Source organism: Melospiza georgiana, chromosome 23 (genome assembly GCF_028018845.1).
Source record: "Melospiza georgiana isolate bMelGeo1 chromosome 23, bMelGeo1.pri, whole genome shotgun sequence".
NCBI lineage: Eukaryota > Metazoa > Chordata > Aves > Passeriformes > Passerellidae > Melospiza > Melospiza georgiana.
In genome coordinates, this window is record NC_080452.1 from 7,151,503 (window position 1) to 7,645,362 (window position 493,860).

General features: G+C 51.1%; 14 protein-coding genes and 1 non-coding gene across 38 annotated transcripts in view; 10 read left to right on the forward strand and 5 right to left on the reverse strand.

Annotated features, from left to right (window-relative positions):
• The window catches only part of SLC45A3 (solute carrier family 45 member 3), a 39,504-nt gene extending 8,941 nt beyond the window's left edge, over positions 1 to 30,563 (forward strand). For 2 of the 3 annotated variants that reach the window (XM_058039780.1, XM_058039781.1), the window contains 5 exons: positions 12,936 to 13,222; positions 18,320 to 18,696; positions 20,212 to 21,054; positions 25,644 to 25,909; positions 29,699 to 30,563. In XM_058039780.1, the coding sequence (XP_057895763.1) occupies positions 18,549 to 18,696; positions 20,212 to 21,054; positions 25,644 to 25,909; positions 29,699 to 30,178 (1,737 nt within the window). In that variant the 5' untranslated portion in view covers positions 12,936 to 13,222; positions 18,320 to 18,548 and the 3' untranslated portion in view covers positions 30,179 to 30,563. Of the gene's footprint in view, positions 1 to 12,935; positions 13,223 to 18,319; positions 18,697 to 19,224; positions 19,244 to 20,211; positions 21,055 to 25,643; positions 25,910 to 29,698 lie in introns of those variants that run through there. The other variant, XM_058039782.1, reaches the window with a different exon arrangement.
• An 844-nt stretch (positions 30,564 to 31,407) lies between these two features.
• On the forward strand, positions 31,408 to 34,386 carry LOC131092833 (uncharacterized). 5 transcript variants are annotated; one of them, XM_058039759.1, is made up of 6 exons: positions 31,408 to 31,850; positions 32,060 to 32,108; positions 32,159 to 32,194; positions 32,398 to 33,463; positions 33,588 to 33,620; positions 33,706 to 34,386. In XM_058039759.1, exons 1-4 carry the CDS (start codon positions 31,699 to 31,701, stop codon positions 33,130 to 33,132), a joined length of 972 nt encoding a protein of 323 aa, XP_057895742.1. In that variant the 5' UTR covers positions 31,408 to 31,698; the 3' UTR covers positions 33,133 to 33,463; positions 33,588 to 33,620; positions 33,706 to 34,386. The 5 variants fall into 5 exon arrangements, with proteins under 5 accessions (XP_057895742.1, XP_057895738.1, XP_057895737.1 ...); XM_058039755.1 differs by having other exon boundaries at positions 32,398 to 33,620; positions 33,664 to 34,386; XM_058039754.1 differs by having other exon boundaries at positions 32,398 to 33,620.
• A 13,562-nt stretch (positions 34,387 to 47,948) lies between these two features.
• ELK4 (ETS transcription factor ELK4) lies at positions 47,949 to 72,354 on the forward strand. 4 transcript variants are annotated; one of them, XM_058039740.1, is made up of 9 exons: positions 47,949 to 47,960; positions 61,236 to 61,451; positions 63,762 to 64,691; positions 67,378 to 67,494; positions 69,922 to 70,912; positions 70,956 to 70,976; positions 71,041 to 71,482; positions 71,652 to 71,738; positions 71,801 to 71,859. In XM_058039740.1, the coding sequence occupies exons 2-5, from the start codon at positions 61,245 to 61,247 to the stop codon at positions 70,018 to 70,020; spliced, it is 1,353 nt and encodes a 450-aa protein (XP_057895723.1). In that variant the 5' UTR covers positions 47,949 to 47,960; positions 61,236 to 61,244; the 3' UTR covers positions 70,021 to 70,912; positions 70,956 to 70,976; positions 71,041 to 71,482; positions 71,652 to 71,738; positions 71,801 to 71,859. The 4 variants fall into 4 exon arrangements, with proteins under 4 accessions (XP_057895723.1, XP_057895722.1, XP_057895721.1 ...); XM_058039739.1 differs by having other exon boundaries at positions 69,922 to 71,061; positions 71,634 to 71,738; XM_058039738.1 differs by lacking the exons at positions 71,652 to 71,738; positions 71,801 to 71,859 and having other exon boundaries at positions 69,922 to 71,180; positions 71,329 to 71,397.
• A 13,932-nt stretch (positions 72,355 to 86,286) lies between these two features.
• Positions 86,287 to 111,633, reverse strand: MFSD4A (major facilitator superfamily domain containing 4A). Of its 2 annotated transcripts, none has more exons than XM_058039606.1 (10): positions 111,325 to 111,633; positions 103,848 to 104,046; positions 102,621 to 102,860; positions 95,557 to 95,725; positions 93,410 to 93,525; positions 92,905 to 93,078; positions 90,167 to 90,314; positions 88,404 to 88,474; positions 88,126 to 88,246; positions 86,287 to 86,782 (listed from the first exon to the last, which is right to left on the reverse strand). In XM_058039606.1, exons 1-10 carry the CDS (start codon positions 111,552 to 111,554, stop codon positions 86,718 to 86,720), a joined length of 1,533 nt encoding a protein of 510 aa, XP_057895589.1. In that variant the 5' UTR covers positions 111,555 to 111,633; the 3' UTR covers positions 86,287 to 86,717. The 2 variants fall into 2 exon arrangements, with proteins under 2 accessions (XP_057895589.1, XP_057895588.1); XM_058039605.1 differs by having other exon boundaries at positions 93,410 to 93,528; positions 111,325 to 111,616.
• Positions 111,634 to 124,427: 12,794 nt separating this feature from the next.
• On the reverse strand, positions 124,428 to 166,252 carry CDK18 (cyclin dependent kinase 18). Its single transcript, XM_058039611.1, has 16 exons — positions 165,851 to 166,252; positions 144,377 to 144,531; positions 137,348 to 137,496; positions 136,030 to 136,155; positions 134,200 to 134,256; positions 132,571 to 132,685; positions 132,393 to 132,487; positions 132,255 to 132,317; positions 130,525 to 130,648; positions 130,331 to 130,451; positions 129,217 to 129,314; positions 127,876 to 127,981; positions 127,664 to 127,706; positions 126,999 to 127,089; positions 126,286 to 126,363; positions 124,428 to 124,685 (listed from the first exon to the last, which is right to left on the reverse strand). The coding sequence occupies exons 2-16, from the start codon at positions 144,498 to 144,500 to the stop codon at positions 124,651 to 124,653; spliced, it is 1,425 nt and encodes a 474-aa protein (XP_057895594.1). The 5' UTR covers positions 144,501 to 144,531; positions 165,851 to 166,252; the 3' UTR covers positions 124,428 to 124,650.
• A 15,242-nt stretch (positions 166,253 to 181,494) lies between these two features.
• Positions 181,495 to 212,076, forward strand: BLACAT1 (BLACAT1 overlapping LEMD1 locus). Its single transcript, XM_058039610.1, has 2 exons — positions 181,495 to 181,574; positions 211,875 to 212,076. The coding sequence occupies exon 2, from the start codon at positions 211,901 to 211,903 to the stop codon at positions 212,000 to 212,002; it is 102 nt and encodes a 33-aa protein (XP_057895593.1). The 5' UTR covers positions 181,495 to 181,574; positions 211,875 to 211,900; the 3' UTR covers positions 212,003 to 212,076.
• A 4,843-nt stretch (positions 212,077 to 216,919) lies between these two features.
• Positions 216,920 to 216,991, forward strand: TRNAW-CCA (transfer RNA tryptophan (anticodon CCA)). Its single transcript has one exon. It is a non-coding gene; the product is annotated as a tRNA-Trp (tRNA).
• Positions 216,992 to 222,190: 5,199 nt separating this feature from the next.
• KLHDC8A (kelch domain containing 8A) lies at positions 222,191 to 232,489 on the forward strand. 3 transcript variants are annotated; one of them, XM_058039607.1, is made up of 8 exons: positions 222,191 to 222,458; positions 226,363 to 226,429; positions 227,173 to 227,530; positions 229,040 to 229,070; positions 229,772 to 229,936; positions 230,903 to 231,118; positions 231,985 to 232,086; positions 232,286 to 232,489. In XM_058039607.1, exons 3-8 carry the CDS (start codon positions 227,186 to 227,188, stop codon positions 232,477 to 232,479), a joined length of 1,053 nt encoding a protein of 350 aa, XP_057895590.1. In that variant the 5' UTR covers positions 222,191 to 222,458; positions 226,363 to 226,429; positions 227,173 to 227,185; the 3' UTR covers positions 232,480 to 232,489. The 3 variants fall into 3 exon arrangements, with proteins under 3 accessions (XP_057895590.1, XP_057895592.1, XP_057895591.1); XM_058039609.1 differs by lacking the exon at positions 229,040 to 229,070 and having other exon boundaries at positions 227,173 to 227,561; XM_058039608.1 differs by lacking the exons at positions 222,191 to 222,458; positions 226,363 to 226,429 and adding an exon at positions 226,462 to 226,507.
• Positions 232,490 to 241,865: 9,376 nt separating this feature from the next.
• On the forward strand, positions 241,866 to 261,350 carry NUAK2 (NUAK family kinase 2). Its single transcript, XM_058039603.1, has 7 exons — positions 241,866 to 242,104; positions 250,574 to 250,694; positions 253,910 to 254,061; positions 256,870 to 256,935; positions 258,453 to 258,572; positions 259,205 to 259,337; positions 260,192 to 261,350. The coding sequence occupies exons 1-7, from the start codon at positions 241,898 to 241,900 to the stop codon at positions 261,205 to 261,207; spliced, it is 1,815 nt and encodes a 604-aa protein (XP_057895586.1). The 5' UTR covers positions 241,866 to 241,897; the 3' UTR covers positions 261,208 to 261,350.
• Positions 261,351 to 274,584: 13,234 nt separating this feature from the next.
• Positions 274,585 to 309,572, reverse strand: TMCC2 (transmembrane and coiled-coil domain family 2). Its single transcript, XM_058039924.1, has 5 exons — positions 309,390 to 309,572; positions 295,480 to 296,019; positions 277,779 to 278,716; positions 277,217 to 277,352; positions 274,585 to 275,308 (listed from the first exon to the last, which is right to left on the reverse strand). Exons 1-5 carry the CDS (start codon positions 309,555 to 309,557, stop codon positions 274,997 to 274,999), a joined length of 2,094 nt encoding a protein of 697 aa, XP_057895907.1. The 5' UTR covers positions 309,558 to 309,572; the 3' UTR covers positions 274,585 to 274,996.
• Positions 309,573 to 310,431: 859 nt separating this feature from the next.
• DSTYK (dual serine/threonine and tyrosine protein kinase) lies at positions 310,432 to 335,880 on the forward strand. The gene is made up of 13 exons (XM_058039851.1): positions 310,432 to 310,753; positions 317,890 to 318,836; positions 319,626 to 320,343; positions 322,721 to 322,995; positions 324,537 to 324,620; positions 326,243 to 326,419; positions 327,993 to 328,122; positions 329,800 to 329,956; positions 330,942 to 331,074; positions 332,083 to 332,196; positions 333,235 to 333,349; positions 334,160 to 334,294; positions 335,584 to 335,880. The coding sequence occupies exons 1-13, from the start codon at positions 310,522 to 310,524 to the stop codon at positions 335,769 to 335,771; spliced, it is 3,405 nt and encodes a 1,134-aa protein (XP_057895834.1). The 5' UTR covers positions 310,432 to 310,521; the 3' UTR covers positions 335,772 to 335,880.
• A 4,523-nt stretch (positions 335,881 to 340,403) lies between these two features.
• Positions 340,404 to 362,915, forward strand: RBBP5 (RB binding protein 5, histone lysine methyltransferase complex subunit). 2 transcript variants are annotated; one of them, XM_058039701.1, is made up of 14 exons: positions 340,404 to 340,456; positions 341,047 to 341,072; positions 342,580 to 342,752; positions 344,099 to 344,239; positions 346,952 to 347,114; positions 348,513 to 348,622; positions 350,239 to 350,358; positions 351,722 to 351,875; positions 351,984 to 352,055; positions 353,452 to 353,569; positions 354,331 to 354,400; positions 355,244 to 355,473; positions 356,902 to 357,096; positions 360,872 to 362,915. In XM_058039701.1, the coding sequence occupies exons 1-14, from the start codon at positions 340,438 to 340,440 to the stop codon at positions 360,898 to 360,900; spliced, it is 1,620 nt and encodes a 539-aa protein (XP_057895684.1). In that variant the 5' UTR covers positions 340,404 to 340,437; the 3' UTR covers positions 360,901 to 362,915. The 2 variants fall into 2 exon arrangements, with proteins under 2 accessions (XP_057895684.1, XP_057895685.1); XM_058039702.1 differs by having other exon boundaries at positions 360,875 to 362,915.
• Positions 362,916 to 364,616: 1,701 nt separating this feature from the next.
• On the forward strand, positions 364,617 to 366,161 carry TMEM81 (transmembrane protein 81). Its single transcript, XM_058039901.1, has 2 exons — positions 364,617 to 364,740; positions 365,437 to 366,161. The coding sequence occupies exons 1-2, from the start codon at positions 364,677 to 364,679 to the stop codon at positions 366,150 to 366,152; spliced, it is 780 nt and encodes a 259-aa protein (XP_057895884.1). The 5' UTR covers positions 364,617 to 364,676; the 3' UTR covers positions 366,153 to 366,161.
• An 842-nt stretch (positions 366,162 to 367,003) lies between these two features.
• CNTN2 (contactin 2) lies at positions 367,004 to 399,843 on the reverse strand. The gene is made up of 23 exons (XM_058039642.1): positions 399,752 to 399,843; positions 388,682 to 388,785; positions 382,718 to 382,862; positions 381,838 to 382,013; positions 381,474 to 381,569; positions 381,051 to 381,260; positions 380,348 to 380,447; positions 379,934 to 380,109; positions 378,269 to 378,405; positions 377,668 to 377,797; positions 376,648 to 376,798; positions 376,262 to 376,389; positions 375,775 to 375,950; positions 374,748 to 374,868; positions 374,256 to 374,414; positions 373,996 to 374,145; positions 373,429 to 373,499; positions 372,399 to 372,633; positions 371,569 to 371,684; positions 371,052 to 371,238; positions 370,768 to 370,880; positions 370,514 to 370,682; positions 367,004 to 369,891 (listed from the first exon to the last, which is right to left on the reverse strand). Exons 2-23 carry the CDS (start codon positions 388,734 to 388,736, stop codon positions 369,782 to 369,784), a joined length of 3,111 nt encoding a protein of 1,036 aa, XP_057895625.1. The 5' UTR covers positions 388,737 to 388,785; positions 399,752 to 399,843; the 3' UTR covers positions 367,004 to 369,781.
• A 9,097-nt stretch (positions 399,844 to 408,940) lies between these two features.
• Positions 408,941 to 466,351, reverse strand: NFASC (neurofascin). Of its 11 annotated transcripts, XM_058039940.1 has the most exons (31): positions 466,173 to 466,351; positions 465,509 to 465,526; positions 464,577 to 464,682; positions 464,176 to 464,372; positions 463,244 to 463,366; positions 462,258 to 462,428; positions 458,072 to 458,122; positions 453,738 to 453,849; positions 452,917 to 453,101; positions 452,227 to 452,358; positions 451,627 to 451,770; positions 450,688 to 450,799; positions 450,432 to 450,598; positions 449,427 to 449,574; positions 448,704 to 448,828; positions 447,841 to 447,876; positions 446,873 to 446,974; positions 446,004 to 446,201; positions 444,930 to 445,000; positions 443,733 to 443,955; positions 442,103 to 442,218; positions 440,814 to 441,018; positions 438,541 to 438,663; positions 437,607 to 437,780; positions 433,963 to 433,977; positions 425,522 to 425,761; positions 422,770 to 422,886; positions 421,264 to 421,419; positions 415,547 to 415,678; positions 414,927 to 414,996; positions 408,941 to 409,269 (listed from the first exon to the last, which is right to left on the reverse strand). In XM_058039940.1, exons 1-31 carry the CDS (start codon positions 466,264 to 466,266, stop codon positions 409,068 to 409,070), a joined length of 4,065 nt encoding a protein of 1,354 aa, XP_057895923.1. In that variant the 5' UTR covers positions 466,267 to 466,351; the 3' UTR covers positions 408,941 to 409,067. The 11 variants fall into 11 exon arrangements, with proteins under 11 accessions (XP_057895923.1, XP_057895921.1, XP_057895924.1 ...); XM_058039938.1 differs by lacking the exon at positions 465,509 to 465,526 and having other exon boundaries at positions 408,941 to 409,299; XM_058039941.1 differs by lacking the exon at positions 458,072 to 458,122 and having other exon boundaries at positions 408,941 to 409,299.
• Positions 466,352 to 493,860: the final 27,509 nt, after the last annotated feature.

Sequence of the window (493,860 nt, forward strand, 5' to 3'; positions counted from 1 at the left end):
AGCTGGTTTTTGGGTGGGTTTTGAAGTGGGTGTGAACAAACCCCTCCACTTTACCTGGACCTTGTGAGTAATTTTGTGCTTTTGCATCCCAGTTCCCTGCTCTTAATTTAGGATTAATGAGCAGAGCTGGCTCTCAGGTGGGATTTGAAGTGGGTGTGAACAAACCCCTCCAATTTAACTGGACCTGGTGAGTGATTTTTGTGCCTTTTCATCCCAATTCCATGTTCTTAATTTAGGATTAATGAGCAGAGCTGGCTCTCAGGTGGGATTTGAAGTGGGAGTGGGTCTGACCAAACCCGCTTCAAATCCCAAACTTTAGCTGGACCTGGTGAGTGATTTTTATCCCTGATGATGATTTTGTGCCTTTGCATCCCAATTCCCTGCTCTTAATTGAGGATTAATGAGCAGATCTGGCTCTTGGGTGGCATTTGAGGTGGGTCTGACCAAACCCCTCCACTTTAGCTGGACCTGGTGAGTGATTTTATCCCTGATGGTGATTTTGTGCCTTTTCTGGGCAGTGTTTGGCTGGATCTGCCCCTGTTCCAGGGTGCTTTCCTGTTCCTTCCCCTCTCCCGGGGCTGTGGGATCACCTCAGTGTGGGCAGTTGATACCCAGAGTGGTTTTTGGGGCTGGGCTGGCACAGGGTGTCCTGTTAGAGCTCTCCCCGTGATCTCTGCCTACCTCACTCTGGGTTCTGGCCCAATTCCCGAGCTCTGCCTTGGAGCTGTGCTCAGACAATGCAGGATTGTTGTGGCCACGGGGTGAGCGCTTCCCTGGGCTCAGCAGGGCCCATAAACCCCGAGCTGGAGCACAGAGGGACAGGGAGGGGACAGGGACAGCGGGCTGGGGTGCCAGGTACCAGCAAAGGGCACAGGGAGGGCTTTGTGTGGCCACTGCTGCTGCTGGGCTCCAGAGGTGCCTTTGGGAATGTGGGTGACAAATGATTCCTGTTGGGAATGTTGGTGACAGACGGTTCCTGTGCCTTTGAGAATGTTGGTGACAAACAATTCCCGTGCATTTGGGAGTATTAGTGACAAATTATTGCTGTTGGGAATGTGGGTGACAAACGATTCCTGTGCCTTTGGTAATGTGGATGACAAACCATTCGTGTTGGGAATATTGGTGACAAATTTTTCCTGTGTGTTTGGGAGTGTTGGTGACAAACCATTCCTGTGTGTTTGGGAATGTTAGTGACAAACTGTTCCTGTTGGGAATTTTGGTGATAAACAATTCCTGTACATTTGGGAATGCTGGTGACAAACAATTCCTGTGTGTGTGTTGGTGACAAACGGTTCCTGAGTGTTTGGGAATGTTGGTGACAAGCAATTCCTCTTGGGAATGTTAGTGAGTGACAAACCATTCCTGTACATTTGGGAATGTTGGTGGCAAACAATTCCTGTACGTTTTGGAGTGTTGGTGACAAACGATTCCTGTTGGGAATGTTGGTGACAAACGGTTCCTGTACGTTTTGGAGTGTTGGACACAAACAATTCCTGTTGGGAACATTGGTGACAAACGATCCATGCACCAGGGGTGGCAGGAGCAGCTGGAACAAAAGGCTGTTGTGTCCTGGCCAAGGACGAGTGAGCAGCTAATGGGCCTGGAGGGGTGGCTTTGGATGGGACTGAGCTGGGCATGGAGGGGTGGCTTTGGGTGGCACTGACTGAGCTGGGCATGGAGGGTGGCTTTGATGGGACTAACAGAGCTGGGCATGGAGGGTGGCTTTGATGGGACTGACTGAGCTGGGCATGGAGGGTGGCTTTGATGGGACTGACTGAGCTGGGCCTGCAGGGTGGCTTTGATGGGACTGACTGAGCTGGGCATGGAGGGTGGCTCTGATGGGACTGACTGAGCTGGGCATGGAGGGTGGCTTTGATGGGACTGACTGAGCTGGGCCTGCAGGGTGGCTTTGATGGCACTGACTGAGCTGGGCATGGAGGGGTGGCTTTGATGGGACTGACTGAGCTGGGCATGGAGGGGTGGCTTTGGGTGGCACTGACTGAGCTGGGCCTGCAGGGTGGCTTTGGTGGGACTGACTGAGCTGGGCATGGAGGGGTGGCTTTGATGGGACTGACTGAGCTGGGCATGGAGGGGTGGCTTTGATGGGACTGAGCTGGGCATGGAGGGGTGGCTTTGATGGGACTGACTGAGCTGGGCATGGAGGGGTGGCTTTGATGGGACTGACTGAGCTGGGCATGGAGGGGTGGCTTTGATGGGACTGACTGAGCTGGGCCTGCAGGGTGGCTTTGGGTGGGGACTGGCTGAGCCGGGTCCAGGACAGAGCTGGGGATGCTCTCAGTGTGCAAATCCCAAGCGGAGCACAGGAATGCCACGGGGGATGGCTGCAGGGAGGGAAGGAAGGACAGACGGACACTTCCCAGCTATTCAGTCTATTCCTAGCCCATGGAGATTTTTTCAGGGGAAATTCCTGCAGCCTCAGTGCTGAGATGCCTCCCCACAGGCTGAGGATGAGCTGTTGGACAGGTGATCCCACAGGGATCATCTTTTATCTGTGATTCTCCAAGCAGGCTGGGCTGTGCTGCCCCCAGAGCCTCCCGTCCATCCCAGGCTGAGAGCAGAGGATGAGCGTTGGGTTAAACCCTTTCCTGACCCAGAGATGGGGTAGCTAAGAGGTGTTTTAAAAAGTTTTATTCCATTTTCAGTCTCGAGAGAAGGATGAGACAATAATATATATATTATAATATATATTTTATATATATATAATATAACATAATATATATAATAATATAACATAACATATAATAATAATATAATATAACATAACATACATCTCATCTAATATACATCTCATCTAATATACATCTCATCTAATATACATAATATAATATAGTTAATATAACGGAATTAATATAATTAATATAACAAAATAGATAATATTTAATAAAATAGATAAAATATAATATAATATAGAAAAGTAATAGATAGTGAAATATATTATAATATAAAATAGAAAATATAATAGATCATATCATACAATAGAATTAATTTAATGTAATATAGTTAATGTAATAAAGTATATAATATAATATAGAAAATATAATAGATAATAAAATGTACTACAATATAAAATAGAAAATTTAATATACTATAAATCTAATTATATTATACCTAATTATATTATATATATAGTATGGTATAATTCACATCATCACAATCAGAAATTAACTATTCTCTAACCACAAAACCCCACAAACATTTCTTGTCCTGCTGACTTCAGCCACACCATGCTGTAGGTGCCATTCCCTGACGTTTGCACACAGATCCACCCTGTGTGGGCCTTGTGTCACACCCCGAGGAGTGTCCCCCAGACCCATTTCCCACAGAGGAGTGTCCCCAAACCCATTTCCCACAGAGGAGTGTCCCCAAACCCATTTCCCACAGAGCAGTGTCCCCAAACCCGTTTCCCACAGAGGAGTGTCCCCAAACCCATTTCCCACAGAGGAGTGTCCCCAGACCCGTTTCCCACCAAGGAGTGTCCCCAGACCCATTTCCCACAGAGGAGTGTCCCCCAAACCCATTTCCCACAGAGGAGTGTCCCCAGATCCATTTCCCACAGAGGAGTGTCCCCAGATCCATTTCCCACAGAGGACTGTCCCCAAACCCATTTCCCACCAAGGAGTGTCCCCCAAACCCATTTCCCACAGAGGAGTGTCCCCAAACCCATGTCCCACAGAGGAGTGTCCCCAAACCCATGTCCCACAGAGGAGTGTCCCCAAACCCATTTCCCACAGAGGAGTGTCCCCAAACCCATTTCCCACAGAGGAGTGTCCCCAAACCCATGTCCCACAGAGCAGTGTCCCCAAACCCATTTCCCGCAGAGGAGTGTCCCCAAACCCATGGAGTGTCCCCAAACCCGTTTCCAGAGCTGGGCCTTTGGGCTGTCCCTGTGGTGGCACAGCCGGCGCGGCCCAGGCAGGTGCTGGGTGCCAGCCCAGGTGCCCTGGCTGCGTGCCCAGGGTGCTCTGCAGGAATATCAGAGATCTCTGGGCCTCATTTGTGCCTCCCTGAACTTTACCCCGGCAAACAATGGCAAGAGGCAGCCTGGTATGGAGGGAGAATCCTGTTCCTGGCATGGAGGGAAAAATCCTGTTCCTGGCATGGAGGGAAAAATCCTGTTCCTGGTATGGAGGGGAAAATCCTGTTCCTGGCATGGAGGGGAAAATCCTGTTCCTGGCATGGAGGGGAAAATCCTGTTCCTGCTCAGTGCTCGCTGCACAAGCTGCCATTCCTGTTTTTAACAGCAAACACGGAGGAATTTCAGCTCTCAGAGCTCCTGTCCCCCTCGTGCCCTGTGCCACAGAACCCCTCTGCAAAATCCAGGCAGCTTTGAACTTGAACCCCATGCCTAATTAGTAAAAAAAAAAAAGCTAATAATTAATTTAGGGCTGATGTTCTTTCCAGGGCTTAAAATAGAAGTGAGGTTCCTGTTTGGGTGGGGAGTGAGGGGGTGGTAAAAATGCCTCACTCCATCCACCTCCTGGAGAAATGGCAGATTTGAGCTTTGTTTTGTTTTGTTTTATTTAAATTGGAAATTTTCCCTTCCAGATATCCCTCACTGCTCTGTTTGTTTTGGTGAATGTTAAACCCCTGCACGCTGTGAGTCCGTAGCTCATTAAACTGATAGTGAGAAGGGGGGGAAAGCCAAAAAGCTTCTTAAGTTCTCCATCAGGGCCTTCCAGTGAAACTTATCTGCCTCAGGAAATAAAAATCTGATTGCTCCTTATCTTTGCAATTATCAGGCAACAAAATAAAACGGTGGAATCTGCCGTTTTCAGGCTCAGGCCTGGTGGCTGCTCTGTCACGATAAGGAAAAGTTTCCCATGATCTGAGGCCCCTCATTAACCCCCAGGGGCTGATGATGTGCTGCAGGCAGAACCAGGCACGTGAAATTGGGGTTTTTTTTTACAGCTTTGAGATGTGGATTTTGCCCTTAAAACCCCCCAGAAAATTCCCATTATTTTCTGCACACCTTCCCCTCTGGTGTGACAGAAAATCCCTTGGAACACTGGAATAAAAACTCCATGGGCAGAGCGGTGACTGTGAGGGTGAAAATGAGTGGGGGGACAAGGAAATCTCACAGCAACTCCCAATTTAAAATATTTGGAGAGTTTTTCTTCTTTCCTTTTGCCCATTCCCATCCCAGGGGCACCAGGGGTCTGTGAGTGCTGGGGCTCAGCTCTCCCAGCTGTCCTGAAACTGCTTTGTTTTTAGTTTTGGAATGTGGATTTTGCCCTTAAAACACCCCGGAAAATTCCCATTCTTGCCTGCACACCTTCCCCTGTGATGTGACAGAAAATCCCTTGGAACACTGGAATAAAAACTCCATGGGCAGAGGGGTGACTGGGAGGGTGAAAATGAGTGGGGGGACAAGGAGATCTCACAGAAATTCCCAATTTAAAGTATTTAGGGAGTTTTGCTTCTTTGCTTTTGTCCCTTCCCGTGCCAGGGGGCTGTGAGTGCTGGGGCTCAGCCCTCCCAGCCGTCCTGGGGCTGTTCCTCGCCCTGCAAAGGCTCCTTTGTCTGCTTCAAAGCCATGACCTCATTTCACAGCCAGAAAACAGAGAGGGAGAAACCCCCACAACCTGCCAGGGGAGGTCAGAGGGCTGGCACAAATAACTGGGACTGTGGGGCACAGAATTGCCTTGGGGAGACGGCCTGGGCAGCCTGGAGGCCCTGCGTGTGCTCAGTGCCTCCTGTGAGCAGGAGCACGAGGTCAGGCTCCCAAAATTTGCAGCCAGAGGGGTTCTGGAAGATGTGTGGAGTTTGGGTTGTTCCCTTTTTCTCCTGAGGAAAAGATCCTGGCAAAAGCAGGGATGGGATGGAGAGAGTTCAGGTGCAGGGATGTTGGAGTTCAGTTTTTGGTGCTGGAAATGTGTGCCTGAAGGATGTGTGGAGTTTGGGTTGTTCTTTATCCTGAGGAACAGGCTCCTTTTCAGAGCAGGGATGTTGGAGTTCAATTTTGGGTGCTGGTGACTCCTGGAAATGTGTGCCTGAAGGATGTGTGGAGTTTGGGTTGTTCTTTATCCTGAGGAACAGGCTCCTTTTCAAAGCAGGGATGTTGGAGTTCAATTTTGGATGCTGGTGTCTCTTGGAAATGTGTGCCTGAAGGATGTGTGGAGTCTGGGCGGTTCCCTTTTTTCTCCTGAGTAAAAAGCTCCTGGTAAAAACAGGGATGGGATGGAGAAAGTTCAGGTGCAGGGATGTTGGAGTTCAGTTTTTGGTGCTGTTTGCTCCTGGAAATGCGTGCTTGGAGAATGTAGAGTTTGGGTTGTTCCCTTTTTTTTTCTTGCTCCTGGCAAAAGCAGGGATGGGATGGAGAGAGCTCAGGTGCAGGGATGTTGGAGTTCAGTTTTTGGTGCTGGTGTCTCCTGGAAATGGTGCCTGGAGGATGTCTGGGGTTTGGGTTGTTCCCTTTTTTTTTTTTTTTTTCTTGAGGAAAAAGCTCCTGGCAAAAGCAGGGATGGGATGGAGAGTGCTCAGGTGCAGGGATGCTGGAGTTCAGTTTTTGGTGCTGGAAATGGTGCCTGGAGGATGTGTGGAGTTTGGGTTGTTCCCTTTTTCCTCCTGAGGAAAAAGCTCCTGGTAAAAACAGGGATGGTTGGAGTTCAATTTTAGGTGCTGTTTGCTCCTGGAAATGAATGCCTGGAGAATGTAGAGTTTGGGTTGTTCCCTTTTTTTTTCTTGCTCCTGGCAAAAGCAGGGATGGGATGGAGAGAGCTCAGGTGCAGGGATGTTGGAGTTCAGTTTTTGGTGCTGGTGGCTCCTGGAAATGGTGCCTGAAGGATATCTGGAGTTTGGGTTGTTCCCTTTTTCCTCCTGAGGAAAAAGCTCCTGGTAAAAACAGGGATGGTTGGAGTTCAATTTTAGGTGCTGTTTGCTCCTGGAAATGCGTGCCTGGAGAATGTAGAGTTTGGGTTGTTCCCTTTTTTTTTTTTTTTCTTGAGGAAAAAGCTCCTGGCAAAAGCAGGGATGGGATGGAGAGAGCTCAGGTGCAGGGATGTTGGAGCTCAGTTTTTGGTGCTGGTGTCTCCTGGAAATGGTGCCTGGAGGATGTGTGGAGTTTGGGTTGTTCTTTATCCTGAGGAACAGGCTCCTTTTCAAAGCAGGGATGTTGGAGTTCAATTTTGGATGATGGTGGCTCCTGGATATGTCTGCCTGAAGGATGTGGAATTTGGATTGTTCCCTTTTTTACCTGAGGAAAAAGCTCCTGGCCAAAGCCAGATCGGATGGCTGGAGCTCAATTTTGGGTGCTGGTGGCTCCTGCTGGGGTGAAATTTATCTGACCCCTGTTGGGCACAGTTTGGGGTCAGGGCCACCCCTCATCCCTCCTGGAGCTCCCCCATTTGCTCCTGAGCTGCTCCACAGCCCAGGGTTGGATTTGCTGCCTCGTGTGCAGCCTTGGCTTTGCTCGGACGCCAGAATTGTCCTTCCCACCCCAAAGCCACTCTGGCTGGCCCTGTGACTGTCATTTTCCAGATGAAGCCAGGAGTGATGGGGCAGAGCTGCCCGCAGAGGGGTCAGCTGTCCCCTCACGCAGCATTTCTGCTGCAGCTGCAAACCAGCAGTTCCAGTTTCACTTCCCATTTTCCCAGCCGTGTGAGCAGACGGGAGGGCTCACAAGAGCAGAGCTCTGAGGGCTGCTGGCTGCTCCCTGTGCAGATGGGGAAATGCTTCTGTCTCACTCAGCACCAGTGGTTTTTGGGCTCGGGGGTTTTGTGTGGGGGTGCTCAGTGCTGAGCTGGCCCCCGGCGCCACGTGGGTGCTCTGGGTGCCTCCAGCTCTGCTCTGCTCTGCTCTTGGCCCAGCTCCAGCTTGGTGGGGTAAGAAGCACTTGGTGACCCCTGTTTGTGATCCAGTTTGTTGGGGTAGGCACTTGGTGACCCCTGTTTGTGATTCCCGTTTGTGATCCCAACTCCAGTTTGTTGGGATAAGCACTTGGTGATCCCAGTTTGTGATCCCCGTTTGTGATCCCAACCCCAGTTTGTTGGGATAAGCACTTGGTGATCCCAGTTTGTGATTTAAGTTTGTGATTCCCAGCTCCAGTTTGTTGGGGTGATCCTAGTTTGTGATCCCAGCTCCTGTTTGTTTGGGTTATCCCTGTTTGTGATTCCAGTTCCAGTTTGTTGGGGTTATCCTTGTTTGTGGTCCCAGTTTGTGATTCCCAGCTCCAGTTTGTTGGGGTAAGAAGGACTTGGTGATCCCAGTTTGTGATCTCTGTCTGTGATCCCAGCCCCAGTTTGTTGGGATAAGCACTTGGTAATCCCAGTTTGTGATCCCAGCCTCAGTTTGTTGGGGTGATCCCAGCCCCAGTTGGGGTGATCCCAGTTTGTGATCCCAGCCCCAGTTGGGGTGATCCCAGTTTGTAATCCCAGTTTCTGATCCCAGTTTGTGATCCCAGCCCCAGTTGGGGTGATCCCAGTTTGTGATCCCAGTTTGTAATCCCAGTTTGTGATCCCAGCCCCAGTTGGGGTGATCCCAGTTTGTAATCCCAGTTTCTGATCCCAGTTTGTGATCCCAGCCCCAGTTGGGGTGATCCCAGTTTGTGATCCCAGTTTGTGATCCCAGTTTGTGATCACAGCCCCAGTTTGCTGAGGGCTCACCTCTGCTGAGGCTGCATCCCTGGGGCCATCAGGGCTCACCAAACCCATCCCAGCACCCCAAATTCCCTCTCAGTGGTAACTGGGGTCCCCTGCCAGCCTCGCAGGGCTGGATCTGCTGCAGATGGCTGGGGGGACAAGGAGATCTCAGAGCAGCTCCCAGTTTAGAATATTTAGATGAAAAATTGAATATTTAGCTGCAGGCTCTGGGAAATGGGGGGTCTGGAGCCCCAAATTCCCTCTCAGTGGTGACTGGGGTGCCCAGCCAGCCTCAGGGTGCAGATGGGTGGGGTGGGGGGACAAGGATACCTCAGAGCAGCCCAGTTTAGAATATTTAGATGAAAAATTGAATGTTTAGCTGCAGGTTCTGGGAGTTTAAAATATTGAGATGAAAAGTTGAATATTCAGCTGCAGGCTCTGGGGAAGGAGGGATCTGAAACCCCAAATTCCCTCTCAGTGGGTGCCCAGCCATTATTGCAGGGCTGGATTTGCTGCAGATGAGTGGAGGGACAAGGAGATCTCAGAGCAGCTCCCAGTTTAGAATATTTAGATGAAAAATTGAATATTTAGCTGCAGACTCTGGGGAATGGGGGGTCTGGAGCCCCAAATTCCCTCTCAGTGGTGACTGGGGTGCCCAGCCAGCCTCAGGGTGCAGATGGGTGGGATGGGGGGACAAGGATACCTCAGAGCAGCCCAGTTTAGAATATTTAGATGAAAAATTGAATATTTAGCTGCAGGCTCTGGGGAAGGGGGGTCTGAGGCACCTGTTGGGGTTGCAGCCCTGGGGAGGCCGCTGCCCTTTTTAAGTGTCCATCTCTTTCTCCTTGCTCCCCTTCACAACCAGCCCATTGTGCTGGGGGCTCCAGCAGCTGGGTGGAGTGTTTCAGGCTCAAGTGTAATTTCAGTGCTTTTAAAAGCTTTTTTGGAGGGCTTTTTTCTTCTTCTTCTTTTTTTTTTTTTTTTTTTTTTTTCTTTCCCCTGAAGAGGACAGCAACGCCAACAAGGGATAATTTGATGGATTACTCTGCAGGGCTGAGGGGCTCTCCTTAATCCCCTTTGTGGGGCTGCTGGAGGAGACGCAGAGCAGAAGCCCCCCAGCCCCAGGCAGAGAAAAGGCAGCTCAGCAGGGTGGGTTTTACACTCTGACACATAAATACAGGCCCTGGTCATGTGGTGCTGGATATAATCTGTGCCCGTCCCCGCTCTGAGGAGAAGGGGGCACCTGGAGGGGGCTGATTTTTTTCCCCCCTTTCCAGTTTAATTTGCATTTTGATTCTTCTTCTTGAAAAAAAAAAAAAAAATAATAAGCAGAGAAGAAAGGCCCTGGGGGGAGAGGTTGATTTGGATCAAGTGCCAGGGGTGATGGGCACAGTCTTTGAGCAGCAGAAATGAGTGAAAAGCAGAAGCAGAGATCATCTCATTTCCCCTCCTGCTCCGGAACGGGGGCTCCCCTCATGAATAAAAGCAAGAGCTTGGGTCGTGCAGCAGCAAAACAAAGCTGGGGCTCTGCTGTGCAGCCAGCCAGGCTTGTCTGAGGGCTGGAAATGCTGCAGCAGCCCTGACACAGCTCAGGGGAGCATGACCACCAGGGCTGAGCCTCTCAGGGCTGAAATGCTGCTGATTTTGGGGGAGTTGAGGAGTTTGGAAGGTTTTTTTTTTATGAAGTTTCGTGAGGAGATGCCAGTTCCTGAGTGGGTACAATGCTGCCAGACCCTGCTGGGCACCAGCACAGATCCCAGCCCAGGCTGGGGATCCCTGTGCAGCTGAGCTGGGCTGTGCTGGGGCTTTTCACCCCTGCACCCTGACCCGAACTCAGCTCTGGGCAGCTCCTGAGGAGGTGAGGGTGAGGATGAGTGAGGGTCAGGTGAGGCTGAGGGTCATCCCAGCAGCTCTGGCCCCTGCTGGCTGCAGGACTTGGGGTGCCCCGCTCCAGTTGTTCCCAGCTCCCGCTGTTCCCAGTTGTTCCCATCTCCAGTTGTGCCCACTCCACCTGTGCCCACCTCCATTGTTCCCATTCCAGCTGTTCCCAGCTCCTGCAGTGCCCATCTCCATTTTTCCCATCTCCAGCTGTGCCCAGTGCCACCTGTGCCCATCTCCATTGTGCCCATCTCCAGCTGTGCCCATCTCCTGCCCCTGCCCCTGGCATGGATGCCCCGGGCAGCCCGAGGAGCAAGGAGCTGCTGGCCCTGGCACAGCCCGGCCCTGGGCTCGTGTCTGTGCCCAGAGAGCTCCAGCAGTGCCAGCCTGGCCTCTGCTGAGCCAGTGACCCCCTCGGGCACAGGGGGCTCTGTTTGGAATGGGAGAAGGAGGAGGAGGAGGAGGAGGAGGAGGCTTGGCTGTAGCTGGTCACTCTGTGCTGGGAGGAAGGCTCCTGTCAGGAGCAGCTCCGGTGCCCCAGGAGGGTGCAGGCTGTGGGACAGAGGCTCTGGGATGGTGTTGGGACATCCCTGGAGTGTGAGGTGTGAGGGTGAAGGGCAGGACAGAGCTCCCTCCACCGTGCCAGCGTTGCCCATGGGCTGTGCGCTCCCAAATGGAGAGATGCCCTCGGCTGTGTCTGTGCCAGGGATCCCCTGTGCCCGAAAGGATTCAGGATTTTAGCCCTGGAAGCAGCAGGATCCCCTTGCAGGGGGGTGGAATGCAGAGAGAACCATGCCCCAAATCCAGGGTGTCCCTGGGGAAGCTGGAGCTGCCACCAGGAGTGGCCCCAAAGGGTCACAGATGACCCCCATGGCCTGAGGGATCCTGGCTGCTGGGCCCTGCCCTGGGGATGAGGAGGGAATCCCAAACCCTGCTCTGGAGGGGATTTCCAGGCTGCTGCTGCTCTTTCCCCAAAAATGGAGCCCCAGGGTTCAAAGGAAGCGCGGGGTTAATTCCCAGAGCCCGGATCCATCCCCTCCCCGAGCTGTGAATGGGGTCAAGGAGATTTGGGAGGGGAGGAGGGGTCAGGAGAGGTCAGGTGAGTGCTCCATTCCATGCCAGGAGCCTGCCAGAGCTATTCTCCATGGTGCATTTCCCATTCAGCAGCAATGAATGGACACTGATAGCTGTGAAAGGCCCTGGCTGCTCCTGAGAGCTCTGTGCCACCCTTTCTTCCAAAAGGACTTCAGGGAATTCACAAAGAGCCCCTCAGAAGGTTGGAAATGGAATGTTGGGGTTGTGAACGGGAGATGTTTGCCTGTCCCTGTCTGTGGGTGCCAAAGCTGGGCAGGGAGGGTGAGGAGTGAATCACCTGGGCTGGAGCAGCCCCACCTCAGCCCAAGGATTCCCTTTCCTAAGGGAATAAAGCAGGGCAGAAATAATTAATAATTGTCTTGGTTTGGAAAGCCAGGAATCTGCTAAGGAAGGCAGGAGCCTCCCCTGAAATGGAAAATGTAAACCCTCCCCACCCCTCCGAATTGCTGTAAATTTTAAATTAAGGGGCTCTGAGGCAAAAATATGGGAGCAGGAATGACAGTTCTTTATTAGGGAAGAAAATAAAAGGATAAAATAAACAATGCAGTAAACAAAACCAACACTGCCAGAGTCAGAACCCAGCCTGACACCCTGTGGGTCAGGGTGCTGGCAGCAGTCCCATTGGAATTGTGGCTCAGCCCTCCTGCAGTGTCAGGGCTGGTTCTGCTGGAGCAGGGATCCTGGAGAAAGGTGCAGTCTCTGCCTCTGAAGATCCAGGGGAAGAAGAGGCAGCTGCTGTTCCTCTGGGCAATCCAGTGGAGAAGCTGTGCTGGTGTTCCAGAATCTCCAGATTGTATCCGGGTAGGAATGTGTGAAATCTCCAGATTATATCTGGGTAGGAATGTTTGAAATCTCCAGATTGTATCCAGGTAGGAATGTTTGAAATCTCCAGATTGTATCCAGGTAGGAATGTTTGAGATCTCCAGATTGTATCCGGGTAGGAATGTTTGAAATCCCCAGATTATATCCGGGTAGGAATGTTTGAAATCTCCAGATTGTTTCTGGGTAGGAATGTTTGAAATCTCCAGATTGTATCCAGGTAGGAATGTTTGAAATCTCCAGATTATATCCAGGTAGGAATGCTTGGCTCCTCCCTCTGGGCTCACATCTCCCAATGGGATGCTGCAGTTCTTATCAGCCATGCAGGGACATCCAATAGCTGTTATCAGCAGATGTCCTCTCCTGAGGGAGGAGTGATTGTGGTCACTTAGAGAGAGATAAGGCAAACTGCCCACCTGACACAGGTAATCTGCCATCCAGATGGTAATGGAAAACATCTTGCATTGCAGTCTTCAACAATAATAAAATTATCAAATGGTTTGGGGGTTGGGAGGGATCTTAAATCTCATTTTGTTCCACGTGCAGGGACACTTCCCACTATCCCTGGCTGCTGCAAGCTGGGCTTGGACACCTCCAGGGATGGAGCAGCCACATTTTCTCTGGGAAAGCTGCTCCAGTGCCTCAGCATCCTCACCCTGAACCAAACTCTCTGTGTCTGGTCCCTGCTGTGTGTTGAGCTGCACCACCACTGCAAATCAAAGCCTCCAGAGCCACATTCACCATCATCTCCTGGTCTTTCTGCACCAGTAGCAGAGGTTATGGAGTAGCAGGACATGGATCCTTCCAGGAATAAATGAGTTTTTCTCTGCCAGGTAGGTACACCCACATTTTATTAATTTCATTTTCAAAATAACCAGCCCTCCCTCTTCATTCTGAGCTCTGCTGAGATGGGATTTCCTCTAAGACCCTGAGTTGGGAAGATTTAGGAGATTGTGAGGAGGAAGGGTTCCTTTGTGTGTGTCCGTCAATGCCCAGCAAATCTTCCTTTTCCAGGTGTTTGGGGTTGGTTTTTTTTCCTAAAATCTGCCCTGGCTTCACCCTCTCCTTTGTCCAGCCAAGCTTTTCTCCTGCCCTGGACCCACCCATTACCTGGCTGCCAGGTGAGGCAGCCTCTGGGAGCTGATCTGCTGATCTCTGCAGGGAAAACTGGGTTTGGAAGCTTTAAAAGCAAACCAGAGAGCCGTGGCTTTGGAGGTTTTGGGGTTTTTAAAAGAAAACTGGGGTTTGGAGATGATTTGGGTTTTTAGAAGAAGGGCATGGGTTTGAGACGGTTTGGGTTTTTCAAAAGACGGCCGTGGGTTTGGAGATTTTTGGGTTCTTTAGAAGAAGGCCATGGGTTTGAGATGGTTTGGATTTTTTAGTAGAGTGCCATGGCTTTGGAGGTGGTTTGGGTTTTTTGAAAGAGACTTGCAGGTCTGGAGATGGTTTGGTTTTTTTAAAGAAAGCCATGGCTTTGGAGATGTTTGGGTTTTTTTTAGAGGAAAGCCATGGCTTTGGAGATGTTTGGGGTTTTTTCAGAAGAAAGCCATGGCTTTGGAGATGTTTGGGGTTTTTTCAGAAGAAAGCCATGGCTTTGAGATGTCTGGCTGTCCCAGGGGAGGGAAGAGCAGCAGCAGCTGATTCTGTCCATGGCACGCCAGCTCTGGGAGCAGCTGTGCCACAGCCCCACATGTGGCTCCCTTCTGCTCCCAAGTGCAGCAAACCTCAAAAAAATCCCTTTTTGGGAACTGCTCAAGGTGTTCCTCGAGGAGGAAAGGACAAACCCTGCTCCTGCTGTGGGGATTTGGGGGAAATGGGGCTGGAGGGTGAGAGGTGCCACTGTCACCTGTACCATGTGTCCCCATGGGGCTGGGGAAGGTCCCCAAATCCCCTCTGGGATGGGCAGAACGTCCTAAATCTCTGCTGAAACACCAGCAGATCAGCAAGGGAGGGTGATAAATGTGAATTTCAGGTGGTTTTTTTAATGGCAAAGTTCAGGTGTGAGCCCAGAGCTGGGGTTTGCTCAGGGCAGCACCCGTGAGGGTTGGCAGCAGTGTTTGCTCAGCCTCAGCGAGGGGCTGGGGCACAGGAGTGGCACGGTGACAATGACACTGCTGTTATCAGCACAGGGGGAGGGCCCTGGAGCCAAACAAACCTGTGCTGGTTCCACCTCTGCTGCCCTGCAAACGCTGCAGCAGCTTCTGCTGGGCTGCAGGGAGCACCTGCGGGTGAGTCCTGGCTCCCAAATCTCCTTTTCCCAACTCCTGTCCTCCTAAATCAGCCCCCTGCAGGTGAGTCCTGGCTCCCTGAGCCTCCCAAACTTCCCTGAGCCTCCCAAATCTCCTTTTCCCAATTCCTGTCCTCCCAAATCAGCCACCTGCAGGTGAGTCCTCCCTCCCTGAGCCTCCCAAACCTTCATTTTCCAACTCCTGTCCTCCCAAATCAGCCACCTGCAGGTGAGTCCCGGCTTCCTGAGCCTCCCAAATCTCCCAAATTTCCTTTTCCCAACTCCTGTCTTCCCAAATCAGCCCCCTGCAGGTGAGTCCTGCCTCCCTGAGCCTCCCAAATTTCCCAAATTTCCTTTTCCCAACTTCTTTCCTCCCAAATCAGCCACCTGCAGGTGAGTCCTGGCTCCCTGAGCCTTTCCAACCTTCCTGAGCCTCCCAAACCTTCATTTTCCAACCCCTGTCCTCCCAAATCAGCTCCCTGCAGGTGAGTCCTGGCTCCCTGAGCCTCCCAAATCTTCTTTTCCCAACTTCTTTCCTCCTAAATCAGCCACCTGCAGGTGAGTCCTGGCTCCCAAATCTCCTTTTCCCAACTCCTGTCCTCCCAAATCAGCCACCTGCAGGTGAGTCCTGCCTCCCTGAGCCTCCCAAATCTCCTTTTTCCAGCTCCTGTCTTCCCAAATCAGCTCCCTGCAGGTGAGTCCTGGCTCCCTGAGCCTCCTAGACCTCCCGAATCTCCTTTTCCCAACTTCTTTCCTCCCAAATCAGCCCCCCGCAGGTGAGTCCTGGCTCCCAAATCTCCTTTTCCCAATCCCTTGTCCTCCCAGATCTGCAGCTCAGGTGATTTCCCCGCCCAGCACATTTCCCTGTCTGTGTTCTGTGGAAAATTTAAGAAGTTAAAAGAGGAATGAGTGGAGTTGGGGTGAAGTTCATCACGTGCTGCAGTTTTACCTGCAGTTGGGATTTCTCATCCGTGGCTGATCATGGTTTTTCCTTCAGGGATTTGTTTTCTCCTGGGAGGGTGTGGAGGGGGAGGAGAGCTCTGTTCCTACCTGCAGGTAAGAATTCCAGCTCTGCTCCACACTGGGATTCCCAGGCAGGTGGATGGATCCCTGCTGCCTCCCCAGAGCTCTGCACGGCATAAAAGGGGAAAAAAAAAACAACTTTTAATCTGTGTGAGGCATCTCTCACTCGATGTTTGGGGTTTCTTTGGGGATAATTCCCCCTCTCTGAGCTCTCCAGACCCCAGAGCACAAACATCACACCCCCCTTTAGGTCTGAGTGCCTCAGTTAATTTTTCCTTGTGACTCTGGGAGCTGAAATTCCTCATCCTGGGGCTGGGCTCCAGCTGGGCACCCCCTGGCACATCCTGTGTGGAGCCACATCCGAGCAAGGTGGGCTGGAGGGATGCTCAGGCTGCCTTTGAAGCTGCCTCTGGTGATCAAAGCAAACCATTCCCCCTCTGTTTTCCCCTCTCTTTTTGCTGCTTGACCTCAGGCAAGGCGTTCAAATGTTGAAAGGAGGGATCTCTGTGACAGTTGAGGGGATTGAACGTCCCCAAAGGGGAATAATTGGTATTTATTGAGTGGCACTGAGCTCAGAATTGGCATTTCTCCACAGAGAGAAAGTGATGGAGTGATGGCTGAGCCTCACCCTCACCCTGCCAGCCTCCCCCAGCAACAAGGAGGGAGAGAAAAGCGACAAAACTCTGCCTGCTGTGCCTGCCTGCACACACCTGTGTGGTTTTGGGGAGCACTGATCTCACCTCCTCGAGGTGTTTTTAGTAAATTTTGCTGTTCTGGGTGCTGGGGGAGCTTGGGGGGTTTCTGTGATTTGGGACTGAGAGGCTCAGCCCCTGTCCTGTCCCCGTGCCGTGGCCTCTCCCCTCTGGGGAGAAGGGAGCAGTTACAGGGCAAATAAATGACTCAGTGTAATGAGTAAGGTAATTGCCATTTGCTGTTAGATGAGGCTAAAGTGGGTCAGGTTTGTTTGTGAAACTCCACGGAGGCGCTGCCTGTTCTCTGCACCCCGTCCTGGGGCTGGAGATGGGGTTCGGGTGAAATCACCTCCCCCAGAGCCTGGGAGCAGCACTGGGGTGTCCTGGTCACCAGAAAGGGATGAAATTGGGTGAAATTTCTTTCCCCAGAGCCTGGGAGCAGCATGAGGATGTCCTGGTCACCATTCTGAGATGGGGTTTGGGTGAAATCACCTCTCTCAGAGCCTGGGAGCAGCACAGAGGTGTCCTGGTCACCATTCTGAGATGGGGTTCGGGTGAAATCACCTCCCCTCAATGCCAGGAACCTGCAATGGGGTGTCCTGGTCACCAGAAAGGGATGGAATTGGGTGAAATCACCTCCCCCAGAGACTGGGAGCAGCACAGAGGTGTCCTGGTCACCATTCTGAGATGGGGTTTGGGTGAAATCACCTCCCCCAGAGCCTGGGAGCAGCACAGGGGTGTCCTGATCACCAGGCGGGGATGGAATTGGGTGAAATTTCTTTCCCCAGAGCCTGGAACCTGCACAGGGGTGTCCTGGTCACCAGGGCTGTGGGTTTTGGTGACATTTCTTCCCCCAGAGCCTGGGAGCAGCACAGAGGTGTCCTGGATGGGATTTGGGTGAAATTGCTTCCCCCAGAGCCTGGGAGCAGCACTGGGGTGTCCTGGTCACCAGGCAGGGCTGTGGTGGCCTCTGGGGATGACCCTGTGTGGCTGCAGGCACTCCCCTGATCTTGGAGGGTTAGAGTTAGGTTTAGGGTTAGTTTGAGTGATTTCCCTGTGAGAGGAGACCCCAAACCCTCTGTGTCTCTGCCATCTGCATGAGGTGCTCATACAAGACAGAGAAGTTAATCCTCCAGGGCAGGATTGGGTTTTCCCAGACCCTGTCTCACCTGTCACAAACCCTTGGGGACAAACCTGCCCGGGATGGAGCTTTCATCCTTCCACCTCTCCTGGACCTTCCCCAGCCTGTTGGGATGAGGACTGTCCCTTTCAGCAGTGACACATCGTGGTTTTACCCCACAAACACTTGGAGATAAACCTGAGATGGAGCTTTCCATCCTCCAGGGATGGAGTTTTCATCACCTACCCCTCTCCTGGACCCTCCCCAACCTGTTGGGATGGGCACTGTCCCTTTCTGTGGTGACACATCCCTGTGGCGCTTGGTTTTACCCCACAAACCTTTGGAGATAAACCTGGGATGGAGCTTTCCATCCTCCAGGGATGGAGCTTTCATCCTTCCACCTCTCTTGGACCTTCTCCAGCCTGCTAGGAGGGGAACTGTCCCTTTCAGCGGTGACACATTGTGGTTTTACCCCACAAACCCTTGGAGATAAACCTGCCAGGGATGGAGTTTTCATCCTTCCACCTCTCCTGGGCCCTCCCAGGCCTGTTGGGATGGGCCCTGTCCCTTTCAGTGGTGACACATTGCAGTTTTACCCCACAAACCCTTAGAAATAAACCTGTTAGGGATGGAGTTTTCATCCTTCCACCTCTCCTGGGCCCTCCCAGGCCTGTTGGGATGGGCACTGTCCCTTTGGTGGTGACACATCCCCACAAACCCTTGGAGATAAACCAGGGATGGAGCTTTCATCCTCTCCCTTGCCCCTCTCCACCCTGTTGGGATGGGGACTGTCCCTTTCGGCGGTGACACACCCCTGTGGCTCCTGACTTTAACCCATTCCCTGCTGTGTTTAACTCTCTCCCCACAGCCCCCAGCCCATGAGCAGGAGGAGCAGCCTGCAGTGGATCCCTGCCTGGGCTCCCCACAAGAAGAGGAAGAGGCACAGACGGTTCCTTGGCCGTTGATAAAATGGGAAGCAGCGTCTCGCCAGCAGCCCGGCACGGGAAGCTCCGATCCTCGCCTGGGGGGCATCCCTGGGGGCTCTGCAGCTGGCAGGACACAGCCCTGTGCCACTGAGGGGTCGGGCTGGGGACAGCATGTCCTGGCAGAGCCGCAGCACCCAGCTGCTGCTGGTCAACTCGCTGACCTTCGGGCTGGAGGTGTGCCTGGCCGCTGGCATCACCTGTGTGCCACCGCTGCTGCTGGAGGTGGGCGTGGAGGAGAAGTTCATGACCATGGTGTTGGGTAGGCAGCTCTTGTCACCTCTCTGAGGGAGATTTTGTCACCTGTGTGATTGAGGGGTGGTTTGGGTATGGAGGAGAAGTTCATGACCATGGTGTTGGGTAGGCAGCTCTTGTCACCTCTCTGGTGGAGATTTTGTCATCTCTCTGAGTGTGGGATGGTTTGGGCATGGAGGAGAAGTTCATGACCATGGTGTTGGGTAGGCAGCTCTTGTCACCTCTCTGAGGGAGGGGTGGTTTGGGTATGGAGGAGAAGTTCATGATCATGGTTTTTGGGAGGCAGGCAGCTCTTGTCACCTCTCTGGTGGAGATTTTGTCACCTCTGTGATTGAGGGATGGTTTGGGCATGGAGGAGAAGTTCATGACCATGGTTTTGAGTAGGCAGCTTTCGTCACCTCTCTGAGTGTGGGATGGTTTGGGCATGGAGGAAAAGTTCATGATCATGGTTTTGGGGAGGCAGGCAGTTTTTGTCACCTCTCTGAGGGAGATTTTGTCATCTCTCTGAGTGTGGGATGGTTTGGGCATGGAGAAGTTCATGACCATGGTGTTGGGTAGGCAGCTCTTGTCACCTCTCTGATGGAGATTTTGTCATCTCTCTGAGGGAGAGATGGTTTGGGCATGGAGAAGTTCATGACCATAGTGTTGGGCAGGCAGCTTTTGTCACCTCTCTGAGGGAGATTTTGTCACCTCCCTGAGGGAGATTTTGTCACCTCTCTGAGGGAGGGATAGTTTGGGCATGGAGGAGAAGTTCATGACCATGGTTTTGGTGGGGTAGGCAGCTTTTGTCACCTCTCTGAGGGAGATTTTGTTGCCTCTCTGATGGTTTGGGGGTTAAGGGCTGGTGGCGAGGAAAGGATGTTTTGAGGTTTGGGACAGAGGGAAGTGTAGCCATGATATTTTCTGAAAAATCCTTTCCTTAGATTTTTTCAGAAAATATCAAAAAATCCTTTCCTTAGGATTTTTCCTCCTGACAAGCTGAGAGGCCTCAGGAACAAAATGTAAACAATAATTATCTGCTGCTGTGAAGTGCAACAGGTAGATCTGTAATTGGCATCATGCAGTTGTGTCTAATTAATGGCCAATCACAGATCTGTGCTTGATCTCATGCAGTTGTTTCTAATTAATGGCCAATGCAGTTGTTTCTAATTAATGACCAATCCCAGATGCACCTGTTGCATTCCACAGCAGCAGATAACCATTGTTTGCATTTTGTTCCTGAGGCCTCTCAGCTTCTTGGGAGGAAAAATCCCAAGGAAAAGATTTTTCAGAAAATATCATGGCTACAGGGAAGGATGTTTCTGGTTTTTTTTTGTTGAACCTTGCAGTCTGGAGGGTGGGGATGAGTGAGGGCAGGGAGAGAGGGGCTGTGACCAACTGCAAGGGTGGGGAGGGTGACCGTGGGGGTGAGTGATGGCGGGCAGAGGGGCTGTGACCCAACCTCCCAAACTGAGCAAACACCCCTTTTAGGAGTGCCCACAGAGCAGCCGTGTCCCTGTAACACCCCGTGTCTCTCTCCCAGGGATAGGCCCCGTGCTCGGGCTGGTTTTCGTGCCTCTCATCGGCTCGGCCAGCGACCACTGGCGCAGCAGCTACGGCCGCAGGAGGCCTTTCATCTGGGCGCTGTGCCTGGGCGTGCTGCTCAGCCTTTTTGTCATCCCCCATGCCAGCAGCCTGGCCGGCCTGTGCGCCCTCAACCCGCGGCCCCTGGAGATCGCCTTCCTCATCGTGGGCATCGGCCTGCTGGATTTCTGTGGCCAGGTGTGCTTCACCCCTCTGGAGGCCCTGCTCTCGGACCTCTTCCAGGAGCCGGACAACTGCCGCCAGGCCTTCTCCATGTACGCCTTCATGGTCAGCCTGGGGGGCTGTATCGGCTACCTGCTGCCCGCCATCGACTGGGCCTTCCTGGCGCCCTACCTGGGCAGCCAGCAGAGCTGCCTCTTCGCCCTGCTGGCCCTCATCTTCCTCGCCTGTGTGCTGGCCACGCTGTTTGTGACAGAGGAGGCCGCGCAGGGGGATCTCCTAGACACGCCAGCACTCAAGGACGTGTCCCCGAAGCCACCAAAGGCACCAAAGGCGTCCCTGTGGTGCTGCTGCTGCTGGCGGGCGGCGCGGGGGCCGTGCCTGCTGCAGGGCAGGCGGGTGCTGCAGGCCGGGAGGAAGCTGTGCCTGCTGCTGCCGCGGCTGCACGGCCTCTACTGCCGCATCCCCAGGGTCATCCGGCGGCTCTTCGTGGCCGAGCTGTGCAGCTGGATGGCCCTGATGACCTTCATGCTGTTCTACACGGATTTTGTGGGCGAGGGGCTGTACCACGGCGTGCCCAGGGCCAAGCCGGGCACGGAGGCCAGGCGGCACTACGATGAAGGTGAGGAGTGTGGGGGTGTCACGGACCTGAACGAGACCAGACTTTCTCTGGAGAAAGAGGTTCTTTACTAGGGAAGATAAAATAATGCAGCAAACTAAACCAATGTTGCAGACACATTTTATGAAAAATGCTTTCCTTGGGATTTTTCCTCCTGAGAAACTGAGAGGCCTCAGGAACAAAATGCAAACAATGGTTATCTGCTGCTGTGGGATGCAACAGGTGCATCTGGGATTGGATCATGGGGTTGTTTCTAATTAATGGCCAATCACAGTCAGCTGGCTGGGACAGAGAGCTGAGCCACAAACCTTTGTTATCATTCCTTCCTATTCTATTCTTAGCCAGCCTTCTGATGAGAACCTTTCTTCTATTCTTTTAGTGTAGTTTTCATGTAATATTTGGGGTTCTCCCCAAAAAGCAAGTTTCCAAAAAGAAGAACCCTGGCCTGTGGTGGTGCTCACAGGGGTTCTTGGATGAGGGAAGAGACGAGGATCTGACTCCATGTTTCAGAAAGCTGATTTATTATTTTATGATACATATATGATGTATATATATTATTCTATTCTTATTAAGAAACCCATTGTTTTTATAGACACAGCAGGATATAATTTATCCTCCAATCCAAACCCCATCACCATTGGCTAATTCAGAAACCACCCTTTGATAAACAAATCTCCATAGCACATTTTACCTGTTCACAATAACAGGTGCAGCAAGAGAAGATAAGAATTGTTTCTTGTTATTTTCCTGGTCTCACAGCCCTCCCCAGGACAATGCTTGGCAAAGTTGTGCCTCTCTCTGTGGCCAGAGAGCTGCTGCCACATTGCCTGGGGTAAAAACGTTTCCTGGGAGCTGGGGATGGGCTCAGCTCTGGTGGTAATTAAAAAGAAAAACAAAAAAGAAACAAAAAGCTGCAGGTAGGTCAGGAAAGAACATTTTCCCATGGCTCCCAGAGCGTGGCACGAGGTTGGGAAACACCTCCTGGTTCTTCCAGTGCGGATCTGGCAGGGCAGCCCTGGCCTGGGGCTGGCAGGATGGAGCTGGCTCTGTCTGCAGGCTCTGCTGGGGAGCTCCTGGCACTGCCCTCTGTGCTGAGAAACTTAACTCCATGTTTCAGAAGGCTGATTCATTATTTTATTATATATATATATATATATATATATATGAAAAGAAAATGATCTATTAAAACTAAAGAATATGTAATATATATTTTTAGTATATATATTATATATATACACTAAAATATACATATTTATATTTTTAAAAATATATTTTTATATCTTTTTAATATATATTAATATATATTAATATATATTTAAATTAGTATAAATATATATTATATATCTATATATGTATATATTTTTATATATTTATATATATACATATATAAATATAAGTATATCTATGTATCTATAATATGTATCTATATTTATATCTATACATATAAATATATATTATATATCTATATATGTATATATTTTATATATTTATATATATTCATATATAAATATATAAGTATATCTATAATATCTATAGATATTATAGATATAATATTTATCTATATTTATATATATAAATATATAATATGTATCTATATTTATATACATATAAATCTATATATTTATATATAGATTTAATAGATGTATTTAAATATATAAATATTTATTTAAATTAATAAAAGTATATATATTTTTAGTATATATATATATATATATATATACTAAAAGAATAGAAGAAAGGATTTCATCAGAAGGATTGAAAGGAAAGGAATGGAATGATAATAAAATCTTGTGACTGACTAAAGAGTCTGAGACAGCTGACTGTGATTGGCCATTAATTAGAAACAACCAATCCCAGATGCACCTGTTGCATCCCACAGCAGCAGTTAATTCTTGTTCCCATTTCGTTCCTGAGGCCTCCCAGCTTCTCAGGGGAACAATCCTAGCAAAAGGGATTTTTCAGAAAATATCATGGCTGCAGCTCTCCCCTCCCTTCCCAGCGAGGGGTGAGGGTGCTCCCACCCTTGGCGAGCAGGGTGTTTTAATTCTTTAATGTCTTTAATAAATTCAGGGGTGCTCTGTAGCGCTGGGGTGGATTTGCTGCTCCTTCCCTCCGCTCTGCTGGGAGTTTCCCACCTCCAGCTGCTTTTGGGAGCCCTTTCCCAGCTCTCAGTGCCTTGGAGCTGCTCACAATCCTGCAGCTGCCACATCCCAGGCTGGGACCCTCACCTGCCCACAGGTGTCACCTGCTGTCCCATTTTCCTGCCACAGCCTTCAATCCCTTCCTAACCACCCTTTTGGTCTCCTTAATCCAAATATTTCCTTTTGGAGGCGCCTTCCCGCAGTTGTGCGCCGGAGGGCCCTGCAGCACAGTGCCCCTTTGTGCTGGGTGTCTGTTTAACTTCCAGCTTAATTATTATTTAACACTCGCGCTGCTCAGGTGCCAGCAGGTCGGCCCTCCGTTGTGCTGCCTGTCATAGGAACACGTGCTGGGTAACGCTCCCTGCTCCAAAGGGTTAATGGCTTTAATTCCCTGAAATCTGAGCGATCTTTGCCGAGGGTTAAGGTCCGGGATCGCCCCCGGATGCAGCAGTTTGGGGCACGCTCTGTACTTTACCTTGGCACGGTTCCTCCTTTCCTTTGTTCCGCTGCTGCCTCTGGCATCAGATAACAGCGGATCCTGGGTCAGGCGGAGGTGGCAGCACCTGGGGGCAGAGCGGGCAGACAGGGGGTGCCAAAGGCAGGGGTGGCATTTGGGGATCCCAGGTGTGAAAAACGCCAATCGCTTGTTTTAAAATTTTAAAATTTAAAAATTTTAGTAGTGATAAAGTGGTTATAAAAATAGTAACACAATTAGAGTAATAATAATTTGGACAATTTGGATTAGGACAATACGAGACAATAGAGACAGAGAGATATGGACAGTCTGGGGACGTTTTCAGGGCAGCACGAGCCCCAAAAAGGCCCCATGTTAACAGAGGATTAACCCTTAAAAGCAACAGCCTGTGGCATATTCATACACCTCATCCATGATGCATAAATTCCATTCAAACACAGGATTCTGTCTGGGCAGTGTCAGCTTCTTCCTCTGAATCCTGACGGCACCTTGAGGCGGGAAGAAGTTCATTTCTCCTGATAATGGAGCAGTAAATTGTCTTTCTCTGAAAGATTCAGGTGTCCTGTGGCTGCTATCTCAGTGCCAGTCCTTTCTTTAAAAAAGTATCCTACATAGCACCGTTTTTATTTTAACAATTTTTATAACCTAAAACTATATTTACCACACTACTTAAGAGAATTAACACAGCATCACTTTCTAACACAACACATACAACATTCATTTGGATATTTGCGAAAAGCCAATCATAAAGTACATGCATTTTTCACACCAGGGGTGCTCAGGAGGGAGGGAGGGGGCTCTGGGGGTGGCTGCTGCAGTCCTGGAATTTTCTGGGTGATGCTGCTGTGCTGCAATTCTGGAATTTTCTGGGTGATGCTGCTCTGCCCCCTGAGCCAGCCCAGCCTGCCTGGGCTCTCTGGGCCTTGGGAGTTTGGGGCTGAGGCAGAGGGAAGGATGTTTTTTGGGGGTTTGGGACAGAGGGAATGATGCTTTTGGAGTTTGGGACTGACAGGGAAGGATGTTTTTGGGGTTTGGGACAGAGGGAATGATGCTTTTGGAGTTTGGGACTGACAGGGAAGGATGTTTTTGGGGTTTGGGACAGAGGGAATGATGCTTTTGGAGTTTGGGACTGACAGGGAAGCATGTTTTTGTGTTTGGGACTGACAGAGAGGGAGGGATGTTTTCGGGGTAAGATCTGACAGAGGGAGGGATGTTTTGAGGTTTGGGACTGACAGGGAGGGAGGGATGTTTTTGGGGTTAAGGACTGATGCAGAAGAAAAAATGTTTTGAGGTTTGGGACTGAAGGAAGGATGTTTCTGGAGTTTGAGACTCACAGGGAAGGATGGTTTTGGGGTTTGGGACTGATGGAGGGGAAAAGAAGTTTTTGGAGTTTGGGACCAAGGGAAGGATGTTTCGGGGGTTAAGGACTGCTGGAGAATGAAGGATGTTTTGAGGTTTGGGACCAAGGGAACGATGTTTCTGGGGTTTGGGACTGACAGAGAGGGAGGGATGTTTTTGGGGTTAAGGACTGATAGAATATTTTGGGATTTGGGATCAAGAGAAGGATTTTTTTGGGGCCAAGAGAAGGATGTTTTGGGGGTTTGGGACAGAGGGAAGGATGTTTTTGGGGTCTGGGACAGAGGGAATGATGTTTTGGGGTCTGGGATAGAGGGAATGATGTTTTTGGGGGTTTGGGACAGAGAGAAGGATGTTTTGGGGTTGGGACAGAGGGAAGGATGGTTTTGGGGTCTGGGATAGAGGGAAGGATGTTTTTGGGCTTTGGGACAGAGAGAAGGATGTTTTTGGGGGTTTGGGACAGAGGGAAGGATGTTTTTGGGGTTTAGGACCAAGAGAAGGATGTTTATTGGGGTTTGGGATTGAGAGAAGGATGTTTTTGGGGTTTGGGGCCGAGGGCAGCATCCCTGGCTGTGTGAATCGGGGGCAGCCAGGGCAGTTTCTGTCCCCTCTCCCCTCAGGTGTGCGGATGGGCAGCCTGGGGCTCTTCCTGCAGTGCATCACCTCCATCTTCTTCTCGACAATCATGGACAGGCTGGTGAAGCGCTTCGGCACGCGCGCCGTGTACCTGGCCAGCGTGGTGTTCTTCCCCGGGGCAGCCTGTGTCATGTGCCTGTCCCACAGTGTCACCGTGGTCACCATCTCCGCTGCCCTGACCGGCTTCACCTTCTCTGCCCTCCAGATCCTGCCCTACACGCTGGCATCCCTCTACCACCACGACAAACAGGTGGGGATTGCTCCGGGGCAGCCTGGCCCTGCAGGTTTTCAGGTTTTTTTCTTGTGTTTTAGGGGAATTGGTCTGGTTTAGTTATCCCTGTGTAGATTCTGCAGCTCTGCCAGCCTGAGGGGCTACAAAACGCAAAGACTTTCAGCCCTCACAGCTTTCCAGTTTCCATCCATAACACCAGGATCAGTAAAATGAAAACCCAGGCTCTTCCCTCAGCTCCATGGAAGAGAAACCTTGTGAGACTTGTGACACACAACTGTGTCTCCTTGTGGAGAAGTCCTAGAGGTTCCAGCCTGAGGGGCTACAAAACCCAAGGATTTTCAGCTCTCACAGCTTTCCAGTTTTCATCCACAGCACCAGGATGAGTAAAATGGAAACCCAGGCTCTTCCCTAAGCTCTAAGCAAAAGAAACCTTGTGAAACTTGTGACACACAGGCCTGTCCCACAGATGTTATCCTTGTGGAGAAGTCCTAGGAGGTTCCAGCCTGAGGGGCTACAAAACTCAGACATTTTCAGCCCTCACAGCTTTTTAGTTTTCATCCACAGCACCAGGATCAGTATGGTGCTGATAATGGAAAACCAAAAATGGAAACCCAAGCTCTTCCTATTCCCTCAGCTCCAAGAAAAAGAAACCTTGTGAGACTTGTGACACACAACTGTGTCTCCTTGTGGAGAAGTCCTAGAGGTTCCAGCCTGAGGGGCTACAAAACCCAGACATTTTCAGCCCTCAGTTTTTTAGTTCTCATCCACAGCACCAGGATGAGTAAAATGGAAACCCAGGCTCTTCCCTCAGCTCCAAGGAAAAGAAACCTTGTGAGACTTGTGACACACAACTGTGTCTCCTTGTGGAGAAGTCCTAGAGGCTCCAGCCTGAGGGACTACAAAACCCAAAGATTTTCAGCTCTCACAGCTTTCCAGTTTCCATCCATAACACCAGGATCAGGAAAATGGAAACCCAAGCTCTTCCCTAAGCTCCAAGGAAGAGAAACCTTGTGAAACTTGTGACACACAGCCCTGTCCCACAGATGTTATCCTTGTGGAGAAGTCCTAGGAGGTTCCTGAGCTGCACGCTGGATTAATGGGAGTTCCTCTTGTGCTGCAAATGCAGAATTAATTTGTGGTTTGAGAGCAGCTCTTTCATCCCGGGGGCAGTGGTTGGCTGTGCTGTGGAAGGAGGAGTGGGAGTTGTTACCACAGGCATCCAGATGTTGCCATTGAGCAAACCCGTCCCAGCTGGCACCAGGGTGGGAATGCTCAGCTTGGCAGGAGCTGCAGCCTGGCTGGGATGTTTTTATCAATGGCATGAAACCCAAACTGCACGGGCTGGGAGGGGAAGGCCACATTGCCCAAGGCAGGCAGGGCACAGCTGGCTCTGCTCCCTGCTGCCCTTGGTGTGAACAGATTCTCTGTGGGAACACTCAGAGACCTCACAGCTTGAGCAGGGCGAGCAGAAAAAGGGTGAGAACGAAAAGATTTTGGTTCTCTCTGCCCCCTTTTTTTTTTTTCCTGGCTGGAGTTGAGGAGGGTCTGGGCAGGCAGATGGAGCAGCTTGGTTGAGGTTTGGGGCAGAGCTGAGAAAAGAGCCCTTCCCTGAGTTCCCAGGGCTGCTGGGTCCCAGCTGGTGGCACTTTGAACCATCCCAGATGAGAATGGGCTGCTCGTGATGGACTCTGGGTCTGGGTTCCCAGTCACCCACCCCACAAACCCCAAACATTCCTGTTTTATTCCTGGTTTTTTCCTGGTTTTTTCCTGTTTTTTTCCTGTTTTATTCCTGTTTGCACTGCCCTGGGTGTCTGATATCCCCCAGCAGGGCCTGGTGTGAGCGTGCTCACAGGGGTCCCAGGATGAGGGAAGAGATGAGGATCTGACTCCATGTTTCACAAGGCTGATTTATTATTTTATGATATATATTACATTAAAACTATACTAAAAGAATAGAAGCAAGGTTTCATCAGAAGGCTGGCTAAGAATAGAAAGAATTATACTAAAGGTTTGTGGCTTGGATCTCTGTCCCAGCCAGCTGACTGTGATTGGCCATTAATTAGAAACAACCCCATGAGACCAATCCCAGATGCACCTGTTGCATTCCACAGCAGCAGATAACCATTGTTTGCCTTTTGTTCCTGAGGCCTCTCAACTTCTCAGGAGGAAAAATCCTAAAGAAAAGGATTTTTTATAAAAGATGTCTGTGACAGCCTGGCCCTTCACTCCTGCCCTGCCCCAGCTGATCTCAGTACAAACCCCCAAACCATCCTGTGGCAGCCAGTGAGGAGGTGACAAAAGCACAGAGTGTCCCCAGGCTGGCTGCTGAGCCCCAGGGGCTGAGCACAGGCAGGCCTGCGAGTCAGGGCTGCTCTGGGTGCTGTGCCAGGGGGGCAGAGCCAGCCTGGGGCACTCAGAGCCCTTCTCACGTGGGCCAGGCTCAGGCTGGCACTGCCCTGAGCACACACACAGCTCTGGGTTTGCTGCCCTGCACAAAAACAGGGCCCCCTTGGAGTGCCAGATCCTTCCTCGCTCACCTCTGAGAGTCCAGCTCTTCCTCACTCACCTCTGAGAGTCCAGCTCTTCCTCACTCACATCCCACAGTCTCAACTCCTTCCTCACTCGCCTCTGAGTTCCAAATCCTCCCTCACTCACCTCTTGAGTCCCAAATCCTCCCTCACTCACCTCTGAGAGTCCAGCTCTTCCTCACTCACACCCCACAGTCTCAACTCCTCCCTCACTCACCTCTGAGTCCCAAATCCTCCCTCACTCGCCTCTCAGAGTCCAAACTCCTTCCTCAGTCACCTCTGAGTCCCAACTCCTTCTTCACTGACCTCAACTCCTTCCTCACTGACCTCTCAGAGTCCCGGGTCCGTCCTCATCACTTCCCAGAGTCCCAGCTCCTTCTTCACTGACTTCTCAGTCTCCCAATTCCTTCCTCACTCACCTCTGAGTCCCAAATCCTTCCTCACTCACCTTCCACACTCCCAGCTCCTTCCTCACTCATCTCTCAGACTCCAACTCCTTCCTCACTCACCTCTGAGAGTCCAGCCCTTCCTCACTGACCTCACACTTCCAGCTTCTTCTTCATCAGTTTCCAGAGTCCCAGCTCTTCCTCACTGACCTCCCAGAGTCCAAACTGCTTCCTCACTCATCTCTAAGACTTAAGCTCCTTCCTCACTCACCTCCCAGACTCTCAGCTCCTTCCTCACTGATATCTGAGTCCCAAATCCTTCCTCATCACTTTCCAGAGTCCCAGCTCCCTCCTTAGTCACCTCCGAGAGTCCAAACTCCTTCCTAACTGACCTCAGAGTCCCAAATCCTTCCCCACTTATCTCTCAGAGTCCCAGCCTCTTCCTCACTCATCCCTGAGTCCCAAATCCTTCCTCACTGACCTCTCAGAGTCCCAAGTCTCAACTCCCTTTTCACGCATCTTCCAGACGCCCAGCTCCTTCCTCACTCAGCTTTGAGTCCAAATTCCTTCTTCACTCAGCTTTGAGTCCCAGCTCTTCCTCACTCACCTCCCAGAGTCCAACTCCTTCCTCACTGACTCCTGAGTCCCAAATTCTTCCTCACTCACATCCTAGAGTCCAAACTCCTTCCTTATTCACCTCCCAGACACTCAGCTCTTCCTCACTCACCTCTGAGTCCCAAGTCCTTCCTCACTCACCTCCCAGAGTCCAACTCCTTCCCCACTGACCTCTGAGTCCCAAATCCTTCATAATTCACCCCCCAAAGTCCCAAATCCTTCCTCGTTCACCTCCCACACTCCCAGCTCCCTCCTCACTCGCTCCCTGTTCCCCACAGGTTTTTCTCCATAAATACAAGAGGAAAGAGGAGGAAGACTCCGCTCTGCTGGACAAGAAACCCTCCTTCTCCAAGGGGCTGCTCCCCAGCCAGAAGCTGTCCTACCAGAACGGCCATGCTGGGATCCTCTTCTCCTCTTCCTCCCCCTCCTCCTCCTCCTCCTCCTCGCCAGCCTCCCCTCAGGCCGGGCCCAGCTCTGCGCTGTGCGTCAGCTCCTCCTGCGACGTCTCCCTGCGGATCATGGTGGGCGAGCCGGAGCCGGGGGCTCCCGGCCGGGGGATCTGCCTGGACCTGGCCATCCTGGACAGCGCCTTCCTGCTGTCCCAGGTGGTGCCCTCGCTCTTCATGGGCTCCATCGTGCAGCTCACCCAGTCTGTCACGGCCTACATGGTGTCGGCCGCCGCCCTCGGCCTGGTCGCCATCTACTTCGCTACCAAAGTTGTCTTTGACAAGGGTGACATGGCCAGGCACTCTGTGTGACACAAACAGCTCTGTGTGTGTGTGTGTGTGTGTGTGTGTCTGTGTGTGTGTCACAGGGTGACAGGACACTGGGTGTGCCCACAGGGCCACTCGTGTGGCACTGGCTGTCCCCGGCTGGCGCTGCCAGCTCTGGGGTTAATCTCAGGTGTAAATAAGAGGCTCTGGGCCGTTGTGCTCAGGGCCTGAAGGGCTTTCCAGAGGTGCCTTCAGCAGAGGGAGGCACGGCACAGCAGCACCAAAGGGTCCTGCAGGGGGGAAAGGGAATTGGGGTTTCCCTCTGGTGATAACGGGTCGTGTTCCTGAGCAGGAGCAGCACTGGGAAGGGATCAACCACTGGCTTTTCGTTTTCTTTCTCTTTTCTTTCTCTTTCTTTTCTTTTCCTTTCCTTTTCCTTTTCCTTTCCTTTCCTTTCCTTTCCTTTCCTTTCCTTTCCTTTCCTTTCCTTTCCTTTCCTTTCCTTTCCTTTCCTTTCCTTTCCTTTCCTTTCCTTTCCTTTCCTTTCCTTTCCTTTCCTTTCCTTTCCTTTCCTTTCCTTTCCTTTTCCTTCCCTTCCCTTCCCTTCCCTTCCCTTCCCTTCCTTCCCTTCCCTTCCCTTCCCTTCCCTTCCCTTCCCTTCCCTTCCCTTCCCTTCCCTTCCCTTCCCTTCCCTTCCCTTCCCTTCCCCTTCCCTTCCCTTCCCTTCCCTTCCCTTCCCTTCCCTTCCCTTCCCTTCCCTCCTTCCCTTCCCTTCCCTTCCTTTTCCTTTCCCCTCTCCTCCTTTTTTGTAGTTTTACCCCATTTTTTGAGCAGTGGGGCACTGGGGGAGATTTCCTGGGGGACAAAAGCAGTGTGGAGGCTGAGGTTTGCCAGAGGGGGTGCCCAGGTGCACCCCCACATTCCTGCCCTCCCACCTCCATCCAGGAGAAAAGTCCCCGTGCCTTGTTCCTGGGAAAAACAAGGATCATCCCATTAGGACCAGTTCCAAAAGGTGACTTAACCTTTACCTATGTACCGGCTTGCGTCAGACAGAGAGAACTTTTTATTTTTTGGTTTTTTTAATGATTGTTTTTACCTTTCCTCACACACTTCTCAGTCTCTCCTCACCTCAGTGCCTGCGTTTGCTCTCTCCCCTCATGGATCCAGGCTCTTGTGCCTCTTCCACGTGTGGCCCCTAAAAGGAGCTGCCACACTCCAGGGGAATCAGCCCCAGAGGGGTCCCCAGGCCCCAGAGGGGTTCCCAGCCCCCAGAGGGGTTCCCAGCCCCCAGAGGGGTCCCCAGCCCCAGAGGGGTCCCCAGCCCCCAGAGGGGTCCCCAGCCCTGGGCCAGTGAGGCAGAGCACGAGGAGCTCTCCTGGGGGAGCTCTCCTGATGAGTTAAACTCACACCTGGAGCTGCTCACTGCCCGTGCCTCCTTGGGCTTTATGAAATGTCTTTTATTGCCAGTCAGGAGTCCCTGATCTCACAGGGGCAGAGCAAAGCTCGGTCAGAGTGGGGCAAAGCTCCTCTGCCGCCCTGACCAGGGCCCAAAGGGCCCTCCAGGGATGTCCAGGCTCTTCTGGCTCCCATCCCTCCAGGGATGTCCAGGCTGTTTTCCTGTCCCATCCCTTCAGGGATGCCCAGGTTGTGTTCCTGACCCATCTCCAGGTTCTTTCCTGTCCCATCTCCCCAAGGATGCCCAGGTTGTGTTCCTGAGGTTCTTTTCCTGTCCCATCCCTCCAGGGCTCCCCAGCTTGTTCTCCTGAGGTTCTTCTCCTGTCCCATCTCTCCAGGGATGCCCAGGTTTTTCTCCTGAGATTCTTTTCCTGTCCCATCTCCTCAAGGATGCCCAGGTTTTTCTCCTGAGGTTTTTTCCTGTCCCATCCCTCCAGGGCTGTCGAGCTTTTTCTCCTTACCCATCTCCAGGTTCTTTCCTGTCCCATCTCCCCAAGGATGCCCAGCTTGTTCTCCTGAGGTTCTTCTCCTGTCCCATCTTTCCAGGGATGCCCAGCTTGTTCTCCTGAGGTTCTTTTCCTGTCCCATCCCTCCAGGGATGTCCAGGTTGTTTTCCTGAGGCTGTTTTCCTGACTCATCTCTCCAGGCCTGTCCAGGTTGTTCTCCCGACCCATCTCCAGGTTCTTTTCCTGACCCATCTCTCCAGGGATGTCCAGCTTGTTCTGGCTCTCATCCTTCCAGGAATGCCCAGGCTGTTCTCCTGAGGCTGTCCAGCTTGTTCTGGTTCCCGTCTCTCCAGGCCTGTCCAGGTTGTTCTCCTGACCCATCTCCACGTTCTTTTCCTGTCCCATCTCCCCAGGGATGCCCAGGTTTTTCTCCTGAGGTTCTTTCCTGTCCCATCTCCCCAAGGATGCCCAGGTTTTTCTCCTGAGGTTCTTCTCCTCTCCCATCTCCCCAGGGATGCCCAGGTTTTTCTCCTGAGGTTTTTTCCTCTCCCATCTCCCCAGGGCTGCCCAGGCTGTTCTGGCTCCCCTCCCCAAGTCCCTCCCCTCTGTCAGCAGACCCCGAGTCCCCCTGCTCAGAGCCATTCCCTGTCCCCACATTTGTCCCATCTGCTGCTGGCAGCTTCCAGGAGGAGCTGGCCCACATCAGGAACGATGCCAAGGCAGGAGGAAAGGCTGGATTGCTGCTGGGAGCACACAGACTCCAGCCCTGCCTGCCCTAAACGAGCTGTTGGGGATTATTTTTCATTTTGTGGAGGTGTGTGGGCAGCCAGAGGCACTGGAGGGTGCAGTGTTGCTATTTTGGCCGAGTTTTGTCAGCCTGTTCCTCCCCTGCTGTCTGAGCCGCGCCCTCAAAGCTTTGGGATCGTCCCTTTCCCGTCAGGGGTCAGCGTTTCTGGTTTTATTTTTAATTTTTTGTCTCAAATTAAAGGCTGCCAGCCTCCCTTTCCCACAGGGCTGGCTCGCAGCTGTTCTGGGGACAGATTTGGCTCTGCCTGCACCACTTCAGAAACATTTGGGGGTCTGGGCTTCCCACCCTGAGCTCTGCAGGCTGCAGCAGGAAGGATTTGGGACAAAAATCCTGTTTTGAGCTGGGGTGCCCTGGAATAAATTCCCCCCCTGCCCCAAGGCTGAAAACCCCTTTGTTTGGAATATTTTCCCTTTATTTGGAATATTTATTATATTCCCTTTATTTGGAATATTTCTCATGTAAATGTGAGGAAGTTTCCCTGCACAGAGGCTGCCCTGATGCTCAAATGCTTTTGATAATTTAAAGTGCCTAAAGTGCTTCCACACTGAGCTTCAGGTGGTGAGAAAGGGCTCAAATTCTTCATTTCAGGTGGTGAGAAAGGGCTCAAATTCTTCATTTCAGGTGATGAAGTTTGATAGAAAAGGCCTCAAATTCCTCATTTCAGGTGAAGGGGTTTGGTGGGAAGGGGCTCAAATTCTCCATTTCGGGTGGTTTGGTAACAAAGGGCTCAAATTCTTCATTTCAGGTGATGGGAAAGGGCTCAAATTCTTCATTTCAGGTGATGAAGTTTGATAGAAAAGGCCTCAAATTCCTCATTTGAGGTGAAGGGGTTTGGGGGAAAGGGCTCAAATTCTCCATTTCAGGTGAAGGGGCTCAAATTCCTCATTTCAGGTGGTTTGGTGGAAAGGGGCTCCAATTCTTCATTTCAGGTGAAGGGGTTTAGTAGCAAAGGCCTCAAATGCCTCATTTCAAACCCCCAGTTGATAAAGCAGAGATAAAGAGAGGGGCAGAGCCAGGGCTGATAATGGGAGATCAGGGTGAGGGAGCAGGAAGACGAGGAAATCTTCACAAAATTGGCTTTTTTGGCTTCTTCTAAGGAACTTTCTGTGTCAGGATCACATATTACACCAGCAATGGATGTTTTGGTCTGGGTAAGAGCATCCCTTACTTCTGTTACTGATATTCCCTGTGTGACCACAGAATTTCTCCAGGATTTGCTCCTGTTTGGCCGCAGATTTGGGTGTGAGCTGCTCAGAGCTGTGAGCAGGAGCTTTTCTCTTCCTCACAGGTGAATTTGGAAGGTGGAGGAGGGATAAATTGTGTAAATTCCCTAAGGTAGGGAAGGATTGGGGGGATGGATGGATGGATGGATGCTGGTTTTCCTTTTTGAGGTCACATCCTGCCCGTGAGACGTCCGTGGTTTATTTATTTGGTAGAGTGAATATTTTGTATACGGGCGCGAGAGGAAGGCTTTTATGGCTTTTATTATAAAATTTTTATGGAAAAAGAGGGGGGAAAATAAAAATGTGTGGAAAAAGGGAAAATGCGTGAGCTGGCCACAGGAGGGCGCCGCCAGCACGCGGGGAAGGAGTGGGCGTGGCCAGGGAATGACGGACAGCGCGTGGGCGTGGCCGAGGAATGACTGACAGTGCGTGGGCGTGGCCGAGGAATGACTGACAGCGCGTGGGCGTGGCCGAGGAATGACTGACCGTGCATGGGAGTGGCCAATGAATGACTGACCGCGCATGGGCGTGGCTAATGAATGACTGACAGCGTGTGGGCGTGGTCAATGAATGACGTGTATGTATGGGCGTGGCCAATAAATGATTGGCGGTGTGGGGGCGTGGTCAGAGAATGACGGACAGGGTTGGGGCACGGCCGATTATTGAGGGGTGGAATTAGGGGCGTGGCCAATGGATGATGGATGTGGTTGGGGCGTGGCCAATGGATGATGGATGTGGTTGGGGGTGTGGCCAGTGAATGAGGGGAGGGGTTTAGAGCTTGGGCTCGGCCGAGGAGCGTGGCCTGGATGTCACTTTTGGGATGGGGATAGGCGGGAGCAAGGCCAGGGGGCGGGGCCAATGAATGGGTGGGGCGGGGCTTTAAATGGGAAGGAGTGATGGGGCGGGATTAGGGCGTGGCCGGGGACAAAGGGGCGGGATGAGGGTGGGGGAGATGATGGGTGGGGACATGGGCGTGACCACAAGGCAGGGGCGGGGTTAATGTTTTATGGCTCCACCTAGATTTAAAATCCCCACTTCGGACTCTGGATCTCCCTTGTTTCAAAACCCCACACCTGGATCCACTTGGGTTCAAAGCCTCCCGCACACCTGGATCCACCTGGATTTAAAATCTCCACTTTGGATCCGCGTGGATCCAAAACCCCCCGCACACACCTGGATCCCCCCGGATTTCAGCGGCACCCTCTCTCCCTGCCGGGTCTCTCCTGCTTCTCCCGGAGCTCCCTGGATCGCTGCCGGTGTCACCGAGCAGCGCGGGGAGCCAGCGGCGGGGGTGGCGGGATCGCCTCCGGGAGCTGCTCCAGCGGGGACCGGGTCGGGCCATCCCGGTGCCCATCCCGTGCCCCTCCTGGTGCCCATCCCGGGCTCTCCCGGTGCCCATCCCGTGCCCCTCCCGAACCCTCCCTGCTCCTCCCGGTGCCCATCCCGGTCCCATCTCCCGTGCCAATGGCATCGGCGGGCGGGGCGGTCCGGGAGCCGCGGGCGGCGGAGCGGGGTGAGGGGCGCGGGGGAGCCGCTGCCAGCGTTGCCAGAGCCAGGACAGTGTGAGCGGGCTCGGTGTGCCCGGCTCCGGCTGCCCCGGGCTCGGCGTGCCCGGCTCCGGCAGCCCCGGGCTCGGCGTGCCCGGCTCCGGCTGCACCGGGCTCGGTGTGCCCGCCGGGGCTGCGGTGGAGCCGGAGCCTCGCTCGTCCTTGGGATCCCTTTGCACCGAGGGATCGGCACCGGCTGAGACCGCGGGGTTTGTCCCAAAGGCTCGGCGAGCCCCGGTTCTGCCCGGTCCCGGCGGTTCCCGGTGTTTGTTGGCGTTTCCAGCTCCGCTGCTCGGTGCCTGACCTTGGGCCGGTGCCGCTCTCCGTGTGCCCGGGCTGCTCGTGTGCTCAACCCGGGGCTCGGGAAAACTGCGGGGACACAAACGCAAAGGGAGATTGGGGAATGGAGCTGCAAGGACACAGCCGGGGTTCGTTCCCTTGCGGTGGCTTTGGGGTGGGTTTGCCAAGTGGATTGACACGGCAGTGACACCTGTGCCAGGTGCCTGTTGGCACGGAATGTGCCACCTTGTCCCACAGCGCTGCTCTGCCAGCTGGGGCAACCTTGGAGGGATGGGTCAGGAGAAGAACCCCAGGAAAACAGCCTGGGCATCCCTGGAGGGATGGGACAGGAAAAGAACCTGGAAACGGGTCAGGAAAACAGCCTGGGCATTCCTGGAGGGATGGGACAGGAAAAGAACCTGGAAACGGGTCAGGAAAACAGCCTGGACAGCCCTGGGACAGGAGAACAGCCTGGGCATTCCTGGAGGGATGGGACAGGAGAACAGCCTGGGCATCCCTGGAGGGATGGGTCAGGAAAAGAACCTGGAGACGGGTCAGGAAAAGAGCCCCAGATGGGACAGGAGACCCAGGAGCAGAGCACTCCAAGAACCCGCCCAGGGCTGCCCCGCTCACAGTCCCAAGGCAGCAGCTCAAGCTCTGCTCCCTCCTGCCCTCTGGCCGCGCTTTATTCCGCTGCCAGCTCAGCACAGGGCTGTGCTCCCTGAGGAGTTCGGAGCTGAATTCAGCTGTCCTGGAGGGATGGAGATCCCCAAACCGCTCTGGAAAATCAGGTTTAGGGACACTCTGGAAGAGGCCAACAGGAGCCTTGGGTGGCCAGAGGGGGGAGGATTTCTCTGCAAAGAGAGGAGATGGAGAAGAAAATATAAAAGATCCTAAAACTGGAGTGGGGCTGCCTGGAAGAGGTTGCTCAGAGCGCAGGTTTGGGCTGTGATGGAAATGTGAAGCCTGAAGGCTGAGATTGGCCTGAGCAGCTCCTTGCCTCCGTGTGACAGTGACAGTCCCTGCTCGCTGTGACCTGGTGCAGAGCTGGGAGTGCCCCTGCTCCTCGTTCCTGGCAGCTTTGGCACCACTCAGGGGTACTTTCCTACAGAGAAGAGCATTTATGTGGCACCCAGAGCGCTCCAGAATTCCCTCTCACAGCTCTCAGGACCCTGAGGAGCTCTGATAACAAGGACTGGCCCGACTGGTTTGCAGCTCCGCAGAAATCTCATGGAAAAAGTTCTTGAGGGGTTTGGACAAAGGTTTGTTTCCATTTCTGCGTTAAATACGAGCAGATCCCTGTGCCCTGGGTGGTTTGGTGCTGCAGAGCAGGACAGGGACAGGCAGTGGATGCTCTGGGGGTGCTTGGGCATCTCCCACCCAGCCCCTGAGCCCCACAGGGCCTGGGCGGTCTGTGACAGTCACCAGGGACCCCCTGAGTGCACACAGCTCCCACCTGGACACCTGAGCTCTGTCCCAGCTGTTTGAAAACGGGGGGTTTGTGTCGGAAAGGAAAGGAAAGGGAAAAGGAAAATATTCAGTGCAGTCGATACACCAAGGGCACCATGAGGAGGAGTCCGGGCACACCTCCCGTGCGGCTTTAACGAGTAATCCTGACTCCGTGTGGAGCCAGAATCAAAGGATTCCCTTTGTTTGGGCCCAGCTTTGCTGCAGCCGGGCTGGGGCTCTCTCTGCGCCGTGCCCGGGGCTGGCAGAGCTGCCTGGGCACAGCTGAGGCGTGTCTGGGCACCGTGAGCATCCCCAGCAGCTCCGCGCTACCCGTGCAGGTGGGCAGCTCCAACCCGGCCGGGCTGTGTCGGGGCGTGCTCCTGCCCACACCTGCAGCCTCTCAATTAACAGATCCCAATTAACTCCTGGCTCATCGGGAGCCGTGCCCAGCGCGGAGCTGCCCCGCGGCGTGGGTGGCACGGGGAGGATTGAAGGTTCCTTTGTGTGTTTGCACCTCCAGAAACTCCCCAGAGAAGTTTGTTCCTGGGGGGACTCGGCCTCTCTGCTGCAGGAACTCGGTCAGGCCGTGTTTTTCCAGCAGCAGACTCTTCAAAAACAAAGGCCCTGCCAGGTTCTGCTCTTTCCTTTCCTTTCCTTTCCTTTCCTTTCCTTTCCTTTCCTTTCCTTTCCTTTCCTTTCCTTTCCTTTCCTTTCCTTTCCTTTCCTTTCCTTTCCTTTCCTTTCCTTTCCTTTCCTTTCCTTTCCTTTCCTTTCCTTTCCTTTCCTTTCCTTTCCTTTCCTTTCCTTTCCTTTCCTTTTCCTTTTCCTTTTCCTTTTCCTTTTTCTTTTCCTTCTTTGTTGAAAGGTCGAGGTTTGCGTGTTTGTTTTCTCCTTTGGAAATGTTGGGGAAAATTAATCCACAAACATCAGAGGTTTATGTCCAAAAAGGAGACAGAGGAGTTCTTTGGCTTTATTTGAATAAAGGGAGAGGCCATGGGGCATTCCCCGGGGATCTCCCGAATTTTTGGAGGATGCAGCCTCCTTTTTATCCCAATTTCCCACATCTCCCTTCTCCTCTTTCCCCATTTCTGAGGTACCTGAGAGGTTCAGACTTCCTAAAACACCCGATACCAAAGATTCCCATCTAATGCACAACCCTCCCTTTTAATTCTTACAGAATTTAGGGGTTATTCCCCATTTCTGAGGTACAGACTTCCCAAAACATCTCATACCAGAGACTTCTCTCTAATGTATAATATATAATAAAGAGAAATAAAATACATAACAATAAATAAAAATATATATAAATTATATATATATAATTTTGTATATATATTCATATATATAAAAATATATATATATAAATTTATATATATAATTTATATATTTATATATAAAAATATATATAAATTATATATAAATATAGAATGTATAATAAATAAAATAAAGCCATTAAAATAAATATAAATAAGTAAATGAGGAATTTAAAAAATTTAAAAATGTTAATACAGTACTACAAATTAATACAGCACAACTTTCCAACATAACACACACAGTATTCCTTTTAATATTTGTCACCTGTCACCTGGTGTGTGTTCCATTGTCATCTGTCACCTGGTGTGTGTTCCGTTGTCACCTGGTGTGTGTTCCATTGTCACCTGTCACAGGGTTTGTGTTCCATTGTCACCTGTTACATGGTTTGTGTTCCACTGTCACCCGGTGTGTGTTCCATTGTCACCTGGTTTGTGTTCCATTGTCACCTGTTACAGGGTTTGTGTTCCATTGTCACCTGGTGTGTGTTCCATTGTCACCTGTCACAGCTGCGCAGGGATCTGCTGCTCACTGGGCAGGTTGTTTTATCTATTCCACAACCAATCCTCCCTCCAGGAGATATCTGCTGTTAATGAGCCATTAATTATTAATTATCTGCTGTTAATGAGCCAGCGAGTGTCCCTGCATGGCTGATCCAATCCCAGCACCCCATGGGCAGATGCTCCGCCCAGGGGAGGAGCCAAGCATTCCTACCTGGATCCAATCTGAGCTTTGGGGCACCCCAGCAGCCTCTGCCCCCTGCACTGCCAGAGGAGCAGCTTTCTGCTGCCCTGCATGGCCAGAGGGAGCCCAGGCCCATCTGCAGCAGCCCTGGAGCTGCAGAGGAAAACTCCCCCCTTGTGCAGGATCCCTGCTGCAGCAGAGCCACAGCTGGCACTGCAGGAGGGCTGAGCCCCCGTGGGTGGGGCTGGGGCACCGCCCTGGCACACAGGGGGCAGGGCATGGTCTGACTATGGCAGGGGTTTGTTTTTAATATATAATTTATTTTCAATATAATATATTTCATAAAATCAGCCTTCTGAACATGGAGTCAAGATCCTCATCTCTTCCCTGTGAGCACCACCGCAGATGGGGGGCTGAGCTGTGGGGGCTGCAGCAGATACAGCAGACATTGGCACTTTCCAGCGTGGTTGTTTTGTCCTTAAATCTCCTTTAAATCTCCTTTTTTTTTTGTGCCGCTGTTTCCCACCTGGCTGGCCCCGGCCACTGTGGGCGCTTGACAAGGTGAGAGGGACAGCAGACGGATCCTGTGGAGCCCCAAAGCCACCAGGAGAACAGCAAGCAGCGCTTCTCCACCCCAGAGGGACATTTCCAAGGGGACACACGGACGTGTGAGCAGCTGGGAGCTCCTGCCAGGGCAGCAGAGCAGCTCCGGGCTGCTGACGCCCTCCTCCTGTTTGCCTTGGGGTTCATGAAAGTCCAGCTCCGGCTGCGGTGCCAACTCCCCGAGCTTGTGCCAACACCCGCCAGGGAAGGCGGCGCTTGCACAAACACAGCTCAGCGGCAGGGCCCGGTGCCCTCTGTGCCAGCCCGTCTCAGGCTGGTTTCCCGTGCCTGCAGGGCTGGGCTCATGCCCTCCCGCCGATGCCCCGATGCCCTGGCAGGGCACAGCGCCACGCGCTGCCCTTGAGCTGCTCTGGGGAGGGAGTTGGGCTGTGCCCAAGGCACAGCGGGGAAATCAGCTCAGCTCTTCTCAATGGCCTGTGAGGGCAGGGTGGCACAGCGGAGGCTGGACAGGCTGGGAGAGCCAAAGTTGGACAGGTTGGGACCTCAGAGGTTGGAGAGGTGTGACCGGGTGTGCCAGCTGTGCCAGGTGTGACCAGCTGTGCCAGGAGGAGCGCAGCCCAGCTGGGAGTGATGCTGCAGGAGCAGCAGCTGGTTCTGCCCGAGCCTCTTTTGGGCTGCCTGTTCCAGAGGCTTTGCCTGGCTCAGTTCTCTCTGTGCCCCCTTTGCCGTGGGGCTCTGTGCCCAGCCCATGTGCCAACCTGACTCAGTTCTCTACGTGTCTCCTTTGTTGCAGGGCTCTGTGCCCAGCCTGGCTCAGCTCTCCATGCCCCCTTTGCCATGGAGCTCTGTGCCCAGCCTGGCTCAGTTCTCCGTGCCCCCTTTGCTGCAGGGCTCTGTGCCCAGTCCCTGTGCCCCCTTTGCCATGGAGCTCTGTGCCCAGCCTGGCTCAGCTCTCCATGCCCCCCTTTGCCACAGGGCTCTGTGCCCAGTCCCCGTGCCAGCCTGACTCACGCCCGTCTCGTGCTTTTATCTGCCCCCTTTGCTGCCCTGCCTGGCTCCAGACGCTCTCCCCGCTCCTCCCGGGCCTGCCCTGTCCTGCCTCCCTCGCTGCCCCCGCGGGCACTGCGGGGCTGGCACAGCTCCCGGGCTCTGGGGTGAGGTTTGGGTTCATCCTCAACCCAGGGCCCTTCTCTGCTGTGTTTGCAGGGGTGCCAGGGGCAGGCAGGAGGGGAATGGGAGGAGGGGAAATGGGAACAGTGGGAATGGGAAGAATGGGAATGGGAGGAGGGGAATGGCAGGAGTGAGGATGGGAATGAGTGGGGATGGAAGGACCAGGAATTGGAAGGTGTTGGAATGGCAGGAGCAGGACTGGAATGGCAGGAGCAGGATGGGAATGGCAGGAGCAGGATTGGAATGGCAGGAGCAGGATGGGAATGGCAGGAGCAGGATTGGAATGGCAGGAGGAGAATGGCAGGATCAGGATTGGAATGGCAGGAGCAGGATTGGAATGGCAGGAGCAGGATGGCAGGAAGGGAACGGCAGAATCGGGAATGGGAAGAGTGGGAATGGCAGGAAGGGGGAATGGGAAGAGTGGGAATAGGAGGAGAGCAATGGCAGGAGAGGGGGTGGGAAGCAGTGGGGGTGGAAGGACCAGGAATGGGAAGGAGTTGGGATGGCAGGATCAGGATTGGGAAGAGTGGGAATGGCAGGGCCAGGAATGGGAGGAGCAGGAATGGGAAGGAGCAGGAATGGGAAGGAGCAGGAATGGGAAGGAGTTGGAATGGGATGGCAGGAGTGGGAATGGGAGAAGTGGGAATAGCAGGAGGGGAATGGGAAGGAGTGGGAATGGCAGGAGCAGGAGTGGAATGGCAGGATTTAGGATGGCAGGATTTGGGATGACAGGATTTGGAATGGCAGGAAGGGATGGCAGGAGTTGGGGTGGCAGGAGTTGGGATGGCAGGAGGGGAACAGCAGGAGCAGGAGTGGCAGGAAGGGAATGGCAGGAGGGAATGGCAGAAGTGGGATGGCCGGAGCAGGAATGGCAGGAGTTGGGGTGGCAGGAGGGGATGGCAGGAGTTGGGATGGCAGGAGTTGAGGTGGCAGGAGCAGGGATAGCAGGAGGGGATGGCAGGAGTTGGGGTGGCAGGAGGGATGGCAGGATTTGGGGGATGGCAGGAGGGGATGGCAGGATTTGGGGTGGCAGGAGGGGATGGCAGGATTTGGGGTGGCAGGATTTGGGGTGGCAGGAGGGGATGGCAGGAGTTTGGATGGCAGGAGCAGGGATGGCAGGAGCAGGGATGCAGGAGCGGCTGCCGGGGCTGCCGGGTTGCCGAGCGGAGCTTTTGAAGAAGCGCACGAGGCAGCCGGAGCTGCAGCCGGAGCTGCAGCCGGAGCTGCAGCCGGAGCGGGGCAGGACGTGGGAGAGCACACAGAGGAGCTCGGGCGCTGTTGCTAAATTTGCAGCTGGGGCTGAGGGGAAGGCAGGAGCAGCAGAGCCCTCCCTGCAGCACGAGTGACAGCAGTGACATCCCCGGGCTGCCCACGTGCAGCTCGTGCTGCCTGCTCATCCTGCACTGCAAATCCTGCTTTAAACCCCTCTGGAAATACAGCCCTAAGGAGGATCACAGCATTAGGGAGTTCTTTATTTCTTTTTTAATCTTTTTTTTTCCTAATTAAGCCAGACCTGGATTTTTATTAATGATTAAACCTCCCTTGCAGGTTTCATTTTTATTGGCGGAAAATGCAGTTTTGGAGGAATTTCTGTTGCTCACAGTGTGAATTTCACTTGAGACGGGGAGAAAATCAGAGTTTTTGAAAATTTGAGTTTTCCTAGAGGAGCAGGGAAGGGCCTTTGTGGGAATAGGACCTGAAAAACAGACAGGGACAATTGAGAGGGTCAGTCAGAGAGGGACAACTGAGAGCTCCTCAGTTTGTCTCCAGCTGGGCCAGCTCCTGGCGCTGGGTGACAAAAGGTGGAAATCTTCTGTTAATGGGCCATTAATTATTAATTATCTGATGTTAATGAGAGAGCGAGCGTCCCTGCAGGGCTGATCCAATCCCAGCATCCCATGGGGAGATGCCCCTGTTGCCCGATTGATAAATGACACAAAACTCGGATAAGTTTTGTGGGTGCTTTATTAAGGGCCCGGGGAACTGGGGGACTCACGTCCCAAAGTCCGAGCCCCCAAATTCACGTATGGGTGCTTCCCTCTTATACATGCGATTCACAACAAAGTCTCCAAGAAACAGTTTCCCATTCCCCTTGCCTGGTCACAGACCCCTTGTGATACATTCCTTGGTTCACAAACAAGATCATTAATCCTCTGCTTATCTTATTCTAAGAGCATTGTATGCTGCCTCCAGACAGGTTAGCATTCTTACTTTCCTGCACTAGTTTAATTATTTATTAAATCCCTAAGACTACCTGCTAGGTTACACACAAAACCCAACACACACTTTCAATGGCTACAAAACTGCTTTTTAACAAACCAGTTCACACACAACTCACTATAATTAAATATTTTGCTAAATTTCATTTCTTTTCCAACACCCCGCCCAGGGGAGGAGCCAAGCATTCCTGCCTGGGTACAATCTGAGCTTTGGGGCACCCCAGCAGCCTTTGCCCCCTGCATTGCCAGAGGAGCAGCTTTCTGCTGCCCTGCATGGCCAGAGGAGCCCAGGCCCATCTGCAGCAGCCCTGGAGCTGCAGAGGAAAACTCCCCCCTTGTGCAGGATCCCTGCTGCAGCAGAGCCACAGCTGGCACTGCAGGAGGGCTGAGCCCCCTGGGATGGGGCTGGGACACCGCCCTGGCACACAGGGGGCAGGGACTGCTTGGACCCTTCCAACGCTTTGGTTTGTACCATTGCATTTGTATTTTTTGTTTTCCTGGTAAAGAACTATTATTCTTATTCCCATATCTTTGCTAAGAGCCCCTTAATTTCAAAATTATAACAAATAGGAGGGAGGGATTTTACGTTTTCCGTTTTAGGGGAGCCTCCTGCCTCCCTGAGCAGAACCTGTTTGTCCAAACCAAGACATCCACAAATCACCTTCCAGCTCAGGATGATAAAGAATTTTTATTCCTATTCCCATATCTTTGCCTGAGAGCCCCTACATTTCAAAATTACAATAATTAGGAGGAAGGGGTTTTACATTTCCTATTTCAGGGGAGTCTCCTGCCTTCCTTAGCAAAATCCATCTGTCCAAACCAAGACATCCACAATTCACCTTCTAGCTCAGAATAATAAAGAACTGCTATTCCTATTCCTGTATCTTTGCCTTAGAGCCCCTTAATTTCAAAATGATAACAAATATGAGGGAGGGGGTTCACATTTTCCATTTTGGGGAGGCTCCTGCCTCCCTGAGCAGAACCTGTCTGCTCAAACCAAGACATCCACAAATCATCTTCCAGCTCAGGATAATAAAGAATTGTTATTCCTGGTCCCATATCTTCGCCTGAGAGCCCCCCTTAATTTCAAAATTATGACAAGTATGAGGAGGGGATTTATATTTCCCATTTCAAGGAGGCTCCTGCCCTCCTGAGCAGAACCTGTCTGCTCAAACCAAGACATCCACAAATCCCCTTCCAGCTCAGAATAATAAAGAACTGCTATTCCTATTTCTGTATCTTTGCCTGAGAATCCCTTAATTTCAAAATGATAACAAATATGAGGAGGGGGTTTACATTTCCCATTTCAAGGAGCAGAACCTGTTTGTCCAAACCAAGACATCCACAAATCACCTTCCAGCTCAGAATAATAAAGAATTGTTATTCCTTTTCCCATATCTTTGCCTGAGAGCCCCTAAATTTCAAAATTACAATAATTAGGAGGAAGGGGTTTTACATTTCCTATTTCAGAACTCCCCCTGAGCAGAATCTGTCTGTGCAAACCAAGGCACAGCTCCGCGTGCTGGAGCAGGGCCCTGGCGGGCTGGGATCAGCTGCTGCAGAACGTTCTGGCTTCTCCCTGTGCTCCCCATCCCCTCCTGGCCCCCTCTCCAGCCAAGAGCCGTGCACGGAGGGTTGGGATGAGTTTTGGAATTCTCTGTTTTCCCCTGCCTGGGCTGTCCTGGGTTTTCCCAGAACTGGGGGCTCTGTATCCCGTCACGACTCTGTCCCTGCCTCGGAAATTGCAAAATCCATTTTCCGAGTGCTGCCACCTGACATTAACATTCACCAGAAATCCCCAATTAAATATGTTTGTTTATTTTCCCTTTTCTGCTGCCTCTTCCCCGTTAAAATGGGAGCTGTTTACACGGGAGCCGCTTTCCTAAAATCTCTCTCCTCATGAGCTTTTTGTCTTTTTTTTCTTCCTGCCTCGTTCCCTGCTTGATTTTTATTCCATCCCTTTTGTCTGTCCTATATTTTTCCCTTGGCTGCTGCTGTCTAAGATAGGAACAAGCCCACGTTGAATTGCAAACACCCGGCAGTGGGAGCAGAACAAAATGGGAGTTGCACGAAGTAGGAAATTTCTTATCCCCCTAAAATTAAAAAAAGCTTGATTGTCACTGCAGCCGCCCCCGTGATGCAGCTTTAGGAGCAGCTTGGGGTTGGTTTTTGGGCGCTGCCCCTCTCCCTGTGCTGCTTTTTGGGGCATTCAGCTCCTGCATTTTTTTTTTCCCAAATGCCAAAATTTTGGGGGGCTGCTGGTGGGGAAGGGGAACAAACCCAGGGGAGGATGTGGAGTGGGGGAGATTTTTCCCAAAGGAGATTTTTCCATCCCCGCGGGAGCTCCTGGAGGAACCAGCTGGATTTGAGAGCGAGCTGAGCACAGCCAGGTGCTGGAGCTGTCCCAAAAAAAATGGGATTGAGCTGGAGATGCTGGCAAAGCTCCCACCTGTGACTCCACAGGAAGAGCCTGGGAGGGTTTTTTGCTTCATTTCCCTCTTTGTTCTGGGGGAAAAGGGACTCCAGGGTAAAAAGGGGTGGCAGAAATGAGGGGTGGGCACAGGGAAAAGCCAGGAATGTTCCTGGCCCGGGCATTCCCCAGGGAAAAGCAGCTCTGATAATGTGGAAATACTGCTTGATGCTTTCCACAGGGAAAAAAGAAAAGGGAAAATGTCCAGGCTTACACTTCAGAGGGGTTTAATTATTTTGAAAGCTGAGGAAGCTGATTCTGGAGGAATTTTTGTTTCTTTTCCTCCTTTCTTTCTCCTCCCTGCCTGGTCGCTTTCAGGTTTGTTTTTTACTTTATTTTTGGTTATTTTTGGGCTATTTTTGGGCTAATTTTGGAGGGTTTTTTTTTGTTTGTGTTTTTGTTTTGTTTTGATTTGATTTTGATTTTTTTTTTGAAAGTGGAGCTGGGAAAACCATAAAAAACTTTTAACTCTGCTGCATTTTAAAACAAAATGAACTTCTGTAAATGAATAACTCATGGTCAGGCTGGCTGAAAACTTCCTCTCTCCCTGTGACATTGTGCTCTGGGGGGAAACCCCTGTCCTTTGTCGAATCCTAAATTCTCTGGCTCTCCTTGTTGTTATGTCCTTTCTGCTTTTTTTTTGTGCAGAAAATTGTGATAAAGGAGAGGGCCTTGGGAAGGCTGAGCTGGAACAGGGACTGGACAGAGGAAAAGGAAAAAACAGGGATTTATTATGAGGCCTCAGTGGATCCACCTTGGGCAGCACAACCCAAAATGGTCACAAGATGATCTCAAATGGTCCCAAAATGGACCCAGGATGAACCCAAATGGTCCCAAAATGGACCCAGGATGAACCCAAATGGTCACAAAATGGACCCAATGTGAACCCAAAAGGTCACAAAATGAACCCAAGATGGACCCAAATGGTCACAAGATGAACCCAAATGGTCACAAAATGGGCATGTGGTCATGGGGTCTCTCACTTTTTAAAGTTCTGCTCCATTTGCATATTGGAGTTAATTGTCTAATTACATCTCCAGCCCATATAATCTCATCCTTGTTTTTATCTCTTCATTCCTCGATGTTTGTGCTCTTGGGCCTGAGATTTGGATCATTTGTCCTTGGTCCCCAGCTAGAGCAGGAATTGTTTTGTCTCCCCACTCTACGAATAGAGCTCACACCATGTATTTCCTAGTAAAACAGAGGTTTATTTTTAAATTTTGAGCCATTTTGACGCGCTGTGCCCCGTCCTCCCTCAACACCCCGTGTGAGGGGCGAGAAGGGCCCGAGGGCTCTGCCCGGAGCGCTCTGAGGGCAGGCGGGAGCCGGGGACGTGACGGGGCCGCTTCGGGGCCCTTCGGGACCATTCGGGGTCACTCGGGAACGGTTCGGAACCATTCGGGAACGCTTCGGGGCGACTCGGGGCCCGTTCGGAACCGGTTCGGGGCCACTCGGGAAGGGTTCGGAACCATTCGGGAACGGTTCGGAACCGGTTCGGGGCCACTCGGGAAGGGTTCGGAACCATTCGGGAACGGTTCGGAACCGGTTCGGGGCCACTCGGGTTCGGTCCGGGGCTGGTCTAGGGCTGGTTCAGAGCCACTCGGGGTCGGTTCGGGACCATTCGGGATCGGTTCGGAGCCATTAAGGGCCTGTTCGGGGCCCATTCGGAGCCATTTCGGGGCCATTCGGGGCTGGTTCCGGAGCCCTTCGGAGCCGGTTCGGGGCCCCTTCGGAGCCGTTCGGCGCCCGCTCGGGGCCCGTTCGGACCCAGTCTGGGGCCATTCGAGGCCATTCGGGCCCGGTTCGACGCCGGTTCGGGGCCGGGCCCGGGCACATGGCCCGGCCCGGGCACCGGGACCGCGCGTCCCGCCCGCGCCCTAAGCCCCGCCCCTAACCCCGCCCCTCGCCCTCAATGCGCCCTCCTATTGGCCCGCGTCCTCTCGCTTACGCGCTCCGATTGGCCGACCCCCGCGAGCTCCGCGGGCCCGTGGGCGGAAGCGGCGCTACGGCGGCCGCGGAGGGTCCGTCCCGCGCGCGCGCCCCCGGCCGTGTGGAAGGCGGCCGCCCCGCGCTGCCCGCCCGGCTCCGCCCGCCCGCCCGGGATGCGGCCCCGGCGGCCGCGCCGGGCATGAGGGACGGCGGGGGGGCCGCGCCCAGCACCGGCACCCGACGGCACCCGGGCACCGGCGGGGCTCCTCCTCGGTGAGCGGGGGCGGAGGGCTCGGGGGGAGCGGCGGGCCGGGCTGCGGGGTGCGGGCGGTGCCGCCGGCGCTGCCCCTCGGGACCCGCTCCGGGCACGGAACCGGGCTGGGGAGAGCCGGGGCTGGGCTGCGATCCGGGCTGGAGCGGCTTCGATCCGTTCTGGGGGGGCTTGGTGGGATCCGGGAGGGTTTTGGGTGCAGGAATCGATTTTTTGGGTCCAGGGGTTGTTTGGAGTCGGAGTTTGGTTGGTGGCATCCGGGAGATTTTGGGATCCAGAGGTTGGGTGCTGGGACCCGGGAGGTTTTGGGATCCAGGAGATTTTTGGGTCCAGGAATTGTTTTTTTGGCTCGAGGACTTGTTTGAAGTCTGAGGTTGGTTGGTGGGATCCTGGAGATGTTGGGATCCAGAGGCTGGCGTGTGGAATGCAGGAAATTTTTGGGTCCAGGAATCGATTTTTTGGGTCCAGGGGTTGTTTGGAGTCAGAGTTTGGTTGGTGGCATCCGGGAGATTTTGGGATCCAGAGGTTGGGTGCTGGGACCCGGGAGGTTTTGGGATCCAGGAGATTTTTTGGGTCCAGGAATTGGTTTCTTGGATCTGGAGGTTGTTTTGAGTCTGAGGTTGGGTGGTGGTATTCTGGAGATTTTTGGGCCCAGGAATCGTTTTATTCGCTCCAGGGGTTGTTTGGAGTCAGAGTTCAGTTGCTGGGATCCAGGAGATTTTGGGATCCAGAGGTTGGTTTGTGGGATCCTGGAGATTTTTGGCTGCAGGAATTGTTGTTTTGGGGTCCAGATGTTGTTTGGAGTCAGAGTTTGGTGGGTAGGATCCTGGAGATTTTGAGATCCTGGAGATTTTTGGGTCCAGGGGTCCTTTGGAGTTGGAGGTTGGTTGGTGGAATCCTATAGATTTTGGGATCCACAGGTTGGTTGGTGGCAATCAGGAGATTTTTGGGCCCAGGAATTGGTTTTTTGGGTCCAGGCAGTGTTTGGAGTCTGAGATTGGGTGGTGGGATGCAGGAGGTTTTGGGATCCAGGAGATTTTTGGGTCCAGGAATTGGTTTCTCGGCTCGAGGACTTGTTTGAAGTCCGAGGTTGGTTGGTGGGATCCTGGAGATGTTGGGATCCAGAGGCTGGCGTGTGGAATGCAGGAGATTTTTGGGCGCAGGAATCGATTTTTTGGGTCCAGGGGTTGTTTGGAGTCAGAGTTCGGTTGGGGGGATGCAAGAGATGTTGAGAACCAGGAGAGTTTTGGCTGCAGGAGTTGTTTGGATCCAGGGACAGCTCAGTGAAATCCTTGGGTTTGTTTGGGTCCAGGGATTCCTTGGTGAGATCCAGGAGATTTTTGGGTCCAGAAATTGGTTTTTGGGATCCTAGGGTTCCTTGGTGGGGTGCAGGACATTTTTGGGTGCAGGACATTTTTGGGTGCAGGACATTTTTGGCTACAGGACATTTTTGGCTACAGGACATTTTTGGCTACAGGACATTTTTGGGTGCAGGACATTTTTGGGTGCTGATTTTTGGGTGCAGATTTTTGGGGTACAGGGCATTTCTGGGTGCAGATTTTTGTGTGCAGGACATTTTTGGGTGCAGATTTTTGGGTGCAGATTTTGGGTACAGATCATTTTTGGGTGTAGGACATTTTTGGGTGCAGATTTTTGGATGCAGGACAGTTTTGGGTACAGGACATTTTGGGGTACAGGAGATTTTTGGGTACAGGACATTTCTGGGTGCAGATTTTTGGGTACAGGACATTTTGGGGTGCAGATTTTTGGGGTACAGGACATTTTTGGATGCAGATTTTGGGTACAGGACATTTTTGGGTGCAGATTTTTGGGTACAGGACATTTTTGGGTGCAGATTTTTGGGTACAGGACATTTCTGGGTGCAGATTTTTGGGTACAGGACATTTTGGGGTGCAGATTTTTGGGTGCAGGACATTTTTGGGTGCAGATTTTAGGGTGCAGGACATTTTTGGGTGCAGCCTTTACAAGCCGATCCCAGCCATTGTTTGGATCCAAGCTTTGCTTATTTGCCTCCAACAGCTGCTGGGTTTTTTATTTTAATTCCTCACCACTATTTTATTTTTTTTCTTTTTTTTTTTTTTTTCACTCCCCTGTCTGAACTGGGTGGATTCCTGCCCACATCAATAGGGGAGGCAGAGGAGAAATTATGCAAATCCTGCAAATCCTGCTTTGGATTTGCTGTTCTCTCATCATCCTCACACCTCCCATACCTGAGTTCCACCTCCCTCCTTCCCTCTCCATCCCCAAAAATTCCCCAGCAGGGCTGGAAAACCTCCAGAGCTCTGCTGGATTTATATTTTAAAATATTTTTTTTTGAAATTTCTATTTTGTCTGGATTTTTATATTTTTTATATTTCGAATTTGAATTTTTGAGGAGCAGCTCCCGAGCAAGGCTGGGTTTGCTTCGGAGGCTCCACTCTAAGGGAATTTAAAATTCTGCTAAAAAAATTCAAAAATTAAAATTCAAATTTAAAATTCTGCATATTTAGTTTGAATTTATTGTTTAATTACTTTATTTTATACATTGAAGAGGCTTTTTCCTGGCATTTCACCTGTTTTGGACAGTAGGTTTGTGGATTTTTGGACATTAGGTTTGTGGATTTTTTAGGATTTTTTTGGACAGTAGTTTTATGGATTTTTGGGTTTTTTGAACAATAGGTTTGTGGATTCTTGGACAGTAGGTTTGAATGTTTTAGGATTTTTTTGGACAGTAGGTTTGTGGATTTTTTGGGGTTTTTTGTACAGTAGGTTTGTGGATTTTTGGACAGTAGGTTTGTGGATTTTTTTAGAATTTTTTTGGACAGTAGTTTTATGGATTTTTTGGTTTTTTTGGACAGTAGGTTTGTGGATTTTTGGGTTTTTTTGACAGTAGGTTTTTGGATTTTTTGGGGTTTTTTTGGACAGTAAGTTTGTGGATTTTTGGACAGTAGGTTTTTGGATGTTTTGGGTTTTTTGGACAGCAGGTTTGTGGATTCTTGGACAGCAGGTTTGTGGATTCTTGAACAGCAGGTTTATTGATTTTTGGGGATTTTTTTTGACAGCAAAAATTTTCTTTCTAAAATTTCCCCCCCCCCCAAAAAAAATCTCTCTCTGAAATGAATTCAAATCGCTAAAATCCAATCACCCCTCAGGTGAGTGCCGGCCCTGGGGGCTGGCAGAGCGTTCAGGGAAGGTTTTTGTGAACATTTGGGATTTCTCTCCCCGTGTGCCTGACACGGGGATTTCGCCCGGGCTGTTTATTTTTATTTTTAGGGTCTCTGTGCCTGTTTGCAGGCAATAGTTGTTCCATCCCCATGACAACAGGGCTGAGTGTACCACAAACATTGTTCCAGGGGAGCTTCTCCAGCTTCACTCGCTTTTCCTTTCCACCCTCCAGCAGGAATTTAAAATTAGGATTTTTTTTCGGGGATGAGAGGGATGATTTTCCATCCAGCAGAAGGATTGTGCCTGTGCAAGGCAATTTAATTTAATTAATTTAATTTAATTTAATCTGCTGTTGTAAACACTGGGCCCAGATGAGGAGGAAGTGAGTGTAATCTCCTCAGGAGCTTCCAGGAAATCTGAGGTTTTTTTTTTATGGGGAGCAAACCCATCAAAGGATTTTTGCTTTTGAAGTTTCCCATCCCCTCTCCATGTCCTAAACCTTCCCTGGTTTATATCCTGAACCGTCCCTTGTCTTGTATCCTAAAAAATAAAGGAGTTAGGGAAGGAATGATGCTGATCCAAGTGTGGAAAATCAGGGGAATTAATAATTCCATTGTCAGGGATGGAGGAGCAGAGGGGTTGTGGCAGCTGCAGGAATGACACAAAAATGGCTTTAAAATCCCATTTTCCTCCCGTTTTCCATTAATTTATTATCAAATTATCGTTATAATTTGGAATAAAAGGGGGTCTTTTGTGTCAGGGGTAAAATACCCCCAGAAATCTTCTGGGCATGGAAATCCTGATTGTTGTCATTGTTGCCCTTCATGGTTTGTTCCTGATTTATGTATTTATATGATTTAAAATCTCCTTTTCCCCCTCTTTTCCATTCATTTATTATCAAATTATCATTATAATTTGAAATAAAACGGGGCCAGGATTAAAATACCCCAAGAAATTTGCTTGGTTTGTCTGCTGCCACCTTGAGTCCCATGGAAATCCTGATGTCATTGTTGCCCTTCATGGTTTGTTCCTGATTTATTTATTTATATGATTTAAAATCTCCTTTTCCCCCTCTTTTCCATTCATTTATTATCAAATTATCATTATAATTTGAAATAAATTGAAATAAATTGAAATAAAAGGGAGCCCTTTTTGTGTCAGGATTAAGATACCCCCAGAAATCTGCTGGGCATGGAAATCCTGATGTCAGTGTTGTCCTTCATGGTTTGTTCCTGATTTATTTATTTATATGATTTAAAATTCCCTTTTCCCACTGTTTCCCATTAATTTATTATCAAATTATCATTATAATTTGAAATAAAAGGGGGCCAGGATTAAAATACCCCAAGAAATTTGCTTGGTTTATCTGCTGCCACCTTGAGTCCCATGGAAATCCTGATGTCAATGTTGCCCTTCATGGTTTGTTCCTGATTTATTTATTTATATGATTTAAAATCTCTTTTTTCCCCTGTTTTCCATTAATTTTTTATAAAATTATCATTATATTTTGAAATAATTTGAAATAAAAGGGGCCCTTTTGTGTCAGGATTAAAATACTTCCAGAAATCTGCTGGGCATGGAAATCCTGATTGATGTCATTGTTGCCCTTCATGATTTGTTCCTGATTTATTTATTTATATTATTTAAAATCTCCTTTTCCCCCCTGTTTTCCATTCATTTATTATAAAATTATCATTATAATTTGAAATAATTTGAAATAAATGGGGCCCTTTTGTGTCAGGATTAAAATACCCCCAGAAATCTGCTTGGTTTATCTGCTGCCACCCTGAGCCCCATGGAAATCCTGATATAATTTTGTTCCTGATCTTGGTCAATCCAAAAAAAGCCAAAAAACACTGAGGAAAAACTAGAAAATACAAAAAAAAAAAAAAAAAAAATTGATTTCTCAGGATTTAAAAGCTGAAACAGTTGGTTCCTACCCCTCAGATTTTTGCTGAAACACCTAAATTTCATCTCAAACAGCTCAAATTTTCAGCCAGGGAGCCAAAATTTATTTTGCAACATTTGTTTTGAGTTTAAGAAGAAAAAAAATAAAAAATAAAAGAGAGGTTTGGAGTGGGATTAAGCAATAAAAACTCTTATCATGAGGACATCCTTCAGCATTTCCTTCCGGGGAACTTCCTGCCTTGGCTGCTCCCTCACAAAAATCTGATTTTCCTGCCTGGATTGAGAACAGCAACAAAGAGAAAACGAGAATTTATTAAACTCTGAGGTGTTTTTTCTGTATTTTTCATTGATTTTTGTCATTTATTTGAGATGATTTGGTTGGTTTACCACCAAAAAGCTGCCAGGAGTTGGGATTTTTTAAGAGTGTTTGGAATTCTGCGTTTTGAACTTGAATTCGTTGTTTAATTATTTTATTTTACACATTTAAGTGGCTTTTACCTGGCATTTCACCTGTGTGTGTTCTGGAAAAGGATTTAATTTCTTCCTGTGCTTCCCACCATATCAGAAAATGGAGTTTTGGGCAGTAAATTTGTGAATTTTGGGGTTTTTTTCTTCAGGAAATGGAGTTTTGAACAGTAAATTTGTGGATTTTTGGGTTATTTTTCATGAGGGAATGGAGTTTTGGACAGTAAATTTGTGGATTTTTGGGTTTTTTTCATCAGGGAATGGAGTTTTGGACAGTAGATTTGTGGATTTTTGGTTTTTTTTTCATGAGGGAATGGAGTTTTAGGGAGTGGATTTTGGGTTTTTTTTTCATGAGGGAATGGAGTTTTGGACAGTAAATTTGTGGATTTTTGTCTTTTTTCATGAGGGAATGGAGTTTCGGGCAGTAAATTTGTGGATTTTTGGTTTTTTTTTTTGACATTAAGCTGTTTCTAAAATGAATTAAAATTGATAAAACCCTAAAATACCAATTCAGGTGAGTCACAGTACCGAGAGCTGGAAATCTTTTAGGAAAAGTTTATTAGGAGTGGAATATTATTGATAAAATATTTGAATTTTTGAATATTTGAATTGAATGAAATATTTGTCGCTTGGGTTTATTTTGATACCCATTTTAACTGGACACTTCAGCCATGTCAGGGATCTGACAACCATTTATTTATTCATCAATTTCATCAATAATAATTCATTTATTCAACAAATAACTATTCATTTATTTAATTAAACAAACAGAGGCGAAAATCCTGCTCAGGTTTTGAGGTTTTTAGTGTGGATTTGGGTCTGTGACCTCCAAATTTCTCCTTGCCCAGCTCTGTTTGTTTTCCTGGGCAGGCACCAAGGCCTTGTGTGCACAGCAAATGTTGCGCAACAGAGCAGGAATTGTCGGCTGCTCACACCCCAAAGTGCCCAAAAATCCCTGGGAATGCCTTTGGGAAGGGGCAATCACTGCCAGGTCTGCTCTCCTGCAATTTCCTGATTTTTTTCTGATTTTTTTTTTTTTTTCTGATTTTTTTCTAATTTTTTCTTAATTTTTTCTTAATTTTTTCTTATTTTTTCTGATATTTTTCTGATTTTTCTTAATTTTTTCTGATTTTTTTCTGATTTTTTCCTTATTTTTTTCTTAATTTTTTCTTAATTTTTTTCTGATTTTTTGTGATTTTTTGTGATTTTTTTGTGATTTTTCCTGATTTTTCCTGATTTTTTCTCCCTGATTTTTTTTCGTGATTTTTCCCTGATTTTTTCCCCCTGGAATTTTCTGATTTTTTCCCTAGAATTTCCTGATTTTTTTCCTGATTTTTTTCCTGATTTTTCCCCTGATTTTTTTTCCTGATTTTTTTCCCTTTTTTTTTCCTGATTTTTTCCCCTGATTTTTTTTTCCCTGAATTTTTTCCTGATTTTTTTTTCCTGGTTTTTAATCCAGACGCAGAGACAAAAGGGCCCCCTTTTATTTCAAGTTATGATTATTGGAGATTTATTTCAAATTATTGGAAAGGACCCCCTTTTATTCCAAATTCTAAAGATTATTGGATATTATTTGGTGTTGAGTCACAGGAAATCTGCCAGAGAACCTTGAAGGCAGGGTTAGGCCAGGCCTAAACCTTAACCCTGACTTTTCTCCTTTATCAGCGCGCACAGAGGGAATATTTTGATTTTTTTTTTACGCCACATTTCGGGCAGATCCAACCCTATAATCCCACGGAGGGGATTACAAATCCCAAATGTTGGATTTTCGGGATAAACTCGTGCAGAGCTGAGCGGCGGCAGGGGAGGAGCTCGGGGTTTTCGGGAGCTCTGTGCCAAAGCGCGGCAGCTCCAGGGTCACCCGTGGGCGTGGAGAAGATCTCAGGACAATAATAGAGCTCATTTTAGCTCTGTTTTAGCTCTGTTTTAGCTCTATTTTAGCTCCTCGTTACAAAGCAGAGCTGCCCTCTGCCTCCAGCAACTATTTTTTTTCCGGCTGCTCGCACGGTGCAGGAAGGGGAAGGCTCTCAGCTTCATTCCCTTCTGGCTTTTCCTTTATTTTACCTCCTTTAGGAGGGGAAAAAAACCTTCACAAAAGGACGGTGTGGAGTGGGGTGTTGGTAATTATTGGTGTGCTCATCCTGGAGGAAAAGGAGTTTTGGGAGGGGTTTTGTGCTGTGAGGGGATTTGAAAAGTTGAAGTGTTGTTTACAAAGTAAACTGAGAGAACATTTCACCCTCAGCCATGAGGGGCAGGGGGTCAGCTTGGAATTAACAGCAAGGTGGAACTTCAAGGAAAGCAGAACAGCAGTTCAATTCTGGGATGAAAACTGCATGGATTTTTAGCAGGAGACGTGGATAAAAGCAAAAAAAAAAAAAAAAAGCCTTGGGTCAGCTTGAATTTAACAGCAAGGCAAGGTGGAACTTCCTCAAGAGAAACAGCCCCATAAAATAACAGCAGTTCAATTGTGGGATGAAACTGTGTGGAGTTTCAGTAGGAGGGATGGAAAAAAGATTTTAAAAAAGCCTTGGGTAAGCTTGGAATTAACAGCAAGGTGGAAGGGAAGCAGCCCCATGAAATAACTAACACCAGTTCAATTCTGGGGTGAAACTGTGTGGATTTTTAGCAAGATGGGTGGGGAAAAATTAAAAAAAAAAACAAGCCTTTGCCACTGTGCAATCCTGTTGCTAATGTGATTTCCACGTTGCATCAATTTTTGCTGCAGTGCTGCTGGAGATGAACTGAGCGTGGGAATTCTCACTGAGCTCGGTGTGCCTGCTCCCTCTCAGCTCATCCCAGAGCTGTGACAGCTCTGCTGGGTGACAGAGCCCAACCCAGCTCATCCCAGTGTTCTGCTGGGTGACAGAACCAACCCAGCACATCCCAGTGTTCTGCTGGGTGACAGAACCCAACCCAGCTCATCCCAGAGCCCTGCTGGGTGACAGAACCCGACCCAGCTCATCCCAGAGCCCTGCTGGGTGACAGAACCAACCCAGCTCATCCCAGAGCCCTGCTGGGTGACAGAGCCCAGCCCAGCTCATCCCAGTGCCCTGCTGGGTGACAGAGCCCAACCCAGCTCATCCCAGTGCTGTGACAGCTCTGCTGGGTGACAGAACCAACCCAGCTCATCCCAGAGCTCTGCTGGGTGACAGACCCAACCCAGCTCATCCCAGAGCCCTGCTGGGTGACAGAACCCAAACCAGTACATCCCAGTGCTCTGCTGGGTGACAGAACCCAAACCAGTACATCCCAGTGCTCTGCTGGGTGACAGAGCCCAACCCTCGTGCTCTCCTCTCCACCGCGTGTGGCTGCACCATCCCCCAGGATAACACAGCCCCAGCGTTCCCAGTTTGGGATAAATTGGGGTAAATGGCAGCACCAAGCGGTTCTGGAAGGGTTTTGAGGTGTTTTCCTGCTCCCTAAATCCTGTATGGATTTTTAGGGTATTTTCCTGTTTCCTAAATCCTCTATGGATTTTCCTGGTCCCTAAATCCTGTATGGATTTTTTGAGGTGTTTTCCTGGTCCATAAATCCTGTATGGATTTTTAAGGTGTTTTCCTAAATCCTGTATGGATTTTTAAGGTGTTTTCCTGGTCCCTAAATCTTGTATGGATTTTTTTGAGGTGTTTTCCTGCTCCCTAAATCCTGTATAGATTTTTTAGGGTATTTTTGGATTTTTTAAGGTGTTTTCCTGCTCCCTAAATCCCGAATGGATTTTTTGAGGTGTTTTCCTGGTCCATAAATCCTGTATAGATTTTTTCAGGTGTTTTCCTGGTCCATAAATCCTGTATGGATCTTTTTAAGGTGTTTTCCTAAATCCTGTATGGATTTTTAAGGTGTTTTCCTGGTCCCTAAATCCTGTATGGATTTTGTGAGATGTTTTCCTGGTCCCTAAATCCTGTATGGATTTTTAAGGTGTTTTCCTAAATCCTGTATGGATTTTTTAGGGTGTTTTCGGATTTTTTGAGGTGTTTTCCTGCTCCCTAATTCCTGTATGGATTTTTAAGGTGTTTTCCTGCTCCCTAAATCCTATATGGATTTTTTAGGGTGTTTTCCTGCTCCCTAAATCCTGTATGGCTTTTCCAGGCTCCTAAATCCCGTATGGATTTTTTGAGGTGTTTTCCTGCTCCCGAAATCCCGTATGGATCAGCTGGCACAGCGCAGAGAGCTGTGGGAAGAGTGTCAAGCGCAGCCTCCAGTTTCTTCGAGTGCTCCGTAATTAATTAGGGCAAGCAGGGAGTTGTGCAGTAATTAACAGGGAAAGCACCTCGGGGCTGTGGGTGGCCTTCCCTCGGAGATTGTTGCTTGTAATTGCAGCAATTTCCCTGCCTGCATCGATGTCACATCACCGGCGTGTGCCACGAGGCAGGGATTCTGCACAAGGGCTGCAGTGCCCGAAAGGTGCCCAGAAAGGTGCCCAGAAAGGTGCCATGCCGTGGGGCACCTGGTTTTCCCCAGAGCTGTGTGTGAGCTGTCAGCTCTGATCCTGTCCCAGCGCTGCCCGAGCGCTCTGCACACCGTTCCCTGCCTTATTTAGGGCTGGCTGAGCGTGCTGGGCACTAATGGGATTGGAATAAAAGGATTTGGGATGAGCTGCCAGGGCAGGCCGGGTACCAGGGGCAGCACCCAGCACCAGCCTGGCTCTGCTGCCGTGGCTTTGGAGATTGGGATCGGGGTTTGAGTATCTTGGGATTAATGTTTGAGTATCAAACTCACCCAGATGGATCCCCTGGACCCCCTTTCCTAGGGGAAAAAATATAATGTATATCCAATATTATATATATCCAGTGTTACTCACTATGCCATGAATGGTAAAAAAAATAGGGGAAAATATAGTGTATATCTAATATATGTATATTATGTATATATATGTGTATATGTATATATATACATATATATACACACACAATATATATATGTATATTATGTGTATCCAGTGTTACTCACTATGCCAGAAATGGTAAAAAAAATAGGGGAAAATAGAGTGTATATCTAATATATTATATGTGTATTATGTATATATATGTGTGTATATATATATATACAGAGTATATATACAGTTTATATATATACATGCATATATATATGTATATACATGTGTGTGTATATATATATATACAATATATATATATATACAATATATATATGTATATTGTGTATATCCAGGGTTATTCACTATCCCAGAAATGGTAAAGAAATAGGGAAAAATATAGTGAATATCTAATATATTATATGTATATTATGTATATATATGCGTTTATATATATATATATACAGTATATATATATATATATATGTATATACATGTGTGTATATATATATATATATACACAATATATATATATACAATATATATATGTATATTGTGTATATCCAGGGTTATTCACTATGCAATAAATGGTAAAAAAATAGGGAAAAATATAGTGTATATCTAATATATTATCTGTATATTATGTATATATATGTATATATATATACACACAGTATATATATGTATATATATGTATATACATGTGTGTATATATATACAGTATATATATATATATATATATATATATATATACACAATATATTATGTATATTATGTATATCCAGTGTTACTATTCCAGAAATAGTAAAAAAATAGGGAAAAATATAGTGCATATCTAATATATTATCTGTATATTATGTATATATATGTATATATATATATATATACAGTATATATACAGTATATATATATATGTATATGTATATACATGTGTGTATATATATATACAGTATATATATATATACACACACAATATATATATGTATATTATGTATATCCAGTGTTACTATCCCAGAAATGGTAAAAAAAATAGGGAAAAATATAGTGTATATCTAACATATTATATGTATAATATGTATATATATACAATATATATATGTATATTATGTGTATCCAGTGTTATTCACTATGCCTGAAATGGTAAAAAAATAGGGAAACATATAGTGTATATCTAATATATTATATGTATATTATGTGTGTGTGTATATATATATATATATATATATATATATATATATACCCAGTATATATACAGCATATATATATATGTATATACATGTGTATATATGTGTATATACAGTATATATATACACAATATATTAGGTATATTATGTATATCCAGTGTTAGTATCCCAGAAATGGTTAAAAAATAGGGAAAAATATGGTGTATATCTAATATATTGTCTGTATATTATGTATATATATATGTATATACACACTGTGTATATATATATATATATATATATATATATATATATATATATATATATACACACACAATATATATATGTGTATATTATGTATATCCAGTGTTATTCACTATGCCTGAAAACTGAGGGGAATTGAGTTGTTTTGGCTCTGGTTCCTGCTTGTGCTGTGGGAGCAGGAGGGAAAATCAACAACTTTAGAGCAGGAATGAACTGGTATCCTAGAAAGTCTCAGCCTAAATCATTGATATCAGTCCTGGAAAATCCCAGCCTAAATCATTGATATCAGTCCTGGAAAATCCCAGCCTAAATCATTGATATCAGTCCTAGAAAGTCTCAGTCTAAATCATTGATATCAGTCCTAGAAAGTCTCAGCCTAAATCATGGACTGGGTAATACATGGCAGGGATGGAGAGTCGAGCAAAGGCCGCGTTTGGAATAATTTTAATTTAGTTTTGTGTTTACTCTCATTAAAAAAACCAGGGTTGATACGTGGAAAAGAAAGATTTGAAGGGAGATTGGGGTGATTGAGAGGCTGGAATGGAAACTGAGGGGAAATTGAGTTGTTTTGGCTCTGGCATGTTCCTGGAGCTGTGCAGTTCCTGCTTGTGCTGTGGGAGCAGGAGGGAAAATCAACAACTTTAGAGCAGGAATGAACTAGTATCCTTGAAAATCCCAGCCTAAATCATTGATATCAGTCCTAGAAAGTCTCAGCCTAAATCATTGATATCAGTCCAATAAAATCCCAGCCTAAATCATTGATATCAGTCCTAGAAAGTCTCAGCCTAAATCATTGATATCAGTCCTGGAAAATCCCAACCTAAATCATGGACTGGGTAAGACATGGCAGGGATGGAGAGTCGAGCAAAGGCCGCGTTTGGAATAATTTTAATTTAGTTTTGTGTTTATTCTCATTAAAAAAAAAAAACGAAAAAAACAAGAAAAGAAAGATTTGAAGGGAGATTGGGCTGATTGAGAGGCTGGAATGGGAACTGAGGGGGAGCTGAGTTGTTTTGGCTCTGGCATGTTCCTGGAGCTGTGCAGCTCCTGGTTCTGAGGTGGGAGCAGCAGAAGGAGGAGCTGAGGGGGTGCTTTGATCCCTACCTGGCTGTACCTGAGCTCTTTCTCACCAAGCACCACAGGCCAGAGTGGGTGAACATGGAACAACTTGGAAACATTTTTTTTATTTTTTTTTTTTGGGGGGGGTAGTGACTCACTGCAACTTACCCAAAGTGACCTGATTTAGTTAAATGAGGCTAAATATAACCCATGTGAAAAGTACTGACATGTGGGAGGAGACGCCAGAGTTGGCACTCAGCCCCTCACTTCTGCAGGGAACATCTTTCACGACTGGTGACTAATAATTTTTTACTCTTGCTGCCTTTGGAAATAACAATCCCTGCTCCATTTTTTTTTTTTTTAAATTATTTTTCCTTTACCCCCTTGTAGGGGAGAGAAATGAGGGAAATGCCGCGGGCTTAACCTTGCTTTGTGAATTGCAGCTCTCTGCTATGGACAGTGCCATCACCCTGTGGCAGTTCCTCCTCCAGCTGCTGCAAGAGCCCCAGAACAAGAACATCATCTGCTGGACCTCCACCGACGGGGAATTCAAGCTGCTGCAGGCAGAGGAGGTGGCCAGGCTCTGGGGGATCCGCAAGAACAAGCCCAGCATGAACTATGATAAACTCAGCCGGGCGCTGCGCTACTACTACGTGAAGGTAGGCTGGAAATCCTGCTCCAATCCTTATCCTCTGAGCTAAGGAGCTTTGTTCCCTCCTCCTCCTCCTCCTCCTCCTCCTCCTCCTCCTCCTCCTCCTCCTCCTTGCTGTGCTGGGTTGAAGGAAGTTGAGCTGCTTTGTTTAAAGGTGCTTGGTTGGTTTTTAATTTCGTTTATCGCCGCGCTGTTTCCTCCTCTCCGGTTTATGTTGGGAGGTTCTGGTGGCTTTGCTCATCCAAATTTGCCTTTGGATCCTCATCCCCCTTCCACAAATACACACCCAGCAAGGGTTAAAATCCCAGTAAAGCACAGGAAGAATTTTAAGGGTTAAAATCCAGCTAAAGCACAGGGAGTTTTAAGGGTTAAAATGCAGGTAAAGCTCAGGGAGAGTTTTAAGGGTTAAAATCCAGCTAAAGCACAGGGAGATTTACACACACCCAGCAAGGGTTAAAATGCAGGTAAAGCACAATGGAGACTTTTAAGGGTTAAAATCTGGGTAAAGCACAGGGAGAGTTTTAAGGGTAAAATGCAGGTAAAGCACAATGGAGACTTTTAAGGGTTAAAATGCAGGTAAAGCACAGGGAGAGTTTTAAGGGTTAAAATCCAGCTAAAGCACAGGGAGAGTTTTGCTGCTTTGTGTTGGGAGGTTCTGGTGGCTTTGCTCATCCAAGTTTGCCTTTGGATGCTCATCCCCCTTCTAAAAATACACACCCAGCAAGGGTTAAAATGCAGGTAAAGCACAGGAAGAGTTTTAAGGGTTAAAATGCAGGTAAAGCATGGGGAGAGTTTTACGGGTTAAAATGCAGGTGAAGCACAGGGAGATTTACACACACCCAGCAAGGGTTAAAATGCAGGTAAAGCTCAGGGAGAGTTTTAAGGGTTAAAATGCAGGTAAAGCACAATGGAGACTTTTAAGGGTTAAAATGCAGGTAAAGCACAGGGAGAGTTTTGCTGCTTTGTTTTGGGAGGTTCTGGTGGCTTTGCTCATCCAAGTTTGCCTTTGGATCCTCATCCCCCTTCTAAAAAAAAACACCCAGCAAGGGTTAAAATGCAGGTAAAGCACAGGGAGAGTTTTAAGGGTTAAAATCTGGGTAAAGCACAGGGAGACTTTTAAGGGTTAAAATGCAGGTGAAGCACAGGGAGAGTTTTTATTTCACAGGAAGAAGTTTGAAGCTGCATTAATTTAACAGAGAATCTATAGGAGATACTGAATTAATATTTCACCTGGTTTAATTCCCACTGTATCTTACCCAGAATGATGAGTGTTCTGCTTGAAAAATATTTGTGGAAATTCTGTTTGGTGTAGTCAGAAATGGTAAAAAAATAGGGAAAAATATAGTTTATATAATAGAGTGTATATAGGGAGACGATGATGATGGAGAGCCTGAACATTGCACCACTTCCAGATCTTTTTGCAGCTTTCTCTTTACATTTATTCCCTTCAAAACAAACATTTTCCATCCCTAAATATTTTTATTTTCTCTGTGTATTTCACCTTCACTCTGCCCACTGTTTTCAGCCCAGCAGAGTAAGAAGCTTTTGTTTATCCAACATCCTGGAGTTTCTCACCTCTGTTTCCCTTTATCCCGTGTGTGAGTGGAGCAGACAAAAATAACCCCCAGTTTCTGAGGAGCCCGGAGCAGGTGGGAGGAGGGAGCTGGTGCTCATCGCTGGGTGCCACAAATCTGCTTTTGGCACTGAGAGATCTCAGCAGCAATCAGGGAGTGATAAATAAGGATAATTCCCAGTGCAGAGTGTGTGTGGCATTTCGCTGAGGAGCAAAACAAGTTTGACAGATGCTGTTCTGTGGTATTGAAATAACTGATTAGCCTGCGTTCTGCTGACGAGTTCAGCTGCTTATTTTCCTTTATTATCATCTTATTAAGAATAAAGGTGGTTTGGTTTGAAGTGCAAGCTCTCAGTTCTGCAGTCCTGGAGAAAACCTTTAGCAAGTTCTGTTAAATTACCCATAGTGCACCCAGCTAAGTGATCCTTGCTGGGAGTAAAGAGCATTTTTTTTTATATTAATCAGAATTTCTTGGCATTTTTTTAAGCTGTTTTTAGTATGTTTAATGTCAGGTTAAGCTCACCTGTTGCAGTGTTTTGTCTGCCAGCTCCGAGAACAGAACTGGAACACTCAGGGTGTTTTTAAAACAGGAAAAGAAGAAACATTCTCTTTTTTTTTATTTTTTTTTCCTTTTGGCTGAAAGATTACAGACTTTAATTCCTCTGCCTATTTTAGGCAGCGTTTGCAGGAAGAAAATCAATCCGGAGAAAGATCTAAATATACTTTTGTCTTCTTCCCCACCAGAACATCATCAAGAAGGTGAACGGGAAGAAGTTTGTGTACAAATTCGTGTCCTACCCCGAGATCCTCAACATGGACCCGCTTGTGGTGGGCAGGATGGAGGGGGACCCCGAGGTGCCCGGCTTTGGGGAGGTCCCCAGCGCCCCCAAGGAGGCCGAGAGCTGCGGCAAGGAGAAATCGCAGCCGTGCGCCAAGTCCTCGAGCCGCAACGACTACATCCACTCAGGCCTCTACTCCTCCTTCACCCTCAACTCCCTCAACTCCTCCGGCGTGAAGCTCTTCAGGTCCATCAAGATTGAGAACCCGGCCGAGAAGCTGGCGGAGAAGAAACCTCAGGACGCCGCCCCTTCTGTCATCAAGTTTGTCACCGTGCCCTCCAAGAAGCCGCCCTCCGCCCCGCTGGTGTCGGCCGCCTCGGCCGTGGCCGTCACCTCCGCGGCCTCCGCCGCCCCCGGCGCGGCCTCCTCGCTGCCCCTGGGCTCCGAGGAGACTCTGCACACGCTGGAGACTCTGGTGCTGCCCAAGCTGAGCGTCCCCGAGGCCCCTCCGGCGCCTTTGCCGAGCCTGAGCGCCAGCTACGCCCCCACGCCCCCCGTCGCCTCGGTTTCCCCCGCGCTCCAGGCGCCCTCCACGCCGCCCTCGCCGCCGCTGAGCTCCAACCCCGAGCTGGACATTGACACGGACATCGAGTCCGTGGCCTCCCAGCAGCTGGAGCAGGCCCAGAGCCTGCAGCAGCCGTCCCCAGAGCCCAAGGAGCAGCAGGATTCAGCTGGGCTGGAGAAGGAGTTCGCCAATCACCTCTCCAGAGCCAAAAAACCCAAAGGGCTGGAGCTGGCCCCCACCCTGGTCATCACCGGCAGCGACCCCAGCCCGCTGGGCATCCTCAGCCCTTCCCTCCCAACCGCTTCTCTGACTCCAGCACTTTTCTCTCAGGTGATCAGATCTCCCTCAATTCCCTTCCTGGTTTCTTTCATTTCTTATTTTTTTTGTTTAAACTAACAATAGTGATGATGTTGTGCTTGAAAACAGCAAGTGGGAAATGAAGAGTGCGAGTGGGAAATGAAGAGTGTGAGTGGGGAATGAGCAGTGCAAGTGGGAAATGAATTGAAGAGTGCAAGTGGGAAATGAAGAGTGCAAGTGGGAAATGAATTGAAGAGTGCAAGTGGGAAATGAAATGAGTAGTGGAAGTGGGAAATGAGCAGTGCAAGTGGGAAATGAAGAGTGCAAGTGGGAAATGAAATGAAGAGTGTGAGTCGGAAATGAGCAGTGCGAGTGGGAAATGAGCAGTGCGAGTGGGAAATGAGTAGTGCAAGTGGGAAATGAAGAGTGCAAGTGGGAAATGAAGAGTGTGAGTGGGAAATGAATTGAACAGTGCAAGTGGGAATTGAGTAGTGCAAGTGGGAAATGAGTAGTGCAAGTGGGGAATGAATTGAATAGTGCAAGTGGGAAATGAAGAGTAAAAGTGGGAAATGAAGAGTAAAAGTGGGAAATGAAATGAATAGTGCAAGAGGGAATTGAAGAGTGCGAGTGGGAAATGAGTAGTGGAAGTGGGAAATGAGTAGTGCAAGTGGGAAATGAAGAGTGCAAGTGGGAAATGAAGAATGCGAGTGGGAAATTAATTGAAGAGTGCAAGTGGAAAATGAAGAGTGCAAGTGGGAAATGAGGAGTGCAAGTGGGAAATGAAATGAAGAGTGCAAGTGGAAAATGAAGAGTGCAAGTGGGAAATGAGCAGTGCAAGTGGGAAATGAGCAGTGCAAGTGGGAAATTAATTGAATAGTGCAAGTGGGAATTGAGCAGTGCAAGTGGGAAATGAAGAGTGCGAGTGGGAAACGAAGAGTGCAAGTGGGCAATGAAATGAAGAGTGCAAGTGGGAAATGAAATGAGTAGTGCAAGTGGGAAATGAAGAGTAAAAGTGGGAAATGAAATGAGTAGTGCAAGTGGGAAATGAGCAGTGCAAGTGGGAAATGAAGAGTGTGAGTGGGAAATGAAATGAATATAGTGCAAGAGGGAATTGAAGAGTGCAAGTGGGAAATGAAATGAGTAGTGCAAGTGGGAAATGAGCAGTGCAATGGGAAATGAAATGAAGAGTGCAAGTGGGAAATGAGCAGTGCAAGTGGGAAATGAGCAGTGCAAGTGGGAAATGAGTCGTTCATTGTATGCAGAGCTTTGAAAGTCAGGGTGTCACTCCCTGCTTGGTTTTTTTTTATTTAATCAAGCAGAAATTTGGTGTTAATTCACCCCAAAGTGTGCTCAGGTGCTGGGCGTGAGGGGACAAAACCCAAATGAGCTCCAGAAGGATGGGGAAGGCTGGAATTCCATAGAGGAAGTTTGGAATTCCATAGGGAAGGGCTGGAATTCCATGGGGAAAGTGTGGAATTCTGTGGGAGAGGCTGGAAATCTAGGGGGAAGGCTGGAATTCCATGGGGAAAGCTGGAATTCCAGGGGAAGGGCTGAAATTCCACAGGAAGGGCTGGAAAAGCTGGAATTTCATGGGGAGGGGCTGGAATTCTACAGGAGAAGCTGCAATTCCTTGGGAAAAGCTGGATTTCCATGGGGAACGCTGGAATTCTTTGGGAAAAACTGGAATTTCCCTGCTGGGATTCCAGGCTGGAATTCCACAGGAAGGACTGGATTTCTTCCCCTGCTGGAATTCCATGGCGAAAGGCTGGAATTTCCATGCTGGAATTCTGTGGGGAAAGGCTGGAATTTCCATGCTGGAATTCCATGGGGAAAGGCTGGAATTTCCATGCTGGAATTCCAGGGGAAAGACTGGAATTCTGTGGGAAAGGCTGGAATTTCCCTGCTGGGATTCCAGGCTGGAATTCCACAGGAAGTACTGGATTTCTTCCCCTGCTGGAATTCCAGGGGAAAGGCTGGAGTTTCCAGGCTGTAATTCTGTGGGAAAGGCTGGAATTTCCATGCTGGAATTCCATGGGGAAAGGCTGGAATTCTGTGGGGAAAGGCTGGAATTTCCCTGATGGAATTCTGTGGGGAAAGGCTGTAATTTCCATGCTGTAATTCTGTGGGGAAAGGCTGGAATTTCCATGCTGGAATTCTGTGGGGAAAGGCTGGAATTCTGTGGGGAAAGGCTGGAATTTCCCTGATGGAATTCTGTGGGGAAAGGCTGGAATTTCCATGCTGGAATTCCATGAGAAAGGCTGGAATTTCCATGCTGTGATTCCATGGGGAAAGGCTAGAGTTCCGTGTGGAAAGGCCGGAATTCCCTGTGGAAAGGCCGGAATTCCGTGTGGAAAGGCCGGAATTCCGTGTGGAAAGGCCGGAATTCCCTGTGGAAAGGCCGGAATTCCATGAGGAAAGGCCGGAATTCCATGAGGAAAGGCCGGAATTCCCTGTGGAAAGGCCGGAGTTCCCTGTGGAAAGGCCGGAATTCCATGAGGAAAGGCTGGAATTCCATGAGGAAAGGCCGGAGTTCCCTGTGGAAAGGCCGGGATTCCGTGTGGAAAGGCCGGGATTCCGTGTGGAAAGGCCGGAATTCCCTGTGGAAAGGCCGGAATTCTGTGTGGAAAGGCCGGGATTCCGTGGGGAAAGGCCGGGATTCTGTGGGGAAAGGCCGGGATTCCATGGGGAAGCCTCTGACCGCGCTCTCCTCCGCCTGCAGACCCCCATCCTGCTGACCCCCAGCCCGCTGCTCTCCAGCATCCACTTCTGGAGCACCCTGAGCCCCGTGGCGCCGCTGAGCCCCGCACGCCTGCAGGGCGCCAACACCCTCTTCCAGGTGAGACCCTGCCCGGGGAATGCCATTGTCCAGGGGTTCCCCTTTTCCCAGGGACTCCCCTTTTCCAGGGAATCCCATTCCCAGAGATTCCCATTCCCCAGGGAATGCCATTGTCCAGGGGTTCCCCTTTTCCCAGGGGATTCCCCTTTTCCCAGGGGTTCCCGTTCTCCCAGGGGTTCCCCTTTTCAGGGAACTCCCATTTTCCCGGGATTCCCATTCCCAGGAATTCCCATTTCCCAGGGATTCTCAGAGATTCCCATTTCCCAGGGGTTCCCATTGTCCAGGGATTCCATTTTTCCCAGAGATTCCCATTTCCCAGACATTCCCATTTCCCAGACATTCCCATTGTCCAGGGGTTCCCCTTTTCCCAGGGATTCCTGTTCCCAGGGATTCCCATTTTCATGGAGTCCCATTCCCAGAGATTCCCATTCCCAGGGATTCCCAGTCCCAGCTCAGTCCCCGTTCTCTCAGGGGTTCCCCTTTTCAGGGAACTCCCATTTTCCCGGGATTCCTATTCCCAGGAATTCCCATTGTCCAGGGATTCCATTTTTCCCAGAGATTCCCATTTCCCAGGGGTTCCCATTTCCCAGGGGTTCCCATTGTCCAGGGATTCCATTTTTTTCCCAGGGAATGCCATTTTTCCCAGGGACTCCCCTTTTCCAGGGATTCCCATTCCCCAGGGAATGCCATTGTCCAGGGGTTCCCCTTTCCCAGGGGTTCCCCTTTTCCCAGGGATTCCTATTCCCAGGGATTCCCTTCTGCAGGGATTCCCCATTTCTCCAGGGATTCCCCTTTTCCAGGTAGTCCCATTTTTCCCAAGGATTCCCATTTTTCCAAGGATCCCCATTTTCCAAGGATTCCCATTATTTCCAGGGATTCCCATTTTTCCAAGGATTCCCATTATTTCCAGGGATTCCCATTTTTCCAAGGATTCCCATTATTTCCAGGGATTCCCATTATTTTCAGGGATTCCCATTATTTCCAGGGATTCCCATTTTTTCAAGGATTCCCATTTTCCAAGGATTCCCATTTTTCCAGGGATTCCCATTTTTCCAGGGATTCCCATTATTTCCAGGGATTCCCATTTTTCCAAGGATCCCCATTTTCCAGGGATTCCCATTTCTCCAGGGAGTCACATTTTCCAGAGATTCCCATTCCCATTTCCCAGGAATTCCCATTTTTTCCAGGGATTCCCATTTAGAGAGAGATTATTTTCCTTTTTGTAAGTCTGTTCTTCCTGTAAAAATTTCCTCCCTGTAACTTTTTTTTTTTGGTTGAGATTTTCTTGAATTTTCAAAATTTGCCAGGGATTAGAAATTTTAGAAAATTCTCCAGGGATTCCCCTTTTTTCCAGGGATTCCCTTTTTTCCAGGGATTCCCATTCCCAGGGACTCCCATTTAGAGAGAGATTATTTCTCTTTTTTAGATCTGGTCTTCCTGTAAAAATTCCCCTCTTGTAACTTTTTTTTGCTTGAGATTTTCATGAATTTTAGAAATTTTCCACTCTATTGATTGCTCCAATCATCCCTGCTGAAAAATATTAATTAACCTCACAACTAAAAACATGAATTAATCTCACAACTAAAAACATTCATCTCACAACTTAAAATATTAATTAATCTCACAACTAAAAATATTAATCTCACAACTAAAAATATTAATTAATCTCACAACAATGAGGAGAAAAAGTGTGTGTTTGATCTCAGTTTTTGATGGTTTTTATGGAAGAAATAATAAAATTCACCCCTGTGAGGGTGGGGAAATTGCCCAGGGAGGCCGTGGCTGCTCCTGGATCCCTGGAAGTGTCCAAGGCCTGGAGATTTTTTATTAAATAGGAAAAAATTCTCTATATTTAAGAGAAAAAATCCTCCTTTAGTTGTAATTCTGGTGTTTTTCCCTCACACTTCCACTCTGCCACTGGAATTACCACTCTGGCACTGGAATTGCATTTGCTGCCTGAATTTGCTGTGGTAAAAGGTAGAATTTAACCAATTTAATTAATTTTTTATTTAATTTCATTGAAATGAAAGAATTTAATGGAATTTTCTGGGTTGGGATCTGTCATCTCCACGGAGATGAAGGCAGTTCCTCATCTCTACCACAAGGATATAAAATAAACAATTTTATTGGAATGACAATTGATATTTCAGCTTGGAAGCAGCTGATAATTAACTGAGGGGTGATTTAAACCCTTGTTTTCCTCAGAACTTGGATTAAAATCACATTTTAATGAGGATATGGGGTCATTTTGACACTGCTTGGCATTAAAATTAAATTAAAAATGAGAAGAGCATCCTTGGAATCTGGGATGGTTTGCTTTGTTTTGTTGTTATATTTGGGTTTGGTTTTTTTTTTTTTTGTGCACAGATATGGAAGAAACATTGAATTAAAAATATTTTTTTTGATGATTCTTGTTTTATTTTTCAGTTTCCATCCGTGCTGAACAGTCATGGCCCATTTACCCTGTCTGGGCTGGATGGACCCTCCACCCCCGGCCCCTTTTCCCCAGACCTGCAGAAGACATAGCACAAGGAATTCATCCATCCCTGCACAAGGACACAGCAAGGCAAGCACGGGACATTATTTCTTTTTTTTTTTTTAAAAACAAGCAGTTTGTAATTCCACTGAGATTCTCAACACTTGGAGTTGGAGTTGTTGCCATTCCCGAATCCAAAAAAAAAAAAGACAAAAAAAAAAGCCTTTTTTGTGCAAAAATTCCCCATTTTTTTGGAAGAACCCAGGTTGGGAATGTATATGCAAACGCCTTAATAGGAGCTGCAGCTCCAATTTTTTTTCTCCTCCTCCTCACTTTGGAAAAATTTTTTTCCCTGCATCCAAAAGGGATTTTTGGGTGGTGTTGCAGCGACTGAGCCTGCACAAACAGCACCGGAGGAGGTTTGTCTCTGTGACTTTTGGAAAAAAAAACAAACAAAAAAACAAACAAAAAACAAACAAAAAACAAACCAAACCCTCTGTTCTTCAGCAAGGAGAACCCTGAATCCTGATGGAAGCTGGAATTCCAGGAAAAGTTTGGGAATATTGGAGTTTGTGCTGCCAGCTCTGCCCTGAGGGCGCCACAACTTTTGTGCAGCAACAAAAGCACCAGAACTTCTCTGCTGCCTTTGTCTTTATTTGTATTTTATTTTTATTTTTTTTTTCTTCTTCAAGGATTTATTCCAGATTTACATCCAGGACAATTCTGTGGAGAGAAGATTTGGGGCTGGATTTTGGGTATTTCCCTTCCCACGAGGGGTGGGATGAGCTCCTTTCGCTTCTCACAGACTTTCAGTGCTGGAGTCCAAACATTTCTTGTGCCACAGCCTGGGAGCTCCATGCTGGATCAGCAGGATGGGAGGATTTTATCTGCAATTTTGGGGTTTTCTTGCAGTTCTGGGAGGTTTTCCTGCAGTTTTGGGAGGTTTTTCTTGGAATTTTGGGAGGTTTTCCTGCAGATTTGGGAGTTTTCCCTGCAGTTTTGGGAGGTTTTCCTGCAGTTCTGGGAGGTTTTTCTGCAATTTTGGGAGGTTTTTCTTGGAATTTTGGGAGGTTTTCCTGCAGTTTTGGGAGGTTTTTCTTGGAATTTTGGGGGGTTTTTCTTGCAATTTTGGGAGGTTTTCCTGCAGTTTTGGGAGGTTTTTCTTGCAATTTTGGGGGGTTTTCCTGCAGTTTTGGGAGGGTTTTCCTGAGTTTTGGGAGATTTCCCTGCAGTTTTGGGAGGGTTTTCCTGAGTTTTGGGAGGTTTTCCTGCAATTTTGGGAGGATTTCCTGCAGTTCTGGGAGGTTTTCCTGCAGTTTGGGAGGTTTTTCTTGCAATTTTGGGAGGTTTTCCTGCAGTTTTGAGGGGTTTTCCTGCAGTTCTGGGGGGTTTTCCTGCAGTTCTGGGAGGTTTTTCTTGCAATTTTGGGGGGTTTTCCTGAAGTTTTGGGGTTTTCCTGCAGTTTTGGGAGGTTTTTCTTGCAATTTTGGGGGGTTTTCCTGAAGTTTTGGGGTTTTCCTGCAGTTTTGGGAGGTTTTTCTTGCAGTTCTGGGAGGTTTTTCTTGCAATTTTGGGAGGTTTTCCTGTAGTTCTGGGAGGGTTTTCCTGAGTTTTGGGAGGTTTTCCTGCAGTTCTGGGAGGATTTTCCCTGCAATTTTGGGAGGTTTTTCCTGAGTTTTAGGGCTTTTCCTGCAGTTTTGGGAGGATTTCCTGCAATTTTGGGAGGTTTTTCTTGGAATTTTGGGGGGTTTTCCTGCAGTTCTGGGAGGTTTTACTGCAGTTCTGGGAGGTTTTCCTGCAGTTTTAGGGGTTTTCCTGCAATTTTGGGAGGTTTTTCTTGCAATTTTGGGAGGTTTTCCTGCAATTTGGGAGATTTTCCTGCAGTTTTGGGAGGTTTTTCCTGCAGTTTTGAGGGATTTCTCTTGGGTTTTGGGGGACTTTCCTTGGTTTTGGGGGCATTTTCCCTGGATTTAAGGGGAGGTTGCTGTCTGACTGCAATTCCAGAGCCCAGCATTAGTGTTGCTCTTCTTCCCCCACAGCTCTGGAAAATTTTCCTGCTTTTCCCCACATGGAAAACTCTTTTTCCCAGTTTTGCAGTGGAACTGTTGATTTTGGGGTTGTTTTTTAGGCCCAAACCAGGCCGAGGGTTTAACCTCCTGGTAAATCAGTTTTTGCCTCCTTGCTGTGCTGGATTCCTGATTTTCCAGAGCCAGTGGGGGTGAGATGGAATTTGCAGGTGGATTTTCCTCCACCTCAGGAGGCCTTTTAAGAAAACTGAGGGGCGAAAAATGAGAATTTTTCCTCTCTCATCCCCTCAGTGTGGATTTTCGGGCTGTGGGTTTGTGTCTTTCCACATCAAGAGGTTTTTCCCCATAAAAATCCCCAGAAAATGGATGGAAACTTCTCTTCCTTCATCATCCTCAGAGCAGAGGGAGATTTTATTTTCCCCGTGCAGCACCAGGAGCTGGCAGAGTTTGCTGTAAATAACTGCACCTATTCCACGGAAAACTCAAAACTTTCCCAGAGTTTTCTTTTTTTTCTGCCACTTTTGCAGGCTTGGAATTCCCTTTAAAAGCCACAACACCCAGGATTTTTTGATGTTTCCCTTTCTATATCCTGACATTGAAAAACACCAAAAAAAAAACCCAAAAATCCCCACTTTTGTGTATTCCTGATGTGACAGGTGGGTGGAACATTTTTTTTATTTTTTGGGGCATTGTTCACCTGCCCAGGGGGAAAAGTGGGAGGAAAAAAAAAAGATAAAAAAATTCAATTTTCAGGTGGAGAAGCAGGGAGTGAGCTCAAGGAGGCAAAAAATGCTTCACATTTTGACATCAGCACCTGCAGGAGGAAATTCCTGCACCAGCAGCTTTTAAAATGTGCAATATTGAACCTTTTTTATTTTCATTTTATTTTTAATTTTTTTTTTTTTTGGAACGTGGGAGCGAAGCTGGGGCTGATCACAGAGATCTGGAATTATTATTTTTGTTTTTAATTTTGCTTTGCGTGTTCGGAGCCCGCTCTGGGAAATTTCTGGAGCTGTTTGTAAATAAATTGCAGCACTTTGCTTGGTTCAGGTTGGTTCGATGCCTACCAAATAATAACTTGGACTTTTTTGACATTTTGCAGGCTGGGATTTGAATTGAAAATTCATCAGTGAGCACTAAAAAAAATTTGCAATTTAATTGCTTCCCTTTCCCCCTTTATTCCCTTTGTGGAGAAAAGCCAATTTAGCTGTTGTAAAATTAATTGTGCACTTAATTGTTTTTTTATAGCTTTGGACAGAGGGTTAAGCCCCCCAAATAAATAATAATAATAATATTTGTGGGCTTCTCTCCAAGAAAGTTCCACAGAAATCCAGATTTTCCCTGTGGAAATGAAGCTTGGATGGGAAAAATTTCCACCAGGTAAAGCGGGAAAAATAAACAAGTGAGGCAGGAAAAATAAAATTGAGGGAGGAAAAATAAAAATGAGGGAGGAAAAATAAAATTGAGGCAGGAAAAATAAAAATGAGGCAGGAAAAATAAACAAATGAGGGAGGAAAAATAAACAAATGAGGGAGTAAAAATAGAAAAGGGAGGAAAAATAAAAGTGAGGGAGGAAAAATAAAAATAAGGGAGGAAAAATAAAAATGAGGGAGGAAAAATAAAAATGAGGCAGGAAAAATAAAAATGAGGGAGGAAAAATAAAAATGAGGGAGGAAAAATAAACAAATGAGGGAGGAAAAATAAAACAGGCAGGAAAAATAAAAATGAGGGAGGAAAAATAAAAATGAGGGAGGAAAAATAAAAATGAGGGAGGAAAAATAAAAATGAGGGAGGAAAAATAAAAATGAGGCAGGAAAAATAAAAATGAGGGAGGAAAAATAAAAATGAGGGAGGAAAAATAAAAATGAGGCAGGAAAAATAAAAATGAGGCAGAAAAATAAAAATGAGGCAAGAAAAATAAAAATGAGGGAGGAAAAATAAAATTGAGGCAGGAAAAATAAAAATGAGGGAGGAAAAATAAAAATGAGGGAGGAAAAATAAACAAATGAGGCAGGAAAATAAAAATGAGGGAGGAAAAATAAAAATAAGGGAGGAAAAATAAAAATGAGGGAGGAAAAATAAAAGTGAGGGAGGAAAAATAAAAATGAGGCAGGAAAAATAAAAATGAGGGAGGAAAAATAAAAATGAGGGAGGAAAAATAAAAATGAGGCAGAAAAATAAAAATGAGGGAGGAAAAATAAAAATGAGGCAGAAAAATAAAAATGAGGCAGGAAAAATAAAAATGAGGCAGGAAAAATAAAAATGAGGCAGAAAAATAAAAATGAGGCAGAAAAATAAAAATGAGGGAGGAAAAATAAAAATGAGGCAGGAAAAATAAAAATGAGGCAGAAAAATAAAAATGAGGCAGGAAAAATAAACAAATGAGGGAGGAAAAATAAACAAATGAGGAAGTAAAAATAGAAAAGGGAGGAAAAATAAAAGTGAGGGAGGAAAAATAAAAATAAGGGAGGAACAATAAACAAATGAGGCAGGAAAATAAAAATGAGGGAGGAAAAATAAAAATGAGGGAGGAAAAATAAAAATGAGGGAGGAAAAATAAAATTGAGGCAGGAAAAATAAAAAAGTGAGGCAGGAAAAATAAAAATGAGGGAGGAAAAATAAAAATGAGGGAGGAAAAATAAAAATGAGGGAGGAAAAATCAAAATGAATGTGGACAGGATGGTGGAAAAGGGAGAGGAGCAGCTTTTTTTGTGCAGCTCCTCACCAATTTCTTTTTCATTTTTGGGATTTTTAGAGTAGGTTCTGCTTTAGTTCTGTACCGTGGTGATTTAAAAAAAATAGCAAAAAAACCAAAAAAAATTCTAAAAATGCAGCGTTACAGAAAGAATTTATTCTTAGGGTCCTGTTGCTGGAGTGGCTTTGGTTTTGGGGGATGTTTGGGGATTTTTTGTATCAGTTTGTGGCTTGGGTTGTGTGGAAATTCAAAAGGATTTTGGTGGAATGGAAGAGTTGGGTTGGAGATAAAGGAGAGCCCAGAATTTTGGAGGTGGGAATAAACCCCAAATGTTGGTCACACATGGAACACAAAAATTAAAAAAAAAAAAAATAATAGGATTTAGGGAAATCTGGAAGCTGAACTCGTGTTTTCCTTCTGGAAATTTCTTTGGTTTTTTTTGGTTTTTTTTTTTTTTTTCCATTTGGAGTGGAAAATTCCTTTATTTTTCACTTCCAGCATCCCCAGGCTTCAGAATCCATGGAATCTTTGGAATAAAATGTGTCAGATTCTGGCAGATTTGGCAGATTCAGTTCCAGATTTTGGCACATTTAGGCTCAGGTTTGCAATAGGTCAGGAAGGGAAAAAATGCCTGGGGTTGGAAAATTCCTTTATTTTCACAATTCCTTTTTTTCTTTACTTGGAGCATCCCAAGTTTTCATTATCCATGGAATCTTTGGGATAAAATTTGCCTGATTTTGGCAGATTCAGTTCCAGATTTTGGCACATTCAAGCTTTGTTTGCAATAGGTCAGGAAGGGATAAAACCCCTGGGCTTGGACAATATTTTATTTTTTTACTTGGAACATCCCAAATCTTCAGAATCCATGGAATCTTTATGATAAATTCCCTGGAATTGGACATTTCTATTATTTTCACTTGGAACATCCCCAGGTTTCATCATCCATGGAATCTTTGGAGTAAAATCTGCCAGGTTTTGGCACATTTGGCACATTCAGGGCCAGATTTTTGGCAGTGAATTTTTGGCACATTCAAGCTTGGTTTGCAATAGGTCAGGAAGGGATAAAACCCCTGGGGTTGGAAAATTCCTTTATTTTCACAACATCCCAAGGCCTCAGAATCCATGGAATCTTTGGGATAAAATATGTCAGATTTTGGCACATTTGGCAGATTCAGCTCTGGTTTGCAATAGGTCAGGAAGGGATAAAACCCTTGGGGCTGGAAAATTCCTTTTTTTCCACAATTCCTTTTTTTCTTTACTTGGAGCATCCCAAGTTTTCATTATCCATGGAATCTTTGGGATAAAATGTCCCAGATTTTGGCACATTCAGTTCCAGATTTTGGCACATTGAAGCTCAGATTTGCAATAGGTCAGGAAGGGATAAAACCCTTGGGGTTGGAAAATTCCTTTATTTTCACTTAGAACATCACCAGTTTTCATCATCCATGGAATCTTTGGGGTAAAATCTGCCTGATTTTGGCAGATTCAGTTCCAGATTTTGGTACATTTAGGCTCAGGTTTGCAATAGGTCAGGAAGGGATAAAATCCCTGGGGTTGGACAATATTTTATTTTTTTACTTGGAACATCCCAAATCTTCAGAATCCGTGGAATCTTTGAGGTAAATTCCCTGGAATTGGACATTTCTATTATTTTCACTTGGAACATCTCAAGGTTTCATTATCCATGGAATCTTTGGGATAAAATGTCCAAGATTTTGGCACATTTGGAAGATCCAGTTCCAGATTTTGGCAGATTCCAGCTCTGGTTTGCAATAGGTCAAGAAGGGATAAAACCCTTGGGGTTGGAAAATTCCTTTATTTTCACAACATCCCAAGGCCTCAGAATCCATGGAATCTTTGGGACAAAATGTCCCAGATTTTGGCAGATTCAGTTCCAGATTTTGGCACCTTCAAGCTCAGATTTGCAATAGGTCAGGAAGGGATAAAACCCTGGGGTTGGAAAATTCCTTTATTTCCACAATTCCTTTTTTTCTTTACTTGGAGCATCCCAAGGTTTCATTGTCCATGGAATCTTTGGGATAAAATGTGTCAGATTTTGGCAGATTCAGTTCCAGATTTTGGCACATTCAAGCTTTGTTTGCAATAGGTCAGGAAGGGATAAAACCCCTGGGGTTGGACAATATTTTATTTTTTCACTTGGAACATCCCAAGGCTTCAGAATCCGTGGAATCTTTGGGGTAAATTCCCTGGAATTGGAGGTTTCATCATCCATGGAATCTTTGGGATAAATTCTGCCAGATTTGGGCACATTTGGCACATTCAGTTCCAGATTTTGGCACATTCAAGCTCAGGTTTGCAATAGGTCAGGAACCCAGAAAATCCCTGGAATTGGACAATTCCTTATTTTCACTTTGAGCATCCCAAGGTTTCATTATCCATGGAATCTTTGGAATAAAATCTGCCTGATTTTGGCAGATTCAGTTCCAGATTTTGGCACATTCAGGCTCTTGTTTGCAATAGGTCAGGAAGGGATAAAACCCCTGGGGTTGGAAAATTCTCTTTATTTTCACAGCATCCCCAGGTTTCATTATCCATGGAATCTTTGGGGTAAATTCCCTGGAATTGGACATTTCTATTATTTTCACTTGGAACATCTCAAGGTTTCAGAATCCATGGAATCTTTGGAATAAAATTTGCCAGATTTTGGCACATTTGGCAGATTCAGTTCCAGATTTTGGCACGTTCAAGCTCTGGTTTGCAATAGGTCAGGAAGGGATAAAATCCCTTGGGGTTGGATAATTCTTTGTTGTTACTTGGAGCATCCCAAGGCATCAAAATCCATGGAATCTTTGGGATAAAATGTCCCAGATTTTGGCAGATTTAGTGCCAGATTTTGGCACGTTCAAGCTCTGGTTTGCAATAGGTCAGGAACCCAGAAAATCCCTGGAATTGGACAATTCCTTATTTTTTTTTTTTTTCACTTACAGCATCCCAAGGCCTCAGAATCCATGGAATCTTTGGGATAAAGTGTGTCAGATTCTGGCACATTCAGTTCCAGATTTTGGCACCTTCAAGCTCAGGTTTGCAATAGGTCAGGAAGGGATAAATTCCCTGGAATTGGACAATATTTCTATTATTTTCACTTAGAACATCCCCATGTTTCATTATCCATGGAATCTTTGGGATAAAGTGTGTCAGATTCTGGCACATTCAGTTCCAGATTTTGGCACCTTCAGGCTCAGGTTTGCAATAGGTCAGGAAGGGATAAAACCCCTGGGGTTGGAAAATTCTCTTTATTTTCACAGCATCCCCAAGGCTTCAGAATCCGTGGAATCTTTGGGGTAAATTCCCTGGAATTGGACATTTCTATTATTTTCACTTGGAACATCTCCAGGTTTCATTATCCATGGAATCTTTGGAGTAAAATCTGCCAGGTTTTGTTGGCACATTTGGCACATTCAGGGCCAGATTTTTGGCAGTGAATTTTTGGCACCTTCAAGCTTTGTTTGCAATAGGTCAGGAAGGGATAAAACCCTTGGGGTTGGAAAATTCCTTTATTTTCAAACATCCCAAGGCCTCAGAATATATGGAATCTTTGGGATAAAATGTGTCAGATTTTGGCACATTTGGCATATTCAGGGCCAGATTTTGGCACATTCCATCCATATAAATATCCCAAAATTCCATATAAATATCCCAAAATTCCATATAAATATCCCAAAATTCCATATAAATATCCCAAAATTCCCTACAAATATCCCAAATTCCATATAAATATAAATACTACAAATATCCCCATCCTCCCTCTGAGCAGATTCTGCAGTGGCCACTTTGAAATATTTTGCGAATTTTTTATTTTTTGGGGCTTTTTTCTTCACTTTTAGCCCTCAGATCACTCCTGCACTCGTGATTTGCCAAAGGTTTCTTTCTGACATCGTTGGTTACCACATTTCCTGCAAAAAAAATGTAAAAAAAATCTATTTTTGAGTAGTTTTGTGTGCATGGAACAAAAGTTTGGGCAGGAGATTTTCATCTCAGGCAGGGTGGAACAGGAGAATTTGGAATTTCAGCCCATTTCAGCAGGAATAACTGGAATAATTTGTGTTTATTTTGATTTTTTTAATTCCTTTCTGGGTGATTTTTTCTGTGTTTTAGGAAGGCTCTGAGGCTGCAGTGTTGCTGTGTCCAACCCCAGCTCCTTTTGTGGCTTTATTTTTGTTTTATTTTTAATTTTTATTTTTTCCCTAGCATGTCCTAACCCCTCCAAGCTTTAACTCTGCTTCCTGGAACTGTGTTGAATTTATTTTATTTTTATTTTATTTTTAATTGTTGTTATTGTGCTGTTGTTCAGTTGCACAGAATTCTTTTTGGTTTCATTCTCTGTGAACAGGGTTGGGATTGATTCTTTGTAGCTTTGAGAAAATAATCCTAAAATTCCCTTTTTACCAAAAACGACCCTAAAATTCCCTTTTCCAAAAATAATCCCAAAATTCCCTTTTTTCCAAAAATGACCCTAAAATTCCCTTTTCTCCAAAAAAAAAATCCTAAAATTCCCTTTTCCACAACTGACACTAAAATTCCCTTTTCCAAAAATGATCCTAAAATTCCAAAAATGATCCCAAAATTCCCTTTTCCAAAAATGATCCCAAAATTCCCTTTTCCAAAAATGATCCTAAAAATGATCCCAAAATTCCCTTTTTTCCAAAAATGATCCCAAAATTGCCTTTTCCAAAAATGATCCTAAAAATGATCCTAAAATTCCCTTTTCCACAAATGATCCTAAAATTTTCCAAAAATGACCCTAAAATTCCCTTTTCCAAAAATGATCCTAAAATTGCCTTTTGCAAAAATGACCCTAAAATTTTCTAAAAATGATCCTAAAATTCCCTTTTCAAAAAAAAAATCCTAAATTTTTCCAAAAATGATCCCAAAATTCCCTTTTTTCCAAAAATGATTCTAAAATTCCAAAAATGACCCTAAAATTCCCTTTTTTTCCAAAAATGACCCTAAAATTTTCCAAAAATGACCCTAAAATTCCCTTTTTTTCCAAAAATTACCCTAAAATTCCCTTCCAAAAACGATCCTAAAATTCCCTTTTCCACAAATGACCCTAAAATTTTCCAAAAATGATCCTGAAATTCCCTTTTCTCCCAAAAATAACCCAAAATTCCCTTTTCCCCCCTGTTTTTTACAGTGTTGCAGTGTTCCCAGGTGGCCTTAACGTCCGTCACGGCGCTTTGTGATGGCTGCAGTAGCACATTCATTGATTCATTGATTGATTCATTGATTCATTGATTTATTGATTCATTGATTCATTCATTTATTGCTTCTTCCCCTCTGCTTTCAGGGCTGAGAAGTCGATTTTTGGAATAAAAATAAAAATAAAAAAGGGGGAAAAAATAAATAAATTTCCAGGGAAAATGTCCCCTAGAGGAGATCAGGGCAGCTGGAATTCATCAGCAGCGATTGTGGGAGGCCAAAATCCTGGGGAGCAGCGCAGATCCAGCAGCAGGGCCGGGCAGGATTTTGTGTTTTGGAGGGATTTCAATCCATTTAAATCAATTTAAATCAATTTAAATCAATTTAAATCAAATTTTTATCCACCTCAGCAGCTCTATCCAGCTGTGTGTGTTGTCCTGTCCATTCCTGCAGGGCACATCTGGATTGGGAAGGTGATTTTGGAGCTGCTGCAGCTTCCGTGGGCTGGGCTGGGCAGGTTTTTTTGTGTCTTGGAAGGATTTAAATCAATTTAAATAAATTTAAATCAGTTTAAATCAATTTAAATAAATTTAAATCAAATTTTTGGCACTCCAGCCCCCCCATCCAGCTGTGTCCATTGTCCTGCCCATCCCTGCAGGGCACATCTGGATTGGGAAGGTGATTTTGGAGCTGCTGCAGCTTCTGTGGGCTGGGCAGTATTGGTGTCTTGGAACGATTTAAATCAATTTAAATCAATTTAAATCCATTTAAATCAAATTTTTGGCACTCCAGCCCCCCCATCCAGCTGTGTGCGCTGTCCTGCCCATCCCTGCCGTGCACATCTGGCCAGCTGTGCTGGTTTTGGGGTGAATTCTCAGGCTGAGCCGGGTTCTTGGCAGGTTCTTGGCAGCAGATCCCTCCCTCTGGAACCCTGGGCTGCATTTTGATTTTTCCCCTGCTGGGATTTTCAGAACAATCAATGGGGGGAAATTCAGCAGAAAAAAATAAAAAAAAAAGGGGGGAACATTTCCAGTGGCTCTTTCCAGAACAGAGTTGCATTTTTTTTCTTTTTTCTTTTCTCTATATAAATATATATAAATATAAATATATATATATATATATATATATTACGAATTTCAAGAGGCAAAGTTTTGTTGTAGTGAGTGGCTGAAACTTCCTACACTGGAGAATTTTCTGGAAAAGTCACCCCTTGTTTTCCAGCTAGGTGACCCTAGAATTGCTTCTCAGTCTTTTTTTATTTTATTTTATTTTTTTTTTAATTTTTAAATATTTTATTAGAGTATCTTAATGCCATTGTGTTTAAAAAAAAATAATTAAAAAAAATAAGCTGGTATGTAATGCAAGTACATAAATAGCCAAAGTTTTCAGTAATTGTTCAGTGTTATTAAATTTTGCTTTTGTTTAACCTTCTGAGATAACATTTAGGAAGACCTTCGGAGTGTAAAAAAAATCATCCTGAAAATTCAAATTGTGAGCAAACTGGATTTAGGGCAGGGATGGAGTTGTTGGAGCACATTTCAGGTTTGAATCAAAAATCAGGAGGAAAAGCTTTGAAACCTTGACGTTTAAAGCTTTTAAATTTCAAATTTCCTTTGCACTGTCCTGACACTTCAGAGTGACAAACGCTGCTTTGGCAGTTCTGGGAATTGTTGTTCAAAATTCATGAAGGTCTTTCCTGAGAAATCAGGTGACTTTTTTCTATTGCTTCGATTTTTGTGCAAAAAAAAAATAAAAAAAAAAAAATTCAATGTATTGCAATCTTTTTTTAAAAAAAAATAAAATATGGGGTGGGAATAGTTAAAGAAAACTATTTTATGTAAGAACTGACAGAGGGATTTTGCTTTGTATAATGCGAGCTGGCTTTAAAAAAAGCATTGTAGCAAAATATTCCAGTCAATCATATGTTAATAGTTATGTGCAACCAGACATGCAAAACAATTGTATTTTTTTAAATAAATATTTTTAACAAAGTTTCTGCTCGTCTGACTGGTTTGTTTCTTTATTTTCAGTAGAGAAAATAGAAATGTCAGTGTGCTAAGGAGGGAGCTCATCAGACCTTGAGGTAAATTGGATTTTAGTGTTGCTGAATCAGCTGCTGTTCTGGTGAAAATTCCCTAAATTAGGATTTTTTTTTCCTCTAAGAAGCCAAAATGGAGATTGAAATTCCCAAACTCAAGAAATGATGGAGTTGTTGGAGCACATTTCAGGTTTGAATCAAAAATCAGGAGGAAAAGCTTTGAAATCTTGACATTTTAAATTTAAATTTCCTTTGCACTGTCCTGACACTTCAGAGTGACAAACGCTGCCTTGGCAGTTCTGGGAATTGTTGTTCAAAATTCATGAAGGTCTTTCCTGAGAAATCAGGTGACTTTTTTCTATTGCTTCGATTTTTGTGCAAAAAAAAAAAATTAAAAAATAAAAATCAATGTATTGCAATCTTTTTTTTAAAAAAATAAAATATGGGGTGGGAATAGTTAAAGAAAACTATTTTATGTAAGAACTGACAGAGGGATTTTGCTTTGTATAAATGCGAGCTGGCTTTACAAAAAGCATTGTAGCAAAATATTCCAGTCAATCATATGTTAATAGTTATGTGCAACCAGACATGCAAAACAATTGTATTTTTTTAAATAAATATTTTTAACAAAGTTTCTGCTCGTCTGATTGGTTTGTTTCTTTATTTTCAGTAGAGAAAACAGAAATGTCAGTGTGCTAAGGAGGGAGCTCATCAGACCTTGAGGTAAATTGGATTTTAGTGTTGCTAAATCAGCTGCTGTTCTGGTGAAAATTCCCTTAAATTAGGATTTTTTTTATTCCTCTAAGTAGCCAAAATGGAGATTGAAATTCCCAAACTCAAGAAATGTGATGGTGAATTTTAACTGAGAAGAAATTGAGCTGTTCTACCAAACAGAACTCATTTTAATTTTCATTTTACCAAACAGAATTTTAATTCTTGGAATTACCAAACCCAAGAACTGTGATGGTGAATTTTAATTGAGAATAAATTGAGCTGTATTTTACCAAACAGAACTCATTTAAATTTTTAATTTTACCAAACAGAACTTAATTCTTGGAATTACCAAACCCAAGAACTGTGATGGTGAATTTTAATTGAGAATAAATTGAGCTGTATTTTACCAAACAGAACTCATTTAAATTTTTAATTTTACCAAACAGAACTTAATTCTTGGAATTACCAAACCCAAGAACTCTGATGGTGGATTTTTAATTGAGAAGAAATTGAGCTCTGTTCAGAACTCATTTTAATTTTAATTTCACCCAACAGAATTTTAATTATTCAAATTCCCAAGCCCAAGAATTGTGATGGTGGATTTTTAATTAAGAAGAAATTGAGCTGTTCTATCAAACAGAACTAATTTTAATTTTACCAAACAGAACTCAATTTTAATTTTACCAAACAGAATTTTAATTATTCAAATTCCCAAGCCCAAGAATTGTGATGGTGAATTTTTAATTAAGAAGAAATTGAGCTGTTCTACCAATCAGAACTCATTTTAATTTTAATTTTACCAAGCAGAACTTAATTCTAATTCTTGGAATTCCCAAGCCCAACAACTGTGATGGTGAATTTTAATTGAGAAGAAATTGAATTCTGTTTTACCAAACAGAACTCATCTTAATTTTACCAAACAGAATTTAATTTTAATTTTTGGAATTAATCAAACTCAGGAACTGTGATGGTGGATTTTAATTGAGAAGAAATTGAGCTGTGTTTTACCAAACAGAACTCATTTTAATTTTAATTTAATAAACAGAACTTAATTTTAATTCTTGGAATTCCCAAGCCCAAGAACTGTGATGGTGAATTTAAATTGAAAAGAAATTGAGCTCTCTTTAACCAAAAAGAACTCTTAATTTTAATTTTAATTTTAATTTTACCAAACAGAACTTAATTCTTGGAATTATCAAACTCAGGAACTGCGATGGTGGATTTTAATTGAGAATAAATTGAACTGTGTTTTGCCAAAGAGAACTCATTTTAATTTTAATTTTAATTTTACCAAACAGAACTTAATTTTAATTCTTGGAATTACCAAACCCAAGAAGTGTGATGGTGAATTTTAATTAAGAAGAAATTGAATTCTGTTTTACCAAACTCATTTTAATTTTACCAAGCAGAACTTAATTTTAATTCTTGGAATTCCCAAGCCCAAGGAGTGTGATGTTGAATTTTAATTAAGAAGAAATTGAATTCTGTTTTACCAAACTCATTTTAATTTTAATTTTACCAAGCAGAACTTAATTTTAATTCTTGGAATTACCAAACCCAAGAAGTGTGATGGTGAATTTTAATTAAGAAGAAATTGAATTCTGTTTTACCAAACTCATTTTAATTTTACCAAGCAGAACTTAATTTTAATTCTTGGAATTCCCAAGCCCAAGGAGTGTGATGTTGAATTTTAATTAAGAAGAAATTGAATTCTGTTTTACCAAACTCATTTTAATTTTAATTTTACCAAGCAGAACTTAATTTTAATTCTTGCAATTTCCAAGCCCAAGAACTCTGATGGTGGATTTTAACTGGGAAGAAATTGAATTCTGTTTTACCAAACTCATTTTCATTTTAATTTTACCAAGCAGAACTTAATTTTAATTCTTGGAATTCCCAAGCCCAAGGAGTGTGATGTTGAATTTTAATTGAGAAGAAATTGAATTCTGTTTCCCCAACCCTGCCAGGCCAGAATGAGGGATGATCTCAGTCAGAGCTGCCAGCCCTGCTGTGCCACAAACTGAGGAATTTCTTCCCAAATTTTGGTGCTCATTTCCTCCCTCATGCTGGGAGGGGCTCGAGGAAGGACAGACTGAGGGTTTGATTTTGCTGTAAATGTGTTTTTGGGGTTTTTTTTTGTTTTTTTTGTGGTGTTTTTTTTTGGTCTGTGGTTGTTTTTTCATTCCGGGTGATTCATTCTGCGAGGAGGAGCAGTGGCATCGTGTGGAGCTGCAGAGGAATTGCAGCCTGGAATCAAATCCCAGAAGGGTTTGGGGGTGGCAGCGTCTCAAAAACCTCCAAATTGCAGCCCAGGGTGCCCCAGCCTGGAATTCCTGGCCTGGAATTGGGTTTGGTTCCATTACGGGATCACGGAATAAATGGGATTGGAGGCAGGAGGTGTCCCTGAAGGGCAGGGATGAGCTGAACCCAGAATTCCAAACTCACCTTGAGGGAGGAAAATGGCAATTCAGCAACTCCAGGCTCTGCTCTGCAGGAGTTTGGGGAGATGTTTAATGGCAGGAATTGCTGCTGCTGCTGGGAAAAATGGGGATTTTTTGACAATCTGTGGCTGCCCCAACCCTGGAAGTGCCCAAGGCCAGGCTGGAGAAACCTGGGACAGAGGAGATGTCCGTGGCCACGGAATGAGAAGATTTTTAGGATCCCAAACCCTTCTGGGATTTGATTCCAACCCTCGCAGAAATTCCAGTTCTATTCCAGCCCCTGATCAGATCCCATGCAGCCTCTATGGGATTTAAGGCATTGTGGGATTTAAGGAATTACAGGATTTAATGTCCCTCCCAAACCAAACCATCCCACAACTCTTCAAATGCCAAAACCAATTCATTTTTTTTTATTTTTTTAACCCTGTTAAATTTTAAATGTACGACTTTAAAACCTGAGAACTGGAGGCGTTGGGAGCGAGTCCAGCCAGCGAGCAATTAGCAATCAATCAATCAATCAATCACCTTTAATTAAACACTGCTTTATATACACACGTACATATGTACATCACATACAGCAGTTCAAGCAAGGAGTTGCAGCCACAGCCACTCCCTGGCACAGGAGGAGTTTTGACATTCCCAAAAAATTCCAGTCCTTTCCTGGTGGCTGGGACAGGCCATGCTGGGGCTGTGGGAGTACCTTACACAAGGCACCTGGAGGAGGAGGAGGAGATTGCACAGGTGAAGCAGCTGGAGCCCAGCTCCCCAAAAAAAAAATAAAAATAAAATAAAAATTCAAAAGAAATCCCTTCTCTCGTGGAGCTTGGCTTGGAAGTTGGAAAAAAACCCCAATATTAAAATAAGACACTGCAGCTGGAGCAGCTCGAGGAGTGACTTAAAGCAAAAGGAACCAGCACAGCTCGTTGTTGACTTAAAAAAAAACCAAAGAAACCCCTCCCAAAAAACAACAAAAATGAAAAAAGCAAATGATTACTTAAAATCATTGAAGAGGCCTGAGCATGCTGAGTAAGACACTGTTTAGAGTGTGGAATATACAGGAATTAAGTGTGCAAATAGAGACAGGCCCTGCTGCCTGTGTGTGCACCTGGGGGCTCTGCCACTGTGGGATTTCCCCCCTTTGCAAGGATCAAGGGAGGTGACACAGAATTTATCACAAAAATGAATAAAACCCAGGATTGTGCTGCAAATTCGAGGGGGTTCCTGTGCACCACAGGCCAGAAATAAAATCTTTTCAAGATTCAGTCTTGGACAAGGAGCAGAGAGCAGCTTTTCCTTTTCACCCTGTGTTCTGAGCAGGTAAAAAAAGTTGATTTGCAGGAGAAAAAAAGTTGATTTACAGGAAAAAAAAACTTCATTTGCAGGAGAAAAAAACCTTCATTTGCAGGAGAACAAAAAACTTCATTTGCAGGAGGAACTGCTGTGCAAATGTCCCTGCTTTTAGTCCCAGGATCAGGCTGGCAGGATTTTTGGCACAACCCCCGTGCTCAGCTCGACATTTTGGGCTTGATTTCTTCGATTCTGCCTTACCCCACCTACTGTGCTTTTGATTGCAGAGAACTTGCATGATTCAGTTCATTAAATGTGAAATCACCCTCGGGATTAATGTTTAATTGGGGCTGGGTTTATTGCTTGCGCCGGGCCGGGCCCTCCCTCAGCGCTGGTACTGCCCCGTGTCCTCAGGCACTGCTGCTTTCTCCGGGGAGGCCTCGTCCAGCTCTGCCAAAGATTAAATCGGTATTTCACCTCAATGGATGCTTTGATTGGGATTAAAGGGGATGGGTGTGAGGTTTTTCCCCTCAGGAATGTTGTTATTTTATCACCCCACCGTGTCCAGGCCTTCCCTGGGCACCTCGAGGGATGGGCGCTCCAAACCCCCCTGGGCAGCCCCTTCCAGCCCTTTCCATGAGGAAATTCCTGCTCATGTCCAACCTGAGCCTCCCCAGCCCAGCCTGAGGCCGTTCCCTCTCCTCCTGTCCTGTTCCCTGGGATAAGATCCCAAATCCCCCCCGGCTGTGCCCTCCTGGCAGGAGTTGTGCAGAGCCAGAAATTCCCCCTGAGCCTCCTTTGCTCCAGGCTGAGCCCCTGCCCAGCTCCCTCAGGACTCTGCAAACCCTTCCCCAGCTCCCTCAGGACTCTACAAACCCTTCCCAGCTCCCTCAGGACTCTCCAAACCTTCCCCAGCTCCCTCCGGACTCTACAAACCCTCCCCAGCTCCCTCAGGGCTCTCCAAACCTTCCCCAGCCCCCTCAGGATTCTCCAAACCCTGCCCAGCTCCCTCAGGGCTCTCCAAACCCTGCCCAGATTTCTCCAAACCCTTCCCCAGCCCCCTCAGCTCCTCCAGACCCTTCCCAGCTCCTTCAGGATTCTCCAAACCCCTTCCAGGTTTCTCCAAACCTTCCCCAGCTCCCTCAGGACTCTCCAAACCCTTCCCTGGTTCCCTCAGGATTCTCCAAACCCTTCCCTGGTTCCCTCAGGATTCTCCAAACCCTTTCCAGGATTCTCCAAAAACCCTTTCCCAGCTCCCTCACGATTTCTCCATTCCCTTTCCCAGCTCCCTCAGGATTCTCCAGCTCCTTCCCCATCTCCATTCCTTTCCCAGCCCTCGAGCTGTGACCCCAGCAGTGCCCAGCACAGCCCAAGCCACACCTGGCCGTGTTTTTTTGCCAGTCCCACTCTGCTCCTTTCGTATAAAAACAACCAGCAGCTCCAGACTGAGGTGATAACCCAAAAATCCTTTATCTGTGAGGCTTTTCCCAGAGCCTGACAGCTGCCCTTGGATGGCAGCCCTGCTTATTCCCTGGATTCCAGCCAGGGAACAGCCCAGGGAAGCTGGTGCTGCCTGTGATCCCTGCTTTTTTCCCCTTGCTTCTCCAGCAGAAAAGAAAGCAAACCCTGAGCTGTGCCTGCCAAGGCTTTGTGGGCAAGACAAAGCAGGAAAAGGAGAGAGGAAGCAGCAGGAAAATAAACATTTCCTTGCATTTTGCTGGGATCTCTGGAGTGAGGCTCGTGCTGCTCCTGCTCCCGTCCCAAAGCTGGGCTCAGGGCTGGGGTTCCCTTACCTGGGCAGGGCTTGGGGTACATCCTGTGGAAAAACACCAGCAGGGCGTAGAAGGTGAAGGCCAAGCATCCAAAGATCATCCCACAGACCAGGAAACTGTAGCTGCCCCGATCGTGGATAATCTGCAGTGGGATGGGAAATTAAAAAAGGGATCAGGCATCACTCAGATCCCTCGTGGATCACCAGGGAGGGCTTTGCTGGCTCAGCTGGAGCAGAACTGAGGGTTTGACTCGTAAATTCCAAATTGATTTTGGGTTTTGCCAGCTCCTGGCTACTCACCGAGCCCACCAGCAGCTGCAGCACCATCTCTCCAATGCCAGCTCCAGTCACCAGCACGGTGGTGGCACAGCCTGTGAGGAAGCAGAGGTGGTGGCAGCAGAGTGGCACAGCCAGCAGGGCCACCCTGTGCTCCCTGAAAGCTTCCCTGTGGATCTCACCACACAAAAATCAAAACACTCAACGTGCATTCCCACTTAATGCTGAAAATTCCCCAGCAGACCTGCAGCAGTGCAGAGAGGTGAAAGTTGAGGTAAAAAAAAATTCAATCTCCTGTCACCTGTCTGTGCTGGCAGAGCTGGTGGTGGGAAGTTTTTGTGTTTCTGTCTCACTGTCCTCGAGACAGAGGCTGCCAGGGAGCTCCTGGGGGAGCTGGCCAGGCTCTGTGTAGCCATGATATTTTCTGAAAAATCCCTTTTTGCCAGGATTTTATCTCCTGAGAAGCTGAGAGGCCTCAGGAACAAGATGCAAACAATGGTTATCTGCTGCTGTGGAATGCAAGAGGTGCATCTGGGATTGGATCATGGGGCTGTTTTTAATTAATGGCCAATCACAGTCAGCTGGCTTGGACTCTCTGAGAGTCACAAGCCTTTGTTATCATTCTTTTTCTCTTCCTATCCTTTTCCCTTTCCCTTTCCCTTTCCTTTCCTTTCCTTTCCTTTCCTTTCCTTTCCTTTCCTTTCCTTTCCTTTCCTTTCCTTTCCTTTCCTTTCCTTTCCTTTCCTTTCCTTTCCTTTCCTTTCCTTTCCTTTCCTTTCCTTTCCTTTCCTTTCCTTTCCTTTCCTTTCCTTTCCTTGAAATTTCCTTGAAATTTCCTTTCCTTGAAATTTCCTTTCCTTGAAATTTCCTTTCCTTTCCTTGAAATTTCCTTTCCTTTCCTTGAAATTTCCTTTCCTTTCATTGAAATTTCCTTTCCTTTCCTTTCCTTGAAATTTCCTTTCCTTGAAATTTCCTTTCCTTGAAATTTCCTTTCCTTGAAATTTCCTTTCCTTGAAATTTCCTTGAAATTTCCTTGAAATTTCCTTGAAATTTCCTTTCCTTGAAATTTCCTTTCCTTTCCTTGAAATTTCCTTTCCTTTCCTTTCATTTTCCTTTTCCTTTCCTTTTCCTTCCCTTCCCTTCCCTCCTTTCTTCTATTCTTTTAGTACAGTTTTAATATATCATTTTCTTTCAATATAATATATATATAACAAAATAATAAATCAGCCTTCTGAAACATGGAGTCAAGATTCTCATCCCTTCCCTCATCCTGTGACCCCTTTGAACACCACCACAGCTCTGGGCTTTCCAGCTTGGGTAATTTGGTGATGTTTCCAGAACCAGATCAGTAATCTGGTGATGTTTTGGTGATGTTTTCAGAACCAGCTCAGTAATCTGGTGATGTTTCCAGAACCAGCTCAGTAATCTGGTGATGTTCTCAGAACCAGCTCAGTAATCTGGTGATGTTTCCAGAACCAGCTCAATAATTTGGTGATGTTTTGGTGATGTTTTTAGAACAAGCTCAGGTAATCTGGTGATGTTTCCAGAACCATCTCCCTCCCCAGCAGCGTTCCTGCCCCTCCCTGAGCTCCTCAAACCAGGAATTGAAGCCGGATCCCTGCCTGGGGTCATTATTCATCAGCAAAACAGAGAGCTGGACATTTCCCTTCAACAAATCTGCCTCCAAACGCAAACCTGAACTTCCAGGCCTGCTGAGGGAGGAGAGAAAGAGCTGAGAAAAGGGGAGATGGGGTGTAAAAAATGCACCAGGGGAAATGGCAGCTGACCTTGGTACTGCAGGATGTCCTCGGTGTAGGCCAGCATGCTGGGGAAGGCGCTGCTGAGGAACAGCCCCAGCGAGGCCGTGCCCACGAACAGGAAAACCACGCTGGAGGAGAAGATCAGGAGCAGCAGGAAGGTGATGAGCACCCCGACCTGTGGGGCAGCACCCGCAAAAATCGGTCAGAAAAATGCTGAGCGCGACAGGGTCTAGGGTTTGGGCTTAAGAGGGAATATTCTGGAAGAGAAAATATGTTTATTCTCAAGGGGAAATAGTCTGGGGGAGGAAATATGTTTATTTTTAAGGGAGAATATTCTGGAAGAGAAAATATATTTATTCTCAAGGGGAAATAGTCTGGAAGAGAAAATATATGTTTATTTTTAAGGGGAAATAGTCTGGAAGAGAAAATTTGTTTCTTTTTAAGGGGAAATATTCTGGAGGAGAAAATATGTTTATTCTCAAGGGGAAATAGTCTGAAAGAGAAAATATATGTTTATTTTTAAGGGGAAATATTCTGGAAGAGGAAATATGTTTGTTTTTAAGGGGAAATAGTCTGGAGGAGAAAATATATGTTTATTTTTAAGGGGAAATAGTCTGGAAGAGAAAATATATGTTTATTTTTAAGGGGAAATAGTCTGGAAGAGGAAATATGTTTGTTTTTAAGGGGAAATATTCTGGAGGAGAAAATATATTTATTTTTAAGGGGAAATAGTCTGGAAGAGGAAATATGCTGGGAAAAAGAAAAAAAAAATCAGTGCTTGAGAAACTGGATGGCCAAAGAAAATCCATCTGGCTTTGAATTTGCTAATTTTCATTACATAACTTGGCAATTAAGTCTTAATTTCATTACACAGAAATTTAAGGCTTTGTCTGAAACATATACTTTTAAATGCAATAATACCTTCCAGAGTATTTACGTGTCTTAATGACCAATAATTCTTTATTCTGCTGAGTAAGACTGAAGTCACTCTCAGTAATTACAGAATTAACTCTCAATAACTGCTCAGCAAGCAGCCACAGCAATAAAGCCAAAAAGCCAACGGCATTTAAATGAAATTTCCCTCACTTCTGGCTTGTAGGGGAAATAACCAGGGCAGAGTCAGCAGAGGGAGCTCTGATATTTTCCAGCTCAGCAAAATTTGGATGCTGGAGAAGCCAAATTCGAGCTGGAATTTGTTCTGATGCTGCTGCAATGGCTCCAGGATCCTTCAGCAGCTCCCAGCACTGCACAGGGTCAGGGGCAGCCAGGGGGATTCTCACTCAGAACACCCCAAAATCTTCTCCCCACCCTGTTAGATGGGCATTATAACTCACTGTGATGTGCTTTATTATCAAAATACAGCCTCCAAAATCACTTCTGGTTCACATAAATTGGAATTTACCTGCCTGCTCGTGCTTTTTCTCTCTGTAAGGGGATTGGGATCATCCCCTTTCTGTTTTCTGCCATGTCCTCACACAGATCCTTCCTCACCCATCCCACAGGGATTCCTGCCCCTTTCCCAAGGTGTTTTATTGACTCCAGCAATGGGCATTATAACTCACTGTAATGTGTTTTATTATCAAAATACAGCCTCCAAAATCACTTCTGGTTCACATAAATTGGAATTTAACTGCCTGCTCGTGCTTTTTGTTGCTGTAAGGGGATTGGGATCACCCTCTCCCTGTTTTCTGCCGTGTCCTCACCCATCCCACAGGGATTCCTGCCCCTTTCCAAAAGGTGTTTTATTGACTCCAGCAATGGGTATTATAACTCACTGAATTGTGCTTTATTATCAAAATACAGCCACCAAAATCACTTCTGGTTCACATAAATTGGAATTTAACTGCAGGCTTGTGCTTTTTGTCGCTGTAAGGGGATTGGAATCATCCCCTTTGTGTTTTCTGCCATGTCCTCACACAGATCCTTCCTCACCCATCCCACAGGGATTCCTGCCCCTTTCCCAAGGTGTTTTATTGACTCCAGCAATGGGCATTATAACTCACTGTAATGTGTTTTATTATCAAAATACAGCCTCCAAAATCACTTCTGGTTCACATAAATTGGAATTTAACTGCCTGCTCGTGCTTTTTGTTGCTGTAAGGGGATTGGGATCACCCTCTCCCTGTTTTCTGCCGTGTCCTCACCCATCCCACAGGGATTCCTGCCCCTTTCCAAAAGGTGTTTTATTGACTCCAGCAATGGGTATTATAACTCACTGAATTGTGCTTTATTATCAAAATACAGCCACCAAAATCACTTCTGGTTCACATAAATTGGAATTTAACTGCAGGCTTGTGCTTTTTGTCGCTGTAAGGGGATTGGAATCATCCCCTTTGTGTTTTCTGCCATTTCCTCACACAGATCCTTCCTCACCCATCCCACAGGGATTCCTGCCCCTTTCCCAAGGTGTTTTATTGATTTTATCAAGCTCTGCCAGCTGCTGCAGCCTCAGCAGAGAATTCACTTGCCTTCCCTTGGCCATGGCAAGGAATTCAGGAGTTCATTCACCCCAGGAATTCATTTCCCTGCGCATGAAGGAGTCGCTGTGTAAAGTCAATAAAACGGGCAAATTTTTTTAGTGCCAGCTCTCCCAGCTGAGGAGCAGGCTCAGGAAAGCTGGGCAATCAAAGCTGGGCAATGAAATTTGAAATTGTGGCTGCCCGGAGGGCACCTTGCCCACCCTACCTGTGCGAACCCCCCCAGGCGTGAGAGGAGCTGCAGCCCCAAGCCCATCGCAGCAATTAACCAACTAACCCCATCCTTACCACGTTGATGAAGACCATGGTGGCTGGCTTCATCCTGTAGGACACGGGGATGGAGATGAGCCTGCCCAGGGTGATGAAGCCCCAGAAGAGGCTGGGCAGGTACCCGGCCACCTTGTGCACCACGGCCAGAGGCTCCTCCACGGCGTAGCTGTACACGAATCCCGAGTACTCTCCCTGCAGGAAGATCCTCTCTGTCACATCCCCGTGGGCACTTCAGGCTCCTCTGGCCCTCAGAGCATGGTGGAAGGCTTTGCAGATCCACCAGCAGCAGGGTGTGGGGTTTAGTCTGTCCCAAAAGGGCAAAGCTCCAAGGAAAACCCAGAGATCCTCCCTCTCCAAGGGGCTGCCCTGCCCTCTTGGAGCTCCACACATCACATTTAGAGCTCAGGGTTGCTTATCCTTGGAAATTCCCATTCCTGTCTAACCCCTCTCACCATTGAGGAGCCCCTGAGGGGTTTCACAGGGGTTTGGGAGGAAAAAAAATCCAGAAATTTGGGCAACTCACCACGATCCCATCAGTCATGAAGAGAACCAGAGCGCCGGTGATGTGCACGGCGAAGTAGGTGAAGGAAACCCCTCGGAAGTTCTTGCTCTGGCAGCAGCTGAACAAATCCTCGTGACCTGCTGGAGAACAAAGCAAAGCAAACCTGAGCAGAACGTGCCCCCGGGGCTGGGTGGGGTTTGCTCTGTGGGACAGCTGCAGGACAGAGCCGAGCAGGACCCTGAACGTCAGGCACTGCTGAGCTCGGGGGGCTCCAGCTCAGCTTCACCTTCCTCTGAGCCTCCAGAGGGAAATGGGAGTGGGTGTGGGGTCTGCCCACAGCCGGGGATCCTGGTACAGCAGGGGGACCTGCTGCCCACACCCCAAGATCCTGGCTCTCTACACTGCAAAATCCTGGCTCTCCATGCCCTGGGATCCCAGCTCTCCATCCACCAAAATCCTGGGCTCTCCACACCCCCCAAAATCCTGGGCTCTCCATATCCCAAAATCCTGGCTCTCTACACTGCAAAATCCTGGCTCTCCATGCCCTGGGATCCCAGCTCTCCATCCACAAAATCCTGGGCTCTCCGCACCCCCCAAAATCCAGGGCTCTCCATACCCCAAAATCTTGGCTCTCCACACCCCAAAATCCTGGCTCTTCTCACGCCAAAATCCAGGGCTCTCCATATGCCAAAATCCTGGGTCTCCATACCCCCAAAATCCTGGGTTCTCCATGCCCTGGGATCCCAGCTCTCCATCCACCAAAATCCTGGCTCTTCTCACCCCAAAATCCAGGGCTCTCCATACCCCAAAATCCTGGCTCTTCTCACCCCAAAATCCTGACTCTCCATTCCCCAAAACCCTGGGTCTCCTCACCCCAAAATCCTGGCTCTTCTCACCCTAAAATCCTGGGCTCTCCATACCCCAAAATCCTGGCCCTCCATATGCCAAAATCCCGGCTCTCCATACCCTGTGATCCCAGCTCTCCACACCCCAAAATCCTGGGCTCTTCTCATCCCAAAATCCTGGCTCTCCACACCCCAAAATCCTGGCTTTTCTCACCCTAAAATCCTGGCTCTCCATACCCCAGAATCCTGGGTTCTCCACACTCCAAAATCCTGGGTTCTCCACACCTCAGAATCCTGGCTCTTCTCACCCCAAAATCCTAGTTCTCCACACCCCGAAACCCTGGGCTCTCCACACCCCAAATCCTGATTCTCCATACCCCAAAATCCTGGCTCTTATCACCCCAAAATCCTGGCTCTCCACACCCCCCAAAATCCTGGCTCTCCACACCCTGGGATCCCAGCTCTCCACACACCAAAATCCTGGCTCTCCACATACCAAAATCCTGGCTCTCCATACCCCAAAATCCCAGCTCTCCATACCCCAAAATCCTGGTTTCTCCACACCCTCAAATCCTGGACTCTCCACACCTCAAAATCCCACACCTCCTCACCCTGAGGAATTCCCTGAAATCCCCTTTCATTGCCCGGGGCCAAAGCCATCTCTCCAGGAACAACACAGAACACTTCCCAAAGCCCTGAACCGTATTTACTTCTGAGATATTCACTGTTTACCCAAAGGATCGACTGTGACACGTCCCTGCTGGCCAGGAAAGAACAATGTCCCCATTGTCCCCAAGGCAGGGTGCAGCCATGAGGTCAAGAGCAAACTATTGCTGGATTTCACTTTTCCCCTCAAACAAGGGAGGGGAAATTGGTTGTTTCTTATTCCTTTCCTATAAAAAATCAGTGTCTGCAGCACAATGAACTGAAATAATCAGTGGGAAATGTGACCCTTTAAACTGAATAATCAGTAAGAAATGTGACCCTTTAAAGGGAATAATCTGAAGAAATGTGACCCAAAAGCAGGAGGGAATTTAGGGGCACAACTGCCACGTGTCCCTAAAAGGGTTGAGGGGCTTTAGGGTGGCTCAGAGAAACATGGAATGGAGAAACACAGCCTGGAGGCCTCTCTGGGATTGGGACATCAACTCTATTCAAGATTTCATCTGATTTGAGGGCAATTTGGGCACCAAATGCTTTGTTTGGGTATTCCTGGATGAGACCCCTGCGCACACTTTGCAGCAGACGGCAGCGCCGGGTTTCCCATTACACCCAGCCACTCAAACCTGGCTTTTTCTCCCCAAAATCCACGAGAGAGCTCACCTGCAGCTGTGTGGGCTCTCTGGGCAGCGGCGGAGAGCTCGTCCTTGTCCCCAGGCCGTGTCTCCAGGGCCAGCTCGTCAGCCGACAGCAGCGGGTGGCTGCTGCCGTTGAAGCAGGGCACCATGCGCTCCTTGTAGAGCAGGAAGAACACAGCGATGGGCACTGGCAGCTGGGGAGGGGACAGAGGAGGGGTGAGCACCTGAACGTCCCAAAATCACCCCAAAATCACCACAAAACCACTCCCCAAAATCACCCCAAAACCACAGCACAGTTCCTCCAGTAACAGCGATGGGCACTGGCAGCTGGCGAGGGGACAGAGGGGGGTGAGCACCTGAACACCCCAAAATCACCCCCAAAATCACCACAAAACCACCCCAAACCACCCCAAAATCACCCCCAAAATCACCACAAAACCACAGCCCAGCTTCCCCAGCAGCAGCGATGGGCACTGGCAGCTGGGATGAGGACAGAGGAGGAATGAGCACCTGAACACCCCAAAACCATCCCCAAAATCACCCCAAAACCACAGCACAGTTCCTCCAGCAGCAGTGATGGGCACTGGCAGCTGGGCAGGGGACAGAGGGGGGGTGAGCACCTGAACACCCCAAAATCACCCCAAAATTACCCCAAAATCACCCCAAAACCACAGCCCATCTCCCCCAGTAGCACCGATGGGCACTGGCAGCTGGGGAGAGGATAGAGGAGGGGTGAGCACCTGAACACCCCAAAATCACCACAAAATCACCCACAAAACCACCCCAAAACCACAGCCCAGCTCCCCCAGCAGCAGAGGTTTGAGGTGCTGGGCTCAGATTCCGCAGGGGAGGTGCCTGGAGGGAATTTCAGAGCAAGGAGAGGTGGGGATGGGAGATGCTGAGGCTGGAGAGGGGAAAAGAGGGAGAAAACTGGGAGAAAAACCTCCTGATCCACTGGGGCAGCCCCAGGCAGCCCCAGGCTCCAGCATTCACCTGGAAATGGGCACAGGGACCCCGGACAAAGCTCCCAAAGTGCCAGCCCTACAAACCCCAAACATTCTGGGGTCTCAAAGTGACAAACCCCAAACATTCTGGGGTTCCAAAGCGCCAGACCTACAAACCCCAAACCTTCTGGGGTCCCAAAGTGCCAAACCCCAAATGTTCTGGGCTCCCAAAGTGCCAGCCCTACAAACCCCAAACGTTCTGGGCTCCCAAAGTGCCAAACCCCAAATGTTCTGGGCTCCCAAATTGCCAGCCCTACAAACCCCAAACGTTCTGGGCTCCCAAAGTGCCAGCCCTACAAACCCCAAACATTCTGAGGTCCCAAAGTTCCAGCCCTACAAACCCCAAACATTCTGGGGTCCCAAAGTGACAAACCCCAAACATTCTGGGGTCCCAAAGTGCCAAACCTCAAACATTCTGGGGTCCCAAAGTGACAAACCCCAAACATTCTGGGGTCCCAAAGTGCCAAACCTCAAACATTCTGGGGTCCCAAAGTGACAAACCCCAAACATTCTGGGGTCTCAAAGTGCCAAACCTCAAATGTTCTGGGGTCCCAAAGTTCCAGCCCTACAAACCCCAAATGTTCTGGGGTCCCGAAGTGCCAGCCCTACAAACCCCAAACATTCTGGGGTCCCAAATTGCCAGCCCTACAAACCCCAAATATTCTGGGCTCCCAAAGTGCCAGCCCTACAAACCCCAAACATTCTGGGGTCCCAAATTGCCAGCCCTACAAACCCCAAATATTCTGGGCTCCCAAAGTGCCAGCCCTACAAACCCCAAACGTTCTGGGGTCCAGCCCTGTGCTGCTGCTGCCCCACAAGTGGAACCCCGGAGCTGCGGGGGCAGAGCAGCTGGAATTCTGCCCGAGGGAAGCGGGAGCTGCTCCCATCCCCATCCCCATGCCCAGCCATTAGCAGGGGTTGCTCAGCACCTCCCGAGAGAGGAGCCCGCGGTTCCCAGGCCAACAGGGACAGCCCAGGGCCCTGCAGGGCACAGCCTGAGCGCCGCAGGGAGGGTCCAGCCCCAGCTCTGGGGTCCTCTGTGCATCCAGGGACGCTCCAGCATTGTGGTCCCACCACAATCCCCACAGTGCCACCCCACACCCACGGGGCAGCAGCGATCCCAAGGGACGAGCCCATCCCAGCCCACACCCAGGACTCCCTGGTGCCTCCAATTCCACAGGGAATGGCTTTTTTTTTTTTTTTTTCATTTTCTTTTTTCCCTTTTCTATTTTTTTTGTTTTTTTTGAGGGGAGCAAGCGAAGCTCTCCCGTCTCCTCCCAGCACAGCCCAGCGCTGTTTACACTGCAACCAACCGGGGGAGAAAGCCAGGAAATCCTAAGTGACAGCTCATTGCCTTGTTTTCTACATGTCTGGGAGCAAGTGTGAGCTCCAGCTCCAAATTTCCTGCCTTTTGTTGGCTCGTGGCATGATTTAAATGTATGGAGAATTCCCCCCCACCCTGCCTCCCACCCCGCCCCTCCAGCCTGAATTCATTTATGAGGCCTGCATTGTTCTGGGAACAATGGGAATAGGAACAGTGAGTTCGGTCCCATGGAAGAAAAACGCATTTGCTTGATGGTTCTGATCCTTCCGGAGGTCAGCACCAGATTTCATTCTTCTGAATTGCAGATTTAGCAAAAAATATTCCCTCCCCTCAGAGGGCCTGGCTGTGCAGATAAGGGCCCTGGGCACTCCCAGCCTCCAGGACAAGGTCCCAGTCTGGGATTCCCCAGTTCCCACTGGTTTTACTCCTGTCCTCCAGTCTGGGATTCCCCAATTCCCAGTCTCACTCTGGGTTTATCCATTGCCCCCAGTTTGGGATTTCCCAGTCCCATTCTGGGTGTATCCATTGCCCCCCAGTTTGGGATTCCCCAGTTCCCAGTCCCATTCTGGGTGTATCCATTGCCCCCCAGTTTGGGATTCCCCATTTCCCACTGGGGTTGTATCCCTGTCCCCCAGTTTGGGATTCCTCAATTCCCAGTCCCACTCTGGGTTTATCCATTGCCCCCAGTTTGGGATTTCCCAGTCCCATTCTGGGTGTATCCATTGCCCCCAGTCTGGGATTCTCCAATTCCCAGTCCCACTCTGGGTGTATCCCAGTCCCCCAGTTTGGGATTCCCCAATTCCCAGTCCCATTTTCAGTGTATCCATTGCCCCCAGTTTGGGATTCCCCAATTCCCAGTCCCACTCTGGGTGTATCCCAGTCCCCAGTTTGGGATTCCCCATTTCCCAGTCCCACTCTGGGTGTATCCCAGTCCCCAGTTTGGGATTCCCCATTTCCCACTCCCACTGTGGGTTTTTTCCCTGCTCTCCTGGACAACCAGATTTTGGTGCCATTTTCTCCCAGAATTCCTTCCCAGGATATTTTTTTGCTGCTTTTTGTTTTTTTTTTTTTTGGCAGGAATATTTTCTTTTCCCAAGGGAAAAAGGGACGCTAGAGCATTCCCCACCAGGAGCCAAGGGCTAAGCAGAATTCCCAATTCCCTGCACCCAAAACCTCCCAAATTCCCAGAGCTGCTCTCTCCCTCACCAGAACCCCCAATTCCCAGCACCCAACACTCCCCAAATCCCCAGAGCTGTTCCCTCCTCACCTGGCCAAGCAGAGCCCCCAATTCCCATATTCCCAGCATCCAACACATCCCAAATTCCCAGAGCTGCTCCCTCCCTCACCTGGCAGATTTATCCATCCCCCAAAACCCCACAAGCTGCTGCATTGCCCAGCTCAGCGTGGGGATATTCCAGCTCCCTCCCTCACCTGGCCAAGCAGAATTCCCAATTCCCAGCCCCCAAAACCTCCCAAATTCCCTGAGCTGCTCTCTCCCTCACCAGAACCCCAAATTCCCAGAGCTGCTCTCTCCCTCACCAGAACCCCAAATTCCCTGAGCTGCTCTCTCCCTCACCAGAACCCCAAATTCCCAGAGCTGCTCCCTCCTCACCTGGCCAAGCAGAATTCCCAATTCCCATATTCCCAACATCCAACACATCCCAAATTCCCAGAGCTGCTCCCTCCCTCACCCGGCAGCTTTTATCCATCCCCAAAATCCCCACGAGCTGCTGCATCACCCAGCTCAGCGTGGGGACGTTCCAGCTCCCTCCTGCTGCTATTTCTGGCTGTTTCCCCCCAGGAATCCGGGATCCTTCCCTGCCATTGTGTCCCAGGCTCCTGCAGAGCACAATGGAGAGTCCCACACTTCCCCTGGGACAGCACCTTCCTGACCAGCACCTCCCTCTCCACGGACATTTCCCCGATTTCCAGCCCCTTCCAACGCGCTGGGCGATGAAATTTCCGTTCTGTGGGAGAGCTGAACTCTAAAATATGGGGGGTTTTGTTCCAAAATCTGGATGAAAAGGCACAAATTTTTTCTCGTTGAGTGAAAGATTTTGGCTGGGAGTGCTCCAAGCGCTTTGTTTTGATTATGCTGAGCTGCTTCATTTTCCCAAAGCAAACCCATTTTGCTTCAAAAACATCGGCACAGCTCCGCTGTCAGCTCGGCACTGAGCGCTCGTGCCAGAGTCAGATTGAGACATTTCCACTCTAAACAAAAGCAAGAGCTCGAAATGAATCATTTCAGCTCGTGCCTTGTCAGAATCCACACAAAAACCGGGCTGGAAATGTGGGATTTGGCCATTTTATAACCGGGCTGCTGCTCCTGGTTTCCATTTCTGTTGTTAACTCTTTTCACCCTCGTCCCTGGAGGTTTAAAAACCCCTTCCCATCATCTTCCTCTGCTGTTTCCACCTTGAAAAGGGTCAGGACTTTGGAGCTGAGCTGCTCCCAGCATCTCCAGCAGGTTGGGGGGGATGAATGGAATGGAATGGAATGGAATAGAATAATGAAAAATAAAAAATAAAAAATAAAATATAAAATATATTACAATATAACTCAGCATCTCCAGCAGGTTGGGGGAGATGAATGGAATGGAATGGAATAGAATAATAAAAAATAAAATATAATAAAATATAACCCAGCATCTCCAGCAGGTTGGGGGGGGATGAATGGAATAGAATAATAAAAAATAAAAAATAAAATATAATAAAATATAACCCAGCATCTCCAGCAGGTTGGGGGGGATGAATGGAATGGAATGGAATGGAATGGAATGGAATGGAATAGAATAGAATAGAATAGAATAGAATAATAAAAATAAAAAATAAAAAATAAAATATAATAAAATATAATAAAATATAACCCAGCATCTCCAGCAGGTTGGGGGGAATGAATGGAATGGAATGGAATAGAATAATATAAAATAAAAATTAAAAATTAAAAAATAAAAAATAAAATATAATAAAATATAACCCAGCATCTCCAGCAGGTTGGGGTGGTTAAAATAAAATAAAACACAATACAATAAATTAAGTAAAATAAATTAAAAGAAATTAAAATAAAATAAAATAAAATATAAAATAACCCAGCATCTCCAGCAGGTTGGGGTGGTTAAAATAAAATAAAATAAAACACAATAAATAACATAAAATAAAATAAATGAAAATAAATAAAATAAAAATAAATAAAAATAAATAAATAAAAATAAAATGCTGTAGAATGCAACAGGTGCATCTGTGATTGGTCTCATGGGGTTGTTTTTAATTAATGGCCAATCAAAGTGTGGCTGTCTCGGACTCTCTGGAGAAAAAATCTGAACAAAAGGATTTTTCATAAAATATGTCTGTGACAGGGTACTCCTGGGGGGATCCCAGCTGGATATTCTGGGATGATCCCACTGGATACTCCAGGGATGATCCCAGCTGGATATTCCTGAGATGATCCCACTGGATACTCCAGGGATGATCCCAGCTGGATCCCCCCAAACACCAGAAACCCCACAAATCCCTGGAGCAGGGATGATCCCATGGGATACTCCAAGGACGATCCCAGCTGGATACCCCAGGGATGATCCCATTGGATACCCCAGGGATGATCCCATTGAATATTCCCAGGATGATCCCATTGGATACCCCAGGGTGATCCCATTGGATACCCCAGGGTGATCCCATTGAATATTCCCAGGACAATCCCATTGAATACCCCAGGATGATCCCATTGAATATTCCCAGGGTGATCCCATTGGATACCCCAGGGATGATCCCATTGGATACCCCAGGGATGATCCCATTGAATATTCCCAGGGATGATCCCATTGGATACTCCCAGGATGATCCCATTGGATATTCCCAGGACGATCCCATTGGATACTCCCAGGATGATCCCAGCTGGATATTCCTGAGATGATCCCACTGGATACTCCAGGGATGATCCCAGCTGGATCCCCCCAAACACCAGAAACCCCACAAATCCCTGGAGCAGGGATGATCCCATGGGATACTCCAAGGACGATCCCAGCTGGATACCCCAGGGATGATCCCATTGGATACCCCAGGGATGATCCCATTGAATATTCCCAGGATGATCCCATTGGATACCCCAGGGTGATCCCATTGGATACCCCAGGGTGATCCCATTGGATACTCCCAGGATGATCCCACTGAATATTCCCAGGATGATCCCATTGAATATTCCCAGGGTGATCCCATTGGATACCCCAGGGATGATCCCATTGGATACTCCCAGGATGATCCCATTGGATACCCCAGGGATGATCCCATTGAATATTCCCAGGATGATCCCATTGGATACCCCAGGGTGATCCCATTGGATACCCCAGGGATGATCCCATTGGATACTCCCAGGATGATCCCATTGGATACCCCAGGGTGATCCCATTGAATATTCCCAGGATGATCCCATTGGATACCCCAGGATGATCCCATTGAATATTCCCAGGATGATCCCATTGAATATTCCCAGGATGATCCCATTGGGTACTCCCAGGATGATCCCATTGGATACCCCAGGGATGATCCCATTGAATATTCCCAGGACGATCCCATTGGATACTCCCAGGACGATCCCATTGGGCACTCCCAGGATGATCCCATTGGATACCCCAGGATGATCCCATTGGATATTCCCAGGATGATCCCATTGAATATTCCCAGGATGATCCCATTGGATACTCCCAGGATGATCCCATTGGGCACTCCCAGGACGACCCCAGCTGGATCCCGCGGCCGCAGCACTCACGTTGATGAGGGCCATGATCCAGAAGGCGTAGGACACGCGTGTCACCACCATGCCCTTCATGGGCAGGGCGTAGTGGGACAGGTTGCCGGGGTGGTGCGGCAGCAGCGACTTGCGGATGTGCGGCAGGTTGCTGGAGGCGTTGGCCGTGCCGTTGGCCAGGATGCAGTTGGTGTCCGACAGGAAGGGGTCGGCGATCAGGGGGCTCAGCAGGGCCCCGAAACCCACGAAGAAGTGCAGGGCCTGCAGGAGGGGTGACGCGCTGGAGCAGGAGGGTGGCAGAGCCCCCAGCTCCTCCTCCTCCTCCTCAGAATCGCAGAATTAATTCAGTGATCGAGTCCAAAGTGTGAGCTGACGCCACAGTGTCACCAGACCTGAGTGGCACCTTCCACAGATGCCTCCAGGGATGGTGATGCCACCCTCCCGATGCCCAACCACCCATTCTGGGAGGAAATTCCTCCCAAACTCCATCCTCAACGTGCCCAGGGAGGTGAGGACCCCACAATGCCACAGGCAGGTTTTCCAGGGATGGTGATGCCAAACCTCCCCTTCTGGGGAGAATTTTCTCCTAAACTCCATCCTAAACCTGCCCAGGGTGGTGGGGGCACCACAGTGCCACAGCCAGGCTTTCCAAGAATGGTGATGCCAACCTCCCAATGCCCAAGGATCCTTTCTGGGAAAAAGTTCTTCCTCAAGTCCATCCCAAACCTGCCCAGGGCAGTGAGGACCCCACAGTGCCACAGCCAGGCTTTCCAGGAATGGTGATGCCACCTTCCCAATGCCCAAGGATCCTTCCTGGGAAAAAGTTCTTCCTCAAGTCCATCCCAAACCTGCCCAGGGTGGTGGGGGTACCACAGTGCCACAGCCAGGCTTTCCAGGAATGGTGATGCCACCTTCCCAATGCCCAAGGATCCTTTCTGGGAAGAAATTCCTCCTAAACTGCACTCTAAACCTTCCTAGGGTAGTGGAGGCACCCCAGTCCACAGCCAGGCTTTCCTCAAACACCTCCAGGAATGGTGATGCCACCTTCCCAATGCCCAAGGACCCTTTCCGGGGAGAAATTTCTCCTAAACTCCATCCTGGCCCCACAATGCCACAGTCAGGCTTTCCTCAGACACCTCCATGGATGGTGCCTCCACCCTCCCAATGCCCACGGACCCTTTCTGGGGAGAATTTCCAACTAAAGTCCATCCTAGAGCAGCCCAGGGGGGTTGGGGACGCCGCTCTCACCTGCAGGAAGATGGCAGAGTCCTTCTGGTAGATCTTGACCAGCTGCATGTTGGAGATGGTGTCGATGCAGCCCATGGCCAGCCCGGCCACGGCCATGACCACGGCCAGCACCACCACGTTGTGGCACAGGGGGATGATGGCAAACACCAGCGAGATGGCCAGGGACGAGGCAAACAGGGCCAGCAGGGACTGGGCCAGCCTGGGGAAGGGAGAGAGGCAGGACAGAATCAGGGCCACCAGCAGAGCAGCAGTCACAGGTGGGAAATGGATTTATGGAAAATTGCACGGTGTGGTTGAAGCTGATAAAGTGCTTTGTAATTAGGAGATTCCTTCGGATTGTGACGGTGTGAATTGTAACACCTGTATTGTCTCACCCTTCACGTGAGACTAAAAATTGAATAAAAAAAATAAAACACCTCTCAAAAACTCCATTTCTGGGTAAGAAAAAGATATAATCCAACAGCCACGCTGCCCCCATCTCATTGATCTCAGCTCCTGCAGCCCCAGATTTCCTGGTGAGAGGAGGGAGATGCTCCACACCACAGCCCAGTGTCACCCACCCCTGGGCACTGCCACCTCCTCCTGCAGGGGATTGAAATATGGATCTCCTCTCGAGCTCTTGGAGATTTATTTCACACCCAAGATAGCTCAGCTACCTCAGAAGGCATAAAATCAGCAGGATGGCTTCTGTGGGAGCGTTGGAAACAAGAACGTTTTAATAAAAGGCAAAATAACAAAACTCTTTATAGAGAAAAACCCAGCCAGGTGCAAGAGGGATGGGATCTGTCCCCTCCAAAGGATGACATCTGTCCTCTTCCAGAGCCGGGATCTGTCCCCTCCCAGGGTTGGGGTCTGTCCCTTCTGAGGGCTGGGATCTGTCCCCTCCAAAGCATGGGGTCTGTCTCCTCCCAGGGCCAGGATCTGTCCCCACTCAGGGATGGGATCTGTCCCCTTTGAGGGACCAGATCTGTCCCCTCCCAGCTCTGGCAGTGAGCAGTGCCCAGGCTGGCACCGTGTGGCCCTGGGGCTGCCAAGAGGGAAGGCAGGAAGGAAGGAGGGAAGGAAGGAGGGAAGCAGGAGCAGAGTGAAGCACTGGGATGAGCAGAGATGGAGCTGGAGCAGCACAGCAGACAGAGTGGCACTGGCAGGTCCCTGTCACAGCCAGGGTGGTGGCAGTTGGTAATTATCAGTTATCAGTAACGGGGGGATGTGGGTCTGAGCAGTGCCCAGCAAGGAAACCCCCCAATCCCTGCTCCACAGCCCCAAACAGGCTGGAGAAGGCTCTGAGGAGGAGGAGGAGGAGGAGGGGGAGACCCAGCTGCCAGCCAGACCCTCCTGCCCTGCCAGGACAGCCTGGCCATGGCCATGTCACTGTCCCTGGGCCATATCGCAGATCTGGACCTGTCCCTGGCCTTGTCACTGTCCCTGGGCCATGTCACTTGTCCCTGGCCATATCACAGCCCTGGTTCTGTCATTGTCCATGTCACTTGTCCCTGGGCCATGTCACAGATCTGGGCCTGCCCCTGGCCATGTCATTGTCCCAGGCCCTGTCACTGTTCCTGGCCGTATCACAGATCTGGGCCTGTCCCTGGCCATGTCATTGTCCCAGGCCCTGTCACTGTTCCTGGCCGTATCACAGATCTGGGCCCCATCACTGTCCCTGGCCATGTCACTTCTCTCTGGCCTTGTCACTGTCCCTGGGCCATATCACAGATCTGGGCCTGTCCCTGGCCCTGTCACTGTCCCAGGCCCTGTCACTGTCCCTGGGCCGTATCACAGATCTGGGCCTGTCCCTGGCCATGTCACTGTCCCAGGCCCTGTCACTGTCCCTGGGCCATATCACAGATCTGGGCCTGTCCCTGGCCCTGTCACTGTTCCTGGCCCTGCCACTGTCCCTGGGCCATATCACAGATCTGGGCCTGTCCCTGGCCCTGTCACTGTTCCTGGCCGTATCACAGATCTGGGCCCCATCACTGTCCCTGGCCATGTCACTTCTCTCTGGCCTTGTCACTGTCCCTGGCCCTGTCAGAGCCCTCCTCCATCTGCAGCCCCACAGTGACCGGGCCCTCCATGTCCTGCTGGTGCCAAGGGCACCTCCTGCCCCTCTGGCAGTGCCACGGCCTCCCTGTGCCCAGCCCAGGGCAGGAGCAGCCAGTGTTTTCCAATCTGTGACTACTGATGGTCCTCTGACAGCAGAGCCGTGGGATTTCTGGGGGAGGGAAGGAGGGAGGGAGGGAGGGAGCTGGGAGATGTGCACAGTCACGGCAGGAAAAGCGCCTGGCAAATGAGACAGGAGCAGCTCCGAGGCTGCTCCCTCCAGAGCTGGGGAACCCGAGCCTGGGAGCAATGGGAAAACCTCCCAGAGAATCCTCAAAACTGCAAAATATTTGGGGTTTTTTGTGGAGATTTGGACTATCCTACATTTCATGGGCTGTCTGATGGGAGGGAGTGTGATGCAGAGTCACACACTCCCTGAAAAGCACAAAGAAAACTCTGCAGGACCCCCCTGCCTGGCTGGGGAGCAGCTTCATCACCAGTGAAACACTGATTGGGGGGGTTTAATGTCCTTAATGAGCATTAAAAATGTCACCTTGGGTCAAAACTCCTGCCCCCAGCCATGGGTTGATGACGCAATGGTGCCCCTGCAAATGCCACCAGCCCAGGGTGGGGGCACGAGGGGGGACCAAGGGATTGCTGCTGCCAGTGCCAGGCCCCAGGTGGGGTTGGGAGACTCAGCTCAGCCCTCAGGGATGATTTCCTGACACACAAAACCCTTGGGGGGCACCCAAAATGAGGCACCCCGTGAACTCAGCCTGTCCTGATGATGCCAAACCTTTCCAAAGGGCTGGAAAAGCAGCCCTGGTGTCACAGCCTGGTCTCTGTGTCCCCAGCACAGGGCAGGCTCCCCTCCAGCAGGGTCTGAAATGTCCCAAATTTCATTTCAGAGCACCCAGAGCACCTCCTGCCTCCATCCCAAACCCACAGGAGAGGTGTTTGGGCTGATCCCTGTAGGATCAGGATGGGAAATTCTCCTCCAGCAGGGTTGCAATGTCCCAAATTTCATTTCAGAGCACCCAGAGCATTTCTTGCCTCCATCCCAAACCCACAGGAGAGGTTTGGGCTGATCTCTGTAGGATCAGGATGGGAAATTCTCCTCCAGCAGGGTTGCAACATCCCAAATTTCATTTCAGAGCACCCAGAGCATTTCTTGCCTCCATCCCAAACCCACAGCTGCCCAGGAGAGGTTTTGGGCTGATCCCTGTAGGATCAGGATGGGAAATTCTCTACCACAAGGTGCAAAATGAGCCCTGCAATGTCCCAAATTTCATTTCAGAGCACCCAGAGCACGCCCTGCCTCCATCCCAAACCCACAGCTGCTCGTGAGGGGTCTGAACTGAACCCTCTGGGATCAGGGTGGGAAATTCTCCTCCAGCAGGGCTGCAATGTCCCAAATTCCATTCCAGAGCACCCAGAGCACGCCCTGGCTCCATCCCAAACCCGGGAGAGGTTTGGACCGATCCCTGTAGGATCAGGACGGGCAATCCCAGAGCCAATCCTGCACCCCCAGCCAGCAAATCCCTCCCACAGGGACTGAGGAGCCCCCACCTCGGTGTTCCCATTGGATCTCTCCAGCTCCCAGCACTGTTTTATTTTTTTTCCCCACCTCAGGGGAGCGTTTTCCAAATCCCTGAGATCAAGAGCAAAAATGATAATCGGGCCAGCTCAGACTTGCAAAAGGGATCATTAGAAAGCCAAAGGCCCGAGGGGACGAGGTGAGGATGTGGAGGAGGAGGAGGTGAGGATGAGGAGGAGGAGGTGAGGATGATCTCACTGCAGCTCCCCTTGGCTCCTGCAGCCAGCAGAGCCACCCTCGGGGGGTTTGTGTCCCCAAAGGGCTCATCCTGTGCTGCTCTCCGAGCCACAAAAGGCGGCAGCGACAGTGAAGGGTCCTGAGAGCTCCGGGAGATGGGAATCTGACGGAGCAGGGGCTGTGAAAGGACAGGAAAAGGGTCCCATCCCCTCAGGCCTGCAGGAATGGGGTGGGTCAGGCTGAGAGGAGCTGCCCAGGGCTCCAGCACAGCCCCAGTTTGCCCAGTGCCCTCCTGGTCTGTGCCCACAGCGCTGGGATCAGCACAGGGCTGCCCCAAAAAAGCAAATTTTCAACAGGACACAAAACGCTGTTTCTGAGCAAATTTTTAACAGGACACAAAAATGTTGATTTTTTGAATTTCAAAAAAAATCCCAGCACCAATCTGGGGCACCCTGGTGCTTCTGTCAGCAGCGTGTGCAGGGCTTCAACCTCACAATTCAAACCTGAAATGCAGCAAAATGGGGAAGGAAGATGAAGGAAAATGCACAGAACTCCCCTCTGGAGCTGGCAGGGCCAGGGTGGGAATTTCCCCAAAATTTCAGCTCCCCCTGTGTGTCTGAGGCCAGGCTGCTCCTCCCAGCTCTCCCATCCCATTTCCATCCCTGGAGCTGTTCCTGCCTCCCCATCAGGGGCTCTTGGGATCTTTCCCAGCTGATTCCAGGCATGAAGAGTCCTTGGGGTGTTCAGGGCTCCTCTTGGGGCTCTCTGTGCTCCTGCAGGAGGCTCGGGCCCCACCCCCAGGGATGCAAACCCTGGGAAAACCTGCATTTCCTGGGGCAGAGCTCCTCACACCTCCCCTGGGAAAATCTGCATTTCCTGGGGCAGAGCCCCTCACACCTCCCAGCAAACCCCAGGGAGCTCAAACCCCGTTTCTTGGGGGGCTGCTGCCTCTGCACCCCCAAAAAGGGACCAGCAGCCATCCCAGGACTGCAGGACAGAGCAGCAGCATCGATCCCCCATCCCCTGGCAGTGCAAACTTTGCATTTCCGTGGAATTGTGGAGCTGGGTTGTGCTGAAGGGACAGAGCAGCCCTGAAATCCCTGTCCCTGAGCTCCAGGAGCAGCTCCCAGCAGCTTCTCTGGGCACAGGAGAGCCCGGGTTCAGGTGCCACCACCCATTGCTGTCCCCCAGGGGTCACCCAGAGCGATTTAACCCAAAGGAAGCTGTCACACACATCTTTCCGTGGAAAAGCCTTCCCTTGGGGCTTTTCCTCCTGAGAAGCTGAGAGGCCTCAGGAACAAAATGCAAACAATGGTTATCTGCTGCTGTGGGATGCAACAGGTTCATCTGGGATTGGCCTCGTGGGGTTGTTTCTGATTAATGGCCAATCACAGTCAGCTGGGTCGGACTCTCTGTCCAAGACACAAACCTTTGTTGTCATTTTTTACTATTCTATTCTTAGCCAGCCTTCTGACGAAACCTTTTCTTCTATTCTTTGAGTATAGTTTCAATGTAATATATATCATAAAATAATAAATCAGCCTTCTGAAACACGGAGTCAGATCCTCGTCCCTTCCCTCATCCTGGGACCCCTGTGAACACCAGCACAGGAAACAGCAAATTCTGCATCAGGAACCACCCTCAGCTCCCAGCCAGGCTCCAGGGATGCTCCACAGCAGGTTTCCATCTCCCAGCTGGAAAAATGACCTGCCCAGTGCTCCTCCCTGGCAGCCCTGAGGGCACCATAATTTGATTTATAAAGCCCTGGCAGGCCGGCTCGGCCCATCCATCCCTGCAGAAGGGATTGTACCGGAGCTCCTGGAGCCTGAACAATTTTTATTCCCACACATTTGGAGGCTGCGAGGCTCTGCGTGACCTCCCCACAACACTCACAAGCTCCAAATATCCCAAACATTCCCTCCTGCCTGCCTGGCAGCGCTGGCACTCCCCAGTGGGGACTCCACAAATCCCAAACACACCCTGCTTCCCAACCAGCACCGAACACACTTTTTTTTTCCCCCCCTCCAAAACGCAGCTCGAACTTCGTGAATCCCCAATCACGAAAGCCCCGATGGGTTCTGCGGGGCTTTGGGAAGGAGCTGGCAGCGGGAATTCTGCATTTCCCTCCGAACATATGCGAGGCGGCCCCGGGGGCTGGCAGAGGCTCCGCTGCTGAGCCAGCGCTGCCGGAGCTGTGGCGGAGCCGCAGCAAAGTCCCCACGTGCTGTCCCCAGTGCCCCGATTGTCCCCTCCACGCTGGTGGCACAGGGACGGCTCCGCTGGCAGCCGCTCCGGCACCCAGGACTCCCCTCAGTCCGCACAGATCCCACACCCAGCGGGTTTGAAGGAGGTTTTCCCCAGGATTCCTGGGGGATTCTCCCCGTGGAGGTGCGCGGATCTCACACACACACACACAGGTTACATCACGGCCCCGGCATCTGTGACAACGTAAATAATCAGCTGATGCCCGAGCTGTCACCCAGCCCCAGATCAAACGCCTCCCCGGCAATCCTCAGCCCTGAGACAGCCCGGGTGATTTATCTGCGACACATCCCGGGCACGGGGCTGGCTCTGGGTCCCTTTCGGGGCTCCCCCCCTCTCCATCGGGACACCACGAGGACCACTCGCGTCCCTCCACGTGTTCTCCCAAACTCCGGCCAAACGCGGCGCTGCCTCCATTTCCGACGCCGAGGTTATTAAAGCACGCTTGCCAAAAATATTCTTGGTTGGGCGATAAACAGCCAAGGTTAAGGAGAGGAAAAAAAAAAAAAAATCCAGAAAACAACAAAATAAATAATTGCTGGCGGGAAGTTCTGGCTGGAACTCCACGCTGGGGCTGCTCCGGGGATGGAACCGCACCGGGAGCCGAGCGGGGCTGCCGGGGGAGGGAATCCCTCAACGAGGGGGCCCCGAGGGCTGCGGAGCCTCCGCGGCGCCCCCCGAGCCCGCTTCCACTCGGGAGTGGCTTTTTCCCAGGCAGCATCCACGGCTCGGCTCAGCCCCCAAACCTGGCTCAATTCCCTAAACCCGGATCAGCCCCCAAACCCGGCTCAGCCCCCAAACCTGGCTCAGCCCCCAAACCCGGCTCAATCCCCCAAACCCGGATCAGCCCCCAAACCTGGCTCAGCCCTCCAAGCGCGGTTCAGCTCCCCAAGCTCGTTTTACTCTCCCAAACCCGGCTCAATCCCCCAAATCTGGATCAGCTCCCCAAACTCGGATCAGCTCCCCAAACCCGGCTCAATCCCCCAAACCCAGCTCAGCTCCCCAAACCCGGATCAGCTCCCCAAACCCGGCTCAATCCCCCAAATCTGGATCAGCTCCCCAAACTCGGATCAGCTCCCCAAACCCGGCTCAATCCCCACAAACCCAGCTCAGCTCCTCAAGCCTTGCTCAGCCCCCAAGCTCGTCTCATCCCTCCAAGCCCGGCTCAACCCCCCAAACTCGTCTCAATCCCCTAAATCCAGCTCATCCCCCAAGCCCGGCTCAGCCCTTCAAGCCCTGCTCAGCCCCCAAGCTCGTCTCAACGCCCCAAACCCGGCTCAATCCCCCCCAAAGCCGGCTCAGTCCCCCAAGCCCGGCCGGCGCTGCCCACCGCGCCCCGGGCTAAGGGCGGGGGTTCCGCGGGGAGCCCCCCAGGGAGCAGCGCGGAGTTCTCCAGGCTCTTACGTCCTCTTGAAGACCCCTCCGAGGCAGCTGCCGAGCAGGAGGCAGAACTGCTGCGAGAAGAACACCCAGGTGATCTGCGAGAGCGAGCTCTGGGTCTGGCAGCGCAGGTCCAGCAGCGTGGGCCCCAGGAAGGCGATGCAGAGGCCGAAGCTGAAGAAGACGCTCCAGTAGGTGAGGGTGGGCTGCAGGTTCCTCCGGAACCGCGCCGACACCCGCTCGTCCCACCACATCCTGCGCTGCGGCGCTGGCGGCGGCGCGGGGCGGCCCCGCTGCTGGAGCTCCGAGCTCCGAGCTCCGGGCTCCGGCTCCGGCCCCGCTGCCGCCGCCCCGCTCCCCGCTCCTCCTTCCCTTGCGGGATGTGGCTGCTCCCGATCCCGCCGCGCCGGGCGCTGGCTCCGCCTCCGGGGCCGGGCGGAGCGGGGCCTCCCTCCCTCCCCATCCTCATCCTCATCCTCATCCCCGCCGCCCCCGGAGCCGCCCCGCCGGACTCCGCGCATCCCTGGGGCGCTGGAAGCAGCGCTTTGCTTCCCTCCCCCTCCTCCTCCTCCTCATCATCATCACCATCCTCATCCTCCTCCTCCCAAAATGGGGCGACCCCTCTGCTCGCCCCCACCCCAGCGTTAAAGCACAGCCACACCGGCTACACCCGCTGGAACAGAGCACAACGGAGCAGGAAATCCCGAAATCCAAAAATCCCGAAATCAAAAAATCCCGAAATTCCGAAATCCAAAAATCCCGAAATCCAAAAATCCCCCCCCCTTTTTTATTTTTTCTGACGAGGTGCCACGGTGCCAGACGAACGCAATTAAAGTTGCCCCATCGCTGGCTAAAGCAGCACAAGGCGCCTTGGGGGCCGGGGGAGGGCGCGGGTTTTGAAGCCGGAGCGGTTTGGATGCTTACGCAAAAGGTTCTTCTCTAGAGGATGGGTTTATAAATATTTCACCTACTTTAGCTGGGGAAGGCTGGCAATTTTTAGAACGCTCTTTCCAGGCAGAGCAGCGCCGCCGGAGCGGGGCCGCGGCGGAGCGCTGGCTGCAGGTGGCCGGGCGCGCTCGGGGACTCGCCCATCCTGTGACCCTGCGCCTCTGGAATGTCGCTCCGGGGCCGCAGGTGCTCATTCCCACCTGGCCACGGCTTAATCTTTAGCCAACCCCAAATTACACGCCAGCCCTTGTTCTTCCGCTGCCCGCAGAGCGCGGGGAGCCGCAACCACCGGGGCACAAAGGGATTGCGGCAGCGAGGGACGGTGACAACCGCGCCCCAACCCCCCCAAAACGCCCCAGACTCGAGGTTCCTGCGGCTGCCGGGCGCCTGAGGCCATTGAACAATCAAAGAGCGCCCCGAGGGCCGGCAGCGGTGTCCTTGTGCTGCGTGACCGATGGGGACAGCCAGGGCCGGGCAGGAATGAGGCTCAGGGACGGGGCATGACTCAACAGGGCACGGCGGAAATGGGGTTTTATCGTTGGGGCATCCGACACCAGCCCGGATGGGGACGCTGAGCCGCAGCCTGGGGCTCTCCCTGCCGGGCAAAAACTCGGTTCGAGGCCGCGCTGCTGCAGCAGCCTCTGCTTCCCTTCCCCTGGCAGAAGGGAAAAAGAGTTGGGATAAAAAAGTCTTTCTACCGAAAGGGTTGGGGTAACACAGCCAAAGGTTTGAGATAAGAAAGGGTTGGGATAAAAAAGCCTTTCTACCAAAAGGGTTGGGGTAACAAAGCCAAAGGTTTGAGGTAACAAAGGGTTGGGATAAAAAAAGCCTTTCTACCAAAAGGGTTGGGATAACAAAAGCTTTCCACCAAAAGAATTGGGATAACAAAGCCTTTCCACCAAAAGGGAAAAGGGGGTAACAAAATCTTTCCACCAAAAAGATTGGGATAACAAAATCTTTCCACCAAAAGGGAAAAGGGGGTAACAAAATCTTTCCACCAAAAGGATTGGGATAACAAAATCTTTCCACCAGAAGGGTTTGGATAACAAAGGGTTGGGATAAAAAAGCCTTTCCACCAAAAGGGTTGGGGTAACAGAGCCTTTTCACCCAAAGGATTGGGATACAAAACCTTTCCACCAAAAGTATTGGGATAACAAAGCCAAAGGGTTGGGATAACAAAGCCTTCCCACCCAAAGTATTGGGATGACAAAGCCTTTCCACCATAAGGAAAAAGAGGGTAACAAAATCTTTCCACCAAAAGGATGGGGATAACAAAATCTTTCCACCAGAAGAATTGGGATAACAAAGCCTTTCCACCTAAAGGGTTTGGATAATGAAGCCTTGCCACCAAAATGATTGGGATTACAAAATTTTCCATCAAGATTTTCCATCAGAAACTGCTGGGGAAGGCAGCCAGGAGCACCGGAGCACCCACCTGGGTGTGCTCCTGAGTCGCCTGCTCCAGGTGACCCTGGCTGGGGGATCTCCAGAGGTCTTTTCCAACCTGAACAATTCCAGGATTCTGCAATCCCCCGGCTCCCTTTCCCCATCCACCTCCCTGCCCCGATGGAGGAGCTGATCCTCGTCTCCCCCACTCCAGGGGCTCTGCCCCAGAGGAACGACTGACAAAGCTTCCCCTGGGCCACACTCCCGATCTTTATCTGGAGATAAGGGCGATCCAGGGACACCTGAGCTCGCTGCTCACGGCATCAGCTCCCCAGGGCTTGAATTCCTACCCTGGAACGGCCCAGCCGTGCCCTCCCCAGCTCTGCAGCTTCTCTGTGCCACCCCAGACACAAGGGTGGCATCCAGAGGTGACAAATACAAATGTCACACCAGTGACCTGGGTGATCCTGGAAATGTCAGAGTGCCAATCCTGGGAACATCAGTTCCATCTCCCAGAAATAACACAGTGCCAGCTTCTGGGAATGCCAGAGTGCCAGCTCCTGGGAATATCCCAGTGCCATCTCCCTGGAATATCAGAGTGCCAGCTCCTGGGAATATCAAGTGCCATCTCCCAGGAATTACAGAGTGCCATTCCTGGGAATACCACAGTGCCAGCTCCTGGGAATATCAGAGTGCCAGGTCTCAGGAATATCAGAGTGCCATCTCCCAGGAATATCAGTGCCAGCTCCCAGGAATATCAGAGTGCCAGCTCCCAGGAATATTAAGGTGCAATTTCCCAGGAATATCAGTGCCAGCTCCTGGGAATATCAGTGCCAGCTCCTGGGAATATCACAGTGCCACCTCCCAGGAATATCAGAGTGCCAATCGTGGGAATATCAGAGTGCCATCTCCCAGGAATACCAGAGTGCCACTCCTGGAAATATCAGTGCCAGCTCCTGGGAATATCAGTTCCAGCTCCTGGGAAAACCAGAGTGCCATGTCCCAGGAATATCACAATACCCTCTCCCAGGAATATCCCAGTGCCATCTCCCAGGAATACCAGACTGCCAATCCTGGGAATATCACAGTGCCACCTCCCAGGAATATCTCAGTGCCATCTCAGTGCCATCTCGCAGGAACGCCAGGCCCTTCCTTCCACCAGGGCTGCCACAACCCCTGCAGGATCTGCTTGCAAATAAGCCCCGAGGCGTGGGTGGGTTTAGTCAGCACAAGAACACCCAGATCCCTGCTGGCTCCACAGAAATGCGGCTCCCCCTCCCCGCAGGGAGCTCATCAAAATGCGAGCCGCGGGAGATGCGGGCCCCGAATTAGCTCCACGAGGAGGCACTTCCAGGCTGCTTTCCAAACTGGGATCGCTGTTGGGCTTGCGCTGAACTGAAACCCCCCCAGCTCTGCACTCGCTGCGGGGTGAAGCCGTGAATGGAGGGAGGGCAGGGCTGCAGCCGCGCGGGGCTCCAGAGGGTCCGGGCGGCCTTTGGGAAACGCCTTCCTTTGCTTTCGCATATTCCTGGCACAGAAAGGATTTTTTTTAGGCATATAAATTATTTTTTTTCAACCAGAGGAGCTATTTTTTACAGCGCTGGGTCCTGCTTGAAGGGACTGCAGAGCTCCAGCCCTGATTTGTGGTGCTGTTGGAATCACCTCTCTCAGCCCAGGCTCGGCACAGTGGGGAAATCCAGCCCTAAAAATAAATTTTCTAAGGGTTTCCTTGGGGTGGAACCACCTGAGGCCCCACAGGAGCTGGAGCTCCTCCAAGGCCTTCCCCAGTGTTTGGGTTGGCAGCTTGGCCACGGCCTTGGAGTCAGAGGTTGGGGAAGTTCTCCCTGTCCCCATTTAGGGCAAACTGGGGCTGAGAGACCCCTGAAACCCCCAGAGTTACCCCAGCAGCCACGTGTGATGGGCCCAGGAGCTCCTGTGCATTTGGAGATGGGACCAAACAAAAATCCCAGTGTCGCAGGCATCTTTTATGGAAAAGCCTTCCCTTGGGGCTTTTCCTCCTGAGAAGCTGAGAGGCCTCAGGAACAAAATGCAAACAATGGTTATCTGCTGCTGTGGAATGCAACAGGTGCATCTGGGATTGGATCATGTGGTTGTTTCTAATTAATGGCCAATCACAGTCAGCTGGCTCTGGCTCTCTGTCCGAGCCACAAGCTTTTGTTATCATTCCTTATTTTTCTATTCTTAGCCAGCCTTCTGATGAAATCCTTTCTTCTATTCTTTTAGTATAGTTTTAATATACTATATATCATAAATATATAAATATTTATATGTAATAAATATATATATCATAAAATAATAAATCAGCCTTCTGAAACACGGAGTCAGATCCTCGTCTCTTCCCTCATCCTGGACCCCTGTGAACACGGTCACAGGGGACAGTGGTGGCAGTGGCTCCAGGGATGTCCTGTACTATATACTCTACTGTATATATGATATTTTCTAAAAAATCCTTTCCCTTAGGATTTTTTCTTCCGAGAGGCCTCAGGAACAAAATGTAAACATTGATTATCTGCTGCTGTGGGATGCAACAGGTGCATCTGGGATTGGTTGTTCCTAATTAATGGCCAATCACAGTCAGCTGGGTCGGACTCTCTGTCCAAGACACAAACCTTTGTTGTCATTTTTTACTATTCTATTCTTAGCCAGCCTTCTGATGAGATCCTTTCTTCTATTCTTTTAGTATAGTTTTAATGTAATATATATCATAGAATAATAAATCAGCCTTCTGAAACACAGGAGTCAGATCCTCGTCTGTTCCCTCATCCTCGGACCCCTGTGAGCACGGTCACGCCCCAGCGCCGCCTGAGCTGATAAGAAAATAACTCTGAAGCACTGAAGCAGCTGGAGGAACTCCTGAGGACGCAGAGCCGCACCTGCGAGGGGCTGGCTGCAGGAAGGATGCTCGGCACAGCAGAGACAGGGCACGGAGTGTTTGTTCACCTCGCGCTTTTCGGGGTCAGAGCTCCCGGCCGGGCTGGTTTGGGGAGCTCCCGTTCTAGGTCAAAGCTGTGGCAGAGCTCGTCACACCCGTCTGCAGGAGGAAGCGCTGCCTCCTCATCCCCTCCCTCCCACCCAGCTGGGATTGCTCCCACACCCTGTGCCCTGCAGCTGCCGCCCCGGTGCTTCCTCACCCCCGCCCCAAACCCGTGCCAGGGAGGGCAGCTGGGAGGGGCACGTTTATTTTTTTATTTATTTTATTTATTATTTTTAAAGTTTTTCTAAGCCTTCTGATGTTTACATTCCTGTAACGAGATTTCTCATGCGCTCTCTGTAAATAACTGATTGCTTGGCGTTCTTTTGTGGAGGAGGAGAAATTTGATGGGCTGTTGGTTTGTCCAGTGTCGTTGGAGAGGTGGCACTGCCACCCCCCAATCCAGGATCACTTTATTTGAAAATAATGATGTAAATCCATCCTAAATGTTGGAGTCAGAAATTAAACCTCTTTTCTTTTTTACCGTGGAGATTCCAGTGTCCACGCGGATTTATTTCATGTCCTAAAGCAACGAGAGCCCACAGATCCCCTAAAAAGATCTCCCAAAGACCCCAGAGACGATCCCCCAAAAACCCCACAAACGATCCCCCAAAAACTCCACAGAGCCCCCAAAGACCCCACAGATGATGTCCCCAAAGATGCCACAGATGATGCCCCCAAAGACCCCACAGAACCCTTAAAGACCCCAAAGATGATCCCCCAAAGACCCCACAGATAATCTCACAAAGACCCAACAGAGCCCCCAAAGAATCCACAGATCCCTCAAAGACCCCACAGAACCCTTAAAGACCCCACAGATGATCCTGCAAAGACTCCACAGATCCCTCAAAGATCCCACAAATCCCCCCAAAGACCCCACAGATCCTCTAAAAGACCCCACAGATGATCTCCCAAAAACCCCACAAACGATCCCCCAAAAACTTCACAGAGCCCCCAAAGATGCCACAGATGATGCCCCTGAAGACCCCACAGGTCCCTCAAAGACCCCACAGATCCCTTAAAGACCCCACAGATGATCCCCAAAGACCTCACAGATAATCTCACAACGACCCAACAGAGCCCCCAAAGACCCCACAGATGATCTCCCAAAAACCCCACAGATCCCTCAAAGATCCCACAAATCCCCCAAAGACCCCACAGATCCTCTAAAAGACCCCACAGAGCTCCCAAAGATCCACAGATAATCCCACAAAGACCCCACAGATCCCTCAGAGATCCCACAAATCCCCCCAAAGACCCCACAGAGCCCTCAAAGACCCCACAGATCCTCTAAAAGACCCCGCAGATCCCCCAAAGCCCCCCCAGCTGGACCCCCAGAGCCCAGCCCGGCTCTCCCCACCTCCCTGCAGCGCTGAGGGCTCTCTCCAGGAACAACGGGAACATCCCAAAGGACATTCCAGAGCTGGGTATCCCAAACCCCGGGGGATTTTAGCAGCTGGATTTGTGGGAAAAGGGGAAATTTTTTTTTCCTGAATAATTTGTCCCAGGTTCCTTGCTCGAGACTGGGCAGGGCCTGGCAGCCTTGGCTGTGTTTGCCCACGGGGTTGTGCCAATGTTGACTCAGGGCTCCTGCAAAGGACACCAGGGACGATTTCCCTGCCCGGCTCCCTTTGTGTGGCGTTCACATTTCTGTGAAAATCCCTTTGCACAGGGTTTGTCTCCTGGGAAGCTGAGAAACCTCAGAGAAAAATGAAAACAAGAATTACCTGATTTGCTTCTGCTGTGTTTGGCTGCTTTGGAGTGTGTTTGGAGATTGTTTACCCACGGGTGATTGTTTAATTAGTTTTATGTTAATTATTTTGGCTCTTTGGCCAATCAGTGTCAAGCTCTGTCAGACTCCGGAAAGAGTAATGAGTTTACATTATTATATTTTCATTATTTCATTATTATTTTTTCATTATTGCATTATTATATTTTCATTATTTCATTCTTATGTTTTCATTTTTGCATTATTATCTTTTCATGATTTCATTATTATGTTTTAGCCTTCTGTAAGTATCTTTTCTGTATTCTTTAGTATAGTTTTAGTATAGCATATAATATAATGTAATCTAACGTAATGCAATGTACTATAATAAATATAATAAATATAATATAATAAATATACTACAATTAATACGATATATGATATGATATTATGATATGATATAATATAATAAATGTAATGTAATGTAATGTAATGTAATGTAATATAATATAATGTAATATAATATAATATAATATAATATAATTAATATAATGTAATATAATGTAATGTAATATAATGTAATGTAATATAATATAATATAATATAATATAATATAATATAATATAATATAATATAATATAATATAATATAATATAATATAATATAATATAATATAATATAATATAATATAATATAATATAATATAATACAATATAATATAATATAATATAATGTAATATAATGTAATGTAATATAATGTAATGTAATATAATATAATAAAATATAATATAACCTTCTGAGATCATGGAGTCAGATCCATCATTCCTGCTATGAGGATCCCTGTAAATAAAATTTATTTTTTTGCTCAAAATTCCAGCAGGAAAAGGGGCTGGAGCTGCAGGAAAAGCTGATTTCCCTGGCACTTCCCACCTTCCTTCAACCCTAAAAAACCCCAGATCCTTGTCCTATCAAAATTTAAAAAAAGAGGAAAAATCCCATACAAAAGATATCCCATAAAAACCCATCCCATCTTCCATAAATCTTACTTTGGAGAATTCACAATCCAACAGATCAGATGGGAAAACCCAACTAAAACATTGGAAAAACTTGGGAAAATGCTCTTTAATTCCTTTTTTTTTTCTTTCTGTGTAAGGAGAGAAAAAAGAAGCACAAAATAATCTGGGAAAAAAAAATAGAAACCTTATAAATTAAAAAAAGAGAAATATATAAATATAAATAAATAAAAATATGATATATGATATATGATATATGATATATGATATATAATATATAATATATAATATATAATATATAATATATAATATATAATATATAATATATAATATATAATATATAATATATAATATATAATATATAATATATAACATATAATATATAATATATAATACATAATATATAAATAGAAAAAAGAAAATGAGAATCTTTTTCATCTGAAAAATTAAAAATTGAAATGTTTTTCTATTCTGTTTTTCTGAAATAGAAAATTTGAAATATTCTTATAAAATATAGTCCAGACACTGACAGATGGATAAAATCCTTTATTATTATTATTGTTATTTATTTTTTTGTACCTTTCCATTTATTCCAGAAAAACTTTCTCTCTCTCTATATATATATATATATAAAAAAATCATTACTTCTTTCGGAATAAATCCTTAAAATCATTTATTTTAAAACAAGTCTTTTGTTTGTACAGCACTAGTTAAATACATTTATTCTCAGTTTTCTGCCAAAAAATCACCCCAGAGAAATTCACAGCTTGGGATCCACCCCGGCCCCTTCCATCGATTTTTCCTGCTGGAGGATGAGCTGAGGATGGAGGGAGGCAATGAGGAAATGTGGAATTTTTATTATTTATGCTCAGACATGGCTCCGAAATCTGATTTTGGAGGGACATCCAAAATCCAAATCCAATTTTGAGTGTCCAGATGTGCAGCACAGCTGCAGAAAAACCCAAACAAAACCCATTGGAAAACCTTGAGAAAACGCTCCTTAATTCCACTTTTTTCCATCTTTTGCGTAAAGAAAAAAGGGGAAAAATGCATTTATTTTGTCCTGAATCTCCCAAACCCAAAGGAATTTTGTTGTTTGGATTTTCCACATGGAAGCGCTGGGCCAGGAAAGGAGGATCCGTGTGGGAATGCACAGCTCTGCCTCCAAGAGTTGTTTTTTTTGTTGTTTTTGTCCCAAACCCTGATTTAATTCTATTCCTTCACCCATTCCCACCAGCTGGCCAGACAAAAGAATACCAGGAATCCAAATTTCCTGAGGGCACAGCCAAAAATCTTTTTTTCTGGTAATAAAAAAAGGGAAAAAATTCCAAGAAAACCCAGCGCAAGACAAAGCGACGACTTCCTTTTGCCTGCCCCTGCTCCTGGATGTGGTGGATGGCAGAATCCGTGAAATGAGGGAGGAAAAAATGCTGGAAAACCACAGAAATTCCCAACATTTTCATGAAAATTCCAAAAAACCTGGGAAATCCTGCCCAGGGATGGGGTTTTTTAATGGAATTTTATGCCAGGGTTGGAAAAAAAGGGATTTAATTGCAGGATTAAATCTCCTCCTAAACCCAGCCTCAAAGGGCTGGAATTTTATGCCAGGGTTGGAAAAAAAGGGATTTCATTCCAGGATTAAATCTCCCCCTAAACCCAGCCTCAAAGGGCTGGAATTTTATGCCAAAGGTGGAAAAAAGTGATTTAATTCCAGGATTTAATCTCCTCCTAAACCCAGCCTAAAAGGGCTGGAATTTTATGCCAGGTTTGGAAAAAAGGGATTTAATTGCAGGATTAAATTTCCCCCTAAACCCAGCCTAAAAGGGCTGGAATTTTATGCCAGGGTTGGAAAATAAGGGATTTAATTCCAAGATTTAATCCCTGCTCTGTTTTTTTTTTCCAGCTGTGGAGATCAGAGAGTGGCACCAAATATTTACACTCCAAATGGGAATCAGATATCCATGGGATAAACGGGATTATCTGGAATTGGGAGCTGATCGGCAAAAAGGGGGATTGGAAGCCTCTGGAATTCTCTGGAATTCTGTAAACTTGGGGGGTTCTGGGCATTGATTCCAGAGGGGCAAAAAATCCTCCAAAAAAATCTCACAAGAATTCCTTGGAAAAGCTGGGATTCTAAAGAAAGGAAAAACAAAGAGTTTAGGAGGGAAGAAATTCCCATTTTCCCCAGGTTTTGGGGAGTTGCCAAATATTGGGAATTCTCTCACAAGGTGGAAACCTTAACCCAAACCCAAATTTGAGGGAATTAAAGGGAGAAAGGGAAAGCCTGTGCAAGGATAAACAGGATCCAGCAGGGTTTTCCTAATCCTGGGAATGTTGTCCTGCTTCCATGGGGTTCTCCCAGCAGTTTGCCTTGATCTTCAGCATTTCAAAATTTCAGGAATTTTTGGATCTGGATTTGAATTTCTCCCCCTGGGGATGTGGGGTGGCTCAGTGCCCCTTGGAAATTCATTCCCAATCCCAGAGTTTGAAAATCTTGGGAAAACGCCCTTTAGTTCCATATTTTTTTCATCTTTTTTTGTAAGGAAGAAGGAAAAAAAAATAGCATTATTTTGTCCCGAATCTCCAAAACCCAAAGGAATTTTGCTGTTTGAGTGGTGGGAATGGGAAAAGCGAGCAGGAAAACGGAGCAGAGACGGGGCAGGGAGGCCCAGGGAGGGTTCCTGCCCTGCTCCAGGCTCTGGGAACTGCAGAATTCCTCAGGCAGGCACTGAAGGAGCCGAGTCCTTGTCCAGGTCCTGGCAGGAACACTGGGAAGGGGCAGCTCTGGTGCCAAGGAGGGAAATTCCTTTGTGGGAGGGAAGGTGGCACTGGGAGAGCTGCAGGAAAACAGGGGAACCAGGAAAAAATGGAACCGGAAAAAGAAGGAACCAGGAGAGACCAGGGGGGAAAAAAGGGAATCAGGAAAAGAGGGAATCAAGAAGGATCAGGAAAGAAGGGAGCCAGGAGAGATCAGGAAAAGAAGGAGTCAGGAGGGACCAGGAAAAAGGGAACCAGAAAAAAAAAGGGAATTGAGAGGGACCAGGAAAAGAGGGAACCAGAAAAAGAGGAAATCAGGAGGGACCAGGAAAAGAGGAAACCAAGAGAGGTCAGGAAAAAGGGGAATCAGGAGGGACAGGAAAAAAGGGAACTAGGAGGGACAAGAAAAACAGGGAATCAGGAAAGACCAGGAAAAGAGGGAATCAGGAGGGACCAGGAAAAGAAGGAACCAAGAGAGACCTGGAAAAAATGGAACCAGGAAGAACCCAGGAGAAGAGGAAACCAGGAAAAGGAAGAACCAGGAGAGAGCAGGAAAAAAGGAAATCGGGAGACATCAGGAAAAAAGGGAGCCAGGAAAAGAAGGAACCAGAAAAAGAGAGAATCGGGAGGGACCAGGAAAATGGAATCAGGAGGGACCAGGAAGAGAAAGAACCAGAAGGGACCAGAAGGAAAAAAGGGAACCAGGAAAAGAGGGAATGAGAAAAAGAGGGAACCAGGGAACCAAGAGAGGCCAGGAAAAGAAGGAATCAGGAGAGACCAGGAAAACAGGGAATCAGGAAGGATCAGGAAAAAAGGGAATCAAGCAAGAGAGATCAGGAAAAAATGGAACCAGGAAAAGAGGGAACCAGGAAAAGAAGGAATCAGGAGGGACCAGGAAAAAATGGAACCAGGAGGGACCAGGAAAAAGGAATCAAGCAAGAGAGATCAGGAAAAAAAAGGAACCATGAAAAGAGGGAACCAGGAAAAAATGGAATCAGGAGGGACCAGGAAAAAATGGAACCAGGAGAACCCAGAAAAAGAGGGAGCCAGGAAAAGAAGGAATCAGGAAAAGAGGGCACCAGGAGGGACCGGGAAGCCGCGGCCCCAAAGGCGTCACTGGGGTCTGGGGCTGTCCCTGCCCCTCCCCGTGCCCTGGAATCAATTAGGGAACAATCGGGGAGGGAACAGAGCAGGGCTGGGCAAAGCTCAGACAACGCCGAGGCTGCAGGCTGGGCTGGGCTGGCACCGGGGGCTCCGGGCACTGCCAGCCCCGGGGAAGCTCCAGGATAATTTCCCTTCCCATGGAGCTTTTCCCAAGGATTGCTGCAGGAATCGCTCCCTGCTCCAGCAGGGAACAGCCCCGCCGAGAGCTGGGGCAAGGGGCCAGTGCCAGTCCTGGGTGCCAGTCCCAATGCCAGGTGCCAGTCCTGGTCCCAGGTGCCAGTCTCAGGTGCCAGTCCTGGTGCTCCCAGTTTGGGAGCAGGAACATCCCAGTTTGGCAACAAGCACTGGGAGAGGCTGAGGGGGGGTTGGGCAGCAGGGACATCCCAGTTTGAGAGCAGAGTTATCCCAGTTTGGGAACAAGGATATCCCAGTTTGGGAACAAGGATATCCCAGTTTGAGAGCAGGAAGATCCCAGTTTGGGAACAAGGATATCCCAGTTTGGGAACAAGGATATCCCAGTTTGAGATCAGAGTTATCCCAGCTTGGGAACAGGAAGATCCCAGTTTGGGAACAAGGATATCCCAGTTTGGGCACAGGAACATCCCAGTTTGGGAACAAGGATATCCCAGTTTGAGAGCAGAGTTATCCCAGTTTGGGAACAAGGATATCCCAGTTTGGGCACAGGAATATCCCAGTTTGGGAGCAGGGACATCCCAGTCTGGGAGCAGGGACAAATTCCACAAATCCCCTCTCTGAGCCCCTCAAACCCCATAAATCCCCACTTTGAGCCCCCCAAACCTCACAAATCCCCACCTTGAGCCTGAAAACCCCACAAATCCTCACCCTGAGTACCCAAACCCCACAAATCCCAACCCTGAACCCCTAAACCCCTCAAACCCCCACTCTGAGCCTCCTAATCCCAACTCTGACCCCCCAAACCTCACAAATCCGCACTCTGAGCCCCCCCAAATGCCAAAAATCCCCATCCTGAGCCTCCAAATCTCGCAAATCCTCATTCTGAGTCCCCAAACCCCACAAATCCCCACTCTGAGCTCCCAAATCCTTCCCCAGAGCCCCCAAATCCCCACTTTGAGCCCCTCAAATCGCCACTCTGACCCCCCCAAACCCCACAAATCCCCACCCCAAACCCCTCCCAGGTCATGGCAGGCGTTGGCATCTCCTCCCTGGGGCTCCTCTCAGTGGGGACACCCCCAAACAAAAGGGGGGGGACAATGCCCCAGGTCCGTGCAGGGAGGTTTGGGAGCTGCAAACGAGGATTTGGGAGCTGCTCCTGGGGGTTTTGGGGTCCTGCTGGAGCCCAGGGCAGGGTGGGAGCCGCTCCTTTCCCGGCGTTTCCGTCTCCACGGCAGCCAAATCCCCGTTCAGAAGATGCTCTGCCTCCTGTTCTTGCCGCGGGCTGGGGAGGGGACACGGACAGGGGGGGTCAGGTGTGCCCCAGGTGTGCCCAGGTGTGCCCAGGTGTGCCCCAGGTGCTCCCAGTGCCAGGCCAGGCCGTGCCCAGCAGTCCTAATGTGGTCTCCCCGAAAAAATCAGGGGGTGCAGGGCAGCTTGTCTGAGCGAAGGCGCGTTTCCAGTAACTTCTGCCTGAGGCAAACCCCACAAATCCCCACCCTGAGCCCCCCAAACCCCACAAATCTGCACCCTGAGCCCCCCAAACCCCACAAATCCTCACCCTGAGCCCCCAAACCCCCAAAATCCTCACCCTGAGCCCCCAAACCCCACAAATCCCCACTCCAAACCCCCAGACTCCCACCCTGAGCCCCCCAAACCCCACAAATTCCCACCCTGAGCCCCCAAATCCCACAAATCCCCACTCAAAACCCTCAAACTCCCACCCTGAGCCTCCAAACCCCACAAATCCCCACCCTGAGCCTCCAAACCCCACAAATCCCCACCCTGAGCCCTCAAACCCCACAAATCCCCACCCTGAGCCCCCAAATCCTCACCCTGAGCCCCCCTAAACCCCATTCTGAGCACCCAAACCCCACAAATTCCCACCCTGAGCCCCCAAATCCCACAAATCCCCACTCAAAACCCCCAAAATCCCACCCTGAGCCCCCCAAACCCCACAAATCCTCACCCTGAGCCTCCAAACCCCACAAATTCCCACCCTGAGCCCCTCCAAACCCCCAAAATCCCCACCCTGAGCCCTCAAACCCCCCAAATTCCCATTCTGAGCCCCCAAATCCACATCCTGAGCTCCCCAAACCTCCCAAATCCCCACCCTGAGGCCCCCAAACCCCACAAATCCTCGCTCCGGGGAGGGCATTCCCAGCCTGGGCATTGCCAGATGTGCCCCAGAATGCCCAGATGTGCCAGCCAAGATGCCCAGGGGTGATTTTTGGGCAGGGATACAGAGAGGGGATCAGGGGGTGCTGGGGAGGGGATTCTGAGCCCGGGCATTGCCAGCTGTGCGTGCCCAGATGTGGCACCAGGGGTGGTTGGTGGATGGGTGAGGTGACAAGGAGCAGGGCTGGGAACAGCACCGGGCGGAGGTGCCAGCCTTGCCCATCCCATGCCCATCCCCTGCCCATGCCATGCCCATCCCCTGCCCATCCCATGCCCATCCCCTGCCCAGCCATACCCATCCCATGCCCTGCCCATCCCCTGCCCATGTCCTGCCCATCCCATGCCCAGCCATACCCATCCCATCCCCTGCCCATGCCCTGCCCATGCTATGCCCATGCCCTGCCCATCCCCTGCCCATCCCCTGCCCATCCCCTGCCCATGCCATGCCCATGCCCTGCCCATCCCATGCCCATCCCATGCCCATCCCCTGCCCATCCCCTGCCCATGCCATGCCCATGCCCTGCCCATCCCCATGCCCATCCCATGCCCATCCCCTGCCCATCCCCTGCCCATGCCATGCCCATGCCCTGCCCATCCCATGCCCTGCCCATGCCATGCCCATCCCCATGCCCATCCCATGCCCATCCCTTGCCCATCCCCATGCCCATCCCATGCCCATCCCCTGCCCATCCCCTGCCCAGCCGTACCCGAGTGCTGGAAGGCCGAGCCGCGGTGCCCGGGGTCCTTCTGCAGCTGGATCTCCTTCAGGGAGAAGATGGAGGCGGCTGGGCAGGGAGGGCACAGACACAGGGTCAGGGCTGGCACAGTGGGCACGGCCACGGGCAGCTGCTGGCACCGCCCAGCCCGTCCCGTCCCACACAAATTGTTTTTATTTTTATTTTTATTTTTATTTATTTTTATTTTTAATTATATTTTATTTTTATTTTTATTTATTTTTATTTTTATTGTTGCAGTAGAAGTAGCATTTATGGTTACTATTATTATTATGTTATTATTACAAAGACAACATTATTATTATTATTATTATTATTATTATTATTATTATTATTATTATTATTATTATTATTATTATTATCATCATCATCATTATCATTATTCCTACTACTACTTTTTTTTTTTTTTCCTATTTTTCCCCATTTTTGGGGTGACTCACTGTCAGGCAGGAGGTGCCTGCAGCCTGTTTTACCCTTTTTCCCCATTTTTACCAATTTTTCCCCATTTTTCCCCATTTTTGGGGCACTCACTGTCAGGCAGGAGGTGCCTGCAGCCTGTTTTACCCCATTTTTACCCATTTTTACCCATTTTTCCCCATTTTTGGGGCACTCACTGTCAGGCAGGAGGTGCCTGCAGCCTGTTTTACCCCATTTTTCCCCATTTTTCCCCATTTTGGGGCACTCACTGTCAGGCAGGAGGTGCACGCGCTCCCCCAGGCTCCTGAAGTAGGGGTGCTGCAGGGCGGCCTCGGCTGAGATCCGGCCCTTGGCTCTGTACTGCACAAGGCCCCAAGAAAAAAAACCAGAAATGCTCAGTTATGGCACACATCTGGGCACCTCTCTACATCCACACCACACATCTGGGCACCCCTGGACCTTTATACCATCGATCTGGGCACCTCTCTACATTTACACCACACATCTGGGCACCTGTTTACATTCACCTCACACATCTGGGCACCCCTGCACATTTCCACCGCACATTTCCTCTCCACATTTATACACCTTTCTACATTTATATCACACATCTGGGCTCCCCTGCCCACCCCAGCAGTGCCACCCGCCCGCCCCGTGGCAGTGCCCTGCTCCAGGTGCCCCTTCCCTTCCCTTCCCTTCCCTTCCCTTCCCTTCCCTTCCCTTCCCTTCCCTTCCCTTCCCTTCCCTTCCCTTCCCATTTCCCCATTCCCTTTTCCCCATTCCCATTTCCCCATTTCCCCATTTCCCATTCCCATTTCCCCATTCCCATTTCCCCATTTCCCATTTCCCCATTTCCCCATTCCCCTTTCCCCTTTTTTCCCCTTTCCCCTTTTTTCCCCTTTTTTCCCCTTTTTTCCCCTTTCCCAGCACCCACCAGCAGCAGATTTGTCAGCAGGTCGACGCCTTCCGAGTCCAGCCTGGGAGAGAGAGGGGAAACAAAACCAAAACTGCCCCAGGGCTGCACCCAGGAGGCTGCAAGGACCACGGGGAGGAGGCACGAGTGGCACTGCAGCCTCGAAAGCAGCCCGGGCTGCCCCTTGCACCCCTCGAACCCCCCCAGTTTTCTCTGTCCTGCCCCTGGGGTACCTTGGGGCGTGGTTGATCAGGGGCTGGGCTCGGTGCTGGCTGAAGTTGTAAGCCTTGAACTCCTCGTTGGACGTTATCCCAGGCCAGGTGTCCTCTGTGGGGGTTCCTGTGGGGGACAGGGGGCCTCCATGGGCTCTGGGCGGGATGGAAGCTCCAGGAGTGTGGGGCTGTCCCCGGAGAGGGCACTGATGTGCCCAGGGGGTGGCAGTGCCAGCAGGGAGCCGCTCATCCTCACACCTGTGCCAGCCTGGAGGGGCTGCAGGCAGCTGCTGTCCGTGCCAGCTGACCCCTGCCCACTCCAGCTCACCCCAGCCATGTGTGCCCATCCCTGCCCGTTTCATCCCACCCCTTTTCATTCCTGGCCACCCCATCCCATCCTCCTTCATTCCTGCAACGCCAGTCTATCCCATCCCACCCCATCCCAGTCCATCCCTCCCCTTTTCCCTCCTTCCTACCACATCCCACTTCATCCCTGCTCATTCCTCTGCACCCCATCCTGTCCCTGTTCCCTTCTTCCCACCCCATCCCTGTTCATTCCTGTCTATCCCATCCCATTATCCCATCCTATTATCCCATTCTATCCCATCCCATCCCATCCCATCCCAGTTCATTCCTTCCCTTTTGCTTCCTTCCTACCCCATCCCATCCCATCCCATCCCATCCCATCCCATCCCATCCCATCCCATCCCATCCCATCCCATTCCAGTTCATTCCTGTCCACCTCATCCCTGTTCCCTCCTTCCCATGGATCCCATCCCATTATCCCATCATCCCACCCCGCCCTACCCCGTTCTGCTCCCGCTCCCGGTGCGGTTCCCGTTCCCATCCCTGTTCCCGTTCCCATCTCCATCCCCATCCCCATTCCTGTTCCCGTTCCCGCTCCTGTTTCCATTCCCGTTCCGCTCCTATTCCCGCTCCTGCTCCCGGTGTGGTTCCTGCTCCCATTTCCATTCCCATTCCCGTTCCCAGTGCGGTTCCTGCTCCCGTTCCCGTTCCCATTCCCGTTCCCGGGCAGGCAGTGCCCCCGCGCGGGGAGCGGGCTCAGCGCACGGCCCTCCCGTTCCCGTTGCGGTTCCCGTTGCGGTTCCCGCTCCCGTTCCCGTTCCCGGGCCGGCAGTATCCCCGCGCGGGGAGCGGGCTCGGCGCTCGCTCCCGTTCCCGTTCCCAGTGCGGTTCCTGCTCCCGTTCCCATTCCCGTTCCCATTCCCGTTCCCGTTCCCATTCCCGTTCCCGGTGCGGTTCCCGTTCCCGTTCACGTTCCCATTCCCGGTGCGGTTCCCATTCCCGTTCCCGTTCCCGGGCCGGCAGTGCCCCCGCGCGGGGAGCGGGCTCGGCGCTCACCCAGCAGGCGGAAGATGAGGTGCAGCTCCTCCTTCACCGTGGAGCCCGGGAACATCGGCCGGCCCGTCACCATCTCGTAGTGGATGCAGCCGACACCCCTGCAGGGCAGGGGACAGCCGGGGTCACGGGGGACAGCCGGGGGTCACGGGGGACAAACCCCGGGGTCACGGGGGACAAACCCCGGGGTCACGGGGGACAAACCCCGGAGTCACGGGGGACAAACCCCGGGGTCACGGGGGACAAAGCCCGCGGGTGGAGCGGGATCGGCTCCGGGAGGAGGAACCGCTCCCAGCGGGGTGGGGATGGCATCGAGCCGACCTCGAATACCAGGGGATGGGGAAACTGCGATGGGGACAGGGAAATCTGCACTGGGAGAACCTGGGGACATGGGGACAGGGAAAACTGCACTGAGGATAGGGAAAACTGCACTGGGAGAACCTGGGGACATGGGGACAGGGAAAACTGAGGACAGGGAAAACTGCACTGGGAGAGTCCCAAAGACATGGAAACTTCTGGAGAGTTATGGGGACATGGGGACAGGGAAATCTGCACTGGGAGAGCTTGGGGACATGGGGACAGGGAAAACTGCACTGGGAGAGTCTGGGGTCATGGGGACATGGAAAACTGCTCTGGGGACAGGGAAATCTGCACTGGGAGAGCTCCGGGGACAGGGAAAATTGCTCTGGAAGAGCCCCAAACCCTCTGGTGTAAAAAGCCTCAGGGGACAGGGGAAACAGATTTTTGGAAAAGCCCCCAAAGCTCTGGTGTCAACAGAACCAGGGGACAGGGAAATCTGCACTGGGAGAGCCCTGGGGACATGGGGACAGGGAAATCTGCAATGGGACAGGGAAACTGTTCTGGGAGAGCCCTTGGGGCAGGGAAAATCTGCTCGGGGAGAGCCCCAAAGCCTCTGGTGTAAAAAGCCTCAGGGAACAGGTAAAACAGCTCTGGGAGAGCCCTGGGGACAGTGAGAACATCCCTGGGAGAGCCCTGGGGACGGTGAAAACATCCCTGGGAGAGCCCCCCACGCCTGTTGTACCCAGCACGGTGAGGATGAGGATGGAAAGGCCAGACCCCTCCTGGCGAGGCGCGGGGCAGCTCGGCCGGTGCTCACCACATGTCGATGGGCGTGGAGTACTCGGTGGAGCCCAGCAGGACATCGGGGGGCCGGTACCACAGCGTCACCACCTCGTTGGAGTAGGTTTTTGTGGGGACAGACTTGGCCCTGGCTAACCCTGAGGGCGGCGGGGACACACATCAAGGAGCTGCTCCCCCTTTTTTATCCCAGTCCTACCAAAATTCACCTACCAAAATCAGCCAGCTTGAGCTCGCCGCGCTCGTTGATGAGCAGGTTCTGGGGTTTGAGGTCTCGGTGCAGGATTTTCCTGCCGTGGCAATAAGCCAGGCCGCGGAGCAGCTGGAACATGAAGATCTGCGGGGAGGAGGAGAAATGTCACAGAGGTATTTTCTAAAAAAATCCTTTCATTAGGATTCTTCTCCTGAGAGGCCTCAGCAATGAAATGTGAACAATGGTTATCTGCCGCTGTGGAATGCAACAGGTGCATCTTTGATTGGTGTCGTGTGATTATTTTTTAATTAATGGCCAATCACAGTCAGCTGTGTTGGGACTCTGAGCAGTCACAAGATTTTATTGTCATTCCTTCCTTTTCCAGCCTTCTGATGTCTCCTTTCTCTTTTCTTTAGTATAGTTTTAATATGTCACTTTCATAATATAATATAATATAATATAATATAATATAATATAATATAATATAATATAATATAATATAATATAATATAATATAATATAATATAATATAATATAATATAATATAATATAATATAATATAATATAATATAATATAATGCAATATAATATAATATAATATAATGCAATATAATATAATATAATGCAATATAATATAATGCAATGTAATGTAATATAATGTAATGTAATATAATGTAATATAATATAATATAATATAATGTAATGTAATATAATGTAATGTAATGTAATATAATATAATATCTATCATAAAATAAGAAATCAGCCTTCTGAAACATGGAGTCAAGATTCTCATCTCTTCCCTCGTCCTGGGGACCCACAAACACCACCACAGAGGAGGAGGAGGAGGAGGAGGAGGAGGAAGGTGCATTTAGGACTAAAACTCAACCTGCCTTGAGGAATTTGGATGTTGTGGGCAGGAAAGACCCCTCAGAACTGAGTTCTGGGAAAGGGTCACGGGATGGGATGAGTAAAATGTGAATATGCAGCGATTTCATTCAGGGTGGAAACGCTGGGGGAGCCTCAGGAAAAGGGCAAAAGGAGCAAGAACTGAAGGGATCTCCAGCCTCAGAAAGGGGAAAAGGAGCAAAGACTCAAGGGTGAGGGGGTCTTCAGGCTCAGAAAAGGCAAAGGGAGCGAGAACTGGAGGGTGGAGTGATCTCCAGGCTCAGAAAGGGGAAAAGGAGCAAAGACTCAAGGGTGAGGGGATCTCCAGGCTCAGAAAGGGGAAAAGGGAGCAAGAACTGAAGGGTGAGGGGTTCTTCAGCCTCAAAATGGGCAAAGGGAGCAAGGAGTGAAGGGATATCCAGCCTCAGAAAGGGGAAATGGAGCAAGAACTGGAGGGTGAGGGCATCTCCAGCCTCAGGGCAAAGGGAGCAGAAACTGGAGGGCAAGAGGATCTCCAGCCCCAGAAAGGGGAAAAGGAGCAGGAACTGAGGGGATCTCCAGCCTCAGAAAGGGCAAAGGGAGCAGGAAATTAGGGGTGAAGGGATCTCCAGCCTCAGAAAGGGGAAAAGGAGCAGGAACTGAAGGGATCTCCAGCCTCAGAAAGGGCAAAGGGAGCAGGAAATTAGGGGTGAAGGGATCTCCAGCCCCAGAAAGGGGAAAAGGAGCAGGAACTGAGGGGATCTCCAGCCCCAGAAAGGGCAAAGGGAGCAGGAAATTAAGGGTGAAGGGATCTCCAGCCTCTCCCAGCCCCAAACCCCCCCAGTGGGGACGAGGAGCAGGGCAGGGGGCCCCGCACGCCCCTCACCTTCACGTTGTGCACGCTCATCAGGTTCCCGCAGTTCTCCAGGTACTGCTTGAGGTCGTTGTCCTGCAGGGGGAGGGACGCGTCAGTCTGTCCTTCCCTCGCCCCCCCCCCAGCCCCCAGAGGAGCCCCCAGACCCACCAGGTACTCGAAGACGAGGGTGAGGCAGCGCTCGGTGTGGATGATGTCGTGCAGGGTGACGATGTTGGCGTGCTTGAGGTTCTTGAGCAGCGACACTGCGGGGATGGCGGGGCTGAGCGGGGGCACAGCCACCCCAAATCCCCCCTGGGAACCCAAGGAAAGCCCTCGCCGGCCTCACCTTCCCGGATGGCCGTGCAGGGAGCGCCCTCCTCGTGCTCCAGGCGGATTTCCTTCAGCGCCACCAGGTTCTCTGTCAGCTTGCTGCGGCCCTTGAACACCGTGGCGTAGGTGCCCTGGGGACAATGGGGACACGGCGCAGACAGCTTGTCGTGAAAAATCCTTTCCTTAGGATTCTTCTCTTCCTGAGAAGCTGAGAGGCCTCAGGAACAATGTGTAAACGTTAATTATGTGCTGCTGTGGGATGCAACAGGTGCATCTGGGATTGGCCTCATAAAATCGTTTCTAATTAATGGCAAATCACAGCCCTGCTAGCTCAGACTCTCTGTCCAAGACACAAACCTTTGTTATCATTCCTTTCTATTCTTAGCCAGCCTTCTGATGAAACCTTTCCTTCTATTCTTTTAGTATAGTTTTAATGTAATATATATCATAAAATAATAAATCAGCCTTCTGAAACACGGAGTCAGATCCTCGTCTCTTCCCTCATCCTGAGACCCCTGTGCTCACAGGGACATTTCCCAGTGTGAGGAACGCTGGGTTTGTCTTTACAAACAAGGATTAATTCAATTTTGCAAAACCCCTCCTCTGCTCCCTGCCCATTCCCCTCCATCTGTTTTTACAGCAACAATCAGGAAGCGTCCCCTGTATGAAAATAACATGTATTCATTCAACTGGACCAAATATTTCTGAACTTCCTCGTTTGCCAAGCAAATTTTAATCAAGGAAAGCAAAGGATATTTAAGGTCTGGCTGAATGGAGGCTGAGAACCTGCTGGAAATGACATTTTGGGTGAATTTGTGCTGGTTGCCACAGGTGGAACAAAAACAAAGCTGGGTAAAAGGTGCGGCCTGCAAACCAGCAGCTCTGAGAGCAGTGGGTCAAACTCTTTGTCATATTTGATGTAAAATCAGAGGTGAATCCACAACCTGGGCACTTCCAGCGTGAGAGGAATGACAGATTTGTCTTTCCAAACAAGCTGTGGGTAGATAAAACTAGCACTGAGAGATAAACAATGGGAAGGGTTCCACTGCTTGATGAATGGTAAAAGGTATTTGATTTTACAAATAAAGTTTAGCTTTGCTGATAAATGAAATTGGATATTGAAAGGTGAAAGAAACAATGGGGAAGAAAAAACCCTAAATTACATGAGAATTAAAAATGAAAAAGGAGGGTTATAGGGGAATTAGAAGGTTAGGGAATATAGAGGATTAGAGGGGAATCTTTGGTATCAGGTGTTTTGGGAAGTCTGAACCTCTCAAATACCTCAGAAATGGGGAAAGAGGGAGGGAAATGTGGGAAATTGGGATAAAAGGAGGCTGCATCCTCCAAAAATTTGGGAGATCCCAGGGAAATGCCCCATGGCCTCTCCCTTTATTAGAATAAAGTCAAAGGACTCCTCTGTCTCCCTTTTGGACATAAATCTCTGATGTTTGTGGATTAATTTTCCTAACACCAGCGTGGCACAGCACCGGCATGCCCAAAACATTTGGAGGAAAGACCATTCGGGGTGGCAGCACCAGGTCTGAGCTCCACAAGAAAAACCTGCTCTGGAAATTTCTGGACATTGAAGATTTTTTGCCCTTTGAATTTCATTGAACTCCTTCCAGGGGCGTCACAGATTACTCACCTCTCCCAGTTTGTCCAGTTTAATGTAGGTTTCCAGCTTCCCAAAGCCAATATCTGACTGTGAGAGAGAAAGGAAAACATCACTGGGGAGGAGGGAACCTCATCCAGGGATGGCTTCACCTCCAGAAGGGTTTCCAGGGACACTGGGCAGTGACAATTTTTGGGATTTTTACTCCATTTGCTGCCCAAATGGGAAGGATTCCACTGATTGGTGCACGGAAAAAGACATTTGATTTTACAAATAAACTTTAGGTTTGCTGATAAATGAAATTAGACATTGAAAGACGAAAGAAACAAATTGGGATTTTTTTCTCCATCTGCTGCCCAAACCCTCCGTGTATCCTGGGAAATGCCTTGTCCTGAGCAGGGGAGAGAAGGTGCTGGAACAACCCCCAGAGCCGCATTCCTTATTCATGAGGGGCTCATGAATATTAATGACACATCGCCACGGCTTTGTTTTATTGCTCAGACAGCACAGGCAGGTGAATTCCAGCTCTCCATCCCTCCTCTTCCTCCTGAAGGGGCACCTCGTGTCCCAAAATGCCTCCTGAGGCCTGGCTGTGGTACGTGGGCACCTCTGGGCACCCCTGGTGTCTGCACAGGGAGATTTTTGTTCCTGGTTTGCTGTGCACAGAGTTTTTGTTCCTATTTCTGCTGCTGCAGCAGCAAAGGAAGGGAAATGCCAGCACTGGAGCCAAGGCTGATTCATTATTTATCCCCGTTTGCATTTGGGCTGAGCGGCAGGAGGGTTTGCCTCTCCTGCTCTGGGAGGGAGCCGGGCTGAGAGGGCAGCCAGGGGTGCACAGGGGAGGGAGGAAGGGAGGGGGGAATGGCCCAGCAGGGGCAGGTGGGGAAGGGAGAATCGTGGAATTAGTGAGGCTGGAAAATCCCTGCGGGATCACCGAGTCCAGGCTGTGCCCGATCCCCACCCTGAGCACTCAGTGCCACCTCCAGGGATGGGCATTCCAAACCCCCCTGGGCAGCCCCTTCCAGCCCTTTCCATGAGGAAATTCCTGCTCATGTCCAACCTGAGCCTCCCCAGCCCAGCCTGAGGCCGTTCCCTCTCCTCCTGTCCCTATTCCCTGGGATAAGATCCCAAATCCCCCCCAGCTGTGCCCTCCTGGCAGGAGTTGTGCAGAGCCAGAAATTCCCCCCGAGCCTCCTTTGCTCCAGGCTGAGCCCCTGCCCAGCTCCCTCAGGATTTCTCCAAACCCTTCCCAGCTCCCTCAGGACTCTCCAAACCCTGCCCAGATTTCTCCAAACCCTTCCCCAGCCCCCTCAGGTTTCTCCAAACCCTTTCCAGCTCCTCCAAACCTTTCCCCAGCTCCCTCAACTCCTCCAAATCCTCCCTCAGGACTCTCCAAACCGTTCCCTGGTTCCCTCAGGACTCTCCAAACCCTTCCCAGGTTTCTCCAAACCCTTCCCAGCTCCCTCAGGATTCTCCAAACCTTTCCCAGCTCCCTCAGTATTTCTCCAAACCCTTCCCAGCTCCTCCAAACCTTTCCCCAGCTCCCTCAACTCCTCCAAATCCTCCCTCAGGACTCTCCAAACCCTTCCCTGGTTTCTCCAAACCCTTCCCAGCTCCCTCAGGACTCTCCAAACCCTTCCCAGCTCCCTCAGGACTCTCCATTCCCTTCCCCAGCTCCCTCAGGACTCTCCAAACCCTTCCCAGATTTCTCCAAGCCCTTCCCCAGCTCTCTCAGCTCCTCCCGGTGCTGCCGGCGCAGTGCAGGAAGGGCCGGGACTGGGCAGGGACGTGAGGGGACCTCGGTGACAGCCAGGGGAGCTGGCACGGCAGGACAGGGGGACGCCTCTGCTCGGGGTCACTCACGAGGGAGGCGCGGCGGGACATCCTGCTCAGGGGCTTGGGCAGCTCCAGGCTCTCCATCTGCAGCTTCTGCAGGAACTCGGGCGGCAGCCGGATGTCCATGGGCAGCGAGAGGCGCCTGCTGACGTCCTGCGGGAGGGGACAGGGAGGTGACACGAGGAACCCCGAGGGGAAGGGCTCTGCCGTTGATGTGGCGGCGTCACCGTCACATTTTCTGGAAAATCCTCTCAGCCCAGGATTCTTCTCCTGGGAAGCTGAGAAGGCTCAGAGAAAAAGGAAAACAAGAATTATCTGATTTGCTTCTGCTGTGTTTGGCTGCTTTGGAATGTGGTTGGAGATTGTTTACCCACGGGTGATTGTTTGATTGGTTTCATGTGAATTGGTTTTAATTAATGGCCAATCAAAGCCAGCTGTGTTGGACTCTGGTCAGTCATGGGTTTTTATTATTTGTTTTTTTTCTGGACTTCTGAAGTATCATTTGTCTATAGTTCAGTACAGTTCTAGTATAGAATTTCTTATAATTTCATAGAATTTCTTATAATTTCATAGAATAGAATAGAATAGAATAGAATAGAATAGAATAGAATAGAACAGAATAGAATAGAATTAATGTAATATAATGTGATGTAAATATAATATAATATAATATAATATAATATAATATAATATAATATAATATAATATAATATAATATAATATAATATAATATAATATAATATAATATAACATAACATAACATAACATAACATAACATAATATATAATGTCTATATTATAAATATCATAACGTTATAAATAATATATATTATAAATATAATAAAATAATAAATTAGCCCTCGAAGAACATGGAGTCACATTCATGATTCCTTCCTGCCACGGGGAACCCCAAAAATCCCACATGGCAGCGCCACTCAAGGGAAGGGGGTGGTGGCACACGGTGGCAGTCACAGCAGAGGATGCCAGGGCTGGTGTGTGACACTGCCACACCCCAGAGGGCACCCAGCCCACGGGGAGGTGACACCCAGCTGTCCCCAGGTCCCCATGTCCCCAGCACTGACCCAGCTGTCCCCTTGTCCCCAACACTCACCCAGCTGTCCCCCTGTCCCCCTGTCCCCATGTCCCCATGTCCCCAGCACTCACCCCCCTGTCCCCCTGTCCCCCTGTCCCCCTGTCCCCAGCACTCACCCCCCCTGTCCCCCTGTCCCCCTGTCCCCCTGTCCCCAAGCACTCACTCAGCTGTCCCCCTGTCCCCCTGTCCCCAGCACTGACCCAGCTGTCCCCCTGTCCCCCTGTCCCCCTGTCCCTCTGTCCCCAGCACTTGCCTCCGTGGAGCAGCGGCGCTGGCCGTGGTTGCGGTAGCGCACGGCGCCCACCGGGGACCGGCCCTGTCCCTCGGCTGGGGACACGGGGCTGCCATCAGCTGCCACCTCCCTGCCCAGCTGTGCCAGCTGCAGGTGACCCTGGGCCAGGTCTGGGGACGAGAGGAAAGCAGAGTGTGAAAAACGCATCTATTTTTTTTTTGGAAATATTCAAATGAATATTATATGTGTTGTGTTAGAAAGTGATGCTGCATTAATTCTCTTCAGTAGTGTGTTAAATATAGCTTTAGGTTATAAAAAATGTTAAAATAGAAAGGATGCTATGCAGGAGACTTTTTTAAAAGAAAGGACTGGCACTGAGATAGCAGCCACAGCACACCTGAATCTTTCAGAGAAAGAGAATTTACTGCTCCATTATCAGGAGAAATGAACTTCTTCCCACCTCGAAGGCGCTGTCAGGATTCAGAGGAAGAAGCTGACAATGCCCAGACAGAATCCTGTGTTTGAGTGGAATTTGTGCATCATGTGTGAGGTGTATGAATATGCCACAGGCTGTTGCTTTTAAGGGTTAATCCTTGGTTAACGTGGGGCCTTTTTTGGGCTCGCGCTGCCCAGACAAAGGCACCCAGACATCCATAACTCTTTGTATTTATTGTCTCATATTGTCCTAATTCAATTGGTCCAAATTGTTACTACTCTAATTGTATTACTATTTTTATAACCATTTTATTGCTATTAAACTTTTAAAATTTAAAAAAAACAAGTGAGTGGCGTTTTTCACAAGAGCGAGCTGCTGGAGGGGTGGCAGGAGCACCAGGGAGCGAGGGCGGGACAGGGATGCTCTGGGGAATCTCTCCTTCCCTCCCTGTGGCCAGAGGGAATTCTGAGTTTTGCTCCGGATTCCTTGGGCATCGCCACCCTCAGCATTCCCAGGGCATACCACAGGGGTGTGACAGAAATCCCAAATCCACCCCAGTGCTCTGCCACCCTCAGCATTCCCAGAGCACACCCTGCCTGCCACCAAGGGTGTGACAGAAATCCCAAATGTAAATCACTAAAAAGTGCTCTGCCCCTTTTAGCACCCCTTGCTTTGGGCCTTCCTTTTTATTAGAATAAATGCTGAAATCGCTTTTAATAAACAAATAAATAAGTGTTGAAATCACTTTTAATGAATAAAATAAATAAATGAATGCCGAAATAACCTTTATTACCCCTTACTTTGGGCCTTTCTTTTTTGAGAAATATGATATGATATGATATGATATGATATGATATAGTATGATATAGTATGATACATATGATACGATACAATATAATACAATACAATATAATATAATATAATATAATATAATATAATATAATATAATATAATATAATATAATATAATAATGTATCAGCCTTCAACATGGAGTCAAGATTCTCATCCCTTCCCTCCTCCTGGCATCCCTGTGAACACCCCCACAGGGATTTTTCCTCCCCAGAGCAGTGAAATTTCCCTGGGGGTGCCCCAGGCTGAGCCCTGTCCCTGTCCCTGTCCCTGTCCCTGTCCCTGTCCATGCCCTGTCCCTGTCCCTGTCCCTGTCCCTGTCCCTGTCCCTGTCCCTGCCCTGTCCCTGTCCCTGTGTCTGTCCATGCCCTGTCCCTGTCCCTGCCCTGTCCCTGTCCCTGTGTCTGTCCATGCCCTGTCCCTGTCCCTGTCCCTGTCCCTGTCCCTGTCCCTGTCCCTGCCCTGTCCTGTCCCTGCCCTGTCCCTGCCCTGTCCCTGTCCCTGTGTCTGTCCATGCCCTGCCCTGTCCCTGTCCCTGTCCCTGTCCCTGTCCCTGTCCCTGTCCCTGTGTCTGTCCATGCCCTGCCCTGTCCCTGTCCCTGTCCCTCTCCCTGCCCTGTCCATGCCCTGTCTCTGTCCCTGTCCCTGTGTCTGTCCATGCCCTGCCCTGTCCCTGTCCCTGTCCCTGCCCTGTCCATGCCCTGTCCCTGTGTCTGTCCATGCCCTGCCCTGTCCCTGTCCTTGTCCCTGTCCCGTCCCTGCCCTGTCCCTGTGTCTGTCCCTGTCCCTGTCCATGCCCTGCCCTGCCCCTGTCCCCGGGCTCAGGGACAATCCCGGCTGCTGCGGAGATGGATGATCTCATGGCTGCAGAGGGAGGGAGGCAGGGCTGCATTTTCAGGGCTGCTGAGCAGGGCCGGGCCCTGGCTGCGGTTTGCTGCGCTGACGGATGAGAGCTGGCAGGGCAGTGACCTGGCAAGGGCCGTGGGTTGGTGCCATGGGCACAGGGAGGGCAGCGCTGGGTGCCCAGCCCACGCCTCCCCCGGTGCTTCAGAGGGGCTGGAACGGTGCCAGGGCTGTGTAAAACCCCTCCCGGGCTCCCTGCCCATTCCCCTCCATCTGCTTTCACAGCAACAACCAGGAAACGTCCCCCGAGTTAACCACAGGTATGAGAATAATGTGGATTCATTCAACTGGACCGAATCTTTCTGAACTTCCTCGTTTGCCAAGCAAATTTTAATCGAGGAAAGCAAAGGATATTTAAGGTCTGGCTGTATGGAGGCTGAGAACCCGCTGGAAATGACATTTTGGGTGAATTTGTGCTGGTTGCCACAGGTGGAACAAAAACAAAGCTGGGTAAAAGGTGCAGCCTGCAAACCAGCAGCTCTGAGAGCAGTGGGTCAAACTCTTTGTCATATTTGATGTAAAATCAGAGGTGAATCCACAACCTGGACACTTCCAGTGTGAGAGGAATGACAGATTTGTCTTTCCAAACAAGCCGTGGGCTTGCAGGACCTTAGTGTGAAAAACTGTGGGCTTGCAGGACCTTGGTGTGAAGCTGTGGGCTTGCAGGACCTTGGTGTGAAGCTGTGGGCTTGCAGGACCTTGCAGGCAGCTTAGGGTGAAGTTGTGGGCTTGCAGGACCTTGCAGGGAGCTCAGGGTGAAGCTGTGGGCTTGCAGGACCTTGGTGTGAAGCTGTGGGCTTGTAGGACCTTGGTGTGAAGCTGTGGGCTTGTAGGACCTTGGTGTGAAGCTGTGGGCTTGTAGGACCCTGCAGGGAGCTCAGGGTGAAGCTGTGGGCTTGCAGGAACTTAGTGTGAAACTATGGGCTTGCAGGACCTTGGTGTGAAGCTGTGGGCTTGCAGGACCTTGCAGGGAGCTCAGGGTGAAGCTGTGGGCTTGCAGGACCCTGCAGGACCTTGCAGGACCTGGCAGGGTGCAGCTGTGGGCGAGCAGAATTCCCTGGCAGGGAAGGAACGAGGCTGCTGCCGTATCAAAGGAAGGGGAGCAGACACGGGCAGCCCTTTTTATAAATCCATTTATACATTTCAACTCCTCCTCTGCCCAAACAAGCTTTGATCTCGCAAGGAAAGGGGCCAGGACCCTCCTCTGCCTGCCTGCCTTGGAACTCTGAATTCCTTTGCTGAGTGTGAATCAGAACTTTGAATTTTTTTTCTGAGTGTGAATTTGAACTTTGAATTTCTTTGCCTCCTCTCCAGGCTTGGTTTCTTCACCCTCCTTCCTCCCCCTCATCATCATTTCCTCAGGGCCTGGTGCTCCCGAGGTCAGAGCTGGCTCTGGTTTGTCCCTTTCCAGCCCAAACACTGAATTTTGGGGGTGTTTGGGGGGTGCTGCTGGACGCCCCCAGCTCTTATCAAACCCACCCAGCCCTGATCCCTCTGTAAAACCCGACTCAGGTTGCACCAAGGTGACATTGCCGGTGACAGGATGTGTCCAGGCTGGAAAGCTGTTTGATTTTCCAGCCTGGAAAAAGAAAAACAAAACCCAAACCTGTTTTTCCTCCTTTTATCAGCATCTGTGAGGGTGAGGTGGTGAGAACGAGGGGATGGGGAGCTGGGGATTTCTCAGCAGATGGGGTGGCTTTGTCCCCTGCCTGTCCCCTCACAGGAGCCAGAGCAGCCTGGGGTGCTGGGAGAGGAACGGGATAAGTTTTGGGGTCCCTTCCAAGCCAAATCTTCCCTGATTTTGTGATTCTGGCACTCACAGCCACCAGGGTTTGGGATTTGCAGCCAGGGATTTCTGAGGCTGGGGGGGAAAGAGGGAAAACCAAACTCCAGGCAATTCCCCGAGGAAAGGAGAGCCCAGGTGTCGGTCCCTGCTGGGATCTGCCCCTGTCCCTGCAGCCAGGAGCACCCGAGCTGGCCCTGGCTGTCACCAGGGTGGGCTCTGGATGATGGGGACACAGGGACAGCCCCAGGGGCTGCCAGGAAGGGAAAAGCTGCAGCCCCGAGCGAGCTCCAGCCCCCTGGGCAGCCAGGCTGGCACGGCCGGGCCCTTCCAGGCACTGACACCAGGGCCCAGCCCCTTCAGAGAGGGCAAACAGAGCCTGAAAGGGAGCTGGGGGCACGGGGAGGGCCGGGCTGTGGCACAGCTGGCAGGAGGCAGCGTGGGGTGGCTGGGATTTACCTGGTGCCAGCCCAGCCTGGCTCTGCCCAGCTCTGCCAGGCTCTGCCAGGCTCTGCCAGGCTCTGCCCAGCTCCCTGAGCCCAGCCTGGCTCTGCCCAGCTCCCCAAGCTCTGCCCAGCTCTGCCAGGCTCTGCCCAAGCTCTGCCAGGCTCTGCCCGGCTCCCTGAGCCCAGTCTGGCTCTGCCCAGCTCCCCAAGCTCTGCCCAGCTCCCCGAGCCCAGCCTGGCTCTGCCAAGCTCCTCAAGCTCTGCCCAGCTCGCCAGGCTCTGCCCAGCTCCCCAAGCTCTGCCTGGCTCCCCAAGCCCTGCCTGACTCTGCCCAAGCTCTGCCCAAGCCCAGCCCAGCTCTGCTTAGCTCTGCCAGGCTCTGCCCAGCTCTCTGAGCCCAGCCCAGCTCTACCCAGCTCCCCAGGACCAGCCTGGCACCCCAGGCTCTGCCCAGCTCCTCAGGCTCTGCCCAGTTCTCTGAGAAATTCCTGTCAGGGAAGGAGCTGAGGGCTGAGGACAAGCACAATCCCATAAATCCTGTAAATCCCCAATTTGGGACCCTGTATCCATACGGGACAGGGCAAAGCCCAGCCCAGCTCTGCCCAGCTCTGCCCGGCTCTGCCCAGCTCTGCCCAAGCCCTGCCCAGCTCTGCCCGAGCCCTGCCCAGCTCTGCCCGAGCACGGCTGCCCAGGCTGGGCTGCTCCCAGCGCCCGCAGCATCCCCAGCCTGCCCTGAGCCTGCCCCAGCCTGCACCTGTGCCCAGGCTGGGATTTAACCCCTCATCTCCCTGAGCTGTGCCCCAGCAGGCCCTGGGGGCTGTGTTGGCACAGAGGATGTGCCAGGTTTGGATTTAACCCCTCATCTCCCTGAGATTTACCTCAGCCCGTTCTGGGGGCTGTGTTGGCACAGGGGATGTGCCTGGTTTGGATTTAACCCCTCATCTCCCTGGGCCCTGCCCCAGCCCGTTCTGGGGGCTGTGTTGGCACAGAGGATGTGCCAGGTTTGGATTTAACCCCTCATCTCCCTGTGCCCTGCCCCAGCCTACCCTGGGGGCTGTGTTGGCACAAGGGATGTGCCTGGTTTGGATTTAACCCCTCATCTCCCTGAGATTTACCTCAGCCCGTTCTGGGGGCTGTGTTGGCACAGGGGCTTTGCCCAGGTTTGGATTTAACCCCTCATCTCCCTGGGCCCTGCCCCAGCCCATTCTGGGGGCTGTGTTGGCACAGGGGCTGTGCCCAGGTTTGGATTTAACCCCTCATCTCCCTGCATGCTCAAAACCAACGCACGGGGTGTAGCAAAGGCTGCTCCGGCGAGCCCCCAGGACAGCACAGCCCCTTTGGCTTTGGGAACATCAGCTGAATCCCCCACAGGGGTCACCCCCCTCTCCTGGGGAGATCCCGCACGTTCCCACCCCCCACCTTAACCACAGCTCCCCATTTTGTGCAAACTCCTTTCCTGTCGCAGACATTTCTCCACAGAAATCCTTTCTTTCGGATTTCTGTGTTTTCGGGAGGCCAGAGGCCTCCAAAGACAAGGTAAACAATTATTACCAGCTGCATGGGCTTCAATTTTCTTTGCATTGTTTCTTGCATTTTTTTCTTATATTGTAGCATTGTTTCAGTGATTTATTAGTATCCTATATTTTATAGGTGAAGAAATTTCCTGTTCATTCCACATCAGCATTTTTCTTTTATTTTATACAATTTAGAAAGGTGAGATGTCGCAGACATTTCTCCACAGAAATCCTTTCTTTCGGATTTCTGCGTCCTCGGGAGGCCAGAGGCCTCCGAAGACAAGGTAAACAATTGTTATCAGCTGCTGGGGATAATTAATAAATAAATAATAATGCATAATAATTAATATATATATAATATTATATATTATATATTATATATAATATATTATATATAATATATTATATATTATATAATATAATATTATACATTATATATTATATAATATAATATATAATATATTATATATAATATATAAAATATATATAATATATATAATATATATTATATATATGATATATGATATATGATATTATATATTATATATTATATATATTATATTATATTATATTATATATTATATATTATATATTATATATTATATATTATATATTATATATTATATATTATATATTATATATTATATATTATATATTATATATATAATTAATAATAATGCAATAATTAAGTAATAAATAATAATGCAACAGGAGCACCTATTTTGATTGGTGATTGGTTCATGTTTTATGTTTATAATTAAGGGCCAATCACCAGTGCAAGCCAGGGGACTGAGTCCTTGGCCACAACTTTGTTGTGGGATTCTTTTCTATCTATTCTTAGCCTAGCCTAGCTGCTCTGCAAACCTCTCTCTATATCCTATTAGTATAGTATTAATGTATTATATATAATATCTTAATAAATCAAGCCTTCTGATTCAAGAAACAAGATTCACTGCAGGAATACTTTCATACTTTCCCTCCCATCCGCCTTTCCTGGTGAAGGATAAATCTCCGCGCAGCTTTAATTCTGAGGTGTTGCTCACACAGAACGAGGGGCAGGCGCTCCCACAAACCCCGAGGGTGCCTGGGGAGGCTCTCACCCAGCCCAGGGCTCCTCACCTTCGTTCCTCTGGTTGTTGAGCTGGTTGAACTGCTCCGTGAACTCCGTCAGGGACTCCTCGATGGTCTCCGTGCGCGGCACCGACAGCGAAAATCTCCTCTTGAAGTTTTTCATCTTGTTCATCTTCCCTCGAGCGGCCAGGGACGGCAGAGCCCTGCAGGGAAAGGGGACAGCAGGTTCAGGGGGATGGACAGCACCAGGATGGGCCCCCAGCGCCAAGGCTGCTGCTCTTTGGGGTTGGCAGCATCCTGACCCCAATTTTCACCCCACAGCTGCTGCTCTTTGGGGCTGGCAATGTCCTGATGCAAGTTTCTACCCCACAGCTGCTCCTTTTTGGGGTTCGCAGCATTCTGATCCAAATTTCCACCCCACAACTGCTGCTTTTTGGGGTTGGCAGAATCCTGACCTGAATTTTCACCCCACAACTGCTGCTCTTTGGGGTTGGCAGCATCCTGACCCCAATTTCTACCCCACAGCTGCTACTTCTTGGGGTTGGCGATGTCCTGACCCCAATTCCCACCCCATAGTTGATGTTCTTTGGGGTTGGCAGCATCCTGATCTGAATTTCTACCCCACAACTCCTGCTTTTTGGGGTTGGTTCCATCCCAGCTCCATCCCAGCTCTATCCCAGCTCCATCCCAGCTCCATCCCAGCTCTATCCCAGCTGGATCCCAGCTCTATCCCAGCTCCATCCCAGCTGGATCCCAGCTCTATCCCAGCTCTATCCCAGCTCTATCCCAGCTCCATCCCAGCTGGATCCCAGCTCCATCCCAGCTCTATCCCAGCTCTATCCCAGCTCTATCCCAGCTCTATCCCAGCTGGATCCCAGCTCCATCCCAGCTGGATCCCAGCTGGATCCCAGCTCCATCCCAGCTGGATCCCAGCTCCATCCCAGCTCTATCCCAGCTCTATCCCAGCTCCATCCCAGCTCCATCCCAGCTCTATCCCAGCTCCATCCCAGCTCCATCCCAGCTCCATCCCAGCTCTATCCCAGCTCCATCCCAGCTCCATCCCAGCTCCATCCCAGCTCCATCCCAGCTCCATCCCAGCTCTATCCCAGCTCCATCTCAGCTCCATCTCATCTCCATCCCAGCTCTATCCCAGCTCCATCCCAGCTCTATCCCAGCTCCATCCCAGCTCCATCCCAGCTCTATCCCAGCTCTATCCCAGCTCTATCCCAGCTCCATCCCAGCTCTATCCCAGCTCTATCCCAGCTCTATCCCAGCTCCATCCCAGCTGGATCTCAGCTCCATCCCAGCTGGATCTCAGCTCCATCCCAGCTCCAGTGCCTCCTCCCACCGGGTGTCAGAATCGCCTTAACCGCAGATGGGATTAAGGCAATAAAACCCTTAAAGGAAGAAAATCCTTGGGGCACGGAGCCGGCCCGAGCGTGGCTTTGCCTTTCCTGCTCTGGCTCTTGCCAGGATCCCGCTGGAAGTGCTGCCCGTGCCCGTGCGGGGTTTGGGCTCCAGCCCCGCTGCAATTCCTCCTGCCCAGCACGGATCCAGCACTCCATGGATGTACAGACACGAAATCCCAGAATCCCAAACTGGTTTGGGTTGGAGGGACTTTGGGGATCATCTCACGCCATTCCCTGTCCCAGGTTGCTCCAGACCTTGTCCAACCCGGCCTTGGACACTGCCAGGGATGGCACATCAGTGTACCACCCCCATTCCAGCCTCAGGTTTGGGTCTGTCCCTCTCCTCTTCCCAACCCCAGCAGTGTGGGGATGCTCCTCCTGCATCCCTCACCCTCTGGACATCCCCACCAGGGGATTTTCCATGAACAGCCCTGGATTCTAACACTGCTTTCAGCCTCCAACTCAACCTGAAGAGCTCAATCACCCCTTGGTGAAACAGACCCCAAAACTTCTCAAGGATGATTTTCCCAACAAGGAACGTCTCTTTCCTGCACATCCCATGTCCAGAGCAGCTCAGCCCCTTCCTTCTGAATGTCTCCACTCCTGCTCTTCCCTGGTTGTCCCCAGAGCCTCCTCAGGTTTATCAGCACCACCTTGGGTTCTTAACGCTGCTCTCGGTCCCCAACCCAATCTGAAGAGCTCAATCACCCCTTGGTACCAAACAGACCCCAAAAACTTCTCAGGGATGATTTTTTTCCCCACAAGGAGCAGCTCAGCCCCTTTCCCCTGGGTGTCCCCACTCCAGCTCTCCCCTGGACATCCCCAGAGCCTCCTCAGGTTTATCAGCACCACCCTGGGCTCTAACACTGCTCTCAACCCTTGGTACCAGACCCCAAAACTTCTCAGGGATGATTTTCCCAACAAGGAACGTCTCTTTCCTGCACATCCCATGTCTGGAGCAGCTCGGCCCCTTCCTCCTGGGTGTCTCCTCTTCCTCCTGGGTGTCCCCACTCCTGCTCTCCCCTGGTTGTCCCCAGACCCCCCCAGCCCCCTCCCAGCCTTATCAGCACGGCCCCGGAGTGATCGCATCGTTCCAGCCTGATCTCACACCGCATCCGCGTCGCCAGGACAACAACGGCACCGCCCAGCCCGCATGTGAAAGCTTTAAAGGATGATCCCTCGGCGATGCAAACACTCGGCTGGGCGCCTGCCGGGCTCTGCGGTGAGGCACGGCACCCTGCAGCGGGTGAATGCCCTGAAAATGCCGGGAATTCGCTGAAAATGCCGGGAATTCGCTGAAAATGCCGGCGATTCCCTGCCTCCCTCGCTGAGCATGAAGGCTCGGCCGTGCCTGGATTCGGGGGATTTGCCGGGGGTGGGAAGGGAGGCGGGAGGGTTGGAGACACCCCCATTCCAGTTTCGGGGTTTCAGCCATTGGGATGTTTTCCCAGCGCTGCTGGAACGTGCTCGGACACAGTGAGGATGCTCTGGGTTCCAAAGGAGGTTCAGGAGATCCAGAAGTGAATCCAGCTCCTGGTCCTGCACTGGGGACAAAATCCCAGCCTGGCAGGGGCTGGAATGGGATAATCGGGACATCAAGCAGGGGTTTGGGATCTTGGGAAGGCGCTTGCCAAAGCAATTCCTGCTTTGATCACTCCCCACCAAGCAGATCCATAACCTCCTTTGATGCTTTGGTCAGGATCAAATCTGGGCCAGAAACAGGAAAAACACTCAGGGGAAAGAGGATCTCCTTTGATCCTTTGGTCAGGATCGAATCTGGGCAAGGAAAGATGCAGGGAACAGGAAAAACACTCGGGTGAATGATGAAGATGAGGAGAAGTGGTGTCTGCATCCATAACCTCCTTTGATCTTTTGGTCAGGACCAAATCTGGGCCAGGAACAGGAAAAACACTCAGGTGAAAGAGGATCTCCTTTGGTCAGGATCAAATCTGGGTTGGGAAAGATGCAGGGAACAGGAAAAATGTTCGGATAAAGGAGGAAAATGAGGAGAAGTGGTGTCTCCACCTATAACCTCATTTGATCTTTTGGTCAGGACCAAATCTGGGCCAGGAAAGATGCAAGGAACAGGAAAAACACTCGGGTGAATGATGAAGATGAGGAGAAGTGGTGTCTCCATCCATAAACTCTTTTGATCTTTGGTCAGGACCAAATCTGGGTGAGGAAAGATGCAGGGAACAGGAAAAATGTTCGGGTAAAGGAGGAAAATGAGAAGTGGTGTCTCCATCCATAAACTCCTTCGATCCTTTGGTCAGGATCAAACTTGGGCCAGGAGGAACAGGAAAAACATCCAGGTGAATGAGGATCTCCTTTGATCCTTTGGTCAGGATCAAATCTGGGCCAGGAAAGATGCAGGGAACAGGAAAAACACTCAGGTGAAAGATGAAGATGAGGAGAAGTGGTGTCTCCATCCATAACCTTCTTTGATCTTTGGTCAGGATCAAATCTGGGCCAGGAACAGGAAAAACACTCAGGTGAAAGAGGATCTCCTTTGATCCTTTGGTCAGGATCAAATCTGGGTTGGGAAAGATGCAGGGAACAGGAAAAATGTTCGGGTAAAGGAGGAAAATGAGGAGAAGTGGTGTCTCCACCCATAACCTCATTTGATCTTTTGGTCAGGACCAAATCTGGGTGAGGAAAGATGCAGGGAACAGGAAAAACACTCAGGTAAATGATGAAGATGAGGAGAAGTGGTGTCTCCACCCATAACCTCCTTCGATCCTTTGGTCAGGATCAAACCTGGGCCAGGAGGAACAGGAAAAACACTCAGGTAAATGATGAAGATGAGAAGTGGTGTCTCCATCCATAAACTCTTTTGATCTTTGGTCAGGACCAAATCTGGGCCAGGAAAGATGCAGGGAACAGGAAAAACACTCAGGTGAATGAGGATCTCCTTTGATCCTTTGGTCAGGACCAAAACTGGGTGAGGAAAGATGCAAGGAACAGGTAAAACACTCGAGTGAATGATGAAGATGAGAAGAAGTGCTGTATTCATCCTCTTTCCCCTCCCCAAAAAGCTGCGGATGGTTTACAGGGAATCAGCTCCTCCCTGCCACAAAACTGCTCCACGAATTCCTGCAGGAATGCCAGCAGCTCTAAATATAAACCTGGGAGAGGAGAGGAGCTGAGAGAGGGGTAAAAATAGCCCCGGGCTGGCTGCAGCCTCTCCTGCCACGCCCGAGCCTCTCCCTGCTCTGGTCTCGAACCCTCGGGTTCATTTTTCCAGCTACACCTGGAGCTGCTTGGAGTTCACGTTAAAGATGGGATTTATGGGATCCCAAAGCTGGGATTTATGGGATTGTGCTTGTCCTCAGTCCTCAGCTCCTTCCCTGACAGGAATTCTCCTTCCCTGACAGGAATTCGCCCTGTCTCATACGGATACAGGATCCCAAATTGGGGATTTATGGGATTGTCCTTGTCCTCAGCGCTTGGCTCCTCATCAAGAGGAATTCTCCTTTCCTGACAGGAATTCACCCTGTCCCATATGGATACAGGATCCCAAAGTTGGGATTTATGGGACCCAAAAGCTGGGATTTATGGGATTGTGAGCTGCGATTTATGGGATTTACGGGATTGTCCTTGTTCTCAGCCCTTGGCTCCTTCCCTGACAGGAATTCTCCTTCCCCAACAGTAATTTTGCCCTATCCCATACAGATACAGGATCCCAAAACTGGGATTTATGGGATTGTGAGTTGGGATTTATGGGATTGTGCTTGTCCTCAGCCCTCAGCTCCTTCCCCAACAGGAATTCGTCCTGTCTCATATGGATACAGGATCCCAAAACTGGGATTTATGGGATTATGAGCTGGGATTTATGGGATTGTGAACTGGGATTTATGGGATTGTGCTTGTCCTCAGCCCTTGGCTCCTTCCCTGACAGGAATTCACCCTGTCCCATATGGGATCCATACAGGATCCCAAAGCTGGGATTTGCTGCAAGGAAAGCACCCACAGCCTTGGTGCCAGATGGAATTTAGGGTCGGGCCAGGCAATGTGGGGTTCCAGGGGGAATTTAGGGTCCAGCCAGGCAATGTGGGGTTCCAGGGGGAATTTAGGGTCCAGCCAGGCAATGTGGGGTGCCCCACAACCCCCCAAGGGGTTCCAGGAGCTTCACCCACCCTCCAGCCACATTCCTTGTGGGATAAAAAAAAACCCTTTTCACAGCTGCTCTCCCCAGCATGGATTTCAAGGGAAGAACCCCTAACAACCGCCTCTCGTTTTGTTTAATTTTGTTTTAATTTTGTTTAATTTTATTGGGGTTTTTCCCCCCTCCTCAGTGTGCTAAAGCATTTATTGACTTTCCGAGGGAAAGTGACACTTGTTAAGCACAGCCATGACATCGCTTTGGGTTTTACAGCCTGGCAGGATCCCTGGATGCTGCCGGGGATGCAGAGCGAGCCGGATAATTAACAGCAGGCAGCAACATGACACGAGGGGAAGGAGCAGCTTCACACAGCAACGAGGAATTTAGGCATAAAAAATGAAATCACCCTGCCTGGAAGCCGACCAAAAACCAGGATTAAAGCCAGCAGGGCGAGTGATCTGCGTTTACTGGAACTGGGGTGGAGGGTAAATACCCGGCTGGAACACTTCAAAGGGCCCCAAAGGTGAATCCCAGCAGGAAAACTCCTCACGAGGAGTTAAAGATCCTTTAAATGCAGCTGCTGCCCTCAAGGCTGTGTTCGGAAATCACCTCTGAGCTGTTCTGCATGGGAATGGATTTCTCCTGAGTGAGAAATGACAAATTCCCTGAATTTACAGGTTCCCTGCTCTGGAATTCCTGAGCCAGGTATTTTAGGCATCACCGGGGTGTGGAGCTGTCCCCTCCCTCCTCCAGCAAAGCTTGGCAGCACTAATTATTGCCTCTCAAAAATTATCAGTTTTCTGTATTTTTCCTTACCACTTTACCAGATTTCTGCCCCCATTTCCCAGCTGAAAGAGAGGGAGGCTCGGAGGGAAAAGTTGCTTGTTTTAAACCGGTTTTTTTTGTTTATTTATTTATTTTTTAATCCCCGGAGAGATTACCAGTGGTGTTTACAAGGCAAACTGAAAAGCCCTATTCAGCACTCCTGGCTATGAGGCGGCATCGATTCACTCCTGCAAGGCTCAGAGAAATGGGGAATTCTGCTCCTCCTCGTGGAGCTTTTATTGGCTCAGCAAACACGGCAATCCTGCAACGCCGTGTGTGGCTGCAGGGCCCAACCGACCCTGCTGGAATCCACAGAATTCACAGAATCATTGGGTTGGGAGAGACCTTGAAGATCAATGAGTCCAACCCAGCCCCAACACCTCAACCCTGGCGCCCAGTGCCACATCCAGGCTTTGTTAAACACCCCCAGGGATGGGGACTGCACCACTTCCTCAGTCCCTGGGAATTCCCAAAATTCACAGAATTCCCTGAATTCACAGAATTCCCTGAATTCACAGACTCACCGGGTTGGAAAAGACCTTGAAGATCAATGAGTCCAACCCAGCCCCTGGCACCCAGTGCCACATCCAGGCTTTGTTAAACACCCCCAGGGATGGGGACTGCACCACCTCCCCAGTCCCTGGAATCCCCAAAATTCACAGAATTCCCTGAATTCACAGACTCACTGGGTTGGGAGAGATCTTCAAGATGATTTAATACAACCCAGTCCCAAGACCTCAACTCACCCCTGGCACCCAGTGCCACATCCAGGCTTTGTTAAACACACCCAGGGATGGGGACTCCACCACCTCGCCAGTCCCTGGGAATCCCCAAAATTCACAGAATTCCCTGAATTCACAGAATCACAGAATCACTGGGTTGGGAGAGATCTTCAAGATGATTTAATACAACCCAGCCCCAAGACCTCAACTCACCCCTGGCACCCAGTGCCACATCCAGGCTTTGTTAAACACACCCAGGGATGGGGACTGCACCACTTCCTCAGTCCCTGGGAATCCCCAAAATTCACAGAATTCCCTGAATTCCCTGAATTCACAGACTCACTGGGTTGGAAGAGACCTTGAAGATCAATGAGTCCAACCCAGCCCCAACACCTCAACCCTGGCGCCCAGTGCCACATCCAGGCTTTGTTAAATGCCCCCAGGGATGGGGACTGCACCACCTCTGCAGTCCCTGGAATTCCCAAAATTCACATAATTCCCTGAATACACAGACTCACTGGGTTGGGAGAGACCTTCAAGGTGATTTAATACAACCCAGTCCCAAGACCTCAACTCACCCCTGGCGCCCAGTGCCACATCCAGGCTTTGTTAAACACCCCCAGGGATGGGGACTCCACCACCTCCCTGGGCAGAACATTCCAGAACTTCGTCACCCTTTCTGTAAAAAACTTTTTCCTGCTATCCAACCTGCAGCATTCACATTCTTTGAAATAATCCCTTTCCCCGGGGATTTTTCTCCTGGGAAGATGAGAAGCCTCAGGGAAAAAAGGAAAACAATTCTTATCTCGTTTGCTTGGGCTCCCTTGGAATGCCACAGGGATAAATGAGGAATGATGGCAAGGCATCCTCCCCCCTCCCTGTCAGCTGGTTTGAATTCCCTCGGGAGGTGAGACCTTGGGGAATGTGAGACCCTGGGCTCACAGCGTTCCTATCCCCACCCTGCAGAATTCCAACTGGGAATTGTTGAATTCCTGTTGGGAATTGTTAAATTCCAGTTGTTAAATTGTTGGGAATTCCTTGTTAAGAGACAAAGCCACGTTCTGAGAGGCAGAAGAACACAGGGATAGCCTGGGAAAGGTGGACCCATGGAAAACTTCCTGCCAGGTCATTATGGACTCATGGAAGCACAGAATGGAGTGGGTTGGGAGAGATCTTAGAGCTCACGCCATTGCCATGAGCTGGGATCTCAGAGCATCAGCAGGGAGCTTGAGACTCGTCCCATTCCCACCAGCAGGGATCTTAGAGCTGATCCTATTCACGTGAGAAGGGATCTTAGAGCTCATCCCATTCCCATCAGCAGGGATCTTGAGACTCATCCCATTTTCCATGGGCAGGGGTCTTGAGGCTCATCCCATTTCCATACACAGGGGTCTTGAGGTTCATCCCATTTCCATGAGAAGGGACCTCACAGCTCATCCCATTCCCATAAACAGGGATCTTAGAGCTCATCCCATTTTCACAAGCAGGGATCTTAGAGCTCATCCCATCTCCATGACCAGGGATCTTAGAGCTCATCTCATTTCCAAGAGCAGGGATCTTGAGGCTCATCCCATTCCCATGAACAGGGATCTTAGAGCCCATCTCATTCCCACAGGCAGGGATCTTAGAGCCCATCCCACTTCTATCAGCAGGAGTCTTGGGGCTCATCCCATCTCCATGAGCAGGGACCTTAGAGATCATCCCATTCCCTCAGCAGGGAATCTTGGAGCCCATCCCATTCCCATAAACAGGGATCTTAGAGCTCATCCCATTCCCATAAACAGGGATCTTAGGGCTCATCCCAATTCCATCAGCAGGGACCTTAGAGTTCATCCCATTCCCATGGGAAGGGGTCTTGAGACTCATGCCATTCCCATAAACAGGGATCTTGGAGCTCATCCCATTCCTACAAACAGGGATCTTGAGGCTCATCCCATTTCCATGAGCAGGGACCTTAGAGTTCATCCCATTCCCATGGGAAGGGGTCTTGAGGCTCATCCCAATTCCATCATCAGGGGTCTTGAGACTCATCCCATTTCCACAAGCAGGGACCTTAGAGCTCATCCCATTCCTACAAACAGGGATCTTGAGGCTCATCCCATGTCCATGAGCAGGGACCTTAGAGCTCATCCCATTTCCACAAGCAGGGACCTTAGAGCCCATCCCATTTCCACAAGCAGGGATCTTGAGACTCATCCCATTCCCATAAACAGGGATCTTAGAGCCCATCCCCTTCCCACGAGCAGGGACATCTCCAGGTTGCTCCAAGCTGCCCTTGGCCACTCCCAGGGCTGGGATTCCAACCTGTGCTGGCTGCAGGGATGGGAGGCAAGGGCAGCCTCCCATCCAAGGCTGGATGCACATTCCCACCCGGGTTTGGAGCCGAAAACGAGCCCAGTAACGGGAGCACACAAAGGACCTTTTGTTCTGGGCTATTTTGCCTTTCTCTGTGCCCTCAGCTCTCCCTCGGCTCCTGGTGAGCTCAGGGCGGCTCTGAGCGAGGCATCCCAGTGCCAGGCATTATTCCAGCAGCTCAGAACACTGGGCACTTATTCCCTAACCTGGGACAAGTGGCCAGAGCTCAGCTGCAGCAACAATGGGGCCACTGCTGGCCAGTTGGGCCACCCCAGCGCTGGGGCAGCTCAGGGCTGGCATTGTCCCCACCCTGCTGGGGTCGTGCCAGCGCTTCCCTGGTACGTGCAGCATCCCCAGGGTGGGGGCAGCCTGGATTCTGAGGGTTCTGAGTGTTCTGAGGATTCTGAGGATTCTGAGGGTTCTGAGCATTCTGAGGATTCTGAGGGTTCTGAGGATTCTGAGGATTCTGAGGGTTCTGAGGGTTCTGAGGGTTCCGAGGGTTCTGAGGATCCTGAGCATTCTGAGGATTCTGAGGGTTCTGAGGATTCTGAGGATCCTGAGGATTCTGAGCATTCTGAGGATCCTGAGGATCCTAAGCATCCCTGCACTCAGGATCAGCAGGTGCCCTGCACTGCTCGTTCACTCCAGAAAGGCTGGAAGTGGGAACTGTCAGGAAGAACTGAGCAGGAATTTCTCCCTTTTAAACAATTCTGAGGATTCTGAGGATCCCTGCGCTGCTGGTTTGCTCCAGAAAGGCTGGAAGTGGGAAATGTCAGGAAAAACTGAGCAGGAATTTCTCCCTTTTACACAATTTTGAGGATTCTGAGGATTCCTGCACTCAGGGAGTCACAGCCGCTGGGTCAGCAGGTGCCCTGCACTGCTGGAAGTGGGAAAGGTTTTTCACTCTCTACTGAACAGGAATTTTCCTCCCATGCCCCAAGGCCTCTTCCTGGTCCAGGAGAATGAGGCTGAAATGAAGTTTGGGTGCAAAACGAGGATATTTGGGAAAGGAATCCCTTGAGCTGCAGGGTGGGTTTGACCCGGGGGGTGACACAGCTCGGCAGGGACAGCTGAGCACAGGAATCCCAGCCCGGCTCCCCTTTCCAAAAAGATATTTAAAGCACCAGGAATGACATCCTGGACACCCGATAGCCCCGTGGAATTTGAGAAATGCAGCCACCTCTGGCACACGGGAAAGGAGGGGCACAAAGAGCAGCACAGAAACAGGATCCTTGGGAGAAACCTTTCCAGAGGGATCCTGGCCTCAAAGGCTCCGGACAGGATTAAAATTTCCCAGGAAAAAAAAAAAAAAAACAAAAAAACAAAACAAAACCACAAAACAGTTGGAATCTAAACAAACCCCAGGTTTCTGTGGAGGAGCAGCAGCACCAAGAGCACTCAGAGCAATGAAGAGCTCAGCTCTTTGCCATGGGTTTTTGAGGGGACTGGAAATGTTTTGTCTTGACAAAAGGACTTGGAAAAAAACCCTGAAATCTCTGCCTGTTTTGCTCCACAGCCTGGAGACACCTGGATTTCCACACCCTAAGGAAGAGCTGGAGAGCCTTCAGTGGGATTAGTGCTCCATCCTCTCCCAGAAGGATCCCACTGCTCCCGAACCAGCCCCAAACCTGGGGCAGATCTTCCTGCAGAGCAAGAATGGAATGAGAGGAGAAGGTGCTGCTGAAAATAAACTGAAATCGCTGCCTGTTTTCTTCCACAGCCTGGAGACACCTGGATTTCCACATCCTAAGGAAGAGCTGGAAATCCTTCAGTGGGATTAATGTTCCATCCTCTCCCAGCAGATCCCAGCTCCTCAGAGCTGCCACTGCTCCTGAACCAGCCCCAAACCTGGGACAGATTTGATGGAATGGGATGGAGTGAAAGGGGAAAGCGCTGCTGAAAAAACCTGAAATCTCTGCCTGCTTTGCTCCACAGCCTGGAGACACCTGGATTTCCACGACCCAAGGAAGACCTGGAGATCCTTCAGTGGGATTAAAGCTCCCTCCTCTCCCTGAAGGATCCCAGCTCCTCGGAGCTCCTGAACCATCCCAAAACCACCCTGGGACAGATTTTCCTGCAGAGCAGGGATGGAATAAGAGGGGAAGTTGCTCCTGCCTTCCTGTCCCTGCTCCAGTCGCTCCCAGTCCCAGCCATGGCCGGGGCTTCCCCCAGGACAAAGCTCTGGAGCAGCAGTGCCACAGTTTGGCATTAAAGGCACAAAAACCCTCTGGGCTGGAGGGTTGGAAATCTGATTTATTTAAAGCCCTGTGAGGATCACGTGGCTGGGAGGGAGGGAGGGAGCAAACCCTGACTGCACTAAGCTGGGATTAAACCTTAAACCAGCCCTGCACCCATCCTTGGAGGGCCCTGTGGGTATGGGGGAATAGCCAATATTTCCCCATGGGATGGGGAGGAAAAGCAGCCACAGGGAGGGGAGTGAGGAGGAGCCAATATTTGAGGGATCAGAGGGTTTCCAAGCACAGCAGGAGCTGTGATCAGTATTATTTTTATTTAAATAAATATAGAAATATGATTATTTTTGGATCCCTCTCGCCTAGAAAGGGAAATCCTGCAAAACCTTTCATCCTGACCCTTCCTGATGATCTCAGAGCCCCAGATGGGTGAGATGTGGGATCTGTGGGGTCTGTGGGATCTGTGAGATCCTCCTGGCCTGGCTCTGCTTCCCAGCTGAGGGAAGGGATCATCCCAGTCCTTGCTTTTCCCCTAAAAAATTAAACTTTTCCATGAAAAACCTTCAGGGAGAGTTATGGAAAAGTTTAAATTTTTAGGGGATAATTCAGATAATTTTAATAAGGAGCTAACATAAAATCCAGTTTTATGTTTGCTCCTTATTAAAATTATCTCCAACTTCACTTCCAAGTTAAGAAAAAGGCAACAGAACAGAGAAATCCCACGTGCAATAAACAGATTATTCCTGCCTCAGTGCAAGCCCTGATCCCTTTTCTGGGGAGGAAACATTTCAGGCCTGTCTGGGAACCCGGGTGAGCACGGAGTGTTTGGATAAACCTTGCTCCTTGTTAAACTGTAAATGCCATCTGTGCCACCCAGCCAAGGCCAGCCCCATGTCCTCAAAGCTGTGGTGTCACTTGTAGACAAAACAAATACGTTGGTGGGGCTGAAAAGCATGAATTTTCCTTTCAATATTAATATATCTTAATAAAATCAATTAAAAACGTTTTAATATTAAATAATTTTAATATTATTCAATAATATATTTAATATAATTTATTTAATAATAATTTAATGTTTTATTTTTAAGATTTTTTCACTTCAATCTCAGTTTCTCTCTGCTATAAAAGCCTTGCTGGGGGAGGGAGCCCCAGTGTCCTTGACAAGCCAGGCTGGTTCCTGCACAAGCCTTGGAGAGATAACAGAGCCCAGAGCGAGATAACAGAGGGAAAGAGAGGGATCTCCCCCAGGAAAAGTCATGGCCGGGCCCCCAGGCCTTGGACACTGCAGCCTGGCTGCATAAAAGAGGATCAGAAGAGGAAAATAATGGAAATAAATTCAAATATTGTGCTTTCCTCCCTACTCCAAACCAAAACATGGAGAAATTTCCGTGTGGTTTTCACAGGGAAATAACAAAAATAAAATCAAATATGGTGCTTTTCCCCCCACTTCAAGTCAAAACATAGAGGAATTTCCATGTGGTTTTCACAGCAGTGAGGAAAATCCACACTAAAAAAAAGGATGACACCAAGCAGGGCCTTGGGCACTGTCAGGGAGAGGCCTTGGACACTGCAGCCTTCTGTGTATTAAAGAGGAATCAGAAGCAGAAAATAATGAAAAAAAATTCAAATATTGTGCTTTTCTCCTCACTCCAAATGAAAACATGGAGGAATTTCTGTGTGGTTTTCACAGGAGTGAGGAAAATCCACACTAAAAAAAAAGGATGACACTGAGCAGGGCATTGGGCAGTGTCAGGGAGAGGCCTTGAACACTGCAGCCTTCTGTGCATAAAACAGGCATCAGAAACGTAAAAATAATGAAAATAAATTCATATATTGTGCTTTTCCTCTGCCTCCAAATGAAAACATGGAGGAATTTATTTTTGTTTTTCACAGGAGTGAGGAAAATCCACGCTAAAAAAAGAGATGACAACGAGCAGGGCCTTGGGCACTGTCAGGGAGAGAGGCCTTGGCAACTGCAGCCACCAGAAGCAGAAAATAAATTCGAATATTGTGCTTTTCTCCTCACTCCAAATCAAAACATAGAAGAGTTTGCATGTGGTTTTCACAGGAGTGGAAGAAAATCCACACTAAAAAAGGGATGACACCAAGCAGGGAGAGAGACCTTGGACATTACAGCCTGCTGTGCATAAAAGAGGCATCAGAAGCAGAAAATAATGAAAATAAATTAATATATTGTGCTTTTCCTCTGCCTCTAAATAAAAACATGGAGGAATTTCTGTGTGGTTTTCACAGGAGTGGAGGAAAATCCACACTAAAAAGGGATGACACTGAGCAGGGCCTTGGGCACTGTCAGGGAGAGAGGCCTTGGCAACTGCAGCCACCAGAAGCAGAAAATAATGAAAATAAATTCAAATATTGTGCTTTCCCCCTCACTCCAAATCAAAACAGAGGAATTTCCATGTGATTTTCACAGGAGTGGAAGAAAATCCACATTAAAAAAGGGATGACACTGGGCAGGGCTGTTCCAAGTGCATCCAATCCTCCTCTCCTGCCTCCCAGCTGATAAGGAAACGCTGGAGATAAGGCAGGATTAGAAACCTGAGGTTTCAATAGAGGAGGGATTTTGGCCCAGGCCCTCTCAGCAGGGCCTCCCAGTGCTCCCAGTTGTGATTTGGTTCAGCACTGGTGTGGCTGCCTGTGCCTGCTGCAGGCTGGGCCTGCCATGCTATGATAGCGCAATTAGTGGCACAATTAATCGTTAATCAGGGGGGATTGGGAGGGATTAAGTTCTTAAACAGCACACGTGCTGCTAATGGTGATTTATAAAAATGCTCCTTCCCCCTCGGATGCTCTGCTGTGTTTGCCTGGAATTAAAATGCCCCAATTGAGCCTTTTCTGGGCACTTTTCTGAGGAAATGGCTCTGCCCATCCCTGTGTGGGGGATCCAGAAGATCCCAGCCAGGCTCTGCAGGGACAGGGCACCCACGGGAGTGAGGGGACAGCATGGGACAGTGACAGCACAGAGATGGGATAACAATGGGACAGTGATGGAGCAGTGATGGGACAGAGATGGGAGAGCATGGGACAGTGACAGGACAGTGAGGGGACAGTGATGGGACAATGATGGAGCAGTGATGGGATAACAATGGGACAGTGATGGGACAGAGATGGGATAACAATGATGGGGAAGTGATGGGACAGTGAGGGGACAGTGAGGGACACCATGGGACAATATGGGATAGAGATGGGGCAATGATGGGATAACAACAGGATAATGATGGGAGAGTGATGGGACAGCAATGGGGCAATGATGGGACAGAGACGGGAAATTATGGGACAGAGATGGGATAAGGATGGGACGGGGATGAGAAAGAGATGGGACAGCAATGAAACAGTGATGGGACAAAGATGGGACAGAGATGGGATAACAATGGAATAATAATAAGACAGAGATGGGATAAGGATGGGACAGCAATGGGAGAATGATGGGACAGTGGTGGGACAGCAATGGGACAGAGATGGGACAATGATGGGACAATGATGGGACAACTCCTGCTGCTCCTGCTGTCCCCAGGGCCTCTGGGAGCCACTGCTGAGCAGAGGATGTGGCAGGCAGGGTGTGGGCTGGTGTTGGGCTGATTTGTTCAGTTCCGTTTGTCACAGAAACTCTCTTTGCATTTTAATTTGGATCAGACACAAACCAAACCCGCCAGTTCTGCCTCCTCCTCCTCAGAGTCTCCAGGCACACCAAGATCATTTCCTTCGTTCTGTTGTTTATGGATCTACTGGATCAGGGCAGGATCCTCAGTTCCTGACATCTCCTGAAGATCCCTCTGCATCTACATTTCGTCCAGCACAGCCTTGGCCATAAACCACCAACCTAAAAGGTTTTCCACCCAATAATTCCAGTCATAGATGGCATTAATCCAAGCTCCAGGTGATGTTCCATGCTGGAATGCAGGAAAAAAAAACCCCCAAAGTGCTGAATTTATATTTCTGTGCGTGTTCCCAAGTGCAGATTCGAGGCTCCTGCTCACAAACCTTGTCAGATTTAGCAACTAAAAAAAGCCAAGGCTCTGAGAGTGGGAAGTGCTGGGAGCAACAGGAGAGAGAGGGAAAAGCTGGGGGGTGTTTTGAGGATAAATCCCCCCAGGATCAGGAATCCCAACCTCGGAGTGACCAGCACATTAATGCTGCCTGAATAATTAAATAGAAAAATAAACCATTAAAATCAAAATGGAGAAAGAGCAGAAATAAAAGGAACGCTGGGAATGTTTTCCCGCTTCCCAAAAAAGGCACATTTTGATTTCTTTGGGGGTTTTGGTGTTTATGGTCGGCTTCAGCAGCCTCTCCTTTTAAATGGAGCGATTCAAGGCAAAATCAGCACAAAAAAAACTGCTCAAAGCCAGTGCCCAGCCCCACTCCAGCTGGGAAAATTTGGGTTGTTTTAAAGGAAATGGCTGAGGATTTCAGGGATTGGGGAAAAAAGAGAGGGAGAGGGTTCATGGAGAGGGTTCAATAATAAAAACACTGAAAAGGTGCCCAAAAGATGAATTAAATTGATAAACCCCAGAGCACAGCGAGCCAGGAGCTGTTTGATTCAGACCAAGACATCCTGAGGAGATTTTCAGGTCTCAGGTTTGAGATCCAGAGCTGCCAGTGATGGGATTTTCCCAACCCCGGGAATAAAATCTGTGCCTCAGTTTCCCAGCTGATAAATGAAGATGACAAGGGCGGTGCAAGGGTGGAAGGTTTGGGTGTCACCAATAAAATAAATAAGGGAAAAACATCAAAAAGTTAAAAACTAACAAAATAATGAACAGAAAATGCCATTAATTGGGTTGTCCTCGTTAGCAGCATCCTTCCTAGTGCCCACAGGAGCTCTCCCTTCCCAGGCACTCAGGAAGGGGCAGTGATTCCAACCCCACTCTCTGCATTTTCCCCTCTCTCAGGTGACCCAGGTGTCGCAGCAGAGGTGACAGGGACCGAGCTCTGACAGCTCTGGATTGGGAATTCACCCCTCAATTTATGATTTTTGTTGTGGCAGTGCCTGCAGGCCCCAGGGATGGAGGGGTCACGGTGACAAACAAGGAATTGTCCCCTGCTTTGAACCCACACAGGGAGGGGAAAGGGAAGCAAACCCAGCTGAGATCCCTGAAATGTCCCATCTGAGCTGCTCCTGGACCCCAAAAAGCAGCAATCCCTGCAAACAGCAGCTCAAACACCCCCCTCTGAACACCTCCCAAGTTATTGCTGCCCCCAGCACCCCGGGGGTGGCAGCGATGGCAGAAAATGGGAACAAAAGCCACAACCAAAGGTGGAATTGCTGGTGCTGGCAGTGGGATTGAGTGCCTGGAGCATCCTCCTGCTCCCTGAGCTGCATCCCTGCATGTCCTGCCTCCACCTGGAGCATCCTCCTGCTCCCTGAGCTGCATCCCTACATGTCCTGCCTCCACCTGGAGCATCCTCCTGCTCCCTGAGCTGCCTTTTGTAGGTCCTGCCTAGACCTGGAGCATCCTCCCTTATCCTGAGCTGCATTCCTGCATGTCCTGCCTCCACCTGGAGCATCCTCCTGTTTCCTGAGCTGCATTCCTGCAGTTCTGCCTGGCCCTGGAGCATCCTCCTGCTCCCTGAGCTGCATCCCCACAGTCCTGCCTCCACCTGGAGCATCCTCCTGCTCCCTGAGCTGCATGCCTGCAGTCCTGCCTGGCCCTGGAGCATCCTCCTGCTCCCTGAGCTGCATTTTGTAGGTCCTGCCTAGACCTGGAGCATCCTCCTGCTCCCTGAGCTGCATCCCTGCATGTCCTGCCTCCACCTGGAGCATCCTCCTGCTTCCTGAGCTGCATGCCTGCAGTCCTGCCTGGCCCTGGAGCATCCTCCTGCTCCCTGAGCTGCATCCCTGCATGTCCTGCCTCCACCTGGAGCATCCTCCTGCTCCCTGAGCTGCATCCCCACACCCCTGGAGCTGCACTCTGCACCCAGAGCTCCTGCTCAGGTGTGGGAAGGAACGCCCAGATTCCCAGCAGGGATCAGGAATTGATGTGGGCAACTCCCAGTGGGGAACGAGGCTGGGAAAATCCTGCGCTGGCTCAGAGCTCATCCCTAAAAGAGCAGGGAGAGGCAGGAGGAAAGGGAAAGCTCTGAGGCTGGGGCTGGAAGGAGCTGTGTGCAGGGAGGGAGGTGAAGGACGAGCAGACAGATGAGAGGTGGCAGCAGTGGCAGCAGCACAGATGAACCCCAGCCCTCTGCCAGGGCTTCCCGTGCTGCTGCCTGCCTCCAAAGCCATCCCCCAGCAGTTTCCAGTTTCCCTTCCAGCCAGAGGAGAGATGGGAGCCAGAGATTGGGAGGCACTGAGCAAACAAGCAGCAGATGAGCAGCACTGGCTGCGGGCAGAACGCTGCTGCCTTGGAAAGGAGGCCGGGCTGGGAGATTGGGAGAGGGCAAAAGATGCTGGGGCTGATTACAGAGCACTCTGCAGAGTTAATTGTTCACCAGATTGGGATCTGGGCCACCTCCATCAACAGGCTGCTTCCTGCCGTCGGCTTTCCTGGACAAACAGAGGAGCCGGTGGATTCAGAGGGGAGCAAAGCCAGCAGGGCAAAGCTCTGCCTGCACAGGGTTCACTCCTGAACCCCACCAGAGCACTCTCATCGCTGCCCTGCCTGCACAAACCCAGCCCGGCTGAGCTCAGCCTTTGGGGTGTCAGCACATGGATTACACACGGCAGAACTCGCTCCAGCCTCGGGATCTGCTCTGAGCTCAGCCAAGCTCCCCTGTCCTGCTGCCTGCAGGAGCTGCCTCCATTTCCCTGAGGATGCAAGGAGAATCTGGGAGGCTCCTCCTGAGCCTAAGCCCTTTTGGAAACTCTTACTCCTCTTGGACATGACTGCAAACAAACAGATCCCAGCTCTTCTGGAGATTCTCAGCCCTCCTGGCCCAAACCTCAGCTCTGTGGAAGCCAGAGGAATGTCCCAGGGTTTACAGGCATTGACCAAACATTCATTTCTCCCCAAAAGGCCAGACCAAGGGGATGATGGTCTCAGTGAAAACTGCAACGTGGATATTTTAATTCACATGGTGAGCGGACATCCAGGGTTCTGCCTGGCCAGGTGGTGGGACAGGGAGAGCTGAAGGATTCTCATGGATTTGGGAGATCAAAACTCAGCTGAGCTCCCTGGAGCATCCTGAGCCATTTTGCCTCTGTGTTTTACCCTCTGTAAAATGCAGCTGCTCTCATCCAGTGCCAGCAAGGGAAGGCAAAAACTGTCCCCTGCAGCACCCTCTGCACCCCAGCCTGTCCCCAGGGCACAAGGGACACCCTCTGCACCCCAGCCTGTCCCCAGGGCACAATTAAAATTTTTCTTTAAAATTTTTCCTCCTGAGAAGCTGAGAGGCCTCAGGAACAAAATGTAAACAATGATTATCTGCTGCTGTGGAATGCAACAGGTGGATCTTTGATTGGTCCGTGCTGGTTGTTTCTAATTAAAGGCCAATCACAGCCCAGCTGTCTCGGACAGAGTCCGAGCTACAAACCTTTGTTATCATTCTTTGCTATTCTATTCTTAGCCAGCCTTCTAATGTAATCCTTTATTCTATTCTTTTAGTATAGTTTTAATATAATATATATCATAAATATATAAATATTTATATATCATAAATATATATTTATATACCATAAATATATAAGTATTTATATATCATAAATATATATATCATAAAATAATAAATCAAGCCTTCTGAAACATGGAGTCAGATCCTCGTCTCTTCCCTCAGCCTGAGACCCCTGTGAACAGCGTCACAGCTGTCCCCTGCAGCACCCCCTGCACCCCAGCCCGTCCCCAGGGGACAAGGGACACTGGCAAGGAATGCACACCAGAGGCAGCAGCTCAAGATTTAAAGCAGCTCGTTTGGAAGGCAATAAAAAGCAGCCAGCTGCACTTGAGCCACCTGTAGCCAGCAATGTGTGACACCATCCCTCCCCTCTGTCACCCTGTCACCAGCACGGCCTCTCTGAAGGGCCCATTCAGGGCCCCACAAAGAGCTGCCTCAGTGAAAGGCAGATGGAGATGAGGATCCAGCGCTTCCCATCCCTGCCAGCATCCCAGGGCTCTGCAGAGCTCGGGGAGCAAAGCCCTGGGAACAAAGCCAGGTCAGGAGCTGCCAGATGGGGGGACTCGGACGTGGGGACACGGCGGTGACGTGGCCAAGGCCAGGCAGAATCCCTGGCAAGGCCATGGACACAGGGAGATCTCCAGAGCCCTGATTAGCTGTAATTTTTTCTCTCTTTCTCTCCATCCCAGCAGGATGAGAGAGGAGGAACTCCCAGGATTTCTGGCGAGGTTGTTCCACTACTCATTTATGAGCTGCTCCCATTTGGACGTGGTGCTGATATTTTCCAGCGTGAGTGAGAAAGCCTGGGAACCTGGGAACAAATCTGTGAGCCCTGCCTGGAGCACGGACACCAAAACTTGCTCGGAAATATTCTGGTGTCAGAGAAAGCCTGAAAATCAGCACACTCTGAGCTGGGTGCCTCTCACACTGAGGAAATTCCATGGATGGGGTGAGCTGGGTGCTCTCCTGTTCCTGCCTCTTCCTTCTGGGACTCTTGGACGTCCCCTCCCACCTTTTCCTAGCGAGGAGAGGATTCTCCACATCACAAATGCACTGAGATCTGTGTGTGTGCCCGCTGACGCCGTGTCCATGACCCAGGGGCCAGATTCCTGGAGGGAATCTCGTCAGGACCATGGGAACTGCTTTTCCCAACCTCTCCCCCGTCCTGTCACAGCCTGGTGAGGCTGGAGAGCAGGACTCTGCTTGCACTGACCACATCTCAGCCCCACGTGCTGGCACATCCCAGATCCACGCCCCAAACCTGCCCCACACCACCGAGGAGAAGGGAATTAATTAAAATTAATCCCAGCTCCTCGCAGGGCCCTGTTTGACGGCTCTTGTCCTTTCACAAACCTCCAACTTTCTGCCTGATGCTTGTTCAAAGCTTTTCCCCCTTCAGGCACCATCTCCGAGCCCGGCACACATCACATCTTGATGCACAGCACAAAACCCAGCGCCAGCAGCCCCAGGCCTGACCCTGATTCTCTCAGAGCTGATGCCACCATTGTGCCAACACGCTCAGCCCAGGTTGTTTTCACCGAGACACGAGGCTGTTAAAGCTCTTCATGCTGCCCTGGCACAGAGGGCAGCTCTCAAGGGGCTGTCTGGGGACATAGAGGGGGGCACATGATGGGACACAGCCCCGGGAACTGTCACAGCAACAGGAGAGGTGCAGCTGATGGTGACAGCCGCCCAAAACTGCAGCGCCAGGGGAATGCCGAGGGCTCCCTTCCCCCGGACTGACCCTGGGGGTCACTTCCACACTCAAAGGGTCCCCCCAGACCCCTCACGGCGCCCATCACAATCCATAACCTGGAACAGATTTAGGGCCGAACACGCGCAGGAATTCCCTCACCGGAGAGCACCAGGGTACAAATCCGAGCTGAGCCCTCCCTCTCCCTCTCCGTGCCTCCAACTCCAGCTCTCCCCTCCCCTCGGGACTTGGGACTCCTCTCCCAGGCCCACAGGCAGCGGTGGCCCCCGGAGGAGCAGCGTCCCCGGAGGGGCTGAGGGGCGAGCAGGGTCCCCGGAGGGGCTGGGGGGACGAGCAGGGTCCCCGGAGGGGCTGAGGGGCGAGCAGGGTCCCCACAGGGGCGAGCAAGGTCCCCGAAGGGGCTGGGGGGGCGGACAGGACCCCCAGAGGGTCTGGAGGGACTGGCATGGCTCCCGGAGGGGCTGAGGGGCGAGCAGGGTCCCTGGAGGGGCTGGAGAAGCGAGCAGGGCTCCCGGAGGATCTGGGGGGCCGAGCAGGGCTCCCGGAGGATCTGGGGGCCGAGCAGGGCTCTCGGAGGGGCTCGGGGGCGATCAGGGTCCCCGGCCCGCGGCGGGGTGATCGCGGCACTCACCGGGCGCCGAGCCGGTCGCTCTCCCTCCCTCCTGCCGTGTCCCTTCCTCCTTCCTGCGGGGCAGAGCAGGGGCGGTGCTGCGGGAGCCGCGGGGCCGCTCCGGGAACGGGGCCGGGCTGCGAGAGGAGCGGGGCCGGCAGCGGAGAGCGGCTGGAGCGGCACCGGCACCGGAGCGGGGCGGATGCCGGAGGCGGTACCGGAGCAGGAGAGGCTTGGAGCGGTCCGGGAGAGCTGGAGAGGTGCCGGTGCCGGAGCAGGAAAAGGGTTGGAGCGGTCCCGGTGCCGATGGAATGGGAGCGGTGCCGGGGGAACGGGAGCGGTGCCGGTGCTGGTACCGGGGGAATTGGAGCGGTGCCGGTGCCGGTATCGAGCAGGGAGAGTGGGAACGGTGCCGGTGCCGGTGCCGGAGCCGGAGCAGGAAAAGGGTTGGAGGGTCCCGGTGCCGGTGGAGGGGGAATTGGGAGCGGTGCCGGTAGCGGGGCCCGGGCAGTCGGAGCGCAGCCGGTGCCGGTACCGGGGTAGTCGGAGCAGTGCCGGTGCCGGTGCCAGGGGAATCGGAGCGGTGCCGGTGCCGGTAGCGGAGCCCGGGCAGTCGGAGAGGTGCCGGTACCGGGGAATTGGAGCGGTGCCGGTGGCGGTAGCGGAGCCCGGGCAGTCGGAGAGGTGCCGGTACCGGGGAATTGGAGCGGTGCCGGTGGCGGTAGCGGAGCCCGGGCAGTCGGAGAGGTGCCGGTACCGGGGAATTGGAGCGGTGCCGGTAGCGGAGCCCGGGCAGTCGGAGAGGTGCCGGTACCGGGGAATTGGAGCGGTGCCGGTGCCGGTAGCGGAGCCCGGGCAGTCGGAGAGGTGCCGGTACCGGGGAATTGGAGCGGTGCCGGTGCCGGTAGCGGAGCCCGGGCAGTCGGGGCGCGGTGCGGGAGCGCTGCCGGCGCTCGGTTCCGTGCGGCGCTGGCTCCTCCCCGCCGCAGCCCCGGGAGCAGGAGCCCGCTCGGCCCCGCCGGCCCGGGCAGGAGCCGCGCTCGGAGAGCACAAACACACAAACAGCGATCCCCGCCTCGCTCTCCGGTCCAGCTCCCTCCTGCGGCTCCTCCCGACACACCGGCACCGGCACCGTGCGCGTTTCAGCCTCTCCGGGTTGTGGATTTAGCGGCGGCTCCCCCACCCATTCCAGCTCCTTGTTGTCGTATATTTAGTCAAACATTCTGGGTTGACCAAAAATAGAGCAGCCGTGGAAATAAATCAGGCTGACTGGAGGTGCCAACATTGTCTGCCTGAGAGTAATTAATTTCTTATATCCTCGGCTATATTAATCCTCGCCTTGCCTGCACACGCCGCCCTGTCTGTCAGCAGAGTTGTTGTGATCAGTGCCGAAATCTGGGGGATGTGCAGGAGTGGGGAAGGGCAGGGGGAAACTGAGGCAGGGAAGCACAAAATCCATCTCCACAGAGTGTGGGGAGGGGGAACGCAGAGGGCACAGCAGGGCTGGTGGGGAGGATGGAAGGGGATGCAAATTCTGTGGGGGGAAATCCAACATTTAGGGTCTTCTTTCCAGACGTGGATATTCCACAAAAAAAAAAAATAAATAAATAAAAGGAAAAAAGAAAATGGTCCAGGAGACACAAATTCGGGCTTCCTCAGTTCTGCTGCTGCCAGAACTCCTTTTCCCCGTGTTCTTTCCGAATGTGGGAGTCTCGCTGGACTTGCTGACTCTCAATTCCTATCTCAGAAGCACCAGGCTGGCTGGAGACACCTCGGGGAGTGGGACAGTGCTTCCCAGATGGCGCAGCAGGAGCATCAAATCCGAGCCCCCGCGGAGGGAAGGGATGTTCTAGAAGGATCCATCTCCTCTGGTCACCTCAGCCTGTCCCAGGGCAGCACCCCTGAGGCACTCGAGGGGTGAGGCCTTCAGCAGCAGCTCTTCAGTGGGAGCAGGAGCTGAACCAGCCCCTCGAGGAGCGTGTGGGGGGCTCAGAACTGAGGCCCAGTGGCCCAGCAGGGACGTGGTGGCTTTGCAGCAGGGGTGCGATGCCATCCTGGGTGACACAGGGCGAGCAGCTCGTCTGTCACCTGTGTCTGATGGGCATTGGCATCCTGGGCTCTGCAGGGCTCGGGGAGGAGCAGCAAAGTGGGGACAGGGGGGGTGTGGGTGCAGGGTGTGATGCAGGGTGTGACATCCAGGATTATGTGTGACATGCAGGGTTGTGTGTGACACCCAGGGTTATGTGTGACATGCAGGGCTGTGTGTGACATCCAGGGCTGTGTGTGACATCCAGGTTGTGTGTGACATCCAGGATTATGTGTGACAACCAGGGCTGTGTGTGACACCCAGGGCTGTGTGTGACATGCAGGGCTCTGTGTGACACCCAGGGCTGTGTGTGACATTCAGGGCTGTGTGTGACACCCAGGGTTGTGTGTGACACCCAGGGTTATGTGTGACACCCAGGGCTCTGTGTGACACCCAGGGCTGTGTGTGACACCCAGGGTTATGTGTGACACCCAGGGTTATGTGTGACACCCAGGGCTCTGTGTGACATCCAGGACTGTGTGTAACACCCAGGGTTGTGTGTGACACCCAGGGTTGTGTGTGACATCCAGGCTGTGTGTGACACCCAGGGTTATGTGTGACATGCAGGGCTGTGTGTGACAACCAGGATTATGTGTGACATGCAGGATTGTGTGTGACACCCAGGGCTGTGTGTGACACGCAGGGCTGTGTGTGACATGCAGGGCTACATGTGACACCCGGGGTTATGTGTGACAACCAGGGTTGTGTGTGACATGCAGGGCTGTGTGTGACGTGCAGGGCTGTGTGTGACATCCATGGTTGTGTGTGACATCCAGGCTGTGTGTGACACCCAGGGCTGTGTGTGACAACCAGGGCTCTGTGTGACACCTAGGGCTGTGTGTGACACCCAGGGCTGTGTGTGACACCCAGGGCTGTGTGTGACACCCAGGGTTGTGTGTGACACCCAGGGCTACGTGTGACACCCAGGGCTGTGTGTGACACCCAGGGTTGTGTGTGACACCCAGGGCTCTGTGTGACACCCAGGGCTCTGTGTGACACCCAGTGTTATGTGTGACATGCAGGGCTGTGTGTGACATGCACAGTTATGGTGTGACACCCGGGGTTATGTGTGACACCCAGGGTTGTGTGTGACACCCAGGGTTATGTGTGACACCCAGGGCTCTGTGTGACACCCAGACTGGCTCCTGTGGCCGCTGCCCTCCTGTCACCCCTGGTCAATGAGTACCCGGTCATGTGTGTGCTCACTCATTGCCCTGTGAGTGCCCACCCCGCTCCCCTCCTCCTGCACAAATGCACTTTGGGGAGGTTTTCCCCACATCCCAGTCTCTGCCATGGCTCTGACTTCCACATTCACCATTTTCCTCCGTTTAGAGGGGAGGTGTCACCCTGGGGGAGATGTCTCAGGCACTTGTGGGTCATTCCCAGTCACTGCTGCCACCCCTCCCATGCCACAATTCCGGTGCCTTAAATCCAGTTTGAAACTGAAAGGAAAAGAGATTCTCAGGAAGGGAGATTGCCAGGAAAAAAGATTGCCAGGGAAAGAGATTCAGAGGAAAAGAGATTCACAGGAAAAGAGATTCCCAGGAAAAGAGATTCAGAGGAAAAGAGATTCTCAGGAAAGGAGATTGCCAGGAAAAGAGATTCTCAGGAAAAGAGATTCTCAGGAAAAGAGATTCCCAGGGAAAGTGATTCTCAGGAAAAGAGATTCTCAGGAAAAGAGATTCAGAGGAAAAGAGATTCTCAGGGAAAGAGATTCCCAGGAAAAGAGATTCAGAGGAAAAGAGATTCTCAGGAAAGGAGATTCCCAGGGAAAGAGATTCTCAGGAAAAGAGAGTCCCAGGAAAAGAGATTCTCAGGAAAAGAGAGTCCCAGGAAAAGAGATTTGCAGGAAAAGAGATTCCCAGGGAAAGAGATTCAGAGGAAAAGAGATTCCCAGGGAAAGAGATTCTCAGGAGAAGAGATTCTCAGGAGAAGAGATTCTCAGGAAAGACTCCAGCAAATGAAGCTGAAGGCCCCAGACTGGAAGTGCAGAGCGAGCCCCGTGCAAAGGGCAGGAATGTGACACAATGAGGGGACAGAGCCACGGGCTCGGTGCTTGTGCCACAGCAGCTGCCCGGTGGTGCAGAACATTCCTCACAAACACAAACTGCAGCCCTGGGCATGCAGAACATCCTCACAAACACAAACTCCAGCCCTGGGCATGCCGGGGATTGCTGGGAGAGCCCCAGAGGAGGATGAGCAGAGGGAGAGCGCCCGGCTGGGATTGCGGCGGGGAGGAGAGGAGGGATCGGGGCGGGATGGGTGCGGTGGTCCCAGCACGGCTGTGGGGGATCACGGGGCTGCTGGTAGGAAAATTAATCCACAAACACCACAGGTTTATGGCCAAAAAGGAGACGGAAGAGTCCTTTTGCTTTATCCCAATAAAGGGAGAGGCCATGGGGCATTCCCCTGGGATCTCACATTTGTGGAGGATGCAGCCTCCTTTGTATCCCACATTTCTCTTCTCTCTTTCCCCATTTCTGAGGTACTTGACAGGTACAGATTTCCCAAAATGCCTGATCCCAAAGATTTCCCTCAAATGTATAACCCTGCCTTTTAGTTTTTAATTTTTTTTTGAATTTAGGGTTTTTTCCCCATTTCTGAGGTACTTGAGAGGTTCAGACTTCCCAAAACACCTGATACCAAAGATTCCCCTCTAATGTACAACTCTCCCTTTTAATTTTTGATTCTTACAGAATTTTGGGGTTTTTCTTCCCCATCGTTTCTTTCATCTCTCAATATCTAATTTCTGTTTATCAGCAAACCTAAAAATCTATTTGTAAAATCAAATCTCTTTTCCCATTCATCAACCAGTGGAATCCTTCCCATTGTTTCTTTTATCTCCCAGAGCTGGTTTTATCTACCAGCTTGTTTGGAAAGACAAATCTGCCTTTCCTCTCACTGCGAATGGGGCTGGGGCCACTCCACCAGTAAGATCCCAAAGCAAAATGTCCCTTTACACTTCTGTGTGCTCTGAGGAGGGTTTTTTGGGAGTTTTTTTTTTTTTTTCTAGAATTACTCTGCTTTCTGTCATTGTTTTTTTTTTTTTTGTGTGTTTTCGTTTGTTTGTTTTTGTTGTTGCTTTGTTTTGGCTTTTTGTTTGGTTGGTTTTTTGTGGGGTTTTTTTTGTTTGTTTTTTTGGGTTTTTTTGGGTTTTTTTGTGATCCCAGATCCTCAGTGAGACATGAAGGAAATCAAGGATGAAGATGGGCTGGTTGTAGTCAGGAGTGTTCCTAAAAAATGGGTCTGGCTGAGAAACTCCAACCCTTTGTGTCATGGCGGTGATCACCTCAGCTTGTGCTGGAGGAGACTTCAAATCCTTCTCTTCCTCCTCCTCCCTCTTCCTCCTCCTCCTCTTCCTCCTCCTCCTCCTCCTCCCAGTGTATTCCACACCAGGAATGGTCACAGCTCCCAGTCTGTCCACTGGGTCTCAGCCCACATTAAAATTCAATTTTAACATAAATTGAATTTTTTTAGGGATACTCCTGCTGTGTTTCCTCACCCTGGGTATCACAACAGAGGGAGCAGTCATGCCGAGCATCCTTTGGTGCAAGAACACTGAATTTTTGGTGTAAGCACAGCCAGTTCAGGAACCAGCCAAGAAAGATCCAAGCTCCAAAGCGAGCCGTACCCAGCAGGCACCGCTGTGTCCCTGGGGACAGCTCCAGAGCTTCGATCTGCAGCCCAGAAGAGCCCTGGCCATGACCAGCAAATGCAGAAAGTCGATTAAAGCTGACAGCTCAGGCTGAGGCCGTGGAGAAACAGCAGCAGGAATGGGCCTGGCTCCTGCAGGAAGCACAGGGCAGTTCTGGGGGGGAAATGTTTGATAAAAATGGGAGCAAGCTCCTGGTATTTCAGCATTTACTACAACAAAAAGGAAGGCCCAAAACAAGGGGTACTAAAAGTGATTTCAGCATTTATTTATTTATTTTGTTTATTAAAAGTGATTTCAACATTTATTGATTTATTTTATTTATTAAAAGTGATTTCAGCATTTATTACAATAAAAAGGAAGACCCAAAGCAAGGGGTACAAAAGGTGATTTCAGCATTTATGATAAAAAAGAGAAAGGCCCAAAGCAAGGGGTACTAAAAGTGATTTCAGCATTTATTACAATAAAAGAAAGGCCTAAAGCAAGGGTACTAAAGGATTTCAGCATTCATTTATTTATTTTATTTATTAAAAGTGATTTCAGCATTTATTACAATAAAAAGAAAGGCCCAAAGAAAGGGGGCCTGAGGATGCTGCAGCAGCGATGTCCCCGATGTCCCAGGGAAGGGCACAGCTCCCCTGGCTCAGATCTCCCTTTTTATCCTGTTTGTGCCCCTCTGGATTGGTTTCTGTTGGGATCCTTCATTTGCACGAAGGTTTCAGCCCTTGATTGGCCATTACAGCTCTGTCCAGGCTGGCTCCTTTCACTGAGGGGATGCTGCACTTTGCTGAGGTGTAATTTCTTATAGCCACACTTATAACCCCTTTTATAATACAATAACTGAGCTAACAGAACTCAATAACAATTATCAACTATTTTACAACAGTTTCTAACTTATTTTTAACAATCCCACGACAGTGACAGTGACATTTTCATTGACATGAAGGTTTCAGGCCTTGACTGGCCCTTACAGCTCAGTCCAGGCTGGCTCCTTTCGATGTGGGGGTGCTGCACTTTGCTGAGGTGTAATTTCTTATAGCCACACTTATAACCCCTTTTATAATACAATAACTGAGCTAACAGAACTCAATAACAATTATCAACTATTTTACAACAGTTTCTAACCTATTTTTAACAATCCCACGACAGTGACAGTGACATTTTCATTTACACGAAGGTTTCAGGCCTTGACTGGCCCTTACAGCTCAGTCCAGGCCGGCTCCTTTAGATGAGGGGGTGCTGCACTTTGCTGAGGAGTAATTTCTTATAGCCACCCTTTAAACCCCTTTTACAATATAATAACCAAACTAACAGCACACGTTTAACAATCTATTAACTATTTTACAGCAGTTTCTAAGCTATTTTTACCAACATTCCCCTGTTTTCGTGCTGCAGGGCTCTCACTGAGCCCTCAGCAGCTCCGTTTTGCCCAGAGCTGGGCTCACATGGCCTCGCATGTGTGCAGCTCCCGAGGAGAGCTCCAGGGCTCTGCAGGGAACATTTCACAGTCACTGCATCCCTTCCCCACTGCCCTGCCACTCCACAGCAGCGTGGGCAGCGAGTCATGGAAAGAAAAATGTGTTCAGTGCTTCCTCCTCCTCCTCCTGCTGCTGCTGCCCTGGCCTGGCTGCTCCCCCAGGCACATGCAGGCATGTGGAAATCATTGCCTGGAGAGCAGGGCTGTGTTTCAGCAGGGCTGGGCTGAAAGCTGGCTGCTAAATCGAGGAGAGCTGGGAAATGGGGCCATGCTCCAGTGCCCAGGCTGCCTCAGCAGGAGCTGCTCGCTGGAGAGGGAAAATGAGCCCAGGGTCACAGCCCAGCCCAGGCTCAGGTGTCCCTGAGCACACTCTGATTTAACAACAACACCTCTGGTGGGTTCACAGACTCAGGAAAATGTCCTTCATAAAATGGTTTGGGTTGGGAACAACCTTAAAGATCATCTCATCTAAAATTCCACCGCAGGTCGTGCCAAGCCCTGCCCAGCCTGGCCTTGGACACTGCCAGGGATGGGGCAGCTGTGAGGAATGAAATCCTGGAGATGAGAGCTCTTTTTCAGAGCAGTAATTGGTAGTTGATGTTAACGAAGTTGATAAGGCCTTAATTTGAAGTGTTGGTCTGTTGTTAAACATTGAATGTTAGAGTTCTAGGACTTGCCTTTAGTTGCTGCTGTTAAATGTTACTATTTTACCCTGGTGGGTTCACAGGCTTGGGAAATGTCAATCATAAAATGGTTTGGGTTGGGAAGAACCTTAAAGATCATCTCATCTAAAATTCCACCTCTCACTATCCCAGGCTATGCCAAGCCCTGCCCAGCCTGGCCTTGGACACTGCCAGGACCTCTCTACTCTCCCAGGGAAGGATTTTTCCCATTTATCCAACCTAAACTTCTCCTTTTTCAGTCTGAACCCATTCCCCCCTGTGCTGTCACTCCCAGAAGGGGCAGGGCAGAAGGAATATTGTCATTCCTGTTTTAAAAGTGGATTAATTGAGGAACAGGAGAAATGGGGATGTTTGGACATCCCTGTGCCTGTCCCAGAGCTGAGGGAGCTCCTCAGGTTCTCCCTGAAATCTCCAAGCCCAGATCACTGCAGGCTGTTCCTGTCACATGCTGGAATTAGGACAGGCACAGGGAAGCCACAGTTTCTCTGGGAATTCACTCCCAGCCAGGATTTCCTTCCTGATATCCCATCTAAATCTACACTCTTCCAGCTCAAAACCATTCCCTGTGTTCTGGTCATTCCAGCCAGGAATTCCTTCCCATTATCCAACTGAAATCTTCCCTTTTCCAGCCTAAAACCATTCCCTGTGTCCTGTCCCTTCATCCCTTGTCCCCAGTCCCTCTCCAGCTCTCCTGGAGCTCTCTGTGAGCCTCAAATCACCCTGAAACCACTGGAAATCACTGAATTGACATTCTCAGGGCTCTGGGGCACAAAATCCTGTCCCACTGCTGACCATGGCAACCACGAGGCCGCCTGCAAACCGCTGAATCCAGCAGCATCTCCTCTGAATTTTGCCCATGGAGCATCACCATAACAACAGCTCCACCAATCCACACCACAGATCCTGGCCCTTAGCAACCAGGAGCTGCCAAATTGCAAAACAAAGTACCAAAAAACATAAAAATAAAAAGCTGCACCAAGTCTTTCTTGCACGGTCCTGCTCTGGGTGAGCAGAGCTGCAGTGGGCAAAGCCAGTAAAATGCCCAGAGCACCACAGATCCCAAAAGTTTTGCCCCAGAAGTGCCAAAGCCTCCCTTGTGGTGCCATTGGAGGGTTTGGCTGCTGTTTTTGGTGTTTTACTTTGTGATTTCCCTCCCACAGAGGGAAAGCTCAGACCCTGAGCTGAATTTTTGTCCTTCCTGCATGGTCCTGCTGTGGGTGTGCAGAGCTGCAGTGGGTGAAGCCAGGAAAATGCACAGATCCCAAAATTCTGCCCCAAGAGGTGCCAAAGCCTCTCTTGTGGTGCCACTGGAGGGTTTGGCTGCTGTTTTTGGTGTTTCCCCTCCCACAGAGGGAAAGCTCAGCACACAGAACCTGAGCTGCCACCCCTGAGGGCTCTGATTGCCACCAGCCCTGGCACCTTGCTCCAGATTGCAAGGCAAGATCTATCCTGTTACCATCTGGATGGTAGATTACCTTTGTCAGGTGGGCAGTTTGCCTTATCTCTCTCTGAGTGACCACAATCACTCCTCCCTCGGGAAGGGACATCTGCTGATAACAGCTATTGAATGTCCCTGCATGGCTGATAAGAACTGCAGCATCCCATTGGGAGATGTGAGCCCAGAGGGAGGAGCCAAGCATTCCTACCTGGATACAATCTGGAGATTTCAAACATTCCTAACTGGATACAATCTGGAGATTTCAAATATTCCTACCCGGATACAATCTGGGGATTTCAAACATTCCTCCCTGGATACAATCTGGAGATTTCAAACATTCCTACCCAGATATAATCTGGGGATTTCACACATTCCTACCCGGATATAATCTGGAGATTCTGGAACACCAGCACAGCTTCTCCACTGGATTGCCCAGAGGAACAGCAGCTGCCTCTTCTTCCCCTGGATCTTCAGAGGCAGAGACTGCACCTTTCTCCAGGATCCCTGCTCCAGCAGAACCAGCCCTGACACTGCAGGAGGGCTGAGCCACAATTCCAATGGGACTGCTGCCAGCACCCTGACCCACAGGGTGTCAGGCTGGGTTCTGACTCTGCCAGTGTTGGTTTTGTTTACTGCATTGTTTATTTTATCCTTTTATTTTCTTCCCTATTAAAGAACTGTTATTTCCTGCTCCCATATTTTTGCCTGAGAGCTCCTTAATTTAAAATTACAGCAATTCAGAGGGGTGGGGGGGGTTTACATTCTCCATTTAAGGGGAAACTCCTGCCTTCCTTAGCACACACCTGTCTTTCCAAACCAAGACAACTGCACTGTTTATTTTATCCTTTTATTTTTTCTTCCCTATTAAAGAACTGTTATTCCTGCTCCCATATTCTTGCATGAGAGCCCCTTAATTTAAAATTTATTGCAATTTGGAGGGATGTGGAGGGTTCACATTCTCCATTTCATGGGAGCCTCTGCCTTCCTTAGCACACACCTGTCTTTCCAAACCAAGACAACTGCACTGTTTATTTTATCCTTTTCTTTTTTCTTCCCTATTAAAGAACTGTTATTTCCTGCTCCCATATTTCTTCCTGACAGCCCCTTAATTTAAAATGTACAGCAATTCAGAGGGAGGAGGTTTGCATTTCCCATTTCAGGGGAGGCTCCTGCCTTCCTCAGCAGACTCCTGGCTTTCCAAACCAAGACATCTACATTGTTTATTTTATCCTTTTATTTTCTTCCCTATTAAAGGACTGTTATTCCTGCTCCCATATTTTTGCCTTAGAACTTAAGGCAAAACTCTTAAAGCAAAGTTCTAAATAAAGAACTCTTTAATTTAAAATATATAGCAATTTAGAGGGGTGTGGAGGGTTTACGTTCTCCATTTAGGGGAGGCTCCTGCCTTCCTTAGCAGCCACCTGTCTGTTCAAACCAAGACACACCTGCAGGAGCTGCTGTGCCTGGGTGTTTCCAGCAGCTGTTTCCCAGGGGTTAAACCACCCCAGCAGTTTCACAAGAACCACAGTTTGCTCCTGTGGGTGAACCTTGTCCCCTACCACCCTGCTCAAAGCACGGGGAGGAGATAAGCTGGGTTTTTTTTCAGGGAACCATCCATCTCTCCATGAATCACTGCCAAACTTCCCCTTCCCAGGCAGGTCACGGGGTGAGCTGGAGCTGAACGCTCCAGGGAAGGGCTGGGGGAGCACACCCAGGGCTCTGAGCAGCTCCCAACAGGCAGCAAGGCCAAAGTCCTGCAGGGAAATATGTCTGAGCAAACCCAGCAGATCTTTCTCCCTGCTAGGACACAGCAGCAAAGGGCCTGGTGCTTTCCTGCTGCCACAAACTGGGAGTCCCTGCTTGGACTGGGCCCAGCAACAGCCAGGGGTTGGGAGCAGAGTTGCAAGATTTAATTTCCCTTCCCAAAGGAAATAACACTCCAAAGGTGGATGGAGCAGGAGGAGCTGTGGCAGGGGCTGGCACAGCACAGCAGGAACAGCTTGGGTGGCACCAGGAAGGGACTCCCTGGCACAGCCTCGGGATGCTCAGCCAGAATTTGCAGTTTGACTCACAGCCTGCTCAGCTATTTTCAGCCCAAACCAGGAATCCAGCCCAGCTCTGGCTTCCCAAAACATTGGTGCAGGCATAAACTTCAACAGGGATGATGGATGGGAGAATGTTTCCAAAATAAAGAGCAAGGATGGGCTGGAGCAGCAGCAGGGCTGGATGTGGGAATGGAGGAGCAGTGAGGAGAAATCCCTGAGGGCAGGGATGGCAGGGATGAGTTTGGGAAAGGCTCTGGGATGAGTGGGAGCAGGGTGGGCACTGTGCCACCCTCACTCCCGTGCCAGCCCAGCTGTGGTGTCTGCAATGTTCGGGATTTTAGGAGGCAGGAGGACACGGGGACACAGGGACAGAAGGAAACAGGGGCATGGGACAGAGGAACACAGGACGCAGGGACACAGGAATACAAGGACACAGGGACACAGGAGTGTGGGACACAGGACATGGGATATGGGACATGGAACACAGGGACATGAAACACAGGACATGGGGACATGAGACACAGGACATGGGGACATGGGGACAGAAGGACACAGAGACACAGGGACAGGGGGACACAGGGACATGGGACACAGGGACAGGGACACAGGGACATGGGGGCATAGGGACATGGGACACATGGACATAGAGACATGGAGACACAGGGACATGGGACATGGGACATAGGACATGAGACACAGGGACATCGGACAGAGGGACACAGGGACACATGGACATGAGGACATGGGGACACAGGGACACAGGGACATGGGACACTGGACATGGGACACAGGACACAGAGACACAAGGACACAGGAAATGGGACACAGGGACATAAGGACAGGACATGGGACAGAAGAACACAGGACACAGGGACACAGGACACGAGACACAGGGACACAGGACATGTTTCCCTGGATGCCGGGCAGTTCCCATCACAGAGAGCTGCAGCTGGAGAAGGAGCTTTCCCCCCGTGTCCCTCCTTGATCCCTCCCCAGCTCCTCTCCCCACCCACGGCCACCCCTGTCCCCAGCCTTGTCCCCAGCCCCGCGGAGACGGCGGCAGCTTTGGGAAAATGCTTCCACCTCGCGGCCCTGTGCAGAAACGCCGGCCTGGGAGAGCCCGGGGGCTCCGGGAAAAGTTCTGTCCCAAGGAAGGGGCTTGGCTGGGCACGAGCAAGACTCCGCTTTATTTTGTCACATAAACCAATGGCATTTACAGCAGTTTTTGCTACTGTTAGAAACCAAAACCCATGAAGACAGCAAACTCATTTGCCAGGCTCCTTTTTTTTCTGCAGAAACTCGGGATTTTCCTTCTGATGATGCCAGGGGGAGGAGCAGAGCGCCCTGAGGGTGCTGCAGTGGGGGACCCGAGCTGGGCTCACCCCAAATGCTCCCCGAGGAGCAGCTGCTCCCCACAAGCCACCCGAGGGGTGCTCCGTGAGGATCCCGCACTGAGGTGACATCGGAATTCTGCCGGGGGACGCCACCAGGCTGCTGTGAAGGGAATTCCCGAGAGGAATCGGGAATTAGCGCCGGAGGATGAGCAGCCCTGCAGCTCGGTTTGTGTTGTTGGGAACGGCGGTGCCTTGGAACTGTCAGAGGGATGCACTAATTTAAAAACTGTTTTAAAATACTGGATGTGGCACTGGGTGCCAGGGTTTAGCTGAGGTGTTGGGGCTGGGTTGGATGCGATAATTTTTAAAGTCTCTTCCAGCCTGGTCATTCTGTGAATTCTGTGTTCCCTACCCAGCATTATTTGAGCTTGGATGTGTTTAAAACAGGCTGGATGTGGCACTGGGTGCCAGGGTTGAGTTGAGGTGTCAGGGCTGGGTTGTATTCGATGATCTTGAAGGTCTCTTCCAACCTGGTCATTCTGCAAATTCTGTAATTTCCCATGGAATAAAGGACCTCAAATTTCACAGGAAAAGCGGGTTTGGCTGCAGTGGAAGCTTTCCCAGTGAAACTCCACTCGTGTTTGCAGGGAGCCCGGGAGAGAAAACCGGGATTCTGCCATGGCTGCTGCTTGAATCATTCCACGTGGCAAATCCTGACAGGTAACAGGGCTTGAAAAGAGGCACAGCCAGGCTCCTCTTCGTGCCACAACGCTGAGAGAGGAGGCTTTAAAGACAACCAGGACTCAGCTCCCTCTCCCGGGCCGGGGCTCAGGCGGAGCGCTCCCCGTTAATGAGCAGGAAATGGGGAGCGGAGGGATGGGAAGCGCCTTGTCCAGCCCATACGGACACTTGGCACGGCACGACCCGCCCGGGGTTAATCAGAGGCCTGAGAGGAACCTGCCAGCCTCCACAAGAGCCGAGGAAATTAAAACTCAGGCACCATATGCCGTGCGTCCCCGGGAGGGAGCGGAGCGTCGGGAGCGGCGCCCGCAACTGCCCCGGGCAGGTGCGAGCTGCGGGCGGGCCAGACCCGGGATAAAGGGAGAGATTCCTGTCAGTTATCCTCCCGGGATAAAGGGAGAGATTCCTGTCAGTTATCTCCCGGGATAAAGGGAGAGATTCCTGTCAGTTATCCCAGTTGGATAAAGGGAGAGGTTCCTGTCAGTTATCCCAGCTGGATAAAGGGAGAGATTCCTGTCAGTTATCCTCCCGGGATAAAGGGAGAGATTCCTGTCAGTTATCCCAGTTGGATAAAGGGAGAGATTCCTGTCAGTTATCCCAGTTGGATAAAGGGAGAGATTCCTGTCAGTTATCCCATTTGGATAAAGGGAGAGATTCCTGTCAGTTATCTCCCGGGATAAAGGGAGAGATTCCTGTCAATTATCTCCTGGGATAAAGGGAGAGATTCCTGTCAGTTATCCCAGTTGGATAAAGGGAGAGATTCCTGTCAGTTATCTCCCGGGATAAAGGGAGAGATTCCTGTCAGTTATCCCAGTTGGATAAAGGGAGAGATTCCTGTCAGTTATCCCAGTTGGATAAAGGGAGAGATTCCTGTCAGTTATCGCCCAGGATAAAGGGAGAGATTCCTGTCAGTTATCGCCCAGGATAAAGGGAGAGATTCCTGTCAGTTATCGCCCGGGATAAAGGGGGAGATTCCTGTCAGTTATCCCAGTTGGATAAAGGGAGAGATTCCTGTCAGTTATCCCAGTTGGATAAAGGGAGAGATTCCTGTCAGTTATCCCCCGGGATAAAGGGAGAGATTCCTGTCAGTTATCCCCCGGGATAAAGGGAGAGATTCCTGTCAGTTATCTCCCGGGATAAAGGGGGAGATTCCTGTCAGTTATCCCAGTTGGATAAAGGGAGAGATTCCTGTCAGTTATCCCAGTTGGATAAAGGGAGAGATTCCTGTCAGTTATCCCCCGGGATAAAGGGAGAGATTCCTGTCAGTTATCCCCCGGGATAAAGGGAGAGATTCCTGTCAGTTATCTCCCGGGATAAAGGGAGAGATTCCTGTCAGTTATCCTCCCGGGATAAAGGGAGAGATTCCTGTCAGTTATCCCAGTTGGATAAAGGGAGAGATTCCTGTCAGTTATCCCAGTTGGATAAAGGGAGAGATTCCTGTCAGTTTTCCTCCCGGGATAAAGGGAGAGATTCCTGTCAGTTATCCTCCTGGGATAAAGGGAGAGATTCCTGTCAGTTATCCCAGTTGGATAAAGGGAGAGATTCCTGTCAGTTATCTCCTGGGATAAAGGGAGAGATTCCTGTCAGTTATCTCCCGGGATAAAGGGAGAACTTTTCATGAGTTATCCCAGTGGGAGAAAGGGACAGCTTGCCAGGAGTTATCCCAGCAGGATAAAGGGAGTCCTTCCCCAGAGTTCAGCCCCTCGGGATAACAGGCTTCTTTTCCCTGGGGTTCATCCTCCCGGGATAACGCCCCTCCTTCCCAAGGCTGTCCCCCTCAATAATGCCCCTCTTTCCCGGGATTTACCCGCCTCAATCCCGAGCCTCTTTCTCCCGGGTTAACCTCCTCAACTCTGCCCTCCTTCTCCTGCGTTAACCCTCTCAACCCTGCCCTCTTTCTGCCGGGTTAACCCTCTCAACCCTGCCCTCTTTCTCCCGGGTTAACCCTTCAACCCCACTCCTCCTTCTCCCGGGTTAACCCCTCAACGCCACTCCTCCGTCTCCCGGGTGAATCCCCGTGCCGTGCCGTGCCGTGCCGAGGGGAAGGATGACACACGTCCAGCCCAGCCCAGCTGAGCAGAGCAGCCGGGCCAGGCAGAGCCAATGGCTGCTGTTCATGCTCAGCGAGCGCGTCCATCTCCCCGCACACCCTCGAGTGCTCGAGTTGCGGCTTTGAACTCCCTCGCTGAGCCGAGCCGAGCCGAGCCGAGCCGAGCAGAGATGCTGCTCAGCGGGAACAGAAGGCACAGCCTGCTGACAGGTAGCCAGCACGGACCCTGAGCCAACCAGGTACGTGCCTTCCGAGCCAGGGAGCCGACAGCAATCGCATTCGGGATGCAAACTTTAATTTTCCAGCAGGGGGAATGTGGAAATCTGGCTCGCTCGGAATGATTCCTCCCCTCCCCTCCTTCCTCAGCGCCGCCACCTCCCCTCCCCCTGTGCGTGCTCTCCCCTCTGGGTCCCTCCCAGCGCCCACACTTGGCTGCAGTCCCTCCATCTCTTCGCTTTTGGGGGGTTTGGTGCTCCCTGAGAGTGGTAAAATCGGGAGAGAGGAGAGCAGCAGGACAGGGTGGTCCCCGCGGGCTGGGTGGGCTCTGGAGCCAGGCACGGCCAGGGTGGCTCATTCCGGGGATCCTGGAATGGTAAATCCACTCTTGGGGAGCCAGATGTGGCCAGATGTGCTCATTCCGGGGATCCCGGTTGGTAAATCCGTCCCTGGGGACAAGCACGGCCAGCTTGGCACATTCCAGGGATCCTGGCTGGTAAATCCATCCCTCGAGAGCCAGGCACAGCCAGGTTGGTCCATTCCAGGGTTCCTGGTTGGTAAATCCATCCCTGGGGATCAGGGTGGCTCATTCCAGGGTAAATCCATCCCTGGGATCCCTGCTGAGCTCACAGGACGATCCAGGGGCTCTCCCAGCCTGGAGCCTCTGCCCTGTCTGGCCCTGGGACTTTTGTTGTCCCGGGAAGAAGAGAGGAGCTGGCCGTGCTTCCTTTAGGCTTGGGTTTGCTCTGGGTGGGCACGGGGCAGGGGCTGTGCCAGGGCTGCCCTGGGTGTCCCCATTTCCCATTTCCAGCCTCGGAGCTGGTTCCTGTGGCTGGGGAATGTTGGCCAACAAACCCTCCCCGGAGCTGGTGCCGTCAGGTGGCGCCTGGAGATGGAACCGGCAGCGGGAGCTGGGAGAGGGAGAACTTGGTGTGAGCAGCACATGGCACTGGGGCGGGGACAGGGACACCCTGAGCTCCTGTCACACAGGGAATGGGGACAGGAACACCCTGAGCTCCTGTCACACAGGGAATGGGGACACCCAGAGATGCTGTGACACAGAGAATGGGGACAGGGGACACCCAGAGATGCTGTGACACAGAGAATGGGGACAGGGGACACCCAGAGATGCTATGACATAGGGAATAGGGACAGGGACACCCTGAGACCCTGTTACAAAGGGAATGGGGACAGGGGACACTCAGAGCCTCTGAGTGACACAGGGAGATGTGGCACCCTGAGACCCGGTGACACAGGGATCAGGGAGATGGGACACCCAGAGCCCCTGTGACACAGATAACAGGGATAGGAGACAGTCAGAGCCCCTGTGGCACAGGGAGCTGCGGCATCCAGAGTCCCTGTGATGCAGAGAATGGGGACAGGGGACACCTGGAGACCCTGTGACACAGGGGACAAGGATAGGGGAACACTCAGAGCCCCTGTGACACAGAGAATGGGGACACCCAGAACCCCTGTGACATAAGGGATGGGGGCAGGGGACACCCTGAGACCCTGTGACACAGGGGACAGGGAATGGGGACACCCAGAGGTCCTGTCACACAGAGAACAGGGACAGGGGACACTCAGAATCCCTGTCACACAGGGAATGGGGACAGGAACACCCAGAGATCCTGTGACACAGGGAATGGGGACACCCAGACATCCTGTGACACAGATAACAGGGACAGGGGACACTCAGAGATCCTGCCACACAGGGAGATGTGGCATCCACAGCTTCTGTGACACAGGGAATGGAGAGATGGGACACCCAGAGCCCCTGTGACACAGGGAATGGGGACAGGGACACCCAGACATCCTGTCACACAGGGAGATGTGGCACCCTGAGACCCGTGATACAGAGAACAGAGACACCCAGAGCCCCTGTGACACAGGGAATGGGGACAGGGAGGGACACCCAGAGATCCTGTGACACAGAGAATGGGGACAGGGACACCCAGAGCCCCTGGTCACCCCATCTCAGCCATCCGAAGGTGACACAGAGAGGCTTGGGTGGCACTGGCAGGGACGTGTGGCACTGGCAGAGTGTGGAGATGGCAGGAGACGCGTGGGAAGCGTGACCACAAAATGGGGTCACAACCACCACTGCTCGCGGGGTCTGTCACTTTTATCAGCCCTGCTCCGTTTGCACATTGGGGTTAATTTGTGCAATTCCAGCTTGAGGTTATCAAGTCCCATCCTCCTTTTTGTTTTCCTCTCTCCAGCCCACGCTGTTTGTGCTCCTGGCCTGAGATTTGGATCATTTTTCCTTGGTCCCCAGCTGGAGCAGGAATTGTTTTGTCTCTGTGATCAGAGCTCACCGTCCCCTGGTACGAAACCCAGACCCACACACTCAAATTCTGAAAAATCAGAAAACCCAAACCCCGAGGCACCACTGGCGTGCCCAGAGCCCATCCCAGGGGTGCCAGAGCCGGGATTTGCAGCAGCAGCAGCCCCGGCTCAGGGGAGCACGTCCCCTGTTAATCAGCATTTAATTAAAGGACATGCTGACATTTGGAAATCAGAAACAAGTCTCCTGTGTGGGCTGCCTCTCTCTGCCGCTGCCTCTTCTCTGAATCACTCCCTGACATTTTGCCAGATTAGGATGTGACTCCCTCTCCCCCTCCCTCCCTCTCTCTCTCTCTCTCTTTTTCTGCTTCCTTATAAAAATAAATTGAAAAGGAGACGCTGAGGCCCCAGGGAGCCGCCGGAGGGGTCGGGGGGGATCTCCCGCGATTCCGGGGCTGCCACACATCCCACAGAGCCCCGATGTGGGGCAGCTTCTCTGTGGGGCGCAGACGTGGGGTGACAGGGGGTGCAACCCCTTCTGCCCCTCCGAGAGCACCCGGACACCCTGTGACACAGGGAACGGGGACAGGGGACACCCAGGAGGTGTCACCCCAGGCTGGGGACAGGAGGGCAGAGCCCTGGCTGGACTCACAGAGGGGGACACGGACTCCCGACCCCACGGCAGGTGGGGTTCCCGCTTTTCCTTCACCTCTCGACTCATCGGGCGCCCACGGGCAGCCCCCTCGTGTCCCCCCGTGCCCTCTCCGTGTCCCCCCCGTGTGTCTCCCTGTGTTCCTGAATGTCGCCCCCGTGTCCCTGGGTGTCCCCCCCCCATGTTCCTGGGTGTCCCCCACATGTCCCTCCATGTCCCTCCTGTGTGTCTCAATGTCCCCCCCGTGTCCCTGGGTAAATCCATTCCCCCCCGTGTGTTCCCCCCGTGTCCCCTCCGTGTCCCCCACGTGTCTCTCCGTGTCTCCCATGTTCCTGTGTGTGTCCCCGTGTCCTCTCCGTGTCCCCCCATGTGTCCCCCCATGCTCCTGGGTGTGTCCCCTGTGTCCCCTCCGTGTCTGCTCCATGTCTCCCATGTTCCTGGGTGACCCCCGTGTCCCTGTGTGTCCCCCCATGTCCCCTCCATGTCCCTGGGTGTGTCCCCCTCATGTCCCTAGGTGTCCCTGGGTGTCTCCTCTGTGTCCCCCCGTGTTCCTGAGTGTCCCCTCCATGTCCCTGGGTGTCTCTGGGTGTCCCCGCCATGTCCCTGGGTGTATCCCGTGTCCCCCATGTCCCTCCCGTGTCCCTGGGTGTCCCCTTCATGTCCTTAGGTGTCCCTGGGTATCTCTCCTGTGTCCCTGGGTGTCCCTGCTGTGTCCCCTCCGTGTCTGCTCCATGTCCCCCACATGTCCCCCCATGCTCCTGTGTGTCACCCCCGTGTCCTCTCTTTGTCCTCCTGGTGTGTCCCTGGGTGTCCCTGAGTGTGTCCCCGGTGTTCCCTCTGTGTTCCCTCTGTGTCCCTTGTTGTGTCTCCCATGCTCCTGTGTGTCCTCCCGTGTCCCCTCCGTGTCCCTGGGTGTCCCTGGGTGTGTCCCCCTCCCGCCTCCCACGTTCCTGTGTGTGCCCCCCATGTCACCCCCATGTCCCCCCCGTGTTCCTGAGTGTCCCCCGTGTGTCCCCCTTGTCCCCCGCCCCGTTCCCCCTTTCTCCCCGGTGCCGCTGAGCGGGGCCGGGCACCGCGGGCCCGGGGGTCCCTTCCCCGTCCATCCCGGGTCCGGGGGTCCCCAACTCATCCCCGCTCCCATCCCCGCCACCCGCCCCTTCTGCCGCGCTGAAACGGGGCCAGCGAGGCTGCTCAGCCCATCCCCGGGCTGGGAAATGCCAACAGCGGCGACTCCGGGGCAGCGGGGATTGGGGGGAGCCCTCTGCGCTCCATTCCCCTCGGCTGCGCATTTCAAACCTTCTCTCGAGCAGAAATGAGTCCCATTCATCAGGAGCAGCCCCGCGGGATCGAATCCCAGCGGTGGCAGCGGGAGGATGCGGGGCCGGAGCCGCTGCCGGGGCAAAGTGGAGCCCGGAGCTGCCCGAAATTCATCTGGCCCTGATAAAAATGCCCGGAGATCCCCGTGATAAACGGGGGAGAGCGCCCGGAGCGTCCCGTCAGGCTGGAGATGCCCTGGGGTGACAGGGACAGGACAGGCAGGGATTTTGTGCTTGAAACTGATCCTTCCTTCCTTCCTTCCTTCCTTCCTTCCTTCCTTCCTTCCTTCCTTCCTTCCTTCCTTCCTTCCTTCCTTCCTTCCTTCCTTCCTTCCTTCCTTCCTTCCTTCCTTCCTTCCTTCCTTCCTTCCTTCCTTCCTTCCTTCCTTCCTTCCTTCCTTCCTTCCTTCCTTCCTTCCTTCCTTCCTTCCTTCCTTCCTTCCTTCCTTCCTTCCTTCCTTCCTTCCTTCCTTCCTTCCTTCCTTCCTTCCTTCCTTCCTTCCTTCCTTCCTTCCTTCCTTCCTTCCTTCCTTCCTTCCTTCCTTCCTTCCTTCCTCCCTCCCTCCCTCCCTCCCTCCCTCCCTCCCTCCCTCCCTCCCTCCTTTTTTCTTTTCCACTTTTCCCTTCTTTTTTTACCTTCTCCTTCCCCTTTCCCCCCTTTTGCCCCCTTTTTTCCTTTCCTTTCCTTTCCTTTCCTTTCCTTTCCTTTCCTTTCCTTTCCTTTCCTTTCCTTTCCTTTCCTTTCCTTTCCTTTCCTTTCCTTTCCTTTCCTTTCCTTTCCTTTCCTTTCCTTTCCTTTCCTTTTCCTTTCCTTTCCTTTCCTTTCCTTTCCTTTCCTTTCCTTTCCTTTCCTTTCCTTTCCTTTCCTCCCTCTTTTCCCTTTTTTCCCCTTTTCCCTTTCCTTTCCCTTTCCCATTTTTCTATTTCTTCTGCACATTTTATAGCAAAGGGAAACCCCTGGGAGGATCTGGATGAGAAAAAACCCTGAATTCCTTTAAACCCCCAAAATATGTGGCAATAATTTTGCCTCCCTGTGTGCCCCCACCCCATGGTGCCCACCTTGGCTGTCCCTGGCACGTCCCGGTGCCCACCCTGTGCCTGCAGCTCCTGCTGGGAGCTGTGGGCAGCCAGGCCAGGGCAATATGGATTGGTTTCACAGCAGAACCTGACAGAGCCCGTTCTGGCCGTGTAATGAAGACTGATGATCCCATCCTCTCGCCCTGGCGCTGTGGGCAAAAAGGGAAATTATTCTCAGCATCCTGCAGGGAGACTCCACAGCCATCCAGGCCTTGGCTTGTCTCATTCCCGCTGGTTTTTCCCTTCCTCCCATCCTTATCCTCATCCTCATCCTCCCAGAGCTCCCTTCTCCCATCCCAGCACACGGATCTGGTGCAGAGCCACACCATAGAGGTGAAGATTTCACCACCAGGATGAGCTGGGGGAGGATTTGTTGTGGATTTTCCATCTCCCACTCCAGAGTCAGCCATAGAAATGAGTTGAAATGGGGTCAGGGTTGAAAAGAAAAATAAGCAACCTCGATTTTTATTTTTACTTTTAATTTTTTTATTTCTCTCATGGCTTTTAGCCTTCAGGGTTGTTTTGGTGTTTTCAGGATTTTCTCAGCAAAAACGCTGAAGTGTTCTTAGGTCAGGGCTGAGAATCGTCCAGGATCACAAAGCTGGGGGGGAAAAGAGGAAGAAAGGGGAAAAGAGGGGAAAAAGGGGAAAAAGAGGGAAAAAAAGGGGAAAAAAGGGGAAAAAGGGGGGAAAATGGGGGAAAAGAGGGAAAAAAGGGGGAAAAAGGGGGAAAAGGGGGGGAAAAGGGGGAAAAAGGGGGGAAAAGGGGGGAAAAGGGGGGAAAAGGGGTAAAAGGGGGGAAAAGGGGAGAAAAAGGAGGGAAAAAAGAGGGAAAAAAGAGGGAAAAAAGAGGGAAAAAAGAGCGAAAATGAGGGAAATATGAGGGAAAAAGAGGGGGAAAAGAGGGGAAACCCAACTGCTGGAATGCACCAGGTGTGAAATGTGCGGGATTTCAAAGCAACCATCCCTTCCACACCTCCAGGGATCTGAGGGCTCTCACTGCTCCATCAGACCCCAATGTCCTCAACATTCCAGGGCTCCTCTGCATTCCAGGGATCTTCCAGCCGAGTTCCATGCTGGGAAATTCATTATAAACACCCAGCAAATTTATTTTAAAATCGTGTTTTGACACCTGGAACCTCCTTTGATTGCTTTGGGGTGGGATCTCTGCTGTTCCCACCAATATCCCGAGTTCCATCCAGCCAATTTCTTGGAAGGAGACAAATTTTTGTGGAACAGAGGGGGAAATCCTGCATTAAAAAGGTAAATTTCCTGAGCCCACTCATATTCCAACTCCTTTTCTCAGCTCAGGGAATGAATTTCATCCGTAATCCAACACCACCGAGGAAATCACAGCGCTCCAGAATCCTGAATTCAACCCTCCAAAAATAAAACACCTCAGCCGCCTGCCTGGACACAAAACCAGGGATTTTGTGCTTGAAACCCTCCCTTCCTTCCTTCCTTCCTTCCTTCCTTCCTTCCTTCCTTCCTTCCTTCCTTCCTTCCTTCCTTCCTTCCTTCCTTCCTTCCTTCCTTCCTTCCTTCCTTCCTTCCTTCCTTCCTTCCTTCCTTCCTTCCTTCCTTCCTTCCTTCCTTCCTTCCTTCCTTCCTTCCTTCCTTCCTTCCTTCCTTCCTTCCTTCCTTCCTTCCTTCCTTCCTTCCTTTCTCTCCTTTTTGCTTTTCCCTTCCCTCTTTTCCTTTTTTTCCCTTCCCTCTTTTCCTTTTTTTCCCTTCCCTCTTTTCCTTTTTTTCCCTTTTCCCCTTTTTTTACCTTCTCCTTCTCCTTCCCTTTTCCCCCTTTTTATCCCCTTTCCTCCCCTTTTCCCTCCTTTCTCTTTTCCTTTCCCTTTCCCATTTTTCTATTTCTTCTTCCTTTATAGCAAAGGGAAACCCGTGGGATGAGCTGGATGACAAAACCCCAGAATTCCTTTAAACCCCCAAAACGTGCAGCAATAATTTTGCTTCCCTGTATGCCCCCAGCCTCTGGGTGGGCTGGGGGATATTTTGGAGATTTTTGGCTTTTGATATTTTGATATTTTTGATATTGTGGCGGGGTGAAGCGCTTTGGGAGGAATTCCCGAGGTGCCAGGAGCGCATCCCGGTGTCCCACAGCCGCCTTTTCCGAGTTCTGCTGGAAACATCTGGCAAAAGTTGGGCACCAGGAGCTCGGGGAAGGCCGGGCTGGCAGCGCCTGGGAGATCCACGCCGGCAGCGTCGTGCCCGGCTGGCGCAAAGCTCCCTCACAGAGGCGAAGGCGATGGAAGCAAATCTTACATGACACGTTTATTTTTGTCGTCTGTTTATTAGCTCAGAGCAAAAGTCCTGCCGCGCTGCATTGTGGGGGATTGTGCAAATGAGGGGCGTCAAGACAATTAAAATAATAAAATGAAGTAAAGTAAAATAAAATAAAATAAAGTAAAATAAAGTAAAATAAAATAAAGTAAAATAAAGTAAAATAAAATAAAAAATATAATAAAATATAATAAAATAAAATAAAGTAAAATAAAGTAAAATATCATAAAATAAAATAAAAAATATAATAAAATATAATAAAATAAAATAAAGTAAAATGAAGTAAAATAAAATAAAGTAAAATAAAATAAAGTAAAATAAAATAAAGTAAAATAAAATAAAGTAAAATATCATAAAATAAAATAAAGTAAAATATCATAAAATAAAATAAAAAATATAATAAAATATAATAAAATAAAATAAAGTAAAATGAAGTAAAATAAAATAAAGTAAAATGAAGTAAAATAAAATAAAGTAAAATAAAATAAAGTAAAATATCATAAAATAAAATAAAGTAAAATAAAATAAAAAATATAATAAAATATAATAAAGTAAAATAAAGTAAAATAAAGTAAAGTAAAATATAATAAAATAAAATAAAGTAAAATAAAATAAAAAATATAATAAAATATAATAAAATAAAATAAAGTAAAATAAAGTAAAGTAAAATAAAATAAAGTAAAATATCATAAAATAAAATAAAAAATATAATAAAATATAATATAATAAAATAAAATAAAGTAAAATAAAGTAAAATAAAATAAAATAAAATAAAATAAAATAAAATAAAATAAAATAAAATAAAATAAAATAAAATAAAATAAAATAAAATAAAATAAAATAAAAGTGAGCACAATGTCAGAGCGGAGCAGATGCTGGAGAGGGCTCAGCACACTCCTGGACCAGCCATCCCATGCCCGGATCCAACATTATCCCCCATCCCAACCCTCCTGGCTCCTTGGACAACCCCAGCAGCTCATTAGGCCCGGCAGTTAATGAGCTGCCCGGCTCACCGGGGGAATCCATCAATTATCCCACCTTTATTTAAGGGGAGGATGCTCAGGCTGGGCCCTTCTCCATCCTCACCGCACCCCTGCAGCCAAATTGAACAGCTAAATTTGGGATTTTTGGAGTTCTTTAGAGGGCAGAGAGCGTCCTTGCCCACCCGCAGGCATCTCCCGTGCGCCCGGGGCAGAGCAGCCCCGCTCTGCTGGCACTGCCAGGGCTGAGGTGGTGCCACAGGAGGAGGATCTGCCTCCCGAGCCCTTAAATCCCCCCTGAACCCCCCGTTATTCCGCTGCCAGCCGGGATTTGGGAGCGCTGAGGTGCAGGGATAGCAACGAGCCTGGAAAATGAGAGAAAAAACCCCCAAAAAAGTCCCAAATCCGACTTTGCTTTGCTTTGCCAAGCCCCGCAGGGCTCGGGATGGGTTTGGGATTTAATCCTGGCTGAGGTGACCCAGGGACAGCTCCTGGAAGTGGGAAAACGCCGTTTTCCCCCCCAAAAAAAAACCCCAGGGGAATCCGCTTCCACTCTCACCCCGCTAATTACACTCATTAGGGCAGCACTGAACTCCCAGCCCGAACCAGCCCGGTTATTTTTAATTTTTTAATTTTTTTTAATTCCCTCCCTGCTCAAAGCGCGCACCGGGGGGAGCTCGGGTGGGCTTTTTTTTTTTATTATTTTTTAATTTTCCCTTGGGAAAAAAAAAAAAAGGGAATTTTTCTCCTCCCAGGTCACAGAGAGGCTCTTTTGTGTCTGGGGCCGGAGACAAAGCAGGAAGGGGGAAAGGGAGAAAAACGAGATGGGAAAGCCGGGGAAAGGAGGGGAAAGGAGGGAAGAGGAGGGAAAAGGAGGAATCGGTGCCCAGGATGGGGGGCAGTGCCCCGGGCACCGCATCCACCGCGCGGGGAATGGGAAATTGCCGGGGATGCGCGGCTCGGGAGGCGAGAGATGCAGAGCCAGGAGATAATTTATGCGCCAGCAAAGCTCGGGGCTGGCAGGAGGGAGGGATGGAGGGATGGAGGATGGAGAGGCCTCTCCCCATCGCCCCTTCGCCCGCCCCCTCCCGCCCCGCAATCCCCGCGTACAATCAGCGGGGCACCGCGCTCGGCAGCACCGCCGCTCCTCGGGCTTTTGTTCCTTCGCTCCTTCTCCGCCTCGGCCGAGCCCTCCCCGGTGCCTCCCGTGAGCTCTCCCGGCCGGCGCCTCCCGAAGTTGCTTCGCAGGATTATTTCTTCCTCCCTCCCTCCCCAAAAAAAAAAAAAAAAAAAAAAAGAAAAAGAATCGCTGGAGTCCCGCGGGACGAGAAAGGAAGGGAAAAGAAAAGGAAAAAAAAAAAAAAAAAAAAGAGGAGGAAAGGAAAAAAAAAACCCCAAAAGTAAGACGGCTTTTTAATTTTTTTTTATTTTTTTTTTGGGGGGTGTTTTTCTCTGGTTTTCTTTGTTTCCTGCGGGAGTTGGGTGCGTGGGGGGCACCCGGGGGACGCTCGGCCCGTTCCGGCATCCCCCCCGTTCCCCACCTGGGCAGCATCCCCAGCCCTGAGCATCCCGAGCTGAAAATGTGGGTTTAATATAATATCAATATATGGAATATGCGGGTTTAGTTCTCGTGGAGGTGTTGTGGTTGTGGCATGCTGTGGGGGGGGGAAAAAAAGCAAACCCATAATGAAACTGGCTTTGTTTTGGGTGAAAATAATCCCGAACTGGCCAAAATGAATTTCTGCGAGGTTTATTCGCGCTGTATTCCCTTTATTTATGTTGACAGAGAATTCCATGCAACACATGTTAACGTAGTTAGCAGTTAATTACACGTGAGCTCGTTAACTCTTGCCTTGCGGGGCTGGAATGGGAAATGAAGTTTTTTTCATCACCGGGGCAGTGCGTGTGAGACCCTCGGGCATTGTTTGGGTGGGAATGAACCCCGCGGGAGGTGCGGTTCTGTTTCCGAAGGGCTCCGGGCAGGTTTGGAGCCGCTGGATGCTGGAAAGGTGCGGGGGGAATCGGCGGAGCCGGAACCGCATCCAGCCGCTCCTTCCTCCGCGCGAACTTACGGCTGCGAGCCGCGAGAGGAGGATGAGGCAGGGGAGAGGAAGGCTCTGCGAGCCCCTCTCCGATGAGGTAATCCCAAAGAAAGATAAGGGGAGCGGTGCGTGTGCCGACCTGAGCGGTGATGTCAGCGGGGAAAAGCGGATGAAGGGCTGCGAGAGGGGAGATGCCGCGGGCTCGGCGTCACCTGGAGCCGCCGTTCGCTCAGGTGTTGTGGGGGTGCCCAGGGGCTCTGGGGGCTCCCAGGTGTGTGGGGGTGCCCGGGGGGCTCTCAGGTGTGTGGGGGCTCCTGAGGGGTTTGGGGGCTCTCAGGTGTGTGGGGGTGCCCAGGGGGCTCTCAGGTGTGTGTGGGGGGCTCTGAGGGGGTCTGGGGGCTCTCAGGTGTGTGGGGGTGCCCAGGGGCTCTGGGGGCTCCCAGGTGTGTGGGGGTGCCCAGGGGCTTTGGGAGCTCTCAGGTGTGTGTGGGGGCTCCTGAGGGCTTTGGGGGCTCTCAGGTGTGTAGGGGTGCCCAGGGGGCTCTCAGGTGTGTGGGGGCGCCCAGGGGGTCTGGGGGCTCTCAGGTGTGTGGGGGTGCCCAGGGGGTCTGGGGGCTCTCAGGTGGTCTGCGCTGCTCAGGAAAATGAGGGGTTTTATTTCCCTGCCAGAAGGGAAAATTTGCTTTGAGAAAAAGGGAGGGTGAGCCCAGAGCTAGTCCCTTTTCAGATGAGAGGGCAGGGAGTGCTTGGAGTGGCTCAAAAAATGTCCCCTCCCGGTGTCTGTGTGTGCCCAGGGAGGGTGGCAGAGCTGCAGCAGGGCTGGGCTGGCTCCAGACAGGGAGAGCAGCTCGGGGACACGTTTGGGACGTGTTTGGGACAGGTCCGGGTGTCCCCCGCAGGTGTGGCTGTCCCTCAGGAGGGGACAGTGGCACTCAGGGCCCTGCTCAGGGTGGGAGAGCTCAGGGATAGGTTTGGGACAGGTGTGGGTGTCCCCCACAGGTGTGGCTGTCACTTGGGAGGGGACGGTGGCACTCAGGGTGAGGGGAGCAGGGCAGGGACATGTTTGGGACAGGTTTGGGACTGGTTTGAGTGTCCCTCAGGAGGGGACAGTGGCACTCAGGGCCCTGCTCAGGTGAGGGGACAGGTTTAGGACAGCTCTGGGTGTCCCTCGGGAGGGGACACTGGCACTCAGGGTGAGGGGAGCAGCTCAGGACACGTTTGGGACTGGTTTGATTGTCCCTTGGGAGGGGACAGTGGCACTCAGGGCCCTGCCCAGGCAGGGACAGCTCGGGGTGGCAAAGGGACACTGGGTGCAGGTGAGTCCCTGCTGGGGATGAGAGGGGCCAGGCCGTGCCAGGCTGTGCCAGGGAGCAGCGGGATGGGAGCAGGCCCTGGGGACATCTCTTTTCCTTGCCAAGTTTGTGCCCAGGGTGGTGTCCCTGGAGCCGCCCAGATGGGTTTGAGCCCACAGAAGGCTCCTCCCAGGGGGGCTGGAGTGGGCCCTGTGGGGCTGATGGTTTCACTTTTCCTTCACTTTTACCCCAGGGGGCTCAGCCTCACCTGTCCCTGCTCATTCCTGCTCGTGGCTTCACTCTGCCTTCACTTTTACCCTTGGACAAACCCCCAGGAGCTCAGCCTCACCTGGCCCTGCTGATCCCTGCTCATGGTTTTACCCCGGCTTCATTTTTACCCCTGGACAAACCCCCCAAGGGCTCCATCCTCACCTGTCCCTGCTGATTCCTGCGCGTGGTTTAATCCTTCCTTCAATTTACCCCTGGACAGAGCCCCAGAGGGCTCCATCCTCACCTGTCCCTGCTGATTCCTGCTCTCTGGTCCCTCCTGGCCGCTGAACCCTCAGCCCATCTCCCCCAGCCCTGAGCTCTGGGGGCAGCAGGGATCTCCTCAGCAGGGTCCAGCCCCTGCACTGCCCAGGGCGGCTCAGCTGCAGCTCCACACCCCTGCCAGGGCCAGACCATGCACCCCTGATCCCCGATGGAGCCAGAACATCAATCCCCCATCCCTGAGTGATCCAGGCCATCGGCCCTTCATCCCTGCCAGGGCCAGACCATTGAACCTGATCCAGATCCAGACCCAGACCATCAATCCCCTCTATCCCTGCCTGATCCAGACCAGAGTCTGACCCAGATCCAGACCCAGACCATCAATTCCCCCATCCCTGCCTGATCCAGACCATTGAGTTTGATCCAGATCCAGACCCAGACCATCAATCCCCTCTATCCCTGCCCGATCCAGACCACTGAGTCTGACCCGGATCCAGGCCCAGATCATCAATTCCCCATCCCTGCCCCATCCAGACCATTGAACCTGATCCAGACCCAGATCAGCAATTCCCCATCCCTGCCTGATCCAGACCATTGAACCTGACCCAGATCCAAACCCAGATCAGCAATTCCCCATCCCTGCCTGATCCAGACCATCGAACCTGATCCAGATCCAGACCATCAATCCCCATCCCTGCCCCATCCAGATCATCAATCCCTCCTCCCTGAGTGATCCAGACCCTTGAACTGACCCAGATCCAGATCCAGACCATCAATCCTCCATCCCTGAGTGATCCAGACCATCAGTCCTCCATCCCTGAGTGATCCCCACCACTGAGCCCTCATCCCTGCCCCATCCAGACCATTGACCTCCCCATGCCCTGCTGGTCCAGACCACTGAGCCTGATCCAGATCCATACCCAGACCATCAATCCCCCATCCCTGCCCGATCCAGACCATCAATCCCCCATCCCTGCCCCATCCAGACCATCAATCCCCCATCCAGATCATTGAGTTTGATCCAGTCCAGACCCAGACCATCAATCCTCCATCCTTGCTGATCCAGACAATTGAACTGATCCAGATCCAGAGCGACACCATCAATCCCTCATCCCTGCCTGATTCAGACCATTGAACCTAATCCAGACCATCAATCTCCCATTGCTGCCCCATCCAGACCATCAATCCTCCATCCCTTGCTGATCCAGCTTGAGATGCTCCCCAAAATCTGAGGGTTAAAGTTTAAAAAATGCACCAGGGTTTGAGCTGCTCCCCAAAATCTGAGGGTTAAAGTTTAAAAAACCCATCAGGAATTGGGGCCTGATGGAGCCAGTTTGGGGCTGGGGAGGGGGAGCTGCAGCTGATCCCCAAAACCTGAGGCTGCTCCCACCTCCTTGGGATGCACCTGGTGAGGATCCCAGCGGGGAATGAGGTGTTCCAGGCTTTGCTCTGGAGCGTCCATCCATCTGCCTGTCCATCTGTCCATCCCTCCTGTCCACCCCCAGCTCTTGGAGGGTTTTTTATTTGTGTCCAGGTCTCACTTGGATTTGTCAAACTTCTGTGTCCATCCCATGCCTGGGAGCTGGGAAATGCAGGAGTGAGCCTCGGGAATGGTGCTGGGATCTGTGGAGGATCCTCCCGAGCTCTGATTTTGGGTTGGTTTGATTTGGGCACCCCAGGGGCCTCCCAGCTCCAGTGGGAATTCCCTCTGGGTGCCACAGGAGCTGCAAATCCAGCAGAGAGGCAGCAGGGACTGAGAGCTGAGAGCTCCAAATGCATCCTGGCCCAAACTCTGGCTTGAGCTGCTCCCCCAAAATCTGAAGGTTAAACTTTAAAATTTTGGGGCATTTTTGGGAAGCTGAGATGGATTCTGTGCAGGTGACATCTGTGAATGAGCCTCAGGAACGGTGCTGGGGTCTGTGGAGGATCCTCCTGAGCTCTGATTTTGGGTGTTTTTGATTTGGGCCCTGCCATGTGGGCACCCCAGGGGCCTCCCTGTACCCAGGGATTGCTGCAAAATCCACCAGAGAGGATTTGAGGAGGAGCTGAGAGCTCCAAAGGCACTTTTGGGAAGCTGGGATGGATTCTGTGCAGGTGACAGCTGCCAATGAGCCTCAGGAATGGTGCTGGGCTCTCCTGAGCTCAGATTTTGGGTGGTTTGATTTGAGCACTGCTGTGTGGGCACCCCAGAGGCCTCCCTGCTCCAGAGGAGATTCCCAGAGGAGCACCCTGGGCTTGCTGCAAATCCACCAGAGAGGATTCGAGGAGGAGCTGAGAGCTCCAAAGGCACTTTTGGGAAGTTGAGATGGATTCTGTGCAGGTGACAACTGTGAATGAGCCTCGGGAACGGTGCTGGGATCTGTGGAAGATCCTCCTGAGCTGATTTTGGGTTGTTTCATCAGGGATGGGAGGTCAGTGGTGGGGATCACTCAGGGATGGAGGATTGATGGTCTGGATGGGGCAGGGATGGGAGATTGATGGTCTGGATCTGGATCATTCATTCCCACTGGAGTCCCTCTGGGTGCCACAGGAGCACCCAGGGGTTGCTGCAAATCCACCAGAGAGGATTCGAGGAGGAGCTGAGAGCTCCAAAGGCACTTTTGGGAAGCTGGGATGGATTCTGTGGAGGTGAACGAGCCTCGGGAACGGGGTTGGCATCTCTGGAGGATCCTGCTGCGCTCTGGTTTTGGGTTGGTTTGATTTGGGCACTGCCACGTGGGCACCAAGAGGCCTCTCTGCTCCAGAGGGAATTCCCACTGAGAGCTCCAAAGGCACTTTTGGGAAGTTGAGATGGCTTCTGCACAAGCTCTCAGAGCATCCCAAACATCCCCCGGGACTGGAAAAACCAGGATAAGCCCCCAGTGCCCCCGAGGAGCGAGGCAGGGAGTGCTGAAGGCAGCAAAGCCCTTTCCAAACACCGATCCGAGCTCTGAGAGTCTCCAAAGTGCGTTTGGTGCCTCCCCCTGGGGTTTCCAGGAGCAATCCCACCGGGAATGTGCCGCCAGGCTTTGTGCTGCTCAAACCTTGGCATTTTTTGGGGCAGCCAGGCCGATTTGAGGGCTGTGGGGGTTTTGTGAGAGCCCCCAGCGCCATCCCCACCTCCCCACGCTGCCCAAACCTCCCCCAGAGCAGCGCCTGGCACCGAGGAGCAGCACGGGGGAGGCTCTGAGCGTATCCAAGCTCCAGCAGGTTTGGGCACCCTGTCAAATGTTCTCATTGTCCGACCCTTGTCCGGGCGCCAGGAAAACCCTTTGGGAAATTCCCCCTCCGCCCGGCGCTCCGGCTGTAATTGCAGCAGAGGAATGCGGGGCTGGGAGCGCGGCCACTCCCCATCCCCGAGCGTGGGTCCCACAAAGTTTGGGGTCTGCGGGGATCCGGGGACGTGTCCGTGATGGGACTGGGGGGGATCTTCGGGGATTGGGGTGATGTGTAGGGACAGGGGCTGAACTGAATGGACTGGGTCTGTTCCATAGGGTTTGGGGGTGACCTGTAGGGTTTGGGGGTGATCCATAGGGATTGGGGGGTGTTCCACAGGGATTGGGGGGTGTTCCACAGGGATTGGCGGGGTTCTGTAGGGTTTGGGGGTGATTCATAGGGATTGGGGGTGATCTGTGGGATTGGGGATGTTCCATAGGGATTGGGGTGATGTGTAGGGACAGGGGCTGAACTGAGTGTACTGGGTCTGTTCCATAGGGTTTGGGGCTGATCTGTAGGGTTTGGGGGTGATCTGTAGGGATTGGGTCTGACCCATAGGGATTGGGGGTGATGTTTAGGGTTTGGGGCTGTTCCATAGGGATTGGGGGGGGGATCTGTAGGGTTTGGGGGTGATTCATAGGGATTGGGGGTGATCTGTGGGATTGGGGATGTTCCATAGGGATTGGGGATGATCTGTAGGGATTGGGGCTGTTCCATAGGGTTTGGGGCTGATTTGTAGGGATTGGGGGTGATCCAAAGGGATTGGGGCTGTTCCATATGAATTTGGGCTGTTCTGTAGGGTTTCGGGCTGTTCTGTAAGGGCTTGGGGCTGTTCCATAGGAATTGGGTGTGATCTGTAGGATTTGGGGTTGTTCTGTAGGGTTTGGCGGGGATCTGTAGGGTTTGGGGCTGATTTGTAGGGTTTGGGGGTGATCCATAGGGCTTGGGGCTGTTCTGTGGGGCTTGGGGCTGTTCTACAGGGTCTGGGGGTGATCTGTAGGGTTTGAGGTTGTTCTATAGGGCTTGGGGCTGTTCCATAGGGTTTGGGGGTGATCCATAGGGCTTGGGGCCGTTCTGTGGGGCTTGGGGCCCTTCCATAGGATTTCCCATAGGATTTCCCATAGGTTTTGGGGGGCGCAGCGGGGTGAGCTCGGGGTGCCGCTGTCCGTGGGCCGTTCCGGGGGTTCGTGGCTCGCCGGCAGCCGTGCCCCAGCAGCAGCACATGAGTAATCTCCGCCGCACCGGGGGGAGGCACATCAAAGGCTCCGGGGGAGATACAAGAGGGTTTCTGCTTCACAGACCGGAGCGGCTGCACTTCAATAGCGCCTTTGTTAGCGGGCCTGGCATGGAGAAATACCTGACCCCGCTCCCTCCCTCCTTCCCTCCCTCCTCTCCCTGCCCCTCGCAGCACACCCAGCCCCGGTGGCAGCCGCGGAAGGGTCCCCAAAAGGCTCAGAGCAGCGGGGCGAGCCCCCTGAGCACCACCCTGCCTCGGGGGATCGGGGAGGAGAGGATGGAGCGGGCGGCGGCAGCGCCGTGCCAGCCCCGTGCCCGCTGGCGCCGCGCCCTCGCCGTGCCACGCTGCCAAAGGTGAGCTCAGCGCGCCCGGCTGGCGGCTCCGGGCACCCCTGGGCTCCCCGTGGCACGGACAGAGCGTGGTGGCACCGGGATGGACACGTGTCCTGGCGCTGCCGTGCTGGGGGACAGGTCCGTGCCACCAGGGGCAGGTGGCCCTGCCAGGTGCCACCTCCGAGAGCCAACGAGGAGAAAGCGACGGATTTGTCACTGTCTGTGATGGGATTGGGGGTGATCTGTAGGGATTGGGGCTGTTCCATATGAATTTGGGCTGTTCCATATGAATTTGGGCTGTTCTGTAGGGCTTGGGGCTGTTCCATATGAATTTGGGCTGTTCTGTAGGGCTTGGGGCTGTTCCATAGGAATTGGGTGTGATCTGTAGGATTTGGGGTTGTTCTGTAGGGTTTGGCGGGGATCTGTAGGGTTTGGCGGGGATCTGTAGGGTTTGGGGCTGTTCTATAGGGATTGGGGCTGACCCATAGGAACTGGGGCTGATCCATAGGGATTGGAGTTGTTCTCTTGGGTTTGGGGCTCTTCCATAGGGACAGGGGCTGTTCTGTAGGAATTGGAGTTGTTCCAAAGGGTTTGGGGTGATCTGTAGGGTTTAAGGGGGACCTGTAGGGTTTGGGGCTGTTCCATAAGAATTGGGGGTGATCTGTCGGGTTTGGGGTTTATCTGTAGGGTTTGGGGTTGATCCATAGGGATTGAGGATGATCTGTAGGCATTGGGGGGGATCTGTAGGAATTGGAGTTGTTCCATAGGGTTTGGGGTGATCTGTAGGGTTTAGGGGGGATCCGTAGGGTTTGGGGCTGATCCATAGGATAATCCACAGCGATTGGGGGCTGATCTGTAGCATCTGGGGCTGTTCCTTAGGGTTTGGGGCTGTTCTGTAGGGTTTGAGGCTGATCCATAGGGATTGGGGACGTTCCATAGGATTTGGGGCTGATCCATAGGGACTGGGGCTGATCCATAGCGTTTGGGGCTGTTCTGTAGGGTTTGGGGCTGATCCATAGGGACTGGGACTATTCCAGAGGATTTGAGGCTGTTCCATAGTGTTTGGGGCTGTTCTGCAGGGTTTGGGGCTGTTCTGCAGGGTTTGGGGCTGTTCTGTAGCGTTTGGGGCTGTTCCTTGGGGTTTGGGGCTGTTCTGCAGGGTCTGGGGCTGTTCCACAGGGAGTGCCCTGCCCACGCAGGGCAGGGATCCATCTGGGGGTCCTGCTGTGCCCCCCACACCGGGGCAGTTCCCCAGAGATCTCCCCAGCACTGCACCTGCTCCCAGGGATGGGATTTTGGGGTGCTCTGGAGCATCCCCGTTTTTTGGGGTACCAGAGAAGGGGGGATGACCCCATCCTGGGGAGGGGCTGGAGGGTCCCGTGGCCGTGTCGCAGGTGGGACACCCTGTGACCCTTCCCCCTCGCCATTCAGGGGAGATAAAAGAGGGAAAACCTTGGGAAAAGGCCAGCTCAGAGCTGCCCCGGCCCCAGGAGCTCTTTGAGGGTCACAGAGGTGTTTGTGTTCTTTGGTGCTGCAAACCGCAGAGAATCCCTCCCTGAGAACCTTGGGTTTCCAAAAACCTGCATTTCTGAGCCTGGATTTCCCAAGAATTCTGGGAATTTCCCACCCCGACCTCATCAGCCCCCGGCAATTAATGAATTAACAGCCGCTGATGAGCGCGGGGTCTTGGCAGGGGAGAGAGCTTGGCCAGGGACACCTGGGCACTGCTGATGGCACCCCAGGTGTGGAGAGCTCATCTAGGGACAACCTGGGCACTGCTGGTGCCACCAAGGAGCCTCCCCAGGTGTGCAGAGCTGTCCCAGGGACAACCTGAGCACTTCTGGTGCCACCCCATGACCGTCCTCAGGTGCAGAGATCTTGTCCAGGGACACTCCTGGTGCCACCCCCAGGTGCAGAGAGCTCTCCCAGGGACACCTGGGCACTCCTGATGGCACCCCAGGTGCGGAGAGCTCATCTAGGGACAACCTGGGCACTGCTGGTGCCACCCCAGGTGTGGAGAGCTCATCTAGGGACAACCTGGGCACTGCTGGTGCCACCCCAGGTGTGGAGAGCTCATCTAGGGACAACCTGGGCACTGCTGGTGCCACCCCCAGGTGTGGCAATCTCTCCCAGGGACACCTGGGCACTGCTTGTGCCGCCCGAGGAACTTCCTCAGGTGCAGAGATCTTGTCCAGGGACACTCCTGGTGCCACCCCAGGTGTGGAAAGCTCGTCTGGGGACAACCTGGGCACTCTTGGTGCCACCCCAGGTGCAGAGAGCTCGTCCAGGGACAACCTGGGCACTGCTGGTGCCACCCCCAGGTGCAGAGATCTCGTCTAGGGACAACCTGGGCGCTGCTTGTGCCACCCGAGGAACTTCCTCAGGTGCAGAGATCTTGTCCGGGGACACTCCTGGTGCCACCCCAGGTACAGAGAGCTCTCCCAGGGACACCTGGGCACTGCTGGTGCCACCCCCAGCTACAGAGAGCTCTCCCAGGGACACCTGGGCACTGCTGGTGCCACCCCAGGAGCCTCCCCAGGTGCGCAGAGCTTGGCCAGGGACACCTGGGCACTCCTGATGGCACCCCAGGTGCAGAGAGCTCGTCCAGGGACAACCTGGGCACTGCTGGTGCCACCCCCAGGTGTGGCAATCTCTCCCAGGGACACCTGGGCACTGCTTGTGCCGCCCGAGGAACTTCCTCAGGTGCAGAGATCTTGTCCGGGGACACTCCCGGTGCCACCCCAGGTGTGGAAAGCTCGTCTGGGGACAACCTGGGCACTCTTGGTGCCACCCCAGGAGCTTCCCCGAGGTTTTCCCGCGGGATCAGCGCTGAGCCCGGCTCCTGGTGGCGTCACCTTGTCCCGAGCGCCTCTTTTGGTGGCTCCGGAGACAGAAACTCCCCCGAAAAGGCCCAGGGAGGGGGGGAAGGAGGGTTGGCAGCCAGACCTTTCTTTGGGCCTTTGTGTGAGCCCACAAAGGCGGCTCTGTTGGGTGAACCTGGCCGAGCGTCCGCCCCTGCAGCCAGGTGAGCTCTGGGGCAGCTCCTGCAGCTCCCGCTCCTGGCCCGCTCCCTTTATGGACCAAAAGTCAGATTTTCACAAGAAAATCTGCGGGATTTTCTTCTGCTGGGCGCGGGGAGGTGGCACTTGGAGGTGAGTGTTTGTCCCTAAAAATGGGATTTATCTTTGTCCCTAAAAATGGGATTTATTGTGAGCTCTGGGGCAGTGTGGTCACCACGGAGCTGCAGCTCCTGCTCCTGGCCCAGTCCCCTGGTGGCCCAAAAAGTCGGATTTTCACAAGAAAATCTGTGGGATTTTCTTCTGCAGGGCAGGGGGAGGCTGCACTTGGAGGTGAGTGTTTGTCCCTAAAAATGGGATTTATCTTTGTCCCTAAAAATGGGCTTTATCCCGCGGGCTCCAGCAGCTCCTCCTCCTTGGTTTTGGGATGGGAGCCCAGCCTGGATTTGGGGTGGGAGGCCAGCCTGGATTTGAGATGGGAACCCAACCTGGATTTGGGGCGGGAACCTGGCCTGGAATTGGGATGGAAGCCCAGCCTGGTTTTGGGGTGAGAACCAACCCTGGATTTGGGGGGAGAACCCACTGTGGTTTTTGGATGGGAGCCCAATCTGGTTTAGTGGGGAAAACTCAGCCTGGATTTGGGATGAGAATCCACCCTGGATTTGGGATGGGAGCCCAGCCTGGATTTGGGATGGGAGCTCAGCCTTGCTTTAGAATGGGAAACCACCATGGTTTTGGGATGAGAACTCACCCTGGTACTGGGATGGGAGCCCAGCCTAGATTTGGGGTGAAAATTCACCGTGGTTTTAGGATGGCAGCCCAGCCTGGTTTAGGCATGAGAACTAACTCACCCTGGTTTTGGGATAGGAACTCACCCTGGTTTTGGGATGAGAACTCACCCTGGTTTTGGGGTGGGAACACACCATGGTTTTGGGATTGGAGCCCAGCCTGGCTTTGGGATGAGAGCCCAGCCTGGATGTGGGATGGAAGCCCAGCTTGGTTTTGGGGTGAAAACCAACCCTGATTTTGAGGTGGGAACCCAGCCTGGTTTTGGGATAGGGGATAGGAGGCCAATCTGGTTTTGGCATGGGAATTCACCATGGTTTTTGGATGGGAGCCCACTCTGGTTTAGTGGGGGAAGCCCAGCCTGGATTTGGGATGGGAGCCCAGCCTGGATTTGGGGGGAGAACCCACTGTGGTTTTGGGATGGGAGACCAGCCTGGATTTGGGATGGGAACCCACCGTGGCTTTGGGATGGGAACACACCATGGTTTTGGGATAGGAGCCCAGCCTGGTTTTGAGATGAGAATTCACCCTAATTTTGTGGGGGGAGCCCAGCCTGGTTTTGGGGCAGGAGCCCAGCCTGGTTTTGGGGCAGGAGCCCAGCCTGGTTTTGGGGCAGGAGCCCAGCCTGGTTTTGGGACAGGAGCCCAGCCTGGCTTTGGGGCAGGAGCCCAGCCTGGTTCTGGGTTTGCGCTCCCAGCTGCTCACAGGGAGCGAGGACAGCTTATCCCAAAGAATTGTTTTTCCCCCAGCTCTCCCTTCCCTCTCCCCTCCCTTTCCCCAGACCGCTGCCTCTCCTGCCAAGCCCTCTGCTGTGGCCTATGGCTTTTTATTCCTATGTGATGCTTTCCCGAACTCATGTAGGGCGAAAAGCCATGGGCTACACGGGGGAGGGACTGCACCTTCCAGGCACCTCCCCACGGCCTCCCCGAGCCCCTCCTGAGCCCCTGGGATTGATCTGGGGGCAAACAAGCGCTGAAAGGGGGCACTGAAGCCTTGCAGGGCTTCGCAGAGGGGTGGGGACACAAAAGGCACCCCGGGGGCGGTGGGGCTGTCCCCATTCAGCGCCAGCCGAGGGAGAGGTTTTTGTGTTTTGTGGTGTTTTGGAGCTTTTCCAACACGGTTCAAAGCATCCCCACCTGCATCCCCTGGAATAAAAGCGCCAGGAAGAGGCTGAGGGCATTTCCAGGGGCATTTCCAGGGGCATTTCCAGGGGCATTTCCAAGGGCGTTTCCAAGGGTTGTGGGTGCTGCCCAGGTTGGGGAAAAAGAGGTTCAGGGAAATTTTGGTGCCTCAGAAATTGGGGTTTGTGGCACACAAAGAAGTCCCCACAGCTGCCAGGGGGTCGTGGCCTGGTTGGTGTCACAGGGGTGGGGAGGGGAGGTGGTGGCCAGGAGCAGGAGAGGAGGAGGAGGAGGATGAGTTCAAATCCAGGGCAGGGCTTGGAAAATTGGGGTTTGTAAAAGTGCAAAGGCAAAGTCTGCTGGTCTGGGGGGTGGGAGAGGAGGGGGGGATCCCACCCCATAGACCCCATTCCTGCAGATCCCACCCCACAGACCCCATTTACACAATCCCCACCCCACAGACCCCATCTCATACACCCCATTCCCACAAATCCCATCCCATTCCTGCTGATCTCACCCCACCAATCCCATTTCCACAATCCCCATCCCACAAACCCCATTTATACAGATCCCATCCCACAGACCCCATCTACGCAAACGTTATCCCACAGACCTTATCCCACACACCCCATTTACCCAGACCCCATTTACACAGACCCGATCCCACAGACTCCGTTCCCACTGATCCCACCCCACAGACCCCATTTGCACAGACCCCACCCCATACCCCCCATTCCCACAAATCCCATCCCATTCTTGCAGATTCCATTTCCACAGGCCCCATTCCACAGATCCCACCCCACAGGCCCCATTTACACAATCCCCACCTCACAGACCCCACAGATCCCATCCCATGGACCCCATTTACACAATCCCTACCTCACAGATCCCACAGATCCCACCCCACAGGCCCCATTTACACAATCCCCACCTCACAGATCCCACAGATCCTGCCCCACAGACCCCATTTACACAAACCCCATTTACACAATCCCCACCTCACAGATTCCATTCCCACTGATCCCACCCCACAGACCCCATTCCCACAGACCCCATCCCATTGATCCCACCCCACAGACCCCATTTCCACAATCCCCACCCCACAGACCCCACAGATCCCATCCCATGGACCCCATTTACATAAACCTCACCCCACAGACCCCATAAACCCCATTTCCACAATCCCCACCCCACAGATCCCATTCCCACTGATCCCACCCCACAGACCCCATTCCCACAGATCCCATCCCACAGACCCCATTTACACAATCCCCACCCCACAGATCCCATTCCCATTGATCCCACCCCACAGACCCCATTTACACAATCCCCACCCCACAGACCCCATTCCCACAGACCCCATCCCACCCCTGCAGCCCCCACCACCACCCCACACGCCCTGTGGGGTTTCCCCCTCCCTCCCGAGCAGGAAACGAGCAATTTCTCCCTTCTTTAGTTTCTCTTTTCTCACTTCCTGAGCTTTGACTCATTTGGGTGTCAGGCTTTCAAGTTTATTTCACCAGCCTGGAATGCATCTTTAAAAATAATAGTCCTTGGAGGGGAAAAAAGCAAAAATAAAAAAAGGGAAAAAAGCTGAGGTTCAGCTGTAATCCCATGACTCAAGGAGGTGTGGAAGGAAGAAAATCATGAAATCCCATGAGTTCCAACAATGAGAGCAGGAAAGCTGGCACATAAATCATCAGAACCAAACACCATCCGTCAAAATGAAAGGAATTAAGCCAATCTCGCCGGGCTGTTTTAATTAATTTTTAATGAGGATTTGCTCATTCAGAAAATTCACCCGTGACAATGCCTGCCCCGAGCCATTCAGGGGGACACGCTTGGCTTGGCCCCTCTGTCCCCACCCCCCAGAACTGCTCCAAATGGGAATGGGATCACGGAGTGAGGGTGCCAAGGAGAGGAGAGCGGGGCCAACCAACCAAAACCACCCCAGGTTTGGTCATTTGGCTTTGTTGCACCCCAAAATGTTGTGGTGGGGAAGAAAATCCTCTCTGGATGGTCCCTGGAATGATTTGGTGGGAAGGGACCTTAAAATTCATCCCAGGTTGCTTCAAACCCCATCCAACCCCACCTTGGACATTTCCAGGGATGGGATAACCCCAAATCTCAAGCTTGGCTTGGGCCCTCTGTCCCCACCCCCCAGAACTGCTCCAAATGGGAATGGGATCATGGAGTGAGGGTGCCAAGGAGAGGAGAGCGGGGCCAACCAACCAAAACCACCCCAGGTTTGGTCATTCGGCTTTGTTGCACCCCAAAATGTTGTGGTGAGGAGGAAAATCCTCTCTGGATGGTCCCTGCTTGTCACCACAGGGATTCCTGGAAGCAAAATCCTCTCTGGATGGTCCGTGGAATGATTTGGTGGGAAAGGACCTTAAAGCTCATCCCAGATTCCTCCAAGCCCAATCCGACCCCACCTTGGACACTTCCAGGGATGGGATAACCCCAAATCTCAAGCTTGGCTTGGCCCCTCTGTCCCCACCCCCCCAGAACTGCTCCAAATGGGAATGGGATCATGGAGTGAGGGTGCCAAGGAGAGGAGAGCAGGGCCAACCAAAAGAAACCACCCCAGGTTTGGTAATTTGGCTTTGTTGCACCCCAAAATGTTGTGGTGGGGAAGCAGAATCCTCTCTGGAACGATTTGGTGGGAAGGAACCTTAAAATTCATCCCAGGTTGCTTCAAACCCCATCCAACCCCACCTTGGGCACTTCCAGGGGTGGGATAACCTCAAATTTCCTGTTGATATTTTGGAGTCTGCTGTAGGTGAAGCAAGTCCAAGCAGGAATGTGGAAGCACAGAGGCAGAAGTTCCCAAATTCAGCCCGAATCTTGGAATTTGCAGGCTCAGGGCACCAGTTCCCAAATTCAACCCAAATCTTGGAATTTGCAGGCTCAGGGCAGCAGCTCCCAGATTTTGGCTCAGTAATGTGAAGGCACAGGGCACCTGCTCCCAAATTCATCTCAAATTTTGGAACGTGCAGGTTCAGGGCACCCAGCTCCCAAATTCAGCCCAATTTTAGAATGTGCAGGCACAGGGGCAGCAACTCCTAAATTTTGGCTCAGAAATGTGCAGGCACAGGGCGTCAGCTCCCAAATTCAGCCCAAATTTTGGAATTTGAAAGCACTGGGACAGCAGCTCCCAAATTCTGCTGAAATTTTGGCTCAGGAATGTGCAGGCATGGAGCCCAAATTTTGGAATTTTGCAGGCGCAGAGGCACCAGCTCCCAAATTCATCCCAAATTTTGCAGTTTGCAGCCCCCAAATTCCCTCTGGGATCAGCCTGGCCATGCAGGGAAGCAGCAGCACCTCCCTGCTGGGTCACCCAGCCCCGCTGCTCTCGGTGCCAGGGGATAATCTGGGTGCCAATTATGAATATTTTAATGAATATTATTTCATGAATTTTATAAAAATGATGAATATTTTAATTACAGCCTGATGATAATGAGCAGAAAAGCAGTTTGCCAATCAAAAGCTGAGCCCTGTGGGACACTCAGCCCCTCTGGGAGGGTTTGGTGCTCACATGGGATTTTCCAGGGGGGGGAAAATGATGCTCAGGAAGAACCAGGAAATTAAAATCCACGTCAAGTCCCAAATATCCTTGGCCCAAACCATGTTGGATATTTTCCCTCAGAGGGTTCAGTTCCTCAAATGCTGATCCCACCCCAAAATGGGGAAACCAGGGGAAGTTTTGCGCTGATAATTCACCAAATCAAAGAGGAGAAAAGGACAAATCTTGGGAATTAATTATCCAGCTCTGCCGGATATTTTATTTCAAAAAAATCAAAAGTTTTTTATTTTTTTTGAATGGAGAAGAACCAGGAAATTAAAATCCATGTTAAATCCCAAATCCTCGACCCCAATACCATGCCTGGATGTGAGGAGTTGGTGTGTTGGATATTTTCCCTCAGAGGCTTCAGCTCCTCCAGTGCTGATCCCACCCCAAATCGGGAAAAAATGGGGCAAGTTTTGCACTGATAATTCACCAAAATAAAAGAGGAAAAAAAGGAGAAATCCGTGAATTATTTATCCAGCTCTGCCAGATATTTTATTTATTAAAAAATTAAATTTTTTTTTTCATTTTTTTGGGTGGGGAATTTGGGGCTGCACCAGTTGTGCCACCTTCCTCCTCCTCCTCCTCCTCCTGGTTTCCTGGGAATGGATTATTTTAGGAACTGGTGGGGCCACCGGTGCTGAGTCAGCCCCGAGCTAATGAACACCCCGGCTGCCCATTTGAAATTTATTGCACCTATTAATTACAACCATTAGCTGCAGCCGCTGAAATTTTTATAATGAGGGCCCCGGCGAGTTCGCCTCGCCAGCAGCAAATTAAACCGCGTCGGGGGGGGGGGGGAAAGAATCAATGGCATCAGCAAGAGTTTGCAGAGCGATGTTTTAATTAGCGATTCTCTGCAAACATGCCAGGCAACATCTTCTGCCTTCATTATCTCCCCCTTAAAGGGATGGAGCTGCTTTTCAGGCCGGGTTTTATTCCCCTCCTCTGTTGTTGGGTTTTTAATGCTCTGCTGCTCGTTAGAGAAGCGGCTTTGAAGTGGGGTTTGGCTCAGGGTTGGTTGTAAGCAGCGAAAATCTGAGTTTTTTGGAGTTTTTTAAAATTTTTTTTTGAGGGGGGGGAACATAAAAAGCCGGGCTAGGAAATAATGGGTTTGAAAAGTTGGGTGGAAAAATGTTAAATTGGGTGGATTTTGGGGCTGGGAGGAGGAAGGGGAGGATGAGGAGTGTGGGAAAGGGGTTGTGTCCACACAGGTCGTGTCCACATATAAATGAATAATTTAAAAAAAAAGTATTTATTTATCTATAAATTCTATCTTTTATTTATATATCTATAATTATATATATTTATAGATATAAATTTTATATATATAATGTATTATATATATAATATATAATTATATATACAATATATTATATATATTATATATATCATATATACCATATATAATATATATTATAGAATAGTATATAATGTATAATATACATTTATATATATATAAATTATATATACATATATATACATACATATACATATATATACATATACATACATATATATATACATATATACACATATATATATACACACACACACACACACATATATATTATATATATATATATATATATAATATATATATATATATATATTATATATATATATATAAAATTTATCTGAGAAAATAAATATAAATGTCCCAACACAGAGTTCTGAGAGGCAGGAGCTGAAGTTTGGGTGCTTAAAAATTAAAGGAACAAAAAAATCCCAAAAAACTCCAAAACTCCTGGAGGGAGCAATCCCCATCACCCAGAAACGCCCAGGGTTCAGCAGTGAAGGCTGAATGTTCAATATTCAATATATTCAATATTCAAAATATTCAAGATTCAATATATTCAACTGGGTATTGGATTGGTTAATTCAACATCCAATTGAATATATTGGGTATATTCAATCAATTCAGCTTTGACTGAAAAACTTGATGGAGCAGTTATGACGAAAGGCTAATGAAATTATTATTTTTTAATATTTTTTTCTCTGTTTCATCACAAATTATTTAATTCCTTTCTGGAATTGAAACACAGCCTGGATTTCCATTGCAAATCTCCTTTCCCAAGGAAAGGGCCCCAACAAAAGGCAGCTCTGAAATCGAAGAGTTTGAGTGCGAAACTTGTTGTTTTTTCCAACAGATTCCCTAAAAAGTGAATTTTTTATGTGTGTCTCCCAGAAATAGGAAAGCTGAGGGAGGAAAAACCTCTGAAATATGGGAGTTTGAATGCAAAATTTGCTGGTTTTTCCAACAGATTCCCTAAAAAGAGAATTTTTAAAATTGGTATATATTGGGCATATTCAATCAAAATCCCTTTGATTTTTCAATCAAAGCTGAATTGATTAAATATACCCAATATATTCAATTGGATTTATCAATCCATTACCCAATTGAATATACTGAATATTGAATATTTAAGGAGGATGTCTCTCAGATATAGGAAAGCTGAAGGAGAAAAACCTCTGAAATCGAGGAGTTCGAATGCAAAACTTGCTGGTTTTCCCAACAGATTGCCTAAAAAGTGAATTTTTTAAAGAAAGCATCTCCAAGAAATAGGAAAGCTAAGGGAGAAAAATCAGATGGAATGGAAGGTGCTGGTACCTGAGCGTCCCACAGGGGCTGGTGTCACCTGCGAGTGTCACCTGAGCCCGGCCACCCCTGTGCCCTTCCCTCCTGGCGCCAGCAGCTCCCGATGCCCGACAAACCCAGAAAAAATGGGAATTTTCTTGAGGGGCAGACTCGCTCCAGCTGCTCCACAAAGACATTTTTCCTGGCTCAGGGAAAAGTGACATTTTTTGACGGCAGCCAGCTCCAATTCATCACCGCGACAGTGACAAACACGGCCCGGGGTGATGCACTTGGCTGAGAGAGAATTCTCCGGCTTTACATTTTTAATGCTCCGCTCGTTTTCTCCCAGTTTCATCCCCGGGATCTTCTGCCTTGAATGGAAAGGGCAGCGCAGGGGCTGGCTGCTGTCAGCGCTCCCCAAACCAGCTCATTGCATTTTTATTTTTCATTATTCCTGCTCCTCCGCCATCCCTTTTTTTTTGCACCTTTTCAAGGGGAACAGCCTCAGCCGGGGCCGCTCCATTCTCCGCGGCTCATTCATCATTGTCCCCCGCCTGAATGCGAGGCACGGGGTCAGCCTGAAAAGCTCCAAACCCCTCTGAAAACATCTCAAAAGGGCCCTGGGGGGGACCCCCCAGGCTCTCGGGGGGGGTTTTGTGTCTGTAAAAGGAGCTGGAGGGGGGACACAGGGGACGTGGGGTGGCACAGGGGACCTGCCTGGGAGGTCTGGGCTGCGCTGGGGATTATGGGCAGCGTGGTTTATTTTGGTATTGAACAGCTCCGGAGAGGGGAGAGGATGGGGCAGAGATGGGCGGGCAGGGATGGAGCGGCCCCCCCGCAGTGTCCCTGTCCCTGTCCCCTCCTGTTCCCCCTTGTCCCCCTCTGTCCTCTCTTGTCCCCTCCTGTCCCTTGGCACAAAATACAAAATATTTTCCACCCTGGTAATAAATAAGAATAGGAGAGTGGAAGATTCTTCCTCGCAGATGCTCTGTAAGATTAGCCAGGGCTTTCTGGGCCCTTTTTCTCAGATAAATTATGTATATATATATATGTGTGTATATATATATATATATATATATATATATATATATATATGTATGTGTGTGTGTGTGTGCATATATATATATACGTTATATATATGTATATATATGTATGTGTGTATATATATATATGTGTATATGTATATATATATGTATATACATATGTATATATGTATATATGTATTTGTATATATAATTATATATATAATTATATATATAATTGCATATAAAATTTATATCTATATATAAATGTACACATAAATTTTATATCTAATATACAATGTACAGTATATATTATATATGTATAGTAATTATTATATTTTATAGATACATTTATTTACTTATTTATTTATTAAACGTATTACATATAAATAAAATATATAGAATATATAAGTATATGTTTTATAGATAAAAATATATACTTATATTTATATATTATATATATGTACTTATGTTTATACATACATATATTTATGTATACTTGTATTTTTATAAAAAATATATATTTTTATATATAAATTTATCTGAGAAAATAATTTTCTTCATTATATATATATGGAAGGGAAGGGAAGGGAAGGGAAGGGAAGGGAAGGGGGAAGGGAAGGGAAGGGAAGGGAAGGGAAGGGAAGGGAAGGGGAAGGGAAGGGAAGGGAAGGGGAAGGGAAGGGAAGGGAAGGGAAGGAAGGGAAGGAAAGGAAAGGAAAGGAAAGGAAAGGAAAGGAAAAGGAAAGGAAAGGGAAAGGAAAGGAAAGGAAAGGAAAGGAAAGGAAAGGAAAGGAAAGGAAGGAAAGGAAAGGAAAGGAAAGGAAAGGAAAAGGAAAGGAAAGGAAAGGAAAAGGAAAGGAAAGGAAAGGAAAGGAAAGGAAAGATGGATGGATGGATGGATGGATGGATGGATGGATGGATGGATGGATGGATGGATGGATGGATGTGCTGTGTCCCAGCCCAAGGTGATACCCTAGTTTGGGATTTTGGGGCTGTGCACCCCCAGTTGCTGCCCTCCCTCCTCTCCCTGTCCCTCCAGGTCTCTGGATTCTCCAGCTCCCGGTGATGCCCCAGTTCACCTTCGCCTGTTTCTGCGGCCTCCACGGCTTCTGCAAGATGAAGAGGAAGAAGGAGGAGGCCGGTGGGGGGCAGGAGACGGCCGTGTGAGGGGGCGGGACCCCTCCTGTCCCCCCGGTACGCCGGGGGACATCGGGTGTCTCCTTGTCACCCCTGTGAGGAGCAGCTCCCCGTGGGGTCAGCCAGCTCTGCCTGCCCTGTCTGTGGGGTTTTGGGGGGCTCAGGGGCTGAAATAAAGGGCGCGGGGTGGTGGTGGCAGGGGAAGGGAGCTGGGGGAGCAGGGGCTGGGGGAGCAGGTGGGGGCTGCGTGATCTGCTCAGTTATCCCAGAGATTCTCCATTCATCCCGCTGATCATCCATTGATCCCGTAGATTCTTCATTTATCCCACAGATTCTCTATTTATCCCAAACATTCTCCATTTAACCCACATATTCCCCGTTGGTCCCACAGATTCTCCATTTATCCCACAGATTGCCCATTTATCCCACAGATTCCCCATTTATCCCTCATGCGTTCCCATTGATCCCACAGATCCTCCCATTTATCTCAGATTCCCCATTTATCCCCTAGATTCTCCATTTTACCCCCCAGATTCCCCATTTATCCCCAGATTCTCCCATTTACCCCCAGATTTCCCATTTACCCCCAGATTTCCCATTTATCCCCCAGATTCCCCATTTACCCCCCAGATTCCCCATTTACCCCCCAGATTCTCTCATTTATCCCCCAGATTTCCCATTTATCTCCCAGATTCCCTCATTTATACCCCAGATTCCCCATTTATCCCCCAAATTCTCCCATTTATCCCATATATTCTCCATTTATCCCCCAGTTTCTCTCTCTATTTCCTCTCCCCAGGCTCCCAGGGGCAAGCCAGATCCCACCCTGTCCTCGCCAGGGATGTCACCAAGATGTCACCGAGGTGCCACTGCCACCCTGCCAGGACCACAAATTCCCACAAATCCCAGTGCCACCAGGATTCCTGGTGTTCATGGAAGGAGCCTCCAGCTTCTCAGGAAGGCAGAAAAATGAATTTTTTTTCCCAGCAGCAATAATCCTTTTCTAACCCCAACACAGCAATGAAAGGATCCAGCTTCCCTCAGAGCCGCCCTCCTCACGTTCCCATTGGGAATTTGGAATTTGGGGAATTCCTGCATCCTGATGGCAGCCAAGAGATAAAAAAAAACACCAAAAACCCCCCCAAAAAAAACCAAACCAAAATCCCCCTTTTTAAATATTTCTCTCTCCTGGTCAAAGCTCTCCCTTCTCCCTTCCACAGGGAGGATTTTCTTCCAACTATTCCCAGTCTTCCTGTAGGCCAAAATAATCGGCGGCTGCCCCAAAAATTTGGTGTTTTTCCGAATGTTGTGCCAAGGACAAAGCTCCAGGTGTGCCCAGGACATCTCCAGTGGCTCTGGGAAATGCTGATTTTGTCCTGTTCTTATTTTTGCACATCAGCAGAGCCCGTTCCACCTCTCATCCCCGAGCGCTGCCCTTGGGGAGGACGTTTGGGCCAAAAAAACCCCCAAATCCAAGGAAGTTGGTGGAGCTCCAAGGGCATTTCCTGAATGTAACTTTATTTTTATGCACAAGGATTTGTGGTGGCCACAAAGGGGATGTGTTTAAGGATTTTAACAGGTTGGGATTAATCCCTGCTCTGGAATTGATACAGAGTGTAAAGATAAAGGTGGAATTCCAGCTTTGTTTTATTCCATGATGAATCCACAGGGACACAGATATGAAGGAAAATATGAATTATAGAGAAACCAGCTTGGACTGACGCCCATCCCTCAGATTTCTCCTGTTTCTCCAGGTTTTTCCTATGCAAAAAAAAAAACCACACAAAAAAACCAGCAAGAACAAAGCCAGCTCAGCAGCAGGTCCTGACTCAACAAAGCCACGCTTAAACCTCAGGCTTTGCCTCGGGGTTTTGCTCCACCCCATCGATTTTCCTGATTCCAGCCTGGATCGATCCCTGGCAAGGAGGGAAAGGCTCAGAACCCTCCTTGAAGCCTTTCCTGACCTGGATCAAAGCATTAATTCTCTTTTTATTGTCATTTTTAAATCCCTGCTGCCCGGATTTCTTTGGGAAAGGACTCCCAGGATGTTCCTGAGGAGTCTCCCAGCCCAGGAGCCATAAAATCTGTACTGTACATTTATTTTTTGGGGGTTATTTATTTTTTATTATTTTTATTATTATTTTATTATTATATTATTTTAAATTTTATTTATGGGGGGGAAATAAATGTGGCATTTGTAAATAAGCGCAGTCATCTTCCACGCACAGAGCAGAGCGCTTCCTATAGGAATTCCTATGCTACAATAATAAATAAATTAATAAATTAATACGTTAAAAAATAATTTAAAAATAAATAGAATATTTATTGTAACTTTTGGAGTGTGGGTTTTATGGTTATTTGGAGCTGAGGGGTTTTGCTCCCTCTTTTTTCTTGGCTGGTCCTTCAAAACCAACCCCAAAATTCACATTTAAAAAATGCCTGAATGGAAAATTCCGGATGTTTGGTGGTGGGATGGATGTGGGGAAGGGCACAGGGGTTGGTAGAGCAGAAACTAAACCCACAACAATTCCTGGGATGTCAGGAAAGCTCCCTGCCAAAAAGGCTTTGGCAATCGGGAAAAATCCCAACGGGTTAATTTGAATAATTAATTATTGGGCTCCATCCTAATGCGCATGGCTGGCTGGGATTTTTCATTTTCCTGGAGGATTTTCTGCCGTGATCCATTCCCCAAATCCTCCAAATCCAGCAGGATTTGGGGAATGTTCCTGTTTTCCTTGGGGAGGGGTCCAGGAGAATCAGGGAAGGATCTGGGAAAGGATCCAGGAAGGGATCCAAGGACACCAGGGAGAGATCCAGGAACATCAGAGAGGGATCCAGGAGAACGGAGAGGGATCCAGGAATAGCAGAGAGGGATCCAGGAGAACAGAGAGGGATCCAGGAATAGAAGGAGAGATCCAGAAACATCAGAGAGGGATCCAGGAGAATGGAGAGGGATCCAGGAATAGTAGGGAGAGATCCAGGGACATCAGAGAGGGATCCAGGAACATTGGGAAGGGACCCAGGGACATCAAAAAGGATCCAGGGACATCAAGGAGGGATCCAGGGATATCAGGAAAGGATCCAGGAGAACCAAGGAGGGATCCAAGAACATTGGGGAGAGATCCAGGAACATCAGAGAGGGATCCAGGAGAATGGAGAGGGATCCAGGAATAGAAGGGAGAGATCCAGGAGCACCAGGGAGGGATCGAGGAACATTGGGGATGGATCCATGAAAGCAGACAAGGACACAGGAATAGTAGGGAGGGATCCAGGAGCATTGGGAAGGGATCCAGGAAAATTGGAAAGGGATCCAGGAGAATAGAGAGGGATCCAGGGACATCAGGGAGGGATCCAGGAAAATTGGGGAGGGACTAGGGACATCAAGAAAGGATCCAGGGGCATCAGGGAGGGATCCAGGGGCATCAAGGAGAGATCCAGGGATATCAGGAAAGGATCCAGGAGAACCAAGGAGGGATCCAGGAACATTGGGGATGGATCCAGGAAAACAGAGAGGGTTCCAGGAATAGTAGGGAGAGATCCAGGAACATCAGAGAGGGATCCAGGAGCACTGGGAAGGGATCCAGGAAAATTGGAAAGGGATCCAGGAGAATAGAGAGGGATCCAGGGACATCAGAGAGGGATCCAGGAGCACTGGGGAGGGATCCAGGGACATCAAGAAAGGATCCAGGGAGGGATCCAGGGATATCAGGAAAGGATCCAGGAACATCAGAGAGGGATCCAAGAAAATGGAGAGGGATCCAGGAATAGTAGGGAGAGATCCAGGAACATCAGGGAGGGATCCAGGGACATCAAGGAGGGATCGAGGAGAATCAGGAAAGGATCCACCACTCCCCATTTGACACACTCAGAGATTCCAGTTCATTCCAAAGTCTTGGAAGCTTTCTCCATGGACAAAGGTTAAAAGCAGAGTTCCCCTGGGGGTCAGAACTTCTCAGGACAGGCAGAGAAATATTTATTTTTTAAATACATAATTAATTTGTTATTTATTTAATATATAATTATTACCATATATCATATATCATGTATTATATATTATATATAATGTAATTATCCATACATATGATATAATTATTATATACAATATATAATACATATAATGATATCTGATAAATAATTCTATAGAATTATATTGAATTATATGTATAATAGATATGTTATTATACATATAATATATAATAAATACATTGTATATATTTTAGATATTATGTATATTATATACAATATAGTGTATATTATTATAGATTCTATATTATTATAATAATTATTTTATTAATATTTAAATCATTATTTATGCTATAATAAATAAATAATGCGGATTTATAAATACAAAATATAAATAAATAATATTTATATATATATACATATTTATATTTATATACATATTAAAATATATGTATATAAATATTTATATTTATATACATATATTTAAATATGTATATAAATATAAAATATTTATATAATATTATATAAAATATTATATAAACAATGAACAAAGCCCTGGGTTCCAGCAGGCTGAGAACGCCCCCCGCTCTCCGCCTGTCCCGGGCCCCTCTCCGTGCGCGGCCCCTTTAAACCCGCCCGGCCCACCGCGGGCCGGAGGGGGGATTTCTCCTCCACGTCGCTGCAGCGCGCAGTTGCTGAGGCCGCGCCACCCCTCCGCCCCTCTGCGGGTAGTACAGCCCACACGTGCGGCCGCGGGCAGGGGGCGGGGCCAGCGCCGCGGGCGGGACCGGAGCCCTCATGGCGGCCGCCTCGGGACTGTCCCGGGGAATCCGGAACGTCCGGAGCGCGGAGAATTCCCGGTGTAGGGGAGATTCCCGGGGCACGGAGAGTTCCCTGTGCACGGAGAATTGCCGATGTGTAGTGGGAGGCGGCGCGGGGGTGGCGCTGAGGGTTTAAGAGCACCGGCGGCGGTGGCGCTGCCGGGACCTCGTGGCGCAACGGTAGCGCGTCTGACTCCAGATCAGAAGGCTGCGTGTTCGAATCACGTCGGGGTCAGGGCCCCGGTCGGGGCTTCCTTTTTCACCGCGGGGAAAGAAAAAACTTAAAAAAATAAAAAATTTGTGATTAAAGGGGATTTTCAGGCTTTGATTCAAGGGTTTGGGGGGTTCGGGGTGCGATCCTACAGATTTGGGGGTGAACGTAGCGCCGCGGCTTCTGTGGGACCTCCTTGCATTTCATTTTTGCCCCCCTGAAGAAGGGCGGTGTGGGAAGAAATATTATAAAAAAAATAATGCAATATAATATAATATAATATAATATAATATAATATAATATAATATAATATAATATAATATAATATAATATAATATAATATAATATAATATAATATAATATAATATAAATATGTAATATGTAATATATAATATATAATATATAGTATATTGTATATTGTATGTTATATGTTATATGTTATATGTTATATGTTATATTATATTATAACATATTTACATTACAATATAATATAATATAATGTATTACAATATAACATAATATAATACAATATATTATGTTAACATAATATATTGTATTATAATAATGTATTGTATAACATAATTATAACATAGCCAAATAAATAAATAAAGTGTTTCTACATTATAATAATAATAATATATAATTAATATATATTTTATAAAAATGAAAAACATTTCTATCTATTTTTATATATCCATTTCCATTCAATATTGGAATTTAAATTTAATTGATTGGGCAGCAATTAATAAATAGTTATTAATTAATAATTAATGAAATATAAGTTTATTAATTTAATTTAATTTAATTTAATTTAATTTAATTTAATTTAATTTAATTTAATTTAATTTAATTTTTGGGGGGCCATTCCCTCTATCCCCGGCCATAAATCCCAGAGTGGGGCAGAAAATCCCCTGGATTTATCCCGGAGTTTGTTTGGGAATGAGCCAAAGGGAAAGGAGAGGGCAGAGGGACTTTGCTCCTCAGGGTTAATCATTGACGGCCCGGGCGGAGATCCGGGCCAGGAGCAGCTGGGGGGAAAATCAATGTAAAAATCAGATTTTATGGGATTTTCTAAGGTTTAATAGAGATGGGTGAAAGAGCTCTGGTGGTGTTTGGGGTGGGTTTGGGGACGGGGTTTGGGATGATTTTGGGATGGTTTTTGGGGTGGTTTTGGGATTATTTTTGTGATGGTTTTGGGATGGTTATTGTGTGGTGTTTGTGGTGGTTTTGGGGATGTTTTGGGGGTGGTTTTTGGGATGGTTTTGAGGTGGTTTCAGGATAGTTTTTGGGATGGTTTTGAGGTCGTTTTTGGGGTGGTGTTTGGGGTGGTTTTGGATGAGTTTTGTGGTGGGTTTTGAGATGGTTTTTGGGTGGTTTTTGTGTGGTGTTTGGGGTGGTTTTTGGGATGGTTTTGGGGTGGGTTTTTGGGATGGTTTTGCAGTGGTTTTGGATGAGTTTTGGAGTGGGTTTTGAGATGGTTTTGGGATGGTTTTTGGGATGGTTTTGGGGTGGTTTTTGTATGGTGTTTGGGGTGGTTTTTGGGATGGTTTTTGGGATGGTTTTTGGGGTGGTTTTTTGGGATGGTTTTGCAGTGGTTTTGGATGAGTTTTGGGGATGGGTTTTGAGATGGTTTTGGGATGAGTTTTGGGATGGTTTTGGGGTGGTTTTTGTGCGGTGTTTGGGGTGGTTTTTGGGGGGGTTTTTGTGTGGTGTTTGGGGTGGTTTTTGGGGTGGTTTTGGGAGGGGTTTTGGTAGGGGTTTTTGGGATGGTTTTGCAGTGGTTTTGGATGAGTTTTGGGGTGGGTTTTGAGATGGTTTTGGGACGGTTTTTGGGATGGTTTTGGGGTGGTTTTTGTGTGGTGTTTGGGGTGGATTTTGGGATGGTTTTTGGGGTGGTTTTTGGGGTGGATTTTTGGGATGGTTTTGCAGTGGTTTTGGATGAGTTTTGGGGTGGGTTTTGAGATGGTTTTGGGATGGTTTTGGGGTGGTTTTTGTGTGGTGTTTGGGGTGGTTTTTGGGATGGTTTTGGGATGGTTTTGGGATGGTTTTGGGATGGTTTTTGGGATGGTTTTGCAGTGGTTTTGGATGAGTTTTGAGGTAGGTTTAGCGATGGTTTTGGGATGGGTTTACGGGATGGTTTTTGGGGTGGTTTTTGGGATGGTTTTGGGATGGGTTTTTGGGATGGTTTTGCAGTGGTTTTGGATGAGTTTTGGGGTGGGTTTTGAGATGGTTTTGGGATGGTTTTTGGGATGGTTTTGGGGTGGTTTTGGGGTGGTTTTTGTGTGGTGTTTGGGGTGGTTTTTGGGGTGGTTTTTGGGGTGGCTTTGCAGTGGTTTTGGATGAGTTTTTGGGATGGGTTTTGGGGTGGTTTTGGGATGGTTTTGAGGTGGATTTTGGGGTGGTTCTGGGATTATTTTTGCATGGTTTTGGGATGGTTTTTGTGTAGTGTTTGTGGTGGTTTTGGAGATGTTTTTGGGGTGATTTTGGGATGGTTTTGTGGTGGATTTTGGGGTTGTTTTGGGATTATTTTTGTGATGGTTTTGGGATGGTTTTTGTGTGGTGTTTGTGGTGGTTTTGGGGATGTTTTTGGGGTGGTTTTTGGGATGGTTTTAGGATGGGTTTTGGGATGGTTTCGGGATGGTGTTTGGGAGGGTTTTAGGATGGTTTTGGATGAGTTTTGGGGTGGTTTTTGGGATAGCTTTTGGCATGATTTTGGGGTGGTTTTTGGGATAGTTGTTGGCATGACTTTGGGGTGCATTATGGGATAGTTTTGAGATGGTTTTGGGGTGGTTTTGGTGATGGTTTTTGAATGTTTTTTTGGGTGTTTTATCCCTTTTTTCCCTATATTTTCCCAGTTCCTGCCTGCCTGGAACGCTGTCTCCCCGCATTTGTCACTCGGGCGGGCACAGCTGGTGGATTTCTCCCCACGGGTGAAAATCTGATGGAGAAATCCCAGAGTTCTGGGCTCCTGTCTGCACTGATTAAGGCACTCCCTGCACTGAAACATTCCTTAATTAACTCCTTAATTAACTGTCAGCTTGAAAAATCTCTGGGAAAATTTAGGGATCTCCCACCCCCTGCATTTCTCTGTTTTCCCTGAAAATCCCTGTTTTTGAAAATCCCTGTTTTCCTTTTTTATCTACCAAAAAACCCCACATTTTCCCTCTTTACGCACAACATTTTTTAAAAACTATTATTAAAATTATATATAATATATTATTTTAGATTGGTATCAAAGCTATTGTTATTAAATTAATTAATTTATTACTTGAAATGTTATTATTGTTTCAATAATAATAATGATAATTATTATTGTTGTTATTATTATTGTTGTTATTATTATTATTGCTACTACTACTACTATTACTATTATTACTATTATTACTATTATTTCTTCAATAAAAAAAACCAACCCAAACCCCTTTTTTCTCCATTTCCACAGCTGATTTTTCCCATTTTCTCCCCATTTTTCATCCTCCTTCAGCTCTTTCCCCATTTCCCATCCCAGGAATGATTTTGGGACGGAATTGGCTCAGCCTGAGGTGCCACAGGTGAGGAAAAGGGAATTAAATTCGGGAATTAAAACCTCCCTGGTGTCATCTGCAGGAATTCCTGCCCCTCTCCTGCTGTTCCCATGGAAACAGATGTGGAATTGCAGGGATTTTATCGATTTTCAGGACTGTTAATCATTTATTTTTCACTTTAACATCAACACTTCCTTTATCATTCCCAAGCGGGGTGAGGTAAACAAAAAATCTGCTTTTTTTTGAGGCACCAGCAAAAAATAAAAAAAAAATCCTTGAAGGATTTTTCCACAAAGTTATTCCGCAGCACTTCGAGGAGAAAAAGATGATTTTAACAGCTTTGGATAGAAGCAGGTCAGGGAAGAAAAATCCTGGGATGGGTGGCAGGATGGGAATGGGCTCCAAAGGCTCCAAAATTCTGCTCCTTTGAGCTCCTTGTGGGATTTGGGAGCAGAATTTTGGGAATCAGCTCCAAAGGATCCAAAATCTTGCTCCTCTGGGCTCCTTTTGGGACAAAGGAGCAGAATTTTGGGAATCCACAGGTTCCAACATCTCAGTCTGAGTTTGTGGGATGCAGGAGCAGAATTTTGGGAATTGGCTCCACAGTATCCTGCTCCTCCAAGTTCCTTGTGGGATGTGGGGGGGAAATTTTGGGAATTGGCCCCAAAGACTCCCGCATCCTTCTCCTCCGAGCTCCTTGTGGGATTCAGGGAAAGAAATTTTGGGAATCAGCTCCAAAGGGTCCAAAATCCCACTCCTGTGAGCTCCTTGTGGGATGCAGGAGCAGAATTTTGGGAATCTGCTCCAAGGGCTCCAATATCCCGCTCCTCTGAGTTTGTGGGATGTGGGGAGCAGAATTTTGGGAATCAGCTCCAGAAGCTCCAACATCCTATTCCTGCAAGCTTATGGGCTACAGGGAGCAGAATTTTGGGAATTGGTTTCAGAGGCTCCAGCATCCCGCTCCTCCGAGCTCCCTGTGGGACGCAGGATCAGAATTTTGGGGTTCCACAGGCTCCAACATCTCGCTCCTCCAAGTTTATGGGATGTGGGGAGCAGAATTTTGGGGAATCAGCTCCAGAGGCTCCAACATCCTGTTCCTCCAAGCTTATGGGCTACAGGGAGCAGAATTTTGGGAATTGGTTTCAGAGGCTCCAACATCCCGCTCCTCCGAGCTCCCTGTGGGATGCAGGATCAGAATTTTGGGAATCAGCTCCAAGGGCTCCAATATCCCACTCCTCTGAGTTTGTGGGATATGGGAAGCAGAATTTTGGGAATCAGCTCCAGAAGCTCCAACATCCTGTTCCTCCAAGTTTGTGGGATATGGGAAGCAGAATTTTGGGAATTGGCCCCAAAGGCTCCAACATCCCGCTCCTCCGAGCTCCCTGTGGGACACAGGAACAGAATTTTGGGGTTCCACCACCCCAAGCCACCCTCGCCGCGCCCATTTCCCCCATTTTTGGGTGACATCCACGGGATGGGCTCTTCCCTCGTGGATCCACCCATCCCTCCCCAGACACCTCTTTCTCCTCTCAACTCCGGCTTTCCCGATTTTTTTTTTTTTTTGGTCAAAATTTCCGGGCAATTCCTGCGGTGCCTTTTTGGGGCGGGCAGCGCGGCCGTTCCAGAACATCCTGTGCGAGCGTGGGGAGCCATAAAAGGCTCAGGGACGGATCGGGAACGCCGGGAATTCGCACGCACAGCCCCGAGGAGGAGCCCAGCTGGGGAAACCCTCCCCGCCCTCAGTGTCCTACATCTTCCACAGGGGGAACAGCAGCGCCGCTGGATTTACGCGGATTTATTTCAATTTTTTATTTATTTTATTTTTTTTTTCCTCTCCCCTTTTCTCTTCCCACGCAGTAAATCCCAGCCCTGGCTGCTCCCGGCGCCGCTCGCAGCCCGGCGGGGAGTGGGAGGAAGGGGATGCTCGGAGGGTTTGGGAGAATCCGGAGCATTTCCAGCCGTGAGCTGTGAGTATTCCCGAGAAATCCCGGGGAAAGGAAGGAGGGAGGGGAGGGAATTCCTCCCTGGACGTCGTTTGGGAGGGGGATGCTTCGGGATCCTGTTGTCCTCCCAGGCTTTTCAGGAACAGCCACAAACAAAGCTTGGAGTTTGTGTTTCCCTTCCAAAAATTGGGTGGGGAACGATAATTTTTTTTTTCCTTACTTTTTGTGGAAAAATATTGGTTTTCCCCTACTTTTTTTTCTCCTCGAAACCCCAAATTTTCAGCTTTTCTCCTCCCAGCATCCCCGATCCCATTTTTCCAGCCTTTCTCCCAGAGCAGGCCCGGCAGGGATGGGGTCGCTGTGACCTCTCCCAGCTGTGATCTGGCCCGAGCTCTTCCCGTTCCCTCTGCAGCTGAAATAAAGAGAAAAAAAGAGCTCTGGAAACACAACGCGAGGGCTTGGAAAAGCCTTTTTGCGTTTGCCCTGTGCTGCTGGGGCAGAGGGAGATTTTGGGGACAAGAAAGGGGATTTAGGATCCTGGTGGGAGCTGGGTGGGGAAGGGAAAAAAACCCTTTGCCCTTGCAGGTGGGTCCTTGCTCTTGAGTTAAAATAAATCAAATTATTTGAATTAAATTATTCGAATTAAATTATTCGAATTAAATTATTCGAATTAAATTATTTGAATTAAATTATTCATATTGAATTCAAACTCCTGAGCTCAGCTACGACACGAGCAAACCTCACCTTGCCCTGCTGATTTTTTTCACCCCACTCAGAATTTTAAAAAAAGGACGATTTGAGCTCTTTCAAAAAAAAAACAAAGCAGGTTTTGCCCCCCGTCCCGGAGCCGTGACACCCCTGACGGCGGTGTGTCGGGAAATATTGGATTCCTGACAGGAATATTTCCTTCCTCACCCCTCGTCCCTCCCATCAGGAGATCGCAGCTGCCAGGAGGAGCCTGGAGAGGATGGGGGAAGGGGGGAACCAGCCGCAAAGGATGCTCGGGATGGGGATACAACACAGCTCAGAGCGCTGCTCTGCCCCACACCATCAAATCCCTTCCCATCCCGATATTTTCGCTCTCTTTTTGCCGTTTTTTTCCCAGGCAGAGGCGGGGAAGCGGTGAGGTTTTGTTGTTGTTGTTGTTGTTGTTGTTGTTGTGGTGTTCCGGGTGGTTGTTACTATGGCGAGGGAGCTGAGGCGGGGAGGGGGGGGTCAGGAATCCCCGGCTGATAATTCCGAGCCTGTTCCTTTCATTCCCAGCTGCCGGGGCTGTTCCTTTCGTTGCCAGGACTCCCGGCTGATCCCTGAGCTGCAGGGAGAAAAATTGTGGGAATTGGGTCCAAAGGATCCGAAATCCCGCTCCTCTGTGCTCCTTGAGGGATGCAGGGAAAGAAATTTTGGGAATCGGTTCCAAAGGATCCAAAATTCCGCTCCTGTGAGCTCCTTGTAGGATGCAGGGAGCAAAATTTTGGGAATTGGCTCCAAAGGATCCAAAATCCCATTCCTCCAAGCTCTTTGTGGGGTTCAAGACCAGAATTTTGGGAATTGGCTCCAAAGGATCCGAAATCCTGCTCCTGTGAGCTCCTTGTGGGATTCAGGGAAAGAAATTCTGGGAATCAGCTCCAAAGGATCTGAAATTCTGCTCCTCTGAGCTCCTTGTGGGATGCAGGAGCAAAATTTTGGGTATTGGCTCCAAAGGATCCAAAATCCTGCTCCTCCGAGCTCCTTGAGGGATGCAGGGAATGAAATTTGGGGAATTGGTTCCAAAGGATCCAAAATTCCGCTCCTGTGAGCTCCTTGTGGGATGCAGGGAATGAAATTTTGGGAATCAGCTCCAAAGGATCCAAAATCCCGCTCCTGTGAGCTCCTTGTAGGATGCAGGAGCAGAAATTTGGGGGCTGTTCCTTTCATTCCCAGAACCCAGCTGATCCCAGAGCTGCAGGGAGCAAAATTTTGAGAATTGGGTCCAAAGGATCCAAAATCCCACTCCTCTGAGCTCCTTGTGGGATTCAGGAGCAAAATTTTGGGAATCAGCTCCAAAGGATCCAAAATCCCACTCCTCTGTGCTCCTTGTGGGATGCAGGGAAAGAAATTTTGGGAATTGGTTCCAAAGGATCCAAAATTCTGCCCCTCCGAGCTCCTTGTAGGATGCAGGGAGCAAAATTTTGGGAATTGGCTCCAAAGGATCCAAAATCCTGCTCCTGTGAGCTCCTTGTGGGATTCAGGGAAAGAAATTTTGGGAATCGGCTCCAAAAGATCTAAAATCCTGCTCCTGTGAGCTCCTTGAGGGATGGAGAAATTTGGATGAAGAAATTGCCTGGCCCAGGCAGGTTCTGCTGCTGGCAGGAACAGGGGTGGCACTGGTTGTGTCTCAGCAGTTTGGATTTGAAGGAATAGAGGTCAGGAATGCCTGGACGCAAACCCATCGAGCTCCTGGAAGCAGGAGCTGAAATTCCTTGGACACAATTCCATCGAGCCCCTGAGAACAGGAGCTGGCTCTGCTTTGCTAATTAGCCAGCCCGGGGTGAATTTATCCATGAAAATTCACCTGGAAAGGAAATCAGGAAATCAATCTTCCAACGGGGGCAGAACCCTTGGGCATAAATCCTGGGGATGCTGCTCAGGGAGGGCAGAGCAGCCTGGGCTGATGCTCGCTGCTTTTTCCTCGGATTCTGAGAGGTTTGAGGTGCTGCTGCTGCTGCTTTTTATCCTGGCTTTGTGTCCCTTTGTCCTCCTGGAGCCAGGAATTTCCAGGAATTGGCCCAGGAATTGTGGATGGGCCCATGGCAAGTCCTGCTGCTGGAGGGTGGCAGCCCAAGCAGGATTTCTCTGTTTATTTATTAATTCCTCATACCCAAGCAGGATTTCTCCGTTTATTTATTAATTCCTCATGCCCAAGCAGGATTTCTCCATTTATTTATTAATTCCTCATGCCCAAGCAACATTTCTCCGTTTATTTATTAATTCCTCATACCCAAGCAGGATTTCTCCGTTTATTTATTAATTCCCCATACCCAAGCAGGATTTCTCCGTTTATTTATTAATTCCTCATGCCCAAGCAAGATTTCTCCATTTATTTATTAATTCCTCATACACAAGCAAGATTTCTCAGTTTATTTATTAATTCCTCATACCCAAGCTGGATTTCTCCATTTATTTATTAATTCCTCATACCCAAGGAGGATTTCTCCGTTTATTTATTAATTCCTCATACCCAAGCAAGATTTCTCCATTTATTTATTAATTCCTCATGCCCAAGCAAGATTTCTCCATTTATTTATTAATTCCTCATAGCCAAGCAGGATTTCTCCGTTTATTTATTAATTCCTCATGCCCAAGCAAGATTTCTCCATTTATTTATTAATTCCTCGTGCAATAAATGATGTTTGGTGCCCTCCTGAGCATTTATTTGGGATGATAAATAATAATAAAAACAAACAGCCCTGCTCAGATTAATCAGATTTTATGGAGGCTCGGGGTTGGGTGGGAAGGGTGGGAAGGATTTTCCTTCCTTGTCCCTCTCTCTTCGCCCTCTCTCGCTAATTAAGCTCATCTGCATGGCACTTAATGAAGGAGAGAGGAGATGGAGCAATGACCACACGTTCCCAGCCCTCTGCCCCGGGATTGCAGAGCATTCCTCAGGGTGGGGATGAGAGGAAGGTCAGGAGGAGGAATCCGGTGGGTGAGGGCAGGAAAAGCTCCCCAGCCGGCAGGAAAGCAGGGATGGAAAGAGCAGAGCCTGGTTTGGAGTCACCTGGGGATGGGGAAGCAGCAGAACGAACCGACTCCAACCTTCTCGCCTGGCTTGGGTTTTGTTTTTTCCCTTGTTTTGTGTGCGTGTGGGTTTTTTTCTTTGTTTTTTGGGGTTTTTTTGGTTTTTTTGTTTTTTGTTTTCTCACCTCTTTCTGTTTTGTTTTATTTTTAGGCTCGGTCCCTGCGCCAGCTGCTGAGGCGGCTCCGGAGCCGCGGGATTGATGGAGAGGCGCTGAAAGGTGGCGGTGCTGCTCGGGGGGGTGGAGTGACACAGAGGACAGGCGACAGTGGCGCTCTGGGGGTGGCACAGGGGACAGGTGGCACAGGGGTGGGGCGGCACAGGGGATGGGTGGCAGTGGCAGCAGGGCAGCTCTGGTCCTGCTCTGCTCCTGGCAAAGCGAGGTTTGCACTCTGGGATTTTCCCCTCAGTTCAGGAGGAACATTTTGGGGCTGGAGTGAGACCAGGGAAGGGAATGGAGATGGGGATGGATTTGGAGAGTCCTGAGGGAGCTGGGAAGGAGGTGGAGAGTCCTGAGGGAGCTGGGAAGGGTTTGGAGAATCCTGGAATGGGTTTGGAGAGTCCTGAGGGAGCTGGGGAGGGTTTGGAGAGTCCTGAGGGAGCTGGGAAGGGTTTGGAGAGTCCTGAGGGAGCTGGGCAGGGGCTCAGCCTGGAGCAAAGGAGGCTCAGGGGGAATTTCTGGCTCTGCACAGCTCCTGCCAGGAGGGCACAGCCGGGGGGGATTTGGGATCTTATCCCAGGGAACAGGACAGGAGGAGAGGGAACGGCCTCAGGCTGGGCTGGGGAGGCTCAGGTTGGACATGAGCAGGAATTTCCTCATGGAAAGGGCTGGAAGGGGCTGCCCGGGGGGGTTTGGGGGTGTCCAAGGAATTCCTGGATGTGGCACTCAGTGGCACAACTTGGCCCATCCTGGCGAACTTCTCCACCCTCAACAATTCCAGAATTCTCTTTTTTTTTTCCCAGCACCAACCCCACCATGGAGCTGCCCAGCACCAAGGACTTCCAGTGGAAGTCCCTGGCGCCGCTGCCCAGCCGCAGGGTTTACTCCACGCTGGTGGAGGCGGGCGGGCAGGTGTTCGCCGTGGGCGGCTGCGACGACAACGGCGTCGCCGTGGACTCCTTCGAGGTCTACTCGCCCGAGGCCGACCAGTGGGCAGCGCTGCCCGCCATGCCCACGGCCAGGGCCGGCGTGGCCGTCACCGTGCTGGGCAAGAGGATCATGGTGATCGGCGGCGTGGGCGCCAACCAGCTGCCGCTGAAGGTGGTGGAGATGTACAACACGGACGAGGGGCGCTGGAGGAAGCGCAGCTCGCTCCGCGAGGCGGCCATGGGCATCTCAGTGGCGGCCAAAGGCAAGTGTGGGCAAGTTGGAAAGATGGGAAAGTTTGGCAAGGAAGTTTCACAGATGGAAGGAAGTTCTCTGTAGAAGTTAAGAGCAGAAAAGAGCTGGATTGATGTAGAAGATGTTTTGATGTAGAAGAATAATAGATTGTGGAAAGCTTCCCTGAAGTGCAGCTCACTCTGCGGTGTGGCCATGGGCATCTCGGTGGCGGCCAAAGGCAAGTGTGGGGAAGCTGGAAAGACGGGAAAGTTTGGCAAGGAAGTTTCACAGATGGAAGGAAGTTCTCTGTAGAAGTTGAGAGCAGAAAAGAGGTGGAAGCAGGTTTTGATGTAGAAGAATAATAGATTGTGGAAAGCTTCCCTGAAGCGCAGCTCGCTCCACGAGGCGGCCATGGGCATCTCGGTGGTGGCCAAAGGCAAGTGTGGGAAACATGGAAAGTTTGGGAAGTTTCACAGATGGCAGGAAGGTCTCTGAATGTAGAATTTAAGAGCAGAAAAAAGGTGGAAGCAGGTTTTGATATAGAAGAAAAATGGATCATGGAATTCTTCCATGAGGTGGCCATGGGCATCTTGGTGGCGGCCAAAGGCAAGTGTGGGAAACAGGGAAAGTTTGGGAAGTTCCACAGATGGCAGGAAGGTCTCTGAATACAGAAACTGATGTTGGAATAGAGGTGGGAAAATGTTTTGATATAGAATAGTGGATTGTGGAAATCTTCCCTGAAGTGCAGCTCACTCTGCGGTGTGGCCATGGGCATCTCGGTGGCGGCCAAAGGCAAGTGTGGGAAACAGGGAAAGTTTGGGAGGTTTCACAGATGGCAGGAAGGTCTCTGAATGTAGAACCAGAGGGCGCAACAGAGGTGGAAGCAGGTTTTGATACAGAAGAATGAATTCAGACTGGACTGAATTGTGGAAAGATTCCCCAAAGCGCAGCTTGCTCCGCGAGGTGGCCATGGGCATCTTGGTGGTGGCCAAAGGCAAGTGTTGGAAACAGGGAAAGTTTGGGAAGTTTCACAGGTGGAAGGAAGGTCTCTGAATGCAGAAGTTAAGAGCAGAAAAAAGGTGGAAGCAGGTTTTGATATAGAAGAAAAATGGATCATGGAATTCTTCCATGAGGTGGCCATGGGCATCTTGGTGGCGGCCAAAGGCAAGTGTGGGAAACAGGGAAAGTTTGGGAAGTTTCACGGATGGCAGGAAGGTCTCTGAATGCAGAAACTGATGTTGGAATAGAGGTGGGAAAATGTTTTGATATGGAATAGAGGATTGTGGAAATCTTCCCTGAAGTGCAGCTCACTCTGCGGTGTGGCCATGGGCATCTTGGTGGCGGCCAAAGGCAAGTGTGGGAAACAGGGAAAGTTTGGGAAGTTTCACAGCTGGCAGGAAGGTCTCTGAATGTAGAACTTGAGAGTGGAGTAGAGGTGGAAGCAGGTTTTGATACGGAACAATAATAAGATAATGGAAAGATTCCCCAAAATTCATCTCGCTCCACCAGGCGGCCATGGGCATCTCGGTGGCGGCCAAAGGCAAGTGTTTTCCATCTTTTCCAAAGATGAGAAGTTTGGCAAGGAAGTTTCACAGATGGCAGGAAGGTTTCAGAATGTAGAAGCTGAGGGTGGAATAGAGGTGGAAGCAGGTTTGGATGTGGAAGAATGACAGATTGTGGAAAGCTTCCCCGAGGGTTGCCCTGATTGGAAGATGCCTAAAAAGCTCATGGAAAGCTTGGGAAGTTTCACAGATGGCAGGAAGGTCTCAGAATGTAGAAGTGAAGAGCAGAAAAGAGGTGGAAGCGGGTTTTGATGTAGAATAATAGATTGTGGAAAGTTTCCCTGCAGCGCAGCTCACTCCGTGGCCATGGGCATCTCTGTAGCGGCCGAAGTGTTGGGAAAGAGGGAAAATTTGGCAAGGAAGTTTCAGAGATGGCAGGAAGGTTCCAGAATGGAGAGCCTGAGGGTGGAATAGAGGTGGAAGCAGGTTTTGATGTAGAAGAATAATAGATTGAGGAACACTTCTCCTGATGGGGAGACCCCGAAAAAGTTCTGTGCCAGGACACCTAAAAAGTTCTGAGCATCTCGGTGGTGGCCAAAGGCAAGTGTTTTCCACCCAGATTACCGGGTGTATGCAGAGGGGGGAATGGATTTCTGGTGCTTTCCTACAATAATTTATTATCCCAATAATTTCATGGGATTTTTTTTTGTTTGTTTGTTTTGTTTTTTGCCCCGTCCAGACTACAGGGTGTACGCAGCGGGCGGGATGGGCTCGGACCTGCGGCCCCACAACTTCCTGCAGCACTATGATGTGCTCAAGGACATCTGGGTGTCCCTGGCTGCCATGCCCACCCCCCGCTACGCGGCCACGTCCATCCTGAGGGGCTCCAAGATCTACGTGCTGGGTAAAGAGCAGCCCTGCCTCCTCCTCTCTTCCTTCTCCTTCCTTTCTCCTCCTTCCTTTTCCTTCCTTTCTCTTCTTTTTTCTTCTTTCTCCTTCCCTTTCCTTTTCCTTCCTTTTCCTTCCTTTTCCTTCCTTTTCCTTCCTTTTTCTTCCTTCTCCTTCCTTCCCCTTCACTTTTTTCTTTTGCTTCATTTTGCATCCTTTCTCTTCCTCCAACTCCCCTTCCTTTCCACTTCCCTCTCCATTCCAACTCCTTCTCCTTTCCCATTCCCTCTCCACTTCAATTCCCTCTTTTCCAACTCCCTCTCCATTTCAATTCCCTCTCTTCCCAATTCCCTCCTCTCCAATTCCCTCCATTCCAACTCCCTCTCCTTTCCCATTCCCTCCTTTCCAATTCCCTCCTTTCCAATTCCCTCTCCATTTCAACTCCCTCCTTTCCAATTCCCTCTCCTTTCCCATTCCCTCTCCATTTCATTTCCTTCTTTTCCAAATCCCTCCTTTCCAAGTCCCTGTCCAATTCCCTCTCAATTTTATTTCCCTCTCCTTTCCAATTCCCTCTCCTTTCCAACTCCCTCTCCTTCCCAATTCCCTCTCCATTTCATTTCCCTCTCCATTCCAACTCCCTCTCCTTTCCAATTCCCTCCTTTCCAATTCCCTCTCCTTTCCAATTCCCTCTCCATTTCAACTCCCTCCTTTCCAATTCCCTGTCCAATTCCCTCTCCTTTCCAATTCCCTCTCCTTTCCAACTCCTTCTCCTTTCCAATTCCCTCTCCATTTCATTTCCCTCTCCTTTCCAACTCCTTCTCCTTTCCAATTCCCTCTCCATTTCATTTCCCTCTTTTCCAAATCCCTCCTTTCCAATTCCCTGTCCAATTCCCTCTCCATTTCAATTCCCTCCATTTCAATTCCCTCCCCTTTTCCAATTCCCTCTCCTTTCCAATTCCCTCCTCTCCAACTCCCTCCCCAGGGGGAAGGCAATCCAAGTACGCCGTCAACGCCTTCGAGGTTTTCGACACAGACACGCGCTCCTGGACCAGGTTCCCCAACATTCCCACCAAGAGAGCCTTCTCCAGCTTCGTGCCCACCGAGGAGAAGCTCTTCAGCCTCGGGGGGCTGCGCCAGGGCCGGCTCTACCGCCAGCCCAAGTTCATGAGGACCGTGGACGTCTTCGACCTGGAGCAAGGTGGGAGCTGGACTGGCCATGGACCTTCCTGGGGGGTTTGGGGACACAGGAATGGGTCTGGGGACAGACAGGGATGGGTTTGGGGTTACAGGGCTGGGTTTGGGGACAGACAGGGATGGGTTTGGGGTTTGGGGACACACAGGGCTGGGTTTGGGGTTACAGGGCTGGGTTTGGGGTTTGGGGACACACAGGGCTGGGTTTGGGGTTACAGGGATGGGTTTGGGGTTTGGGGACACACAGGACTGGGTTTGGGGTTACAGGGATGGGTTTGGGGACACACAGGGATGGGTTTGGGGTTACAGGGATGGGTTTGGGGTTTGGGAACAGACAGGGATGGGTTTGGGGACACACAGGGATGGGTTTGGGGTTACAGGGATGGGTTTGGGGTTTGGGAACAGACAGGGATGGGTTTGGGGACACACAGGGCGGGGTTTGGGGACACACAGGGCTGGGTTTGGGGCACACAGGGCTGGGTTTGGGGTTACAGGGCTGGGTTTGGGGTTTGGGGACACACAGAGCTGGGTTTGGGGTTACAGGGCTGGGTTTGGGGTTTGGGGTTTGGGGCACACAGGGCTGGGTTTGGGGTTTGGGGCACACAGGGCTGGGTTTGGGGCTCTGCCACCTTTGCAGAGCACAGAGCTCCCATCTGCTCAGCTTAGAGGATGATTCCCAGTCAGGATTAGCGAGTGCAATGGGAAATCCAACAGTGGGATAACAGGGGCCAAACCCAGCAATCCCACGGGGTTCTATCAATCACCCCAAGGTGACGCAGCCAAACTGCCCTTCCACAAAGCAGGGGCTCAGAGGGGTGGGTGCCTTCCCAGGAGTGGGTGACCCCACAAGCCCAGCGTGTCCTGTCCTCCCAGGTGGCTGGATGAAGATGGAGCGCTCCTGCTACCTGAAGAAAAGGCGAGCAGACTTCGTGGCCGGCTACCTGCGAGGCAGAGTTGTGGTGGCTGGGGGCCTGGGTGAGGCTCTGGGACCCTGGAACCCTTTAAAAAAGAGTTAGGATTGTTGTCATCCCCCCCCAAAAAAAGGAGAAATCGCAATGCTGGCCGGTGGGAGGGAGCAGGGAAAACAAACCCCGTAAGGGGATGGGGTCAGAGCAGCCAAGAGAAGCTCAGCGGTGCTTCCCAGATCATCCAGCGCCTCCTTTTGTGCTTCCAGGGAATCAGCCGAGCGTGCTGGAGTCGGCAGAGGCTTTCCACCCCGAGAAGAACAAGTGGGAGAGCCTCCCCCCCATGCCCACCCCGCGCTGCGCCTGCTCCAGCATCGTGCTGAGGGACTGCCTGCTGGCCGTGGGGGGCGTCAGCCAGGGGCTCAGCACGGCCGTGGAGGCCCTGTGCCTGTCTGACTCCTGATCTGAGCACACCTGGAGGAGAAACACACCTGGAACAGGGCCCTGTGCCTGTCTGACTCCTGATCTGAGCACACCTGAGGGGAATCCCACCTGGAACAGGGCCCTGTGCCTGTCTGACTCCTGATCTGAGCACATCTGGAGGAGAAACACACCTGGAACAGGGCCCTGTGCCTGTCTGACCCCTGATTGGAACACACCTGAATGGGGATCTCGCCTGGAATGGGGCCCTGTGCCTGTCTGACTCCTGATCTGAGCACATCTTAGGGGGGATCTCACCCTGGACAGGGCCCTGTGCCTGTCTGACTCCTGATCTGAGCACACCTGGAGGAGAAACACACCTGGAACAGGGCCCTGTGCCTGTCTGACTCCTGATCTGAGCACATCTTTGGGGGCATCTCACCTTGGACAGGGCCCTGTGCCTGTCTGACTCCTGACTGGAATCTACCTGAATGGGGATCCCACCTGGAATGGGGCCCTGTGCCTGTCTGACTCCTGATCAAGCACACCTGGGGGAGAAACACACCTGGAACAGGGCCCTGTGCCTCTCTGCCTCCTGATCTGATCCCACCTGAGGGGGATCCCACCTGGAATGGGGCCCTGTGCCTGTCTGATTCCTGATCTGAGCACACCTGGAGGAGAAACACACCTGGAACAGGTCCCTGTGCCTCTCTGACTCCTGATTGGAATCTACCTGAATGGGGATCCCACCTGGAACAGGTCCCTGTGCCTGTCTGATTCGTGATTGGAACACATCTGAATGAGAATCCCACCTGGAACAGGTCCCTGTGCCTCTCTGACTCCCGATTGGAATCTATCCCTGTTTTTTGGCACTCCGGTTGCCAGAGATGTGCCCTGAGCCCGGTTCGGGTGGGTTGGGCGCTCCTGGCTGTGCCTGCAGGGCGGGTTTGAGGATTTCAGCGGGTTTGGGGCGGTTTGGTTTGGGCTCCTCCCGGAGCTGCGAACAGCAGATGGCATCCTCGAGGATCTCAGCAGTTCGGGATGATTTCGTTTGGGCCGGGTGAGCCCCAGGTCTCTCCCCAGAGCTGTGAACAGCAGATGGCATCCCTGGGCCGCGCTGTGGCTGCAGCAGCACCTCCCGCTGTCCCGGGCTGCCCTGCCCGGCTGGTGCTGGACCAGGGCGGCTCTAAAATCCCATTCCAGGTGCTGCAAGACCCAACAAATAACTTGGATGCTGCGCGTCTCCTCCAGTATTTTATTCCTGTAGAAAGACACCCCCGAGGAGCCCAAACACCTTCCAGGAGCTGGGACAGGGCTGAATTTGGGTCCAGGAGCTGGGACAGGGCTGGGTTTGGGTCCAGGAGCTGGGACAGGGCTGGATTTGGGTGCAGGAGCTGGGACAGGGCTGGGTTTGGGTGCAGGAGCTGGGACAGGGCTGGATTTGGGTGCAGGAGATGGGACAGAGCTGGATTTGGGTGCAGGAGATGGGACAGGGCTGGATTTGGGTCCAGAAGTTGGGACAGGGCTGAGTTTGGGTGCAGGAGCTGGGACAGGGCTGGATTTGGGTGCAGGAGATGGGACAGGGCTGGGTTTGGGTCCGGGAGTTGGGACAGGGCTGGACTTGGGTTTGGGAGCTGGGACAGGGCTGGATTTGGGTGCAGGAGATGGGACAGGGCTGGATTTGGGTGCAGGAGCTGGGACAGGGCTGGGTTTGGGTCCAGGAGATGGGACAGGGCTGGATTTGGGTCTGGGAGCTGGGACAGGGCTGGATTTGGGTCTGGGAGCTGGGACAGGGCTGGGTTTGGGTGCAGGAGATGGGACAGGGCTGGGTTTGGGTTCAGGAGTTGGGACAGGGCTGGATTTGGGTGCAGGAGCTGGGACAGGGCTGGGTTTGGGTGCAGGAGCTGGGACAGGGCTGGATTTGAGTGCAGGAGATGGGACAGGGCTGGGTTTGGGTTCAGGAGCTGGGACAGGACTGGATTTGGGTCTGGGAGATGGGACACGGCTGGATTTAGGTCTGAAGAGTCCCGGATGCTGGTACCCAGGAATTCTCTTGGGGCTGGGTCCTGATGCAGCTCTGCTGTGAATCCCTTGGGATGAGAGGGTCCCAGAGCTCCTTTCCCTGGATAAATGTTGGGTTTGGCACCAGCCTGGCCCTGTGGGGCTGCAGGGAGCCCTGGGCTGGCCCCTCTGTCCCCAGGACCCTCCATGCCCCCTCATTTATCCCAACCCAGCCGAGCCTTTGGAGTTTTCCAGCGACAAAAAAATCCCGGCCGTGTCCTCGGCTGAACTCCTCACGCTCGGAGTTCTGAGAGGATTTTCAGCCCCGGTGGCTGCTCCAGCACAGAGGCTGAGGGCTGAGCTAGCCCCGCTGCCAAAAATCCTCATTTATCGTCCCCGAGCAGACTCTGTCTGCACAAACAGGAAACTTCCTCAAGGAGCAGCTTCCAAAGGATGGGGTGGAGCAGAAACGATTCCTGCACCTTGCCATGGGCCCAGGACACGCTGCTGGGCTGGCCCTGGCTGGTGGGGACAATATTTTTGGGGTTAGTGCTGTTTTTTGGGGTCAGTGCTTCTTTTTGGGGTCTGTTTGTGGTGGGAGTTCCCAAAAGGAGCCTCAGGTGGGGTTGTGTGAGCGCTGCTCCAGCTGCAGCTGGGAATTCTGCTCTGGAGAGCTGGGAATTGAGCTCTGGGATCAACTTCAACTTCCTGAAGGGTGGCTGTGGTGAGCTGGGGGTCGGCCTCTTTCTCCGGGCAACAACGGATAGAACAAGAGGACACAGTCTCAAGCTGTGTCAAGGGAGATGTAAGTTAGAATTAAGAAGGAAATATTTCACAGAAAGAGTGGTCAGAAACTGGAATCATCTACCCAGTGAGGTGGTGGAGTCATCATCCCTTGAAGAGTTCAAAAAAAGACTGGATGTGGCACTTGCTGCCATGATCTAGTTGAACAGTTAGAACATGGGTTGGACTTGATGATCTTATAGGTCTCTTCCAGTCTTGAACTTCTGTGATTCTGTGATTCTGTCACTGCCATCCTCATCCCTGGGATGTCCCCAGCCCTGTGGGGCCACCAGCAGTGAGGTCACCCCCAGCTGTTCCCATTCCTGGGGAATCTGCCGGTGCCGGAGCGGATGTGGAGTCACCATCCTGAGAGACAGAGGCTTCCTGAGTGGAAAATAAAAGCTCCAGCTTTTTTTTGTGGGCTTTTTGTGGTGGTTTTTTGTGGTTTTTTTTCTGAGTTTTTGGGGGTTATTTTTGAGGGGATTTTTTTTTCTTTTTCCTCTAAATGCCTCGGGGTTCCTGTAGCTCCATGTGGTGTGATCGCCCCAGTGCCCAGGAGGGTGACAGGGACACCTGGGGGGTGGATTTGTGGTAAAGGGAGCCTTGGAGGGGTTTAATGGGAAAATTAGGATGGATGGATGGATGGATGGATGGATGGATGGATGGATGGATGGATGGATGGATGATGGATGGATGGATGGATGGATGGATGATGGATGGATGGATGGATGGATGGATGGATGGATGGATAGATGATGGATGGATGGATGGAGGGATGGATGATGGATGGATGGAGGGATGGATGGATGGATGGATGATGGATGGATGGATGATGGATGGATGGATGGATGGATGATGGATGGATGATGGATGGATGGATGGATGGATGGATGATGGATGGATGATGGATGGATGGATGGATGGATGGATGGATGGATGATGGATGGATGGATGATGGATGGATGGATGGATGGATGGATGGATGGATGGATGGATGATGGATGGTGGATGGATGGATGGATGGATGGATGGATGGATGGATGGATGATGGATGGATGGATGGATGGATGGATGGATGGATGGATGGATGGATGGATGGACGGATGGATGGAGGGATGGATGGATGGATGGATGGATGGATGGATGGATGATGGATGATGGATGGATGGATGGATGGATGGATGGATGATGGATGGTGGATGGATGGATGGATGGATGGATGGATGGATGGATGGATGGATGGATGGATGGAAGGATGGATGATGGATGGACGGACAGATGGAACCCCCAGCTGCACTCCTTGGGTGGCCTCTGCCTCTCTCACCATCCATGAAAGGCCACAAATGACTTTTCCACAGGCTCCCAGTGGCGCTGATGAGTTTCCCTCCTCCTGCTGATGGATGGGGAGGATCAGAGCATTCCCAGCTTTCCCCGGGGTTTTCAGAGGGAAAATGGGGGAAAATGTGTTTCCCACCTGCCTGAGCACCCCCGGCAGCAGGTGAGGAATGCTGGGGCTCAGGGCCACGAACGAGGGGCCTGCATTAAACTTTTTGTTGTCTCTGGCATTTCAATGACTCTTCCTTTCCCTGTGGGAGGTCTCCCTGCTCCCAGGGAATCTCTTTGCTGATGTTTATTCCTTTCCCAGCCCAGAGCCACAAGGTTTGGCCTGGATGTGGAAGTTTTCAGAGCCAGGAAAACACTGTAGAATTTGTTTTCATGTAATAAAGTAATTAATAGAAATTTTGCAGCCTGCAAGCAGACAGAGCTGTGACCAAGCAACAAGCTGAGCTCGGAGCAGGTTTCCCTGACACGGAGCCAAATTCCTGGCTGGATTTCAGGCTGGTTTTAGTGGACACGCAGTGGGGCCACGGGACAAGCCCGGGTTGGGTTTTCCAGGGGAATTTCGATGGATTTCCCCAGCGGAGAAAGCGGCTGGCGCTGCCACAATGGGGGATCCTTATCAGCGGATTCCAGCGGGCTCCCTCCGCGCCCCTTGGCATTTCCATGAAAATGGGAAAGGCTTCCTGAATAAAGCCCTGGAACAAACATCCCCTCCCACAGCAGCACGGAATCCTTGGGAGGAATTTATCCGCTGGGAACAGAAACTCCGCGGGGCTGCGGGGCCTTTGCACAACTGGAGAAACCTCGGGAAAAGCATCCCGAGAAATCCATCGGGACCCCAAACACGGGGCTGCAGAGATCCTGTTAAAAATGGGAGCACGTTTCCGGTGCTAAAAGAGATTTCAGCATTTATTTATTTATTTATTTTATTTAGAGTGATTTCAGCATTTATTCTAATAAAAAGAAAAGCCTAAAAAAAGGCATGCTAAAAGTGATTCCAGCACTTACTATAATAAAAAGAAAGGCCTAAAGCAAGGGGCACTAAAAGTGATTTCAGCGTTTTTTTATTTATTTATTTTAGTTATTGAAAGTGATTTCAGCATTTATTCTAATAAAAAGAAAGGTCTAAAACAACGGTGCTAAAAGTTATTTCAGCATTTATTCTAATAAAAAGAAAGGCCCAAAGTGAGGGGGCCCCGGCCAAGGATGCTGCAGCAGCGATGTCCCCGATGTCCCAGGGAAGGGCACAGCTCCCCTGGCTCAGATGTCCCTTTTTATCCTGTTTGTGCCCCTCTGGATTGGTTTCTGTTGGGATCCTTCATTTGCACGAAGGTTTCAGCCCTTGATTGGCTCTTACAGCTCTGTCCAAGCCGGCTCCTTTCACTGAGGGGATGCTGCACTTTGCTTGGGTGTAATTTCTTATAACCACCCTTTAAACCCCTTTTACAATGTAATAGCCGAGCCAACAGCACTCAATAACAATTATCAATTATTTTACAGCAGGTTCTAAGGTATTTTTAACAATCCCAGTGACATTTTCATTTGCATGAAGGTTTTAGGCCTTGATTGGCCCTTACGGCTCTGTCCAGGCCGGCTCTGGGAGATGCTGCCCTTTGCTGAGGTGTAATTTCTCATAATTCCCCTTTAAACCTCTTTTACAATATAACAACTGAACTAACAGCGCTCAATAAAAACTATCAATTATTTTGCAACAGTTTCTAAGCTATTTTTAACAATCCCAGTGACATTTTCATTTGCATGGAGGTTTCGGGCCTCGATTGGCCACTACATCTCAGTCCAGGCCGGCTCTGAGAGGTGCTGCACTTTGCTTGGGTGTAATTTCTTATAACCACCCTTATAACCCCTTTTATAATACAATAACTGGGCTAACAGCGCTCAATAACAATTACCAATTATTTTACAACAGGTTCTAAGCTATTTTTAACAATCCCAGTGACATTTTTATTTGCATGAAGGTTTCAGGCCTTGATTGGCCATTACAGCTCAGTCCAGGCTGGCTTGTTTCGCTGAGGTGTAATTTCTTATCCTCCCCTTTTAACCCCTTTTACAATACAATAACCCAACTAACAGCGCTCAATAACAATTATCAATTACTTTACAACAGGTTCTAAGGTATTTTTAACAATCCCACGATAGCAACAGTGACATTTTCCCCTGAATCCCTTTGCTGGCCGCAGCCAGGGAGGTTTAGAGCCGTGCCCGGACAGGATCCTGTTTGCTTTGAGGCTGAAATTGCGGCACTCGGGTTCAGCTCAGCTCCTCCCCGCCGTGTTTATCTTCCCCGTGGCCCTTGGAAACGGCTCCTGTTGCTGCTCTGTGTAAATAATTCATGACCACAATTCATTAGCGCCGCTCATTATCGCCCCTTCTTTATCACAATCCGTTATCACGATTCATTATCGCGATTGGTGCAGCCCGGGATGGCCTTCGGATGTCCTGGGATGATTTTAGGATGAGCAGAGAGAGATTTGTGCCTGGTTTGTTGAGCTCGGGGAGGGTTGGAGGCGGGAGGGAGCAGCCTGGAGCTGAGGAACCGAGGTGGCCATAAAAATCAGTGACAGTGGCAGGGGAAGGGACCTGGGTGTCTTCATTGTACCAAAATGACATTTAATGTGTGTGGGGCAGGTGAAAACCATGGAGAGTGGCCCAATTCTACCAAAATCATATTTAATGTGTGCGGGACAGGTGACAGCCATGGAGACTGGCCCAGTTGTACCAAAATGACATTTAATGCATGTGGGACATCGCTGGTACCAGTCACAGCCATGAAGAGTGGCCCAATTGTCCCAAAGTGACATTTAATGAGTGTGGGACAGGTGACAGCCACAGAGAGTGGCCCAATTGTACCAAAATCACATTTAATGAGTGTGGGACAGCACTGGGACAGGTGACAGCCACAGAGAGTGGCCCAATTGTACCAAAATCACATTTAATGAGTGTGGGACAGCACTGGGACAGGTGACAGCCACAGAGAATGGCCCAATTGTACCAAAATCACATTTAATGAGTGTGGGACAGCGCTGGGACAGGTGACAGCCATGGAGAGAGGCCCAATGGTATAAAAATTACATTTTTGCATGTGGGACAGTACTGAGATGGGTGACAGCCACAGAGAGTGGCCCAGTTGTACCAAAATGACATTTAATGTGTGTGGGACAGTGCTGGTACTGGTCACATCCACAGAGAGTGGCTCAACTGTACCAAAATCACATTTAATGTGTCTGGGAGAGGTGACAGCCATGGAGAGTGGCCCAATGGTACCAAAATCACATTTAATGCATGTGGGACCATACTGGGACAGGTGACATCCACAGAGAGTGGCCCAATGGTACCAAAATGACATTTAATGTTTGTGGGACAGGTGATGACAGCCGTGGGGAGCAGTTTGGTGCGAGGCTGTGCCCACGACTTGGGGTCCCACCTTCCCTGAGGGACATCTCTCAAAAGGTCACTGTATAACCTCACCTTGGTGACAAAACCAGCCAGGGGGACACTGCCACCCGCCTGGCTCTGTCCTGACAGCCCCGAGGTGCTGTGAGCTCCGTCCTGCGTCACTCTGTGTCACTCTGTGTCACTCTGTGTCACCTCCAAAACCCGCAGAGCGGAGTCAGGGTTTAAATCATCGTTTGGGACCCCCTGCTCTGCCAGAGCTCGCCGGGGAGCGGTGGGAAAATCCAGGTTTGGGTGAGTAATCCCGCAGTTTATCTCCGTCTGCCATCGATCCACGGTGTCCTCACCCAGGCCAGAGCCCGGCAAGCGCCTTTGTTTTGGCTCTTCTGGGAAATAATCGCATTCTTTCAATATCTGCAAAGGAAGGTTTACCGCAGGGAGACCACACGGGGAGGAGGAGGTGGTGCTGAGGGAGCTGGGGAGGCCCCGAGGAGCCTCAGCTGCTGCTTCTCCCCAGTTCTGGGCTTGGAGAATGTTCTGGTTCCTGCCTGCCAGGCTGTGTGTGCAGGAGGGCAAAGGGGGCTCTGTGGAGAGTGAGGACAGGCTGCACACGCCCAGGCCTCTCCTCTTCATATTTTGCCTTAAATGTCAGTTTTTCCCTGGGTTTGGGTGGTTTTTCCCTGAGATTTGGCTGGTTTTCCCCTGGGATTTGGTGCAGTTTCCCCTGGGATTTGGTGCAGTTTTCCCCGGGGATTTGGTGCAATTTTTCCCTGGGTTTGGGCGATTTTTCCTTGGGTTTTGTTACAGTTTTTCCTTGGGATTTGGTGCAGTCTTCCCCTGGCATTTGGGGCCATTTTTCCTTGGGATTTGGTGCAGTCTTTCCCTAGGATTCGGTGCAGTTTTCCCCTGGGATTTGGGGCCATTTTTCCTTGGGATTTGGTGCAGTTTTTCACTAAGATTTGGTGCAGTTTTACCCTGGGATTTGGTGCAGATTTTCCCTGAGTTTGAAAGTTTGGGTTTTTTACTGGGTTTGGGTGCAGTTCTTCCCTGGGTTTGGGTGCAGTTTTTCACTGGGTTTGGAAGCAGTTTTCCCCTAGGATCTGGTGCATTTTTCCCCTGGAATTTGGTGCCGTTTTTCCCTGGGTTTGGGTGCATTTTTCCCTTGGGTTTCTTTGCAGTCCTCCCCTGGGTTTGGGTACAGTTTTTCCCTGGAATTTGGTGCAGTTTTCCCCTGGGATTTGGTGCAGTTTTTCACTAAGATTTGGTGCAGTTTTTCCCTGGAATTTGGTGCAGTTTTTCCCTGGAATTTGGTGCAGTTTTCCCCTGGGTTTGGGTGGCTTTTCCCTGGGTTTAGGTGCAGTTTTTCCCTGAGATTTGGTCCCGTGCCCTCCTTTGCCCCCTGGATTCCCTCTGCCCCCCTCTCCACACCCCGGTGCCCTCCTCTGTGCCCTGAATTCCTTCTGTCCCCCCTTTCCACATCTCTATTTCACCCCAATGCCCCCCTTTGCCCCCTGGATTCCTTCTGCCCACATCTCTCCACATCCCTCTGCCCCCATTTATCCCCTGGATTCCCTCTGTCCCCCCTTTCTGCGCCCCCCTTTGCCCCCTGAATTCCTTCTCCCCCACTCTCCACACCCCTTCCTTCACCTCAATGTTTTCGGGGCGCTCCCCGTCTCTCTCCCACCCCTTCCCCCGTGGTTTCCCCATTCCCAGCGCTGCCCGTGGGGGTCTCCCCGCTGTCCCTGGGGGTCTCCCCGCTGCCCCTGGGGGTCTCCCCGCTTCCTCCCCCCCGTTCCCGTCCCGGCCCCGCTCGGGGCGGCCCCGGCAGCCGCCAATGGGCGCGGGGGGGCGCGGCCGCCGGAGCCGCCGCCGCTTTTATCGCTCGGGCCGGGCTCGGAGGCGGCGGAGCCGGAGCCGGGATCGCGATGGAGCGGGCGGCAGGGCCCGGAGCCGGCCCCGGTTCCTCGCTGGCCGAGGGGCTGATCAAATCGCCGCGGCCGCTGATGAAGAAGCAGGCGGTGAAGCGGCACCACCACAAGCACAACCTCAAGCACCGCTACGAGTTCCTGGAAACGCTGGGCAAAGGAACCTACGGGAAGGTGAAGAAAGCTCGGGAGCGCTCCGGGAAGCTGGTAAGGATCACTCTGGGGTGGCATTGTCACCGTGAGGGGTCTCTGAGCATCCTCTGTCACCGGGGCATCCTCGGCGTCCTCGATGTATCCCCCCCCCCGGGTTCTGTGCGTCCGTCCGTGTGTCCCGCCCGGTTCGGTGTGTCCCTCCCGGTTCCCGGCGTGTCCCTCCGTGTTCCCGGTGTGTCCCTCCGTGTTCCCGGTGTGTCCCTCTCTGTTCCCGGTGTGTCCCCGCCGTGTTTTTCGCCGGTCCCCGAGCTGCCCCCTCTTCCCGCAGCCCCCCCTCCGCTGCTCTCCCCTTCAATCCGTTCCCGGCGCATCCTCACGGACCCCCGAGCATCCCCCGCTCCGAGCATTTCGTCCCCGGTGCATTCCCTGTTGCATCCCCCGGTGCATCCCCCAGTGCAGCTCCCGGTGCATCCCCCGGTGCATTCCCGGTCCATCCCCGGTGCATTCCCGGCCCGGTGAAGCCCCCGGTGCATTCCCGGCCTGGTTCCTCCCCCGGTTCCTCCCCGGTGCCGCCGCTCCCGTCTCTCCGCAGCCCGCGGGGAGCTGCGCCTCTGCCCCGGCCGTGCTTCAGGGGGGTCCCAGCGGAACCCCGGGCACCCCCGAGGGTCTCGCCCCGCTCCTCCCGGGGGGCTGCGGCTCCTCTCGCCCACTTGACCGCGGCGCCGCTTCCTGGGGGAAGGAGCGGGCGGGGACGCGGCCGCCAAAGCAAACAGCGCTCTCAGGCTGAAGGGTTTTCCCCTTCCTCTCACCCTGCGTTTGCCTTTCTCACGGTGTGGGGCACCCAGCGCGCAGCCGGGCTCGCCAAAATCCTGACTCACCCACCCCAGGCCGCGGCGGGAGAGCGGCTCTGGCTCAGCCCGGCTCAGATTTCCTCGGGGAAAAGGGGGTTGGACAGCAAAAACTGAACCTGAACCCCCAGGACTGAACATTCAGGGTTGAACCCCCCGGGATTGAACCCCAAAAATTGAACCCCCAGGACTGAACATTCAGGGTTGAACCCCTCGGGATTGAACCCCAAAAACTGAACCCCCAGGACTGAACATTCAGGGTTGAACCCCCCGGGATTGAACCCCAAAAATTGAACCCCCAGGACTGAACACCAAAAACGGAACCCCCCAGGATGGAACCCCCAGGGTTTAACCCTGGTAATTGAACCCCCGGGACTGAACTCCCAGGATTGAACCCCAAAAATTGAACCCCCCCAGGATGGAACCCCCAGGGTTGAACCCCGGGAATCGGAACCCCTGGGATCGAATCCCCTGGGATTGAACCCCAAAAATTGAACCCCCAGGATTGAATCCCAAAAATGGAACCTCCAGTGTTGAACCCCCAGCATTAAACACCCAGTGTTGGAACCCCCCGGGATTGAACTCCCAGGACTGAACCCCAAAAATTGAATCCCCGGGATCGAACCCCCAGGGTTGAACCCCGGGAATCGGAACCCCTGGGATCGAATCCCCTGGCATTGAACTCCGAGGATTGAACCCCAAAAATTGAACCCCCAGGATTGAATCCCAAAAATGGAACCCCCAGTGTTGAACCCCCAGGGATTGAATCCCCGGGACTGAACCCTAAAAATGGAACCCCCAGGGATTGAATCCCAAAAATGGAACCCCCGGTGTTGAACCCCCAGGACTGAATCCCACAGGGTTGAACCCTCAGGGCTGAACCCCCTGGGATTGAATCCCCGGGACTGAACCCCAAAAACTGAACCTCAAAAATGGAACCCCCAGGATTGAACCCTCAGGATTGAATCCCAAAAATGGAACCCTCAGGATTGAATCCCCTGTACTGAACCCCCAGGAACCCCCAGCGCTGCTCTGTCCTGTGGGAATCTGCAAGGATTCCACCTCAGCCGTGAACCCCCAGCCTCGAAGGGTGCGAGGGACCCCAAAACCCCTCTCAGCCCGGCCTGAGCAGGGAGGGAGAGCCGCGAGTGGCAGGACTGGCCCTGCCAGGGGAAAAGCCGCGAATCCTCCACTTTCCTTGATGAAATGATCGCCTTGATAAAAGCAGCTCCGAAAGCGGCTCTGCCCATCCGAGCCGCTGCTTTGCTGCATAATCAGGGCCTGGAAATGCAACTTCCACCCCCAGAGCTGCAGGGATCCCTCCTTCCTTCCCTCGGCACGGGCGAGCAAATTCTCCTTTCCCTCCGCTGCCCGCACCTGCAGCTCGGGAATCTCCGTTCCCTGCGCGAATTCTCCCTGCAAACCCCTCGGCATCGCTCGGTTTTCATGCAAATCCAACCCACGGGCCGCAAAATCAAATTTTCTGCTCGGCAGCCCCTCCCCGGCCTGCTGGAGGAACAGGAGGCTCCAAACCACAAATTCTGTGCTCTCCCCACAAATTCCTTCAGCATTTCCGAGCCGGGTTCACCCACAGCTTTATCCCGAGTTCTGTTGTTGTTCTGCTCCTTCCCCGAGTGGTTTTCGCTTCCCAAAATGTGAAAATTTGGGGCTGAAAAGCTGGAGCTGCTCCAGCCACGCGGATTTTTTGGATTTTTTGCCTCTGACAGAGGCGCTGGGTGTTGATCCAGCTCGTTTTAGCCCCTGCATTTCTCGTTCCTCTCTGAATTTTCAAATCCCTGCGCTCGGAGCGGGCGGGTTTGCTCGGAAGGTGACAGGAAATTCCAGGCTCCTGCAGCTGGAGGATGTTTTGGGACTTCCATGAATTATTTGTCTGGGAAAAATCCCTTTTATTTTCCATGTTAGGAATCCTTTATCTGAGGTGATACTCCTGCTCAGCGCCTTTCCCAATCCTTGCAAACATCCCTGCGGTATCAGCTGGGGAGGGAATCGCTGCTTGGTTTTCCTCCCCCTTTTTTTCCCCTTCCCTTTTTCCCCCCTTCTCCTTTTTCCCCTTCCCTTTCTCCTTTTGTTGTACTTTCCCCTTTTTTTCTTTACTTTCTCTTTTTTTGTACTTTCCCCTTTTTCTTTTACTTTCCCCCTTTTGTTTTTACTTTCCCCCTTTTATTTTTACTTTCCCCCTTTTATTTTTACTTTCCCCTTTTTCTTTTACTTTCCCCCTTTTTCTTTTACTTTCCCCTTTTTCTTTTACTTTCCCCCTGTTTTTATCACTTTCCCCTTTTTCTTCACTTTCCCCCCTTTTTAACTTTCCCCCTTTTTAACTTTCCCCCTTTTTTACTTTCCATTTTTTTACTTTCTCCTTTTTTCTTTCCCTTTATTTTTCCCCCTTCCCTTTTTATTTTCCCCCCTTCCCTTTTTACTTTTCCCCTTTCCCTTTTTATTTTTCCCCCTTCCCTTTTTATTTTTCCCCCTTCCCTTTTTATTTTCCCTTTCCCTTTATTTTCCCTTTCCCTTTTTATTTTCCCCCCTTCCCTTTATATTTGTATTTTTCCCTTCCCTTTGCATTTTTCCCCTTCCCTTTTTTTTTTCATCCTTCCCTTTTTGTCTTCCCCTTTCTTTTCTATTTTCCTTCCCTTTTCCCCCTCCCTTTCCCCACCTCGGGGCTCTTTTTTCCCCTCCCATCCCGGAGTTTTTCCCATCCCTGGCCCTCAGCCAAGCCAAACACGCTCGGGGACCTCCCGTGGGACCCTCCCGGTGTCACCAACGCCACTCGGGGCCGGGAAAGCAGCGCCTGGAATATTCCAGAGCCTCCTTTGATGCTCCCTTCCAGGCTGCATTCAAATCCCGATTCAAATCCCAATTCAAATCCCAATTCAAATCCCAATTCAAATCCCAATTCAAATCCCAATTTAAATCTCAATTTCCCCAAGCAGTCCGGAACAACTTCTGGGGTTGTGTTCATGAATCTTTCAGCAGCTGCCGAAAATACCTGTTCTGCCCCCCCCCCCCCAAAAAAAAATTAAATTTCAAATCCTTTTTTTAATTTTTTTAATTTTTTTTTTTTTGGCTTGGAAAGCATTCCCGAGCTCCAGGGGCATTTCTGGGCTCTTTCCTCTGTCCCCAGCTCCAGGGCGGCCTTTTCTCCTCCCTCCGCTCCCAAACCCCTTTGGGCAGGGAAAATTTGGGAGCAAATCCCTGCTTGGCGGCCCTGGGGGAGATGGGGCAGCTCCAGCTGTGCCTGGGGGTCACAATTTTGGGATAATTGTGGATAATTTTGGTGGATCCAGCCGGGGTCAGGCACCTCCCGGAGCTGCTCCATCCGTTTCGTGGATTGTGGTTCTTGCTCGGGGAGTTTTGGGGCTGTGAGAGGCTGGGGCAGCAAGGAAATGCTCCAAAATGGTCTAAAAATGCTCTAAAATTGTCCAAAATGCTCCCAAATGGTCCAAAATGCCCCCAAAATTTTGGCTGCTGGGCTGGGTGTCAGGCTTTGCAGGAGGCAGCAAGGAAATGCCCCAAAATGCTCCAAAATGCTCCTAAAATGCTCTAAAATGCCCCAAAACGGTCCAAAATGGTCTAAAATGCTCCAAAATGCCCCAAAAATTTGGCTGCTGGGCTGGGTGTCAGGCTTTGCAGGAGGCAGCAAGGAAATGCCCCAAAATGCCCCAAAATGCTCCAAAATGCCCCAAAACGCTCCTAAAATGGTCCAAAATGCCCCAAAATTTTGGCTCTGGGAAGGGTGCCAGGCTTTGCAGGAGGCAGCAAGGAATGCTCTAAAAAATGCTCTAAAAAATGCTCCAAAATGTCCCAAAATGCTCCGAAATGCTCTAAAATGCCCCAAAGTTTTGGCTGCTGGGGAAATACTCCAAAATGCTCTAAAATGCCCAAAACTTTGGCTGCTGAGCTGGGTGTCAGGCTTTGCAGAAGGCAGCAAGGAAATGCTCCAAAATACTCCCCAAATACTCCCAAAATACACCAAAATGCCCCAAAATACTCCCAAAATACTCCAAAATACTTCCAAAATACTCCCAAAATGCCCCAGAATGCTCCAAAATGCCCCAAAATTTTGGCTGCTGGGCAGGGTTTGAGGCTTTGCATGAGGCAGCAAGGAAATACTCCCGAAATACTCCCAAAATACTCCCAAATGCCCCAAAATGCCCCAAAATACTCCCAAATGCCCCAAAATACTCCCAAAATGCTCCAAAACGCCCCAAAACTTTGGCTGTGGGCAGCGTGCCCGGCTTTGCAGGAGGCTGCAGGAAGGATCTGCAAGGCTCAGGGCACTGGGGCAGCAATGAAAATATTGTTAAAATTTAACCTGCGAAAGCAAAGGTCGGGGGGGAAATAAACACCTGGCTGGCTTTCCCAGAAGCGTGAAACACTTCTTCAGAATCGCTTGAAAAAGAAACCTGGGCCGGGGTTGTTGAACCTGGGCTGGGCAGAGTCCGCTGGATCCGCGTGATGGATCCTGCAGGGGCAAGGCCTGCCCTGGCTGGGGAGGTTCGGGGCCAGAAAAATGGGGTTTGGGGCCAGAAAAATGGGGTTTGGGGGTACAGAAATGGGGTTTGGGTCAATAAAAATGGGGTTTGGTGCATAAAAAAGGGGGTTTGGGGCCAGAAAAATGGGGTTTGGGGACACTAAAATGGGGTTTGGGGGCACTAAAATGGGGTTTGGGGCCAGAAAAATGGGGTTTGGGGATACAGAAATGGGGTTTGGGGCCAGAAAAATGGGGTTTGGGGCATAAAAAAAGGGATTTGGGGCCAGAAAAATGGGGCTTGGGGGCACTAAAATGGGGTTTGGGGCAATAAAAATGGGATTTGGGGGACACTGAAATGGGGTTTGGGGCAAGAAAAAATGGGGTTTGGGGATAAAGAAATGGGGTTTGGGGCCAGAAAAATGGGGTTTGGGGACACTAGAATGGGGTTTGGGGACACTAAAATGGGGTTTGGGGATACAGAAATGTGATTTGGTTACACTAAAATGGGATTTGGGGATACAGATTTGAGGGTTTAGGGCCAGAGAAATGGGGTTTGGGGCCAGAAAAATGGGGTTTGGGGATACAGAAATGGGATTTGGGTACACTAAAATGGGGTTTGGGGCAAGGAAAACGGCATTTGGGGGTACAGAAATGGGGTTTAGGGCCACTAAAATGAGTTTTGGGGCGACAAAAATGGGGTTTGGGGCCAGAAAAATGGAGTTTGGGGATACAAAAATAGGATTTGGGGCTACAGAAAAATGGGGTTTGGGGTTACCAGATATGGGATTTAGGGGTCAGAAAAAGATGGGGTTTGGGGCTAAAAACTGTGGGGCTTGGGGCCAGAAAAAAAGTGGGGTTTGGGGCTGTAAGAATGGGATTTGGGGCTACAAGAATGGCATTTGGGGCTATAAAAATGGGACTTGTTTCCAGATAAATGGGGTTTGGAGCTAGAGGAATGAAGTTTTAGGGCCACAAGAATGGGATTTGGGTCCACAAAAATGGCATTTAGTGTCGGTTTCTCGGCTGTTTTAATGACCTGGAAAGGCCCGGGGTGGCCTTGGGCAGCCCACGCTCCAAAGGACGAGAAGAGGCTTCAGGTTTTTTCTCGGTCTCGGTGTTTATTAATTGTTTATCTAAAAGATTTTCTCTCAGCCCAACAGAGGTCTGCACAGCATGTCAGCCATGAGCACACTGAGAGCCCCCGGGGCGGTCACCTATCTTTATACCCAAAATTACATATACAATATTTACCTATTTCCCCCAATACCTTTCACCCTTATTGACCAGTGCACTTTTAGTAATAACCAATCCCAAAGTGCCACCATCACCACAGAAGATGGAGGCCAAGAAGAAGAAGAAGAAGGACAGGACACGCCCCAATTCCTCCATCTTACTTCTTTAGAACCCCCTGTACAGAAATCCTAAACCCTGTGTTTCACACTCTAATTAACCTATCCCTTCACCATTCACCCAGTGAGATCCTCCCATCCTCATACAGGTGTTGTCTCCCATGCAGGATCAAAGTCCAGCCACCAGACACTTCTGGTGACATCCCAGGACCTCCGAGCCCCCCAAGGGTGGTCTCGGTCACTCTGCACCTCAGTCCTGAGGTGCTGAGATCCCACAATGTAGAGCCAAAAAAGGACTTGGGGTGCCCACCTGAGCCCCCCTTTCAGAGCCACCTCCCTTGTTCAGCGCCTGCTGCAGGTGCCCCAGGCCTGGCTTAGCTAAGCCCGGCTGCCTGCTGGGCCGGGCTTGGAGGAGCGAGGGGCTCTCGATGGCAGGGACGGGGCCGAGCATCCCTCCCAGCCCTCGGGGGCTCCGGGCCCCTCTCCCGTTGCTGGGAGATGCAGCGAGGCTCCCCGGACGGGATTAAAGCTGTTCCGCATTCTTGTCTGGGAGGGGAAAAAAAAGAAAAAAAAGGGGAAAAAAAAAAAGAGAATAAATAAAAAAAAAAAAAAAAGAAAAGGTTCTGCTGGATTCAGTTGTAAATTCAGCCCTGGGAGCGCTTTGTGTGCCCGCAGCCCCCTTTGAAAGGGGATTAGAGGGCGGCTGTTCTGTTCTTACCCCTCTTTCTCCTCCCTTTTCAATCTCCTCCTCCTCCTCGTGGAGGAAAAGTTGGGAACGCAAAAACTGGAAAATTCCAGGTCTCCCACCCCCTCCCTGCTTTATCACCCAAACTTTCTCTTGCTCGTAGAAATAAAGTGGTTTAGAGGCTAAAAAAAAAAAAAGTGAGGTGTGGGGTTTTATTGCTTTTCCTGACGTCAGGAATTGGCCGCTGTGTTTGTTGTTGTTGTTGTTTTTGTTGTTTTTGTTGTTTTATCTCTCGAGTTCTGCGTGCTGGGCACATTCCTGAGGCAGGACACGAGCCGTGCCAAGCTCAAAAATCGGGAGAAGGGATGTGTGAGATGAGGGAGGAGGCTCGGGGGAGCCCCAAAAATCCAGGATGTGATTCCTGATTGGAGGAATCTTGGGGAGCCCCCAGAAATCAGGGTTGTGTTACGTGATGGAGGGTGAGGGAACTCCAAAAATCAGGACCAGGGCTACCTAAAAGAAGGTTCAGGAGCCCCCCAAAAATCGGGGCAGGGCTACCTAATAAAGGTCAGGGAACCCCAAAAATCAGGGGCAGGTCTGCCTGATGGAGGAGTCTTGGGAACCCCAAAAATCAGAGCTGGGCTACCTGGAAGGAGGCTCGAGGAGCCCCCAAAAATCTGAGCTATGTTACCTGATGAAGGACACTCAGGGAGCCCCCAAAATCGGGGCTGTGCTGCCTGATAGAGGTCAGGGAACCCCAAAAATGAGGAGCAGATCTGCCTGATGGAGGAGTCTTGGAGAGCCCACAAAAATCATGTCTGGGCTACCCAGGAGGAGGCTCAGGGAGCCCCAAAAAATCAGGGCTGTGTTACCTGATAGAGGAATCTTGGGGAGCCCCAAAAATCAGAGCTGGGCTAACGGGGAGGACCCCCAAAAACGAGGAGCTGTCACAGGTTTCCCTCAGGGGCAGCTTCCCCCTCGTTTTCAGCAGCAGGATTTGGGAAGAACAAACCCCAAACGGATAAATTCGGCTTTTTGGGCGCTGTTTCCATGGAGCTGGGGATGTTTGTGAGCCCTTCCCAGAACAGGGGAGGGAGGAATCCCTTTTTTGGGGGATCTCACAGCCCCTTCCGTGCTCCTCCCCCACAGGTGGCCATCAAATCCATCCGGAAGGACAAAATCAAGGATGAGCAGGACCTTGTCCACATCCGGAGGGAGATCGAGATCATGTCCTCGCTCAACCACCCCCACATCATCGCCGTGCACGAAGGTGAGCCCTCCTCTCCCTGCCCCTTTCCATGATCCGAGCATCTGGAGCGGGCTGGGTACCCCTGGGGGGCTCTCGGGGTGGGTTTGGGTGGGTTTGGCTCAGTTTGGGTGGGTTTGGCTCGGTTTGGGTGGGTTTGGCTCGGTTTGGGTGGGTTTGGCTCGGTTTGGATAGGTTTGGGTCAGTTTGCATGGGTTTGGCTCGATTTGGATGGGTTTGGGTCAGTTTGGGTGGGTTTGGCTCGGTTTGGGTGGGTTTAGCCTGGTTTGGGTGGGTTTAGCCTGGTTTGGCTCGATTTGGGTGGGTTTGGCCCAGTTTGGGTGGGTTTGGCTCGGTTTGGCTCGGTTTGGGTGGATTTGGCTCAGTTTGGATGGGTTTAGCTCATCTTGGGTGAGTTTGGCTTGGTTTGGCTCGGTTTGGGTGGGTTTGGCTCGGTTTGGGTGGGTTTGGCTCGGTTTGGATGGGTTTGGCTTGGTTTGGATGGGTTTGGCTCAGTTTGGGTGGGTTTAGCCTGATTTGGCTCAGTTTGGGTGGGTTTAGCTCAGTTTGGATGGGTTTAGCTCATCGTGGGTGGGTTTAGCCTGGTTTGGCTCGGTTTGGGTGGGTTTGGCTCGGTTTGGGTGGGTTTGGCTCAGTTTGGATGCGTTTAGCTCAGTTTGGATGGGTTTAGCTCAGTTTGGGTGGGTTTAGCTCAGTTTGGATGGGTTTAGCTCAGTTTGGATGGGTTTAGCTCATCTTGGGTGGGTTCAGCCCAGCCCTCTCCTCCCTTCCAGGACCTGGCCCCGTTCCTGGCCGCTCCCAGGCAGTGCAGATGTTCCTGGGCTGTGTTTTTGGTTTTTCTCCAGTGAGGGGAAACACCTGCTCCAGAAATCGCCCTTCCTGTCCCATCCCCTCCTTCCCAGGCAGGGAATCCAGTGGAAAATGTGGATTTTGGACACTCAGCCCCTTCTCCCTGCTCACAAATGTGGATTTTGGACACTCAGTCACTGCTCCTTGTGGATTTTGGTGGATTCCAAAATCCACACTCAGCCCCTGCTCCCTGCTCTCAAATGTGGAATTTGGTGGATTCCAAAATCCACATTTAACCCCTGCTCCCTGCTCACAAATGTGGATTTTGGACACTCAGCCACTGCTCCTTGTGGATTTTGGTGGATTCCAAAATCCCCATTTAACCCCTGCTCCCAAATATGGAATTTGGTGGATTCCAAAATCCACATTTAACCCCTGATCCCTGCTCACAGATGTGGATTTTGGACATTCAGCCCCTTCTCCCTGCTCACAAATGTGGATTTTGGACATTCAGCCCCTGCTCCTTGTGGATTTTGGTGGATTCCAAAACCCACACTCAGCCCCTGCTCACAGATGAGGATTTTTGGGTCAGTGCAGGGAGGCTGAGCAGGGGCTGAGCGTGGCTGTGCCCAGCGTTGATCCCGGAGATTTTGGCATCTCCGTGGCTCTGCCCTGAGCCTGAGGCAGGGTTTAATTTCATCTCAGTCCTCCTCATTCCCTCCCCTGGAGCGCTGAAAAACCAAACCACAGCTGCTGGGAGAGTTCCTGGTGCTGGGAGAGTTCCTGCTGCTGCCGGGCTCGGCTTTATGGCCAGGGCTGGGCTTTGGGATAATTGAACCAGAGACAGACTCAGCCCAAACCCTCAGCTAGGTCAGGCTTAGCAGATCCTTGTGCTGAGCCTTTCCTGGGGCTGGCCGTGCTCCTGCTGCCGGTGTTTGTGAGGGATCCAGGCCCCTTTTGTGCTGCAAACAAAGGCGAGCAGGGCTGGCAGCTCCTCCGCTGCAGGGCTGACTCACAGGAATTCAAAACCACCGAGCTCTGCCTTGCTGCAAACAGGAAAAAAACAAAAAAGTCGCTCCTGGCTCCAGCCGAGCCTTTTTTGGGAGAGATGGGAAGGGCAGGAAGGTCGTGGCTGGGCCGGTGTTTTTTGTCACCTTCCCTTGGCGGGGTTGCAGCAAAGACAGCGTGCCTGAGTCACCGCTGGGGACAGAGACGGTGGTGGCACAGCCTCGGTGGTGGCACAGCCTCGGTGGTGGCACAGCCTTTGTGCTGGCAGAGTCAGTGGTGGCAAAGTCCTGGTGGTGGCACAGCGAGTGGTGGTAGAGCCTTTCTGGTGGCCCAGTCTCAGTGGTGGCACATCTGGGGGTGGCACAGCTGGTGGTGACACAGCTGCTGTGCCAGCAGCCCTGGTGGTGGCACAGCCATGGTGGTGACAGAGCCTCTGTGGTGGCAGAGCCTTTATGGTGGCACAGCTGGTGGTGGCACAGAGCCTCTGTGGTGGCACAGCAAATGGTGGCAGAGCCTTTCTGATTTCAGAACCAGTGGTGGCACAGAACCTCTGTGGTGGCACAGAACCTCTGTGGTGGCACAGCCTCGGTGGTGGCAGAGCTGGTGGTGGCACAGCCTTTATGATGGCAGGGCCTTGGGGGTGGCACAGCTTCTGTGGTGGCAGAGCTGCTGTGCTAGCACATCTGGTGGTGGCACAGCTGGTGGTGGCAGAGCCTTTATGGTGGCACAGCCTTGATGGTGCCACAGCCTTGTTGGTGGCAGAGCTGATGGTGGTACAACCTCTGTGGAGGGCACAGAACCTCAGTGGTGGCACAGCCTCGGTGGTGGCAGAGTTGCTGATGGCACAGCCTCAGTGGTGGCACAGCCTCGGTGGTGACACAGCCCTTATGGTGGTAGAGCCTTTCTGGTGGCACAGCCTCGGTGGTGGCACGGCCTCGGTGGTGACACAGTCTCGGTGGTGGCAGAGTTGCTGATGGCACGGCCTCAGTGGTGGCACGGCCTCGGTAGTGGCACGGCCTCGGTGGTGGCACAGCCTCAGTGGTGGCACGGCCTCAGTGGTGGCAGAGTTGCTGATGGCACAGCCTCGGTGGTGGCACAGCCTCAGTGGTGGCACGGCCTCAGTGGTGGCACAGCCTCGGTGGTGACACAGCCCTTATGGTGGTAGAGCCTTTCTGGTGGCACAGCCTCAGTGGTGGCACAGCCTCGGTGGTGGCACAGCTGCTGGCCCAGCAGCCCTGGTGGCCCTGGTGGCCGTGGGTGGGTGACAGCTCTGGTGCCCCTCCCCGACCTGCAGGTCCCAGTTTAACCCAAGACTGAGGGCAGGGACTGCCGTTAGCATCAACCAAAGCTCCACCTGCTCATTAACAGAATCTCCTAACGAGGCTTGAGGGTCCCTTTTAACCCTTTCCTGCCTCCCGCAGTGTTTGAGAACAGCGCCAAGATCGTCATCGTGATGGAATACGCCAGCAAGGGCGACCTGTACGAGTACATCAGCGAGAGGCAGCGGCTCTCGGAGCAGGAGGCGCGGCACTTCTTCCGCCAGGTCGTGTCCGCCGTCTACTACTGCCACAAGGTGGGTGACACGGGGACACCAGTGCCACGGGGTGGGTGGCACCGACGCCACGGGGTGGGTGGCACCCATGCCACGGGGTGGGTGGCACCAACGCCACGGGGTGGGTGGCACTGCCCTGCCCAGGGCTTCCCGGGGCTTTCCCAGGGGAAGAGTGTCTGGATGGGCTCCTGAGCCCTCCTCCTGATGGATTCCAGGCTGGGTGGGCTCCTGGGTGCTCCTCGTGATGGTTTCCCAATGGTTCCCCTGTGGAAGGGGCTCCCGAGTGCTCTTCCTGATGGTTTCCCGATGGTTTCCTGGCTGGATGGGCTCCTGGGTGCTCCTCCCAATGGATTTGGTGCTGGATGGGTTCCTGAGCCCTCCTCCTGGTGGTTTCCCAGAGGAAGAGTGGCTGGATGGGCTCCTGGGTGCTCCTCCTGATGGATTCTGGGCTGGATGGGCTCCTGAGCCCTCCTGCCAATGGTGTCCTGGCTGGATGGGCTTCCAAACCCTCCTCCCAATGGTTCCCCTGTGGAAGGGGCTCCTGAGTGCTCTTCCTGATGGTTTCCCGATGGTTTCCTGGCTGGATGGGCTCCTGGGTGCTCCTCCCGATGGATTCTGGGCTGGATGGGTTCCTGAGCCCTCCTCCTGGTGGTTTCCCAGGGGAAGAGTGGCTGGATGGGCTCCTGGGTTCTCCTCATGATGGATTCCCAGTGGATTCCAGGCTGGATGGGCTCCTGAGCCTTCTCCCAATGGTTTCCTGATGCTTTCCAGTGGATGGGCTCCAGGTGTTCCTTCTGATGGATTCTGGGCTGGATGGGCTCTCAAGCCCTCCTCCTGATGGTTTCCCAGAGGAAGAGTGGCTGAATGGGCTCCTGGGTTCTCCTCATGATGGTTTCCCAGTGGATTCCAGGCTGGATGGGCTCCTGAGCCTTCTCCCAATGGTTTCCTGATGCTTTCCCAGCTGGATGGGCTCCTGTGTGCTCCTCCCGATGGATTCTGGGCTGGATGGGTTCCTGAGCCCTCCAGCCAATGGTGTCCTGGCTGGATGGGCTCCCAAACCCTCCTCCCAATGGTTTCCCGATGGATTCCAAGGCTGGATGGGCTCCTGAGCCCTCCTCCTGATGGTTTCCCAGCTGGATGGGCTCCTGGGTGCTCCTCCCAATGGATTCTGGGCTGGATGGGCTCCTGAGCCCTCCTCCTGATGGTTTCCCGATGGTTTCCCAGCTGGATGGGCTCCTGGGTGCTCCTCCCGATGGATTCCAAGGCTGGATGGGCTCCTGAGCCCTCCTCCTGATGGTTTCCCAGCTGGATGGGCTCCTGGGTGCTCCTCCCGATGGATTCTGGGCTGGATGGGCTCCTGAACCTTCCTCCTGATGGGTTCCCGATGGTTTTCTGGTGGGATGGACTCCTGGGTTCTTCTTGCTATGGTTTCCTGACTGGATGGGCTCCTGAACCCTTCTCCCAATGGATTCCCAATGGTTTCCCTGTGGGACGGGCTCCTGAGCCCTCCTCACGATGGTTTCCTGATGTTTTCCTGGAGGGATGGGCTCCTGAGTGCTCCTCCTGATAGATTCTGGGCTGGATGGGCTCCTGGGTTCTCCTCCTGATGTTTTCCTGGAGGGATGGGCTCCCGAGTGCTCTTCTTGCTGGATTCTCCATGGTTGCCCTGCTGGATGTGCTCCCCGGGTCTCCTCCCTGCAGCCCCACGGGAGCTGAGAGCAGCTTGTGCCTCTCCACCTTCCCCACACAAGGGCTGGTCCTGCCTCGAGTCCCGAGGGTGTGGCAGTGCCCCGGCAGCTTTTGGGCGCTCTTGGCTGCTGCGGTGTGAGGGTGACTAACCCGGCCTGGCACTGTCACCTCCCTGCCAACCCGGCCTGGCACTGTCACCTCCCCTCCCTCCCGAGCAGACGGAGACGCCCAGAGCTGCCCTCGGGGCTGGAAGCCAAGCCTGGGTCACCTGTCCTGATTGGGTCACCTGTCCCGTTTGGGTCACCTGTCCCGTTTGGGTCACCTGTCCTGATTGGGTCACCTGTCCTGTTCGGATCACCTGTCGTGATTGGGTCACCTGTCCTGATTGGGTCACCTGTCGTGATTGGGTCACCTGTCCCGTTTGGGTCACCTGTCGTGATTGGGTCACCTGTCCCGTTTGGGTCACCTGTCCTGATTGGGTCACCTATTCTGTTCCTGATTGGAGTGTGAAGCTGCAGGACCCTCCCCAGCCTGTGGGTGATGCCCTGGCAGGACCCTCCCCAGGCTGTGAATGGAGCCCTTGCAGGACCCTCCCTGGGGCTGTTGACAGTGCCCTGGCAGGACCCTCCTGACAGGACCCTCCCCAGGTGTGGGTGATGCCCTGGCAGGACCCTCCTGACAGGGCCCTCCCCAGGTGTGGGCGATGCCCTGGCAGGACCCTCCTGACAGGGCCCTCCCCAGGTGTGGGCGATGCCCTGGCAGGACCCTCCAGCCCCAGGGTCTCCCTGTAGGACACTCCAAGGCTGTGCCCAGCCCTCGGTGGGAGCAGGGGGTGACAGAGCAGCTCCCGACCCCAAGCCAGATTGAAAGCTCTCTCCTGTGGCACAGCAGGCCCTGCCCGAGCAGGAGCTGTGCCCAGGTGGGGCTGGCACCGCGCGCTGGCACAGCTGGTGACAATGGAGGAGGTGCAGGCGCCTCCCTGCTCCCGCTGCCCAGCTGGTGCCACCCAGGCTGGGCCACCCGTGCCAGGACCACGCCCGGGCTGTTTGTGGCTCCAGTTTGCCCTGCCCTGCCCGGCAGTGACCTCCAGGACTTTCCCTGCCTCCAGCCCTGCCCGCATTAACCCCTTCTCTCCCGCAGAACGGGATCGTGCACCGGGACCTGAAGCTGGAGAACATCCTGCTGGATGCCAACGGGAACATCAAGGTGAGGGGGCCTGGGGGAGCTGCCCAGCCTGGAGGTGTCCACAGGGCCTCAGTGCCCTCGGGGCACTGAGCTCTGGCACCCATGGAATGCTGTGGAGAGCTGGCAGAGCCTGGCAGATGTGGTGGAGCCATAACTGATATTGGCTTTAGCAGATCTTATCTGCTGATAAGAGGGCAAAGTCTGAGCACCCAGATCAGCACTGGTGGATGAGAAGAGCAAATTCTGAGTGCCCAGATCAGCACTGGCAAAGAAGGGCAAATTCTGAGTGCCCAGATGAGAAGGGCAAATTCTGAGTGCCCAGATAAGCACTGGCTGGATGAGAAGGGCAAATTCTCAAATTCTGAGTGCCCAGACCAGCTCTGGCTGGATGAGAGGGGCAAATTCTGAGTGCCCAAATCAGCTGGATGAGAAGGGCAAACTCTGAATGCCCAGATCAGCACTGGCTGGAAGAGAAGGGCAAATTATCAACCTCTGAATGCCCAGATCAGCCCTGGCTCTTTTCCTGCCAGGAAATCCCAGCTCCCCCGGTGGTGATTTCTGCCCAGGAGGAAGGGCACAGCCTGACCTGGGCATCCCCGCGGTCACTGATAACGGGGTTTATCTCCGCCAGGGATAATTTAGTAATTGGGAGCTCGAGGGCAGCCAGGGAAGCTCCTGCTGGCTGGGAGGTGCCAGCTCTAATGAGGATAACGAGCACCTGGGCGAGGTGGGGACCGCTGCAGCCTGGGGGGACAGGGAGTGAGCTGCAGGAGAGCCTGGGAGCCTTTCCACCCTCATTTCCTCACTCTGCTCTCCTGGAGGAGAGCCTGGAAGCGCTTCCAGCCTCATCTCCCCGCCCTGCTCCTGCTGCCAGGGCCACAGGGCAGCTCCTGAATTGATGTTTTTGGGAGGCAGAGAGCAGCAGGAGCGAGTTCAGGGGTGGAGAAGCAGGCTGAGGGGGTTCAGAGCCAAGGGCAGCCCGGGTTTGGAGCAGGGTCATCCCTGGAGAGCTCCAGGAACTTGGAGCCTTGGGGAACTTGGGAAAAGGGGCCTTTGGGAAAGTCTTTAGGGCTTTAGGAAAGGGGAACTTGGGAAAGAGGAACTTAAGAAAAGGAGACTTTGGGAATGGAGACTTTGGGAATGAGGAACTTTGGAAAGGAGACTTTGGGAAAGGGGACTTCAGGGAAGGGGAAATTGGGAAAGGGGAATTTGGGAAAGGGGCTTTGGGAAAAGAGGAACTTGGGAAAGGGAACTTTGGGAAAGGAGATTTTGGCAAAGAGGAACTTGGGGAGGGGAACTTGGGAAAGGGGGCTTTAGGAAAGGGAAGTTTGGGAAAGGGGGCTTTGGAAAAGAGGAACTTGGGAAAGGGGAACTTTGTTGAGAAAGGGGAACTTTGGAAAGGGGAACTTTGGAAAGGGGAACTTGAGAAATGGGTCTTTAGGAAAGGGGAACTTGGGAAAGGGAACGTTGGGAAAAGAAGCTTTGGGAAAGGGGACTTGGGGCGTGGGGCTGGCTGACAGGTGTGTTTGCCCCCCCAGATCGCAGATTTCGGGCTGTCCAACGTGTTCCAGCAGGACAAGCTCCTGCAGACGTACTGCGGCAGCCCCCTGTACGCGTCCCCCGAGATCATCAACGGGCGCCCCTACAAGGGCCCCGAGGTGGGTTCTGCCTCCCTGCGGGGCGGGGATGGCTCTGGGCCTTTCCCAGTGCATTTTGGGGTAACAGGACCCCTAAACCCGGCACTGTGGGGTTGCTGGGGGTGTGTGGTGGTGTTCACATGATGGGGTCCGAGGATGAGGGAAGAGGCAAGGATCTGACTCCATGTTTCAGAAGGCTGATTTATTATTTTATGGTATATATTATATTAAAACTATACTAAAAGAATGGAAGAAAGGATTTTATCAGAAGGCTGGCTAAGAATAGAATAAGAAGGAATGATAACAAAGGTTTGTGGCTCAGGCTCTGTGTCCAAGCCAGCTGACTGTGATTGGCCACTAATTAGAAACAACCACATGATCCAATCCCAGATGCACCTGTTGCATTCCACAGCAGCAGATAACCATTGTTTGCATTTTGTTCCTGAGGCCTCTCAGCTTCTCAGGAGGAAAAGTCCCAAGGAAAGGATTTTCCATAAAAGATGTCTGTCAGAGGTGTGCTGGGGTGCTGCCTCACACTCTGTCCCTTCCCTGGGGCTGCTGCCATCCTGGGAGTCCTGACGGGACATTGGTGGGATGGGGACAAGGACAGCCGGTCCTGCTGTCCCCTCCAGGCTCCTGTGTCCCTTTCTCAGGTGGACAGCTGGTCCCTGGGTGTCCTGCTCTACATCCTGGTGCATGGCACGATGCCCTTTGATGGCCACGACTACAAAACTCTGGTCAAGCAGATCACGAGCGGGGACTACCGGGAGCCCACAAAGCTCTCAGGTAGGGACACCCCCATCCCCCTGTGTGTGTCCCCCCTTCCCTGTGTCCCCTCCGTGCCTGACCTGTCCCATTCCCGTGTCCCTTCCTGTCCCTCCCCATCTCCCCTCCTGTGCCTGACCTGTCCCTTCCCCATGTCCCTTTCTGTGCCTGACCTGTCCCTGTCCCTTCCCCTGTCCCCTTACATGCCTGGCCTGTCCTTTCCCTGTGTCCCCTTCTGTGCCTGTCCTGTCCCTTCCCCATCTCCCCTCCTGTCCCTTCCCGTGTCCCCTCCCGTGCCTGACCTGTCCCTGTCCCGTCCCCGTGTCCCCTCCTGTCCCTCCCCATGTCTCCTCCTGTGCCTGACCTGTCCCTTCCCCATTTCCCCTGCCATGCCTGATCTGTCCCCTGCCATGCCTGACCTGTCCCTGTTCCCTCCCGTGTCCCCTCCTGTCCCTTCCCCGTGTCCCCTGCCATGCCTGACCTGTCCCCATCCCTTCCCCGTGTCCCCTCCTGTGCCCGTGTCCCCTCCCTTGCCTGACCTGTCCCTTCCCCGTGTCCCCTGCCATGCCTGACCTGTCCCTTCCCCGTGTCCCCTCCTGTCCCTTCCCTGTGTCCCTTGCCATGCCTGACCTGTCCCTTCCCTGTGTCCCCTCCGGTCCCTCCTCGTGTCCCCTCCTGTGCCTGTGTCCCCTCCTGTACCTGACCTGTCCCTTCCCTGTGTCCCCTCCTGTCCCTTCCCCGTGTCCCCTGCCATGCCTGACCCGTCCCCTGCCATGCCTGACCTGTCCCTTCCCTGTGTCCCCTCCGGTCCCTCCTCGTGTCCCCTCCTGTACCTGACCTGTCCCTTCCCCGTGTCCCCTCCGGTCCCTCCCCAGACGCCTGCGGGCTGATCCGCTGGATGCTGATGGTGAACCCCGAGCGCCGCGCCACCATCGAGGACATCGCCACGCACTGGTGGGTCAACTGGGGCTACAGAACCGCCCTGGGCGAGCAGGAGGAGCCGCTGCGGGACGGCGAGTCCCCGCTGGCCTCGGTGGCCGAGTGGCTGCGCCGCTCCTCCCGCCCGCTGCTGGACAACAGCTCCAAGGTGCGCTGCTTCCTCAAGCAGCACCTGCCCGGCGCGGGCCTGGAGCGCCAGCGCTCCCTCAAGAAGTCCAAGAAGGAGAACGACATCTCACACGCCCTTCAGGAGGCGCCCCCGGCGCCGGAGAACCCCTCCAAGTCCGTCCTCAAGCGGCCCAAGGGCATCCTGAAGAAGAGGAACTCTGTGGAGCAGAAGGCGCCCGGCCCCGGGGAGGGCGGCGAGGGTCCCCACGCGGGGCTGTCCCGGCTCCTGCAGCCCCCCGGGACAGCGGCGGCAGCGCCCAGGAAGGGAATCCTGAAGAAACCCTCGGCCAGGGAGTCGGGCTATTACTCATCCCTGGAGTGCAGCGAGTCCGGGGATGTTCTGGACGCGGCGAGCCTGGACCTGGACGGGCCCGTGTTCGCCGAGCCCTGCCCGGCCCCGCAGGGGCTGCCGGCCCGCAGGAAAGGAATCCTCAAACACAACGGCAAATTCTCCTCCTCGGGGGGCAGCGCCGAGCCCCCCGGGACCCCCCTCGAGAGCGCAATCGGGGCTTTTGGGGAGGTGGCGCTGCCGCAGGGGCCCCGCGCCCGGCCCGGCAGCGCCGTCAGCGAGGACAGCATCCTGTCCACGGAGTCCTTCGAGCAGCTGGAGCTGCCGGCCCGCCGCGCCCCCGGGGCCGCCATGCGGGGCTGTGCGTCCGCAGAGAGCCTGCTGCGGCTGGAGGAGGAGGAGGAGCGGGAGGAAGGGCGGCGGCTGCGCCGCTGGACTGTCACCCACTGCCGCAGCCCCTTGGCCGAGCGCAGCGCGTCCCTGGCGGGGATGTGACAGCGGCACCGAGCTCTACCGGCGAGCTGTGGCTGTCGGGGGGAAGCTGAGCTGAGCCCTCCGACCTCCTTTCCTTTCCTTTCCTTTCCTTTCCTTTCCTTTCCTTTCCTTTCCTTTCCTTTCCTTTCCTTTCCTTTCCTTTCCTTTCCTTTCCTTTCCTTTCCTTTCCTTTCCTTTCCTTTCCTTTCCTTTCCTTTCCTTTCCTTTCCTTTCCTTTCCTTTCCTTTCCTTTCCTTTCCTTTCCTTTCCTTTCCTTTCCCCTTTTCCCACCTTCTCCTTCCCTTTTTTCCCTTTTTCCTTTTTTCTCTTTTTCTCTTCTTTCCCCTTCCCTCCCTTCCGGGGCTGCCGGTGCTGCTGATCCACATCCCAGGATTGATTTGGCAGCCTCGGGGCAGGGAATGCCCCAGGGCCAGGACATTTAATGGACCAAAACCCCAAAGTTGTCCCCAAGGAGGGGCTTGGGGGTCCTCGCTGCCGTCCTTCCCTCTCAAACAGTCTCATCTCATCGCGGGGGTGGAAGCAATGGGTTGGGGGGTATTTTTTGGGGGGTTTTTTTGCACTGTTTTTGGCTGCACAAGGTAAAGGAGGGGTGGGTGATATACCTCAAACAAGCTGCAGATGTAGCAGGGTGCTGGTGAGGGCTCCAAGGTGCTGCCCGTGGGCTTTGGGGGGTGCTGGGGGCACCCAGGCCACGGCTCTGCCCTCTCCCGAGTGCTGAGAACTGGACGTGGCCAAAAAGCCCGCGCTGGGAAATGCTGTGATGCCAACATCTCTCATTGTAATGTGGAAAAAAAGAAAAAAAAAAGAGGAAAAAAAAAAAGGTGCTTTTGGTGAGGCACCGTGAGTTTATTTATTGATTTATTGATGTATTGATTTATTGCCTTTGCCCAGGCTGGTTGGAGGGCAGCAGCACGGGATGTGTCTGGCTCCTCAGAGGCCGTCCAGGGGTGTTTTTGGGGAGGTGGCTGTGCCCTCGTGTCACACACGGCTCCCTTGCGCTGCTGCCACGAGTGCTCGCTGCCCTCTCCCCTCTCTGGGCTGGGCGTTGTGTTTCCCCTCCGTGCCACAGCGCGGGCTGGAGAAAAACATTAAATGAAAGCAAACGGCAAAGCTGAGTTGTCGCTGTGATTGCTGCTGTCCCTGTGTCCCTGTCTCTGTGTCCCTGTCCCTTTCCTGCTGGGATGAGGCTGTCCCTTTGGGGCTGGCACGGGGGGGTCACAGGAGCCCGGAATGCCACCTTTGTCCTGGCAGAGGTGGCGGGGGGCGGTGGCAGGGTGGCAGGGCATGCCCGGAATGCCACCCTGTGTCCCTTTGTGGGAGGGGCACAGGGGCCCGGAATGCCACCTTTTGTCCTGGCGAGGGGGGTCACAGGGTGGCAGGGCATGCCCGGAATGCCACCCTTTGTCCCTTCGGAGGTGGCACGGGGGCGGTCACCGCGCTCGGCCCCCCGCCGCGCATTCCCCGCGTGCTTCCCGAGCCTCGCAGGAATTCCGGAGCCTTAAAGCGGCTGAGCCCGGGGCTGAGCCCGAGCAAAGTCCCGGCGGTGCCCGAGGGGCTGCAGGGGCGGGGTGGGATCCGTGGGATGGGATCCAGGGGATGGAGTGGGGTGGGATGGGATCCATGGGGTGGGATGGGATCCATGGGGTGGGATGGGATCCATGGGGTGGGAGATCCATGGGATAGAATGGGATCCATGGGATGGGATCCATGGGATGGGATGGGATCCATGGGATGGGATGGGATGGGATGGGATGGGATGGGATGGGATGGGATGGGGTCCATGGGATGGGATCCATGGGATGGGATCCATGGGGTGGGATAAATGGGATGGGATCCATGGGATGGGATGGGATGGGATCCATGGGATGAGCCTGGCATGGAGCAAAAAGTCCTTTTTAGTTTTGCTGTTGGAGCATCCCAGGATGTTTCAGCCGCTCTTTCATTCACGATTTGCTGGAAAAAAAATCCCCCTGCACTGCTCCAAAACCCGCCCCAGATTCCACAGGGGTGGGAGCACTGGTGGCCTCCGGGTGGGCACCGCTGCGTGTGAGGAACGCAGTGGCCACTCCTCCCCACGTCCCTGCTGGTGACACCAGAGCTTGTCCTGTTGTCTACCCTGCCCTGTGTCCCCACTGGTGACACCAAGCTTGTCCCACTGCCCACCCCACCCCATGTCCCTACTGGTGCCACCAGAGCTTGTCCTGCTGTCCCCGCCAGTGCCACCAGAGCTTGTCGCGCTCTCGTGGCCAGCTCAGCCCATCCTGAGCTGTGCCACCTCCCCGGGACCTCTCCGGGTCCCTTGTCGCGGGCACATCCATGGCAAGGGTGGGAACAGCCCCGGGACAGGCAGTGACAGCGGGGACCCCGCGGTGCCCGCAGCGCCGGAATTGCCCCAGCAGCCCCTCCGAACGCTCCTTTCATCCCAGCCGGGATTTCCGAGCCCCCCTGGCCGCCCCCCGCCACCATCGGCGGCTCTTTCATCCCCGGTTGGGCAATTCCCGCATCCCCGCCCGGCCCCGCGGCGCTCCGGGAGTGACCTCAGCCGCGTTTTGATGAGAAAATGTCATTTTTGAGGGGTGACTTCAGCCCCAAACCGGCTGCGTTTGCTGCCCTGCAGGGTGTGGGAGCGGGTCTGGAATCCTGGAATGCGGGAGGTGGATTGTGCTGGAGGAAGGAGAGAAATCCCCACATGAAAGTGGGGGTTCAATTGCAGCCTGGAACCGCCCAAAACAGGGGGAGAAAGCAGCGCCCAGAAACGTTCATCCCATTTTTTCTTTGGAGCACAAGAAATGGCTGGGTCACACCTGAGCCAAAATGCAACCCCAGACCCCACTGTGGGTTTGTATCCAGTGATCCAGGCTTTCCTGGGATAATCCCAAGGGATTCTCCAGCCTGGACCCTTCTCCTGCTGGTCCTGGGGGAAATTGGTGTTTCCCACTGGTTTGGGGCTGCAACCATCGCCATAGCACAGGTGTGGGGACTTTCAGCCATGGGAATTGGGCATTCCCAAAGATTATTCATGGGAATGCTGGGCTGGGTGACGTGTCTGAGGCCTGGATCCCCCTCACCCGGGGCCTGCTTTGGGATCCACATCCCCCCAAGCAGCGGCAGCGCCCTGAGAAAGGGGAAAAAAGGGGAAAAAAAATGAAAATTTGGGGTCGGAGCAGCCGTGAGCAGGCTGGGGGAGCAGAGCAGCTCCAGCACCACTCCCAGCCGCTCCCGGCCGAGCCTTTCCCGGCAGAGCCGAGCTCTGGGCGCTCCCCTGGCCCCGGGGGCTCTGAGTCAGCCCCGGCTCCGGATCCTGCCCGGGCTTGTGCGGGAATCCCGGCTCCAGCTGCCCTTCCTTGGGATGGGGAGCGCCGCGGGCTCGGCGGGACATTGGGGTGACTCCAGGGACAGCGGTGGCCGAAGCCACCACGGGTGTCGGGAATGCAGGTGGGGATGGGGATGGGGCGCCCCAAAACTGCTGGGAAGGGGAGAAAAATATTGGGAAATTTAGTGGCTACAAGGAAAAGAACCGGGATTGTATCAGGTGCAGCGCAAAGGACCAAAGAGGCCAAAACGAAGCTCGCAGATGTTGCAAAAGCAGGGGAGAAAGTCAAGGAGGAAGACACAGCTTGGAGGGGAAGATATGAAGGATTTGGCATGGAGGCCGTGCTCATTAGCTCATTAACATGGCATGGAGGCCGTGCTCATTAACCGGTGGCTGTTAATGACCCCCAGAGCAGCTCAGGGATGCCCCAGAGCTCTGGAATTTGGGTGTCACCTCCCCGTGGCCACAGCCAAGCTCCTTCTTTGGAGCCCTGGGATGCCACCCTGGTTTTTTAAGATTTTCTAAGCCTTCTGATGTTGACGTCCTTGTAGTGAACTTTCTCACACACTTTCTGTAAATAACTCATTGTTTTGCATTCCTTTATGGAGGAGGAGAAATTTGGTGGGCTGTTGGTTTGTCCAGTGTCATTGGAGAGGGGGCACTGCCACCCCCCAATCCAGGGCGACTTTTGGAAATCTATAAATGTTGGAGTCAGAAAATAAACTTCCCTTTTTCTTCACCTTGAGAACAGCGGTGTGAGCTTGTGTTCTTTTGTGTCCTACAACAACACTGGGACTGTTTTTTCCTGTCGGAATCTCCCCGGGTCGGTTTTCCTCCCTTGCCCGGGTTGGGTTTTGTGTCGGAGCCTTTCTTTGTGTGTCTGACACAGGGTGGGCGCGGAGCCAGGGAGATTTCTGAGACATTTTGTCAGAACTTTGAGTGCCGGAACAATTAGCACAACAAAGCTGAGGTGTTCCTTTGCCTCTGATTCTTTCAAAGCGATTTTTTTTTCTGTAGTTTTTTTCTGTAGTTTTTTTTTTTTTTCTCTTTTTTTTTATGGTGCCTCCACAACCTCCTGTTTGATTGCTGGATTTCTTTGAAGATCTAAAGGACAGAAATCCCCACATGAAAGTGGGGATTCAATGGCAGCCTGGAGCAGCCCAAAAAAAGGGAGAGAAAGCGGCGCCCAAAAACTTTGATCCCTTTTTTTTTTGGAGCACAAGAAATGGCTGGGTCACACCTGAGCCAAAAATGCAACCCCAGACCCCACTGGGGACCTGCTGGCCGAGCACTGGTGGCCACTCTGAAGCTCCTGTGCCCTCCTGGAGCTGTGGTGATGGGTTTTGGGGTGCTGGAGCTCTGCTGGAAGATCTCTTCCATCAGGACAGCTCTGCCCATGCCATGCCGGAACCTCTGGGATGTGCAGGAACGGGGCAGAGGGGATCCAGCACTGCTGGAGCAAAATCTGCGTCTGTGGGACCACCAGGACATCTCCCGTCCTTCCCATCCCTTGGAGGATCCACCCCACCGTGCCTGCCATGAGCTGATGGGAGCCACAAACCACAAAAGCCTGGAATGTCCTGAGATGGAAGGACCCAGCTGGAGTTAACCCTGACTCAGCCCTGGAAGAACCCACAGGATCATGGAGTTACCTCCTGAGCACATCCCTGGAAGGACCCAGCTGGAGTTAACCCTGACTCAGCCCTGGAAGAACCCACAGGATCAGGGAGTTAAATCCTGACTCCAGCCCTGGAAGAACCCACAGGACCATGGACCCTCCTGACTCCTCATCCCAACCCTCAGCTGTTCTTGGGACATTCTGGGCTTGCAGAAGCCGCCAGCTCCGATCCCATCCCTGGGGAGCAGCCCTGACAGTGCGGGGACTCAGAGGGTCCTGAGGGTTGGGACATCTCCTGTCACCACTGTCACCGTGATGGCATCACCACCATGACATCACTGCCATGGTGTCACCGTGATGGCATCTCTGTGATGGCATCACAGCCATGGCATCACCATGATGGCCCCACTGTGATGGCATCACCACGATGGTGCAACCACAATGGCATCTCCACAATGGCATCACGACCATGGCATGTCCATGACGGCACCTCCGTGATGGCATCTCCACGATGGTGTCATCACGATGGCATCTCTGTGATGGCATCACTGCCATGGCATCTCCATGATGGCCTGTCCACAATGGCATCTCCATGATGGTGTCACCATGATATCTCCGCCATGCCATCACTGTGATGGCATCACCACCATGGCATCACCATGATGGCATTTTCGTGATGGCTTCACCATGATGGCATCACCACGATGGTGTCACCACAATGTCACCACCATGATAGAATCACCATGATGGTGTCACCATGATGGCATCACTGCCATGGCATCACCACCATGACATCACTGCCATGGTGTCACCGTGATGGCATCTCTGTGATGGCTTCACCAGGATGGTGTCACTGCCATGGCATCATTGTGATGGCATCACTGCCATGGCACCTCCACAATGGTATCTTCTCGATGGCATGTCTGTGATGGCATCACCATGATGGTGTCACTGTGATGGCATCCCTGCCATGGCACCTCCACAATGGCATCACTCCCATGGCATAACTGTGATGGCATCACCATGATGGTGTCACCACCATGGCATCACCATGATGGCATGTCCATGACGGCATCTCCACCGTGGCATCACCGCCATGGCATTATTGTGATGATGTCACCACGATGGCATCTCCATGAAGGGATCTCTATGATGGCATCTCCCCAATGGTGTCACCATGATGGCATCACCATGATGGTGTCACCACCATGGCATCTCCATGAAGGGATCTCGGTGATGGCATCTCCACAATTGTGTCACCACCATGGCATCACCGTGATGGCATCACTGCCATGGCATCTCCATACCATGGATGGCATGTCCATGATGGCACCTCCACAATGGTGGCACCATGATGATATCTCTGCCATGGCATCACCATGATGGCATTTTCGTGATGGCTTCACCATGATGGCATCACTATGATGGTGTCACCGCAATGGCACCACCATGATGGCATCTCCATGATGGCATCACCACCATGGCATCACCATGCTGTCATCACCACGACAGTGTCACCACCATCTCCATGATAGTGTCACCATGATGGCATCACCACCATGCCATCACCCTGATGCCATCTCCACACTGCCCAGGCCGGCACCCCCAGGGCCCCGTCTGCAGCGAAACCCAAGGGGACCCCAACACTGTGACCCCTCCATCTGGGGCTGCCCAGGGTGGGCACGGGGCTGCTGCCAGCCTGCCCAGGGGCAGCAGGAGCTTCCAGAACCTTCTGCCCAGAGCCGCTTCTGCCTCATCGGGCACCTCCATGGCCGTGGCAGAGCTCGTGCCGTGTCTCACGCGGGAAGGGAGCTGCAGGCCAGGGCGGCTTTCCCAGCGGGTCTGCCTGCCTGGGAAGGCAGAGCAGCAGCCAGACAGGTTTCTGGAAAGGGCTGGGCCTGGTGGGTCCTGAATTTGGGATGTTGGTACCCAGCCAGGCCCACCTGGCACTCCTGACCATCCCATGAGGCACCTCCAGGCACCTGAGCGCTCACAGCTGGAAACACCAAGAGGGAAAAAGAGAGATGCTGGAATATCCTGAGCTGGAAGAACCCACCAGGATCACTGATCCAGCTCCCAGCCCTGCACAGAACAATCCCCAAATCCCACCCTGTGCATCCCTGAGATGAGCTCAAATACCCCAGCTCAAATACCCCAACTTCTCCTGGGAAGGCAGAGTTAAGTTTCTGGCATTGAAAACACCAAGATAGAAAAAGAGAGATGCTGGAATATCCTGAGCTGGAAGAGCCCACCAGGATGGGACGGCACAGAACAATCCCAAAATCCCACCCTGAGCATCCCTGAGAGAATTTTCCAAACATTCCTGGAGCTCTGGAGGCTTTGGAACCATTCCCTGGAGAGCCTTTTCAGTGCCTCTGCAGGAGGATCCTTTCCCTAAAACCCACCCTGGTCCAACTCCAGCCCTTCCCGGGTCCTGTCACTATCACAGCGAGCAGAGATCCCATCTGTCCCTCCGTGCAGGGAACAATCCCAAAATCCCACCCTGGCATCTCTGAGAGCGTTTCCCAAACATTCCTGGAGCTCTGGAAGGTTTGGAACAGCGACCATTCCCTGGGGAGCCTTTTCAGTGCCTCTGCAGGAAGAACCTTTCTCTGAAACCCATCCTGGTCCAGCACCAGCCCTTCCCGGGTCCTGTCACTGTCACAGCCAGCAGAGATCCCATCTGTCCCTCCGTGCACGGAACAACCCCAAAATTCAATCCTGAGCATCCCTGAGAGCGTTTGCCGGCTGGGATTGCTGTTCCATGGGAACAACGGCGACCCCATCTCCCCGAGGCCCCGGGGCTGCTCCCCCGGGCCGGCTGGGTTCAGATCCCGCTGGGAATTCCCTGCAGCGCTCTGGGAACCGGGCAGGGCTCCGGCCGCGCCCGCCTTGGCAGCCGGGGGAAGCGGTTGAGCCGGCTGGGGCTGCCAGGCTGGCACGGGGACAGCTGCTGGGTGTGCCACCCGTGCCCTGCCCGGCCGGCCGGGGGCAGCCCCGCCGGCATCCCGGGGCTGCTTTGCACGCGTGGGAAGGGCTTGGGAAGGGAGCGGGGCGTTATTCCCATGGAACAGCCGGCATTCCCATCCCAGCCAGAATTCCCGGCCCTGAGAGGTGCAGGGCTCTGTGCTGAGGTGGGCACGGGGGGATTGGAGGTGTGACAGTGACAGGAGACCCCAGGAAGGGCTGGAGCTGGGCCAGGGTGGGTTTCAGGGAAAGGTTCTTCCTTCAGAGGAGCTGAAAAGGCTCCCCAGGGAATGGTCGCTGTTCTAAACCTTCCAGATCTCAGCTGGGCAAAAAGAAAATTTTATAGATAAGAATTAATAAACAACCTCAAGACTGAAAAGTGAAGAGTCCAGACTCGTTCTTCCGGCCGAAGCAGAGACATCCTGCAGATCTTGGGGCTGCAATTATCAAACATCAACCTGAGAGTTTGTGTTACTGAGACCCCGGCCCAATGTATAGCTCTTATTTCCCGTGGTGACACGGGACAGGGACAGGGACAGTGCTGGCACCACCCTGCAGGGCCTGGGCACTCCGGGGCACCCTTGGGATGCGGCAACCCAGCCCCAAACAGGGACACAGGGACATCCTGCCGTGCCAGGCCATCCCCAATGTCCCCATGAGCTCTGGGTGCCCCAATCTCTGTGTGTGCCACACCAAGGGGCGGCTGAATCACGGTCCCACGAGTGTCACAGACAACTTTTATGGAAAATCCTTTCCTTAGGATTTTTCCTCCTGAGAAGCTGCGAGGCCTCAGGAACAAAATGCAAACAATGGTTATCTGCTGCTGTGGGATGCAACAGGTGGGTCTGAGATTGGATCATGTGGTTGTTTCTAATTAATGGCCAATCACAGCCCAGCTGGACACAGAGCCCAAACCACAAATTTTTGTTATCGTTCTTTCTTTCCATTCTTAGCCAGCCTTGTGATGAAACCTTTTCTTCTATTCTTTTAGTACAGTTTTAATGTAATATATATCATAAAATACTAAATCAGCCTTCTGAAACATGGCGTCAGATCCTCGTCTCTTCCCTCATCCAGGAGCCCCTGTGAAGACTGTCACACACGAGTGTCCCCGTGTCCCCTGGGGCCATTCCGTGTGCCCCGGGAGCGCAGCTGCGGCTCTTACATAAAGCGCAGCAATTAGCGGCGGGTGAGCAGGGAGGGCTGAATGGAATTAAGGAATTCCTGCCGGGCTGACGTCAAAGCTTCACCTCTCCCGCACAAAGGGGGCCCTTGTGAGCCCCCCCCGACCCCGCCGGGACAAGGCGAGTCCTCAGGGAGCCCCGAGCCGCGCATGGCGTGCGGGAATTGTCACTGCCAGGGAATTGTCACTGCCATGTGGGAATTGTCCCTGCCATGTGGGAATTGTCCCTGCCAGGGAATCGTCCCTGCCGTGCGGGAATTGTCCCTGCCAGGGAATTGTCACTGCCATGAGGGAATTGTCCCTGCCAGGGAATTGTCCCTGCCATGTGGGAATTGTCCCTGCCACGCAATTGTCCCTGCCATTTGGGAATTGTCCCTGCCATGTGGGAATTGTCCCTGCCATGCAATTGTCCCTGCCACGCAATTGTCCCTGCCATTTGGGAATTGTCCCTGCCATGTGGGAATTGTCCCTGCCATGAGGGAATTGTCCCTGCCAGGGAATCGTCCCTGCCGTGCGGGAATTGTCCCTGCCAGGGAATTGTCACTGCCATGAGGGAATTGTCCCTGCCAGGGAATTGTCCCTGCCATGTGGGAATTGTCCCTGCCATTTGGGAATTGTCCCTGCCACGCAATTGTCCCTGCCATTTGGGAATTGTCCCTGCCATGTGGGAATTGTCCCTGCCATGCAATTGTCCCTGCCATGGAATTGTCCCTGCCACGCAATTGTCCCTGCCATTTGGGAATTGTCCCTGCCATGTGGGAATTGTCCCTGCCATGCAGGAATTGTCCCTGCCATGCAATTGTCCCTGCCATGCAATTGTCCCTGCCATGAAGGAATTGTCACTGCCAGGGAATTGTCCCTGCTACTCAATTGTCCCTGCCATGAGGGAATTGTCCCTGCCATGCAATTGTCCCTGCCATGAGGGAATTGTCCCTGCCATGTGGGAATTGTCCCTGCCACGCAATTGTCCCTGCCATGAGGGAATTGTCCCTGCCATGGGAATTGTCCCTGCCATGTGGGAATTGTCCCTGCCATGAGGGAATTGTCCCTGCCATGCAATTGTCCCTGCCATGTGGGAATTGTCCCTGACATGAGGGAATTGTCCCTGCCATGGAATTGTCACTGCCATGCAGGAATTGTCCCTGCCATGCGGGCACTGTCCCCCTGACCAGGGAATGGTCACTGTTCCAAATCCTGCAGAGCTCCAGGAATGTTTGGGAAACGCTCTCAGGGATGCTCAGGGTGGGATTTTGGGATTGTTCCATGCACGGAGGGACAGATGGGATCTCTGCTGGCTGTGACAGTGACAGGACCCGGGAAGGGATGGAGCTGGGCCAGGGTGGGTTTTAGGGAAAGGTTCTTCCTTGAGAGGTGCTGGAAAGGCTCCCCAGGGAATGGTCACTGTTCCAAACCTTCCAGAGCTCCAGGAATGTTTGGGAAACGCTCTCAGGGATGCCAGGGTGGGATTTTGGGATTGTTCTGTGCCGTCCCATCCTGGTGGGTTCTTCCAGTTCAGGATATTCCAGCATCTCTCTTTTTCTCTCTTGGTGTTTTCAACTCCAGAAATTTAACCCTGATATTTGTGTTCCTGAGGAGAAATGGGAAGTTTGGATATTCGAGCTCATTCCAGGGATGCACAGGGTGGGATTTTGCCCTCCTGAGGAGAAATGGGAGGTTGGGATATTTGAGCTCATCCCAGGGATGCACAGGGTGGGATTTTGGCACCCTCCATCCCCAGAAGGATGGAGGAATTGTCCCCATTGGTGTCACCAGAGCTCCCTGCACAGGGGGGGCTCACCATGGCATGGTGACAGTGGCCCCTGTGCCAGCTCAGGACAGGAGTGACCTCCCCTCACCCATGACGGGGCTCCAGGGAGGTCACTCCTGGAGGGGACAGCAGGACCGTGAGTGAGAGATCCCAAAATTCCCACTGGGATGAGATCTGGGATCCCCCCAACGCTGGGGCCTCCTCTGGCTGCTGCCAACGAGGTCACAGGGGCTGGGCGGGGAATGTCCCCAAGTGTCACAGGCAGCGAGGAGGGGTGGCAGGGCTCACACAAAACTTCACTCCACGGCCATGTGGGGCAGCACGAACAGTTTCACTGGACAGGGTCGGCTCAGATGGGATATTGGGAGGGTGGTGAGGCCCTGGAATGGATTTCCCAGAGAAGAACATCCCCAGCCGAGTGTTCAAAGCCAGTTTATGGGGTCTGGAGCAGCCTGGGACAGCAGAAGGTGTCCCTGGTGGCACTGGACGGGCTTTAAGGTCCCTTCCAACCCAATCCATCCTGTGCCGTCATGGGCAGGAAGGGGTTAATGCGCTAATTGGGGTGAGTGACCCCACCATGGGTCCGGCCCCTGCCCGGCCTTACGGGAAAACGCTCCGGAGCGGCTGCGGGATCTGCGGCGGGGACAGAGGGCCCCCCTGCGGCCGTGGAGCCGCATTCCCTTCTCAGAGAATTCCCTTCCCGGAGAACTCCCTTCCCGGAACATCCCCTTGTCAGAGCATCCAATTCCCGGGACATTTCCATCCCAGAGAATCCCCTTCCCGGAACATCCCCTTCCCCGATAATCGCCCTCCCAGAACATCCCCTTCCCGCGGAATCCCTTCCTCAGAGTATCCCCTTCCCAGAGAATCCCCTTCCCAGAGAATCCCCTTCTCAGAGAATCTCCTTCCCGGAGAACTCCCTTCCCGGAGCATTCCCTTCCCCGATAATCCTCTTCCCGGAGCATTCCCTTCCCGCGGAATCCCTTCCTCAGAGCATCCCCTTCCCGGAGCATTCCCTTTCCAGAACATCCGCTTCCCACAGAATCCCTTCCTCAGAGTATCCCCTTCTCAGAGAATCCCCTTCCCAGAGAATCTCCTTCCCAGAGAATCCCCTTCTCAGAGAATTCCCTTCCCAGAGCATTCCCTTCCCCGATAATCCCCCTCCCAGAACATCCCCTTCCCGCGGAATCCCTTCCTCAGAGTATCCCCTTCCCAGAGAATCCCCTTCTCAGAGAATCCCCTTCTCAGAGAATTCCCTTCTCAGAGAATTCCCTTCCCGGAACATCCTCTTCCCGGAGCATTCCCTTCCCGCGGAATCCCTTCCTCAGAGCATCCCCTTCCTGGAGCATTCCCCTTCCAGAACATCCGCTTCCCACAGAATCCCTTCCTCAGAGTATCCCCATCCCAGAGAATTCCCTTCTCAGAGAATCCCCTTCCCGGAACATTCCCTTCCCGCGCAATCCCTTTCTCAGAGTATCCCCTTCCCAGAGAATCCCCTTCTCAGAGAATTCCCTTCCCAGAACATTCCCTTCCTCAGAGTATCCCCATCCCAGAGAATCCCCTTCTCAGAGAATTCTCTTCCTGGAGCATCCCCTTCCTGGAGCATTCCCTTCCCCGATAATCCCCTTCCCAGAACATCCCCTTCCCACGCAATCCCTTCCTCAGAGTATCCCCTTCCCGGAGAATCCCCTTGGATTCTTTGATATCCCTTTGATATCAAACCTTTATCCCCTCCCACAGACCCCGATGTGAGGCCACAGCAGGGCTGGCTCGGCCCTGGGAGCACTGGGGAGGTGACAGCAGGACCCTCAACCCACCCAAAATGTCCTGGGAGTCACCCCTGGAAATGTCCAGGGCCCAATTCTCACCTGAGGCCGAGTGGTTGAGGCTTTCAACAGCTGCTGTTTGCACCAGAGGAGGCCCTGAGTGTGCAGGTATTTTATATATATATATTTATATATATATGTGTGTGTGTATAGATATATTACATAAATATATAGGTATGAAATAATTTAAGAACCATCCGAGACAGCATGCTGTGCTCCGGGGTGGGGCTGGAGGGCAGCAGCCGCCCCTGCTCCCCCTGCCCCACCAGCTTCGATTCACAAATGGAAACAGAGTCTGGAACTGAATTAAATTAAAAACCGCACACACGCACACGCACACACGACGCGGGGCAGAGGCTGGACGAGTCCCTGAAGAGATCGGATCGACTGAAGCCACAGAGCCGGGAGCTCGGGGGATGGAGCCAGCGCGGGGTGTGGTTTGTGCCGCTGCTGGCCGTGCCCAGCCCTGCGGGGACAGCGGGGACACTGGGGACAGCGGGCGGTGTCACAGCCCCGCGCTGTGGCCGCAGGCTGGTGGCACCCGTGTGTCCTGCTGTGTCCGTTTGTCGTGGCCCTGCTGCCTCCATCTCCACCTGCTTTGCCTTTGCTCTATCCCAGGACATTTTGCCACCAAGGGGAAAATCCGCTTTTGGCGTTTTCCAAAGGGGAAAATGCCACTTTTTTGCCTGAAAGGGAAAATCCTGCCTGAAAGGGAAAATCCTGCCTGAAAGGGAAACTCCTGCCCCAATGAACCCCTCTTCTCTCCCTGCTGGAAGTTCTCCCAGAGCCAGCTTTGGTCCAGCTCAATCCTTCCCACCAACTGAAGACCCTTGGAGATGATCTCCTTCTTGGGGACTTCAGCACGACCTTCAAAAAAACCACCCCAAAAAAACCACCCAAAACCCTTTAGAAAAAGCCAGAAATCGCTGGTGCCTTCCAAAACTCCTCCTTGCTCCCCAGCCCACCCTTCCCAAACATCCCAGAGGGATCCCAGATCCAAGAGGCCACCGTGGAGGGGCTGCAGCTGAACCGAGCAGGGAGAAGGCTCCGGGCCCTCACCCCCTTTGTGTCCCTCTCCTCGTCGGGAAACCAAAACTCCCCGGGGGCTGTGGGATCAGCTGGGGAGCAGCACGTGCTCCAGCAAGTAGCTGATGGAGTCCCAGTGCTTCCAGAGGAAGAAGAGGAAGAGGACGAGCAGGGCGGTGCTGAGGATGCGCATGCGGGTCTTCATGAGCGGCGTGATGAAGTTGGCGATGGTGGAGACGAAGACGAGCAGCACGGCCATCAGGGCCAGGATGACGTTGATGAACTTGCCCAGCAGGGCCCGGGCGTTGGCGTTCTCCACGCCTTCCAGCTGCACCACCTGCTGCTGCTGCTGCTGCAGCTCCAGCTTGGTCACCCGCGTCAGGCACGACTCCACGGCCTCCTGCCAGGGGACAACGGGGACAGAGGCTCCAGGGATGTCCCCCCTGAGGCCTCCTGCCGGGGGACAGCAATGGCAGCAGCTCCAGGGATGTCCCTGAGGCCTCCTGCCCGGGGACAACAGGGACAGAGGCTCCAGGGATGTCCCCCCTGAGGCCTCCTGCCAGGAGACAACGGGGACAGAGGCTCCAGGGATGTCCCTGAGGCCTCCTGCCAGGGGACAACGGGGACAGAGGCTCCAGGGATGTCCTCCCTGAGGCCTCCTGCCAGGGGACAACGGGGACAGAGGCTCCAGGGATGTCCCCCCTGAGGCCTCCTGCCAGGGGACAACGGGGACAGAGGCTCCAGGGATGTCCCTGAGGCCTCCTGCTAGGGGACAACGGGGACAGAGGCTCCAGGGATGTCCTCCCTGAGGCCTCCTGCCAGGGGACAATGGGGACAGAGGCTCCAGGGATGTCCCCCCTGAGGCCTCCTGCCAAGGGACAGCAATGGCAGCAGCTCCAGGGATGTCCCTGAGGCCTCCTGCCAGGGGACAACGGGGACAGAGGCTCCAGGGGTGTCCCTGAGGCCTCCTGCCAGGGGACAATGGGGACAGAGGCTCCAGGGGTGTCCCTGAGGCCTCCTGCCAGGGGACAATGGGGACAGAGGCTCCAGGGATGTCCTCCCTGAGGCCTCCTGCCAGGGGACAGCAATGGCAGCAGCTCCAGGGATGTCCCTGAGGCCTCCTGCCAGGGGACTGTAGCTATGGTATTATAAATATAAAAGGATTTTCTGAAAAATCCTTTCCTTAGGATTTTTCCCCCTGAGAAGTGGTGAAGCCTCAGGAACAAAATGCAAACAATGGTTATCTGCTGCTGTGGAATGCAACAGGTGCATCTGGGATTGGATCATGTGGTTGTTTCTAATTAATGGCCAATCACAGTCAGCTGGCCTGGACTCTCTGAGAATCAGGAGATTTTGTTATTCATTCCATTCTTTTCCTTTGCTTGCAAGACTTCTGATGAAATAACTTCTTCTATTCTTTTAGTAAATATTTTATATTATATAAATATATTATCTGTAATATATATAAAATATATAATATTTATATATTAGTAGATACATCATTTTAGATATATTAATGTATATTATTGTATATTATAATATATTATTATGTATTAATATATATTACAGATTATTATATATTATTATATGTAATATGTATTATTACATATTATATGTTACTACAATAAATATTTTTTAAAATGTTATATAAATATATTTTTAATATAATATATATAATTAAATAATAAATCAGCCTTCTGAAACATGGAGTCAGATCCTCGTCTGTTCCCTCGTCCTCAGACCCCCGTGTCCCATCACAAGGGACAGCGGTGGCAGCGGCTCCAGGGATGTCCCCTGAGGGATTTGGGGGTTTTGCTGCTGCTGTTGGGGGGTTTTGTTCTGGTTTCTGCTGGGGGATGGCTCAAAGGGGGCTGTGCTGGCCCACACGTGGCTTGTCACAGCCCGTGGTCACACACAGGGGACTCGCTGTGCCGTGCTGTGACAGGACAAGGAGGGACAGAGCGCAGGGACAGAGGAGATTCCTCCCGGTGAAGGTGGGGAGGACCTGGGATGGAATTCCCAGAGAAGCTGTGGCTGCCCCCTCTCCGTGACAGCAGAAGGTGTCCCTGCCCTGCCATGGGTGGTTTTTAATGTTCCTTCCAGCCCACACCAGTCTGGGATTCCCTGTTTTTGGGGACATGGTTTAGCCACCTTCCCCTTGCTGTGACAGCAGCACAGGGAGAGCCTCACCTGGAGGGTGCTGGAGAAGGGATGGATCCCACTGCCTCACCCTCCTTCCCAGCCCAGGCTCTGCCCCTCACCCCTGCCTGGGGGGAGCAGAGCGGGCTGAGCCCTCCCGCGGCCCTACCTGGATGTCCCGAGCCCTCTCGTAGGACTGGTAGGCCACCTTCTCCTCCATGCTGGCCAGCTCCTGCTTCAGGTTGGTCATCTCGTTCTGGTGCAGCTCCGTCAGGTCGTTCAGCTGCTCCTCCAGCCGCTCGTACCTGTGCAGGGCAGCGGGGCTGGGACATGTCCCCGAGACAGCCCTGGCACTGGGGACACCACCCAGATCCTGCCACCCTCCTCTGGTTGTGGGAAAACCTCTCAAGATCATCTGGAAGTGAGGAGGGCTGCAGGTCCCCATGTATCTTGGGTTAGAAGGGCAGGTGGTGGTCCCCAAAGAGCCACCATGGGTGACACCTCCCCTACCTGTATCGCTCCTCCTGCAAGCACTGGGTCATGTAGGTGTAATCCCTCTGCAGCTGGGCCTTCAGGTGCTCCATGGAGTCCTCCAGCCCTTCCCACCCTCCCCTGCTTGTGGGAAAACCTCTCAAGATCGTCTGGCAGCGAGGAGAGCCGCAGCTCCCCGTGTCTCTTGGCAGCTCGTGGTCCCCAAAGAGCCACCATGGGTGACACACCTCCAGCCCTACCTGTATCGCTCCTCCTGCAAGCACTGGGTCATGTAGGTGTAATCCCTCTGCAGCTGCGCCTTCAGGTCCTCCATGGAGTCCTCCAGGTGCGACTGGCTGTCCTTGATCTCGCGCAGCTCCTCCAGGATGGTGTCGAAGTTGTTGTGGTGGCTGTCCAGCGTGTTGGACTTGGGGCTCCCCAAGCCGCCGGGGCCTGCCCCCGAGTTGCTGCCGCCGGCAGAGCCCGAGGTGGCGCTGGAGCACTCGTCATCGCTGCCGTACTTGGGGCTGGACACCAGCGTGGCGCTGCCGCTCAGCGCGCGCGAGGCCTCCTCGGGGTGCCCGTCGTCCAGCGTGTCCTTGAGGTGCGCGATGTTGTCGGCGCTGCCGAACTTGTTGCGGATCAGGCTGGCGAACTCGCGCGGCTTGGACACCACGGCCGTGTGCGTGGCCTGCGAGAGCCCCGAGAGGCCGCCCTTGACGCCCTCCACCACGCCGCCGCTGAAGCCGCTGATGCTGGAGCGCACGTTGGCGCCCACGTCCTTCAGCCCTTGGTGCATGTCCCGGAAAACATCCTTGGGCTGGCGGCTGGGGCCGTTCTGCTCGATCTCCTTCAGCTTCTTGTGGTAGTGCTCCAGCTTCTTGTGCAGCTGCGCGATGGTCTGCGCCGACTTCTGGTTCTTCTTCTCGAACACCTGCTTGATGCGCGACGCCTGCTGCTTGTCGGCGTTGTTGGCCAGCTTCAGGTACTCGGCCACGTTGTCGTCGCGCGCCTCCTGCTCGATCTTGATCTGCTCCGTGATCTTGAGGATCTTCTGGTGCAGGTGCTCGATGGCGGCTTTGGTGCGCTGAGGGTCGGGGGTGCCATCGGGCACGTCCAGGCACACGGGGCCGTCGGTGTCACCGTGCCCCCCGGCGCCCGCCGGCAGGTTCAGGGTGGTCACGTCGCCCTTGTCCAGCTGGAGGGGGAGAAAAAGGAAAGGGAATACTCAGGGAAGGGAGGAAAAAGTCCAGAAATGGGAGGAGACAGGAGAGAACCAGGCTGGGGATGCACGGAAGAGGAATGAGGATAATTAACTGGAGAGGCTGGGGGAGTTTTGGGGTTGGTTGGAGATTTGCCAGCACTGTTAGAATCCCAGGGACACACCAGCTGATCCTCAGGGACACACCAGTTGATCCCAGGAACATTCCAGTTGATCCCAGAAACATCCCAGGTGATTCAAGGAACACCCCAGGTTACTCAAGAACACCCCAGTTGATCCCAGGAACTCCCCAGTTGATCCCAGAACCTCCCAGTTGATCCCAGAACACCCCAGGTGATCCCAGGAACACCCCAGTTGATCCCAGAACACCCCAGGTGATCCCAGAACACCCCAGGTGATCCCAGGCAGGTTTAGGGTGGTGACGTCGCCCTTGTCCAGCTGGAGGGGAAGAAAAAGGAAAAGGAGATGCTCAAGGGTGGGAGGAGAAACTCCAGGAATGGGCTTGGGATGCACAGAAGACTCAGAAGTATAATTAACTAGAGAGGTTGGGGGAGTTTTGGGGTTGGTTGGAGATTTCCCAAGTATGCCAGCACTGCTGGAATCCCAGGAACACACCAGCTGATCCTCAGGGACACAGGAACACAGCAGTTGATCCCCAGGAACATCCCAGGTGATCCCAGAAACAACCCAGTTGACCTCAATAACACACTAGGTGACCCCAGGAACACACCAGGTGACCCCAGGAACACACCAGGTGATCCCAAGAACATCTCAGTAGATCCCAGGAACATCCCAGTTGATCCCAGGAACACTCCAGGTGATTTCAAGGACAACCAGGTGATCCCAGAACACCCCAGCTGACCCCAGGAACACACCAGGTGACCCCAGGAACACATGAGGTGACCCCAGGAACATATGAGGTGACTCTAGGGACACCCCAGTAAAAGAGCACAGCAGTTGCTCAATCCCTGGCCCCAGCTGGGGTTCAGGGCTGGATTTCCCCAGTGGAATTCACCAAGGAGCAGCCACTGGCTCTGCCTTTCCACCCTCACCTGGTGCACAGATGGGATTTCTCCAGCCAGGCAGGGAAAAGGAGTGAGGAAAACCAGGATTCATCCCCAAATCTCTCCCCAAACCAGCCCAGATTGAGCAGCCTGGACGTGTTTCAGTCCTGCTTTCACCCCAAAGTTTTCCACCCTAATCCCAATTGTTGGGAGGCCGGGGACAGCTCCAGCTCCCAGAGCTGCAGGTGCGGGGACTCCTCTGCCTCCCCAAGCTCCCTCACCTGGCAGTGCCAAGCTCCTCCTGCTGCCACCGCAGGGAATTGGGACAAACGCCAAAATTCCATTTTACAGATGGCAAAACCGGAGCTTTGGGAGAGAGGAAATCGCTCTCCTGAAGCCACAATTTGGAGAGCCTGGACTGCAACCCAGGCCCTGCCTCGTGCTCTCCAACCTGGATGTGCTGCTTGGCCAGTTGGGGGGAAAAAAAAAAATAAATAAAATAAAACCCTAAATCTTCCCAGTTGCCGGGTTTTATATGCAGATTCTTATGCAAAACCCTCCCTGGTTGTGTAAATGGCTCCTGGCTTCTAATTAAGAGCTGCTTGAAAGTTAAATACTCTTGGCAGACCTGAATAATTTCTCATTTCCATCCCACTTTCCCCGAGTGACCCTTTAATAGGGATAAAGCTGCGGGATCACTGCTTGGGGGTGTGTTATTATCACCAGGAAATGCAAGGGGGAACAGGGAGCAATGTTCTCTCAAGATGCTGCTTGGGAACAATCCCATCTGGAGCAGGGGCTTGGAAAAGCCAGAACCCTCCTGTTATTCTATTCCATCTCCTTTTTTTTATTTTTTATTTTTTTTCCCTGTTTTTTGTGTCCTGCTGGGAGTCTGGGGGGTGTTGGGATTTCATCTCAGCTTCACCCCAAAGCTTTTCCTGTCTCCTCGCTGCAGCAGGGACGGAGCAAGATGGGAGCAAAAGGCCAATCCCAGCTGGATTCAGCACTTTTCTTAAAAAAATAAAAATAAAAATGAAGTCATAACAAACTTGTGGTTTTCAGACCCCACTCCCAGGCTATTTTTAGGCTGGGCCCTCCACCGAGGGTTTTTTTTTTTTTTTGCTTTGGTTTCTTATCACCAGGCAGAAATTAGAAACAGCAGGAAACAGACTTTTAGCCCAGATGTGCAATTCTCTGGACAAAAAAGGGAAAAAGTGACCGTGGCAAAGGAAAAAGGCAGCTCTGGAAAATCCCAAAGGGGAAACACCCGCTGGGGAGGGGAGGGGAAAAGTTGCTGAAATTCTGTTTCCAAACGGGGAGCTGCCCTCTGTAAAGCCAATCTTTTGGATTGGGGAAAAAAAGGGAGGTTTAGATGGGATTTTTGGAAATTCTGATGGGAATTCTGGAAATTCAGATGGGAATTCAGATGGGAATTCTGGAAATTCAGACGGGAATTTTGGAAATTCAGATGGGATTTTTGGAAATTCAGATGGGATCTTTGGAAATTTACACGGGAATTTTGGAAATTCAGATGGGAATTCAGATGGGAATTCTGGAAATTCAGATGGGAATTTTGGAAATTCAGATGGGATTTTTGGAAATTCTGATGGGAATTTTGGAAATTCAGATGGGATTTTTGGAAATTTAGATGGGATTTTTGGAAATTCAGATGGGAGTTTTGGAAATGCAGATGGGAATTGTGGAATTCCTGCCTGTGAGGGGGGTGAGATGGAATTCCCAGAGAATCTGTGACTGCTCCATCCCTAAAAGCGTGCAAGGCTGGGTTGGGTGGTGAAAGGAGTCCCTGCCCATGGCAGGGGTGGCACTGGATGGGTTTTATGGCCCTTCCCAACCCAAACCATTCTGGAATTCCATGATTTACCCACAGGATTCCATCTGGGATGGGCAGGGCTGAAATCCCGCTCGCTGCCACGCTGGGGAAGGCAAATCAGAGCATGGCTTTGAAAACAACCCCCCCCAAAAAAAAAAATCCAATGTGGATCCCTGGAGCATTAACAGGCCCTGCCTGCTAAATCCCAGCAACTGTGCAGGGGATTTAAGGGGGGGATTAGGAACAGCCACACTTTCCCTACACGCAGCAAACCCGCTGGCAGGCACAGGATGAAAGGGAATTGATCCTGATGGTGGAAACCCTGCTTTGCAGAGCTTGTTTTGCACCAGGCTGGGAGGGCAGAGCAGGGAGGAATGCAGGACGAGGGCAGGGAAATGGTTCTGAGCAGCAGAGCTGAGCCCAGCAGAGCTGGGAGCTGCAAAAGGCTCGGGCTGAGCACAAACTGGGCTGACAGTGGGCAGGGCTGGGGCAATGGGGCTGCAGGATGGGGAGAGGTGGGCACAGGGGCAGCTGGGGGTGTCCCCTCAGTGTGGGGATGCCACCCCAGTTTGGGGATGTCCCCTCAGTGTGGGGATGTCACCCCAGTTTGGGGATGTCACCTCAGATTGGGAATGTTATCCCAGTTTGGGGATGTCACCCCAGGCTCAGGGATGTCACCCCAGTTTGGGGATGTCACCTCAGATTGGGAATGTTATCCCAGTTTGGGGATGTCACCCCAGTTTGGGGATGTCACCCCAGTCTAGGGATGTCCCCTCAGTGTGGGGATGTCACCCCAGTTTGGGGATGTCACCTCAGATTGGGAATGTTATCCCAGTTTGGGGATGTCACTCCAGGCTCAGGGATGTCACCCCAGTTTGGGGATGTCACCCCAGTTTGGGGATGTCCCCTCAGCTTGGGGATGTCACCCCAGCTAAGGGCTGTCCCCTCAGCTTGGGGCTGGTCCCCCAGTTTGGCGATGTCACCCCAGATCGGAGCTGTCACCTCAGCTCAGGGATGTCCCCCCACCTCAGGGCTGTCCCCCCAGTTTGGAGATGTCACTCCACCTCAGGGCTGTGTCCCCTAGGTTAGGGCTTTCACCACAGCTTGGGGATGTCCCCTCAGATCAGGGATGTGTCCCCTAGGTCAGGGATGTCACCCCAGCTCGGAAATGTCACCCAGCTTGAGGCTGTGTTCTCCAGGTCGGGGATGTCACCCCAGCTTGAAGCTGTCCCTTCAACTCGAGGTTGTGTCCCCAACTCGGAGCTGTGTCCCCACTTCGGGCCATGTCCCCCACTCGAGGCTGTGTCCCCAAGCTCAGGGTTGTCCCCTCAGCTTGAGGCTGTCACCACAACTCGAGGCTGTGTCCCCAAGCTCAGGGCTGTCCCCTCAGCTTGAGGCTGTCACCACAGCTCGGGGCTGTCAACCCAACTCGGGGCCATGGCTGTCCCAGCACATCCACGCCTGGCTTTAACCCCATTCTCAAGGAATTGCACAATTATTGCAAAGCTCAGAGCAGAGTTCTGGAGGTGCTGACGTCCCCCCCCGAACTGTTCTGGTTTCTGTGCTGGGGATGAGCCCTGGCTGTGTCCACCCCGAGCAAGGACCTTCCCTACAAAGTATCGCTGTGATTCCTGCCTGGAATCCATCCCAGGGACACAGCAGCCCTGGGAAGGAACCATGAGAACCTTCCAGCAAGGGAAAAACCAGAACAAGTGTTGCCAAATCCAGGGCAGACCCGAGGAGCTGCTGCCCTGACCTGACAGCTCCCCCGCACAAGTGTCACCTGCCTGGGGCACTTGGTGGCCCTGCAATGCCACCAGAGAGAGACCATGGCCAGCACAGAAATGCAGGGGTGTGATGGACACGGGGAGGGGGATTTTGGGGCAGTTATTTTGTTTTTCAGAGCATTTTTCCAGCACAGCATCCCCTGAGCCGGTCACTGTCACTGGGGACACCACGAGTGTCCTGTCCCCGTCTCCACTGGGGTCACTGCCCAGTGTCACTGGGGACACCCTGAGTGTCCTGTCCCTGTCCCTACACCGGCTCTCAGCCCTGTGCCTCCCCAAGCTGAGCTGTTGTTCCCACCAGACCCAGCCCAGGTGTTGAAAATAGCAGCAGGAGCCCTGAGTCACAATCCCCACCCTCCCTCCAGCAGCGCCCAGGGCTGGCACTGCCCTGTGCCTACCCTGTGCCACCCCTGCATGGGCACCACGGGCTGCCAGCAGCTCCCTGCACTCCTTCCCCACCAGCCTGGCAATAATTTTCCTTACATAATGCAGGGATTAGCGTTCAGCCTTCCAGCTGCAGCAGTTCCCCACCCGGCACTGATGGCGCCGGGGGGGTTTCACTCTCTGCTCTCAATCCCCGAGGAACGGCGGCACCAAAACCCCCGTAGGTCTCTCTGCCCATCGTTTTACTCGAACCCCAAAATGTGCCGGGACCTACCTCCATGGCGGGCAGGGCCGGGCTGCCCCGGGGCTAGTTGGCGTGTCCCCGCGGTGTCCCCGCGGCTGGCAGCGCTGCCATGGCAGGATTGCAGCGGGGGGCAGCGAGGGTTTGGGGAGCAGCGGGGCGGGAGGAGGAGGAGAAGCCGCTCGTAGACCCCGTTAGGGTTGGCTCCGGGAGGAGCAGCGGGGAGGGAGAAGAAACCTCTCGTAGATCCCGTTAGGGCTGGCCCCGCATCCCCGGTGCGCTCCCCGCGGTTCCCGGTGCCGTTCCCGGAGCTCTCCCGGTACCGTTCCCGAAGCGCTTCCCGCGGTTCCTGGAGTGTTCCCCGAGCACTCCCCGCGGTTCCCGGAGCGCTTCCCGCGGTTCCCGGTGCTATTCCCGGAGCGCTCCCGGTGCCGTTCCCGGAGCGCTCCCCGAGGTCGCTCCCGGTGCCCCTCCCGGTGCCGTTCCCCGAGCGCTCCCCGCAGTTCCCGGGGCCGGTCCCGGAGCGCTCCCCACGGTTCCTGGTGCCGTTCCCGGTACCGTTCCCGGAGCGCTCCTCACGGCTCCCGGTGCCGTTCCCCGAGCACTCCCCGCGCTCCCGGTGCTGTTCCCGGTGCCGCTCCCGGAGCTCTCCCCGCGGTTCCCGGAGCGCTCCCGGTACCGTTCCCCGAGCGCTCCCCGCTGCTCCCGGCGCACGGGGACGGGGAGGCGCTCGCTCCGCCGGGATTGCCGACTCAGGAAATCTGCCCGAGCTGTTTACAGCGCTCAGCCAGCCCGAGCTCTCGGGGCTGTAATGCCAAACCCCCCCCGAATCCCCGGGCCGGGATATTCACACGCCTCCAGCCCCATACGCTGCCGTGCCCTGACGCAGGAGGTCGGGACGGGCTCTTGGCATCGGCTGTGCCACAGAGAGGGACAGAAGAGCCGGGGAAAGGCGGGGGGAGGCGTCCAGAAAGGAAAAACGCGAGTGGAAACAGTCGGGAAAAAATAATGCTGAAATTGAGCGAGGAGCCTGAGTTAAAAACCGGGAATGAGGCACTCGAGCCTGAGTTAAAAACCGGGAATGAGGCACACGTGCCAGCACCAGGAGGTGTCCTAAACCACGATCTGGGTCTGTCCCTGTCACCTCATAAGAGCGGGGGTGGCACTGACCCCGTTCTGCCACCACCCGGCACCAAAATCCTCGTCCTCTTCCACGCCCCCATCCATCCCCACAGGCACAGGGAAACGCGGATTCCCTAGAAATTCCACCCAAACCCAGCCGTGCCTACCGCGCCACGCTCAGCCGGGCCAGGGCAGGGCCAGGACGGGGCAGAGATCCCTGAGAGTGTCACACGGAGCCGGGAGGTGACACCGCAGAGCTGCCCCAGGGCCAGGAGGTGACACCGTGGGGACGGCACCAGGGAGGGGAGGTGACACCGCAGAGCTGCCCCTGGTGACACAGAGCTGCCCCTGGGGCCGGGAGGTGACGCTGCAGAGCTGCCTCCGGGGATGGACAGTGACAGTGTGGGGATGGCACCAGGGCTGGGCAGTGACACAGTGGGGATGGCACTGGGGCTGGTTGGTGACACCGCAGAGCTGCCCCTGGGGATGGACAGTGACACCGTGGGGATGGCACTGGGTACGGTTGGTGACACCGTGGAGACGGCACTGGTATCACCCAGGGCTCCTCTCCTCCCAGGTGGGCTCCTGGCCCATCCCTGGGTGCCAGGGGTGGATGGAGGTCCCTCCCCAGGACAGGGCACGGAGAGAGGAGTTTGGAGCAGAAAATGGCACTTTTGGGTCGTAATCCCATAAAAACGGGTGGCTCACAGCCTGGCCCAGCCCCGCGGGTGCCCCTGGTGTGACCAGAGCTCGATCCTGGTTTCTGCCACAGCATCACTTCTGCTTTCAGCACAACAAGCAGAGGTCACTCCCCACCACTTCCCGTGGCTCTTGTGCTGTCTCAGCAGGGCATGAGGACCAGCAGCTGCACAGCACCCGGTGGAAAGCACCTCCCTGCTGGCCAGTTCCCTCCTGAAGCTGCTGGGGCTGGCCCTGGAGCCCTGCTGCTTCCCCAATGTGGTTTTTGGGGCTGGGAACTGAGGGGTTCACCCATCTGAGGGGGAACCACGGTGTGCCCACAGCCCCTGCCAGTTCACAGACCCTGTTCCTGGAAAGATGGAGCAGCAGGAATTTGGGGAGGACTTGATAAAGGTTGGGATGTTTGGAGTTTGGGTTTGGAGTGAGGACTTGATAAAGGTTGGGATGTTTGGAGTTTGGGTTTGGAGTGAGGACTTGATAAAGGTTGGGATGTTTGGAGTTTGGAGTTTGGAGTGAGGACTTGATAAAGGTTGGGATGTTCAGGAAGAGCCAGCACGGGCAGGCTGCTGCAAGGAGCCCTGGAGAGCATTTCTGGGACTTATTGAGATCCTCAGGTGCTGGATTGCCAGGAGAACATCTGCTCCCAGCTCCCCAGCATGAGGGAAAGGGAAACAAATCATTGCAAACAACAAAAAGCCTCGCTCTGAACGGCCCAGGGTTAACAAATCACTGCAAACAATAAAATTGGAGCTGCAGAAGGGCCCAGGGTTAACAAATTATTGTAAAAAACAAAATTGTAGGTGCTGAAGGGCCCAGGGTTAACAAATCATTAAAAACAACAAAATCGTGGCTGCTGAACGGCTCAGGGTTAACAAATAATTGTAAAAAACTAAAATTGCAGCTGCTGAAGGGCCCAGGGTTAACAAATCATTGCAAACAATAAAATTGCAGCTGCTGAAGGGCCCAGGGTTAACAAATCATTGCAAAGCCACCCAGCAGAGGATTTAGGAGCAGTGTCCTTTGCCAGGGCAGGGTTTGGGAGGGCAGAGCTGGATCCTCTCCCTCTCCCATGGCCGAGGAGGCTCCAAGGAGGAGCAGCACAGGCTGTGGGGGGAGCAGGAACAGGCTGGGGTGCAACCCCAAACCTCCAAGAGTGCCAGGAGAACAAACAGCACCACCAAGCATTTCCCAAAGGGAACAAACCAAAAAACCAAACAAATAAACAAACATCCACCACTGCTGCCTGTCCTCATCACAGCTGGGACACTGCCACCATCCCACAGGGCTCAGGCCACTTGAGAAAAGCTGTTTTACACATGGAAAGATCTCAGGATTCTCCCTTGGGTCTCCATGCCATGCAGAACGTGGCATTTCCTAATTTCACACCACATCCTCCGAGCTGGGCCTGTCCCTTCTGTCCCTTGGGCTCACAGGGCCAGCTCTGAGGGGACAATTCAGTGAGCCCTGGGCTCACAGGGACAGCTCTGAGGGACAATTCAGCGAGCCCTGGGCTTGTAGGGACAACTCTGAGGGACAATTCAGTGAGCCCTGGGCTCACAGGGACAGCTCTGAGGGACAATTCAGCGAGCCCTGGGCTTGTAGGGACAGCTCTGAGGGACAATTCAGTGAGCCCTGGGCTCACAGGGACAGCTCTGAGGGACAATTCAGCGAGCCCTGGGCTTGTAGGGACAACTCTGAGGGACAATTCAGTGAGCCCTGGGCTCACAGGGACAGCTCTGAGGGACAATTCAGTGAGCCCTGGGCTTGTAGGGCCAGCTCTGAGGGACAATTCAGTGAGCCCTGGACTCGTAGGGACAGCTCTGAGGGACAATTCAGTGAGCCCTGGGCTCACAGGGCCAGCTCTGAGGGACAATTCAGTGAGCCCTGGGCTCACAGGTACAGCTCTGAGGGACAATTCAGTGAGCCCTGGGCTCACAGGGACAGCTCTGAGGGACAATTCAGTGAGCCTTGGGCTCACAGGGACAGCTCTGAGGGACAATTCAGTGAGCCCTGGCCTCACAGGGCCAGCTCTGAGGGACAATTCAGTGAGCCCTGGGCTCACAGGGCCAGCTCTGAGGGACAATTCAGTGAGCCCTGGGCTCACAGGGACAGCTCTGAGGGACAATTCAGTGAGCCCTGGGCTCACAGGGCCAGCTCTGAGGGACAATTCAGTGAGCCCTGGGCTCACAGGTACAGCTCTGAGGGACAATTCAGTGAGCCCTGGGCTCACAGGGACAGCTCTGAGGGACAATTCAGTGAGCCTTGGGCTCACAGGGACAGCTCTGAGGGACAATTCAGTGAGCCCTGGCCTCACAGGGCCAGCTCTGAGGAACAATTCAGTGAGCCCTGGGCTTGTAGGGCCAGCTCTGAGGGACAATTCAGTGAGCCCTGGCCTCACAGGGCCAGCTCTGAGGAACAATTCAGTGAGCCCTGGGCTTGTAGGGCCAGCTCTGAGGGACAATTCAGTGAGCCCTGGGCTCACAGGGCCAGCTCTGAGGGGACAATTCAGTGAGCCCTGGGCTCACAGGGCCAGCTCTGAGGGACAATTCAGTGAGCCCTGGGCTTGTAGGGACAGCTCTGAGGGACAATTCAGTGAGCCCTGGGCTCACAGGGCCAGCTCTGAGGGACAATTCAGTGAGCCCTGGGCTCACAGGGACAGCTCTGAAGGGACAATTCAGTGCTGAAGCCATTCAGGGCCCTGCCCACGCTTGGAGAATATTTGGAAAAATTCCTGCTGTTGTTTTCCCTGGAGGGAGTGACCCTGACACAGCATTAACCCACCCAGCAGCTCAGAACCTCCAGCAGGGTTTGTGCAGCCAGGGGGGGATTTTTGGGAGCTTCTGCATGGAGGATTTGAGGGGGAAAGCATGGAAAGGCCAAACCACAGGGTTTGTGCAGCCAGGGGGGGATTTTTGGAGCTTCGTACAGAGGATTTGAGGGGGAAACAGGGAAAGGCCGAGCCACAGGGTTTGTGCAGCCAGGGGGGGATTTTTGGGGATCTTCTGCACTGCGAATTTGAGGGAGAAGCAGAAAGAGACCAAACCACAACCCCAAGCCAGGTGAGGAGCCACAAACAGGACCCTGGAGCCAAATCCTGCTGCCAGCCCAGAGCAGCAGGGGTGAGCTGGAGAGATCACAAACCCTGCACCCCAAATCCTGCCCTGCACCACCCCCAAATCCCCCGGGATCCTGCCGGGAGCGGGAGCTGCTGGTGGGCTGCAATCAACAGCCATATGTCAGCCAGGCTGAGGAGGAACACGATGTCTCCTTCACGAGGGGTGAATCAGTAGCAGAGTCTGATATTCTTCTCCTCCTGAATTAATTAAGCAGCAATCTCGGGTGTCTTTGTCTTTCCAGCTATTATCTGCTCGCTCCCAAGCGCTCATCCCAACGGGAGTGCGGGAAGGAGCTCCCAGCATCCAGCCCTGCCTCAGACTCATCCCCTCATTCCCCTGCCACACGTGCAGAGGTGGAGGTGGGGAGTGGGAGCTCACCTGGAGCTCCAATTCCTGGTCAGGAACCCCAAAACCCCCCAAAATCTCCCAAATCCCCCGGTAATTGGGGGGGTCTCTACACCCCAGTGTTCCCAGCCTTGCCTCGGACTCATCCTCTGCCACACGTGGAGAGGTGGAGGTGGAGAGTGGGAGCTCAGCTGCACTCTCACACCTCCAATTCCTGGTCAGACACCCAGAAATCCCCCCGAAATCCCCAAATCTCTGGTACTTTTAGGGTCTCTACGTCCCAGTGCTCCCAGCCTTGCCTCAGACTCATCCCCTCATCCCCCTGCCACACGTGGGGAGGTGGAGGTGGGGAGTGGAAGCTCACCTGGACTCTCACACCTTCAATTCCTGGTCAGGACCCCAAAAACCTCCCAAAAATCCCCAAAAGCTCTGGTATTTGTAGGGTCTCTGCACCCTTGGGATCCAGGTGCCGAAGGGATGTCCCAGGGTTGGGGGGTGCAGGGGTGACAGCTTTACCCCACCCCCTCTGTTCCTTCTGGCCTTTTTCACCTCCTTCCCTGGGATTTTAACCCTTGAGAGAGAGGGGAGGATGTGCCAGAAATTCCTCCTGAGGTCCAAGAGACTTCACCCAACTCAGGGATGGGCTGGCCCTGTGTTCCAATGGGGAAACTGAGGCAGCAAGCGAGGGGAAGCTCCTGCCTGGGGGAATTCTGCCCGGGGTTAGATGTGGGGCCAAGCCTCACACTGCCCTGTGTCATCATCATCATCATCATCATCATCCCAGAGGATGGCTGAGCCCAGGTAACCGGAGCTGTAGGAAGGAGAAACCACATCCTCCCACAGGAACCAAAGGCAGCTGAGCTGGGCAGGGGACACGAACCCTCCCTGATGTCCCTGGGCAGGTGACAGAACCATCTCTGACATCCCTGGGCAGGGGACAGGAACCTTCCCTGGGCACAGGGGACAGAACCTTCCCTGACACCCCTGGGCAGGGGACAGGAACCTGCCCTAAAATCCCTGGAGAGGGGACAGGACCTGCCCTAAAATGCCTGGGCAGGGGACAGGAACCTGCCCTAAAATCCCTGGAGAGGGGACAGGACCTGCCCTAAAATGCCTGGGCAGGGGACAGGAACCTGCCCTAAAATCCCTGGGCAGGGGACAGGAACCTGCCCTAAAATGCCTGGGCAGGGGACAGGAACCTTCCCTGGGCACAGGGGACAGAACCTTCCCTGACACCCCTGGGCAGGGGACAGGAACCTGCCCTAAAATGCCTGGAGAGGGGACAGGAACCTGCCCTAAAATGCCTGGGCAGGGGACAGGAACCATCCCTGCCATCCCTGCGCCACCCCACGGCCTCGCAGCCACCCCAAACCCCTCTGTCCCCACGGGGCACGGCCACCCCGGGCTGTGTGCTCAGGAACTCCGGGTTTCTCCCTGCTCCCTGCATTTCTCCCTGCTCCCTGTAATCCCTCTGGCCCCGATATAGCCGCTGAGCCGGGGGGAGGCTAAATTTAGCGGGATGAATCCTGCCCTGTGTCCCGAGGGCTGCTGCCCTTGAGGCAGGGCTGGGGCTGCAGGGACAGGTCACCCCCCAGGACACTGTGGTCACTCTGCTGGGATGGGGACAGGGGCACGGAGAGAGGAGTCTGGAGCAGAAAATGGCACTTTTGGGTTGTGATCCCGTAAAAGGAAAGTGTGTCCCCAGTGTGGGAACCCCAGGTGCTTGGCAGTGCTGCTTTTGGGGTGAACCCCAAACCCCAGTGAGAGTGGCAGCCAGCACCAAACTCACAGACTGTCCCATGGTCCCACTGAGCCCCTCTGGATGTCCCCTGTCACTGTCCCATGGTCCCACTGAGCCCCTCTGGATGTCCCCTGTCACTGTCCCACAGTCCCACTGAGCCCCTCTGGATGTCCCCTGTCACTGTCCCATGGTCCCATTGAGCCCCTCTGGATGTCCCCTGTCACTGTCCCATGGTCCCACTGAGCCCCTCTGGATGTCCCCTGTCACCACAGGCTGCTCCTGGGGGAAATTAGGGGGTGCAGGGGGGAGGAGCTTTGTGTGCCAGGCTTTGGCAGGGTGAAAACCCCGCGCAGGAAAGGGGAAGGCAGAACTGCAGGAGCTTAATTAATTAAAAACGGGGGGCTCAGAGCTCAGAGCGGGTCTGAGGTGGGGCAGGAGCCTCCCCTGTGCCCCCGGTGCCTCACAGGAGAAGCAGCTGCCAGGGGAGGGGCACGGAGCGGGGACAGCGGTGGCAGCTGGCGCTGTCACTTGTGAAGGGACACGGAGGGGTTCGCGCCCTCGCTGCCGGTGGAGGGGGACACTCGGCGGGGTGAGAACCCGCGCTGGGGACACTCTGGTGACACTGGGGACACTGGTGACGGGTGCAGTCCTAAGGGACGCGGGGAGAGGTAGGCGGGGAGCGCGGACGGAGAGAGGGACGGACGGACAGATGGAGAGAGGGAGGGAGGGACGGACAGACAGACGGAGAGAGGGACAGACGGAGAGAGGGAGGGACGGATGGCGAGGAGGAGGGACGGACGGACGGACAGACAGATGGAGAGAAGGACGGACGGACGGACGGTCACCGGGGCCGCCGCTGCCCCCGGCCCGTTCCCCCCCCGGTGCCCCCGGTGCCCACCTGCACGTGCACCATGCCGCAGTCCCCGCAGTCCGTGCAGCTCCCGGGCAGCACCAGGCACAGCACCCCGCGGCCGCCCCGCTCCAGCTCCGGCCGCGCCCCGGGGCCGACGCGCCCCGCCAGCACCGGCACCGGCTGAGCCCCGGGGCACCGCGGGCACCCCCGGCCGCTGCTGCCGGCACCGGGGCCTCGCTAATTCCCGAGTGCCCGCCCCTGCGCCTGGCGGGTCACCAGCAGGGGATTAGGGAGATCAGCAGAAAGCTCGCAGCGCGCTGCCGTGTGTGCCCGCCCTGCCGCCGCCTCCCCCGGGCCGACACCGACACCGACACCGCCACCGGCACACGGGCCGGCAGCACGGCCTCGTGGTGAGCACCGGAACCGACACTGCCACCGGCACACGGGCCGGCAGCACGGCCTCGTGGTGAGCACCGGAACCGACACCGACACTGCCACCGGCACACGGGCCGGCAGCACGGCCTCGTGGTGAGCACCGGCACCGAAACCGGCACCGACAGTGCCACTGAAACCGGCACACGGGCCGGCAGCACGGCCTCGTGGTGGGCACCGGAACCGGCACTGGATGTCCCCTGTCACTGTCCCATGGTCCCACTGAGCCCCTCTGGATGTCCCCCGTCACTGTCCCATGGTCCCACTGAGCCCCTCTGGATGTCCCCTGTCACTGTCCCATGGTCCCACTGAGCTCCTCTGGATGTCCCCCGTCACTGTCCCATGGTCCCACTGAGCCCCTCTGGATGTCCCCTGTCACTGTCCCAATGGTCCCACTGAGCCCCTCTGGATGTCCCCTGTCACCACAGGCTGCTCCTGGGGAGATTCAGGGGGTACAGGGAGGAGGAATTTTGTGTAATTTTTGTGTAATTTTGTCCACGGGGTGAAAAACCAGCGCAGGGAAAAGGAAGTCAGAACTGCAGGAGCTTAATTAATTGAACAAGAAAAATTAAAAGGGAAGAAAAAAAAAAAAATCCCCAATAGCTGTTCAAAAAGCACTTGCTGAGACTGAGCGATCCCACGAGGGACCCTCCAGCATCTGCTCCTCATGGAAGGGGTGGAAAATTCAGCATGGAATTTGTGTGTGGGGAGGTGGGAATGGCTCTTTCCCAGGAGCCCCGAGCATCCCATGGGGCTCCCAAAGGGATGGGGAACAGGGAGGAGGTGCCACATCCTTGGGGACAAGGCAGGGATGGTGCCAACCCCCCTCTGGAGCCCATCCCTGAGGAAAAGGAGCTGCTTTGCTGCAGGCAGGAGGCTCCTGAGGGCTCCTGGAAAACCAATCCGGCTCGGGAATATCACAGGGCTCGTGTTTCTCTAAATAAGTTATTTTTCCACTGCCTCACAAAGGTGTTGTCTCTCTTCTTATTACTCTTTGTGTCATATGCAGTTAATTATTCATCCCCTTTCTGGGCTGCTCTGGGAGGGGACAGGGATCTGCTCTGGATGCTTCTGTCCCAGTGGGATTGAGGTTTTGGCCATAATTCCAGTGGGATTGGGGTCCTGGCAAGGCAGGGATACGGGGCATGCCCCAAGAGGAGGCCACGAGGGAGAAAATTTGGCTGCAGATGCTCAAATGAACAACCTGATGCTCCTCATCACTTGGGACATTCCAGAAGGGAGGAGCAGGGAAGGATTGGGGTGTCCTGATTTGGGGAGAGGAGATTTTTGGAAAGCTGATGACACAGTGACAATTTTATCCTTGGGACCACATTCCCGTGTCCCTGTCAGAGCCTGCCTGGCCACCTCACTGTGCTGAGCTTTCCCAGTTCACTGCTGGTGATGTCAGGTGAATTCATTAAAAATAAAAAAAAAAAAAAGGAAGGATTGAGTTAAAAGCACAAAAGGAAAGGTTGAATTAAAAGCACAAAAGGAAGGATTGAATTAAAAGCACAAAAGGAAGGGTTGAGTTAAAAGCACAAAAGGAAGGGTTGAATTAAATGCACAAAAAGGATTGAATTAAAAGCACAAAATAGGGATCCTCATTTCCCTGAGAGCCATTTCAGGGTGTGGAACCCCCCAAGCTCCCAAGGTCAAAGGGAGAAGCCAAGAGGGAAAATCCCCCCCAGCTCCCAGAGCACCTCTCAGCGCCTGTCCCTTGAACTCAGCAGGTGCTAATTGGGCTGCTGCATAATTAATGGCACTAAACACTAGATGGAAACCCCATCCTGCCCATCAGCCTGGCACAGACTGGTTTCAAAATCACTTGGGATCTTGGGATGGGACCAAATCGCAGCTGCCAGCTGAGCCTGGAGGTGCCTTTGGATCCCCCAATCCCACGGGAACAGGGTCGTGCCAGGGCCTTTTAACCCCTCAAATCCCACCCTGGGAATTGTGTCCCTGCCTTCAGCTCCCCATGAGAAGCCTCAATATTCCAGCAGCTCCAGGCTCCCAAGGGCTGCCACCACTGTCTGGTGCCACCAGCACTGCCCTGAGGGACAGCCTCATGCCAAGGGAATTTTGGGGTGCCCTACTCTGTTCTCGTGCTCCATAACCCAGGTGCGGCCACAGAGTCCCAGAATCACTGAGGCTGGAAAATCCCTGTGGGATCTTTGAGTCCAAGCTGTGCCTCATCCTGAACCTGAGCACTCAGTGACACCTCCAGGGATGGGCGCTCCAAACCCCCCTGGGCAGCCCCTTCCAGCCCTTTCCATGAGGAAATTCCTGCTGATGTCCAACCTGAGCCTCCCGAGGTACAGACCAAGGTGATGTCCCCTTACTCTGTCACTGGGAGCAAAGCCTGGCACCACTACCTGCTCCACACCAGGGATTTGATCAGAGCCCCAAAACCCCTCCAGACCCCCCAAACCCCTCCAGACCCTCCTCTCCTCTGAGACAACCCCCTCCAGACACCCCTTTCCTCCAACACAACGCCTCCAAGGCACTCCATCCCTACCTTATCCACCAGCCCTTCGCCAAAGGAGCAAAGCCTGACCCCACTACGTGCACCTCATCAGGGATTTGATCAGAGCCCCAAAACTGCTCCAGACCCCCAAACCCCCTCCAAACCCTCCTTTCCTCCAGCACAACCCCTCCAAGACACCCCATCCCCACCTTATCTGCCAGCCCCTCGCTGTGGGAGCAAAGCCCGACCCCATTGTGTGCACCCCACCACGGACTTGTACAGACCCCCAAAATGCCTCCAGACCCCCAAACCCCCTCCAAACCCTCCTTTCCTCCAGCACAACCCCTCCAAGACGCCCCATCCCTACCTTATCCGCCAGCCCCTCACCATCCTCAGCCAGCAGGTAGACAGCCCCTCCCTCAGCCAGCAGGATGGCCGTGTCCGTGGTGGACAAGGACCTGGGAGCAAAGCCTGACCCTGCTATCTCTGCACCCCACCAGGGACTTGTACAGACCCCCAAAACCCCTCCAGACACCCCCTTCCTCCAGCACAAACCCCTCCAAGGCGCTCCATCCCTACCTTATCTGCCAGCCCCTCGCTGCAGCAGCAAAGCCTGACCCCACTGCCTGCACCCCACCAGGGATCTGTGCAGAGCCCCAAAACCTCTCCAGATCCCCCCCTTTCCTCCAACACAACCCCTCCAAGGCGCCCCATCCCTACCTTATCCGCCAGCCCCTCACCATCCTCAGCCAGCAGGTAGACGGCCCCTCCCTCAGCCAGCAGGATGGCCGTGTCCGTGGTGGAGGACGACCTGGGCCTGCCCTGGTGCTGGTGCAGGATGGCCGTGAGGCCGCTGTCCTGGGGGGCCTTGCGGCCCAGGTGGGGGCTGCCCTTCTGGGGCTCCAGCGAGCCGCTCTTGGCGCGGCGGCCGGCGCCGTGCAGGCTGGTGCCGCGCTTGATGGAGGGCCGCGAGCGGATCTGCTGCAGCACGCGGTTGAAGGCCGTGGGCCGGGCGGGCAGGTCGTGCAGGGACACGGCGTAGGACACGCGGTGCATCTCCGGGGAGCGCTCCTTCTCGTCCGGGGACTCGTGGTCCGAGGCCACGCCGTGGGGTGTGCACGAGGCCATGGCTGTCGGTGGGCCCGGGGTGGCCGGCTCCTGCGAGCTCTGCTGGTCGCGCTCCCGCGAGCGCCGCCGGCTGTGGAACAGGTGCTTGAGGCCGTGGCTGAACATGGAGCCCTCGGAGAGCTGCTGGATTTTCTGTGGGGGAAAGAGGGGGAATTGAGGGGGTTAATTGAGGGGGTTAATTGAGGGATTGGAGGGCTGTTCATTGAGGGTGTTAATTGAGGGAATGGGCGCTGTTCATTGAAGGAATGGGTGCTGTTAACTGAAGGAATGGACGTTGTTTGTTAATTTAGAGAATGGGTGCTGTCAATTGAGGGTGTTAATCGAGGGAATGGGTGCTGTTAATTGAGGGTGTTAATCGAGGGAATGGGTGCCGTCAATTGAAGGTGTTAATCGAGGGAATGGGTGCTGTTAACTGAAGGAATGGATGCTGTTTGTTAATTTAGAGAATGGGTGCTGTCAATTGAGGGTGTTAATCGAGGGAATGGGCGCCGTCAATTGAGGGTGTTAATCGAGGGAATGGGTGCTGTTAATTGAGGGTGTTAATTGAGGGAATGGGCGCTGTTCATTGAAGGAATGGGTGCTGTTAACTGAAGGAATGGATGCTGTTTGTTAATTTAGAGAATGGGTGCTGTTAATTGAGGGTGTTAATCGAGGGAATGGGTGCCGTCAATTGAGGGTGTTAATCGAGGGAATGGGTGCTGTCAATTGAGGGAATGGGCGCTGTTAATTGAGGGTGTTCATTGAGGGAATGGGTGCTCTTAATTAATCAAGGGAATGGGCGCTGTTTGTTAACTGAGGGAATGGGTGCTGTTAATCAAGGGAGTGGGGGCTGTTAATTAATTGAGGGAATGGGTGCTGTTAATTGAGGGAATGTGTGCTCTTTGTTAATTGAGGGAATGGGTGTTGTTCATTGAGGGTATTAATTGAGGGAAGGGGCACTGTTAATTAATTGAGGGAATGGGTGCTGTTCATTGAGGGTGTTAATAGAGGAAATGGGTGCTGTTCATTGAAGGAATGATCGCTGTTAATCAAGGGAATAGGCGCTGTTAATCGAGGAAATGGGTGCTGTTAATTAATGGAGGGAATGGGTGCTGTTAATTGAGGGTGTTAATAGAGGAAATGGGTGCTGTTAATTGAGGGAATGGGTGCTGTTATTGAAGGTATTAATTGAGGGAATGGGCACTGTTAATCAAGGGAATCAGTGCTGTTAATTAATTTAGGGAATGGGCGCTGTTTGTTAGTTGAGGGAATGGGTGCTGTTAATCAAGGGAATTGGTGCTGTTAATTAATTGAAGGAATGGGTCCTGTTAATTGAGGGAATGGGTCCTGTTAATTAATTGAGGGAATGAGTACTGTTAATTGAGAGAATGGGTGCTGTTTGTAAATCAAGGGAATGGGCGCTGTTAATTGAGGGTGTTAATTGAGGGAATGGGTGCTGTTAATCAAGGGAATGGGTAAATATTGGAAATACTAGGTATTAGTACTTGGAAATACTAAATATTAATGGAAGTATTTGTAATACTAAGAATTAGTGGAATTATCAGAAATACTAAATATTAGCATTTGGAAAGATGAAGTTTTAGTGGAAATACTAAGTATTAGTGGAAATATTGGAAATACTAAATAATGGTACTTGGAATTACTAAATATTAATGGAAATATTGGAAATACTAAGTATTAGTGGCCTCAGCCATGGACCAAGAGCCCCCAAGCTCCAGCAAGGATCAGGGTTTTTTTCCTGTGACATTTTCCATGAACCAGCCCTGTGCCATTAAACCCAGTCCAAACTGGGTTTATAAATATAAAACTATTATAAAGTATATAATAATATACATAAACATTTAAAATATTAAAATTTTATAATGTATATTATGTTAAAACAATATGCAATAATATAAAAATAAGAGATAATATTATATAAATGAGATATAATTATATATTAAAATAATACATAATAACATATAAATACAAATGGTTTCCAGCAGGGGATGGGGAATGCCCTGAGCATTCCCAGCTCTCCCTTTCCAGGGGTTGCATCCCACATTCCCAGGAAACAATCCCTGGGTGAAAGCTGGCCATGGAATCATGAATATGGATGGTGGAACAGATCCTGCTCCTGATTACAGCCAGGGCAGCCTGGCCAGGGTCCTGGAAATCCAGAGTTCCACTGGAACCTGGCCAGGGATCTTCCCTGCAAGCGCTGGAAATCTGGGGTGCTGCTGGAACACCCAGATTTGAGGCCAGGGTTCTTCCCTGCAGCCCCTGGAAATCCAGGATTCCATTGGAACACCCAGATTTAAGGCCAGGGTTCCACTGGAAATTCGGGGTTCCATTGGAAATCCAGGGTTCCCTGCAGCCCCTGGAAATCCAGGATTCCATTGGAACACCCAGATTTAAGGCCAGGGTTCCACTGGAAATTTGGGGTTCCCCTGGAAATCGGGGGTTCCCTGCAGCCACTGGAAATCCAGGGTTCTAAAGGAACATTCAGATTTGAGGCCAGGGTTCCCTGCAGCCACTGGAAATCTGGGTTTCCACTGGAAATTCGGGGTTCCACTGGAAATCCAGGGTTCCCTACAGCCACTAGAAATTCAGTGCTCCACTGGAACACCCAGATTTGAGGCCAGGGTTCCTCTGGAAATTTGGGGTTCCCCTGGAAATCCAGGGTTCCTTTCAGCCACTGGAAATCTGGGATTCCACTGGAATCTCACCAGGATTCCATTGCAAAACCCAGATTTAAGGCCAGGGTTCCCCTGGAAATCGGGCGTTCCTTGCAGCCCCTGGAAATTTGGGGGTTCCCACGGAAATTCGGGGTTCCACTGGAAATTCAGGGTTCCCTGCAGCCACTGGAAATCCAGGGTTCTGAAACTGAAACACCCAGATTTAAGGCCAGGGTTCCAGCAGAAATTTGGGGTTCCACTGGAAATCCAAGGCTCCCTACAGCCACTGGAAATCCTGGGTTCCCCTGGAACACCCAGATTTGCATCCCAGGAGATTTTGGCCTGGAATACCCAGATTTGAGGCCAGGTTTCCCTGCAGCCACTTAGAAATCCAGGATTCCATTGGAACACCTAGATTTGAGGCCAGGGTTCCACTGGAATCCCGAGGTTCCACCGGAAATCCAAGGTTCCCTCGGAACACCCAGATTTGCATCCCAGGAGATCTTGGCCCGGAATACCCAGATTTGAGGCCAGGTCTCCCTGCAGCCACTTAGAAATCGAGGATTCCATTGGAATACCTGGATTTGAGGCCAGGGTTCCATTGGAATCCTGAGGTTCCACTGGAAATCCTGGGTTCCCCTGGAACACCCAGATTTGCATCCCAGGAGATTTTGGCCTGGAATACCCAGATTTTAGGCCAGGTTTCCCTGCAGCCACTTAGAAATCCAGGATTCCATTGGAATACCCAGATTTGAGGCCAGGGTTCCACTGGAAATCCAAGGTTCCCCTGGAACACCCAGATTTGCATCCCAGGAGATCTTGGCCCCGTGCCCTCCACATCCCCTGCATGAGGAGAAGTGGGGAGCAGCAGCTCCCAGCATTTCCACAGATCACCCCACAGATGAGACTGAGCAAGGGGCTCTGCACGTTTTTAATTTTCTGAACAGCTCAAGTGAAGGTCCGTTTTGATTAATAATTTGAAGAAAGAGTATGCTTTTATCCCCACAAGTGCTAGAATTAAGTAAGTTCTTGCCAAAACCTTCACATATTGCACTTCAGAACCTGTTGTCGAGCCTAAAACCGAAGAATCAAGTACACAGACGTGAACCAAACTGAAAGATCCTGGGTCTCACCTAACGCCTCTTGTGCCTGACATTCTTTGTGCATCAGTAGAACCCATAAACTCTAATTTTGTGCCACTATTATTTATGAGTACGCCAATTGAATGCTGAATGTTTGTTTAACAAAGTTAATTTTTAGTAAAAACTTAAGTTGTTGTTTTTGTTTGAAAAAGAATTCTGCCAAAACTTAGTTCTTAAAAGAGATGAAGCAAAATCAAATAGTATGCTTGTTTTGCTTGATTTTAATTGTTTTTTGTCATGCAAATTTACCTGTAGATTAACCGAAAACAAATGTTTAAGTAACCTTAACCAAAGCTACCAAATCAGATACTATATGTCTGTCTAATTCAGAACCAAAAAAGCCTTTTTCAACCTATTTAGTTGGTATACCAGTAAAAGAGTTGCCTTTAGTCAAAAAACAATCTAATAGTAAACCGAGCAAAATTGATAATAGAAACAGTCCTTCCTTCAATTAGAACATTTAGTCCAAAAAACTCCTTAAAGCAGCATGTGAACCTCAGCATTTCCAAGTCCCAAATCCCAGCATTTCCAAATCCCAGCATTTCCCAAGGGCTCAGAGCATCCCCAGAGCCCCGGTGGCACAAAGCTGGGATTTTGGGACAGCTGAGCAGGCAGAGGAGCAGCTCAGGGCCAGGCAGATCGAGCTCCTTCCCCTAAAAATCCCAGACAAACCCAACCCCAGCACACCTGGAGGAACCAGCAAAGGGATCCTGCGTCCCCCCAAACTCTGCAGGAAAAGCTTTTCACCCTCCCCTGAGCCGCTCACAACGCAAATCTCCATCCTTTGAGGCTCTTCCTTTGGAAATATATATAATAAATCTCCCGTGCTGAATGGCTTCTTGGGGAAATAACGATTTAAATTTTATTCTATTTATAGAGTCTCTATGGAAACAGAGGCAGCATTTGAGAGGTAAGAGCTCCAAGCCCCCAGATTCCTCCCATGGAGGGCACGGCCAGAGCTGCACAAAGTCCAGGGGAAAAGAAAACCCAAACTCTCCTAAAGCCTTCAGGCAAATTATTTGTGATACGGACTTCCAAATCTTGAATGGTCTTCTGCAGAAATAAACAATTTCAGTTCTCAATTCACTTTGTTTTTAAAAGTAAATTTAGTTCTGCTGGTGAATTTGCCTGAGCTGAACATTATTAATATTCCTTAATATAATTTCTGTGAAAGTTCTTACACAAAATATTAAGTTAAATGATTAGTTGTCTCAAATTGCTTAAATTTCTTTTTTTCTTTAGAAAATTTATTAGAAATTGTTACAAAGTGGAACTTTGAATTTCTTTTCAGCCAGAGCTGCACAAAGTCCAGGTGAAAAGAAAATCCCAACTCCCTTAAAGCCTTCGGGTAAATTATTTGTGACATGGACTTCCCAATCTTGAATGATCTTCTGCAGAAATAAACTGAATTAAAGAATAAAATATTAAAAATAATTAATTAAAAAGAAATAAATAGAATAAGAAATAAATAAATAGAATTAAAAAAGAAATAAATAGAATTAAAAAAGAAATAAATAACTTTCAGTTCTCGTTTCACTTTTTTTAATAAATTTTGTTCTGCTGGTGAATTTGCCTGAGCTGAACATCTTTAATATTATTTCTGTGGAAGTTCTTATATAAAATATTGCCTAAGTTGAATGATTAGCTGTCTCCAATTACTTAAATTGCTTTCTTTCTTTAAAATTAATTCTTTAAAATTAAAAGAAAATTTATTAGAAATTGTTACAAAGTGGAACCCTGAATCTCTTTTCAGCCAGAGCTGCACAAGGTCAAAGCTAAAAGAAACAACCAACTCCCTTCCCCAGGGAGATGAAAACAAACTAAAAGTGGAGCTGGAAAGATTTTGGGAGCCAAGATGCCCTCAGGGCTTCTGGATCCAACAGCTCCAACCCAGCAAAATTCACCTTTTCAGACAAATCCCCTCAGGCCCTTCCCGAGTTTTCCTGAAAGAGCCTTTCATGGGCTGGGCAGGCACGGGGTCTGCATGGAAATAAACCAAATTTGCATGGAAAAAAAAAAAATTTAAAAAATGAGGGAAGCAAGGAGGGATCCCAGGCTGGAACCCACTGAATTCCAGCTCTGGGATTTCTGATTTCAGGAGCTGTGAGGGGTGGCCACAAACCAATCCTGTGCTGCCGCACAAGCTCTGGTTTCTCGTGTTTTCCCAGGATATTCCTGCAATTCCAGAGCTGAGGCATTTTCCTGGCACAGAGCAGAGGCTATTTTGGAGCAGCCACTGCTTACCAACCCCAGCAATGGACACGGATTCATTCCTCAGCGTGGACAGCTGTAAAACACAGGGCTGAATCCAAAAATATCTTTATTCCTTTGGGCTTTCACATCAGCACAGCCACTCTCTGCTGCTTGGTGCTGGGACTTGGTTCTTATGGACTTCAAAGCCCCTGCTCCGTGTCCCCACAGCTGGAAAAATCCCATTTTAGCCCAAATCAGGACATCTTGCAGGAAAACTGGGACTTGGAGGGCAGCTTTGGGCTTTTTGGCAATGCCCTTGCCATGCCAGGCTCTCCGGGGTGGTTTTGCTGCTGCTGCCACCCAGCCTGAACCGTCCCTGACACCCAAACCCCCTCCTCACATTGCAGGCGGACACACAGGGAGAGGATCTGGTTGCCACGACCTCCCAGCACGGCCCCAGGCTGAGAAATCCTGCTCATTTGTGAGGATTGTTAATTATTGATTCGCCCCCAGCCCGCCCGGAGGCTCCAGACGAGGCTCAGCAGCTCTTTGGAATATTTGCACAAACGTGGGGAGAAGTCTCATCCATTCCCATCCCATCCCATCCCATCCCATCCCATCCCATCCCATCCCATCCCATCCCATCCCATCCCATCCCATCCCATCCCATCCCATCCCATCCCATCCCATTTTACATTTTAGGGCACAGAGCAAAGTCTTATCAATTCCCACCCAACCCCATTCCATATTTTTAGGGCACAGGGGGAAGTTTAATCCATTCCCATCCCATCTCATTCTAGATTTTAAGTCTCATCCCTTCCCACCCCATCCTATTCCATGTTTTAAGGCACAGGGGGAAATCTCATCCCTTCCCATCCCATCCCATTTTACATTTTATGGCACAGAGCAAAGTCTCAATTCTCACCCAATCCCATTCCACATTTTAGGACACAGGGGGAAGTTTAATCCATTCCCATCCCATTCCAGATTTGAAATCTCATCCATTCCCATCCCATTCCGTATTTTAGGACATAGGGGGAAGCCTTATCCTCTCCCATCCCATTCTAGATTTTAGGGCACAAGGGGAAGTCTCATCCCTTCCCACCCCATTCCACATTTTAAGTCTCATCCCTTCCCACTCCATCCAATTCTATATTTTAAGGCACAGGGGGAAGTCTCATGCCTTCCTACCCCATCCTGAAATATTCCATATTTTAGGGCATGGGAGGAAGTCTCATCCCACCCCATTCCAGATTTTAGGGCACAGGGGGAAAGTCTCATCCATTCCCACCCCATCTCATTCCAGATTTTAAGTCCCATCCCATCCCATCCCATCCCATCCCATCCCATCCCATCCCATCCCATCCCATCCCATCCCATCCCATCCCATCCCAGATTTTAGGACACAGGGAAAAGTCTTATCCCTTCCCACCCCATCCTATTCCAGATTTTAAGTTTCATCCCTTCCCATCCCATTCCAGATTTTAAATCCCATCCCATTCCATCCCTTCCCATCCCAGATTTTGGGCCATGGGGAGGCCACAGCCCCCAAACAGCAGCAGGATCCCCGCAGATCCTGCTCATCCCCTTTTGGATTTTCCAGCCCCGCTGCTGCTTCTCCAGCTGATTCTCCTCAGGCAGGGCCAAGAGGCTCCTGCCACCACCCAGCCAGGCTGGGGACAGGCTCAGAGCTGTCCCCAAGGGTGACAACCAGCCCAGCCCAGCCCGGCCCCTTCTCCCCCAGCATCCCAAGCTGCCACCAGCGCCAAGGAAAACGCCTGGATGTTCCCAAATGGCAAAGGCAGCACTCCCCCACAGCCTGCTGCTCCTCGGGGACAGCTGAGAGCAGCAGCAGCAGCAGCAGCAGCAGCAGCATGTGACAAACGTGACTCATGCTGGGCAGGGCACCCGAGTGACAGCGACAGCGACAGCCCAGAGCTGCCAGGAGTGACAGCACAGAGCTCCGGGAATAACGGGAATAATGGGAATAATGGGAATAATGGGATGTGTGCCCAGGTGTGGGCACAGCAGGGAATTCACTGCCCAGGTGTGGGAATGCTCTGGGAACAGCAGGGAATTCAATGTTCGGGTGTGGGAATGCACTGGGATAACAGAATTCACTGCCCAGGTGTGGGGATAGCAGGGAATTCACTGCCCAGGTATGGGAATGGTCTGGGAACAGCAGGGAATTCAATGTTCAGGTGTGGGAATGCTCTGGGATAACAGAATTCAGTGAGGAATAGGAGGGAATTCACTGCCCACGTGTGGGAATGATCTGGGGATAGCAGGGAATTCACTGTCCATGTGTGGGAACACTCTGGGAATAACAGAATTCATTGCCCAGGTGTGGGAATGGTCTGGGAACAGCAGGGAATTCAATGTTCAGGTGTGGGAATGCTCTGGGATAATGGGATGAACTGTGCAGGTGTGGGAATGCTCTGGGAATAACAGAATTCCCTGCCCAGGTGTGGGAATGCTCTGGGAATAGCAGGAAATTCAATGTTCACATGTGGTGGGAACACTCTGGGAATAACAGAATTCATTGCCCAGGTGTGGGAATGGTCTGGGATAATGGAATTCACTGCCCAGGAGTGGGGATAGCAGGAAATTCAATGTCCAGGTGTGGGAATGGTCTGGAATAATGGAATTCACAGCCCAGGTGTGGGGATAACAGGGAATAGCAGGAAATTCAATGTTCACATGTGGGAACACTCTGGGAATAACAGAATTCATTGCCCAGGTGTGGGAATTCTCTGGGATAATGGGATGTGCTGCCAGGTGTGGGAATGTTCTGGGATAATGGGATGTGTGCCCAGGTGTGGGAATGCTCTGGGGATAACAGGGATCCAGGGAAAACAGAAAGCCAGGGAAAACCAAGAGAGCCAAGGAAAACAGAAACCCAGGGAAAACCAACAGAGAGCCAGGGAAAACGCATCCAGGGAAAACAGAAATCCAGGGAAAACGCATCCAGGGAAAACAGAAACCCAGGGAAAATGGAGAGCCAGGGAAAACACATCCAGGGAAAACAGAAACCCAGGGAAAACCCTTGGCTCAGGAGCAGTGGCAGTTTGGGTGCAGGGTTTTGGATGGATCCCATCACTCCTGCAGGAATGGCTGGCACCCAGGGATTGCTGAGCACAGCTGTCACACACCAGCCCTGCTCCTTGCCAGAACTCATTTTTCCCCTCCTTTTCCACAAGGGTGTCAGCAGAGGAGCCAGAGCCAGGGCTGGGAAGGGAGAGACATGGATCTGCTGGAGCTCAGGGCTGGAGGTGACACCAGGCAGGCTGTGCTGGTTCCAGGGTGCCACCTCAAATCCATCTCACTGGAGCCAAGGGTTTACTCTGATCCTGCTCCATCTACAGGGACAGGAATCTCTGATCCTTAATTATCCAAGGGGACAGGAATCTCTGATCCTGCTCCATGCACAGGGATGGGAATCTCTGATCCTTCACCATCCACGGGGACAGGAATCTCTGATCTTTCATCATCCAAGGGGACAGGAATCTCTGATCCTTCACCATCCATGGGGACAAGAATTTCTGATCCTGCCCCATCCATGGGGACAGGAATTTCTGATCCTTCACCATCCATGGGAACAGGAATCTCTGATCCTCAGTTATCCATGGGGACAGAACAGGGACAAGAATCTCTTATCCTTAATTATCCATGGGAACAGGAATCTCTGATCCTTCATCTTCCATGGGGACAGGAATTTCTGATCCTTCTCCATGCACAGGGACAGGAATTTCTGTTCCTGCTCCATCCATGGGGACAGGAATCTCTGATCCTTAATTATCCATGGGAACAGGAATCTGATCCTCAGTTATCCATGGGGACAGAACAGGGACAAGAATCTCTGATCCTTCATCTTCCATGGGGACAGAAATCTCTGATCCTTATTTATCCATGGGGACAGGAAAGGGGCAAGAATCCCTGATCCTGCCCCATCCACAGGGAGAGGAATCTCTGATCCTCTCCCATCCATGGGGACTGGAATCTCTGATCCTATCCCATCCATGGGGACAGGAATCTCTGATCCTTAATTATCCATGGGGAGAGGAAAGGGACAGGGATCCCTGACCATCACTTCCCCATCCACAGGGACAGGACAGGAACAGGAATCTCTGATCCTGCCCCATCCAAAGGGACAGGAATTTTTGGTCCTGTCCCATCCATGAGGACAGGACAGGGACAGGAATCTCTGATCCTTAATTATCCATGGGAACAGGAATCTCTGATCCTTCATCCACAGGGACAGGAAAGGACAGGAATCTCTGATTCTGCCCCGTGCCCAGGGACAGGAATTTCTGATCCTGAATCATCCACAGGGACAGGAATCCCTGATCCTGCTCCATCCATGGGGACAGGAATCTGATCCTGCCCCATGCACAGGAACAGGAATCTCTGATCCTTCACCATCCACAGGGACAGGAATCTGATTCTGCTCCATCCATGGGGACAGGACAGGGACAGGAATCTCAGATCCTGTGCCATCCAAGGGGACAGGACAGGGTCAGGAATCTCAGATCCTGTGCCATCCAAGGGGACAGGAATCTGGATTTGGAGCAGAACCAGCTTGAACCCACCCCACCAGCAGCTCCACAGGGGGTTTGGAGCAGGAAAACTCAGCTCTATTAATTAATTATTTATTAATTGATGAACTGGCGGTGGCCGTGGCACAGCGCCTGGCACGCTGTGGTACCTGTGGGCAGCAGCCAGCCCCAGCCTGGCCCGAGTTGTGCCCAGTTTGAGGATTTATTTTAATGAATTGTGCCCAGTTTGAGGATTTATTTTAATGAATTGCTGCATTAAAGGTGAGCCCTGGCAGCAGACCTGCAGGAAGGGAGCACGGGCAGCTCAATAAAATCAATGGGGTTTGCTTGGCCTCGGATGCTGCTGCTGCAGGAGGAGGATGTGGAGCACCAGCTCCGGGTGGGATGTGCCAGCCCCGGAGTGTTTGGCATGATGGGCACAGCCATGTGTCGCAGACATTTCTCCACAGAAATCCTTTCTTTCGGATTTCTGCGTCTTCTGGAGGCCAGAGGCTTCAGAAGAGAAGGTAAACAATTATTATCAGCTGCTGGGGAATGCAACAGGGACACCTTGATTGGCTCATTTCCTATGTTTATAATTAAGGGCCAATCACCAGTGCAAGCCAGGGGACTGAGTCCTTGGCCACAACTTTGTTATAGATTCTTTTCTATCTATTCTAGCCTAGCCTAGCTGCTCTGCAAACCTCTCTCTATATTCCTATTAGTATAGTCTTAATGTAATATATAATATCTTAATAAATCAGCCTTCTGATTCAAGAAACAAGATTCACCGTCTCTCTCTATCACCAGCTGCACCCACTCAGGCGCAGTTATAGCCATGGGAAGCTGCAGCTCCTTTGGGCCAACATTGCCACCCCTTTCTGAGCCTCTGTGACCCACGTGGGATGGAGAAAGGACAGGGAAGAACACCTTGGATGTGCCAAGCATGGCCCTGAGCTCGTGGATTAAAGTCAGAAAATCATGGAATGGTTTGGCTGGGAAAGGGACCTTAAACCTCACCCAGGTCCAGGGGTGGCCAGGGACACTTCCTATTGTCCCTGCTGCTCCAAACTCACCCGGCCTGGCCTTGGACACTGCCAGGGATCCAGGACAGCCACAGCTCCTCTGGGATACCCTGTGCCAGCCTGCCATGCCATGGACGTGCCCGGCCCTGGCTCCTCCAGCCGTTTTGGGGCAGCAGCAGCAAAGCCAGCACAGCCTCAGGAGCTGCTGGGCCACCAAGGGAAGGCCCCAGGTGCCACCTCCAGCAGCCACAGGGGCTCCCTGTGCTCCGAGCAGCCGAGTTTTCCTCTGGGAACACGGATTTGATCTCCTGGCAGTGCCACCATGACCTTGACCCCACCGGTGACACCGAGGGGCTCCATCCTGCATCCCACATTTCCCACTTTTCCCAGGGCTTTTTGAAAGCACCCACTGTGCCCTCTGATCCCGCCCTGCCCACGGCACTCCCACCCCTGCACAGCCCGAATTCCACACGGGGAATTCACCAATAAAACCCTGCTGAGCCACCGGGGGTCGGAGCTGCTTTTTTCCTCCAAAATCCAGAGGAATTCCGTGCTGGATTCCAGCAGGATCCCCGCTCCGGGATGGGCTCGGTGCCTCCCGCAGCGCTGCAGTGCCCGGGGTTTGTGTTTTGTTTTCCTCCTCCTCCTCCTCCTCCTCCAGCGGCCCCGCGGGCCCGGCAGGAGCAGCCTCGGGGCCATTCCAACATTCCCACATTTCCACACCGTCACTCCCGGTGCCGCAGCCACGGAGCCTCCTGGATCCTACCGGAGCATCCCCCCCAAACTCCCTCCAGATCCTCCCCCCATATCCCCCTGGATCCTACCGGAGCATCCTCCCCTGGATATTCCTGGAGTATTCCCCCCATATCCCCACGGATCCTACCGGAGCATCCCCCTCATAACCCCCCGGATCCTCCCGGAGCATCCCCCCGGATCCTACCAGAGCATCCCCCCCCCATATTTCCCCAAATCCTCCCAGAGCATCTCCCCCAGGTCCTCCTGGATCCCCCCGGATCCTCCCCCCGACTCCCGGCAGGGATTTCCCGGCATCAGCTCAGCCCCTCCGCAGAGGGGCAGCCCCCAACGCCCGGGATTTCTTCATCCCGATGGACCAGCCCCATCCCGGGACCACCTCCATCCCGAGCCCAGGAGGATCCTATCCCAGCACTTCCCCATCCCAGCAGTGCCTCCATCCCACCCCTGGAGCATCCTCATCCAGTAGGATCCCCGGAACAGGGACGGGGCACCCTAATCCCAGCAGGATCTCTGCTGATAGGATTATTCCCATCCCAGGAGCACCCCAATCCTGGAGCATCCCAGTCCAGGGGTCTCCTCCCTCGGGAGCACCCCATTCCCAGGATCATCTTCATCCTAGGAGCACCCCAATCCAGGAGCACCCTGTTCCCAGGGGTCTCCTCCCTCTGGAGCATCCCATTCCCGGGGTTACCCCAATCCAGGGGTATCCTGTCCCTGGAGCACCCCATTCCCACGGTTACCCTATTCCTACGGTTACCCCAATCCAGGAGCACCCCAATCCAGGGGTACCCTGCCCCTGGAGCACCTCATGCCCAGGATCATCCTCATCCCAGGAGCACCCCAATTGAGGAGCACCCCAATCCAGGGGTATCCTCCTCCGGGAACACCCCATTCCTAGGATCATTCCCATCCCAGGAGCACCCCAATGCTGGGGTCTCCTCCCCCTGGAGCACCCCATTCCCAGGATTCCCCCATTCCCAGGGTTCCCCCATTCCCGGAGCCATCCCGCATCCCCCAAGGTCACACCTGTAGGACCGAGGGGATGGATGGGGATGGCGGCACTCCCGAGCTCCATCGCCCCGGTGACCCCGCCGGCTCTCCCCACCCCGGCCACCACCGGGACCCCCCTTCCCCGCCGGTCCTGCGGGATTTTCCCGTCCCCCCGCGTCCCACCGGGGCGCTCCCGCCGCTCACCTTCAGGTCAGGGGGTTTGGAGCGCGGCGGCGCCGGGACAGCGCCCGCCTCGGGGGCCGCCGCCGCCTCGCCGGCCTTGCCCTCCATCACTCCGTGACCGGGCGATTCCCCCGCGGCGCCGGGATCCTCCTCGGGCTGCTGCAGCTCGTCCGAGCGGCACCGCTTCATCCCGGGAGCGCCGTGCCCGCGCCGCGCGGGAGGCGCCTACGGCCGCAGCAGCGGTGCCGGCGGCGGCGGGCGGCGCCCCGGCGGCCGCTGCGGGGCCCGCGGGCTGCGCGGCCCCGGCCCGCCCGCCCCGCCGAGCCCGGGCCGGGCGGCGGCTCCGCGCCGCGGCGGCTCCGCGCCCGCCGCCGGCACCGGCATCGCCGCCGCCGCCGCGCCTGATGGGCAGCGCCGCTGGCCAATGGCGGTGTGAGGGAGGAGGTGTCTCTCGTGGTGATTGGTGGAGCGTGCTCAGAGGGCGGTGCTGGCGGGAGGAATTGACCAATGAAGGCGCGCGGAGGGCGGGGCCGGCGCTGGTGATTCGCGGAGGCGGAGCGGAGCAGGAGAGGGGCGCGCCGCCTCCTGCCGAGCCGCTCCGCGCAGCGCGGGATGGGGGAACAGTAGGAGGCGTCCGAGCTCCCCCTTTCGGTCCCCCTGTTTAAATGCATCATTTCATGGTCGTTCTCGTTTTTTGGGGAATTTTTGCTCGTCTCCCGCGGTGGTGCGCAGAGGCCGCGGGGAGAGGTCGGCGGCCGCGCTTAGAGAGACTACAAATTCCATGAGGCCTTGCGGCAAAACGGACTACAACTCCCGGCATTCCCCACGGGGGTTAGGAAAATGAACTATATTTGGATGTAAATAAACTACATCTCCCAGCGTGCCTCGCGCGCGGGGTGCGCCCGGCCTCCTCCCCCTTTGCCCTGCGGCGCGCCGACAAACGTTCCGCGCACACGCAGCGCGGCCGGTGGAGGCGCTTCCCCTCGGGAGAAGGCGGCGGCCGCGGGGGTCGGGGAGGCGGGAGGGGCGGGGGGTGGGGGGGGTCGGGACGAGAGGAAATCCTCGGGGAGGTTCCTCCCCGAACGGCGGCAGCCTGGCAGGGCCCGAGAGCTGCCCGCGGTGGGGAGGGGATAGCGGGGCGGACCCGGAGGACATGGAGGGCGAGGAGGCCCCGTCATGGCGGGGTCCCGGCGGGGCCGTGCGGGAGCTCTGCCGCTCTTTCGGCCACTACAACCGGCACCTGGCGAGGCTGCAGCACAACCTGCGAGAGACCAAGAGGTTCTTCCGCGACGTCAAGTTCTCCCAGGGACATCCCTTCGCCTTGGCGCCCGCCGGTGACTGCCCCCGCTCCGCCTGGGATGGGGATGGGGGTCCCGGGGACGGCGGTGAGAGAGGGCAGGGGCGGGCGGGGTGTGAGGGTGAGGGGTCTGGGGGGGTAAAGGGGGAACCTCTGAGGGTGAGGGGTCTTTGGGGGGCTTGTCAGGGGTCTCTGGGGGCTTGTCAGGGGTCTCTGCGGGGCTTGTGAGGGTCGCGGTGCGGAGTGAAATGTCCGGTTTGGCGGGGCTCTAATGGGGGTTACAGGGCTGGGAGTGCCTGGAGGGTGGGAGAGGCTTTGTGGCTGTGATTTAGGATCGGTATAAGGACAATATTCTTCTCCCAAAGGGTGCTGGGCACTGCCCAGGCTTGCCAGGGAATGGGCACAGCTCCAGGAGGGTTTGGACAGCGCCCCAGGGATGCTCAGGGTGGGATTTTGGGGTCTGTGCAGGGCCAGGAGCTGCACCCAGCATCCCTGTGGGTCCCTGTCATGGGTTTATGATGGGGACCCCCTGCCCCTGACCCTCTCCAGAGAGGGGGTTCAGAAGGGGCAGCACAACGAGGGGCTGGCAATCCTTTTTTGTCCCGGAATTCCTGGGATTTGTGGCCTCACTGTGGCCTCACTGTGCTCAGGGAATGAGGGGCTGCCATTCCCTGTTTGTCCCTGGGGCTCTGTGCTCAGCTGCTGCTGTTGACAAACAGAGCTGAGGGTGGCACCTCTGCTGCCACGGGCAGGACTTGGTGTTTCCATGAGACTGTCTCGTGAGAGGGGCTCAGTGTGACGTGAGATGTCCATAAAGGTTTTCTTCATTCATCCCCAAAAGGCTCCTGAGTCATCTCTCGTGGCCCCTTGTCTGGGATTCTTGTCCAGGGTTCTTGTCTGGGGTTCTTGTTCAGGATCCTTGTCCGGGATTCTTGTGCAGGGTTCTTGTCTGGGATTCTTGTCCAGGTTTTTTGGACCTGCTCATCTTGCACTCCAAATCCTGGTTTCATGTTCAAGCGTTGAGTTTTTCTGTCTGTGTCTAAAAAAAAAGTGGTTTTGGGCTGATTTGTGGTTTGTTTTCCCCTTTGTGGGATTGTGGAGTTGTGGCTGGAAAGGTTTTGGGAGCACATTGGGATTTTGGGAAGTGGTTGCTGCTCCTCTCATCAGGCTGGGTGGGGAAGGAGATTTTGGGATGGGGCAGAGCCAGGTGAGCCTGTGATGTTTGGGATTTGGGATTGTTGTGCCTGGAGAAGAGGATTTGGGGTGATCTGATGAGAAAAATGGAATATTTCCAATATTTCCAAGGGATGGAGTGCCAGCAAACAGGGAATGGCCAGAGGGCAGGGAGAGATGGGATTTTGGGAATAAATCCTTCCCTGGGAGGGGCTGGGATGGAATTCCCAGAGGATCTATGGCTGCTCCATCCCTGGGAGTGTCCCAGGCCAGGTTGGACCGTGGATAAAATGGAAAAAAAACAGAAAAAAAATTGCTCAAAAGCTTGGAGCTTCCACAGATCCCATAAATCCGAGCTGAGGCTGCTCTGCCGAGCTCTGGGTGGGTTTGGAGAGGAGTCCTGGTGAGAGCCGCCCTTGTTCCGGGGCGGACAGGCCTCCTTTGATCCCGGGAATTCATGGGATTGTGGATGTGAGGATGTGTGGATGTGTGCCCCGGGGCTGCCCCGCCGCTCCAGCGCCAGCGCCAGTGCCGGTCACATGGGCCGGGATGGGGCTGGGATCGGGATGGAATTGGGATGGGGCCGGGATGGAACCAGGGTGGAGCAGGGATGGAATTGGGATAGGGCGGGGATGGGGCTGGGGTGGGGCTGGGATGGGGCTGGGATCGGGATGGAATTGGGATGGGGCCGGGATGGAACCAGGGTGGAGCAGGGATGGAATTGGGATAGGGCGGGGGTGGAATTGGGATGGAGTCAGGATGGGGCTGTGATTGGGATGGAATTGGGATAGGGCCGGGATGGGGCTGGGATGGAACCAGGGAGGAGCAGGGATGGAATTGGGATTGAGCAGGGATGGAATTGGGATGGGGCACGAATGGAGCTGGGATGGGGCTGGGGTGGAACCAGGGTGGAGCAGGGATGGAATTAGGATTGAGCAGGGATAGAGCAGGGATGGAATTGGGATGGGGCTGGGATGGAGCTGGGGTGGAACCAGGGTGGAGCTGAGATAGGGATGGGGCTGGGATGTAGCCAGGATAGAATTGGGATAGGGATGGAGCTGGGATGGAACCAGGGTGGGGCTGGGATGGGGCAGGGATGGAATTGGGATGGGGCCAGGGTGGAGCTGGGATAGGGATGGGGCTGGGATGGAGTCAGGATGGGGCGAGGATGGGGGTGGGATGGAATTGGAATGGGGCAGGGTGGGGCAGGGATAGGGCCAGGGTTAAATTGGGATGGGGCTGGGATGGAGTCAGGATGGGGCAAGGATGGGGGTGGGATGGAGTCAGGATGGGGCAAGGATGGGGGTGGGATGGAGTCAGGATGGGGCAAGGATGGGGGTGGGATGGAGTCAGGATGGGGCAGGGTGGGGCAGGGATAGGGCCAGGGTTAAATTGGGATGGGGCTGGGATGGAGTCAGGATGGGGCAGGGATGGAATTGGGATGCAGCAGGGATAGGGATAGGGCTGGCATGGAGATGGGATGGGGCCAGGATGGAATTGGGATGGAGAAGGGATGGGGCTGGTGTGGAACCAGGGATGGAGAAGGGATGGAACCAGGGTAGAGCTGGGATGGGGCAGGGATGGAATTGGGAGAGGCCAGGATTGAACGAGGGTGGAGCTGGGATGGAGCTGGGGTGCAATTGGGATGGGGCTGGGATGGAGTCAGGATGGGGCAGGGTGGAGCAGGGATAGGGATGGAGCAGGGATGGAATTGGGATGGGGCAGGAATGAGGCAGGGATAGAGCTGAGATGGAGTCAGGATGGAGCCGGGGTAGGGAATGGGGCTGGGGTGGAACTGGGGTGGAACTGGGATGGGACTGGGATGGAGCCAGGATGGAACCAGGATGGGGCAGGAGTGGAGCTGGGATGGAGCCAGGATAGGAATGGGGCTGGGATTGAACCAGGGTGGGGCAGGGATGGAATTGGGATGGAGCTGGGATTGAACAGGGATAGGGATGGAGTCAGGATGGGGCTGGGATGGAGCAGGGCTGGAGCAGAGTTGGGGCTGGGATGGAGTCAGGATGGAACCAGGGTGGAGCAGGGGTGGAGCTGAGATGAAATTGGGATGGAGCCAGGATGGATCAGGGGTGGTGCTGGGATGGATCAGGGATGGGGCTGGGATGGAGCTGGGATGGAGCTGGGATGGAGCTCCAGCCCCTGGCATGCCCAGGAATGTGGCTGCATCCCTCAAAACTGAGAAATTCTGATCCCACTTTTTATTGATCCCTCCCACCCTGGATCTGTGTCTGTGCTGATCACGGGGTGTGGAATCATGGGAAAAGTGTTTTAACCTCAGATCCTGGAGGAAAAAATGGATTTGGGAGGACCTTGGGAAAGGTGTTTCAACCACAAATCCTGGAGGGTTTGGCAGGACTTTGGAGCAGTTTTCCAGTAGCCAAAGGAGCTCCAAGAAGGCTGGAAAGGGAAATTTTCATCTGGAAAAGGGAATGAGGAAAGGTTTAGATGGGATATAAGAATAAATTCTTCTCTGTGAGGATGAGGAGGGTCTGGGATGGAATTCCCAGAGAATCTGGGGCTGTTCCATCCCTGGGAGTGTCCAAAGCCAGCCTGGAGCATCCTGGGGTGCTGAAGGTGTCCCTAAATGGCAGAGGAACAGGAGGAGCTTTAAGGTCCCACCCAAACCATTCCAGGATTCTCCATCCATATAAATAATCCCTCAATAATTTCATTTAAACTTCTGTATCCCAGTCATTTTTTGGAGATTTTTTTGCTGGATTTAAGGATCCATCAATTCCAAGGAGAGATTTTTGCTGGATTTGAGGATCCACGAATTCCAAGGAGAGATTTTTGCTGGATTTAAGGATCCACCAATTCCAAGCAGATATTTTTGGAGGTATTTTTGCTGGATTTAAGGATCCACCAATTCCAAGGAGATATTTTTGGAGGTATTTTTGCTGGATTTAAGGATCCACCAGTTCCAATGAGATTTTTTTGCTGGATTTAAGGATCCACCAATTCCAATGAGATATTTTTGCTGGATTTTAAGGATCCACCAATTCCAAGGAGATATTTTTTGGAGATATTTTTGCTGGATTTTAAGGATCCACCAATTCCAAGGAGATATTTTTGCTGGATTTAAGGATCCATCAATTCCAAGGAGATATTTTTGGAGATGTTTTTGCTGGATTTAAGGATCCACCAATTCCAAGGAGATATTTTTGCTGGATTTAAGGATCCACCAATTCCAAGGAGATATTTTTGCTGGATTTAAGGATCCATCAATTCCAAGGAGATATTTTTGCTGGATTTTAAGAATCCACAAATTCCAAGGAGATATTTTTGGAGATGTTTTTGCTGGATTTAAGGATCCACCAATTCCAAGGAGATATTTTTGCTGGATTTAAGGATCCACCAATTCCAAGGAGATATTTTTGGAGATATTTTTGCTGGATTTAAGGATCCACTCCTTCCTGGAATGAGGAGAGGGAGCTCTGCTGCCTCTTCAGCCCTCCCTGAATTGCTTTTTCATGCTCCAGATCCTGAATCCCAGCAGAAGCTCCAAGCAACGTCCCCAGATCAAAGCCATCGTACAGATGAAGGCTCAAATGTGCAATTTGTGGGATTTTTTCTCAGATCTTTATCTTTTGTGAGCTCTTGGTCAGCTTCCAACCCTCTGGTCACTTGATGTGGCTTTTGAAAGGCTTGTTTGGAAAACAAAAATCCCAAAAAAAATCACATTTCAAAGAGAATTTCCTCCCTTCAACAACTCCCAAACTTGGGATTTGGGGTTTTGTGGGGCAGTGCTGATAGGATTTTTCCTTAATTTTGGGGTAGAAAAACTCCAAAATCCTGAAAGATTTGAGGGGAAGGCAAAGCTTGGGCAGGGTTTTAAATGAGCTTTAAACCAATCTAAAACTACACAAAATGCTCCAAATTTGGCTGATTTTAATTAAAACTGAAGTGATTAAGCTGTCAAGAGTGAAGAGAGAGATGTGTTGTAGGATCTCTTTAATGGGGTTTGGAGTGTGAGGAGGGGAGGATTTTGTTTTCCTCACAATTCAGGCTGCCAGAACATGACTCATGAAAAAAAAAATAAAGAATTTTAACAGCAATTTTAAACAGAATTTTTAACCCTATAAAATCCAGTATCAGAGCAATCCTGGTGCTTTGTACCTCTCAAATTGGGCATTTTTTAGGGGCTGGTTGTTCCATTTTCCCATTTAATTTCATTTTTTAGGGATTTTTGTGTTCCTGATGAGGGATTTGTTTGTGATTTGTGTTTTTGGGGCTGTCAGAGTCACTCTGTGCTGTGCACGAGGGTAATGCTGAATTTAGCTCTTGCCAAAGCTGCATTTAGGATTTTTTTTTTTTTTTAAAAAGACAGCAGGAGCTAAACTCAGCCCTGAGCCTGAATTAGCACAGCCAGGTGATGCTTGTGGGGTGGGAGGGAGGTTTGTGGGGTTTGGGAGAAGTTTATGGAGTTTGGGAGAGGTTTGTGGGGTGTGAGGGTCATTTGTGGGGCGTGAGAGAGGTTTGTGGGTTTGGGAGAAGTTTGTGGGCTCTGAGGGAGATTTGTAGGGTCTGAGTGTCATTTGTGGGGTCTGAGGGAGGTTTGTGGGGTCTGAGTGTCATTTGTAAGGTCTGAGGGAGGTTTGTGGGGTCTGAGTGTTGTTTGTAGGCTCTGAGTGAATTTTGTAGGGTGTGAGGGCCGTTTGTGGGCTCTGAGGGCACTTTGTGGGGTCTGTGGGAGGTTTGTGGGATGTCGGCGACATTTGTGGGCTCTGAGGGAGGTTTGTAGGGTCTGAGTGATGTTTGTAAGGTCTCAGGGCTGTTAGTGGGATGTGAGTGATGTTTGTAGGGTCTGAGTGCCATTTGTGGACTCTGAGGGCCGTTTGTGGGGTCTGTGAGAGGTTTGTGGAGTCTGAGGGCGGTTTGTGGGCTCTGAAGGCCATTTGTGGGGTCTGAGCGACATTTGTGGGGTCTGAGTGTTGTTTGTAGGGTCTGAGGGAATTTTGTAGAGTCTGAGGGAGGTTTGTGGGGTCTGAAGGCCATTTGTGAGGTCTGAGGGCAATTTGTGGGGTCTGAGCGACATTTGTGGGGTCTGAGTGTTGTTTGTAGGGTCTGAGGGAATTTTGTAGGGTCTGAGGGAGGTTTGTGGGGTCTGAGTGACGTTTGTAGGGTGTGAGGGCCGTTTGTGGGCTCTGAGGGCAGTTTGTGGGCTCTGTGGGAGGTTTGTGGGATGTGAGCAATGTTTGTGGCTCTGAGGGAGCCTTGTGGGGTTTGAGGCTGTTCCAGAACCTTCTGGCTGGCAGCAAAGTGCCTTCCCTGGGGCTCATCCCTCTCCAGGCTGTTGGGATTCTGTGCTCCTGTAACAAAACCAGAATTAATCCTTGTCCTGTGTTGGCACTGCAGGAACTGCCCCATCAGCAGCTCTGGGTGTTCCCCTGGGCTGTGGGGCTGCACTGTCCCGTTTTTAGGGCCAAACCCTGATCCCTGTTCCCTGTTTCAGGCCCCATTTTTAGGGCCAAACCCTGATCCCTGTTTCAGGCCCCATTTTTAGGGCCAAACCCTGATCCCTGTCCCTGTTTCAGGCCCCATTTTTAGGGCCAAACCCTGATCCCTGTTCCCATTTTAGGCCCCATTTTCAGGGCTGCATCCCTGACCCCTGTCCCCATTTCAGGCCCCATTTTTAGGCCCAAACCCCTGATCCCTGTCCTGTTTCATGCCCCATTTTTAGGGCTAAACCACTGAGCCCTGTTTCAGGCCCATTTTTAGGAGGATCCTGATCCCTGTTCCAGGCCCCATTTTTAGGATAAAGCCCTGATCCCTGTCCCCATTTCAGGCCCCATTTTTAGGATCAAACCCCTGATCTCTGTTTCAGGCCCCATTTTTAAGGCAAATCCCTGTCCCTGTTCCAGGCCCCATTTTTAGGATCAATCCCTGACCCCTGTCCCATTTCAGGCCCCATTTTTAGGATCAAGCCTTGACCCCTGTCCCGTTTCAGGCCCCATTTTTAGGGTCAATCCCCGTTCCCTGTCCCTGTTCCAGGCCCCATTTTCAGGGTCAATCCCCGTTCCCTGTCCCTTGCAGGCCCCAGCCCGGTGTCGTTCCCCCGGCACGAGGAGGAGCAGCTGCAGCGCTCGGTGAGCTGGAGGCCGTGCCTGCTGATCCTGGGCCAGAACTGCCGTGCCAAGGGGCACCTGCTCAACACCCTGCTGGGCCAGGAGCTGCTGCCCACCCCTGGCACTGGCACCCAGGAGCCGCTGCCCACCCCTGGCACTGGCACCCAGGAGCTGCTGCCCAGCCCCGGGACGGGCACCCAGGAACTGCCGCCTGGGGCTGGCACTGCCACCAAGGAACTGCTGCCCACCCCTAGGACTGGCACCCAGGAACTGCTGCCCAGAGCTGGCACCCAGGAATTGCTGCCCAGAGCTAGCACTGCCACCAAGGAGCTGCTGCCTGCCACTGAGACTGGCACCGAGGACCTGCTTTCGACCCCTGAAGCTGGCACTGCCACCAAGGAACTGCTGCCTGGGGCTGACACTCCAGAGCTGCTGCCCACTCCCAGGGCTGGCACTCCAGAGCTGCTTTCTACCCCCGGCACTGTCACCGAGGAGCTGCTGCCCACCCCCAGGGCTGGCATGGACACTGAGGAGCTGCTGCCCACCCCTGGGACTGGCACCGAGGAGCTGCTGCCCATTGCTGAGGCTGCCACTGAGGAACTGCTGCCCATGGCTGGCACCACAGAGCTGCTTCCCACCCCTGGCACAGGCACTGAGGAGCTGCTGCCCACCCCTGGCACTGGCACTGGCACCGAGGAGCGGTGCCGGCGCCGCCGTGTTCGCTTCACGCACGGGGCGCGGCCGCGGCTGAGCCTGGCACTGCCCGGGCAGTACGAGCTGGTGCAGGCGCTGGTGGCACACAGCGGGCACTGGGACACCATCCCCGAGCAGGACCTGCAGGTGCCAGGGGACGCCGAGGATCCCGCACAGAGGGTGGCAGAGCTGGAGGTGGTGCTGCCCTGCGCGCTGCTCAAGGTCAGGGTGGCACTGTGCCTGGCACTGCCACTGTCCCTGGGGAGCTGGGGGTGGCACTGCCATTGTCCCTGGGGTTCTGGAGGTGGCACTGCCATTGTCCCTGGGGTTCTGGAGGTGGCACTGCCACTGTCCCTGGGGTTCTGGAGGTGGCACTGCCACTGCACCTGGAGAGCTTGGGGTGGCACTGCCACTGTCCATAGGGAGCTGGGGATGGCACTGTCACTGTCCATAGGGAGCTGGGGATGGCACTGTCACTGTCCCTGGGGAGCTGGGGATGGCACTGTCACTGTCCCTGGGGAGCTTGGGGTGACACTGCCACTGTCCCTGCCCTGGTCTGTGAAGAATTTGGGGTGGCACTGCCACTGTTCCTGGCATGTGGGGGTTGACATTTACAGCCCTGATAAATTAATTCCCAAATTGTCCCTGATCTGGTCTATAGGAAGTTTGGGGTGGCACTGCCACTGATCCATGGGGAGTTTGGGGTGGCACTGCCAGGGTCCTGTTCCATAAATTCCCCTGCTGGCTCTTTCCTGGGACACTTGTCCTAAGTTTTGTCCTAACACTCCCAGGGTTTGGTCCAAAATGAGGAATTTTGAGTTGTCCAGGAATCAACCTTGTCCTAAACTGGGCTAAAACTCCCAGGATTTGGTCCAAAATGAGGAATTTGGAGTTAGGGGTCAGATCAAGATCTGCTTTGAAGAATTCCAGTTTTTTGCTGTGTGAACGACTCCCAGGGCATTTTTCCACAGAAAAAACCTATCAAACCTCCTCCTTTTTCCCTTTTCCCAGGAAGTGGACATCGTGGTGGCTCCATGCCGAGGCTTCCAGTCAGCTGAGTCCACCCTGGCTGAGTTTGTGGACCAGGTGCTGCCCGTTGTCACCTTTGCCATCAGCGAGCCCCAGCTGTCCCCGTCGGACCAGGCAGAACTTCGGCAAATCAAACAAAAATTCTCCCTCCCCATCTTCTTCCTGCGAATCCCCGAGGCCGGCGGCGAGCTGAGCTCTCCCAAAAACCCTCCCAAGGACAACAAATCCCACCCTAAGGACGACAAATCCCACCCTAAGGACACCAAATCCCACCCCAAGGACACCAAATCCCAGCTCCACCTGCAGCTGCTGGATCTGGAGTACCTGAGCCCCTCGAGCCCCTGCGGCTGCGGCGCTCCCGGCTCCTCCATGCTGGTGGAGCAGCTGGAGAAGCTGAGGCTGCTGAGCTCCTTCTCCAGGCAGGTGCTGCAGCAGCACCTGGTGGAGGCAGCCACGAGGCTGAGCGAGGTTCACGGGCGCTGCCTCAACATCTTCATCAACCAGGCCTTCGACATGCAGAGGGACCTGCAGATCACCCCCAAGAGGTTGGAGTACACGCGCAGGAAGGAGAACGAGCTCTACGAGTCGCTGATGGGCATCGCCAACCGCAAGCAGGAGGAGATGAAGGAGATGATCGTGGACACGCTGGGGAATATGAAGGAGGAGCTGCTGGAGGATGCTGCCACTATGGAGTTTAGAGGTGAGAGGCAGGTGGAGGGTTTGGGGTGGTTTGGTGAGGGGAGAGGTGGGAGAAATGCAAAATTGGCATGGGGGTTTGGTGAGGCTGCAGCCTGTGATTTCTGGATGGTCACAGAGCCCTGAACATGAAGCAGAAGCTGGGATCAAGCAGATCCTGATGATAATTCCAGGAATTCAGTGAGACTCCAACCTGTACTTCCTGGATGGTCATAGAGCCCCAAATATGAATCAGAGTCTGGGGTCTAGCAGATCCTGACCACAATAATTGATGGATTCACTGGGATTCCAACTTGCAATTCCCAGATGGTCACAGAGCCCTAAACACAAATCAAAATCTGGGATCAAGCAGATCCTGACCATGATAATTCCAGGAATTCAGTGAGACTCCAACCTGCAATTGCCTGGTGGTCCCAGAATGCTGAACATGAATCAAAATATGGGATCAAGCAGATCCTGACCACAATAATTCCAGGAATTCAGTGAGACTCCAACCTGCAATTCCCAGATGGTCACTGAACCCTAAACAAGGGTGGAAATCCAGAGATCAGGCAGATCCTGACCATAATAATTCATTAATTCAGTGAGACTCCAAAATGCAATTCCTGGATGGTCACAGAGCCCTAAGCATAAATCAAAAGCTGGGATCAGACAGATCCTGACCACAATAATTCCAGGAATTCAGTGAGACTCCAACCTGCAATTCTTGGATGATCACAGAACCCTAAACAAGGGTGAAAATCCAGGGATCAGGCAGATCCTGACTACAATTCATTAATTCAGTGGGACTCCAACCTGCAATTCCCAGATGGTCACAGAGCCCTAAACATGAATCAAAAGATGGGATCAGGTAGATCCTGACCACAATAATTCCATTAATTCAGTGGGATTCCAACCTGCAATTCCCAGAGAGTTGCAGTGCCCTAGAAAGAAATCAAAATCTGGGATCAAGCAGATCCTGACCACAATAATTGATGGATTCAGTGAAACTCCAACCTGCAACTCCTGGATGGTCACAGAACCCCAGACATGAATCAAAATCTGGGATCAGACAGATCCTGACCACAATAATTGATGGATTCAGTGGGATTCCAACCTGCAACTCCTGGATGGTCACAGAACCCTAAACGTGAATCAAAATCTGGGATCAGACAGATCCTAATGATAATTCCAGGAATTCAGTGAGACTCCAACCTGCAATTCCCAGATGGTCCCAGAATTCCAACCTGCAATTCCCAGATGGTCCCAGAACCCCAAACAACCATGAAAATCAGGGGTCAGGCAGATCCTGACCACACTAATTGATGAACTTAGTGGGATTCCAACCTGCAATTCCCAGATGGTCCCAGAACATGAATCAAAATCTGGGATCAAGCAGATCCTGATGATAATTCCAGGAATTCAGTGAGACTCCAACCTGTACTTCCTGGATGGACACCAAACACGGATGGAAATCAGGGATCAGGCAATATCCATTTGTTTTGGTAGGATCTGTTGGATGAAGTGATAGTTATCTTGGATAAAAGAATTGTGGATGAAATGGTCATAATCTTGGATAAAGTCATTAATAATCTTGGATAAAGTCATTAATAATCTTGGATAAAATCATTAATAATCTTGGATAGAAATCATTATAATCAGCTTGGGTAAAATAATGATGATAATATTGGATAAAATCATGATAATAATATTGGATAAAATCGATAATCTTGGATAAAATGATAATAATATTCGATAAAATCATTATAATAAGCTTGGATAAAATAATGATGATAATATTGGATAAAATCATTATAATAAGCTTGGATAAAATAATGATGATAATATTGGATAAAATCGTGATAAAAATAATATTGGATAAAATCATTAATAATATTGGATAAAATCGATAATCTTGGATAAAATGATAATAATATTAAATAAAATCATTATAGTAATATTGGATAAAATAATGATGATAATATTGGATAAAACTGTCATAATCGTAGATAAAACAATGGTGATAATATTGGATAAAACAGTGATGATAATCATGGATAAAATAATAGTAATATTGGATAAATAATAGTAATCTTGGATAAATAATAGTAATCTTGGGTAAAATGGTAATAATCTTGGAGAAAATGATAATAAATCTTGGAGAAAAGGATAATAAATCTTGGAGAAAATTATAATAAATCTTGGATACAATAATACTTAATAATCTTGGAGAAAATGATCATCATCTTGTGTAAAGCAATAACAATGCAATTCTGGCATCATTGAGAAGATCATTATTTCAAACACCACTATGATCAGCGTGTGCCCCTCAGGGCCCCACTCAGGACTCTTCTCCCCACACCCCCAGACCTCCAGGATGGTTTTTCTCCCTTTCCCTGCAGACATCATCATCCCCGAGAGCGGCGAGCCCGTCAGCTCCAAGGACATCAAGCGCTGCATCCAGCAGATCCAGGAGCTGATCATCTCCAGGCTGAACCAGGCTGTGGCCAACAAACTGATCAGCTCCGTGGATTACCTGAGGGAGAGCTTCGTGGGCACCCTGGAGCGCTGCCTCAAGAGCCTGGAGGAGTCCTGGGAGGGCTCCGTGCACCCGCCCCGGGGGCTGGAGAAACCCCGCGAGGGATCCGTGCACATCACCAGCAACTATCTCAAACAGGTCTGCAATGGCTAGGGTTTGGGGTGCTGGAACTGCCAGGGGCCTGAATTTGGGTGAAGTGGTCAAATTGTGGTCATAAAATACCTAAAAACTCTGGAGAAACCCACGGATTGATCTGTGCACATCACCAGCAACCATCTCAAACAGGTCTGGAATGGCTGGGGATTCGGGTGCTGGAACTGCCATGGGCCTGAATTTGGGGGAAATAAGCAGTTTATGGTCATAAAACACACGAGATAATAACTTAGGTCCTAAATCTGTATAAATTTATCAAATTATGGTCATAAAACCACCTAAAACCTCTGGAGAAATCCCAGGGATGGATCTGTGTGCATCACCAGCAACTATCTCAAACAGGTCTGGAATGGCTGGGGTTTGGGGTGCTGGAACTGCCAGGGGCCTGAATTTGGGTAAAATGGTCAAATTATGGCCATGAGGTAACACAGTAAATCAATTGTCTCATAAACCTGTATAAAATAATCAAATTATGGCCTAAAAACTCTGGAGAAACTCAGCGAGGGCTCTGTGCACATCACCAGCAGCTATCTCAGACAGGTGAGGATTGAGGTGCTGGAACTGCCATGGGCCTGAATTTCTGTGAAATGGTCAAATTATGGCCATGAGATGACATAGTAAATCAATTATCTCATAAATCTGTGTAAATAATTTAATAATAGCCATAAAGACACCTTAAAACTCTGGAGAAACCCCGGGATGGATCCGTGTGCATCACCAGCAGCTATCTCAGACAGGTGGGGATTGAGGTGCTGGAACTGCCATGGGCCTGAATTTGGGTGAAATAATCAATTTATGGCCATGAGATAACACAGTAAATCAGTTATGCCATAAACCTGTATAAAATAATTGAATTGCAGCATAAAAACACACATGAGATAACACAGGAAATCTATTATCTCATAAACCTGTATAAAATAATCAAATTACAGCCATGAAATGCGCATGAGATAGCTCAGTAAATCAATTAGCTCCTGAATCTGTATGAAATAATCAAATTATCCCCTAAATCTGTATAACCAGTCTAGAACCACCCATGAAATAACAAAATAAATCATAATCTCCTAAATCTTTACAAAATAATAAATTTATGGTCATAAAATACCAATGAGATAACACAAGAAATCAATATCAACACATAAATAAATTATCTCATAGACTTCTATAAAATAATCGAATTATGGCCTAGAACCACCCATGAAATAATAGAATAAATCAGTTATCTCATAAACCTGTATGAATTAATCAAATTACAGCCTAAAAACACCCATGAAACAACACAATAAAATTAGAAACACCGATGAAATAACACAATAAATCAATGTGAAATAACACAATAAATTAATTTTCTCCTAAATCTCTACAAAATAATCAAATTGCTGCCTAAAAACTCCCATGAAACAACACAATAAATCAATTAACCAAGTGATTCATGGACTATCCCAATTTTTGCCATTTTCACAGGCTCTGGCAAAGCTCCTGGCTGGCAGAATTCCCATTTTTCCCTCTATTTTCTGCTTTTCCAGATCCTGAATGCAGCTTATCACGTGGAGGTCACGTTCCACTCGGGTTCAACAGTGACCAGGATGCTGTGGGAACAGATCAAACAGGTGTGGATGCTTGGAAAAAAGGGAATTTTGGAGCAAAAAATCCTCTCAGCTGCTCCCAAAATTCACTCTGGGTCTTTATTCCTGGTGATTTCCATGCCTGGAAGTGCCCAAGGATGGAGATTGGAGCATCCTGGGGTGGTGGAATGGGATAAAATTTAAAATCCTTTCCAGTCCAAAGCATTCTGGGAATTCCAGGATTTTCATTCCACAATATTGGTGGGAAAATCAGGGAGAGCTGTTTCCAAATTAGTGAAATTCCCAGGGAAGGAGCTTTTTGTGTGGAAATTCCAGGTGTTGGAATCAGCACTTCCTGTAATTAGTGGGTAATTAAATTGCTTTGCCTCAGCCTTCATTAGAAACCACAGAATTCCAGAGTGGATCCCTGTCCCAGGAAGGGAGGAGGAGGAGGAATCTTGAATTTGTTCCCACTCTGAGCTGGGATTGTTGGAGGAAAAGTTTTGTTCTTGCTCATCCATCCAAGCAGGGAATAAAGTTCATAAAGTTCCAGCTCAGAGCAGGAATTCAGGAGGAAATTTAGGTTGGATTTAGGAAAAAGGTTTTTACTAAAAGAGTAATAAAGTTCTGGAATGGGAGGTGGTGGAATCAGCATCCCTGGGTGTGTTTGAAAAAATATTGGATGTGGTACTGGGTGCCTTGGATTGGGGCTGATTTTTGGGATTTGGGGCTGATTTTTGGGATTTGTGCCATGGATGTGGGTTAATTTTGGGGATTTGTGCCCTGGATTGGGGTTGATTCTGGGGATTTGTGCCCTGGATTTGGGGCTGATTGCAGAGATTTATTTGTGCCTCGGATTGGGGGTGAATTTTGGGATTGGTGCCTTGGATTTGGGACTGATTTTTGGGATTTGTGCCCTGGATTGGGGCTGATTGCAGGGATTTTTGCCTGGAATTGGAGGCTGATTTTTGGGATTTGTACCTTGGATTTGGGGCTGATTGCAGAGATTTATTTGTGCCTTGGACTGGGGGTGAATTTTGGGATTGGTGCCTTGGATTTGGGACTGATTTTTGGGATTTGTGCCATGGACTGGAGACTTATTCCAGGGATTGGTGCCTTGGATTGGGGCTGATTTTTGGGATTGGTGCCATGGACTGGAAGTTTTTTCCAGGGACTTGTGCCTTGGATTTGGGGCTGATTTTGGGATTGGTGCCATGGATTTGGGGCTGATTTTTGGGACTTGTGCCATGGATTTAGGTTGATTTTTGGGATTGGTGCCTTGGATTTGGGACTGATTTTTGGGATTGGTGCCTGGAATTTGGGGCGTATTCCAGGGATTGATGCCTTGGGTTTGGGGCTGATTTTTGGGATTTGTACATTGGATTGGGGCTCATTTTGGGGATTTGTGTGTTGGACTGCGGGCTGACTCCGGAGATTGGTGCCTTGGATTTGGGGGTGATTGTAGGGATTTGTGCCTTGGATTTTGGGCTGATTGTAGGGATTTGTGCCTTGGATTTGGGGCTTATTGCAGGAGTTTGTGCCACGGATTTGGGGCTGATTTTTGGGATTTAATTGAGGCGCTGGGGCTGGGTTGAACTGGACGATCCCAAAGCTCCTCCAGCTGGTGACTCCATGACTCTGGGATCGTGACTCCGTGGTTTCCCCAGATCATCCAGCGGATCACGTGGGTCAGCCCCCCGGCCATCACCAGCGAGTGGAAGAGGAAGGTGGCCCAGGACGCCATCGAGAGCCTGAGCGCCTCCAAGCTGGCCAAGAGCATCTGCAGCCAGTTCCGCACGCGCCTCAACAGCTCCCACGAGGCCTTCGCCGCCTCCCTGCGCCAGGTGCGGGGAAACCGCCCGGGAGAGCGGGAATGGGGAGGGAAAAATGGGGTTAAACTGCTGAAACGGCAAAAAACTGACTGGGAGATTGGGAATGGGGATGGGAAATGTGGGGATTAACTGCAGAAATAGCAAAAAACTGACTGGGAGGTTGGGAATGGGGAGGGAAACTGGGGTTAAACTGCTGAAACAGCAAAAAACTGACTGGGAGATTGGGAATGGGGAGGGAAATGTGGGGATTAACTGCAGAAACAGCAAAAAACTGACTGGGAGATTGGGAATGGGGAGGGAAACGGGTTAAACTGCTGAAACAGCAAAAAACTGACTGGGAGATTGGGAATGGGGATGGGAAATGTGGGGATTAACTGCTGAAACAGCAAAAAACTGACTGGGAGATTGGGAATGGGGATGGGAATTGTGGGGTTAAACTGCTGAAACAGCAAAAAAACTGACTGGGAGATTGGGAATGGGGATGGGAATTGTGGGGTTAAACTGCTGAAACAGCAAAAAAACTGACTGGGAGATGGGGAATGGGGAGGGAAATGTGGGGATTAACTGCAGAAACAGCAAAAAACTGACTGGGAGGTTGGGAATGGGGATGGGAAATGTGGGGATTAACTGCTGAAACAGCAAAAAAACTGACTGGGAGATTGGGAATGGGGATGGGAAATGTGGGGTTTAAGCTGCAAAAACTGCCTGGGAGATTGGGAACGGGGAGGGAAATGTGGGGATTAACTGCAGAAAGAGCAAAAATCTGACTGGGAGATTGGGGTTGGGGATGGGAAATGGAGTTTTAACTGAAGAAACTGCCCAGGAGATCAGGAATGGGGATGGAAATGTGGGGTTGTAAGTGCAAAAACTGCCCAGCAGATCGATCTGTCTGTCTATCTATCTATCTATCTATCTATCTATCTATCTATCTATCTATCTATCTATCTATCTCTAAATATACATATAAGTCTATATATCTAAATTTATATTTATATATTTATATATAAATATATATAAATAAAATATCTATAATATACAATAATATAGATTTGTATAATATATAAATAATATATCTGTAATATATATATTTAGATATAAATCTATATATCTAAATCTGTATATCTCAATGTGTATATCTAAATCTATATGCATCTCTAAATCTATATGTAACTCTAAATCTAAATATCTACCTAAATCTATCTATAAATCTGGGTATATCTAAATCTCTATATTTAAATATATAGATACATATACATATATAAATCTATATATTTAAATCAACGTAGTTAAATCTGTATATCTATCTAAGTCTATAGGTATCTCTAAATCTATATGTAAATCTAAGCATATATATATCTAAATCTATATATCTATCTAAATCTATATATCTACCTAAATCTACCTATAAATCTATGTATATCTAAATCTATATTTTGATATATATAGATATATATATATATATATATATCAATATAAATCTACCTACCTACCTACCTATCCATATAAATAATGTTTCTGAGCGGTGCTGGCCATTCCAAGCCCGGTGTCCCCATGGTCACCCCGGTGACACCGTGCTGTCCCCCAGCTGGAGGACGGCCACTCGGGCCGGCTGGAGCGCACCGAGGACCTGTGGCTGAGGGTGAGGAAGGAGCACGCGCCCCGGCTGGCCCGGCTCTCCCTGGAGAGCAGATCCCTGCAGGACGTGCTGCTGCACGGTGAGAGCCTGGTGGGGAGGGTCCTGTGGGAGTGGGGACACTGCTGGGAGTGGGGACACTGCTGGGAGTGGGGACACTGCTCTGGGAAGGGTCACTGCAGGGAGTGGGGACACTGCAGGGAGTGGGGTCACTGCAGGGAGTGGGGTCACTGCTGGGAGTGGGGACACTGCAGGGAGTGGGGTCACTGCTGGGAGTGGGGACACTGCAGGGAGTGGGGACACTGCAGGGAGTGGGGACACTGCAGGGAGTGGGTCACTGTTAGGAATGGATCCTGCAGGGAGTGGGGTCACTGCAGGGAGTGGGGTCACTGCAGGGAGTGGGGTCACTGCTGGGAGTGGGGACACTGCAGGGAGTGGGGACACTGCAGGGAGTGGGGTCACTGCTGGGAGTGGGGACACTGCTGGGGGTGGGGACACTGCAGGGAGTGGGGACACTGCAGGGAGTGGGGTCACTGCTGGGAGTGGGGACACTGCAGGGAGTGGGGACACTGCAGGGAGTGGGGTCCTGCTGAGAGTGGGGTCACTGCTGGGAATGGGGTCCTGATGGGAGTGGGGACACTGCAGGGAGTGGGGACACTGCAGGGAGTGGGGACACTGCAGGGAGTGGGTCACTGTTAGGAATGGATCCTGCTGGAAGTGGGGTCACTGCTGGGAATGGGTCACTGCTGGGAATGGGTCACTGTTCTGGGAAGGGTCACTGCTGGGAGTGGGATCTGCTGGGAGGCGGATCCTGTTAGAGTGGGGACACTGCTGGGAGTGGGGACACTGCTGGGAATGGGTGACTGCTGGGAATGAATCCTGCTGGGGGTGGGAACCTGTTGGGAATGGGGTCACTCCTGGGACTGAGTCACTGCTCTGGGAATGGGTCACTGCTGGGAATGGGGACACTGATGGAGTGGGGTCACTGCTGGGAATGCGGACACTGATGGGAGGGGGATCCTGTTAGAGTGGGGACACTGCAGGGAGTGGGGACACTGCAGGGAGTGGGGAACTGCTGGGGGTGGGGTCACTGCTCTGGGAAGGGACACTGCAGGGAGTGGGGTCCTGCTGGGAGTGGGGTCACTGCAGGGAGTGGGGACACTGCAGGGAGTGGGGTCCTGCTGGGAATGGGGACTCTGCTGGGAATGGGGACTCTGCTGGGAATGGGGACTCTGCTGGGAAGGGTTCCTGATGAAGTGGGGTCACTGCTGGGAATGGGAACCTGCTGGGAGGGGATCCTGCTGGGGGTGGGATCCTGTTGGAATGGGAACCTGCTGGGAGGGAGATCCTGCTGGGAGTGGGTCACTGCTGGGAATCCAGTTTGGATTTCCACTCCATTTTCCAGAAAATCCAGTTTGGATTTTCACGCAATTTTCCAGAAAATCCAGTTTGGATTTTCACTCAGTTTTCCAGAAAATCCACTTTGGATTTTCACTCCATTTTCCAGCCAGGTTTCAACTGGCACCTCCCAACTACCTCACAGCTAGGAATGTTCAGGAGGAAAAAAACGTGGATTGGGGGCTGATTTTTGGGATTGATGCCTTGGATTGGGGGCTGATTTTTGGGATTTGTCACCTTGGATTGAGGCTGATTGCAGGGATTTGTGCCTTGGACTGGGGCTGATTTTTGGCATTTGTCACCTTGGATTGAGGGCTGTTTTTTGGGATTGGGGACTGATTTTTGGGATTGTTCCTTGCAGGGAAGCCCAAGCTGGGCAGGGAGCTGGGCCGAGGCCAGTACGGGGTGGTGTACCTGTGTGACAGCTGGGGGGGACACTTCCCCTGCGCCCTCAAATCCGTCGTCCCTCCGGATGAGAAGCACTGGAACGACCTGGCACTGGAATTTCACTACATGAGGTCAGTATGCTCAGTACTTCCCCCATTCCACAGGGATGTGGGTGATTTCCCAGGATTGTTCAGGCTGGAAAAGCCACCCAGCCTGTGGCTGATGTCCCCTTTGTCACCCACCCCAGAGCTGCAGGAATCTGGGACTGGAGCTCCTGGAAGGAGATTAATCAGATTCCCTGCTGCCTGTGCTGTCCAAATTCAGGGGAAATCCCAGTTTACAGACCATAGGAACCAACAATTCTCCTCCCCTGATTCCTGGTGCTGAATCCTCTCTCTTTTCTCTCTTTTCCCTCTCCTTGTCCTGCCTGAATCCCCAAAAAAGCCAAGGATGGCTCTGCAGTGCAGAGAGCAGCTGGTTTGCAGTAAACAGCTGCAGGCACAGCCAGCTGAGAGAAGAATGGGGTTTTTTGTGAGTCTAACCTTTAAAAAGGCTTTTTTTTTCTTTCTTTTTTTTTTTCTTTCTTTTTTTTTTTTTTTTAGTTTAATTGGCTCAGACAGCTGAGGATTGTGCTGCTCTGAATCTAAATCTGCAGCTCTGGGGCTTCTTCCCTTGGTCTGGAGAAAGGGACAAAAATTACCCCAATTTTTTATGCTGAACCTGCTTCAGGTCCCTTCAGAGATTCCCTTGGCCTGGACTTGAGACAGCGACAAAAATGATCCAAATTTTCTGTGCTGAACATTCTGCAGAGATTTTGGGGCTTCTTCTCTTGGCCTGGGCTGGAAAACACAGCCAAAAATTACCCAGAATATCTGTATTGAATTCTGTCAGTCCCTTCAGGGACTTGGAGGCCAAAAATGACCCAAATTTTATCTGCTGATCTCTCTGCAGAGATTTTGGAGCTTCTTCTCTTGGCCTGGGCTGGAGAATGGGGCCAAAAATGACCCCAATTTTCTGTGCTGAACCTTCTGTAGAGACTCTGGGGTTTCTTCCCTTGGCCTGGGCTGGAGGATGGGATAAAAATGACCCAAATTTTTTGTGCTGACCCCTGTGCAGGTCCCTGCAGTCCCACGAGAGGCTGGTGCACCTGCATGGCTCCGTTATTGATTATGGCTATGGAGGAGGCTCCAGCATTGCTGTGCTGCTGATCATGGAGAGGCTGCACAGGGACCTCTACACAGGGCTGAAGGTGCCAAATTCTCTTATTCAATATTTATTTTGTTTTTATTTTATCCCTGGAAGTGCCAGGACAGAGCTTGGAGCAACTTGGTTTAGTGGGAAGTATCCCCGGGCCCATGGGATGAGTTTTGTTCTCCCAACCCAAAATTGATTCTCTAATTAAAAATTCCCCTTTAATATGTAAAACAAAGCTAGAATTACTCATTTTTGGTAAAGAAGAGCAGACCAAAGCAACTTTTAGGTATATAATCTGAGTTTTTCTCCTCAGACTAAGCCTGGTTTAGTGGGAAATGTCCCTGCCCATGGGATGAGTTTTGATCTCCCTTCCAATCTAAAACTGACTCTCTAATTAAAAAACCCCTTTAATCTGTGAAACAAAGCTGGAGTTATTAAATTTTCAGTGTTTTGGTAAAGAAGAGCAGGCCAAAGTAACTTTTAGGCATAAAATCTGAGCTTTTCCCCTAGACTAAACCTGTTTTAGTCGGAAGTGTCCCTGCCCACGGGATGAATTTTAATCTCCCAACCCAAAACTGATTCTCTAATTAAAAATTCCCCATTAATTCATAAAACAAAGTTAGAATTGCTCAATTTTGGTAAAGAAGAGCAGGCCAAAGCATCTTTTAGGACTAAAGTCTAAGTTTTCCCCCTCAGACTAAGCCTGGTTTAGTGGGAAATGTCTCTGCCCATGGGATGAGTTTTGATCTCCCTTACAACCCAAAACTGATTCTCTCATTAAAAATCCCCCATTAATCCATAAAACAAAGCTTGAATTACTCAATTTTGGTAAAGAGGAGCAGGCCAAAGCAACATTTAGAACTAAAATCTAAATTTCCCCCCTCGGATTAAACCTGGTTTAGTGGGAAGCGCCCCCTTGCCCATGGGATGAATTTTAGTCTCCCAAGCCAAAACTGATTCTCTAATTAAAAATTCTGCATTAAAAGCTGGAATTACTCAATTTTAGCAAGGAAGATCATGGCAAAGCAACTTCTAGGACTGAAATCCACATTTTTCCCCTCAGGCTGGGCTGGAATTGGAGCCACGGTTGCAGATTGCGTTGGATGTGGTGGAAGGGATCCGGTACCTGCACAGCCAGGGCTTGGTGCACAGGGACATCAAACTCAAAAATGTCCTGGTAAGGAAAATCCCCTTTTTCTTGGGAAAAAACAAGCTTTAAGTGCGGGAATAAATTTCTCCACATCGGTTATTTTAAGTTGGGCTGGTGTCAGCCATAGGGAGGTTTTGCTGCCTCCTTTCCTGGCTGGAATTTTGGACAAAGGGAGCAGGAGCCCCTCACACAGGGCAGGGGTTTATGTACAAAATCACCTCAGCCCCTGGCTGGGGAATAATTGGCATTGACTCCATGATCCACAGAAGGCTGATCAATAATAATCTTTATTAAGAAACCCTATTAAGGGGATTAAATATAATTATTTATTAAGAAACCCTAGAAAACTATTGCTTTTATAGACAGTTACTGTACAGCTGGACCTCATTAGTCCTCCAATCCAAGGGTGGATTTTTAATTAACCATCACCACTGGTTAATTAAAAATCCACCCTTTGGTGAACAAATCTCCATAACAAATTCCACATATTCACAATAACAGGTGCAGCAAGTGAAGATAAGAATTGTTTCTCATTCTTTTCTCTGATCTTCTGCAGAGATTTTGGGGCTTCTTTCCTTTGGCCTGGGCTGGAAAACAGGGCCAAAAATGACCCAAAATTTCTGTACTGAACCTTCTGTCAGTCCCTGCAGGGACTTGGAGCCAAAAATGACCTGAATTTTGTGTGCTGAACTTTCTGCAGAGATTTTGGGGCTTCTTTCCTTGGCCTGGAGAACTGGGTCAAAAATGACCCCAACTTTTCTGTGCTGAACCTTTTGCAGAGGCAGGACAATGCCTGGGACAGTTGTGTGTTGCTCTCTGTGACCAGAGAGCTGCTGCCACTGAACACATCTCAAGCTGTTTATTTTCCAGCATTTCCAGCTGTTTATTTCCCAGCTATTTATTTTCCAGCATTTTGCTATTGTCAATACATGGTTATGACAACCAGAAAAAATTAATTAATTTTTTTTTTGTTTTGCAAAACCAGCACAGTGTCAAAAATCAACATTTTATGGGAGAAATAGATTCTCACCTGCCTGCCTGTGGCTTTTTTTTTTTTTTTCCCAGTTGGACAAAAAAAATAGGGCCAAAATCACAGATTTGGGGTTCTGCAAACCTGAGGCGATGATGTCTGGCAGCATCGTGGGCACCCCCATCCACATGGCTCCCGAGCTCTTCACAGGTAGGATCCCCCTGGAATTCTGGAATTCTGGAGGCAATTCCTTGGAATTCATCTCTCAGGTGCTCCTGAGACCATTCCAACCCCAGGGAATTCCCTGCTTTCCATGCATGCCCTGGATTTTTCCTGTGGTTTAAGTGCCACTCTTGACAGGATGATGGGGTTGGCCAGCTCTGCTAATTAACACCCTTGCAATTATAAAGGTAAATTATCATTAGGAGGAAGCTGGGAATCCTTGACTTTCATAGGGAAATGCTCCAGGAAGGATTCCTTGGAAGGAATTCCCAAGCTGTTCCCACCTTTGGATTCTCTGGGAATTCTGGCAGCTCCTCTGAGGGTTTTTTCTGAGTTTTAGAACCACTTGGAAATTCAAATCCCACTTATCTCAATCCTTTTGTTCTGCCAGAGCTGCTCCTGCTTGGATAAGGTTGGGATCCAAAGGAAACATCTCTGTTTGTGTGGATTTAGGGGATATTTCTGGGATGATGTTTGGCTCTGACAGAGCTGAGCCTCACAGGTGTTGGTGTTTAAAGCACATCTGAGCTCAGTTTGGGAATTCCTGGTACAGCTTAAATTTATAAATCCTTATTTTATAAATATATAAATCCTGGAAATTTATACTTAATTTGTACTTAAATTTATAAATCCTGGAAATTGGAACAGCTTAACCTTGATCCTAACTCCTGCTGGGGTTTCACACAAATTTTGCTTTCCTGCTGTGAAATTGAGGTTTAAATTTGGGGAGGTGGGAGCCTGGAGTCACCCCTCAGCCTGCCCAGCTCCCAGGGATTTTTCCCTGCTGGTTTTTTCCAGGGAAATATGACAATTCCGTGGATGTTTATGCCTTTGGGATCCTGTTCTGGTACCTCTGCTCGGGCCATGTGAAGTTACCTGAGGCTTTTGAGAGGTGTGCAAGCAAAGATCACCTGTGGAACAACGTCAGGAGAGGTACCTGGAGCACCTGGGCTGGGGGGAAAATCCAAAATCCACTTTTGTTCTGCTGGTGGGCAAGTGGAAGGGGAAAATCCCAGAATTCCTGAAGGTGGAAAAGATTTCTGGGATCGAGTTCACCTGCTTTCCATGGATGTGAGCACCAGGCAGGGCTTTCCTTGGAAATTCCTGGTGATCCCAGTGTGCCACTCAGTCCCTGCAGCTGCTTTCCTTGGAAATTCCTGGTGATCCTGCTGTGCCACCCAACCTCTCCACCTGCTTTCCTTGGAAATTCCTGGTGATCCCAGTGTGCCACCCAACCCCTCCAGCTGCTTTCCCTGGATGTGGGCAGGGCATTCTCTTTAAATTCCTGATATTCCTGGTGATCCCCTGTGCCACCCAACCTCTCCACCTGCTTTCCTTAGAAATTCCTGGCATTCCTGATGATCCCAATGTGCCACCAACCCCTCCACCTGCTTTCCCTGGAAATTCCTGGTAATCCCTCTGTGCCACCCAACCTCTCCACCTGGTTTCCTTGGATGTGAGCACCAGGCAGGGCTTTCCTTGGAAATTCCTGGTGATCCCTCTGGGCCACCCAGCCCTTCCACCTGCTTTCCCTGGAAATTCCTGGGGATCCTCTGTGGACTCCTGATGATTCCCTGTGCCACCCAACCTCTCCCCTGCTTTCCCTGGATGTTGGCACCACTTCCCTGGAAATTCCTGGCATTCCTGAGGATCCTACTGTGCCATCCAACCTCTCCACCTGCTTTCCTTAGAAATTTCTGGTGATCCCACTGTGCCACCCAACCCCTCCACCTGCTTTCCTTGGAAATTCCTGGTGATCCTCTGTGCCACTCAGCCCTTTCACCTGCTTTCCTTGGATGTGGGCAGGGTTTTCCTTGGAAATTCCTGGCATTCCTGGTGATCTCTCTGTGCCACCCAACCCCTGTACCTGCTTTCCTTGGAAATTCCTGGTGATCCCTCTGGGCCACCCAGCCCTTCCACCTGCTTTCCTCAGAAATTCCTGGTGATTCCCTGTGGATCCTCTGTGGATTCCTGGTGATCCCCTGTGCCACCCAACCTCTCCACCTGCTTTCCTTAGAAATTCCTGGCATTCCTGATGATCCCCTGTGCCACCCAGCCCCTCCACCTGCTTTCCCTGGATGTGGGCACCATTTCCCTGTACATTCCTGGCATTCCTGGTGATCTCCCTGTGCTGCCCAGCCTCTCAATGCGCTTTCCCTGGGTGCGGTCAGGGTTTTCCCTGTGCATTCCCGGCATTCCCAGTGACCCCGCTGTGTTCGCAGGGGTGCGCCCGGAGCGGCTCCCGGTGTTTGACGAGGAATGCTGGCAGCTGATGGAGGCGTGCTGGGACGGGGACTCCTCGCAGCGGCCTCTGCTGGGCATCGTGCAGCCCATGCTGCAGGGAATCATGGACAGGCTCTGCCGGCCGCCCCCCGAGCACCCCCACAAGGGCCTGGATGACTCCACCTGAGCGGGAAGCGGCGCGGGATTGCGGGAATTGAGGCGGGAATTGGGCAATTCCAGCCCCGGGCCTGGCGCGGAGCTGCGGGGACAGGGAGGGGCTCCGGGGGGGACAGCTCTGTCCCAATCCTGGTATCCCTATGGAATTGTGGGGGACGGGGAGGGGCGCCTTGGGGGACAGCTCCATCCCAATGCCACCCTGTGGAATTGTTTGGGACAGGGGGGTGACAGCTCCATCCCAATCCTGGTATCCCTATGGAATTGTGTGGGACAGGGGGGTGACAGCTCCATCCCAATCCTGGTATCCCTATGGAATTGTGGGGGATGAGGAGGGGCTCCGGGGGGGGACAGCTCCATCCCAATGCCACCCTGTTATCCCTATGGAATTGTGTGGGACAGGGGGGTGACAGCTCCATCCCAGTCCCACCCTATGGAATTGTTTGGGATGGGGATAACAGCTCCATCCCAATCCTGTTATCCCTATGGAATTGTGGGGGACAGGGGGGTGACAGCTCCATCCTAAACCTGTTATCCTTATGGAATTGTGTGGGACAGGGAGGAGCTCCAGAGGGTGACAGCTCCATCCCAATCCCACCCTATGGAATTGTTTGGGATGGGGATAACAGCTCCATCCCAGTCCTGTTATCCCTATGGAATTGTTTGGGATGGGGATAACAGCTCCATCCTAATCCTGGCTGGTATCCCTATGGAATTGTGTGGGGCAGGGGGGCTGGGTGACAGCTCCATCCCAATCCCAGCCTAGTATCCCTCTGGAATTATTTGGGAATGGGAGGCACTTATGAGGGTGACAGCTGCATCCCAACCCTGTTGTCCCTATGGAATTATTTGGGACAGGGAGAGGCTCTGAGGGGGCTCAGGGGAGTGGCAGCTCTATCCCAATCCCACCCTGGTATCCCTATGGAATTGTTTGGGACAGGGACTGACAGGGTCCATCCCAGTCCTGTTCTCCCTATGGAATTGTGTGGGACAAGGGGGAATTCATGGGGGTGACAGCTCCATCCCAATCCTGGTATCCCTATGGAATTGTTTGGGACAGGGAGCAGCTCTGAGGGCTGGCAGCTCCATCCCAATCCCACCCTATGGAATTCTGTGGGGCTCATGGGGGTGACATCTCCATCCCAATCCTGTTCTCCCTATGGAATTGTGTGGGACAGGGGGGAGCTCATGGAAGTGACAGCTCCACCCCAATCCCACCCTGTTCTCCCTCTGGAATTCTGTGGGACAGGAGGGTGGCAGCTCCATCCCAATCCCACCCTATGGAATTGTTTGGGATGGGGATAACAGCTCCATCCCAATCCTGTTATCCCTATGGAATTCTGTGGGACAGGGGGGTGACAGCTCCACCCTGGTCCTGTTCTCTTTATGGAATTGTTTGGGACAGGGGGGAACTCATGGGGGTGACAGCTCCACCCTGTTCTCCCTATGGAATTGTTTGGGACAGGGGGGTGACAGCTCCTTCCCAATCCCATCCTGTTATCCCTAAAATATTCTGTGGGACAGGGGGGTGACAGCTCCTTCCCAATCCCATCCTGTTCTCCCTCTGGAATTGTTGGGGACAGGGGGGTGACAGCTCCATCCCAATCCCACCCTGTTCTCCCTAAAATATTCTGTGGGACAGGGGGGTGACAGCTCCATCCCAATCCCACCCTATGGAATTGTTTGGGTTGGGGATAACAGCTCCATCCCAATCCTGTTATCCCTCTGGAATTGTTTGGGACAGGGGGGTGACAGCTCCATCCCAATCCCATCCTGTTATCCCTAAAATATTCTGTGGGACAGGGGGGTGACAGCTCCATCCCAGTCCCACCCTGTTCCCCCTCTGGAATTGTTTGGGGACAGGGGGGTGACAGCTCCATCCCAACCCCGTTCTCCCCATGGATTCGAGGGATGGAAGCCCCAAACCCTTTGCCAACCCCACCCCAAGCCCTGGGAGGGATCCATGGGATGGGAAAATCCCTTCCCAAAGCCCCAGGAGAACCATCCTGCTCCTCCCTCTGCCTTTGGCAGCAATTCCAGGGGAGAGGAAGGAAAAAGCCCCAAACTTTAGGATAAGGAAATGTTGGGAAGCTCCAAGGAGCTGGAAATGTTTACATGGACAGGAGCAAAGCTTCCATTTATTATTTTTTTTTTCTATGGGGACTTGGAAAACCCCACTGGATAAGCTATTGATCCCTAATCCCGCATTTTCCTCCTCTTTTTCCCCTCTCCTTTGCTTCCTTCAATTTCTTGGAGTGGCTGGAGAAACCTTCCCTCGCTTCCACACTGCATTCCTCAGAGGTTCCGCTTTGTACCACCACAAAAATCCTTCAAAATACTGATTTTTCCATGGGGAAAAGTGCCAAAATTCCTTTAAAATCAGGATTTGGGGCTTGAAGTTCATGGGATTGTCATGGCAAGTTTTAAATTGGGCTGAGTGTGCACAGGAATATTTAAAAAAATGAGGATTTTCCAGCTTTTTTTTTCCAAGTTGGATGGGAAGAAAGATCTTTCCTTCTTCCCCTCACTTTCACTCCAGGGCTGGAATTTGGTTGGAAAAAATTTAAAAAAATGGGGATAGGGAAGAGGGGAATCCTGGACAAGGTTGTTTCTCCCAAATTCCTGGGATTTTTTCCTGCATTTTTGGGGTGGAATTGGAGCAGGAGATGCCCCTTGGTGGCTCCATGAGGAACTGAGGAGTTGGGAATTCTCCAGCTGGAGTTCCCAGGGAAGGTTGGAATTCCTTGGCTGCAATTCCAGCTGGCCAAGGGTGGCTTCAGTGGGAATCTTTTCCTTTCTTTGTGCAATAAAATGGATTCAGGAGCTTTTTATGGAGGAAAGAAAAATAAAAAATGGCTTTTTTTTTGGTTTATTTTCTGCACCTGGGGGGTTTGTTTGTGCCAGAATTTCCAGTGGGATGGGGGCAGATCCAACCTCTCCTGCCATTCCAGATTGGGAATTTTATGGATCCAATCCCCGTTTTGGCATTGCAGAGTGGTTTTTTCATGGATTAAATCCCTGCTCTGCCACTCCAGAGTGGGAATTTTATGGATCCAATCCCTGTTTTGGCATTCCCAGAATGGTTTTTATGGATCCAATTCCTGCTCTGCTATTCCAGAGTGGTTTTTTTTTATCATGGATCCAACCTCTCCTGCCGTTCCAGAGGGTTTTTTTTAATGGATTTAACCTCTTCTGCCATTCCAGAGTGGGATTTTTATGGATCCACTTCTTGCTCTGCCATTCCAGAGTGGATTTGTGTAGATCCTCTGGAAAAGTGGGAATGGCCTCAGGAAAAACCTCTGGGAAAACGGGAATGGCCCTTAGGGAAAAGCTCTGGAAATGAGGGAAATTTGGAAATTCCTTGGACCCTCAGAAAAAAACCCCTGGAAAAGTGGGAATAGCTCAGGAAAAACCTTTGGAAAAGTGGGAATGGCCCTCAGGGAAGAGCTCTGGAAAAGTGGGAATGGCTCTGAGGAAATCCCCTGGAAAAAACGGGAATGACTCTTAGGGGAAAACCTCTCGGAAATTGGGAATGGCCTTCGGGAAAAGCTCTGGAAAAGTGGGAATGGCCTCGGAAAAAAGCTCTGGAAATTGGGGAATGGCCATTAGGGAAATCGTCTGGAAAAGCGGGAATGTCTCTGAGGAAAAACCCCTGGAAAAGCGGGAATGGCCTCGGGATGGCGCCAGAGGAGCGGGAGTGATGAAGGGCAATGAACCCGAGCGCTGTGCCTGCGATTCCACACCCACAATTCCCTGCTGGGGTCTTGGGAATTTCCCGGTGGAATTTTGTTTCTGCCTGCCTGGAGTTGGTGTTTGGAGATTCCACAGCTTTTTATTCCTCAAATCAGGGTTTATTTTATTTTATTTTATTTTATTTTATTTTATTTTATTTTATTTTATTTCTTTTACTTTTTTTAAAATTTTTACTTTGCTTTTCTCTGGTTTTAATATTTCATATTGTTTTATTTTTTATATTATTTCTTTTGTTTTTATTTTAATTTTCTTTATTTTTCTTTATTTTTAATATTTTGGTTTATATTTTTATTATTCAATGTTTTATATTTTAGTTTATAATTTTTATTATTTTTAAATTTTTATTTCATTTTGTTCTATTCTATTCTATTCTATTCTATTCTATTCTATTCTATTCTATTCTATTCTATTCTATTCTATTTTTTCTTTCCTTTCATTTTAATTTTTCTTTCCTTTTTTCCAAAAGCAGCCAGTCCTTTCCAGTAGAAACCCAGGCAATACCAGCAAGGGCCCAGCTTCCCCCTGGTATTTCAGTTAATTATTCGAATAAAAATTATTTTAATTAATTTAATTATTGGTGCTACTTTATTACCGCTCCCCCTTCCCGGAACCTTCCTGCGTGGTCGCGGAGCCCCCCCGGCCCCTTTCCGCGCTCCGCGCCGGGGCTGCCCGCGGCGCTGCCTGATCGCCGCCGCCCATTCCTGGCGCCGCCGCCGCACCGGGAGCGAGCAGCGCCGCTCCCCGAGCCCGTCGGGAGGGGCGGGCGGAGCCGGCCCGGGAAGAGCCGGGAGCAGCGGCGGGAGCGAGTGAAAGCAGCGGCGGTTGGTCAGGCGAACGGCGAGGCGAGGCGCGGCGCCGGGCAGGCCCCCGCGGGGTCCTTCGGCGACGGGAGCGGAGGGAGCGGGAGCGGCGGCGGCGGCGGCGCGATGAACCTGGAGCTGCTCGGTGCGGGAACCGGAATGGGAACGGGGAGCGGGAACGGGAGCGGGAACCGGAATGGGAACGGGGAGCGGGAACGGGAGCGGGAACCGCAGCGGGAGGGGCAACGGGGAGTGGGAACAGGAACGGGAGAGGGGACGGGAACGGGAATGGGAACGGGGAGCCGGAGAGGGAGGGGGAACGGGAATGGGAGCGGGTACAGGAATGGGGAGAGGGAGCGGGAACGGGAGGGGGAATGGGAACCGGAGCGGGTAGGGGAGCGGGAGAGGGAGCGGGGAGCGGGAGTGGGAATGGGGAACGGGAACGGGCACTGCGGGACCGGAGGCGGCGGGAATGGCAGCGGAGAGGGAACGGGGAACGGCGGGGGCGGGACGGCGGCACCACGAACCTGGAGCTGCCCGGTGCGAACGGGAACGGGAGCGGAGTAGGCGCGGCTGGGAACGGGAATGAGGAGGGAGCTGGGGCGGCACCGGGAGCGGGGCTGGGCTGGAGCCGGCAGCGGCGGCACCGGGAATGGGGGGTGGCCGGTGCCGGTACCGGAGCGGGGTCGGCGGGGCCGCCTCTCGCTCAGCCGCCGCTTTCCCGTTCCTCCGCAGAGTCCTTCGGCCAGAACTACCCCGAGGTAACGGCGCTGCCCCCGAACATCCCCCGGGCATCCTCCGGTGGGGGCGGCCTGAGCCGGGTCTGAGAGGGACTGAGCGGGGCTGGCTGGGAATGAGCGGGGCTGAGCGGGGCTGAGCGGCTCTAACCGGGCTTGACCGGCTCCGTCCCGGTGTCTGATCGGTTCTGGCCCGGTCTGAGCGGGCTGGACTGGGTCTGGCTCAGACAGACCGGGTCTCACTGAGTCTGAGCTTGTCTGGCTGGGTCTCACTGGATGTCGCTGTGTCTGATGGGTCCTGGCTGGGCGCTGTCCCCAAGGTGTCCCCTCGCTGTCCCCGCACTGCCTGTGCTGTCCCCAAGGTGTCCCCTCGCTGTCCCCGCACTGCCTGTGCTGTCCCCATGGTGTCCCCTCGCTGTCCCCACGCTGCCTGTGCTGTCCCCAAGGTGTCCCTGCGCTGTCTTTACCCGGTTCCCACACTGCCCACGCTGTCCCCTGCGCCGTCCCGTGCTGTCCTCACGCTGGTACCGCACTGTCCTTGCACTGTCCTAACGCTGTCCCCACACTGTGTCACACTGTCCCCACACTGTCCCTCAATGTCCCTGTGCTGTCCCCGCACTGCCTGCGCTGTCCCCACACTCTCCCCCACCCAGTCCCCACCCTGTCCCCCATGCTCTCCCCACACTGCCTGTGCTGTCCCCACCCTGTCTCCACTGTCCCTGCACTGTCCCCACCCTGTCCCTGCACTGTCCCCACACTGTCCCCGTGCTGTCCCCACCCTGTCTCCACTGTCCCCACACTGTCCCCACACTGTTCCCCGCTGTCCACACACTGTCCCCCACACTGTCCCACATTCTTCCACCCTGTCCCCACCCTGTCCCCACTGTCCCCACCCTGTCCCCACCCTGTCTCCACTGTCCCCCATGCTCTCCCCACCCTGTCTCCACTGTCCCCACCCTGTCCCCACTGTCCCTGCACTGTCCCTACTCTGTCCCCCATGCTGTCCCCGCACTGTTCCCCGCTGTCCCTGCACTGTCCCCCACACTGTCCCACGTTCTCCCGCACTGTCCCCACCCTGTCCCCACACTGTCCCCACCCTGTCCCCACACTGTCCCCACACTGTCCCCCATGCTCTCCCCACACTGCCTGTGCTGTCCCCACCCTGTCTCCACTGTCCCTGCACTGTCCCCACACTGTCCCCACCCTGTCTCCACTGTCCCTGCACTGTCCCCACTGTCCCCACACTGTCCCCGTGCTGTCCCCACACTGTCCCCACCCCGTCTCCACTGTCCCTGCACTGTCCCCACACTGTCCCCCATGCTGTCCCCGCACTGTTCCCCGCTGTCCACACACTGTCCCACGTTCTCCCACACTGTCCCCACACTGTCCCCGTGCTGTCCCCACACTGTCCCCACCCTGTCCCCACTGTCCCCACACTGTCCCCGTGCTGTCCCCACATTGTCCCCACCCTGTCTCCACTGTCCCCACACTGTCCCTGCACTGTCCCCACGCTGTCCCTGCTGTCCCCCAGGAGGCTGACGGGACCCTGGACTGTATCAGCATGGCTCTGACGTGCACCTTCAACCGCTGGGGCACGCTGCTGGCCGTGGGCTGCAACGATGGGCGCATCGTCATCTGGGACTTCCTGACGCGCGGCATCGCCAAGATCATCAGCGCCCACATCCACCCTGTGTGCTCCCTCTGGTGAGCTGGGATCCCAAAAATCGCAACAATCCCAAAACCCCACATCCCAGCTATCCCACCTCCCCAAAAACCCATATCCACCCCGTGTGCTCCCTCTGGTGAGCTGGGATCCCAAAAAACCCACATCCCAACAATCCCACATCCACCCCGTCTGCTCCCTCTGGTGAGCTGGGATCCCAAAAATCACAGAATCCAAAAAAACCCACATCCCAACAATCCCACATCCACCCTGTCTGCTCCCTCTGGTGAGCTAGGATCCCAGAAATCACAGAATCCCAAAAAACCCACATCCCCAAAAACCCACATCCATCCCGTGTGCTCCCTCTGGTGAGCTGGGATCCCAAAATCCCAACAATCCCAAAACTCCACATCCCAGCTATCCCACATCCCAACAATCCCACATCCGCCTCGTCTGCTCCCTCTGGTGAGCACTGCTGGGGATCCCAAAATCCCAACAATCCCAAAAAACCCACATCCCAACAATCTCACACCCATCCTGTGTGCTCCCTGTGGTGAGCAGAGCCCAGGAACTGCAGGAATCTGCTGGAATCCCCATGGAATTCCCCTGGAATCCCCATGGAGTCCCCAGCTCCTTTTGTCCCTGGCTGCATTTGAGCTTTTTAAGGAATAACTTTATTGGGAATGCCCTGAGCTCCTTTTCCCCTGGTTGTGTTTGATTCCTGTAAAGAGTAGCTTTAATGGGAATTCCCTGGGCTCCTTTCTCCCCTGCCCTTTAAGGAGTAACTTTATTGGGAATTCCCTGAGCTCCTTTTCCCCCTCACCTTTAAGGAATAACTTTTTTTGGGGCATTCCCTGAACTCCTTTTCCTCCTGACTGCATTTGGACCCTTTTAAGGAATAACATTTCTGTGCATTCCCTGAGCCCCTTTCCCCCTGCCCTTTAAGGAATAACATTTCTGTGCATTCCCTGAGCCCCTTTCCCCCATAACCTTTAAGAAATAACATTTTCTGTGCATTCCCTGAGCCCTTTTCCCCCCTAACCTTCAAGGAATAACATTTCTGTGCATTCCCTGAGCCCCTTTACCCCTGCCCACCTTTAAGGACTGACATTTCTGTGCATTCCCTGAGCCCTTATCCCCCTAACCTTTAAGGAATAATATTTCTGTGCATTCCCTGAGCCCCTTTTCCCCCTGCCCTTTAAGGAATAACCTTTCTGTGCATTCCCTGAGCCCCTTTACCCCCTAACCTTTAAGGAATAACATTTCTGTGCATTCCCTGAGCCCCTTTTCCCCCATAACGTTTAAGGAATAACATTTTCTGTGCATTCCCTGAGCCCCTTTACCCCTGCCCACCTTCAAGGAATAACATTTTCTGTGCATCCTGCAGCTGGAGCCGCGATGGGCACAAGCTGGTCAGCGCCTCCACCGACAACATCGTGTCGCAGTGGGACGTGCTGTCCGGGGACTGTGACCAGAGGTTCCGCTTCCCCTCGCCCATCCTCAAGGTCCAGTACCACCCTCGGGACCAGTAAGTGCCCTGGGGAGGGACTGGGATGCTCCCAGTGGGGTGGAACCACTGGTTTTGGGGTTTCCTTGTGGTGTCCAAGTGGAATTGTTGGTCTGGGACCAGTAAATAGCCTGGCAGGGGACTGGGATGCTCCCAGTGGGGTGGAACCACTGATTTTGGGGTTTTGTTGTGTTTTTTAAGTGGAATTGATGGTCTGGTACTGGACTCAAGGTCCAATACAACCCCCAGGACCAGTTAGTGCCATGGGGAGGGACTGGGATGCTCCCAGTGGGGTGGAGGTGCTGATTTTGGGGTTTCCTTGTGGTGTCCAAGTGGAATTGTTGGTCTGGTACTTACCCCGGGACCTGTAAGTAACCTAGGAAGGGACTGGGATGCTCCCAGTGGGGTGGAAACACTGATTTTGGGGTTTCCTTGTGGTGTCCAAGTGGAATTGTTGGTCTGGGACCAGTAAATAGCCTGGCAGGGGACTGGGATGCTCCCAGTAGGGTGGAACTGCTGATTTTGGGGTTTTCTTGTGGTTTTTAAGTGGAATTGTTGGTCTGGTACTGAACTCAAGGTCCAATACAACCCCCAGGACCAGTAAGTGCCATGGGGAGGGACTGGGATGCTCTCAGTGGGGTGGAACTGCTGATTTTGGGGTTTTCTTATGGTTTCCAAGTGGAATTGTTGGTCTGGTACTGGACTCAAAGTTCAGTACCACCCCTGGGACCAGTAAGTGCCCTGGGAAGGAACTGGGATGCTCCCAGTGGGGTGGAACCACTGATTTTGGGGTTTCCTTGTGGTTTCCAAGTGGAATTGTTGGTTTGGGACCAGTAAGTGCCCTGGGGACGGACTGGGGTGCTCCCAGCACGGTGGAACTGCTGATTTTGGGGTTTTCCTGTGATTTCAAAGGGATTGTTGGGTCTGGGAGGTTGTGTTGGGGTTGGGTTTTTGGGAGGGAGCTCTTGGAAGTCATTTTGGGAATGTGTCCTTGGGTTTAATATTCCTGCACAAACTCAGAGATGGAGAAGAAATTAAAGTAGAGCTGAACTTCACATCATTTTGCTGTCTAAGTGCTAAAGATAAGACAGCAAAAGTCAGGAATATCCTGAGTTCCTTGATCCAGCTCAATACTTTTTTTGCTGGAAATCCTTTTCCAAGATCTCCTGAATTTCTCAATCCAACTCAATGCTTTTTTTACTGGAAATCCTTAATTTTACAAGATATTCCTCAATCCACCTCCATGCCTGTTTAGCTCTAACCATGGAAACCCTTCCCAAGATCTCCTTTAGCCATGGAAACCCTTCCCAAAATCTGAATTCCTCGATCCAGCTTGATGTTTTTTTGCTTTAACCTTCCCAAGATCTGAATTCCTCAGTCCAGCTTGATGTTTTTTTGCTCTAACCATGGAAACCCTTCCCAAGATCTGAATTCCTTGATCCAGCTCAATGTTTTTTTGCTCTAACCAAGGAAACCCTACCCAAAATCTCCTGAATTCCTTGATCCAATTCAATGCTTTTTAGCTCTAGCCATGGAAACCCTTCCCAAAATCTGAATTCCTCAGTCCAGCTTGATGTTTTTTTGCTCTAACCAAGGAAACCCTTCCCAAAAATCTGAATTCCTCAATCCAGCTCAGTGCTTTTTTGGTCTAGCCATGGAATACCTTCCCAAGATCTCCTGAATTTCTCAATCCATCGCGATGCTTATTTTGCTGGAAATCCTTTTCCAAAATATTCCTCGATCCATCTCAATGCTTTTTAGCTCTAACCATGGAAACTCTTCCCAAAATCTGAATTCCTCAGTCCAGCTTGATGTTTTTTTGCTCTAACCATGGAAACCCTTCCCAAAATCTGAATTCCTTGATCCAACTCGATGCTTTTTTGCTCTAACCATGGAAACCCTTCCCAAGATCTGAATTCCTCAGTCCAGCTCGATGCTTTTTTAGCTCTAGCCATGGAATACCTTCCCAAGATCTGAATTCCTCAATCCAGCTCAATTGTTTTTAGCTCTAACCATGGAAACTCTTCCCAAGATCTCCTAAATTCCTCGATACAACTCAATGCTTTTTAGCTCTAACCTTCCCAAGATCTCCTGTATTCCTCGATCCAGCTCGATGTTTTTTTGCTTTAACCGTGGAAACCCATCCCAAAATCTGAATTCCTCAGTCCAGCTTGATGTTGTTTTGCTTTAACCTTCCCAAGATCTGAATTCCTCAGTCCAGCTCGATGTTTTTTTGCTTTAACCATGGAATACCTTCCCAAGATCTGAATTCCTTGATCCAACTCAATGGTTTTTAGCTCTAACCATGGCAACCCTTCCCAAAATCTGAATTCCTTGATCCAGCTCAATGGTTTTTAGCTCTAGCCATGGAAACCCTTCCCAAGATCTGAATTCCTTGATCCAGCTCGATGTTTTTTTGCTCTAACCATAGAAACCCTTCCCAAGATCTCCTGTATTCCTCGATCCAGCTCAATGTTTCTTTGCTCTAACCATGGGAACCCTTCCCAAGATCTGAATTCCTCAGTCCAGCTTGATGCTTTTTAGCTCTAGCCATGGAATACCTTCCTAAGATCTGAATTCCTCAATCCCACTCAATGCTTTTTAGCTCTAGCCATGGCAACCCTTCCCAAGATCTCCTGAACTCCTCGATCCAGCTGGATGTTTTTTGTCTCTAACCATGGCAGCCCCTCCCAAGGGAGGCAGGAATTGCCAGCCTGTGCTGCTGTTTCCCAGGAACAGGGTGCTGGTGTGCCCCATGAAGTCGGCCCCGGTGATGCTGACCCTGTCTGACTCCAAGCACGTGGTGCTGCCCGTGGACGACGACTCCGACCTCAACGTGGTGGCCTCGTTCGACCGCCGCGGGGAGTACATCTACACTGGCAATGCCAAGGGCAAGGTCAGCCCCTGCCCGGCCCCCTGGGCACCCCTGGCTGCCCCCAGGGCAGGGCCAGGCTGGGCAGCAGCAGGAATTCCCCCTGGGAATGGGGGGTCAGGGTTTGGGGGGCCCAGGGGGGTTTGGGGCGCGGCGTCTCTGGGGGTGGCGCTGAGTGCCCAGGGTGGGGATTGGGCATCTGGAGGGGTGAGGGGCACAGGGAGGGGTTTGGGGAGCAGTGAGGGGCACAGGGAGGGGTTTGGGGAGCAGTGAGGGGCACAGGGAGGGGTTTGGGGAGCAGTGAGGGGCACAGGGAGGGGTTTGGGGAGCAGGGAGGGGCACAGGGAGGGGTTTGGGGAGCAGTGAGGGGCATGGAGAGGGGTTTGGAGAGCAGTGAGGGGCACAGGGAGGGATTTGGGGAGCAGTGAGGAGCACAGGGAGGGGTTTGGGGAGCAGTGAGGGGCACAGGGAGGGATTTGGGGAGCAGTGAGGGGCACAGGGAGGGATTTGGGGCACAGGAATGGGTTTGGGGAGCAGTGAGGGGCACAGGGAGGGGTTTGGGGAGAATTGAGGGGCAGAGGGAGGGATTTGGGGCACAGGAATGGGTTTGGGGAGCATTGAGGGGCACAGGGAGGGGTTTGGGGAGAAGTGAGTGGCATGGAGAGGGGTTTGGGGAGCAGGAATGGGTTTGGGGAGCAGTCCAGGGGCACGGGGAGGGGTTTGGGGATCAGAGACAGTCACAGGTTTAGGTTTGGGAACAGAGATGGATTTGGAGAACTGGTGAGGGGCACAGGGATGGGTTTGAGGAACAGGTGAGGGGCACGGGCAGAGATTTGGGGCACAGGGATAAGTTTGGGGAGCAGGAGTGGATTTGGGGAACAGTGAGGAGCACAGGTTTGGGTTGGGGAGCAGAGACAGTCACAGGTTTGGGTTTGGGAACCAGAATGGATTTGGAGAACAGGTGAGGGGCACAGGAAAGGATTTGGAGAACTGGAATAGATTTGAGGAAAGGTGAGGGGCACAGGGATGGATCTGGGGGGCAGTGAGGAGCACGGGGAGAGATTTGGGGAGCAGGAATGGATTTGGGGCACAGGGATGAGTTTGAGGAACAGGAATAGATTTGGGGAACGGATGAGGCCACAGGGATGAGTTTGGGGAGTGGGGACAGGCACAGGGATGGGTTTGAGGAACAGGGATGGGTGCAGAGATGGCTGCAGGGTGTGGGGAACAGGTGAGGGATTGCTTGAGGAGTTTTCCAACCTCAGGCATTCTGGGATCTCTGTCTGACTTTGGTTCTGACACATTTTTGGGATGTTTCCCTGGCGTTTCTGTCTCAGCAGCTCCTGCAGCGTCCCCGGGTGGGCTCCCAGGGTTCTGTTGCAGGTGAAGCCACTGATTGTTCTCTGTCTGCTCAATCTTCAGATCTTGGTCTTAAAAACAGACACTCAGGATCTTGTTGCTTCCTTCAGAGTGACCACAGGGACCAGCAACACCACGGCCATTAAATCCATCGAGTTTGCCCGCAAAGGGAGGTGAGAGCCCTGGGGGGATCCCAAAACTGCAGAGAGCTCCTCAGACCCCCCCATTACAGGGACCTGTTGAAGGTCTCCATTGTCGCAGACATTTCTCCACAGAAATCCTTTCTTTCGGATTTCTGCGTCTTCTGGAGGCCAGAGGCTTCAGAAGAGAAGGTAAACAATTATTATCAGCTGCTGGGGAATGCAACAGGGACACCTTGATTGGCTCATTTCCTATGTTTATAATTAAGGGCCAATCACCAGTGCAAGCCAGGGGACTGAGTCCTTGGCCACAACTTTGTTATAGATTCTTTCTTTCTATTCTTAGCCTAGCCTAGCTGCTCTGCAAACCTCTCTCTATATTCTATTAGTGTAGTAATAATGTGTTATATATAATATCTTAATAAATCAAGCCTTCTGATTCAAGAAACAAGATTCACCGTCTCTCTCTCACCAGCTGCACCCACTCAGGTGCAGTAATACTCCATGGTGAGAGATGGACGAGAATCTTGTTTCTTGATCAGAAGGCTGGATTTATTGATATATGATATATAATACATGATACCAAATATATATATATATATATATAATATATATATATTATATATATATATATATAATATATATATATTATATATATATATATAATACCAAATAGAATAAAGAGAGAAGTTGCAGGTCCTTGCTAAGCTAAGAATAGAAAGAAAGAATCGATAACAAAGTTGTGTCCAGGGACTCTGTCCCTGGCTTGCACTTGTGATTGGCCCTTAATTATAAACATGGGAACATGAACCAATCACCCGTCAAAATAGGTGCATCCTATTGCATTCCACAGCAGCTGATAACAATTGTTTGATGCCGAATTTTGCCCCAAAAGGCAAGAATAACTGCTTAAGAGACTCAGCCTAAGTCAGATAAGCAGGAGGTATTTTATTGCGACGCGTCGGAGAAATCACAAAATGGATTTCTCAGTTTCCTGTAACAAAGGCAGGCCTTTTATACAGTTTTGGGATATAAGATTGCATCAGATCATATACATAATCATATCTTTGCATGAATATTCATATGGGGCGTGGCATAGGCGGAGCGTGGGCGGGGACACTTCTTTCGAGGATCATCTTGGTGGTCGTTCCGGTTGCCTTCATCATGGGCTGGGGTCTCCTGATGAGTCTTCCTCCTTAAACTTTTGAACTTCTTTCCTAATTTGGCCAATTCCCAGTGTACTTGGCTTGGTCTCTATGGCTTGGCAAAGTTCTTAGGGTCAGTTTGACATTGTTGGCTCTGAACATGCTCAGCCCATCAGTTCCCCTATCCCTATCTCTCTTTCCTGTCATTGTGTTTCATGCTTTAGCCGATTTATTGCTTTATGTGTTTCCTAATGCTATGCTTTCTTCAAATGCCTCACATTCTATGTTTTAACTCATTATTTCTTGAAGGCTATCTGTTTTGGGGCTTCAGTTTACATTCTCTTCTGAGGCCTCTGCCTTCCAGAAGACGCAGAAATCTGAAAGAAAGGATTTCTGTGAAAAAATGTCTCTGTGACACCCCCCCAGTTCTCCCACATGATGGGATTTGATTGATTGATGATTGATTGATTGGTTTTTCATTGGTTTGTCCATGTTCTGGTGCAGCTGTTTCCTGATCAACACGGCCGACCGCATCATCCGCGTGTACGACGGGCGGGAGATCCTGACCTGCGGCCGCGACGGGGAACCCGAGCCCATGCAGAAACTGCAGGACCTGGTCAACAGGTGGGGACAGCTGGGGACAGCTGGGGACAGGGCAGGGCCTGGGGACTGCCTGGGGACAGCTGGTGACAGCCTGGGGACAGGACAGGGCGTGGGGACAGAGCTGGGGCATGGACATGGCGAGCCCGAGCCCATGCAGAAACTGCAGGACCTGGTCAACAGGTGGGGACAGCCTGGGGACAGCCTGGGGACAGGGCAGGGCCTGGGGACTGCCTGGGGACAGCCTAGGGACAGGGCAGGGCATGGGGACAGGGCAGGGCATGGGGACAGAGCTGGGGCATGGACATGGCGAGCCCGAGCCCATGCAGAAACTGCAGGACCTGGTCAACAGGTGGGGACAGCCTGGGGACAGGGCTGGGGCATGGGGACAACTGGGGACAGCCTGGGGACAGGGCTGGGGCATGGGGACAGGTGAGGGCAGGGGCTGGGGACAGGTTAGGGGCATGGGGAGGGGTTTGGGGAAGAATCTGAAAAATAAAAAAAGCTAAAACTTCAAATATAAAGCTTAAATATAAATAATAATTTTTTAAAAAATGCATACACTTAAATATGAAAGAAGCACAGCATCTGAAAAACATAAAAGATAAAACTTAAAATATAAAGCTTAAATATAAATAACAAAAAAAAAAAAAAAAAAGAAAAATAAATATAAAAGCAGCCCAGAATCTGAAAACCATAAAAGCTAAAACCTGACCCATCCCACCCTGTTTTCCTGGCTGCAGGACCCCCTGGAAGAAGTGCTGCTTCTCAGGGGACGGATATAAAAATATAAATAATAATTAAAAAAAAAAAAAAAAAAAAGAAAGCTTGAATATAAAAGCAGCCCAGAATCTGAAAACCATAAAAGATAAAACCTGAGGCATTCTCATCCCTGTTTCCCTGGCTGCAGGACCCCCTGGAAGAAGTACTGCTTCTCAGGGAACGGGTATAAAAATATAAAAATTAAAAATAAAAAAAAAAAAAAAAAGAAAGCTTGAATATAAAAGCAGCCCAGAATCTGAAAACCATAAAAGCCAAAACCTGAGCCATCCCACCCTGTTTTCCTGGCTGCAGGACCCCCTGGAAGAAGTGCTGCTTCTCAGGGGACAGATATAAAAATATAAATAATAATTAAAAAAAAAAAAAGAAAGCTTGAATATAAAAGCAGCCTAGAATCTGAAAACCATAAAAGATAAAACCTGAGGCATTCTCATCCCTGTTTCCTGGCTGCAGGACCCCCTGGAAGAAGTGCTGCTTCTCGGGGGACGGATATAAAAATATAAATAATAATTAAAAAAAAACACCCTTAAATACAAAAGCAGCCCAGAATCTGAAAACCATAAAAATCAAAGCCTGAGCCATCTCACACCTCTTTCCCTGGCTGCAGGACCCCCTGGAAGAAGTGCTGCTTCTCGGGGGACGGCGAGTACATTGTGGCGGGCTCGGCGCGGCAGCACGCGCTCTACATCTGGGAGAAGAGCATCGGCAACCTGGTGAAGATCCTGCACGGGACCCGCGGAGAGCTGCTCCTGGACGTGGCAGTGAGCACCCCCCCGGCCCCTGGAGATCCCTGGGATGTGGGAATCCAGCTGGCACAGTCCCTCGGGTTTGCTAATTAAGGGTTTTTTTGGTCTCCCTGTTGATTGCAGTGGCACCCGGTGCGGCCGATCATCGCCTCCATCTCCAGCGGGGTGGTTTCCATCTGGGCTCAGAACCAAGTGGTGAGTGAGGCTTTGGGCTCGTTCCCTTGGGAATAGGGTCTGGAATAGGGAAATTTTGGCTCTTCCATCCCTGGGAGTGTCCCAGGCCAGATTAGAGCAACCTGGGATAGGGAAAAGTGTGGAGTTGGTGATCCCTTCCAACACAAACCAGTCCAGGATTTAATGGTTCAGAACCAAGTGGTGAGTGAGGCTTTGGGCTCATTCCCTTGGGAATAGGGTCTGGAATAAGGAAATTTTGGCTGTTCCGTCCTTGGAAGTGTCCCAGGAAATTTGGAGCTACCTGGGATAGGGGGAAGTGTGGAGATTCCAACCCAAACCAGTCCAGGATTTCATGGGCTCAGAACCAAGTAATGAATCAGGGTTTGGGCTCATTCCCTTGGGAATAGGGTCTGGAATAGGGAAATTTTGGCTCTTCCATCCTTGGAAGTGTCCCAGACAATTTTTAGCAATCTGGGATAGGGAGAAGTGTGGAGCTGGTGATCCCTTCCAAGCCAAAGCATTCCAGGATTTCATGGGTTCAGAACCAAGTGGTGAGTCAGAGTTTGGGCTCATTCCCTTGGGAGCAGGGTCTGGAAGGGGTTTTTCCAGGGAAATTTTGGCTGTTCCATCCCTGAAAGTGTCCCAGGCCAGGCTGGAGCAACCTGGAATGGGGAGAAGTGTGAAGCTTCCAATCCAAACCAGTCCAGGATTCGCTGTTGGTTTGGGTGGGATTTTGGGAATAAATCCTTCCCTGGGAGGGGCTGGGATGGAATTCCCAGAGGATCTGTGGCTGCTCCATCCCTGGGAGTGTCCCAGGCCAGGTTGAACCGTGGATAAAATGGAAAAAATGGATAAAAAGGCACCCTGGGATAGTGGGAAGTTTCCCTGCCCAAGGGATGGGATGGGATTTAAGCTCCCCTTCCCACCCAAACCCACCTGGAATTCTATAATTCCATAATCCTCCCTGGACTCAGTTTTTTCTGTGTTGAAATCCTTGAAAAATTCCCATTCCATCACATTTTTGGGCTCTCCTTCATTTTAATTTGGGATTTCAAGCTCAAAACTCCAGCTTAGCTTTGGGTTCATCCTTAAACTCCATCCCAGGGACATTTTCTGTGGAATTGTTCCCTCCTTTAATTCCAGGAGTGATCCAGGTGAATGTTGATTCCTTGATTTTTTAATACTTTTATGGGATTTTCCTCAATTTTTAATGCTTTTATTGTATTTCAACAAGATCGCAGATCCAAAAAATAATTCAAGCTGGAAAAACGCTCCCAGATCCCCAATTCCAGCCATTCCCAACTTTCTCCTTCACCCATCTATATTTTAAACCCCTCCAGGATTTTAATTCCTCAAAATTCCAGGAATCCAATGCTGTTTGTTTATATTAAAACTGCTTTTTTATTATTTTTTTCAGGAAAACTGGAGTGCTTTTGCCCCTGATTTCAAGGAGCTGGATGAAAATGTGGAATATGAGGAGAGGGAATCAGAATTTGATATTGAGGACGAGGATAAGAGCGAGCCAGAGCAGACAGGTGCTGCCCCGAAAATTCCCCTAAAAGCTGTCAAAAAATTCCACAAAAAATTCTCAAAAATTCCCAAAAAATTCCTCAAAAAATTCCCAACAAATTCCCCTAAAATTTCTCAAAAAATTCTCAAAAATTCCCAGGGAATTCCCAACCTCCCTGGGGTCCTCCCTGGCCACATGGTGGTGCTCAAAATCCAGGAGAAGAAAAAATTAAAATCCTGGAATATGAAAAATAATTGGAATGAGAATTATTCCTCATTAATGCTTCCCATAAAAGCACTTTCCATAATATAATTAATTGGATTTTAACAATATTTTAATATGAATTATTTTAGGGTTTTTTCTGCTATGAAAGGAAATATTTTAGGTTTGTTTTGTGCTTTAACTGGAATTATTTTAGGTTATTGTGCTTTAAAAGGAAATATTTTAGATTTTTTTTCTTCTTTAATAAGAAATATTTTAAATTTGTTTCCTCCTTTAATAGAAAATATTTTAGGTTTTTTTGTGCTTTAATATTAATTAGTGTAGGTTTGGTTTGTGTTTTATTAAGAAATATTTTAGATTTGTTTTTTGCTTTAATAGGAAATATTTAAGTTTGTTTTCTGCTTTAATATGAATTATTTTAGGCTTGTTTTGTGCCATAGTAAGAAATATTTCAGTGGGGTTTTTTTGAGGGTTTTTTTCTGCTGGGACAGGAAATTCTCCAGGATATTTTCTGCTGTCCCAGGTGTTTTTCCTGTCTTTAATTCCCATTTTCCCTGGTCCCAGGTGCAGATGCTGCAGAGGATGAGGAGGTGGATGTGACCAGCGTGGATCCCATCGCCGCCTTCTGCAGCAGGTGCCTGACCCTGAAACTCGTTAATGGGCACTAATTAACCTCCACAGAATGTTCCCTTTATACACCACAACATTCCCTTTAAACATTCCTGTTGCAAACCCCAAAATTCCCATCCCAAACCCCACCATCCCCACCCCAAACCCCACAAACTCCCATTGCCGACCATCCCCATTCCAAACCCCATCCCAAGCCCCAAAATTCCCATCGCAAACCCCACCATCCCCAATCCAAACCCCAAAATTCCCATTCCAAAACCCTGTTCCAAACCACATCCCAACCTCCCCAAACCCCAAAATTCCCCTTCCAAACCCCAAAATTCCCATCCCAAACCCCAAAATTCCCATCCCAAACCCCATTACAAACTGCAAAATCCCTATCCCAAACACCATTACAAGGCCCATTCCAAACCCCGAAATTCCCAGCCCAAACCCCAAACCCTGTTCCAAACCCCAACATTCCCATCCCAAACCCCAAAATTCCCATCCCAAACCCCATTACAAACTGCAAAATCCCTATCCCAAACACCATTACAAGGCCCATCCGAAACCCCAAAATTCCCATTCCAAACCCCAAAATTCCCATCCCAAACCCCAAAATTCCCGTCCCAAACCTCATTACAAACTGCAAAATCCCTATCCCAAACACCATTACAAGGCCCATTCCAAACCCCAAAATTCCCATCCCAAACCCCAAACCCTGTTCCAAACCCCAACATTCCCATCCCAAACCCGAAAATTCCCATCCCAAACCCCAAAATTCCCATCCCAAACCCCAAACCCTGTTCCAAACCCCAAAATTCCCGTCCCAAACCCACCCCAGCCCCTCTGTCCGTGTGTCCCGCAGCGACGAGGAGCTGGAGGACGCGCGGGCGCTGCTGTACCTGCCCATCGCCCCTGAGGTGGAGGACCCCGAGGAGAACCCGTACGGGCCCCCGCCCGAGGCCGTGCCCGGGGCGCTGCCCGACGACGCCCTGGGCCCCGACAAGAAGCGGCCCGGCTCCTCGGACGGGCCCCAGAACCCCAAGAAAAAACCCAAAACCACCAACATCGAGCTGCAGGGAGTCCCCAATGACGGTGGGTGGGAGGGCCGGAGGGGGTTTGGGGTGTTGGGGGGTTGATCCTGAGGGGTTTGGGGTGTTGGGGGGTTGATCCTGAGGGGTTTGGGGTGATTGGGATCTGATCCTGGGGGGTTTGGGGTGATTGGGATCTGATCCCGAGGGGTTTGGGGTGATTGGGGGGGTTGATCCTGGGGGTTTGGGGTGATTGGGATCTGATCCTGAGGGGTTTGGGGTGTTTGGGATCGGATCCTGAGGGGTTTGGGGTGTTGGGGGGTTGATCCTGAGGGGTTTGGGGTGATTGAGATGTGATCCTGAGGGGTTTGGGGTGATTGGGATCTGATCCCGAGGGGTTTGGGGTGATTGGGATCTGATCCTGAGGGGTTTGGGGTGATTGGGATCTGATCCTGAGGGGTTTGGGGTGATTGGGATCTGATCCTGAGGGGTTTGGGGTGTTGGGGGGGTTGATCCTGAGGGGTTTGGGGTGTTGGGGGGTTGATCCTGAGGGATTTGGGGTGATTGGGATCTGATCCTGAGGGGTTTGGGGCGTTGGGGGGTTGATCCTGGGGGTTTGGGGTGATTGGGATCTGATCCTGAGGGGTTTGGGGTGATTGGGATCTGATCCTGAGGGGTTTGGGGTGATTGGGATCTGATCCTGAGGGGTTTGGGGTGATTGGGAGCTGATCCTGAGGGGTTTGGGGTGATTGGGATCTGATCCCGAGGGGTTTGGGGTTTTGGGAGGGGTCTGATACCAAGGGGTGTTGGGAGGAGTCTGATCCCGAGGGTTTTGGGGTGTTGAGGAGTTGATCCTGGGGGTTTGGGGTGATTGGGATCTGATCCCAAGGGGTTTGGGGTGATTGGGATCTGATCCCGAGGGGTTTGGGGTTTTGGGAGGGGTCTGATACCAAGGGGTGTTGGGAGGGTCTGATCCTGAGGGGTTTGGGGTGTTGGGGGGTTGATCCTGTGGGGTTTGGGGTGATTGGGATCTGATCCTGAGGGGTTTGGGGTGATTGGGATCTGATCCTGAGGGGTTTGGGGTGATTGGGATCTGACCCTGAGGGGTTTGGGGTGTTGGGGGGTTGATCCTGAGGGGTTTGGGGTGATTGGGATCTGATCCTGAGGGGTTTGGGGTGATTGGGATCTGATCCCGAGGGGTTTGGGGTGATTGGGATCTGATCCTGAGGGGTTTGGGGTTTCGGAGGGATCTGATCCCAGAGGTTTTATGGCATTGAGAGGGATCCAGTCCCAAGGGTTTTGGGGTGTTGGGAGTGATCTGATCCTGGGAGGTTTGGGGTGTTGGGAAGGTTCCAATCCCAAGATTTTGGGCCATTGGGAGGATCTGATCAGGATTTCAGGGATTTGGGGTTTTGGGAGAGATCTGATCCCAACATTTCAGCATTTCAACTCACCCCAAACCCCCCATTTCCCCCCAATTTCCCCTCCCCAGAGGTGCACCCGCTGCTGGGCGTGAAGGGCGACGGTAAATCCAAGAAGAAGCAGGCGGGCAGGCCCAAAGGATCAAAAGGTAAAGACAAAGATTCTCCATTTAAACCGAAACTCTACAAAGGGGACAGAGGTGCTTTACCTCTGGAAGGAGCAGCCAAGGGTAAAGTGCAGGCGGAGCTGGGCCAGCCCCTGACAGGTAAGGACAGTGTCACCTCCCCTGGTGGCTTTGCTTTGTCACCCCTCATCCTTAGAGCTCCCCAAATCCCTCCCTCCCTGCTCAGCTGCTGGCAAGGAGAGGCAAAATTGGGGTTTTTTTGGGGGGGTTTAGAATTAGAAATTGGAATAAAATCGAGTTCTGCGCGTGGGAAAATGGTGGGGGAGGTGATTTCTGTGTGCTGGACGTTTGTGGTGTTGAGGTGGCCCTAAATTCAAATTATTTTGATTGGTTTAATTGCTTTAATTTTTCCCCTCAGATCCTGCAGAAGTCAGGAAATATTTTAGTTGGTATTAGTAAATCCTTCAGGAAAATGAAGGATTCTGCAGTTTTGTGGTGTTGAGGTGGTCCTAAATTGAAATTATTTTAATTGGTTTAATTGCTTTAATTTTTTCCCCTCAGATCCTGCAGAAGTCAGGAAATATTTTAGTTGATATTAGTAAATCCTTCAGGAGAATGAAGGATTCTGCAGTTTTGTGGTGTTGAGGTGGTCCTAAATTGAAATTATTTTAATTGGTTTAATTCTTTCTCTCAGCTCCTGCAGAAATCACAAAATATTTTGGGGAAAAAAACAAAGGATTCTGCAGTTTTGTGGTGTCGAGCTGTTCCTAAATTAATTTTTTTTTTATTGGTTTAATTCCTTCCCTCAGCTCCTGCAGAAATCAGGACATACTTTGAGGGGAAAATGAAGGATTCCACAGTTTTGTGGTGGTCCTAAATTCAAATTATTTTAATTGGTTTAATTGGTTGAATTCCTTCCCTCTGCTTCTGCAGAAATCAGGAAATATTTTGGGGCAGAAATGAAGGATTCCACAGTTTTGTGGTGTTGAACTGTTCCTAAATTCAAATTATTTTAATTGGTTTAATTACTTCAATTCCTTCCCTCAGCTCCTGCAGAAATCACAAAATATTTCGGGGGGAAAATGAAGGATTCCACAGTTTTTTGGTGCTGAGATGTTCCTAAATTAAAATTATTTTAATTCCTTCAATTCCTTCCCTCAGCTCCTGTAGAAATTATAAAATACCTGGATTTTAGTTGATTGTTGGGAGAAAAAGGAGCATCAAAAATAATTTATTGAAAAAAACGCGTGGGGTAAAATCCAGGAGCTGCATTTCCTCTTCCCAGCTGTGCTGCAGCCCTTGAATTCCACTTTAATTCCAGTTTAAACTCCAGTGGCTGCACAGAGGGAGAAATTTGGGATTTTTGCAGGAGATTTTTGCAGGAGAAATTTGGGATTTTTGCCGGAGAAATTTGGGATCTTCCTCCTTCACAATTGCTGCAAATAGGCAAAAATTCAGATTTTCTCCTTTTTTTTTGCAATATTTTGCTGCTTCCAGAGCAGGACACCTCTGTTGAGACCCTGAGCCTCAAACATTTCCCATTCTCCAATTTCCTTCTTTTTTTTTTTTTGAAATTTCCTCCCTTTTTTTGGGGAAATTTCCTCCTTTTTTTGGGGGGGGGAAATGCTCCTCCAGGCCCAGCACAGAGAACACAATTTTGGCTGCAATAATGATTTTTTTAAAAATATTTTAATCCAGAACTCAACCTTGGGACACAACCCAGCTTCAAAAATGGATTTGATGGATCAAAATTCTGCATTTCCTTGATTCCAGCAGCTGCTGCCATGGATTTTAGGAATTCAGGAATTATTTTAATTCCTTTAATTCCTTTAATTTCCAGGAGTGATTTATTCCCTTTTTTCCCCTCCCCTTCCTGCTCAGCTCCTTGGTGTTGCTTGTCCTGATTTTTGTTATTTCCAGGAATGGGAATTTTGGATGGGAAAACCTTGGGAATGTTCTCTGGGAATGTTTCCACCTGGAAAAATCCAGGATTGGAGCATCCAGGAGCATCCTGGGGATGGCTTTGGGTGGGATTTGTCTCTTTTTGGGGGGAAATTTTGGGGGATTTTCCAAGATTTTTGGGGGTTTTCAAGGATGGCACCTGGATCCTCACAGGGCTGGCTTGGAGGTGATTAATTTCATGTTAATTATTGCTTTCATTAATTATCACTGTTAATTAATATAATTAACAACAGAAATGAGAAGGGATCATGGCCTGGGAGGTGAAAATTGGGATTTCCAAGGAGAATTCCAATCCTTGGCTTTCAAACAGTGCAGGATCCTTGGATTTTCCATCTTGGAGGGGCTGCTCACAAAAAAACAGCTTTAATTTTTAATTAACATTAGCATTTCCCATTTCTCCCTGCATTTCCCATTTCCCCCTATATTTCCCATTTTTTCCTACATTTCCCATTTTTCCCTGCATTTCCCATTTTCCCTTCATTTCCCATTCTTTTCCCTACATTTTTTTTTTAATACATTCCCCATTTTTTCCATACATTTCCCTTTTTTTCTACATTTCCCATTTTTTCCCTACATTTCCCATTTTCCCCCTGCATTTCCCATTTCTTTTCTACATTTCCCATTTTCCCTTCATTTCCCATTCTTTTCCCTGCATTTCCCTTTTTTCTACATTCCCATTTTTTATCTACATTTCCCATTTTCCCTTAATTTCCCATTCTTTTCCCTGCATTTCCCTTTTTTCTACATTCCCATTTTTTATCTACATTTCCCATTTTCCCTTAATTTCCTATTTTCCCCCTGCATTTTCCCATTTCCCCATCCATTTCCCATTTCTCCCCTGCATTTCCCATTTTTTTTCTACATTTCTGATTTTCCCCTTCATTTCCCATTTTCCCCTGCATTTCCCATTTTTTTCCCTGTACTTCCCATTTTCCCCTTAATTTCCCATTTTTTTGCTACATTTCCCATTTCCCCCCTGCATTCCCATTTCCCCCCTGCATTTCCCTTTTTTTTTCTACATTTCCCTTTTGTTTTCTACATTTCCAATTTTTCCCTGCAATTCCCATTTCTTTTTCTGCATTCCCCATTTCCCCCTCCATTTCCCATTTTCCCCTGCATTTCCAATTTTCCCTTCATTTCCCATTCTTTTTTCTACATTCCCCATTTTTCCCCTACATTTCCCATTTTTTCCTCTCCATTCCCCATTCCATTTTTTTCTACATTTCCCATTTCCCCCCTGCATTTCCCATTTTCCTCTGCATTTCCCATTTTATTTCCTACATTTCCCTTTTTTCCCCTCCATTTCCCATAATTTTTTCCACATTTCCCATTCCCCCCTGCATTTCCCATTTTCCCCTTGCATTTCCCATTTTTTATACATTTGTCATTTTTTCCCTCCATTTTCCCCTCCATTTCCCATTTTTTTATACATTTCCCATTTTTTTATACATTTCTCATTTTTTATACATTTCCCATTTTTTATACATTTCTCATTTTTACATTTATACATTTCCCATTTTTTTCTCCATTTCCCATTTTTTTATACATTTCCCATTTTTTCCCTCCATTTCCCCCTGCATTTCCCATTTTTTTTATACATCTCCCATTTTTTATACATTTCCCATTTTTTTCTCCATTTCCCATTTTTTCCCTCCATTTTCCCCTCCATTTCCCATTTTTTCCCTCCATTTCCCCTGCATTTCCCATTTTTTTTAACACATTTCCCATTTTTTTATACATTTCTCATTTCCCATTTTTTTCCCTCCATTCCCCCTGCATTTCCCATTTTTTTTAACACATTTCCCATTTTTTTATACATTTCTCATTTCCCATTTTTGTCCCTCCATTTCCCCCTGCATTTCCCATTTTCCCCTGCTCCTCCCTTGGCTCTCTGTGTTCCTGGGGGCCTCTCCGCGGTGCTGCGCGCTCACGTCTCCGTCTCTGCTCTCTTCAGCAGGTGGTGCAATCTCAGAGTTGCTATGAAGACTCTCCCCTCCCTCCCTGTCTCCTTTCCTCCCTTGGCTCCCCAGTGGTGGAAAGTGCTGGAATTCCCAGGCAGGACTGGCACAGACTGAATTCCAAGGATTTCAGGGAGTGATTTGGGGCAGGAATGACTCTGCAAGAGGGAGCAGCTCCATCCGTGGATCAGGCTGGGACTGAGCTCCAGCCTGGGATTTTTGGGGACAAATCCCTGTCCCAAAGTGACCTGAGCCCCTTCCCTGCCACTCCAGAGCCTCTCCACCTTTTATCTCCCAAAATCTCTCAGCATTCCTGGACGGAAGAACAGCCCAGAGTGTGAGTTTGGATTCCTGACTGTCTCCTGCCTCCTTTTCCAGCTGGGAATTCCCAACTCTCTGAGCCTGGCTTTTCCCAGGGCACAGCTGCTGATCCCAGCCCAGATTTTCAGGAATTTGCAATTCCTGAGGCCCCTCTGGAATCTGCCTTGGTTTTGTGTTTGTTTTTCCCATTCTGCCAGTGGCAGAAGGAGCAGCTTTAGATAAAAAAAGTCATTTTCCAATGTTTTTTTTTTTTTCCCAGCCTGTGATTCCCAAAGCTCTGCTGGAGTTTCTTCCTGTCCTTTCCAATGGTTTTGTTCTTTCTCTTCCCTGGGAATTTCTCCTCCAGGAATATCCAGGCTCCTCCTTGGTAAACAAAAAACAATTTTTTTTTTGTCAGAACTGAAGAAGAACTTTTCCAAAGGGTTTCTGTTTTCCCATTTCTGGGTTAAAACAGAAACTGGGAGATCATTCCCAACTTTTATTCCTTCAGGAATTCCTGTAGGAATGGGAATGGCATTTCCCTGTCCCACACCAACATCCTGATCAAAGGAAATTTCATTCCTAAATCCCTTTTTTTTCCTCCAGACTTTGGAGTTTCATTGCTCTCAGTGTTCCCCCAGGTGGAATTATTGGGATTATCAGGAGCTATTTAAATTTCCTGCAGACATGAAAAGCAGGAAGGGAGCTGGAGAAATGACAGATTTGCAGCCAGAACTGTGCAGGTGTAAAAATGAGGAGAAAGAAAACATTTGGAAATCAGAGGTTTTGAAATTTTTCAAAACTTGATGTTTTCATTCCCACCTTTGGGGACATTTGGGGAAATTTATGACCACGAGTGTAAAATTCCTTTTTTTTTTTTTTTTTTTTTTTTTGTTCTTTTTGCTTGTGGGGTGACTCTGCTGTGCCAAACCCACCCTGGCTGCTGGGCCTGACCCCCAAATTAAAAAAGCCCAGGCCAAGGTTCTGCAGGTTGGGTTAAAGCATTGAATGCCCCCAAACTCAGCTTCCCCTCTGTACAGTGTAAATGCCTTTGTTTATTCCCACCCTTCTTTTATTTCCTGCTTTATTCCCATCTTTATTTCCTGCTCTGTTCCCATCTTTATTTTATTTCCATCCTTCTTTTATTTCCTGGTTTATTCCCATCCTTATTTTATTTCCCAGTTTGTTTCCATCCTTATTTTCTGTCCTGATTATTTCCCATCTTTATTTTATTTCCTGTTTGTTCTCATTTTTTTTTCCCTGGTTATTCCCATCCTTATTTTATTTTATTTCCTGCCTTATTCCCATCTCTGTTTTATTTCTCACTTTGTTCCCATCTTTATTTTATTTCCTGCTTTATTCCCATCCTTATTTTATTTCCTGCTGTATTCCCATCCTTATCTTCTTCCCTGGTTTATTCCCATCCTTGTTTTATTTCCTGGTTTATTCCCACCCTTATTTTATTTCCTGCTGTATTCCCATCCTTATCTTCTTTCCTGCTTTATTCCCACCCTTATTTTATTTCCTGCTTTGTTCCCATCCTTATTTTATTGTATTTCCTGTTTTATTCCCATCCTTGTTTTATTTCCTGTTTATTCCCATCCTTATTTTATTTTATTTTATTTTATTTTATTTTATTTCCTGATTTATTCCCACCCTTATTTTATTCCCTGGTTTTGTACAATATTGGAGCAGCTCCTGCAGCGGTGGTGGTTCTGTGTTTGTAAATAAAGAGGTACCTTCCATTTCCTAAAATCCACGGGTAAATCTTGGCTTTTCCATGGAATAGTTGGGGGGTTCCTGTCATGCTGGAATTTGGGAATCTTTCAAACACGCCGTGTTTGGGGTTTTTAGGGTATTTTTTGTTGGTTTTAGTGAAGGGAGAGGAGTAAAACCAAACCCTGAGTGCTCAGGGAATGGAATTCCTGACCGGGGAATGTCCCAGGCCAGGTTGGATGAGGTTTGGAGCATCCTGGGATGGTGGAATGGGTGGGCTTTGAGGTCCCTTCCCACCCAAAGCAGTCTGGAATTCCCAGATCCCTGAGTACAGAGGGGAGGGCAGGGCAGCTCCAGGGGGGATTTGGGGGTGGAAAATCCTCCTGGAGCTTTGGGAATTCCTCAGTTCAGTTTGAGGAGTGTGAGGAAAGGAAATAGATCCAGATGTTCATTACAAGCAGAGGAACTCAGCAAACCCAAATCCCTGTGGGAATCCAGGGATGCCCATCAGGACACTCTGATTATGGGATGCCTTTTCCATAAAACTGTGGTCAGAACCTATGGAGAACATGATTCCATAGAACTGGGGGAGTTCCTGCATCCAAAAACCCGGATTTTCCAGGGAAGAACACTTCAGCAGTGCATGATTTGTTTCCATAGAACTGGGGGGAGTTCCTCCATCCAAAAACCTGGGTTTTCCAGGGAAGAACACTTCAGCAGTGCATGATTTGTTTCCATAGAACTGGGGGGAGTTCCTCCTTCAAAAACCCGGATTTTTCAGGGAAGAACACTTCACCAGTGCATGATTTTTTTGGGATGCTTGAACACCTCATGATCTCAACTGAATCTCCTCTCCAAGCGTTTTCCTGGGATGGCAGCGTGAGAATGATTCTTGTGGATCAACCAGTGAAGGTTTGGGGTCAGATCCCTCAGGAATGAGGGCTCTGAGAGCTCTCCCAACTCCTGTGGCTCCTTCCAAGGCTGGGAATTTCATCCAGAACCTCACCCAGAGCTTCTGGGGCCCTCAGGATTTGCTGGACCTTCCTGAGGGTTCTTCCTTGGAATGTTTGGGGCTGTTGTGCCCCGTCTGTGACATCAGAGCTGCTCCCATGGGAACAGCTCCAGGGCCTGGTGTGGACACGGAGTGACCAGAGCCCACCAGGCTCAGACCACCCTGGATTTCCATGGATCAGCCCCAGTAGAGGTTGGAATGTTGGGGTTGGATTTGGGGAGTGCTCCACACTGGGATATGTTTGTATAAGTGAGGATTGGACAGGGCCTCCATGAGGAATTGGGGTTTTGGGATTTCCTCCATTATTTGGGAGATTCCAGCAGTAATTCCTGCTGGAAATTCGGAGTTTGGTGGGAAAATGAAACTGGAGCCGCTCCTTTTCCAGTGGGAATCCATCCAAAATGAAACCCATCAAAAATAATGATGGGAGTCTTACAGAGAGGAGAGAATTTCACTCTGAAATTGCCGAACACACCCAAAACTGATGGAATTTGGGCAGAGTTGGATTGGATCCAATGGATCAGAACATCCTCCTGTCCTGTTCAAAGAGCATTCCCGACGGAATTCCTTGAATTCCCACCCGGCTGGATCCAGTAATGCCTTGCTGTGTCTTTTTTTACTTGTGCCTCCAGCTCCACATCCGGGAGGATTTTTCCCAGGTGGAAGGATTAGGTCTGGTGGGATGTCAGGGACATCCTGAAGGACCTGGAAGATTCATGGAATGATTCCGGGGGGTTCGGAGTGCTGAACCCAGACACAGAAGCACCTGGGAGATGGAGCAGAGCCCCATCGTGGTGATGCTGCTGTGTGCCCTGTGCATTCCAGCGGCGCTTCCCTTGGAACTGGGAATGGAGCTTCCCATGGAACCGGGGATGGAGATTCCTTTGGAAATGGGCTTGGAGCTTCCCTTGGGATCCGGATCAGAGCGTTCCTCGGGATCAGGATCAGAGCCTCCCTTGGGATTGCACTCAAAGCTTCCCTCGGGATCAGAGCTTCCCTCGGGATCGAGGTCAGAGCTTCCCTTGAGATTGTACTCGAAGCTTCCCTTGATGTTGTACTCGAAGCTTCCCTCGGGATCGAAGCTTCCCTCGGGATCGGGATCAGAGCTTCCCTCGGGAGCAGGATCTGAGCTTCCCTTGGAACCGCACTCAGAGCTTCCCTCGGGATTGGAGCTTCCCTCGGGAGTGAGATCAAAACTTCCCTTGGGATCAAGATCAGAGCTTCCCTCAGGAGCAGGATTGGAGCTTCCCTTGGAACCAGGCTCAGAACTGTCCTTGGAACCAGGCTCAGAACTGTCCTCGGAACCGGGATTGGGATCCGATCTTCCCTCAGAACCGGGCTCGGAACTGGGATTGAGATCGGATCTTCCCTTGGGGTCTGAGCTTCCCTCAGAAGTGAGATCAGGATCGGATCTTCCCTCAGAACCAGGCTCAGGGCCTCCATCGGGATCGGAGCTTCCCTCAGAAGTGAGATCGGGATCGGCGCTTCCCTCAGAGCCTCCCTCAGAACCAGCGCTGGACGTGACTCTCCCGCCAGGCGTGGAGTCCATCCCGGTGCGGCTGAAGCCCATGGTGCTGGTGAACTCCACGCCCTGCAGCGTCACCTGCGGGCTGGGCGTGAAGCAGGAGCGGCTGTGCGAGGTCAGCCCGGCCGGGGAGCACCGCAACTGCTCCCTGGTGCGCTCGCGCTGCCTCAGCGATTGGATCTGCGGCCTGCAGCACCTCAGCGTTCCCGAGGGAAAACCCCTCCAGCTCACCTGCCTCTCCCGGGACGCCGCCAGCCTGGAGGGACCCAATTTCGGCTACACCTGGAAGTTCGCCCGGGGGCTCATCACCACCAACGACCTCCTGTTCCATCCCTTGAGCAACCCCAGCCGTTCCCTGAGCTTCTCGCCGGTGCTGGAGTCGCATTCCGGCACCTACCGCTGCGACGTGCAGGTGCTGAGCTCCTTCCAGCTCGTCAAGAGGATCTACTTCGGCCTCAGGGTGATCCCCAGGGATCTGGTGAATCTGGACTTCGAGAAATCCCTGACTTGGGAGCAGCAGCTGGCGGCCAAAGGGTTGGAAGTGCCAGAAAACGCCACGGGGCCGCGGGGGCGCCGGGAGCGTTTTTGGGAGAAGCAGTGGTTTTCCGAGGTCGTGCTGGGAATTGGGAGCGGGGTGATCATGGGGACTGTGTTTGGCCTTGGGCTCTGCTGCCTGGGCAGGATTTGCGGGAAAAGAGCAGCACGAGAAATGAACGGAGATTGACGCAATTCCCCGTCTTTGGCTCTTTGTTAGGATCAGGAATTCAGGGTGAGAATCTTGGGATCATCCGTTGTTGGGTTTTGGTGATCCTTCCAACTCAGGACATTCCATGGATCCCATAAGTATTTATTGAGATATTTAGAATTTATTTGCAACAGACACAGCTTATTATTGAATATTTTTGGCTATTTTGGAGCCTGGATTAAGAATTCAGAATGGGATTCTTCAAGTCATCCACAGTTGGATTTTGGTGATCCTCCCCTTTCAATTGTGGACGTTCTATGGATCCCATAACTATTTAACGGGATATTTGAAATTTATTTGCAAAAGACACAGTTTATAAATTTATACTTTTGGCCACTTTGGAGCCCGGATTAAGAATTCAGGAATTAAGAATGGGATTCTTTGGGTCATCCACAATTGTATTTTGGTGATCCTCCCTTTCCAAAATCCACAGCTGGATTTTGGTGATCGTCTCCTTCCAATTGTGGACATTCCATGGATCCCATAACTATTTAATGGGATACTTAAAATTTATTTGCAATAATTCAATATTTATTATTGAATATTTTGGCTGCTTTGGAGCCTGGCTTAGGAATTCAGGAATTCAGAATGGGATTCTTTGGGTTGTCCACAGTTGGATTTTGGTGATCCTCCCCTTCCAACTCGGGACGTTCCATGGATCCCATAAATATTCAATGATATATTTAGAATTTATTTGCAAAAGACACAGTTTATAAATTAATATTTTTGGCCACTTTGGAGCCTGGATTAGGAATTCAGGATGGGATTCTTGGGGTTGTCCATGATTTTTCCTTTCACCAGAATGACACAAAAATGCTTTGATACTGAAAAACATGGGTATGGAGGGAAAAAATTTTATTTATTTAAATGAAAACCAAACCAGGCACTTCCCAGAGCTGATTCCCAGAGGGTTTTTTTCACCTCCTGAACATGGAAAAATCGGGAATGACCCATCACAGCGGGCTGGGAGTTAATGGTCCAGAGCTGCCCCATCTGCAGGAGCCTCTCTGCTCTTTGTCATGGAAATTTCAGTGTCTTGGGCCCAGCTGGGATTCCCAAATCCAGCGGGATGAAAGCTCCAGCTCTGCTGGGGGGGGTCAGAGCGGGAGCCAAAAATCTCCTTCATCTTTGGATTGCGGGGTTTTGTAATTTCTGAGGGGAGCCAGATGCTCAGAGCAGGGAAAATGAATCCATAATTGGAGTTTTTATTTGGAGACCGAGGGCTGGGACGGCCACTGGGGTCCAGCTGTCACAAAGGGCCTTTAATGGGGTTTTTTTTAGGGGGTTCTCTTTGATTTTTGAAGGGGTATTAAGGTTTGGGGGATGTTTATCATAACAGGTGAAGGAAGGGAGAAGGAATGAAAAAGGAATAGCAGAGGTTGGTGCAAGTAGGGAAGTAAAACCCCTTTTTATCCCTCATTTTTCCCCTCTCTCCCTGCAAAACAATCTTTTCTTAATCGCTGCCCATGAATTCCCACTGTAAAGGGCAGAAAATTAGGAAAAAATGTCTCTCTGCTCTGAACTCCGGGACCTTTGGGATCACCAGAGGCTGGGGTTGGCCAGGGCTCCTTCCCTCTCTCTATCCTTCAAACTTCCCTCTCTCCATCCTTCATCCTTCATCCTTCCCATCCTTCACTTCATCCTTCCTTCTCTCCATCCTTCTCATCCTTCTTTCCATCCTTCCCTCTCTCTATCCTTCAGACTTCCCTCTCTATATTCATCCTTCATTTTTCCCTCTCTCCATCATTCCTTCATCCTTCCCTCTCTCCATCCTCCCTCCAAATCCCCCGAATTCCACTTCTCTCCCTGGCCCTGCACACCTTTAACCCCTGGGCTGTATTTTAGGAACCTCCTGAGAGGTTTTAAGGAGCATTCCAAGCCAAAAACGCAGATCTTTGTCATTTCCCGAGGTGCAAATGCTGGATTTGGAGGTGCAGATCCCTCCCCGTGGCTCTCCCAACCCTGGATATACGGAATGGCAGAAGGGGCTGCCCAAAACAGGGCTTAACAAAGCCTGAGCTGCCCTGTCTGGAGAGGGATTTCCCTGCCACCACCTGGGCTAAAAATTGGCATTTAAAGGGAAAACTGCACATCCGGGCCCAGCCAGGAAATTCCAGGGTTGGGATTGCCCAGGCTGGCACGGTTTTGTCTGGGATTGAGGAATCAGAGCCAGGGAAAATCCCTAAAACCCGCCTTGGGATGGAACCAGCAGCAACACCAAGCACTTCTCGTTAACTTTGGTCAACTGCTTTACTGGGAGACAGAGATTTCAACAGGCAACATCGATTCCCAGCCAGTCCTGTGGGTGCTCAGCTCAGCATTCCTGCTTTTCCCAGCCTCTGGAGTGGAGGGGGCTCCTCAGCACCCCGGAATTTCCTTGGGATGTCCGGCAGCCGTCGGAGCTGGAATCCAGAGCCTCTTCCTGGCTGGATCTCAGCCTTTGCAGTCCCAATCCAAGCCTGGAATTTTGGCTGGGTGAATTCTCAGTGCAGGGAGATGAATCCGAGTGCAATTTTTCCTTCTTGTCCCAGTGGTGGCTTCCTGGAGTCTCCCATTCCTGTTTTAATTTTGTCATTTTTTAAAAAATTCCTTCTTTGAGCCCCTCTGAAATTGGATTTGTTGACACCTCCGGTGTCAACATTAAGGATGTTTGCTGCCCAAATTAAGGATTCTGGGAAAGGTTCCCTTTTTCCCAAAGAGGCAAACAGGGTGACAAATCCACCCCAAAAGCACGTGGGATATGGGAAAACACGGAATTTGCACCTCACAGCTGAGACAAGCACCAGGCTGGGGCTGCAAGTGAACACCAGAGTAGTAAAAAAAGCTTTTCAGGCTGGGGCAGAGCTCGTCCCTCCCGTGGGTTTTTCTCCTTGGGCTGGTTCCTGCAGGATTTGGTTCTTTTTTGTGGGGAAAAGGGATCAATCCCATCCCACGAATGCTCCGAGCTGGCTGTGGTGGGATGGGTGTGGGACATGCTGCTCCCTGAACTCCTCAGTCCCCGTCCCCCCACGGAATTCACTGTACAGAGTTAAAAAAAAAGTCAAATTTAGCAGTCTGGTTATCTCATACATGGCTTCAGTAAGGCAGAAAACCTATGGATACAGTGAGGGCGGGGGCAGCTGGCTGCAGAATTCCCGGAGAATTCCTCATTTTCTTCGTTTTCCTTAAAAAACATTTAATCAGTTAAAGAGACCCACGTCTTGTATGAAAGCTTTTGTTCCTCAAAACCAAAAAAAAAAGAAAAGCTGTTTTTAATTTCTTCCTCCCTTCCAACCACGTGGTCCAATCTTCCAATCCTCTCCCTGCGGTGCTGCCCCGAAGTGGGATTGGTGGTGTTCCCATGGAATTGGTGTTGTTCCCATGGGATTTGGTGTTGTTCCCATGGGATTGGTGTTGTTCCCATGGGATTTGGTGTTGTTGCCATGGGATTTGGTGTTGTTCCCATGGGATTGGTGTTGTTCCCATGGGATTGGTGTTGTTCCCATGGGATTTGGTGTTGTTCCCATGGGATTTGGTGTTGTTCCCATGGGATTGGTGTTGTTCCCATGGGATTTGGTGTTGTTCCCATGGGATTTGCGTTGTTCCCATGGGACGGGGAGGAGCCGAGGTCAGAGCTCCAGGGAGCTGATCAGGGCCACCATCAGCAGGGAGTTGGTGGTGACGACCACGACGTGTGGCGCTGGCCTCATCCCTGAGTCCTCCACCATCATGCTCGTCCCTGGAAAAAACAGGGAATAGGGAATTAAGGGAGGTTTTGTGGGGTTTTTGGTGTGTTTGGTGCTGGTGAAACTCCTGGGAGTGCTGGGAGCAGGAATTTGGGGGTGGGCGCTGGGAATTTGCCCCTGGATTTAGGGAATTTGATGGAGCTGTGGCCCCACAGAAATGGGGTTTCACTCTTGGTGGAAAACTTAGATGGTTTTTTAGGTGGTAACTCTTGGGAAGTTGGGAGTTGTGGGGTCTGGAGGCTGCAAATCCTAAAGCTGGGTCAGGCTGGAATGGGTTTGGGGAGAGGAGTGGGGAGGAGAAGAGTCAGGAATTCCTATGAGTGAACGGCACAAGCCTGATTCCAGGAGAAAACAATTCCAGAAAGGACTAATTCCAGAAATTACCAGTTCCAAAATCTGAACCTAAAACCCGTGGCCCTGGAAGGGGGAGTGGGTGTGGTCAGTGGTGTGGGTGTGGTCAGAGGGCCAGGTGTGGCTGAAAGAGCACATTGGAGGGTGTGGTCAGTTGAATGGGTGTGGTCTGGGTGGGTGTGGTCAGAGGAGCACGTGGATGGGTGTGGTCAGTTGAAGGGGGTGTGGTCAGCAGGGTGGGTGTGGCCAGAGGAGCACAGGTACCGCTGTTCCTGAGGATGTGAACTTCTGCTGGAGTCCCGTCCCCGCCGGGCCCGGTGACCCTGATCTGGACGAAGGCGTGAGTGAAATCCTCAGGGATGGGGATGTCGATCTGGCTCTTGCTGGCCAGGTACAAGGTGGGGGCCGAGTGGGAATCCTGCCTGTAGAGCATCTGTGGGAACAGGGAATGCTGAGCTCCCATTCCCTGTGACTTCCTTGGATCACCTCCAGGAGAATCCCAGCCTCGCTGGCCTCACCTTGTACCCCGTCACCGCCGACTCGTCTGCCTTGGCCACCACGGGGTCCCACTTGATGCTCACTGTGGAGCCGGAAAAGGTCCAGGAGATGTTCCCAGGTGGCCTTTTTGGTGCTGAGGGATGCAAAACCAGACAGGATTGGGTAAATCAAGGAGGCAGGAGGAGAAGGCTGTGCTGGTCCCAGCCATCCCCTGAGCTGTCACCATTCAGGGGACATCAAAAGATCAAAGTCTGGGGGGTTTTGGGGGATCCTGTGGAAGGCAGAGGGGTCAGGGCTCACTCACGAGGTCTCGTGGTGGTGACGTTGGTGGCAGGGCTGGGGGGGCCGGTCCCTGCCCGGTTGTAGGCTCGCACTGACACGTGGTAGTCGGTGTTGGGGTTCAGGCCGGTGACATGGGCCGATGTCACCAGGCCCGCTGTCCTCACTCTGTCAGCCGCCTCCTCCTTGTCCCCGTCCTTCCAGTACCGGATCTGTGTGGAAAAGGACGGGATGGGTTTAGGAAGGGGAGATCTGCAAATCCCAAATCAGCCCACGCTGAAGGAACTTTGGGTGTTTGTTTCCATGTGTTTTGCTTTGTGTGCGCCCAGGAATGAGGCCACAGCCTCCCAGGAAAGGCAGGCAGGAAGAATGGGATGATTCCCTTTAATCTCTCCTGAGAGAGCAGTGCCAGCCCCATTAGAACCACGTGGTGGGAGAATTATCCCCCAACCTCTGGAATCAAAATGCTGTTTCCTTTCACCTCACATAACCCGGGGGAATTTTCCTTGCTGGGGTCTCCTATTCCCATTGGAATCTCCTACCTCGTATCCCAAAAGCACTCCGGTCATTTCTCCCTGCTCCACAGGCTCCCAGGACACATCCATCTCCGAGGACAGGACAGACTTGGCAATCACCCTGTAAGGAGCCGCTTTGGGTTCTGAAAGAGAGGAATAAAATCCTTTTCCTGACTTTGGGCCCATCGGGAACAAAAGGTTTTCCCAGAGTGTCATCCCCTGGCAGACAGCTGGTGTAAGGGATTTAGGGACTTAGGGGGACAAGCAGGGCCACAGCTGTGAGCTCTGGGATCCGTGTCTGCCCCGAGGCTGTGGGGCAGCCGGGCTGGGCTTAGCGGATCCTCACTCTGGAGTTTGAAGGAGTAGAGGAGCCAAAGGAGTGTCTGAGCTCCTGGATGGACACGGATATACAGGGGTCTGGCCGGGGAAAGGCAGTGGGTTGGACAAAACTGGGAATTCTGAGTCTGTGCTGTTGTGGAATGGTTTGGGTGGAAGAGACCTTAAGGCTTATCCAGTGCCACCCCTGCCATGGCAGGGACACTTCCCACTGTCCCAGTCTGCTCCAAGCACCATCCAGCCTGACCTTGAACACTTCCAGGGATCCAGAGGCAGCCACAACTTCTCTGAGAATTCCATCCCAGCTCCCCACCCTCACAGGGAAAAAATCCATCCCAAGTCCCATCCATCCCTGCCCTCTAGCAGTGGGAGCCATTCCTGTGTCCTGTCCCTGCATCCCTTGTCCCAAATCCCTCTCCAGCTCTCCTGGAGCCCCCTCAGGCACCGGGAGAGGCTCTGAGCTGTCCCTGGAGCCTTCTCCTCTCCAGGTGAACATTCCCAGCTCTCCTGCTGCTCTTTACCTTCCTCTGCTGAGTACACAATGGCCGTGAGGCTCTCGGGGCCCTCCCCTTTGTTGTTGTAGGCCCTGATCTTCACCTCGAAGGGGGTGTAGGGGGCGATGCTCTCGTTGCGGTACACGAAGTGCAGCGACTCGGCGTGCGGCACCCGCGCCCTCAGCCAGGCCTGGCTGCCCTTCCTCCGGAAGGACACGATGTACCCAAAGCCCTCCCCGTTCTGGTAGTCGCGCAGCGTCGGCTGGGAAGAGAGAGAGAGTCTTGGTCTGTCCAAACTGGGATTTGGCTTATCCAAACTGGGATGGTGGTGCTGATTTCCTGAAGGAAATCTGTGCTTGGTCCATCCAAACCAGCCCTTGGCTCAACCCCATGTCCAAACTGGGATGGTGGCCCTGATTTCCCAAAGGAAATCTGCGCTTGGTGCATCCAAACCAGCCCTTGGTGCATCCAAACCATTCCTGTGCCCAAACTGGGATGGTGGCACTGATTTCCCAAGGAAATGTGCACTTGGTCCATCCAAACCAAACCTCAACTCTGTGTCCAAACTGAGACACTGGAACTGATTCCCAAGGAAATGTTGCTTGGTGCATCCAAACCAGCCCTTGGTGCATCCAAACCATCCTTGTTTCAAAACTGGGACACTGGAACTGATTTCCCAAAGGAAATGTGTGCTTGGTCCATCTAAACCAGCCCTTGGCTCAGCTTTGTGTCCAAACTGGGATGGTGATGCTGATTTCCTGAGGGAAGTCTGCATTTGGTCCATCCAAACCAGTCCTTGGCTCAATCCTGTTTCCAAACTGGGACTGTGGCACTGATTTCCCAAAGGGAATGTGTGCTTGGTCCATTCAAACCAGCCCTTGGCTCATCCCATGTCCAAACTGGGACTGTGGTGCTGATTTCCTGAAGGAAATGGGCGCTTGGTGCATCCAAACCAGCCCTTGGCTCAACCCCGTGTCCAAACTGGGATGGCAGCACTGATTTCCCCCCAAAAACGCCACATGGTCCCACCTTGGTGCTTTCCCTGTTCCCAACTCACCGTCCAGGTGATGATGAGCTCGTTGGGAGCCCCTCCGCCGCCGCCGAGCCCAGATGGTGCCACCGTCGGTGCTGTGAGGTCCCCAAAATAAAGCAGAGTTTGAGTTAAAGAGGTGGGAGCGATGGAGAGGAACACAAACATGGTGTGACACCAAATGGGACAGCTCCCAGGAAAGGACTGGGCTCTGTGTAATTCCAGCTTGTGCCTGACCAGGGGATTTAGGGACAAGGATTTTGTGTCCAAGGGGACAAGGATGGAGCTCAAAATCAGGGATGTGGAGGGGAGTTTTATTAGGAAGAAGCTGGTTTGCATTTGGTGGATTGGGTGAGGTTCTCCTGCTGTTCTCCCATCCTTTCTGTCCAAGCAGATTGACATGGAACAAACATTCCCAGCTGGATGCAGTGCTGGCAAGTGCAACTCTAACCCTGCTCGTCTTTGATACAGAAATGGGCAAAAAGATGGAAAATCCTGTGGTGGCCTCAGCTCTGGGAGCTCTCCAGGAGATGATTCATCCCTTGGGACCATCCTGGGCAGGGAAATGGGACCTGGGCTTGTCTCCACACCCACCTGCTTCCTTGGTGCGGATTTTGCTGGAGGGCAGACTGGGCTCCCCAATTCCCAGGATGTTGCTGGCCAGGACCCGGAACTCGTAATCCATCCACGGGATGAGGTTCACCACCTGCGCCGTCTCTGCGTTGCCCTCGATGTTTATGGGATCTGTAAAATCCAACAGCACCAGAGGGGAAGGAATGGAGCGAGGAGCAGCACGGAGCCAGGGCTGGCCGGTGGCCTCGGTGTGTCACTGGTGCCACTGTGGGGACACTCACTGGTGCGCATCTGCTTCCATTGGTTGGACAGGAGGGTCCGGGCCTCGATGAGGTACCTGGCGATGGGGCTGTGGTTGTCGAAGCCACGGCTCCAGCTCAGCTGGACGCTGGTGTCACCAATGTCCCTCACCACCACCCCTCCAGGTGGGCCTGGAGGTCCTGGGGACATGGAGAATGTGTCACTGGCATGGAAAATCTGGAGGTTTGTCACTCTGTGCATTGTGCAAGTCCTAAATTCACATTAGGCCTTTCTTTTCTGGAAGGTGAGAAGCCTCACCACCAGCTTTAGCCTCTGGAAAAGCTCCTCAGCTTTGTTGGAAAGGTTGGAAAAGACCTCCAAGATGATCAAACCCAAGTTTTGGGTGAAAATAAAACCCACTGGGCCTTATAATGGAACTATTGGGTGTGAGGTGGTAACAGAGCAGCTGATGGCACAGGCCATGTCATTGCTCTGGGTTTGCCAGGAGCAGGGAACGTTCCCACAGGAATTACCTCTGACGGTGAGCGTGGCTGACTCGGACGCGCTGTCCACCACGGTCTGGGCCGTGCAGGTGTAACGCCCCGAGTGCCGCAGCTGCGCGTTGGAGATGCTGAGGTCCCCAATGGCCTCCTTCTGCAGGGCAAGGGGACAGCACGATGGGGACAGCGCCAGAAGGTGACCGGTCGCTGGCCAGAATCCAGTGTGGGGTGGGTTTGGGTGGGTGGGCAGTGGTGGAGGTGGAGAGGAGGGAGATGGGAAAAGATTCCCCCAGGGGTATGGAGCTGGATGGATCTTGGATGGATCCAGTGCTGGCCAAGGCTGAGGCTGTGCTGGGTCTGTTTGGCTTGGGATGGTGATCAATGAGTGACCAATGAGTGATCAATGAGTGACTGCTCGGCAATCAATGAGCGATCATTTAGTGATGGTTGAGTGAACATTGAGCGATCATTGAGTGATCATTGAGTGACCAATGAATGATCAATGAGTGATCATTGAGTGACCATTAAATGATCCCTGATTGATTGTTGAGTGATCATTGATTGATCATTGAGTGATGAATGAGTGGTCATTGATGATCATTGAGTGATCATTAAGTGATCATTGACTGAACATTGAATGAACATTAAGTGATCATTGAACGTTGAGTGATCACTGATTGATTATTGAGTGATCAATGAGGGGTCATTGATCCATCATTGAGGGATCACTGGGTGATCTCTGCCTCCCTTTATCCACAGGCCTTTCCCTTTCTCCTCCAGTTTAGGAGGGGAATGACCATGGAATCATGGAATGGCTTGAATTGGGAAGGATCTTGAAGCCCATCCTCTTCTACCCCAGCCACGGCCAGCGACACCCTCCACTATCCCAGGTTGCTCCAAGCCCCATGCAACCTGGCCTTGGACACTTCCAGGCATGTGGAATTCACAACCACTCTGGGCAAAGTGATGGAGAACCTTTGATGGACACAAACACACAAACAACGAGTGTGGAATTCATTTTCCACCCTTTTGGGTGGTCCGGAATTCCCTCTGGACTCACCGCGCTGGCTCGCCGGTAGTGCCCCTCGGACTTGTCAAAGTCGATGGGGAAATCATCCAGGGACCAGGTGAAAGTGAGGTCCATGGTGGGGTCATGGGACGCGTGGCACTGCAGGGTGAGGTTCTCACCCACGTTGATGTCGGCGCTCGATGGTGCCAGCGTGATCTTGGTGGCATCTGCAGGGAACGAGCGGGAAGGGTGATTAGCAATGAACATCCCCATCTCAGCACCCAAACCATCCCCTCCAGCTCCTCATCCCATTCCAACAGCTGGAGCTTCACGGGAGGAAGAGGAGGGACTAGGAAATGGAAACGCTTTGCTCCAGGGCTGTTTGTTGGCAGGTCAGGCAGAAGTTTTGCTGCTCCACCTGAAATCACTTTGATTCCCTGATTATTCTGGTTTTTGGGAGTGTAACGAGAGAAGAAACCTCATATCATTCATTTTTGGCTGTTTCTTGCTTGATTGACCCCCAAATGATCATCCCTACCTCGGACAGAGAGGATTCCAGTGCTGTTGGCTTTGCCCATGAAGTTCTCAGCAAAGCAGGTGTATTTTCCCTCATCGGATTTGCTGATGTTCTGCAGGATCAGGGTCCCATCCACCGTAATCGTCACCCTGCAAAGGAGGAGGAGCCACACAAAGGAATGTTAAAATGTCCACTGGACATTTGGGAATTTCCACTGATTTTGGAGAAACCAGAGACAAAATCAGGCAGAAAATATTGTGTAGGAGTTTGCTAAAGGAGAAATTAGAGGAGTAACAAAATTCAGGGAGCCAGCAGCACTTTTGGATCATCGAGTCCAGTCTTCTGTTAAAGAAAATAAAATTATTTCAGCTACGTTTTCTAGGTGGAAGCTGACTCTGTGCTGCTACCTGCTGCTGTTGACCAGGAGTTCTGTCCCTTTGGTCCAGAGCACGGTGGCTTTTGGTGCTGCTCGTGGCTGGCACGGGATGATGACCTTCCCACTGCGGGCTGCCGGGATCAGGCGCTTCACCGGGTTTAGTCTAAAATCTGGAGCTAAGGCTACAGGGATAAAAAGAGAGGATTAAGGCACGATTAGAAACGCTGGCCTGGGGGGAATTTCAGCGCCGTGCGAGTGGGAATTGATTTGTTTGTTGGATGGCTCGGTAAGAGAAGCGAGGCAGAGTCTGGAGAGCGGGATAAGGGAGGAATTCCTCGGCTGCCAAGGGTGGATCCTGATGCCTGCCAGGCAGGAATTATGTGGCACACGAGTGGGACGGAGCGATGGGAATGACCCTAACAAGTGCAAGGTCTTTGAGAGACACAACAACAGCTGCTTTGGAACATGTCGAGGATAATCTCTTCAATATCCTGACCAACGCAGACATCCAGCTTGCCTGAAACTCCTCCTGGAATTGCAGATGGAATCGGGATTTACCTGTTGGCCTCGGTGTGTTAATGTTGAGCAGTTGGTGCTCAGGGCCTTTAATTTATCTTTGGCATCTCCACGAGGAGATAAACTTTTGGACTAACGTGAAACAAGTTTGGCAGTAGTTCAGCTCGAGTCACCATCTATCAAACCGGGTGGAATGAAGGCTGAAATTTTTTTTTTTTTTTCCCTCTTTCCTCCAAAAAAGAGGAATTTATAGTGGAAGAGAGGCTGTAGTGCTGCTGCTGGGTGTCCTGTCCACTTCCTGTGGCTAAACAGATTTTTTTTTCCACTTTCACACAAAATTTACACAGGATTTAGAATTTGAAGGCTAGCACAGTGTCTTGTTGAACCAGCAGCCATTTCAGTGGTGAGCAGAGCAGTTTTTGCCTGCTCTTATCTCGCTGCAACATCACAACATCAGGATCACATCAGGATATTAGGAAGAGATTTTTTTTCAGTGTGCCATTGGAACCCAGAGCTCTGGGAAAGGAGGAATTACCTTGCACTGTTAATTCAGCACTTGCATAAACTGTGCCATGCTTGTTCTCAGCCACACACTGATACATGCCAGAGTCCTCCAGGACTAGCTTGGAAAATCTCAGCTCTCCACCGCTCACTTCGATGCGGTTCTGTGCAAACAAGAGGATGAACCCATTAGATGAGAAAAACAAAAAAATTAAAATGGAACTCAGTCCTCAGCTGGGTCAGGGTTGAGTTTCATCACAGACTCCTTGGGGTGGCCTGGTTTTCCATGGGGGAAAACTCAGGAATTGTTTTCATGTCTGTGCGGTCACTCCCCCCCGTCGCCGTGCTCTGCTTGCCGAGACACCTGAGCAGCAGCGTGCAGGTGACACCAGGACAGGCACGAGGGGCTGTTTGTCCTCCCTGCTGGCCGGCTGTGAGTCCCTGCAGCTGCTCGAAGCAATGGCTGGGATGGCAGCGCCGGGAGAGGGGATTCGGGGATGGTGCCGTCGCTTCGCAGCCCGATGGGGGCACATGGAGGAGGGATGCAGGGTGAGAACCGGGGCAGGGATGCAGGAGCGAGGCAGGAGGAGGGGCTGGGGCTGGAGGAGCGGGGTCAGAGCTGGCTGGGGGGGTACCTGGGACGTCAGGGGCTGCCCATCCCGCAGCCACCGCACCGTGGGCCGGGGCTTGCCCGAAGCCACGCAGCTCCAGCGCAGGTCGGAGCCAATGTCGGCCTCGGTGTCCGAGATCACGTCCAGCCAGTCGGGCTGGGCTGCAGGGGACAAGAGAGAGAGGGCAGAGCCAAGGAGCTCAGCTGAGAGGTGGCAGTGCCAGGCTGGCAGAAGGATGTCCTGGTGCCAGCGCTGCCGGCACAGTCGTTGGCACAGCGGGATCTGCCACAGGAACAGCCCCGGCCTTTTGTGCAGTGAGAGGCACGGCCGGGTCCTGCTGTGCAAGATCAGGGCAGAGTCCAGGGCCGAGGAATTGGTTTCTCTTCTTAAGAGTAAATTCAGCCATTCCTGAACCATCAAATCATGGAATGGTTTGGATTGGAAAGGAACTTCAAGATCCCCCAGTGCCTTGGGCAGGAACACCTTCCATCATCCCAGCTTGCTCCAAGTCCTGTCCAGCCTGGCCTGGAACACTTCCATGAATGGGAAATGCCACAGCCCCTGTGCCACCATCCCCATCCACCCTGTGCCAGGGCCTCACCCTCTGACAGTAAAGAATTTCTTCCTGAAATCTCCTCTGAACCTTCCTTCTCTCAGCTTCAGGCCATTCCTGAACTTCAGGAAAAACTGGGATCAGGATGAGGTAACCAGCTTAAGTTTTTTAACTTGATTAGATCTGCTCAACAGCTCGGAGCGTTACCCCTGGTGGGAGCTCCTCAGGCTTGGAGAGGATCTTGAGCACAAGCCAAGTTTGATTTTTAGCACTCTCCTTCCTTCCCTGGTTCCCTGATGTTTGCTGTGGTGATTTTAGAGCCTGTTAAGAGCTCTCTCTCTCTCTTTCTTTGCCACAGCCCAAATGTGCCCATCAAGGAAAGGTTTCCCTGATCCCCGCAGGTCTTGGTTGGGGCTTTGCAACACCTTTAATTAGGGCTGGGAAGGGGCAGGATTAGAGGGGGTGGTTTTAGTCCCAAAGCCTTGGACCATTGCCTGGGGCACCTTGGGAAGTTAAAATGTGTTCTCTGGGTGAAGGACACATGTTTAGATGTGCTCCTTGGGTGAAGGACATGTGTTTAATGTGTTCTTTGGATGAAGAACACATGTTTAATCTGTTCCCTGGGTGAAGGACACATTTTTGGATGTGTCCTCTTGGGTAAGGGACACGTTTGGTTGTGTCCTGGATAAGGGACAAGTTTGGTGCATCCGCTTGGATAAGGGATGAGTTTGGTGTGTCCTCTTGGATAAGGGATGAGTTTGGGTGTGTCCCCTTGGATAAGGGATGAGTTTGGGTGTGTCCCCTTGGATAAGGGACATGTTTGGGTGTGTCCCTTGGGATAAGGGATGAGTTTGGGTGTGTCCTCTTGAATAAGGGACATGTTTGGGTGTGTCCCTTGGGATAAGGGATGAGTTTGGGTGTGTCCCCTTGGATAAGAGACGAGTTTGGGTGTGTCCCTTGGATAAGGGATGAGTTTGGTGTCCCCTTGGATAAGAGACAAGTTTGGGTGTGTCCCCTTGGATAAGGGATGAGTTTGGGTGTGTCCCCTTGGATAAGGGATGAGTTTGGTGTCCCCTTGGATAAGGGATGAGTTTGGGTGTGTCCCCTTGGATAAGGGACGAGTTTGGATGCATTACCGTGGATGATGATGCGGCCCTGGTGGGTGTCCCTCCCTTTGGAGTTTTCCGCCTCGCACTCGTACGTCCCCTCATCCTCAAATCCAGCCTGCTGGATCTGCAGCAGGGGCTCGCTGCCGATCCACTTGGAGGACTGTGGCCCATCCAGCTTCCTCCACTTGATCCGGGGCACGGGGCTGCGGAAAAGCCAAGCTGGTGAACCCGGGCTGAGCTCAATCCCCGTGTGGCCACCCTGGTCCTGTCCCACTGGGTCTTTGCTTTGGTCAGCTCCTCCCTTTTCCCATTTCCCTCCATCTCTGGTCTTCCATTGGAGGTGTGGAAGTTCTGCCATTCCCTCCCCATCCCATCCCATCCCAATCCCCATCCCAATCCTGATCCCAATCCCGATGCCGATCCACACAGAGCTGCACTCACTTCCCAAAGGCGAAGCACTCCAGGGTCACCACCTGCCCGGTCAGAGCGTAGGTGTCCGCAGGGAACTTGGCCTTGATGCTGGGTGGGAACTGCCTGGCATCTGCCATGGGGAAAACACCGCTCAGGGCACCTGGGTGACACCAAAATGCCACCCGGGGGGGGGGGGGGGGGTCTCAAAGGGCAGAGGGAGCCATGAGGTGACTTCCCAACCCGTTTGGGTGAGGGGACAGAGGTTTCATTTTCTTTTTCAGACAGCTCTTGCTGAAGTCTCTAAAAATCTCTTTTATAACATCTCAAGGCTCCACAATTCCTGAGAATTCTGGATTCCCCAGGATCCTGGAATGGTTTGGGTTGGAAGGTCCTTAAAGCCCATCCAGTTCCACCCATGCCATGGACAGGGACACTTTCCACTGTCCCAGGTTGCTCCAATCCATGTCCATCCAGGCCTTCCTCTTCTTTAATTCCCTTTTCCCTGTACCAGAATTATCCTTTAAAAATAGAGAAACCGCACAGATGGAGTGGAAACAGGGAATCTTGGAGAGAGAGCTGCTTCCCTCCCATACCAGCCCATCCATATTTTTGAAGCTCTTAAGAGAGGCTGGATGATGACTTGGGCACTGTCCCCCAAATGCTTTGCGGCATTTATTAATTTGAATTTTTCCCATAAGAACTGGCATTTTTGGGACAACCCAAGAGCACTGACCCTCTGCAGCCAGGCTGAGGCGGGAGAACTTGCTGAAGACGCTCTTGGTGATGAAGTCCATGTGGCTCGTGGCAAAGCAGGAGTAGTTGCCCAGGTCTGAGGCCTCCGTCTTGGCAATGTAGAGGTTGCCGGTGGTCTGGGAGATGAAACGTCTCCCGTCGGCCGGGATGAAATTGGGGAACTCATTCAGGAGCCATCGGTAGGATAAACCTGGGGGGAAAAAGGAAAGGAATGAACTGGATTGGTTTGTCCTCCCAGGTGGAATGGACCCAGCAGGATTCCAGGCTGGAATTGGCCCTTGCACGGACACACCAAGTCCTGCCTCTGCTTTGTTGTGTTGCAAACTCTGAAGTAACCCCAAATTTCCTTCCATGGAATTCCCAGAAAATCTGGGAGCCCCATGCTCTGCTGTGTCCCCCTTACCTGGGTAGTGGGGCGGGGGGCTGCAGGTGAACATCACCCCCCAGCCCTCGGTGATCTTCACGGGGTCCCGCTCTTCTGCTGAGAATTCCTGCAAAACTGAACAGGCAGAGTGAAACCCGGGCAGGCAAACACAGCTGGAGGAACATCTGCACTTTCTCTGCCCCTCCTCGGGTGGGAGATCCAAAAATATTATTGACTTTCTCCATAAATCTCCAAATTCTCCAAATTTCTATGGAAGTGCCGGAAGATTTCTCCATGGGATGATGCGCTGGAGAGATTCTCTCCAGCCTTTTCCCAGGCAGGCTCCGTTAAAGCCCAGCCTAACTGGGGCTGTGTTTAATTTACCTGGCGGCACCAAACTTACAGCCAAAGCGGAGCGAGGCCTCCCTGCTCACCACGGTGCCCCTGGAGTTGGATGCCACGCACTGGTAGGAGCCAGAATCCTTGGCTTTCACGGGGTTGCTGATCACCAAATCCCCGGCCACCAGCCTGTAGCGGGAATCCGGCTCCAGCTTTAGCTCCGTGCCATTCATCTTCCACCTGATGGGAAAAACGGGATAAATCCCCACGGCCATGCTCATGGGGCCGAGCCTGATGGATTTCCAGCTGGAGGTCAATTTGGATGTGAGCTGTGCCCTGGGAGGGGTGGAACATCTCAGGATTGTGGAATTGTGGAGGGTGGAAAATCCTTCTGGGATCATCGAGTCCAGGCTGTGCCTGATCCCCACCCTGAGCACTCAGTGCCACCTCCAGGGATGGGCGCTCCAAACCCCCCTGGGCAGCCCCTTCCAGCCCTTTCCATGAGGAAATTCCTGCTCATGTCCAACCTGAGCCTCCCCAGCCCAGCCTGAGGCCGTTCCCTCTCCTCCTGTCCCTGTTCCCTGGGATAAGATCCCAAATCCCCCCCGGCTGTGCCCTCCTGGCAGGAGTTGTGCAGAGCCAGAAATTCCCCCTGAGCCTCCTTTGCTCCAGGCTGAGCCCCTGCCCAGCTCCCTCAGGACTCTCCAAACCCTTCCCAGCTCCCTCAGGACTCTCCAAACCCTTTCCCAGCTCCCTCAGGACTCTCCAAACCCTTCCCACTCCCTCAGGATTCTCCAAACCCTTTTCAGGTTTCTCCAAACCCTCCCCAGCTCCCTCGGCTCCTCACAGAACAAGGCATCTCATTCCCCAGTCCATAATTTCCCATATATAGAGTTCTGGATGTTTCTATCCCATTCCAGGTGCAGAGGGAGCCCTGAGCTCACCTGTAGGTGGCGGGAGGATTGGCCCGGGCTCGGCATGCCAGGGTCACCTTTTCTTCTGCCGATCCCTCAGGGAAGAGGGTGTGGGATGGCTGCTCCTCGAACACCGGCCCGTAGCTCCTCATCCCGCTCTGGGCATGGCACCAAACTGCAGGAGAGGGGAAAAACTCCTCAGCTCAGCTTGGCTTTTCCTAAAAAATCCTCTTTTTCAGTTTTGTAGGGTGTGCCCAGCCATGAGGAGGAGAGAAGGAGCAATGTGACAACCGCACCCCATCTGTCAGCACAGCCTGTGGGGAGACACCCTCCCACTCCCACCGAGCATCCCGCAGCATTCCCGCCCTTCCAGAGGGAACAGCATCCCTGGGGACACGTGGAGCAAGGAGTGGGGACCTCCTGGAGCACCACAGCTGGAGCTGGGAATGTCCCCTGGTCCCTGAGCTTCCTACTCTGCCTGCACAGACTTTGCCTGGTTCATTCTTCCAAAATCCTCTCCTGGGTGAGGAAGGAGAGGAGAGAACTGGATCTTCATGGCTCTGGACACATCTTGCAGATCCCCTCTGTCCCTGCAGCTCCACCGGCTCCTGACACCTCAAACCAGTTTGTTGATGGTGTGGAAACCAGAGCAAACCAGTGCAAACCAGTACACACCAGTACAAGCCAGCACAAACCATTCTGTTCCATGCCTGGGATGAGCCTGAAGCTGCTTTTGGGACGTTCAGAGTCAGAATTGTCTCTGTTTTTGAGAAGGAACAAGAGGACAAAGGCCCCACCTGCCTGATCCACACCACGCCTGGGCCACCCTTTGGGGACAATGTGGGAAGTGCCAGCTGCCTTCCTGTCTCAGAATTCCAAATTCCAGCAGATCCCCTCCCACACGGGGAATCCAAGAACCCCAGACTGGTTTTGGGTGGGAAAAACCTTCAAGCTCATCCCGTTCCACCCATGCCATGAGCTGGGACAGCTCCCAGAGCCCAGGGTGGTCACTGGAAGGGACACTGAGCCAAAGCCAGGCAGAACCCGCCTGGAAATCTCCTTCTTGCAGGAACAGCCGGTGGGATAATTGCCAGCACGTCTGTCCTCGCTGTCCCTGTCCCCCTGGAGACGCCTGGCCCTTATCAGGGAAGGAGCCACCAGCACTGATAAGCTCCGAGCTGCTTCCCCAGCTCCGGGATCCTTCCCTGCTCTGTAATTGAATTAATGAGCGTCTCCAACCCGCTGTGCCAAGGCCAATCTGTCTCCTTCCCCCCCTTGCTCAGCGGGGCCGCTTCTCAATGAAGCCATTCCCGGGATGTTTGATGGAAGAGTCACCTCCAGCCGGGAATGGGCTGGGATCAGCGGGAGCAGCCCTTGACCCGCAGCTCCCGGGGCTCGCCTCGCGTTCCGGCTGCTCCGAGAGGAAGCTGGGAAGGGCTGGGATGGGATGGGAGAGGGGCTCTGCTAATTGGCTCCGGGCTGGGAGCAGCTGCTCCCCGTGTCCCTGCTCCAGGCAATTATCCCGGCTCTGCAAGGATGTGCCCGCAGGATGGTCCCCACAGGGAGACACACCGAGATGGGGCTCTTTGGAATTGAGGGAAAGCAGTGGGTTTGGGATTCTTTGGAATTAAGGAAAAACAGTGGGTTTGGGGTCATTTGGAATTGAGGAAAAGCAGCGGGTTTGGGATTCTTTGGAATTAAGGAAAAACAGCGGGTTTGGGGTCATTTGGAATTGAGGAAAAGCAGCAGGTTTGGGATTCTTTGGAATTAAGGAAAAACAGCGGGTTTGGGGTTGTTTGGAATTGAGGAAAAGCAGCGTGTTTGGGATTCTTTGGAATTAAGGAAAAGCAGCGGGTTTGGGGTCGTTTGGAATTGAGGAAAAGCAGCGGGTTTGGGATTCTTTGGAATTAAGGAAAAGCAGCGGGTTTGGGGTCGTTTGGAATTGAGGAAAAGCAGCGGGTTTGGGATTCTTTGGAATTAAGGAAAAACAGCGGGTTTGGGATTCTTTGGAATTAAGGAAAAACAGCGGGTTTGGGGTTGTTTGGGATTGAGAAAAAGCAGCGGGTTTGGGGTATTTTGGGATTGAGGAAAAGCAGCGGGTTTGGGGTCGTTTGGGATTGAGGAAAAGCAGCGGGTTTGGGGTCGTTTCCCCTCCCAGCCAGCGCTGTTTTCCATCTACAATGGTTCTGTTCCTAAAGGAAAAGATGGAAATATCCCGTTTGGATGTGCTTACAGGATGGTCCCCACAGGGAGAGGCACCGAGCTGGGGTTGTTTGGAATTAAGGGAAAACAGCAGGTTTGGGGTCGTTTCCCCTCCCAGCCAGTGCTGTTTTCCTTCTAGGATGGTTCTGTTCCTAAAGGGAAGGATGGAAATACTCTCCCATTTGGATGTGCTCATGGGATGGCCCCAGAGCCGCACAGGGAGAGGCACCAAACTGGGATTCTTTGGAATTAAGGAAAAACAGCGGGTTTGGGGTTGTTTCCCCTCCCAGCCAGCGCTGTTTTCCTTCTAGGATGGTTCTGTTCCTAAAAGAAAAGCTGGAGATCTTCTTCCCTTTGTATGTGCTCACAGAATGGTCCCTGCAGTTGCACAGGAAAAGGCACCAAGCTGGGATTGGATTCTTTGGAATTGAGGAAAAGCAGCTGGTTTAGGATTGGTTGTTTCCCCTCTCCATCTAGGATGGTTCTGTTCCTAAAGGGAAAGCTGGAAATCCTCTCCTCTTTGGATGTGCTCATGGGATGGTTCCCGGAGCCACACAGGGAGAAGCTCTGAGCTGGGATTACTTGGAATTGAGGAAAAGCAGCGGGTTTGGGGTTGTTCGGAATTAAGGAAAAGCAGCGGGTTTGGGGTCGATTCCCCTCTCCATCTAGGATGGTCCCATTCCTAAAGGAAAAGCTGGAAATCCTCTCCCGTTCGGGTCAGTGCTGAGGGAGCCCCGGCTGGAATAAACTCTGCTGACTGAGGGGGAAACAATAATGAGTTAATGGGGAATTAATGAGAAAGAATTAATTGAGTGCTGATAGACGAGGTAATTGTGCTCTGATAGATGGCGGTGGCGGGATCCAGGCTGAGCAGCTTTAATTTTGAGATTAATTAGGGAGCATAAGGTAAATAATTTCTATTTATTTAACAAATAAAATATCTATTGGTACCACTCCCATCCCTGCCCCCTTCCCATGGGATTTTTTTATTCCAATCAAGCCAAATCAGGCTCATCCTCCTTCCTGATCCCACCTGGAGCCCGTGTCCCCTCGCTCTCCTCTGCTGTCCCTTTGTCCCTGCCAAGGTTGTGGCTGCCAGTGCCAGGCATCGATTTTCCCACTTGGAATCGATGCCAGGGGTTCAGGTGAATTTTAATCCACAATTCCAAGGTGCTGGGGGTGAAACGCTTGGATTTCGCTCATTAAATGAATCAGGGGTTGATTAAGGCAGTAATTAAACAGTTACGAGGTGGGGATAAGGTTAAAAATAAGAACTGATAAATCCCAGGAGTTCTGAGACTGATCTGGGCCCATTCTACCCAGAATTCCCAATTGGTTTTTTTTTCATTCACCACAGAATTCCCAATTTTTAATATTGCCAATACAGGATCTGTCCTGGAGCTCTGGCATTTGGAAAAAAGGGAGAAGACAGACAGAAAATAAAGATTTTAAAGCCAAATTTCAAAGGAGAGGAGTGACCTGCTGGGAATTTTCCATATTCCATCCATCTGGGAGAGCTGGAATGACAGGAAAAACCTCACCATGCCTCTGGAATAACCTTCAGTATCAGGGAAAATAATAATTAAACCCAAAATAATGAGAAACAGGTGAAAGCAGAACACCTGAAAATGAAGATTTGCAGTAGCAGCTGCAGGGAGGTGACTCCAAAGTCTCCCTTTTGGGATATTTTTAGGATATTTTTAGGAATTTGCTGAAAGCCCAGGTGTGCAGGAGGCTGCACTTTGTGCTGAGCCCAGGAAATGATGAATTTCCTCGGTGGAACATTTTCCAAGCTGAATTCCTTTTTCTGAGGACATCCACAGCACAGCCCTGGATCACAGCAGGGAGCTGGGCAACAAATTGGTTTTTCCGGAGTTTTATGCCCAGAATCCAACTGGATTTGGGCTTTTTTTGATGATCAGCTCTCTGAGGAACCCGGGCTTTATTTTGAGTTGTTTTTAACCAGCAGCTTTCTGAGGAACAAAGGGTCAGGGCTTGGATTCCCAGATTTTCCAGAGGTTTTCCCAACTGAACAAAAGTTTGGGATTTTAGAGTGGTCTCTGTGCACTTCAGAAGCTTTAAATATTTAAATCTCCCTCCAGACCTGGACGTTCTGGCTCTTTTCCCACTCCATAACATTTCCCTGAGCTTCATCCATCGCTTCCGTCTTTTTGTCCTGATCCATCCTCGTATTTCCAGGATTTTCCCCTCGGATCTCCATGGCACCACTGGCCAAAACCCAGTGAAAATCACCCTCCCAGGCTTCCCAGGGTGCGATTTTTGGGGTTTTTGCCTGAACTCAGGTGATTGTTGAGAGACCCCCAGTTCAGCTCTGGGGTCAGGATAATTTCCAAGCGGGATAATTGCCTCTGGATCCAGGGCTGCTCCCCCTGCCTGGGCCTCCTCAGGGATGCAGAGAACATTAAAAGGTAATTAGATATTTATGAGGATGGGCCAGCAGGCTCTGCCCGGGCTGATGGATTGGCTGGAGGACATTAGCCAGGCTCAGCTGGAGAGGAAATGTCTCCCTGCGGAAAAGGGACCTGCAGGGAGCAGCCTGAGCCTCCCCGAGAGCCAGGGATGGGCCCCGGGGTCTGGAAATGGTCCCCAAAATCCAGAAATCATCCCCAAAATCCAGAAATGGTCCCTGAGATCCAGAAATTCTCCCTGAGGTCCAGGGATGGGCCTTGGGGTCTGGAAATGGTGCCCAAAATCCAGAAATCATCCCCGAAGTTCAGAAATGGTCCTCGAGATCTAGGGATGGGCCCTGAGGTCTGGAAATGGTCCCTAAAATCCAGAAATCATCCCCAAAATCCAGACATGGTCCTTGAGATCCAAGGATGCTCCCTGAGGTCTGAAAATTGTCCCCAAAATCCATGAATGGTCCCTGACATCCACAACTGTCCCCGAGATATGGAATTTCTCCCTGGGATCTGAAAATGGTGCCTAAGATCCAGAATTTCTCCCTAAGATCCAGAAATGCTCGTTGAGATCTGGAAATGGTCCTTGAGATCTGGAAATCATCCCTGAGATCTGGAATTTCTCCCTGAAACCCAGAAATGTCCCTGAGATCTGGAAATGATTCCTGAGATCCAGAAATTCCCCTGAGATCTGGAATTTCCTCCTGAGATCCAGAAATCCTCCCTGGCATCCAGAAATGCTCACTCAGGAGCAAGGGGATCTCTTTGGGGTACGGCCAGCAAGGAATCCCTGGAAAAAACGGGATGGGGAGTGGAATAAATCCCACTTGGCAGGAGGAAATTCCTCCTGCACCTCCTTAAATCTGGGTTTAGAAAGGCAGAATTTTATCTGAAGAACATTCCTGGCCCAGAGGGATACTGGGAATGGCACAAACACGGGAACAGCCCATCCCAAACCACGCGGGGATTTGGGATTCGGCAGCGCCCGCATCCCACGGGCAGGAGGTTCCATCCCACGGGCAGGAGGTTCCATCCCACGGGCAGGAGGTTCCATCCCATGAGCAGGAGATTCCATCCCATGGGCAGGAGGTTCCATCCCATGAGCAGGAGGTTCCATCCCCTGAGCAGGAGGTTCCGTCCCATGAGCAGGAGGTTCCATCCCACGGGCAGGAGGTTCCATCCCACGGGCAGGAGGTTCCATCCCACGGGCAGGAGGTTCCATCCCATGGGCAGGAGGTTCCATCCCACGGGCAGGAGGTTCCATCCCATGAGCAGGAGGTTCCATCCCATGGGCAGGAGGTTCCATCCCACAAGCAGGAGGTTCCCGAGGGATTTCCCGCCTCCTCCAACCCCTCCCACGGCAATCTCTTACCCAGGAAGGTGCCGACGGCCAGGGAGGTGTGGATGAGCCCAGCGGTGCCTCCCATCCTGCGCCGGGTCCTGCGGAGCCTCTACGGGTGCGTGGGGACGGCGGCCCTGGTGGGGGGGACACACAGAGGGGTCAACAGGGTCCTTCCAGCCCAAAATATTCCATGGAACTGTGATTCCAGAGGCTCTGGGATCAACAGAGCCCTTCCAGCCCCAAATATTCCATGGGACTGCAATTCCAGAGGCTCTGGGATCAATGGGGCCCTTCCAACCCCAGATATTCCATGGAAATGCAATTCCAGAGGTTCTGGGTTCAACAGAGCCCTTCCAGCCCCAAATATTCAATGGGGATGCAATTGCAAAGTCAGCAGGACCCTGCCAGCCCCAGATATTCCATGGAACTGCTGCTTCAGAAGCTCTGGGGTCAGTGGAGCCCTTCCAACCTCAGATATTCCATGGAACTGCAATTCCAGAGGCTCTGGGATTAGTAGGGCACTTCCAACCCCAAAGATTCCATGGAACTGCAATTGCAAAGTCAGCAGAGCCCTTCCAGCCCCAGATATTCCATGGGGATGCAATTCCAGAAGCTCTGGGGTCAGTGGGGCCCTTCCAACCCCAGATATTCCACGGAACTGTGATTCCAGAGGCTCTGGGGTCAGCAGGACCCTTCCAGCCCCAGATATTCCATGGAACTGTAATTCTAGCATCAACAGGACCCTTCTAGCCCCAGATGTTCCATGGAACTGCGATTCCAGAGGTTCTGGGGTCAACAGAGCCCTTCCAGTGCCAAATATTCCATGGGGATGCAATTCCAGAGTCAAGAGGACCCTTCCAGCCCCAGATGTTCCATGGAACTGCTGCTCCAGAAGCTCTGGGGTCAGTGGAGCCCTTCCAACCTCAGATATTCCATGGAACTGCAATTCCAGAGTCAAGAGGACCCTTCCAACCCCAGATATTCCACGGAACTGTAATTCTAGCGTCAACAGGACCCTTCCAGCCCCAGATATTCCATGGGGATGCAATTCCAGAGTCAAGAGGACCCTTCCAGCCCCAGATATTCCATGGAGCTGCTGTTGCAGAGGCTCCACAGTCCAGCTGTGCCTCCCCACTGGCCGCCAGCCCAAGTGAGACTCACTCCAGGGCAGAATTCCAGCGGTGCCCGGAGGAGCAGGAGCTGCTGAAGGAGCTCTTTTTGTCCCCAAGGGAGGGGACAATCAGAGACTGGAATTGTTGTCCCTCCTCCTTTGCTATTTCTCATTCTTCTCCCCTCCTCCATAAACTCTCGTTTCCAAGCGTTTCTGATGGAAAACACCAAGGCAGAAGCATGGGGGATGTTGGTGGGGAGTGAGAAGGGAGGAATAATTTGGGGGTTTTGTGAAAATAATGAATAATTTGGGGGAATAATTTGGGGAATAATTTGGGGGGTTTGTGAAAATAATGAATAATTTGGGGGAACAATTTGGGGAATAATTTGGGGGTTTTGTGAAAATAATGAATAATTTGGGGAATAATTTGGGGGTTTTGTGAAAATAATGAATAATTTGGGGGAATAATTTGGGGAATAATTTGGGGGTTTTGTGAAAATAATGAATAATTTGGGGGAACAACTTGGGGAATAATTTGGGGGTTTTGTGAAAATAATGAATAATTTGGGGGAATAATTTGGGGAATAATTTGGGGGGTTTGTGAAAATAATGAATAATTCGGGGGAATAATTTGGGGAATAATTTGGGGGGTTTGTGAAAATAATTAATAATTTGGGGGAATAATTTGGGGAATAATTTGGGGGTTTTGTGAAAATAATGAATAATTTGGGGGAATAATTTGGGGAATAATTTGGGGGGTTTGTGAAAATAATGAATAATTTGGGGAATAATTTGGGGGGTTTGTGAAAATAATGAATAATTTGGGGCTTTTGCAAAAATAATGAAGACAATGGGAAGGAATTCTTGGCTGGTGAGGGTTGGGATGACCTGGAACAGGATTCTCCATCCCTGAATTGTCCCAGGCCAGGTTGGACAGGGTTTGGAGCAGCCTGGGACAGTGGAAGGTCATGACAGGGGTGACACTGGGTGGGCTTTAAGGTCCCTCCCAACCCAAATCACTCCAGGATTTGGGACTTCTGTGACAAAGGAATCTTTAATTGAAACTCTTCAACTGCCAGGGCATCTCCTGATGGCCTTCCCAGTCCCTTCCACGGCCTCCTGTGATCCCCAAAGATTCACGAAAATCAACCCCCAGCCAAACCCTGGGCTCTTTGTGCAGCCCCGAGCCCTCTGTGGGAGCGTCACCGCTTCCCCCGGGTCTCCAGCCGGGATTTCGGGCTGTTTTCTCCCTCTTTGTGAACAAACCCTTTGGAAACGGCTCACGGAGCTCTCTTGGAGGCCGGCAGGGCCTCATTTCCCGCTGCCCTCCCCAGAACGCCCCGCAAGGAGCTGAAGATGCTGCCAGAGCTCCCGGGCCGCTCCTGCTGCTCATCCCCCTACTCCAGCTGGTGCTGCCCGCGCTCCCGTCCCTGCCCATCTGTCCGCCCCCAGCCCCCGGAGCAGGGATTAGCGCATCCCCCGGGATGCTCGGCCCCTTCCCAACCCCCCCTCATTACCAGCAGCACCTGAGCAAACAGCAGAGCCCGGCTCGGGCTGCAGGAACCAGCCGGGCTCTTTGTGTCCTCGGCCGGAGAGAAGGGTTTTCTGCCAGCGTCCCAAAATCCATCCTGAAATCCATCCCAAAACCCATCTCGAAATCCATCCCAAAATCAGTCCATCCCAAAAATCCGTCCATCCCGAAATCTATCCAAAAATCCATGCCAAAATCTGTCCCGAAATCCATCCCAAAATCCATCCATCCCAAAATCCATCCCAAAATCCATCTCGAAATCCATCCCAAAGTCAGTCCATCCCAAAATCCATCCATCCCGAAATCTATCCAAAAATCCATGTCAAAATCTGTCCCGAAATCCATCCCAAAATCAGTCCATCCCAAAATCCATGCCGAAATCTATCCCCGAATCTATCCCCAAATTCCATCCCAAAATCTATCCAAAAATCTGTCCCCAAATCCATCCCCAAATCCTGAGGGTTTGTCTTGTCTGGATTCGAGGGCTGGATCCCAGTGCCCGGAGCAGAGCCCAGCACGGAGAGCCGGGCAGGGGACAGAGAGGGGACAGAGAAGGGACAGAGAGGGACAGAGGGGACAGGCAGGAGGGGACAGAGTGGGGACAGAGAGGGGAAAGAAGGGACAGGCAGGAAGGGGCAGAGAGGGAACTGACAGGACGGGACAAAGGGGACAGGCAGGAGAGGACACAGAGGCGACAGCCGCCCTCAGCCCTGCTGGGATTTTGTTCCCTGACAGCCCCAAAATAAAGCCGGAGCTCCTTTATCTCCCCTGGCCGGGGAGGGAGGCGGCAGCTCCAGGTGGGAGAGCCCCGAGCTGTGACAGGGACCGGGAATTTGGGGACGAGCTGTGACAGGGACAGGGAATTTGGGGACAGAGCCCAGCGGGGCGGGAGCCGCTCCCACGCAGCAGCCGCCGGTTCCAGCAGCCCTGGAGCGGCTCGGTCACATGGAGTCACTTGATGTCACCGAGAATCCTGCCCCAAACAGCGTCCCGAGCCCACGGCCCTGCGGCCAACACTGTCCCTTTGTTCCGCCGGCCTGTCCCTCCGCCCTGGGGACAAGGGGCAGCTTTGAGCCGGGAGATGCCAGCCCTGCGCTAATTAATGAGTTGACTTTTCCAAATCTCCGCAGTTCCCTCGCCCCGGGGCTTGGGAGAGGCTTTGGGAGAGGCGGGAGCTGTTCCTGCACCAGCGGCTGCGAATTAAACTCGGGGAGTTTTTGCTCCAGCCCCGTTTTCCGAGCCTGAATCCTCTGCTGAGCCCCGGGAGCTGCCCGGGAGGGCTCCAGCTGCAGCTCTGCTCTCTTTGTTCCCTCTCTCCCTCCCACACTTCGAAAATAAACAGGAAAGAGAGAGGAAAAGCTGGATTTTGTTATTTTTGTGGAATTTCAGACTGGTTTGGGTGGGAAGGGACCTTAAATCCCATCCCACCCCATGCCGTGGGCAGGGACATCTTCCACAGGTGGCTCCAACCCAGCCTTGGACATTTCCAGGGATGGAGCAGCCACAGCTTCTCTGGGAATTCCATCCCAGCCCCTCACCACCCTCACAGCCAGGAATTCCTCCCAATATCCCATCCAAACCCACTCCCTGCCAGCTGAAATCTCTTCCACAAAGAGGAGGCAGCAGAAGGAGGTCAGAGTTGGGCCCGTCGTCTCTCCTGGGACTGGGGGCTCCTCGGGGCAGCTCTGAAATCCAGGGAATTTCTCTGACATTCCCTGGATTTATCTGACCCCAGGCTCTGGTCCTGGATCCAACCCCAAGCTCCTGACCCTGGTTCTGACCCTCAGCTCCTCCAAAGCTCCGGAACATTCTGCACTGGACATTGAGCCCTGCTCCCATCCCTAATTAAGGAAGGGTCACAGGGAGCAGCTTTTCCCCTGTTCCCGGGGTATTTTTGACAGAGACCCAAGAGCCTGCTGGTGTCCTGAGAGGGGACCTGTCACCGCCGTTAATGGAGGCTGTCACTGATACCTCCAGGAGCGATGGAGAGCTCCACGTGATCCCTTCCCTTTGGGATGGAGAGCTCCTCATGACCCCTTCCCTTTGGGGGCAGAGAGTTCCACATCCCTTCCTTTTGGGATGGGGAGGGATGGAGAACTCCACATGATCCCTTCCCTCTGGGATGGGGAGGAATGGAGGGCTCCAAATGATCCCTTCCCTCTGGGATGGGGCAGGATGGAGAACTCCACATGATCCCTTCCCTCCAGGACTGAGAGCTCCATAGGATCCCTTCTCTGTGGGATGGAGATCTCCACATGATCCCTTCCCTTTGGGAATGGGGCAAGATGATGAGCCCCACAGGATCCCTTCCCTTTGGGATGGAGATCTCCACAGGATCCCTTCCCTCCAGGATGGAGATCTCCACAGGATCCCTTCCCCTTGGGATGGAGAGCTCCACAGGATCCCTTCCCTTTGGGATGGAGAGCTCCACAGGATCCCTTCCCTTTGGGATGGAGAGCTCCACAGGATCCCTTCCCTCCAGGATGGAGATCTCCACAGGATCCCTTCCCTCCAGGATGGAGAGCTCCAGAGGATCCCTTCCCTCCAGGATGGAGAGCTCCACAGGATCCCTTCCCTTTGGGATGGAGATCTCCACAGGATCCCTTCCCTCCAGGATGGAGAGCTCCAGAGGATCCCTTCCCTCCAGGATGGAGATCTCCACAGGATCCCTTCCCTTTGGGATGGAGATCTCCACAGGATCCCTTCCCTTTGGGATGGAGATCTCCACAGGATCCCTTCCCTCCAGGATGGAGATCTCCACAGGATCCCTTCCCTTTGGGATGGAGATCTCCACAGGATCCCTTCCCTCCGGAGCTGGGAGCGATCCTTGACCAGGGAGGCCGATTGAGGGAGCTCGGGGAGATTTGGAGAGGGGGAGCAGCCTGGAACAGCCCCCCCAGCTCTGACTGCAGAGCTGCATCCTCTGGAGGATGATTCCAGCGGGACTTTGGGAAGGTCAGGGGTGGGTTTTGGCAGGAGACGCCGCGTTCAGCGCTATCCATTACCGGGATAAATCAGTGTAATTCCATCCCCTCCTCTCAGCCACCGGAGCAGCATTTGGGATTAAGTGGGGCAGCTCCTTCTGCCGCAGCGTTCCCCGGGGAGGGATCGCTCCGGCCACGATTCCTCCCGTGCCTCTTTTATACAAGGGATAAAAAGGAAGGGGCAGGCCTGTGATGTCCCCCGGATTCTGACTCTCAGAACCTTCCCAAGGTTGGGGACATCGTGTCCGTCCCAGCACAGCGTGGCTGGGGAGGGACAAATGGATTCATTGTCACGGGTTTGTCCTCCTGGAAATCTGGGGTGGATCGAGAGGGAAACTCTGCGTTCAGCCCTTCCCAGAGCTTTTTTGGGTTGGATTTGTCGGTGGTTCCAGGTCCTGCAGGAATTCTGGGCCACTCCAAACCCATCCTGAGCAAGGAAGGCTCCAAATGAGGCCCAAAAGAGGGGCTTGGGGTGGAGTTTGTCACCCCAAGCAGATTCTGATCCTGGAAGTGCTTTTCCTAAGTAATTGGTGACAGTTCTGGGCTGTTCCCGGGGCTTGGGGGAGTTTCCTTTTGATCCAAACTCTGCCTTTGTGCAGGAGACAAAGCCGGGAGGTGCCTTTGGTCTGGACATGGAAAGGGGAGTGGGCGGGGTGGGCTTGGGGCGAAAATCCAATTGGGAAACAAAAAAAAAAAGGGTATTTTATTATGAGTGGGACTTTCCTGGTCTGGGCAGAGTGAATTTTACATGCGAGCTTTGCAGTGAGTGAGTTTCCCTTTAAAAAGCATATTTATGTTTATATTATACAAATATATTGTTTATGTTTATAATTTATAGATATATTTATTATTTATATTCATATTTATAGTTATATTTATAGTCATCTTTATATTGTTATTTATATTATAGTTATTTATATTTATATTTTAATTGTCTTTTTTCCTCCCCAAACAAACCCGCTCCCATCTCTCTCCTCAGTGCCTTCCAGGGGGAAATGGAATTCCAACCCAAGCTATTAAAACATCCCTTGGAAAATTCCCAGGGGTTTGGGGCTGGAGCTCCTGGGAGTTCTGGGTTTGGGTCACCTCCAGTGGGACCTCGGGACCTCAGGGTGGCTCAGCCCTGAGAAAAGCCTTGGGACAATGACAAAGCCAAGGGGACGCACGGGAAGAGTCGGGAGACTTTTCCATGGATCTCCAGCCCCCAGGGATGGGGAATTTTGGCTCGGGAAGGGAATCCCCACAGGCTGGGCACGGGCCTGGTGTTAAGCCAGGCTGCCGCTCTAAACTCTCCCTCCAGACTCGAATTCCAACTCAAAGCTCAGCCCAGAGCAGCCGGGATGAGTTTGGAACTCTGGAAATCCACCCAGGAGCGATTCCAGCGGGAATCTGAGAGATGATGTGGGCCCCAAATCTTGATTAAAGTCAGGGATATTCCCATAGGCGCATTCCCCTGCTGCCAACCCTTTTGGGGAAATATTCCTTTTCCCCGGGAAATGTCCAGTTTTCCCGGGAACTGTCCCCTTTTCCCGGGAAATCCCGGCTGCTCTTGTTGGACCCTCCCTGGGCCGGGCGGGATTTTCAGGCAGCCAGGATGTTGGAAAAGAAATGAAATTTAGCAAAATTATTTAATTATAGTGAGTTGTGTGTGAACTGGTTTGTTAAAAAGCAGTTTTGTAGCCGTTGAAAAGTGTGTGTTGGGTTTTGTGTGTAACCTAGCAGGTAGTCTTAGGGATTTAATAAATAATTAAACTAGTGCAGGAAAGTAAGAATGCTAACCTGTCTGGAGGCAGCATACAATGCTCTGAGAATAAGATAAGCAGAGGATTAATGATCTTGTTTGCGAACCAAGGAGTGTATCACAAGGGGTCTGTGACCAGGCAAGGGGAACGGGGAACTGTTTCTTGGACACTTTGTTGTGAATCGCATGTATAAGAGGGAAGCACCCATACGTGAATTTGGGGGCTCGGACTTTGGGACGTGAGTCCCCCAGTTCCCCGGGCCCTTAATAAAGCACCCACAAAACTTATCCGAGTTTTGTGTCATTTATCAATCGGGCAACAAGGACGGAGCTGAGCCCCCTCCCCATAACAAACCCCCTCCATTCCCGCTTCCCACCGCCTTCTCCAGGCCCGGCTCAGCTCGGCCTAAAGCCGGGACTATCCCGGGCTCCTCCCGCGCTGTGGTGGCGTCAGAGCGACATCGCTTTGCTTTGCTTTGCTTTGCTTTGCTCAGGTATAAACAACTCCCACCTGCTCCAGCCCCTCCCCGCCGCTGGAAGCGCTCCTGGGAGCCGGGAACAACGAGCTGGGAGCTGGGGAAACCTCCTGGAGAAAGGGTTGGGAATGGGAGACCTGATCAAACAGCGAGCGCCTTCACAATGTTTTGGGGTTTGGGGATGCCTGCCTGGTTCCAGGGATCTTCCCAAGCTTTCCGGAGCTCCTCAGCCCTCCCAGTGCAGCGCTGGGTGCTTGTACTGGTCATACTGGGGTTAAAATCGCTGCGGCTGCTCCCGGCGGTGCTGCCGGGTTTTTGCTCCTTGGGATGCTCCACACCCGTGTCCAACCTTCTCTCCTGCCCTTGGTTTGGGGTTCGGGCTCCAAACATTCCCAGCCTCGTCGGGGATCAGCACTAAACAGATTTTCCTGGTCGCTGCCGGTTTTTAAGGCTGCCCGGTTGATAATGAATGTTCCGGTTTAGGGTCAGGGCTGCTGGGCAGGGCTGGGGTTGGGATTCGCAGCCGGCTCCGGCTGGGAATGTCCCTGGGGCTCCCTGGGATCGTCCCACTGGGATCCTGGATTTTACAGCGGGACCGGGGGTGTTTTTCATGGAAAGCGAAAGATTTTGTGTTCGGGGAAAGGGATTTTGTGCAGCTGGAGAGCCGCGCTGAGCAAACCCGTGGGAGATGGGGAAATCACCGTCCCGAGTTCCCTGAAAACGCCATCCTGAGCTCCTTGAAAACCCCACCCAAACTCCATGAAAACCCCATCCCGAACTCCTTGAAAACCCCATCCCGTGTTCCTTGAAAACCCATCCTGAGCTCTCTGAAACCCCATCCCAAATTTCCTGGGACCTCATCCATACTTCCCTGAAACTCCCATTCCAAAATGTCTAAAAACCCCCATCCAAATCTCCCTGAGACCTCATCCCAAACTTTCGGAGACCCCATCCCAATTTTCCCTGAAAACCCCATCCCAAATTTTTCCCGTAAATCCCATATCAATCTCCCTGAAACCCCATCCCAATCTCCCTGAAAACCTCTTCCCAATCTCCCTGGGACCCCACCCCAAATTCCTGGAGCTCCATCCCAAATTCCCTGGGACCCCGTGCGGGCTCCGGGAGCCGGCCCCGATCCTGGGGATGCGGCTGAGGCGGGAGCGGCTCCCGGAGCTGCCGGGAGAGCCCCGGAGGTGCCAGGGGCTCCAGGTGCCCCTCTGGGGGTGGTGGCACTGCCAGCGACAGGGACACAGTGCCACGGTGAGAGAAACCCCGGCAGGGCTCGCCCTCTCCTCAAATATTATAATTCGGATTTTGGGAATTTCCAGCCCACATTTAACGGCTTTAACGCGGGCTCAGTTCTGCGTGGATTCCCGTTTTTTCCGTGCGGTGGAAATTCCACGTGCTGTGGGAAATCCTAAACGCGCGGTTTGGGTTTTCTGCCCTTTTCTGGTTTATTGGTGGCAAATCCGCGCAGAAAATCCTAAGCCGGACCATCAAATCCTCGGCGAATATTCCAAAGGGATAAAAGTGGCAGCTCAGTTTTGTGGGAATTAATCAGGGGGTGGAGAGGAGCTTTGGGAACCCTTTGTCTCACTCTACCTGAGCCCAAGTGCAGCTGGGCTCACAGGACCTCCCCATCTCCCGTTTTCTGGAGTTTTTGGGAATTCTGAGGAATTCTGGAAAGTTTGGCATCCGCAGCTGAGCAAAACAAGAGGGTTTTGAGGTTGTGTCACTAAATCTCAAATCCCCAGCCCGGAGAGGTTCATTTATTGATCCTAAATCTCCTGCACCACCCCGTGCTCCTGCTTTGCGCCCTCGGAATTCCTGCTGGATCGGCCTGGGAGGAGCAGGGCCGGGCTCGGGGAAAGCCTCGGGATTTCTCGCAGCTCCGAGTGCCGCCTCCCATCCTCACAGCAACCGGTGTTTCCCGGGAGAGCCGCCGATCTCCCGGGAATCCGCCCCGCTCCGAACGCCGGGATAACGCTGGGGGCTGCTGGGGGGTCGCGGCAGTTTTGGGGTGAGGAGGGAGCTGGGGGGGAGTTTGAAGACACGAGAAGGAGCCCCAGGATGATCCCCCCCAGATTTTATCCCTCGGGAATGGGAACAGAGGGGTGCCCTCATTGTGGGGTGCCCATGGGGGGATGGATTCTCGCCTTGACACAGCCCCAGACACACAAACCCCCCTCGGAGCACCCCCAAATCCCACCCTGCCCTGGGATCTGCCCTCGGGAAGGTGAACTGGGACAAAACGGCTCTTCCTCGGCTCCCTCCCTGCAGAGGAGACCCTGCCCGCTCCTTCTGGGGGTGCTGAAGTAGTTTTGGGGGGCAGAACCCCCCGGCACATTGGAAATACCCGATCCCTCCTCCCAGCGCTCTCCCGAAGTGCCTCGGGCCGGAACGCGCCGGGGAAAAAAAACCTCGCGACAATCGCTGAGAACCGAAATATTCCCCGAATTTTTTTTTTTTTTTTTTTTTTTTTTCCTTCCCACGTAAGAGACATTTCTGCTGACAGCCGCCCTGACCTCGGCCGCGCAGGCAGCGCTGCCACAAGTGCCACCGCCTCCTGCCAACTCCACCCCCGGCTCCTCTCCGGATGCCCAAAACACCCCTGGATCCTCTCCGGAATGCCCAAAACACCCTTGGATCCTCTCCGGAATGCCCAAAACACCCTCGGGTCCTCTTCAGAATGCCCAAACCACCCCTGGATCCTCTCCGGAAATCCCAAAACACCCTCCGCTCCTCTCCGGAATGCCCAAACCACCCCGGAATGCCCAAACCACCCCGGAATGCCCAAACCATCCTCAACTCCTCTCCGGAATGCCCAAACCACCCTCGGGTCCTCTTCAGAATGCCCAAACCACCCCGAAATGACCAAAGCACCCTCGGCTCCTCTCCGGAATGCCCAAACCACCCCGGAATGCCCAAACCACCCCTGGATCCTCTCCGGAATGCCCAAACCACCCCGAAATGCCCAAACTACCCTCATCTCCTTTCCGGAATACCCAAAGCACCCTCGGCTCCTCCCCAGAATGCCCAAACCACCCCGGAATGCCCAAACCACCCCTGGATCCTCTCCGGATGCCCAAACCACTCTCAAATCCTTTCCGGAATGCCCAAACAGCCCTCAGCTCCTGTCCCCATCCCTTCAGAGCCCGCCGGGACCCCGCAGGGTCCCCCCGGCCGGAGGATGCTCAGACCCCCCCTCAGCCCCCTCCATGGCTCCGGGGTGCAGCAGGGCGGCACAGAGCGCTTACCTGCGGCGGGAGGGCTGCGTGGGCATCAGCCGGGGGCCCGCGGGGCCTGGCGGCTGCCGGGGGCTGGGCTGCGAGGCAGCGCTCGCCTGGTGGCTGGCCGAGGGTGGATGTGTGTGCCCAAAGCCACTGCAGCATCTCTGCATTAGGATGTGCTCCTCCCTCTCCTCCCTCCTTGCGTGCGCGCTCCCTCGCTCGCTGCCAACCACCACGCCGCTCCCTGGAGACGGGGGATTGTTGGGGTTTTAATTTATTTATTTATTTTTTTCCCTTCCCCCCCTCCCTCCCTCCCTCCCTCCTCCTTGCTTTTACCTCGCTTGCCACAGCGCAAGGCGGGCAGGCAGAGCGGCTCGGGCAGCAGCACCATCATCATCATCATCGTCGTGGTGGTGGTGATGCATAATTCATCCCGCAGCCTCTCCCGCCTGCTGCGCCCACCGGCAGAGCCCCCTCGGGGCCGGAGCAGGTGTGGGGCTGGGGGGGTTGGAGGCGTCGGAGCCCCTCGCTGTGGGGTGGGAGCAGCCCCAGAGCCCCCCCCAATCCTGTGTGGGTCCGGGTGTGTGCACCCCCCGTGCCTAAATATATCCCTGATTACACAATCGATCCGTAATTACACAATCCACCCGTGGGTACCCGTGGGTTTCTGTGTCTGCAGACAGCCCAAGGATGGGATTCGCGCGAGGAAATCGTGGCACGGCCGAATTTTGGGGTGCTCCGGCTGGTCTGGGTGGTCCCCGACCCTCCGCGGGGCGAGGACGGGGATTCCTCAGTCACAGTGATGGAGCGTGGTCACCTTTGGGTCACCCTCGGGTTTTTGGGTGCTCCCGAGCCCCCTTTGGGTCACCCTCGGGTTTTTGGGTGTGCCCGAGCCCCCTTTGGGTCACCCTCATGTTTTTGGGTGTGCCCGAACCCTCTTTGGGTCACCCTCATGTTTTTGGGTGTGCCCGAGCCCCCTTTGGGTCACCCTCGGGTTTTTGGGTGCGCCCGAGCCCCCTTTGGGTCACCCTCGGGTTTTTGGGTGCGCCCGAGCCCCCTTTGGGTCACCCTCGGGTTTTTGGGTGCGCCCCAGCCCCCTTTGGGTCACCCTCGGGTTTTTGGGCGCTCCCGAGCCCCCTTTGGGTCACCCTTGGGTTTTTGGGTGTGCCCGAGCCCCTTTTGGCCGAGGCTGTCCCGAGGGGCTCAGGTTTGCCCCAGGGGCTCCCCCAGCGCCTTTCCCGGGACAATCCCGGCTGTTCTCGGGCTCTCCGGTGGAGTGACACAATGGGGAGGTGACAGGGACACCCCGGGACACCCCGAGGTGTTGGGTGAAAGGTGCCCGTGCTGAGAGGAGCTTCAGATTATGGGAACAGAAGATTTGGGACCCTCCGGCCCTTCCCAGCTCCTGTTAGTGATGTCGGGAGATCAGCGGGCGCCGGGGCTGGCCGCAGGTTAATGGGCTGCAATTAGAGAGAAGTAATTAAGGCATTAGTGTCTCTATTGATTGGCAAAGATCCCGCGGGCCTGGCGGGCGGTGCGCGGGCAGGAGGGGGCCGGAGGGTGGCGGGTGGCTTCCTCTGGACCAGTTTATCCCAGTTTGGGGGTGAGAAAGGATGGATGGATGGATGGATGGATGGATGGATGGATGGATGGATGGATGATGGATGGATGATGGATGGACGGATCCATGGATGGATGGATGATGGATGGACGGATCCATGGATGGATGGATGATGGATGGATGGAGGGATGGATGGATGGATCCATGGATGGATCCATGGATGGATGGATGATGGATGGATGGATGGATGGATGGATGATGGATGGACGGATCCATGGATGGATGGATGATGGATGGATGGATGATGGATGGATGGATCCATGGATGGATGGATGGATGGATGATAGATGATGGATGGATGGATCCATGGATGGATGGTTGGATGGATGGATGGATGGATGGATGGATGGATGGATGATGGATGGATCCATGGATGGATGGAAAGAAATCCAGGAGATGAGCCCTGTCCCAGAGGAGGGAGGAGGACCTGCCCTTTGTCCCCTCCCCTCTGTGCCTCCTCCAGGGTCACTCTGCAGGTGACAAGGACAGCGGTGACCCCTCGGGCGCTGCCAACGCACCAGGACAGCAGCAACACGGAGGCTCTGAGGAATCCCTTGGATGTCCCCAGCTCCAACAGGGAAAACTCAGCCATGGGAATGGGCAACAGGCTGGAGCTGCCTGCCGGAGGATGAGGAGGAGGAAGGAACCTGGCATCGGTCCGGTCCTGTCCCCCCGGGGGTTGGGGACCATGCGGGTGTCACTGCCAGGCCGTCAAAGTGACACCGAGCGCGTCTGGCCCGGATCCATCCCGAGGATCAGCACGGTCCCGCCGCCGCTCCGGGAGGGATAAAATCCCGATGGGAACGCTGGAAGGAGCCCGTGGAGAGCCCCAGACCTTGGGCTTGGTGCTTCCAGCGGCTGCGGGAATGGGGAACTGGGGGGTTGGAGGAATCCCCGATGGAATTTCTGCACCAGGAGCCAACCGCAATTCCACAATTTTCCACAATTCCACAATTCCATCCTTCCTTGGGGCACGGACAGAGCGTGGCTGGGAATGTCTCAGTTGGGCAAAAAGTGCTTTTCCCCCTCTCCGCTGTTCCTGGAAACGCTGGGAAGGGGCGGGAGCAGCCCCCGCTGCAGCAGGAAGCACTCAGCCCTTCATCCTCTTAGTCGGGCCCGCCGCAATTGCATCTCAATTAACCAAATTACCCCCGCTCCTTTCAGCCCCTTCTCCGCCCCGGGAGCCTCTGCCAGGAGCGCTCTGGAGCCCCGGGCAGGAAGGGCTGGGAGAGAGGGATGGATCCCGGCGGGAGCCGCGCTTGGCTGCCGGGAATGGGGGGCTGGGGTCAATCCCGCATTTTCTGAGCTCTGGGAGCTTCTCCCCCTCTGCTCCCCGAGGGTTTGGGGGCTGGAAATGGGGCTGGAGAGGATCCAGGGCTGCCCCTGAGCGTCCTCATTTCCTGGCCAGGGAGGGAATTTTGGGGATGCTGAGGACCGGCACAATCCAGGATTGGTTCTGGAGAGGATCTGGATACTGGACCCAGCTGATCCAGTGTCCCCCTTTCCTGTTTAGGCTGGGAATTTTGGGAATGCTGAGGACCAGAACAATCCAGGCTCTGGTTCTGGATGGGATCCAGAGCTGATCCAGCTGATCCAGTGTCCCTCTTTCCTGGCCAGGGAAGGAATTTTGGGAATGCTGAGGACCAGCGCAATCTAGGCTCTGGGTCTGGTTTGGCTCCAGAGCTTTATCTGATCATCCCCATTTCCTGGCCAGGGAGGGCATTTTGGGAATTTTGGGAATGCCAAGGACCGGCAGAATCCAGGATCTGGTTCTGGAGAGGATCCAGGGCGGATCCAGCACTCTAAGTATCCTCCATTCCTGGTCAGGTTGGGAATTTTGGGAATGCTGAGGACCGGCACAATCCAGGATTGGTTCTGGAGAGGATCTGGATACTGGACCCAGCTGATCCGTATCCCCCTTTCCTGTTTAGGCTGGGAATTTTGGGAATGCTGAGGACCAGAACAATACAGGCTCTGGTTCTGGAGAGATCCAGAGCTTCACTGATCATCCACCTTTCCTGGCCAGGGAGGGAATTTTGGGAATGCTGAGGACCAGCACAATCGGTTCTGGATAAGATCCAGAATATCCTCCTTTCCCGGTCAGTTTGGGAATTTTGGGAATGCCAAGGACCAGACTTTTCTGCTTTTCCCTCTTGGAATTTAACAGGAATGACTCTCGGGCTCAGCATGAGTTTTGAACCATGTTTTATTATATGTTTAGTGTTTTCTCTATACAAAAAAATCCAGTCTTTTCTTTTTTTGATAGTGATTCAAAAAAAAAAAAAAAAAAAAAGAAGATATCTGAGTAGTTTGGCCTTCTCTCATCCCTCATGCAGTTGGTTTAGAAGTCCTTAAATTAAACCCTTTTTTTTTCCCTTCTAGTCCACAAATCTCGCTGGAAACTGAATTTTTACAGCCTCAGCTTTACATTTCTCACAGGAACAGGTGGGGTTAACGCAAAGGTGGTGAATTCTTTTTCTTCTTCTTTGTTTTTATTTTTTTGCTTTAAAAAAAAGGCAAATGAATACACAGGATATTTGAGACCAGCCGGGAGCTTGGACAGAGAGGACGGACAGATCATGAGATATTTATAAATTAAATTAGAACAAAACAGTCCCGGTACTTTCTGTCTGATGTGAGAGGGAGGAACAGACATTTAAAATGATATTTTGGAGGGAGGACTCTGTTCTGGGGGGTCTGACATGGGATTTTGGGGATCTGATGTGGGATTTTGGAGTTGACCTGGAATTTTTGGGGGTCCAGCATGGAATTTTGGGTTATTGACAAAATTTTGGAGGGTTGGCATGGGATGGACATGGGGGTGGACATAGAATTTCGGGGGTTGACATGGAATTTTGGGGGTCTGCCATGGAATTTTGAGGGTTGACATGGGATTTTGGGGGTTGACATGGACGTTTGGGGGTCGGACAGAATTTTGGGGGGTTAACACAGAATTTTGGGGGCTTAACACAGACTTTTGGGGACTTGACATAGAATTTGTGTGTCTGACAGAATTTTGGAGGTTTGGCATGGAACTTGAAGGTTTGACATGGAATTTGAGGGTTAGACACGGAGTTTTGGAGGTCTGACATAAAGTTTTGGGGCTCGACATGAATTTCAGGGTTTGACATAGAATTTGGGGGCTGACACAGAATTTTGGGGGTCCGACATGGGGTTTAGACAGCATTGAACAACCAAACCCTGATGTGAGGACACGGAGACACAGGCGAGGGGCGCTACTGATGCCGTGGGTGGCGTTGTGAGGACCAGAAAAGCGTCGTTATTCTCGTTAATAAAACAGCTTTTAGTGCAAGAAATAGGAGGTGTCTTTTTTTTTTTTTTGTCTGTTTTTTGTCCTTTTTTTTTGTTTGTTTTTTTTTTTATCCTTGATAAGGTTTTGTTTATTTTTATTGCTTAACTGAAATCTTGGTTGCTGCAGGAAAGCCTGGGCCGAGGAGGTGACGTCGCAGGTGGCACTCGCGGCTCTGCTGGAGATGAGGAGAGGGTTTGGGATGTGCCAGGGTGGGTGGTGGCTTTGAGATGTGCCAGGAAAAGGTGGTGGCATGGCCAGAGCTAGCGCTGTGGTGGCCCCAGGTGACGCTGCCCAGCTCTGCCCTTCTCCCTCCTGGATTGTTGGTGACGCCTGGATTTGGGATCTGTCACCTCCAGGAAGGCAATGGTGGCAGCAGGGACAACGTGTCCTGTTGGGTTGGGTTTCTCCAAGCAGGATTTTGGGGTTTGGATGGAAATTCCAGCTTTTCCCGCTGGTTTTGTGCCTCCAGTTGTGGTGTCACCTCAGGGAGAATGGGAGCGGCCTCCGGATCAGGGAAGCGCAGCGATGTCCTCGTATCCCGAATTCCTGGTGTTCCTGTCAGCTGTCCCAGGGCTCAGTGCCAGGGAGGTCCCTGGAACTGAGATGGAGCCTGGATTCGTCTCCAGGACATGGATGTGGAGTTGGCTTGGAATGTTGTAGGAACAGGACAAATTTACATATTTGGGGTTGAGCTCGGCTCCTGAGACTGCTGGAATTTGGGGTGTGGTGCTGGAATTTGGGGTGTGATGCTGGAGTTTTGGGTCTGGCCCTTCCCTTTTTATTTCTGAATGAGAAGTTAAACCCTTGATGAAGAAAGGATTCTTTCTTCTGGAAAGATGGAAGCGTTCCCTGTCCCAGAGAGGTTGTGCAGAACCCGGGGAAGGATCATGGTCCCTGTAGTGGGAATGGGAGCAGCCCTGCTAGCCCTGGGGGCCACCACAGGAATCAGGACAGGAGGTGACCGGGATGACCCCTCTGGAGAGGGGATGGAGCAGCAGAGCAGATCCCAGGGAATTGGGATCAGGGTGGGGAAGATCCCTCAGCACCACAAATCCTTGTGTGGGTTATCCGTCCATCCATCCATCCATCCATCCATCCATCCATCCATCCATCCATCCATCCATCCATCCATCCATCTCCTGCTCCAAGGATGCTCCCGGGACACCGTGTGGGTTCATCCCAGCCCTGTCTGGGTTTTGGGGATCTGTGGGGTCACCCTGTGAGCGCTGTGGAAGGTTTGGGCTCAGGGCTTTTCTCCCTGTGCAAACCTTGAACTTTACTCAAAGGAGTAAGAGATGAGAAGCTCAGGATGAGTTTTTAGCCTGAATTGTCTTTGGGCTCCAAAACTCCAGGGGGGAAATTTTGAAGAAATGTCAGAATTTTTGCTAAACCTTACAAACATTGAGTAACTTTTACACAGAGCTGAGACAGGACTGTGAGTAACTTACACTGAGTTGTTTGTTCACCTCTGCATCTCCTGCCTTTTCTCATTACTCAAAGTAACCTGGGGAATTTTATGAGGAAATTTGGGATAAGGTTGGGCAGAGTCCAGCTCCTTCCCATTCCTTTTTCCAAACGGATGCTGAGAGATTTCCTCAGGGATGAGGTGGTTCAGGAATACGGGTTTTCATGGGAATGGCACATCATGGATACCCAACATGGGCCAGCTTCCAGCAATCCTGGCCTGATTTCCAGAGGTTTGGAGGAGTTTTGTGGTCCCTGTCAGCAGCAGGACTGGGAGCGCTGGGAAGATCCCAGATCCAGAGGCTGGATTTGTTTCTCATTCCCAGTGGTGCTTGGGCAGGGACTCGTCCAAACTCAGCTGGGAGTTGGGAATGGTTTGGGAATGGGATTGTCCCCATCCCAGGGGCAATGTCACCTTTGGGAATGGGATTGTCCCCATCCCAGGGGCGGTGTCACCTTTGGGAATGGGATTGTCCCCATCCCAGGGGCGGTGTCACCTTTGGCCTTGGGGGGTGTTTGCCTAAAAGCTGGATGGAATTCTGGGAGCCACAGGACTGGGATTGGGGCGTGGCTGTGTCCACACTGAGGGTCACAATGGGGCTGTCCCTTGCCAGGGGACACGGCTGGAGGGTCCTGGCAGGGGGTGACACATGAGGGACATCCCTGGGACAGCTCCCTCAGCTCTATGAGGGGGCTCTGCCTCTTGACCCTGACCTAAACCCTGGAATTCCTTTGCTGTTGGTTTCATGGAACAACTTGGGTGGGAAGGGACCTTTTCAAGGTCACCAAATCCAACCCCACGAGCTCCATCTTCACCCCACGCTTGACCTATCAGAGAAGACGACCAAGATCAATGATAATTATTATTTTAAGGAAGGCATTTGCATTGGATTAATTTGCATCCATCTCTCCTGTCGGCCCACTCTGGGCTCTTCCAGGGATCCATCGGGATGTGGCAAAGTCCCTCTCCACAATCCATAGCAGTGGGATTATCCCTGTCACTGACATGTCTCCAGAGCAGAAAGAATAACTGCACGAATCCCGTTGCATCCCATCCAAAAAAACCTCCATCCTCCTCAGAAAAAACAAAAACAAAAAACAAAAAAAAACCAAAAGGAAAATCCATCCAAAAATCCATCTTTTCCGAAGGAAACCCAGCCTCTCTCTCTCTCTCTTCGCAAAGGTACCTTTGGTTTCAAAAGTGCAGGAAGTGGGAGGATTCATGGGACGCAGTCCGTCAGGAATCCCTGCCTTCTACCCTGATCCGTGCTGGGAGAGCTGGGAACGCTCCCAGACATCCCATTCCTACTGCTCAGGTGGATCCGAGGCCGTCGGGGGCGCGGAAGCGGAGTGGGAAGAGCATCCTCGGAGTGACTCCCCGGCAAGTCCCAAGCTGTGTAAGGCATGTGAGGAGCGCTCAGGGGGGATCGCTGAAATCCTGGGAGTCTCCAGGCAGGATGGGGGTCCCACGGTGGCTTGGCTGAGTGCTGGAGGGGGGAAAGGCCACTGTCAAAAAGGAGGAGGGGGTTTGGTGGGAAAAACAGCGTCCGTCCGGCTCATCCCAGTGCCCGTGGAGGTGTGGGTTCCAGTCCGGTGTTCCTTCCTTGTGATGTGGCCCTGAATCCTTGAGAGAATTCTCCACCTGATCCCAGGGGTTTTTCCCATCCTCAGCAGCTCGCTTGAATTATTTTGTCGTTCATCATTCTTGTCTCCTCATCCTATTCCGATCCCGCTCCTGCTTCCAGGCCCTCTTTGCTACATTGGATTTATGGAGTTGCCTTGGAAAGAAAGCAGGTGTGGGGTGGGGGGGGGCGGCTCCCCCCGAAATCCCCACGAAGCAAATTTAAACCCAAAAAGGCTTTTCTGCAGTGCTGTCACCCCGGGCTTGGCAGGGGAGAGGCTCCTCCCTGTCCTTCCACAAATCCCAAAAGTTCCTCCACAACCTCTTCTCCTCCCGGGGTGCTCTGGAGCTCAGTGGGAACAGGGGATGAGCTCCCTGTGGGTTTTCCCAGCCTCAGCAAGGACCAATCCCGGTGCTGAGGGAGGCGGTGGGGACCTGCTCTTCCCTGCATAGGTTTTTTCAGGAAGGAGGGTTTTTTGGGAGAGGTTATGGGCAAGATGCTGCCGTGAGGATGGACGGCTCAATAATCCGGTGTTTTCACCCCAAAATCCACCCCTTTCCTCCTTCCATGCTTTTGCTCTGCCCAGGCCACTCTCACCCCTCTTCCCTCCCCAAAATTCTTTGATTTCTTTCCCCCTTCCCCTCTGATCCAGAACCTTCTTGGAAAAATTAAACCCAAAAAAGTTGAAGCTCCCTCCTAAAAGAACAAAAAAAAGCCTCGGGGAGCCGAGCCCAGCACGGAGCCCTTCTGGACTGGCCCTGATGCAGCCCCAAAACTGGGGAGCAACCCCAAAACTGGGGAACAACCCCAAAACTGGAGAGCAGCCCCAAAATGAGGAGCAACCCCAAAATGAGGAGCAATCCCCAACTGGGAAGCAACTCCAAAACCAAGGAGCAGCCCCAAACTGGGGAGCAGCCCCAAACTGGGGAGCAACCCAAAACTGGGGAGTAATCCCAAACTGGGGAGCAGCTCAAACATCTCCTCCCCTCCAGCTGCTCCAGCTCAGCCCCGATTCCCACTCTGGCTCCCGCCCCGTGCGTCCTTTGCCGTTGGCTCGTTTGCTAAGGATAAATGGCATTGGCGGCCGCCTGGGCTGCCTCGTTGGTTGGAATACTTTTTTTTTTCCCTTTGTGGTTTTTTTTTTTTGTATTTTTTTGCTATTTTTAATTTTTTTCTCTATTTTTTTTGTTTTGTTTTGTTTTTTTCAGTCCTCGCTCGATTCCCTTTCCTGTCGGAGGCAGCGGCGGCGGCGGCTGCCGGCGGAACCCCCGCCCGCTCCGAACCCCTCGGGCTCTGGGTGTTTTTTCCCGGCGTTTTTTTTTGCTATGCCAAGGAATAAATGGCATTGACGGGGGACGTGGCCTCGGAGCTCTCATTGCCCTCGGTCTCCTCTTTGTCCTTCTTGACCGTGTACTGGCCGATGAAGGAGCCGTCCTCGTTGAACTGGCCCTCGCCCCCTTCGCCGTAGTCCACCAAGCTGTCGTCGCTCTCCTGCTGCTTTATCGTCCCGTCCAGCGAGGTCTGGCTGTTGGGAAGAGGTTTGTTGTCTTCATCGCTGGCAGCAGAAGACAGACAGACACGGCAAGGGTTGAGAAACGGGGCTGAGAACCTTCCCCCGAGGGATGGAGGTCCTAAATCAATCCACAGCAGGAACTCGGCTCGGTAGAGCCCTAAATATTGGGGACTCGTCTGGGTGTTGGGGAGCGTGGGAGGTGGAGGTGGTTGGGATCTCTGAACACCCAATTTTATGGTTTTTCAGCTCAGAAATCGAATTTCTTAACCTCACTTTCCTCGTCTCGGATTACTTAAACCCCTAGTTCCTCATCTCCATTCCTTTCCCTCAATTCCTTGATCATAATTTCTAAATCTAAATTTCTCAACCTCAATTTCTTAACCTTGATTTCTTACTCTCAATTTTTTACTCTCAAATTCTTACTCTCAATTTCTTTCCCTCAGTTTCTTAATTTTAATTTCTTACTCTCAATTTCTTTCTCTCAGTTTCTAAATTTCAAGTTTTTTAACCTCAATTCATTAATCTCAGGTTCTAATTCTCAGTTTCTAAATCTCAATTTCTAAATCTCAGGTTTTTAACCTCGATTTCTTGCCCTAGATTTCTTAACCTCAATACTCCACCCAAAACTTAGATCAACGGGTCTGGATGAACATCAGGAGTATTTTTCCCTTGGATTCTTTTTCTCCCGGAGTTTTAGCCCCCCTTGGTTGAGTGGTTTATTCCCAGATTTCCTTGAGAAAACATAGTTTTTCCTTGGAAAAAACCACATTTTTTTTCTTGGAAAACATGGTTTTACCATTAAAAAAATGCAGTTCTCCCTTGAAAAAACCAGTCCCCCTTGAAAAATCACATTTTTTTCTTGAAAACATAGTTTTTCCTTGAAAAAAATGCAGTTTTTTCTTGGGAACCACAGTTTTTCCTTGGAAAAAACCACGTGCAATGGGGAGCATTGCAAGGGGACACTTTTAGGATGCCAAGTTTTGTGCAGCTTCCAAAACTCCTGGGAATTTCCCTTTCCCAGTTTATTTCCAGGCATTTTTCCTTGCTCAGTCTGGGTTTTCTCCTTTTCACTAAAAGCCAGGCCACTTAAAAATAAAGAGTTTGACCCAAGAGGGAAAAAAATCACTTTAAAGAATTCCTTTTAACCAAAATCTAACCAGGGAAAAGCTGGTTATTTTTTTGGGGAAGGATGAGAGTGGATTGCTCTAAATTGATATAAAAATTAATTTTTATATCAACAATTCCTTAGTTCATGCAAATTCTGTCATATTCCTGAAGATATCCCTGAATTATTTGTCCTCCCACCTCCATTCCTGTCTTTTTCCTGTTGGTTTTTTTTTTAGCTTGGGATTTGCCAGGCTTGCTCCACTCCATTCCTTTATTTTCCTTAAAATTGGTGAAAATTTAGTTGTTTTTTTTTTTTTTTCACTTTTCTTGGGCTCTTGAGCAGGGCAAGGCATTAATTTTCCCTCATTCCATGGGATTAATTCTCCCTCATTCCATGGGATTCATCAGCTCCCTGAAGTGGGAGAGGAATTCGGGATCCCACCGTGCTTTTCCTTGGATCAGCACTTTGGGAATCCCATGATAACAAAACCCCAATATTTGAGACTTCCTATTAACTTGGCATCACAACAAAAAAATTAATTTGTTAGCTCTGGAAGCAGAATTTTTTTTGGGGGGAAAAAAGGAGGAATAATTCGGTGAGGAAGCAGGACTGGTTAGAAAGCCCCAAAAACGCGGAGAGTGGCAAAACGCAAATCCTCAATTCCCAACACCCCTTCCCAAACTTTGGGGGGCAGCTCCAGCTCAAATCCGGAGCTGGATCATCCCTAACTGAGGGGTTGCAGCACCAAATTCCCACTGGGAATGCATTCCCAGAGAATTCCTGCTGGTTTTACCTCTCTCCAGGACCGTTTATCCCGTTAGCGCGTTAGGAGGGAGCAGCGGTTTTCCGGCAGCTCCTAATGGGATCTAACCCTGTTAAAATGGATTTCTGGGAGTGCAGCCAGACCAGGTGTTAGTGCCCAGATGGGAACCACGTGGGAAATGCTCTCCTGAATCCCATAAATCATCGGGAAGAAGGGGAGGCTGGAGCCGGAGGGAGGATTTTCAGGACTAAGAGTGGGAAGTTGGACAGGATCCAGCGGCTCTGGCTCATGTCCCTTGTCCCCATCCCCTTTGATGAACTTTTTCTTGGAAAACAATCATTTTTCCTTGAAATAACACAGTTTTCCCTTGAGAATCCAGTTTTCCCTTGAAAATCCACAGGTTTTTTTCCTTGAAAAGTCCCACGTGCATTCCCAACTTCAATTCTGCTCCACCAGGAGGGACAGGCAGCTGGAGCTGGGGGGCCTGGCTGGATTTGGGGGTACACCCAGCCCATGGAGCAATCCCAAGCAGGATCTGAGTCTCCAGAAGCCCCAATGGCAGCAGGAATTAGAGGGATCTTGTTTAATGTGTTAGGCAGGGATTTGGGAACAGGGACAGGGGAATTTTTGGCCGTGAAGAAATCAATGGGAGGAAGGAAGGAAGGAAGGAAAACAAAATTCCCAAAAAAAGCGGAATGTGCCGGACTTCTGGCAGCACGAGGTCCTACCTTTCAAGAGACCTTCACGGTCCATGTGGATAGACCAGGTGAAAAGGAGGAGAAGGAATGGGAATAAAACAGAGAGAAGCAGAAAGAGCCTGATCAGAGAGAGAAATGAGGAGGTTCTGCATTCACAGGGGCAGTGCTACGACCCAAAAAATAAAAAAAAAAAACAGGAATTGTCGCCTCGTTATACCAAATGGAGCTGGGAGAGCCATTCCAGGTGGGATCAGCCTCCTTGGAAGCCATCCCAGCATGGAAAGGGATCCAAGAAGGGCTGGGTGGTGTCCAGGGGACAGTGGTGGCTCTGGGGAGCTGCGTGCAGCAGGACAGGGGTGGCTGGGTTCACCCCAGAGTCCTGTTGGGATTCCTTGGAATGGCGCTATGGATACACCTGCACCTTCCCAGGGCTTTTCCAGAGCTTTCCTCCCTCAGGAGGCTCCTGGGACAGTTCTGTGCCTGCTGAGATGTCCCCTCCTCAAGTGGCACTGCCTGCACTGTGTCACATGTGCCCTTTTCCTGGAAATCCTGACCGGGAATCCGGACCCTAAATCCCCTTTCCTGGCATCCAGGAGTTTCCAGCCGCCTCCCCAGGGGCAGCACGGAACATTTGGTATAATGAGGCACCGGTGCTGGCATGGAACGTTGTCCATGGATAATGGTCCTGGCCTGGGAAGGAGCTTCCCTGCTTGGGAACACCATTATCCTGGGATCGGAGCAGGATGTGACGGCATCTGGGGATGAGGAGCACAGAGAGTGGCATGCACAGGGCGCTGGGGACGTGAGGGTGATGAGGGCACAGCAGCCATGCCATGGGGAGGAGGGGACGGGAGCCGGGATGGGCTCAGTTCCTGCCCTTCCCTGAAATCCTAAATGCTGCCCCTCCCGGAGCCCGGCCCCGCAATCAGCCCCGAGCTCCACCAGCCAACAGCTCCAGCCTCCGGCTTCACCTTCCCTTCTGCCTCCCACAGGGAAACCTCCTGGGATTCTCCCAGCAATCCTGGTGTTCCTCAGGAGGAGGGGGCAAAGTTGGTGGATTTATGGGTTTTAGGAATTTTTGTTGTTGTTTTTATTAGATTGGGTTTTCACCCCCCTTTATATAGTCCATAAAACTCCATGGACTCCATCCCAGAGTTTTATTGTCCTTTTACTGTCCTTCCACTGACTCCTGCCTTTCCCTTGGAAATTTTGGGAATGGGGTTGTCCGTAAAAGTCAGAGCTCTGGCTGAGCAGAAGGATGAAGGATTCACCCCAATCCTTCCCCTTGGATGGTGCCAGGGGATTTCTGTCAGCCATTCCAAGAGTTTGGATTCCCTTCAGAGCAGGAACGTGCCTGGTCATGGATTTGCCTCAGGAATGGTGGATGGGACCAGGAGGGGGTGGCTGGGTCTCCCTCTGTGGGGTCTGGAGAGACAGAGCCGGGAAATCCGGGAGTGCTGCCAGAAGCTTGGCCTGGGGGAATCCCTGTGGGAATCCCTGTGGGAATCCCTGTAGGAATGGGGGGTTCAGGCTTCCCACAAACCACCCCACAAATTTGGGAAGCACAAGGCTCCCTATCCTGACTGGAATCACCATTTGGGGTCAGGGTCTGTCCTGGTTATGGCTCATAAAATCCTGCCTTGGGAAGGGATGGGTCTGACCCCAAAATCTGCAGCAGGACCGGGCCGGGCTCGTTCCTCCTCTGCTGTTTTCTCTGTCCCAGCCTGGAATGCAAAGGGAGCATCCCAAAAATTCACAGGTGGAATTTTTGGCCACCCCTGGAAGTGCTGAGCAGCAGAGAGGGAGGCAAGTGTTGGGCCTCGGTGTTGTTTAGGATGTTAAGGAATGCCAGCCTTTCCCTACAGCATCCTGCTTGTATTCCATGATTTTTGAGAGTCTGGGGAGCTTCCTGGAATCCTCTGGAATAAAAAAATCCCTTTGAAATGGAGTTTCTGTGCCTCTGATGAAATTAATGTTGATCCCTGGTTCTGTTTCTGATTCATTTATTTCCCCTAAATCCTCTGGCAGAATCTACTCTTACTCCATCCCTTCCTGAATCCCAAACCCGTTCTTCCCATGCTGGGAATAACACGGGATTCAATCAACCCCTGGTTTAAACAAGGAGGAAAAATTCCCTGGTGGGTTTTTTCTCCAGCTCAGGTGGGAAAAGGAATTTTAATTCTTTAAGAAATTCGAATTAAAATGTCCCGAATCCCCTCAGCTGCTGGGTGAGCCCTGACAGCAGGACCTGCTCCTGGGGGATCAGGGAGAGCTGGAAATGCTTGGGAAGCTCCTGTCCCTTTCTGACACATCCCAGGAGATCTCCTGGAGGGAAAAAGGCTCTGCTGCTCTTCAGGGGTGACATTTGCGTGCAAAGAGCGGGATGGAGCCAGGGCAGCCAGAGAGGTTCCAGCTGAATCCCTGCTGGAGCCCTCAGGGGGTTTTTGTGGGATTGTATGGGGCTGCAGCACAGGCAGACCCCAAATCATTCTCCTTTCCTGCTTCCAGGGCTGATCCCTGCAGAGATTTGGACATTTCTCCTGGATATTCCTTTGTGGGAAGGACAGGGGCTGAGCTGTGGGGTGAGAATGCAGAAATACCCTCAGGCTGCTACAAAATTTGGGGTTTTGGCGGGTTTTACTTGCCAGGAGTTCTATTAAGGTTTTCCTGCTCCCGGTGGGAGCTGATCCCAGAATCCCAGCTCTGCCCAGCCTGACCCCAATGGAATTTTGGGCATTTCTCCCATGGATCCTCCTTAGGCTGCTTCAGAAATGCCCTCAGGCTGCTACAGACTCCGGGTTTTTGGGGTGTTTTTTGGGATTTTAGGTGTCAGAAGTTCCACTAAGGTTGGTTTAATCCTGCTGGGAGCTGTCCAAGGTCTCTGATTCCAGAATCCCAGGAAGAGGAGGTGGAACCCCACAACCTGGCGGCTCCTGGAGCCGTTTCCTTCGGGAATTACAGCGGCAAGGCGGCAGCAGGAGGAAAGGGGGGGGGACAGGGATCGTTCCGGGGGGGATTTGTGGCACCACAGGGTGGGGGAGGGGGCTGTGATGGCGGGGGAGGGGCTGATGGGGGGGTCGGACATTCCATGGGGTCCTACCTGTAGTCGAAGGATCCGTCCTCCACGTTCTTGTCCTCGGGATTGAGGTGCTCGTCCTTGTTGTCCCGCACTGTGAAGGAACAGAGGCCCTCCAGTTAAACCAGTAAGGATTGAAGACTTTGGGAATGGGGAGGAGAGGTGAAAACTGCACCGGGGAGAGCTTGGAAAGGTTTACAAAGGGTTTGTAAAGTGGAAAAGGTCTGCAAAGTGTTCGTGAGGAGTTTAACAAGGGTTAGAAAGGGATTGGCCTCACCCGGTTATTTCCCTGGATGATCCCCAAGATTCCCAGACTTGTTTAAATTTTGGGAATCGCCATTCCCACCTCTCACCTGGATATTCCCTGCCACTGGATTATGCCACACCCATTGAAATTTTGGGATTTCCCATTCCCACTCTCACCTGGATATTCTCCACTATTGGACATTCCCCAAGGATCTTGGACCTTGGGGATGACCATTCCAAGCTCTCACCTGGATATTCCCCACTACCGGATGATGCCACACCCATTGAAATCTTGGGATTTCTAATTTCCACTCTCACCTGGATATTCCCCACCACCGGATAACCCTCAACAATCCCAGACCGACTGAAATCCTGGGAATGGCCATTTCCATCCTCACCTGGATACTTCCCGCCACGGCTCCTCTTGATGAAGCAGACGATGAGGAGGATGAGCACCAGGAGGGCGATGGCGCACATGAGGCCGATGAACCAGCCCTGCGTGGCGATGTCCACCTGGTTCTTGGTGTAGGCTGAGGAAAAAGGGGGAAATATTCCTAAGGAATGGAGCCAACCATGCAGGGAATGGAGGAAGAGGAATTCAGGGTGCTGGTTCAGGAATTTTCTTTGGTTTGGGTGTGTCTGGGTGTGTGATTGAGGTTGTAGCACAGGGATTTGTGGTTTTTTGGTGTTTTTTGGGTGGTTTTTTTGATTCTTTATTGGTGAATTTTTGGCAGGTTTTTGTGAGAACTTTTGGTGTTTTCTTATTGATTTTTGTGGGGTTTTGTGGTGTTTTCTTGGTGTTTCTTTGGGGGTTTTTTGTGGAATTTTTTGTGGTTTCTTGGTGTTTTTTTCACAATGTTTTGTTTGGTTTTGGTGTTTTATTGGTATTTTTGATTTTTTTTTTCTGTGTTTTTTTGAGTTTTGGGGTGTTTTCTGGTGGGGTTTTGGTATCTTTTTGGTGATGTTTTTTTCATGGTTTTTTTTCCTTTTGTGGTGGAAAATAAAATCAATTTTATCAGGAACGAAAAACAGCCAAAGGGCCCAACAGAAAGGAAAACCTGGGAAAAGGGAATTGCAAAAAAAGACGAAAGAAGCTGGGGAATGAGTTTGATGGAATTTGCTGCATCTGAAAACTGCCCTCGGGGCAGGAAGATCCAAGAGGAACATTCCCAAGTCCTGCTGCCCAGGGATTTTGGGCAGCCCCACTGGATCAGGGAATTGCTGCGTTCTGAGGGTTCATTGGAAGCCTTGAACTGGGATGAACAGGGATGAACTGGGATGAACTGGTGTCCATGCCGAGGTGGCTCTTCTGCCACCACCACCCAGCTCCTGCTGCATCTGGTGGTGCCCGAGGGTCTCAGGGCTGGGGAGAGCCTGGTGGAAGCCCCCCAAGATTTGGGATCAAGTGGGAATTCCTTGGAATACCAACAGGAATGCCACGGATCCAACCCTGGTGTCCAGAGATTTGGGGCAGCACTGCTGGATCAGGGAATTGCTGAGACCAGAGGGTTCATTGGCAGCCTTGAGAACTGGGATGAACTGGGATGAACTGGAGCTTAGAGGGGTCTGATAGCTCTGAGTGTTTTCTCCTGGAGCAAATTCCCACTTCCAGTGCCTTCCCAAGGCTGTTAGAGGATTAATTCCAAGCCTGTTCCCATCCTCCAGCTCCCGTGCCCTCCCTGCCATTCCCCGACACCCGGCTCACAGCTCTCCCACACGGTCAGACAGACAAATCCATGGCCTAAAAATAGCTCCAAGGCTGCCTTTTCCAGCCTCTCCTTGGAATTCAGTGAGGCAGAGGAGAAAATAACCTTCAGCAGGGCGGAGGGGCTGGGTTTATCCAAGCTGAGGGAAAACCGAGGCGTTCCTGGTGGGAATGTGGAAGAGCCAGGGTGATTGGGATGAGGTTGGGAATGGAGATGGGCAGGAGATCCCGAAAATCCTGAAAATCTGGTGAGGAAAAAGAGGGGTAAAGAAAGCAGGAACAGCCCTCCCTTAATGTGTTCAGAGAGAAAGGATCTTGGAAGAGAGGCAGTGAAGGGAAAAATGGGTTGGATTGGCAAAAATTCCAAACCCATAAAATTTCAGGGACCAAACTGTGCTTGTTCCATGGGAATTGAGCCCACAAGAAGGAATGCTTTCCTTAGGATGAAATGCAGGGATTTGCAGGTGATCCATGACAAGGAAATTCAGATTAAAGAGGAGAATGACAAAAGGGAATCTCTGGTCAAGAAGTGATGCTGAACCTGGAATGTTTTGTGGATTTTGGGCAGTATCGAGAGAGGAAGGAGCTGCCTGATGGTTCCTCTGGCTCCAACACTGCCAAATCCCACATTTCCTCAATCCCAGCCTGAATTCCAGAGTCCTCAAGGATGTGCATTTAGATGGAGGGAACGAGATGATGACAAAGAAATGGATTCAATAATCCAAATGCTGGGGAAGGGAAGGGGAAGGAAGCTTTGCTGGAAAGCTTGGAGATGGAAAAATTCCATGAACGGCAATGGGATGGGATTTTTCCAGGCAGAAACAAGGAGGTCTTCAAAATATGAAATTCCAGAGAAGCCTGAGAGGTGGGGTGAGGGCTGGAGCTGGGTTTGGAAAGGAGGGAGGATTTTAAACCCTGAGCCCCCAGGAGACCTCACAGGAGGATGGGGGCATAAAAGGGGGAATAAATCCATCCTTCACAAAAAAAGGGGGATAAATCCACCCTTCCTAAAAAAGGGGGGATAAATCCATCCTTCCCAAAAAAAGGAGGATAAATCCACCCTTCCCAAAAAAAGGAGGATAAATCCACCCTTCCCAAAAAAGCAACACTTGAGGACTGAATCAAAGTCCCTGCAAAGGCGGATTTGAAGTAAACAAGGGACTGTCAGAAAGGTTTGAAGCCTGTGGCTGTCCCAGGGGATTTTGTGATTTGTTTTAAGGTGAGGCCAACCTCGAGGGAAAATGAAAAGCAGCTGCAGGATATGACATGTCCTGATTGGAATTGCAGCTGCAGAGCCTTTTTTAAAAATAATTAATGATAATTTGGTGGCAGAATATTCGTTAGCTCGGAGTCATCATTGACGTGCCAGGAGCAGAGCTCAGCTCCACCGAGTTTTTTGCAAAAGAGATCTTTGGGTGTGAAAAGTCCCCTCTCGCTCCAGCCCTGTGTGATCCTATCCCAGAATCTCAGGATCACTGAGGGTGGAAAATCCCTGTGGGATCATCGAGTCCCAGCTGTGCCCCATCCCCACCCTGAGCACCCAGTGCCACCTCCAGGTGCCACCTCCAGGGATGGGCGCTCCAAACCCCCCTGGGCAGCCCCTTCCAGCCCTTTCCATGAGGAAATTCCTGCTCATGTCCAACCTGAGCCTCCCCAGCCCAGCCTGAGGCCGTTCCCTCTCCTCCTGTCCCTGTTCCCTGGGATAAGACCCCAAATCCCACCCGGCTGTGCCCTCCTGGCAGGAGTTGTGCAGAGCCAGAAATTCCCCCTGAGCCTCCTTTGCTCCAGGCTGAGCCCCTGCCCAGCTCCCTCAGGACTCTCCAAACCTTTCCCAGTTCCCTCAGGACTCTCCAAACCTTCCCCAGTTCCCTCAGGACTCTCCAAACCCTTCCCAGCTCCCTCACGACTCTCCAAATCTTCCCCAGTTCCCTCAGGACTCTCCAAACCCTTCCCAGCTCCCTCAGGACTCTCCAAACCCTGCCCAGCTCCCTCAGGACTCTCCAAACCCTTCCCAGCTCCCTCAGGACTCTGCAAACCTTCCCCAGCTCCCTCAGGATTTCTCCAGATCCTTCCCAGCTCTCTCAGGACTCTCCAAACCCTTCCCAGCTCCCTCAGGACTCTCCAAACCTTTTCCCAACTCCCTCACAACTCTTCAAACCCTTTCCCAGCTCCATTCCCTTCCCTGGACACTCTTCCCAGTGTTTGGACAAGCTAAGAAACCCATTTATTTATTTATTTATTTATTTAAAATTTAGCAACCTTCCTTCTCTACTCAGCTATTTTTGTCGTTTCCAAGTGCCCTTTGCTCCTGGGAGGATTTTTTTTGGCTTAACGAGCTGCCAGTTAATCAGGAATGAAATCAGAGCTCAGCCTCCTGCAGGGGAATATTTCTTATTTATCTGCCCCCAGCCTGAAGAAACCTTTGGAACAACGATTTACAAGACATGAAAAAAAACCCCAAAACCCCTAAAACTGCTCAATTCCTTTTTATCCAAAGCATTCCCGATGCCATAGGATTGTCAGCAGGGGTCTGGCACTTGTGTCAGCAGCATCCAGCCAGGAAAGAAATGGATGTGGAGCATTTATTCCTGCAGGGAAGGCGACAGCTCCGAGCATCCCACAGGGCTCAGGTCAGCACCAGCCTCAATCCTGGGGATAAAGGTGGCTCCATCCCTTATTCTCCATGAAAATATCAGTAGGAACCTCTCAATTATGGAAAATATATGCAGAGTCTTCCCAGCAGGAACCGGCCAAGGATATTGTGCTTTTTTTGCTGTTTTTTAATGATGCCCGGCCACTTGCTGTTGCCTCCATCACCCCACAGATCCCAAATGGGGGGGAAAGCAGGGGAGGAAGGAAAAGAGGCGGGTCCAGGTTGGGATTTGTTTTCCAGAGGGATAAAATGGTTATTCGGAGGGATAAAATTGTTATCCACAGGGATAACTCCCATGGGAGGGCAGGAGCTAATGGACATTTCGGACTCAGGGAAAGATCCGGAAAGAGAAACAAAATTGGAGATTTAACTCAAAACTGGAGCTGTGCTGGGAGGGATCTGGGTCCAAAATCAGCTCTGATGGGATCAGAATATTCCAGGGGCTGCTGTGCCATGGATTTGCTCAGTCCTGGAGTTGAGGGTGGCCCTGGACACTCCAGAACCACCTGGATGTGTCACCTGGGGACATGGCGGCCTTGGCAGTGCCAGGGAATGGTGGGACTCGATGATGGCAGAGGCTTTTCCAATGTTAATTCCATGGAACACCAGCAGCCACCATCTGTCCCTGCCAGGGAATTGCCCGCTGGTATTCCAGATTTCCTGACAATTTCAGCTGCACACAGGGGGTGTGGGGAGCTCTGCTCCCCAGTTCCCACAGCTCTGTCTCTTTGAGATTCCCATTTTCCTTTTGCCATTCCCGGCAGGGCCTGAAAATTGCCAGAGTTTCCCATCCCACATCTGGAGCTGAGCAAAGCCGTTTTACTTCCTTGGAAATCCCCACCTCTACCTACAGCACTGTCAGGGAGGCTGCTCCAGTATTTCCTGCTCTGTGGAATTCCAGCAGAGTGGAATTGACAGGAGCTGTGCACAGATCCCTTAGGAAAAGCCCCGGGTGGATATGAAGGGATTTAGGGAATTTGGATTTACTGGGAATCGTCAGGAGGGAACGGCGGAGTTTTACAAATGCACAAAGCCCCTGTGGGACAAAGGAGGGAGCATCTGGAACCGGGCGGGAAATGGGCGAATCCACAACCAGGAAAATGTGGAAACCGCACAGAAACAAAGCCTGGAAAACTCTACACAAAATGCCAGAGGAAATATCCTGGGAGTATGGAAACCCCTAGGGATAATCTTGTGCCAACACCACATTCCCATTCCCAATCCTGCGTCCCGTCAGTGACACCTCATTGTCCCCCAGAGTCCCAACGGGCACCAAGGGGCCGCAAGCAGAGGCTGTGACAACATGAACGTGCTCTCCTTCCTTTCCTTCATTCCAAGGACTCCCCATCCAAAGGATCCCCATCCAAAGGATCCCCATCCAAAGGAATCCCCATTCAAAGGATCCCCATCCAAAGGAATCCCCATCCAAAGGATCCCCTTCCAAAAGGATCCCAATCCAAGAGATTCCCCATCCCAACGGATCCCCATCATGAGGGATCCCCATTCAAAGGATCCCCATCCAAAAGATCCCAAATCGAAGGATCCTCATCACAAGGGATCTCCATCCATCCAAACGGATCTCAGTCCCTTCCTGGGATTCTCATCCTCCATGCAATGCCAAGCAATCCCTGAGTTGAGGGAGGTGGGATGAGGGATTTCCATGCAGCCATCACCATGGGGATGGTGGGGCCATGCCGGGGCCATGCTGGGGACACGCCGGGGACACTCTGGGGACACGCAGCCGACGCCTGTCTCACCTGAGCTGGTGGTAAAGGTAATGTACGAGTGCTCGCTGGGGTGGGACCATATGGGGAACACCCACAGCTTGTACATCATCCCCGGCGTCAGATCCGCCAGCTGCACCGAGGACGGGCCCTGAGCCTTAACGGGTATTGATTTCTCTGTCTTGTTACCTGGGGAACAGAAACCGCACATCAAACTCCGCCCGGACACCCCGCGGGGACACCGGGGACAATGCGGCCCAGGTGCGGGGCTGGGCCTGTGGGCTGGCCAGGAGTGACACGGCTCCCGGGGCAGGGAGCTGCTCTTTGGGGTCGGTACTGAGCCAAGGAACTGCTGGTTTGGGGTCGGTACTGTGAGTGAAGGAGCTGCTGGTTTCGGGTCACTGCCTCAGGGACAAGGAGCTGCTGGTTTGGAGTCAATACTGAGTCAAGAAACTTCTGGTTTTGAGGTTGATACCAAAGCCAAGGAGCTCCTGGTTTGGGGTCAGTACTGAGCCAAGGAACTGCTGGTTTGGGGTCACTGCCCTGGGGACAAGGAACTGCTGGTTTGGGGTCATTACTCTGGGGAAAAGGAGCTGCTGGGGTCATTACCCACTGAGAATTGTGGCTTTGAAGTTTTGTTCCTTTAAATGCCACCACAGTTGTCCAGAAGGGGCTGAAATCTTAAAGATTTCCTCCCTCAGCCAAATCCTGGAGAGGGAATCCCAAGGGATTGATGCTGCTGCATGGATTCAGCACCTGGGCTTGCTCCTTGTGCTTCCCAGTGACCGGGAAAAAATAGGGGTGGTTTGGGAGCTGGGATATTTGAGATTTAGGGCCTGGCAAGTTCATGCATATCCTGAAATATGGGAATTTTGGAAATCAGGCACTGCTTTGTGCAGGGAATTGTTTCAAGGACAATTCAAGGTCATCTCCTAAAGGAAGCTGGAATGGCAGGAGGGGATTCCTGCCTGGAATTACAATTTCAGGGATTCTGGACCGCCACAGCAGCGGATGCGAGGGCTGGGAAATAAACTCAGGGATGAGCAGCAGCCAGCACTGCCTCTCCAGAAACCCCAAACCAACCAACAAGACAAAAACCACTCCCTAAACCGGCACCAAACCCAGAGACCCCGGCTCTGCTTCCAGCCCAGGACGGAGCCGTACAACGCTGAGGAACACCGAGGAGGAGGTTTGGGATCTTAGAGGATTCTGCCAACTCCAGGTTCAGGAATCCCATCTTCCAAATTCCCGCAAATTTCATTTTCCTCTCTGTTTTCCACCTCTTCCCATTGACATCGACATTCCCAAAGATCATCAAACCCCCACGGCCGTCGGCGCACGGAGAGGGAACCCCTGGCGAACCACCTCTGATCTACCCCAACCGCCACAACCACCATGTTTTCCCCTCTGGTTTTTTTTTTTTTTTTTTTCCAAGCTGGCCATGGAATCATGGAATTAAATCCAAGGAAAGGGCGGGAGCTGGCAGGATCTCTAAGGGCAGAGCCACCCCGTAGAGTCCCCACGCGATCTGATGCTTACTGGTGATATACTTAACCACAAAGTCAGTTCCTGCCGAGAAATTGTGGCTCCAGGTGATGTTTGCCCAGTTACTGTTTGCCATGGCTCTGATGTCCCATATGGACGATCCATTGGCGGCTGGGGGACAGGTTAGAACATGAGTTAGTCTTTAGTGGGGTTAGGCCCAGCTCAGAGGTCAAAGCTGGTGAAAAATCTTGAAAACCTGACAGAAACCCTACAAAACTTGGTAAAAACCTCACAAAACCTCAAAAAAATATAACAAAATGGTACAAAAGCCTTACAAAACCTCAAAAAACATAAAAAGGGTACCAAAACCTTGTAAAATCTCCAAACAATTAAAAAACTGTACCAAAACCTTATAAAATGTCATAAAAAGACATAAGCATCATAAAACCTTCATAATAAGCTTCAAAAGCCCTCCAAACACCTTACAAAAAATGTCACAAAATCCTTACAAAAACCTCACAAATCCTAACAAAATCCATTAAAAAGACGTTATAATAACATTATGAAACCTCATGAAAACACATAAGCATCATAAAAACCTTTAAAAATCTTACAAAATCCTCACGAATACCTTACAGAAGCCTCAAAAACCCTTGAAAAACTTTAAAAAACTTTACAAAAACCTACAAAATTCTTACAAAATCCTTACAAAATGTCACAAAATCCTTACTAAAACCTCACAAAAACCTCAAAAAATCCTTTCAAAATCATTACATAAACCTGAAGCGAACACTTTGGTCTCAGCCTAAGCATGAACAAACCTCAGCCGAAGGCTGGATCAATTCTTTCCAAGATTCTCAATATTTTTAGGGAATTTTGGGGGTGTTTAAACCCAGCGGCACTCGGCTCATCCTGGAATTCTTCCGGGGCACATCCCTGAGGATCTGGGCCAGCAGGGAAACCTCGTCTCAGAATTCCTGCATGGATGAGCACGGATCCAGTGCTGGGAGTGGCAGGGAATTGTCACTTCACCCTGGCCCCGGTGGGACAATGAGGTCACTCGTGTGTGAGGTTGAAGTTGAGGGATCTCGACGTTGCTCGGGATGAGTCCCGTTCCTACAGAAGTGGGAGCCAATCCCACACTTCAGTGGGGTTTTAAGGGACAGCAGAGAAGTGACACCTTGGGGTTTTATTGTCATTTTTTCCTCGAGGTGTTTCAATGTTTTGATGCCATAAATCTGGGATTAAACGCCACAATCCCTTGGAAAAAGCCAATTTTGGGGTCTTTAGGGCACTGCAAGGACCTGGCACTCTGGGGTGACCTGGAATCCCTTAAATCCCAAACTGGGTTGGATGGGGAACCCGGAGGTTCCTCATTTCCTCCTGTCCTCTTTCCCTGCTCTGCTCTCTGCAGATCCCCCCTGCAGAAACTTTTGGTGGCTTTAAAGCATTTAAAACTGATTTTATGCAAAAATATAGAGAAATGGCTTTGAGCTCAGTCATAGAATCATCCCAGACTCATTTGAGCAGGAAGGGACCCTAAAACTCTCCTCATTCCACCCCCAATCCACATTTTCCACTATCCCAGGCTGCTCCAAACCCCATCCAAGTTTTTAATGCAGATTTCGTTCCCTTTTTAGCTCGATTTCTTTTTTGAGCAACCCTAATTATTTATAAACCATCAATTCCGTTCTCCTGGCGTTTCAACCCCAGATAAATCCTTCCAGATTTATCCCTCAAACACATCGAGGAGGGAAGATTTCCCCACCAGAGCTGAGTTTGATTCCCTGATGGTACGAGAAGATCTGGGAAACGCCTGGCATGGGGATGGTGCTGGAACTCCCACCCTTCCCCGGCGTTCCCGGGGGGCTCCGGCAGCGCAGGGAGCAGCGGGATAAACCCAAGGACTCGGATAAATCCTGACAGGTCTCCTTGCTAGCAGCTGAGGTGCTAAATGCGAGCCGACATCTCCTGCAGGAGCACCAGAACCCGTTTGTAACAGCTCTAAACGCCACATCACACTTTGGGGGGGGGGGGAGTTTGTAGGGTTTTCCACCTCTTCCCAAACTGCATCCGGCATCACCACACCCCCAGAGGGGCTGGGTTGTTCCTTGGTGTCACAGAACCCTCCAAATTCCCACTGGTACACCCAGATTCTACAGAACCCTCCACATTCCAGATTGATTCCAGATTCCAAAGAACACTCCAGATTTCCACTTGTATTCCCAGCTTCTACAGAACTATCCAAATTCTCACTTATACACTCAGATTCTGCTGAATCCTCCAAATTCCCACTTGAACACCCAGATTTCACAACCCTCCAAATTCCAGCTTGATTCCAGATTCCAAAGAACCCCCTCCAAATTCCCACTGGTACTTCCAGATTCTACAGAACCCTCCAGATTTCAACTTGCACACCCAGATTCTGCAGAACTTCCAAATTCCAATTTATACTCCCAGGTTTTACAAAACTCTCCAAATTCCAACTTGTACACCCGAATTCTATAGAACCCTCCAAATTCCAGCTTGATTCCAGATCCCAAAGAACCCTCCAGATTTCCACTTGTACACCCAGATTCCGCAGAACCTCCAAATTCCCACTGATACACTGAGATTCTACAGAACCTCCAAATTCTCACTTGCGCACTGAGGCTTCACAGAACTCTCCAAATTCCAACTCACACCCCCAGATTCCCATCTCAGAGCCGTGGGATGGCTCCAATTTTCCCACTATCCCAAGGAATGGAGGTGGGGAAGGGTCCCAGTAGGGTTAGAGAGGGGTTAGAGGAGAAGGAAAGCTCAGTACCCAACTCGTGCCTGGTGGTGGCTGCCGGAGCCCTCTCGGCAGCGGCGCTGGTGCTGGCGGCGGTGCTGGCGGCGGTGCTGGTGGTGGTTGTGGTTGTTGTGGTGGTGGTTGTTGTGGTTGTGGTGTCGGTGGTGGTTGGGGTGGTTGTAGGACTGGTTGTAGGGCTGGTTTCAGGAGTGGTTTCAGGACTGGTTTCTGCACTGGTTTCCTCCACTGTGGTTGGAGGCGGCCCAGTTGCCTCTGGGAGAGGGAAACACCGGCTTTGTACCTGAGGTGGTGTCTCCTGGGCACTGCCCTCCCCGGGGCAGCACAGCACGGAGCAAATCCCGCCAGGAACACACGGCTGGACACCTTTCCCTGCCCCTGTCCCCATGCAAAGTTGTCCTGAGCCCATCCCAGGAGCTGGGAGAGGCGCAGGAGCAAATCCCACCAGGAACACACGGCCGGACTCTTTTCCCTGCCACTGGCCCCATGCAGGGATGGCCTGGGCTGATCCCAGGGGCTGGGAGAGGTGCAGGAGCAAATCCCACTGGGAATGCCAGGCTGAGTCACTTTTCCTACCCCTGTCCCCATTCAGGGACGGCCTGAGCCCATCCCAGGGACTGGAGCAAATCCCACTGGGAACACAGGGCTGGACTCCTTTTCCTACCCTTGTCCCCGTGTAAGGGTGGCCTGAGCCCATCCCAGGATCTGGGAGAGGTTCAGGAGCAAATCCCACTGGGAATGCCAGGCCGAGCCCCTTTTCCTTCCTCTGTCCCCCTGAGCCCATTCCAGAGAGGTGCTGGGGCTGCTCCTGCTCCCCCAGTTTGATGCCAGTCCCAGTGCCAGGCCTGAACAAGCTGCTTGTCCTCTGCCCATCACCCTCCTGGGATAAACCAGCACAGCTGAGGGAACCCTCAGGTTTGTCCTCACCCCATTGTCCCGCGGCATTCCAGGAAATGGGATTTAGCTCGAGGAAAACGCACTAATCCCATTAATCCCATTAATCCGGCTGGCCCTGCACTACACCTGCAGCTTTTTTGGAGCTGCCAGCTCAGCCTGCAGCTTCCCAGATTTTTCCAGCCTGGAGAAGGAGCAGCTCCGGCATCGAGGGAGGTTTAACTGGCGGGGGAGGGAGGGTTGGAGCTCGGGCAGTGCTGCCCCTCCCAATTCACATTGAAATGAGGATTTGGAACACCCCGAGCCGTCCAGGGGGGATAACTGAGAGCGATTTCTTTGTTAATTGTCTCACCCGGGCTGTGATCCCAAGGAAAAGCGGGAATGTGCTCCAAGGAAAGGGGGAAGTGTGTCCTTTAACCCACCCTGAGTGGGGTGAGGGTCCCACAGGGAGGGAGGGGAGCGCTGGGTGGGGCTGGAACCTTGCAGCAGAAAACACAGCCGCAATTCAGCTCCAAATACCAAAGGTGGCTCCGAGGGGACTCACCCCGGCACACTCAGGTTAAATTATATTTAACATCATTATTTCTGCAGGCCACGGGATTCCAAATTCCTCTGACGGGCGAAGGAAGCCGGATTTTATAAATATCTCCCTCAAACCACAACAGCTCTAGGGAAGCACTTTAAAACCAGTCCTAGGAGCAAGCCAGGCTTTTCTTCCACACCCAGCCCATCCCCAAGGAGAGCCAAGCCCTGAAACTCAGCATCCAAAGGCTGAGAGGGGCAGGAGCTGGCTCAGTCCATCTGAGATGCAAAATTAGAGTTTGAGCACAGCTGAAAGCACCAGCCCGGGTCAGGGGTGACCCCAGAGCAGCCCCAGGTGCTCAAAAACTCCAGCCCAGCTCCAGGGGTGCCCCCAGAGAACTCCTGGGTCCTCACAGTCCCCCTAAAACTCCAGGCCAACCTCAGGGATGTCTCCAGAGCATTCCTGGTTCCTCGAAAGTGCCCCAGGAGCAGCCACAGTTACCCTAAAACCCCATCCATACCCAGGGGTACCCCCAGAGCACTCCCAGCTCCTTAAAAGCACCAGCCCGGCCACCAAGAGCAGCCACAGTCACCCCAAAACCCCCATCCAGCCGTAGGAGCAGCCACAGTCACCCCAAAACCCCCATCCGGCCCCAGGAGCAGCCACAGCCACCCCAAAACCCCCGTCCGGCCCCAGGAGCAGCCACAGCCACCCCAAAACCCCTCTCGGCGCTGACCCCACAGCATCCCCCAATCTCATGCACCCCAATCCGAAGCCCCCCGTGCACAGCCCGTCCCTGCCCCGGCCAGGGGGAGGTGACAGGGAGGGGACACATCCAAAGGCTCGGCTTTGCCCTCGCGTGTTCGTGGTGAGCCAAAAAAAAAAAATACCCCAAAACCAAAAAGGGATTTTTGCGTTTTGCCTTTCTGGGTTTGTTCCGCGGGTCTGAAGGCCGCTAAAAGCTTTTCCTGCGCTGGGATTTGTCTCCATCCATCTCCGCGGATTGCTGGAGGGTTTTTGGGGTTAAGAGATTGGTGTCGCCGGGTTAATGTCCCCATTAACGGGATGGAGCAGCGCCGGAGGCCGGGAACACTCAGCTAATGCAGGCTCGGCATTCCCACGGGAATCCCGGCTCCCCTCGGAGGAAAACGAGACCTCAAAAGGCACAAAGTGAATTGGGGGAAGGCGGGAGCCGGTGGAAAACCTGGCACGGCTTTCCAGCTTCCACGGGGGAAGCAGAAATTCAGTTTTTAATGCTCCTCCAGATTTTAGATGGGAAGAGATTATCCGGGATGAATCTCAGAGCATCCCTCACGCAACCAAATCCTCCGGGATTCTGCCCCTCCTGGAGCAGCGGGATGAGCTGCCAGCGGCTCCAGGCGGGGTTTGCCCTCCCTGCCCCACTTCCCTGGCTCTGGGGGAAGCGAGCCCCGCCAGCGGAGCCGTCACTTCCCATCAGGATAACGGGGGATGGATCCGAGAGAGACCCGCGAGGGGATGGAGGGATGGAAATCAGCCTGGCAGGAGCGGGGACAGGTGAAGAGTGGGATGGGGTGAGCTGGAAAACTCGCGGAGGGCAGGGTGGGAGCGCGGCTCCCATGGAGAGGGAGGGGTGGGGTTTGATCCTAAACCGCCCCGGGATGAGGAGCTGGGGCCTCGTCTGGGTTTAAATCTGAAATGGGTGCGGGAGGAGAGCTCGGATTTGGGGAGGGGGAGATCGGGGGCGTTCGCTGGTCTTTGGAATCCATCCCCTAATGAGATCGGGGGGGATCTTGGGGATCAGAGAGATCACAGAGCCCTCACAGGTCAAGGAGGATTTCGTGGATCCCATGGATCTGATATCCCCCAGAGAAAAGGGATCCCAGGGATCTCAGGGATGAGAGAAGTCAAGGGGGATTTCAGGGATCCCAGGGATCCAATATCCCCTAAAGAAAAGGGATTTCAGGGATCCAATATCCTCTGAAGAAAAGGGATTTCAGGGATCAGAGGGATCTCAGGGATCGAGGAGGATTTCAGACATCCCATGGATCTGATATCCCTCAAAGAAAAAGGATTTCAGGGATCAGAGGGATCAATGAGGATTTCAGGGATCCAATATCCCCAAAAGAAATGGGGTCTCAGGGATCACATGGATCTCAGGAATCAAGGGGGATTTCAGGGATCCCAGGGATCCGATATCCCCCGAAGAAAAGGGATTTCAGGGATCACAGGGATCAAGGGGGATTTCAGGGATCCCATGGATCTGATATCCCCCAGAGAAAAGGGATCCCAGGGATCTCAGGGATGAGAGAAGTCAAGGGGGATTTCAGGGATTTCAGGGATCCCAGGGATCCAATATCCCCTAAAGAAAAGGGATTTCAGGGATCAGAGGGATCTCAGGGATCAAGGAGGATTTCAGACATCCCATGGAGCTGATATCCCCCAAAGAAAAGGGATTTCAGGGATCAGAGGGATCAATGAGGATTTCAGGGATCCAATATCCCCAAAAGAAATGGGATCTCAGGGATCACATGGATCTCAGGAATCAAGGGGGATTTCAGGGATCCCAGGGATCTGATATCCCCCAAAGAAAAGGGATTTCAGGGATCTCAGGGATCTCAGGGATCAGGGGGATCAAGGGGGATTTCAAGGATCCAATATCCCCCAAAGAAAAGGGATTTTCGGGATCCAACAGCCCCTTCCCAGGGTCCCCTCTCACTGCCACCAGGAGTGACAAAGATCCCAAAGGGAGACAGGAGACCCAGGCTGGCATTCCCAGACCTTTGGAAAGCCTGGAAATCCCATCCATTCTCCTAAAAACACCGAGGTGCTCCAGGCACAACATTGTGGAGGAGCTGGAATTGTTCTCCTGCATTCCCAGGGCTTGGACAGAAAGTTTAGGGCCAGAATTTCAGGAAGCACCTGAAATTTGTGGGATGAGGGAAAACCCCTCTTTTCCAAAAGAGAGCAGCCAATTCCCCATCCCAGATGGGGCAGCATCAGGAAATTGCTCCAAGGGCGGGGAAGAAATCACCCGGGAAATTCGGATTAAAAACCACCAGCAGCAATTCCCAGCTCTTTATTCCATTTCAGCCGAGCCCATCTTCCTGGAAAGCGCCAAACGAGCACTCAGCTCTTTAATTGCCTCCCTTTCAAGGCTTTTTCCGTCTCCAAGATCCATTATTCCCTCTCAGGGAAGGATGGGGGGAAGATGATGGATTGAAGATGCAGCAATTAATAATTTCACTAATGAGAGATGCTGAGCTCTTCGCTGCCTCCCCAGCTGGGAGTGAGCCATAAAAACAAAATAAAATAAAGAGTCCAAACCTTTCACAAAACCTGTTTGAAGCTCAGATTAGGGGGAAAAATCCCGGAGAGGGAGAATCCTAAAAGAAAACCAGGATTTTTTTAAGGGAAGCTCTAAGGAAAAGACACAAATCCTGCTCAGAGTAGGATAATTCATTAAAAGTGGCTCCTTTTTTTTCAAAATGCATGAAACAATCCCAATCTGTGCTGCCTTTTAATTATTTAAAGGCGCTTTTAATGTGTTGTTGGGCTGTGGCAACAGCTTTCCCTGGGGTGTGTCTGCAAAATAATGAGGCTTGGAGAAACTGGGATGAATTTTTTATGATTTTTGATGATTGGGCTGAGGACATTGGCAGAGATTTATTTTTAATTCTCCCGGTTTTTACCAAGAGAAAGAAATTGAGAGTCCATGGCTGCAAAGTGCTGAAAATCTGACATGGAAAGAGAAGAAATTGGAGAAGAGAAGGAGGTGATGGAGCAGAAAGAGAGGCCTCAGCAATTTCTTCTGTTTCTAAAATGAAAAATGGGATTTTTCTCCTCAAATTCCCATTTATGGACAGAGAAAAGTCAGGATTTTCCCTTTGAGTCTAAACGCAATTTCTTTATGCTCCCTGATGAAGTTTTTCCCATAAAGATGGAAAATCAAAAATCCAGTTTTGGATTTTTTTCTCTCTTGGAGCATAAATAAAAACTCTTTTTAAATCTCCTCTTTTTCCCAAATTTCCTCTCCTGTCATCCAAGGCCTGGCTTAGGAAAGGTGAAGCCTTTCCTGAGGGAAAATCGCTGCACTTCACTTCGATTTCATCACCTGCTCTGGTTCCTCCTGACCCTGTGTCAGCTTTTCCCTGCAAAATGAACTTTTCATTCCCTGTCAGCACCAGGAGAATTTTCCTGCAATTCAGGACAAATTCCATAAAAATCCACCTGATCTGGGTCAGCCAGTGGAGATGGGGAAAGTCAGGGAGCATTTCCAAGGATTTTTTGGGAAGAGAAACATCCTCTGGAGCCTGAGGAGAGGCAGATCCAGCTCTGGAGCAGGACTGGGGTGGGAGAGGGAATTTTCCATGCCCTGAGTCCCCTCCTGGAGCCTGGAATGGGGAGGAAGATGAGGCAGCAATTCCCGACCTCCAGCTCCCCATCCCGACTCTCCAAAGTTTCATTTCTCCTTTTGGAAAGGGGAAAATGGAGGGATGGGCTCTGGATAATTGGGGATTATCCCTGAAATCACAAATAATTCCAGTGAGGCAAGAAATGAAAGGAATGATTCTGTGCTGGGAGGATGAAGAGATCAGGCTGTGATTCCAGAGTTCAGCAGGACCCTCTGGAAGCAGAAAAGGACTTGAGGTGATCCTGATCCACAAAGAAAATCTGGATTCTGTTGGCTGAGACAAACACTGGATGGAGAAGGAGCTGGAGGGGAGGGTGGTCCCGATTCTGAGGGTTTTTATGTGGATTGTTGGGGATTTTATGTTCATTTCCAGGATTTTTTATGTCAATTTTCAGGATTCTTATTTTTAAGTGCATTTTCAAGTCCCCACCACGTAAACCTGACCCATCTGTTATTCCTCTTTTTTTGAGGGGGAAGAGTAAAAGACAGAAATGAGAAAAAATTGGCATCTGTTCAGGAATGGGGGGGAGGAAAAGCAAAATAATATCGGGAAGAGACATAGCTGCAGCAAAATCCAAGGAAAAGGAACATCCACGAGGCAGGAAATCGAATCCTGCACTTGGATCCCTCGAGAAAAACTTCCCTGGGAAATTGTTCCTGCTTGGAATGTGCAGAGGCAAAGCAGGACCTGCTGAGAGCCTGGGAGCTGCTGCTGCTCCCAAAAAAGCTTTTTTTGGGATGAGTTTGGGGCTGGCTGCACTCCCTGCTTGGAAATTCCCGCTTTCCTGAGCTGGGAAAAGGCTGATTGGAATGTGGGAAATGTGTGTTGGGTGTGGGGAAATCAGAATTTTCCAAGTTTGGGAGAGTTGGAATTGTGTTGTGGCGATGCAGGGCGGAGCTGGGATATCCGGGATCGGATTTTCCATGGAAGCAGGAGGAGGAGGAGGAGGAGGAGGAGAAGGGGGAGGAGCTGTCCCTGGTGCTGGAAAAGTTCTTTCCCTGCTCCCACGTTTTGGGAATAGCGAGGAGGGCAAAGCCAGCAGAAGGCTCCATGCAGAATCATGCACAGCTCAAATTCCCGCTCAACCCTTCCAATGGACACCGGGAATGGGAGGAATCTCCTGGATGAAAGCCCTGGGAGAGCTACAGGGAATCTCCAAAAAAACAAAACATCCCAAATTTCCAGCTGCGATCCCACAGGTGCTGGAAGCCAGAAATGCTCTGGGGTTTGTGGGGTGAGGATGGCGAGGGCTAAAAAGGGAGAAGGGCTTGTGCAGAGTTGGAGTTAAAATCCTCTGCGAGAATGGGAAAAGCTCTTTAATAGGGAAAAAACTTTAAAAGGGAAAACTCCTCCTTAATAGGGAAAAAAACCAACTTTCTGTAATAAGAAAAAATGCCTCTTTAGTAGGCAGAAAACCACTCTTTAATGGGGAAAACGTCTCTTACATATGGGGAAAAAAACCCTCTAAAACAGGGGGGAAATCTCCTGTAAAAGGGGGAAAATCCCCTCTTCTTTAATGGAGAAAAATATCTTTATCTCCCTCCCTTGAAAGAGGAAAAAAACCCTCTTTCATATGGGAAAAACCCCATCTAAAATAGAGGGAAGTCTTTAAAAGGGAAAACCTCCCTTTAATAGGGGAAAATCTCTCTTTCATATGGGAAAATCCCCTCTAAAATAGGCAAAAAGCCCCCTCTAAAATAGCTGAAGAAATCCTCAGTAAGAGTGGAGAAAACCACTGTTTAATAGGTAGAAAATTTGTTTAATAAGGGAAAAACCCTCTTTAATATTAAAAAAAGCCCTTTAATAGGCAAAAAATGCCCCTCTTTAATATGGGAAAACACCCCTCTGAAATAGGTGGGGAAACCCTCATTAATGGGGAAAATTTGTCTGTATTAGGGGAAAAATTCCCTCCTAAAATGGGGAAAGAAAACCCATTAAAATATTAAAAACCCCCTCTTCAACAAGGAAAAAAAATCTTTAATATTGAAAAAAACCTTGTAATAGAAAAAAATTGTTTAACAGGGAAAAACCCCACTTTATTAGGGAAAAAACCCTGTTTTTAATAGGGGGGAAAACCCACTTTAAAAGGGAAAAAAACTGTCTTTAATAGGGGAAAACCCCCCATTTTATTGGGGAAAAAAACATCTTTAATAGGGGGGAAAAACCCGCTTTAAAAGGGAAAAAAACTGTCTTTAATAGGGGAAAAACCCCCGTTTTATTGGGGTAAAAAACCTCTTTAATAGGGGGAAAAAACCCACTTTAAAAGGGGAAAAAACTGTCTTTAATAGTGGAAAGAACTCACTTCAAAACAGAAAAAAACCCCTCTTAAATAGGGAAAAAACCCACTTTAATAGGGAAAAATGCCATTTTAATGGGAACTCGACTCTCCTTTGGGCTTGCCCATCCCACGGCCACTGTGGTTTGGTTTTCATGAGATTTTTGAGCGGCTTTTAAACCTGGCTTAGAGACCTTTTAATCTCCGCCTGCCCCGCTGCGGAGCCGCCCTGGTGCCCTTTGTGCCTGGAAGGATTGAAATGCCCAATTGGCGTGGCCATTGGAAGGGTTTTAACGAACTTCTCGGCTTAATTGGCAGCTTAATTGGCAAGCTCCGTTGCCCCCATGCCGGTTACCTCCGGGTACGGTACCTGGGCTTGGCGTGGCTTCGGAGGCAGCGCCAGGGATAGAGAGAGAGAGAAAGGGGGAAAAACGGGAAAACAGAGAGAAAGAGGGAAGAGAAAAACACAGGAATTTATCAAACAACCCCAACGCGCCGCCAGGACACTCGGAGTCATCGGAGAGCGGAGAGAGAGGGGGAAAATGGGATTAAATCCAACGTGAGGCAGGCTCTGGAATCCAGGAATCTGGGATAAACCAGGAATCAGGGATAAACCACACCAGGGAATCAGGGAGAAATCAGGAATCAGGGATAAACCATGCCAGGGAATCAAGGATAAACCATGCCAGAGAACCAGGGATAAACCATGCCAGCGAATCTGGGATAAACCAGGAATCAGGGATAAACCATGCCAGGGAATCTGGAAAAAAACAGGAATCAGGGATAAACCACACCAGGGAATCAGGGATAAACCAGGAATCAGGGATAAACTACACCAGGGTATCAGGGATAAACCAGGAATCAGGGATAACCATGCCAGGGAATCTGGAAAAAAACAGGAATCAGGAATAAACTACACCAGGGAATCAGGGATAAACCAGGAATCAGGGATAAACCATGCCAGGGAATCAAGGATAAACCATGCCAGGGAATCAGGGATAAACCACACCAGGGAATCAAGGATAAACCACACCAGGGAATCAGGGATAAACCAGAAATTGAGGATAAACCAGGAATCAGGGATAAACCATGCCAGGAAATCTGGAATAAACCAGGAATCAGGGATAAACCACGCCAGGGAATCTGGAGTAAATCAGGAATGAGGGATAAATCATGTCAGGGAATCCAGGATAAACTGGGAATCAAGGATAAACCAGGAATCAGCGATAAACCACGCCAGGGAATCTGGGATAAACCACGCCAGGATCCAGGTTAAACACCCAAGAGAGGGCAGAGGTGGCACTGAGGTGACAACAGTGGCATCAAGGTGACAATGGTGGTGTTAAGCTGAGTACTTAAGTGGGTATTTAGGTCTAATACCAACAAAACCCGATTTTGACACTGAATTTTGAACTTCACCATGGTTTTAAACTGGTTTTGACCCTGAATTCTGAATTTTGCATCGGTTTTTCCTTGCTCATCCCACCTGATCTAAATTCTGTGATTGGAGGAGTGTGGTGAGCAGGAAACCTCCTTGGAGCACGCAAATGGGTTTAATTTCCTTAATCTGCTTATTTTCCTTAAATTCCAGCCTCGTCTTTCCCTCAGCTTGGCAGGAAGTCCCATCAAAGTGAGAAAAACTCACCTATTTTGTGCTTTACCTTGTGTTTGGAGTGCGAATTTCTGTGATATGGGAGTAAATTACTCAAATGTTATAAATTTTTGTGTTTTGACAGCAAAATTTTGTCCTTTTGCCACATTCTCACCCCAAACCCCAAAGAGGAGTTTTCTTGTCTTGTCCAGCAGGTTTGGGCACCACCTGATACTTCCAATACATAAAATTGATCCAAATCAATAAAATTTATACACCACGACTGTTATCTCGCTATTATCAGTGTCCAAAATTTGAGTGTGAACCAGTTAAAAATATTCAATTTTCAGCTTCAATCCAACCCCTGAACTCTCCAATTTCTTTTAAAGCATTTCCAGGCCCCTCTCATGCTTTCCATGGCTGTTTTCTCCCCTCATCCAATAAATTTTACCAGATCCCACCCCAGGGGGGTCGGGAATGGTTTTATTCCCGCCGGATCTGGGCAGGAATCACTTTCCCCACTCAGAGCCATTAGCTGGGATGGGGGATGGAGGGAAGGAGAGAAAACCCCATTAAATCCCAGCTCTAACCAAATCCCAGCTCTGTCAGCCGAGCCTAAAGAGGGGAGAGAGCCGCCCTTGGTTCCCTCAGGGCTCCAGAACTTCCACTTAAATTTGATGGATGTTCCACAAGGGGAATTTTATCTGATTATGGGGCTGAGACTGGGGCTCTGGAGGCTTTTAGGGTCAGGTGACACCCATGGGGTGACAGGGAGGTGGCACCAGGAATTTTATTTTATTATGGGGCTGAGATTGAGGCTTTGGAGGCTTTTAGGGTTGGGTGACACCTGTAGGGTGACAGGGAGGTCGCACCAGGAATTTTATCTGATTATGGGGCTGAGACTGGGGCTCTGGAGGCTTTTAGGGTCAGGTGACACCCATGGGGTGACAGGGAGGTGGCACCGGGAATTTTATTTTATTATGGGGCTGAGATTGAGGCTTTGGAGGCTTTTAGGGTTGGGTGACACCTGTAGGGTGACAGGGAGGTGGCACCAGGAATTTTATCTGATTATGGGGCTTAGATTGGGGCTCTGGAGGCTTTTAGGGTCAGGTGACACCCATGGGGAGACAGGGAGGTGGCACCAGGAATTTTATTTTATTATGGGGCTGAGATTGAGGCTCTGGAGGCTTTTAGGGTCAGGTGACACCCATGGGGAGACGGGGAGGGGATACTGAGAATTTTATCTGATTATGGAGCTGAGATTGGGGCTCTTCAGGTGACACCCGTGGGGTGACAGGGAGGTGGCACAGAGGTCCCTGCACTCAAAAATCCCCCAACGCTGCACCTGTTGAGCTCAGAGAAGCATAGAGGAGAAAATCAGAGCTTCACCCTCAGCGCAAGGAAAGAGAGATCCCAAAATCACGGATTGATTTGGGTTGGAAAGGACCTCAAATCTCATCCAGTCCCATCCAGGGACATTTCTACCATCCCATGAAGCTCCAAGCTGACCTTGGACACTTCCAGGGATGCAGGAGCATCCACAACCTCTCTGTGCCAGCACTTCCAAACACTCTGAATGAGGAATTCCTTCCTGAATCCCATCTCACCCTGCCCTCTTTTGGTAAAAAACCATAAATTCTACAAATTCTCCTGCTCCAGGGCACACAAGGAATGTCCCTCCCTTGGGACAGTCCCCAGGTCACTTCAGCGTTTGGCCACTTCCACCTCTGCAAGAAAACCTCAGTGGCCACCACTGTCCTGCACTCCTGGTTTTTGGGATTCTCTGATTCCATTTTTGGGCTGTTCCATGGCCCGTTGTGATGCCATTTTTGGGTTCACCAGGGCCTGTCACAATGTCGTTTTTGGGGGTTTGCTACATCCTGTCACGATGCCATTTTTTGGCTATTCCACAGCCCATCATGACGATATTTTTGAGATTTGTCAAGGCCTGTCTTTATGCCATTTTGGGGTTGCCACATCCTGCCACAGGGCCGTTTTTGGGCTTTTTCATGACCTGTCATGATGATATTTTTGGTGTTTGCCACATCCTGCCACAGTGCCATTTTTTGAGCTGTTCCATGTCTTGCCACAATAACATTTTTGGGGTTTGCCACATCTTGTCATGGTGCCATTTTTTGGCTGTTCCATGGCCTGTCATGATAACATTTTTGGTGTTTGTCACATCCTGCCACGATGCCATTTTTGGGCTGTTCCATGGTCCATCATGGTGCCATTTTTGGGTTTGCTACATCCTGCCACAATGCCATGTTTTGGCTATTCCATGGCCTGTCATGATAACATTTTTGGCATTTGTCACATCCTGCCACGATGCCACTTTTAGTGTTTCTCACATCCTGCCATGATGCCATTTTTTGCGTTTGACACATCCCTGTCCCCTCGGCCAAGCCGAGCGCTGCCCTTACCTTCATCCAGCAGCGCCGGCGAATCCTCCATCAGGATCTCTCCCTCTCCCACCTGGGTGCGGGCGCGGAGCCTGAAGCGGTAGCGGGAGATGGGGTCTGACCTCTGCAGGGTGAACCTCGTCTGGTTGGGGGACAGGTTCTCCACCACCGTCCTGCCCATCCGGGACCCGTTAACTGCAGAGGGAAGGCAGGGCAGGCCAGGCTCAGGAATTTTGGGGTGTCCAGTTCATCCCTCACCCCTCAGGTGGTCTGTGAGGTCACTGTGGGGACTCTGAGGGGCTCAGAGCTGTTGCTGCTCTTGAACATGGCCAGGTCGGGGCAGTTGGTGACACCCTGGCTTGGGGACCTGCTGGGGAGGGACCTTCAGGTGCTCTCTATTGCCCCAGGCTCTGGGGTATCACTTAAATCTTGTTTGGATGAGCACCAAAATGACTCTGCCTGCACCTAAAATCCTCCTAAATTCAAGATCCAGTCGATTTTCCCTCAAAAACTGAGTCTGGGGAGCTGCTGAGCACCCACCCTCTCCTTGATTAAGTGGAGATGTCTCCAACTTGTCCCCCCACTCTGGAGAGATTCTGTGGGGCTCAGAGCTGTTAAATACTCCCAGTTTGGGACACTTGGGGACACTCAGGTAGGCAGTGAAGGCTCAGGGTCCTTCAGACTCTGGGTATCACCTCAACCAATTTGTGTTGGGTGAGCACAAAAATGCCTCAGGCTGCACCTAAAATCTTCCTAAATCTGTGATAAAACCATTTGCCTTTCAAAAATGTAGTCTGGTGAACTGAGCACCCACCACCCCCTCTCCAGATGGCCAGGACCCTTCCCAACACCAGTTTGTCCCACCATGGAAGTCTCCAGTTCCTCATGGATCTGGCACAAAGCAGGAAGGGAAGGATTTCCCGATTTATCCGCGGGAGGAAGACGCGGGACGTACAGGGTGTGTATTGGAGGGTGTATCCTGTGATGATGCCGTTGGGGTGCTCAGGGTGATCCCACTCCAGGTTGATGATTTCCAGGTTGGGCTGTCGGATCCGCAGGTACCTGGGGGCGCTGGGCACTTGGAGGGGAGCGGGGAGGAGAGGGGAGAGAGGAGAAAACACACACGGGGTAACGAACCTGGTGCTGCTGCGCCCGCCACGGGCCCGGCCATGCCCTGGCCACTCCAAAATCCCCACACCCTGAATGGATCACACAGGGATTTATCCCAAAAATCAGGAGCCAGGTGAGGTCTTTGGCCAAAAAATTCCCGTGGGATTCTCCAGTGAGGCCACAGGAATGCAGCTCCAACCCTGCTGCTCCTGTTGGACCCAAACTTCCTGGCCTTCCTTACACCCCTGTTCCATCTGAAGGTTGGAAAATTTTAATCCCAAAAATTTCTCCCTTAGAGACATAAAAAGTATCCCAGAAACTTTTCTGAACTCCAGCTCTACTTCTCCTCTTGAACCCAAATTTCCTGACCTTCCTTACATACCCTACCCATCCCAAAGATTTCTCTCAGAAGCACAAAAAAGTATCCCAAAAACTTCTCTAACTCCAGCTCCACTTGGACCGAAATTTCCTGACCTTCCTTACATCCGCCCCGCCAATCCCAAATTTTCCATCCCACAGATTTCTCTCTTAGAAGAACAATAAGTATTCAAAAAATTTCTCTTAATTCCAGCCCCGTTTCTGCCTGCTGGAAACAAATTTCACAACCTTCCTTACACCCCTCCCTCCCATCTCAAGGTTTTCATCCCAAAGATTCCTCTCTTAGAATCTCCAAAAGTGGCATCTCTTATCCCAAAAAATCGCTGGGAAGCACAATTCCAGAAATCTCTGCTTCCCACTGCTCCTCACCCTAAGGAATGCTTGGGGTTATCGCTGCTTTAAGTGCTGAAGGAAGGAAAGAATTATCCAACCTGGAGTTAAATTATTCTCCTGATTTCCTCCTAATTGCGGTGTCTTAATTGGGGGAAGAGAGATGGGAGAGTTGAGGGATCTATTTTTAGTTGTTCAGGATATCCTTCAGCCTCCTCAATGTCAGTTTGAGTTGATAAAAGGGCTTGGTGGCGTAGGAAAAATAAAATCTGCATTTTCCCCTTGATAACAGTAAAATTTGTAATTATTAATTAATGCCACCCTCATGTCCTTATCATCACCCCAAATGTCCAAAGCCACCCCAAATCCCCCAGAAATAAAGTTGCAATGCCCCTGCCTGCAAAATCTTCAGGAATTGAACCTTTTCGTCTGAAACAACCTCAATTATCCACAGAAAATCCTTAAAAAATTGAGATTTTCCCAAGGAATTGTGAAGGAAGAGACAGCGCTGAAAGGAAGAGAAAAGGGGAGACCCCAAAATATTTTGAGACAAGACTTGCAAATCTTTTCTTTTTTGTGACCTTCTGTGCCTGAATTCCCTCCTGTGCTGTAGGAAAAGTCACTTCCAGCCGTTGGAATTGCAGCTCCAACTCGGAATTATCGGCGTGTCTAAAAATAGCTCCTGTGCCAGGCACAAAATTAAACCCTTGAGTTCATCCTTGACACAAGAACGAGGTGCTCTTGCCTTAAAAGCCTGGCAGTGATTCCTGAAGGTCCTGGGAAGGTTTTCCTGCCTTTTCCAGGATGGATCCTGTCACCCTGGTTTTTTTAAGATTTTCTAAGCCTTCTGATGTTGACATTCTTGTAGTGAGCTTCCTCACACACTTTCTGTAAATAACTCATTGTTTTGCATTCCTTTATGGAGGAGGAGAAAGTCAATGCACTGTTGGTTTGTCCAGTGTCATTGGAGAGGTGGCACTGTCACCCTCCAATCCACTGTCACCTTTGGAAAACTATAAATGTTGGAGTCAGAAAATAAACTTCCCTTTTCTTTCACCTTGAGAACAGCGGTGTGAGCTTGTGATCTTTCGTGTCCTATAGTGACAAGATCCAACCACTGCCACATCCCCAAACTGCAGCTCAGGGACATTTACAGATCAGGCAGTGAACCAAGGGCACTGAGCTGTGCCTAGGAAAGGGTTTTGCAAAATTTTCTCTTGTTCAGCCCAAAATCTTCTTGGCTAAGGTGTCCAGACCCCCTAACTGAGGGATTTTTGGGAATGCTGAGCGGATTCAGGAGCCAAATCCAGCTGTGGCTTCAACGATGTCACCGATGGTGACAGCGCCAAGTGATGCTCAGCTAAAATCCCTCATCAGAGGGATCCCAAAGAATTCCCTGTGGGAACATACCTCCTTCAGGGGTGCGGAATTCCTTCATTTCGCTGCGGGGCCCGTCCCCCCGGCCGTTGGTGACCACCATCTCCAGCTTGTAGTTGCTGTAAGGGAACAGCCGGGACACGACGCCCCGGTTGCGGTCTCCAGGAAAACTCACAAACTGCCGTTTTTTGGAGACCCACAGGTTCTTCAGCAAGCTGCTGTCTCTCCAGAAATAGGCCTTCAAGAAATAGGCAGGCCAGGTGAAGCTTTTTTTCCCCCCCCCTTTAATAAAGGAGTTTTGGGGGTTTTTAGATGTTAAAAAGCAGAATTTTGTCTTTAAGGTGGGAGTTTTTAGAGGAATTAGTGAAGCTCCATGAGGAAAATCTGGATGTTATCCAAGGAAGAGGCTGAGCAGGGGGTTAAGATCTTCCCAAAACATGGAGCAAAACCACTGAGCTCAGACTAAAGCTGCTCCTCATTCCCAAATATTAAAATCCGAGTGGTTCTCCCTTTCTACTTGTGATGGACAAGGAAAGGTGGGACACACCCAGGCACAAATAAAACCCTGAATTTGGGAAATCTCCCATTCAGGCTCCTGACTGTAAATCCTGTTTCATGCAGAAACAACAATCCATGCAGAAAATCCCTCAGAATCAGGAAAAGTGGAGCCAGCAGATGATCAGGCAGGGAATGCTGAGATTCTTTGCCAAATGTGAAGTTTTGGGAATGTTTTGACACCCAGGGAAGGGCCCTGCTCAGGGTTTCGCTTGGTTTGAATGGTTCCATTCTTTGTGCATCAGCAGTAAAATTAAATATTAGCTATAAGTCTGGATAAACTGATAAATATTAAATATAAACCTGGAAAGACCTGGAAAAACACAGATCCACACTGGCTTTAGCTCTGTTAGTCCTGACTGCAGGTTTAGGCTTTGCAGGGGTTGTTGGTCAGTAAAAAACGCTGTCAGTACTTTGGGGATGACACAAAACCTGACCTGGCTGGGGTCACTCCCTCAGAGCCCCTTTGCTCCATGGCCAAGACCATCCCAACCCCTCCCTGTTTTCTTGGAGCATCCCAAATCCTGCAGCAAACCCGGAGGAAGCAACAGGAGACGTCCCCGACCCCATCCCGACACCCCAAAGATCAAATCCTCGCTGCTGCCCCAAACCCAAAGGCTCCTGGTGACCACAGGAAGTTTTCTGTCATCCCCACACCCCAGCAGCTCCATGCCCTGGGAGCCAGCTGGGAATTTTGGGAGGTTTAGCTGTGTTAATGGTCAGTGCTGGGTGGGGATTTGGGACTGGGGAGTTTGGGATTTGCTCACTCGGTACTCCCTGAGCTGTCCCTGGATGGTGTCCAGGTGCACCCGAGTCCAGGTCAGAGCTATGGCAGTGCTGTTTAACACTCTGATCCTGACATCCGTGGGCGCAGCCTTGGGATCTGGGTGGGCAGGGACAAAGCAGAGAGGCCATTAGGAACCTGGGATGACCCTGGAGCTCGGACAGATGGACAGCTGGACACTCCCTGCTGGGCTTTTCCCATCGCAAACACTGCTAGCAGAATCCCCACAATGGCTTCACCTCTTCCGTGAGAAGAAAGTAAATCCGATTTCACAGCTCCAGCCATCAGGAGAACATTCCTGACCCAGCTGAAAGGGGAAATTCCTGCTGCAGGGAAGGCTCTGGCTCACCTGCCTCTCCAAGTGAGGGATTCCAGCACATCCAACCCTCTCCTTCCTCACCTGTCCCAAAGCTGCATCCCAAAGATCCAGAAAAACCTCATTTCCATATTTTTAATCAGAATTTGGTCAATTTGCTGTTGATTGAGTTGGGATTTTACCTCCTTTCTACAGCTTCTGCTGTGTGGAGAGACCTGGAGTGAAGCAGCTTGGATTTGACTGGTTTTGGGAAAAGTTTTTGTGGATTTTTGGGAGTTTTAACCCATCCCACCCCTCAAACAAAGGCAGAAGCTTTGATCTCCCTGCTTTGCCTCCATACAACACACACACGCTTGGAGGCTCATCCAGATCCTCCCAAACCTCCAAGTTATTGCAGGAATTTCCAGAAGAAATTTTAAAAAAACCCTGGGAGGGCATAGAAAATGGATCTTTCCCAGTAACAACCCCTGAACTGGGTCCAGTTTGCTTCCAGTGCTTTGTCTTCCCCTGATTCCCAGTTTTTAGCCCCATTTTCCTTGCCTCGTCTCCTCTGGGAGATGCCCAGCTGGAGGAGGTGTTGTCTGAGCCATCCCAATCCCAAAATTCCAGCTTTACTTCCAATTTGCACGCTCTGTTTTTGCCCCTTGGCTTCGAACCTGGGGTCATGGATGGTCACCTGGTTTATCCTAGAATTCCAGCTTTACTTCCAGTTTTTGTGCATTGTTTGTGCCTCTTGTCTTCAAACCTGGAATCTCCTGCCTCATCCACCTTCCTTCTTGAAAAATCTTGAAGTCCCACAGCCAGGGGGACTTCCATAGCCCAGGTGGCCACAGAGAGGAACATCACCCACAGTCCAGGTGGCCTCGGACAGGGACACTTCCCATAGCCCAGGTGGCCACAGACAGGGTCATCTCCCATAATCCAGGTAGCCATGGACAGGAACACCTCCCATAGCGCAGACAGCCATGGATAGGGACACCTTTTATAGCCCAGGTGGCCACAGAGAGGAACATCTCCCATAGCCCAGGTGGCCATGGACAGGAACACCTTTTATAGTCCAGGTGGCCATGGATAGGGACGTCTTTTATAGTCCAGGTGGCACCAGACAGGAAGATTTCCACAGCCCAGGAGGTCACGGATAGGGACACCTTCCACAGTCCAGATCCTCCAAGCCTTCTCCAAACTAAAAGTGGATTTTTGTCCCAAATCCCTCAGTGCCTCATCCACATCTCAGGCACGCTTTGCCCTCGGATGGGCCCATCCCCAAGATCCCACCTGTGGCTGATGGAATACTCACAATCCTCCCCGGAGTATCCAATGTAGGTGTCGGGCTCGGGGGCTCTGCCAAAGTCGTTCTCAGCCTGCACCTTGATCTCGTAGGGGACGAAGATGGGCGTGTTCCACACCACGTGCCGCGCGCTCCGCACGGTCTCGTTGTACCAGCTCCCGCGCGGGTCCCGCCGCCGCCACCGCACGATGTACCTGAGGTTGGGCCCGTAAGCCTGAGTTGCGTTCAGAGGCTTCAGCGGGGCAAAACAGAGAAGGGAAAGCGAGGAGGAGGAAAAACAAATTTAAAAAAAAATATATAATTTTTCTGCCAAGGATATCTCATCTCAAAGCTCTGCTCAGCAGTGGGGTTGTGTTCCAAGCTCCATCAGCAAATTCCAAAGGAGGGTGAGGTTTGAGGTTTTGCTGCCAAGGAGAGGCAGAACGAGTTCTTGCCCTCCAGAGCCATGGCAGGACCAGGAAATTTTATTCACAAAAATCCAAGCTTTTATTCCTGGAACGCTTTGGGTTGAAAGGGATTTAAATTCCAAGCCCCTTCCATGGGCAGGGACAATTCCACTAGCCCATATTCCTTTTCTATATATTATATAAAATGAATAAAATATATGTGCATAATATCGAATTACACAACATATATTCCATATTTACTATCCCCTTTTCCAGCCTCTGTTCCCGCTGCCCTTCCAGCCCTCCCCACGGCTCATCCCTGATTTGTGGCTGACACCTGCTGGTGCAGGGAGCAAAGCAGGAGCAGCCCCGTAAATCCTCTGAGCTGCTCAAGGACTTGACTTCATCCTTGGGAAGCCGAGTCTGGAATCTGGCATCTTTGGATGCCATGTCTTTGAATTATTTCATTTTCAATTTTTAAAATTATTCTTTTTATCACAGCACTAAAAATAGCTTTCCTTGTACCTCTTGCATTTCATTTCGTGGAATCCTGGAGTGGTTTGGGTTGGGAGGGACCTGAAATCCCTTTGCATTCCACCCCCATAAGCAGGGACACTTTCCATGATCCCAGGTTGCTCCAGCCTGGCCTGGGACACTTCCAGGGATGGGACAGCCGTGGATTTTCTGGGAATTCCATCCCAGCCTCTCCCTACCCTCCCAGTGAAGGATTTATTTCCAATACCCCACCTATCCCCGCCTTCTGAACCCATTCCCCCTCATCCCACAACTCCATCCCAAAAGGCATCCAAGAAGAACTCACGGTCCACGTTATCTCCATGTTGTTTTTTTGGGTCCCTGCCCCTTGAACTCCCGTTGGATTTATTTCAGGACCTGAAATTCACATTGAAAACCAAAACAATGAATTTTTTAACATCAAAAAAACAACCACTGAGGTGTTAAAAACCTGCAAGCCGAAAGTCCTTCCAAGGCAGAAGTTAATGGCCTGATTTTACCAGAAGTTCCCATTCAGGTTAATGGGACACGAGACTCTCAGTCCTCTGGAAAAACCAGGCCATTTATTTAGGAGCCTCTTTTTTGTCCCCTAAATGTCCTAAATCTTTGAAAGGGAACCATTGTGGAGGGAGCAGAGTTTGTCACTCTGAGCCTGAATCACGGCGGGCAGTGTTGGGAGCCAACACTAGATGCCAGCAGATCCTCCAAAAATCGCCCTGGAATGGGTAAAGGGAGAAATGCAGCAGGACTGCTGAGATTCCCATGAATTCCTCGTGTGGAATTTTCCCAAATATTCTCTCACAAAGCGCTGGGCTGACAAACTCAAATCTTGGTTGTGGATTGGAGATTGTTTTGGTCTTTTGTTGTGGAATTTGGGTGGGAAGGGATTCTTAAAATCACCCAGTTCCACCTTTCCCTATTGCAGGCTGCTCCAAGCCCCATCAAACCTGGCCTTGGACACTTCCAGGGATCCAGGGGCAGCCAAGTTTTTTCTGGATAATCTGTGCCAGGGCCTCGCCACCCCCACAGCATCAACCAGCTTTAACAGCAGCCAATAATTAACAGTATTTGCACTCGAGTCTGATTTTCCTACAGATTTCCAAGTTTCCTGTAGTCTGAAAGGACTGGAGAGATTCCTTTAGGAATCTTCCCTTTAGGGAAAAGAACAAAAGCCAGGTTTTTCTATAACAAATGACTGACTTTTGCATAAACCTCTGCCTTTTGCTGCCCCGGAAGGACACCACCCTCATGCTCGAGAATTCCACACGGAAAATTCCCCACGCTGCCCTTGCCAATCTATTCCTAGCATGGAGGGAGGAGCCTCCATGGAGAGGGGTGGATTCCAAGGCCCAAAAAAACCAAAAACCTCGGCAAAACTCACGTGCCCCGTTGGTCTGGTAGCGCTCGGAGGGCGCGCTGGGCACGCTGCTGCCCACGTCGTTGACGGCGATCACCCGGAATTGGTAATTCACGTACGGCGACAGGCTCAGCACCACCGAGTTGACACTCCCGGGGTACCTGGAGTGGTCGTGCCACACTCCGGGCTGGAAGCGATCCTCCTCGAACTGCACGATGTAGCCTGGGAAGAGCAGGGAGAGGTGGGTGAAGTCTCGGAATCTCTGCTGGTCAGAGTGACCCTGAGGTGTGTTACAAAGTCTCTTTTCCCCAGCCTGGAGGTTGAAGGAGAACTCCTCAGTTCTCATTCTCAAGGCTGTTTATGGTTTCTTATCTATAAAATTCTTTCTCCTGGCCTGATGAGGTCAGGAGATAGCACCACTCTACCTCAGAGGTGGTGTTATCTTTTTATACTAAAAATTACCTGTTTTTAGTACAAAGTTATGGTAAATAATGTGTTATTTACCATAACTTCCCAATACCTATCCCCTCTGTTAGACAGTGAGTTTCTATTCCAAACCAATCTAAAAGTGCCAACATCACCCAGAAGATGGAGGCTAGGAAGAAGAAGGAAAAAGGACAAGGCACGCCCAAATTCCTCCATCTTGGGACCCTGAGCCCCCATTCTATAAACGTCAAAAATCTATTTTTCACCCTGTGATAAATTTACTATCATTCTACTTAAACTTTTGTGGCTTGTAAATCTGCACAGAAGGTTGGGAATTATTTCCATGGGTCAAGATCAAAGGCACAGGGGTCTTGGGACGCCAGGGCAGCCAGAGGAATTTCCTGGGTTCTGAAATGAAGGGTTTGGATGGGAAGGGATTTTCCATCACAGGGATTTTGGGGACAGACCTGTGATGGGGCTGTTGTTGTCATCGCCAGGGATCCACGTCAGCCGCACGCTCCTCTCAGCCAGATCCGTCAGCTCCAAGTCCCGGGGCTGGTCAGGTCGTGCTGTTGGAATGGGATAAATGGGAGGCTGGAATTGTCCCAGGAGCGAGTCCCAGTTCCCATCACCTCTCCCAGCCCCGTGGGCAGGACGCCCTCCAGGGCACAATCCACATCCTGCAGCTCCTTAGGGGACTGGAGTGATTTTTAAAATATAAATGTGGTCATTTCTGACAGTGTCTTGGCTGGAAATCTTGCCTTTCCCAGGGAAAATCTTCCTTTCCCTGGAAAAATCCTCCTTTTCCAGGAAAAATCCTGCCTTCTCCCCAAAAAAGTGGTGGGGAAAGCACCGTGTGCTGGTTTAGGGGGATTTGTGACCTTACACAGAGAAATGTAAGTGAACAGCAGAAAAAGGAAACAAAACCTTAGTGGAAATATAAATTTGATAGAAATCTGCCTTTTCTTTGAATGTGATCACAAGGACCAGCTCATGCAACAACAGGAATAAATTCCAGGTAAAAATTAGGGAATTCCATGCATTTCTGGGTTTTTGTCCATCAGGATTTTCAAACACAGGTGAAGTGATTCCTGCACTCAGAACTACCACTTTGAAACACAAAATGTGGTGGAACAGGAGCTTTCCACCCATCTGGTTGGGTTTTTAAGGACAATTTGGATGGAGCTTGGAAAAATCAGCTGCTTTGAGGACAGCTTGGGCAGGACTTGGAGCTCCAGCTCCTTCAAGGACAACCTGGAAGCCTCAACTCTTTCAAGGACAGCTTGGGCAGGGCTTGGAGCTCCAGCTCCTTCAACCTGGAAGCATCACCCCCCAGTTTTTCCAGCTGCCACCCATTTCTCTCGGAGTTACTGATGAGGGAAAACCAAAACCAAGGTGGGAAATGAAAGGAAGGTGAGGAATTAGTGACGATTACCTTTGGGTAAATCTCTCAACCGATTAGCGGGGATGGCTGCAAGGTAAGACAGTGCTTGTTAAACCGGGTTAGTTTAAGCTTGGGTGGCCAAAGGAGCACCTGGCAAACATAAAGTTGCAGATTTCAGTGGGGTTTGATCCAGTTTGGGAAGCAGAGCAGGAATGTCCTTCCCCCAGAGACCTCCATGCGTTACCCACACTCGTAGTTGGCAGCAAAAGGGAAATATCAGTTTGGTGTGGGGTTAATGAGCCATTAGAGGAAAAGAGGGGAAATAAATCCACCTCAGGGGAATTATTTGGGATTATTTGGGATTCCTGTTCCAGCTGTGGACAGGGCACTGGCAGGTTGTGGCATTTGCAGGAATCTGAGGTGGCCAGGGGATGATAAATCCCTGTTTGCCAAGCAGAGCTTGCAGTGGCACAAATGGGAATGGGGTGAAGTTTGTCCCTCCCTGTGCTGTAAAGGGGACACACAAAGGGGACACGCAGAGGGGACACAGGGCCAGGAGCAGCTGGCTCAGCCCCAATCCCATTCATCAGCCCCCCAACACCCCACTAAATTCACCCCCAAATTTGGGACTTTTCTCATGGATCTTCAGCATCCACCTGGGGATATTTTGGGCTGTGTGCCACAATTCCTGTTTAATTTTTTGCCCTCGAATCCCAGGTTTTTTGCAGCACTTCAGTGCCATCATCGGGGATGAGGCAGCAAATCCTGTGACAATGGAACCCCTGCTCTGCTAGCACCTCCCTGAGCATCCAGGGGACAATCTTGTAGCCCAGATCCCCCTTCCAGCCTGACCTCGAGGTTGGGGTGTCCTGTTCAAAGCCAAGCACTCAGCTGTGGGGCCAGGGGGGCTTTACCCAGCACGGTGAGATAGGCCTTGGCCAAGTCCTTGTCCAGCTCCGTGTTGGCCACACACGTGTAATCGCCCTGGTCCTTCTCAGTCACTCCATAGATCATCAGACCATCCTCTTCCTTCTTCATCCTTCAAAGAAACAACGTCCCAGAATTCTGCCCCAATGTATTTAGGAAGCAGTGTTGAAGGCTGGATGCTCCCTGACAAAATCCAGCTGGAAACCCAACCAGAGCAGGAGAACATCTCTGGTCTGGAGGTTGCATCAGCTGAGGATGTGCTGGGTTATTCTGGGAAAGCTCATTTCCTAAGGAATCACGCGCCCTGGGGCGTATCTGGGGAATAATCACATTTTTAGGACAGCAGCCAGCCCTGGGCTCGTGCCCTGGGATCAGATCTTGCCTCACAAGAAACAGAAGTCAGATACGGAAAGGAAATTAGAGCTGTGCCAGCCGCAGCAGAGAAACATTAATTCTGGAGTGGCTCGTTATGAACTCCCAGGTTTTATCAAGATGTCCTGAAATATCCGGGAATAAAACCCACGGCAAAGTCTCAATTTACTGATAAATCAACTGGAATTGCTGGAGGGAGCCAATGAGATTAAAAGTGTCAAAACCATCAAATGTTGCTTAGGTGGGAGCTCAATATTTATCCCTGGGGACACCTGGAATGTTCTGCTAAAAACCCAACAATTCTGGGAGAGAAATCGATGGAGTTTTTGGGCACAGACCTGTTCCCCAGGTACAGGGGGGCATCGTCCTTGAGCCAGCTGACCATGAGCCGCAGCGTGGGGTCGTGCCTGACGCGGCAGTGGAGCCGGAGCATGGTGCCCTTGGTCACCACCTGGTCCTCGGGGCCCCTCACGATCCTGGTGGGGTCTGCGTGGGGTCACAAACAAAGGGACACGTTCCAAACTCCTCAGGACCCCTCAGGATCCCTGTGGGGTCTGCATGAAATCAGGGGCAATCTGCCAAACTTCTTGTGTCCTCCTGTGATGCTGTGGGGTCTGTACAGGGTCAAGGGTTAAGTTCCAAACTCCTCAAGTTCCCTCACAACCTTTGCGAGGGTCTGCACGGGGTCACAAACAAAGGGTCACACCCCAGACCCCTCAGGTTCCCTCACAACTTTGGTGGGGTCTTCACGGGGTCAAGGGTTATGTCTCAAACTCCTCAGGTCCCCTCATGATCCTGGTGGGGTCTGCAGGAAGTCACAATGGGTCATGTCCCAAAACCGTGGGGGTTGGCTCAGGGACTCAACGGAGAGCAGGGGAGGAGAAGCACAGCTGGGGTGTTTGTCCAGCTTTGAACAAATAAATTAATTTAACAAGTCATTAATTTGTGCTGAGCTTTTTAAAAAAAAACCATTTTTTTGAGTCAGCAGCCAGATTTGCTGAGTGGGGTAAAAACAATTCCAAAAATGTTTTATTGTCCTCAGCTAACCCTGAGGAACACTTGGGGTCAGTGTTGACGTTGCTGGTGGCATCTCCCAGCCTGACACCCAACCCAAACCCTCCCACCAACCCCAGCCTTGGCTTTTCCCAACATTAAAATGGAATCTCCACCATTTCAAAGCTCCCAGCCCTGACCTGCTGGAAGATCAGATCAGCCACAACCAACCCCCCTTCACCTCAAGGGTTATTCCTGATGCAACTCCCAGAAAATCCAAGATTTTACCTTCAACTATTTCTACTGCAACTTCCAGAAGATCCAAGATTTTGGCACCTCCATGCCCCTACCTTTGACCTCCAGGCGGACCTGGGCCTCAGCTTTCCCCAGGATGTTGGTGGCCACGCAGGTGTAGAGTCCCTGGTCCTCCTTCCGAGCCATGAACATCTCCAAGCTCCCGTTCTCGTAGGCTTTGTAGTTGCCTCCATCCAGCGTGTTCCCCTGGCCGTCCTTAAACCTCCCAACACCACAAAGTGCTGTTGGAAGGGAAGGAAAAGCAGGAAACCCCCCCCTTTCCCACCCCTCGGGATGGGATCCGGCTCTTACCAGCGCAGGGTGGGGATGGGGGACCCGAAAAAGGGACAATCCAGACGCGTCCTGTTGTTTTGGATCACCCTGATCAGCTGGTTCCGGGGGCCCAAGATCCGGGGGGGAACATCTGCCAAGCACCAAAATTCCAGCCATGGAGAAGGAGGAAAAATGGATTCTGCTGCTCTTTTCCAGCCTTTTCCCTGTTTTTTTGGTTCACTTTTCCTACTGGCGCTTTCAAAACCTAGTAGAGCTTCTCCATTCCACCTCACCTCTCCTTCCAGCCTCGTTTTGTGACTTTTATCCCTGGATTTGCCCAGCCTTTGCCTGGTTTGAATCCATGCTAATGGATTCCTGCTCCAAAACCCGGGTGCCTTTGTGCATTCCCTCAGAGCAGCAAAGGGGAAAACTCGCGGAAAACTTTGGCAGGGAAAAGAGGGCTTGGAAAAGCCAGGGAGAGTGACTTTTACATGGGAATATGGTAACGGGATAAAGGGGAATGATTTTAAACCAAAATAGGAGAGTTTTTGTGGGATATTGGGAGGAAATTCCTGGCTGGGAGGGTGAGGAGGGGCTGGGATGGAATTCCCAGAGAAGTCATGGCTGCCCCTGGATTCCTGGAAGTCCAAAGCCAGGTTGGATAGGGCTTGGAGCCCCCTGGGACAGTGGAAGATTCCATGCCCTGCCCTTCCAAGAGGGTGGAATTTTAGATGAATCCCAGAATCAACCAGTTGGGAAAAGGTCAGAAAAGGTTTCCAGCAAGGTTGGAAAAGACCTTTACGATCATCAAAACCAACCTATGACCCAACCTATGAAACCAACCTATGAAACCAACCTTGGCATTAAGAGCCACATCCACCCTTTCTAGATGAGATTTGAGCTGAGCTTTAAGGTCCTTTCCAACCTCAGATTCTGTGGAAATTTGAGTTTTGGGAGCTTCCCTTGCCGCAGACTCACCCAGCACGCTGACGAAGGCGTTGGCCAGCAGGTAGCCGTGCTCGTTGGACGCGTTGCACTGGTACACGGCGCTGCTGCCGATCTGCGTGTCCCGGAACACGATGGTGTCCCCGGCCACCTCCCGGCTCGGGTTGGGGGGAGACGCTTCAAAACAAGGACAGCTCCTTTAATTCCGTTCCAAATGAAAATCCACCCCATAATGTCATGAAGGGTCCTCCCAGCTCAGCCCAGTTCAAACCGGTGATGGCGTGTGAGCTCCACAGACACAACTGGGAGCCACTGGGTGAACTGGGCCCATCCCAGACAAGCTGGGGGTTCACGTGGGTGTTGGACCCCACCAGCAGCTCTGGCTCATGCTCAGCCAGGAGATCATTGACTGGGACTTGGGCTGGAATTTTGGAAAAGGAGGCAACTCTGGCTCATGCTCAGCCATGAGATCCTTGACTGGGATTTTTGTGTGATTTTTGCTGGGAATTTGGTGGGATTTTGGCTGAGATTTTGGAGGAGGAAGCCACTCTGGCTAGTGCTCAGCCAGGATATCCTTGGCTGGGATTTTGGCAGGGATTTTGGAGAAGGAGGCCCAGTCTCTCCCGCACTCACATTCGATGGGCTCTCCGTTCACCAGCCACTGGATGGACGGTTTGGGGTTGCCGTTGGCCCGGCACACGAGCCTGCCATCCTCACCGGGGGCCAGGATCAGGTTCTCCGGCTCATCCAGCCAGTAGGGAGCAGCTGGAAAACAGTCCCGCCCCGGTGACACAGGGACAGCGGCACCACCCCGAATTCCCCCCTCCAACACTCCCTGGGGGAGGAAGGTGATGGAAAAACTGAGTGGGTTTCCCAGGATTCGGTGAAGGAGGAGAGACCCCTTTCTTCTCCCCTGCCACACAAACCCACCATCACTCCTGTCACAGGGTTCCCATCCCCTCCTGCTTCTGGGGCCATTTGGACAAGATTTAATTCAAAAAAGGGAAGATTTAGATGGGTTATTGGGATGGAATCAGGGTGAGGATGGGCTGGGATGGAATTCCCATAGAAGCTGTGGCTGCTCCATCCCTGGAAGTGCCCAAGGCCAGGTTGGATGGCGCTTGGAGAAGCATGGGACCATGGAAAGTGTCCCGGAACTGGGCGATCTCTGACGTCCTTCCAACCCAACCCATTCCATGATTGCCTGAAGAACATGGACCCATTCCCAGGGAAAGGCCTCGCTGTCCCTCCCAGCATTCCATGAACGTCCCCTCCTGGCTCCAGGCGGCCGGGACCCGAAGAGGGAAGGTAAAGGTGACGTACCCTTCACTCTCACGGAGATGGTGTGGCGGATGCTGCCCATCTTGTTGGAGGCCAGGCAGAAATATTCCCCGGAGTCCTCCTCGGACACGTTGGAGATGCGCAGGGCCTTGTTGAAGTTCTCCAGCTTGGTTTTACCCACCGGGAGCTCCCCGCCTTTCTTGTACCACATGATGTCCGGTGCTGGTCTGAGGAGAGGGGGAGCAGATCAGAGCTTTTCCAAAGGCCAGGGAATGACTCCCAAGTAAAGAGTTGTGATTCCTAAATAACAGTGAAATTCCCATCCTGGGAACCACCAAAAGCCAGGGGGAAGGTCTGATCTAACTGGTGGGCCACCCTTATTCCCATCACCCTTTCCATCACCCTCCTTCCCACCATCACCCCTAAACCACGGCCCTGAGCATTTCCAGCAGGTCAGGAAAGGTGTTCTCCTCCTGATCCTCCTGGGAATGCAGGATCGTGGAATTCTGGAATGGTTTGGGGTGGAAAGAACCTCAAAGCCCGTCCCTGACCATAGTGTGATGGTGTGGGCAGGACCATGAGCCCAGGACAACTCTGGGGGACACGAATGTCCTCCCCCACAGTGTGGTGAGGAACTCACAGGAAATTCCCAAATTTTCGGGCAAACCAGTGAGGAATTATCCCTGGACAAGGATCTGAAGACACCTGGAAACCTCAGCATTCCCGTTTGCTCATCGAGCAGGTTATGGGAGCATTGTTAGCAGCTAAAAGGAGGGAATGATTCCTTTTTCCCAATCCAGGGGTGATTCCTTGTGCTGATCCTGCTGGGAATTGCTGGGAATCGCCCTCTCCATGGTACATACACTCCGGAGGCGATGCATTCCAGCAGGAGATCCACCCCTCGGAGCACCATCTGGCTGCTGGAAGTTCCGTAGGGATACATGAAGCTGGGAGTGGTTTCTGAGATCCCTCGGGCTGGAATCAGTGGGAGAGAAGGAAAAACGAAACGAAACCAAAAATAAAACAAAAAAAAAAAAGAAGAAAGGAAACAGAACACAGGTCTTTTAAAAGTCTCCGGGAATTCATGGAAGGCGTCACCTCCCCGGCCTGAACTCACCCAGGAATGTGCCTGGAAAGGGAAGGAGAGCTCCAAGGGAATTTGGTATTGGGAAAAAGAAGGGGAGAGAGAGGAAGTTTGGGAGGCAGGGGAGAGAAGGAGCAGCAGAGGGGACTGAGCGCTGGGGATGGTCCCCATTCCATCAGTTCCTGCTTTTCCTGCCCTTCCCTGCCTCTGGAAAATGGGCTGGAATCAGATGGAATTGGGGAATATTGATGGATGTAACATATAACGAAGGACAGGAGGAAAAACGGGCACGGAAAGGGTTTATTCAGACCCAGAGCTGCTTTTCCACGGAATTCTCCAGGATGCAGAGCATTCCCAAGGCTCCAGCAGCATCAAGGAGGTTTTCCAGCTTTCCTGGAGGCCTGGAAGGACGGTTCCCCTTGGAAAGGGACAGCTCAGCCACCAAAATGACCCATTTAGGGCTGGACAGGGAAGTTTAATGGGAAAAAACACAAAGGGAAGACACGAGACAATTCCCTATGGATCCACACACAGTGAAGGCTTCTGTGCAGGGGGAAAAAATTAATTATTCATGGAAAAAAATCCATTAAGGAGTGGAATGATTGACCTAGATCTGGATCAGTGAGGACAAAACAGGATGAGATGGGCGGGAAAGCAGCAGTAGCAGGGATGGAAATTATGGGATTAGGAAAGGGATGGGATGGGATCAGAACAGGGACACAAAAAATCCTGGAGTGATCCATGGGGACAGACCAAAATTTCCTTGGCTCAGTGAGAGGGAGGATTTTGGGAATTTTGGGAAACTTCCAGAGCTGTGTCAGGGGAAGGAGGAGGGGAGTGAGGGTGAGGGCTCTTCCTGAAATTCCCACCTTAGGGAAGGAAAACCCAACCCCAGGATTCATCCATGGAATGTTTGGAATTGGCTCCATGTCCACATCCCGCCACTCCCACGGGCTCCGCGTGCGCTCCCGGTTAGTCAATTATGGATTAATGGATTACCAGGGCAGGAAAATCCCATATTAACCCCAAAAATCCAACTTCTCCAGATCTGTCTGCATCCCTGCTCCTGGTTTAGTCCCATTCCTGGTGAAACCAGCTCGACCCATCCCAGGGCAGAGCTCCCAAACCTCCACCACAACCGGGAGCTTCTCCCGCCAAATCAGAAAATGGGAATTAATTATTTTATCAGCCAAGATTGGCTTTGATCAGGATTTATTCCCACTCTGGATCCTGTGGGATAACTGGAAGCGCTAAGCGGAGCAAGCTGGATTTTACAAGCCTGTATTAATGACGGCAATTAAAAATCAGGGGGATTAATTAGTGCCCTCCTGGCTTTAATGAACCTAAGGACAGCATGGAAAAAACCCTGATTTTTGCCTCAGCACAGCACTATTAATAAATAAAAAATAACAATTAATAAATAATAAATATTGTGCTGTTTCTAACAGGGAGCAGTCAGAAATTCCCTCAGAACCCAAGGTTCTGAGCATGTGGAAGTTCCAGCTGGAAATGTCAAGGTTTCCCTCATCCCTCTGGAGGGATCCAAGCTGGAAAAAAAAATCCTGTTTTTTGTTTATTTTGGAGCTGTTTATTTCAGCTTAAAAATTGACTCTGCTCCCAAACTTTGCTGTGAATTGGGATCTTCCCAGAAACACCTGATTCCCATCCCAGAGCTGCCCCTTTCCCCTCTAAAATTCCTCCATCAGCTCTGTTTTCCAAGGATGTGCTCATCCCAACACATCCCAGCTGCTCAGCCCCAGCACAGGCTCAAACAGCCTCAGGTTTGCCAAAAAAAAAAAAGAAAGGAAAAGGAACAAAACAAGGTTTTAATTCCATTGAAAAGGGTAAAAAAGTGGGAAATTCTGCTGGGAAATGAAATGCTCCATTTATCCTTTTGGATTGTTTTTCCCTGATAATTGTCCACAGAATTCTGGGAATCGTCACTCCAAGTCCTGGGGACAAGGGGTGGGTGACACTTCCTGTGGTTATCCTGGCCCTGCAGAGGAATTTGGGACAAGTGTCCCACAAATCTCTCGTGCTCACATCCCCACCAGCAGACCCCACATTCCCAAGCTCAGGAACATCCTGGGAATGGGATTCCCAACCTTCCAGACCCCTTTTCCAACTTCCTCTGGAGCTGAGCCACGATCACGGGGATCTGCACCCCAAGGAAGAACAGCCAAGAGCCCCAGATCCCCCCAGCACCCCAAATCCTTGGGATTCACATCCCAAAGCTCCAGAATTCCCAGCCAGGTCATTCCAGGAGGAGCACTGGGGCAGCCACAGGAAAATGACTGAGGGGAAGAATTATTACCCCCAGCTCATTAATTATTGATTAATTAAGGCCTGTGTTGGAGTCCAGGTCTGCACAGGGGTGGGAGAGGGGGATCTGAATCCTCTGGGGCCAGGAAGTTTTCCAGGGAATGTTACAACACAAAGAGCAGGAAGTTTCACCTGTGCAGCCATGAAATGAGGGACAGAATGGGATTGTGTGGATAAAATCCCATTTTCCTGATGGAGCCACTCTCAAGACCCCTTTTCCCTAACAAAGATATCCAGTGGGAAATCCGGAAGCCCAGGAAAGCTCTTCACTGGAATTCTCTTTGTCCTTGTCCTATCTCCCTTCCAGGTGGTTGATGCTGCTCCCACCAGAGCTGATTTTGCTGCCAATCCCTTTTCCCAGCCATTTTTCCAAATATTTCAGCCCATTCCAGCATTTCCTCCCAGGCCAATTCTGCTGCTGAGCCTTTCCCGGCTCCTCAGCTCCCTCCAAACCGTCCTGCTCCCGATGCCAGGATCCCAATTCCCTTTTCCGTGCCCTGGCCTGGCACATCCCGCTCTTCTCCAGCTCTCCCAGCTGTCAACGCCCTCTTTGTCCCCAGAAGTCCCCGTGGGATGGGAATTGTGCCCTGGGCTGTGCCAGGCCCTGAGGAAGCTCCAGCTCCATAGGGATTTCGCTCCAGGACGCGGTGGGGACAGCAAGGGACATTCCCAGAGCTGACCCCACACAATCCTGGCCCCAAAAGCAGCGGGAAGGGCAGGAAGTGAATCCTGTCTGGGATCTGGGAGCAGTTGGAATCTGTGGGGGCTTTGGAGAGGTGGTGACATTCCCAGGATTTCCAAACGTGCCCCATCTCCCACTCCCTGAAATCCCTCACGGCTGCCCTTGTCATCCCAACACATCCCTGACAATTCCAACCCATTCCCAGGGCAGCCATCCTGGGGTTTTCGTGCCTGAAGCACCATTTAGGATTTTGGGATGAGCTTCTCCCAAAAGGGGCAGAATCCAGAGGGAATTCCCTGCCCAGATTTAGGAATTTGGGATGGGATTCTCCCACCAGGCATAGAATCCGGAGGGAATTCCCTAACCATATTTAGGTTTTTGGGATGAGCTTCTCCCAACATGCACAGAACTCAGAGGGAATTCCCTGCCCAAATTTAAGATTTTGGGATGGGATTCTCCCAACAGATGCAGAATCTGGAGGGAATTCCCTGCCCAAATTTAGGATTTTGGGATAGGATTCTCCCACCAGGCACAGAATCTGGAGGGAATTCCCTGCCCAAATTTAGGATTTTGGGATAGGATTCTCCCACCAGGCACACAATCCAGAGGGAATTTCCTGTCCCAACAAAGGGCAGGAAGCTGTGGAAGCATGCAGCTCATGTCCAACCTCTCTGCACAGGAATCACCCAGATTTCAGGAAAACCCAAATATTCCTCTTTTTCTTCCCTCTTTTAATCCCTGCCTGAGTTCAGCTGGAAATCCCAGGAATATTTCTGCTGGAAATGTTCTTCTGGAGACGCAGAAAAGAGGGATGAGGATCTGACATTTAAATCCTGAGCCGATCAAACTCAGCTCAGCCACATGGGGCAGACCCTACAAAACCCAAACCTCCCAAGCTGGGCTTAACTCACTTAAACCCTGCTCAGCAGAAATGGGGAAATTTGTGGTGTTTTGTGGTCGCTTGGATGGATTTATGCCGATAAATTTTGGCAAAGCTGAGGCCACGATGGGGACATGGCAACAGCAGAAGGACACGGGCAGGGAATGGGGTCAGTGGGGTTAGGCGGGACTGGGTTAAGCCGGGACTCCCAAAGCCAGCGTGGACTCACCGCGGTACATGGCGGGGGAATTTCCTAAAGACGTTTCGTTATGGGACTTCTCTGCAATTGAACAAAACACCGTGAGCAGCGCCGGGGAGGCGGGGACAGCGCGGGAAGGGGACACGAGAATTCCCAAAAAACAGCCAGGGTGGGGGACATGGGGACATCCCAAAAAACAGCCAGGGTGAGGGACACAGGAATTCCCCAAAAATAGCCAGGATGAGGGACACGGGGACATCCCAAAAAATAGCCAGGATGGGGGACACAGGGACATCCCAAAAAATAGCCAGGATGAGGGACACAGGGACATCCCAAAAAACAGCCAGGAGGGGGGACATGAGGAATTCAGAAAAACCAGCAAGGACAGGGGACATGGAAATGCCTAAAAAAAAGCCAGGATGGGGGACACGGGGACATCCCAAAAAACAGCCAGGGTGAGGGACATCCCAAAAAACAGCCAGGATGGGGGACACAGGGACATCCCAAAAAACAGCCAGGAGGGGGGACATGAGGAATTCAGAAAAACCAGCAAGGACAGGGGACATGGAAATGCCTAAAAAACAGCCAGGATGGGGGACACGGGGACATCCCAAAAAACAGCCAGGGTGAGGGACATCCCAAAAAACAGCCAGGATGAGGGACACGGGGACATCCCAAAAAACAGCCAGGATAGAGAGACACAGGGACATCTCAAAAACCAGCAAGGAAGGGGACATGGGAATTCCTAAAAAACAGCCAGGATGGGGACATCCCAAAAAACAGCCAGAATGGCAGACATGGGGACATCCCAAAAAACAGCCAGAGTGAGGGACACAGGAAATTCCCTAAAAACAGCCAGGATGGGGGACATGGTGACATTTGAAAAAACAGCCAGGATGGATACATGGGGAATTCTCAAAAAAAACCAGCAAGGATGGGACAGGGTGGGGAACAGTGGGACATCCCAAGAAACAGCCAGGATGGCGACATGGGGAATTCCCAAAAAATGGCCAGGACAGGGGACATGGGGACATCCCAAAAAGCACAAGGACGGGGACATGGAAATGCCCAAAAAACAGCCAGGATGGGGGGACATCCCAAAAAAGCAGCCAGCATGGACACATGGGGAATTCCCAAAAAACAGCCAGGATTAGGGACATAGGGACATCCCAAAAAACAGCAAGATGGGACAGGGTAGGGGACATGGTGACATCCCAAAAAACCCCCAGGGTGGGGGACATGGAGAATTCCCAAAAAACAGGCAGGATGGAGACATGGGGAATTCCCGAAAACCGACAAGGACAGGACAGGGCAGGGAACACGAGAATTCCCAGAAATCAGCGAGAGTGGGAGAGGGTGGAGAACACAAGAATTCCCAAAAATCAGCAAGGACAGGACAGGGCAAGGAACACCAGAAATCCCAGAAATCAGCAAGGACCCAGAAATCAGCAAGCATGGGAGAGGCCGGAGCAGGGATCCAAAAGCACTCGGAGCGCGGCACCTTCCAGGACAAACACAGGAGGAGCAGCAGGAAAATGGGGCTGATTTCCCTCTCCAAGGGGTGGGAAGAACGAAAAGTGTGGGAATTGTAGAGCAAATATTTCCTTGGAATGTTTTACTCTTTGGAATCTTTGGGAAACCCCAAAAATCAGAGCAATTTGGAGGGGAAAATGGGGTTTTTTTGTCTGTTTTTTGACTACAAAAATTCCATATTCCAGCTGCTTTTTCCCATGGGATGGACACAGCTGGACAATGATGTAGGAAGGCAAGGAGGAGATGAAATAATAAAAATATTAATAATAATAATTGTTATTTTAATTATTATTATTAGGTTTTAAAAGCACAAGCTGCTGTAACATAATAATAATAATAATAATAATAATAATAATAATAATAATAATAATAATAATAATAATAATAATAATAATTTTTTTTTTTTTTAGAGCACAACTTGCTGTAAAATCCCTTTGAAGGACCCAAACTCAAGGATTAAGGCTGAGATGATCCAAGAGCTTGGGACAAATCCAACCTTGTCCCCTTCCAACGCCTTATGGATAAAAATTTTTTTGAATTGGAAATTAAAGCCTCAGTTAAAAATTTTTAAAGGAATCTAGGAGATTCCTGGGGTAGAATTTGCCTCTGATCCTACAACAGTTTTATCCCAAGGAAAACCGGAAGAAAAGGATTTGATTTTCCAAGGTCTGGGAGTGAAGGGATATGGGGGCACCTGAGGGGAACTCAAATCCATGAAAATTCACCAGGATTTCATCCAGGTCACTTCCAGAGCTGGATAAATCACCAGGATGGAGCCCTTGGAGGCTCCAAACCCCACAGGTCTTTGTTTGCTGGGATTTTTCCCAAAAATAAAAGCCAGGATTTTCTTTGCCCAGCTCTTCAAACAGAAAAATATTTGGAATTCACAAATAATATCCAAAATTTACAAATTATATCTGGAATGAATGAGCTGCCCACATTCTGGGAAAGAACCTGTTGGAAAAATTTAAATCCCTGATTCCCTACTCCAGCTTTGCACCGACGAGGAGCTGCTACACCAAGGTGGAAAACTGGTCACTCCCAGGTCCCTCTCATCACATTCCTGTTCATCCAAGCTGCCGGGAAATCAAAATAAATTCCTCCCACCAGCACTCAGGAGCGCTCAGTGCTTCCCAAAAACCCGCCAGCACCTCCCAGTTGGATTTTCCTGGGAATGCTGGGAATGGGTGGGAGCTCCTGCCCACTGATGGTCAATGTTCATGGAGGATTTTGTCACCTTGAGACCCTGTGACAGCTCAAGGTCGTTGTGTCCCTCAAACTGCCCCCATTCCCTCTTCCAGAGTCACCCCAGTGAACCAGGAATTCCTTTTCCTTCAGGAACTCTCATTCCTGGAGGAAAATATGCCCTGGAATAGCGTGGAACCAACGTAAAGGCTCTGGAGAAAGCTCCTGGTGTCCCCTCATCGGCGCTCGGTGGGGACACCTGGGGACGCCCATCCCGAGTGTCACAATGGATTCCAGAGACTCCTACCAGATTCAGAGGTTCCCACCAGATTCCAGAGGCTCCCACCCTCCTGGAGGCACTTCCCGGAGCAAAAGAGGCCCAGAATATCCACAGCCACATTCCACACTCGTTTTTCCACCTCCAATCCCCTGGAGCAAGCCACGGCCAACTCCACCTTCCCAAAATGTCCCTGGACATTTTACATTTCCCTGAACCTGGTGGGAATGTGGCAACACTCCCAGTTTTTACCCCAAAGATGTGGAATTGGAGATTCCTGCTCCAAGCTACCTCTGGACATTTTGCACTTCCCTGGAGATGAATTTCCCTGATGATACAGAAACATTCTCCAGTTTATCCCAAACACGCGGAATTGGCAATCCCTGCCCTAAATCACCTCTGGATATTTTACATTTCTCTGGAGACATAGGAATGCTCCAGATGCGTCAAAACTCTGCAATTTATCCCAAACACACAGAACTGGTGATCCCTGCATTTCTCTGAAGATGATGGGAACGCTCCATATTGGCTGAAACACTCCCTGTTTTATCCCAAACACACAGAACTGGCGATTCCTGCACCAAAGATCCCATTTCCCTGGAGATGGCGGGAATGTAGCGAAACACTCTCCAGTTTACCCCAAACACATGGAATTGGTGATCCCTGCATTTTCCTGGAGGTGGTGGGAGTGCCCCAGCTGTGCTGAAACACTCCCGGTTTTATCTCAACATCAGGATTTGGTGAGTCCTGCTCCAAGCTACCTCTGGATATTTTACACTTCCCTGGAGACAGTGGGAATGCCACATCTCTGTCAAAACACTCCCAGTTTTACCCAAAATGCACAGAATTGGCAATTCCTGCATTTTCCTGGAGACAGTTTGGGGTAAAACACTCCCTGTTTTACCCCAAACACACGGTATTGGCAATTCCTGCATTTCCCTGGAGACATTGGGAACGCCACATCTGCAAAACACTCCCAGTTTTACCCCAAACACACAAAATTGGCAATTCCTACACCAAACCACCTCTAAAATTCCTACACCAAACCACCTCTAAAACAAGGAAGCTACAACCCCTCCCTCCCCATCCACCCCAAAACCACCCAAACCCATCCTCACCCCACCCAAACCAAACCGCAGGAGCCGCTCTTCCCTTACTGGATTCCCGGCCGGAAAACCCTTTGGGATGGAGCCCAAACTGGTCCCCCAGTGAGCCACTTACTGGTTTTGACCTTGAGGGTGTAGGGGTTCTTCTGCTGGATGGTGTGGGTGAAGTGGAAGCGGGCGTTGCAGCTGTAGTCGGTCAGCGCGTCCTGCGCCAGCACATTGGAGAAGTAAAGGTCCCCGTTGTGGCCTTGGGACACGCGCTTGTCCTGCGGGATCGGCTCCATGGCTGCGGGAAAGCGGAGGGAATTCAGGGCCAGGCGGGATTTACGGAGAACGGGAATGGCGAAGGAATGGGGCACGTGAGGTGGAGAGTAGGGCTGGCGAGCCCGAAGCAGGAGGAAGGGCTCTAAACTAACAGAAGCTGCCCTAAATTAACAGGAAGTGCCCTAAATTAGTGGTTATGACCCTAAACTGCAAGAAAGTTAGCAGAAAAAACCCCCTAAATTACAGTAACGACCCTAAATTAAAATAACGACCCTAAATTAGCAGAAAGTGTCCTAAGTTAGCAGAGAAAAACTCTAAATTATAATAACAACCCTAAATTAGCAGAAAGTGCCTTTAATTAGCAGCAATTACCCTGAACTACCAGCAATGACCCTAAGCTAGCAGCCAGGACCCTAACCTAGCAGAAAGTGTCGTAAGTTAGCACAAAAAAACCCTAAACCACCAGTAAAAACCCCAAACTAGCAGAAAGTGCCCTTAATTAGCAGTAATTACCCTAAACTACCAGCAATGACCCTGAGCTATCAGCCATAATCCTGAACTAGCAGAAACAACCCCAATCAAGCAGAAATTACCCTGGTCCTATCAGGACCAGTGCTAAAGTAGCAGAAAATGCCCTAAACTAATAGAAATTACCCTAAACTAGCAGGAACAACTCTAAACTACCAGGACCAGCCCTAAACTAACAAGAATAACCCCAGACTGACAGAACCAACCCCAAACTACCAGCAACAAGCCCACCCATGGTTATTTTAAATCCCACAGGTAATGGAGCCACCATTCCCAGAATTCCAGGTGGAAAAGGTGCTCCCAACTCACAGCTGCTCATCCAGAAGATGACAGGCTCGGGGAGGCCGGGTGGGGGATTGCACTGCAGGCTCAGCGGGGCCCCCTCGTCCACCTCAATCACATCCACCTTTTCCTTGGGCCACAGCGGAGATTCTGCCGCGGGAAGAAAAGGAAAGTGAGGAAAGGAGGAAAGGATTCCTCAGGAGTGATTCCCGCTGGATCCGGCCTGGTTTCAGAGCAAAATTCTTCTGGGCGTGTGCAAAACTCCCTGGAATTCATCCCCTGAAATCTGTGCCCCCAAATCCATCCCTCAAATCCATACCCGTAAATCCAAACCCCCAAATCCATCCCTCAAATCCATACCCGTAAATCCAAAGCCCCCAAATCCATACCCTCAAATACATCCCTGGAATCCATACCCTTGAATTCATATCCTCAATTCCATCCCCTCAAACCCATGTCCTCAAGCCTATATTCAAATCCATCCCCTGAAATCCATCCCTTTAAATTCATCCATCAAATCCATCCGTGGAATCCATATCCTTAAATTCGTATCTTCAGTTCCACACCCTCAAATCCATCCCTGAAATCCATACCCCTGAATCCAAACCCCCCAAATCCATACCCTCAAATCCATCCCTGGAATCTGCACCCTTGAATTCATATCCTCAATTCCATCCCCTCAAATCCATACCCCTGAAATCCATCCCTGAAATCCATACCCCTAAATTCATATCCTCAATTCCATGCCCCCAAATCCATCCCTGAAATCCATACCCTTAAATCCATATCCTCAATTCCACACCCTCAAATCCATCCCTTCCACCCTGAGCCATTCCCAACCACAACCCCATTTCTTCCCTGTCTCCTGGACACATCTGGACACACCTGGAGCCATTTGAGTGCTGGACATTCCCCCCAAACCTCCCATGGCCCTGCTCTGCTTCCCTGGAATCACTCACTGGAAACCTGGAGGTGGATTTTGCTGGAAAGGGCCGTGCCGTAGTCGTTCCTGGCGAAGCACTGGTACTCGCCCTCGTAGTCATCGGGCCGGCCCCCACTGTGGAAATCAATGACCAAAGTCCCCGATCTCCTCCTCATGGACACCTTGGGATCCTTGGCCACATTGAAGAACTTCCCATTCCGCGTCCAGGAGAAGCTGGAACGGCAAGGAAAAGCTGGGTTTGGAACCGTGTCCCCAGGGAGGTCCCTACCTGTGGTGGGGCAGCAGTGGAATGGATTTGGAGGGAGGGTGAGAGCGGCTCTGGAGTGGTGAGGGACAGCGGGATGGGCTGGGCAGGGAGGGTGGGAGAGGTTCTGGAGTGACAAGGGACAGTGGGATGAGCGCTGGGAATGCACTCACATGGGAACGGGGTTGCCTTTGGCTTCGCATTCGATGAAGATGTTATCCCTGGGATCCACGATGTAATCCTTGATGGATTGCTTGGTGATCGTGGGGGGCTGCGGCACTGCGAGGAAAGGGAAATCCGTGAGGAACCGGGGCAGATCCCTCAGTGCCATCCCACAGCAGCTCCTGCTGGGATCTCATCTCCTTCCCCCAGCCGGGTGTGTGATTTGGAGGTTGAATCCTGAGGAAATTCCTGAGAATTCCCTGAATTCATCACCTCTCGGAGCATCACAGTGTCCTTTAGCTACCAAAAATCCTCAATTCCCTCTCTGTATCTTGGTCTCCTAAGGGAATGTCCCAGTTCCAGCCTCCTGTTCCCACAGGATGAACCCAGTGGCAATTCATCCTGGATCTGCAGCTCAGAAGGGGCTGGGTCAGGGATCCTGAGAAATTCCTGGTGCAAGGAAGAGATTCCAACCCCCCAGGATGAGCCCGAAGGAGCTCAGAGCTGGAATTTAGGAGGGCAGGGATGGAAAATGGGACACAGGAACCCCATGGATGGCACAGGACCCGGCCCTGATCTCTGAACTGCAGATCCCATCTCCTGGGGAGAAGATCCAAGGCTGTGAAGATCCAAGTATCCAGAGATGCTCCCAACTCATCAGGATGTGAGGCAGAGCCTGGAACAGGAGCCAGGAGGGGGTTCCTGCCCTCCTCCAAACCCAAACCCTGCAGGAACAACTTTTCCACGGCAAACACAGCCCAGTCCCTGCTCCGGGGACAGCACAGAGAGCTGGGAGCTCTTCCCAAGCTGCTCCAGCCTTTCCATGACTTTCTCAACCTGGACATGCAGGAAAAGTGGCTCAGAAGGGGCCATGTCCCCCTTGTGCCACCAGCAGCCACTGCTCAGGGACCCCTCATGCAGTTCTGGGGAAGGGAACACTTACATTCACTCTGGATATTTGCTGTTATTCCCAAAGGGAAAGCATAGAGGGAAAAAAGACAGGAGGTTAATTCAACCTGTTCCAACCCCGTTCCCAGCAGAGCCAGAAAGTAAATCCAGTTTTTGCAGGCCTTGGAAACCCCATACAAAAAATCCTTTTTCTTCCGAATGTGGAGGAGAAAACCTAATCATGGAGGAGAAAACCTAATTGTGGAGAAGAAAACCCAAATGTGGAGGAGAAAACCCAAATTTGGAGAAGAAAACCCAAATTTGGAGAAGAAAACCAAAATGTGGAGGAGAAAATTCAATTGTCAAGGAGAAAAACCAAATGTGGAGCAGAAAATCCAAATTTGGAGAAGAAAACCCAAATGTGGAGGAGAAAATTCAATTGTCAAGGAGAAAACCCAACTGTGGAGAAGAAAATCCAAATTTGGAGAAGAAAACCCAAATTTGGAGGAGAAAATCCAAATATGGAGGAGAAAATTCAATTGACAAGGAGGAATTCCAAATTTGGAGAAGAAAACTCAAATGCAGAGGAGAAAAATCCAAATGTGGAGGAGAAAACTCAGCTGTGGAGGAGAAAATCCACCTGGGATGTTCCCACCTTCATCCCACCTCCTCCCCATCCCAGCGAGGAATTTTTGGGAGAGGATAAATCCCAAACTTACGGTCCAGGGGGACCTCGATGGCGCTGACGAGGTGCTGGAGGCAGAGGGCGAAGGCAATTCCGGCGCAGGTGACCTGGGCTCTCCTCGGGATCATCTTGGAGCTTCCCTGTGTGGCCTCAGGACCTTGGGATGTCCCTTGGAGTGACTTTGGGGTGTCCCCTGGGGTGGTGGCACGTGCAGAGGGATCCTCAGCTGGAAAAAAACAACCCCAGAGTCACATCACTGAGCCAATCCTGGTGTTTTCCCTTTGGAAACTTTGGGAACGCTGCGTTTCCGCCCAAAAGATGGTGGGAATGGGGCCAGAAACGGTGGCCAGGATTTGGGGAACACGTGGGAACAGCTCTCCTGAGCCCAGGATTGTCCTGCTGGAAGGATTTATGGGGTTGTTTGGGCTCCTGTCCTGGAGTGAGCGCCCAGAGACAAAGGGAAAATTCTTGGGAGCAGCAGGATCCAAATGGAGCCCATGGGATTGAATAAAATGGGGATTTGCTGTTGAAAAAATTAACAATAATTGTATTTTATGCGTAAAAATCACTGAGGAATATCCAACCCCTCAGGGTATCGGGATGAGCTCCGGGGTCTGGAGCTTTGTCCCAAAAATCCTGACATTGATCCAGCAGAATTCTAGGATTGGGATTTTTCCCAGCTGGTCTCCAAACAATCCCATTCCCAGCCAGGATCCAGATGTTCCCCTCGCTGCTACCAGATGCTGTGGATGTGACAGCCTGGCCAGAGAGTGAGAAAACCAGATAAGTTTTCCCAGAATCAGCTTTTGAGACTTCAGGGAGTTGAAAATAAATAATGATAGCTTATTTTTATTATAAACAACCTGCAGGTGTTGTTTTCCTAGTCTCTGTTTTCCTGTTTTCCTCAAAAATTGTTTAGAAGAAAGGTGCTTTTTTAATGAGCCAATCAGGTGAAATGCATTGATTAATTGAGAAATCGGGTCTATCTGTATGGGAAGAATGTATAAAAAAATGGGGAATCTGAAGAAAAGTTGTGTTATGCTGTCCAAACCATCCTTGTGGTGAGTCTGTGTCGTTTCTTACCCAACAGTGACAAGATCCCATCCAAGCTCCCAGGATTTTTCACCCAGACACCTTTAATCCCTCTGGGAACAAATGCAGACCCCAAAAAGGCAACAAAAAGCTCTAAATCCATTTCAAATAGGGATATTTTAGGGGAGGGAAGCAGAGAGGGTTTAAAAGGGTCTAAACAGGAAGAGTTTGGGGCTGAAAAGTGAGGAATTTCTTGTTTTCTTTGGATTTGGGGGTGCAGAATAGCTGAGAGGGAAGGAGGAACAGATTCCTGGGGGATATTTGTAAATACGGGAATTGAAAAGGGCTGAGCCCAAGCTCTGATGGGAAATACGGAATCCTGGAATTGTTGGGGTTAGGAAGGGAATTTAAAGCTCATCCCAAGCACAGGGAGACCTTCTCCTATCCCAGATTGCTCCAATCTGGCATTGGGCACTTCCAGAGATCCAAGGGCAGCTTCTCCCTACAAATCCCTCTCAGCCCCACTACAAAAATAAAGGAATATCAGGAAGAAACGAAATCCCAGACAATTTCTGAGCTGTAAAAGCAACACAGAATCTGTGGCGTGAACAGAGTCCTGCAGGAATGCCCCTGCTGGATGATACAGGATGATCCTTAGGATTGCATGGAGCCGAGCTGGCTGGGAACAGGGAAAACCACACAGGGAATTCATCCCCTGGAAAATGCCAGGCTCCTCCAGGCTCCTCCAGGCTCCTCCAGGGCCCCTTTGTCCGGAGCAGATGTGGGCAGAGGGAACAATCCCTGGGAACAATCCACGGGAACAATTCCTGCGCGTGTAGGTGGCTCCTGGAGAACACAGCCCCGCATTGTCCCCGCTGCTCCCGCCGGGAGCGGGGAATTCTCCTGTCACACAGAGGCTGGAGCTGCCACAGGGAGCGGGGACATTCTGAACTCGGGGTGCTGGAGACAGGGGAAAAGCAGGGGAGAAGCTTTTCCCAAAAATCAGCATTTTTCTGGCTTTTTTCTGGTGTATAAAGGCTCTGAGACCAGCCCAAAAAGCAGGAAAAATCCATCAGGCTCATCCCTACATCCCAAAGGGAGGCACGGAGAGGGAAAGATTGGGGTTGGTCCCTCACCAGCAGGACAAGCTGAGCCCTGCTCTGCTTCTCAGAATTCCATGGAATTCTGGTTTTTTCTCCCTCCAGGATCTGAAACAACAACCCACAGGAACAGCTCCTCTTCCTGCAGAAATTCCCAGGAGATCCCACTCCGGCACGGGCCAGGACACGGATCCCCCTGCAGGAAATCTGCCTCAAAGTCATCTCCTTGTCAGAATTCCCAAAATCCCTACAAACAGCACCTGGAATGTCCCCATGTCCCCTGGGATCCACTGGGTGCACAAACCACTCTGAGGACGGACTGGAATTCATTTATTCCCATTTCTTAAAATGAGATTTTTTGGGAAAACAATGGGAAAAATCCCTTCCTTACATCCCTGCTCCAGGAAAACACCCTCAGCTCCCAGAGCAGGAAATGGGAAGCAAAGGGAACCTGGGCTTGGAATTCAACAAAATTAAACAGTGAGGGATTTGATTTAATCCGCTCGTTAGGACCAGCAGGATGCTCCCAGCAGCAGTTGGATTTTTATCCCAGTTTATCCCGATTTATGGCTGCAGGAGGAACAGTTAAACTTTGGGAATTGTTGTTCCCTGGGAACATTCCGGCAGCTTTGTTTATTGCTTCATTAAAGCTGATTGAGGAGCACGGAGCAGCTTTGCCACTGGCAGAAAATCCCCTTGGGTTGGTGTCATGGTATAAAAAAAAAAAAAAAAAAAGATAAAAACCTGTTTTTTATCTTTAAATAATTAATCTTTACAACAAAACCCCATAAGTCAACAGAACACACAAACAAGCTGTAAAAAACTGGGGGGCACTGAGGCTGCTCCAGCACCATTTTTCCAGGAATCCCAACAGAAAATCCCAAAGAATCTGTGGGGTGGTGACTCAGGGACACTCCGCTCCCCTTGTCCCGTTCCCAATGGAGCAGCAAATCCCATCCCAGCAAATCCCATCCCAATAAATCCTTTAACCAATTAATTTTTTTTACCTTTAAACAATTAATCTTTAAAACAACACCCCATAAGTCAGCAGAACCGATAAACAAGCTGTAAAAAACTGGGGGGCACCAGGGCTGCTCCAGCACCATTTTCCCAGGAAAATTTTCCCAACAGAAAATCCCAAAGAATCTGTGGGGTGGTGACTCAGGGACACTCCAGTCTCCTTGTCCTGTTCCTGATGGAACAGAAAATCCCAATAAATCCCATCCCAATAAATCCCTTCCCAGCAAATCCCACCCCAACCCCCCTGGCAGCTCAGGACAGGTGGAGGTGATGCTGTGCCATTGTCACCTCCTTTCCAGGGCCATCCATCCCACGCTGCTCCCAGAAAACCCCCGGAGCTGGTGGCACGGGGGGACACGGTCTGTGCCTGTCCCCAGAGTGTCCCCAGGCCACCCCTCCCTGGTGGCATCTGGCCCTGGGATCAGCCAAGGGTTAAATCAGGTGGGAAAACAGCCCTGGGATGGATCCGGAGCCTCTGGAAAAGATTCTCGGGTCCCACCTCCGCTCCTGCTGCCGGATTCTGCACCCGGGCTTGGAGCAGCCTGAGCCTCCTCAAGGATGGGAATGTTTGGGATTTTTGGGGTCCCCGGGAGTCCTTTCCCACTCAGGATGCTCCGTGGTTTTGTGAATAAAATGATGGATACAAGACTCAGAGAGAGGAAAACTCCACGTTTTTCCGATCACACGGAGCTGGGAGAGGGTTTGGCTGGAATTCCCTTCCCTGCTGGACACAACCCACAGCTCATCTGTGCCAGGGACGTCTGTTCCCATGGGAAAATCCACCCGGGGAAACTGGGACACTTGGAATTCTTCTCCTGTGTGAGAGGAACCCTCCGACACAGGAAGAGCAGATCCTGATCCCATCGTGGGATCCCAGACCCCCCTCCATCCTGCCAAGGGCATCAGGCACAGCCGATCCCAGTGGGAAACAAATTATCCCAGGGGGAACTGAGTGATCCCAGCGGGAACTGAGTGATCTCAGTGGGAACTGAGCGATCCCAGTGGGAACTGAGCGATCCCAGTGGGAACCGAGTGATCCCAGTGGGAACCGAGTGATCCCAGCAGGAACTGAGTGATTCCAGTGGGAACTGAATGATTCCAGTGGGAACTGAGCGATCCCAGTGGGAACTGAGTGATTCCAGCGGGAACCGAGTGATCCCAGCGAGAAATGATTTATCCCAGTGAGAACTGAGTGATCCCCATAAGATTCCCAGTGGGAGTTGACTGATCCCAGTGGGAGTTGACTGATCCCAGTGGGATTCGCAGTGGGAACCAACTGATCCCAGTGGGAACTGATTCATCCCAATGGGAACTGATTTATCCCAATGGGAACTAAGTGATCCCAGTAGGAACCAAATGATCCCACTGGGAACTGATTTATCCCAGTGGGAACTAACTGATCCCAGTGGGAACCAAATGATCCCACTGGGAACTGGTTTATCCCAGCAGGAACCAACTGATCCCAGTGGGAATTGATTAATCCCAGTAGGAACTGAATGATCCCACTGGGAATTGATTTATTCCAGTGGGAACTGATTCATCCCAATGGGAACTGATTTATCCCAGCAGGAACCAACTGATCCCAGTGGGAATTGATTCATCCCAATGGGAACTGATTAATCCCAGTGGGAACTGATTTATCCCAGTGGGAACTGACTGATCCCAGTGGGAACTGATCTGGCCTCGGACACTTCCATGAAGCTCATTCCCAAAAAAAAACCCACCTGGTGACCCAAAGCTGATGCTCCAGGGGTGTCCCACCATTCCTGGCAGGTTTTGGTGATCCCATTCCCACTTCTTTTCCCAGGAATTGCAACAACCCTCCAGGACATTTTCCACAGGAACGCGATGAAATTTCAAATGTATTCATTCCCCGAGGAGGGCAACACCCTTCCCTGCTATTTCCCACCATTCTGTTCTTTTTCTCACCATTCCCGGGCATTTCTCACAACTTTTTCCGTTGCTCTCCATGGGATTGTCACCCTTTGTCACTCAGTCATCAAATCCCGGTGTCACCACCTCTCCATCTGCCGCCGGAGCTGCCTCCGGAATGGGAATAAATTAATTGGGAGAAGCTTTTGGCTCTGGGATAATGAAGTTGGCACAAAGCCAGCTCAGGAGGGAGCCCAGGGATGCCGTGGTTAAAAATTCCATAAAAATAAAAGGGATTTGGGGGAATTAAAAAGTCGGGTTGGAATTTAGGGTTTCCTTGGAAAACGTCGAAGGATGGATTGAGCCAGGGATGAATGAAGTGAGGATTTTTAGTTGCCAAAACTTTCCAAAATCCCTGGAAAAGGTGGAATCTGTGTCCTGCAAATCTTTGGAAACACAAATCTCCCCTTGCTGACACCACTGGAAGCGGGAGGGGAAATCCACAGGAAAATCAAGGAATTTAAAGTCCAGGGAAAAAAACAAAGGAAAGGGAAATTTCAATATTTAACTCCTCCCACCTCATCTCCAATCCACCAAAGTTTCCTGCTGGGAATATTCAATGGGATAAGCGTGAAAATCCATTAAAACCCCGGAGCTGAGTGAAACAAAGAGCAGGAATTGGGACTGAGGGTTGGATCAGCAAATTCCTTGAATTCTGCACATCGGAATCGGAGCTAGAATTCAACTTTGGTAAAACACTGGGAGGGTTTTCCATGGAAAATTCAGGAGAGGAGGAAGGATCCCACCTCTGGCACAGGATCCGGGCACGATCTGTCCCAGAAAAAGCATCCCAAGTTTTTCCCTGGACAATGTGGGAATGTGGAGTGTGTTCCACCTTGGCCGAGGTGATGTGGAAAATTGGGAATCTCCCTCACATGGCTTTGGGAAGGATTTCTCTCCCTGTTTCCAAGCTCAATTCGGAACAAGTGCTCAGAGCGTGGAAAAACCAGAATTTCCATTTGGGATGGATGAATCCCACAAAATCCAGGCACAAAACCCCTTTAGGATGTCAGGGAATCCCACAAAAAACTGGGAGCGGGATTATCTGGAGCATCCCTGCAGGATGCCAGAGCCCTTTTTGGGATTTTCCCATTTTCCCAACCCTTTTCCTGCCGCTCTCCCGCATCCCTCAGGATTGCATCCCTCACCGGTGGCCATGGCAACGCCAATCCATGCAGGACAGGGGAGGAATCCGGAAAATTATTCATGAGGAATGAGAGAGAGCTCGGAGCAGACCCTCTGGAAGCTGGTGGGAAAAGGCTCGGTGCTCCCATCGGGAAAACGCTCCTGATTTATTATTAAAAAGGGAAAAATTCCTTTTGGTTGTTGTTATTGTTGAGCTTAATTAGGAGGAAAATCTTCCTGGAGGAAGCCTTGGTGATGCCAGCCCTGCTCCCACTCCTCTGGTTTTCCAGAGCCTCTGGGCTCAGAGCATCTGAGCAGGAGGGGAATTTGGGAAAGCAGAGCAGGCAAAGCCTGGCTTTAAATAGTCCTGGAATTGTCCCATTCCTGGCTGCTGATTCCCTGGTCCGAAGGGAATTCTGCTCCATCAGCTCCAGCTCAGAATTCCCAAACCTCCTGCCTGTTCTTCCCACTGCTCCATCCCTGCCCTTGGAGGGGCACCCCAGCTCTGGAATTACCCCCATTCCAAAAATCCCACTTCCCTACAATTCCTGGAGGCTGCAGGGAGCTCCAAACCTTTTCCCGTGTGCTTGCCACTGCACCGGGGTGTCCCCATCCCACAGTGGGGCACATCCCACCATCTCCAAGGATTTGATTTATTCCACCTCCTCCTCCTCATCCTCCTAGGGCAGGGAGTCATTTCCCTTTCCCTCTCCCATGTCCAGCGCAGTTTTCCCTCTCTTTATCCCAAAAAATGTCACAAATCCAAGGATTTACAGGAAATCTCCACCTTGTCACAGATTATTCCAAGGGCAGGGAATTCCTCCCATTCCCTCTCCCATTTTTCCCCCCTTCAAAGCTCAGGTTGAGCTTCTCCCTCTCTCTATCCCAAACTCAAAAATTTCCCACATCCCGGGAAGGACATCCTGAGCTCCCCATATCCCAAAAAATCCTCATTTACCCCTAAGATTTTCCATATCCCAGGAAGGACACCCTGAAATCTCCACATCCCAAAAAAAAAATCCCTGTTTCTCCATAAAATTTCCCACATTCCAAGAAGGACTACCTGAGCTCCCCACATCCCAAAAAATCCCTGTTTCTCCATAAAATTTCCCACATTCCAAGAAGGACTACCTGAGCTCCCCACATCCCAACAAAATCCCCATTTCCCCCTAAAATTTCCCAGATCCTGACAACTCCCTGAGCACCACACCCCAAAAAAACACCCCTTCTCCTCTCCACGTCCTCCCCTGGCTTTTCCCAACCCCTCCGTCCTGGAGAAGCGCCGAGGCTCCACAGCCCTGATCCGTAATTCCGACTTTCTCCGTCCTTCCCTTCTTTCCCAGCCTTTTCCCTGGGGAACAATGGGGCACAGGACACTGCCCACTCTGTGCCCTCCCCGTGCCCGAGTGCCAGCCTGGGCCTGTCCCCGTGTCCCCAGCGGGTGACACGTTCCCAGAGCGTTTTGTTCCCAGATGCAGCTCCCTTTTGTTCCCAGCCCCGGGGAAAAGCAGAGCAGAGACATCCCCAGCACTGAGAAATCCCAGCCATGAATTTCTGACTATGCCACCGATATTCCAGCTTGGAATTTTTTGGGGTTTTCGCCTCTGCAGTGGTGGCAGTTCCCTTTCACAGCAAGAAAATTCCAGAGGAGCTGGGGAGTGGATCACAGGGATCCGCATTTCCCAAACTCCTGCACCGTCATCGCTCATCCTGGGATTTTCCAGCTGGGAAAGAGCCAACCCCAGTGGGGGAAAAGAGGGAATTTCACTAAAAATAAAATTAAAAATCCAGACGAAGCCTTGCTGGGTATCCAGAAATTCAGGAATAGATGGGGGAAGGAGGAAGTGGGGAGAGGAATCTTTGCTGGGATAATTGTCCGGGATTTCCCTGGAGGGTGGTGCAGGAACTTCGGGAGAGACTTCCCAAAGAATAAAAGCGGGAATTTCCCAACGGAGAGCAGCGGGAGATTAGGACTAATCAGGCAGGCCCAGCAGCGATAAACCCGCCTTAAAAACAAAGCTCCGCTTTGTAGCTTTAAATGAGGATTCGCCCGATCCCATCCACGGCTTCATTAGCATCTCATTAATATGCAATTCCCATTTTCCCGATTAAACGGCTGGGAGTAGGGAAGGCAGGGAGGAGGAGGTGTCCCAGTGCCGGCTCCGAGCCCTTTTGGGGCAAGAATTCCCATTTTCCCGCTTCCCAAGGTTCTTTCCAAGGATTCACCTTTTCCCGGTCTGGGTGAATCCAAACTCTGATATTTGGGAATGAACACAACAACATTCCCAGCTTTCCAGCTGCCCTATCCCAATATGGAATGAACATCATGCCAAGGGGAATTTTCTTATCTCCACCACCAAAATTCCCTCTTTTGGGTGATTCTGAGAATTTGGAGCTTCCAGGAGCTGATCCCAAGGTTTTGGGGCTTCCCCGAGTCCCATCCCAGATCCCTCCACCTCCAGGAACCCCCAAATCCTCCCTCCCCCTCCACAAACCCCTTTTGGTTCCACTTTGAGCCTCATTAAACCCTCAGGAGCCTCCAGGATAATTCCAGGCTGGCTGATCCCAGATTTTCTGTGATTGGGTGATGCCCACCGGGCACGGCAGAGAGATTTCCAAACAGCTGGAAAATCAGAATGGGGCCGGGAGGGAGAAGGATGGGACAGCGAGAGGAGCAAACTCAGGATTTGAAACCATCAAACCCCATCCCTGTCGATGGATTTGTTCCTTCTCCTGCTTTTCCCTGGATTTGCGGGAATTAAAAGCTGCTCCAGCCTCTTGGAGAGGGAACATGAAAGAGAGACAAGATCTGAGCGGGGTTGAGCGGGTTTTAATTTCATTCTCTAAAGCAGCTCCTGGGATGTTCTGTTTGGATATCAAAGGGAAAATGGGATTTGGAGAGGATCTGCTCCTGCCCTGGGCGTTCTGGTCATTTCATGAGGGAGAGGAGGAGGAGGGAACAGCAGCATTCCCAAGGGTGCCCATGGTGGCACCTGCCAGACCCACCCAGACCACTCTGCCCAGTGCTGAGCTGGTCCTCCACAAGGATTTTGGGATTTCCCAGTGCCCAGAGCCAGGAAATCCCATGTGGAGAAGCCTCAGCTTCCTGATTTTCCAGTTTGGAGCTGGCTCTGTGCCGCTGGAGCTGTGCTGGCCCTGGGACATCTCCTGGTGGTGTCCCCAGGATCTTTTCTGGAGAGTGGAGGTGTCCACAGGAATTTCTCCTGACCCTGGAGAATTGGGAGGAACTCTCCTGGAATTCCTCAGGAATTCCTCCTGATCCTGGAGGGTGGAGATGTCCCCAGGATTATCCCTGATTCTGGAGACACCCCCGGGACCTTCCCTGACTCTGGGGAGTGGAAATGTCCCCAGAAATTTCTCCTGACCCTGGAGATGCCCCAAAAATTTCTCCTGGGGGAAATAAAGGGAAGAACAAGGGGGAATAAAAGGAAGAATTAAAGAAGATAAAGGGAAGAATTTTCCTGCTGATCACTCCAAGCTGAATCGCAAAAACCCTCCAGAAATCCCAATTAACACTTCAGAAATCCCAATTATCACCTCGGTGCACCTTGAACTTCCCGCTCCTCTTCCTCCAGCGTTCCCAGCTATTCCTGCATTCCTATTTTATCTTTCCCTGCTTAAAACCTCATCCCACCCCCTCCCCTGGCTCCCAGGGGAAACTTTTGGGTCCTTTTCCCACAAAAACCCCAAGAAATGAGGTTTTGGGATGAGATTCCAGCTGGATCAGAGGGCTCAGCTCCATCCCAGGCCCCCATTCCCGCTCCTCCCTCTCCTCCAGCAGAGCACGGGGCTAAAATTATCCCAGAGCTGCTCAAATCCCAAATCCGGTGGGGTTTTATGGCCTCTGGAGCCCCATCCCAAGGACAGCTCCGGCTGTGGCACAGATCGGGAGCAGAAATAGCAGGAGGGTGGCACGGAGCGCTCCGATGTGGCACAATTTGGGATTGGCACATCCCAAACTGGCACATCCCAAATTGGCACATCCACCTGCACCCGGGGGATCTCCTGGGAAAGGCCCCTCCAAAGCCTCTCCCGGCTCAGGTTGGTGGGAATAAAATCCTAAAATTCCCAAAGACCCTCCCTTAGTGGGAAAGGGATGCCAAAGCTTCCCAAAGCCCCTCCATGGCTTGTCCTCGCTCAGATTTAGTGGAAAAAGGATCCTAAAATCTCCCAAAGTCCCTCCATGGGTTCTCCCAGCTCAGATTTAGTGGGGAAAGGATCCCAAAATCTCCCAAATCCCCTTCAAAGCCTCTCCTCGCTCAGATTTGCAGGGAAGGGGATCCTAAAATCTCCCAAAGCCCTTCCTTTAGTAAACAGAGGATCCCAAGATCTCCCAAATCCTCTCCACAGCCTCTCCCAGCTCAGGCTTCCAGGGGAAAAGGATCCCAAAGCCTCCCAAACCCCACACTGCCCATCCCATTGTGGACATAATTGAGCCATCTGTCCTCCCACGTCCCAGCAGCTGTTTGGGATCAATCCCAGCCATCCCCACCCCCTTTTCACCGGACAATAGGGCAGGAATTGCTTTTCCTTAGGGAAAAAGGGTTTTGTTTTGTTTCCTGGGGGGGTTTCATCCCTGGATACTCCTGGATATTCCTGTTTTTCACCTTACTCTGGGGTTTGGAAGAGGAATTGTGAGAACTATTCACAGAGAGGAATTCCCAAGAAGTGTCGATTCCCAAATCTGATATTTGGGTCAAAAATCCTGCCAGGAACACTTAGAAAACCCCAAATTCCCCTCCAGCTCAGCTGTGTCAGTCCCAGGAAACATTCCCACCCCCATCCCAATCCCAGGCCTGTCCAAAATGCTGGAAAAGGGAGACAAAGAAGCCAGAATCCCTGGAATCAAACATGGGGGAGCAGCCTGCTGTCCTGGGCCGGGGCCAGCTCAGCCTCGCAGCTGTCACCGGGGCCAGCACAATTCAGAAGAGGTCAACCAAAAATCCCCAGGCTGGTCCCAGCTGCTGGGATGGGCAGGAATAAAATCCCTGGGGAGCGCTGGCAGCTGGATCCCGGAGCTGTCAGCAGGAAATGGCAGCCTGGGATGTGCAGAATCGGGTTTTGAAGGACATTCAGGAAAAATCCGCCCTCTAAAATGTGCAGTTCTGGTGCTGGATGTAAAAAAAAATATATGTGGATGAGTTCGGCCAAATTTCAGCTTTTCTGGGAATTAAGGGGGTTTGGATAGGAAGTTGGGGTTTGAGGTATTTTCTGTTAGAATTGAAATTTTCCAGGTACGGGGGAAGAAGGAAATGGGATTTTCCATTTGTTGAGTGGGTTTGAGGTGGAATCACAGAATGTTTGTGTTGGGAGGGAGGTTAAGGTCCCCCATCGCCACCATAGGGACACCTCCCACTATCCCAAGTGGCTCCAGCCTGGCTTGGGACACCTCCAGGGATGGGCCACCCATGGATTCTCTGGGCATTCCATCCCAGGGCCTCCCGACCCTCACAGGGAAGAATTCTTCCCAATATTCCACCCAATTTTCCCCTTTTTCAGCCTGAACCCATCCTCTCGTCTTGTCATCCCAATTCCTGCTGCAGGTTCCCTTTTCCTCTCTTGTAACACCTTCAGGTCCCGAGGTTTCCACACAAATCAGATCCTGAGGTTTCCACACAAATCAAATCCTGAGGTTTCCACACAAATCAAATTCTGAGGTTTCCACTTCCAGGGATGGGCCACCCATGGATTCTCTGGGCATTCCATCCCAGGGCCTCCCGACCCTCACAGGGAAATATTCTTCCCGATATTCCACCCAATTTTCCCCTTTTTCAGCCTGAACTCATCCTCTCGTCTTGTCATCCCAATTCCTGCTGCAGGTTCCCTTTTCCTCTCTTGTAACACCTTCAGGTCCCGAGGTTTCCACACAAATCAAATCCTGAGGTTTCCACATAAATCAAATCCTGAGGTTTCCACACAAATCAAATCCTGAGGTTTCCACACAAATCAAATTCTGATATCTCCACTTCCAGCGATGGGCCACCCATGGATTCTCTGGGAATTCCATCCCAGGGCCTCCCCACCATAACAGGGAAAAATTCTTTCCCAAATTCCCACCCAAATCTCCCTGAACCCGTCCTCTTGTCCCACCACCCCAATTCCTGCGGCAGATTCCCTTTTCCTTCCTTGCAACCCCTTCACATCCTGAGTTCTCCACACCAATCAAATCCTGAGGTCTCCACACCAACGAAATCCGCACAAATTAAATTCTGAGCTTTCCACACAAATTAAATGCTGGGTTTCCACACCAATCAAATCCCAATATCCCCACACAAAATAAACCCTGATATCCTCACACAAACCAAATCCCAGTTTCCCCACACAAAACCAAATCCCAGCTTCCCACACAACATTCTCTTCTCCAGGCTGACCATTCCCACCACCCTCAGCCTGTTGGAAGTGCCACCAGAGGATCTCCCTGGGTGTCCTGGCACGTGCGGGTGGCACAAAGCCCTGTCCTGTCCCTCCCCTCCTCCCGCTCCCAGCTGGGATTGCCTCAGCCCCATCCCAAAGGAGACCCCAACAAGGAGCCTTTGTGGCCGGCTCTGCTGGGAATGTCAAAGCCAGATTTCAGGAATGTGACACCACCGAGGTGACAGCAGGGACGGGAGCTTCTCCTGCGCCCCGCACTCCATCGGGCCCGGCTGGAATCACAGAGGGGCCTTTATCCCACACAGAGCCATCCCGGCCCCACAAACGGGGCTGTGTCTGCAAATCCAGAGTGGCTGGTGGTGTCACCATCCTGGAGAGCTGAGAAGGCTTCGGCAAGAGGGGAAAAAAGGGAAAAGATGGAACACAAGTCATCCAAAAATGAGTGAAATTAGTTTGGAAAGGAATTCCCTCCAGGGCAGGAAGGAATCCAGACCTCCCTGACAAGATTTGAGAAAGATTGTAAAGGAATCCAAGCCCTGGATGGATCCTGGTGGGTTTTAAAATCCAAGGGAATGCTTTGGGAAGGGCAAACAAAACCCAGGGGAAGAGTCTGGGATTGGGAAGAGCCTGAGGGGTTGGGAAGAGCCTGAAGGCCTGGGAAGAGCCTGAGGGGCTGGCTGATCTTCACCCAGGGGAAAAGGGAAGGCTGGGATTCTTTCCCTGCTCACAGGTTGGGGGAATATCCTATAAAAACTGCAGGGAATATCAAATTAAACTGTCAGTAATATATAAAAAAAAAAAGCAGCTGGGTATATCCAAAAAACTCTGAATATCCAACAAAGCCTGCTCTGAATTTCCACCAAAAACTATTGGGAATATTCAATAAAAGCACTGTGAATATCCAACCAAACTTGCTCTGAATATTCAGCAAAAACTGCAGGGAATATCCAATAAAAACTGCTGAGAATATCCCAAAAAAAGTGCTCTAAATATTCACCAAAACCTGCTCTGGATATCCACCAAAAACTGCTGGAAATATCCATTAAAAGCTGCTGGGAATATCCATTAAAAAGGAATAGCCAATAAATCTGCTCCTACAAGGATGGGCGGCCGAGCTTTGTCCAGGAGAAAAAAAATCCCCAAAGCCACACAAAAAAGGAGAGGATCTTGTTCCCTGCTCCCAAAAAACCCAGAGGCAGCCGGATCCCCAAACAATTCCAGCTGGAATTACCTCAGGAGGTCACCACCATCAGGAGCAGGATCAGCCCTGAGCTCAGCCCAGCAGAGCCAGGCTTTACCCTGGTGGGGTTTAAAATCCGTCCTAAATTGTGGAGACCACCCAGCACCCAAACTCCAGCTTGAAAACCACGCCAGGGGTGGAAAAGGGGGAATTCCCACATTCCCTGCATTCTGTTGTTCCAGTGCATCCCAGTTTTCCCTTTTCATCCTGGATTCCAGTTGGAGAAGGGAGATGGGAACTTGGGGAATGACGTGCCGTTCCCAAATCCCCACCAGGGGCTTCAGCACCCTGGAGAGCAGCCGGATCCAGGACGATTTTCCTACCCCGGCCTCGGCATTCCCAGGTTTTCCAGGGAATTTGTGGCTGCCCCATCCCTGGAATTGTCCAAGGCCAGTTTGGAGCAATCTGGGATAGGGAAAGTTGTCCCTGCCCGTGGAATGGGATGAGCTTTAATTTTCCAACCCAAATTATTCCATGATTCTGCAGCTCTTTGAACTCGGGATAAGCAGGGAAAGGGAACAATTCAGAGGGAAAAAAATGGAATTTTTGGTGCATTTTCCACAGATCCAAGCAGAACCTTCCCGCCCTCCCAGCTCCCACTTGGAGCTGCCAGCCCGGCTTGTCCATGCCAGGAAATTTCAGGAGGAATTTGGGATTCAGGCTGACAGAGCCGCAGGATCAGATTCCGACTGTCCCTGAGAAAAGGAGCAAAATTCCGCTGCCAAGGAGGCAGAAAGAGACGGAAAACCTGCCAGGAATTGCGATGAACCTCCAGCTTCACCTTGCTCCAACCCCGGGGGTTCTGCTCCTGCTCTCCCACTCCTCGTCATCTCCAGGTTTGCTCCCAGAGGTGGGAAAGGAGCATCCCAGAATCCAGGACAGGGATTCATCAGCTCTTCCCAAGCCTGGATTGCTCAAAGCTCCAACTGCACTCCCAGCAAGCTGGGAATGCGCCAACCTCTTGTTTAAGGCTCGCAGGCAGAGGAATGCAAGGAAAAAAAACCCCAAATTCTCATTTTATGGGAAAATTTCTGCTATTCCCTCTCTGCTGTGCCCTTTGGATGCTCCCTCCTGGTTGCATCCCTGAGGAAAACAGGGCTGGGTCTCAAAATTCCAAGAGGAGATCCAAAGATGAGAGCAAAATTCTGCTGCGAAGGAGGCAGAAAGAGATGGAAAACCTGCCAGGAATTGGGATGAACCTCCAGCTTCACCTTGCTCCAACCCCGGGGGTTCTGCTCCTGCTCTCCCACTCCTCGTCATCTCCAGGTTTGCTCCCAGAGGTGGGAAAGGAGCATCCCAGAATCCAGGACAGGGATTCATCAGCTCTTCCCAAGCCTGGATTGCTCAAAGCTCCAATTGCACTCCCAGCAAACTGGGAACGCACCAACCTCTTGCTTAAGGCTCGCAGGCAGAGGAATGCAAGGAAAAAAAACCCCAAGTTCTCATTTTACGGTAAAATTTCCACTATTCCCTCTCTGCTGTGCCCTTTGGATGCTTCCTCCTGGTTGCATCCCTGAGGAAAACAGAGCTGGGTCTCAAAATTCCAGGATGGAACATCAGGAGACGTTGTCAGGAATTTCTGTCCACCCCAACTCATCCCTGTTTTTTTCCCCATTGATAATCCTTGTCCTCTGATCTCATTAAGTGGGAATGGTGATCCCGATAAGCCGAGGGATAAATCCTCCTCTTTTTTAATCCGTAATAACCCAGCCCTGTTTCTTTCAACTCGGGATTAAAGGGGGAGGAAAAAAAAGGGAAAGGGAGGGGGCGGGGATTATGGAACATTTAAACTTCCAGCAAATTCATTCTGAGCTGGAATCCCTGGAATTATGCAATAATTATCCTGGACAGCCCAGAAAGGAATGAAGGGGTTTTGGGAAGAGGGGGAAAAAATGGAAAAGATGGAGCAGAAGTCATTCAACAACACGGAAAATGAGGAAAATGAGGTTGGAAAGGAATTCCCTCCGGGGCAGGAAGGAATCCAGACCTCCCTGACAAGATCTGACAAAATTGTAAGGGAATCCAAGCCCTGGATGGATCCTGGCAGGGTTTAGGAATATTTTGGGAAGGGCAAACAAAACCTGAGGAATAAAGGGAAGTGCCAGAGGTTTTTTCCTTGTTTTTTTTAAGAGCCTCCTCACAGGTTTTACTGTTTAAATTCAAATAAAAGATGATATTTTTTATCTGAAAATCTGATTTTCTCACTGGGTTTGAATCCTCCCAAATTCAGCAGCATGTAAAAAGTGTGGAAAACAGGGAATTCCACAGCTCCCAGAAAGCAAAGAAATGAAGGAATTCTGCCTGAACTTCCAGGTTTTTCTCCCTGGGAATGAAGTTCTTCTGGGATTCAGAAGGCTGGTGCATCCCAGACGAGTAAATTACAACCCCGCAGAAAATCCACCCCCACGGTGGAAAACAAATCCAGAAATTCCTGCCGAGCGCTCCCAGATAAAATCAGAGCCTCAGGAACGTCCTGAGGATGGGGCTGCTCCATTTCCCCAGATTCCTCAAACAAATCCCAAATTTTTCCCTTGGAGACTCCTCCTCCCCTGAGCAAGGGCGGGATGGAGCAGAAAAATTCCAAAGCTCCAGATGGAGCCAACAAATTCCAAAATTTCCAATTCCAAGTTTCACCTGCCCAGGTGAGCTCTGCTGGTCATTATCCAGAGAATATTTCCTTGGAGCATCCCAGAACTTCTCCATTCCTGCTAATTTCTGAATTTCTGGATAAAACTCATCTTTACCTCGGGAATATTTCCTTGGAACACCCCAGAATTGCCCCATTCCTGCTATAATCTTAATTTCTGGATAAAACTCATCTTTATCTAGGGAATATTTCCTTGGAACGCCCCAGAATTGCCCCATTCCTGCTATAATCTTAATTTCTGGATAAAACTTTTTTTTATCCAGGGAATTTTCCTTTGGAGAGCCCCAGAACTTCCCCATTTTTCTCAGCAGGATGACAGGACCAGAGGGAGGATCTGATCCAGGACCATGATCCTTATGGATAATTCCTTTTCCCAAGGTCACCCCAGCTGGGATGGAGCACTGGGATTCACAATGGCTCCAGTGAGAAGCCAAACTTCCTTAAATCCATTTATTCCCCCTTTTCCCACCAAAGGAACCACCAAAAAAATTTCCCTTTTCCTGCTGCCCATGTTCATCCCTTTCCTCACAATCCTGGGAGCCTCCAAGACTTCCTTGGGATGGAATTCCCAGATTCTCATTCCCAAATTCCCATTTTCATTCCCAGATTCCCATTCCCCTTCTGCTCCTGACTCACTTTGTGCTTCACACCTGATCCCAATCCCATCCCAGCTCATCCCTGAGATTTGAGGGTACCACCCCTCTACACCCAGGAGTATCTCATGAGTATCCTACTCAGAGTATCCCAACCACCTGCCAGGAGCAAAAACATGGGGAAAAATCCTCATTTTCCCCATTATTATCCAATATTTCCCCCATTTTGGGACCCTTTGTGGTGGAGTTTTTTCCAGCAGATTTTGGGGGATTTTATTCCCCCCAAAAGCCCCTGGAGAGAATGAGAGGAAAACAAACACTGAATAATTAATTTGGAAAACTCGGGATATTCCCCATTTAATCATCAGCTGGGAGAAGGGATGATTGGATTGGGCTGGGTTTAAACCAAATCCCTTGGGATGAGGATGAGGATGGAGCTTTGTTAAGGCCAGAATTAACACAAAACAAGGCCCAGGTCCCAACTCCTGTAAACAAAGTCACTTTTCCAACCAAACAACTCCTGCCTGCCAGCCCAGCGCTTTTCCATGCATTATTTATGTTGGATTCACGTTACAACCACACAGAAAAGATGGGAAAAGCAGCAAAGGCCCAGCCCTGAACTGGGAAACAGCAAAATTAAAAACAGAAATCGAGCAAAAAAAAAAAAAAAAAGCCAAATTTGAGTTTTCTTTCAGGAGAGAAAGCAAAGTTTTCTTGGAACAAAGCACCCCCTCGGTGTCTGCCAAAGAAGGGGGAGGTTTTCCAGGAAAGAAAGGAGTCAGCATCCCTGGAAAAGTCACAGGATTCCTGCTTTTGTCCTCGGCAGCTGCCAGGAGCACCCCGGAAACACCACAGCGCCACAGGATCCATCTTAAAGCAGCCGGGCCTCTGCTGGGCATGTCAGAATTCCAGCTTTTCCCGCAATTCCCGCATCCCTGGCACTGCCCCTCCGCCGGGAGCCGGCCGGGAACGGCCCGCGGTGACTTTGGGGAGTGCTCCTGAGCCGTGCCAGGGAGCTGACCTTGAGCGAGGAGCCCAGGGGCAGCGTTCCAAAGGGAAAAGCAAAACCCACCCGAGCCAGACGCGCCGGTTTTAGCAGCGATGAGATTTTGCGGGCGAAACCTCCGTTTTCTCACCCAAACCTCCCCTGGGTGCGAATGTGCGTTTTCCCCGCTCCCTGCCCTCCACGGAGCACCTGAGGCCATGGAATGGGGAGGACCCCTCTCCATCCCAACCATCCCAACCATCCCTCTCCCCCAGGCCCCAGCGCTCCCTCCTCGCCCTCCTCACCCCATTCCCGAGCTCCTCGCGGCCGTGGAGAACCGGGATCCCAATGATTCAGCACTTCCCCCGCTCTTCCCGATGCAGATCGATCCCCGGCAGCGGCTGCGGGAGGATGCGGATCCCGCGGCCGCCACTCACCGCTCGCCGCCGGGGCCCATCCCAAGCCCAGGTGCGTTTTCCCGATGGATTTTTCCGGCCCGGGATGTTCTTCCGGAGGGAAGGAGCGGGGAGAGTCCCCCGCAGAGCGATCCACCCTCCCCTCCTGCTCTCGGCGCCCCAAAGTTGCGCTGTCACCCCACGGTCCCCGCCCGGGCTGCGCTCCCCGTGCCCCCGCACTGCCACCGCGGGGTTTTGTCACACGCAGGGACACGGAGCCGTGACGTAAGAGCCAAAATCCCATCACATGCCCCAGCTCCCCCCCTCCCGGGGTCCTGACAGCAAAAACCGGCAGGTTCTGGGGGTCACTGAGGAGCTTGAGGACCCCAAATCCGCGCTGAGGATGCGCGGATCCCCCTCCGTGCGCACCCCCGAGCATCCCCCGAGAGATTCCCGCATCCTGGCGCGTCCCCATCCCGGTTTGTCCTTACCCAGAGGAGCTGAGGTGGCCGCAGCCGGGGCTCGGGGCGGGCTCGGTGCGCCGCACTGCGCGCTCCCGGGCGCGGCCGCGCCGCACTGCGCGCTCCCGAGCGGGCGGAGAGCGAGCGCGGCCCGGCAGCGGCAGCAGCGGCAGGAGGAGGAGGAGGAGGAGGCAGGGAAAGGAGGGAGGAAGGCACGGGCAGGAGGGGAGGGGGCAGAGCAGGGGGAGGAGCTCATTAGCGGCGCCCTTAATGAGCAGCCGCAGGCGCTCAGCGCGGGGCTGAGCCCTGCCAAGGCTGGAGGCGCAATCCGGGGACAGAAATGCGAATTTTGGGCAAGGAGAGGAGGAGTTTGGGTCACCCCGAAGAGCTGACCCCTCCCAAAACCCCGCACGCAATCCGGGGACAGAAATGCCAATTTTGGGCAAGGAGAGGACGAGTTAGGGTCACCCCGAGGGTGCGAAGGGTCCCTAAGGGCGAGGAGCGACCCCCGGTGCTGCCGGAGAGGAGCGCGAGTGGCACCGCGAGGCTGGGGGCAACATCGGCTGCTGGCACTGGTGACACTTGGCGGCACTGCTGGCACTGCTGGCACCGGTGTAATGCCGGTACTGGTGGCACTGCTGGCACTGGTGACACTTGGTGGCACTGCTGGCACTGCTGGCACCGGTGTAATGCCGGTACTGCTGGCACTGGTGACACTTGGTGGCACTGCTGGCACTGCTGGCACCGGTGTAATGCCGGTACTGCTGGCACTGGTGGCATTGCTGGCACTGCTGGTACCAGTGGCACTGCTGGCATTTCTGGCACTGCTGGCACTGGTGCGCTGGTGGCACGGGTGGCACTGTCCCCTCGTGTGACCCCGCGGAGATGACCGAGCCCGGACGTGCCCGCAGCCTCTCTGCCATCAGAGCTCTCGGTTTAATTAAAGCTCCCCCCGCCACTCCCAGCGAGATTTGTGGCCTCGCCTTCCCGGGGTTTTTTATTAAATTCCCGATTTTCTGCTGAGGCTGCAGAGCTGGGATTGATGGAGGTGAAATGTCTGGGAGCGCCAGAGGGAGCCTGGGTTTCGTCTCGCTGCTGGATGGAATATAAAATATGAAATATTTGATTATAGAGATGGATTAATGTATGAATTAAATATATCGGACGCGCCAGTGGAAATCGTGGAATTGGGAATCAGGGAATAGCTTGGGTGGGAAGGGTCCTTAAATGGATCCAATTCCATGGAATTCCATTCCATCATCCCAGGTTTTTCCACCCTGCCCTGGGACACTCCCAGGGACAGAATTCTCTGGGAATTCCATCCCCACCCTCCCAGGGAAGGATTTATTCCCAATATCCACCTGAACTTTCCCCTCGTTCAGTCTGAGCCCATTCCCCCTCTCCCTGTCACTCCATCCCTTGTCCAAAATCCTTTTCCATCTTTCCTGTCATTCCCTCAGCTCCTGGAAGGCCACAGCTGGATCATCCCAAAACTTCCCTTATCCAGATGGAATAATCCCAATTTCCCAGCCTGGAATTCCAGCTGAGGGAATCTCACCTGAGGGGGCAGAGGGGCTGAATCCCCACTCTCCTGCTCCATTTTTATCCCAAAAATCCATTTCCAAGTGTCACCATCCCATGGAAATGAGGGAGGAACTCCCGTGGCAGAAATTCCATGGGGATCCCCACATTTGCTGGATCACCAGAGGGGGAAAAACTTCCTGGGGGGGATGTGGGGACACAGCTGGAAAACCCAGGTTTGGAAATCCCAGTTTCCCGATGGAATAACAGGTCCTGGGAGCAGCTGCTGGGAAAGGAGGGAGAGAAATTAATCAGGAATATTTGGGGATGGAGCAGAGCTCCAGACACCCGTCCCCAGCTGCTGGGAGCTGGGAAAACCAGGGAAAAAAACATGGGGGAAATGTGGAAAAGCCATAGGGAAAACTGGGAAAAAACATGGAGAAAACTGGGAAAAAGCCATGGGGGGAAATGTGAAAAAACATGGGGGAAAATGAGAAAAAACATGGGGGAAATCGGGGGGAAAAACATGGGGAAAATTGGGGAAAAGCCATGGGGAAAATCAGGGAAAAGCCATGGGGGAAAATGGGAAAAATCTTGGGGAAAACAGGGAAAAAGTCATGGAGAAAGACAGGGAAAAAGCCATGGGGGAAAATGGGAAAAATCTTGGGGAAAACTGGAAAAAGTCATGGAGAAAGACAGGGAAAAGCCATGAGGAAAACTGGGAAAAATCAACGGGGAAAACTGAGAGAAAGCCATGGGGAAAACCAGGAAAAAGTAATGGGGAAAAACTGGGGAAAAGCCATGGGGAAAAACAGGGGGAAAAAAAAAAGGGGAAAACTGGAAGAAAAACATGGGGAAAATCAGGAAAAAGACATGAGCAAAACCAGGAAAAAGCCATGGGGGAAACTGGGAAAAAACATGGGGAAAACCAGGAAAAAGTAATGGGGAAAAACTGGGGAAAAGCCATGGGGGAAATTGGGAAAAACTCATGGGGAAAATCGGGAAAAAGCCATGGGGAAAACTGGGAAAAGCCATGGGGAAAACCGGGAAAAAAACATGGGGAAAATAAAAAAAGAAAATCATAGGGAAAACCAGGAAAAAGCCATAGGGAAAATTGGGAAAAAAACATGGGGGAAACTGGGAAAAAACATGGGGAAAACTGGGAAAAAACATGGGGAAAACTGGGAAAAACCAAACCATCCTCAAGGATCAGCAACAAAGGACAAAAAAACCCGTGAGTTAAATTTGGGGACGTTTTTCCACGGATGTCACCAAAGTCAGGGGATCTTGTCCCTGACGCTGCAGCTTTGGGAACATCAGATTTCACCGGGCTGTGCCTTTTCTGCCCGGACCCTGCTGGATTTCGGGTGGGAGAAGGGAATTTCACTCCGGAGCTGCTTCTCCAGCAGTGCTGACTGCTCCTCCAAGGTGCTGATCCCAGAGAATTCCAGAGGGATCCAAGGGCACACTGCACTTCTGGAGGTGCTCAAAGCCTTGAAAAGATTTTTCCCCCTTTTTTCCCCCCATTTTTCCCCCTTTTTCCCCCCTTTTTTCCCCCTTTTTCCCCCCTTTTTCCCCCTTTTTTCCCCACTTTTTCCCCCCCTTTTTCCCTACTTTCCCCCCTTTTTCCCCTTTTACCCCCCTTTTCCCTTTTTTTTCCCCCTTTTCCCCCCCTTTTTCTCCCTTTTCCACTCTTTCCCCCCCTTTTTCTCCCCTTTTCCCTCATTCCCCTCTTTTTTCCCCCTTTTTCCCTTCTTCCTTTCCTCTTCTCCCCCATTCATGGCCACAAATGGCTGGGAAGGAATTGAAATATCCATATTTTTTTTTTGGGCAGTTTTCCATGGAAAATCCCATCTGGAAAAGGCCACAGCCCTCACAAAATCTGATTTACAGCACAACAAAAATCTGATTTGCACATCACAAAATCTGATTTACGGGGCTGAGCTCTTTGGGCTGTGAGACAAAATTCCCTCATTTTTCCGTGTGGATACCTCTGGAAGAGGGAGGAGAGAGCAGGAGGAAAAGCTTGGAATTTGCTCATGGATTAAAGAAAACCAGGATGTGTCTCCTGGCCTTATTGGAGCAACCAAATCTGGTGTAAAAATGATCAAAATTCCTCAAAAAAAATAGTTGGAAACACCAAAAAAATCACATAAATGGGATGGAAAATGCATCCTGAAATTCCAGGGTTTGTTTGGAACAAGGCAGGGCTGGGATCAGCTGGAATTTCAGCCGGGAAATCCCTTCCCAGATCCAGCCTGGATCTTCATCCTCACCCCAGATCCCATGGAAGGTCCCTTCCCTTGGCTTCTCCCTGGAGATTCCCAGCAATCCAATTATCCCGGAGAATCACGGGATGGAAAAGCGGGAAAATGAGTTCCTCCGATCTCTTTGGGAAAATATTGATCAGCCTGAAAGCCTCGGGAATGATGGATTTGTGGGGAGGCTTCAGGGACAAGGTGGTGATGGATGCACATCCCAGGAACTCAGGTTTTAATGGATGCACATCCCAGGAACTCAATTTTCATGAATACACATCCAAGAATCTTGGTTTTCATGGATGCACACCCCAGAATCTCGGATGTTATGAATGTGCATCCCAGAATCTCAATTTTCATGGATGCACATCCCAGAATCTTGATTTTCATGGATGCACATCCAAGAATCTCCGTTTTTATGGATGTGCATCCCAGGAACTCAATTTTATGGACACACATCCCAGAATCTCAATTTTTATGGATACACATCCCAGAATCTCAGATTTTATGGAGCTTCTCCAGCCCCAGGACACGGATGATCCCATCCAGGAAATCCTGGGACATGGAGCTTTTCCAAGAAATCCACAGGAGCACGGGCAGAGGGGTTTGGCCCCATCCATTGTTTATTCCCTGTTAATCCAGGAATTAAAACCTGGATTGGGATTGAGATGAACTCATCCCGAGTTTCTTATTCCAAAAAAAAAAAAAAAACCCAGCACAAATTCCAAAGTGGATTCCCTTGGGAGCAAATTATTGGAATTAAAGGAGAAGGGATCGCTCCTTCCAGTGACCCAGATTTGGAGCTGTTGGAATTCTCGATCCTAGAGGATGGAAAATCCCACTTGAAATTCCCAAAATTCCCAAAAAGCTGCGGTGTGGGGCTGCCCGTGGTCGGGGAGTGCCACCTGCTGTCCCCGCTGCAGGGATTGATCCATCCCAAATCCCGGCACCGGGAATTCCCGGCCATTCCCAAACATTCAGGACGGGAAAATCATCACCTGGAAAAATCGGGGATCCCAAAAAATGTTCCCTTCATCCCACTGGGGGAGCAGCAGGAATTTCCTGCTGGGAAAGGAGGAATCCAAGACTTGGAAGGAGCTGCTCAAAAAGCTTTGGAATCTCAGCATTCCTGGAGGTATCCAAGGAATTCTTGGATGTGGCCTCAGGGTGGGGATCGAGCACAGGTTGAGGATCCTGGAGGGATTTTTCCAGTCTCAGGCATCCGGGAATTCTACACGGCCACAGCTCCTGGATTCCATCCCTGGCAGGATGGGATATCCAAAGGGAAAGGCCAAAATTCGCAGGAAGGAGAGGCTGGGATGGGGCTGGAGCTGAGCAGGATTTGGGAAAAGGGAAATCACCACAGGGGAAAGGGAAAGAATTCCAGCAGGACAAGGTCGGGGAGTGCAGGAAAAGAGGGAAAAGCAGCAAAGCTGAGCTTGATTAATAATTAAAAACCTGCCTCTAATTTAGGATATTTAAGGGGATGATCCAGAGCTGATCCTGTGGCGAAATTCCCATTTGGATTTGATGATCCAGAGCTGATCCCGTGGCAAAATTCCTGCTTGGATTTGATGATCCAGAGCTGATCCCGTGGCGAAATTTCCATTTGGATTTGATGATCCAGAGCTGATCCCGTGGCAAAATTCCTGCTTGGATTTGATGATCCACAGCTGATCCCATGGCAAAATTCCCACTTGGATTTGTTTCCTGGGATGTGTCCGGAGCGTTTTTGGAGGAATCTTTGCCCAGGCAGGCTCCACGAGAGGAGAAGGATTTGTTGGAGGAACTGGAATCTCTTAGATCCTACAGGAATCCGATTTTCCCAGGAAAACAGCCTGGAAAATCTTGCTTGGGAAGGCTGAATCCATCCTGGAGCCAATTCCAGGATCCTCCTTCACCACTAGATCGCAGCACATCCCCAATTTCTGCCTCCAGCGCATTCCCGGGCAGGGAAAAGGAGCCGCTGGAACATCTCGGAATTAGTGGAGCAAAAATCCAGGTGGGAAATGGTGCGGAAAGAAGGACACGGCCGAGAACATTCCTGCCCTTAGGATGAATCCAACCCGCGGGAATTTCCTGGATGGGCTGGGAAAAAATGCCCTGGGCAGCATCCAGTGTGTCCAGGGCTCCCCAGTTTCCCTTTTTCTATGGGGAAAAAGGTTGGAATGGGATCACTGGCATCTACTGGTCTCCCAAAGTCCTTTGGGAATGTCAACATGCCCAAAATCCCAACCTTGGCCAAAACAACAATCCCTTTGGGGATGCTGAGCCCTCTCCTTGGAATTTGTGGGATTTGGTGACCACGACCCTGGGAATGGCTCCAGAATCCCTCTCCTATGGGCTTTTTTGGGATATTTCTCCCAGTTTTAACCCAGCTCCCATTAATCCCATCTTTTCCTCAGCACGGAGTTGTATCCAGCTCCAAAATTCCATTTATTCCCGTCAGGAAGCGGAAAAAATCCCAGAACATCCCTCAGTTAATAAAATCAACATTTAGAATATCGGGATTTTATTCCCTTTTCCTCCTTTCCAAGCAGATATTTGGAGTCATTTCATGGAAAAGCCGCCGTGATTCCAATCGATCCCAACCCCCTTTCCAGCAGAACCCACGGAATTTAAAACACTTCCAGCTCTGCCTTTCCCTCCAGAGGAAGATGGGAATAAATCCTGGGAGCTGGCCATAAATCAAAAATTAATCTCCCCGAAGCGCCCGGCCTGTCCCGATCCCTCAAACAACAAAACAGCGAGAATTTATCACAGGAATTCATCCCGGTGCCTGCCAGGGGAGGATGGATGAGGGTGGAAGAGCAGGGAGTTAAAAAACATGGAAAAAACCCATGGAAATCCCAGATTTTCCAAGGAAAATCTGTCCAGATTTTTGTTTGGATGGGAACAACTCCGCAGTGAGCGGAGCTCCAAGGAATCCTTGGATTTTGTGATGTGGGAATTTCATGGGAAGGGGCAAAAGGGGAACAAAGAGCTCCATGAATTTCCCAAGGGTCTCCAAGGGTTCACATTTATTTTTCCAGAGTGGGAAGCAGAGGAGAACCCCAGGAGCAGCTCCGGAGCTGCACCTTCCTCATTCCCACATCCCAAATCCCAACAGATCCATCCCAAACTCCGGCAATTTTTAAGCTGATTCCTCTGAATCCCAAAATAGCTTTTCCCTCCCCACAATTCCCAGCCTTTTTCGCCGCTTTTCCTGCAAAAAATTCCTTTTGATCTTTATTTTTCCCCTCCCTCTCTTCAACAAACGAAGCCCACACTCAGCAGCAGGAATAATTCCCACTGGAATTACTCTGGGAACCTCTGGATCAGGATGGAGTTGTTCCATCTCCTAAAAAAAAAAAAGATGGATGAAGAAATTTAAGGAATTTGTTTAAATAATTCCCTGGAAGTGGCTTTGGAGTCCCTTGGAGCATTTGGCGACAGCTCGGACACTTCTCCCCCAAATTTGACTTTTATTGGAGATTCTCCTCCTGTTTGGAGATGGGATTTTTTGGGATGTTGCTCCCAAATATTGGAATATTTTAAGGAATGGGATTTAGAAAGTGTCGGGGCTCCGAGGCTGCCGGGGTCATTTCCAAAGGATCCATCCAGTGCTTCCATTTCCTTCTTTCCCACCCCAATTCCCACCAATTCCCATCCTAATTCCCATTCCTTCCCACTCATTCCCACTCCTTCCTGCCCATTCCCACTCATTCCCTACACAAATTCCGACTCATTCCCACCCCAATTCCCACCCATTCCCACCCTAATTCCCACCCTTTCCCACTCATTCCCATTCCTTCCTGTTCGTTCCCATTCATTTCCATCCCTTCCCTTCCTTTCCACCAATTCCCACCTCTATTCCCACCCCAATTCCCACCCATTCCCACCCCAATTCCCAACCCTTCCCACCCCAATTCCCATTCCCTCCCACCCATTCCCACCCCAATCCCCAACTCTTCCCACCTCTATTCCCACCCCAATTCCCACCCCAATTCCCACTCCCTCCCACCCATTCCCACCCCAATTCCCATTCCCTCCCATCCATTCCCACCCCAATTCCCTCTCCTTCCCTTTCATTCCCACCCTTTCCCACCCCCATTCCCAAGGATTTCCGCGCCACCATCCCACATTAACCCTCGGAGCCCGGCACGTTCCTTTGCTGGATGCACAAACACGAACTCATTAGCAGCGCTAATTAGCAGCTCTAATTAGCGCGATGCTCCAAAGGGAAGGGAAATGAAGGAGAGGCGAAGGAAGAGACGGAGCAGAGGGGGGAGGGATTGGGAAGGGGGGGAAAAACGGGAATACAAAAGGCATGGAGAGAAAAGGTCGGGATGAAAACAGAACCGGGGTTGTTCCCTGGTTCTGCTCAGCTGGGAACAGCTCCAGGAAGGAATTCCTGATATTCCCAATATTCCTGATATTCCCAATATTACAAATATTCCCAATATTCCAAATATTCCCAAGTCCCAGCTGGAGCTCAGCATTCCAGGGAATTCAAACTACCAAAGAGGAGTGACAGAGAAATCCTTCCTCTCCCTCCTTCCTTCATCTTCATCCTCCTTTCTCCTCTTCCTCCTCTTCCTCCTCCTCCAGGTACAAAAATCTGGAGTTTATAGGATCCAAATTCCAGCCGGGATGGGTTGGGATGGGAATGGGATCCATGGGATGGAGTGGGATGGGATCAATAGGATGGGACTCATAAATTATGGGATTGATGTTTTCCCTGGTTTTTTTCCCTGTTTTTCCTTTTTGTCCTTGTCCCTGTTCTTTTTCTGCTGTTTTCCCTGGTTTTTTTCCCCTGTTTTTACCCCATTTTCCCTGGGTTTTTTTCCCCTGTCCTCATGCTAGAGCTGCTCTGACAAAACCATTGGAATGACAAACGCTGCCCTCGCCTGTGATTCCGCTCACGGCGCACGTGAAGGATTCCTGACCTCAGGGCCCTCTTTGAAGGCATAAAAAACCTTTATTTCCATCCCTCCTGATGACTCCACAGCCATCAGGGCTGTTAATTGCCGAAACATTC

Coding starts and splice junctions, on each gene's coding strand:
- CNTN2 (XM_058039642.1), bottom strand. CDS start 388,736: ATGGGAGGCACCGCTGGGCTCATCCACACCTCCCTGGCCGTCGGCACC. Junction 373,500..373,995: donor AATCCGCACCAAGGAAGCAG/GTGGGTGTGGAG, acceptor GGGACCTCACAG/CACCGACGGTGGCACCATCT. Junction 370,683..370,767: donor CGGCGGTGACGGGGTACAAG/GTGAGGCCAGCG, acceptor CTGTTCCCACAG/ATGCTCTACAGGCAGGATTC.
- LOC131092833 (XM_058039755.1), top strand. CDS start 31,699: ATGTCCAGGCTCTTCTGGCTCCCATCCCTCCAGGGATGTCCAGGCTGT. Junction 31,851..32,059: donor GCCCAGGTTGTGTTCCTGAG/GTTCTTTTCCTG, acceptor ACCCATCTCCAG/GTTCTTTCCTGTCCCATCTC. Junction 32,109..32,158: donor GCCCAGCTTGTTCTCCTGAG/GTTCTTCTCCTG, acceptor TGTTCTCCTGAG/GTTCTTTTCCTGTCCCATCC.
- MFSD4A (XM_058039605.1), bottom strand. CDS start 111,554: ATGTGGTGGGACGAGCGGGTGTCGGCGCGGTTCCGGAGGAACCTGCAG. Junction 102,861..103,847: donor ACTCTGCCATCTTCCTGCAG/GTGAGAGCGGCG, acceptor CCCCTCCTGCAG/GCCCTGCACTTCTTCGTGGG. Junction 90,315..92,904: donor CCATGGTCTTCATCAACGTG/GTAAGGATGGGG, acceptor GCTGCCCCACAG/GTCGGGGTGCTCATCACCTT.
- KLHDC8A (XM_058039609.1), top strand. CDS start 227,186: ATGGAGCTGCCCAGCACCAAGGACTTCCAGTGGAAGTCCCTGGCGCCG. Junction 231,119..231,984: donor CGTCTTCGACCTGGAGCAAG/GTGGGAGCTGGA, acceptor CTGTCCTCCCAG/GTGGCTGGATGAAGATGGAG. Junction 232,087..232,285: donor TGTGGTGGCTGGGGGCCTGG/GTGAGGCTCTGG, acceptor TTGTGCTTCCAG/GGAATCAGCCGAGCGTGCTG.
- RBBP5 (XM_058039701.1), top strand. Junction 347,115..348,512: donor CTGGCAATGCCAAGGGCAAG/GTCAGCCCCTGC, acceptor CTCAATCTTCAG/ATCTTGGTCTTAAAAACAGA. Junction 354,401..355,243: donor ATCGCCGCCTTCTGCAGCAG/GTGCCTGACCCT, acceptor TGTGTCCCGCAG/CGACGAGGAGCTGGAGGACG.
- TMCC2 (XM_058039924.1), bottom strand. CDS start 309,557: ATGAAGCGGTGCCGCTCGGACGAGCTGCAGCAGCCCGAGGAGGATCCC. Junction 296,020..309,389: donor CCAAACCCCCTGACCTGAAG/GTGAGCGGCGGG, acceptor TTTCCCCCACAG/AAAATCCAGCAGCTCTCCGA. Junction 277,353..277,778: donor TTGCAGGAGGAGCGATACAG/GTAGGGCTGGAG, acceptor TGCCCTGCACAG/GTACGAGCGGCTGGAGGAGC.
- NFASC (XM_058039938.1), bottom strand. CDS start 466,266: ATGATCCCGAGGAGAGCCCAGGTCACCTGCGCCGGAATTGCCTTCGCC. Junction 464,683..466,172: donor CATCGAGGTCCCCCTGGACC/GTAAGTTTGGGA, acceptor CTTTCCTCGCAG/TGCCGCAGCCCCCCACGATC. Junction 437,781..438,540: donor CACCCTCCAATACACACCCT/GTACGTCCCGCG, acceptor TTCCCTCTGCAG/TTAACGGGTCCCGGATGGGC.
- NUAK2 (XM_058039603.1), top strand. CDS start 241,898: ATGGAGCGGGCGGCAGGGCCCGGAGCCGGCCCCGGTTCCTCGCTGGCC. Junction 254,062..256,869: donor CCGTCTACTACTGCCACAAG/GTGGGTGACACG, acceptor TCTCTCCCGCAG/AACGGGATCGTGCACCGGGA. Junction 256,936..258,452: donor ATGCCAACGGGAACATCAAG/GTGAGGGGGCCT, acceptor TTGCCCCCCCAG/ATCGCAGATTTCGGGCTGTC.
- CDK18 (XM_058039611.1), bottom strand. CDS start 144,500: ATGAACAAGATGAAAAACTTCAAGAGGAGATTTTCGCTGTCGGTGCCG. Junction 136,156..137,347: donor AGCGCCGCTGCTCCACGGAG/GCAAGTGCTGGG, acceptor CCCCTCCCGCAG/GACGTCAGCAGGCGCCTCTC. Junction 132,488..132,570: donor CTGCACGGCCATCCGGGAAG/GTGAGGCCGGCG, acceptor CCATCCCCGCAG/TGTCGCTGCTCAAGAACCTC.
- TMEM81 (XM_058039901.1), top strand. CDS start 364,677: ATGGAGCAGAGCCCCATCGTGGTGATGCTGCTGTGTGCCCTGTGCATT. Junction 364,741..365,436: donor CATTCCAGCGGCGCTTCCCT/TGGAACTGGGAA, acceptor TGACTCTCCCGC/CAGGCGTGGAGTCCATCCCG.
- ELK4 (XM_058039739.1), top strand. CDS start 61,245: ATGGACAGTGCCATCACCCTGTGGCAGTTCCTCCTCCAGCTGCTGCAA. Junction 64,692..67,377: donor CTCCAGCACTTTTCTCTCAG/GTGATCAGATCT, acceptor CTCCGCCTGCAG/ACCCCCATCCTGCTGACCCC. Junction 67,495..69,921: donor GCGCCAACACCCTCTTCCAG/GTGAGACCCTGC, acceptor TTTATTTTTCAG/TTTCCATCCGTGCTGAACAG.
- BLACAT1 (XM_058039610.1), top strand. CDS start 211,901: ATGCCCCAGTTCACCTTCGCCTGTTTCTGCGGCCTCCACGGCTTCTGC.
- DSTYK (XM_058039851.1), top strand. CDS start 310,522: ATGGAGGGCGAGGAGGCCCCGTCATGGCGGGGTCCCGGCGGGGCCGTG. Junction 318,837..319,625: donor TGCCCTGCGCGCTGCTCAAG/GTCAGGGTGGCA, acceptor CCCTTTTCCCAG/GAAGTGGACATCGTGGTGGC. Junction 328,123..329,799: donor GCAGGACGTGCTGCTGCACG/GTGAGAGCCTGG, acceptor TGTTCCTTGCAG/GGAAGCCCAAGCTGGGCAGG.